The sequence below is a fragment of the Thermobia domestica genome, chromosome 9 (genome assembly GCF_964235325.1).
Source record: "Thermobia domestica chromosome 9, izTheDome1.hap1.1, whole genome shotgun sequence".
Taxonomy (NCBI): domain Eukaryota; kingdom Metazoa; phylum Arthropoda; class Insecta; order Zygentoma; family Lepismatidae; genus Thermobia; species Thermobia domestica.
In genome coordinates this window covers 66,495,463-67,072,178 of record NC_137462.1, presented here as the reverse complement: position 1 = coordinate 67,072,178, position 576,716 = coordinate 66,495,463, and the positions used below count along the sequence as shown (strand labels likewise).

At 36.0% G+C, this 576,716-nt stretch overlaps 4 protein-coding genes across 4 annotated transcripts; 3 read left to right on the top strand and 1 right to left on the bottom strand.

The window, feature by feature from the left end:
• Positions 1–71,323: 71,323 nt before the first annotated feature.
• On the top strand, positions 71,324–71,740 carry LOC145660859 (protein GVQW3-like). The gene has a single exon (XM_081726285.1). The coding sequence runs from the start codon at positions 71,324–71,326 to the stop codon at positions 71,738–71,740; it is 417 nt and encodes a 138-aa protein (XP_081582411.1).
• A 157,793-nt stretch (positions 71,741–229,533) lies between these two features.
• Positions 229,534–500,349, bottom strand: LOC145660858 (uncharacterized). Its single transcript, XM_081726283.1, has 6 exons — positions 500,259–500,349; positions 379,579–379,976; positions 354,451–354,672; positions 274,153–274,241; positions 229,957–230,112; positions 229,534–229,662 (listed from the first exon to the last, which is right to left on the bottom strand). Exons 2-6 carry the CDS (start codon positions 379,904–379,906, stop codon positions 229,534–229,536), a joined length of 924 nt encoding a protein of 307 aa, XP_081582409.1. The 5' UTR covers positions 379,907–379,976; positions 500,259–500,349.
• LOC145660857 (uncharacterized) lies at positions 448,759–451,711 on the top strand. Its single transcript, XM_081726282.1, has 2 exons — positions 448,759–449,902; positions 451,689–451,711. Exons 1-2 carry the CDS (start codon positions 448,759–448,761, stop codon positions 451,709–451,711), a joined length of 1,167 nt encoding a protein of 388 aa, XP_081582408.1.
• LOC145694712 (uncharacterized) lies at positions 452,636–457,397 on the top strand. The gene is made up of 2 exons (XM_081771241.1): positions 452,636–453,364; positions 456,245–457,397. Exons 1-2 carry the CDS (start codon positions 452,761–452,763, stop codon positions 456,265–456,267), a joined length of 627 nt encoding a protein of 208 aa, XP_081627367.1. The 5' UTR covers positions 452,636–452,760; the 3' UTR covers positions 456,268–457,397.
• Positions 500,350–576,716: the final 76,367 nt, after the last annotated feature.

Sequence of the window (576,716 nt, the reverse complement as noted above, 5' to 3'; positions counted from 1 at the left end):
TTAATTTTTAATATTCAGATACAAACCGCCTATATTCCATGTTTATACATGGTGTTATAATAATAATTAGTTATAGTAGTAGTAGTAGTATCATTGATAATTATATTGTCTATGTAGAATACTTGAAGAGAGTAGTACTTGGAACTACAAAAAGAATTTTGCTCGAATTGGCTCGTTATGGCTCGACTCGACTCGATACTCGATCCGAATTCGAGTCGAGTTGGGGAATTTTTCGAGCCGAGTTTTCGAGTCGAGCTCAAAGATGTCTGCTTCGAGTTGAGTCTAGTTTTAAAGAAAATTCGCTCGAACTCGCTCGTGCCCATCCCTATTTTATGAATGACAGGCATATAGAGTTCTTTTTTCGAGGAGGATAGAACCATAAACATAATATATTTTTAAAATACTTAGTTTCACGGCTTTCTTCCCAGGGGGCGAAGGGATGGTAGTTATCCAGCATTTCATATAAGTACCTTATTTGAAATATTTAAAACAGTAACAAGTGGACAACATAATATACACACATCTTCTATCTTCAGTTTTAATTGCTGATTTCAATTGCAATTAACAATTACAAGTTGTAATTGTCAATTGCAATTAACAATTAAATGTTTCAATTGCACCCTTTGCGATTGACAATTAACAATTAAATGTTTCAATTGCCTGGTGACCAATTAACAATTGACGAAAATTTAATTGGAAATTTTATGAATGAATTCAATTGCACTTGAAATTAATTGTCAATTATAAATAGAAATCAATTGCAATTGAAATCAATTGCAGTTAATTTTCAGAGCAATTACTTGATCAATTGCAATTGATTTCAATTGATTTTGCCCAACACTGATTTGTACCACTTTCGGTTTCAATATTACGTTCATCAGGGAACTCGATTCTTAACTATTGACTCTGTACATCGTGGACAAAATTGATCATAATCCATCAGATAGTTTTTGAGACTGTTTGTTTCTCTGACGGACAGAATGAATATAGGGCTATAAAGCTTTCGTAAACTAAATTCGTTAATGAGTGATGATGGAAGAAATACAAGAAAGGGAACCAAGAGAATCACGGGAAAATTTGCAAACACAATATTAGCCATCGAAAACCCACATGACCTGGGGTAGATTAGCATAGATGAAAACTCTACCACTGAATCATCAATCATCTGCTTATTAGTTTTATTAATTATTATATTAATATAACTTATTAAATGCCTGCTTACGTTAATTATTGAGCAATTACATTGTATACTTCGTATTTCAAAAATTATAAATTTGTATTTACTGTACGTAGGTATGTTGACAATAAGCGAATGTTATCAGAATGGTTGTGGAAGATTTGCTTTGAAGGTTTCCTTCGTTGCCTTTTGTCTGGTTAGAAAGTAGTTTGCAGTAGTAGAAAGTAGTAGAAAGTAAGACATATCCAACTACTTTAACAGCTACTAGCGAGGGATGGTCAATTCCAGAATTTTTACTTTCCTGAATCCGGAAAGTAAAATCGGAAAAATTCCGGAATTTTTCCGAAATCCGGATTTTTTCCGAATTCCGGAATTTTTCCGAAATCTGGAAAGTAACATTTCCGATTTACTGGAAAGTAACATTTCCGGGCCATCCCTAATTCCGTGCAAGGCATGGTTGTTTCTTATAGCAGTATTGCATTAATAGTCTTGGTTATTTGATTACCAAGTACTAGATGAAACAAATTAACTTTCAGCCACGAAGACTACAAACTATAATTACGAAATGAAATGAAATGAAGTTCATATTTTAAAAAAAACAATGTATTTGAGATAATGTAACTTATTTCACTTTGTTGGTTTATGCTAAGTGGAAAATGTAGTCTACAATATCTTCGTCGGCTTGTCTTATATCCCTGCTTATAGGTAAGTTCCTCCCTGTTATCATCTACGACTAGCATGTGTGAACAATTATCATAACTGTGACTATCATAATAGCCTCACATCATCACGTAGTTGAAGCCACTTCTTTGGCACTCGCAATTTTGTTCACAACCGACACACTATCACAACAAATGATGTTGAAGACATATTTAGATGTGAGACAATCTTCGTTCGGAATAGATTTGTAATGACCATCTATCAGCATCGATCTTCAATCCTCTGGAAACAAATGCATATCATTCTACTACTGAACTCTGTGAAAAGCTCAGTAGAAATGTTCCTTCCCTTTGGTTGATGTTGGTACGAGTAAAGATAAATCAAATGTTGACATAACGGACTGCATTACAACAGTTTTCATGCAGTCACGGTGGATTGTTTCGTCTAGTTTACTATCGATATCGAAACCATATATATCGAAAACAAAGGAAGCTTGAGCATTTGCTTTTTTTCCCCTTTCTTAATGAATTGCGTGTAATTTGGTAAATGCAGTAACACGTTTCCTTAAAAGAATTACTTCTCCCTCAGCCTCACAACGAAGCAGAAACGAAGTTTCTTTATTGAAACGTCGAAAAGGTACATTTTAAAATTTAAGGGACGCGACCATGGCCGGATCCAGGATTTCTTGAAGGGGGTGCGCCAATAACTACCACAACATTTGATTTAAATTTTTAAATGCTTTAAGCATCTATGGTGTGAATGAGGAATCACACTTTGTTCAGTGAATCCTTTTCCTACAACCTTCAGAAAATTGACTTAAACTATTGCTTTTGCAAAACAAAGCTTTCTTTTAAGCCTCAAACGGACACATGACAGCAGAAAGTTTAGGAAAATGTTGCTTTTTGACTGCTAGGCTCTCATTTAAAATAGTGTATATTTACAGTGAAGGGGACTGCATGTGCTCCGGTGCACCTCCCCTAAATCCGGCCCTGGATGCAGCCAATTGATGTAGTCACATTTCGGTTTTCCCATCGGATTTTTTTCGGACTGAGTATGCTATTTAGGACAACATTCTGAACGTTTCTACCAATTTTCAGTTCCTTGCTATAAAGTTCCGGGTTTGAATCATTTTTTGTCTAATTACATTGGTCTAATATTTTGTTACGATTTACCTTCACTTTCCAGCGACTATACCCGTTGCTAAATGCATTCATTGCTTGTTGATGACGGACTTTGATTCGGTACATAATAGTGCTGTCCAAATCAATTTTTGAAGAAGTTGAAATTGCAAAAAATGGATTTTCTGTTTTCAAAATGGATTTTCCTTTTTTAATTTTCAAAACCAACTTTCGGTTTTAGATTTCAAAACTAGTTTTCGATTTCAGTTTCCAAAATATTTTTGGTTTAGGTTTTCAAAATCGATTTTCGGTTTTCGGTTTTCGAAACCCGTTCTCGGCTTCGGTTTCCTTTCTTGACTGTGCAAATGTTATTTAAGGTGAAGGTGAAGGGAAACAATAAAACAAAGTATGAATAATAAACAGAAATAGTACATTTGCACGTCTGTGTTTAATTTGTGAACCAAGTGGGCATACGATATTAATATCCTACAGCACACAAAACAATTTACAAACATATGCATGGGATGCTCATTTCTTCCGTAGAAGGTGGCTATGAAGCTCACCTCTAGTGCGCGTGAACCGTGCTTCTTGTCCCGAGATTAGTACATTAGAACATAGTAACTGCAGATGCCAAACAGTATTTACATCGCAAAATGTGAGATTGCATGAAAATAATACGTCAAGAAAAGTCCAGAAATCGGATTTGAACACTGGTCGTCTGGTTGATAGTCACGCGCTTACTTCTACTTTGCACCAAGCCATGACAATCCTTTGCCATTAGACATTTATTTTACCATCTGCCGTGCGAAGTTGCCACATCGTCATACTTTTACTGTGGTCTACCGCCGAAAGAAGTCCCAAAGTTTAAATAATGTCATATGATATTTTCATCTTTTTACCTCTAGCATGTTTCCTCCCTCCCATTGAGCACGAGTGAGAGTTTTAGAACATATGATGTATCTACCTACCTAGGTATATAATTTAGATCTACCTAAATATATAATAGAACTCCGTCAAATTACCTAAAAACCCTAATACTAAATTAATGATATACACTCTAGTACAAAACGGTGCCGGAATAGGTTCCATCTCCCTACCATTAATCCATTATCCAAATCATAAGTGGTAGAAATAAACTATTTTCGGTTCCAACGTTCATCGCTATAAAACAGAAAAGGTAATACACAGCGAAGAGCATTTTTTGCAATCGATCCAGTGTCTCAGGAGAGCATACTATCACCACCTGCAACACACAAACCGGAAGTGCTTGAAATTTACTAGCTTCCGGCTCCAATATTGATTTCCATAGAGTAAAAACGGTAAGAAATATCAGAGGAGTTTCTTTGAATCGATTCAGCGTCCCGACAATAGATATCAAATCTTCCCTTAACCCTCTATTAAAAACGGAAGTGGTGGGGATCCACTGTTTCCGGTTGTAAGGTTGATCGCTATAATACAAAAACGGTAGATAGCGACCAGCGAATTTCAGCAATCAATTCAGAGTCTTAAGAAAACTCTGATATCATCACCATTCCAACATTGTACCAAATCTAGAAGTGGCTGGAATTTACTAGTACTTCTGGTTTCAGCGCTTATTTCCCTAGAGCAAAAACGGTACGAAATACCAGAAAACAGTTTTTGATACAGATTCAGCGCCCAAGGAATGAGTTTTGTCTCGACTTTTATCTGTCTGTTGAAACCGAAAGTGTAAAAAATACGTTTATTCGATTTCAACACTGATCACATAATGAATAAAACGAAACTACTTAATGACAAGCAGATTTGTAATGCGCCGCTATTATAGATCTGTGCTATAGCGCATTACGTCCTATGTAATATGGGTTTCGGTCCGCAGCAGAAGATATAAACTTTAAAATATAGCTATATATAAAATTTTCGAATCGAAATCAACAAGATATATGCATAAAAAAAGTCAAAATTGAGTGTTAAAGCAGATAGTGTTGTGATTTAATTTGGTAAGGTATCTATAGAATATGAATATCTAATATATATATATATATATATATATATATATATATATATATATATATATATATATATATATATATATACACCCCGGATCTAATGTCGAAACTATGTCCATTGTATTAATATTTATGTTTTGTGTTGTGGTGTTGTGATATAAATATAGATAACCAGTAATCTGACAAAATAATGTGCAATTTGATGGAGACATATCTATATCTATCTATCTATCCATCTATCTATCTATCTATCTATCTATCTATATCTATATATATATATATATATATATATATATATATATATATATATATATATATATATATATATATATATATATATATATATATAGATATACATAGATATATATATAGATATATATATGAATTTAAAAACGATTGCCATTTTTGCACCCACTACATTCCGCAGGATTGTAGCAACCACTAGACGATGTTAAGTATATTGATTTCTAAGTGTGAATATTGTCAAAGTCATATGTTATCAGAATAAAAATCGGTTCTGATTTTCCAAATTTCCAGAAAAAGTCGTCATTTTTATTCCTTAGGAAAGTGGAATCCGTTCATGTTTTATGATTATGAAACCCGAAATAATACGGTCCTACAAATTTTACTCCATTATCTTTATGAAACCATTCAATGCACAGGGGTACCAACCTTTGCCTTTGCAATATTTCTTGCCATTTGTTTTAGTTACGCAAAACGCCAGAGAGCAATCAAAAAAGAGGGACAAATATTTTTGTCTCTTTTCTTTTCTTTTCTGGTGTTTTGTTGGTATTTCTTCTTATTCCCCCCTCTTTCTCTCTCAACGTTTGATTTATTAGAGAGTAATTAAGATATAATGCAAACTTCTACTACCGTGTGATATATCCGGAGATACGCATCTTTATGCGGAACAATAGTTTAGGAGGCAAAAGCCCCAACCAAAATTTTGAAAGTTGACGCCTGAAGGAGAACAAGAAGTGGACCGAAAAAAATGAAATTGTGTACAGATATTGTAGACGTAAAATCAGGGAATACTTGTTTCTTATTTTCCTAAAAAAAAAAAAAAAAAAAAAAAAAAAAAAAAAAAAAAAAATTCTAGGTGGAGCACACAGACCCCTCGAAACATTTGATCAGGAAATATCAAAATGTCTAATAAGTGTAATTCAATAGTACCTAAAGCATATGCAGAATTGAAATGAAACTCCATTTAGGGACAATACCCAAAAAATAAGCGAATACGTGTTTTTTTTTTATTTTGTACGGAAAAACAGTTCCGGGGCAAAATTTTCCACCCAAAATTCTGAAATTTGCCGCCCGAATGGTAGCAAGAAGTGAGCCGAAGCCAATGAAATTGTGTACAGATATTGTAGACATAAAATCAGGGAATACGGCTTCCGTATTTCCTTAAAAAAAATAAATAAATAAATAAAATAAATAAAAATAATAAAAAAAAGTTCCACTTCGCTTCTACTGTCGCGCCGAAGCAAGTACATCTACTAACTTTCGTTGGATATATAACAGTTAGCATTGTCTCCTATGTTTCTCCCGCGGCAGTAAACGACGAATATTTAATTGAAAATAAAGTTATTACTGTGCAGTTTTAAACTTTACTTCTGGTCAAAAAATGCAGATTAAATTACTTTATGGTTTTAACAACTTGGTTTTACAGAAACTTAATAGAATAAATTATTACAATGTGAAGTATTTTAAACTCATTTAACTTCATAATTACGTCTGGAAATGGGAATTCCACATGGGACCCACATAAATCTATCTAGACTAGATAGGATATGAAGACGCCATACAGATCCATCTGGGTGCACATGGGATGCCGGTTTTCTTCTAACCTATTTCTTGAGTTATGCAGAACATAATCGACATGAAATTTGGTTTCTACATTGATCACTAGATTAGCTTTTTCAAAAACTTGCATTATATTTTCGTTGATATGTCGGGATTCTTTCTGCGACCAATAACTGGACAATGTGGGTTCCAATACGCACAGCTCCATCCCACGTTTCCCACATGCAGTGTTGTGGGACGGAAGTATTGTAAATGGGTGTACTACTGAGGAGGTTACTGAAATATTTGTTAATTTCGGGTAACTACCCGAGATCAGCTAATTGTATGCAAACAATAAAAGTAAGAATGGATACCAATGCAATTTCGACCCTTAATGTTATTTTCAAGGTTAATCGCGAAATTACAATTTTAATTAATGTTAATATATAAATAGTTACTGAAATATTTCTTCATGTCATATACCCACTCGAAACCAAATAATCGTATTCAAACAGAAAAAGAAATGCGGATACCAGCTGCAATTTTGCACCTTAATGTTATGTTGAAGATAAAGATATAACCTAAACCTTATCCTTACCAAATTTTAATTTCAAAGTCTTAAGAGAAAATATTGAGAATTACATTACTAATGCTTTTAATATATAATTAGTTAGTGGAATGTTTGTTAATATGGTATATCGACTCCAAATCATCTAGTTGAATTGTTCCTTTTCGAAAGAACGTCAGTTCAAGGAAAGCAGTTTCGACACAAGGGAAGATAACTGCCCCGGATTGACACTCTTTTGAAAGAAAACAGAATTTCTGGACTTTGGTTATATACAAAGATTTCTGAAAATTACTGGAACTTCAAAATTTTATTACCCTTAGATAATCTGGAGTCGGTACCTGATATTAACAAGTACTTCGTTAATTACTTATATATCAAAATAAATGAGAATAAGTAATTTCCCAATTTTTCCCTGTTTGGCCATGAAAATAGCCTTAAAGGTCGAAACTGAAGAACGCATTCATTCTTTCTTTTCTTTATTGCACGAAACATTGATGTTAAGTGGATACGTGACATTGAGACATTTCAGTAACCTTTTAAAATTTAACATAAATTACAATGATCCCCAGTAGCACCTCCACATTGGCCAAGCTTGGGTCCCACAACGCCTCATGAGGGAAACGTGGCATGGAGCTGTTCCCATTTGAATCCTCCATTGGTCAGTTATGGGTACAAGATAGAATTTCGACATATCAACGAAAATATAGTGCAAGTTTTTAAAAAGCCAAACTAGCGATATAAATAGATATAAAATTTCATGTCGATTATGTTGTGTATAAAGTCAAGAAACAGGTGGAAAGAAAATGGGAACACCACATCGGACCCAGATGGGTCGACGGACGCAGATGGGGATACATATCGGCCTATATTGGCCAGTATCCGACGAGCTGGCACGGCACGGAATGCGTTTTTCATTTGTTCAGAATTGCCTGCTGAGCTATTTAAGGCAAGTATATTTTTCAAATGGACTAAGGTCTAGTAAAAATCAAGGACAAAAGGGAAGAAGTTTGGCAACAGCGCCACTTTACGTAATATACAACAAAATTAAAAGTAGAAGAATTGTTAACAGATGGCGTTGTAGTTCGCTTTACTAATATGTTTTATTTCGTAACTGTTCTAGCAACAAACGTAATTCTTCTTCTTCCCACATTCTTAGATTAGCTACTCGATCTACAACGCTGCTGCACTAAATTTAGTACGATGTTTATGTGTCTTTGGTTCTAACAAGTCCAGGTGCTAGAGTGGATAAAGTGTTTGCCTAGGAATTAGAACACACATAAGAGGAGGTTCGACTCCTGGTCAATGGAAAAGGACGAAATTCGTGTGTAATAAACTAGTTCGAGAGTTGTTTAATGAGTTCAGGAAAACGAAGTACACACGTGAGAATGTGTGTTTTCTCCTGATGAAGCTGCCGGTTAATCGTTTATAGCGAGTCGGTGGCCGTACCTAGTTGTGGATTAGATGTGGTGCCCCACACATTGATACAAATGGAGCAATGTCGACCGACGAGGGACCAGACGTCGGCCCATGCTGGGCCTCTCACATTGGCCGTCATGGACAGAAACGTCAATAGATCTGCATGGGGCCCACATCGGGTATTAATGAGGGCCCACATCACATTTTCCCTGATTTTCCAAATTGGTGAACGTACCTGTGCTACTGGGGATAATTTCCTGCTTTTTCCCCGTTTGACCATAAAATGACACGAAGGGGGCGAAATTCCAGTAGGCACCCAGCCTTACTTTTCCCGATTGCGTAAAACAAGTTGATTTTATGTAGATACCTCACATTGAGAAACACTTCAGTAACCATTTATAAATTAAAATAAATTAGAATGATAATTTTCCGATATTTCCCTGTTCTTGAAAATGTCCCCAAGGGGAAAAGTGGCATGTAGCATCCAGCCTTACTTTAATTGATCGCGTAAAATAAGCTGATCTTGAGTGGATACCTGATATTAGAAACTATATAGTGTATATAGTATATAGTGACTAACTATATGATACGACTAACAATATATATACTAACTAACTATATAGACTAAATATAAACATATACTTATTTAAAATACTCTATAGTATATTTACTTGCCTAATCAATTTCAATGGATTTCTTTAGCTCTCTTCTAATATCTGAATATAATTATTTTATATAGTTTAAAACTTTCAATTTTAAGTGTTTACAACACTTCCAAACACGGTTTCTAATCCATGAAAAAAGATAGAGCTTCAGGAACAAAGTACGTCACATCTGCATTGGCATGAGAAAAGCTTTCCAACAACAAAAAATTTCGGCAAAGAAATAAACTCCAAGCGCGCAAGGGCCCATATTCCGCGATAAAACATAGCATAACAGCACTGACATTATATAAACTTTCCAACGGCGAAAAATTTTTTTACAATCATTTACATGAAGAAACCGCCTATAAAGAAATAAAATTTGCCTACCCAAGCACCCAATGGTCCATATTCGAGAATAAAATTTAGCATATCGGCATTAGATAAGCTTCCACCAGCAAAAGGATTTCCAAAATCGGTTTAATTGGTTTCGATAGATTCTTATACATAATGAAATAAAGAAAAAAAAAAAACAATAACGCTTCAGAGCCCGAGGCCTTATGTTAAGGGATAAAATATATTATATCAATACTTGCATTAAATAAACACTCCGATAGTGAAAGAGTTTTCTGAAATCGGTTAAGTATAGTTTCTGAAAATCTATTTACACGTAACGAAACAAAAAATACCATCCATGCGCCCGACAGCCCATTTACCAGAATAAAATATAGCGTATCATCAAAGCATTAGATAAACTTTCCAACAGGGATAGAATTTTTGAAATCGGTTCAGTACTTTCTGTATATTTCTTACATATAGTGAATCAAAAAATGACGCCTTCATTCCCCAAGGGGCCATTTTCTAGGATAAAATATAGCGTATCATCACTGGCAGTAGACAAGCTTTCCAACACTGAAAGAATTTTTGAAATCGGTTCAATAGCTTCTGTATATTTCTATTAAATATATTTAAGCAAAAAATCGCCCCAGTGCCCGGGAGCCCAGTTTCGACGATAAAATTTAGTGTATCACCATTGACATTAGATAAGCTTTCCAACGGAAAGAATTTTTGAAATTGGTTCAGTAGTTTCTGCATATTTATTATATATAGTCAATCAAAAAATGACGCCCCAGCACCAAAGCGCCCATTTTCCAGGAAAAAATTTAGGATATCATCACTGGGAATAGATAACTTTCCCACACCGAAAGAATGTTTGAAATCCGTTTTAGTTTCTGAGAATTTCTTATATGCAGTGAATCAAGGGCCCATTTTAAAGGATAACATATATCGTATCGTCACTGGCAATAGGCAAGCTTTCCAACAAGGAAATCATTTTTGAAACCCTTTCAGTATTTTCTTAATATTTCTATTGAATATATTTAACGAAAAATAACGTCCTGCTCCCGGGTGCTCATTTTCCAGGGTAAAATATAAAACATTGTCTCTGGTATTAGGTAAGATTTCTCACATCGAAAAAAAATTTGAAATTCGTTCAGTAGTTTCTGAATATTTCTTATGTACAATGAATCAAAAAATGAAGCCCCTACATCCAAGGGCCCATTTTGCAGACACAATATAGTTCATCGTCACTGGCATTAGACAAGATTTGCAAGAGGGAATGGATTTTTGAAATCGGTCCAGTAGTTTCTGTATATTTCTTATATATGGTGAATCAAAAAATGACGCCCCAGTACCCAAGGGCCCATTTTCCAGGATAAAATATAGTGTATAATCACTGTCATTAAACAAGCTTTCCAACACGGAGAGAATTTTTGAAATCGGTTCAGTAGTTTCTGAGTATAACAATTAAATATATTTAAGCAAAAAATGACGCTCCAGTGTCCAGGAGCCGATTTTTTAGGACAAAGTATAGAGTATCATTACTGACATTAGATAAGCTATCCCACATCGAAAGAAGTTTTGAAATCCGTTCAGTAGTTTCTGAAAATTTTTTGTGTATAGTGTATCAAAAAATGACGCCCCCTGCACCCAAGGGCCAATTTTTCAGGATAAAATATAACGTATCACGACTGACATTAGACAAGCTTTTCAATTGGGAAAGAATTTTTGAAATCGGTTCAGTACTTTCTGTATACTTCGTGTATATAATGAATCAAGAAATGACGACGCTGCACTCAAGGGTCCATTTTCCAGGATAAAATGCAGCGTATCATTATACAGCCTTTGTAACACGGAAATAATTTTTGGAACCAATTTAGTAGTTTTTGAATATTTCTCTTAAATATACTTAAGCAAAAAGTAACGCTCCAGCGCCCGGGACTCCATTTTCCAGGGTAAAATATACGATACCATCACTGGCTTTATATAAACTTTCCCAAATCGAAAGAACTTTTGAAATCTGTTCAGTAGTTTCTGAAAATTTCTTATATATAGTGAATCAAAAAATGACGCCCCTACATCAAAGGGTCTATTTTGCAGACAAAATATAGCGCATCGTCACTGGCAGTAGACAAGATTTTCAACAAGGAAAGAATCTTTCAAATCGGTTCAGTACTTTCTGTATATTTCTTATATAATGAATCAAGAAAATGACGCCCGAGCACCCAAGGTCCCTTTCTCCAGGATATAATGGAGCGTATCATCACTGGCATTAGATAAACTTTCCCATATTGAAAGAATTTGTGAAATCCGTTCTGTACTTTCTGAAAATTTATTATATTTAGTGAATAAAAAAATGACACCACCTACATCCAAGGGCCCATTTTACATAACAACATATAGCGAATCGTCACTGGCATTACACAAGCTTTCCAACCCCGAAAGAATTTTTGTAACTGGTTTAGTATCTTCTGAATATTTCTATTGAATATATTTAACCAAACAATAACGCCTCAGTGCCCGGGAGCCCATTTCCCAGGATAAAATATAGGATATTATCATTGGCATTAGATAAGTTTTCCCACATCGAAAGAATTTTTGAAATTCGTTCAGTAGTTTCTGAAAATTGCTCATATATATTGAATCAAAAAATGACGCCCCTACATCCAAAGGCCCATTTTGCAGGACAAAATATAGTGTATCGTCACTGGCATTAGATAAGCTTTCCAACAGGAAAACATTCTTGAAATCGGTTGAGTACTTTCTGAAAATTTGTTATTTATAAATAATGAAAAATGACACCCCAGCACCCGAGAGCCTATTTTTCGGGATAAACTATTATGCATCGTAATCTACATTAAATGATCTTTCTAGTAGTGATTTTTTTTAGAATTGGTCGAGTAGATGCTGAGAACTCATGATATAAAAATTAAACACTAGAGTTCACAGTTTGTAAAATGTTAGCACTAACGTAAGTTAATCATGTGACTTTTGTTGACGGAGTCGGGGAGGCGCGGAGGCATGTGTCTTTCATTAGCCTTTATTCTTCATGGTATGACGTCACGCTTAACACTAATCAAGCAACTACTTGCTGTCGAACGAAATCATACACACGGCCTATTACAAATGAAGAGAAAGAAAGAATCACAGATCACGTGTGCCAGGCCGTAGCCACCGATATAAACGTCTGTGAACAAAAATGTGACGTCATCATAGGTAGGGCTTCGTTTTACAAAGGAGGAAAGATTGAAAGCCCATTGCATTGAAAACGGCTCTAACGATTAACATGAAATTTGGTGGTGAAACGTTTCTTGATACGTAAAACCGATCTAGCTTTGTCTCAACTTTTGAAAAATTTGTTAAGTGGCGTTTCTGGAGGTATCAATTTGGGAGCACCTCACTTATATTACAAAAAAACAAAATGTTCACAAAACTTTGTGAAAATGCATTTTCTCGTACAAGAAAACGATTTAGGTATAGATCAATTATCTACAATTAGTTCAGTGGCGTTCTTGGGCGCTTTATTTTAGGCCTCAACTATATTTCCAAAAGAACAAATTATGTACACGTAATTTTTCGCAAATGCATTGCGCATACAAGAAAGCGTTTTAGATGTTTCAAGTTAGTTCAGTGGAATTTTCGGAGCTTCATTTGAGGGCGAAAAAATTTTACCTTGAAAGATGTCTACAGTTTCAGTTCCTGCACCGATATACAGTGGTTTCTTTCTCGTGCCTTAGAAATTCCTCTTAGCTTTTCTGAAGGATCTTCGCAATTCGCTTCTGAAGGATCAATAGAATCCAGAGGGTTGTTAAAAGGTAATGAAGAATCCTGAATAAAAACACTTTATAGATATTTATGTGATGTTTCTTAAATAGTTGCATTATATAGTCGGTACTGGTACTGGTCGGTAAGTTGATGTACACCAGATAGAAAAGCAAAGGATAACTGTTTTAACTGTAGGAGTGTCTAGGTCAGTACCCGAACCTGAAGACAATCAAGTTAGAACATATGAAACACCCTTTTACTGAAACCGGAAGGTGGTGGGAGTGGAGCGTTTCAGACTTTTTATGTGGATTCAGTACCAAGAATATGTTTTATCTCTGATTTTATTATTTTTATTGCAACCAGAAGTGATAAACATCAATTATACTTGCATTTTTACTGTTAATTCTCGAAGAGTAAAAATAATAAGATATAGCAAGCGATTTGTTGCGATTCAGCTCAAAGGAACCGGTTCTATCTTTGATCTTATTTCTCTATTGTAACCACTAGTTATGGATGTACAATATCAAGTTTGAGCATTGAATTCAAACAGTTTTGAAGTCTAACGTGATTTCACATTGTGAAACAAAACTTATTTCTTTATTTTAATCCACTTGTTTTTGTGTATTCTTTGTATTAGAATATTGAAGAAAACTACTTTTTCAACATATTTTGGGGCCGCGGTGGTAGAGCGTTCACCTCTGGTGCATAGAGTCCTTGGTTCGATCCCAACTTGCGCATGTGAACTTTGTGGTGGACAACCACCATATGCGTGGGTTTCCTCGGGTTCTCCCACTTTTTCCATTTCATCATTTACTTCATTTCTCATCATCACCGCCTCCTTTAGCCTAGCAGGCATAACCGTGGGATGTAAAACTTCAAGATTTCATTTCAACATATTTTATAGGCTATTAAATACTGCAGCATATCGTTGTATGCGGCACTCACTCCATTCTTCAGCTTATAGTAGTATACTAGAATTTTTTCTAGCAAGAAACTGGAAATACTGGAAATATGCCAAAGAACTCCAGTAGAGACTCTGCTTTTTTTTATTCTTTCTAATAGTTTTAGTCTCATTTTCTTAATTTACTTTTCCATACCACAGTTTATGACTGCCCTTTTCTCTATTTAACAGAAGTCGCTTCTATTTTTCAGTAAGCACGAAACCTACGTCCCAATAAGGACGACTAAACCTTTAATAAAAATCCAATCCCTAACTAAAGCACTGTTAAACACATACTTACAATATAAGGTTTTAAACTTATGTGTATGGAATCAATTTCCGATTCTTCTTACTTCTCAGACATGGAAAGATCACGTATTCTCTACTACAAAATATGCCAATACACAGGATCAATACTGAATAGCTGTAATATCAAGAACTTCAATTCTTTTGGGGGAATATTTAATACAACTCGAAAGCAAGGACCACAATTTATACTACAGCAAAACAAAAATAAGATGTTCATACCTACTGCATCAATCCATTTGTTGACTTCTTGTTCAACATCACTCTCTGGAACACCTCTCAGAGAAGCAAATAATCTTAACATCTCTCTTCCTGGAAGTGCCTCTATAAAAGCATCAGTTTGAGGGCAGTATCCTATTTGTTCCAAGAACTGTAAATGAAAGTCGCACTGTTAGTGCTATCTTATACTTCTTATCTTTATTTTTACTACACGTCTCTTTAAATGCCTATCTTCACCGTAGTATCTTTTTTCCTGGCCTTTTTAATTATTCACGATATTCTAATATACCACTCTTTATTTCTTAATGTTTTAAAATTACTGATTTATAAATTAACGATAATTTACTAAAACTAGAATTTGAGCTCAATTCTTGGCACTATATATAGGCAATAAAGCTATGTGTCCTACCAGGTGATACTTAACTAAGTAAACCGTAGTTCTTCTCTCTTACTTCAAGAAGTTTTCAGATTGTCTCAGAATATAAGACCAACACAAAAAATCACGTTTTCCAGTTGTAAATAGAATCCCGCACCAAAGTAAGCTTTACAATCCATTTGAAATCACGGGACTACTGATTAATTATGGTATACGGTCTAAATCTTGTGGCTGAAACCTCGCCGCCGAAATCGTGCATATCGAAAACATTGCCTAGCCAAAATCTCACTACTTAAAATCTCGCGGAGTCAGAACATTGAGGGCAAAAATCTCGCCTAGCCTGAATTTCGCGCATCCTAAACATCGCCGCCCAAACTTTCACTTGGCCAGAACCTCGAGGGGCGAAGTCTTCCCATAACAATTCATTCAATGAGTTTCTGAGATTAAAATGATGATAATAATAATACAATATTGAGAAAAAGAAAAATGACTCGATGGTATGGGGGCCGGAATGATTACTTACAGTAGAAGCGTAAAAACTTGACGGGTTCAGAATGAATGAACATATAATTCTAAAATAAACTCAAATGAAAAGAAATCTTATTCATCAAACTTAGTTTCGTTCTCCATTTTTTTTTAATGAAAAATTAAGAACACTATATATTGTACATTTTCAACCGAATTTATCCGAACAGGACCGAAGTTGATATGATGGTAGAACTTGACCTGCTATCTAAGAGAATAAAATATTATGTTGTGCAGATTTATAGTTCCCGAGTTGTAGGTGGTAAAGCTTTGAGTCATGTATTCCAAAATAAAATCCCAGATAGCAAACTCATCTGATCGGAATCAAACTTGGCATGGTAGTAGATTTGCCTCCCTTTGTTAGCGTGTGAAATATTATGAAGTGCAGACTTTGAATTCTCAAGATATGCACAAGTGAATTTCTAAAACACATGACATAACAAAAACATGACAAATGTAGATTAAATAGCATTCAAATGTCAATCTTGGAAACTATAAATAAAAAGTCTACGCATATTCCACTTGTAATATAATTATCTATGTATTACCTTTCAAGTTTATAGATATAGCGATATTTAAAGCATCCTATATTGAAGAAGTCATTGTTGCGAAGTTTCGTACCGACGGAACTCTCTTAGGTAAGATCACGTCTCATAATATTTTGGTGAGGCGAAATTTTTGGACGGCGAAGGTTTGGATGAGACGAGATTTTGGACCGCAATGTATTGGTCACGCGAGATTTTGGGCAGGCGGGATTTTGGGTGGCGAGATCTGAGTCAAGCGGAGTTTCCCGTGGCGAGATTTTGGGCCACGAGATTCTGGCCGCTACTCAAACCATTAATTACTCTATTTGCATTAAAAGAGATTATTGTGTTACTACAAAAGATAGAACTTCCATTTCAAAACAATAATAAATAACGGAAAATAAATCAGAATTCATTAAAAAATGTATAAACTGAATGAACTTAGTTTGAGAGAATATATATTTACTCAATCATGTTGTATAATTCTCCTTCTTTTTTTGCTTTTAGTTTAACGTTCCATGTTTATACTCCGAGACTAACCCAATGACGATAATGAACGAAATGTGGGATAAAGAAATTGAGAGAAAACAAGAGAACCCCAAGAAAAACCACGAATGCGGTGTTTGTAGTTTTTAATCCAAAAGGCTCCCAAATTGATTGATTGATGAGTTTAACATCCCTTTTCAGATCCCAAGAAAATATGAAACGGGAGCTAATTGATCAAAGTGAGATCAAAACTATTATTTAAGTTTGTATCTGAGGCAAGCAGCTACCGGTGATCGAACTCGGCACCACACAAACATTAATCACTTGACCTTCAAGAGGTAGGATTTAGGATTTAGAATTTACGTTTCTGGACTTTCGGCATCTATGGTCATTTAACCCGTCACGTATGAGGGATGACGTCCGTCGGCGAGCACATTATCCGGGGAAAGTTTGGTTTTATTTAGTTTAACGTCCCACGCTTATGCCTGCTAGGTTAAAGGAGACATGGATCTACTGATCATAGTGGAATTCGAACCACTTTGGTCGTTCAACTGTACCCCCACCGGGAATCGAGCCCGATATCCGGGGAAAGGAAAGGAAGATAGGATTGGGGAAGGAAGGAAGCGGCCTGGGACCTATATAGTAGATACCATTCCGGCATTTGCCTGGTATGAATGAGGAAATGGCAGGAAAATCTCATTTAGGATGACTGGCCTGAAAAAGCTTTTTACACTTTTTCGACTAAGTGCAACTAGGTGCACCCACCGGGAATCGAACTTCAAGAGGTAGCAACTTTTAGATTGTATTTACGTGTTGGATATACTTCTAACCTGTTGTTTGTTATTAATTAAGTCCCATTGTGTAAGATATGCATTTCCTGAAGTTGGATCTAAGTCTCCTGTGAGCATTCGAAACGTTGATGTTTTACCAGCACCATTGACTCCTAAAAGACCAAAACATTCTCCATAACCAACTCCAAATTGTAATCCTCTAACAGCCGAAAACTTCTTGAAATTTTTCTTCAAATCTTCAATCAATAAAACATCAGAATTGGAATGTAAGTTTTCAGGAAGACCTATGGAATGAAACAATCAAAGAAAAATGATAAAGTATTTTAGGAATCAAATTATCTAACAATATTAAAATATTTAGTACTTTTTTGTTACTTAAAAGCTTATTGTACATAATATCTATATTATAAAAGAGAACGTACAAATCCTTTGTTCCCTCATCACGCTAATACGGCTGAACCAATTTCTTTTATTTTTGGGGGGTTATTAGGATTTGGACCCTAGATGGTTTTTTTCATATCACTTTAATTTTTAATTACCAGTGTCTTGAGATAATTGACCATTCAAGTGTCCATAACGTACAAATCCTTTGTTAGTTCATCATAGGTAAAAATAAACGTATTTATATGCAACCCGCATGACCGTGTCACTCGGCGGGTTAACATAAATGACAGGCGCTATAATGTTAACATTAATGCAATCTTCTATGGTTTTTATCATATCAATTGAAAGCGAAAAAGTAAAAATTATCTAAGTAACAAAGTTTATTGCGTTCCGGGGTGACCGCAGCGAAGCGGGGCGGGTTAACAGAAATGACAGGCGATATAATGTTAACATTTACTGCAATCTTCTATGGTTTTTATCATATCACTTGAAAGCGAAAAAGTAAAAATTATGTAAGTAACAAAGTTTATTGCGTTCCGGGGTGACCGCAGCGAAGCGGGGTGAACGCTGCTAGTATTGAATATTTTCTCTATTCCTCTGTTAATAATAGGAAAAATATTAATATAACAACTATATACGAGAATGTCTTAAAGCAGAAATCAAGTTGTCAGGAACTAAGTGTTAACCAATTGATTTCAGTATTAAGAGAACTATGCACTTAGAAGTTACCTTATGCCTACAGGGGAACTCAATTGAAAACAATCTATATTCCATTTTATATATTTTCTATCTCTACTTTGACATTTCTAATCTATGATTAATTTTTATTCGCTCGAGACTAGAAAGTAATTATAAATATCTGAATACCTTTTATACTTGCAAAATACATCATCTTAATGATCCAAACCGTTTTCGATCAAATTTGGTGGGTAGATAGTATACATGAAAGAAGCGAATGCCTTAAAAAACAAAAAGCAAACAAATCTGCTGAAAAATGGTTCTTGACGTCTTAAGTCTTGATCCAAAAATTTGAAAGACGACGCTTAGAGCGCAGGAAGAAGTATATTGATTTGAATCAAATTGTCGACATTTACAGTAGATATAAAATAAGGGAATACTTGTTTCATATTTTCCTTAACACTGGAGTCGGAACAGGGCAGAGACCAAGGGGCGTCATTTAGGGGGGGCAGGAGGGGCAATTGCCCCCCCCCCAAGAGTTTGAGGAACACATATACTTTAATAAATTGTATACTAATATACTAGTACAAAACATGAAAAGTCTTATGTCGGTGGTGCTCTTGCCCCCCCCACAAGCGAAGTCTGAAATGACGCCCCTCGAGAGCAGAGATGGTCATCCTTCCTCATTTTGCCCTGATGAGGGCCGCCCTCACCCTCACCTCACCCTCATTTTAGTAGTTGAGGGTGAGGGCGTTGGAGGGTGAGGGCAATAAAGTAATTGAAGGTGAGTGTGAGGGAGGATGAGTGTGAGGGCGTCAATGGAAGATGAGTGTGAGGGAGGGTGAGGGTGAGTGTGAGGGAGGTGAGGGTGAGGGCGTCAATTGAGGGTGAGGGTAAGGGTTCATAAAATTAATTATCTTGCAATTCTTCATTTCTGGAAAATATGTTAGAAAATGTAATGTAGTTTTTTTCTTAGAATTAATCGTCGTTCACAGAAAATCGTCATATCAATATTCCATCAGTTTCATACGCTTTTCATGCGCGAAGACAAGATGTTTCTCATAGCTTTATTACTTTTCTATATTTAATATTTTCACTTTATAGAAATAATAATTACGAAATATATAAAAATATCTACTGCAAGTTTTTGGCTACCGAAAATTTCAAAGTTTAACGAAAGTAACCAATGAAAAATACTAGACGTTTTCAGGAAATAATGTTTCTTTTTTCATATATTCGTTCAGAAGAGAAACTAATAAATATTCATATATTCATTCATTCTGAAATTGTAACTAAGAAAAGGCTTTATTTCTTCTTCTAAGTAAGAGAAAAATATATATAAGAAAAGTACAAAGCTGCAAGCCGCAATAAATAACTTTATAATTAATTATCAAATAAAAAGATATTTTCTGCTTCTGGTTATATACGTACTTTTAGACTTCCAAACCAGAGATAGTCATCCTCCCTCATTTTAGTAGTTGAGGGTGAGGGCGATAAAGTAATTGAGGATGAGTGTGAGGGCGTCAATGGAGGGTGAGTGTGAGGGAAGGTGAGTGTGAGGGCGTCAATGGAGGGTGAGTGTGAGGGAGGGTGAGGGGAGGGCGTCAATGGAGGGTGACTGTGAGGGCGTCAATTGAGGGTAAGTGTGAGGGAGGGTGAGTGTGAGGACGTCAATGGAGGGTGAGTGTGAGGGAGGGTGAGGGGAGAGCGTCAATGGAGGGTGAGTGTGAGGGAGGGTGAGGGGATGGCGTCAATGGAGGATGACTGTGAGGGCGTCAATTGAGGGTAAGTGTGAGGGAGGGTGAGTGTGAGGAAGTCAATGGAGGGTGAGTGTGAGGGAGGGTGAGGGGGGTCAATTGAGAGTGAGGGTGAGGGAGGGTTAGGAAAAATGATCATCTCTGCTCCAGAGACCCCTCTAAACTTATGACAATGCAATGTCAAAATTGGCAATGTAGGTAGATGAGAAATACATTAAGTACACTTAGGATAGTAAAAAAATTACATACAGGAACAGTATACATAAAATAAACAATTATAATCTTTTATTTTCTGTGGGAAGACTGTTCTCGAGGGCGAAAGATCTCGCACAAACATTTGAAAATCTACGCTATGAGCACAGCAAAAAGTTGACCAAAATTAATGAAATTGCGCATGGATATGGTAGTCGTAAACTAAGGGGATATGTGTTTTATAATTTTCTTGACAAAACAGTTAAGAAAAACAGAGGTTCTTCCAAACGAAATGTCAAAATTGGTAATGGAGGTTACCCTGTTAATGGTTGAAAAACTTTCGTTGTCTCAGAACGATTTCTATTGAAAACGGTCCATCTGTTTTACTGTTTTTTTTTCGTCTTTACTATATTTAGTTCACGTCTTCTCTTGTCACTTTTAAGGTAATGGAATAGTCATAAAGAGCGATGCAGTGTATAGAGAAGGTGACGGTCATTGAGGGAAGTCACATCGATAAAATAAATACAACTTTATCGCTTAAACTGCAGAAAAAGGTTTTACCCAACGTGCAAATTCTTGTATATTTAAAATGAATATGGAAAAGTTGACAGTGATGTTCAAAAACTTCTTAAGAATATAATTTGTAAGTTTAAAATATGGAATTAAAGAAAATGAATACTTATATCTATCAGCTGCAAAATATTCTTTTGTATTCCAATGTGATGGAAGAAAATCGACCAGGGTGTATTCAGAAGGTGCGCCTGGGTATTTAAAAGTAAAATGCCAATGTATCTATGAATCGGAAAAGCAGAAATTGTTCAATTAATTTATTCTATCTGTTAGTTAATATAAATTGGAAAGATGAACATATGACTACGTAGTGAAGCTTATGAAGGCAGTGAAATGGCAGTACACCGAACATATTGCAAGAAGAAATGATGATGAACAAAAGTAATTCTTCGCTGAATATGAAGACAAGAAATGTCCTAGAAACTTCTCAAATAAGATGATGTGGCGTGATCTAATATCTATTAACACTAATATGAAAATGAATTATTCAAAAAAGATGTGTAATCGTATAGTAACGGTTGTTAGTTTATATTTTTCTTTCTCTCAATGATACCTATAAACTGAAAAAATATGTGTATATTAAATATGGAAATGACCTTTGTTAATATTGTGGGGGTATGAAATCACTAATTCTTATTTACAATGTAATGTTGAGAAGTTTCATTATCGGAGCGTTTGAGTTCAGTTCCTATGAAAAATCTTGATCATGTTTAAGAACTGTTATTACTGAATGATATAGAGAAAGCCGCTAAACTAGATATTTAACAATAAAAAATGTCAAAATATGAACTAATTGCAACGATATGTGAACTGGTCAAACCGACAGTAAGTATATTAGTCAATATCTGTAAATATAGAAAAATTACACAGTAAGAAAGAAAAGATTTGTTTTAACCTACCCAGAATTTCCTGTGCTATTCTATGTCTTTCCCGTCGGACATCTTCTTCTATATCAGAAGTATCTGATGTTACATCTGTTTTCTTGAATAACCTGATAACCATTTTTAGAAGCTTGGAGTGAAGTTTGCATTCGATTGCAATGAGTAGAAGGAAGTAGAGCACACTATCAGCGAAAAGTAATATTACGTTATTCTTAATACTGTGTTTACCATCAAGAAAATATGATGCATCCTTGTTACACATTCCCCTCTCACTGCATGCATTTTCTAAAAGTAAATAAATAAATAAACAAATAAATGAAAATTAATTAAACATAATGAGGTAGTCATTTGATTTTATGATTGTATATATACCCTTTATTTCTTGCATGAGATAATACTGACACTTGAAGGAAAAATAATTCACCTATTAACTAACTAACTAACAATATTAACAGACGAAATTAAATGAAATCTTTGAGTTTTACGTCCCACGATTATGACAGTTACGCTAAAGGAGATGGTGATTATGAGGAATGAATGAGATGGTGGAATGAAGAAAGTGGGAGGAAACGGGAGGATTCCGAGAAAACCCACACACAAGGTCTTTGTCCACTTCACTTTACGGGGGCTGGGATCGAACCCGGGACCCCAAGCACCAGTGGTGAACGCTCTACCACTGAGCCACAGCGGCCCCTTATTAACAGACGAAAATCATATTCAGAAAGAAATTAAGCGTCTACTAAAAGCAGGCAATTCGTGTTATTATTCAGTTCAAAATCTCTTGTCGTCGCGAATTCTGTCGAGAATTTGAAGCTTAAAATATACAAAACGATAATCATGCCTCTTGTTTTGTATGGTTGCGAAACATGGTCGCTTACTTTGAGGGAACAATGTAGACTGAATGTATTTGCGAACAAAATCTGAGACGAATATTCGGACCCAAGAGGAATGGGAATGGAGAATGGCGGAAAGTTCATAACGAGGAACTACATAATTTATACGGATTACCAATCATTATTAGGGGCATCAAGTCTAGGAGGCTCAAGTGGGCAGATAATGTAGCCAGGATGGAGGAAAGTAGGAGCGCTTTCAAAGTCTTAACTGGAAGACCAATCGGAAAACGACATTAGAAAGACCTAGGCACAGATAGGAGAATATTGAAATGGATCTCGCAGAAATAGAAATACAAAGTAGAAACTGGTTCCAGTTGGTTAAGGATAGAAATCAATGGAGAGTTTTTTTTTTTTTTGAACGCGGAATTGAACTTCCGGGTTTCATAGTTAGTTAGTTAGTTAGATAGTGAGTAAGTTAGTTAGTTGTAAACAGAAAAATAATACTAATTAGTGATTAAACTAAAAAAGATCTCCCACTTGACAGGTGGATGGTTCACCATTCAGTTATTAAGTTATACTATGTTGTTTTAAAATTATTCTCCTCATGTAATATTAAAATACTAAGGCTCAGTAAAACAACTGTAGTCTCCACTGAAAGTAAATCTTCCAAAATGTTGAATAAAACGAATGGAATTTAGATGTTCCAGGTCTCAGTTGTTTCTGTACAGAACCTCGAAAAACAAATTATTTATATATTTCAAACGTTTTAATAATTTATAAATTTAAAACAATGCTGCAAATTATAATAATAAGGCAAACTGTAAATTTGATAAATTCATTTCATTATTTACATTACAACCGAATTATACTTTATCCGTAGCTTAGTTAAAATATCGAATAAAACGAATTTCGAGTTAAATAATTGCATTTACAAATCCGCTGAGTTTTACAGTACAAATCCACAAATAACCAGTTGGTAGAATGGAATACAATACAATCACTGAAAATTGAAATTATTAACTGTACATAATATGCTGCTTTAGGTAATAGTTAAAAGGAACATTGAATATGTCGTATAAATCCAAATCGATCAGCACAAAATCTTCTAATTCATTATTTTGTCATCTCCGAGCGTAAAATATCATTCTTCATTTAACAGAGTTATCTATAACCAATTACATAGTACATTCATTTATTTCGTTATATTTAATCATCATTGCTTATAATAACTACAATTATTTCAAATAGAATTTTCTCTTAAATTTTGTTTATTATTATATTCCTTCAATATTATTCTCATACGATGCAGAATAATTTGGGCAAGGGATATACGCTATTCGACATGTGATACATTGTTTAGTATATGCCACACTCACCAATCATAGTGAACATTCTTTGAAGCAATTGAAGTTAAAATTCCAGTTTATATTAATTCCAACATTACACTTACGAGGGAACCTATCCAAGTGCAACTCTCACTTCGAGTCGAGACTATGGCCGTTGGATACCTTGTCCCAAAAGAACATAACACGAAAAGGGATACATCCTCCATCGCAACCATTGCGGAGATATAAGCGTGAAAAGTTAGAAATTGAGCTCAATACTGTACATTACAAAGTCAGATTCCGGGTCAGATTTTTCGAAAACGGTCGGGTAAAGAAACTCAACGAATACATATCAAATTAGTGTGGGGAGCCCAGCACATTTTGAATGAAAATTTGTGTCCCCGGGGCACTCGCAGGGTCCCGGGCGGGGTCCAACTCAAAATTTGCAAATGGAACCTGGGGTCAAGTAGCGTACTGTATGAAAGCTATTCTTAAATAAAAGAAGATAGAAAAAATCTCAACTCTCTACGATAACCCTGTGCAAATGGGCAACTGGTCAAAACGTCAATAAAACCTACATCAGAAAATCTATGGTCACCTTCTAAATCAGTTAAGTTGTGACAATAACAAAACAGAAAAACATGTTTAAAAGTGCAAGTTATTGACGTAAAGCAAATTGCTGCAGAGTCTCTCTCTCAAAAGCATCCTCCGATATGTTTTATTTCTGCACCATTATTCCAGGTTTCTCCAAGCCCACTCCTCTCCAAGTTGCTTCACAGTTTCCAGGTCACTAATATTCGTCTTTACCATCATGTTTCTCGTTCAGCAAATCCTCCGATAGAAATTTCACGGTACACTCTGTGAATCAGGGGGCCCGATGCGCGAAGCATATACCGTTGCTTTTTGACCTTCTCACACTCCACGACGGTTGCGATTGACAATGTATTCTTTCTCTTCTAGAACAATGGTCATGGACTCTGTGAAAGAGCAATTTGCTTTAATTCAATACCTTGCACTTTTAAACGTGTTTTTTGTGTTTTGTTATTGTCGCAACTTAACGGATTTAGAAGCGTGGCCATAGATTTTCTTATGTAGGTTTTATTGACATTTTGACCAGTTGCCCGTTGGCACAGGGTTATCGTAGAGATTTGAGATTTGTTGTATCTTCTTTTATTTAAGAATAGCTTTCATACAGTATGCTACTTAACCCCAGGTTCCATTTCCAAATTTTGAGTTGGACCCCGCCCGGGACCCTGCGAGTGCCCCGGGGACACAAATTTTCATTCAAAATGTGCTGGGCTCCCCACACTAATTTGATATGTATTCGTTGAGTTTCTTTACCCGACCGTTTTCGAAAAATCTGACCCGGAATCTGACTTTGTAATGTACAGTATTGAGCTCAATTTCTAACTTTTCACGCTTATATCTCCGCAATGGAGGATGTATCCCTTTTCGTGTTATGTTCTTTTGGGACAAGGTATCCAACGGCCATAGTCTCGACTCGAAGTCAGAGTTGCACTTGGATAGGTTCCCTCGTTAGTATAGTAAGATTATTTTACTTAAATATTTTAATAACGTCCTATATACATGTGTACCGGCCGACCTGTGGCGCCTTCGGGCCGATCTAATTTTTTGCTTTTCTTATTGTTATTAATTCTTAATTAGTATTTAAAAACCGTTTAATTATTTTATTGTCATCTACTTACTGTAGGTATCATTCAGTGTTAAATTTCTTTCCTTATATTTTTGTTCTTTCTGTGGAACAACTAAGCCAGACGAATATCTAAAGTTAGCTGTTGTCTCGTAAGAGGAAACTCATATCTTTTTCTCCCCTCTTTACATCTTGAGAAACAGATCTGAATTGGTAACCTATAACCTTCGATTCGCTGCACGTGCAACGGAATATCCAACCTTTTTGTCTTATCTGAGAGTCTGATGTTATTTTCTGATTACTTTCATTGTTCTCTGTTTAAGCCCAGATGTTTTCAAAAACATGCTAGACATATAACCAACTTTTTGGCGCCGAAGTTGACAATTCAAAAATACTAAATATGTCTATTTTGACACTGTATAAAATAAGCGTCTACTGAACACTTATATTTTTGGTATCACTGTGAGACTACCTATAAAAACCTGATGACCCCTGATTTTCTTTGTATTATCAAATTCACCTTTAACTTTTAATTTGGATATTATGTACTAGATGACGCTAAAGCCTTATACTGTTTATAATAACGCTCATGCGTGACTATTCTAGTTAATACCCTAAATCGTCGTTTAGATAATCAGCATCCAATCTAAACGCAATGAGTAATTTTATTGCACACGAGTGTCCTCCCTTTTGGAAAGACACCACCCTATTATACGCCCATGTACGTAACGTGTGAAAAAATTCCCTGAATACAAAACAGCTCTACCAGACTGTTTCGGGGAAAATCCATCGTCTTCGACGGGGAAGAAGTGCTGCGTTAACACGGAGGCACAGGCGCCGTGCTCGTCACCGGGGCTCCGGCCCACTCCTTGGGCTCAGGCTTTTGCCCTTCGCCCGCCGAACTTTGTCTCTCTTCTCTGACTTTGTTAGTCATAGAGAGAAGAACTTAGTGCATTACCAGAGTGTGTTATTACACTGTGTCAATGGAGACTTCCGTCATCTCCGTTCTCCTACCAAGGACCATTTCTGCTTTCGTTTCGTGTGTGCAGACTGTAAGAACTTTGTTATTGTGCTGAGCTTTGTTTCTAGTAAGTTTGCTACTACTACATGCCGGCAGTCACATTTCGATCCCTTCATTGAACTGCCCTTATTTCTCTTTAACATCGGTCATATTCTGACCCCCTCTCAAATTTCACGCATACACCACGGGACTTAGGCGTCATCTAACGTTACCTGTGCTGTATAACAAACTTATCGCTTATAAACTCTTCTGTGCTGTACAAAAGCAACATTCAATAAAACTCATACTACTTCTAACTTGGCGTTCCAGTCATTTACAACGCCTATCTAAAGTTCTCAAAGTACTACCTCACCTACTCTAATATACTCTCAGAAAGTAACTCCGAAGAAGCCGTTCGTCGAAGTCTATTATTACGAACATCTCTCTTGTTATCTTGTTGTTACGTGAACTACTACGCCAGTCACGCCTATCGAGGACTGAGTGCTTCACCTTCTGTCATTTCGAAGGTTTAGTAAATCATCCCCATCCTGTGTGCTCTGCGACTCCAGTGCCATCTCTGCATTCGCCCGTGGGAATTCCGATTGGAGAAAGGACTTCGCTCTCCGTAGAAAGTGATAGCATCTTGCTGATTTTGCCGCTCGGACCAATACAGACGCCTTCTACGAATTCTTGGTCGCAGTGAACATCTTGCTACGCTAAGCTCAACTGGACTTATACACGACTCGACGACATCTCCAGAGGCCACTTGGAACTCTTCAATCTCCGTAGGTGTTTAATTGCGAGGTGAGTGATTTAAATTGTTTTGGTGATCCTAATTGTGCGTCTTGATTCCTCGCATCAACTCAGGATCACGTCTACTTCTGTGTACCCAATCTCCGATTTCAATGTTTGTGTTGTTATAAAGTGATTCTACAACTAAGGTTGTTAGCGATAACTATCTCTTCCATTTTATTGTTTTATCGATCAAATTGTTACTAGGCTAAATTATCTAAGTCTCTAATGAAACAATATTTCTTTTGATTAATTAAGTATAGCCAAGCCTGACCTTGTCTTGTGAAGTTTACATATTTGAGGTCCATTAATTGTGTTGATAAAATTGTTTACATTGTACTAGCTTTAACTGAATTCATTGTTGTGTAATAAGTGCCTAATTCTTAAGTTGTTGTTCCGATACAAATATTTATTTCTTTGCACGAGTCCTAGTTGTCTATTATTTTGGTGTGCTAATTAATCTCTTTGTTGTATGGGCTTCACGTTAACTAGTGACCCCTTTGGAGCCGCCACTACCCCAAAGTGCTGGCAATTACCTGCGGGACATTCGTGAATCCAGGCTCCCTTATAATCTTGTTAAACTCGTGCTTTGAACTTTGTGATTAGTTGGTGTTGTTATTGTCACACGTAGCCACTCAAAATATCCTGTTCCCATCTCTCTATCAAGTCACCCTGCCGACAGCCTTGTTGGTCGGCCCTTGTTTGAACAGGACGGACCTCCTCCTTACCTTAATAATTTAACTGTTGAGCCAAGACACTGCTTTCTCACCTCCATTTTATTTTAAATGTCTGGCAACTCTTCAAGTAAGTGATATTCTCAAGACTTCACCGTTGTCATTTATTAATTAATCTTTTAGTTTGATTCCGGCAACCTTCGGTAGAGATAGTGTCGCTAATAATCTGTTTTTATGTTCATGACCTGTGGTGGGACTCCCTCACAAGTGGCCGTAGAAGTTTTGATCGCCTCCTGCCACCGGCCCCGACACATGATTAGTGGTTCCATTCCATATTTCCAAATTAAAATATCAATAATTAAGTAGTAAAATAAAGAGACAAGTTAATTTAGTTCAATGTTATTCAATATTTAAGCATAATCAATTAAGATTTCTCATGGGATTTGATTCTGAAAAACACACTTAGAACTTCATGTTATTTGTTGACATGTTAAAGAAGATAAAACATTTAGTTACCAATTTACGGTTACTCCATCTTCGGTTTTTCAATTTTGATTAAAATTTCTAAAGAAAACATACATATATCTACCCTACTAGTAAGTACCCTAATGTTACTATTTAAGTAAACTCCCAGCATTTAAATTAGTTAAAATTATTTTGCTTTTATCACAGATCATATCGAATTATATGCCTAAAATCAAAAATTTGAAATTTTGGATGAGGTTTAAATTGCTTAATTTATCCATCTGTTATTTTAAAAATGTAACTAATACTTAAACTATGTTGATAATAATTATAAATGTGTAATAAATTATGTAAATTGGATAGTTAAGATAGAGCAGCCATTTTAACAGCTGTTATGAAATATGTTCCTTCAAGCCTGTCAAATTATAATTCAGAAGATATGTTCCAAATTTATCCCTGAACACATGGGAACTCTGCTGTTACTAGTTTTAAAAAACTAATTTGTCTTAATTGAAAATATAATGCAGAATTCTTACGAAACAACTCCTAAAATACAAAGAAATTCTTTGCGCAAATACTGACATAAAATTATGTAGTAATTAATCTTTATTCACAGCAAAATAAAAATGGGCATTTTACAAGAAAAATAAAGTTTGGAATAATTTTCTAGTGACAACTAATTTAGATTAATTTATAATTTTGTCCATAGTTGTCACTGTACTCGATTTTAAATAGTTATGTAATTCTCAAATTTTAAATAAAATATATATTTCACATTTTCATACAAGGTTGGTATGGTTTATGTGTTTATACGAATAGTTTATGAAATATTAAATTGTTATTTTCTGTACATCCAATGTTAGTATACATATAAAATCCAAAATAAGATAATAGTCTTGCATAGTTTCTACATATTATAATATACATTACGACTTGACTCTAATATTGATCCATACACAAATAGAAATTTCTTGTGCTATTCATATTCTATAATTCACATTTCACTATTTGTAATTAAACACAGATACTATAAAATCACCACCTAACTATATCGTCTGTTCCACTAAGCATGAATTTGTAACAGCTTCAAACAGGAGGGTAATGAAATCTGCTATAAAAGTATGTGCAATAATAAGTATTATTATTACTAAATAAAACTAGTTCGAAGAATTTTGCCATTACTATAAATTTGAAGTCATTGAATTCAAAAGAAAAACAAAATTACATTTATATTTACCAACATTCTTTCATCTATCCAAAATATCAATAATTAAGATATGAAATAAAATATTGTCCAGTGTTCGGAAACACAGCGATCTTGCTTTTAGGAATGAGGACTAAAATGAGAATGATGACAAATCATGTTTGTTCTCAAATTTTAAATAAAATAAATTTCACATTTTCACTTAATGTTATGTTTAGGTGTTTCCACTAGTTTATGAAATATTAAATTGTTATTCTCTGTACATGCGATATTAATATACACATAAAATCCAAAATAAGATAGTAGTCCTGCATGCTTTCAACAGTCAGTCACATAAGTACCTGGACCCCTGACTGTTATAATTCTATTACTTAGGGTCCAGGTAATTTGCAGTTGTGAGAACTCCTAGACAGATGCAACCCAACTTACACGTAACTTTTCTCGGCACTGGCAACAGTTGGTAGCCCTGAATCAGGTGTTTATGCAGGTAAAATGTAAAGTAGGTGACTAACGAAACAGTTCTCCATTCTAAGATGAATCTCTATGGTTTGGATCGTGTTTTCCATGAACACCATATATTAATCTCAATATTGCTATGTATGTAATGTATTATTTCTTTATATATTGTATGTTTAGAGAAATAAAAATACTGGCCACGCATGAATCAGTAAATGCTTGAAAGTAGCTGAAAGTATCAAATCTAGAACAGCTGCAGGAAACAAGTTTGTAAATGACTGTCTCAATTGGCAGACCTTCTCCAATTGTCCTTATTCCAACATCTTTTTCTTTCTAGGGAAGAGAAGATCTTGCTTGCCACACTGAGTATGCATTGGAATTGAAACACTTGAAAAAGTTTCAGCACGGCTGGGATTTGAACCCGGGTCCGCAGAATAGAAGTTCAATACGATAACCACTTACCTACCGCGTCACCTCATCTTTCACCTAAACTAGTAGCTAGTTAAAGTCGTTGCATGTGAGAATATACAAAATACTAATGCTCGTATAATGAGACATTCCTTATGAGTGTCACAATGACTTACTCGAGATTTCCTTCTTTAACCCAAAAACAAGTTATATAGATGTTCCTCAATCAGGATCATATCACTAAATGTTCTTCAAGTTAAAGCTACGTCATCGTTTTCAGCGATGCTCCGATTTACAGTACAATTCTTCTATGCCTTCTAGTTTACAAAGAAGAAAAAACGGTAGAAATTAATTTCACATTCTTTGAATTATATCAACAAGTGTAGAAATAGTGTGTGCTATGTTTATCTAACATAACTACTAGCTTATTTTCTTGCCTTTGCATGAGGAATTGGTGGAAAAGTGTAAAAGCAGAGAACTGCCATTACAGCGACTCGGGTTCGAATCATCCCTTAGCATTTATTTTTTTCTTTATTGGAAGGTATCGTTTACGTGTTATTAGGTATTATTGATTTTGTAATTCTGTTATTCCTTTATTATTATTATTATTATTATTATTATTATTATTATTATTATTATTATTATTAATAATAATAATAATAATAATAATAATAATAATGCAAAGTCGAGATTTGGCTACAAATTTTATATTTTATGAATTTTCTGATTAGATTTCAAGTCTTTTTGTTGAATAATCAACACACTCCATTGTAGGGGGTTTGGTGGAGCGAAATATCATCCTGTTGCTTTTTATTTGTTTACTTGCACGCTACACCAAGTTTGGATACTACATTTCACCTTTCTATATCTGCGGGAAGTACCCTAAAGATTTTGATGATCATAAGAGAGTAAGTGAATAAGTGATGAGATCAACGATTTTTGCGTATTAACAACATTTAAAGTATAAAGTTATCGAAAAAGTCATGTATTTCGGTAACATGTGACAAATAATCATTTGTGGATATGCTAGAGTTATTCGGATCATGCAATAGTTGTTATGAACAGCTAAGAGCGTTTTGCGTATTAATGTTGCTCTTTGTTTGGTTTGGTTTACAGATTTGAGATGGCGTAGGTCAATGAAAACTTGATACACGACCCACTGACAAACCACCCACCGTTACCCACTGTGATCCAGGACCCACCATAACCCACCACCTTCCGTGACCAACTCTGACCCACTCCGACCTACCACCCACCATGAGCCACTAACCCACTAAATCATTGCCATCAACTCTGACACATGATCCACGGCTACTTCTCTACTGACTAAAGAATAGCAAAACCAAGTTGTGAAATTCGAACTAATCGGAGTTTGAATTTCTACGGTCAATCGCTCAAGCATCGCTGTTACAATAATGGTAAATCTGACCTTTACGATATAAAATGGTAAAGTGTTTGTCATGGGCGAAATTACGATAAATTTCAATTAAATTATCATGGCTTAATTACTTCCTTGTTGAATTAACAATACTTTTCGGTGGAAAAACGGATGAAATTTGAAAGTCCCAAATCAAGGTAAGTAGACCAACGTACAGAAGCTTACATTACAAATTTTGTGTCTATTTTTCTCACAACTTTATGGGTTGATTGACGTGTGCTCTAAGCGCTCCATATAATAAACAAGCTTCAGCAATTATTATAGTAGAAAGCGCATGGTAATCATATATGGATGTATGATGCGAAGCACTGTATTTTTTGTTTCTCAATTTTTTTCTGAATTTTTTCTCAACTAATATAGACTATTTTCGATTATTTTTACAAACTAACCCATTATCAATTTACCATATATAGGAAGTGCCGCCCTGCCCATAAAGGCGAGTTTTAAAAAATGCTAGGAGATGTTCTGTTCATTTTCAATAAAGAGTTAATATACTGAATTTCAGCTTCGTAAGTTTAACGGCTTGTGAGACATTCATTTTTTTTTTTGCAAAATTTCGTCTTCCCACTGTCCCTTAGGATATTATTATAATGAAAGCAATATGATAACATCCCAGTTTGGACTAAGCCCTAACAATACACCAAGAGTCATTTCATTTGACTTCAATTTGGCTGTGATGATTAGGCACAAATAGTTACATTCCAATTTTTCATATAATAATTTATATATTACAGTAATCCAAAAATGTATTTTTCCAGTAGTTAGCTCCTCCAACACTCACAGGTTGTATCTCGAAAGCCAATTAGTAGTATACGTTCTATTGCTATTACTACAATTACAAATGTCAATATCCAAAAAAAAAAAAAAAAGCCTAAAGTTCTTTTTTCACTTAGAGATACTCATCTCAGGTAAGTAAACAGAAACAAATGAAAATGAAAACGGAGGCCTTGAAAGTAAAACGTAGACAAATTGACCAGTGGTTAGAAGCGTATTTTTAAATCACGCTCCACCCTACTCATAGGAGCTATATACTTTGTTCTGGTTAGATAAAGTTATCCGTTTCTCGCCACGTAGCATAAATATAACAGACATCAAGTGTCTGTTACAGGCGGTCTTCGTGGCCGAAAGTTCTAGCGCAATGGACTAGTAATTATAATTTCTTTTGGTGTGGGTTCAAACATGGGCGAAAGGGATTTTTTATTTTTATGTTTCATTTTTTAAATTTTCAAAACTTTTCTCATTAAAATAAGATGAAAATAACACTCAAAAAAGTGATTACGTTACGTGTGCAGTTTTGCTATACGAATCCACAGTCAAGTAGAAGTAGTAGTAGTAGTAGTAGTAGCGGGTTAAAAGCTCCGTAGGGCTCGTTTTCTTCCACCTTGACTGCTATGATATAATTTCATCTCAATTGCTTCTTCAATTTTCTTCCTCAATTCCAACAAAGTGACAATTTTCTTTTATTACTACTATAATACACAATACATACACCAGAACGTTTGGACAATCGAAAGCTGCAACCCATCAGAAACGTGTTTTTAGTTTCTATGGCTAAAAAATATGCTGTTCAAAAGATGCTGTCTACAATACACTGAGCAGAGTTGGTCGGTGGGTCACAGTGGGTGGTGTGTCGCAGTGGGTCACGGTGGATGATGTATCGCAGTGGATCACATGCTGTTGACCCAATGACCCACTCAGAAAACTCGATCCATTTAGCACACTGACATACTCCAACTTTGGGTTTTACAACTCATAGAAGATGAAAAACCAAAAATTGCATGTTCACCATATTTTATTGTTTTACTTCAGGCAAGGAAAGAACGCGTGAATAGTGTTGCGAATTTTACTGTCCTCAATGTTTCTGTTTTTGTCGTTGTTCTTGAAGAGTTTGTGAGAAAACTGTAAAAGTTAGTAAAACGCGTAAAAATAGGAAACAAGGTACTGAGGAAGGTTCGTTATATTAGTTAACTTTTAAAAATATAATCCAGTGCCCTGAAACACAAGATTCCAATCAATATGAGTATCTGTTCAATGCCGTGCCGTGCAAAATCATGATTCGGCATGAAAAAGCATACGGCAGCGCCTCCGTAGATATGAGTTGTCAATTTAAAGTTGAATTCTCTGGGTTATTCTTTCTGCATAATACTTTACTATTTTATCATGACAAAAATCTGAAAGTTTCAGCATTATTACACTGGAATCGTAAAAGTGTGTACCTACTGAATTCACTGCACATTTAGTTTTTTTCTTCTCCCACAACATTGATGTCTTAGAGTAGTGGCTTAAGCGTTAGTTTCATGATGTTGGGATCGCGGGTTCGATTTCGGCTGTGGCAATTAAGGAAATGTTTACAATTTTGCAACATTGATAATTCTGATGTATACTAACATGAGAAATATTAAATTTCTCTGGGTCTAAGAATGGAGACGACTTCCTTCACAGGTGAAATGCCAACAACACAAAATTACGTCATCCGTGTCAACCTTGATTCGTAAACGTCTGGGAACGTAACATGTTTGGACAAGAATTGATGAATACATAACGGCTAAACACGTCCATATTGCTGTAGTATGGGAAAAAAAGAGTTCCAAGGAATTGTTCTAGCTGTGCACAAATTGTAAATAGTGATCGAACTTACAACTCTACTCACCCGAATGATCGTGTTTAAGATGTCACCTCACCTTTCTATCTAGAAGAAGGACGAAACAAAATGCAGTACTGTTATCAGCTAACACCTCTCATAAATTAACGTGTTTCTTGTTGTCATAAATTGATAATTCTATTTGTAAATCCGTAAACGTAATAATATTATTGCGTTCATGTGTAAACTTAAGAAACATCTGACAAACTGTATATCTTTTTCTGTTCCTATGAATAGCTTCGACTATGTAACTTTTTCTTTCCTTATGTGGTTATAATAATAATAATAATAATAATAATAATAATAATAATAATAATAATAATAATAATAATAATAATAAAGGAATGACATAATTACAATACCAATTACATGAACATTACTTTCCCATTGAGAAAAATTAATAATTGCCACGTTGGGATTTGAATCCAGGTAGCTGCAATGGGAGTTTCCTATTTTCACAATTTAAAAAAAAAATTGCTACAATCGGAGTATTGCCCGTCGCTTGCACCTCATGTTCTTTCGACGTATTTCAAACACTACAGGAACACGAATACAGATATCCTTAGGACGGTTAAAGTTCCGACCTTGCTCTTCAGAGGAATTTGAACCCCTAGTGGATTGCGCTTCATGTTCAGAAGCCGAACGCCCGAGATCAATCGGCTAGTGCCACCGGCTCAATTTGCCACAAATTCCTCATATGAATATAAGAAAATAAACTAGTAGTTATGGAACATAAACGTAGAACTGTCTATTTCTACACGTGTTTCTACAATTCAAACAATGTGAAAATAATTTCTGTCGTCTTTTCTTCTTTGGAAATTAGAAGTTATGGTAAAGAAGAAATGTAATGTAAATCGGTACCATCCCTGAAACCGATGACGTAGCCTCAGCTTGAAGAACATTTCGTGATATTTTCCTCATTGAGGAACGTCTATATAACTTATTTTTTAGTTAAACAAGGAAGTCTCGAGTATGTCATTAAGGCACTCACACAAGCATTAGTATCTTGTTTATATTTTTCCATGAAACGATTTTAACTAGGTATTAGTTTGGGTGGAAGATGAAGTGGCGCGATAGCTGGGTGGTGGATTCGGTGACTGGCTGTTGCCGGGAGTAGACGTTGAAAGTTAAGCTCTGGGAACAGTCAAATTTTTTGCGTGCTTCTACTCTTATTCGATATACTACTATAACTGAACAGGTTTTTCAAGTTTTAGTAGTGTTTTGTGGCTCCAGTATTAGTGGTACTATGCAAGAACTTCGCAAGAATAGTGTAAAATTTGGTTTGACAAAACCACACGCACGATACGCCCTAGCCCAGCGGAATTACATGCACAGTTATGTGCGCATTTTCCCAACATATTTGAGGATATTCCAGCTTTACAGCTGCATAACGAAGAGTATTTGCATGTTTGTTCAATTAAAAAATAGTGATCGTTACGAAAAGTTTCTATCTAAGGCTCCATACATATTACCTTTTACCCATTTTGATCAATCTGTCAGTGATGTGTATATTATGGATGCACAAGTTAATCTCCGAGAGTTAAAATTATGGACTTGCCATTCGATTTTCCTAATGAACAAGTGTCTCAGGTATTATGTAATTATGGTGAAATTAAAAGTGTGGAGTATGAAGTCTGGAAAATTGTGTTCCCTACACGCCTTTATAATAGTAACAGAACTTTTTCGATGACGTTAAAAATCATATCCCTACTCGATTACATTTCGACATTATTAAAGGCAAAAATAAACTTGCAACGTTTGTGGATCACTCGACCACCTTATTTCTATGTGTAAACAGCGGCGACTTGCTGCCCGCTCCATGCGGCTGGAAGGGGACACCCCTGTAATGACAGATCTGCGTCAAGTTACAAAAACTACACGCCATGAACCCGAACGACTTGTGCCCTTGACATCCTCTGTTAGTGCTACAAATTCCGACGCTACGTCCCAACAAGTGTCAACACAGTTGCCTACTTCAGAAACTGACTTTCCCCAGTTGACATCAATTGACTCATCCGCTTCCACATTAACAGCTAAGCAACCCTCAGTTCCTGATTTGGAGGACGGGGTGCCATGCTCCCCCGAGGCCCTCACAGGAACACCACCCTCATCTCTCGCTTCATATGCGACAGTAGTACTTCCTGATCCAGCGACAGGTCTAAGCATGGTATGACCCAGGATTTAGTGCTTCGTCCAGCTGTAACTCTGCCCGCTGACATCTTTAGTGATGATACAAACTGTTATTCGCCTATATTGTCAGCAAACACTAAAAAAACGTAAACTGAATATACGAGAAAGTGTGAGTGAGCTCCAAACGCCTGACCTTGTGGAATAGCAACTGTAGTTAGACTTCACTGGTTTCTTTGCTTCGTCTCGTCATCACCATCTGTATGTTGTTCTGGTGTTTTGCTTACTGCCTGTGTTACTTGCGTTATGTGGGAAAGCTATGTAAATTTGGATTTTTCCTGCTTGTGTATAGCAAAAATATTAACCTATTTTCGAGAAGTTCATGGTTTTGTGTTTACAATCCAGTGCTTATTTTTTCTTTTTTTCTGTGTGGTCAACAATAAGTATGGTGTTTAGCAGATTTATTCAGTGTATGTATTTTTCTGCGGGCGAGGTACACTTGCAGGTCCTAGATATTTTACGGCCTTGTACGGTGCACATTCATCTTGTGGGTACGCTTCTTGTGTTTTACCTAATGAACGCTGGGGTCAATTCCCGTTCGTATTTAACTTTAAACATTAATTCTATAAGCAGTATACCGAATGAACAGCTATTAGCGCGCTTCATAGCGCTTCACGATGTTGATATATATTGTTTGCAGGAGGTAAAGGATCATGATCTATCCTTTGTGTCTAATTATATTGCAATTGCCAATATTGTGCCTCCATTATTGGGTACTGATTTACTTGTGAAACGAGGCATCCACGCCACGCATATGCACCTATCCTCGTCAGGGCATGCCATTCGATGTGTTATTGATGGTATATATATTTTGACTGTCTACGGACACTCAGGGACAAATCAGCGTATGGCCCGCGAACGTTTTTATCACGAAGAACTTGTTGACATGCTACCTATTACACGATATCTGATTTTGCTTCTTGGAGACATGAATTATCACACGTTTCCTCAAGATACAAGCTGTGAATATCACCCATCTCCAGCTTTTCATCGTTTTATTACACATTTGGGCTTAAAAGACATTTGGCTTCATTTTCATAAGAATCATACTTTTACTTTCAAATCAGCCCAAGTGCGCTTACTCTTGGACAGATGCTATCTCCCGGCAAGCTGGTTATTACGCTTTCCGACGCCACTTTCAAAATTGTACGGTCATAGTTATTGGAAATTAAACAATCAACTTTTAACTATCGACCACGTCCGATGTTTATTTCATGCTAGTTGGACACGATGGCTACGAGCTCGTAGGATCTATCCTAATATTAACATGTGGTGGTGTCGCTACATTATACTCAAATTTCCTTTCACGACATGGGGAAATTACATCGTCAAATATATTGCGAGATGCACGAATTCTTATACAGTATCCTATGGGAACTGTGGAACCAACCAAGTAGGACTCCATTATGGCGGCTATCATGCTTGTTAAGCACCAATTGAAACAGGTGCAACATACCCAATCTCTGAGTGTTCCCATCGACGAAGGGGCGACAGATACACTTGTTTCTTAACCTTCGTCATTGTATCATTATGTTAAACGCCTCAATCGCCAAAAACAACAGTTTGTCTCTCATGTGTCCACCTCGGATGGGTAACAGCTCACTATTAAAGATGCCTTGTACGAGCATTTTCAGTAATATTACACGTCATTGTACGCTTTACCCGACGTCAATACAGTACCTCCCCCTTTCCTTACCCATCGATTGCATCGTGCTTATCCGAACAAGACTGCATTTCTTTACTAGCACCCAACACTCTTTCCGAAATAGAGACAACCCCCTCCCAAGTTAAACGAAGTACATCTCCAGGCAGCGATGGGATCGGGTACCACTTTTACTCAAGCTTTTTTACACTAGTCGGTCCAATACTCTGTGAATTAATTTTCTATTGGAAGGTGGACCGGTCTATCAACATGCAGGTGTTATCATTCTACTACCCAAAGGCGGCAACTCGACAACCGTGGCGTACTATCGCCCCATCACACTTCTAAACACAGATTACGAACTTTTTACTAAGCTTTTAGTCACTCGTATTAAGCAAGTTATCCTTCTGTACATCTGCCCCGTTCAAACGGCGTTGCACCACTCCCACAATATTCACACTGCACTTTTGATCATTCGCGACTTCCATGCTTATGCCCGATTTCAATCTCTTTCCGTAGAAGTTCTTGTATGCGTTTTCGAAAAGCCTTTGACACCCTAAACAACACTTAGTTGTTTGCAGTCTTACTTGGGTATCACTTCCCTCCTCAGACACTTACAGTTTTGTACCAGTTTTATCACAATGGTACTTTCCAGTTACAACTTAATTGCCATCTTCTCCCCTTTTGGGATTCATAAAGGTGTCAGACAGAGATGATTGTGCTCTCTCGGAAATATTGTTTTGCCTTGCACTAGATCCTCTCCTTCATCATTTCCCCAACGTCGGCTTTTCACAGTTTCCATCAATTGACAGCCATTTCGTATAAGGATGATTTAACGTTCCTCTGTGCTACCACTGCTCAACTTGTCTCAGCGTTACTACAAGTCGAAAGGTTTCCCCTAGCGAGTGGCTTGCAACTTAACGTAAACAGAACAACTCTTTTGACGGTCAATAACTTTCAGACCTTCCTTCCCAGGTACGTATTAACCTCACTGACTTGTACGACAGAATCAGTCATTTTAGGTGTCCGATTTCAAGTCCCAGGCCGCACGTCTTACGGCCATATTTGGCAGCCATTTCTCCAGGTGCTGCGTGTGAACTTAGCAATGTGCCGTTCAAGAACTTTTTCTCTAGCTTAACGCATTCACTATCTGAATATTTACATTACTTCCAAACTTTGGTTTCTAGCGCGTCTTATTCCACTGCCCAACAAATATGTGTGCCAAATTGATTCATTATCTGGTTGGTTCATATGGAAAGGCTACATGTTTCGCGTGCAACGACGCGTTTTATATCTTTCGTCTGCACGTGGCTGTTTAAATCTAATCAGTGTGTTTCACAAATGTCGAGCTCTTTACATGCTCACCGTCCTCCATCATCTGGAACATGCCTCCTCCCACACTGCGCAATGGTTCCAATGCTGGGAGATCGCCTTTGGCCAGGCAACAATCCTGCCCACGTTCGTTTTCCCGAATCGTGTCCAACACACACCTTACAGTTCATCATGGCCTGGTCGATGGTTCCGATTGAAAATCCTTCCACGTCTTGGACTTCTAAATCTCTCTGTATGACGGGGCCGCGGTGGCTCAGTGGTAGAGCGTTCACATCTAATACTTGGGGTCTCTGGTTCGATCCCAGCCCCCGCCAAGTGAACTTTGTGGTGGACAAACACCGCGTGTGTGGGTTTCCTCGGGGTTCTCCCGTTTCCTCCCATTTTCTTTATTCCACCGTTTCATTCATTACTCCTCATCACCGTCTCCTTTAGCCTAACCGGCATAATCGTCGGACGTAAAACTCAAAGATTTTATCTCATTTTTCTCTCTGTATCACATTGTTGCAATCTGAAGTAATGAATGTCACTTCACTATGTCAAGTCAGAGAATCGCACCACAACTGGCCTGCTATTTGGCGTACCATTCAAGCGCCACATCTTACACCCCAATTAGAGAAGCCTAGTATCGTTTACCTAGGTAGTAAATAACTTGACCTTCCACGAAAGACAGACTGTTACAGACTAGTAGGGGTACGTCCGACATATGTGACTTCTGTCCCCAGGTGGACACTTTAGAACACCGATATACACGATGCACGGCTACGCGAAATGCGTGGCAAACTCTGTGTTACTTTCTTGGACTGACTTTTCGCTGTTCAGGGAGATATTTCACCTTTGATCTCCTTTTATTTCCAGAATTTCAGTGGTTCCCGCCTACCAAACAACGAGCAGTTACCTGGCTCATCTGCTCTACTATTTTATTTATAGACAACTATCAACCCTTCTGTGACCGACATCTATTTTTGGCATACTTGAACCAAGTTCAGAAAACACAGTTTACTCACTTAGAAGAGCAAAGATTGTTCGCTCGATTTCGCCAGGTGACTCTCGACCTTTACTCTTAAAGTATAATGTTCGTATTGTATAATCTCCTTGCACATATATTTTAGGTGTTCATATAAGTCTTATGGTTTAAGTATACAACTATGTCTCTATATATGTCTTTCTAACTATGTCTCCTAACCATACAACTCTGTCCCTATATATGTCTCTCTTGCAACTGTAGTACAGAATGTATTCCATATTGCTCTAAATAAATAAATTTTAAAAAATAGTTAAAAAGTGGTTAGCGGATTGAACTTCTATTCAGTAGACACGGGTTCGAATCCCGGCCAGGCTGAAACTTTTTCAAGGGTTTCTCTTTCAATTTTAATTTCAGTGCATACTCAGTGTGACAAGCAAGATCTTCCCATCGCTAGAAAGAAAAAGATGTTGAAATAAGGACAATTGGAGATGGTCTGCCAATTGAGACAGTCATTTACAAACTTATTTCCAGCAGTTGTTCTAGATTTGATATTTTCGTCTACTTTCAAGCATTTTCTAATTCATGTGTCATCAGTGGTTTCATTTCTTTGAATATACAGTATATAATGAAACAATACATTACATACATAGCGATATTGAGATTAATGTATGGTGTTCTTTGGAAAACACGATCCGAATTATAGAGATTCATCTTAGAATGGAGAACTGTTTCGTTAGTCACCTACTTTACATTACATTTTACCTGCATAAACACCTGATTCAGGGCTACCAACTGTTGCCAGTGCCGAGAAAAGTTACGTGTAAGTTGGGTTGCATCTGTCTAGGAGTTCTCACAACTGCAAATTACCTGGACCCCAAGTAATAGAATTATAACAGTCAGGGGTCCAGGTACTTATGTGACTGACTGTTGAAAGCATGCAGGACTACTATCTTATTTTGGATTTTATGTGTATATTAATATCGCATGTACAGAACACAACAATTTAATATTTCATAAACTAGTGGAAACACCTAAACATAACATTAAGTATAAATGTGAATCATTTATACAGATTAGCCAAGCTCGAAGATAAAAATATACTGAACGTAGCATTTAGACAGCTAGTAAGATATATCCACGAAAAAGGAAGAAGGATTACATATCCGTTCTTAGAAGAAATAGATAGATTGGAATTAAGAACGTTTGATCTGCCAGCTAATGGATGGGAGTTGGTAGATCTAATAGATGAAGTATACGAAAGAAGAGACATTCACTGGGATCTGGAGAATGTCTATAAAGAACTGGTAAATGCGCATGGCAGGATTTGTTTCGATTACAGTAAAACGGAGATGGATGCCTACGTTTATACAAAATATGCATAACACGCTAAAAACAATTAGAATAGCACAAAACAATTCACACAAATCGAAAATAGGAACAATGGAACTACGAAGATTTATAGAAACAAACAACATAGATATCTTAGCCATACAGGAGCCATACTTGCATAACAACAAGTTAACAGCTTTCCCTGTAACAAGTAAAATCATATACGGAGGTGAAAAACCCCAAGCAGCTACAGTAATAATGAACAGGAACATTGAAGCTTTAAAACTTTCGCAATATTGTGACAATTGGATAATATGTATAGAAATAACGAAAGGAACAGACATCTTTTGGATAGTTAATTCATATTTCCAGTATAGCAAGGATATTGAAAGAATTCTGAAAAGAAAATATTGTTTGTTCTAGATTCGAATGCTAAGAGCACTGTTTGGGGATCACCCTCTACAGATACAAGAGGAGAATTTATGGAAGACTTCATAGCCCAGAATGGATTAGTAATCGTAAATACTGGAAACAAACCAACGTTTGTGGGTTCCCGAGGAGAATTTTATATTGATATAACACTCTGTACCACAAACTTAGTTGATAGCATTACAGACTGGCATACATGGGACCGAGAGACAACAAGCGATAACGAAATAATAACATTCAACATGGAATTAAATAAACCCAGTAAGAATAAAGAAAGGCTAGACATTAAAAAGATAAATTGCGAAAATTATAAAAAAAAGAAGCTTACCCTACCACAATTGGACATAGATACAAGCAGTGAGGAATTGGTAGAAAAAATTGAACAGGCTACTAAATTGGCAATAGAAGCATCCACCCCTAAAACCTCGAAGAGAGTAGGATACGGCGATTTTTGGTCACCTAAATTGATAAGATTAAGAAAAATCGTACGAGCAAAAACAAAAAGTTACCATGCCACAACAATTCCAGATTTGAAAGAGACGAGACTCTTAGCTTATAGAAATGCCAAAGAAGAGTATGAGACAGAAATAATAGAAGCAAAGAAAAGAAGCTGGGAATTATTCCTAGTTAAAAACATACAGCTTGGTCAGTGGGGGATTTCCATACAAATTAATATTGAAGAAAATAAACCCCTTAACACTTTGCACGTTAAGAAAAAAATGATGGATCTTACACAGTAGCTAGAAGGGAAACCATTGAAAATTTAACACATAAGTTTTTCCCGAAGGATATAATGGAAAATGAAAAAGAAGATTAGAAACGAATAAGAAAAAATTCGAAGAGCCGACGCAAGTAGAATAGGTAAATGATGAAGACATGGCAACAAATAAAGAAATCGAAAACATCATTAGGAAACTAAAAACAGGAAAATCACCAGGATTGGATGAAATTCCGAATGAAGTGTACACGAAAAATATAGAATAATGGAGTCCGTACCAAACAAGACTTTGCAACATACTACTACAAAGGCAAGAGTTTCCGGACTCATGGAAAATGACCAAATTAATAATCCTGCTGAAAAACGAAGACAGGGACTCAACTGATGTAAGATCATATCGCCCAATTTGTCTGCTAAAAACATAAGTAAAATATACGAAAAAATTTTAGCAAATAGGATTAATAAACACAGGAATATGAAAAAAGATACACTACAGTTTGGCTTCAGAGCGGGCAGATCAACAAAAGACGCTCTGGATACGTACATAGAACACATACGAATGAGTAATTCAGAAAGTAAATATGTCCTGTCACTCTACGTAGACATAGAGGGAGCATTTACAACCTATGGGTCCCATCATTGGTCGACAAATTAGTTAAACTAGAAATGCCAACCTACTTGGTAAATATCATTAAACACTACTTTCGGAATAGAAGAATCTCAGTAGAAATGGAGCAAGAGGAGTTGCAAATTCGTAATGAAAAAGGCTGCCCACAGGGCTAAATACTAGAGTCCTTAATGTGGGACATTTTGATACAACCCTACCTGGAAAAATTAAATACTAACCATCTAACAGACAGAATAATGGCCTTTGCAGATGATATTGCGATAATACTATCAGCCAATTCAAGAAGAGAAATAAGTAGGGTACATATGTAGGTTCTGCCCCACTTTCCCCCCTTCCACCCCCTAACTATAAAAAAAATATGAACCCACCCCTGACCATTGTACTTTAACACAGAGGGATTACCCCAAAGTGCGATTGAATATGCTTTTATGACATTTAAAATCATAAAAACTTACATCTAAAATATTACAATGAAATCCTATATTTATTACATCTTAATCTTCAGTTTATAAGCTTTCATTTGACACTTGAATCATGAAAATCGGTTAAAAATTAGCTTTAAAAACTCAATGAGAAGGAATACATACAAATATTACATCTACTTCGGAGCAGGTGATCTGTCACTGATTCATTTTGAACGATTCCAGTAACAGAACAGGACCGTCCAATCCGATTCTCCTTCTTCTGAGTATGTAATAATAACAACACCAAAACTGTCCGTCCTGGCTGTCTGTCCAGGCTGTCTGTCCTAGGTGTCACGGCTTCTTGTCAGTCCCGCTTTTTTCGATTCACGATCATCACTTTGAAGAAAATTCTTGATACAAAATCTGTCCGCAACTCTCTAGCTTTTATTACTCTGAAACATACCACATGCAACACCATCTACTGAGTGAGTGAGTAACTTCTTAAAATGTCCACCTAGCTAGCAAATATAGCGAAAACATCAATGTTCAAAAAAGAAAAAAGTCAGTGTATCCAACTCCATATATTTTTTCGGAACGTTCCAGGATTTTAATTTTTCAAGATATCGCTTTAAAACATATCGGGATGAATTCACCCCATTACTAATAAATATGATAATTGTTAAAAATGAGTTGGCAACACTGGGGAGTCCCACCCCCAAATAACGTTATTATTTAATTCCTCGGCTCCTAATTAACCGATTTCAAAAATTCAAACGGCAAATGAATACTAATAACATAACCAATTTTCTAAAATGCATAAATGGCTGCATAACCCAAAGGATACTTTTCCCTTTTTCAATATCTCCACAAAATTTCAACAAATCGAAAAAATAAAAATACTACCATAATTAGAATAAAATTTTAAGACTTTTTTAAAGAATAACATTTTCCCGAAAATTCAAAAATAAACCCGTAAAAAATTCCCGAAATTTTGAACTTGCTGTAACTTCATCAAATATTAACCGATTTTCAAAATTCAAACGGCAATCGATAGAGAAACCAATTGAAATTTTTCGAATGTATTGTGGGTTGCATACCTCTAAGAATAATATTCCGAATTTGTTATATCTCCGTTGTTTATTAACCGATTTTCAAAATTCAAACAACAATCAATAGACGAATAAATTTCCTATCTATTGAATGTCTTGTAAATTGCATAACTCTAAGAATATAATTACAAAAAATTCAAATAAATCCCTTATTTATACATGTATCTTTAAAATTCAAATGACATTGTGTTCTATATATCCAAAGGTCTTAGTTTTTATAGTCTGATACTATAAAAACACTTAAAATTACAAGTTCGGATATTGATAATGAAATCATAAAAACACTTATACACTTAAAATTACAAGTTTTATTTTTTGGATTCATTTCTAAAGTAAAACTGATGTATTTTATAACCATTATCTAAATCTTTCAAACCCTCATACTTAACAAACAGCTTATACCTTTTAAATCTTTCAATACTTGCTCAGTTTCATCATTATATCTTTGTGGTAAAAACGTCTTATATTTCTCATCTAAATGTACTAAAACTCTTTGACCATAACGCTGTGTTTGAATCAATTTCCATAATGTTATCTCGTACGCTTTACCTTTTTCTAACTCATCTATGCGAAGGAATCTCAATGCTTTAACATCATTTTTTTATTCAAATAATTAGCCATAGTTTATTTATTATAAGGAAAATGCTCGTTTTATGAGAAATTCCTAAAACCAATCCTCATTTACATATAGAAAATTTACATAAAATTTAAATACAGAACTCAACAGTTGGATAATTATCTTCTAAACCAGTGTATTTGATTTTTATTCCATCTTTAACGATCTCATCAATCATTTTATCTGTTAAGTGTTTTGTAAATCTAGGTGGAAGAAAGACCTTAAACTCCTCACACTCAGCTAAAATGCTCTTCCCAAACTTAGTTTTAATCTTTTCCATTTTCACAATCTTATATTCTGTATTTAATTCTAATTCAATTAATCCAATAACTTGTTTTTGTTCAAGACTTCCAAGTTTATTTAAAAGCTCAATATGACTTGACATCGTATTTATTATAAAGAAAATCAATGAACACTCATCACCAAAAAATATTTAATCATTTTTTATCAATTTCGTTTATGGAAAAACTTTAATACATTTAACTATCTAAAACTTTTCTACTACTTTCTCATTCTTGGGGTCATATGTAAAGTTCTTTTGTCCAATTAAAATCGCATAACATATAGTATTAGCAGCCACAGCTTCTGCAAAATCTACTACAATCTTTATGTTTGTTCTCTCATTTACCGATACATTTTTCCTCTTACTACAATTAATCACATACATTGGTCTGTTATCTATAAACTCTTTAGGATCATAGTATATTTCGATATTGCCACATGTTATTCTCTTAAATGCAGTATAATCTTCGTACATCTTAAAATAATCCTTGTTAGCAATATCTAAGTTTCTTGATTCTTTTGGAAATACCTCATTCCTTCCATTCTTAAGATAGATATTCTTTACCTTACAATGATCAAACTTACTTGCATCTGCTGTTTGTTTGCCACTTCTATCAGTTTGGAACATTACAACTACAAAATCAGGCATATCAAATTGTCTAGAATTAAATTGAGTAGTAACATCAAACTCCAAGAAAGAACCTACAACAGTCTTTTGAACACATTGATAAGTATGGAATGAAAACATGATTTTAGGTTCTTTAAGAATATTCAACTTTAACTTGTTTTCATAATTAGATTCGTATTCAACAATAGGCATTCTTATCTCCATACTTTTATTGTTATTTTTCCATCATGAGGAGCTGCTGCACCTGCTCCTGATCCAGTCCATTTATACAAGACATCGTTATTGTTGTTAGCTTTTGTAAATGTTATTCTCAATCCACCTTTCCACATAACCTTTTTATAATCACTTAAAAAGCCAGGAATTAATCTTAATGGATATAAAACACTAAAGTCCTTTCTTAGACCAAGTTTATCATCTGTTTCAAATCCTGCTTGTTTTAGATATTCAACTTCTGGTTTGGAAATCTTTAATGTTCCGATAGCTGTTGATGTTATTCCTGGTAGCTCAATCTTATCTATAACAACACCATGCTTTCTAACCTCAATTTGAGAAAAGAAGTATGGTAAGAAGTTATCTACAAGTTTTATAGTATCATTTGCACCAAATGTTCCTCCGACTGATGCACCAACAACTTCAAAAGTCATATGACAATCTGCTTTGTGTGGATGTATAAAGCCATCCCCCACATCGAAATCAAACTCAATATCTTTGTTAGCTTCATTCAAATTATTAAATGTTCTTGTGTTAGCTTTAAAGCTTTGTAACTCGTAACTCTCAACACTATCCATTTATTATAAAGAAAATCTTGAAACAACGCTTTTATGGGATATACCCATAAAAGAATCATACATAATAACAATTAAAAACTTATAATCCCCATCCTAACTTAACCTTAGCATTCATAGCAGTACCAACCCCAAAAGCAGCTAATCGTTCACCAATTGACGCATCACTACTAAATGCTCTTTTCCATGCTTTAGTTTCTAGTTCCTTATCTGCAATATGTCTTGACTCTATATCTTTATTGTCTCTGTAGTATATATCATGTTCTTTACAAGCCTCATCTAATGGGTTAATACCTTCATCACCTCTCTCTAACCTTTCTTGTAGCTTCGTAAAAGGTCCGCAAAATCTGAAGCCTGGTATATGTAACTCTGGTATTCCCTTCATGTTTAAAATCTTATTCATTAGTCCTTTCCCAAGCTTCTCATCATTCCAGAATCGTGTTGGTAATGTATTTAAGATCTTAATCAAATAACCTATACCTTTTGAATCATTAGGAATAAATTGTGAAAGCTTATTATTAATCATACTCACTATACCTACTTTCTCATTATAAAAGTTATTATTACCAGCCTTTTCTTCTCCATCTATAACTATTAACCGATCAATTAACTTTCTCACATCATCCATCCATATATATTCTTTAGGTATCTCTGTGTATTGTTTAATTCCTTCACCAGTCCTTTTAGGAGTTGGAGGTAAAGATGGTTTAATATAATTATCCCAAATAGGCTTGATAATATTAATGTACTTAGAACCTCTATTAGATGCTACTTTTTTATCTCGATTATATTTTTGGAAGGCAGCATCTGATTCTATTATTATTTCCTTGTACTGTTCAAAATCATCATCATCATAATCTTCAATGGTTTTATTAGTATTCATCGTTAACAATTCCCATAGACCTTCTGTTCCCTTATAAGTTTTACCATTAATTATCAAATCATCACCATTCACTTTAACTTCAGAATTTCCTATTTTATTTATTATTTTTCCATCTTCTTCTACAGTTCTTATTCCAAACACACTATCATTTCTTTTACTATAATATTTCGTTGCAATCTTACCAAATGATTGTGCTGTTGTTAAAGGCTCTACTCCTTCAACTTTGTCTTTAATTTGTTTTCTCATTTGTTTTATTTCTCCCGTTATAGGCGTATCACTACTACTTGGAGAACTATCATAAGTTATCTTTTTAGGTGTTTCTAGTAGACTAGGATCTATTGAAGCCGTCTTATGTACAACTGGAACAAGTTCAGTTATTAGATTTTTATTTTGTTCTGCTACTTCTTTGATCTCACTTCCTAAGTTTTGAATAGCATCAATTACAGGTTGTTCTTGTGTCTTAAATTTATCATATATACCTGCTCTTTCTTTCTTCCAAGATTTGAAGCCCTTTATCAAGAACTCCTTTAACTTGATATTCTTATTAATATCTTTCTCATCCATTTATTATATAGAAAACGAACAAACGTCAATAAACGTCAAAGAACATAAATAAACGTCAAAGAACATAAATAAACGTCAATAAACATCAAACGTTTAAGAAGTGTTTTATCTTGTTCCTATACTTACCATTGTTTACCTTCCTTGTCATATCAATTACTATAAAACCATAATCATCTTGCCAACATTTTGAACATATCTCTTTAAATTTATCATAAGACATATCTCCTCCAACAAACTCATTATACACATGTTTAAGATTAGTATCATCTTGTCTGAATATGCATAGGAAGTTAACGTTATCTCTTATAAGCTGTTTAGGTACTTTTGAATATGTTTGTGCAAGATAGAAACAGTCTAAATGTCTATGGCTACCTCTTGTAAAGTAATTTCTAACAGTATCTTGATTTTCCAAAATGTAATCGTCAAACACTACTACAGAGTATTTTTCACATTCATCAATAGGTACAATAGAATCATTACCGCTTAAGAACGTTGCTATTTGTTTCTTAAACTTTAGTTCTGCCTTTTCAAATCGATCTTTTAACTGCTCATACTTTGGTTGATTCATGCTTTTAGAATATATATAGAAGTAATTATTGTTTAACCAACCTGGCTGTAATAAAAAATTAAATAACAAAAACGTCTTACCACACCCCGACGAACCTACGATAAGGCATCGAATATCATCAGGTATAAGTTCTCCATTTCTTTTCTTAACTGTTGTTTCTTTTATCATCTCTTTTACATCCCAATTAATAGTTTTCTTACTCATTTATTATAGAGAAAATCGACTTTTTATGATCTTATATCTTTAAGTTGTTCTCTGATCTTAAGCAACATATCTTTTATATATTCGTTATCCATTTCACCATTTAATGTTATTATCATCTCTAACTGTTCTTTAAATGAGTTAATACAAGTGACAATGGTTTTATATTCATCTTTTCTTTTGCTTATGTTTAACTTAGAAGACAAACCTGTTATTATAGCACTTCCAGTTGCAAGAGACGTTGTTAATATTGAGTAAATTGTTACAGGTATAAAAATATTAATACATCCAGTTGTTGCAGAAAGTATGACTGATAACGTGATCAAAGTGTAGTATGCATATTTAACAATTCGTAGTTTTCTCTTTTTCTTCTTTAAACTGTATTCTAACTTTTGAATAACATCTTCTATTAACTTGATTACTTTCTCTCTTGGAATATCTCTAGGTAAATCAAACTCGTTCATTTATTATATAATAAATGGCTAAGGTATTTAAGTTAACGAGTGATACTTCTGTTTTAAAGAAGAAACTCCATTACGAATTAGACAACAGTAGCAACTATTTAAGTATAGGGCTAATTGGGTTTTACAGTACATATCTAACTCCAAACATAACAACAGAAAAAAACAGTTTCTCATATGGTAATAGACAAGTTTTTATACCAGAAGGGCAATATAATTTAAAATCACTTAATGAGTATTTAAAATCTCAATCCATCGACATAACATTATCAGAAGATCATTTAAGAAATAGAGTTAAAATTGAAACTGATAGTAATGATGTTACAATTGGGAGTATAGGTACTGTCCTAGGGTTTAATGTTTTTGAAGTTTTAGAAAAGAACAAAACACATATTGGAAGTAAGTTGCCAAAGTTTCATCCGTTTGATACTATAAATGTTCACTGTAATATAGCAGATGGCATGTTTGTTAAAGATACAGAATACACACATAGAGAAACAGGAATTTTAGCATCATTTAATACAGATGCTGAGTTCAAACATAATATTATTTACGAGCCTACTTATCCATTATTTTTCCCTATATCCAAAGACAAGGTTGACAATTTTGAGATAAGGATAAAAGATGAGAATGATTCCTTAATTGATTTTGGTGGAGCAAAAACATCTGTATTTTTACAAACTAAGATTTTTCTTAAATAAATAGGAAGATGTGTTCTATTAAAGGTTGTATGTTTAGTGTTCCTTATAACGAACTAAAGGATTTAAATATTGATCATGTATTAACAAAGAAACAACTTAACGATAAATCTAAGAAAATTAAAGAAGGTAAAGGAATGGATTTAACTTTAACTACTGCACAAATGAAAAAGATTAAGAAAGAGCATATGGGTGGTTTTATCTTTACAATTCCAGCCATTTTAGCAGCTTTATGAGCAGTCGGTTCATTAGCAGGTGGTGCAGCAGCGATTACTAAAACTGTACTGGATGCTAAGAAGAATAAACAAGAACTTGAAGAACAAAAAAGACACAATATGGCTATGGAAGAAAAGCAAGGAGCAGGTAAACCAAAGAAATCAAAAAACTAAAACCATTGACCAATTCGATATAGAGAGGTTGGTTAAAGAATTAAAGATAAAACAATTTAGAGGCGTATTTATGAGTGATGAACTTCCACAAAAACCCTATATAAATGAATGTGGTGTAGTTAACTTTGATAAATCAGAAAACATTGGTACTCATTGGATATGTTATTGGAAAGATAACAACATAAAGTACGTGTTCGATTCTTATGGTGGTGTTCCTCCTAAACAACTAGTACAATATCTTGGTAACGAAAACTTATTTTACAATGACGAACGAATACAAGACTTTAGTTCAGTTATATGTGGTCATCTTTGTGTTAAGGTTTTAAATCTTCTAAATCAAGGGTATTCTTTTAGTGATGTTATGTATATGATTAAAAATGATTAAATATTATTAAGTTTAAGTACTTTATGGTTTATATTCATAAAAGTTTTGTTTTAAGATAAATATGGAAGCTATACACAATAGATTTTTAGATTATTTTGAGAAGCATGAGGATGAACTAGATGCACTAGTTAGATTTAATTTTAATTGGTATTTTCGGGATGTTAGTAAGATAGACTTAAAAGATAAAAACAACGCATATACAGTTGTTCAGTTATGGAAAATGTTAATACCTAAATTTTTGTATACGGAAGAAGAGTTGGTAAAGTTATATCCAATAATTACCTTAAAGGAGTTGTTGAAAAATTATAGTTCTAGACCATTAAAATGCAGTAATTGTGGTAGTAAGTCATTAACAAAAGGTAGGGGTACATATATTTGTGATAATTGTTCTCTAGCGAATGGTTTTGTTTACAGTACTTGTGAAGGAATGAGAGCTTGCGTAAGAAAACCATGGTATGATACTATAAAAAGATTTAAGTTACAGTTATCTCGTTTACAAGCTTTACAGTATAGAATTATTCCTGAAGATGTGTTCAAGGTGTTAAATGATGAATTTAGAGATATATCAAAACATTTAATATCAACAAAAGATGTTCTAAAAGTATTAAAGAAAAACAAATACACAAAATATTATGATGATGTTTATTTAATACACTATCACCTTACCGATCAAAAACCATTAAACTTACGACATATGGAAGAAACACTTATAACGGACTTCGAAAACTTAAACAAAACCTTTAAAGAACTGTATCCGAAAAGAGTATTGTTTATTAACTAAAAATGTGTATTATACTATGTGTTGAAAAAGCACGATGTTCATGTTGATATTGATTTTAAACATTCATCTAAACAAATAGAGATGTTAAAGAAATGTTTTGAAAAATTAGGATGGACATTTTCTGTATAATAAATGAGTATGGACATATTTGGTAATGTTAAAGATAGAAAAGATAATGTTGATATTAGTGAAGAAAAATTAAAATTGTTGGAGAATTTAAATGATGTTGTTAGCGTAAGTCAACTTAGATCAATAGAAACCCAATTAGAGAACGATAGAAAACGATTTGAAGATGCATTAGAAACGTTACAAGACACATACATAAAGAAAGAAGATTTTCAAAAGATTAGGAGGGATACTACTAAATTGGTTATGCAGAAAGAAACTGTACCTCTACTATATCGATTAAGAGCTAAAAACGTTAAGGAGCCAATCTTTAGAATATTTAATCTCTCTAACGGTTACAAATTTCTCTATAATGGGAAAATAATGCACATGGAATTAAGTTTGGATAAATACTTTTTAGACATATATTTAGGTGATACTTTGATTGAAAATATACCTTTTGATTTTAAGAAGAATGATATAATAACGATTAAACCAACTAAAAATTCGGCTATGGAAGAAGGTCAATTATTGTTTGTTGTGATGTACATAGAAAGAGAGCTTTCCTAAAGACGTTTGCTATATAATAAATATGGATATTTTGGTAATGTATCTAATGCTATTGATAAACAAGATGTTGTAACATTAGAACAGCTTGAATCAGTGAAAAAAGAGTTTAATTTACTTACAAGAAAAGAAATTTTTGAAGTTCCATGTCGATTGGCAGAAGATGATCTTGGGAAACCAGTCTTTTTTGTACATAATTTAGCTGCTGCCTATAAATTTCTTTATAGAGGTAGGTTAATGCATATAGAGTCGAGTTTTAATAAACATCTTATAGACTTATTTTTAAATGACGTCTTAGTTGAAAGTTTTTCATTACACTTTAATATAAATGATCAGTTAGCAATTAGACCATCTAAAGATTCTGAATTGAAAGAAGGTAAGTTATTATTGATTATTATGTATGTAGAAATAGAAGATGAAAACGAATCAAGTGATGATGATGATGATAATGTTAAAAGTATAGTATTAGGTAATGATAAATTTTAAATTTTTTTGTTGATTTTCTATACAATAAATAATGATGATGTATTGTGTTAAGTGTAAGAAGTTAACAGATACGGAGAAAGATACCATTAGAATTGAACAAACAAAGAATGAAAGATATCTAAAGAAAGGTATTTGTTCTGTATGTGGTGTTACTAAAACTCAATTCGTTAAAAAGCCCGATTGACTAGAAAAAGGTAAAGGTGTTAGAGAAGACATTATAGAAGAAATTCACAAACCATCTAGAAAAAACTTTGACAGATTAAGTGTAGTTATAAAAGGTATCGATGATCTTTGGCAGGCTGACCTTGTTGAAATGGATAGTGGAGTATTAAAAGGTGTTTCTAAATTAAATAAAGGTTATAAGTATCTGCTAACGATTATAGATGTGTTCTCGAAATATGCATTTGCTGTTCCTGTTAAAGATAAGAGTGGTAAGAATGTTACAGAAGCATTCGAATCCATATTAAGAACGAGAAAACCTAATAACTTACAAACAGATCACGGTAAAGAGTTTTATAATAAAGAATTTAAGAAGTTAATGGAGGAAAATAAGATTAATCATTACTCAACCTATAGTGGTAAGAAAGCTTCTGTTGTTGAGAGATTTAATAGAACACTTAAACAAAACATGTGGAAAAGGTTCACAACACAAGGAAATTATAAATGGATAGAGATATTACCAACACTGGTTAGTGAGTATAATAATAGAGTACATAGAACAATTGGTTTAAAGCCTATAGAAGTTAATAAGAAGAATGAGCGAACAATATTGGAAAAAGTGTATCAAAAAGAATATAAGCGTGTTAAACCCAAATACAAATTAGGTGATCATGTTCGTATAAGTAAATCGAAAGGGTTATTTGAGAAAGGATATACACCTAATTGGTCAACAGAAGTATTTGTTATTAGTGAAGTTGTTCCATCTAATCCACCTACTTATAGAATTAAAGATTTAGAAGAAGAGGATGTACAAGGTAGATTTTACGAACCAGAACTATTAAAGACGAGGCATAAAGATGAATACTTGGTAGAAAAGGTGTTAAGAAAGAAAGGTGATAAAGTATATGTTAAGTGGCTAGGTTTTGATGATTCACATAATAGTTGGATAGATAAAAGTAATGTTGTAGTGTAAATATAAATGTTTGTCTTTTATGGCTATTATTCCATAAAAGCTAATCAAAAATGAAATAAATAATTATTTTTAAATAATAAATATAAGTACTATGGATAACTCGTATAGTTTAAATGATATTTCTTATGAACAGATTAAAGATGATTACTGGTACGGTCTGTTTGGAGATCTTAAGTTATTATCGATAAGAAAACTGGTTACTTCAATGCTACCAAGTTGTGCCAAGATGGAGGAAAGAAATTTTATAAATGGTTAGAAAATAAACAATCTAAAGAGTTAATTTCTTATATAAAGTCATTGCAATGAATTCGTAGGGATGATTTTAAGATTGTTAAAGGTGGGCAATTAGGTATTATACGAGGAACATATGTTCCGAAAGAGTTAATACTTGATATAGCAAGATGGGTTTCACCAGATTTTTATATTAAATGTAATGAAATTATTATTAATTACTTCACTCAGGAATTTAGACAGTATCAGCAAGACAATGAAGAGTTGCAAAAAAGAGTAGAAGAAATAGATCAAACAATGGAGAGATTAAGAATTCAAAACGAGAGCTTAAAAGAAATTGCAGCACCATATACAGATGATATTTCAAAAGATAATTGTCTAATCATATACAAGAAGAACAAACCTAATGATCCTTTCCCTTATTATGCTATTCGTTGTCAGAAGAGAAGTCTATATAAACCTCTTAATGAAGCAGAAGAAACATATCCGAATCATGTAATAATATATGAAAAGTTTAGAGATCCTAACAGTATTAAGCTATTCAACCTAATGCAGCAAGAACTAGATATTCGTAAAGGTAAGGGTAATGAGTTTTGGACGTCCTTATCAGAAGAAGAATTGACTAAAGAAATTGATTGTTTATATGATAGGTTATTATCTGATAATTAAGGTTAATATTAAATAATTAAACTTACAACTTTTATGATATAATAATCATAAAAGATAATTAAGGTTAATATCTAATAATTAAGGTTACGACTTTTATGATATAATAGTCATAAAAGGTAATTAGTTAAACATTAAACAAACCATCTGCTGTAACATCGAATGCTAAATTCAATATACCACCTAAATCAGGATTATTACGGTATTTTCTTATTATAACTCTCCAATCTACATAATGTCTAAATAAATATATAAACTCTACAGAGAGGTGTTGAAAAATTGAAATGTTATGCCAATGAACTCTGCAATAAATCCTTCTGTTAAATTTTGAAATATTGAAATTATTTCCCAATCTACTTTGTCAGCGTAATCTCTTATAAGGTTTTCTGATAAATGTTGAGTTCCAGATAAGCGTCCCCAAGAAACTTTATCTGCATGTTCTCGTATAAAGGCTTCAGAGAGTTTGCTTCCATAAGATATAGCATCAAAATCAACTTTATCTATAAACTCATTAATAAATTCTTCACATAGCTTTTGGTTATACGATACTTCCTTCCAATCAACTCTATCTGCAAATTCTCTTATAAAGTCTTCTGATAAGTCTTGGCTTCCTGAAATAATCTCCCAATCAACTTTATCAGCTAATTCTCTTATAAACTCTTCCGATAACTTTTTCCATAAACATATTTCGCTCAAATTAACTTTCTGCAGATATTTACGTATGAAATCTTCTGTAATGTGATCATAGTTATATTCCTCCTCATAATTATCATAACCTATAGATAACCATTGTTCATTAGTCAGTGAATCTAATATCTCATCAGACAAATTCATAACATTTGCATAGAAAATGTTTTGTGTAAGAAATGAGTTGTTTTCTTTAGTGGCTTTCTTGAACAAATGATCTAACATACCTATGGAGATGCTAAAATTTATTTTGTCTTCATCATTATAACCACCAATATCTAAATATTTACATACACAATCAAATACAGGTTTGTAAGATAATATTTCCTTAGCACTAGTCATGTTTGTTTTTTATTCTTAGATTTTAAATTTATTTCATTTTTGTTGGTTTTCTATATAACAAATATGGAGAAAGAATTCGATTTATTACATGATAGACTTAAACTTATTCATCATGATCTTAAACTCTTAGCAGCACTACTTATAACAAAATACTTTGGATAGGTTAATAATTACCTGTACCTTGGGCAGAAAGTGCTCATACATATGTACTATACTTCATAGAATGTTAATTTAATAATAACAGAAGAAGAATGTTTTTAAGATATGTAAGATATTATTATGGGATAGTTGTTGCTATGTACATGTTTTATGGATACCGAGTCAGCAAGTTTGTGTGCTTGACAGTGTTAAGGAAAATATATTATAAAGTATATCAACTAATAAACCATTTTTAGCACTGTTTATCGACATTATCATTCTTATATAAAAGGTGACAACGATAGTATATAATTATTAAAGATTACTACCACTCGAGATTTGTATATCATATTTCGCCGAACCAGGTTGACGACTACCCTCGGTAAGTCGTTATAAAAATTTTGGTGCCTTCACACCGGGAGTAGTTAAAAATTTTGGTTTACCTCACCCGGGAAATACTGTAAATTCACATCCCGAAGCAGAGTAAGGTTGAATTTACTTTTTGTCATATAGTTAATGAATACAAATTTGACCATATTATGAAGTGGTGGAACAATTATAAGAAAAATGGACAATGAAACAATGGAAAAGGAATCCCATAATAGTGACAATGGTGAACATAATGTAGCACCAGAAATGACATCATCAGAAGATCGAATCTTGCTAGTATTACAGCAGCAATTGATGCAGATGTCTACTGAGTTAAAGCAGACGATGAAGCATAACTCTGAAGAATTAAGTAGACGAATAGAACAGAAGTCTGATGAATCTAACAAACAATACGAGGAATTAAGCAAACGAATGGAACAGAAGTCGGATGAAACAAAACAATTAATTATCCAGACGATGAGCGATATCACCTCGCAGTTCGAGGAAAAATTAAAAGGAATATCGGAACAATGCCAGAGTAATCACAACCACCTGAGCCAAGAAATCAGTGATATAAAAAAGGATTTAGAAGTAACCGAATCTTCTGTTCAACAACATAAGATCCAGGTCATCAGTAATGCTAACAACATACGTACAAATACGCAATTGTTAGCTACGTTACAGGAAGAAATTAGAATGCTACAGGTTAAGGACCACACATACCACAATAACCTGTGTGATGGTCGCTTGGAGTTTCCACACTCACCAGAGATGAACCCACCTTCGCCGGTATCTGATGAGGATATCATTTTAGAAGAAAGTCATCCGAAGAGTACAGATGGACGAAACATAGATGGTGTAACGACACATCACGTCATGAATAGGAACTGTCACCCAATGGGTACATGGAATGATAAAAGGAAGGTAAAATTAAGTGTTAAGATGAGTGAAATACGAGCCATGAGTAAATTCAGTGGTAAGTGTAACGAGAATGCTACTTCTTTCTTAGAGAAATTCCAGGATGAGTGCAATATAATGTGTATAGATAGATCACAATATATGAAATTAATCCCTCATGTATTACTCCCACCTTGTTCACTATGGTTTAAAGCAGTACGTGATCACATCAGTACATATGATGAATTCAAAGCGGCACTGATCGCGAATTATGAAAATGACTTTTTGCTGGCAAATAGAGATGCCACCATTAGAAATCAACACTTCAATAAATCTGTTGTAGAGTTTGTTGTAAATACATACAACGAATTAAAGGTCGTTAATCCATTGCAATTGGAATCGAGAATAATAGCATCAATTCGAAATTTGCTTCCATTTAAGTTACAACAGATCTTATTTTCCACACAGTGTATGAGTTTCAACCATTTATTAATGCTTGTCCAATGCTATGAAACTCAATACCATGCTATGAATCAACAAGCAGGAATGGGTAAAAATAAGAATAATTCAGATCATTTTGTGCCTGTTCGGAATTTGAATATCCGAAGTGTGAACAATACGGAACATAACCTAAGCCGAGTAAATTCTAGCAGTCAAAACGAGCAAAATAGACAAAGTTATGTAGGGAATCCGCCTAACCTAATTAATCGTAGCAATCCATATGTTAGACCATATAATCAAAATAGGTTTAAAAATAGACGTAATGTATGGCGAAATTCCAGGAATACAGCAAACTACGCGGATAGACATAATTGGAGATCAAGAGATGGCACTTCACATCCGGATCCAGGTATTGAAGTAATTCCTGTACAGAACAGTAATAGGGGACATAATAATGATTGTGCAGTACAATGTACTTTATTAGATTCATATGCAAGTACGAACGTAACCTGATTACCGTTAATGAAATTACGTTAAATTCATATCAGTTATAGATTTTCATGAACATTTATTTTATTTTTATTCAATTTAATTCTCTTTAATTCTCATTAATCAATGATAATTCTCAAATGTTTTTAATATATGTAAGAATTATAATTCGATTCATAAATGATTAAAAGCAAAGGTTATTTATATTAGATTGATTTGTGTAAAAAAACTTAGCTGTCAAAGATTATGTTAAGAAGAAGATCTATTCTATAAAATTAAATATTCGACAACTATCTTGAATGAGATTCTTCTATGTTGTGATGCCTTATTAATCTAATGTTTATTTTAAAATATCACCTAAAATGATTATCATATAATGCGCCCTGACTATTTGTAACTCATGTTTGTCCCTTACGATTTTTGAATTCGCACCCTTCAACGTTTAAATAAATGAGCGACGACATTTTTAATAAGAAAATATAATAATAATATAATGAATGTAATTAAAAATAAGTATTGATGAAGTGTAATATTTGTTATAAATGTATATATATATATGAAATGTAATGAAGATATATGCGAGGTGCGATCAAAATGTGATGGACATATGCAATGTAAGAACAGTATTGTAAACGGACCAGTGGTTCTTGAACATAAAAGCCAAACTCGCTTATGACTTATATTCAGTCCATTTGTCGGGCGACATTTTTATATAACAAAATACTTTGGATAGGTTAATAATTACCTGTACCTTGGGCAGAAAGTGCTCATACATATGTACTATACTTCATAGAATGTTAATTTAATAACAGAAGAAGAATGTTTTTAAGATATGTAAGATATTATTATGGGATAGTTGTTGCTATGTACATGTTTTATGGATACCGAGTCAGCAAGTTTGTGTGCTTGACAGTGTTAAGAAAAATATATTATAAAGTATATCAACTAATAAACCATTTTTAGCACTGTTTATCGACATTATCATTCTTATATAAAAGGTGAGAACGATAGTATATAATTATTAAAGATTACTACCACTCGAGATTTGTATATCATATTTCGCCGAACCAGGTTGACGACTACCCTCGGTAAGTCGTTATATACTAGAGAAGCAAATAATGTTAAAGGAAAAAGAATTATTAATAATACAACAAAAAACATCTGATTTGAGTAGTGATGATGAATACAAATATGGCAGTGATGATTATGATGATGATGATGAGTAAGTTTACAAAAATGATTTAATTTTAATATGTGTATATGTGACTTTGATGGGGTATTCTCATCAAAGTCGTGTTCTAATACAACGCGTGATATGTAGACAATGGCAGGAGTGTACAATGTTAAGCGTTGTATTAGGATATATGGAACTAAAAATAGTACAAAAAATGAACCGAAATAATCCGGCGAAGATAAAAATTGAGTAGTAGAATTTTCTATATAATAAATAAGATGAGTGATTATAGTAAATTTACCGTAATAGAGTTAAGACGACAATGTAAAGAAAAGGGAATCAAAAAATATTCCCGATTAAGAAAAGCAGAACTAATAAACCTTCTTAAACAATATGATGATGAACAAAGCAAAAGACAGATTAGAGATATATTCCCATTTAAAGAAGAAGTAATTGAAAAACCGAAAATCAAAGTTGAATCAGTACCAATTGATGTAAAACTCAAAGAAACGACAATGAAATCAAGATTAGAAACATGGGAATTTACAACAGATTACAAACCACAAGATCCACTTGAACAATATATTACTGCAACATCTAAAGCTATATTAAACAGATTACAAATTAGCTTAAGTAAACACAGTTCATTAAAAGCTAATCTTTATATAAGTTGTACATATAAGAAAGGTAAAGAAACTCAAAACTTTTATTTTAACACTGAAAACCAAGAAATATATCAATCAAGTAATTTAAAAGAAGAAATAACTAAGATGAAACAAAAATTAAGAACAAGAATGGATGAGTTCCAAGCTAGAGGTTCTGGCTGGGCTCTTATAAACATTAACTTTTTACAACTAGCAATCGTCAAATATACACCATATAGAGGATCAACATACATAGATCTACCTGATAAAATTAAAAATAAACAAGCAATCATAAATGTAAAGAACGAAGATGAAAAATGTTTCTTATATTCAATTTGTTCTGCACTATACCCAGTTAATAAAGATCCACAACGACCTTCCAAGTACAAGCAAGCTGTTAAATACTTACAAGAAAAATTAAAAAATATTCATTTTCCTGTAAAACTATGTGATATTCCAAGAGCTGAAAAATTACTTAGTATTTCTATAAATGTTTATGGATATGATAAAGACTATTCAATCTATATACTACATCACACACAAAACAAGCAAGAAAATCATGTCAATTTATTATATATAAAAGAACAAAATGAAGACCAAGTTAAAACACACTATTGTTGGATTAAGGATTTAAGCAGACTAGTATGTACACAATTAACTAAAAAGAGAGCTCGAAAATATTTATGTGATAGATGTTCGTTATACTTTTACTCACAAGACGCTTTAAATAAACATGAGCAAGATTGTTCGTTAAATGATCCAGTAAAAATAATAATGCCTGAAAAAGGTAAATGTGTTGAATTTAAAAACTACCAATACACAATGAAAATGCCATTTGTGATTTATGCTGATTTTGAATGTTTGCTACATAAAGTTATGGGTTGTGAAGAATGTTATCCGGATAACGAGCCATATACGAAAAAATATCAACAACATAAGCCATCTGGATTTTGTTATTATGTAGTAAAGAGCGATGGAAGTAAAACTAATCCTGTTTTGTATAGAGGTAAGAACGCTGCTAATAAATTTATAAAACTATTAACAAAAGAAGCCAAACACATATCGAACATATACAAACAAAATAACGAATTACCATTAACAAAAAGTCAGAGAAAAGAGTTCAATGAATCTAAATGTTGTTATTACTGTAAGCAGGAGTATACTAAAGAAAATTATAAAGTTAAGCATCACGATCATATAACAGGAAAATTTATAGCAACACTATGTAATAACTGCAATTTAAAAGTTAAAATACCAAAGTTTGTACCAGTGATCATACATAACTTAACAGGATATGACTCTCACTTGTTTATAAAAGAGCTTGGATGTAATAAAGAAGAAATAGATCTAATACCCAGTAATGAAGAAAGATACATATCATTCAGTAAAAAGGTTGGAACTATTAAATTGAAATTTGTAGATTCATTTAGATTTATGGCTTCTAGTTTAGACAAATTATCATCGAACTTGAAACCTGAGCAAATGATACATACCCAACACTTTTATCCTAATCAAGAACAGTTTCAACTTGTAATAAGAAAAGGTGTTTATCCATATGATTATGCTAACAATTGGGATAGGTTTAGAGAAAGAAAATTACCGATAAAAGAAGCATTCTTCAACAAGCTTATGAACACACATATAAGTAATGAAGATTATGAACATGCAAAGAAAGTATGGGAAACATTTGACATTAAGAATCTCGGACAATACCATGATTTATATTTGAAGACAGATGTATTATTGTTAGCAGATGTGTTTGAGAACTTTAGAGAAACATGTCTTAAAGCTTATGATCTTGATCCTGCTTGGTATATGACGGCACCAGGTTTAGCTTGGGATGCTATGTTAAAGATGACGAATATAAAATTAGAATTGTTGTGGGATTATGATATGGTATTAATGGTAGAGAAAGGTATAAGAGGTGGGATTAGTCAATGCTCAAAAAGATATGTAAAAGCAAACAATAAGTATATGGAAGATTATGATAAGAATAAAGAAGATTCTTACTTAATGTATCTAGATGCTAATAACTTGTATGGGTGGGCAATGAGTCAATATTTACCGTATAAGAGATTTAGATGGTTAAGTGAAGATGAGATTGAAGAAATAGATTTTACAAGTATAACTGATGATTCTGATACTGGTTATATATTAGAAGTTGATCTTGAATATCCTAAAGAATTACATAACTATCACAAAGACTACCCATTAGCTCCTCAAAATATATGTCCGCCTGGTTCAAAACAATCGAAGCTATTAACAACCCTATATGACAAAGAAAAATATGTAATTCACTATCGAAACCTAAAACAATGCCTTTCACTTGGATTAAAACTTAACAAGATACATCGAGTAATAGAGTTCGAACAATCAGATTGGTTAAATAAATATATTGATTTAAACACACAAATGAGAACGAAAGCAGCAAATGATTTTGAAAAAGACTTTTATAAGCTCATGAATAATTCAGTATTTGGGAAAACTATGGAAAATATTAGAAAGAGAGTTAATATTAAACTTTTAAGTGATGAGAAAAAATACGAAAAGCTTGTAGCAAAACCGAATTATAAGAGTACTACAGTTTTTACGGAAAATTTAGTAGCAGTTCACATGAACAAGGTTAAAGTGCAATTTAACAAACCAATTTATGTTGGTATGTCAATTCTAGATTTGTCAAAATATTTAATGTATGATTTCCATTATAATGTGATGAAACCAAAATATCAAGACAAAATAGAAGTATGTTATACAGATACCGATAGTTATATATACCATATCCAAACAGAAGATGTGTACGAGGACATGAAAAATTACATTGATTACTTCGACACGAGTGATTACCCTAAAGATAACAAATATAAGATACCACAAATCAATAAGAAAATACTTGGTAAGATGAAGGATGAAATTAAAGGCACAATCATAGAAGAGTTTGTGGGTTTAAGAAGTAAGATGTACAGTATAAAAGCACCTCAAATAGATTTAACAGATAAAGACTTTAAAGGTAAGTTCGATAAAGAAAAGTGTTGTAAGAAAGCTAAAGGTGTTAAGAAGAGTGTTGTGTATAAAGAACTTACATTTAATGAATATAAGGACTGTTTGATTAGCCAAAGAGAATATTATAAGAAGATGAATTTGATTAGAAGTTATAAGCACGATTTGTACAGTATAGAAGTAAATAAGTTAGCTTTAAGTTGTGTGGATGATAAGAGATGTGTTTTAAAGGATGGGATCAATACCCTACCATGGGGACATTATAAGTTAGAAGAAAAATGAAATATATATACAATTCATTTATATAATAAATGCCTAAACAAAACATTATAAAATTAGACTATTTTCGATATTATTGCACAACATGTAAATCAATTGCAACGCAAACTAAAAAAGAATGTACAAGTGACTTCTGTAGCTTTGGAAGATGTAGTAGATGTGAAAATTATGGATATGATTATATTTGTAAATGCGTAGAATAATTTAGTTGTAGTTTTAGATGTAAGTTTTTAGATGTAAGTTTTTATGATTTTAAATGTCATAAAAGCATATTCAATCTCACTTTAACATTGTACTTATGGGAATACTTTGCGCTCTGTAACTTTGAATAATTAATTGGTTCCTTCTGTGTTAAAGTGTAATGGTTAGTTGCGGGTTCATAATTTTTTGGTATTTAGGGGAAATGCGCTCGTAGTAACCATATCTAACTACTGAAATAGAAATGAAAACAAATGCAATAGTTGAAGAGCTAAACAAAGCTAATCAATTGGTGTCAAGAAAATAAACTAAAATTATCGGTCAGAAAAACAAAATACATGCTTTTCGGTAGAAACTTGAATAGAAGCTCACAAATAAAACTAGGCAATCATAAAATAGACAGAGTTAAGGAATTTAGATACCTAGAAGTAATAATTGATGAAAACCTGAACAATGGTAAACACATACAAGAAACCGTTACGAGAGGAAACAAGGTGACAAATAAATTGATAACCCTAGGTAAGAATATATATAAATTGCCTAACAAAATATTAACATTGTATCACACGAAACACTGTATACGCTACAATGACTTACGGATATAGCATATGGGTGCACAGATTACTTCAAAACAAGAGAATAAAAGAAAACTTTATCAGACCACAAAGAAACCTTCTGATGAGGTTAAGTAGTGCATATACCACCACTCTCAACAATGCCCTGTGTTTGTTACTTAATGTCAAGCCTTTGAAGTTAATAGCAGTACAGAGAGCGGCAAATTATTGGATGAAGAGGAATAATAAAGAAGAGGTAAGGGCACTGTTGGGTGACGTTCTTGAAAGCGCCCAAGACATTGAAGAAAGAATTAAAGACACGTGGAATATTGAATGGACACACTCTGCTAGGTCTCAAAGACTAGGAATATTATACCAACGATAGAAATCAGAGAACAAATAAAGTTTCTTGACCCAGGACCAGGACTCATTCATTTCCTAACGGGACATGGTCCATATGAAAACCTACCTACAAAAAATACAGGTCAAAGACGATTCTATTTGTAAATGTGGTGAAACGGGGACACCAGAGCATCATATGCTCTGATGCCCATTGTTCGAGGAGTTATTTAAGGAAAGAGTGGACATAAGACAGAAGACGATAACGAATATAATGAGAAGCGAGAAAGATTACAATATCCTAAAGAAAATAACAGACTTATACTCGAAACTAAAGAAAGAACATTTCTATAGAGAAAAGCACATAAGGAAAACAAGAGCAAAATGAATGTGGAAGGACGAATGGAATCCAGTTTCTCCTCTGGACCGGAGACTTCAGAACGTCTCGTGGAAGATACAGGAACTCCGTATCTGCCGGGGGACGCACTACAGTGTGTTTTTGGAAGTGTGTCTTTCCTTCGGGTAGCGGGCTCATGTGGTGTGACCGTGTGCATGTTGGCAGAGACTGTGTCCCCATAGGAGACAAGTTTGACTTCGTGAATGTCTCAGTTACGGTTTGTTAATAGTGATTGATCCCTACATAGGAACAGGTGGAAGGATACCTCAGACCAGGGTCCACACTAAGTACTCTGAGTGAGCCCTGGACCTCAGACCTGTGTTATTGAGAGAAAATCTATTATAACCATGAGAACATTCAAAAAACGAAGACTCAAGAGACTCTCAACAGGAATGCGGTATGGATTACTGTAGACTAGTGTGTTTTAGTGTGTTTTAAGTGTAAAGTCAGGTGTTCATAGTGCTTTTAGTGTATCAAATGGGCAAAATTAAATAAAACTCAGAGAAAAAACAGTGTATAAATAGTGAAAGAATTAAATATGATCACAGGAGAGAAACCTGAAATAGCAGGTGAAAACCAATCTCATACAGGGAAAACCTGAAGAAAGAAGTCGTCCAGCAAAATAAATAAAATAATATAGAGAAAATTAAACTCTAAATAAACATTCAATCCAAAAAATAAATAAAATAAAAAAGAAACAATAAATAAATGAAGCATAAGAAATGAAAAAAGAGAGAATTAAAACATTATTATAGATAGTAAATCTATATATAATAATTTTAGATAGTAAACATGGACTCAACCATGCTAAATATAGGAACAAAGCATAAATAACTTCACGAATAGTAATAATAACAACAATAATAATGATAATAACATATAGACAAATATACCACAAACAGAAGTAACTAACTAAATATTAATAGGATCAGAATTAAATAAATAAAAATAGCAAACAGAGGTAGAAAAGATAGGGTAGATCAGAAAGAATTTAGATTATTTTGATTTGATTAGCAAACAATTAGTATCAGAATGTTAGTGTCAAGATCAATGGTCAAATACCATGGAAATGGTATCAGTCGATAGTTGATTTTTGCATAGCTTAGTATTAGATTATGTTAGGGTCAAGCTCAATGGTTATAGTACTTTGGAAATTGTAATAATCAATAGTTGAGTTTTTTTTACATAGTTTATTCTTTGTTCATTCTTCGTTTTGTTTCATTTTTGTCTTTTTGTTTCTTGTTTGTGGTTTTCCTTTCCCTCCTTTCATCCAAACCCCTTTTCACCTATTCCCAAATGCAAAACAAAATAAATTAAAGAAATAAAAGGCAATGATGATAACCTGTGCCGGTTTTAATTTTTAGATACCGATTCCGATGAGCTTAAAAAATTATACAAAGAGTGCAAAAGTTCATGACTGGACCGAGATTCGAACCGGGGATCTTTGGCATATGGTGCCGATGCGTTAACTACTTCGCTGCTCAGTCCGCTCCCAGAACACCCATACACTTTCTCACAGCCATATACCGTTGTTTTCTCCATTCGTTATATAAGACAACTGTCAGAGGTATTCTGAATGTTGATACTGGATTGTCCAAGCACAACACGTAGTTGTGATACAAGCCATCTGATCTGGGTGAAAGAATGCCGACTTCAAGAATGAGAGAGTGTATGGCTGTTCTGGGAACGGATTGAGTAGGGTATTGGTTAAAGCATCGACACGGTATACCGAAGTTCCTTAATTTAAGGTCCGGTCCAATCCTGTACTTCTTTCAGTCTTTGTGTGACAAGCGTGGTTGTGCATAAAGAACTCAATTTTTGTCCATGTAAACCCCGTTATGCACATGAGTTGAGATTCGAGGACTGTTCCCGAATGATGGAATTCTGGAAATTAATGCTGACTTAGCACGAAGATTGTACATAAATGATTGAAAATACCTTGTGGAGTGACGAGGCCATATTTGACGTTGGGGTTTTTCTTAATCACCAGAACTTGCATTATTCGGTATCACATGATAAGATTCCTATATGACTGTTGTGAGGATGCAAATTTGCCCCTAAGTGAGCGTGTGATGCGGAATGACGACGAGAAGATTCGTTGGCTCATATTATGATACCATGAATACCGACCTTTACTTCCAGATCCTTCAAGATTACGTGTGGCCTACAATATTGGAATGAGAAAACATTGATGACCTCAGTTTCATGCAAGATTGTGCACCACCCACTTTGTAATAATTGTTCGCAAGTTGTTGGACCAAAAGTTTATTGGACGTTGGCTTGGATGGCGTGGACTTCACGAATGACCAGCAAGAAGTCCAGGTCTCACTCCATGTGATTTGTGTGTGTGCGTCTGTGTGTGTGTGACTATATTAAGGAGGAAGCAGCGAAGAAAAGGGAGGCACATGGATTATATGATATTTAACATATTCTTTTTTTTACTTGTGTGTTTTTCTAATAAATAAGAATCAATATTACATAATAAACAGTATAACAGTTTTTTAAATACCTAGCTATTTTTCATCCACCCCTGTGTATATTTACACACAAGTGTGTAAGTCTCTGAATTTTACATTAATAGAGCAAGTTAAGGATTTTAAATAAATAATCTTACTACAACATGCCAACATCCACATTTTCGATGATGGCGACTCTAGACATATGATATCCATTGTCTCTTCAGGGATGATAGGGCATATCTTATTATTTATGGTCGATATCCAAAAGTTTTTAAGGCCAAGAGCTAGCGAGCACAGAGGTAATATTCCAAAAGTCAAATCTGGTTTTATGTAATTATATACATTATCGTATCGTTGACTATGAAGAATTGTCAGAATGAATACTGAAATGAAATAAAATACATAAATAAATAGCAAATAACACAATCCTGAAAAATTGATTAGCTTTAAATATAACATTTCGTTCAAGTTGTCAGAAAACATAAAATTATGAAAACGTGTAAATCATTATATTCCTGCAAGTATATTATTTATGTATTGCATCTATGAAAATAAAGAGTGACTAGAAAATAATTCAAAATTTCTACAATTGCTTTTCTTTACATTGCTTGTATTAAAAGAAAAACTTACGTAACAGCTCATTCGATATTTCTGAAACAGCTATCTATATTACAAAATCTTGGAAGCTACTATTACTGACACAACTGTAAGGAAATTATACAAAACTTTCATGCATTAATCTTAACGATTTTTGAGCTTATACTTTAATTCTGATTATCTTCTCAGTAAATCAAAATTAACTGGAAAAACAAAAAAATATATATATGAATATTTTAAAGAAAATTAAATTTAAACGTTTGTGCTTTCCATGATAAATCTTGTCACTGTATACATCGTAGTGGCCATTTTGTCACTATTACTCAATTCATCGAATAAACATTGTAATAGAATTACTAAGTAAACTTAAGAAACACATATTAATATAAGTCGCAATACTAACATGGAGGTATTCCTGTAAGACTAAAATTATGTTCTAAGGTTCACCTGTATTTCGGGTAAATATCTCGAATGCTCATTGTCGAGATTGTTCAAAAGTTAATCTATACTACACTGATGATAAATCACATTCTTGTTGTTACTTCAGTAATATCTATAGATTACCGATATCCGTAGATTTTCATAATTACTATGAATTCAAAATTATTGAATTAAGCTTTGAACCATACCTACGATGAGAACTGTAAATATGTATTCAAAATATAGATGAATATTGGAAGATAACTTTAGTCTCACAGAGATACTTCCAAATTAATATTGTGGATTATTGTAATAGAAAATTCACACTTTCTACGTGAACATTTTTCGTGTGATTAAAAAGAAATAAAATAAAATACTCACGCAAAGTGAAGTTCAAACTGATTAAAGTACCAAATGCGCTTGTTTTTGTTTCGACAAGAAAACTGAAAACATATACGAAGGGGATCATGCTTAATCCGTATAGAAGTAGAATCAGCAGTAAAGTTCCTACAAAATAAAAGTAAATATAATAAGGGTGCTTTTTAGTAGAGGAAAGGGTGCAAATGTGGAAACACAGTTCGTAGTTAATTTGTAAAAAGCAGTGAATCATTAATTTAACCTGAAAATTGTCTCAAAAGTCTTAGAAGTTTAGAAATATGGGACCATAATTCGCAAGTGCAAAAACCATGTACGTAAAAATTTAAAAAAAATATATATTTGACACATGTACTAGCATATTTCGATTTTTTAAAAACTCAGTGTAATTGGAAAACCATAAAATTACAGTAAATCAATATGTAAACACATAAAGTTGCTGGAACATAGTATGTTTTTAATCACTGAAACCATGATCTGTAGATGAAACAAAGACAACAAAATATTTTATATGATTACAAAGTTACAAAAACTGAAAGTTACAAAATAAACAAATTTCGATTCAAGGTTTTTTGATAACAGACAAAAATGTTATGTAGGTAAGTCCTATTTGCAGAAATCACAAATATAAATGTCTGTTTCCACACCAACACACTCAGAGTGACTCCATTCCTCATATAATTGACATTGAATCCATAGTTCACCACGCATATCTTTCGAAAATGGATTCCCACAAAATATGCACAGGGCATCTTTTTCGGTGAGCTCTTCTACTCCAACTGGAAGATCGAGATCGGACTCACCTGAAACTAAATCAAAACTTACCGCATCTGTAATAAAAATCGAGGAGACAATTATTTGCCTTTTTCCGCCTCTTTGTCAGTTTCCACTTTGTTTTACCCCTAAACCTTATCCCTTGCTTTACCCCTCTGTCCTATAAGTGGATATTCCAGCGTAACTCCGGAATGTATGGAGCAACTTTTACCAAACATAGTAGACATATTATTTTCAATCTAAGGAAAATATTGTGCTAGTCAGATAACCCAAAGGATGGAAGTTGGGAGGAGTGACATATAAAAATAATGTAAAACGACTCATTTTAGAGTGTTATCCATAGTTTTCTGGGTCGTTGAGATGAATAGTGACGTACCCAATGACGTTTACAGTCAAATTCATCCCGTCTTCACAAGATGAGAGGCTGGAAGATCTGACAAATAAAATGTCAAATACAAGGATAAATCAAAAAGTAAGGTGAAATTGCCTGTCAAACCCATAATATTGTGTGTAGCTAATTAATTATTTTCCATGTTACAAGTAATCTGGTAATAGAAGTGTGACGGCTTGTACAACATTCTATGTCCACCCGTCTAGTGCTGAGAGCAACTCAAAGATGGCGCAACGACTGGAACATTACACCAAGGAGGAAGTGCGCGGTGTCATTCGTTTTTTCTGGGCCAAGGGAACAAAACCATGTGATATTCATCGAGAATTGGTGCAGGTCTACGGAGATAGTATTATGTCGCTGAAACAAGTGTACGTGTGGTGCAACGAATTTGCAAGTGGTAGGAGTACTGTCACAGATGATGGCAGAAGTGGCAGACCATCAACGTCCATCACCGACACGAATGCGGCTGTCGTCGATGCCATGATTCGTGAAGACAGAAGAGTGCGGTTGCAGGACATTGCCAATGAATTGAATATCTCTTATGGTTCCGTAAGCGGTATCGTCCATGACCAACTGGGCTTCACAAAAGTGTGTGCGCGCTGGGTACCCAAGCTTCTGAGTAACGAACACAAAAACCAGTGAATGGGCATTTCCCTGAGCCACCTCACACGTTATGCCGACGAAGGAAATTCATTCCTTCATCACATCATAACGGGCCATGAAACTCCGATACCTCTATGGACACCTGAATCCAAACGTCAGAGCATGACATGGAAACATCCATCGTCACCACAGGCCAAGAAATGCAAGACAATAGCATCTGCCCAGAAACAATGGCTACTGTCTTTTGGGACCGTCTCGGTGTTATTCATGTTGAATTTCTGGAAAAGGGTACGACCATTAATGCAGACACCTACTGCCAAACCCTGGACAGGCTGAAAGCAGCCATACGGCAAAAACGGCGGGGGGCACTCCGAGAGGGCGTGTTGTTACTGCATGATAACGCACGTCCACATACAGCCGAACGGACCCGTACACATCTCGGCGGGTTCAAGTGGGAAATTCTCGATCACCCTCCGTATAGTCCTGATTTAGCCCCGTCGGATTACCATTTGTTCGGCCCCCTGAAGCAACATCTCCGTGGGCAGCGTTTCCAGACATTGACAGAGGCACAACAGGCTACACGTACCTGGTTAGGAAATCTGGAACCACATTTCTTTGAACAGGGCATGCATGATTTAGTGCCACGTTGGAATAAATGTTTAGACAACTACGGCTCCTTCTTCGAATAATAGTGTGATACCATACTTCAAACATAGTAAAGCTTCATCGACGTATCTCTGTACGCTTTTCTGTAAATCAACAATTCACCTTACTTTTTGATTCATCCTTGTATTACTGAAATATTTGTTGAATTCGTAGTTTTCCGGGTCGGGAAAGCGTTCATAATAACTTTGGAAGGTAGTTTGTACCCACTTCAAAATGAGATTTTTAATCGTATGAGTTTCTCACCGTAAGAAGAAATGACCATCTCAACTAGTATATGTATCAAGCCAACCTTCGCAATCGAGAAAATATTGTGTAGATGTATGTTTCATCTTTTATGTGAAATGAGACAGGTTAAAATCAGAGATGGAAATGGATCAAGATTTGTGAGTGGGTCAGTGGACTGTGGGTCAACAAGACGTGGCCCACTGCGAAACACCACTCACCGTGACTCACTCTGACCCACTGACCTACCGGCCCATTACGACTGACTGACTCATTCTGCTCAGTACATTGTAGACAGCATTTTCTGAACACTGGTGAGTGTGTCTATGTTTTATTTCAAGATCTACATTTTTCTTCTTTTTTCATTTGGTTCTAATAAAAAAGGAACTTCAGACACTTTTGGATTTTGATATTTGTAATTGTAGTAATAGCAATAAGATTTACTACTTGGCTTTTGAGATACAGCCTGTGAGTTTTTAGAGGAGCTAACTACTGGGAAAAATTATTTTATTACAAGTTCCAGGTTATCAAGAAATAAGTATCGCTGTTCAGAGAACTTTGGAGACATAATAACTTGACAGAATGCAACCAAACTTTCGAGAAGTATATTTGGGAACATGCAGAAGCGATTGGTGTAGAAAACAAAATTAGTTCCAATTTTTGCCACCATAGATGCCTGTGGCGCTGTGCAGGGTGGAAGAAAAACAACACTAGTGATGCTAAATGACAAGAAAGACTGTACGAAGGAGGTTCAATAATTATTGTCCCCGGTATCTTTAAAATAATTGAGCTGGGATGACTGATGGGGGTATATTGTAGCCTAATGTCTTAGATGCCTATATGCTAAATTTCAGAACCATAGCTGCTATATTAATATTCTTTTTTGTCGTTTCAGGTGTGGACACCTAGCTTAAAAAGGATGAAGAAAACCGAACAACGAGCTGTCATCAAGTACCTCCAGAAAAAGGGGTTAAGCCCAAAGGAGATTCATGAGTACATGGTCAGTGTGTTGGGTGATGGGGCTCCTTCCTACCAGGTGGTAAAGAACTGGTGCCGTTGCGGCAAGGAAAGCTGTCAACAGGCCTCTGGTGCTGGTCCTCCAACAACAGCATGCACCTCAGAAAACATTGATGCTGTGCAAGATACGATTATAGCAGACAGACGAATCACGGTGCAACAGTTAGCAGACATCATGCACATCTCTGTAGGCTAAGTGGAAACCATTGTGCATAAACACTTGGGATTCAGAAAGGTGTCAGCACGATGGGTACCTAAAATGTTATCTCGTGAAAATCAGAGAGAGTTCTATGTTCAAGGACTGGTTTGGAGGTTATGGGAGGAGACCTGAAACAGTTCTGTGATAGATTTGTGACAGTGGATGAGACGTGGCTCTACCACTATGATTCCGAGTCCAAACGACAGAGTGTGGAGCGGTGGCATAGTAATTCGCCTCCCCAACGCAAGTTCAAGGTGCAAGCATCAGCACACAAGGTTATGGCCACAATTTTTTGATATGCAAAGGGTGTGTTCCTTATTGACTACCTGGGGGTTGGACACACTATCACAGGGGCCTATTATGCAGCCCTAATCCCTAAGTTACGCAAAGCAATCAAGGAAAAAAGGCGAGGAATGTTGCAGCGAACAGTGCTCTTCCATCAAGATAATGCTCGGGCACACAAAAGCCATCTTACTGGCGCCGCAATCCATGCTGCTGGTTTTAATGTGTTACACGGGGGCATAAGTACTGCCTTTCTTTCATTGAATATCAATATAATTTGTCTTTTATACCACACTCAGCGTACTTAATACTGAACAGAAACACAATAACTTCTGGAGGCGAGATTTGACACTAATCTTTTTCTGGAATTTTGGAGGGAGCTTGCAATTTAGGAATCACAGGAAAGATTAACATTTAACTTCATTTTTGTAAGATATTGACGAATTTTAAAGAGAGGCTTCAGTTCAAAAGTCCCCTTCCCCGTAAATCCGCCACTGTCTACGGGGTATTAATAACATTAGTAATCAATGCTACGAGACCCACAAGAGAGGTAATTACAGCCTTTCTTATCATTTAGCATCACTAGTGTCGTTTTTCTTCCACTCCGCACTTACTTGTTGTTGTACAGCGCCACTATTACCTCTGGTGGCGAAAATTTCAACTAATTTTGTTTTCTACACCAATCGCTTCTGCATGTTCCCAAATGTACTCTTACCAAGTTTCGTTGCATTCTGTCATGTGGTTACGTCTCCAGATTGCTGTGAACAGCGATACTTATTTTATGATAGCCTGGTATAAGTTCTTTAGTCAGTGGAGTGGAGAGGATGACGATGGGTTTTAGTGGGTCGGAATTGGTCACAATAGTTCAGAGTGGTTTATATTGGGTAGTAGATCATCGTGAGTCACGGTGGGTCAATGGGTCACGTTGGGTGGTTGGTCATTGTGCGTCACGATATGTGGTGGGTCAGTGTGTTGTGGATCAAGTTTACATTGACATTGTACTAAAGAGGAGAGGCTCCGAAGGTACGCGTCAGCGATTTTGCTCATATATAGTACTCTACCAGAAAGCAATAAATCCACAACAGTTCACGGTACCACCTCATAGAACTCGAGATAGATGGATTTGTCTGATTTGCTAAATTAAGAACTCAGTAATTTATCCTTCTATAAGCTAGGTTTTCTGTATCGTTTCCGTGGCGAAGTCGGAAGAGTACGTGACTAGTAAACATAAGGTTGAAGGTTCGCTCCCACCTCGGGGTACTTGAATTTTTTATTTTTTAGTGTTTTTTAGACTTACCTGAATATAAACAAGTCATGCATATAGAAGATTTAACATTTTTTCGGTGAGTAATTTTGTGTTTCGTTGGCGTTTCGTCGCGTCTCTGCCGCTGGTGGTATAATTTTCTAAACGGAAGTGGGGCCACCGCGAATCGTCGCTGCGGGGCCACTAATTTTTGGCGAGAGATCGGTAGTTGCTCATCGGTGGTCCACTGATGCTTACGTTATGGGTGGGGGTTGTATCTGAAAACTAAAAGAATAAAGAAGCATGGTATCCATGAAGTCTGTTGGTACCCCTAAAAGTCTGAAACGATGAAACAAATGTCAAAACCGAAAACACGTATTTCATAATTTCAAAGGTAGCCCTATCATAATTTGCAAATGGTAAGTGGAATCAAGTAGTATACTGTTTAAAAGTATTGCTAAAAGAAAGATGGTAAGAGTCTCGAGTCTCTATGCTAAACTTGTTCAAAAAAGCGAGCGTTCAAGATGGTAATAAATCCTTCATTGAAAACTCCGTGGCTATCTCTTGAAATTTGAAACTGTGAAACTGATACCAGAAGAGGTAAACACTTGTCTTATAATTGCAAAAGTATAATGCACCAAGGTAAAACAAAAAGTACCGCAATGTAGGTTTATTACATCACTAATGTTAAATTCTACGTTCCACGGTTGTGTCCTTTAAGCTAGCAGTATGAAATTTATGGTAGAATATACAATATGCGGCAAAACAAACAGCACTGAAATTCGCGTACGGATTGCGCGCAGGTGCAATGTGGTATATGCTGATGAGCGCAACATGTGTGCTCAGTTGTGTTTGGACTAGCGTAGAGTGCAGTTAACGCGAAAATAATGTTACCCACAACAGAAGAGAAGGTGTTTATTGTCGAGCACTCTTTATGCTCATACGATGTGGGGCAGCATCTCACCACAGGAGATGAACGCGCACACCTACTGTATTACTCTGGATCTGTGGCATGTGAAGATGAAGATTTCATCAGCAACAAATGATTCAGTGATGAAATCCATGTGTACCTTGATCGCTACATCAATCGACAGTTGAGTATTCATCCATTCTTGCATGATTTGCGTGGTTCTTACCGCACCAAAAATCTGTTGTTACAACAACAACAAATGCAGCAACACGGAGCTACATATGGCTTTCACCACTGAGTCATGCGCGCTCATCTCCTACAGTGAAACGCTGCCCCACACCGTATGAGCGGAAATATTGCTCGACAATAAGTACCTTCTCCTCTGTTGTGAGTAACATTATTTTCGCACCAACTGCATACTTTGCTAGTTCACACACAACTGAGCACACACGTGGCACTCACAGCTCACAGCTCACAGCTCACTGCTGTTTGTTTTGCCGCATACTGTAAAAATGGAAGGAATGCTGGGTCAAGATGAGTTTTATTTACCAGTAGAAGGGACAGTTCGGCAGTTTGACAATATCCATAGTTTATTTTGCTTTTATCTTTTAGAAGCACTTGGCTACGTAGGGGTTAGCCACAGCATGATTGATGCCCTAGAATACCGCAGCACACACACACATACGTACATAAACTTTATATATATATAAATATATATAGGCGCTGATCAAAGGAGGGCTATAGGGTCTATATCCCCCTTGACACTCAGATATACAACGGATAAAATGGGCTTCAATCCTGCTTTACACTGCATAAAGCTTCAAACTATGGTTTAGCTCGTATCTTGATCACATTCTGGATCCGCCGATATATGATATATACTGTGTTAGTGGCCGATAATAAATACAAACGAAATGTTAAAGTGAATAAGGTTAAAGAAATCTAGTGAAGTTTGGAAATTAGGGTTCATTTTGTTCACAGGATTTACACTATACAAAATATAGCTGTACATATGTAAATATTTCGACTTCACTTTAGACGGTTATTTAGTGTAGTAAATACCACAGTAAGGTAAATCGTGAGACAACCAATACAACATTTTATGATTTTATTTAGTTACAAAGAAAACGTACTTACCCAATATGGAAGGGTCACTAAAAATTCTCAGATTGTCAACCAGCCAAGTAACCAAAACAATAATGAAGCTCACCATAAAATAGCAGAAATAGTCCCATGTAAAGGAAGCCAACCAATACAAGAATTTGTTCGTGCCCGTCATTAGTTGCAATTGCTTAACTTTCGAGACTCGCTCCATTAATGGGAAGATTGCATAATAAGCCATGAATATTAACATTCCAGTAGGAATCATAACCATCCACATCGCGTCACGTATCAACGAAGTTAAATTCCACCAATCATACGGTGCAACCTAGAAATAATCAAAATTTTGACTTTGAAGAAAAACTAAGAAGAAGAGTAAAAAAAGTCAAACCTTTCGTGTTATGTTATGAATTAGTTCCACAAGGGCCACTAATTTAATATCCGGATGTTGCAATGCACGATATATGGGACAGATTTACTAGGAAAATTTTTTCACAACAACTCTTGCTTGATGTTTACAATATATATATATCCAAATTTGAATATAAGGAGTTCTGAAGCAAGAAATAATGAAGGTACCCTCTCACTAGCTGGCTTGAAACAATGAAGCTATTACCCGTAAGCAATGATTTTTTTTTATGAAAGTGATTTAACTGAAGCAGAATCGATAGGATTTTTTGAGGAAGAATTTTCATCTCTCTATTATAAACGCAGATCCATCAATTGAGGCGCCTAGTATCAAAACCCACCACATCCATTTCACTTAGTTTCGAGTAATCTCGCAAAACGTGCAGTGAAGCTCCACATACACGCGTACAAAGTCCCATATTTGAACTAGTTTTTAGTATGAAATATTAAGCTTCTAAACAAAATTCTGTTTCCATGGAAGTCCTTTAGATCAAACATATAACAAGCGATATATAACTCAATTTCGGTATATGTATATATATATAGATTTGGCAGCTTTTGACACTAGGTGCCTCATTTGTCTGTTTGGGGAATTTTGGCGAGGAGGATGTCTTTGAAATACTAAGCGAGATCTGACCAGTCTACCGTGGCAGTAACTGATGAAATGTAGCTATTATTGAAAACATGCTTTATTTGGATCAATAAACTCTACATTGGCGTATAGACTGGACTCTTAATCATCCTTCACAAACGTTTTTACTTATTTATTTAATTATTTGGATGCCATATTCGCTTTCAGACGTCTAGCAACAGTAGGCTAGAGCTGCTTTGAAGAAGAAAAAAACTAAAATGGAGCCTCACAACATGTAGTAGATATCATGTAACAGGTGAAAACTGAGTTTATCAATATCATCCCGGGACGAAAAGCTAGTCGGTAATTTGAACCTTTCCAGATGATGAACTTCCTGTAAAACTGAAATGTGCATGAAACATTGAGCAGAGAAAGGATTTTTTTTTTTAAAAAAAGGAAACGATATGAATGACCACATTTTTCTCTAAAGGCACTAACGTACACAAAATATCATCAGGGGGGAGTTCTAGCACTGAAGCTCATATAGTTCAGAAAACGGGTGATTTTATACACTTAATTTAATATGGTAAATGTTTATTTTGTTTTTTAAACAATATCATGTTAAAGGTGGGAGGAGTAAACAGTTCTCGTTATCTGTTACACAATATCTACTACATGTTGTAAGGTTTTATTTTAATTTTTTGAAGCATTTAGAAGTACCATCCCACTGTTGCTGGTCTCTTGACAGCGAATATGGCATTCGAAAAAACGGAACCCTCGTTGTGTATGCTACTAGCTGTTAGCATACCCAAAAAAGATTGCCCTGGGTACTTCTAGACATGATTTCAAACAATACCACGCTATATAGGCCATGAAAGGAAGTACTCCGAGAACATATGATAACTATTTGGAATGTCCACTTCTAGTTTTCCAGTATTTAATACTTAACCCTTTAATTGGCAAGCATTTATAGCATTACCATTAAAATATTTAGTTTGTTTTTATGGTTGAAGCAGTATTTCTCATCATAATTTCGTAATTTTTAAAGTATTTTTGTACTTTGGTTACAAAATGCAGAATGTTTATTTCAAACCAACATTGCCATTAAATAGGTCTTATGTGTTGCTACTGAGCAGCATTGCCCTATTATGGCCAAATATCATAAGAGTATTTTCAGTAATTAGCAGCAGTTTCGTTGAAATATCTTGAATACAGAGCAAGAAACCACAAATAAAAAAAATAAAAATAACTTTCGCGGAACATAGGAGATAAAGCTTCCACAATACTAAATTTGAATGACTCCTGTTAACGAAGATTAGAAATATCTAAACAAGCGATCCACAAATCATGTATATGAATATTGTATGAAAGCAATAATTCCAATTAAATGATCACTGAAGTTATAATTCGCGCGGATAACGCAATAGAATGCGAAGTTGGCTGGGAGCAACAGTGCCAAATAAAGGGTTAAACTAGAGGCGTATCCTGAAAATCTATACATACATGCCACAGTTGATAAACACAATAATAATATCTAAGTAATAATATTGTATATACTATAAGTTATATATATTTATGCCTTTATCTACTTATCTATATAATTTATAGTATACTTAGTTCTATATAGTCATATATTTAGTCGCATATAGGATGGAATAATTATTGATAGAATGTCAAGACCTAGTTTAGAAAAATGCATCGCAGACTTATTTTTGGAAGTGATACTATAGAAACTTGAAACTGGCTAGAATGTCAGTTTTATCAAGTGTAAATTTGAGACTTGTGTGTGGGATTTATAACCTACACAAGTTTGCAATCAAAATTTCTATTGTAGTTCTTGATTTCTTTCGTTTCGCCCTACCTTATCTTTCCTGTTATGTTTTGATTGGTAATGTCCAAAAATTAGAACCAATATATCACCTAAGGCACATATGAAAATACAAAATGTCACAGTATGTCTTTCCTTCCTTCTTTGAAAATGTATATTATTGAAATTAAGCTAGTGATTGAAATAAAATGTGCTAAATAAATCAATTCCATGATGGAAGCAACAGATGTTCCATTTTCTGCTGACACTTTCCAATATTTTCATACAGTTACTACTGAAACCGCTCCTCTCTCTTCAGAAAAGGAAGTGCGCAGACAGCTTTGCTGTTCTCGCAGAGTCTAGTGGTAAACGAACACTTATGTCAGAAGCATGAAGAATCCCTGCTCTTCAACGACTTTTTTCGTGACGCGTGGTGTTAACAGATAATTACAGCTTGCCCACTGTCCTCGGCGGTAAACGAAACAGACTAGTATTTTGTGTTTATTATATTGTACTGAAGTGCTAGGAACATTGTAAAAGAAAGAGGAGTATTTTCAGCTTGTATTTTGAGAGAGTAAAAGTTTTCAGAATAAATTTTGGTTTGATGATTTGTTTATCACCGGTGAACGCGGCAAGATGAAAAATCGTTACTGAACTAAATTATTGATTCTTGAAAATACAAATACGATATTGTACTACTTGTTAAGAAAAAATAGTAAAAATAAATTATCAATGAAATTAGTATTATTGGAGAAGTAGAATGATTTAGATATGAAAACAACAGAATAACATTCTTCCTTCTCTTCTTCTTCTTCTTCTCCTTCTTGTACTACTACTACTACTACTACTACTACTACTACTACTACTACTACTACTACTAATAATAATAATAATAATAATAATAATAATAATAATAGTTTGAATATAACTACACAAAATTTTATTTCAGTTTAACGTTTCTTCAGCACAAAGGTTATATGAGTGAGTTTAGCGGGTGATCCAAACTAGCGAAGATGAAACTCAAATCATTCGCATGAGAACGTTAATCATTGATCACACGGAAGCTAGCAAATAACCTTATTTCTAATTATACTCTCTTAGCACAAAATAAAAATATAAATCTCGTATGATATTGCAAAACAGATAAGAAAAAGAGATATAAAATCGGATTTATATGGAAATCAAAACTCCAGATTTTGTGTTTCATTTGGATAAAAATATATATGTAATTCAGATACGTAAATTATAGTCTCTATTGATATTGATTATAATCTTCTATATCACCTTTCCTTTACTCATATTTTGAAATATCGTAATGGATTTCATTGTTTAAGAGGTATCTTTTCATCCAATACATGAAAGTACGGTAAATAATCATTTTCACTTCATTTTAAGTGTACTATAATATCCCGTACGTAGTTCTATTTATAATCATCAATATGTGCTTGTATCTGTAAACAACTCCACGTGCGTTTCTACTACAAGTTACTATAGAAGCAGACGAAAGGAACTATTGTCACCTCTGAATCATGTAATGGAAGGAGAACACCAACGCCACCGCTTACCAAGAGAAGGTATAAAATTCCAACCATCACCACAACCGATGTCTGTCCCGGCTGGTCAGGTCAACAGCCCTCTCTTAGCTTGCTCTCTAGCGCTAAGAGATCCTAACCTAACCCAAGCCTTCTAGTTACCTGGAGCTCTAAGGCCTCCTGCCCACTTAGCTAGCTGTGAAGCTTTGTTGGAAACTTAAACTCTCTCTTAGCTTGCTCTCCAGCTCTGAGAGATCCTAACCGAACCGAAGCCTTCTAGTTGCTTGGAGTTCTAAGGCCTCCTGCCCACTTAGCTAGCTGTGGAGATTTGTTAGGAACTTAAACTCTGTCTTAGCTTGCTGTGCAACCCTGCGAGATTTCTGACAGCATATGATACAGCTTACTATGGAGTTGTGTTATTCCTTCCCGCTTAGCTTGCTATAGAGCTTTGCTTGCTGTGGAGGTTTGCTAACTCCTTGTTGCCTGCTGTGGAGCACTGAGTATCCTAGTCCACCCCACTCAACTTGCCAGAAGCTTTGTGAGTATCCTTCCCTTGGCTGCCTGTGCCTTGGGAGTCCTACTTACTTATAGAATTTTGTATTTTCGCGTATCTTAGTGAAACTGTATTATATTGCCTTAAAACAGGAAGTTTTATAATAACATTGGTTGTGGAAGAAAATCGAATCCCATATCATTTTGTCTCTGCCAACCTCCTTTTACAGAATTTTGCAGTATTTTCAAATCATGCTATAATATGGAACACTATTTTGCGCTTACAGAAATAAAAACTAAACCAGATCTCATTCTCAAATGAATACTAAATATTATCCACAAATACCTCTTTCTTTTTATATACAACATTGAATTTAAACATGAAAAGTAACTGGATATGTTTATTCACTCGATCAATAAGCATAAAAGACATGCCGATAGCATAAAAGGCATCTAGTTACTAGTTGCCGATATTACTGCAATTACTAATTAATCATTTTACAAAAGGATATGAAGAGATAACAGAACTGGTAAGTCAATAATTCTTATCAATAAATATACACTGCACTGTTAAATTATGCAGTCTATTTTGTTATGTGACAACAAAGAATAATGAGCGATCTGCAAGGGAACACAAGATTGATATCTATTGAAATAAAAATACATTTCGTGTATCGTTTAAATACAAACAATTTTCTCATGTTGACTGTGGACACAGAATTATAACTATTTAAAAAAGTGGGATGTCTCACTGAAACACCCTGTATTTCAATTTTATACTATTTACCTTTTCTTCGAAAGGATAGTCAGCCACTGTAATTGACGTATTTCTACTTCCAGTTACATACTGAAGCATAGCGTTAGTTAACAAATTCAGAGACAGAGCCGCTGAACTTCGCCAGTCATATAATGAAAACAAAGCAATGACATTCTCTGGGTCAGTAAAATCGGCAGCAACAATATAACGACGCCAAAATTCGTAGTTATCCATTTTAGCTGCATTGAGAAGATCCTGCGTCATATCCTTAGTTAAGTAAACATTTGCAACTGGCTCAAGTAACTGGCGATAGTATTTTCCTGGACCTTCCTTGCCATCATGCTTATCTGCATAAAAAACGTTTGTGTAGCCATATTTACTGATTGCTGCTGTCTGAGCACCCGGTCTATCATATCTCTCTGGATATTCAGTTGCTATGAGAACCATCACGATTATCCACAAAATAAGAGTTGCAATCTGAATAAACAAGAAGAAATAGAGGTTACTCTATAAAATATATAGTGAAACTAGAAAAAGGTTTTTAATTAATTCAAAATATTATAATGAACATTGTTATAAAGAAATATCAAATTATTTTGCTAATCAAATAGGTTTCGTACATTTAATAGAAATGGTGTTGCGTTGTTAACCACTACAATGTTGATGATTGAGTCAAGCGGTGGTAGCAGCAAAGTAAAATCTAAACGTGGCTTTCTTAATATGTCGTAAGGTTGCGACACTAAAGACGTTCGTTAAGTAATTGGACTAAGTAATAAATGAGAAGCAAACTAAATTTTGTTAACACTATTGAGAGTTTCTCGGAAGTATCTTTACATGAAAGGAACTCAACTTTTTGTAAGCCGACTGAACATAACGTTAATGGGTGATAAATATAATTCACGTTATATATTGTTAATTACATAAATACTACATATATTAGCTCCACATGTTTAGTATGTTTAATTTTTTTATTATCAAAGTTAAAAACGGTTCAGTTTATGTTCGGAATAATATATTTATTGAATTTCCTGGAACTTATAGTAAAAACACTCAATATACCTCGTAACGAATATGTATAGTAATTATGTAATTTTAATATATATATATATATATATGTATATATATAGTTCTTATGTTAGATTACATGTATTGTGAATTACTGCAAAACTATATACAAATTTCTAGCCTGAGTTTCAACAATTTATACGACGACGAAGATCTACTTTCTTATTACGCAGAACGTGATAGGAAAAAAACTAGGTACACATTTTCTTTTATATCCCTTTCTCCATTAGTATAGTTACCGAAATACTGCAAAATAATACAAAAGTAGTCGTGTTTCAGTAAATAATATTTTTTTTAAAAAATGTTCCACACTTCTTTGAATATTAAGATGAAAAATACATTCCCATTCTTTACATGAATTCAACCCGTATCCAGCAAGTTAAAATGAGATCCAATAGAATAGTAAGAGATCTGAGTATGGCACATATTGGAACAAATCTGATGAAGTCTTTGTGAATAGCTGGGGAAGGGGAAGGGGAATACTATTAAAGTTTTCATTCTTTCACTCAGACATTATGCTGCCATCTGGCAGACTTATCCTGAAATTCTGAATGATTATCTATTTCTATTAGTGGAAGTGGAGTAAATAGCAAAAAGAGTGGCAAGTAGACAAAGTGATTAGGCATACACTAATGTTCTAACTGTTAACAACACTAGAAAGAAATACGTGCATCCAATTGGAAATGGATAAATATCAGCTAGTGTTTACAAATTCTGAAACAGGGGTAAAATTCATAATGTTTAAAAATAAAATCGAGATTATTTAAATGTGTATGTTAGCATCTACATGTAGAAAACAATGAGAAAGAGCATTATATATATATATAAGAAAATATATCTGTATTAAACATTTAAAAAAACTTAATTTATTTAATTTACCTGCTCTAAATATATATTTGTATATGAATTCTGACCTTACTCATTACAATTCGAATAAACATATATCATAAATATTATTCTACAATATTGTACTTTATATTAATATGACCTGTAAACTACCTATTAGGGAAAGAGCCGAATATCAGTATACCTAATTAACTTTGATTATAACACTTCTTTACAATCAACACAAAGTAATTATAATAATTCTTCTGTACGTTGTAATGAAAAAATACATTTATCACAGAAGATAAATTAAAGGTTTGTATAGAGTAATCCTAATAGCGTTGACAGTTATTAGTCCAATAGCTCTGCATATGTACATTGTAAATAGCAAGGTGCCTTCACCGTCGTTCGTCACGTGGAATGGAGTGTGTGTGATGTGATAGCATGGAATGCAACTCGCATAATATTACAGTCTCTTAATTGTAGTGTACCGACACGCAGGTGAATATCTCTGATAATAATTTCTGTTCTGTGTGGTGTGGTAAAATCAAGATGTCATGGTGGCCATATATATATATATATATATATATATATATATATATATATATATATATATAGATAGATAGATAGATAGATAGATAGATAGATAGATATAGATATATATATAGATATAGATATAGATAGATAGATAGATAGATAGATAGATAGATAGATAGATAGATAGATAGATAGATAGATAGATAGATAGATAGATAGATAAATATAGATATATGTATGTATGTATGTATAAATTTAACATCGCGAAATCGGAATAATGTGACAAACTCACACGAGCATAAGATATGATGTACATTTTAAAATACATTCAGAAATAGTAATAATAATGTTTTCCTATACAATATCCTTTATCTACAAAACTGAAAAATAAAACGAGAAAGGACTCAGAAATCAATTCAAAGCTTGCAGTATAAAAACCACTTACCAAAGTTCCAAATGTATATTTTCTCATGAGTGTGTATTGTATCTTTTTGCGGACCATGGCTTTAAAGCGCTGAATCTGTAATTTTAGTCCTGTAACCTTATTTAAACTTTCAGCTATAAAATAGAAATACATTTTAACGAGAAAAGGAACTTAAAAAATACATTATATTTATTAGAATCATATATTTCTTTGTTTTGTAAGGTCAACATATTGTATATGTTTATTAGACAATAGTATAGATTGTTTCTAAAGAAAGCTTATCATTATGATAATGCATTGCTATATTAAATACATTTTATCTGAAATAATTAGCGAAAAATAATAGATAAATTTGAAGGTTTAGAGGTCGAGAAATCCATTAATAGCTCTATAAATCTCAAAAAGAAAGAAAAGAAAGAAGAACCTAGATTTCAAATGTACTGTACTGTTAATAATAATTATTTTAAAATTAGTATAATCATTGATATTTTTTTCAGATTGTTGTGAATATTTACAATATCAATACATTATCAGTACGATTCCTCGTCTTTCAAGTAATGTTAGTATTAATTGCATTCATTTGTAATATTTACGTGATAAAGGAAATAGGTACCTAGGACAACCTTGGGAAATATGAGGCCCGAACATGATACTGTCTACATCATCTCTACGAGCACCGAAGTGAAGAAAGTGTGGAACCGTTGCTTCCGCACACAGCTCTTGGGCCATTATGGACTTCCGCGAAAAGAGGTTAATTTTTATTTTGCTTTCAATTACTCTATTATCAGTGATTGTTTTGTATGCATTTAAATGAAAATCATTCGTTCTATTGCCGTAACTATGAATTCTCCTATTTACTATGTAATTTTCCTTTCAATTTCTCGTATGAAATAAAACTTCAAACAAATATACATGCGGCAAACAGAAGATTTGTTAGTGAATATTCTTATAGTCATGCTTTTATGTTTTAAATGTTATCGCATTTCTAGAAAAACATTCTCGAAAAACATTATTGAATATTAGTGAAGCGAGCGTTAGCGAAGCGACTCTATTTTCATTTGTATGTTCTCCGTCCATCTGTTCCACGACAACTTTCGCAAAACTTATCAATTGTGATGAAACTTGGTATGTGCTTTTTTCATTTGCAGAAATAACCCTATTGCTTGAATCAGCAATCCATCAGGTATAAGAAGGTAAAATACACCCTTGTTACAAGCTTACCTATGTATATGCAGGAAAATTTTCCTATATAAACCAAATAAAAAACTTGCGATTATAACAAAACTGAATGTATATTTTCTTTATATCACTCGAAATATCCCCACAGATTAAGATTAAAATGTACCAAGAATAAAAGTCTGAATTCACATCACCTCAATTTCAATATGTGATCTACGATAATTTTCGTTAGAAAAACGATTTTGGCGTAATATTATATTTCTTTTCTTTAGGGTTTTTCAATCCCCTCTTTTTTTAGGGAGTTGTTTTGTTAATTTTATTTGTGTTTGCCATTGATTTAATCTTTGCAGCTTTCACCAAAGAGATAAGTTTATTCATTATTAATCGCAAATTGTATTGAGTACTAATACAGATTCTTTTTTTAATCCTTAGTTTAGTACCAAAAGGAGGGTATAGAATAATAGATGATTTTTTAACCAAGTTAATGTATTGGCGCAAAATGGCTCTACCTGAATTAATGTTCAAATTCTAAGAATCATATATGTAGTACAATATTTTGTAATTTCAACAATTCTCTGCTGTCTATATTTTGCTAGCAATTATAGATTTATACTACATTCTCGTAATTGAAAATGTTTCAACGATAGTGTAGAAACTCCATTACTTACTATTCTGAGTATCTCCGTTTTCACAATATATATCTGGCACTTCTGCAGAGGAAAGTTTTCCAGTATTTAAATCGTCACTTTTGTTTGTTTCTCCTGCTCTATTAAGAAAGAAAGCTTCTTTTATTGTTATCGCTAATATATATATATATATATTCAATCTATGTAATTGCAACATGAAAACAGTTTTCTCCGAGTACTTCAAATCACAAATCAAATATCTATTGCAATTAAATATCATCTAACTTTATTCATTATTCTAACCTTCTGACAATCCTTAAAAACAAATTAGAGGTTTGTTGACCTTTCTTTTACGCGATTCTGTAGAATTCCTATTTTTCGTGTCATAATGAGTCATAGAGACACGATTTTTTGGTGACACACGTAAACATGAAATGTATCAGATTTGTTTGAAAATGTTGTGTAACTAAAAATTATATTTTTTCACTATTTGTTAGGCCATATAACGTTCGCGATTAAATGCGAAATTCAGTCGAATTAGTGAAATTTGCAACAAGTCTCGATATTGCACGAAATTTACGCAAAAGTGGCAATTTTTCGACGCTTTTACGATTTAATCTTTACCATTATTTCTGATCTGATAACGTGCTTCGAAAATTTAACATCCATTTGGCCCATAAAGTTATTCCAAAAATAAGTGAACTGATGTCCGAATAAAAACTTGTGGCACAACTTATATTTAAGGAAGAATTCAAAAAGGTGAGTTGAGTGAAAAGAGAAAGAAGAGTGCCGAAAAGAAGTTAGAGGAAGCTGGGATGGCATGCAGTAACAAACTGGCTGACATGCTTATAAAGGATCCAGCTGGTGAGACATTATTTCATCTTCTCCAGCTCAACTTTGCAAAACTTGATGGTAAGATTTCTAGCAATGTGATGAAAATTCCTATTTTTAAGAAAATAGACCACCATGAATTTTTGAAATTTTACATGCAGTTACAAAATGAGCTCCAAACAGTATCTGCTGGTGAACTGGATAGTGTGGAAGGAGAGTATCAGTTTCGAATGTTGATATGGAGAGGGCTCTCTCTTCTTACAATGACATACTTACCGACAAAAGAACAAATTTAACACCAGAAAACATTGAAAAAATGCTTACGTGTTATTTGTAAGTAAACTAAGTTATTAGTTATTTTTTTCTATTAATGTTCTCTCTATTTCTGTGTTTTTATTAAATGATACTTTTATTCAATTAAGATGCTTAGTGTTATTTTTTAAAAACTCAAATATTGTTTAATATAGCCATGCATGAGCTCATGTCATGATGATTGATTAGTGGCAATTAAGGTGAAATAAAAGGTATCTAATTGTAGCTGCCAAGGAAAATATTGCTCCTACATTGAATTTTTATTCACCGATTTTATCCCACTTCTCGCATATTTTTATAACGAGATTGTGAATTCTTATTTACCACAAAATCATGTCTCTAGTCATAGATAATTTTAAAACTTGTAAATCATAGACTTAGAATCCATACAATGCATTAAAAAAGCGAAAAAGAAAGTATTATAAGTAAAAGAAGACTGACAAGAACCACTAAAGAGACTTGTGTGCATATGAGACAAAGATGGGAAACACAAGAAAATATAATCACTGGATTGCTGGAAAATCGAAACATGCCAATTTCGGGGGGGGGGGGGGTCTCTCATTACTAACTAACGGTATGATGGTCAGTTTCCTGTGCTTGTTATTCATCCCTGTGATCCTAACAAGCAACTTCTGACAATTGCCTCCCAGGTGTCACGAAGCATTTTAAATAAGACCTTTTCAGAACGTACAATAGAAATAATTTTTATTATTTTGTGTCTACGCAATGATTTGGACAATTGCTGCAAGCTTTCCTATCCATGGTAACTCGGTGATAAAGTAAGTACCGACAATTGAAAAATCCAGACTCAATCTGCTGTCAGTTAAACGATTAGGTTTATGTTTTCCCTCTGTTCATACCTGTTAACGATCATTTATATTGAAATCATTCGATATTGTTAAACATTGTTTTACAATAGTTCATATTTCAACACTTGGATGATTGTAGGAATCTTATCCACCACATATTTCTGTATCTTTTAAAAATTCTAAGCAGGAATTATACTTTAAGAAGAAAGTTTGCTTCCAATTATCAAGAGCTTTTTTTGATGAAAAAATTTACCGTGTGTGGTTGCAAAACTCCGTACAACAACATTTGCTTTGCTGTTACGTTTAAGCTCAAAGTAATTCCACTAATTTGGAACCCCTAATAGAGAAATGAAATTTTAGGTAAATGTTATCTACTTGAAGATTGTTATTTATGCCTAATTAGTGTTTAAAAGCGTCTTCCCGTACTTCAACGTCTTTTAGAGCTACTTTGTGGCCGAACAGTGGGTTCCGCTTCAGTGCTAGAAAGGCACAATAAGCAGAAATCAACCTAATCACATTTTACAAAATTCGTTACACAAATGCTGCAGAATTTTGAAACATGGATAATTACACAAAGTGCATATAGTTCTTTAGTAATTTCTTTGTTTAAAGAGTCAACGATATCTAGCAACACACAAGGAAAATTCTATCTCTTGCCACTAGAATTTTAAAATAAACTTGATTCAAAATTATCCTATACTATAAAAATTTTGGAGTCTTTACACTTCACTTAGTTATCATTTCACTTAGCACGTCATTTGTCAATAACAACAAAACTATAATGTCCGCTATTTTAAACGTAATAAAAATTCTCATTCAACTTAATTCTCATTTCGTATAACGATCTTATTAAGTGGAAAGATCCGCTAACAAAGAAAATTTAACACTGTATACAAGCAATTAATTAATTTTAAACTATGCTTTCACCTTAACAACTTGTTAAACGTATAGAACACATTTCAAAATTTACGTATTATTCACCTTTATGAACTTACTCTTAACTTCTCATCAAAATTTCCACCATAATATACGAATGGCCTTCATCAGGATGTTTTTTAAGATAAATTGTGAAGATGTTAATTATTCACATTCTAGGATATGGTACTTCCGTAGTAATAATAAATTTGTAGGTAAGTGGAGTCCAGTATTTCACTGAATGACTCAAACCCTCTACAAAAGTATTTTATATCTACTTCTTATATACGGATTATATTGTATATAGGTGTATAACCTAAAAATGCACTTTTTTGACAAGTATACTTTCACTTGTTGAAACCATTGAGAACATGTTACTTTAAGCATGAAGATTAGTAGTATTTTACAGTTAATCTTAAAGTACTGGTTTTTACATATAAATTAAATGACTATCTTAATATCACAATTAATTAATTAATATATTGACAATGACAACAGAGAATAAAAGAGCGGTTTAAAATTTATGCATAGCATGAAGATCCTGACACATCTGCTCTATAATAAGCATAAGCGGCGCCAGGATTTTTGGTAATGTATGTGCAGGCTGGAAAGAGACAACACATTCGAACATTGTTGGCAGAACGCTCTGCAATATTGAGCCTTTTAAGAACTCAAAAATAATCCCTAAGTTTTACTTAAAAATAGAAAAAAACTAGAAGAACACTGTACGATAGCAAGTAACTTATGAGAGACTTAAGAAATCATTCTAATATATCCAAATACAGGAAACAATAAATATACAAAATAGAAAGGATTATTGTAAGAAATCTGAAAATCGAAGTTAATTTGGGTGCAGCTGCCTATGATACTAAGGTGTTTCATCTTCTACATAAGATCGTTAAGTTCAATAAGAATTAAGGGGAAAATATATCTTATTTAGCCTACAATGACAGACAAGATTTTTAATTGTTTGATATTGTCAGAGTGTATGAAAAATGAAAATTATGTGAATTGAACAACAGAGCTTCTTGGTAGAACATAATTAGCACTGTTTAGTTTTCTACAAAAATTGATTGCAACACACTTTGAACTTCTAACACGAACCTATCTTTAATTATCCATAACAGTTCCCGGTTAACGTACTAAAATAAAATGTTCACCTTTGGAAGATAAACAAAACTTAAATTTATAACGGACGTAAATTTTACCTACCACATGCCCTTTCAAGAGGAGAAAATAAATAAATAGAAAGGAATAATTAACGAGAGTCTGTATTAATTTTCCCCTCACTTGGCATTGTTTATAACAGCAGAGATTAATTGGTTAGTCAAGATCTAAGTTCGAGACTTCTCTTTAATAGAAAGAAAGTAAATCGGACAAGTACAATTCTTTTTGTCTCCGCAATAATAATATGAGGCTTTAATGATTTCCAATGACATATTCATTACAAAAGATCATAAAGAAATTGTAAAGTGTTTAAACATATAAACAGAAACACTCACGACAAACAGTTAAAATGCCATTTCATCCAGTGTAGGCCTAAAATAATTTGAGATGTTAACCCTAATATTCCTTCTTTTGGATACGGCTTTGATCATATCCGAAGATAAGTGTTGTCTATGGGCGAAAAAATCGACCATGGTAAGAGATCAAATATTTATTCCATCCTTTTTGCTATTCGAAATGAAACTTCCTTCTTATTAAACTCCACCAAGAAGGTGGCAGTGTAACTTAAAAACAATCCTGGATATATTATATTCGCAAACAAATACTTACCTAAGAAACACTTCTTCCATAGTTGTTACTGAAATCCCGATTCCAGCAATTCCAATTCGTTCTTTGTCATCTTCAAGGTGTTTAAATAATTCGGGAAACTTACTCACTTCCTTGGATGGTAGATGATAGATCAACGTCGTGCTATCATCATCAGAAGTTCTTTTGGATTCAGGAATTATTCTTTGAATATTCTCTGTAAGGTCAGTTGTGTCACAACTAATCTCCTTCGTAATACTTAAGTTGTAACCCGTACCTATCAGAAAACACGTTAATATCAATACCACTGATAACACCAGCTGAACCTTATGCTTAATGAAAATATTGTATCAATCCATAAGTTCTACCGGTCTTCTTACAATTCTATTCAATCACTAAGTACGAGGCTAGGGAGCCACTAACTCCATAACATTAATAAAAATATTGTATGACTTATTATTCACAGCGTTCCTCATTGCTCAGAGATCTCGTAGATCTCTTTGATTTGGTAAAGTTCAATTGGTTTCTGAGTGAAGTGCCATGTTGTCGACGCGGAACATCACGCATTGCCATCGACAGTTCAAGAAGAGATTATAGTTCGAAAGCGCGAGATCTGAGAAGTACGCCAAATGAGGTAAGACACCAATTTCCAGCTTCTGAAGAACGAGTTTCGTCATAGTTGCAGTGTCAGATCTTGTGTTGTCGAATCCCTGAATGGCGTCTTGTTTGTTATTTTTCTGTACTAACCTGAAGACAGCGCAGTTGTTAACAATATAACTCATTGTTGACACGTATTATCACTTTTTTGGGGAGTATTAAATTATGCTTTCTTTGCTCTATCAGACGAACAAGGTATTTTGTGAATACACATCATCATTCCTAAGTTTTTCCTTTCAGTTTGGACTGAGCCATTATTTCCTATGTTCGTGGAGAGGTAGCTTTTTTCCACCTATAATAATTCTAATAATTATTAAAGGTGTAAATGAAATTATGATGAAAACGCAGATGAAATTATTGGACATTATCAGTGCGAGACGAAATCGATCAACTATCGACCAAATATTTACCATTCGCCAAATACTCGAAAAAGAGTGGGAATACAGTAGCCCGGTACATCAACTATTTATTAATTTTAGAAAGGCATACGATTCGGTTAGGAGAGAAACATTATACAACGTTCTTACAGAACTTGAAATACCGAGAAAGCTAATTAGATTAATGAAGATATGTTTAAATGAATCCGAAAGTAAAGTCCGGGTAGGAAAATTTTTGTCCACGAGCTTTCACGTCGAAAATGGTCTGAAACAAGGAGATGCGTTGTCGCCATTATTATTTAACTTTGTTCTGGAATACGCTATAAGGAAAATCAAAGATAGAAACCAGGGCCTAGAGTTGAACGGTATTCACCAGGTTATGGCATATGCTGATAATGTAAATTTAATAGGGTATGATAGGAGAATAATAGAAAGAAATGTAGAGATCTTATTAAACGCTTGCAGGGACATGGGTTTAGAAGTAAATGCAGAGAAAACTAAGTACATGGAAGTGCGTCGGGACCGTAATACAGCAAATTATAGATGCGTTAAAATATGAAATAATACTTTTGATAAAGTGGAAAATTTCAAATATTTAGGATCAATATTAACAGAGGAAAATCATATCCACGAAGAAGTTAAATGTCGACTAAAAGCAGGGAATTCGTGTTACTATTCGGTTCAAAATCTCTTGTCGTTGCGAATTTTGTCGAGGAATTTCAAGCTTAAAATATATAAATCGATAATCATGCCTGTTGTTCTATATGGATGCGAAACATGGTCGCTTACACTGAGGGAAGAACATAGACTGAAAGTATTTGAGAACAAAATCCTGAGACGAATATTCGGACCCAAGAGGAACGGGAATGGGGAATGGCGGAAACCTCATAACGAGGAACTACATAATTTATACGGTTTACCCAACGTTGTTAGGGTCGTCAAGTCTAGGAGGCTTAGGTGGGCAGGTCATGTAGCTAGAATGGAAGAAAGTAGAAACGCTTTTAAAGTCTTGACTGGAAGACCAATCGGAAAACGACCATTAGGAAGACTAGGCGCAGATGGGAGAACAATATTAAGATGGATCTCGCAGAGATTGGAATACAAAGTAGAAACTGGATGCAGTTAGCTAAGGATAGAAGTCAGTGTAGAGCTTTTGTGAACGCGGCTTGAACCTCCAGGTTCCATAGGCCATAGAGTTAGTTTGTTAGTTAGTTAATAATTCTAATAATAATAATATTAATAATAATAATAATAATAATAATAATAATAATAATAATAATAATAATAATAATAATAATAATAATAATAATAATAATAATAATAATAATAATAATAATATTGATATTGGCGAGCAAAACGATAACGAGAATGGAAGCACAGGTGGCTATATGTTGATCTTTGTTGTGGCTGCTGAGTATGAGGGGAATTCAATCACCAAGTTTTTTGCTCATGGCTTTCAGGTGTCTGTCATCCGTTGTATGGTTCCAGTCCATATGTATGGCCAGTTTCAGTGTTTCTTGATATGGATCTCCATGAATTAACGCGTTCAAAACATTCTCATCATAGTTCGATTTCCTCCCAGACCATGAAGCGTCGTTCATAATGAAATGTATCTTCCTGAAACAAATATACTACGTTGATGCAGTCTTCTCTTTAATCGCATTGTAGCTTTAGACTAAGCAAATGTTTCTGGTGGCTTCGGAGGCCAGTACCCTGATTACTCAATGCGTGTAATATTTTGGAAAATTAATTGGATTTCCATGATAAGTCTGGAATGCCTGGAACAATTTTAATCAAATTATTGTACATATTACTTACAGTCTTACTGTGGGGCTAACAAGGGCCGTATGCGAATCGTGACAGCTAGATATTTATGAAAATTGATACCCTGATTAATTGTGGATCGCTAATTATCGCGGTGATAGTCACTCAGTGCGGAAATGCCTTGTTTACCCGCTAGGTATAATACATATACCATGAAGTCATCGGGTGAGGCTGTGCCGACTTATACCCTAAAAACGCCGGAAAAGGGCACAAAATGAAAAATGTGTGCAAGTAACCTCATATCTATGGTAGGGAGACACATGACCAAGAATACAGCAGTAGTGTCACACAAGCAGTGTTGCCACCTCAACAAAAACCTTAATTTTTGAATTAAAACATGTATCATTTTATGGCATTAAAATAATTGGAATAAAACGTGAAAGAAAATAAGCAAACGGCGGGTTATCAATGTTGTCAAATAAGGGCGATATAAGGTTCTAAAGATGAGAAATTATGGGGCCCGTACAGAGAAACGAACAAATGTACAATAACAATTGGTCTATGAAAGGAACTAACGTACACTAGGGAGTAAACCATAGCATGCATAACATCCAGTGACTAATGGACTTGATGCTTCATATCGAGTGTGGGGCTAGGGCGAGAAATATGCATATTTTGCCATACTATCTATAGTTTTCTGTTGTGTGTATTGGTGTATTATGTTAAAAATTTTTGCGCCTGTATATTACTGTTAACCTGAAAACTGTGTTTTGTTTTCATTCTTGTCTCACATGTTAACGTCTCCTATACTCTTGACTGACACCTATCTTAGGTCATTAATCTTTGCAAATCGATTCTGACGTATTTTAGTCACAGGTTTCTTATCTTTCTGTAATATTTACAGGCGCTGCGCCGTCCTTTCTGTAGTTTGAAAGGCATTCAGGATTTTATGCAGTGTTGCAATCCCAAGACAGTTTGTTTTATAGCTCTCGTGAACGGCTCGAGATATCGATTACTCTCATACACCATTGGAATTGTTGGACTACAGGAAGGCTTCCTGTTCACATTTCCGCCTTATGTCACATTGGACTTCTGCTTTCTATGACTATTCTAACATTTGCCCTTTCTTTGGAAGCTTTCTGTATCAAGCTTGTTAGTCACTGGAAGCTGTGCATGCTGTGCTTTACTCCCTACTGTACACAATTTCCTTCTACCGTCTTGTTGTTCTACCTTTGTTTGTTTCTCTGTACGGGCTCCATAATTTCTCAGCTTTAGAGCCTCGTATCTCCCTTATTTGCCAACACTGATAACTCACCGTTTGCTTATTTTCTTTCACGTTTTATTCCAATTATTTTAATGCCATAAAATGATATACGTTCTATTTCAAAAATTATAAGTTTGTGCTGGGGTGGCAATACTGTTTGTGTGACACTACGCCGTTTTCTTGGTAATGTGTCCCCGTACCATAGATATCAGGTTACCTTCACACATTTTTCATTTTCTGCTTTTTTCCGGAGTTTTTAGGATATAACTCGGCACAGCCTCACCCGGTCACTTCATGGTATATGTATTATACCTAGCGGGTAAACAAGGCATTTCTGCACTGAGTGACTATCCCCACGATGATTAGCGATCCGCAATTAGTCAGGGTACCAATTTTCATAAGTATCTAACTGTCACGATTCGCATACGTCCCTTGTAAGACTCTTCCTGGTATATCTAGAGGGAGTAGAAGCGGTGACATATAAAGGTGATCGAAAACGACTTATTAGTGTCAAATCTATGGTTTTCGGAGTCTCTGAGATGAATAGTGACACTTTAGGTTCCATTTGAGTCCAAGTTCAGTCTTCATTAGAACCGCTAGAAGGAGGGAAATGTGATGTAAAAATAATCAAAAACGACCAGTATTAATGTTGAGTCCATAGTTTTCGGGGCTCTTAAGTTGATTGGTGACAATTCTAATGTTATTTAAGTTCAACTTCAGCCTTCAGTAGGGGTAAGAGATGGTGACATAAAATGATCCAAAACAATCGATATTAGTGTTGAATTTGTACTTCGGTGCAGTTGCAAGCTGTAGTGAGCTAAGGCATTCGGCTGTAGATACGGCTAGTTTGAGTCTCGCTAGAGAGATTTGTCAAGTTTCTGTTTGTGTTCCTGTCGAATTCGATTAGAGTTTGGAGTAGACATAGAATTTGACTACGCCTGACATTTTGTGACAGTGATATGACTAGTTTCTTGTTCTTCTTCTTTTTCTTATCTTCTTCGTCTTCATCATCATCATCATCATCATCATCATATTATTATTATTATTATTATTATTATTATTATTATTATTATTATTATTATTATTACTGTTATTGTTATTGTTAAAATATGAAGTCCAAGATGAACCGATCTAGTATTTACGTAAATAAAATGACAATTTATTTGCGAATATGCACCCATCCAATTTACATTTGCAAGATTTTGATTCTGGAAATAAAGTGTATACAACGATGAACAGTAAAAATATTACAATAAGAATATATTATTAAAAATATTGATTAATTAACTGGAGCTAAACATGCCCTTCAATCAGGTTTATATAGAGAGGAGTTACTTTAAAGTGAAATATTCCAATTTTTAACTCGACCAGAAATAGGTAACTTACACAGTAATATTTACGTAATTAGTATTATAATTCATTATGCCCTTCTTATAATTCCCTTTATGGTATAGTTTTGCCATTGAAAAATGTAAAACAAGAAAAAGTGTTATATTCTATTTATTAGGAAAATGTTTTAAACAGTGATGATTTAAGGGGTGACCTGGGAGGACTTCGAGACCCCCTCGAGCTAAGAAATTTCTTCTTTGTGAGCCATATCTTCGAACATGCTCAATGTGGACTACCAGTGTTCTGGTAGTACTCCTTCTATCGCATGTTGAAAATTCCTCCAGGAATATTGTTTTGAAATTACTAGTGTTTATAGATGGTTTTTCGTTACAAATCAGAGGATAATAGTGGAATAGTGAACACACTTAATATTTTGTTTCCAGCTATGGGTTGTAGATTTGCAATTGTTTTAATGTTCGTTTCTAATTTTAATTTGAAACAAAAGGAGTTACCAAAGAGTTATTCAAAGAAATGGTCTCAATTTCCGAACGAAAATAGGAACACACTTAATAAAGACTTTGTGCAGGATTTGAACACATAAACATCTGATTGATAGAGTATTGGCCCAAACCGCTCAATCACTTTGTATGCAATCGCCGAACTTCGTTTAACTTTTGTGTAAAGTAATTTTCTGCTCCACACCACTCGCTTTTGTTTAGTCCAATATGGCTATGAGTTTGCGGTAAATATTTTCGAATAAATCACATTCGATTTTACATCCTAATAACTTATATAAAACAAGTTGAATTCGTGAAATGGTTGATGTTGGAGGATAAATGTTATAGCTCAGAGTCTGGATATGAAAACCCGGATAACGTGGAAAATTTACTTTCTTAAAATCTGGTATATACTGAAGGTGAACGTTATTTCACACAACAACGGCTAAATTTTAAGAGCTTTCTAATAGACGAGCGGTTTGCACTATGTGTGCTATGATTGGAGTTTCATCTTGAATTGTAAAACTGCATCTTATATGGAAAAGTTATTCAAATGAGGCATTTAATTCTAAGATAAATTAAAGATTTTACTTAATAGTATTGTGGATCCTTAACATTAATTTTTTTGTATTAGAGAAAAGCTTTAAAATTATTTGAAGTATAAAAATAAATTATTAAAACCATCTGAAGTATAAAAATAAATAATAAAAAGTAATAACCTCCCACTAGCATTCATCAGTATTAGAATTTGTTTGAAAAAAAAAAACTCTTGCTTGCCAACTAACCATAAACATTCTTTAGAAACATAGGTGATCCATAACACAACAGTTGTCCATAAGACATTATGGCAATTTTGTCACCCAAAGCGTCAGCTTCTTCCATAGAATGCGTTGTTATTATGATGGTCCTGTCTCCTCGCATTCTCTGAAAGAAAGAAAGGATTGAACATTTTCAACATTGTACTAAGAATGAGTTTACTTATAAATAGCTATTGAAACACTTAAAAGAGATTCTCTGATGCAGTTTTCGTTTACTATTAAATTATGTAATCAACTCTATTGCTGTAATGTTGTCCACATGCAGAAAGTGCATTTTTTATGATTTCGCTACAAAGCGTCCAGCATTATAGGGATGAAAAGTTAAAACAAAGGCTGTACAGGATTAAGTACATAGGATATGGAGTCGTCCACAAAAATAACACAAATACTACTAAATCTCCCAATATCTCCCAATCTCCCAGTCTATCTCCCAATATGTTTTACTAGTAGGTAGGAGGCACGTGGGTCAGAGATAAAGCGCTCATTTTTGGTTCTAGAGTTCTCTGATTCGATCACCGGCCACGAGAGCTTGTGGTAGATAATATCGCGTCTGTGTATTTTCTTCCAACCATATTCTCATTACACCAATTATTTCATTATCATTCATTTCATTGATCATTTAGCCCAAAGTGCATAATCGTGGGACGTAAAACGAGAAATTTCATTTCATGCATTTTCATTTCCTACTAGTAGACGTGTGACTACTTGTGATGAATAGACTAAACCTATGTGCGTATCTTTGTTTTCTTTCGATATGAGAAACAGTTTGAAATTCAGGGGGGATAGGTGGCTCAGTGGTGGAGCGTTTATCTCTGGTGTGTGAAGTCCTTGGTTGGATCCCGGGCCAAGTATGTTTTTGGTGGACAACATTGTGTCGGTGTGTTTCCTCGGGGCACTCCCAATTTCTCATTCCACCAATTCTTCCATCATCATTCATTTACCTTAATCATTGTCCCCCTTAGCCTAAAGGACATAATTGTGGGACGTGAACATGAAATATTTTATTTCATTTTTTCAGTTTGGAATTGACATCAAATTATAATTATCAACAAAACTTTTATTATGATGGTCTTGCTTGTTTGAGATTTTTACTCGAAGACAAATTCAAACAAATAAGTTACAATTTTCTACACTGAAACTTATTATTTTATGTCCTTTATTTTTACAATTATTGTAATCTTTAATATTTCTGACAAATTTTATTTTTATTTCTCATTAATTTCTTTCGTTTCTTTTATATGCAGTATATTTACATATTATATATTTCTGTTTTTAATTAATTTTCTGTTTCCGTATGTTTTACTTATTACCAACCCACCCATTCCATTAGTTTTTGCTTCCTCTACTTAACTCCCCAATTTCAAATTATCCATGCTATCACAAGATTTAACATTTTTATGATACTCAACTGGTTGTTTCATTGGTACTTTTCCGTTCTTTGTATTTATTGCAGCTTTTATCTGATGAATGAGTTAGCGAAATCCTTAAAAGTGCACTTTCTTTAAATATCTCATTAGTGATTACGTTATCGGTATATTCGTAACTTTAACGTTCCATATTTATACATTGAGGCTAAGGGTGAGGGTAATGATGATAACGAACTATTTAATTGAATGAAGAAAGTGGGAGGAAACGGGAGAACCCCAAGGAAACCCACACAGGGTGCTTGTCAACTACAAAGCCCACTTGGTGAAAGCTGAGATTGAACCAGGAACCCTACACACCATTACTGTGCCACTGCAACCAATTCTATATTCTGTTAAGTAGTATAATGTATCCAATAATTATTACTTTTGCAGGTGCTGTTACCAAAATATCCATCCAAAATTTTCTTTACGTTGAACTTCGCGAAATTGATCTGCGTCTGAACTCCAACTCCGATAATCCTCAGTTCTTGTACTTTCTATAATATATTTTTTCTTTGTATTCATCTCCTTTCTGTGTTACTTGATAATTTTGAATACTATAAACTACCATGTAAAATACTGACAAGATACTAAAATAGATACTTTGACTTCAAACAGCTAGTCCATGGAACATAGAATAGAGAGAAGAAAATAAACACAAAGCTAAAAATAAAAATGATGTATCGCATTCTAAACACATATAAGATTGATACATATGTAGTTAGTTACATCGAAGTAATTCCAAAGTGAATACATGAAAATCAAAATGTGAAAATCGAATCGAGTATATTTACAAGGTGATGCATGGATAATAGATATCTAAGTTTTAAATTAAATGGTGAATATACGGAGTACATTTATACTAATGGAAATTAGTTTTAGTCTTGCTGAAGTTCAGATGTTTTCTGTTTTCTGTCTTACTGTATTTACTAATAATATTGCTAGAGGGCAACATGTTCAATAAAGTAAGGTTAACAGGTCACCAGCACTTGTCAATATTGTTACTTTCCATGTTCCGACAAAACATTTCTTAAACTATGCACGTATTTAAAAACGAATGGTCAGTTTGGGAGCCCAACTGTTCATGTCCTATTATTATAGAGTCGTTACAGAATACCGACTCGATACTATCTGTAGATATAGCCATCAAATAGATAGATGGATCAATATGTGTGGACGGACTAGGCTAAATTTGATTTTCTCTCGTCCTAATGACTTCTAGATTTCTACTAACTAGTCGCTTAAGCACAAAAATCATTATTCTGCATAATACAGGATAAAAATCATTATCTCTGCAACAATAGAATTAGTGTATGCAGAAAGATTGTGATGTCGCTTATCTCTCAGTACGTATGTGTATGACAGTTATCGGCTAGTTCAGCAATAAGTTCTTCTAATGAACTTAGCGATGATTCTAATTTCTTTACTGTTACATCTGTTATCCCATTATTTATTACATAAAATATAATGTCTATTTGTGGGTTCCACCTTCAAGTTAAAATTACTTCGTGAATCGAGAATATTTTTAATATGTTGGTTCATACTATATACAACTAATACTTGATTTCAAAGGAGAGAGAGATTGGCGATATCATTATTATTCCATTTGTTTTGAATCGCTTGAAGTAAAAATATGAAATTTAATATTTGCAATGCTTATTGTGTCACAGAATACAATTATTATTCATATGCTCGAATTCAATATAGTTTTCATCTGATGATCAGGCTCAAATTTGGCTTTATATCAATATCTCATTAAATGATATTCCAAAATCACAGGGAGATTGTGTCAATCTATTTTACTATATGTTTTGTTTGAACCGTTGGACAAAATGTCAAGGTATTTAAGATACTAAAGCATTTTGCTCCATGCCATTCACTTGTATAAATTTGAAAGGGTAGACGCAGAGGAGTAAGACGCTAAATGTTGTTGGCCGGGGATATTTTAGTGTTATATTATTATGCAAAAAGAAATTAACTCAACAACTTACTAGCAACATATCCCAAACTCTTCGTCTTGCTTCCGGACCAAGTCCTGTTGTTGGTTCATCAAGAATCAGAATCTTAAAAAAGAAAAACAGAAAATATAAACTATTCAAGGTACCTCACAGGAGTATATATATATAAACAACAAAGATTGAAGAACTCAACTCTACAAATCTCAACTTTAGAAGCTGAACTTCATTTGAGCTAGGCATGCAGCCCCAATGCCTTAATTTAATTTTAAATGTTTAAGTCGCAATAACAAACAATAAATATTTTAGTTTAATCAAATATGCAACGAATTCATCATCAAAAATGAATATATACGTACCTACATACGAAGAATATACTAAAAGAAATATTACAATGTGAAAGCATATAAATTCACATGACTAAACATTATCAAATGGAATTTACCTTTGATTCTCCAATGAGTGCCAACCCAAGACACAGTTTGCGCTTCATTCCTCCAGACAACTTAGATGCTATGCAATTTGCCTTCTTTGTAAGATCTAAATCTGCCAAAAGAGTTTTAGCTTCACTCCTAGCAGCACTGAAACTTCGTCCTCTCAGCTGGCAAAAGTAAAACATTTGAAAGGTTATAATATATATATTAAATACAGTATTTTAGTTAATAAGATATGTATGTATCTATAATAATAGATATCACAAAGGCTACTGGATTGTCAATTATATAAAGTTAATACATATAAATAAGAATCTAAAAATAGAAACGTAAGGGAAGTAATCATGAAAGTAGTAAAGCTGATATTAAATAGATATATGTCACAAATTTCTTAATTTAGACCGAAATTTATATTTAAATTCGATGCATTCTCTAAACTTTTCTTATTTTGTTTATTTATAATTTTAATATTGTACTTTTAATATGATAATTTTAGATGAAAAATTATTTCGTTTCGTATGTCTTCGGTGAAAAAAATCTCCAACCAAAATTAAATAAAAGTTTATTACTATTCACGAACCATGGGACGTTAAATGCAAACATTTCATTTCATTTCTTAATTCAAGAACGTAATTAAAGGAAACATAGCTAGAGCTAACCCAAATATCCAATTTAATTCTTTATCTACATAAATCGTTCATCTACGTATATACAGTATTTACACACTATTTTCTTATAAGTTACATGTGCTTTCTATTAATAAGAAGATTTTTTTTTCATAGAATCAGTAAAAAATCGAGTAACCATGAATTCAGGTAAGCTTATTAACTTGATCTGAATACACAGTATGAGCTACGATGTTAAAAATTAAGTGACATTTTTTTTTTTAAATATTATTATGTTTGTTCAATAGTTAATAAAAGAAACATTAATATCGAATCATTAAAGTGTAAGTCGGCATAAAGATGAAAATTTTATTTACAATGGAATACTTCAGACGGTAGACGACTGTCATGGAAATCAATTCTACGTGAAATGTAGATTTATATAAGTATAGATTCACAATTTACTTTAGAACACGAAAAAGAAAAACAAAGAAATGTACATAAAACACTTTTAACATACAAGAGCTATTTTTCTCAATCTCCGATAAGACACCAGAGAAGAACAGCATGAGATGTCGAAACGAGGATTGTCATTGAACGTCGCCCATCCCTGACACCGGTACACAGGCTGCCATTCAATCATTATGGAGTAGCGAGCGTAAAAATATGCCGAATGAAATCGAAACCACGCCAAGTGTGATCTAAGTTATAACCGTCACCAGGTTATAGGAGTATTGTTTGTGGACGCTCTGTATATTTCGCAAAGACAGTAATTATTTCTCGATTTATACTTCATTCTGCGACGTAATAACTTCTTTCTTCGATGGGAACTGTTTCTTTTCCCACGCAACAGGACAAAGAAGTCTTTCATCGTTTATTCATATATATATTTAAAATGTTGCTTTGTGGTGAAAACATTTTAGTGAGCGACAAAGGTTCTCACTATTTCTCCCTGGTTTATTAATATGTAAAGAGTATGTTCTATGGTTAACTGGAAATGAATCAAGTGTATCTTCCAATCATTTATGGAAATACTGCGACCTAGAGCACACCAGGTTTTGAGCGCGCCAGAACGACGACAGCCACATCGCTTTACCAGTTCGTTATCTAAACGTTCCCAGACTCAAGTTATCGCAAAGTCTTGTGCGTCGTGGCCAGTGAACTAAAATTAATATTAATTCTTTTTTATATTCTATTTGCATGTACATACAGGTGATTTAACCTGAGTGTTTTTTTGGAATGAACTGCCAACATTGACCAGGCGATCAGTGCAGCTCGTATGTCGAACCTCTGAGTTCGAGGAATCTTACTCCGTAACTGTGAGCAGCAACCACGTACGTTGCATCAAGTATAATGTTGCGCTAAGGGCAGGCCCGTATTTATATTGCTCGCCCCTGTGCTCTAAATAATTTGCCGCCCCCGAAACGACCAATATTAGACTTGAATTTACAGTTTTGGAGTCGCTGAGATTAATAGTGACAGTCTAAATCCAATTCAACTTCCAGGTCATACTCCACTCCCCAGAAAGAGGACAAGATTTTAAAAGTAATCGAAAACCACAGATATTAATGTTGAATTAATAGTTTAGAGGTCGCTAAGTTTAACGGTATCAGTTCTGATGATGTTCAAGTTCATCCTTATCCCTTGGGGTGGGGGTGAGAGAGGATGACTTTTTGAAAATAATCAGATGAGTAATGAGCTAATGAGTAACTATTGTAATTAGAGCCAATTGAACACATTAACATATTTCTCGCGTTTGCGTGGGACTCTGTGGGTTGCTAGTTTTAAATATTACTTTATTGTGAAACTTTTTAAAAAATCCAAAATTTTGCCGCCCCCTAAATTCTGCCGCCCTGTGCTCGAGCATAGAATAGCACTTACCTAAATACAGCCTGGCTAAGGAGCATGCGTTATTAGCCAGTCAAGGACCTAGTTATGGCTAGCCCCAATCAGTGAAATTCCAGGTTCATATACCTAGTGCGTATTTGTTATAAACGCGTCCTCCAACTATATATTTTCGCTGAAGACTAACGTCGACCTCTAAGGATTTTCTGGAGCAGCAACCATACTACTTCGTGGGATCATCCCGATGTCACTCCCACAGTGCTAATCCCCAAGTGCATTAAGGGTGTGAGAAAAGTATCTATAGTGGAATCCCAATCATAATCTTCCATATATATATATATATATATATATATATATATATATATATATATATATATATATAAGTGATAAAGGGCTATAGTGTAGTGAAAAAGCAAAGTGTGATTTCATTAGTGAAAATAATTATATACCTAGGTATATATATTCAGTGTCGAGTGTTGTGATTGTTTTTCTACTACGTCATTTTTTTATAGTATTTTAATAAATAAGCATAGTGTCGTTTAATCCAGTGTGTTTTTGTTGTATGTATGAATAATGTTTGTGTGCATTGTGGTCTGAATGACCGTCTGATCGTCCGAGAGGTTTTCGAGACGAGACATCCGAACCTCTCGGTGCCTAATGCTCATCTCGTTATTGAGACCGGCGGGCAATTCGGGAATGATTCTGTAATCCATTTTTGGAGATGTCCTTCAACGTCTTACCCAGGTAAGTCCAAGTTTCCTGAAAATATGCATTAGCAGAACAACGGAGGACAGACCCAGGAAAGCGGTTATAAAGTGATATAATTTGATTTCTCCAAGCAGCTGCTGAATTCTCTGAAATTGCAAGATTAGACAGCTCAGAAATCAAAATCTACGCCTTTCACCAACCGAAAGATTAAAGCGTTCATCAAGGATATCTGTTACCACAGGTTTTTAGTCTTGGTTACTCTCATTGCGTACGTCAGTAAGAACTTCTTTAACCTTTGTGCAGCACTCCTACATACAACCATTACTTATAAAATTTCTACCGCAACTTTTACTGACGTGACGACGAATTGCAGCTGTATAAAGCCATTCTACCTGAAGAAATCAAATTATATTACATGAATAATATTTGGCGGCTACTTTGACTGCAATCTACATGCTTTCACGCTCGTTACACCACAATGATTGAGTGGCAAAAACTGTCCATCGATGTTGGGGATGAGCACCATTTAATAATCAAGTATGTCTTATCCCCATTTCATCATATCACGTGGTTCTCCTTTGGCGAATTAATGGAAGTTGAAAAGAAAATAGCCTTCATATTTCAAAAGTCCTTGCCTCCTTATTTCCTCGAACATTGTTTCCCTAATATTTCGAATGTTATACTCGGGTACTATTCTCAGCGGTGCACAATAGCTTAAATTCTTTTCTACAAGATTGATCTTTTTTTTTTTTTTTTTTGTATTAACATCGCTGCGGTGGCTCAGTGTTAGGGCGCTCACTTCTTTTGCGTGCATTCTCTGGTTCGATCCCAGCTCACGCCAAGTGGGCCTTGTGGTGAACAAACACTGTGTGTGTGTGGTTTCCTTAGAGTTTTTCCCACTTCTTCCCACTTTCATTTTTTTGTTATCGCCAGATTTCCTTAGCCTCGGTGCATAATCCTGGGAAATAAAACTAGAAATCTCATTTCATTTAATTTTTATATTAACAAAAGTAATTTAAGAATATTAGGAAATTATCGGTCACTTACTGTTCACAATATATTGTAACATACTCTTGCATTATATTATATATAACAATACTTTATATATTAAGATTAGTGTACCACCCTAACTACTAAATACCCTTTTATGTATATCAGTTTTATTCAGTAAATGGATTCTTTCTTCATTCAAAACGTCGTATTTATTCAGTCCTAATCACTCAACAGACATCTTATTTAAATAGAACAGTGCTTAATATACAGTATTATTTTACTTTTTGCATCAAAACCTAAAAAATTTTACTTCATATATTCAGATCGTTATATGTATATCTAAAACTATAATTGTATACTAAAGTATTTGAGTTATTTTTTGTTTTTGTTGATATACTTACAAGGCACGTATGCGAAACATGACAGTTAGATATTTATGAAAATTGGTACCCTGACTAATTAATTGTGGATCGCTAACCATCGTGTGATAGTCACTCACTGCAGAATGCCTTGTTTACCCGCTAGGTATAATCCATATACCATGCAGTGACCGGGGGAGGCTGTGCCGAGTTATATCCTAAAAACGCCGAAAAAAGACAGTAAATGAAAAATGTGTGCAGGTAACTTGATATCTATAGTAGGGGGACCCATGACTAAGAAAACGGCAGTAGTGTCACACAAACAGTATTGCCACCCCAGCACGAACTTATAATTTTTGAAATAGAACGTATATCATTTTATGGCATTAAAATAATTGGAATAAAACGTGAAAGGAAATACGCAAACGGCGAGTTATCAGTGTTGGCAAACAAGGGAGATACGAGGCTCTAAAGCTGAGAAATTATGGAGCCCGTACAGAGAAACAAACAAAGGTAGAACAACAAGACGGTAGAAGGAAATTGTGTACAGTAGAGAGTAAAGCTCAGCATGCACAGCATCCAGTGACTAACAAGCTTGATACAGGAAACTCGCATAAGAAAGGGCAAATGTTAGAATAGCCATAGAAAGCAGAAGTCCAATGTGACATAAGGCGGAAATGTGAACAGGAAGCCTTCCTGTAGTCCAACAATTCCAATGGTGTGTGAGAGTAATCGATATCTCGAGCCGTTCACGAGAGCTATAAAACAAACTGTCTTGGGATTGCAACACTGCATAAAATCCTGAATGCCTATCGAACTACAGGAAGGACGGCGCAGCGCCTGTAAATATTACAGAAAAACTGTCGCACGAAAGATAAGAAACCTGTGATTAAAATACGTCAGAGTCGATTTGCAAAGATTACTGACCTAAGATAGGTGTCAGTCAATGTGAGATAACAGTGAAAACAAAAAGCACTGTTTTCGGGTTAACAGTAATATACAGACGCAAAATATTTTAACATAATACACCAATACACACAACAGTTAACTATAGATAGTATGGCAAAATATGTTATTTCTCGCCCTAACCCGACACTCGATATGAAGCATCCAGTGCGTTAGTCACTGGATGTTATGCATGCTATGGTTTACTGCCGTACTGTACATTAGTTCTTTCCGTAGCCTTATTGTTATTGTACATTTGTTCGTTTCTCTCTACGGGCCCCATAATTTCTCAGCTTTAGAACCTCATATCACCCTTATTTGACAAAATTGATAACACGCCGTTTGCTTATTTTCTTTCACGTTTTATTCCAATTATTTTAATATCATAAAATGATGTACGTTCTATTCAAAAATTAGAGGTTTGTATGAGGTGGCAACATTGCTTGTGTGACACTACTGCTGCGTTCTTGGTCATGTGTCCCCCTACCACAGGTTTTTCATTTTGTGCCTTTTTCCGGTGTTTTTAAGGTATAACTCGGCATAGCCCTTCCCGGTCACTTTATGGTATCACCTCGATGATTAGCGATCAACAATTAGTCAGGGTATCAATTTTCATAAATATCTAGCTGTCACGATTCGCATACATCCCTTGTTAGTAATGATACCGTTCCAATCTCTATCAGAGATTTCCTTCGTCGGTGTTCATATTTGGGTTCTTGGTTCTACGTGATACGCTTCACATTAGTGGGTTACAATCAGTGGTCCAATTCTAATGTTTTAACAACTAGTTCTTGACACACACACAGACACACACACACACACATATATATATATATATATATATATCGCGACGATTTTATAGGTAGAGTCTAATTGATGGTCCGGAGACTTTTCCTTCTACCAAATTTTATTACAAAGTAAAATAAATACAAATGTCTTTGATTTAGTGTCAGTCACTTAATGACCAAGTGAAGGAATATCGGTGTTTTGCCGCTTGCTCCTTCCACTCATGGCCGTTTCCAGAACACTAGCAGATTGTAGGCGAGATTGGAATAACCCCCTCAGCTCACGGTGGCCTCGCAAGGTTTTCAGTTGAAGATGGAATCCCTACTCCAGTGCGACGTAGGGTATAGGAAGAGGTGTGCTTCTAGTCCACTGCGACATAGGAAGGTAATGGTTAAGCGGTCAATTGATCGACTGATACCAGGTCCCTCGGTGGTTGGGCTTTTATCTGTCCTCTTCGGGTGCTTTCGTGAGGTTCGTTTTCTTTCGGTGTTCCTCGGCGTCCTCCGTGATTCTCGTCTGATTCTCGTCTGCTACACTGTTTACAATCAAGAACACGTGTTGTGTTGACGTGTGTTTTTGTCATGATGTGGGGATCCTTGCACCGCCCACACTGGAAAAAAATAATCTAGAAGATTATTTTTGAAAAAAATACAGAATTGTTGTTAGTGAAAGTTACCTTCCCCACAACAATGATACATTTCGATACACTGTATAGACACTACAAAACACTACAAACACTATACTACACTGAAAAATCATCATATAAAACTTGTTATGATATATATATATATATATATATATATATATATATATATATATATATATATATATATATATATATGTAGTAATAACACTATGTTTTTGTCCCATCTAAGCAGGATCAAAGTAGTCACTATCATTTCCCTCAGAGTGGGCAGAAGTGCGATCACTGTAATTAATAAATGTATACTAGTTCACTAATGGTAGGTATTGGTTGATGATGTTGTTTATCGGTATCAGTATGTATATTGTTGTCAGCTCCGGTATTCATAGTCTGTAGTAGTTGAGTCTTGCAGTTAATAGTAGTCGCCGGCGAATTTAGTCTTTCTAATGGTAATGATATGTCTGGGCATTTGGTTAGGCTTATGTTTGTACGACGGGACTTATAACAGATGAGGCATAAATAAATTATTATTGTTATGAGAACAAAAGAAAGGAGAGTAATTGATATTAGGATCTGGAACATTTTCTGGAAAGGAAAAGATATTATTAGTGTTGGCGTTCTCTCAAACGTTTATATAGGAAGTGTGAAGTTATTCCTATCGCAAGTAAAAGAATAAATAAAATACAATAAATAATGAGAACAGTCCATGGAAAAGAATGGTGCAAATGTAATTCGGAAAATGGATTGGTAAATTGTTACGTTCTCTGTGAAGTAGAGCCTGAAGAGATGTCATCGTTTATTGGACTGTTTGCAAGTTGAAAGTGGAATTAAAATTATAGTTGGTAGGGAGTGTGCGATATTGTATGGTGAAATTAGGCGTATGTCTGGTAGGTAGGTTGAGAGATCTCTGTTTTAATATATTCGTAAGCTTCATATTGAAAGAAGTAAGTTAGTGAATGTTACAACTCATCTGCAACAATTATGTGGTTTCGTTGACGGGTTATTCGTACGAACTTCCTTGTTGTAAGTAGGAGTCCTGTTGCAGTATATAAACAAAAATTCTTCTGCTTTTGATATGGAAGGTTTAATGTGGCAACTAGCTGTTATACTCCGGAAGATGAGAGTGTATAAGCAATCCGTTCTCTGTGATCTTGGTTGAGTTTGGAATTTACATATTTCTATCATACCGTGTGTCTGGCAAAGTGATACATCGAATTCAAAAATTCCTGAAGACGTCCATATAGCGAATTCTGGAGTTTGTAGACAGAGATATGAAAAATCCGACAAAAATCCATTATTAAATATTTTATATAGAAAATGATAATTACTATCCCGTATGATGGGGATTTGTAATATAATATCTAAATTTGTTTGTTTTGGATCAAAAGATACGAGATATGCTTTGGAGGTTTGATAAAAAAAGTCCTAAATCTTGCTCCATCAAAGTGTGTCTTAAATTTGCGTTACTTTGTATAATATTATTGGCAAGGGTCGGTTTAATTAGTGCGTTGTTAATTCTATTATCAAATATGCTTTGTATTATTGAGTTGAAATGTTATTCTATGAGCTGAAAGTTTAAAAGGGTAATCAAGAATCGCTCATTAGCAGCTGTCGTACATATTAGTTGCAAAATCTCGTGGTGTGTTTGAGAAACCATTTTTTTTTTTATTGTCAGCGTGAAGTTAGAGACGATATGTGTTAGTCGGAAATTACTTTCTTTAAATTCCTGAATCTATGAGTTAAGATATTCCGTCTGGTCTTTAAGTAGGTTTATAGAGTTCTTTAATTTATGAACGTCATATAGCGAAAAGTCACTAAATGCTAAATTTGTGAGTCCCATTAAAGGATTGAATATAATCCTTTTATGTCTATGAGAGCATCCTTCTCTAAAGTCACATGGAATTATAGTATTAATTTTATTAATAAATTGTGCCTCTTTTTCTTGCAGTAGCTTTATTAAATGTACGTATCCGGAACATGATTCATTTTTAAGTCGGACTGCAGAGAAGTCTAAGTGTAGGTGATACCATACGAACTCCGTGTCATCATAATTAATTATTGGTTTATATCTAGCAATTGTGAGTCCCAGTTCTTGGAATACAAGTTCATTGTCATAGGTTGTGATACTTACAACGGACACACGCGAACTTGAACAGGAGAAACCGGATGAAATTTCTAGTTAACTAATTTCAGGTTGCTGAATCCAGTGGTGATAGTCGTTTCCATGCAAGACCAAGCAGTCAAGCAGTGGCGACGCCAGTTATTGGAGTATGAGCCAATTTTCTAGACAAGTTATAAGAAGAAACGGGAAAATTGAAAAGCCCAATGTAGTAAATATGATTGACAATTGAGTCTAAAATATGAAGAAGCTCATTTGAATGCCTTACGTTAATCACAGTGTTACCACCTCATTGAAAATCTTGTGTGAAAATGGTAATGGAACAAAGTGTCACAAAAATGCGATGTATTGTAATACATAAATAACCCGACACATTATGAGGTCTTGTCATCTTATTAAACAGTTTTGCTAACTTCATAAAGTACAACGATGATGAAGTATAGTATTCTGTCCAAAGGCATGTCTTTACCCGAAGGTCCCTGGGCAAGGTAAACCCATGATGGTTTGTCATTTCCTCCTATGGGATCACTTATCCACCGGGGACACTCAAAGTATAAAAGAGGCCATACATTTAAAGTTATAAACAAACATAAACTTAAGAAAAACTTTCAATCAGACAAGATAAACTGGAGTGAATCAGCTGGTACAGAAAGAAAGAGTGGTGTTACTCATATTCATGTAATACGCTGCGTCTGGTGACAGGTGCTATCTGACAGTGGTATTTGGGAACTCCAGCATAAAACGATACAGACGCGTTAATGGTGTACTAGCAGATGGATCTCGTTCCGAGTAAAGTGTGGTTGCGTGCAATAGTGATAATAGTATAGAGTGGCATAATGATCATTCACTGTTACAAGGGTGTTTTCCAAACAAAAATGTTACATTGAAGATAATTTTACGAAAGGAAACGAAATATTGTCAATCCCTTGACGTCTGGTTCTTTCGGCAGTACAAGCTTTATTTCCGGCGGATCGTTGATTTCGTACAGATCCAATGCGACAAACCTCAGGTGAATTTACACGATCGTTATTTTATTATCAAGCTGCACTCTGTGATCTACAATCAACTTTCAGCACTGATCTACAAGCCTATGTTGCAATATGCCTGGCGAAAGGCAGGGTACAACACAGGATCAGTAATATTATCATTTGTTAATGTCATTAGTGTAGCATTTCACATAGAATTGCTACCATGCAGAGGTGATGCTGACTGCGAGTCAGTAACAATGGTCAAATGTGCATACTGTTTCTGTGATTTGACCACTTCCTTGACAACCCAAATCTGCATTTTGAGAATTAACTGGTACTTGCACGCTTGCAGGTCAATGTACTCGCGTATTGTATTTTTTAAGTTCTTCAGTATTGTATCATTTACTGGTATCACAGTCGCCTCAACGGTCCCATGTTTATTTTGATCCTTGTAATAATGATGTCTTGTCGCGAAACTTCTCTGTTACTCTTAATGCCCATACACAAAGAAGAGGCTTGTTATCAGATGCAGCGTATTACATGGAATCAGTAACACCACTCTTTCTTTATGTGCGTGCTGATTCACTCCCGCTTATCTTGTCTGATTGAAAGTTTTCTTTTCTTTTATTTCTTTCTTTCCTTGCTTATACCTTCGTTTATTACCCGTTTTATACTTTACGAAGTTAGCAACACTGTTATATAAATGCCAAGACCTCATAATGTGTCGGGTTCTTTATGCATTACAATACATCGCATTATTGTGAAACTTTGTTCCATTACCACTTTCACACAAGATTTTCAATGAGGTAGTAACACTGTGATTAACGTAGGACATTCACATGAGCTTCTACATATTTTAGACTCAATTGTCAATCATATTTACTACATTGGGCTTTTCAATTTTCCTGTTTCTTCTCATAACTTGTCTAGAAAATTGGCCCATAAGTAGGGTGGGGTAACTTGGGCTTGTTTTTTTCCTACTGCGCATGCGCAAACCCTTCGCGCTGATTGGCTGGCGCAGGTCACGTGACCCCGCCCCCGGCCACGCCCCTTCACGATGATTGGCTGGCACCGGACCCCGCTCCTTGGCGCTGATTGGCTGGCGCCGGACCCCGTCCCCTTCACGCTGATTGGCTGGCCACACCCACTGACCACGCTCCCTGCCACGCCCACTTTTTCCGCGCCCACCGGCCACGCACACTTGGCCCCCATGGTCTTTTACGTCCGCCATTTTAGGAGTGTACTTGTTCTCTTTTATGAGCACATTATTCAACATAGCAATTCCAACCCAAGACTACGAACATGGCAGAACCCCTAATTTAATATAGCAGAAATTACATAAGACTATGTAACATAGCAGTGACTTATTTTCGAACCACTATTTTAACATAGCAGAGACTATGAAACATAGCAGGGGTGTAATCATTCCCTTTTATGAGCATAGCAGACTCAATGTAACACCACCTCGATATGTTGCTTCGTTTACGAGTGACTGGCGGATTTTTTACCGTTTTCGAGATATGGGCCATTTTATGAGGTTTGGCCAGTCAAATGAACTGAGAAAAATATTTAGCTCATATCTTAGTCGTTTTGTTTGGAGCCAATAGTAAATAGTTTTATTTTAGCCAATGAGATACTTGACTTGCAAACTTTTCTCCAATGAAAAGGAGTTTTATTTTAGTCAATCAGAGGAAACCGGAGCAACTATATAAGGGCTGAGGTTCGAAGCAATTCTCAGTCAGTTATTCATCGGGTTGTAAAAAGACAACATCGTGTGCAGAGTGAGAGAACATTGAGTGAATTTTGAGTGTGAATTAAGGGTAAGTATTTTTTAAACTCAAAATTTTCGGTGCTGATTTTTAAGTATTCCTTACAACCTCACCCAAGACTGGTTATTTTTTGAAATATACGCTGTGTTAAATACGTTCATGAAAACCAGAGCTCGTTGCGGTCAAAAATAACCGAAATATTGATTTTTAAAAATTTAAGTATTTCTGAACTTTGTGAAAATTTTGGGTGGTGATTTTTAAGTGTTGTGTGTTTGATGAAATATACGATGTTTTCGATCATGCAGATTACGAATATTCTGCCCCTTTTTTTTACCCAGAGTTAATAGTTTATGTAGGATACGCCTAATATGCGATATTTGGATGATTTTGCAATGTAAGATTCTTTTTTTTCTATTTACAGGTTTCGAAAATATCACTAAAACGTTAGGAAGAATACGTTATTGGGAAAAAACACTTTTTGGTGTTCTATAGTGGGAACAGCCCCAATTACAGTAAAAGCATCAAACAGCGGAAAAATCGCTAGTTGATAGAATAATAAAGTAACTTTTTGTTACAAACACCTGATCTAAGCAATAATAGTGTTTCTCCGAGAGGAGTTTTGCAATCATTACAATAATTAATTATTAAGAAAAAAGGACATTTTATTTGGTATAATTAGAAATTCAATAAGCATTGCTTTCAATATAGCGTAAACGTTATTACAGAAGACACTATTTGGATTTCTACAGTGAATGATTGTTGATCGTTAAGAATAATAGGTTATTAGAAAAAAAAACACTAATTGGCATTCTATAGTTGGAAGACCACAATTAAGATAAAACAGCAAGCATTAACGATAATACAATATTACTTGGTAATCTATAGTTGGAAGAGACTCCATTATAGTAAAAAACGCAAACATTAACAATTTTACAATATTCTAAAAAAATTACTTGGTATTATATAGTTAGAAAAAACAGCGAATATTAACGCTTTTACAAACAAAATGGAGAGATTTAATATAGTATCTGAATTACGGCAATATTATAGACAATTTAAAGATAATGGGAATTTATTGACAATTGAATTAACTCCTCCCCCAGAGGGAGAAAACCCCCTTGAATGGGTAGAAAATGGCATTAGTGATTTGGTACAGTATGTAATGAGAGGTGTGCTCCCTCATTATCGTGTAGGGTTGACTTTTATAAATCAAAATCACCCAGATAAACCATTCTATCTGTCTTTTCGAACTGCTAATAATATGACTGCTGAAAATGTGTGGGGTGCGTTAGAAAAAGTAATTCAATCAAATACATCATTCCTATATCAAGATCGTTTTATTCTTTATTTTCACCACGTCGAGCTACCTATTGGTATGGGACGGGTGAAACAGAATTTTTCTGATATAAACGAGTATATAAAACATAACAGAGGTATTATGGTCATTAAAAACCCTGATTACTATTGTCTGGGTCAAGCTCTGGTGGTTGCTATAGGTCTTATTGAGCATAAAGCTGATAAAAGAGAAAGACATAGATATCGCAATCAATACGCAACAAATATGTTTCAAAAGGTTTTCGAATTAAGTGAAAAGGCTGGTGTTAGCCTAGAGAATGGCGGAGGGATACCGGAATTAAAAAATTTCAGGCATATTTATCGGCATATAAAATCACTGTGTATGACGGATTGTCGGGCGAAAAAATATTTTTTGAGGGTCACGGTCATGGTAAACGAATTAATTTACTATATATTAACAATCATTATAATGTCATCACTAACCTAACAGCAGCATTTTCATGTGTTTACTATTGCGAAGAATGCCACAAAAAATTCCAGACTAAAGACAGGCATGTGGGGAAAGCTTTATGCAATAAATGCAGGAATAGACCACCATGCACCATTACAAAAAATGTAATATATTGCCGGGAATGCAATAGATGCTTTTATGGGGCTTAGTGCCTCAAAAACCATAAGGCTTCATTGTGTGATATTCTGAAAGTGTGTCCTCAATGTCGTAAAGCATACGTGCTGAAAAAGGGCGGAATCCACATGTCTGTGGCGAAGTATTCTGCACAGGGTGTAATAATTTGATGCCGTCAGGGCATTTAAGTTACATTCAGCCGTGCCGAAGGCGTACTCCACAGAAATGGTTATTAGTGTTTTATGACATTGAGTGCCGCCAGGATAAAGAAGTAGCCGGTGGTATTTTTGAGCATGAGCTCAACCTGTTAGTTAGCCAACAGGTGTGCTATTGTTGTAGAAACAGTGCGAGTGAACGGTGTGGTGTATGCGGCATTAGAGAACGTGTATTTTATGGGGACAAATGCATTGTCGAGTTTTTAGATTATTTAGCACAAAGGAGTTATGGAATAAACAAAATAGTCGTTGTAGCTCATAACGCAAAGGGTTACGACGGCCATTTTGTTTTACGCGCGATGATGATTGATAAAGAGTGGACACCGCGAATAATTATGCGTGGGTGCAAAATTTTAGCGATGGAATATTTATATTTAAAATGTATTGATAGTCTAAATTTCTTACCAATGCCTTTATCCAAATTAGGCGACGCGTTCGATTTGCCCGTCTCGAAGGGTCATTTCCCTCATTTATTCAACACAAAGGCTAATCAGGAGTATAGGGATGCTTTACCCGGCATTGAGTATTACGATGTGGGAGGCTTAAAAAAGAAACAGAAAGAGAAGTTTTTGCGTTGGTATAATGAGGAAAAAGAAAAACTTGGAGAGACGGGCTTCATTTTAAAAGAACACCTCATTAAATACTGTGTAAACGATGTGAACGTGCTGCGCAATGCGTGCATAAAATTTATGAACGAATTTGAAGTTATATCAGGTGTCAACCCGTTCCTAGAAAGTATAAGCATAGCCAGCGCGTGCAATTTAATGTATAGAAAAAAGTTCTTGCGAACAGACACCATTGGTATTATCCCACATAGTGGGTACAGGTGGCGTGATAACCAATCTGTCGGTGCCGTTCATTGGCTCGTGTACGAGGCCGACCGATTAAAAACACAAATCCAGCATTCTGGTAATGGCCGAGAGGTTGTGGTGTGTGGTGGGTATAAAGTGGATGGTTATGCGCGCTATAATGGCGCAGAACATGTTTGGGAGTATCAGGGTTGTCTATTCCACGGGTGCCAGGAGTGTTACCCCACAGGTCGTGATAACGCCATATATAACGATGCATACACTACTTTTAATATGCGTTATGAGAATACTGTAAACGAAATTAATAGATTAAAAGAACTGGGGTATATAGTGCATGAAATGTGGGAATGCCAGTGGCGCGAGTTTCTGAAAGAACACCCGACAGTGAATATATTTGTAAAAAAAACCACAGCATGGTTAAGAAATGCCCAATTCATCCGCGGGATGCCCTGTATAGTGGCAGGGTCGACGCCATGAAACTTTACAAAAAGGTGAAAGAGGGAGAACGTATCATTTATACCGATATAATCTCCCTTTATCCTTATTGTTGTAAGGTGAAAAAATATCCTGTGGGTCATCTGAAAATTTATGTGGGTGATGATGAGTGTCCTGATATTTCGGAATTTGAGGGAATAATAAAGTGCACGGTATTAGCCCCGGACAATCTCTACCACCCAGTGCTGCCCTATCGGAGTGGTAAAAAGTTATTATTCCCCTTATGCCGAACATGCGCGGACACTCTTAATGATGAAGAATGCACGCATTCGGATGAGGAAAGAGCTTTGACTGGAGTATGGGTTGTAGACGAAGTGCGGGTAGCTGTTGAGAAAGGATACAGAGTGCTCGAAAAACACGAGGTATGGAGCTATGAGGTTGTAATGTATGACGCTGAGAAGAAAGAGGGCGGTCTTTTCACGGATTACATTAACCTGTTTATGAAGATCAAGACTGAATGTAACTTCATACTGTAAAAACGTAAACACCGTAAAATGCACAGAATAAAATGTTATTACTTATTTCAAGAAATGAAAATTTATTTTTTTGCACTGGTTCTGATATTTCTTACATGTTTTCTGTGGGGGATCACTATTATTAGTTTTCATCACACAATCAATCTGACACCTTTTTGTCAGAAATAAAACAATCACAAGCTTAAGTTCAGAGGAAGTTATGGAAACAGAATTCAGAGAATAAAACCAATAAAGAGTAAAACTAACAAGTTCTGTAAAATATTTATTAGGTCAGGTCAAATATTTGACTTACCCAATCCTATTGCTTCTTATTAACTTATCCTCCAGTCAAATGTAGACACTTTAATTGAGGCATTTATTTTTACATCTTTGAGTAACATATGATAAACTATTTCACTTTTGAAGAATTTAGACTTAAATATTTATTTATAAAATATAAATAAAATCTTTAGAATTGTTTTAATTTTCAACTTTACTTCTCCAGTAACCTACATTTATTTTTGGAAGTAGAAAATTCTAGAAGACACCCTCTAAAACAGTATAAAAATTTAAGTTTCAAATTAAATGTCGATACATTGAATGGAGTAGCTTCTATGCTTCCCTAAATCACACACACGGTCATCGAAAAACTAATTTCTCGTCATGTACGGGTCATGAAATAATAAAATCCGTCGAAATCTCTAATTGAAATTATTTTACGATCACATCTTTTTAATTCCTTATAGTAGATAGTAAAAGTACGTTCTACACAAAGTTTGAACTTAAAACTAATTGGAGCTCACTCGTGACTAAGCGGTAAGCGTACGCGCCTTTGGTGTGGGAGACCTGGGTTCGATTTCCAGCGGGAGCACATGTGGTTCGGATTCCACGTTAATCAGTTGATTCCATGTCATATGGCCTCGAAATTATGAAGAACTTTCAATATCTTGGAAAAGAATTGTCCAAGATATATGGTTGTCAAAATGTATTGGAAGACCTCGAACCAGCAATGGATCGACAATTGTTAATGGTGTATATGTGTGTGAAATAGGTGTAAATAACTCTCACCACTTGATTCATATGATCCCAGTTGTTATTCTTGATATCTGAGCATTTGAGGTTATAGAATAAACGCTTATACCTTGTGAGAGATTGTATATTTAACCCTTTAGCTATAAGAATTTCTAAGAAGAAAGATACTTAAAATAAAATTTACAGTTCCTCCCACCCTCCGTTAATGTTCGGACATGTATATACAAAGCAAAGTAATGTTCTTCAAATAGGTCAATTGTTCTTGATTGTGAATAATTTGTATCCTACAAGCTTTTCCTTCTGCTGAAATTTGCAATACACACACTTGCTATGCTAATAGAAATGAACAAATTCAGAAATTTTATCCGCATAGTTTATTTTCAATTCCCGAAAATGGGTTCTGCTACGTGAAGTTGCACCGGCCAATTAGTTTTTGATATAAATTGTTTATAAATCGTGAACAAACAAATTTTATGAGAACTTTCGTGAACAAACGATGAATAAATGATCTGTATGGTTTACTTTCAATTTTCAAAAAATGGGTTCTGCCAGGCTCACGCACATAATTTGTTTGGCTTCTTTCTTTTTTTCTTAACTAGGTCATATATATATATATATATATATATATATATATATATATATATATATATATATATATATATATATATATATATATATATATATATATATATATACATATATATATATATATGTCTGGATATAATAAACGGTTCTGCGATTTCAAAATATTTTAATAACCGGTTCTAGTAAACCGGTGCGAACCGGCTGAATAGCACCACTATTTGTTAAAATTACTAGAATATTCATTATTCGAATAATTGTTCGAATAACAAATATTTGAAGAGTTCATTATTTGAATGCTCGTAGAATGAATTATTCGAATTTTAACATCACTAATCCAATTACACTTGTTTCGATATTTGAGGAACCACGGTGAAGAATTTTCAAATCTACCATCGAATGTTTGGTCACACTATTATCCTTCTTAAAAGATGCTTTGATAAACCTGAGATAACTTCTATGTTCTCTCAAGACTCTTATGTTTTCTTTTAGCCTAGTGCTGATATTTGTTCTAGTCATTTCTATGTACGCAGCATCGCATGTAAAAGAAATCTAGTAAATGCCGCTTTAAATACTTTTCTGCACAAAATATCTCTTTTATTAGCTTAATAATCTTTCCAATATTACTAGGGAGTTTCAGGGCAACTTTTGAGTTAGATTTTTGGCTAGAGTTTGGAGTCTGAAGGATAAATTTGGAAATAGCAGGAAGGATACCTTATCTGCTTGCTTTTGAACTTTTTTGTATCCTCATTTTTCAAGCTTCTAAAAGATTAAGGACATTTTGTTTCCATACTTCCATAGAATATAACCGTTGGCAAGGCTTAAGTTAATAATGTACTTAAATTCTTCTATGCAGTCTTCATGGTGTGTCACTGACCTATACGCTCTAATGCACATATTTATCCACCTTAGCTTTGACCTAGTATAGATGACCTGATATTTTGTGAATGAAGAAATCACTGGCTGATGGTTTTCTAAAGACCTTTGATTGCATTTGTTAAAGTACTTGTAAAAAATAAACTCAAATAATTACTTTTTTTTTAATTCGTACGTGAATTTTAGTTTTGAGTCTGTATGTTTTAATTGTTCCAAAGAAAGTGGAGTTTACCATCATCCATTACACTATAAGCGATCTGCATAGAAAAAATATTTGATATATTTCAATCCTGAATTATCTAGAATGCTCATTTCGTAATGATTAATCACTATGATAGACAATAAAAGACATCCTTTTGCCAATAGCAACTACCTTCAAATTTAAGGACGGTTTTGGAAATAAATCTCTAAAGTTTTTGACAACTCGTAAATTTGCATATCATTAAATTGGTTGGGTCTAAGCCAACTTTTGTGAGCAAATAATGACTAAATTTATGGATATTGAGGTAACAGTATTCACTCTGTCAATCGAAGCTAATTTCAATTTATCATCATTGACCAAGAAACACAACTCTTGTTTTCACCCCAAGACTATTATTCTCGACTTACTTGAACTTAATGATGGTGTCCAAAATATATTGAAATATGCACTTAGATAATTTGTACACTAAATGATACCATCCAGCAATAAAGTGTCCTATCCAGCGTACTCTCCAACTTTAAAAAGTTTTTGGCATCTCATAGATGATAGGTAAGACTAGAGTGTCCATTTTAAGGTATTTTTATTATTTTTCTCTATTTATTCCTTTATTTTATTTATTTATTTATTTTTTCGCCAAACGTCATCAATAAGTAAAGATTTGGCAACAGTAATATTAACTTTTTTAATAGTAGCAGGTGATTGATCTATACTCACCTTCAAATAATCCTGATCGTATACTTTATCCAAAATATTCATTCAATAGTCATCCCTATCAATTAACGTGAATTAGTTTCCCTAATCAACTTTGATACACCAACGATTGTTTTCCTGAAACCATACTTTAAATTCCTTTAAAATTCGGTCAAATTTTGAAAAGCTCTGTTTTTGTTAGTTACATAATTGCAATACAATACATTCGAAATTTACATTCCATTTTGAAATTTTGTTATATTAGTCCAGGAAATCTAGAGCAATTTTACCCTCAACCTGGGCAAAATTGCAACCTTTAGTTTTACACCTGTATTTTCTTTAGGTACCTCACCTGATGAAAATATCCAAAATCCGACAAAATCGGACCACGGGAACACCCCCCAAAACGGTTTCAAAATGGCCGACCATGTTTTTTTTTAAAAAATCGTAGACCTTTACGTTGGCGGCTCTAGTAGCCCTCTTAATTGACACAGAGACATGAATGATACCTCGTTGGAACGCTCATAGACCACAAATTCCAACGAAGTGACTTTTGTACTCATCATGCCCAACCCGTAGAAGAAAAAGATGAAGAAAGTTGATTTTTGTTTTTTAATTGATATTTCTTGGACCCTGGCAACACTGTACATCCTCATACGCCGGCAGAAAAATTCCCACGCGTAGACCAGACATCGGTAACAATAATATAAAAAATGAAGGACGTAGGTTCAACAGTAAGGGAGATAAAAATTCGGAACCGCGGACAAAGAAGGGTCACTGTGTATATTTTTTACTGTGGTCTAACTTCTGTTCCTTAGATCTAGCATCCTCCCTAATTGTCACAGAGACATGAAGCATACCGCGTTGGAAAGCTTATGAAACCCCCTTGCCAGTGACGTATCGTTTGTGCTCCCTGTGCCCAACCTGTAGAAAAAGAAGAAGAAGAAACCTTGAAAAAATTGTTAAAATCTACACTTTTACCTTTCTTGGGCTCTGGCAACCCTGATAATCGTTGGGCATAGGTGGCACAAACGATACGTCGTTGGAAATGGGGTTCCATAAGCTTATCATAGTCTTGCATGAACCTAGGCACTGAAGAACCATGGCTGATTCCCTTACACGTTTGTGTATCATCTGCAGAAGCCTAGATCCTGACAATAACCTCATCACACTTCAAGAAAAGGGAACTGAAGGAGTGAACAATGCCAGTAAGGCTCGCGGTAGTAACATTCTCGCCGCTACAAGTATGGTGGTTCATGTCTCTTGTCGCAAACGTTACATTGATAAAAAATATATTGCGATTGCTCTAAAAAGAAAAACGTCATCGCCGATACAAAAACGAGTTACTCGCTCGTCGGATGGGTCCTTCAACAGCAACAGTGACTGCCTGTTTTGGGGAACGCTTGTCTTATTTGATGACCGTCACGTGTTGAAATCAGAAAATGTGCGAGTGAAAACACAAGCATTGCCACACAACATTTTAAAGTGTTGCAATGAACGAAACGATGCCGGGTCATAAACTGTCCGAGGTCGAATTGAGTACTTCTCATCTGATCTTCATGCTGGAGATTGTGTCTATCACAGATCATGTAGTATCAACTTTCGAACAGGTAAATCAATTCCTCAACAATACTGCACCGACAATCAGTCAGCATCAAAAAAATTCCGGGCTGGCCGACCTACAAATGATGAGAGAATCCGAGCATTTCAGAGCATTTGTAGTTATTTGGAAGAGCACGATGATGAGCAACTAACTGTGGGAGAACTTGTTACAGAAATGGGCACATTTCTTGTAGGGACTGATCACATTGCATATGACGGACGACACATGAAGCGTCAATTAATGGAGTAATTCGGTGAAAAAATATAATTTCTATTGACAGTGGAAAAAACGACTTCATTACACTTCGAGAAACTGCCAATCACATTCTACGGGCATATCGTGATTTACCACGAGAGTATGATGAAGAAAAGGAAAAAAATAGAATAATAGAAATAGCTCGACTGATCAAAAGCGACATAAAATCCAAACTATATATCCTTCACCCAGTGACTTGAGCATTCAGGAATTTCTTCAGTACATTCCACCTAGCCTTAAACTATTCTATGCCATACTTTTTGCCGGAAAGGGCAATGAAACCAAAATAACATCGATTGGCCAGTGTTTGATGCAAGCAGCCAGAGCAAGAAATATGTTAGCTCCTCTGCAGTTAGGTGTTGCTGTGCAGCTGCACCACCACTATCGATCGAAACATCTGATTGACAGGCTGCATCACCTGGGATTTTGCTCTTCATATGCGGAAGTGCAGCGGTTTGAACGCTGTGCTGCAAGTACATTTGGTAATCGTGTGATCGAAATGCCAAAAGACCAGACTCTCCTCTTTGCAGCTGATAATGTAGACCATAATCTCCAAACGCTGAGTGGTTTAGGCACATTCCATGGTATAGAAATGTTGGCGGCCATTACTCCATCCACTACTACCAGTCTAACCATTCCTCGGAAGCCCGTCACTGATGCTGATGTGAAGTCCCTTGCCAGTGTTCCCATTCACGCATACACTGAAGCCATGGCTATTCTTGAAAAGGTCAACTGTGAACTGGTAACAGCACCATCACCGAACGAAAGCTCCCTGGATATTTTGTGGAAACTTTCCTGGCACTTTCCGTCACGCACACCAAACTGGTCAGGAATGATGCAGGCCATTCACGCAGGTCCATCTCTTCATCATCCAGGGAAATCCACTGTTCTCTGCTTACCGATTATTGACCTCCATCCATCTTATATGCCATGCATCTATTCCACTTTAGTGTACCTGAATAATCTTGCGAGAAAATATAAAGTCACACCAATCATCACCTTAGACCAACCACTGTTTAGGAAAGCTTCACGTATCCTGCATGACAGAGCACATAACACCAGTATTAAGGACACGGTTGTCCTGTTGGGCTTATTTCATACTCTCATGAACCTTCTAGGAGCAATTGGTTCCCTGATAGATGGTTCAGGCTTACGTGAAATCTTGCATGAGGTTTTATGGAGAAAATTCGGTTGTACATATGTTAAGTGGCAAGTCCGTAGCAAGAGCCTTCCGTGCGCACATGATAGTTGACGTCGCATTAAGTGCATTGCTTGTGGAGAATGTTTTTCTGGAGACCGATAACGGAACACACAGAACTATCAACGATGCTTACTCTCTCTATCAGAGTCTGATGTCGGGTGAGATTACTGTAACTGGAGCTAGTTCTTCACCTCTTCTTCAAGAAGCCCGAGAAAAAATAGAAGCACGAAAGTCAGAACTTATTAACACATCAAAAAAAGTCAGTTGTTTCTTGCATACCAGCGCATGTTGACCACAGCAAGGAAACTTGTGGCAGCAGACCGAATAGGAAGCTGGGAGGATCACCTTGATGCTATAGCAGAGTGGATTCCCATTTTCGCTGAATTATTTGAAGTCGACTTGCTTGTACCTGCAAACAATGTTAACGCTGCCATCGGTTAATCCAACGTTCACGAAAGCTTTCAAAATGGGTTCGGAGTTATTAGAAGAAGCAACCGTTATTGAGCTGGGTTGTCCTCTGATCTAGTCAGAGAGCAGGTTCTGATGAGATCGCTATAATCCACTGGAGGTCTAACCCATGGGAGTGGAATGTCGGAGATGCAACGATCTTTATGGGTGCTCTCAATGCCAGCATGCTCCGAGTACAATCTGGCGATGCAAACTCTTACTCACACAGCATATGTCACTAGCGAACAACATAAAGGAGCCGAAACGTCAAGAATGTCACGTGATATCAGTGACATACGTCGTATGCTTGCACGACTGCAGCCCATTTCACCATTTGACGGAGACAAATCGTTGAGAAACAGTGCCACTGGCGTCACACCGGATTCCTCGGTCAACGTTCATAATTTATTTTCAGTTGGGGCAGACCATGCAAAGAAACTATCTGGTAAAGACCTGTTCACTGTGAAGGGGAAACGTGCAGATAAAGTCAAAACTCTAGCATCCCCGAGTAGTGTTAAAATCAGCAGCGATATCTCCGTCGATTCGAATCTTTTGTTTCAAAGACTGTTAGTTGTCGCTAATGCAGGCAGCACATCTTTAGAGGAGACCTTAGCGCATGAATTATGTGCCTACCCACCGGCTTTATTTAAGTCACCCAGCATGATGCGTAAGGCAGACAAAGCCCCACTGGCCTATGCGATACGAGAGTTCAGGAAGCAGCAGAGCGCACAGTTTGAGTGAACGGAGCCAGACAATATTCTGTATGTCTTAGACGTAGGATCTCTGTTTCATAGACTACCATGGTGTAAAGGCAGTTCGTACGACAATATCGCTGCATCATTTGCTGAGTATACGGTTCGTAAATATGGCACATCAACCATCGTGTTTGATGGGTATGGAATTTGCTCACCATTGTTCATTGCAACTGTGCTTCCGGGTGTGCAAGAACGTATTATACTTGCAGAAAGCATGCCCTTCCATGTATTATTGCTAGTAGTGTGTGCAAAGAAACTGAATGTTCTAACTCTTTAAATGAATATGGTGAGGACAGTGTTAGTGTAGGGGATGACGATGTAGATGTGTAATTTGCCTCCCAAAGTATTTCGTCTTCCCATTCTTTTGCCTTAGAATATTTTTGCTTTATATATAGGTGTTATGTTTCTATAAAACGAATTGTCTTGTACACTGTATTATGGTATGACCTTCTATTTGCTATTGCTTGTGGCGTATCCCAAAAAACTGAATGTCTTAACTGTTTAAATGAAAATGGAGAGGACAGTGTTAGCGTAGGCAATGACGATGTCGATGTGTAATTTGCCTCCTAAAGTCTTTCGTTATTCCCATTCTTTTGCTTAAGAATATTTTTGTTTTATGTATAGTACTTATATTAAAGCGACCTTTGATTTAAAGAAAGAAACAAGATTTTTTCATGCGTAGAACGATTATCAGGGTTGCCAGAGCCCAAGAAAGGTAAAAGTGTAGATTTTAACAATTTTTTCAAGGTTTCTTCTTCTTCTTTTTCTACAGGTTGGGCACAGGGAGCACAAACGATACGTCACTGGCAAGGGGGTTCCATAAGCTTTCCAACGCGGTATGCTTCATGTCTCTGTGACAATTAGGGAGGATGCTAGATCTAAGGAACAGAAGTTAGACCACAGTAAAAAATATACACAGTGACCCTTCTTTGTCCGCGGTTCCGAATTTTTATCTCCCTTACTGTTGAACCTACGTCCTTCATTTTTTTATATTATTGTTACCGATGTCTGGTCTACGCGTGGGAATTTTTCTGCCGGCGTATGAGGATGTACAGTGTTGCCAGGGTCCAAGAAATATCAATTAAAAAACAAAAATTAACTTTCTTCTTCTTTTTCTTCTACGGGTTGGGCATGATGAGTACAAAAGTCACTTCGTTGGAATTTGTGGTCTATGAGCGTTCCAACGAGGTATCATTCATGTCTCTGTGTCAATTAAGAGGGCTACTAGAGCCGCCAACGTAAAGGTCTACGATTTTTTCAAAAAAACATGGTCGGCCATTTTGAAACCGTTTTTGGGGGTGTTCCCGTTGTCCGATTTTATCGGATTTTTGATATTTTCATCAGGTGAGGTACCTAAAGAAAATACAGGTGTAAAACTAAAGGTTGCAATTTTGCCCAGGTCAAACCGCATTTTGACTCGACTATATGGCAAATATTATTCCTAATGAAGGATAAGAAAATGGTATAATAGTGTGGCTTGGCTACATTGTGCACACTGCGACTTAAATAAGTTTTCTGGTGAGTAATTAGAATTACGTTCTGAATAAAGAAGAATCCACTTGCTGAAAAAGAATGTATTAGAAGTTAAGTTAATGGATTAATCGTAGGACATATATGTATATATTGTTGTATAATTATAGTATAATAACAAGAGTAACTTATAATATATTGGGACTGCAAGTGACCGTCAGTACTGACATTTCCGTATTACTCTTAAATTACCACTGTTCATACCAAACCACAATATGAAGACCTTATTGTGGAAAAGAACTTCTTAAGCCATTGGTGCCCCTGAAGATGAGTGTCCGAATGCCACTTTCAAAATATTGGAAGAAAAAATGTTCGAGGAACATTAATAGGTGTGTGATTTCCAAATATTATAATGTGTTCCATACGCTCGATAAGTACTTGCTCTTAACATCGTCGGGCTTATTATATACTGCACCAAAATGAAAGCACGCTTGCAGATAAATTAGTTGTAGGCATCTACTGTACTCTTTGTGAAAGTAATTTCGAATAACGCTCGATCCATCTCTTTATTACTCATCTAATTCTGTTCTCCTTCTGGCTTCTGAACTTCCGAGTGGATCACAATAGCTATCAAAAACCTTGTAATATACCTAACAGAACGTAAAATTGCTAATAAAATATGAAATTTTAAGGCATTACAAGAGGATTATAAAAAGAGGAAAGAAAGAAACTACATTTACAGTCATTTACAGTTATGTCAAGTTAATAAATCTGAATGGAATCTCCAATAAAATGTAAATTCTTAAGGCGTTAGAACACATTATTTCTGAAAGGAATAGAATATTCAAAATTATCTTAATATCAAACTAAACTCAATGATGTGAGATTTTACATCTAACGGGTTAAACTATGAACGAAACAAGTTATGGTTAAAAGGAACACTTTAAAACAGTTCGATTACAGTTTGCAGTTCACTAATCGATTTGACTGAAACTTGAACCGAATTTGGATCGCAATGTAAAACTCGAAAGTTAAGAATGCCCTAGGAAGGCCCTAAGATTCTGGTTCAAAATTCCAAATATCAACGGAGACTGTAAAAATATAAGTAAAACGAGAATTTATTGTAATATTATTCTTTTGTGGCTTTGTTAACTGTAAACTTACCAATGCAAATATCATGAGATGCTGTTCCACTGTAATTTCGTCAAAAAACATGTTATATTGAGGACAATATCCAATGCTTTCCCGTATGCTATCAATGTTTTCCTCAATATCATGTCCATTAATGGTTACAGCTCCACTTGTTGGAGAAAGTGATCCTAAAATGAATAGAAGTCTACATAAAAATTTAGTCTTAGGTAGAGTAAATTAAAATAATTTGGTTCGTCAGTTTTGCTACCCTCTGAAATGAAATGGCATCACGAAGTAAGGTTACAACAACTGGTACGATGTGGAGTGTAAATTTATAAATTTGATTCCAAGTTGTTCTATATGCGTCTGAAGACTGCGAAGCGTTTAATTAAATTAGTTTTCAAAGGTATACAGATTGGTATAAACAAAGGAAGATATTAATATGAACTAGATGCTAATTGCAAAGTTGAAAAGAAAAAGAAAAAGAATAGATACTCTAGGGCCACTCTAGATAAATTTAGAAAAAGAACATTCAACATAAGTCATTCATAACTAATAAGGACTCACTCAACTCCACAAACAATTGAATATATTTTCCATTTTTGCACTAATCATAAAGTTTGAGCAAAGTCGCGAATGGATTTAAGGTTGGCTGCAAATCACTTATAAATATTTAAAAAGCACTTCATGTACTACAAAAATTGATTTTGTTAAGAACTTTGTACATGATGGGATCTATCAAGCTTTATGTCAATGCGATTAATCTTACTGAAACCATACGACTAAGTGGAACGTAGCTACAAATTACAAATATCATATTAGAGATGCAAAGGAGCAATATTCACTGGTTACTGAAGTATCAAAACAGTAGATGGATCGAAACATAACTTGAAGGAAGTTAAAAGGAATACGTAACCAACATGCCAAAAGAAATGTTTTTGAATTCTATTATATTAGGACAAAACATATAATGCTAAATCTGGATGAGGATAACCTTGATAAGAACTGCGATTGATGTTATAGCAATTTACATTCGGAAATATGGGCCTTAACGTAAGCAATCTCAGCAGTTAACCCAAGCCCAGCAGTTTTGATCTGGTTTAGAGGCTCCATTCTGTTTATGGCTCTGGAATTTAGGAAATTTTGAGGCTTGGCAACGACACATTCTTACATAATCAAGATAGAAGATTTTGTTACATATTTACAAAACCTTAATGAATATTTGAAGTATTATAAATATAGTTTTATTGTATAATAATTATTTTTAAGTATTTTTGCCAAATATAAAGAAGAATCATAAAGAATTTAGCGTAGTGGTTTATGTTTTGTGAGGAGTGGAGTGAACCTCCGTTATGTGAGATCTAGTAATAGACCAGAAGTTTCTCATTTATTCAGACCGATGAAAGTAGCTGGTAGGCTGCTGAAATTATTTTCAACATTCTACTTCATAAAGGCATTGATGGGTGCATGATAGATGTAGTGAATATGCCATATCATCACCATCATCATAGGTGTTCTGCCATTATTGACAGGTCACTTGCCACAACTGAGAAGCTTTCATACTCCATGGTCTTCCGCTAACTCTCCGTCTTCACATATCATTCTTCTGCTTTGGCATCGCCCATTAATCATAGCCTTCTTTGCCCCTCCCTCTTTTTCCTGCCACCATACCCTCTAGCGTGTCCTTCTTGGTACAGTTCCTTCTTAGCCAATGTTCCAATCAGTTACTCTTCCTATTTTAAATAGTATCTAAAATTGTTCTGTTCTTACCCGCCATTTCTAACACCCTCTCATTCGTTTTCCGCTCTCCATTCTTCTCCAGACCCACATTTCGAAAGCTTCCATTCATTTTCATTATTTTTGCGTAATGTCCATGTTTCTGCCCCATATAGTACAATACTCCACACGAAGGATTTTATGAGTATTTTTCTCAACTCTTTGATTAAGATCCCATGAAATAGACTTTTCTTCCTCCCTAATGGCTTCTTTCACCATTTCTGTCCTTGCTTTTATTTCACATTCGCACTTCATATCATCACTAATAATACTACCCAGGTATCGAAAACTAGGATCTGTTCTATTTTCTCCCCTCTTACTTCTATATTTGACACCGAAAGCTTCGTTCCAATTCACCATGGCTTTTGTCTTTCTATCATTTATTTTCATCCCATATTCTTCACAGCCCTTCCTCAATTTTTTTCATATCTTATTGATTTTCTTTTCAGATTATGCAACAAGCGCAATATCATCTGCAAACCGTATACATCTAATCATTCTACCTCGTACCGAAATGCGTCTTGATTATGTAGGCTTTTTTCATTATCTTTTCTAGACAGATATCAAATAATGTAGGCGAAAGACAGAATCGCTGTTGAACTCCTCTTCCAATTGCACTCTCTATCATTTCCTTCCCTATTCTAATACTTATTCGTTGGTTGAGTTTTTCATGAGTCTTCTATCTTTCCACTCCAATCCAACTTTTTTTTAAAAGTATCTCCAGCAACAATTCTCAATTCACATGATCAAAAGCATTTTTGAGATTCATAAATACCACATATAACTCTTTCCGTTTTTCTATAAACTTTTCACCGATTATCCTTAATAATCCAATTGTATCTCTTGTGCCCTTACCTCTCCTTAGCTTGAACTGTTCCTCTTCAACTTTTTTATTTGTTCTTTTACACAATTTTCTGTTCAGAATTCGAAGCAAAATTTTTGCTGCATAATATATGAGACTAATAGTTCTATAATCCTCACATCTCTCTGAGTTCGATTTCCTAGCCATCGGTATCATGATCGTCTTCAGGGAATCTTTTGACCACTCTCTTGTTTCATATATTCCACTGCAGAGTCGGAACAATTTTTTCTTGCCCTTATCTCCCATATTCTTAATGAATTCGATTGGTATATTATCTATCACGGTTGCATTTCCATTCCTAATTTCGAATATAACTTTTTCAAACTCACCTAAAGTATACTAAACCTTTCATCATCCTCGTGTACTTCATTTTTTACTTCAAACATCTAGGCCATATGGTCTATCCCTACTCTCATATAAGTACTCAACATATTCTTTCCACCTTTCTAAGACTTCACTTCTCTCGCTATCTTCCCAACCTTATTTTCTATTGCAATCACAGTACCGCTTTGTTCCCACCGAAGTTCCATAGATTTCACCTCCTTGTACATTTCCTTGTATTTCCCCACTCTTTCTAATTCTTCTATGCCCTTGGATTTTCTTCTGTAAAACTCTTTCCTTTCGCTGTTTCCCTTCGTAACTCGTTGTTTTACTTCATGTACATCTTTCTGCCCTCTTCTGTATCAACGTATTTCCACGTCGTCCTTTTCCTCATTTTCTGCAACATCTGTTCTGTTCGGTAACCTACTACTTCCTCTGCAGTCTGCTATATGCAAAGCTTAATATGTTCCCACCGTCTGTTACTATCCGCGCCTATCCTTCCCTCGTTTCAGTATTTTTCTCGAATTTTTCAACGAAAAGATTACTTACTTCCTTGTTTTTCAATTTTTTCAGTATTCAACATCTTGTCTACTTTTTTCTGCCTACATTTTTCAGATGGATATGAGTTGTGTGCTGATTGGATCACATGTTCCAAATTAATAGTGAATTCTCTCTACAGAAATTGACCAGTCCCTCTCATCTCTCATTTCTTTAGCCTAAACTATATTTTCCTACGATACTATTTTCCTGCCTTTCTCCTACAACTACATTGAAATTTCCCATTACAATTACACATGCACCTCTCCTCTCCCTCTCTATATTTTTTCTATTTTCTCATAATTTTTCCTCTCCTTCTTCAATTATATGCGAAGTCGTCGGTGTGTATATTTGTACCACTACTAGATCCTTCTTTCTTCCTTTAAGTCTTGACACCATAACTCTATCATCAACAAATTATATTTTCACTACCGATACCTTCTCTTTTAGGCGCTTATCAAGAATTATTCCTACAATATTATGACCACCCTTTTCATTACCTGAGTAAAACATTCTATAACCTTCGCAATTCAACACCTCATTACCTTCTCATCTAACTGCGCAAACTCCTACCTTAGATTATTTTGTTTCATTTCCTCTTTAAGATTTTCTAATTTATCTCCCTATAACATGGTACGTATATTCCATATCCCTATTCTAAACCTTTTGCTCTTGCACTTTTTCTTTTCCCATCTAGCTTCCTTACATTGTTATTTTCTTGTCTAATAGTCGTCCCATAAGCCATTGCCCTCCCGGAGATCCGAATGGGGGATATTTTACCTCCGTAACTATATTTTGACATGCGAATGATCATTATATTTCTACTGTCAGCAAACTACGGAAAGATGGAGTCCCGTTCCCTTCAACCCCACAGTATCCCAGTCTTTAAAGCAACTCTGACGACGCCTGGGACTAATGCCCAAAGTGCCCTACTAATCGCTATCATTTTCACTAACTTGGTTACTAGAGAACTGTTGCCTTCTCCAGAAAACTGTTTGTCTGTATACTCCATTTAGACAATTCGGTAGTTGTGGCCCTTCTGGTAGTGAACTACCGCCGACATAGTTCTAAATTTCACTGTAGCATGCAATCCTCCCTTCCGACACATAAGTGTCTTCGTAAATATGGTGTTTATATTCTATATAACTTAATTAAAACAAAGTTCCATTGTGTAACAAAATCAAAAGCGTAGTTTATTAGACAAATAGTCCTACAAACTATAAATATATTAGTTATAGTGACCTTGAAACTGTCTTACGTGTCTTTTTTATCTATAATTAAAATGCCTGCTGTTAATTATATCTGAAACTAGGTAATGCATTAAAATAATACATTAATAAACATCAATATCAAGGAATACAGGTTTATTTTGCCAAATTTATTAAATGCCCACGTTCCTGCTCCCGGATAATAATAAGAATAGAATGAAAATTAAGAACTAACTTTATTAAAAGTAGTTGAAAAATGCTGTAAGCATTAATTATAATGTTGGAAGAAATACGTAATAAAAATATTAAATTCTTAGTTTAATCATTGACCCTAAGGATTCCCAAAAGAAAATGAGGAGGAGATTTCTGGAAAAATGAAGAAATCTTTTAGTTTAACGTTCTACGATTATTTCCTTTAGGCTAAGGGAGACGATAATAAAGGCAAGTGAATGATTACGGAAGAACTAATGGATTGATAATGTGGGCGAAAACGGGAAAACCCCGAGAAAACCCACGGACACGATGTTGTTCACCACAAACTTACTTGGCCGGCTATCGAACCAGAGAGCGCACGCATCAGAGATAAGCGCTCTGCCACTCAGCCGCCGTGTATTCAGAGGGCTATCCACTATCACAAAAATGTTTTCGAATGAAATTGTTACTAATTTCTTTAATATTTCTACAGCATATTACAGAAATTGCCATAAAAGAAACACAGAACTAGTTGGTTAACAATATCTGAACTCAATTTGATAACAAAAGTTACAATATGTAATAAACAGGAGATTGTTCTTGATGTTCCTAAAGTTATAGTTAAGAGAAATTTTATACAGTATAAAATAATTGATAATGTGCAAATTATGTTTAGTTTAATGTACTCAAATAACGAACAGAAATCATTTTCTTGAAGAACTTACCAGTCAAAATGGATAGAGTGGTACTTTTCCCAGCCCCATTGTGTCCAAGCAACACTGTAATTTCTCCTTCGTAGATATTTAATGAAATTCCATCAACAGCAACAACATCTCCTCCACGAGATGTAAATCTCTTTCTTAAATCTTTTATTTTAATTCCTACCTTACGATTGTTGTCCTCTTGTTCGAAATATTCGGAAGTTCTGATTACACTACGTAAGTCATGATAATCCGTTTGAGACTGCTCTCTTAAACGCGCGAAATACTGTGACAAAATATGAAAATAGCATTAAGTGATATAAAATACACATTAATTGGAAGAAATATAGACCTTCAATACTTAACTACTATATTTAATTTCCATATTTTAAATTCTCATTTAGGGTGATGTAGGGCAATGGGTGACATTTAAGGATTTAGAAAAGCACTGTAAAATAATCCATTAGACACATTGAACTGAAACTTTACTCAAAACTTATACATATCTTTGACAACATAATAAAACCATTAACTCATGAAAAGTCTTAGTACATTTTTTTAAATAATGATAATAAATGCAGGTCTACAATTGGCGCTTTAGCCCCACACTTGGGGGCAAAGAGCGACAGCTATGCTCATTACTAATTGTTTATTTATTTTTCATATTCGATTTCCGGAGGGAACACTTGTGGTTCGAATCCCACTTGAAATTGTAGGTCCACGTCTCATACAGCCTCGTTGCTGAAAGATACGCTAAACATAAAATCAACTTAACAGCCCAGTAAAAATACGAAATAATCTAGGACTAACTGCAAAAGAAATGAAACCAATGCCATTGGTTTAATTTTATGTTCTTATTGAACATACAGAAAATATAGAAGAATCAAAATAGAACACCTTCAAAATGGACACTTTCAATATGGCGGCCAGCACACCTTCAGATAAATTATAGATATTTCATAATTAAATAATATATAGTTATTTGATCTTATTTCGAGAAAACTAGTAATTTTAGAATGAAAACTATTAACTCATTTTGTTTATCGTTCTTTAACCTTCATTTTGATACCCAAATCATTAAAATCGGGCTCATACTTCTAAAGTTATAGAGCAAATTATTTGTGACTTGTGGTTCCGCAGGTTAAAAATAGTAGCTGAGCAGGTATGTTAAAATAAACTTGGCTGTTTTCAGAACTTCCATAGAAACATATGTGCTGCGTTATTTTGAAAATTCATTATTATCATTAGTTGAAATGTTTTTAGATAATTTATAAGAATATTATTTTAAACTTGAATATACTATACTGGTTTTCTTTTAGGTTGTGACTTTTTAATATGCTAAGCTCCAGGAACTGTTATCTTCGCATTAACATTAGTACGATCTCATTCTTCTAATACATTCTTCAGGAAGGTTATCTTCCTTTAACAACGTTTTAACGTCACCAAGAGATTAGTCAATTTGAATCTGTATCATGATATTTATTGGTTGTTTCAGTTGAATCTTTACCTTATCGGTTGAATCTTTACGCAATCGGTTGACAGATTGCAGCAAATTATGCAGCCGTCTATTGTTTACTATTTGTTTTCCAGGGATAAGTTTAGATAAGAGAAGCGTCGAATTAGCTATCTACCTACACAGGAAGGAATGCAGATAGACTCATCTGGTCATCACTGTTTTTCGATGTAGTCCCCATAAAGCTCTATAGATCGTCGCCACTTTGTGGGCCGCGAAGAAATCCCAAAGAAAAATAGTCTTTGTCATGACCTGCAAACCACTGGGAAACAGCCTGTTGGACCTCTTGTCCGCAGGTTCGTCCCCTGTCACCAGTTGAGTTAGGAATTTGTCCTGGTCCTCCTCAAAGAAGTCCAATAAGTCTTAAGGCGGCATTTAGATTTGATGATAAATCATCAGGGGCAAAGATTTTTTTATCATATGCAAGAGAGATATTTTCTATTTACACACGGCGATATCGCTTGGAGATATCTCTCGCAGAGGTCAAAAAGTCTGACATCTTTCGGAAGTTATGCGAACTATTTCAGAAAAGAACAGGGCCACGATCTTTGGTTGTGGTGTGAGTGTGTGTGTATTCGTGAAATTACAAGTCCTGTTTCTTGGTAATTTGTGTTCCCGCCGTAGTAAAATAAAGAGCTTGAAATGGAAAAGAACGATTATGCGGCTTTTGCAATTATCACGTCCGTGGCAATGATATAATTGTGTTTATGTTTAAAAAAGAAAAGAAATATAGAACAGTGTTACCTATTTAGACATTTAAGAATCGTTAATCGTAAGCTGAAAGACAAGTTGGGGTTTTTCATTTATTTTATTGCTCGGGTTTTTCATTCATTTTTTTATTTGTGTCCACAGAATACATCTAAATTAAAAGATGTATTTAAACATACAAACCCACAGACACCCCCCCACCCCCCCACCCCCACACACATATATATATATATACCGTATTCTATATACTAATCCGTAACTGCGCAACTTCTCGTTAAACATTTTAGAATTTATGGTATCTTTAGATACCATAGCGTAAGTGTTGTCTTTGACCGCTTATTTAGGTTCTATAACAGGTATTTAGACCGGCTTTTTTATTGGCCAAGTCAAGAACATCCCAGATGTATTTTGGAACTAGATGGTCAACTTGGTGGCGCCAAGTGGGGGCGGAGGGAAGTGACTTATCCTTGAGGAAATTTCAAAACTTTTTCAAGCCTTTAGTTTCCAACATACCAGATTGAAACTTAGCATACGGATTGTATGCACCTTTGAGTATTTGTCAATTTTTTTTAGATCCCTATGTGTACTCGGGCCCGAGCCTCAGGGTCAAAACTATTCCGAGGGGGCGATTTTTTCAGAAAAATTCCGATTTTTCCCAATTTTTCCGCTTTAGGTGTATTATACACACATGTGAGTCATACCGTTGGAAAGGGCTCGTTATATTAAAGAAAATAGTGTTTGAGCCATGACTTTAGGCCAAATAGTAACGACGCAGTAAATTTTTATGATATGAGTTGAGTTGATTTTGAGTTTAAGGTCCTGTTCAGCAGCCAGGCTATGTGAGACGTGGACCTACTGATAAACGTGGAATTCAAACCACATGAGCTACCACCGGGAATCTAACCCGGGTCTCCCACGCCAAAGGCGCGTATGTTAACCGGTTAGCTACATGTGTGTGTGTGACCTAAATTCAGATTTTCAAAAAAAAATTCATCCCTTTGTTTGAAGATACAAGATTGAAATTTTGCACATCCATTGCGTACGTAAGTACGTATTTTCAAGAAATTTTCAGATACCTTCGTGAACCCAGGGCCGGGCCAGAGTCAGTGTCGGATGTAGAAGGTAAAAAATCGGGGAGCCAGTCAGACCCCAAACTATGATAGGTATATCATGACTTTACTATAAACTTTCAAAAATATATAAATAATAAATTATTTTTTCACTAAAAAAACTGGGTTCCTAGGCAGGGCCGCATTTAGGGGGGTGCAAAAGTGCACGTGCACCCCCGTTTATTTGTAAATATATCGGCCGTGGTGGCTCAGTGGTAGAGCGTTCACCTCTGGTGCATGGGTTCCTGGTTCAAACCCTGCTCCCGCCAAGTGAACTTTGTGGTGGACAAATACCGTGTACGTGAGTTTCCTTCCACTTTCTTCATTCCATCATTTCATTCATTTCTCATTCTCACCGTCTTCTTTAGCCTAACCGTTATAACCGTGGGACTTAAAACTAAAAAATTTCATTTCATTTCGTTCTAAATATACACTACCTAAAGTGAGAAGCTAGCAATGAGTTTTCCAAATAAACAGTTTAAGTCAATTTTCTGAAGGTTAAAGGAAAAGAATTCATCGAGACCAGACACTTAGCATTTCCAAAAGAATTCCTCATTCACATCACAGAACCTAAAGGCATTTAAAAAAAAAACAACTCAAATTTAATTCGAATGTACTGGTAGTTATTGCTGCACCCCCGCCCTCACAGAATCCCGGATCCGGTCCTGTACCGGGTGAGGCATTTAAAACAGTTTTGGGGAATATCTTGAAAACTGCAAATCGGATTTTAAAAAAGTTGTAACAAAAGTTGTTCGTCTCGAAGGAGGACATCGAATGATACCACACTCGACCCCCTGCCCCACCCCCGAGGATGGGAGGGGGTCAACTTTGAAATCTTAAATAGGAACCTCCATTTTTTTATTGTATATTCTGATTCTCCGTGAAAAAATACGTATCTTTTGTATTGAACATTTTTTCGTTGCGTGATAGATGGTCCTGTAGTCGACAAAAATCAAAATGGCTTACAAACACTTGAAAAATGAGGCATTTAAAACTGTTTTTGGGAATATCTGGAAAACTACAAATCGGATTTTGAAAAAGTTGCAACAAAAGTTGTTCGCCTCGAAGGGGAACATCCAATGATACCACACGCGACCCCCTGCCCCCACCATCCAGGGGAGGAAGGGGGCAACTTTGAAATCTTAAATAGGAACCCCCATTTTTATTGCATATTCTGATTCTCCGTGAAAAAATACGTAACTTTTGTGTTGTACATTTTTTTTCGTTGCGTGATAGATGGCGCTGTAATCGACAAAAACAAACATAGTACAAACGAATGACCTAGTCCCTGCTTCAATTTTCTAAAGTCGGGGGCTATCTTGCCAGATGTCTTATTAATATTCAAAGTCTAGTTTTGATTTTTGTCATATTTTCCGTTTGCCATTTTTTTATTGTTTACTTGTATTTATTTCATTCAGGTTTATTTCCTTTGCAATTAAATTAGTTAACCTATAAATGTAATTAGTTATCATTATTGTATTTTTTCTTACATTAATTAGCTTATAATACAATTATATTATTACTGGTGAGCTTATATCCGCGAACCACAGGCGCGGATCCAAGGAGGGGGCTATAGGGGCTATAGCCTCCCCCCTTGACGCTCAGGTATACACTGGATAAAATGGGCTTCAATCCTGCTTTACACTGGATAAAGCTGCAAACTATGGTTTAGCCCCTCAATTGATCATATCCTGGATACGCCACTATATATATATATATATATATATATATATATATATATATATATATATATATATATATATATATATATATATATCGGGTGTTCTAAAAATGGCGCCCACGGACCACAAAGCATTATTCTACACATCAAAATAAAGCTATATATATATATATATATATATATATATATATATATATATATATATATATATATATATATATTGGGTTGGCAACTAAGTTCCCGCCGTTTTTTAAATTGGAAATATCTGTATGGCATTAAATACTTTTGGCACGAAGTTGTACATCATTCGAAAGAGAATATATTGTTCTACCTAAATATATGTTTCGTTGTTACTAAGATACCTTTTTTTTTTTTTTTTTTTTTTTTTATTTACAGATCATTAACATAGAATGTCAAGTTGAGAAGAATGAGCATTTTCGACACCTCCTTCTTTTTGCCTTTAATCAAGGTTCTAAGGCCGCAGAAGCTACTCGCAACATTTGTGCTGTATATGGAGTGTGTGCTATAGCTGAAAGAAACGCCCGTGATTGGTATGCAAAGGTCAAAAAAGGAAATTTTGACCTCAAAGATGCCCCTCATTCTGGCCGTCCAGTTGAGTTCGATGAAGAGCGATTGAACCATCTTTTGCATGAAAATCCTCGTCAAACAACAAGGGAACTGGCAGAGACAATCGATTGCTCCCACATTACTGTAGAGAAGCATCTTCACTCGATGGGCAAAGTTCAGAAGTGTGGAGCATGGGTGCCTGACACTAAAAACGGCGGGAACTTAGTTGCCAACCCAATATATATATATATATTTGTATACCTTTCGAGTCGTCGTCTGGAGACATAAATTACACTATGTAGCAACGTCGCAAATAAAGAACCATAGATTAGATGTATCAATTTATCAAATAGTTATATCGAATCTTTCCAAATGGCAACTAAAGTCGATATTGATTGATACTGGCATCATTTATTAGTGAAGCAATCGATTTAACTGCTTTGTTGTGTTTGTAGAGTAATGCTAATGGCTTCAAGTTACTCTGCGACGTTGCGACATTGTGAAATTTTGATTCCCCATAGCGGTTGAAGCAGGCCCCGGCGGGCATTTCATCATACAACACTTTCGCCTTATTTTGACCTGCCGAAGAGTGCTCTGTGGTTCGTGGGCGCCATTTTTAGAACACCCGATATATATATGTAATATTCAAAACTCTGAAATTTTAGTTATGAAGTATCTATATACAATTTCTGAATTCGGAATTGAGTTGATTTTTTTAACGTCCTGTTCAGCAATAACAGGAGATAAGCACTAAAATGCTTGATTAACAAACCAGAGTAAGAACTGAAAAATAAAACAATATTGAATATGTCTACATCTACAATAAGGGTGGCTAACCCTTCTTAAGTTTGAGCGCTACTTTTGATTTCTGAAATCACTAGCGATCTACTGATTAAAATATAGACTAATGATGAGGACGTAATGGACAGTAAAAAAAGAATTAAAAACGAACCATAAAATTAAGATTATTTAAATATTAAAAAAACTAATTAATTCATTTTTATTTTCTCAAAAACCTTCATTTGTTATCATAAACTAGCAATTAGTCCATCGAGATAGGTATGCTTGATTGATACAAACAGTAAGACAGAACACCGCGGGCTACCTCTCACAATTACTTGTAGACTAGTAGAGCATGGTTGATGTGTTGACCATCTCTGGTCCACAATAAATTTATGGAAGAATTATTACAAATACCGGTACTGTATTTAATTTTAGGTTTATAATAACTTGTTTCGAAGATATGAACAAAGGTTTCAATCAAGGACGTGTCGCTTCTGATGTATGTGGTCTAGGATTCAATTCTCGGTGATAGTCGGTTTTATCTCATTTTAAACTATGGATCTACCTTTGCTTTAGCGGAGGTTAAATTTCATAAATCAAATCAAACCAAATTGAACGGTTAATTTGTTATAGCTTTCGTAGTTTGGAAGACTACTCGCATTTCATCAACAGAAAATGGGGAAAAGATATTTCTTTCCTTTTTGTCAACAGAACAGATCATTGGACGACAGGTATAAGCAAATTCTTAACAAAACCTGTTTTAAACAAGATATTTTCCGCTTTCCTTCCGAGAAGCTGGAAGCCAGAAAGAGTTGGAAGCGGTGACCTATTCGTTCCTTTGTTTCTGTACGGGGGGCTTTACCCGTGCGCAGCGGGATTTAACACAGCGCCCTTGGCGTGCGTGTCAGGCATCATTATGCTCCGCTCCTCCCTTCCTGTCCAGGGGGCTTTACCTGGCTTCCATGTGATAAGTTAGACAGTTTCAACTTATCGCATCGTATCTTATGCAAGAGAGATATGATGCGATAAACTAATTTAGACTTGATGATTTCTGAAATTTATCTCTACCCTTGATGATTTATCATAACGTCTAAATTCCGGCTAAGACACCTGCATTCGAGCAGTGCTCCAACTTCTGCAAATCCATTGTTCGCGGCGTCACACAAACACGCGTTGTAACACAAACACTCTGCTCACGGCCACTGCGTTGCTCCGACTGACCTCAAATTGCGCAGCGGGATTTAACACAGCGCCCTTGGCGTGCGTGTCAGGCATCATTATGCTCCGCTCCTCCCTTCCTGTCCAGGCGGCTTTACCTGGCTTCCATGTGATAAGTTAGACAGTTTCAACTTATCGCATCGTATCTTATGCAAGAGAGATATGATGCGATAAACTAATTTAAACTTGATGATTTCTGAAATTTATCTCTACCCTTGATGATTTATCATAACGTCTAAATTCCGGCTAAGACAGCTGCATTCGAGCAGTGCTCCAACTTCTGCAAATCCATTCTTCGAGGCGTCACACAAACACGCGTTGTAACACAAACACTCTGCTCACGGCCACTGCGTTGCTCCGACTGACCTCAAATTGCGCGGCGGGATTTAACACAGCGCCCTTGGCGTGCGTGTCAGGCATCATTATGCTCCGCTCCTCCCTTCCTGTCCAGGGGGCTTTACCTGGCTTCCATGTGATAAGTTAGACAGTTTCAACTTATCGCATCGTATCTTATGCAAGAGAGATATGATGCGATAAACTAATTTAGACTTGATGATTTCTGAAATTTATCTCTACCCTTGATGATTTATCATAACGTCTAAATTCCGGCTAAGACAGCTGCATTCGAGCAGTGCTCCAACTTCTGCAAATCCATTGTTCGCGGCGTCACACAAACACGCGTTGTAACACAAACACTCTGCTCACGGCCACTGCGTTGCTCCGACTGACCTCAAATTGCGCAGCGGGATTTAACACAGCGCCCTTGGCGTGCGTGTCAGGCATCATTATACTCCGCTCCTCCCTTCCGTCCAGGGGGCTTTACCTGGCTTCCATGTGATAAGTTAGACAGTTTCAACTTATCGCATCGTATCTTATGCAAGAGAGATATGATGCGATAAACTAATTTAGACTTGATGATTTCTGAAATTTATCTCTACCCTTGATGATTTATCATAACGTCTATATTCCGGCTAAGACAGCTGCATTCGGGCAGTGCTCCAACTTCTGCAAATGCATTGTTCGCGGCGTCACACAAACACGCGTTGTAACACAAACACTCTGCTCACGGCCACTGCGTTGCTCCGACTGACCTCAAATTGCGCAGCGGGATTTAACACAGCGCCCTTGGCGTGCGTGTCAGGCATCACTATGCTCCGCTCCTCCCTTCCTGTCCAGGGGGCTTTACCTGGCTTCCATGTGATAAGTTAGACAGTTTCAACTTATCGCATCGTATCTTATGCAAGAGAGATATGATGCGATAAACTAATTTAGACTTGATGATTTCTGAAATTTATCTCTACCCTTGATGATTTATCATAACGTCTAAATTCCGGCTAAGACAGCTGCATTCGAGCAGTGCTCCAACTTCTGCAAATCCATTGTTCGAGGCGTCACACAAACACGCGTTGTAACACAAACACTCTGCTCACGGCCATTGCGTTGCTCCGACTGACCTCAAATTGCGCAGCGGGATTTAACACAGCGCCCTTGGCGTGCGTGTCAGGCATCATTATACTCCGCTCCTCCCTTCTTGTCTAGGTAGATAACTTATTGGATACTCTTCGTACATTATCTGCTCTCTTCAACATGTCTTCCCGATTTTTAACGGTATTGACTGTTACCTGATAATATATACTTTATCCATGTTACTGCGTAGTTTTAATATTGTAGTTTCAAAATTATGTTTAAGTGATTAATCATTACTCAATTTCGAGGCAAGTTGAATATTCTTATGTGGAAAAACACTGTAAATATTCAACAATAAATCCGTAAAACTTCTTCAAACTACTTGAAGTAGATTTCAACTTTATAGTATTAGTTCTTCTAACCTAATAGTTTCAAAATAACTTTGGACATTTCAGTGTAAACTTGTACTTTATAAACACATTTGAATAAATAAATGATTTGAATATGGTCTCAGTTATACAATAAATATAAATATTGTGCTTTCCATCCCGCTTTATTTATATATGTGTATTAGACATCACTCTTACCTTGACAAAGGCGTTCCATGGCTTTTCTACACCATATTTTCCTGGCTTCATAGAATCAGCACACCATGTCACAAAACCATATAATATTATGTCTATGATGAATAAGAGAAACACATGTGCCAAAGATAAGTTGTTTCTAACTCCATACGTTGCTGTAATTAGGGATGGTTGCATCCCACCTGCAAATACAGTGCATTTAAACATTTCTGCAATTAACAGGGGACATATTTATAATAACCAATAAACCGCGAGGGCAAATTTGCTTTATTGCTAATTCGATGGTCCTGGATGTATTGTGGAATCCCTTTTCTGTAAAATTTCGCTTTTATTCAATATAATTGACTAAAATTTTCCACAGAAGTGTTCCTAATGTGTGGAACCACTCGTACAACATCCACAAATTCGACAAGACATGAATGAGACTATATGGTTTTTATATATGACTAAATACTATTCAATTGGGGCATATCACAGATCCTATCCGCAATATTCAATATAAATTCATTAAATACGAATAGATTCCTACGATGTATCAAACTAGGAAAAATCCTCAGAAATACGCTAATGTGGCAATATTTATCATTTACAATAAAAAAAACTAAAACTAAATTGCTGAAGCAACAGTCTCCTTAGGGGCCAAACCTATAAGCCGGCTTGACATTTATGACTTTAGAATGATGTGTGCTCAAAATATTGGCTCCCCTCTCCGTTAGTGTCTTTCTAAAACAGAGTTCACTCTTTCTTTCTTTCTTTCTTTCTTTCTTTCTTTCTTTCTTTCTTTCTTTCTTTCTTTGAAGTCGCTCCCCAATTGTCCTCACGATGATGGATGGACAACATTATGCCAAAACATTTTGGTGAGCACGAACGGTCACACATCTCTCCTCGGTGCAAACAAAGCAATGCCTGAAGTTGCTAATCTCACAGGAAGAGGTATTACAATGCGACTAGGGTGTTGGTAAATATCTTACAGGCACGTAGCCAAGGGGTGGGTCCGGGGGGTCCGGACCCCCCTTCAAGACCAGAAATTTAAAAAAATAAGGAAGGATGAAACAAAAAGAAACGAGAAATAGGAAGAATCAGCGTTAAAAATAAAAGCGAAAAATAAAAATTATTTTTCATCATCGCTTCTTTGTAGGGTATCAAACATGTTATTTCAGAAACGGTTTTCAACTGTTCCATTAACTTATCATTTGGAACAGACAGTAGTTGACGAAAAAATAGAAACAAAAAGTTATGTGGAAAGCAAGTTCTGTTAACATTTGATTGAACAGAGAAAGGAACGCAGATATTATAAAATATTTTACATTATTGAATACGTACTTTTTTTTTAATAGTTGAGGTCATAATGAAAGGAAAATATTGTTATATTTGAATGAACAGAAGGAGGAATGTAAATATTGTAAAATCTTTTTAAATCTTTTTAATATTCTTTTATTCGAGATTTCATTATAGTTTGTTACTAAAATACTTACTAACTTGTCCTCATTTTCTTGTCCTAACAAACCAATATGTGTTGCTAGTAAAATAATTTAGATTGATCAAGCTCCTGGTATGATAACCACAATATTTCATGTCACACTGCCCCCCCCACCCCCACCCCATTACGAAATCCAGACTAGACGAACCAATGTATGTTACCAATAAAATAGTTTAGAATAATCGAACTCTGGTGTGATAACCACAGTATTTCATGTCTCGGATCCCCCCCCCCTATTACGAAATCCTGGCTACGTGCCTGTATCTTATCTATAAATGTTACACCTTCAATTATTTTAAAGTTTTTGCATGTTATCTCTATGAAATGCCTTTATATGTTGTTAGAGGAATCTCAAACTTACTATTTTGGTGTTTCGAAATCACTGGAGTAAATGTAATGTGTAACATATAATCGATGGATTTTATGTCACTGGTTATTAGATATTAATAAAAAGGTGTCTCTAGGAATAATTTATATTATTTTGTACCGAAAAAGCTTTTTCGTTTTTGCCCATTCTCTTGTTTTTGTTGGTTAATCCCACTGGTAGGATGGACTAGCACGACGGATAAGCTCTCTCTATAGGTGGCCATAGTTGTGCTGGAACGTCAGAGAGAGGACGTATAATGATTGTGTTTCGCTGCTATTATCATAGTTTGTGATCGAGTTATTATATAAGAAAAAGGGTTCTATATACATAATCTACGAGTGATATTGAAAGTATATCTAATTCTGTTGAAGTGTAAAATTTGAATATGTTAACGGAGTATAAAGTGGACTGCTGTAACCTCATAGCAGTTACTAGTCCTATTTGATAGCTCGGATTGGCTTAATAAGGCAATGAGGTACGTAAGTTACTTGCGTTTTCCTTCCTTTATCAAATTATTTTTACATTTAAAAGCCCTTTTGTCATTTTGTTAATTTTGGACACTTTGCCTATAGCTTTTTCCGTTTCCTTTTTCAAGTGTATTAGATTTCTGCATTATTACCAATCTGCATGACTAATTAGAACAAGTTAGCTGTTACTGGGGTAGAATAGTTTATGCTGTTAGTTGGGTAATAGTTTAAGACTGAATCTGTTTAAATTCTCTTTCCGCTACCATGAAGACCATAATGCAATACCACTTGTTGAATTGTTAAATATATATAATTTTGATTTATGGGGTTTTTTGAAAGTTTAAATATACTGTTTGAATTTCTAAAGGAGATCTTTTGTACGAGTTTTATGAATTTACATCCTACTACCACTATTCAGGTATATGTATTTATAGCAATGGTTGTTAGTAGCGATAATAGATTAAGTATCTCTTCTATATTTCAGTGTGGTATTACGAAACCAGTAAAATTAATATCGGGGGAACCGATCGATGTGTTCTCCTCTCTCACCCATACGTATACGCTATTTTTCGAATTTGAGGATTATATGATTAATTTGAAATTAAAAAGATATCGAAGGCAGCGTAGTATAAGTATTGTTACACATCATTGTAGCACAATTCTATTAATTTTCTTTATATAGTAGGGGTTATAATCGTACGATAGTAAAGTTAATCATAGCTATATATGTTAAAAGAAAACGTTCAGTATTGCATAATTTATGGTGAATAAGAATTTCAGTATTGCTCGTAATGAAAGCGTAAATTATATGGGGTGTGAGATTGATACTGGAGGTTTCGGGTTCGATCCAAGTGTTGCTTTTGGATTTTCTTATTTGTTGAAGCCTATTAGTTGGTATATTATTACATGGACTGTGCTATACTTGTTAAATCGTAGTTTATCTCACTATTTGAACGTAACATGGATTTGTCTAAAGATGAAGAAACTGATGGTAAACAAAAATAAATAATAGTGGACGACGAGATTAGTCTTACGAACGTCGCCGGACCTATTAGAGGCGACCGGAGTGTTCTGTTTTCTGATAGTGATAAGGACCTTGAACTGATTACCCAAAACACTGATTATAATGTTAGAAGCTCCGATTGATTTGTCGAAATCACAATTGTGTGAAGTTGTTTATAAATGTGGAAATGATACGATGAGGCAAAGGATTTTAAATCCTATATTTATCAACCGTGGTAGTGAATCGAGTAGAGGAGGGTAATACCGCGCATCAAAATTTCTCTGTGATACCGTAATTTGTAATTGCTCTGTGAGAGCGTGATATTTGTAATTGCGAGTGACAGGTAGCGAACAATGAGTGAAACAATACATGTAACAGTTGGCTGGGCGCGCCATAATAACTGCGCAGTACATGTTGAAACACAAAATGGGAAAGTGCTTATAATTGGAGAAAATACTTTAAAACGTTGTGTGTTGGACATATTTTGAAGAAGGAAATTACGATACTAAGGTAATTAGGATGCTATGTTCTTTTGGAATATAAAACAACTACACGTCAATATTAGCATGCTATTTTCAATTTTTTTTTGTATGTGAAGGTGCATATATTTTAATGGCGCGCACATTAGTGCGCGGTTTTCTCCCTCATTGTTTTTAGGGGACAAAATATAGGTCGATTTAAAATTTTCTTCCCCCCTTATTTTCTCAGATACCGAGAAAGTACTTAAAGAAAAATAAATGCAAATGCTGGACAACAGAAGCATTGTGCAGGTAGACTTGACAATGCTTCTTAATGCTTGTCTTAATGCTTGTAGTAGACCCTATTTCAAGTTTTACTTCAAGAATTTCATTTCAAGTATAGTATTTCAAGTTTATTGTCTCTATTTTCAGTATTTCAAGTTTATAGTACGTTAGTAGATTGCTACGTACATAAACATATATTTGATTTCTATGTTACATTGGATTATTTAATATTAGAAAATTATCTAGTGCTTTTACCCTAGGGGGTGGTGAATAACGCGCATTTGACTCACTCACTCTTTTGCTTGTTTTTCATAATGTAATGCAGTTGACATAACAGCATATACATACGTTTAAAGTTACAGGATGTGATTATATGTTACGGATTTCGGATATAGTATACATGAAGCTGCATCAGTTCCCGAACAAGCAGGACGCTCATACTTTTAGGGATTATTCATTGAGTATGTACGAACTTACAAAGGGGGTAACAAAGCGACTTTTATTTACTTATCGACTGATACGAAAATAAAAAATAACGTACCTGTGCTTTATATCTGCATGTGTAGTGCCCTTGTACTTTATCTATGACTATGTGTGTGGGGGGGGGGGATTTAACGCATATCGCATGTCTTGTGCACATGGATACTTCTTACTATTGCACTACGTAGAAAATTTATGGTATTTCATGTAGAAGTGGTAATAGAACACAGAAGAAACGCAGATCAGGGGGTTCTCATGTATACTATTACCCGGATTTCTTAGTTCTTTTCATCTGAAAATGTTTGCGTAATTCGCGATTAAACCTTAAGTGCACGGTATTCACTCACTTTCCTATATTCCACACCTGCAGGCGAAGGCTCGCAACCTACGAACAGGTTTTTCTTTATCTCACCACTCATTGCCTCGAGGCTATCAACCTACTGAACAATATAAAAACTTTTCCTTGAGGCATGGTTTTCAAAACAAAACTGTTGTTATTCCTTTTAAATCGGATAAACTAATGAACTCAATAGCCATAATACCTTTTGAACTTGATTGCGAATTTGCCCTTTTGTGATGGGCACATGAAGTTTTATTATTGAGTGGCTGCTATATTTACAGTCGCTCTCACAATTGAGCGTACACTTGTAGTTATTATGTTAAAACTACTATAACGTCTACGTATATAAGATTTTGTTTCGATAAATTAGCATGGGTCTATGTTGAAAGAGTTTGAGGCTTCTTTAGCCAATGTAAGTAATAATTTGCTGTGTTTCGAACGACGTATGCGTACTAACTCCCGCAGGATATAAAAAATAAAGACACAGAATTGAGTGTACACCTTAGTATTTGTCTTCATTGTAAGACTGTAGAGGGGGTACAACATTGCAATAGGCCTTAGTCAGTGATCGTTGTGCTTCATCAATACCTACCTTGATACGTCCAATGTGTTTTTTTGTGAAAACAAGAGCAAAATGACTGGTAGAAAAGAGACAACTATTGAAGTCAGAAACTTAATAGTGAAACTCGCTTTGCAAGGTAAGTCATTGCGTCAAATTGGACAGCTTGTGGGTAAAACGCATTCTACAGTGAAAAAAATTGTTGACAAATTTAAATATGAAGGGACAGTGCGCAATAAACGAGGGAGGGGTAGAAAATCTATTCTAAATGAACGAGAGCAAAGAAATGTAGTTATGCAAATAAGGAGAAATCCACGTCAAAGTGTGCCAAAACTTGCTACAAAAATTGCATTTGAGACGGGAAAAGCAATTTCGTGTGAAACGGTACGTAGGACATTGAGAAGAGCTGGATATCATGGTCGCATAGCCAGAAAGAAGCCATGGATAAGTGAAGTCAACAAACGTAAAAGATTGGCGTTCGCTAAAACGTACATTTCACTGCCTCCTGCATCCTGGGATTCAGTGATATTCAGTGACGAAAGCAAGTTTAACTTGTTCGGGTCAGATGGACTGCAGTATGTGTGGCGGTGACCCAATAAAGCCCTACAACAGGAAAATCTGCGACCTACTGTCAAACACGGAGGTGGTTCCGTAATGTTGTGGGGCTGTATGTCCGCTTCTGGTGTCGGTAACATGGAGTTTATTGATACCACAATGGACAAATACGGGTATTTGACAGTGTTGAAGAATAACATAAAGGAAAGTGCTAATAAGCTTGGTATGGGGTCGTTGTATTATTTTCAACATGACAACGATCCCAAGCATACTGCCCATATTGTCAAACTGTGGTTATTATATAACAATCCAAAAAGGTTGGAAACTCCACCACAGTCTCCGGATTTAAATCCAATTGAGAATTTGTGGTGGCAATTAGAAAAACAAGTGCAGAAACATAAAATAACGAATAAAACTGAGTTGAAAAGGATTCTGCAAGAAGAGTGGAGCAAAATTCTTCCTTCAGTGACCCACAAATATGTACACTCCATGCCTAAAAGGTTAGCTGCTGTAATAAAAGCCAAAGGAGGCGCTACCAACTACTGAACTTTATTTTCTGTTCAATATTCAAATGTGTACGCTTAATATTCAAATGTGTATTCAAGCGTGTACGCTCAATTTTGTGACTCCAAAAACACATACTATTTTGTTTCTTATTTTTTTACTCATTATTGAAATAATGTTTACGAGGAAAATGTATTCTAATTTGTTCTAAATCTGTTCAGGAAGCAATATTTTAAGTTTGAAATACCTACTTTACTTATGTAGATGTCTTTTGTGCATTTTTACGTTAATAAATAAGGTGTACGCTCAATTGTGAGAGCGACTGTATATCAAATTGTAAAAACAATGTTATGTTCTTTTGACATTGTACTAATTGCTTCACTGTGTAGAACGGGAGGCACTTTAAAACAAATTCTTTTAGAGTGCGTTACTAATAACTGCGAGTGACACGCGGTTACGACTCGGATACGAGAAGCTTCATTTTCAGACATCAGATTGCGTGTAATAAAGCAGCATTATTTGGAACGTTTGCAAGGCAGGGATGAAAATATAATGGAATATTTTGACAACCTGTGCGACTGTTATTATATATTATTTGGTGAATATGATTCAATTCCCATATTGTATTACATATTGAGAAGTATGAATCCCCTATTGCGTTATGAACTTCTCCGGTATTCTGAACCAGGTGAAGTCTTGAAGAACTAACAGATAGGTTACAAATTTATAATTTGCAGCAATAATCTGTGTTAATTTATGAACGTAAGCTTCTAGAGATCCCTCGACAAGTGCGAATTAAGTGCCATCTTTTTCATGGAAACCATAAACTAGTTAATTATCTCCATAGACTGCAACCTATTCACAATAAGTGTGTTTGTCAAGAAAAAACTTACAATAACATCAATAGTTTTAAGAAAGGAAGTGCGCTTACGTTTAACGATAAAATGGTGCATCGTCCTCTTGGCGTTCTTGTTAAAACAATTATATATGAAAATCATGTTGAAGGGGCAATTGATACTTGTTCGACCGTTAGTTTAATCGGCGATGCATTAGTAAAATTGTTGGAGAATAATAAACAAATAAAAAGGAAAAAAGAAAGTTTTGCTAGTTCAAATCATGTTGAAGCAACAATTGATACTTGTTCGTCCGTTAGCTTAATCGACGATGCATTAGTAAAATTATTGGAAAATAATAAACAAATAAAGAGGAAAAAAGAAAGTTTTGTTAGTTCGGGAATAGACGGGAGAACAGTGACTATTAATGAATCTGTGGAAATACCTATCAGGATTGACTCTGTTACTATGAATATTAATTTTTTCCTTCGCCCGTATTTGTCTCCAAAATTTATATTGGGTATTGATGCCGTTAAAGCTAATTATATGATGATCGGTACAGTGAACGGCGTAGTGGTATTGAAAGGTGGACAAGTGCGTGCCCCTATATTTTATAAACGTTACATACCATCCAGTGCAAACATTAATGATTCTTCTAAGTCTTTTGTAAGTGGACCTGTCCAGCGCAACCGGACGGGGAGAATAGAGTTGTTTTGGCCCAAGTCTAATCCGAAAAGGCGGCTCCAGAGGAAGTTCACTAATGGTATCCAATGAGCGGTAGGAAGTCGTGATGTGATGCTGACAAACGACAGTCCAGTGGTTCATGCCTTAGTTGACAGTACGAATTCAGCGTGTCGGTTCCCGGTAGCGGGATCGAGCCAGGGGTCCGATATTCAGAGGATAGCAAGTGAAGAGTTGTTTTCTTCTAGGGATGATACCCAGACCTGTACAAAAAAGGGAGCCACCTGCTGTAAATCCTCAATTGGATAATCCGGAGGGAGATCTGCAATATTATGTAGAACAGTTATATGCTTCGTACTCCGACGTTTTTACCGAAAAGGAGGCATAGTACATAACTATACTTTAGATATTCGTGTAAATGATGAATCAACAATACGGTTAAAACCTTATCCTTTGCCCCGTCAAGACCAGAAAGAACTTGATAAAATTTTGGATAATTTATTGGAAGATAACATAATAGAAAAATCAACGAGTCCATGGGCATTTCCTACCTTTTTGGTGGATAAAAAGACGGAAAATAAAAGACTCGTTATTGATTATTCTAAATGGAATAGAATGTTAAATATTGTTTCTCAGTCTTCTACAGGGTGCGGCACGTAAAACCGGCCCGTCGTAATATTCTTGTATATTGTGTTTTTGGCAACACTTAAATAATCTACCTTCGTACCAAGAGATGGCGTGTCGAGGTCGGGTCGACTTACGTGACCTGCAGCAGTCACGTGCAGCCGCAGCCAGTGAAACTTGTCGAAACCAGTTGAGAAAAAGGCCTCGTTGTGTTAAGCCGGGTGAGTGTCAGTGTGTGATAATGCCGTATTCGATACCCGAGCGTGTTGCCATTGTTGAAGGGTTCATTCTCATTGGATCTTTTGTGAAAACAAAGAATTTGTTTCGGGAGAAATTTCCAACGCAAAAAGCACCATTCAGGAATTGATTGAAAAATGGCGGCGTACAGGATCGGTTTAAAATGCTCCCAGGAACAGACGACCCTCTGTCTGCACACCTGAATTAAAGATGCAGGTGGAGGAGATAATGACAAGAAGTCCTCGAAAGTCAACCAGGAGATTGAGTCAACAGGTTCATGCGAGTGAGAGAAGTTGCAGACGTGTTTTAAGGGAACTGAAGTTAAAACCGTACCGGATAAGTGTTGTGCAAGAACTGAAGGAGCCTGACTTGCAGAAGAGGGTGCATTTCTGTTCATGGCTGTTGAGCAATGTTGCCAGTGGTTTCTTGGATCTACTAATGCTCATCATGAGTGACGAGGCGTGGTTCCACCTGTCTGGGTACGTAAATTCCCAAAACAACCGGTATTGGTCGACAGAAAATCCACACGCAATCCACCAGGTACTCTTGCATGATGAGAAGATTGGTGTTTGGTGTGCCATTTCCGCCACACGCGTTATTGGGCCCATATTCTTTGAGACGACAGTGAACAGTGACGTGTATATAGGAATCCTGGAGGAGTTTTATACACACTTGACCGAAGAGGAGCGTCAGTTATGTTACTTTCTGCAGGACGGTGCAACATGCCACACATCAGCTGCATCATTGTCCCTTGTGCATGAGATGTTTACAACAGAGAGGACAATCAGCAAAGGCTTGTGGCCTCCTCGGTCACCAGACTTGTCCACGTGTGACTTTTACTTATGGGGACTGTTAAAGGGAAGAGTGTACGAAACAAATCCACACACAATTGAAGAACTCAAGACCAGGATCCAGGATGTCACCAATAGCATTACAACACAAGAACTGACAGGGGTATATATGAATCTCCTCAATCGTGCTCACATGTGTGTTGAAGTGGGCGGAGGACACTTTCAGCACCTGCTGTGAAGGTGAGTAGTCATATTCAATACATTACATTTCATTTATGTGTTGTAGTTAATCATATTCAATACATTACATTTCATTTTATGTGTTCACTTTACGGGCCGGTTTTACGTGCCGCACCCTGTATTATGTAGGGCGTTCTTTCGGCTTTGAGCAAAGGAAACGTGTTTTCCGTGGTCGATATGTCTTCGGCATATTGTCAGAGTGTTCTAGAAAATATACTTCTTTTGTTACTCATCGCGGTAGTTATATGTGCCAAAAGTTACCTTTTGGATTAACAATGGGTAGTTATGCTTTACTAAAAGTACTTAATAAGTTATTGTATGGTTTGAAGAATGAAGGAATTGAATATTACTGTGATGATATAATTATTTTTAGTAAATATGTAGAACATAAAGTTTTGCCAAAGAAAGTACTTACTATTTTTCGTAATAATGGGATCAGAATATAGCCAACTAAAAGTTTATTGTTTCAAACTAAGAAAAATATTTAGGATTTGTGATTTCAAGTTATAACTTGGAAATGGACCCTAAAAGGATTGACGTTAAACAAAATTTGCCCCCACCAAAAATCGAAAAGCTTTAAAATCATTGGCAGCATTTCTCCAGTTTTATGGAAAGTTTGTTGAAGGGTTTAATGAAATCATGTATCCTACACATAAGTTGCTCAGTATACGGACAAAATTTGCTTGGAAATCGGAGCAGCAGGCCGCTTGAGACAAAATAAAGGAGTTGTTTGAAACAGATTGTCCTAAAATTACCGGAATTAGACCGGAAGTTCATAGTAAGGACGGATGCAAGCACCCGGGCCCTTAGCGGGGTCGTCGAGCAAATCGATAGCACCGGGAATATCAGTCCTGTGAGTTTCTATCCGCGAACTCTTAAGCAAGCGGATTTTTATAAGTGTGCATCATCTTAAGTTGCAGGCAGTGGTAGAAACTCTTGAGTGACATAAATTGTATTTACGTAATCGATTTGATCTTTTGATTGATAACCAGGCATTTACGTACGCCTTGAGTAATGTAAGACGTATGAAAAAGTATGGCAGCTTATTGTATAGGTTAGCATGCTTGAATTTTGATGTTAAACATTTGTCGTCAGTCCAAAGTATTGGTGCAGACTTGATTTCACGATTTATGATCCTTTCAATTTTGATATTTATGATACCACTTTAGGCAATACAGAAATTAAGAAAAAATTGTTTAATATAAACTTCCTGAATATTCCCAATTCTTCTATTTCCATAAGGGAACATCAGTTGCGGGACCCTAAATGTTTACAGATTATTAAACAATTACAGCAAGGTAAGGAAGATAAATCGTTTAAATTAGTGAATGGTATTCTTTGCAAGAAAACCAAGGCTCATTTTAGTCCGTTTAAGATTTTTGTTCCTACCGCTCTTAAGCCTATGATTATGAACCTGTACCATAATGATCCACTATTGGGGTCACAACTTGGTGTTTATAAATCAGTCAATAGAATCGCCATGAGATACACGTGGGATCGGATTTTTACGGACGTTCATAGTTATATTACTTCATGTAAATTATGCCAACGCGCAAAAACGAGTAATGTTACCCCACCGGGAGAGTTAATCTCTGAAGTAAGCAAAATTATTAATTCCCATTGGGCCATTGACACCTTCGGTCCCCTCCCAAGGAGTAGTGCTGGCCGTTACATATTGATAATTGTTGATAGGTGCAGTAAATGTTTAATGTTGGAGCCTCTCAGGGTATTGAAAAGTTCTCTTGTTATCAGAATATTAAGAAACTAATGAACCGGTACGGTTATATTCATATCCTTTTTCATGACAATGCCTCTAGTTTTACGTCCCAGACATTTCGGGATTTTCTTGCGGGATTGGGGATTAGAGATTGTAGGGTATCACCTTATTTTCCAGCGGCGAATTCAGCGGAACGTGCTATAAGAGTAATTACAGATATTTTGAAAATATATGTTCATGATAAACAGGAACATTGAGATAAGATGTTCGGAGAGATAGAGTTCTCTTCGAATAATTCTATCCACGAGGAGACACGTGTTTCTCCCATGGAGATTACATATAATTATAACGACAATGATCCACTAGACGTGAAATGGAGGACTGATATTTTACTTCGGAAAAAGAAACAGATCGGAATGCTTTGCAATGTGCTATTCGAAATATGGAGAGACCGTAGGAACGCAGTAAACGGTTGTATGACCAAAATAGGGGCCCCACTGATTATCAGGTGGGACAGAAGGTTCTTTTAAAATCCCAAATGAAGTCTTCATTGACAGATCATATTAATAAAGAATTGTCTATGTGATGGTCAGAACCGTTCGAGATAATTAAGCTGTTCACGAACAACAAATTACTCGTTCGGAATGTAGAAAATCCGAGATATGTGAGAAGAACACATGAGGCGTTAGTAAAGAGATTTCGTGAAAGGAGGTCTGTACCGTGAGATTTTGTTACAGTACTGCTACTAGTACTAAGATACCTCCGAGTAATTATACTAGAGTAATATTGAAATTTTTAGTAAAATGTAAATTATTATATTTATATGTATGTAAATTGTTTTTGGTGTTTCCTTACTGTTTCCTTTCTTTTCTATTTATGTAGGGTGGTCACCTGCTAATCTAGTTATGTTTGTGCAGCTTGTTGTTTTATATCTCGTCTCCATTTGTTGCGAACATAATTGGAACCCATGATTTCTTGGTATGCTTATGGATTAATGGAAGCAAGAAATGTCGAAAAAAGTTTGAAGGTTTGCACACATACAACGAGTGATATTGAAAGTATATCTATTTCTGTTGAAGTGTAAAATTTGAATGTTTACAAAGTATAAAATGGAGTGCTGTAACCTCAGATTGGCTTAATAAGGCAATGAGGTACGTAAGTTACTTGCGTTTTCCTTCCTTTATCAAATTATTCTTACATTTAAAAGCCCTTTTGTCATTTTGTTAATTTTGAACACTTTGCCTATAGCTTTTTCCGTTTCCTTTTTCAAGTGTATTAGATTTCTGCATTATTACCAATCTGCATGACAAATTAGAACAAGTTAGCTGTTACTGGGGTAGAATAGTTTATGCTGTTAGTTGGGTAATAGTTTAAGATTGAATCTGTTCTCTTTCCGCTACCATGAAGACCGTAATGCAATACCACTTATTGAATTGTTAAATATCTATAATTTTGATTTATAGGGTTTTTTGAAAGTTTAAATATACTGTTTGAATTTCTAAAGGAAATCGGTTGTACGAGTTTTATGAATTTACATTCTACTACCACTATTCAGGTATATGTATTTATAGCAATGCATGTTAGTAGCGATAATACAGGGTGCGGCACGCAAAACCAGCCCGTCGTAATATTCTGGTATATTGTGTTTTTGGCAACACTTAAATAATCTACCTTCCTACCAAGAGATGGCGTGTCGAGGTCGGGTCGACTTACGTGACCTGCAGCAGTCACGTGCAGCCGCAGCCAGTGAAACTTGTCGAAACCAGTTGAGAAAAAGGCCTCGTTGTGTTAAGCCGGGTGAGTGTCAGTGTTTGATAATGCCATATTCGATACCCGAGTATGTTGCCATTGTTGAAGGGTTCATTCTCACTGGATCTTTTGTGAAAACAAAGAATTTGTTTCGGGAGAAATTTCCAGGACGTTCTGTGCCAGCAAAAAGCACCATTCAGGAATTGATTGAAAAATGGCGGCATACAGGATCGGTTCAAAATGCTCCCAGGAACAGACGACCATCTGTCTGCACACCTGAATTAAAGATGCAGGTGGAGGAGATAATGACAAGAAGTCCTCGAAAGTCAAGCAGGAGATAGAGTCAACAGGTTCATGCGAGTGAGAGAAGTTGCAGACGTGTTTTAAGGGAACTGAAATTAAAACCGTACCGGATAAGTGTTGTGCAAGAACTGAAGGAGCCTGACCTGCAGAAGAGGGTGCATTTCTATTCATGGCTGTTGAGCAATGTTGCCAGTGGTTTCTTGGATCCACTAATGCTCATCATGAGTGACGAGGCGTGGTTCCACCTGTCTGGGTACGTAAATTCCCAAAACAACCGGTATTGGTCGACAGAAAATCCACACGCAATCCACCAGGTACCCTTACATGATGAGAAGATTGGTGTTTGGTGTGCCATTTCCGCCACACGCGTTATTGGGCCCATATTCTTTGAGACGACAGTGAACAGTGACGTGTATATGGGAATCCTGGAGGAGTTTTATACACACTTGACCGAAGAGGAGCGTCAGTTATGTTACTTTCAGCAGGACAGTGCAACATGCCACACATCAGCTGCATCATTGTCCCTTGTGCATGAGATGTTTACAACAGAGAGGACAATCAGCAAAGGCTTGTGGCCTCCTCGGTCACCAGACTTGTCCACGTGTGACTTTTACTTATGGGGAATGTTAAAGAGAAGAGTATACGAAACAAATCCACACACAATTGAAGAACTCAAGACCAGGATCCAGGATGTCACCAATAGCATTACAACACAAGAACTGACAATGGTATATATGAATCTCCTCAATCGTGCTCACATGTGTGTTGAAGTGGGCGGAGGACACTTTCAGCACCTGCTGTGAAGGTGAGTAGTCATATTCAATACATTACATTTCATTTATGTGTTGTAGTTAATCATATTCAATACATTACATTTCATTTTATGTGTTCACTTTACGGGCCGGTTTTACGTGCCGCACCCTGTAGATTACGTATCTCTTCTATATTTCAGTGTGGTATTACGGAACCAGTAAAATTAATATCTGGAGAACCGATCGATGTGTTCTCCTCTCCCACCCATACGTATACGCTATTTTACGAATTTGAGGTTTATATGATTAATATGAAATTAAAAGGGTATCGAAAGTAGCGTAGTATAAGTATGATTCCAAATGGTGACTATTTTCTGTAACACCATGTTATTATTTACTACTGCCATTAAGCTACTATAGCAAATTCCAGTGGAAATATGAAAAAAACACATTTACAACACTTCTTAAAAACATTCTTTGTGATATTTTGAATAGCAACTCTCTTCTACTTCTAAATTTGTCAAGTTGAGATTGAAGACATCAATCCTTAAAGGCATGGATATTTAGTCACGCTTCACCTCCAGGTTGACACGCTTACTGCAGGATGCACCAAATTGACTTGGCAAGCCCACAGAAATTTATTTTTATTTCCCAGGATGAGGATAACATCCCTCCAGATCCGTGGTTGTGATCAATTCAAACCTAAAGTTTTGAAGACAAACTTAATATCTAATGATAGAAAATATACAACAAACATTACTAATAGAGTGGACTCTTTTTTGTACCATAAATTGTGATGGGACACGTCTGGCAAAAGGTAATTCGATTAACTGAAGAAAATAACTAGACCACTATCTATTAGCGAGACATCAATATATCTTTTACTATAGAAAACTAGACAGAACGATGTGATTCTCAAGCAACGAGCACAAATCGGAGATAAGCATATTCCATAATATCGTCTATACAAAAAACATTTGTTCATTTCTATCTTTATATTATTTCTTCACAGAATTTCTTTATACATTAATTACTCAATTATTTAAAAGAACCACATTCGCTTATTTCACTTAATTCCGTAGTTGCAAATCCTTTTGCTGTTATTTTGATGTTCAAATAAGCCTACATTAACACTGAACAACTTGTTTATAAGCTGAAAACATCGAAATACGAAATAATAATAATAATAATAATAATAATAATAATAATAATAATAATAATAATAATAATAATAATAATAATAATAATAATAATAACTGAAAATCCTCATATAAATAGCTCCGTAAGAGCATGCGAAAATAAGCAAATACTAGCATGTGGAACAACCAGGTATAACTTTAGACAGTTTGGACAACATAGGGAATTTTCCTATTTAGTACTGATTTTGTGTATTTACGTTACCTTTGGAACCAATTTTACTAATTATAAGTTAGATTAAATTAGATTAGATTTATTAATCATTCGGGGGACCATATTACATGTACATCTTGTCTCATAAAGTTTGGCCGCACTCTTTATTGCTATTTTGGGGCAAAATTTTTTAAAGTTCGGAAAAAAAAGTAAACCAGGTTCGAACCTCCAAGCCAGCCTTTGCAATCGGGAAAAGTTTGCAAATGTATTTTTCTTCTTTTAAATATAATAGAATTTGTTGCCAAGTGCAGAAAAAAGCAACATTGATTGAAATACTAAATGATACAATATTTCGAAACTTTGTATTAATGTCAGCACATGCTTGTTTTTCATTTAGCTCTCCATACGTAATGGAACATTTAGATACGTAAAGGAATCTTTCCATATGTAAAATAATCCTCAAAGTTAAGACATAGAACATAATTATCGCCTGAGTACTAAAATAATAGTCAAAGTAGAACAAAAACAGCGTTTGCAGTGGATATGAATGTCATAATTATCTTGAGAGCCGTTATACATCGCTGGAAGCATACTTCGAAGAGTGACTGTGTTAGCTCAGTGGTAAGCTGTTTGATTTCAAATCGTAAGGTTGTGAGTTCGATTCCCGTCTGGGTCAATGCTTTTCTTATGAAATTCTATTTTCCGCAATGCATGAAAAATTATATAAAATAATTACATTAAAATACATCAGTTGTATATATAATATAATCATTGCAGAACGTAATAATTATTATGTTTAAAATATAACATCTGAGATAGGTGTTCACAGTATGTCGGTATTATATATGAGAATGTTAAATACAAGTTAAGAAACTCGTTTAATAACAATAAATAAATTATGTCTTGTATTTATTTGCAGCTATTTGTCATATAAAGATTACTTCTAACCATTCATATTACAGCATGTCATTTATGTTCTAGAAAAATTAACCGAGGCATAAGGAGAGAGTATAAACAGAGAACCTAAAGTCGGAACGCTCGCAACTAATTCATGGACCCCAAAGGCCACGTGAACAGACTGGAATTTTCCTGATGAAGCATGCCACAGCAGAAAGACTTTACATAGATTTTCAATTCAATCTCTGATATATGCTTTTGCAATGTGGAAGTGATGTCTTGGATCGCTCTCTCTCTCTCGCTCGCTCGCTCGCTCACTCTGTATTTGTATATATAAAAGTGGATGTGTGTGTTTTTTTTCAAATAATTCTGATATGTCTAGAGCAATTTCAGCCGTGTTTCTTACAGTCTGGAAAAGAGTACTGTCGGAATACATATCAAAAATGCTAGAAACGGTTCGATATTAGCAGCGGTGCGAATCTGTCTTTTTTGGGGGGAGACACGTAAGACCGATTTTTTGTTGTTATTAAACGATGGTCAAAATATTTGTGAAGTTGAAAAACAATCCTGTGGAAGATTAGGGAGAAGAGTTGTCTTCAACATTGGGAGGCGGGCAGATTTGAGGCTTATTCTGGGGGAACATCAATTTCATCTCACTTTCCTTTGTAGTAGTAGCACAGAAATCATCACATTTTTGCCAAAAAAGCACATTTCAAATCGGATTATTGGGGGACAGTCCCCCAGTTCCAAGATTGGAGGGGACATGTCCCCCTCATCACCCCCCGGATTTGCATCAGTGGATATTAGTATCGAATCCATAGTTCCGTGGCCGCTTTGGTAAATAGTTCTACTTTCAATTCAAGTCCAATTAAGCTCCCATTTACACCCAGGGTGGTTATGTAGCGACATAAAAATATCGAAATCAACCGATATTAGAGTCGAATTGTAAGTTTTCAGCGCCGCTAACAGTGCCGCATTTCCATTAGTCCAACTAGGTTCGTGCGTAGAAGGCAACATATTTGAAGAGTGCAAAGTTTAAAAATTGAATAATATTTTAATTTTTTTCGTATGAAAAAGTTTAAAAAGATCAAGAGCAAATATATTATTTCATGAACAATCCTCTTTTTCTATTCTAATATGTTTCATGATAGCGTAAGAAATCTAAAAAATATGCAGAACATGTTTCACATTTGTTATTTTTTGTTACGTAGTTGTAGCTGTAGCATCTAGTGAATGGTATTTAACAGTAATAAATTCACTAATTAAGCATATCCGAATTAAGTTTTATTTTTAAGTTAAGGATGAAGGGGCGGAGAAATATGTAGTTATTGGGGGCGCCTAGAGCAAAAGTGCGTAGGAACTCCGAGCTTCTAAATTCAACACTGGTCGCTAAATTATTTGGTAGAAATCTTAATGCCATTTAAGACCAAATTTAGTCCTAGCAGTGGCAGTATCCGTTTGCTCACCTAGGAGAAATGAAAGGGGCTGACATCAAAATTATAAAGAAGAGACCGACATTAGTGTCGAATCCATAATTTTGGGGTCACTTAAATAAAGCGTGGCACTCCAGATGCCATAAGTTAAGCCCCCAAGTAGCTATGACCGAAAATATTGTATGTGCGTTTCCTATTCCCGGATTCATTTCCCCTTTGTTGTTTACGCTTTCTGATTGGTTGTTGCCCACGGGGATAATGAGGGTGGGGATAATGGAAGGGGTTAAGAATGACATGTAACATGTTGGAGAACAATGCTATTTATGTTGTCACTCTACTAGTTATGAATATTGAGAAAAAAGGATTTTTTCATTAATTGGGTAAAATGTGTGGTCCAGTCCCGTGAGAAAAGTGAACGAACAGTGGGAATCCAAATATTTGAAATATTTTGGAACAGAATTCATGCAACTGAGTTCATTGTTGTGTATAGAGTTCACCCCGATTTTGTGTGTGGTCTCTTGACGAAAAAAATATTCCGTGATACTACAGTATAATAGATGAAATGCTGGAAGTCTGAAAAGAGTTGTGTAAGGTTTTATTTATTGTTGACATTATGTCAGAGAGAGAAGTATTTATGATTTTTTTCCGAGTGTGAGAACATTTGGGCACTGCCTATTTAGCAATGTTAGCGTCTTGCAGAGAGCCTTTTAGTAAAAATGGTGGAGAATTTGTTTTATTTGAGAGAGCATCGTAGAGGAAGAAAGAAAGGGTAAAAACAGAATAGTGGCCATACTGATTTTTGTTAGAAGTCAAATTGGAAAGGGTGACCATCCTTGGTTATTTGTGACACATGAAAGTGGATAGGATTGATACATTCACTTCCTTTTTCCCTTTTACGAATGAGTTATTTTTGTTTTCTAAAAAAAAATGCGAAGACAAAAATTTTTAACGTTGAATAAGGAAGACCCCTTTTTGTTACAGGAAATAGGTTTGTTTGGGTGTCTGTAAAGAAAAGGCTAGCCAGGTACTTTGGGTGTTTTCTTACTTTTCCGTGAGAGCGGTAGATCCAAAAAAAGAATGGATCACGGGATGGCTTGGAGGGGTGAGAAGAGGAAAGTGAAATTGGGAAACCTGTTTTGTTGAATTGTGTGTGTTGTTAAGGTTGATTTGTTTGTATGAAATTGATAAAATTAATAAATATTGAATATAAAGTCTTGTATTTGTATGAAACATGGGCTTATATAAGAAGTTATCTGTACTAAAAATATTGCAAGTGAGAATTGAATTGCTGTAAATTGAATTTGAGCCGTATTGTTTATTTAGTTAGTTACTATAACTTTGATTTTATGTGATGGATCTTATTTTTAACTTTATTATATCACAACTTTACCGTGGTTTGAGTCCGACCGGAGTCAAAGTTTGGCTGAGCTGAAAACATTATAGATGCGAGGATTCATCTGTTGGGCCGCCTAAATATTACTTCACCTCCTACTTCACTCCTAGAACAATCCCTCTCCGAACGGATTGCAGGGCTTTGGAGAAAGGCAGTGTCTTAAAAGTGGAATTTAAAGAAAATGTTACAAACGCTAAATAAAATGTTTTCCTACGTCTTCTTTCACACGCTGCATGGCTGAAATATAATCATACTAATGCAATTCGATGGGGATAGCGTAGCTGACCATCTCTCAAGAAGCAAGTGGATTCTTAGAGATTTAAAAATTCAGTTGCCTGATGGAATTCTTAGACTTTACTAAATGTATTTTAAAAATGAAAATAAAACCTAGTATTTAAATGAGTGATCTGGGTGAATGGCGTCAGTGATTGTCAGCTCAACTGTCTTCAAAACACTAATACTATCGAATCAAAAAAATAAATATGGATTACTCAGTTTGCAAAGGTAAAGAAGTTAAAGTTGTTTTAGATAAATGACAACAGTTAGGAATTTGATAACATACATACAAACTTTTAATGACTAAAGAGAAACTCGAATGTGAATATTAAATGAGTTAACAATAATTTTGTTTTCCTTTTTCTTCAAACAACAATAACAAATCAAAGAAATTTAGAGCTAAAAAATATGGTAAAGTAATAAGAATTTTGTTGTCGAAATAATTATCGTGACTTTGAAAATGGTAATAACAATTACATTCTTGCAATCTTTTTGTCTAATTCGCAAAGAAAAATGAATCTGGCATATTGTTTCAGTACAAGAATATTATTCAAACTACACTCACAAGATCAGACATTAAAAATCCTGTTTTACACCTTATTGAATTGAATATCCTTTGATAGACCTTTTACGAGATAGTACACTGATACCCAGGTAATCGAGTTACACGTAAAATGATTTATTTCAAACGAATGCCATTTATTTCAAAAATATTAAAAGGAGAAAAATGATGAAAGGAGAAAAATACTTGAGTAATTTAGAGGTTGTAGATACTTCTGAATCACTATGCAGTCATGACTTGCTAAATGAGCGAAAGCTCGAAAATATATGAGGGATGAACAGAAGTGCACTTACGAAGTTTAGAATAGACAATATTAAGTTTCTATATGATAATATGAGTAAATACATTTACACAAATTAAACATACGAAATAATCATTAGTTATATATATATTCTTAATACCAAATAATTTTTATCTTCACAATAATATATATATGCAAAGCACTTGATACACAAAACTGCGTCTAATAATGCACATAGAAATATTCATACTTTTAAATAAAGAATATTGAAGTTTATTTATTACTTGGTGATATTTATAATATCGACATTTATTTAATGAATATTGACTCGTGCACAACCTTTCGTGAACTTAGTTCTGGTAATAGACTCAACGTTGTATTTCCTTAACAGTAAAAATTTAATTGTTAAGAATACATCTGAATTGATGTCTGATAATGATATAAATCATACGATATTAATTGTTACTCTGATTATAACAATCTTGGATGAACTGACCATGGTATTAAGTTTATGCAGATGTTATCAATAACATGGGTGATAAATGAGGAAGCGATTTTACAATATTTGCGAATATTGATCTATAAATGCTTTCAATTTACGGAATACATATCTGCTATTTAAATTATAGCCACTAGCAACCATAAATCATTAGAAGACCGATGTAAGTAATAGCTTAATTCAATCCAACAAAAAAGTTATTGTAGCTATTATTCAAATTTGATCATAAGGATAGTTTTTATTGCTGGAGAAAATAAAGTTTAAATTTCGCACACAACAAAAATATGAGTCACATCTCCTTTCGGGAACTTAACATACATTGTCGGTAAGCTTCCAAAATGACGAACGTTGAAATTAAAGTTCGTTAGGATTTCCCCCCACAAGGAAGCCATGAATGGTGCGGCAAAAGGTAATTAAATGGATGATAATCACAGTGGCCATGGAACCGTGATCCATCGTACATCCAATAGTCTGATTATTACCAAAAGATTTAAACAGCCTACCTCTGTTTTCGTGTGTGAAAAGCCTCGATCTTTTACTTCACCGACACACACTCGAGATTGGATTAAGAGGCTGCGGGCTGTGTCCTCTCCTTCCCTCTGCAACAAGCAAGCCGTAAGTTCTGGTACTGACACCTCGTTGAAGCTTACTCGCCAAGCCATTTTACTATACTCAAATACACTGTCCAACACACACATCTTCGAAATAAGAGAGAATATAGATAATAAAGGACGTTCGGCACATTGACGGCGCCGACACTATCGTTGGTAAATTTATCTATGCATGATGATATTTAGAATCATACAGAAACAAAAAAATTGTGCATTACGAACAAATAGAAGGCACTATCCACAGTGGTGTCTAATCCAGTTCTTCGCTACAACTGCCTTACTTTTTAAAATTTTGTCTTTCTATCTCTTCTGTTAATTTTGAAATTTGTGTGTGCGTGTGTAGTTCGTTAAGATGACTTGGATTTCTTCGCCACCTGAGAACAATAAATTACCCTAATGACAGGAGGGGTATCCTGCTGGATGCTCAGCGCGATGACCACTGCCTAGTCTTGCGAAAGAAAACGTGGACAAAAAATAATACATCCAAATTGAAACATGAAAGGAAAACAAAAATACAAATTTTTATTTAACAATATAGATACAATTGTGGGAGGTGACGACTGTCATAATCATATATGTATTTTGCAACGTTTTTAAGAAGTAACATTGCTTAATTTTTTAGGAACAAGGTTATTTTGAAATCAAGTGAAATCTTTGAGTTCTGTGGCGTACGGTTATGTTGACTAGAGAAAAGGAGACGGTGATGATTTTTGTAGTTTTGCTTTTATAAAAGCTTTTGAAAAAGTATATGAAGAAAGTAGCAGGAATCTCGAGAAAAGCCATGCACACCGTGCTCGTGGAAATAATTTTATATAAGATGCAAACTGTTATGTTTGTCATGAAAAATGTTATAATAATTGGCGCCAGCTGGGATTTGAAGCACCGGAGGTGAAAGCTTTACCAGTGACCCACCGTGGCCCCACGAAGCTATTTTGTTTGTGTGGTTGTTATTGCGAATTGATTTACTGTTTTTATAACCTTTATTGGTTTGAACACCGAGGCTAAATGTTGGTATGCAAATCACATGAAGTTTGGGGAAATTCAACACGGAACCTTTACATTACAGTTATATGTATATATGAATGAAAATGAATTTCATGTCTTTTATAGCGGCTTGCTTTTTATGAAATTTCGTTTCATTTTCTAATGTATATGTTATATCTATATTTGGTGCTTGTATGAGTATTTTTAAGAATGAATTTGTATAGGAAGCTTACGTGATCAGGAATTGAGCCCGGAATAACGTGTAGTAAAGGCAAACACGATGTTGTATTTAAATACGTTACAAACTGGCATGGGCGAGGATTAAACATAGAGTCCTGAAACATGAAAGATGAACGCTGTTTTACTGAGATATTATTGTTTCCTTAGATTGGGAAGCATTAAATTTGTCCACGCAGTTTGTAAATGAAATGGAATCTTTCAGTGTAACGTCCCAGGATTATGCCCTGTAGACTATGTTTTAATCATTCATTCATAATTAGATGGTGGAATGAAGAAAATGGGTTAAAACGAGTGTGGTCTGAGAAAAGGCTTAGAAATAATTTTATAGAAGATCGAAACTGTTGTTTGTCATAAAATGTCAAAAAATACTTGCTTAGGGATCAAACTATTGGTCCCACGGACCATAGGTAACTGCTGTACCACTGAGCCAGTGTAGTTGCACGTATACTAATTAAATATATTAAATAAAAAAGTGCATACTCACAGAATGTAAGAAAACGCCGGACTCAATCGCTGAGAATAAGTCACTGTGGAGGAGTCGCTTTCTTCGCTCTTGGGGTGAAGAAAAACGTAAGGAAATAGAATTTTTGTTCTTCTTCTTATTATTATTATTTAATATTTAATGTTGGAGGCATATGATTTCTTAGTTTTTGATGGAAGACTACAGAATAGAAGTATTTGAAAATAGATAGAAGTGTGTAGTTTTGTGTAGGTGATTTAAATAGAACAATCATTTAGTTAGAATGGAAAAAAGTAGGAATGTTTGTAAAGCTTAAATGAAAAAACGAACATTAGAAAGACGTAAACCATATATAATAGAAATCGAATACACTTGTTAGTTAAGAATTGAAATGAAAGAATAGTGACATTTTTAGGTGTTATATGGATTATTTTTATATTTGTGAGGTTAACTGGGATTAAACCGGAGGACTTGGAGAAAAATGGTCTATCACTGACCCATGTTATATATACTAACTTTGGAAGGGACTTATGAAATTTATTGAGTTGAGTTTAACACCCCTTTTAACAGTGTAGTTATATATTTTGTATATTTTTAGAAAAAAGCAGTGTTTGTGAGGGAGAATTGGAATTACACGAACCTTTGCCGGAAATTGAACCCGGGTGTAGCACGCGAAAGAGGGGCATGTTAACCGGCAAGGCACGAGGGGAACTATACGAAATATTTTTATTTCACAGTTGGTTAAGACTGAGTATTGAATTATTTTTGGGCTGAATTAGGTTGCGTATGATCGATAACGTTTCTTGATGGGGATTATACTAAGCTAGGGGAGAAATAGCAGGAAAGATACGAAGTGGAACATGTATGTTGGGTAGCATTTGGACATTTACTTCGTGTGAATGAAGGAAAACTTCATTCAGGGTGAAAATGGAACTCGGGACCATTTATACGAAAAGCGAGAACGGTACGGAGAACCAGTTAATTTAGTATTTTATATTACTATTTTACGGAAATGGTAGATGATTTTACATAAGAATGTTACTGACTTGTATTTGTTTACTATGATGTACAAAAAAAAAACAATTCGGTGAATATAAACAGAGTTAACTTAGAGTAGAGACATTTGTAAGTGAAAAAGTAAAGAATATTTTATGATGGCTTAAGGGATTGTATCTTGTTGAGATAGAACTTGCTAATATTTTGGTTGTTCATGTAAACTTTTTTCTCCCCTTTGGTATTCCTGTTTGTGGTTTTTCCAGTATTAACACAATAATTGAATTAGACTGTTGAATAAGATGGTATTCATTAGCTTACTTTAGTACGTAGAACCCTACATGACACGATCTTAAGAAATTTTTACGAAGATATTTTCACACTTTTGTAAATAATTAGAAGTGTTTGCTAGGCATAGATTTGTTTTCTTTCTGTCCTATACATAAAATTTTATATAGACGAAATGAAAAGGTCATATCCTACAATTATTTTACATGTTTTTTTGTAATATTTATAAATAACTTAAGTAGAATTATTACTATTCATACTTTAATAATGATATAATATTATTGGAAAAAATGAAATCTTTAATTTTACGTCCCACAGATATGAAGGTTATGCTAAAGGAGAGGGTGATGATTTTATGTAGTTTTGCTTTTATAAAAGCTGATGAAAAAGTATATGAAGAAAGTGGTAGGAACCCCGAGAGGAGCCACGAGTACGGTGTTTGGGCACCAGTAAGTTTACATGGCGCAAGCTGGGATTAGACCAGGGACTCCAAGCATCTGAGGTGAATGGTCTACCACTCAGTCACCGCGCGCCCTTACTAATATTATTGAATTAGGAATGTAGTCAGAAACTAAGGAAGTAAATTGATTAGCATACAGAAGACAACATGTAACCTACAAAGTGAATATATCGATAAATGATTTGAGAATAAATTTTATAAAATGTGAGTGTGAAAAAGAATGCTGAAATTAGATGAAAAATTATACTTAGGATTTAGGATACAGATTTTTGGCATCAAAACTTATTTAGCCCTTCACGTATTGAAGAATGACGTTTCTTGGAGCACACAATCCGGGGTAAGGGAAGGAAAAAAAATGTTGCATAACCCCTAACTGATGGACAAGCCAATGTGCTTTAACGTATTGCTTGATTATCTAATCTGAAAGATAACATGAACTACGTACAAAACATCTGAATACAATATATAATAGCTTAATGTCTTTGAAAAATCAAAGAAAATGTTTTTAGTTTATTATTTCAATAACCTAATGTAAGCTTTGATAAAACACTTGGAGATAAAGTTTTTCATCTGGAAAACTTCTTTTTTGTTAAGAAATAATGTAATAGTCAAAAATCGGTTGTTGTTTGAATAACACAGAGTGTATGAGACATAAGCCTATATTAGAAGTAGTTGTTGTTCACTTGAGTTTAACTTTCTGTTGAGCTACCAAGGTACGTAAATTAAATCCTACTGTTTAAAGTGAAATCTGAATTACATGAGCTTCCGGTAAGAATCGAACGCAGGTTTTCTACATGAAACGGATGTACGCTAACCGCTTAGGCACGAAGGAGTTGTATATTAGAAGACTGATAATATAGACATAGAATTTAAATTACTTAAACCTTTCCCGTTATAGAACTGAAGCCTGGTCTTCAAGTTATAATTTATTGAAATGGTGCTTACTTAAAAGAACAAAAAATTATGAGTATTAGAGCTATACTATTGGCAAGATATTAGTTAATAATATAAGAAAAGAAAAGTTGATTTTTGCTTTTAGGGGTGATGGTACACAAACCGATAATTAACATAGGATTAAATTGTTAGGAACCGAATTTGGCTCTTTTATGATATTTGATTAACTATAAGGATACTTAAAGTTAGAGTGAATAGGTTTGTTAATGTATATCATTGATAATTTCGTTTTTTTTTTTTTTTTTTTTTTTTTTTTTGCAGGATGGCAGATGAGATTAATGAAATGATGTCAAGTACTGAAAATTGTGAAAACAATTACTGCCTGGTTGCACTAGTGGTCCCAGTAATGCCACATGTATGCGGAAATAGGTGGAAAAAACCCTTACAGTTATTAGAGGAAGCTATTAAAATTGTGAAAGAAAAAGAAATTGTAAAAAGAAAAGAAAGATAAATTGGTTACTTGTTGGTGTTGAAAAAGGATGGAATTCTTCAAGGAAAACTTATGTTTTTAACAACAGCGAAGCTATATGAGATAGCATAACGTGAGAACCAAACCACATGTTGTGTAGCTTGTAAACTGAAATTCTAATTTGTTCTTGCTGTTTTCAGCAATAAGGTTATTTGAGATTTGCAACTACAGCCATATATTTGTACTTTTAAACTGAAATTCTAATTTCCTTTTGCTGTTTTCAGTAATAAGGATATTTGAGATGTGAACTTACAGTTTAAAGTATGATCCGAACCATATGATCTGTACCTTGAAAATAGATTGTTTGACAGACATTAAGAAAAAGTGGAAGAAAATATTTTTTATTTTACAGCTTGTAATCAGAAAATGAAGATAAGTATTTTGAAATTTGAAAAATCCTGTAATCCTTAGGTAGAAGGCGCCAACATCTGCAGAAGAACAAAAGGGTGATATGGGAGAAAGATAGAATACAGTGATCAATAATAATGATAGCTGCTTGTTCCTTTTTACAGAGCTTTTCGATAATACATAAAGTCTTGTGAGTTTTTAAGTGGATTGTTAAAGATGGATTATATTAGCTAAGCTATATGAGACGTGTACCTACAGCTTAACATAGGATTCGAACCTCGTAAGCAGGCGACCGCAAATTAAAGTTGGATTTATAATTGCCAAATGTGGATACGAAGAAACTCTATTATTATTATTATTATTATTATTATTATTATTATTATTATTATTATTATTATTATTATTATTATTATTATTATTATTATTATTATTATTATTGTTGTGATTTCGCATGCATTTTAGCTTTGAAGGCATACTGTATAATATCAGAATTATAGAAAATTTTGTTCTTTGAGTTAACACGAAGAATTGTTGCCAATGTACACTAAATGAATGTTTATGAAATGGAGGGAAGGATAAGGTGATTTATATTTTTCATTTAGCATTGGAATATGTAAAAAGAATCGTAGAATTTTAATACTAGAAAAAATTGAGTTCAGAAATAAAATAGGATTAAGATTTTTTCGCTTGTTGTCAGCTAATATGATTATTCTTTTAAAGGAGAAGAAAAACAATTGTAGAAACCGATGATGACTGTCTATATTACGTAAAACTATGAACATTTGGGTAATCTAAGTAAAGAAAACTTGTTTGGTTACGCATTGCTGGTAATAACGGAAAGATTTCTTGTTGTGTTTGACAAGCGTTTATGATTCTTAACTTCAAGGGAAAAGGTCTTTGGGAGTTTGAAAAAAAAGTTTTTTAGGTAGAAACTTTGCGAGCTCTAGTTGAATACCCCTCATTTTCCCTCCTATCTATGGATCGGTTTTCAGTGTGTGGTTGTTATTTTTAGAAAGAGAGTTATAAGAGTAAGCTATTATATTGAAATGTCTGGTTCTTTTCAACAAAAGAGAAAGTGAAAAAGTCTTAGGGATATTCTTTTTCAGTAGGAAATACCGCTGTTAACTTAAATATTTCTTTTAGGAGGGAGTTTATGTGAAATTCTGAATGCGTACACTGCTTTTACTTGATTTTCTGGAATACTTGCAATTCTAATAACTGAAAATATTGTGTTGGGGTGAATCATATCTTTGAAACATATTTGACATTGTTTTTTTTAAGGAAAATTACAGCCATGATATGATGAAAATTATTTTAATCGTATTATTACTCTTTGCCAGGGTGGAAAAAATCATGATTTTTTTCAAAAAAATCATTTTTGTTGATTTTTTTGATTTAAATCGATTTTTTTGATTTAAATCAAACTCTTTTCTTCGTATAATACAAGTCGTGAACTGAAGAAAAAACATTAGGAATTAGTATTAAATGTTAATTATGCCATTTAGTGAAAGTATGGCGTTTTAATTTTGAATTAATTCCCAATCGTTAACCTATTTCAATCCCAAACAATGTTTCTTAAGCATTAAGGAAAAAGTACAGCAATGTATATCAAATGACACTTTTCTTTTCTCGAAAGTTACTGATATTTGGCAGGGGCATATTTTTAAGCAATTGGAACTAGCTAGCGGCACGAAATACATATAAAGTATATAAATTTCGCCTAAAATTAATTAACTCACTCTATGACCTATGGGAGGTTCAATGCCATGTTCACAAAAGCTCTCCTGACTTTTATCCTTAGTCAACTGAATCCAGTTTTTACTTTGTATTCTTATCTCTGCGAGATCCATCTTAATATTGTCCTCCCATTTGCGCCTAGGTCTTCCTAATGGTAGTTTTCCGATTGGACTTCCAGTTAAACCTGAAAGCGTTCCTACTTTCTTCCATTCTTGCTACATGTCCTGGCCACCTGAGCCTCCAAGATTTGATGACCCTAACAATGTTTTGGTTAACGGTATAAATTATGCAGTTCCTCATCATGAAGTATTCGCCATTCCTCATTACCGTTCCTTTTGGTTCCGAATATTCGTTTCAGGATTCTATTCTCAAATACTTTCAGTCTGCGTTCTTCCCTCAGCGTAAGCGACCATGCTTCACAACCATACAGCATAACAGGCATAATTATCATTTTATATATTTTAAAGGTTGAAATTCCTCGACAGAATTCGCGACGATAAGAGATTTTGAACTGAATAATAACACGAATTCCCTGCTTTTAGTCGATATTTAATTTCTTCGTGAATATAGTTTTCTGATCCTATATATTAGCCGATGGCAGAACTTTCTTTGTCTTTATGCGATGAGTTTTTGTAAGTCAAAAATTTTCTGCAGGAATTCCAAAATAAAAAATCAAGATGATCAGTTCCAGAAGAAGAAACACTTGTGATAGTTAAAAATACGCTTTATCTGACGTGAAAAACAGTTCAAATGCGAGTTGTCTGTGCATTTAAGACATCTATACACAGCAGGCACGTTTTTATACTTTTCTGTTAGCTATTTTATTTCCTCTGACAATTTTTCCTGCACGGGCACGACAAATTTTCTGCGATCACATCGCAGATCGCAGCATGTTCTGCAATGGGGTCAAATATCCACTTTATCAAAAGTATTATTCGATATTTTAATGCATCCAAAATTTGTCGTATTACGATCCCGAGGAACTTCTATGTATTTAGTACATAAATTTCGCCCAAAATTTTAATTTTTTTTTTTGTTTCGGAGAGGGGATAGGACCCCTCTAAATACGTCCCTATTATCTGGAAACAAACAAATAGACGTGGACACAAAAGAGTTTTCATCTTAAATGTCCATGGTGATTTCCCCTTTGGAATAGAAATTTTAAAACCCTGTGTAAAAAAAAGAAGAAAGTAGGGTTCACCCGTTACCCGTTCAAACGGGATTTTCCCTGATCGTTCTCTACATGATACTCGTTTTCATACTGTACTTACATACATTTGAGTCTCATTGTATTATGATTATTATCTTCCATAATCGAAATAACAGGACAGAAATGGGATTTTACTTACTTTCACTTCAAATTAATTCATTTCGGAATTTGATTTAAATCAACGATTTTTATTGAAAAAATCAAGTGATTTAAATCTTGATTAAAATCGTGATTTAAATCAGACTGATTTAAATCAATCCACCCTGCTCTTTGCAATATAGCATCCAAGAATAGCGTTCTTTGGTTTCTAACATATTATTCTTATAAAATAATATATTAGCAAAAATTTTGACGGAAGTTCATTGTAATTTTAGAGATTCACCTAGTATTGGAAATGCTGCATAGGAAATAGCTCGTTGTAGATAAAGCATGTGAAACACAAGCTGTCTTGTCGCACTTGTTTCGTTATGTAACCTTCTTTATGTAAATTCCTTATGTAACCTTTTCGTTTTCACAAATAAGCTCTTTTTCGTTAGAGGAAACGGATTTAACTAAATAATAATAAAAGTCACATACACAGAGTTTGTCCAACAGGAAGTATGGTTAGCGGAAGCATTAAACCATGCCGCGCAGAGACTTGAATATTTAATGTGAAGATTTTTGTCTTTTTCTGTAAAAACTAAGTAAAAATATCCTGGTTCATGACATAACAGTTTTTTTGTGTTCGAAAAATAAAGGTATTTTGTGGTTGAGATTTATTCATTGCTGCAAGTTGCAAGGAGAAAATCCATGGATAACAGAATGTACTGTTGAAATTCATGTCTTTAAAAAAAAATACATTACCCCCTTAAGAATAGTATATCCCTTGAAATTAATTTCAGCTTGATATTTACTTAGCATTGCGAAGTAAACTAATTAGTCACTAAATTTCATAAAGCTGGGTTAACACAGTGTGTTGATCATGCGTCTACTTTAGAACGCAAGTACAATGATAAGTAACAGAATATTTTCACGGGAAATGGTCTCATGTACTGTTTGTTTATCAGAAAATTCAGTATACTCTGTTGACAGTATTCAAGTCATTTTTCAGAAATATCTTGACAGTGAAAGAATGTAATTCTACAATAAATTTAAGATGTACTGACAACTGCAATGTCGGCTACGTCTTTTATGAAGGCTAGCTTTTAAGGGAGTTAGTAAGGAAAGCAATGGTGAAGATTTATATGTTATTAGAGATGCAAAAAAGCCGGCTTTTTTGAATCGATGGTTTTTTTCACATAAAAAGCCGGCTTTTTTGGGAAAAAAACGAGAATTTTGGAAATTTTGGCTTTTTTCAACTTCATGATTTTTCTATCTAAATAGCTTTCTTATAGTATATTCTATAGTTAGATAAGAATTTCATGACCTGAATGTGATATTTCGCTCTGAAATTCACCATCAAGATGGATGGAGCACATGTTTTACGAATTAAAGCTAACATGAAGAATGTAGTATTTGAGGGTAATTTTAGAGGCTATTTAACTTTATTTTAACTTTTGAGTTATCGACATTTTTTTTTCTTCTTTAGTTTGTCATCCGTGTTTCATTTCTAAGAGCTTTTAGTACTCTAGCTTCTAGCGCAAAAGCTAAACTTGCCCGTTTTCCTATTTATCCGTCAAAGCGTACGTTTTTCAATATATCCGTCAAACCGTACTTCCACATATCTGTTATACTGTAGCTGTGAAGTGATTTAGCAATAATTTTCCGGACACAACCTTGAATACCAATTTATACAAATAATCAGTAGCGGATTTAGAAAAGTACTTTAGGAAGGTTTTTTCTGATTGTTTCGTTTCCTAAAAAAGTCCTAATTTTATTTGGGAAGTGCTTGAAGTTTATGAGTACAGGCATAACTAATATTTCGTTTCGTTTATATGTTTAGCAATAATCTTCCGGATACAACTTTAAAAATCATTTTATACTGAGAATCAGTGGCGGATTTAGAAAAGTATTTTGGGAAGGGTTTCTTACTAATGTTTAGTTTTTTTAAACATTCGTAATTTTTATTTGACGGGAGCTTAAAGTTTATGAGTAAAGGCATAAATAATAGATATTTCGTTTGTTGCAGACATTCCGTAACTTTGGGGAACGGGCTTCAGTCCGAAAGACCGCCCCCCTAACCTTCGCAAAACCGTCACTGCTGGTAATTAGTAATAATAACTATTTAAAAACAATAAGAAAGGAAGTCGGCCAACTCACAGTATACACACTATTTCTACATTCACAGATGGAACAAAGAAAAGCTTTGTCAGAATGGTCGAATGCTGGTTGAATCCCGGACTTCCCGATAGAAGCTCAAAAGCTAATCACTCAGTCATGTTTGTTGTGCAGTTGTATTTAGCTTAACTTAAATATATTCCGTAGTCTTTTTTTGGGGGGGAGGGGGGAGTTCCGTAATGATATGTTGAATCCCTCTTGTTAAAAATTCAGAAAACTTGAGGATTGGGTAAACTGTGATGGTGGTTCTTTAAAACTTAACTGTAGAATTTCAAGAATATACAGAACCAAAAGCTCTAGATGTGCAGCCTTTAAGTGTATCATATAAATCTAAGTATTTCTCTTATGTTTTATTTTAATTTTATTTTGTTTCAAAAAGAGGGTATGGAATATTTTGAAGTAAAAATACTACATACTATTTTGCTAGTTATTTGTGTTCTTTAAAAAGAAGTGTTTACTTTTAGGGTTGGTTGGTTTACATCAACTTTTGTTTTTTTAATAACTGGTTTAAACCACAAAAATAAAAAAAGAATGAAAAATACGAATCGTGTGAACTTCATGGTGACGTTTCCAGATATCAAACCACCTGCAATAGTTTTATTTCCCTTTCACCTTTTAATCAAGGTGTCCCATGTTCAATTCTCGATCGACCCACAAACCTTCTTTCATGCGTAACCCAAGTAGCGGTTCGGATGTCAGTTTAAGCGAAAGTCTTCTCCTTGATAACCTCGGTATTTCGTAAGGATGTTAAGCCTAAATATACGAAACAAACCAAATTGTATATTTCTGCATGCCTAAATGCGTGTTGTTTTATAAAGAAGCCAATATTGCTTAAATATATTGATAGAAATTGGCAAAATTTATCGATTGCCTACGTAGCTTCCAACATTAGCTTGGATTGGACTTTCAATTATATCTACGTACCGGTACTAAATTTGTAATTTAATACCTCAGTTTTAGCGTACTGATTATGGTACGTTGACCTTTAAATTTTACATGCAAAGCAATAACAGGATTTTCCCGTTATTGTCTTACATTTCAAGTAATGACGGGATTTTCCCAATGGCTAGGGCGGGAGATTCTCAACTTAAGAAATTTACTGACCGCACTTCTTTAAGCTTATGGGAGTTCTTCCGGCATAACCCCGCTGTTGCATAATAACATCAAGGCGAAACAAACTTATTTCTGTGAATATGTAATATAAATACATAAAGCAAAAAATCTAAGTCAAAAAAGCCTGGTTTAAACCAAAAAAGCCTAGTTTAAACATCCCCCAAAAAACGGGTTTTTGGCATTTTCAAAAACAACCACGGTTCTTGCCAACTCTGCTTACTTTTGTATATAGGAGGTTAAAAAATTCTTATTATATACATTGGTTAATCCTGTGGAATTCATAATGCAAAGAATGTTGAAGAAAAATTGTTTGAAATATTTTTTCGAAATTCACAGTTTATTTTCGATGTTTTTTATTATTATCAGCATCAACCACTAATTAAATGATTTTTTGTGTTATAGAGAAGCGATACAAAGTCTGTTTTATCAATTTAAAGCAGTATTTTGAAAAAAGCCCAAAATTTCCCAAGCAAAAAAGCAAAGCAGAAAAAACCGAGTTTTTTTCCAAAAAAGCCGGTTTTTTTCCGAGCCCTTGCATCTCTATATGTTATGGAATAAATTACGTTGGATTTATGTAATAATAATAATAATAATAATAATAATAATAATAATAATAATTATTATTATTATTATTATTATTATTATTATTATTATTATTATTTCTTGTAGGATTAATAGAAAACAGAAAATATTTGAGTGTTTCGTATAGCGGATTTGGCTCTTATATTGATTTGATTTTTGGTAAAAGCTTTTTGGGTGTACAATATTTTTAACTGGAAACTTAGAGGAACCCTGAATAAAATATACGGAAACTTTGTTGGCCGCGGTATGAATGATGGATCACAAGGAAGCACTGTACAACTGAGTCTTCGTGGTGAAGATTAAATGAGGGACTCCGAGTACCAAAAGTAAGCACTGTAGCAGGGAGTCATTTTGTTGGAAACTAATCAGGGACCTCCACTACCACAAGTTAGCACCTTAGCACTGAGTCACCATGGTGGAAATTAAATTAGGGACCTCAACTAGCACATGTAAACACTGTGCCACTGATTTAGTGCGCCATTGCATTAAAAGATAAGCGACAACGAAATAATAAAATAGGGTAAAACTTACTTGTGACTTCCTTCATTATTTGACCTGTAAGTAGTAGTGTAAAGAAGTTAATAGGGTTGAGTTAAATAAATAAATCTTTTAAGCTTAACATTTGGGTGTTGGTGTGCGGAAATGAAAGTTTTCAGTTTTAATATCTTAGAATGTCGATACTAACGAACAGAAAAGTAATTTACGTATTTCCATTAGCAAACATTACGAACTTATTTTCGATTGCAACTTTATAGGTTATGACCATTCATGGAAAATTATGCAGACGTTAAAATATCCAATAATTCGTACTTTGATAGAGTGAATGTTTTGAAATATCTAGGAACACAAAACTTATATTCACGAAGAAATTAAATGTACAATAAAACCAGTAAATTTGAGTTATTATTCCGATTAAAATCTTGTCGGAAATTCTGACAAGGAATTTCAAGCTTAAAATCATACGTGTTTTTTCTAAAATGTGATCGCTTACTTTGAGGGAGTATACGCAGAGGAATGGGGAATGACGAGTCATGTACGCAAAATGTATAACTAATTGGAAAAATTATCATTAGGAAAACCTAAGGACAAATGGGAGGACATTATTAAAATAAATTTCGCAGAAATGCGAATACAAATTAGAAAATAACGCACAATAGAAGTTAGTAGAGAATATTTGTGAACCTTTGGGTTTTATAACTCATTAACTTTGTTAGTTCTAAATTAATTCTTTCGTGATTACTGATTTATTTTAAATATGAAAAATTACTATAGGAATAAAATGTGATACATTCACTTAGAGATTGTGTTTCATTTCGGATTAACAATACATGTATGAGCTGCAGTAAGGAATAAATTATAATTGTTGGCTGTTACACGGCAAGCGCAATGTCCATTAGGATGATCATATTAAAGAGTGTATCCTGCTTAGCAAAAAATTAGTGTAAAACCTGTATGTACACTGAGAACCATAAAAAAGCTAGTCTTACAGCTGAAATAAGAAAGACAAACACAAAAACAGAGCGAGGGAGAGAGAGAGAGAGAGACCCTGATTGCAGTGTAGGGTTACCATTTTTACAATATTTCACACCAAGGGATGAATACGTAAAAGAAGCAAAAGCATAGCGTTTTCTCGTATATACAGGCTAAGGATAGCTCTATAGGCATATTCTATGCTTTTGAAGGTAGAACATTAAAATTTATACAAGTGTTAAAACAGTTCTTTTAAAAAATGACACTTAAAGTTTGAAATAAGCTATACTGAGTTTAGTTCATCTTGTTGATAACAGAAGATATGTCTGTACTCGTTAGTTAATCAGTCGATTGATATGAAGGAAGTAAGTGATACTACTATTACTTTACTTCAACAAACATATGTACATTTATTATAAAACTTTGAGAACAGGATTCTATAGTAAATATTGGGACATAAGCAACATACAGTCATAGTGAAATCTACGTATATGGAATAAAAAATAGAAAGAGCAAAAGCAAAATAGATAAAGATTCCTATGTCGAAATTTTCTTCGAGTATGAAACCAACAGAAGTGAAGGCTCTTCACATAATGCTTAAAGAATATACATATTTTATATCAATGCAACTTTTAAAAATAAACATATTTGAATATACAATTTATATCATGTTTATTTCTATATTTACAAATGATATTACTTGTACGATCTAAAAACGGGACATAAGAATTATGTAATAATGACATCAAAATTATAAATAAGGCATATGAATAAAATTTCAACTAAAAGTGGTCAAAATTAAAATATAGTACATATCAGTAGAATTCTGACACAATATCGTCAAACTTTAAAAATATTTCATATCAATAGTATTATAAGACAACGACCGGAAATTATAAATAATCATATGTACGGTAATGTAAACGTTTGTCGATAGACATTTTTTAAAATTCATTTTATATTTTCCACATTACATAGATATACTGATGTCTATGGTTGTTATAAAGTTTTAACTTATCTATTGCCGACTGCTTTTAGGAAATACTTTAATGTCACTGCACACAGTATACTGATTACAGGAGTAAGATATGTGGAATACACTTTTGTGTATGATAAATAAATACGGCGGCTTATTTCCTAACAAGCAAATGTTAATGTGAAGCCGTTTTGCGCGCCATTTTGCCGCCTACGCGATTGCAAAGACCTGACCGGTGCGGGGGAAGCGCGAAATAACCGTATCCGCCAACCGGGCGACTTACGCCGGGCCTGCGGGATTAAGAACACGCGGGAAGTCGGGATGGTGGACATATGCGGTCCGGCACACTAATAGTGGTGCGTGGACTGAGAAACAGATGGCACTGATTGAAAAAATAAAGATGGCGCTCAGTATTGTAGATATTGCCAACTTTTTTCTGCATAAATGGTATAATATCTATGGCATGGCATTTTATTTTGTATATAGCATACATTACTGTTTTAGAATGACATAACAGCACCGACAAGTGACATTATTTTATACGGAACATACAATAGTATATATAGACGGGAAAAAAGTCGCACCGCGAGTAATAATTGGATGATACGTTGCACATAGCATACATTACTGCATATAAACAGTTAAAGAATGACATAACGTCACCGGTAAGCGACGTTTTGTTATATAGATCATACAATAGTACACATAGACGACTAAAACAGACGCACTGCGAGTACTAATTGGCTGATATGATGCATAAAGCAACATTATGCCATATGGACGCGGAAAATAGCTGCACGGAGGGTAGTAAACAGTTAAGATATTGCACATAGCACACATTAGTGCGTATAGACGGGTAAAAGATATGCACAACTTCTACAGAACGGGTGTTAGGATACGAAATATGCAATGGAATGCAATATTGAAAATAAAATATGGCCGGCTTGCACATTATATGTATTATCGTACACTGCAAAACATACATAGCGCCTAGCATTCAGTATATGCGCTAGTAAAATATTTTAGATGATTTTATGTGCTGTATGGACAATATAAGTTGTGAACAGTATACTCAGTGGATAAAAGTTTTTATACGTTGTATAGGAGATATGAGCGGTGAACGGTATACTTAGTGGCTAAGAATTAGTATAAATGTTAACAGCTGATTTTAGTTGGTTTTTATGCGTTGTGCATATTAAAATATAGGACATAGGTGCACTGCGTAGGAAATATCTTGATTCCCAGTTAGTATTTCCATTATACATATATTAGTATGCGAAGTACGGGAGATATGCATGTTGGTCGATATATGTACGTTAATTTTTTTTCGAAAGATATATTATTTCATTTTTACCCGTTGTTGATATGAAATATGTGTACTGGTATAAATAATATAATGGCTGAACTTACTACGTTAGTTAACGGATTTTTTCAAATCAAACATATACTACTACGTTTTATACTTTGTATTTAAAATATAGGACATATGTACAAAAGTAAGTATATATACCGACATAAATTTAAGAAACATTTTATTCCGTTTGTATCCGTTGTATGTCATGCCATATATGATAAATGTACATTGGTAAACATATGTACTGGGTAACACTTAGTAAACATAAAATCCAACTTTTTCTCACTGACGTAAATGTTTTTGGGGAAATTGAAATAAATTGATGACAGAAGTATCGTTATCATTGCCTGATAAACTATCTGTTACAGTTTCCCGATAAAAAATTCTTTCAAAGTGATATTATTTCCTTATCGTTAAGATCTTTCTTAATTTCAACTTAAAATTCTCTTTATTGCAGGTGGTATTTAAGTATCAGTTAACGATATATTTCTACTTTAACACTTTTGATACTCATTTTTAGTCTGTTAAAATTAAGATTATTTTGTATAAGGAAAACTACTTATATTTGTAATTTACTTATAACACTACTTTGAAATTGTTATACAAAAGTAAAATGCAATTTTTCATTTCATTATGTGAAAGTGTTTATTCATTGCTTCGCTTGTGTAGCAAGCTGTAAGAATAGCTTCGTTGCAAATATATTAAAATTCCTTTGGAAACTGAACAATCTTTGATTGTAAACATATTTTAAAAGTATCAATCTATAAATTATTCATTATATGAAACTTTTTATTGTAAAATGCAGTTTGTAAAACAAATTGTAGAATGTTAAATGTAAGTTGCATTAAAAATGTAAGTTGCAAAATGAAAAATATACTTCTTCATTTGTTCGTTGTATAACATGAGAATCTTTTATTGTAAATGCGTTTCATTTTCAGAGCGTATAATTACTATTTTCACAGCGTATAATTTACTGGATCACAAGTTTTACTATTTTCGGAACACATTTCCTCGGAGTTTGGGTAACAATTTTTCTTCTTTTGCATTTTTAAGAATAACAATTATTTGTAATCGTAACAATTATTTGACGGATCACATTCTACGCGTATTCTTATGAGCTTCTGCAAGAATGTTTCTTCTTTCGCAAATAAATTTTGCTCTTGGGAGTTTACGTAGTAATTATTTAACAGTACGCACCTATGTTGTTCGCTGAGCTTCCTATGGAAGTGATTCGTGAAAGATAAGATGCGAAATTGGTATATAATCGCAGCACAGCTGCTCTTAAGAACTTCTACAAGAAGCGAATCGCCTAAAGTTAACAACGATTTTCTATAAAAACGAAAAAATAGATAAGCTGAGTTTGTGTTAAAAACGAATTATTTACAAGTCCACAATCGCAGAATGTTTGGAGCTCTTTAAAGAAGCGATCCGTAAAATAATTAGTATTTTCGGAATAATTTTAAAAACGAATGTTATTATAAATAACAAGAAAGAAAGCTGAGTTTTGTTTAAAAACGAACGAATACATAAGCAGAGCTTCTTAAAGAAGCAATCCATAAAATAATTAGTATTATCAGAATTTAATTCCTCTCAGGTTCCTATGGAAGCGATCCATAAAAAATTACGAGTGGTTAAAAAGACACGAAAGAATAAATAAGCTGAGTTTTTTGAAAACAAATTCTTGTAAGTTCACACGTCTAGTATTTTCGGAACATAGTTCCCCTGAGTTTTCTTTAAAAATGAACGAATACATAAAAAGAGATTAAATAATAATAAGAAGATTTATTTACAAGTTCACAGCCGCTGTTGTATGGAGTATGCTATGCAAGCGATCCGACAAAATACAAGTTATGTTTCCTTCAAGAGTTCCAATATTTTGTGCAATGTTCTGCAAAATTCGTGTAATTAATATCTGTTTCTTACAATGTAATATAGTTAACGCACTTCGTAATATTACTGTTACTAATTTTAAAAAGATATTTCACGTAATTTTTAAAGCATCTGAGTACGAGATTACAAACTAAATGTATCTGGGTACGAAATCATATTTTGAAAAGTGGAAATCAAATATTTTGAACTAACAAAGTTAAAATACATTTTTATGAAATAATAATAAGAGAAAATATTTTAACTGAATATTATTTTATTTACAAAAGATTTTTTAGATAATATAAAATTAAATAATCGTGTATAGATAAGTTAAAACTACACTGTTAAGGTATTTATACATATCCTGGATAAATTTCTAGTAAAGTATATGGTATGAAAAAATATTCCATGTTATAATGTATTTTCGTTTTGCATTTTTTCAATACAAGCAAACGTAAATGATTTTATCATATTAAAAATTTCTGTTTGAAATTCCAATAAGCATTATACAATATAAAGTGCATTTACAATTTATAACTTTTACTTGTGTTTTCCATTCACTCATTCAATTGTGCATGTTTCACTCACTCAAAGAAACAAACAAATTAAAAATTGTAAAAGAAATCATTTTCCAAGTATAACTCCACAATTGGATATAGCCCTTCTTTAATAAAATATTATATAAAACACAAGTAAATGTCTAATCATCAATTTCAATATCACTATGCACTGATAGAAATTCTTCATATAAGTCATCAAAGGTTTATATATTAACCATAGCACGCCATGCATTATAGCATAACATATCATAGTCTAAAGTAATAGATTCATGTTCATCTTAATACTACGATTTTTAAAACACGATAACCCAATAGTCTATGTTGTGGCTTTCACCTTGAAATACATTCTAACACACACTGTTCATTCACAGAAAAAGTAAATCATACATACATTGATTATTTTCTAAAATCATTTTTGTATTTCTTTAAAACAATTCCACTAAATGAGAAATATAAGAAGGAGAAAACGAAACGCCTTCTTATGATAAGATAAATGTATTTAAAAGCGCTATATTTTTTCTATAAGTACTGCTTAACCAGTGTTTCTTCAAGTAAAGTTCAAACACCATGTCACGAGTTTTCTTCTTAATTACAAATTCCCACAGAGCACGTTTCAAATTATTATCATACGCTAACCTGCATGAATGAAGTCTTTTATCTGGTATACTTAATGAAGAAGAATGACAAAGTAGTGGTTCATTCACTTTCTAATTTTCAAAAAGTTCTTTTCGCACAACTCACTTATTTTAAATCCATTACACTTACAGTTCACAATGTATAATTCAGGAATATCAATATGCTTATTAGGATACAATTTCTCAAATCGAATTTCATAATCATATCGATAAATTCTTCTAGACGAATGAAGTTTCTCCTCCTTAGGATACAATATTTTCACTTTATCTTGTTCTTCTTCACAAATATATGGATCTACAAAAGTAACTTTGTTCCGATTAGCAAGTTTAATTTCTCTCTCTGTCGAGGAAATATATTCAAAAGCAAATACACGTCTACTACACATCTTCACGAATAATGTCCTACTTAAGTATTCTTCTTACAAATATTTAAACGACTGCGCAAGCGTACAAACTTTCAACGAATGCGCATGCGTGTAAGTTTCCAACAAACATTATCATTATTTATTTGCATTCATATTCATTCCGTGTAAAAAATCTTGATGTAGAAATATTTGTCTTGGAAAATCCGAATCAGAGTACCAAATGAAATATAACGCTTTCATAAACTTTATTATAATTATACTGTATAAGAATATGATCCTTCTTACTACCAATATTATGTAATTATATAATTATTGTATTATATAATTTCATAATTTTCTTGCAAGTATTGTCTTCTGAGAAAATACTAAAAGCTTCCAAGTCCAAGACGTGTTTGCTTTTCAAGATACACCTATGTATATCGTTATTTTTAAAACAATAGTAGCATGCATTGCAAAGTGAAACTTTGGTATCCACTTAATAAAAGCTCATTTAATACAATTAATGTCAATACGTGATTTCTCATTCATAATTTCAGTAATTCATACTTTACTAATTCACAAACGCGTCTTGTAACAAGAAAACATTCTCAACAAGTATCAAAAAGTATCAAAACACTGTTTCATTTCTGTACAAGTTTTGCACTCTAGCGGGCAATCTTTTATTTCGTGTTCTAAAACAGTGTCGTACTCTAGAGGTTAAAAACATATATTTCAAGCTGTAATATTTGCTAGTTAGTTTTGCATTTCACATTTCTTTGCAAGAATGATTTTCATGTAAGTTTTTAATTCTTATTTATGTTTGTTTATATAATTTCTTAAAATGTAAAACGATATAACGAAAAATAAAAATAATGCACACATGTGAAACAAAACTAATGATCAAGTAATATATGTAAATGTAAAAGAAAATAACACCGCGCCGCGCCGAGTTTCCGCCACCGGGCTCCGGGATGCATTTCTAACGAGTTTCTTTCCAGATATGTCAATGTAGTGTGCAGTCCACAGCAGGATTTTTTCAAAAACATCCACCTGCAAAGCTTTATAGTCTATACGGTTTCTCTTCCCCTACCCGTACCATCTGCTACTACTTTTTCTCTTGTTTACAGTTCATATATGGCAAGTCAACAACAATCCTTACGCACACAACTCTTTTCTTTTCTATACAAATATTCTTTAAAGCATCCAGCTGCAAAGCACTGTATACCCTTTCTCTTCACCCACCTGTACCATCCTCTACTATTGTTTCTTTTGTATATAAGTCATCTATCGCAAGCGAACAACAATCCTTACCCACAGCAACTCTTTTCTTTTCTATACAACTATTCTTTAAACCCTCCATCTGCAAAGTATTGTATACGCGTTCTCTTCACCCACCCGTACCATCCTCTACTATTGTTTCTTTTGTTTACATTCTATATCCGTTCTGAACCCTACCATTATCATTTCCTACTAACCCTTTTGCTTACATACCATCAAAGGACACTATGCACATTCTCACTCCCTGTATCATATGTCACTAAACAATAGAAAGGCATGTCAACATATGGCGGAAAACAAAGGAAAGGGATCAGCCAATCAGGAGCTTTGAGTCAATATTTTCGGTCATAGCTACTCCCCCATTAGCAACCTGAAGGGGTGTGTGAAAGTGTGACATGTAAAAGTAATTGAAAATTGCCAATGTTAGTGTCGAATCCATATCTTTCGGGATCCCCAAGTTCATTGGGAGCAGTTCTGATGACATTTAAGTTCAACTTTCGGTAGGAGTAAGGAGAATAAATCTACTAATCTAATAAGGAGAATCGAAGGGAGTAACATATACAATGATTCAAAATGACCGAAATTAGTGTAGAGTCCATAGTTCTGTTATCACCGAGATAAATAGCAATACTTCTGAACGAACATGTCAGCTGGATTTTGATTTACAGGGGCAGCATCGAAGGCATTGCTCGTACAGCTTTATCAAGTCTGGGGCAACCTTTATCAAACTTGGTGCACATATTACTTTCAATCTAAGAAGACAATATTGTGGTAGTATGAAGCTATGAAAATAATAGAGGTGTGACATGTAAAAATAATGTAAAACGACTGATCTTAGTGTTGTACCCATAACTTTCTTGATCGTTGAGATGGACAGTGACGCTTCCAAATGACGTTTACATTCAAATCCATCCCCATCTTCCCAAGATGAGAGGCTGGGAGATCTGACAAATAAAATGTCAAATATTACTGAAATATTTATCGAATTCATACTTTTCGGGTCGGGAAAGCGTTTCTAATAACTTTGGAAGGTAGTTTGTACTCACTTCAAGACGGGCGTTTTAATCGTATCAATTTCTCACCCTGAGAAAAAGTGACAATTTCAACTATTATATCAAGCCAACCTTCGCAATCGAGGAAAAAATTGTGTGGATGTATGTTTCGTCTTTTAAATGAAATAAGACATCTTAAAATCAAACATGGACTGGGTCAATGTGACGGTTCGTAAGTGGCTAAAGTGGGTTAAGATTTGTGAGTGGGTCAGTGGATCGTGGGTCAAAAGGACGTGAGCTACTGCGAAATAACACTCACCGTGATTCACACTGACCCACTAACCCATTCTGTTCAGTGCATTGTAGACAGCATCATCTGAACACTGGCGAGCTTACCTACGTTTTACTTTCAAGATCCCCAGTTTTCTTCTTTTTTCATTTGCTTCTAATCAGAAAAATTTAGTCACTTTTGGATTTTCATATTTGCAATTGTAAGAGTGGCAACAGCAATAAGAGTTCGATTTTGAGATGCAGCCTATGAGCTTTTAGAGAAGCTAACTGCTGGAAAAAATTTTTGAATCACCTGTAATATATGAATTATTATATAAAAATTGAAAATACCTATGTCTGCGTGATCATCACGGTCAAATTGCAAAGTCAAATGAAATGACGTTTGATATATAATCAGGCCCTAATCCCAACTGAGAAGTTATCATACGCGTATCACTTTCATTATAATATATATCCTTAGCGGGGAGTGGGAGTCCGAATTTTTGCGAAAAATTGAGTATCTCACCAGCCGTTGAACTTATAGCTGAAATTCAATATATAACTCTTTTATTAAAAATAAATAGAACATGTCCTGTCATTTTTCAAAATTTTCTTTTATGAGCGGGGGTGTTGCATTTTCTATATATTGGAAATTGGTAGTTGCTTGATTTGTAAAAATAATCGAAAACGATTGATATTAGTTGAGACACAAATTGAGAAATGAAAACTACAGTTCTTCGCATTTTATACCCATTGCTTTCTATTATAATAATTGCAGAAGCTGATGTTTAATATATGAAGCTTTCAGAGCATAAGGCACTCAAGCCATAAAGTTGTGAGAAAAATGGCCATAACATTTGTATTCCAAACTTAATTACATGGGCATATTATTTAGTCCGTCATGCATGGGCATAACTTAGTACGTCATACTTAATTATATAGAAAATTAGTTTTTCTATTTTACGTTGGTCAACTTTATCTTGATTTGAGACTTTCAAATTTCATCCTATTTTCTACTGAAATGTATCTGTAAACCAACAAAGAAATAATTATGTATGATAAATTTAAATTCATTTTAATGCGGAAGATGAGAAACACTTTACCATTGTATATCGTAAAGGTAAGATCCACCGGTATTGTAACAGAGATGTGCTTGAGCGATTGACAGTAGAAGTTCAAACTCCGATAAGTGATAATTTCACAGTCTTGTTTCATTACAAGTGTAACCTCTTTAGTCAGTGGAGAAGAGGACGTGGATCATGGGTTAGAGTTGATGACGATGCTTTTTGGTGGGTCGGAGTTGGTCACAATGGTTCAGAGTGGTTCATAGTTGGTGGTTGTTCAGAGTGCGTCAATGTGTAATTTGGGTGGTGGGTGATAGTGGGTCATGGTGGGTCGTGGATCAAATTTTCATTGACCCACACCATCTTTGGTTAAAATTATACTAAGAGAAAAGGTACCGAAGGTGCACGTCGGCGATTATGCTCAAATTTTGCACATAGATAGTACCCCACCAGAAAGGAATAAATCTGAAACGGTTCACGGTACTACCTTATAGAACTTGAGATATAGGGGTTTGTTTGATTGGCTAAATTAAGACCTCAATGATTTATCCTTCAACAAGCAAACTTTTCATCGTGGTTTCCGTGGGGAAGTCAGAAGAACGCTGCCTAGTAAACGTGATGTTGATAGTTCGCTCCCACTCCAGGGTATTTGTTTTAGTGTTATTTGACTCACCTACATATAAACAAATCACACATATAGGCAATTTAACATATTTTGGGAGAGTAATTTTGTGGTTCGTTGGCGTTTCGTCTCATGTCTGGCGCGGGTGATAAAATTTTCAAATGGAACTGGGGCCTCCGCGGATCGTCTATGCGGGGCACCAATTTTTGGGGAGAGGTCGATAGTTAACCATCTGTAGTCCACCGACGTTTACAGCTTATGGTAATGAACGATGTCTTTGCCTTGTAGACTTCATGACTACCGATGCCGGCAGTCAACTAGCTTTTAATATTCCGATGCTAACCGTCTATCGTTCATTTTTATACACGGTGTTGTAATAATAATAATAATAATAATAATAATAATAATAATAATAATAATAATAATAATAATAATAATAATAATAATAATAATAATAATAATTTGTAGTGGTAGTAGTATCATTGATAATAGAATAACTATCTTGTCTATGTATTGTCTAGGTAGAACTACATACAGGATTTAAATCGTTCTGGTTCGACTCGACCCTAACCCGAGTCCAGTTGGAGGAAATTTTTCGCGCCGAATCCTACAGTAGACCTTCGAAATGTCTGTTTCGAGTCGAGTCGAGATTCAAAGTAAAGTCGCTCGTGCCCATCCCCGTTAATGAATGCTTAATCAGAGTTAAGCAAAATCCGATAGTCACACTATTTATCTAAGCAACCCCGAAAACTATGAATTCGACACTAATATCGATCATTTTGTAGCAATCTTTTATATGTATCCCCCTTCCATTCACCATAGCTAACCCGACAGCACTCTTTTTCAGACTATAAGAAATATGGTTAAAATTACTCTAGGTCAGGATTCTCAACCTAATTCCTATCACGATCCCCTTTTATCACCTTCTGTTGCCAGCGACCCTGTTATAATTTGTGTTTTACAATAAGCTTGTGTGGAATTTTTAACATACCTGTTTCCACAATTGTAGAATCCATTTCTTGTTTATAGTGAACAGTGCCGTGCCATGGAAAATCAACGCCCGGGGCAAGAGTACACAACGATTTCTCTGTACATGTGAGTGAGGTCGACAGGCTAGCTGCGAAGCGCCACCATGGTTGGCACAGAGCGCAATAAAATTATCACAAGTAAACCCTGTTTTTCCTTGATTTTGAGCACTTTTATTACGTTTTTCCTTCTATTTCATACATGTTTACATGCATTTTGCTAATATGAGTAACACACTTCCTCGGAATTTTGTGCCCCTTTCTTTCGGCGCCCGGAGCTCCGCGCTCACGGCACAGCACTGATAGTGGATACACTAACAGTAATATCTATATTCCCTACGATGAAGGTGCTGGTTCAAGATGGATGTTAAACTCCTTCATTGAAGAGGTCATTAACATCTTGACCAACTAATAGAATTATCGTGCGACAAATCTTTGCAACTGGTTTTCTGTAACGAAGGCTTGGACAAGTTCTGACTGATGAGGAGAGAAGAATATCCTGGTCTGGTATGTGCTGCTTTAAAAGTAATAATTCCATTTGCTATATCGTACCTGTGCGAATTTTTTTTATGGTAAACATTCAAACAAAGATAAGAAATCGCTTATCAGTTGAAAATGGCTCGATAATGTTCGTCACGAAGACTGAACCGGGCATTGCTGCACTAGTGAAATTACACCATGCTTAGATATCTCATTAGCTTTCAATTTTAATTGTATTTCAATGTGCAGGTTTCGTTGTATGTGTATTTTTCTGGTATTTCAATATACGGTTCTGATTAGTTTCAGATCATTCCTCTTCCATTTAAATTCATTTTTAAACAACTTTTCAACTTTTGAAAATGTTTAGTAGACTTATTTTTTATTTTTCTTTTCAGTATGTATAAAAAATAAAAGTATGCCTAACAGAATAAAATTCAAAATAATATTTAAAAATAATTTCCGGTATTAGATTCTAACTATATTTATCTCTTCCGCTCACCTTCGCGAACCCCATTAAACCCCCTGGCGACACCCTAGGGGCAGCGACCCCCAGCAGGCACGTAGCAAAGGGGGGGTCCGGACCCCCCCCCTTCGAGACCAGAAATGAAAAAAATAAGGAAGGGTGAAACAAAATGAAATGAGAAGAAGTAGGATCAACGTTAAAATAAAATAAAAAAAACTACAGGAAGCTTTTGATTACTGTTTCTTACGAGGAGATTTGTATTACTTGCAATACATGGTGGCGAGGTGAGCGATAAGCCTGGAATACAGGATAATCAGGGAATTTGAAATTTCTAGAAAAGTTACGGAATTCTCTGAATTTCTGGTACTAGTCAGGGAAATTTCAAACTTCGGAAAGCATAGTGCCGTTGTGTAAGAACTGGATGTTTTTTATCATAATTTTTCGTTATCGCATAATTGCAGTATCAAACATGTTACAGTAGAGCGTCGATTATCCGAAGTAATTGGGGGACATGGGTGTTCGGAAAACTGGTTTGTTCGAATAATCGAACTGTACATGTTTATTTGCCAAAAAGAAGTACTGTACAGTAAATTTATTCATAAAAACAGGCATCTCTTTAAGTATTACAAAGCAATGTTCCGCCAGCGGTGGCTCAGTGCGGCGACTACTGTGGGAAACTTGGTTTGGGAGTGAGGGGGATGATGGACGGTAGGGTGGGAGAGTAACAGGTGCGAGTGAGTACACAGTTCGGTTAAGCGGTCGTTCGGTTGACCGACGTTCGGATAATCGACGCTCTACTGTATTTCAAAAACAATTTTCTAGTGCCCCTTTAACCTGTCATTTGGAGCAGACAGGAGTTGACGGAATAATAAAAACAAAAACAAAAAAATATGTGGAAAGAAAGTTCTATTAGCATTTGACTCGACAGAGAAAGAAACGCAGATATTGTAAAATATTTTACAAGACATTATTGAATATGTAGGCCCTATTTTTTTGTAATAGTGAATATGTACTTTTTATAATAGTTGGGGTCATAATGAAACGAAAATTGTTATATTTGTATGAACAGAGGAAGGACGTAAATATTGTAAAATATTTTTCAATACGTTTATTATTATTATTATTATTTTACTCGAGATTTCTTCATAGTTTATTTAAATACTTACTAACATATCCTCATTTTATTGTCCTAAGAAACCAATATATGTCGATAGTAAAGTAGTTTAGATTGATCGAGCTCCTGAGCCTTTAGAATTTCATGTCACGCTGCCCCCCCCCCCGTCTTTAGGAAATCCTGGTTAAAAGAACCAATATATGTTCCAGTAAAATAGTTTAGAATGGTCGAGCCCCTGGTACGATGACCACAGTACTTCATGTCACGGACCCCCCCTTCACGAAATCCTGGCTACGTGCCTGCCCCCAGGTTGAGAAACCATGCTCTAGGCATACAAGAGTTATGTTGGAACATACCAAGCCCGTGCTGAGTCACTAACGAGGGCGGTGGAGAAGTCTACCAAAAGAGCGCCCATATAAACGTGAATATATATATATATATATATATATATATATATATATATATATAGTGTAACTCAATTAATATACTAAACGTCGGGAGGTGATTCCTGACACCGGAGATAAAACGAAAAGTATAGAAAGTAAGTTATAGGCCAACCTGGGTGTAGAAATGCCTCTAAGCTACGACCACCCGAAAATTTTCCAGAAAATGCAAAAGCAGCCATACTCGAGAACAAAATGTCGGATCGAAATCGTGCAAAAGGGAATGTCCATTACCTTTAGTCGTAGATTCTGTTAGTGTACAATCGGATGTAGTGCAGTGGCGACGCAAGGGTGATTCCCGAAGAAACTGGAGTATTCCTTCGACTATTTTATCAAACGTTGAATGAGGGAAACGAACAACAATCAAGTATACCTACAAGATGTCAACAATCAAAAGTAATAGTACATCGTTCAAATTAGAATTCGAAAGAAAGAGAGAAACACATGTGTGATTGATCTGTTTTGTCTTAGCAGAGAATAAACTCTAGTAAAAAGAATTTAAATGAAAAGAAGCCTTTAACGTATCACAATTATATCTTATGGACTAATGGTAACGGATGATAAATGAACGGCTTTCTGTCCAAGTTACGAGTGTGTGAACATGGAAAAAATATCTTTGAACCAGATTAGGTTTATAACGACAGTCAGGAAGCAAAGATCATGTATGTTGAACGAGAGTCCAAGTGATTCTTGACATGATAACAGTTATTTTCACAAATTATGTGAATACAATTTGGGCCAAAGTAAGCTGCATTAAGAGGTTTCCTCCTCGTAATACGTAATTCCTTGGAAGATTATAATTCCGAGCACAGAAGCAATGAAACGACGAAACACAAGATGTTGCGCGTATTGCACAATTATACAAAGAAATACAGAACTACCAATTTATTCTGTTTCGTAGAAAGGAGGATAACTGTGAAACACTCAGTAGTACCTTTTACAGTATTTGTGCAATGCAGTGTGTGTGTGCACGAAATAAATATGAAGAATAACAGTTCACATCTGATGTTGTCAATCGTTGATCGCATTGCAAAGATGGCATTGGCGAAGCAAATTTTTCGGCGTGCGGTCAAACACACCTGAAATTTCAAAGGTGATTGCCGCAGCTATGTTAACTCGAGCAACAAATTCTTCGGTTGTCGTAGCTAGTGTTGTATACAAAAGGCGTTTCATAACGCCCCAAATAAGAAATCAAGGGGCGTGAGGTAGGGTGAAAGAGGTGGTCATAACACAGGTCAATCTCTCCCAATCCAACTATCTGAGAATGTTTCATAGAAGTAGGTCTGCATATACCTGTCAAAATATGCAGATGCACTGTCATGCTGGAATCACATCTGATGTCTTATATTCAAGGGCACATGTTCTAACAATTTTGGGAGAACATTACGTAAAAATAAATTATACGTACTCCCACACAGGCAGGCCTGTAATATTAAATAAATAAGGTCCTGACACAAAATTATCCATCATACTGCACCGCACGCTCACACTAAATCTCTCTGCTGATAGTTCACTAGAGTTGCATGTGGATTTTTACGCCCTACACATTGCTACTGCTAGTTTCATGACGGTCTCTGATCATTCCCAATACGCTGTCTTCAAATTCAACTGTCCACATTGTGCGAGTTTCTCCTACTTCACGTATGGGAAATTGAAGAGACCCTATCTCCCAAAGGCGAATATGGAGGCGTGGAAAAATACACGGAAAGTTACTCTCCTATGAGGGCGACGGTTACGATATAAACGCCTTGCCTCTGGAATATTTCCCCTTACCTTTCCATAAATGAGGTGCATATCTACCAGCTCGTGGACAGGGTAATCTGCCATTTGCAGGCAAATACAGATGAACAAAATTAATTTTACTTAAACACCAACGTCTACAGTTTTCCACGACCGTGAATACCTGGACACAACGCTGTACTGTTGTACGCAACACTTCCTATTCTGTTACACAGCAATTCCACACGTAACATCAGAGCATCGGAATCTGTATATCACTCACAAGTTGCGTCAGATGCCTATTATAACACAGCCACTCTTATTTACGCCATTTCACATCAAAACTGGAATACAGCCTTCCGCGAAACACTCGCAAGTGGCACAGAAGGGACGATAACTCGGTAAGTGCTGCCACGTCTAACCAAAAGTGACACATTCTCTTTCTTCTGTGTAGGTATTTCATCCACCTCCAAAGTACCTCCACTATTTATTGCATGTGTTTAGAAACAATTTTCTTCTAAAAAAAATGTTCCACCAGTGACAAAATCAAAATGTAAGTGGGCTACACTACGACACTATTTTGGTATATGAACAATAGGAATGTAGTTGTTTGTAGCACAGGATTAAGGGGCGTTTTCCAAACTCCAAGAGAGGGGAAAAGCCCCTCGAAAGTATCCCTGGGAGATTTACCTAACAGATAAATTAAGTATACTGTTCCAGCGCATTTCTTTGTATCATCACACACTCGTAACTTTTTCCATTTTCACACACTCGTAACTTGGACAGAAAGCTGTTCATTTATCATCCGTTATCAACAGCATAGAAGATATAACTGTGATACGTTAAAGACTTCTTTTCGTTTATATTATTCTCCCGAGAGTTTATTGTGTTCTGAGACGAAATACATCAATCACATATGTGTATCTCTCTTTCTTTCGAATTCTAAGCGTTCTCATGTGAACGATGTACTATTACTTTTGATTGCTGAAATCTTGTACTTGAGTGTTGTTCATTGCCCTCAGTCAACGTTTGATAAAATAGTCGAAGGAATACTCCAGTTTCTCTGGGAGGCACCCTTGTGACGCCACTGCACTATATCCGAATGCACACTAATGGGGTCTACGACTAAAAATAATGGACATTCTCTTTTACCCGACTTCGATCCGATGTTTCATTCTTGAGATATGGCTGTTCTTACATTTTTCCGACAAATTTTCGTGTGATCAAGACGCCAAAAGGAGCCATTTTTACACCCAGGTTGGTGTATACTTTTCGTTTTATTTCCGTGTCAGGAGTCAACTCCTGAAGTTTATGTTAATTAAGTTACACCCTATATATATATAGGGCACCATTTTATGTATGAAAACCCAAAGTTTATTCAATAACGTAAATAGCTAAACTGTAAAAACTTGTTTAGTTGAGAAACGTTTTTAGTTCTTGTAAGATTTTTTGTCAAACAAAATGAAGCTAAATATGTACTAATAAATCGATATATAGCTCGCGACAAAACATAACCAATTTTTTCCTCGAAGGTCAAGATCTAAGAGTTTACTTGTCCCTGCCATAAATTCTTCATTGTAACTAGATTTCGGCGTTGCCGCTCCAACTCAGGTAGAACTGTATAAAGCTCTCACTATGGCTAACCCCATTACGGTTATCATAGTAGCTCGAGCTCGTGCAGACCTCTAAACACATTACCCCACAGAAATGAGTGCCATAAGTCCAGGCTTCTAAACGCTGTTGCGCCAGGAATTTAGTTATCATTATTATTATTGCTAATAATAATATGTAATATTAGTAATAGGCTTAATAAAGATTCTGCCTGTTTATCTGCTCTGCTTGTAAGTATATTATTTCTAATTTTAAGATATAGTTATACAGGTCAATATATAATTGATTAGTTTCTTTCTAATGTGATTCGTCACGTGTATAAAAACTGGACAAACTACAAATTAGGATACTATATACAGGAAATTAATAATGATAGCTTTATTACTCAGATATTAACCTGCATACATTAATACATATGAGGAGCTAGGTTCTTAATAGAATGCTTTTTAATCATTTCTTTCTTTTTTGATAGAAAAAAGTTTCGAATTTTCATTATAGACAGATGGCCTGTCGAATAATAATAATAATAATAATAATAATAATAATAATAATAATAATAATAATAATAATAATAATAATAATAATAATAATAATTTTTTCCCACGACATTGAACAGTTATCATGTCTTGCAAAATATTTTTGATGGAGACAAAGATCATGTTCTCATCGAGATTGATCAATCGTCCTCAGAAACAGGAAAACGAAAACGAGGACATGTTTTGAACTCTGGAAGTGTTAAGTTCCAATTGTTTATTTTATCTATTTATGTGAGAATTTTCAAAATAATGTTCAATCAGGTCTGATATAGTGCTTTATGTAAGATTGATTCTAAGTTGCTTGAAGGGCATAAACAAATAATAATAATAATAATAATAATAATAATAATAATAATAATAATAATAATAATAATAATAATAATAATAATAATACTAATAATAATAATAATATCATTTATAAAGTACTAACATTAGTGCATCACGCTAACCTCTAATAGTAAATCACGTTGATGCTCATTGCAATAATATAATGCAATAATTTAGATTTGAGCATTTATATTTATGTATCCGCAAGTTCGTTGGTCTGCTAACTAAAGAAAAGAAAGAAAAAAAGTGAATGCAAACAATTAGAGCTTTTAAGTATTGACTTTAACCTATAATTAGTGCTTGAACTTTTCGGGTAAACTGTACCCGCAGACTACCCATTGCGTTTGGTTTACTCGATCCTTAGACCTGATAAACCCGTTTGACCCGTGTTTGGCCTGTTTGGACCGTTTGAACCGATAGACTCGTTATGAGTTCGCACATTATAATTAGAACAATTTGTGTTATGATAATAAAGTGAAACAACACATCATTTACAAGAATGACAGACTAAGCTTGTTTTCATATAAACGTGATTATCAGGTCATCCTTATTCATACGGTTCAATCGGGCAAACCCGATTCATACGGGTAAAAATACAATATCGGTCCAACGTGCGGTCCAGTTTCTATTCTATTTTCCGTGCATTACCGCAAATGCACACTAGCCCGAAACGGCTAGGACGTAAAAACTATCATATTATTATTATTATTATTATTATTATTATTATTATTATTATTATTATTATTATTATTATTATTATTATATTAATAGGAGAGAAAATTACTTGTTGAATGACCTGTACGTATTTTATCCCTATTTTAAATTGTTATTCTGGTTTTATTTATCTGCTTATTGGTTTGCAACACTCAGAAAGAATGGTTCGAGACTTCATTGTTTACCCTGGCGACAGGGAGAGCGGCTAAGCTTTTGTAATACCGGCAACATCCAACTGATTGACAAACCGCACGTGGGCGTTAACAACCTTATGACAGTTTTACTGCTGACAAGAAAACTTGGTTTAGCTTTGAAAACTACTATAACTATATTTTAGAAATACAATAGGCATTGATTATTCCAATACTGCTAGAAAACACACAGGAATAATCACAGGACGAGGGCACATTACGTAAAGGGCGCACTGTACCCTTCACGGTTCTTTATCAACAGTATGTATTCATTGTACAGAACTTTGCCATACAGAAGAATAAAACCGTTTATCGTTGATGTGCTTTCGCAAGGGCGCCTTTGCAAAGGGTGCACTGTACCCTTCATGAGTTCTTTACTAAAAGTAACAGTATGTATTCATGGTACAGAACTGTGCCATATAGAAGAATAAATGAAACCTTTATCTTTGATGTGTTTTCGCAAACCGTCTTATGTAAAGATCGCACTATACTTATCATGGTGAAAAATAACACATACGTAAAGGGCGCACAGGTTCTTTACCAATAATAACTGTAAGAATTTATTACTAAAAAATTGTACCTTTATATATAATGTGATGTTTCGGAGGGCGCACCGGGACATGTCCCAGTGGGCCAGCACGGGCCTGGAACATACATATATACACATACATACATACACTTTTATATGTATAAATACAGATCAGAGAGAGAGAGAGCGATTAAGGTATTACCGCTCTCAATGTATTCACGTTACCTTTGCGATTCGTCAATTTCTTACAAGACACTTTGGGGCTAGCTAGTTTTTATCTTGAACCACGATCCGATTTTGGATATGCTCTACATAAATGACATGCTGTAATTGTGAATATTGAGAACTTACCTGCGTATGAAAATAGCTGCAAATAAATACATTACATAACTTATTTATTGTTATTACACGATTTTCTTAATTTGTATTTAATATTCACATATAACATACAGACGTTCTGTCAACACCTCAATTTTATATTTTAAAGATAATAATTATTTATGTCATGAAATGATTGTATATATATATATATATAACTGATGAATTTTAATGTAATTATTTTACATAATTTTCATGCATTGAGGAAAACAGAATATCATAAAAGAATGTCACCTGAACAGGTTTTGAATTCACGAACTCACTATTTGAACGCTCGGGGGTGTACCATTAAGCAAACATGACTGCTCTTCGGAACTAAGCTCATACGTAAATGCTCTTTTCCGTATGGAAATCACAATGACGAAACGAGATTGTCAATACATAGTTTCGAAATATTGTATCATTAAGTATTTCAATCAATGTTACTTTTCTCTACACTTCATACCATTATAACAGGTTTTAGGTATTATATTTAACAGAAAGAAAAACACATCTGTACAATTTTTCCCGATTGTTAAGGTTGGCTTGGAGGTTCGAACCAGCAGCTTTAGTTTACTGTTTTCCGAAGATACCCGAAGTTGGACTGAAGCTGAAGATGCGAGATTAGTAAACGAAGCCCGGTTAGACCCACTAAGGACGTATAGACAGCTAAGGGAAGAATATCACTTTCCTGGTAATAAGCATACAGCTCTGCGAAGGCTTCGTCATGCTGGGTTACGTGGCCGTATTGCTGCCGTGAAGGAAAAACTCTAAGACGAACACAAAATTTACTGTCTCGCGTTTAAACATCCGAATGTGGGTCGCAAATCGGAAAATGTAGTTATCTCAGATGAATCCATATTCACAACATCAAATGAGGGACGCCGTTTTGTGTATCGTCCGAGAGACCCCCGATATGACCCTGGATATGTGGCTACTTGCAATCTCGGTGGCCATGTATCTACGTATTTCATGTTTGAAAATGCGGATTTCCAGTTGCGGAGCAGGACAGCTTCACAGAATTGGAGGACATCTGGACAGTGCTCAGTACTTAAACATTATGAGTAATATCATGGTGCCATCTGTACGAGTATTTCAGCCTGATGGTGTAATTCAGTTCCAGCAAGACCAGTCGCCAATACATACTTCCCTTGTAGTTCAGGAATCGTTCGCAGGGCAGCCTGATATTGATTTAATTGACTGGCTGCCTCGTGGAGCAGACCTCAATCCCATGGATAGCATGTGGGCAGAAGTGAAGCGTACTCTAAGGGACAGTTGGCCTGAGGCAGATCCACCAAGAATTCGGGATGACCTGTAGCATATTGTTTCCGAGGTATGGCTGGAGGTAGGGGAAGGAGATAGATTTGTCAGCCATTTAATAGATTCCATGCCCAGAAGAATGGAGCGTGTCATAAATTCAGAAGTTTCTTGGACACACTATTAATGTCCCCGCCTTAACTACCGAAAACAATCCTTTTCAGGGACACTTAAATGTTTCTGAAAATATTTCTAGAAGTAAACCACTCCTTGTATCCGATTTTTGTGCAATTCTACTTACAAAAAAAATAATAATTCGCTGCACGCTTTGAACTCAAGACTTCATCATTGGTAACCCCGTACTCTACCAGTAAGCTAACATGAACAAGCAAACCCAATATGAAGAAACACGACTTTCAATTTCCGATGACAATAATGCTTATACACGTTGCAAATGTGTTCAACTTGGGATATTTCGCAACATATACACACATACACAAGGCGAAAGAGAGAGACACACACACACACAGAGAGAGAGAGAGAGATGAATATACAAAAGCATATCAACGTATTTGAATAACATTCTAAGTAACGATGTTCCGTTCTAAATAGAATTTATGTTTCTTCTCGTGACGTTAAGGGGATCAGGAAAAGTCTGTCTGGAACCAGGATCCGTCTTTGAATACTCTGTTTATACACTTTCTATATCCGTAGGAATATACTGTATTCCATGAATGTAAATGACATTGAAAGTATTTAGAAGTAGCATTTGTATGACAAATAGCATCTAATAATTACAGTACATAATTTATTTATTGCTATTAAACGATTTTCTTATATATATAATACCGACGTACTGTGAACACCTATCTCAGATGTTATATTTTACACCTAATAATTACTATATTCTGCAATGATTATGTTATATATATACAAATGATGTATTTTAATGTAATTATTATATATTTTTCATGCAATGCGGAAAATAGAATTTCATAAAAAAGCACTGATCCAGACGGGAATCGAATTCACAATCTTACGATTTGAAATCCAACAGCTTATCACTGAGCTAACACAAACACTCTTCGAAACATGCTTCTAGCGATGTATAACAGCTCTCAAGATAATTATGACATTCATATCCACTGCAAACGCTGTTTTTGTTCTACTTTGACTTTTATTTTAGTACTCACGCGATAATTATGTTCTATGTCTTAACATTGAGGATTCTTTTACATATGGAAAGATTCCTTTACGTATCTAAATGTTCCATTACGTATGGAGAGCTAAATAACAAACAAGCATGTGCTTACATTAATACAAAGTTTCGAAATATTGTATCATTAAGTATTTCAATCAATGTTGGTTTTTTTCTGCACTTGGTAACAAGTCTTATTATATTTAAAAGAAGAAAAACATATTTGCAAACTTTTTCCCGATTGCAAAAGCTGGCATGGAGGTTCGAACCTGGTCTACTTTTTTCCGAAGATACCTGAAGTTGGACTTAGAAAATTTCTGCTTCAAAATAGCGATAAAGAGTGCGGCCAACCTTTATGAGGCAAGGTGTACATTTGTACAAAATAGTATAGAACTCGTCAGTATATAAAATAAATACACTTAGAACAAGTACAATGCTCTTCTTTAGCAACATGTGAAAGTATATATCTAAGCTAAACCAATTCTACAATATATTAACAGCAACATATATGGACTTATTTACTAATTACTTTATATATATATATATATATATATATATATATATATATATATATATATATATATATATATATATATATATATATATAGGGTGTTTTAAAACAACACCGACAACGTTTGGGACGTGATTCCTGACACCAAGACAAGACAAAAAGTATAGACCAACTTGAGTGTAAAAATGCTTCCTTTCGGAGTTATACAATGCAAAAATCATGAAAAATTGAATTTAAAGGGCCATAGGTCCAAAACTATGGGACCTACCGTAGTCGGGTCAAGACTTCACTTAGGAACTGGTATGTCCTCTATCCAAAAATCCATGTTTTAAAATCCTGTGGTACTTTCGCAACTGTTTTTATAGAGGGAGTTTTGCTACGGATTTATAATTTGAAGTACTCACCAACTACCTCTGTAAAAATTGTTGCGGAAGTACTGCAGGTTTCTGAAACATGGATATTTGAATAGGGCACATAGTAGTTCTAAGTGAAGTCTTGACCAGATTGTGGTAGGTCCCATAGTTTTTGGACCTACAGCCCTTTAAAGTTCAATTGTTCATGATTTTGGCAGCCTATAACTCCGAAAGTAAGCATTTGTGCACCCAAGTTTGTCTATACTTTTTTGTCTTATCTTGATGTTAGGAATCACCTCCCACACGTTATCTGTGTTGTTTTGAAACACCCTATATATATGCATATTTGTATTTACCATCTGATATATACAAGAGGGATTTAATCATTTTTTAAAGTTTCACAATGAGCTGTTAAGGTGTTCGTCTACTGTATAAAATATGTTTTTTTAACAGCAGTTTTCGCACTAGTTAACGAAGAAGCTCTTTTCATGCGTATTTTCTATGTACCCAGGAAGATTTATAGAGTTTTATACATATATAGATATGTGATTTTCCTTATGCAGATGTTCTATAATACACAGTAGATAAGTTATCTTTTTCACGCGTAAGAAAGTTGTGGGTATTACTCTCTTTTAATGTTATCCAAATGATCCCAAATAATTTCGAGAAGTTCAAATATGTACAAAGAAGAGACTGTCATTATATTCAATGATTCAAATAGTTTCTTACCGCTAGTGCGTATTTGGTGATTTTGTAATGATTCTTATGACACTTTTTTGTTGTTTGAATACGTTCTAAAGTTTTGGGTAAGACCCCCAGAAGGCATTTCCGTATTTAATATGAGAATAGAATATGGCATAGTACAGAGACAGAATTGATTATAGAGTCAATATTTGGACTAGAGCTCGTATTATGTACATAGTCTGAGCTAATTTTTTGCTTAGTTTCTCTACGTGTTCTTGTCATGAAAATTTATGATCTAGATAGACACCTAAAAATTTTACTATATTAGTACATGTACATATTTCATGATTCATGAATATGTGCGGTAGTTGGTGTGATGTGTTGAGATAAATGGTAGTAGACACATTTTGTTTTAGTTTTAATTTATTTGCAGAAAACCAATGCGTAAGTTGGGATACAGTGATTTCTTCTCACTTTCTTAACAGACATACAAAAATATTAACATATTAATCTTATTTTAAAATAGTCCTTTAAAATGATTTATCAGTATATAAGCCTTTCAGAAAGTATATATGATTAGTTTTTCTTTCTCTTTTTCTTTGACAGTTGTTGAAAGCCATGGATTGTACACTTTTCAGAACTTTTGAATGAAGTTCTCCAAATTTTAATGTAGTATAATGTTTCCCAATTTGTAACCAGTTAGGATATCACAAATGATCGCGATCCATATAATAGCTCTTGCGTAATTGTGTCTAATAAGCTAACTTGTAATCTTTTCCCCCTTGTTATTGATAAAGTGAATGAGATTCTTGTATTTTATCACAAGTTTTCGTGTTCCGAACTTTCTAGCTCTATATTTGAGGTATTAAACAAAGGTTCTTGTGTTTCTCTGCGCTAGTCAGTTGAATTTTTAAAAGTGAATAACATTTATGTGTCTCAAGTAAAAACGCTACACATCAAATTCTTAGATCTTATGTATACTAGGGCGGCAATGAAAATTCGCTTTTGCATTTTTAATCGACTCAGGGTCAAATTTTCTTTCTTTTTATCTGAAATGTTTACTACAAAAATTTTGAAACAATTACACAACATTTAACGTTAGTGGTCGCTCACCGCATCTATATATTCACTTAAAACTACTAAAATGTGAAAATTCACATATAAATACTATTGAATTGAAAATGTGTTTTGAAACTTCCTTTAGTAATATTTATTTTTTACAATTCTATATGTTTCCAGTATTTAAGTTTGCGAAAGTATATTCAACACTACAAACAAAAAATGGTTTGGCTGACAATGAATTTACTTGGAGTGCGTAAATTTTTTCCTTTGCTGCTCTACAACTTGGAGAAGAAATTGGGCCTGATTTTTCTGATTGGTCAATTTTCCATTAAAGTTTTGAATCAAACCAATTCCTCGTTCAAAGCAGATCACTTACAACATGCAGAGCTTTCACACGCTCTCGAGCCTGAAGGAAAGTATCGTTCTTTTCCCATGTTTCGGGTTTTCTAATAATAAAGAAGAATCCGTGGAGATCTCGTGCTGTAAACAGATTTCTGGTGTTTGTGAAAACGACGTCACTAGGGGCTTTATCCTTTGTGGTTTCCTCATATCTTGAGCACACAAATTCTTCTCTTTCACTTCCATCCCTAAATAACGCTGTAACCATGTCTATCTTCACTGCTGCGGTGACTTTAGGATCAAAGAAACCGAGACCAGTAAGTGGATCGCTCAAACACCACAGATATTGGAGAAACTGTGCATTGCTGCTTCTGCAATTTTTGCATTAATTTCTTTTAGTAATGAATGCGTCTTAAAAGTTTGAGGTCATTCCTTGGAAATGAAAGCACAAGAGAAAACGAATGTCATGCTTTCAAAATACACTGCGACGGCAAATATGCTGAAGCCAAGAAACCTATTCAGCTCACGAGATGTAAGGTGAAACTATGATCGGAAAAGATATATCTTCAGACAATAAATCAGTTTCGCATTCATCGTGCATGATGGTAAGCTCCAGGAAAGTAGAATGTGATACCTCCTGGAAGAATTTCGCCAGAAATATGAGAGCAAGTTGTAGAAATTCTCTCTGATCATCTCTGGGTTAATAGTGCGTCAATTCCTGCTTGAAGAAAGATATCAGTTCATAGTTTATTGGGGTAGAAACCTCTGCGACAACTTATACAGGGTGTTTCAAAAATGAAATGAAATCTTTGAGTTTTACGTCCCACGATTATACCGGTTAGGCTAAAGGAGACGGTGATGATGAGTAATGAATGAAAGGGTGGAATGAAGAAAGTGGGAGGAAACGGAAGAACCCCGAGGAAACCCACGCACCCGCTGTTTGTCCACCACAAAAGTTCACTTGCGGGGGCTGGGATCGAACCCGGGACCCCAAGCAGCAGAGGTGAACGCTCTACCACTGAGCCACCGCGGCCCCAGGGTGTTTCAAAACAACACCGACAACGTTTGGGAGATGATTCTTGACACCAAAATAAGACGAAAAGTATAGACCAACTTAGGTGCACAAATGTTTCCTTTCGGAGTTATGGGCTGCCGAAAACGAATAAATTAAGTTTAGAGGTTCATAGCTCCAAAACTACGGGACTTACCGTAGTCGAGTCAAGACTTCACTTAAGAACTAACGTGTGCCCTATCCAAAAATGCATGTTTCAGAATCCTAAGGTACTCACGCAACATTTTTTATAGAGAGGTTTGGCTACAAGCATATAACTTGAAGTACTCGCCAACTACATTTATACAAATTGTTGCGGAAGTACCGCAGGATTCTGAAACATGGATATTTTCATAGAGCACATACTATTTCCTAAATAAAGTTGATCCGACTCCGGTAGGTTCTATAGTATTGGAGCTATGGAACTTTAAAGTTCAGTTTCTCATGTTTTCGACAGCCTATAACTCCGAAAGGAACCATTTGTGCACCCTGGTTGGTCTTGTAACGTGTCATCTTCGTGTGGAATGAGGCCAACGAATATGGACGCGTCATAAGAATAATAAAAAAATAAAAAGGAAGAAAATAACTGTATATTAGATTGATTAAGTCCAAATAATATGTAAGAGTCATTATGCAATATGTTAAAATCATTGAATTGGTTTGATTGTTGTTCTTAAAAAAAAGTAGAAAGAAAAAATCAGAAAAGTATGTGGAATATTTAAATAATAGCAGTTGGAAAGGCTGCTGGAGGAAATGGTAGCTGTCGCGAAAGGGGGGCGTGGTTAGCGTTCACCGACTCAACAAGCTAAAGAAGGTTTCGCTCCTTCTTTACTTGTTATTCATATGCTTTGCCGGGAAGGTTCTCCTTTCAGTTCGAGAGGGTTTCTCTATTACGGAGAATGGTTCATCGTCGTACTTTTTGTTAATGTAGTGTGTGTGTATACGACGTGGATCGATAAAGTCCTATTGGTGGAATGTCAGTATAATTTTATAGAAGTGATCAGTGAAAAAGGAATGTTTTATTCCTTGGTTTTGCAATTCACAAAAGCTAACTTAGTAGCGTGTCAAACGGGCACTTTTCTTTTTATTTTTGTGTGGCTACTAAGTTGTGATAGTGATACCGAGTGTGAGATCTTTCTTTAAAAGTGGTTTAAAAAGCTGTTAATTGCTAGCACAGTTAGTGGTTTGCGTTATTATTTTATGTTCTCACTATTTCTCCATTCTGTGCAGAGAAATTGTGCAACTAAAAAGCAGTGAAGTGAAGGGTCTTTTGTCCCAAGTGAAAGCCCGATTCGATCACGTGAAAAGTAATTCCTTTTGGACATTAGCTGGTTTCGTTTGCTTGAAAACCAATTATAATTTTTTCTTGCTTATATATTTTTGTGTTGAAACGAAGGCTCGAAAGAATTTTGGAGGAATTACATAATATATGAATACTGACGAATTCCTACCAATTAGACTTTGTTCGATAGCCAACATAGCTCAGACTAATTCCATATTTCCAAGAGAGGAGAGGTTACACACTAGAAGGTAAATTCCGTAAGTAAACAAATAGAGGTGAGTGAAATTTCCAACTTCTTTTCAAGTAGTCATTGTGACTTGTCAAATTGGTGTTTGTATGGTTGTGAAGCTCGTTTTTCACTTCAGGTCGAATTGCTAATGCAATTTCATGGTCTTTTCACCCTCACGTTAAATTTCAGAATTTTTCTCATTTTTGAAGTTTCGCGGAGTGCTAAGTAGAACAGGGGAACAATTCTCGCCTTTTCCAGATTATATTGGTTTCTTTTTCAGTTAGCAGTGGATTTAGCTTATATATTGAGTTTCTCAAGTATTTTGATCATAGGAGTTTTATATTACTATTAAAGTTTTCCTCCAGCATTCTCATTCCACATTTGCTCAAATACATGAAAGAAAATAGTAATTTATTAGTTGAGAGTTGGATGATATGGTTTAATGAATGTTTTAAATGAATTTGAATATCCAACATTATCATTCCACTGTTTAGAATTTAGAGACTGAGAGTTATATATGAAAGAATTTCTATTTATTCAAGATTAAGAGATTTGACATTTACATAATTTGTATGAGAATAAAATTTTGATAATCGTCTCATTGACTTATATGTTATATAGTATCTTTGTAAAGCAAAGTAATAAAAGAATTAGTAGCGCGCTCAAATTTGTTAAATTGTTCGCTTTGCTTTATGAGGTCAGATTTCAAAGTGACGTAAAAAGTATTATTATTACCTTGGTGAGAATAAAATTTAAACTTTTTTGGAGGAATATATTTTTTTAAGTAATATTTATTCAAGAAATAAAATCACTTGTTGAGAATTAATATTCAGATAACGTTCTTACATAGAATTATTGAGAATTAGAAGATAAAGTACATTGCTTATCAGGAATATTCAGATTTCATTAGTATATTTTTTGGGTATTTACATATTTTCTTGTTTTTTGTGTTCGTTAGTGTATCTACATTATTCTAAAGTAATAGTGTAAATACACAACCCTAGTATCGTTATATTTAATAAACTGTTATTTAAAAATTGAATTCTTTTGGTATTCTTTATATTATATGTTTATTCCCCTATTGCATTTGGAAATATTGGAAAGATATTTAACTGCTACACGGACGAACAGAGCGATGACGAACTGAACCTTCAGGCCCAAGTCCCATCGACTAGGTCTCATTGGATTGTTTCCGGATTGACAATTTTTATTATTCTTGTTATTATTATTATTATTATTATTATTATTGTGAATAGTAATAGTTCTCAAACTGGAGGTTTTCTGGAGATACCAGGTGGAAGGGTCGTTACAGTCTATACTTTTCATCTTATCATGGTGTCAGGAATCACGTTCTGCAAGGGACACTGATCAGATCCTTCTGCATTTTCTGTTCCAGCAGGGTATAAGCTCCATTTTGTGACCCTGTGTGTGCTGTTGTGCGAAAGCACATGAAATGCATACGTGCGGTTAAGTTTCAATCCGCCAGCAATTTCCGTAGGTACTCCCCAAACTTTATTTCGAGAAAATAATCTCATTTAAAAGATAGCGTCAATCAATGAGCTCTCCTTGGAAAGAAATAAATATAGCGAGGTCTCAATCGAATTACTTTCCCACAGTGCATTCATGATTTCTAAAATGCATTTCACATTGTATCTTGTTTTTAAACGTCAAATAATTGTAATGAATGCTATGTTTGAGAAGAAAATCTCACGTCAAATGACTCACAAATGCCCAATGTAATATACTCGTCACGGACCCTATATATGAAACATCTAAACATATCATCACCAAGCTTTGCAGTACATCGTGAATACATCCAGATGTAATACACTGTAAGTGTGAAAACTGTACCTCAAAGAGAAAAAGTTGGGCTGATCCAGGTTAAGATACGCTGAGTTACGCATGTAATGCTTAAGTACCCTAAACATAGCTATAAGTTTGAGCGCGTTGAGCGACCTTGAAATATTAAAATACTTTAATAAAATTTTGCACGAATGCTTAAGTAACCAAAAAGAATAAATTTATGGGGTGAGATTATGTTAAAAAAAGTTGGAAATTTTCCCATATAACTGGTTGCCACCCTAATGTATACGTATAATAATTCAAAGCAGACAATCGGCATTTTAACTAAAATACGGATTTAATATTTGAATTCAAAAACAAATGTAAAACATTGGTATAAAATGTCTCTTAAAATATTTCTTCGAACACTTTTCAATATTTGACGATATCAAAGAGAGAAATAACATCTAAATTTCCCGCAAAAAAGAAAACACAATTTTATTGGTCCACGTCATAGGTATATCTGCAATGGATGTCTGGCTTTGACCAGCATAGATGTGTGGAATAATGTATCATTATAGCTTTATACAATGCCACAGAGAAATGACACACACACACACACACACACACACACACACATATATATATATATATATATATATATATATATATAATCTATCTATCTATATAGTTGTAGTTATAGAATAAGTATTTCTAAAACTCATTAATCAAGTTTACCAGTGGTAAATTTGAATTCTTTACATACATTTTCTCTCTCCCAAACTTCTAATTAAGCTTTCGCTTCACTATTATAGCATTAACATACCATGATATATTTGTTATTTAAAGAATAACTTTGGCTGCAATAAAATTAGAAAAGACGAAGAAGTAAATTAACTATCTAAATGTAGAAGAATTTGTTCAAAGACAATGTCAAATACATGTTATTACTTCGATTTTACTTATTATTATTTCGATTTTATTTATTTCGAATCTCTGTGGAAAAAACAATTGTTTAATTCGTAGGTTAGGTTGATTTCAAACTTGAAGGTCTGCGTGGTGTGAAAGTGAATTACTGTACCTGTCCTTTACATTTTATACATAATATAAACTGATATATAGTAATGTTAACTATGGTATTTATTATTTAAATTTATTTCATGAAATAAAAGCTTAAAGTGATAGCAAATATAAATTAGCTGTGGTATTGAAAGGCTAATTTATTAACAGATCGTACTTAATAAATTTGATTTGTTACCATTACAGTTTGTCTGTAATAAATAAATATTGCGCACAGTAAGGAGTTCAATAACTAGAACAGTAACAAGGCTATCTTTGTAACCGTGAAGTTAGGAGACCATTGCGTATATGATCTAACTCAAACAGTTCACTCACGGATACTATAATTAAGATTTCTAATTCTCTGTAGCGCCACTAGCATCATTTCCGCAGAAACATGGCGCGGGGTCATTTTCAGTTGTGGTCGTAGGTTGAAGGATTTTTCAAAAGACGTTTAGTTAGTTAATATTGTATATAGCTATTAAGGAAAAAATATTCATTTATTGCATACGATCTTCTCTTAAATTTCAATAAAAGAAGATCTTGTAGTGGAAGAAAATATCTTGTAGTGGAACTCCCTCTTAATAATAGTAAATTTTACTTTCTCTCTCTTCGAGGCACATTTTCTAGAAAATTGTGATAAAATCATTTTCTAATTGGTGACTTGGTACAATATCAAATACAAATGATTTGGAAACTTATAATTCACGAAATCATTTGTATTAGATTTGTGAAGACGAATGTCGTACTTGCATTCTGTGAAATCGCTCCCGCTTCACGTTTAAACTTCCTTGTTTTTAGGTCTATCAGTTCAATAGAAACATGGGATAATATTGAAATTTTTTGCATCCCCTGCTTTCGCCTGTAATTGAATTTTCAAACATTGGTTATACCTGTAGCTTGCCATAGGTGACATCCAATCATTAAATACCAAAAGTAATCCTGACGAACAGAGTATTTTTTGCTGATGAAGCATCTAACTAATGTCCTGCTCTTAGTGCATGTATTCACTCTAATGTGTAGATTATATCGCAAGTGTATAATAGTCTGATTATATCACATCTAAACAACTGAAAGTGCTAATATTAATGTACTAGTATTTTGTATTAAAATTCAAACCTGTTGACTAACTGAGTAGAAAAATCAATATCGCTTACCAATCATTTCTCGCAAGCCAAGAGCTTCGAACCCCCACATAAGTGCTATATTGGAAAATATTCCCAAAAACATCTTCTCCGTAAATGTAATTTTGTAAAACTTCACACAGAAAAGAGGAAAAACATATGTTAGAATCCAGAAAGTAATTCCAGTTACCGCTCCAAATGTTCCTAAAATTTATTGATAATTAACATATAATTAACACAATGGTTAATATAACTGTAGGAAACTGTAGACTAGGCATAACATTATTATTATTATTTATTAATTAATATCTATGGTTATTTTTAAATATCTTGTAGTACGTAACACTTAACTCTTTCAGGCCGAATGTTCATTCCAATGCACTGTATTTTATCTAAGCCTTTCATGCTTACACTGAAATGTTTTGGTTGATAACATTTGATACTTTAGATACACACCAGATGCTGCTGTTAATAGGACAATTTTTCACCTGGTCACACTATACTGAAACTATAAGAGTCTTTTAAATGAAATCTTTAAGTTTTACGTCCCACGGTTATGCTATAAAAGTCTTTAAAAGAAACGGTAGTAGTTTCACATATTAGTAAAAGGAGAATGCCAGAATAGATCACAAACATCCGCCGCCATTTTGAAATCTGTAATATTTTTTTGAAATGGAAAGGTAGCCATGTGATATATCACTTAGGGGCAGCATGTTCTCAAAACGTCAATTATGAATTTTACGATCGTTATCTGTACTTTTTTGGAAGATTTAGGATCATCATTATAGTTATTTACGAAAATCTAGGAGACTGATACTCGTATGTTGAAAGCTTGGATTATCACGAAAGCACATGTACGTTAAACATATCTACAAGCCAAGAAAGCTAATACTGAAATTTGATATCCAAGTTGTACATTATTATATTATTATTTATGACATTACTTCCAATTTGCTTCATATAGTGTCGCAGAGAACCGCTTCAGCTTATTTTCTTTTTTTGTCCTTTTGATCGAAAACAATGTAGAGTTTATACACCTATCTTTTGTTAAATGACATACTTACTAATATAGACCATAACACAATAAAATCTGATAAATTAGAATGCAATTATTACGTACTGTACGTAAACCACTATTTTTTCATCACTTGCTGTATTTGTATTGGCATTCCAAAAAATATCACATATTTCATAATGAAGGATTTTAAAATGGTGGCGCAGGTTTGTGATCTACTCTGCCCTTTCTTGTTTTGCCAATATGTAAAACTACCACCGTTTGCATTATCTATCTTTCTTTATTTTTACGATTCAACGATTTATTTGATGTATTTCTATAACATAGCATGGCCCTTCTCCCACCAACTTTAAAGCCCCCCCCCCCCCCGTCCGTTTCTTATGGCGCTCAGCCGCTATAACTTTGCATATACACATATTTTTACATTCTCTATCAGACGCACTTTGTCTTGTCCCGCAACTCGATTCATCCATTTGGACCCTTTACTTGTAAGACATTTCTATAATTCAAATAGAAGTACATTTTAGCTTTTGTAATTATCTTTATTTATCTTGTGATGGGGGTCGCGGTGGCTCACTGGTAGAGCGTTCACCTCTGGTGCTTGGGGTCCCGGGTTCGATCCCAGCCCCCGCCAAGGGTGGGCAAACACCGTTTGCGTGGGTTTTCTCGGGGTTCTCCCGTTTCCTCCCACTTTCTTCATTCCACCATTTCATTCATTTCTCATAATCACCGTCTCCTTTAGCTTAACCGGCATAACGTGGGACGTAAAACTCAAAGATTTAATTTTATTTATCTTGTGATTATATCAGCAACTTTAGCAATATCCTCCACAAGATTTTAGGTACATGTATGGTCATAAGTGACCAGGATACGACGTAGTTAAAATGATGTTAGTAGTGACGAAAAAGCAACAGCAGTAGCTGGTGCAACGAAGCAACAAATAACAACGTACATGAACTAAATTTTTTGTGATAATAGATATTTGATTGACAAAAAAGCCATTCGTTCCTCTACATTTAAATATTCCATCAGATGACTGGGATTCAGTTTCAATTCATATTTTAAAACTTTTCGTCAAATGATTTCTTGAAAGTATGTGCCATAAATAAATTTTCTGCACTGATTCTAAAAGTAACTCTCATTTTTGCCTATTATGTCAGGATTTTTCACAAAATGGAAAATTATGTTACCACAATTTTAACTACAAAACAACAAATATATTCAAATACCGTTTTACACGAGGTCAATTTTTATTATAATACATGTACGAAACAGTATAAAAATGGTCTAAGATATGTCGTAGCTAGACTTGAACCAAAGACGAAGCAGACAGTGCTTTATTAATAATTAACCTTTTTTCACACTTTCCACAATTTTAACTACTTAAGTACACAAGACCAATTTGTACAACACAGTGTAAAAAATTCTGTAATGCATTTCGTACCTACAAACCAAAAAGCAAACAGTACTCAATTAATTTTTTAAAACTTTCTTTTACTTGACTTCCTTACAGATTCGTGAATATGTTGACTGACTCTCTTTAAAAACCAACAACAGTCCGCAATCATAGTTTTATTTCATTTATCCTGGTACTTCTTAATATAGTGGTGAAAACGTTCACCTTGCTCTTCAATGTAGTATCTTAGATTGCCCGGAAGGTAGTCTACCTAGAAATGTAGAAAGGTTTACACTCATGCAGCCCAACTTCTTGAAATTTTCCAACATTGTTTCAACAATGTCTTTGTAATTTGGAGTTTTCTTATTCTCGAGAAAGTGTTTAGTAAGAGATCGGAAAAGTTCATGCATCTTTATCTCGATTATTGTTTCTTATAAATCTTTATGCTGCAGCAATTTCCTAAAATGAGGACCAACAAAAGTTTCACCTTCTAATCTGTCATCTTTGGTGAAGGGATGAGAAACTTCCATTGTTGTTACAATATTGGAAAATTTCCAGAAGTTGAATTGCAACACAAGTGTAGAACTTTACTCTCTATATTTCCATTCTGTAGTAGAACCCATGGGAACTGCTTCATCAAGTCCAATTTTGATGTGCAATTGGTGCATACAAAACGTTTTGGGGGTCTACAAGTGGCTTACGCAGAATAATTTTCTTTCTAGGGACAACATTTCTCCGCTCTGGCCAAACTCTCACATTCCAATGTCTTTCCTTCTGGAATCAGCACCAAAACTTGAGTTAATATCACTTATTAGATTTCAGTCATCTGATATCATGAATTCTGATGAGATATTTATCCAACTTATTATTTTCTACAATACATGTACGATTCTTGTGTGGCTAATATGATTGAAATGACTATCTATATGCTGTACAGTTAGGTAAGTCAAAATTACAAATTCAAATTTCCTAATAAAGCAGAAATTAGTTCTTTCATTAAGGCTGCATTTGATGAGAAGTTGTCTGAAATATCCAAATTTCTCGGAATCGAACTAATCATGTTTCAGAATTTGATGGAAAGAAAGAGGTCTATAGTTGAAAAATTTTAGAATGCAGTCAGATACTCATTTATTACCAATGAGTATGATCAGATTACTTTGTACATCGGTGTTTTATTTATGAACAATATTGCTTCAAGGACACCTATATGAGAATTCATACCTCTTGAGACAGTTTGTCCATTGGAATGAAAATGCTTTAAAATGTAAATAAAGGAATCTTCAATTTTTTTCTTTTTTTCTTTTTTGTGTTATTTGCATCCCTTTTAACTGCGCCAAGAAATATTCTTTTTCTAATAATTAGAAAAATCGTATGAGTACGTGAGTTAAATAATGTCTCTATTTGTTTAACTTCCATAACGGAGCTTTACAATTCATTTTACTCAAATTCCATTTTGTTGAAATTATTATATATGTTATAATTAGATATACTCCCTACGATCGTTTCACTAATTAGGTTCCATCATCCTTAGTAACATGTAAAGTAATTCAGTTTTGTTGAATAATGGTTTTAAACCAAACTACATTACATGCTGATCATTCTATACAAGATTATTACTTCTTGACAGTTAACTTTCTAATATCTTAAGCATTTTAGTATATGATTGAAAAAATGGAAAGTTATAGAAAAGTTAGGCACTGTATATAGCCACGAGTATATACCATATATAACATACATTATTTCAAAAATAAATTAATATACTTGAATTCGTCTACAAATTGCAAAAATAAATGAAAAATGTGTTAATGTTATATGAAGTAAAGAAATATCGATATTTCTAAACTCAACCTTTTGTATTGTGGTGTTTAGATCACAATGATATCAGTACATAACTACAGTATCAATTAAGTCTTATGATGGAAACACAACAAACTGAAGAGTTATTGAAGCATTGATTTCACTGTATTTTACGCTTAAGGCTCAAATTCGCTTTCTCTGTAGGGTAAAAAAAGACAGCTTTAGTGAATTCTCCAAGTGGTTTTCGATGTAAGATTATCTAGCGAAAAGATACTATGACAATCTTGTTCCAAAGCGATCTCAACAATAAAGAAAATAAAGTTGACACAGGTTCTCACATCACTTCCTTGCTCTACGTTTCCTTTTCTTTATGATGTTATATAATGAAATTCGAAAATAAAAATTATTCAATACAAATTTGTGAGAATGTTTTGTAGAAAATTATCTTTTCTGTCCGCCAGGTTCAAAATGATATATCCGAGTATTAATATGTACTGGAAAATTATGCCTTATGCTATCTCTTTAGTTATTCTATATTTTATTAAACGCTTATATGTATACAAAAGAAGACATGAATATAGTTGTACTCTCTACAAAGCAAATTTTGCAGGTACCCATTACTAGTTAACTATCGGCACTACAATTATAATATTATGCCTGTTTGATATGGGCATCATGAAAAATGTCATACTAAAATATTTTCTAGCTTTAAGATCTCATAACTATTTCGTATCTGCATGGAATGGTCTTTGTAGGACTTGAAGATAATCTGCTGAAACGATCATAGAAGTGAGTAATAACGTTGTACATTAATCCGCTATATTCAATTTAAAATGGAAGTTACGCCCTTATTTGAATTTTATTTACGACCAATAGTTCATGTATTTGAAATTTTAACTAAAGGACAATTTCTATTGTTTAACTAATCTGTCATTTATCTCTTCAAACCTGTAATACTTTACTTCGATGATGCATACATTCTTTGTACTTTTCTAAAAATTTACAAATGTTATAATATAAATTTTACTGATATTTCAGAAGACTTTTCAAATAATTAAACTAATTTGAAATTATATATATATAACCGATGTCAGTCAATGGTTAATGAATACCCTACCCCCAATTTGCTTCCACAGATTTCTGCCAGCTGCAGTTTTGATCTATGTTCGTGTGAAACGCCTAGCAATCTTCTTGCCATCTATTTTGCAATTTCAAAGTTTAAAATCTTTCCATCACACCACTGTCAAAAAGGTAGACCAACTCTTCTTGCTGATATTGCCACATTCTCAACGGTTTGGGTACAAAACCTCGCGGCGACAACATCGCGAACCAAAACCTCGCCGCCCAAAACCTCGAGGGACAAAATCTCGCCAGGCCAAAACTTCGCCTGTGGAAAACCTCGCGGCCCAAAACCTCGCGGTCCAAAATCTCGCCTGCCAAACTCTCGCGGTCCTGATCTCTGGACACAGAATCTCGCCTGGTCTCACTACGCGGGACATAATATTGCCTGGGAAGAAATGTCGTTAGTATAAAACCTCGTCACGGCGATTTATTCGATGTAGAATGCTCTATATATTGCTATATGTATATATTTTGTAATAACACTTAATTGCATTAAAATAATGACAAGAAAATATTCTAACGCGTGCTTTGAAAATCTGTATATATAAAAATGAAAATTATTATGTTTGTGACATCATACCTCTTGTGCCATCCGACCGATCTCGATCAAATTTTCAACATAGATGAAGTTCGGGCCTGGAATGTCTTTTGTAATTTAACTTTAACGGCATAATGAAGTGGAGGGGGAGATATATAGAAATAAATAAAACTTATAACTCTTGAACCAAGAGACCAATCTCGATCGAATTTGCCAGACAGATCAGGTTACCGCCTTGAATGGTTTTTATCATTTCACTTTGATTTGAAAGCGGAGGGAAAGGGGGAAACATAAAGAAATACATAAAAATTAAATTGGCTGCGTTTGTGACAATAACTATTGCACCACCCGACCTGTCTCGATCAAATTTTCAATATATTTGGAGTTTGAGCCTGGGATGGCGTTTATTTCAATTTGACGGCGAACTTAGGAAATTCTAACAAAATCGAATAATATTTATGAAAGTATGACCAGTAGATGATCTGATGATCAGGATGAAGGAAATGATGGAATGAAGAAAGTGAAAAAAACGGGAATAGCCCAAGAAAGCCCACACACACGATATTTTGTATATTATTATTATTATTATTATTATTATTATTATTATTATTATTAATATTATTATTATTATTAATATTATTATTATTATTTATAATATGGAATTGCATATTAAGAAACTCATTGGGTAAATTTTAAGGAAAGGTTTCATTTCGCAAATTTTTGGCCATTCGAGCTTTTGGTCTGCGAGGTTTTGGACGGCGAGGTTTTGACCAGGCAAGATTTTGGCTCACGGGATTTTGGTCGACGAGGTTTTGGTCACGCGAGATTTTGGCCCGGCGAGATTTTGGCCCGCGAGGTTTTGGGCGGCGACGTTTTGAACATTCGAGGTTTTGGCCTGGCGAGATTTGGTAGAGATGAGAAAAATAAATAAGAAATAAACACTTAAATAGCTTATGTAGAGAAGGGGACATTTTGCGTTCTTCTTATCTATGAACTGAAGGAATTTTGAAAATTGGACAAAACAAAATATTTATTTAATAGATATAGAATGCATAGTTCTTAGAAGTCTCTTGTTTCATATTTTCCTTACAGAGTACACTATTGTTTCTCTTACTTTATATATCTGAAATTAGACTTTAGAAAATGCAGAACCAAAATGATATCGCAAAATTGGCTGAAAATATCAGTTTTTAGCAAAAAATTCTTATTTTTCCTACTTTTAAAGCAAGAATAAATAGATAAAAAAAATAAATTTATATGGCAGCTTTAATCCTAAAAAAGAAGCCACATTGCATTACAACACGAAAGCTATGAATTAATTATTATCCACTTACTGTTAGTGAAAAAAGAGCTGATTGCAAAACAAAACGCTGTTCCTGCTGCTGCATAAAATAGAAAAAACAGCCAGAGAACAAATCCATTTGTGAAAGAATATATAGCTCCGTGTTCTATTCCTCGTAAATTTACTGTCAATAAAATGACAATTACGGAAATAACAATTAAAGGTATTGATAGGGCATTAAATAGCCATCCTAACCACAGCTGCCATGATTTAAGACCCATCATTTTCATTAATTCCTGCAAATAAGGAAAATTTAAAATATTAATATGTTAATTTGTTACAGAAAGAATGAAGAAGTGAAGAAGTTCAGATTTACACTCCTAAATAGTAACAATTTTAACTAAAATTTTCGCTGGTATCTTTTCTGTTACTTTAATCTGATTCCTTTCACACTCCTTTATGAAATCTACAATGTCGTAAACAATATTGACAATTTTTTGTACCACGCAGAAACAACGTGCTCTTTGCTCTGAAAACCTACTCATCACTATACTGAAGATCAGTCTTTTCGTCCTCTTTCTACAGATGACCTTACGCCTTGGACCTCCATCATCATCAGACGATTAAAGAAAATTTATACCTACTGAATGCATCTCATGATTACTGAATTAGCATTCAAGAATATGCCCATATTTTATATACTAGACATTCTATCCTCCAGGCAGAGATTACATAACTAGTGGAGTAACTTCGTTTCATGCCCCCCCCGCGCAAGAGAATACACAGGCCCCGCCATAACAACATATTTTGTAGAATGATATATAACATAATAACCATACTTCTCTGTATCTGTGAATAATGAGTTAAATGAATGCAACTACTAGTTCCTAAATATTCATAAATGGAAACCGATTTATTATTATTATTAAGTATTCTGCCTTTCGGTAGGTCCTGGACTAATGAGGATTTTTTTTAATTTTAGATTTAAGCCTGGAAATGTTTCTTTCACGTTTCTCGATCTTAAGTTTCCTCTTTTAACTCCCAAGATTTTCTAATATTTCTCAAATCATCCATCAGTTGTGTTTTTCTTCTTCCTATTGCTCGCTCGCCTTCCATACTTCCTTCTATAGCGGTGTGAAGAATACAATTTCTTCGCAAGATATGTCCAATCCAATTGGCCTTCCTACGAAGAATGCTGGCTACAAGTGTCCTCTCCTATCAGTTTTAAGACATTTTCGTTTGTTGCTCTCTCTGTCCATTTTATCTTCTTCGTTTTCCTCCAACACCACATTTCGAAGCTCTCTAAATATTTCTTCTCTAACTTCCGTAATGTTCAAGTCTCTGAACCATACAATCCAATGCTGCATATATAGTACTTGACCAACTTCTTTTAAAGTCCAATATTGAACCTGCTAGTTAAGAGTGATAGATGCTTCTTTAGCTATAGCCATTCTTGACCTGATCTTTTAGGTGCAGTAAGCGTCTCTCGTCAAAATACTTCCCAAATACTTGAAATTATCGACCTCTTCAAGTTCTCTTTATTCTACTCTGATCCGTAAGGGCGTGTTTCCACTGGTTATTCTAATGACTTTCGACTTTTCGATGTTAATTTTCATTCCATATAGTTTTCCAGTGTCAAAAATTTTGCGGATCATTTCCTGTAGTCCTTCTTTGGGTCTAGCTATAATAACCTTATCATCTGCATACCTGATCTTGTTAATGATCTGCCCTCCAATCTTGAAATCTCCAATTCCCATTAATGCTTCCTTCACTTTGTTATACATATAACTTATTCAATAAGCTTCAGCATGGAAGATGGACTTACCTCATTGCAGTCAGTGACGTCAGTCTTCATGAAGAGTACCAGGAATTAATTGAATGTTTCCCTTCTTGATTTCCTGTCAGCAAAATCCTTTACTAACTCTCGTACATCTATTTTTTCACTTCGTCCGCATTTATTGAGAGCAGTGCTAAAGTACTTATTCTATTTTGGCCTATTGTGCTTCTCACATAGTTTATTTTATATTGTTATTTTTTTTATTAATTTCAATTTTGAGAACAATCTCTCGGCAAAACTGACAGAGACAGGGAGCGTGAAAAACAACAAATATGCAGTAATAAATTCTATAAAGCTAGACGCCAACGACATATATTTCACAATTGAAAGCCTTGTTAGGTCAAACACAGAATTCTGAACACTTATTTCAGATTTCAGATGTTTCACAAATCAAATTACTTCCATCGGAAACGAAGAACCAATATCACAACTGTAAGTTGTTTGAAGTATCTGTACCCTTCGTAGAATTTCATCTTCAGTGAGATGAATTATATTGGCAGGAAACAAAAAAAAAATTTGGATACTTTAGCAGGCATAGATGTAAAAGGACAATGTAACCGTGAATTTAGTATGGCAAATAGTTTAATATAGATGTTAATTCTAATGTTTGATTCACAGTCACTGAGATGAATATCTTCACACAACTCATCAAAATAACGTTGACCTTTTTGAATCGTTTGCATCTTAAAACAATGGCTGAACATTCCACTATTCACAGAGTTCAATTGCTTCTTCTTCCTTCGACCTATTAGGAGGTTAGGGTCGAGGGCCCTCTTGGAAGTGTCGCCCCCCCCCCCGCATTGTGGGGTTTCGCGCTATAGTAGTTACTTCCCTGAATGCTGCCATGATTTTGTAATAGCTTGAAGAGATGTGCTTCTTGGTTCGGACACTGCTGGTACGTATGTGGTTGATCAACAGTTTAATCATTAGAACTGCAACAATATTAGCTGCAATGATAGATAGATGTATTCAAGCTTGACATACGCTTTAATATATTCAAATTTGTGTTAAAGAAATATTTGCTAACTCATCAAGCTATTATAACACTGTAATACACTAGTTGACAGTTACAGTAGTCGGTGAGAATTAACCGTCTCACAGTCAGGATAAGTGAAAATTACAGCCTTATCATTTTAGACTATTTTGTCATCACGAATGAAAGGATAATTTAACTCAGAAGTAGGTATTTTAGCATGATTACTAGTATCTAATATTTTACCAATTTTGGAGGCTTCCTCGTGGTTAGCGTAAACATCTTCAGCACGGGAAGCATGGATTGGATTCCTGGCGGAAGCTCATATGTTTCGGGTTCCATGTTAAGCTGTACGACCACCAGTGTATGCTCATACAGTAGATTATCATTACGTCCATTATGCAAAAACGTGACTTCCAATGTGGTTGTATATTGGGGCCACGAGAGATTAGGTGGTTGTTTCACGCGATTTCCGTTTTCATAGGTCACAGAATGTCAGTGATCCATTGAAGAAGCACAAGGTGGTGCGAGCACTACCCCATAAAACGCACTGTGAAGTACCTATACGGAGGTGTCATTCTGGTCATCTGTGCTGATACAACGGCGAAAACTAGTGTAATGCAATCCACCGTGGTCCCCATGTGAGAGCACAAAAAGTAAACAATCGATCACTTTAGGCGGTTCTTCGTTTTCGCATTTCTCTTTCACGATTACCTCAACACTTGATCATCCCTAATAAAGTCTTAGGGGAAGATAGCGATGGTGAGGCGAATGGAGAGAGTGGTGCTGTTCAGAGATTTCTCTATCGTACACAGTGATGGTTATGTGCATGTCATAGACACGCATGTGGGCACATGATCCTGCATGTGCTTGGAATCGCCATATGTTGACAAAGGATGTAAATTAAAGTCAACCAATCAATCAAGATATACATCCCGCCTCCTTCTGTTGTTCATTTAAGAATGTATGATTACTGTGATGTACACTTCGCATCGAGACAACTAACGCCGTGCAGCTAGGCTATCCAATATACACTTTCTTATCCCATAATCGTGTGTGGTAAAGAAATTCCCTCTCCTTCTTTCCTCTCTCCCATACTAAAATCACCAAACAAAATGAACACAATTCTAATTTCAAAACATAAATGTAGTAGTATCAATAAAATAAAAGAATAAAACCGAGACAAAACAAGATTCATAAGTTGATATAGGGAAAAACTTAAACACACACAATGAAAAATTGAAACCAATACATGTCTGTTAGACAGAGGTACAGAAGTGAGGCATATATTAAAAAGGGGAGAGAACAAGGAAAAGAAAAAGGATCACAGAAAAATATTGAATTTAAACGTAGTAAGAAAATAACCTATAATAAAGCTCCGTTTCCAGAACTCCAACAGTCATATAGATGTAATACTTGCAAAATTCATAAAGTCACTTTCAAATTGAATAGCAAACTTGGCGGTCAAATAAAATACTCAATTTCCAGTGGAATTATAGAGCTCCGAGAAACATCTAGGATAATGTTAAAAGTTTAACACACATGCCCTATTTCCGCGTGGTTAAGTTACAAATTCAGTAGTGTTCATTGAACGTACTGATCTAAAATACATTCTAATGAAGCCAGTAGGTACCGTAGGTCACACCTTCCATTCCAGACTACTAATACAAACCGAACAAAAAAATTAAAAAATGAGAGGAAGAAATAAAACATTAAATGAGTTCTATTTTACTGCTAAAATTTCTATCATAAACAGCCTATATGAAAATTCCAAACTGTATCATAATGAAAAATTACAAATGTTCAAAAGAAAAATTGGATGTTCCTTATATATGTAGCAGACTTTCCATATTTCAAATTTCAAAGTGAATACAATGAAATGAAATCTCCGTTTTTCGTCCCACGGTTATGCCGGCTAGGCTAAAGGACACGGTGATTATAAGGAAAAATGAAATGGTGGAATGAAGAAAGTGGGAGGAAACGGGAGAACCCCGAGGAAACCCACATATACGTTGTTTGTCCACCACAAAGCTCACTTAGTACGAGCTTGGATAGAACCAAGGACCCCATGCACCAGAGGTGAACGCTCTACCACTAAGCCATCACGGGCCCCAAACGTGAATAAAACAAATTAAATTATAGGGTGGAAATGAATTTTGTGTCAAACTAATATAAATAAAATCTTTTAAAATCACCAAAAGAAGGCGATTTTCTAGTCATCTCTAAAGATTAATTTGTTCCGAACATCTACTCTCGATTTCATCTATTGCATATATATTTGGTCTAGGAATTAATTCGTGCGGTTGGTACGTACACATAGAAGCTGTAGTACAAACACAAAATACATAAATACCTTAAGAAAAATATTGTCCATCGCTAGCCACCACTTTCGCCCATCTGTCAGGCAATGTACGGATTCCGTGGCGAAAGAAGTCCTCATCCTTGGAAGCGATCCAGTCAGAGACCCATGTTTCGATATCTTCTGAAGAAGTAAACCGCTGTCCAATCAAATCGTTGTTCATGCAATCGAACAAGTAGTAGTCCGAAGGAGCAACGTCTGGTGAATACGGCGGGTGGGGTAAAACTTCCCATCCGACATTTTCTAAATAGGTTTTATCGGTTTTGCGACATGTGGGCGAGCGTTATCATGTTGAACAATAAGTTTATCATGTCTGTTCTCCCATTCTGGTCGTGTTCTGGCCAGAGCTTGCTTCAAACGCATTAATTGTCGTCGATAACGTTCTCCATTCATAGTTTCACCCGGTTGCAGCAGCTCATAGTACACCACACCTTTCATATCCCACCATATGCACAGCATAACCTTTGCACAGTGAATATCTCGTTTTGGTTGTGATGGACCTGGTTCACCTGGTTTCACCCAGGCCTTTTTTCGTTTAGGGTTTTCGTAATGGATCCACTTCTCATCACCCGTAATAATTCGATGCAGAAACCCCTTTCTGCTCTGTCGTTGAAGCAGCAATTCGCAAATGGTTTTTCGTCTTTCAACGTCTCTGTCTTTCAATTCATGTGGAACCCAATGTGACATCTTTTGAATCATTCCCATGGCTTTCAAGCGTTTGGAGACTGTTGTTTGATCAACGCCTAATGCTGCTGCAAGTTGTTCCTGCGTTTGACACGAATTCTGCTCGAGCAATGCTGTCAATTCTTCGTCTTGAAATTTTTTTGGCTGTCCAGCTCGCTCTTGGTCTGCCAAGCCGAAATCACCACTTCTAAACCGTGCAAACCACTTCTGACACGTTCGCTCAGCTAGAGCATGGTCACCATACACTTCCACCAAAATACGATGACTTTCAGTCGCACTTTTCTGCATGTTAAAGTAATGCAGCAGGACACCCCGCAAAAACACTTTATCAGGCACAAATTGCGCCATGTTCACTTAACTACAAACTGGTGTTGTTGACGCTTTAATCCACTGCCCTATACTACGAACGATACGCGATGACAGGGGTTTGCAACACATGTGTGGATACACGGAACTGTGGGACGCTCCGTTCGTTGCGCCATCTCTTGTCCACCCGCACGAATTAATTCCTAGACCAAATAACTTTGGAATTTTTACAGATAGAATGGACACACTTGAGTTGAAACGGGTCATCGCGTTAATCAGGTGATGTGGTTTAGCTTATGGACCACCACTGGGTGGAGGATTCGAACTCGTAGTGGGCCGGTGATTCGATTGAGCCTCGGTAATCCGGAAGATAAAAAGAGATGGTATTTCCTTGCGTTTAAACAGTATTTCTTTCAGAGGTGACAAGGACTGGGGATGTTATCCCCAGAGCACGAAAAACACGACGCCGAAATTCCCAGTTAATTATATTTTCCAGAGCGGGTCGATCGGGATAGTCACGAGGCCATCAAAACTGACTCGGATTTAACTCTGGAACACGCACTAGCACGTAAAGTGTGAGTGTGTATGAAAGAAAGAGAGGGAGCGAGAGAAGTAGAAAGATACCAAGACATGAAAGGAATCGTCAAGAAAGACAGAGAGAGAGAGAGAGAGAGAGAGAGATGAATATAAATACGAAAACAACTTAGACTGTATGATGAAGAACTCACACACTCTTTACTTGGATTCTTGTTTTGTAAGTTCCCAACGGCAGATGAATATCTGTTTGCATGGATTTTGTGTGAAAAGTTGGTACCTGGTGGGGAAACGAACCGAGATTTACCATTTGGAAGTCTAGCACAATGCGAATACTCGACCGACTACTCTACCCAAAATTTGTTTAACAAATGCTATAGTATTTCTTTGTGAGTATAATAATAAGAAAAGTAGATACTTCTGATCAATGAAATATTTCGAATTCTCCTGGTAGTTCCCATAGATATTATTTGTCCTTTCCCAAGCAAAATTCATAAATCGTTTCTATCATGATACAGGTGTTTGTTTCCACGTTCTTAAGGATTGCTCGTTTAGAATGAGAAGACACTCTTCCGTTCTTCACGATCACTTTGTAAAAAAAAAATGGCTTGAACAGGATTTGAAGCTACTATTATGCACCTAAAACTCTAGGACCGAACGATCTTTGGAACGAACTGGCTTTTTCCTGTAAGGTTATTTACAACAAAGTGCCTGCCGAATTTAATTTACTCGACGATCTGGAGACAAATTAGTGCCCACTGATAAAGAAATAGCATGGAATCCAGAAAAAACAGAAATAATAACATATTTTGCAGTAATTTCGCCGTGCAAGTTCAAACGTACGCTTATAATAATAATATTAAATGTATATCTTCAGTTATAGTTGTCACTTCAACTAATAATAATATTAATATGCTCCTGTACTTAGCCGCCACACACAGGTAAGTTACACGACGTCAATTCGCAAATGATTCTTTGAAAATTAGGTTCTTGTCCGTTTTCAGAAAAGCCACGTACGTGGTGTTTATCCACAGTAACGTCCATATGGCATGAGTAGGAAGGAGTATTTGGTCTACAATCTTTGTATAATCAAGAATGAACTTTAAAAAATAGGGAAAAATGTTATGTTGTAGTACAATATTACTTATGCATTTTTAATCTCTCACAATTTTAGACTGCGCGGGAGAAATAGTATAAGCAAAAAAAAAAAAAAAACCACTGGTTTTCAGGAGATGACTTATTTTACCAAACATAAGTATGTGTCACATATACTAACAGTCAAGTGCGCCCATGTTGTGGTTTCCAAGGGGGGGCAGTATAAGCGACGTTTCAAAAATAGTTTCAAATTTTGCTGTATCTAATTTAAAAATTCTATTGGATTTTCGATATTTTGAAGTACAATTTCCTCTAGGGGCAAGAGCCCCATCTTGTCCCCCTGATGGGCGCCCTTGCTAACAGTACAAAGACGCGATTATTCAACTCACGCTTAGAATTGACTTATACTACGGTTACCGGAAGTGGAGCATGACGCATAGATATCCAATTTTGACTTATCTCATTTTATCCAATTTCTGACTTATACTGTTTAGAATTTATATTCGAGACCTGGTAATTGAGACCAAGTATATGCTGATTAAGACGAGACCGAAACCAGCACAAGGAATTTTCATTCGAGACAAGACCGATACTGAGACCACTATTTGTTCACCGGCACAGACTGAGACCGTAAAAAGTATCATCTCGTCTGGTCTGGATTCCATCTCTAGTCCATATGTAAGTTTCTTCCAATGATCTTTTATTTCGTCCCAAGTATCTTTTATATTAGTAGCTTCTTCCAAACCATAACTCTTCTACTGTCTTATTTCTTCGTCTATACCATCTCTCGTATTCGAGGCTGAATTTTTGCTTTGAACTAAGTGAAACTAAAACACTGGTGTTGAAGCACTTTAGATCTCACAGTATACAGTACATGGGCTAATTTGAACGAAATTTGCAGAACAAAATGAGTGTCTGTAAACTGTGTGTTGATCGTAGGTTGAAGGTCGCAGCGCACCAGCCACAGTAAAAGCATACTGCTAGTAGTATGAAGGCTATAGGCCAAAAAGGCGAACGTAGATAGGTGTATATCATTCCTAGTACAACATAAGCGAACGTCTATTGTATTCGACCGTAGCCATATACTGAGACAGTGAAATGTCGAATGGTCGTTCTGTTGAGTTGCCGCTCGCGTATTATGTCGTGTCGTCTCAGTGCTCTGAGGGGTAAACTATAGGAAGGACCGGTATATCGGTGGTGTACACGATTGGAAGCAGAGTGTTCCCATAGCCAATGTGTCCTTTCCAATCCATCGTGTTGTGCCGAAATCTTCTTTAAAACAGAATCATTTGAGCAGTCCTAACTGACAGGACGGCAACAGCCAGAACAATCATAACCGAACACGAAATACAATGTGAAAACGAGTACTAAACAATAAATTGTTAATACTGTTGAGTGTTGACTCACTTTCGTACAATTAGTACTGATATCAGATCATTGCTAATAACGTTTTCCGTAATATCTGGAGAGACTGTAATGGTTAAAAGAATGGAGTATAGTGGTATTAAGCGAAGAGAATCCTTTCTGGCTTAGATAATGGTTCCGCACGCGTATGTAGACTTACAAGTGAGAGAAAATATTCGGCGTGTTCTTATTCGTTATCTAGAAGCCACAGTCTACTTTCTGGTATTTGATAAGAGAGAAGGAAATAACCTAAATTACCCTGCTTGTCTCTGGTGTCATGCATTCGTGATTTTGTGAATCCTGACTTCCGACCTTATCTGGATTTTTTCTGGGACCTCATCTTCCAGCAGCATATCGCGTGTCCCTATTTCGCTGGGTAAGTCAGTGTACTCTACCCGTTATACGCCTTCTACTCTAGCCTCCTAAGACTCCTAACTGAAGGCTTATGCAGTACGAGTTGGATATTGAACGGTGGCTGACCATTAGGCTGCTTTGAAAAGTACGATCTCCCAATCATGGAAGTTTGCCCTTAAAATGTTGGGATACGTGTTCGTCGAGTTTTCCATCTACCCAACCGTTTCCGAACAAATGATCCGGTTCAAACTATTCTGTCAGCTAATAGCTTACTCACGATATCCCGCCCGGTGGAACGCATAAGTTTGAGTTTTGTCTAGTTATAACATATCAAATGCAAACACAATGGTCTCGTTCGAAACTCAGCGGAGCCAGCTCCTGACCTTCCCTTGCAATAGCCCACAGTACCTGACCGGCTATACGTCCAAACAGTTGATTAAGACGAGTACTGTAACTATTTTGTAACATGTTCAGAATGTGCCATTATGGGTACAATAATCTACCATCACTTGCTTCTTGTATACCAACTTTGAGCCAGATCCGTGAATACCTACTGTGTGTTGTTAAATGCGGTTACACCAGTTTGGCTCTATAATCATCATTAGGAGCGGATTTTAAAGTGCAGCACCTTTTCTAAAAATGTAGTTGTTAATCAACCAAATTTCAAAATATGTATTTTCGGGAATAAAACGATCTGAAGTGAACGCACTTTGTTGCACCATTTTTTTCTAAATTAATAAAATTTCCCTTTTTTGTACTTCTTTTAGCCTTCAGCACCTTTATTATCCTTTTTTCCTATTTCTTTTAAATTGGACAGAACAATTTGTTTTATTTTCAATCGGGTTTACACATAATATTGCATAAATTTAGACGCAATCTTGACGGATTTGTTAGGGAAAAATTTTAACTGAATTTGCGAAACAATCTAAAGATAGAAAAATTTGCAGCGTCAACTGAACTTCTCGTCCATGTGCTTACAAGATATGCACCTCTGGTTTTCGTTGATGTCGAGCGAAGTTTCTCCACATACAAGGATCTCCTGAGCTCCAAGGGACAGAAACTAACATTCGGAAACAGAAATATTGTACATAATCAAGTATAACCAGTTTCTGAAAACCCTGTAGTATATAACGGTGTCTTAATCCACAGTATTGCTAAATTAATGTTTCTTTTAAAACATCAAGTTGGTTTGAAACACAATTTTATTACAAGAATGTTGAATGTTGTACAAATTTGAGATTAAATAAAACAATTTTGCAAATTATATCAAACATTTAAAGCCAAGTGTTTAACAATATTTGCTAGTGTAATGAATAAAAAATGTTCAGGAAACTGTATACTATAGCATTAATAAAGTTACCTTAGGAGCACCTGTTTTTCACCTTTTTAAATGGTTTTTCAGCACCTTTTATTCCCTTTTTCCTACTACTACATTTTGCACCCTAAAATCCGGTCCCTAATTATCATATATTTTATTTCATTTTTTAGACAATGAAACCTAAATTCTCTGTAAGAAGTTATTTGACAACTCTTTCGTCATTTGATCACAAATTCTAAATATTTTTCTTTTATATTTTTAGAAAAACACAATAAATATATTATCTATTTTTAATTCTTCGTTTTGCTATAGATTCTTGAATGTGTCTATTAGTATCACTATTTCTTTACGATGATTCTTTACTTCGTTTACATTTTTACTGCCCAAAATACAGTTCTTCTTCTTTTTCTGTCATACAACTGAGTGTGTTCTTTTCATCATCTCAAGTTGCATTTGGCTTTTTGGACACTCATCTCCATCACTAATTTATATATTAGGCCTATCGTAGTATTTTCTCGTTGCAAGCCTTCTATTTCCATTCAATTTATCTCCATATACAATATTAAAATTTCTCTGTCTTTCCTCTTATTCCCTTTATGTCTATTATGCATTCCCTGTTTTTGTCGCTTTCCCTTCTTAATCCCCAGTTCAACTATCTACACATTATTTTACATTCTTCAGTTCAACTTTCTTTCCCTAGCTTTCCAGAGTTTTTTTTTTTTTTTTTGTAACTCACGCTTCCTAGTTATATCTTCACCACATGCGTTCAACTACATCCATCATACGTGGAAGCTGCAAGTATTCAATTGATACTGCGATGCGATAAACAACCAATTTTATGTGCTTGAAATTCAGTAATTAATTCAACATTCCCTTTCTTATTGTGTTAAGCATAGTCTGAACTTATACAGAGTGGCCCAAAAATAGGTATACAGTCTTGTATGTTTTATATATGTAGGTCTGTCTACATATTGTTCGGTCACTGTGTATACTTTTCTTCGAAATTTCAACAAATCTCCTTTAACTCGTACTTACCCATTTTTAAACTTTTCAGTTTTAACTTACTGTCACCTATTTTTCTTTCTAGATACATTTCTCAATGTTACTTCACCTTCGCCAGCTCACGATTGCGATCTAACAATTTCTGAATCTTTTATGACCATTGGCATTCAGCATCTTTGTCTTGACATGCTTTAATCTGCCCATTAAACGTAGCATCTCTTGTTTCACTTCCACCATATTGTGGCACTCAGAAGACAGTTCCTTCTCAGGAAACAAGTTTCATATAACTACATACACAACGTAACAGCATTATAACAGCACACCACTTAACAGCAAATATAACATTCATATGTTCCTTCAATTTCTTTACTTCTTTCATATATCTACTTTTAGCCTTCCTCTTCCTCTTCTAGCCACTTTTTTTGGGGGGGGAGGAATGTGTTCCCTCTATCCGTCGCTTGAGACGCATATGCCCGATATAATTATATAAATACCTTAGAAAACAGCAAAACTACTTTTTGTGTAATGTGTATATTAAACTGAAAATGAAATTACCTTGATGCCTGTTTTCTTTTCCACTATAATTCTTCTAATCACTGGTGCCAACAGCAAAAGCATTGCGATTACGATCGAAAAACTAAAAAAAAGTCCGCCTTTTCGTGCAAACTTATTATACACGTAAGGAGGCTGTGGAAATTCCTGGATAAGCAGCTGAAACGAAATAAAATAAATAGAATGTAAAACATAAAACATTTGAAAAACTTACTGAGAGAGTACTGTGTCTCGCAAGCTCATCAAAATCGAGATTTTAAGATTCGGATACACTTGATGTCGATTTGCCTGCAGAAGAATTTCAGGATCAAACTGCATTCTCCATTGAAATTTATCCGCATGGTAATAAACAAGAAACATGTTTCACAAAACTTTGTCAAAATGGCTTATTCCCGTCGAGTCCAGGGAGGTAATGGAATAGTAGCTTAAATCAGAATCAGCACGGATTAACCAGAAGCAGTACGAAAACCTAATTTTAGCTACTTATTAAAATAGATTGGTTAAAAAGTAAAAATGAAAAACTGCAAATTAGACTGTTAAATATTATTTGGTTAATCGATTTCAAAAGTATATTAAAGTATAAGGATAGATGAATAATTTAAAGGTTGTATTATACCTATGTAAATAAATACATTACAGTTAATAGCTGGCGTATATAATTTAATAGTTAGGATGTAATTACAGTTTAATAGTTCACACGTATATGCAATATGTGTAGCATTCACATGCTTTAAAGGTAGTAATCCCAGTGAGAACGCTTCACATTACGAAATTATGGTAGACTTCCAAACAATGCGAATTCAATATTCAAACTTGAAGTACTAGATCTATAACTACTGGTTGCTATAGAGGAATAAGATCATTTGTAGATTATTTTCCTCGGACGCAGAATCCGTATCAGAAAACTTGCTATCTCTTACTAATTTCCTCTACGGAAATTAGCATTAACACGGAAAGTAATAATTGATTACTATTGCTTTCGGTTGCAATAAAAATAATAAAACCAGAGGTGAAATACATATATTCTTGATATTTAATGAATATCAAAAACTGGTTGTCGAAAGCTATTTCCGTTTTATCCATTATGTGATCACTATCCATTATTCAATATGTGTTATCCACCACTTCCGGTTTCAAAAAGTGATAAAAGTAGAGATAAAGTTCATTCTTGGGAAGCTCAATCTGTGTCAAAAATCTCATTTTGTTATCCATTACCATTCTCGCTCCATGAAAATAAGTATTGAAACGAAAAAAAAAACTAGTAAATTCCCACCACTCCTGATTTTGGTAATGTGCTGTAGGTCATGGTATGTTCTCTTAACACGCAAAAACGACCGCAAAGAGATTGCTTTTCGCTGTCTGTTACCGTTTTCGATGTATGACGATAACCGTTGAAACCAGAAATTACTGACTACTACAACTTCAGGTTTAAATAGAGGGTTATGCTATGACATAAAACCTATTCTTGGGACGCTGAATCGATTGCAGAAAAGAACTGCTTTTCGATATATTTTACTGTTTTTGCCTTATGGAAACTATATTAACCGAAAATACAAAATTTTAACCATTTCTCGTTTTTGTACTGTGTTGTGGATAGTAACACATATTCTCTTGAGACCTTATCCTGTTGTGAAAAAAAATGTCTCGCTATCTGTTACTTTGTTTGTTCTATGGCAATAAACTTTGAAACCAGAAATGTTTGACTCCTAACACTTCCAGTTCGATATAGGCTATCTTATGACAATAAGCTTATTCTTTGGACGCTCAATAGATTGCAAAAAAACTGTTTCTTGATATCTCTTACCGTTTCTGCTCCATGGAAATCTTTATGAAAGCAGAAATATTAACAAATTTCAACCACTTCCGGTTCTGGTACAGTGTTGCAGATGATAATAGTATGTTTCCTTAAGATGCTGAATCGACTGAAAAAATTTTGCTCTCTACTACAATTTTTGTGTTGCAGCATAAAACGTTAAAACCGGAAATGGGTAATTTCAACCGCTTCTTGTTTGAACGTGAGGTTAACGGAGGCAATAGAACTTATTCTTGGGACACTAAAACGATTGCAGAAACCACTTCTAATTGATTTTGATTTTGCTCTGATACCTGTCCACAGACAGACGGACGGATATAGCTGTGCTATAGGTCTTTTGATACTTATATATAACAGGGTTGGACATTTAATAATTAGGAATTATACCTGGGATCTTATTACGTATTTGATAACCATCTATAATGTCAATCCGGTTTTACAGCTTATGTAAAATAGGATGGGAGCGCTTTGTATACAACAATGGGGATGGTAAAATTTGACATTTTATGGGCTTGTTTATAAACCAGGTGTAGTTAGATGGGTGAGTAGGTCATGTAGCATTTATTGCCAGAAGGTTAGGGTGGTTGGACTGGTTCGTAGAATGTTTTGGTAACTGACCTCTTTTGGTATCTGAAACATTATCCCTGGCTCCCACAAGCTTTTTCTCTTGTAATTTAATCGATGAACAATTTTTAATTATGACGTAAAACATTAAAATGTAACCCCCTGTAGATACAGAGAATGGTCCCTGTAGCCCCTGTAAAGAATACCCCTGTAGAAACAGAGAATGGCCCCCAGAAGAAAAGAATATCCCTATAGAAAAAGTTCTAATTCTTTCGTATTCTTTTTATTCTCTCGTTTTCATTAAAGACAACTCAGAGGAATTATATTCCGAAATATTACAAAAAATTCATTGTTAAATTTGATTGTGATGTAATAAAATTAAAATGTCCACCTGGCCTTAATATGAGAAAACACTGGCTTCTTAATAATCCAGGACCCTCAAGGCGCCCCCATATGCGAAGACAGTGCTTTTTCAATATTATCCCAGGATCCTCTCAGGGAAGGAAAGGATTTTGAAGTACAAAATACTTATTTATTTTTCATTTTCTTTATTTTTTGTTCGCTTTATGTGAAAGTTCTTGATACTGGTACATATACAGAGCACGTCTTCTTACCTCTTTCTCTCCTGAACTCATGAGACTAGTTAAGCTTTTCGAGGGCTTTTGGAAAACGGTTGCGTGGAAGTTTAAAGTTGGTGTTGTAGGGTAATGACCTTGCTGGTACGTATTGAAACAAACACAAACACAAAAGAAGATCGACGCAGCGGTAGGTGAATATTATACAGTGCCGGCGGGGAATACAATAGAAGATTGGGGCCGCGGTGGGTGAACTTTCCATGTCCGTATACTAAGTGGTAATAGAAAAGAAGTTTGGCGACACGAATGGTGCCGGCACGTGATTACCTTGCGGGTATGAAAATACTTTACTATGGGTTATAGGGGAAATTATATACAGATACATCATTCAGTCCTTTGAGAGAAAGGAACCTTGCCTTCTTAACACTGAAGTATTATCTGATGTTGAAACAGAAATATACGAATCATCGTCAGATGAAGAATTAGATATTAATGGAATAGAATCACCAGTGCTAACAGTTTCAGAAACCCCATCAACATCTCCAGCTGTATTATCAAGAACATCGAAATTTTGGAGTTTAAACTGTGGTTGTAATAGTCAAAAGGTGGAAAGTGAATGTATAAAGAAGGCTATTGAAAAATGTGAATTTTCATTAATGTGAATTGTGTATAAAAAAACTATAATGTGCATTTACGTAATAATAATCTAATTGAATTCATGGAATGTAAGTTAAATATTCTTCATGATTGTACTCATCTTTATAATACAGGAACACTTTCAGCGAAGCACTTATCTCTTGATAAACTCTTAGTGAACTGTCTGAAGTGTTTGAACAAGAACATGGTGAAATCTCATTTATATGCTTTATGCGTAAAATTTATAATCTTTTAAAAAATACAGAATTTGTTGGACAAATTACATCCTTTTTCATTCACCGCACAAATGAAATTTCATCATGCGTAAATCAGTATATTATCGATATTCAAGCTTTTAAAATGTATGATAATGAATTCATAATTAGCTAGTTTTGTTTAACCGCATGCGGTGATATAGTAAATTTCCATTGCTTGGTAAAATCACAAATAGACTATAATTTATTATCGCTAGATTGCCAGAATTCAAATTGTTTGGTTGACATTGAATTTACAGGGCTTGGAGTGGAATAACAAAACACGATATACTGTATCATTCATACGGAACCTTGTATATCAATGTGTAAAGAATTCAACTTTTTACTGTAAAGCTTTAGAGAAATCACTTTTGATTGAGAGAATATTTGCATTAGATAATGTCATTGATTTAGAAACAAAACATTGTCCGTCATTAGATGAATTATATGAAAACATATATAATGAATATTTCTCTTGTACACAAAATTTGTAAAGAAATCAGGATGTGCATATCGTAACGCAGAACAGTTGAATTATTGGTGGAAATACGAAAGATTTAACAGCATAAACTAATGCATGATCATGATTGTAAAAGTTTTCTCAGGAATTTAAAATAAAATACAGGAATGTAATTTTAAAAAATAAAAAATAAAAAATTGTATATATGATAAAAATAAAAGATGTAAATATATAACAAAAAATAAAAGAATAAAAATATTTGTTTTTTTAAATGTTTACATGGTTATAAACGATATCATCATTCTTTTTGGATTTTTTCTCGTTAATCATTTTTAAACACTTTTGAAATTATTGAGTACAAATAATATGATGCAAAAACAATGAAACAAAATATCTGCACAACACAAAATCATCGGCCTGAAATTTTAGATTATTTGTAAAATATATTATAGTATTTTTCACAAAATGTTTTTATTTCCTTGCGAATGTCCATAGCAAGACTATCAAAGTAATATCCTGCTTTTTCTAATCAATGTACAATGCAACCCAATGTGATCCGCTTGAATCAGATGTATCGAGATTAATCACAAGTGCAGCAGGAGGTTCTACCGTTACAGGAAGTCTGTCAATAGGGTAAATCTCAGTAACTCTTGCATCAGTCACTTTATCAGCTAGTAACATTTTTAACAACTCGACACTATATATTATAAAGATTATTTTTTAATCATAGCAAGTATGTAATTATCAATGTTATTCACATGTGAAACATAGTTTTACACTTTCACATATTCTCCATAGAGTAATGCTTCATGAACACTGCACCTATATTGTCCGAAACGATGTTTATTATGTACACATTCGTGAACGTGAAAACTTAATGAAGCATACTTTGGACGGTATATTTCTTCTAAATTTGTAACATTTCTTTGACGAATTTCTTGAAGAGAACATTTTCTAGTTATTCCGTAAGTGTATATGATTGCAGTATTTGAACAATTTGTTTAACGTGTTTCCTTAAGATGTGAATACTGTACATCGCCTTCGTGCCAGGTAATGCCATATATATTCTTACTTAGCTATTTATTTGTAGTTATGATCGGCTCAGATAACTGATTTAAAGGAAATGGTGGTTTAAAATCCAGTTTTGGAAGAGGAAACGTCAGGATTTACGATGGCTAGCTCCTTAACAATAAACTCTTCATCATTATCGTGAAAAGCAGAGAAGTGTATAACAATTCTCATCATACTCAACTGAATAAATTAGAAGGTGTTATCAGTATAAATATTTCTATCTTTGTCTACTTGTGGTAAGGATTCGAATTGTGCATACACAAGGCATGTAACAGGTTCTGTTAAAGTTTCTGAAAATGATACTTTTAAATTTGCAGGGGAATCACGTACTGCATCCCAAGTAATATCATCTAAAGTTCCTCTTGGAGACAGAATAAAAGCATACAGAGCATATCCGTCTGGATATTCATCACGAGTAACACTATGTGAATAATTTGATAATATATACCAGTACCTGAAATCAAAGTATAGTAACTTAGAAGTTACAAGTCGTTATTAAAATCAGGGGTGGGGGTTGGGAGGAAACGATTTTGAGCCGACTTGTAACTGCAGTTTCTTCACGTTAAAATTTTGAAACTCAGGGATTAAGATGTGATTTCCCATTGAAGGCTATGTTAGAAATGAAACCAATAACGAGGCCTTTAGGAGCATTACGCAAGCAGAGATTATCAAGGTTGTAAGACTTTACATGTGCAGGTATAGTATAAGATCTTGTCTCTAATCTTGTCAGAGGTAACTTGGCCGTTTTCGAAACCATTCGCTTATTTAATTGCATAGCTAAATCTGCGGCTACATAAATGCGACGTACATGAAGAATAACTTCCTCAAGTGCAAATTTATGACTTGTATTTTCAGGAGATATTATGCAAAAATTATCTTTACTACGGTGTAATTTTTCACGTAATCTTACTTTATTGGGAAGCATACGACCTAAACTTACAATATCAGTATGAAGACGTCCGTACATTTCAAAATATTATAACGCAATCGTATATATCTCATTGGACAACCCTCATATATGAAAGAGGATTGTGTCGGTTGTTCGCCCACTTCTCTTTTCGTATGGCCTAATTTGGAAGAATTATTCAGCTTAGCTTAGTTTCTAAGCCCTCCCACCTAAACTGAACTGCAAGACTAAAACGCAATAGCGGACTAAATGCAATAATTTGCATATTTCGTGACAAATCGTAACTATTCTTAGTGCCATGTGTTAAAAAGCGGTTAATGTGGTTTTAGTAATGTAATAATTACCCAATCAATTTTTATCAGTAAAGCAAGTACGTAAAAACCGAGCGTTTTTTGGAAATTACCTTTCTTTTTAATAGTGTATCCATACGCGCCTATTGCGCAAAAAGAAAGCAGCACTCACAGGGCGTGATGAGTAGAAGTCCAGCCACAACAGAGAATAAAACACATTCTTCCCCACTCCAGTTTTATTTATTTAGTGGATATGGTAACAAAAATTCACCATGCAACTCATAAAACTCACTTTGTCTCTAATTCTTCTAGTAGAATTATAGCCTAAAAGAAATAAATTTCTATGTTAAAGTGTTTTGTAAGTTTCAATCATACCGAATGACGAAATGCAATAGACTACGTCAACTAGAATAAACCATGGAACCAGCATGTGGGAGGAGTGAAATATTTCAACAAACAGTGCTATAATCCCTCATTTCCAGTGAACAGTGTGTTTACGCCTACGTCTTTGCTTATTCGACTTTCATTACCGTTAATACGCGCGCGGATACGTCGGTATTCGGTCGTCAGCGCTATACGGGGCCACAGTACTACACTCTGAAAAGTATTTTAGTGTTTATAAAATGTAAACTATTATAATAGTTAAAAAGCTTTGAAATATACTTATCAAATATATGTTTTGTGGGGGTTAATATACTAAGTAATCGCGATTAATATGTGAAAGTGTACATGTTATATGATAATATTTTGTGTTAGAAGTTAAGTATTGTGCATGTATTTGTTTCATTATGTTTACAGCTTTCGTAGTGCAACAGCTATTGTTTTTCGCAGAATATATGAAATATGAATATGTATATCGCACTCAACGTTCCCCAAACTTCTGACCGTGAACTGGGTAACCAGAATTGGGACGATCAGATGATTCAGCTGAGGTGAATATATGGATTTATCACTAGCACGGAATAGATTTAGTGGTAGAAATCCATGGCTCGAATCCCGACTTTCACCATTTTTGTTCTTAGTTGGTTGATGTTTACTTGTGTTTGTATCATCAAGTCCAAAGGCTGTTTTCTTTCATAAATCAGTACAAGGACGTTCAAATATCAACCCCAATACTATTAAATCTATTTACACACACAGTAACCTAAAAGAAACGAACCCAAATACCGTTATAAGATTTACTAGTTTTCACTTTATTAGCACCTTTTTGAAAATCAGAATTTGTACTATCTAATTTATTAAAATGTTTTGCAGTATCTTTATACCACATGGCACATGCTAACTGCGTTTCACAAGCATCGTAAGAATAATTTAATAATGTTTCAATGTATGCACGATAAGGATAAGTTCCTGATGAAGAACTAATTAATTTATCATTTAACGAAATGTCAATTTGACTAAATAATGAATGTAAAAATTATTTACTGGTGCAACAATATCATCTTCAGTTAAATTTGTACCATCATCTTATGTAATTTTAAAACGTACATAAACATACAGATATGCAGGATGAATAAATTCCCCTGTTTCTCCAGTAGGTCCTTCTGAGATTAATATAGAAATAGGACGATATTTAGCATTTGTAGTCGCTCAATAGCTGTTTGTGTCATTGATATAGAAAAGAAATCAAATTCGTTGGTGCAACATTCAGAACTATTTGAATTTAGGAGCGCCATTATGAAAAATACCGTTTATGTGTTTACGTCTGGTTGCTGTACTAACTTTAATTTTGCAAGAGCCTTTTGCGTGACCGTTTCTTTCCGCTACAAGTTAGCAACCCTCCGACTTTATTAATGGTTTTTGTGTTTGAACTATCACCAGCTTCTTTTATACGCGCACAAACAGATTCTTTAAATGGACGAATTTCCAATACATCACTCGCAACCTCTTATACCCATTTGTAATGCATGACACCCTACAGTTTTTGCACCTTGTTTAAGAAATGGTAAAGCAAAACGAAATGACCGTTGATAAAAATGCATATGCCGTGATGAAAATATGGTATTCCACGTTCATGGTTATAAGAAACAGGTCTTGATCTCATCTTTATTATTATTTAGTAGATAAGAAGTGTTTAAAATGCAGTGTTACGGTCAGTGTCCCAGAACGAAATGGTAAATTTCGATCTGCGTGATCTTTTAATTGTATTTCGATTGTGTTGAAACAAAATTCTGCAAGTGGAATATAATTAATATCTTCAAAGGTAATTGTTTGAAATTTTCCGTATTTAATATCAGACATCGTTTCTATAGGTAATAACGATGCTTTTGTATCACCTAAAAATTGATTTTGTATCTGTATAAATAAAAATTTGATGTGGATATCCGATATCTATGTATGGTTGTTTGAATCCACAAGATTTGATTTTTCAGAAAAACCTAACGTAGGCGACAATGTGATTCTACACGTTCATCTCATTCAACATGTGAAATACTTGAAAAATTAAATCTTATAAATAGTGATACTGAGTTTAATTCAACTAGTAAATGATGAATGGTTGGAAGATGTCCAATACTAACTTTACTTTTAATGGGTTCTCCATTTTTAAATTTGTACCATATAACCCATTTTCACCATCGTTAACATTATAACATGTTAATAATATGTAAAAACTATCATCAATACTTTCAGAAATCATTTTCGTTTAAAGTGAAGTGTCAAATTTGAAGTTCCAAAACGAAATCGTAATTTTAACACGTGTTCATCTTTTAAGTTTAGTTTTATCCTATTGATTTTTTTTCAACTTTAACATATTGCGGTGTGAGAAACACCAAAGATTTTATATACCCGTGTTGTACATTATATATACTAAGTTTTCGAACGATCGGTCCTTTATTTTGTTGACTGTTTACAATATCAACGCACACATTGTTTTGGGAATACTATAATCTAAATTATTTCCGCGTGTTAATCATGGAAGTTTTACACGTGTTAATATTACATCAACGTTACTAACTTTTGTATATACAACATTTTATTATCAACTGTATTTTCAATAATAAATCCAAAAATATGTTGTAACCCCGGTGTAATACTAATCATACATTGATCTAATTTTAAAGAATATTTAATAACAATTTGATTTTTATTTTAAATAATGTAACATACGAACATTTTCAGGAATCAACTGTAGAATAGATTCAATTGATGAATAATATCATGGTATCATTTTAAGAATATGACGTTCAACTTTATCCTCGATAATATTACTAATTATAGTTTCTTCATTTTCAACATTATAAAACTCCACGCAATATTAATTTGCGTTATAGCAACACCCCAGTCCCCATCACTAAAATCAGAAGGTTGTGCTACTTTAACTCGAAATGATGCTGTAGTGTTATTATCAAACATTTGCTACTTGCATTTGAAGGAAGAGTAACGTAAAGTCATGTGTAAAGTTTGAATTCATTTTGCAGACTCAAAAGAATTTGATCTAATCCACGAATTCATAATTGATGAATATCCCAACCATTTTACATACATTCACCCATCTTTACGTTTCAATACTTTTGAATTAGATAACTTTTCTTTGAATTTATAATTACTTTTTGTAATTCTTGTACATAAAATATTCCTTTAATTTCTTCACCATTCCAAACTTTAAATTTATAAGTGACAGGATCTGATTTAATACACTTATCAACAATATATATATTTCTTTTGAACATTTAGGTAAATATCCTTTTTTAATATATGTTTATATTTACTAACATGGACATAATCACCCGGACTAAATGTACAACTTATATTCCTTTTATTCATTCTATTTCCGTATATTGTTTCTCACACTTGATTCAGATTGGAATCATTTGCTCAGGCAAGTGTCATTTCAATACTTTACTGATATGAATGATTATACTTATCTACAATTTGATCTAATACATGTATATGACGATAAGTATTCTTTGCGGTAAAATAACGATACAATTTTTTAAATCTGCGTTTAAAACGTTTTGCTAAAGCACATTTAATTTCGGAATTAATACTATAATGACTAATTTCGTATTCTTTAAACAATTGTTTTATATTACAATTGTAAAATTTACTGCCTAAATCTGTTTGTACGTTAAACACGGGCAACTTGAAATCTTTTAAACATTTTTGTTTTTGCCTTTGCCATTTCAGGACCTTTGTTTTTAATGAATCACAATATGTGTAACGTGAAAAGATATCAATACAACATAATATATATTTACAATTGTTATCATACTTTGCAATATTTTGCATATCTGGTAAATCCATTTGTAATGTTTCCTTTGGTGTACTAACATAATACTTTTTACGTTCAAATACTTTACGAGCTGGTATATATATCAGCATCTCGGAAATGTTTCTTAATTTTTTAGATAACTTGTTTTACGATGAAATGTTTGTATACTTGATGAAGAATCTGGATTTGAATAATCACATATTTTTAATAATTTTGTAATTTTTTACATACTATATCCTTTCCAATTTTTAAATAAATTAGCTAATGCTGCAGGACTAGGTGATTTTCTTACTTTGCAACTACGTTGTCTACTACTAATACCGCTATTATTATTCGCTTTTGATGCTGATGTGCTAATAGGTGTACCAATAAATTCTTTAGGAACATTAAGAACTTCTAATAAATTTTAATTTCATGAATACCTGTAAGATTTCTTGAATATTTTCTTGTACGAACATCATTTACTAAATCTATATTTGAACCTGGTATTGTTTTTCCTTGAATACGTACTATACCAGACTTATCCCATTGAATTTTATCTGAACTTGTTAACTGCTTTAATAATAGATCTTGTTTTCCTACGTAGTGTTTTCAGTACTGATTGTAAAATGTCTGATACAAATGTTATAATAGAAGTATTGTTATCATGTTGGAAAGTTGTTGTTGATGATGATGATGATGATAATGATAATGATTTTTCTTTTTCTTCCTCTTCCTAAATAATAGGTTATGTAATAGGTTTATGAGAAGATGAAGTATACTGTAAATAACGATGCCAAGCTGCTTGATATAATTTCCACTTTTGTTGTTCACTAATATCACGTTTTAAAATATTATTCATTTCTTCATCTAAACGTGATTGATGTGAATTTATAGATTTAAGATTGGATTGAATTTCGTGTACAGCATTCTATGGAACTGGAATCATTTTACGTAATTCTGACATACTTAACGACTAAAAATACTACTTCCTACTGCTGCAAGAAGTGGTCCCGAAGTAGAAGCGCACCACCTTTTTGTACTAGCAACTACTTTTTCAAAGCCGTACGCTGCTGAGATATAGCACCTAATATCTTTTTATGTCTACGTTAACCTTTCTTCTGTCAAGAGTTTTTTGCTACTTGAGAAATTGTTCTTATTAAATCCCCTGAAGCATTTTTTAAATTTCTTTTCGTTTTGAAACTCATGCATTTGCACTGTTCTAGTGTTGTTTCACCTTCAACATCTTGATGCAGACTAAACAAAAAGTTCTGTATGTATGTCTTTCACGTTAGCGTACACATACATAATTTTATTGGGAAAATATTTGTAGGTATTTGCAATCCATCGTTTGTTTTATGTCATGTAAAACAATAAATGTGAGGTTTATGTGTTACTTCTTCGAACACATTCACGATTTCTTTACTATGCCGAGGCATAATTTGCCTAGATAAACATTGTGTTTGTAATGAATCACGAGGATTTTTAAATACTACAATAAAATCTGCACTTAAACTAATATCACGTCCGTACTTTCCTTTTGGAAATACATTTTTAATAAATACGTATTACAGTTAACTTTTTATGATATAGATACTTTATAAATAAATTAGCAACATCACCATTGGTTTCTGATACTAAATCATCAAGTAGTAATAATGAATTTATTTTAATTTCAAAATTATTCATGTCGGCATTCTCAACACAAAACGTATTTTTGCATTTGCATTTAATTTTGTCATTAATATACCATAACACCATACAATGTCATTAAATTTTATAATAAACATTTGATCACGTTCATTAAGTAAGTGATTTACAAAAGAAGTTCTACCAGCCCTCGAAGAACCAGCAATTAAAATAGTAGAGGGATGTTGATACTTTAGCATCTTTTACTCAAATGAATAGAGCATTTGCTATATATATATATATATATATATATATATATATATATATATATATCAACAGAGGGTGAAAAACAAGAAAAAACTTTTCTAAGAACACGAAACGGTTAAAAATCACTAGGTTATAAGAATATTAAAGCTCTCGAGTTTTCACACCAAACGGAAATATTTAATGCGTCATGCTCATAGAGTGTACTTATGAGCTTTTACAAGAAGCGATTCAACATAAGAAATAAATGAAAAATAAATTAGGAATAAATAAATGTTTAGTATGTTCACATCTACGATTGTTGTTACGAGTTTCTATGTGGAGCGATCCGTGAAATAAGAGACACTAATACAAGTCACATTTACTCATTCGTGGATCTTAACCGTAAAGTACACTTGCACGTATTCCTATAGGTTCATCATCACTTACGTCATATTCCTCAATATGTTTACGTTATTTCTTGACCTCACGGTGTGTCTTTGTCTCTATACAGCTAAAGATGCGTAATCCTGGTCTACGCACAATATTATTTGGATTTTCTATTACTATGGACTAATTATCCAGACGCTAATTTATAGGAACTCCCTAAGTTAATTTTCTGAGAGGTCCTAACGTTTAATATTATCCCCTAGTTTTGAAAATATGCCGAACATTCCCTTGGGCATTTATTAGCCTCATAGCGTAATTTTTTGCTCCTAAACAGATAAATCTTGTAAACTCCCAACCTTCTGGTACGTCATTTGTCACATCACCGAAATAGTTTCCGAGCGGTAACAAAAGTTCCTTATCTTTTTTCTGTAGGTACATAAACTGTTGGTGTCACAGCAAATCGCGCTCTGTCTAGTCCTACAGTCGTCAGTAACTCGTACAGTCTAAGTCTATCTCACGAGGTAAGAAGTGCGGTTAGTATGACATTGCAAAACTGTAAAGGTACGTTTTCAGTTTCAATGTCTCTGTAATTGACAATTAGATGCTCATCATCAATTGGTACCACACTTTGAATTTCGTACCTTGCCGTCGTTAAATACCTAGGAAACGTCCTTTCATCACTTACAATTACAGTCTGTGACATGTCTGTGCGTTGCCCCATTTACCATATAATGAATTGAGATATAGTTTCGCACATCGCCTCAATCCCGGGTGAATCCTAATATTATCAGATTTCAACTGTATACCTTCATGGGCATAATATTCCTCGGTATATTTATGATTGTCTTCTTCCGTTTTATAATAAGCGGGGAAACCAGAGGCTTCCTGCATCATCTGAAGGAAGTAATTCACATCAGATCCGAACAAACCATCTGAATTCTTCTCTTTAGGATCCAGGAGTCCGAATTCCCTTATTTCGTGTATATCGAGTATTTTGTAACCTTTTTGAAGAACACGATGTAACTCTGGAGTACAAAATGTCCCTGTGAGAACACAATCAGTATCACTATGAGTACAATCGTTAGTGTTTTCTTCTCCTATACATGTACGGCAAACACTGAAGAGTAATCGGCCCCCTGCAACGTACTTAAGAATTGCAAAATAGAGGTCTTTTGGAGGCAATATGGAACATTTCAGGACTCCGTGAATACTTCCCACATCTGGAAAGTCTGGCCCCGTACATATTTTAGGTGAATTAACGGCCATAGTTTTACGTGCCATTACCCAAGGGTAAATACTATTTACATACGCTATACATTTATCACTCGTACAATTGACATAGAAACGAAAGAACTCCGTGCGGCCGCTGTTGTAAAAATTCTTGGGAATAAGGAAATCAGGCAGATTAGTACAACGCTCTTGAATAAACCTTTGTACCTCTTTATCCGTCTTTTCGTTATTGGCCCCAGAACATTCCCATATTTCGTATAAGGTTAGACCCACACTTTTTAGGTACCTACAGTGGAACATGGTTTGGTCATATCGTTTCTCCATTGTATTATATGAGTCACGAGCTTCGTTCAGAATGGCATCGTCAAGATTAAAAGGGAAACACTGTTTACAAGAGTGATAGTAACAACCATAATATTCGAAGACAGCATTGAGTCCTTCGTGCCATTCATCGACCTTCTACTTACCAATACACATTTCCCCCTTTATGTTGAATTCCTATCCCTAATTGGTCTTCCATATACATAAGCCATTTCATAGCTTTACTACTATACTTGGTCTCATGATGGAAACGCAACGTGGGAAGTACAGGAATAGTATTCTTAGGTAAGTGGGAAGTACGATATGTCCGCATCGCAAGACTTGTGATGGTGGATGCGGTGATAAAACATTGTAAACCCTCATTTTTCTCTTCGACAATATCGCTAAATTCGATGAGCGCCTCTGTTATTAAAATTCTAACACCATTTTCACAAGACAGCGTTTCCTTCTGCAGGTTGAACTCCTCGCCACTTACCGCACGTTCTTGGTGCCAGCCGTCCAATTGTAGTCTTTCTTCCGTTGGACGCGACTCCGGGTCATAGAACTCAAACACAGGATACGGACCGACATAATTTTGATTTTCTTCATTATTGCTGGCCTGGTCTACTCTTATACGAAGTGAATGTGGGGATAGTAGCAAATATGAGGAGACCAAACTAATCTAAGAGAAATATCTGGAATTTCTCTCTCAACATGCCCCTAAAAGTTAGGCAAGATGTGTAGCATGAACTTCAAGAATAATTTAGTTGTGATCAATGGAAATGTTATTTAACTGAGAGAAAGGCATATTGTTCAATTTATAACAATTTATTGGTCAATGAATTTAGTATTCTTAGATTGACTCGATTAAATATCTGAAAGGTCATGAGGATTGAAAGTAAGGAAATCTGGCGTTAAAAATATCATACCTGGATGACTACTGGTTCTATGATGTCAGGTAATCTCATCTGCAGTACAGCTCGAAATTCTATAAAGCGTCCATGGAAAGATGAACTTGTCACTCGTAAAATATACGTGAATAAAACTCGAGTACGAACTTTCCGAAACTCGGATTAAAATAACTTATCCCGACTCGTTACTAAGGATATAAGTCCGTATCGTAAAGCAACATGTCAGATTACTATTTCGATGTTTGATCTAATGAATGTCAACTCGATAACTCTTAAACTTCTCGTTGACGTCGGATTAATAACTTCTCATTAACTCGCTTCTTATTAACTTCTTATTAAACTCTTAATAACTGATTTCTCTTTCCAAGGAAACGGTTTTATATAATCAAGATATTGAGGTTGCAGATATCGGAGATATTCATGATAACAACATACTCCAGCTAGCACGTGCAAATCTTGAGAAACTCAATTGGGACAGGACATTCTGCTGACCAAAAATCCTTAGAATCTCCAGACACAATCTCTCGGATGATTTAAATTTTGTCAATCTAAGAAATTTTTAAAAAACAAAAAGATACACAATTCTTACAATATCATAGACATTCTGTTCTCAATTTTGAAAGTAAAAACGCTGATCCAATTGTAATTGTTTGACAAACGTAATAACCTCATTGTATAAATTCTCTTGTTAACATAATGCAACTAGGTTGCAGTCTTTGCTTTTTCGTAATGAAATAATAAAGCATCAGCAAACTAAATGATTTTCATGACATGATGTTATTCCTATTATTTGTGTGACATGATTTAATGAGTAAAATGATGATGTGAATAAAATTAATCTACATAACATAAAATATTGTAATATTACCAAAATTGAAATCTAAACCTATAATATCTAATAATATCTCATGAATATTCTAAAGTACCATATGACATCCCATAACATCCCCTGGCGAGTAAAACTTCGACACATTCGTGCTGTTGAAAAATAAAAATAAAAATATAATTTACATGAAAAATAAAAATAAAAATATATATACATTCTTAATATGATATAAATCAAAAGAGATAGATATAAAAATTAATGTTGATGTATGAATATTGCTATTAAAATTGCATTTGCAATATTCAAACGTTGAAAATAATAATACGAAGTAATAAAAATCTTGCAGATAAAATAGTGTTCATTTATATACATTATATATATATATATATATATATATATATATATATATATATATATATATATATATATATATATATATATATATTGTCAAGACCATAGATAATTATTAATTATTGGTTTAGTTTAATTGTAGTATGGTCTTGAGTTTCAGGAGACCTAATTTACTCTTGTTTATCTCTAAAGAGATATGTGCAAAGAATACAGTATGTGTATACTTCAAATTGTATGAATTCTAGTCTATCAACAAGAGCTTGTAATGTTATGTAATAAATTTGTTAACATCCACACTTTTCTTCGGACAATGAGGACATCAAGAAAGTGACATAGTTTCGTGTCATCATGATTGAATTGAGGTTATGAGAATTTGGTTGAATAAGATCTTTTAGATCTGGGACGCACGTGGACGAAAATCGGCCCGAGTGCTGAAACCGTATTACTGGATCGTCAGCAGTTTGAGTTGTATAAAAACCTTTTATTTTATTCAATGACATCATTATCAGAGTAGTATTATCAGAGGATCAATATTAGAGAAGTAGCATTTAAAGTTCTACAATTCATTAAGTTAAAACATTATTAACTTCAAATACTAAGAGAACAGTCTAAGAAGTTCAACGTTGAAATACAACCGACTGCTGTTACTGGTATACGATCATTCAGTGCTTGGTTCGACTAATCATCAACAACAGGTATGTGTCACAACCAAATTCTGTGCTAACCCAATTCGTTATACATGAGTTACACATTAAATTACACTTTCTTAAGTCTTCATTACACAAACAACACTTTACACATAAATGATTACTAGTTCTGTTAAAATACACATGTTTAAGTAGACATTGTTGTTATCATTTTAATAGGGCTCTGGTTGGCCCTCAATCAATGCAACCAGTGGTGGAGTATCCCCAAACTTACCTCTCATATAAATGCGAGTAGATATAGATTTGCTTCATGCAAATTAGATCAATCTGGGGAGCTCAGAGTGCTCTACATATTCAAGTTTTACTAAATTTTATCAAGAGCAACCCAGGTTGGCATGATGGAGATGCTGTGAGTCATTTTGACTAGTGTAACGATCCTAGTAATTAGACGGCATAGTGGAGATGCTGTGAGGTCAGTTTGACTATTGTAACGATTCCAGTAGTAATTTAGGCATGGTGGAGTATGATTAGGGTTCGATTCCCGGCGAAACTAGTTTATCATAAGATTATATAACCACCAAGGCATGGTTGTTTACATCCCGCATTCTTGCTTGATAGTTGCTAAACCCTCCCGCCCACCCTCGCGAAATGTGTAAAACAGTGATGAAGTTAAATAATAATAATAATAATGACTAATTTTTCCATTTGGTAACAATAATTATGTGTGTAGTTAATAAGTTAGAAGTAATCATAAGAATTCCTTATGAATTATTAAGAAATGGTTGTGTTATAAAAGTTTATTTGCCTTATTACATGATTAATACAAAAGGTGTTTGTGTACAAGCTTATACGAAGGGTTTAGAACTATATAATATGTGTATACATATTTTAGAATAAGTATAGTTTAATGACGGAAAGACGAATTATAACTAGAGCACAGAAAGCATTAGAAGGTGTAGACGTAGGAGTCGATAAGTTAGTACGTTTATTAACACCTCCGCGGGGACGCAAGAAGTTAAACGAGGACTGTGTAGTAGATCAGACAATAGGAACACCAAGTTTTAGACCGGGTCCAGTTTCAAATTTTCCAGGTAGTCCTGTATCGGTAAAAACGTTTGATTTCCCACGTGAATTTGAAGAAATAAATCCAGATATAAAAGAAGAAAAACAAGTAAAAATAAATAAGGAACAGGAAGAACCTAAAATAGAATTAGAAAATAAAGATATGGCGACATCAGATAGAAGAGTAGCAATATTTACGGATATGAGTAGATTACCAAAGTTTGACTTAATAAAGGATCAAGACATAGTTGCGTTCTTTGATGAGTTCGATGACGCTTGCGAAATAGCAGGGTACGATGAAGATAAAAGGAAAACACTGCTAACCACAGTTTTCAAAGGTGTAGGTAGACAATGGGTAAAGCTATTTTTGAAAAGAAAAAATGTAGCTGACATTTCCTATAAAGATCTACAAAAAGATTTGATAGAAGAATTTACAAATTCTAATTTTAACCTAGATTTAGAAGACAGGATTAGAGACAGGTTACAGAGAGAAGATGAACCTGTGATAAATTTCGCGTATGATATTCTTACATTAGCAGATAGAATAGACGAGAAAATGAACGATACAAAGAAAATAGGATTAATAGCAGCAGGACTTTTGCCATATTTTATGGAAAAAGTAGGAACAAAAACTTTTGTATCATTAGAAGAATTCTTAGAAGAATTACAAAAAGTAGAGAAAAATAAATGTAAAATAGAAAGGAGACAGAAGAGAGATAATAAAGATAGGAAAGTAACGGTGAAAGATTTATTAAAGAAAATGAAAGAACAAGTAGAAAGTGACGATAGTGATATAGAAATAGATAAGCTATTAATCAGAAAGAAAGAAGACAAAGAAATTAAGAAAGAGCCAGTTAGTGTTGCGCAAATTTCAAAATTAGAAAAGAAAATTGAGGATTTACAAGTAGCATTAACGAATGCATCACAGTTCAATCATAATAAGGATCAAGGTCAGGAGTCAAACGGTAGTCAGGATCAAGGCCAAAATAGAGAACATAGGTCAGATCGAGGAAAAGGATTTAGAGGAAGAAATTTTAGAAATCAGAAATTTCGGGGAAACAATAGAAACTATGACAATAATCAGTCGTATAATGGCAAATATAATAATGGAAATAATAGAGGTCGTGGAAACAATTACAGATCCGGTAACGGAAGAGGACAAAGAAATTTCAGGAGAAATTGGCGCGGAAGAGGTTTTCAAAATAATTTCCCGAATAATTATCAATATAATCCGCAATTTCAGCCTAATTTTCCGCCGCAATATTATCAACAGATACCAATGGTATCTCAACAACCTCCACAGTCTCAGTCTGCGGTACCAACAATGGTTCCACAACAATTAAATGGAGTGACATATTATAATCCAACTACTCAGTCTTTAAACTGAAACAAACTGTAAATGAACGAGGCACATTTACAGGAAATAGAGTTAAGAAGATTAGAGAAATAGTAGCCTCAATAGATTGTGACAATGAAATGGTATTTTTACCAGTTTACATAGCAAACCGAAGAATAAGATCGACAATTGATACGGGATCACAATTGTCAATAATAAGTGATAAATTATTACCGACAAACGCAATAGTCATTCCGGAGAAAACCCAAATTAGAGGCATCACGCAAAATTCATTGACAATTGATAAAGTAGCAATTGTTCAATTTACAATAAATGGTAACAATTTTCACCATAGATTTAGTAAGTTATTTTCAATTTTATATTTATTAATACTGGTTTACATATATCTTAAAGATTTGATGTTTCATATATAGCTCTTGGCGTCCACTTGCGACGGCAAGCTGGAGTCTTGTCGGCGGGGGTGTCAAGACCATAGATAATTATTAATTATTGGTTTAGTTTAATTGTAGTATGGTCTTGAGTTTCAGGAGACCTAATTTACTCTTGTTTATCTCTAAAGAGATATGTGCAAAGAATACAGTATGTGTATACTTCAAATTGTATGAATTCTAGTCTATCAACAAGAGCTTGTAATGTTATGTAATAAATTTGTTAACATTCACACTTTTCTTCGGACAATGAGGACATCAAGAAAGTGACATAGTTTCGTGTCATCATGATTGAATTGAGGTTATGAGAATTTGGTTGAATAAGATCTTTTAGATCTGGGACGCACGTGGACGAAAATCGGCCCGAGTGCTGAAACCGTATTACTGGATCGTCAGCAGTTTGAGTTGTATAAAAACCTTTTATTTTATTCAATGACATCATTATCAGAGTAGTATTATCAGAGGATCAATATTAGAGAAGTAGCATTTAAAGTTCTACAATTCATTAAGTTAAAACATTATTAACTTCAAATACTAAGAGAACAGTCTAAGAAGTTCAACGTTGAAATACAACCGACTGCTGTTACTGGTATACGATCATTCAGTGCTTGGTTCGACTAATCATCAACAACAGGTATGTGTCACAACCAAATTCTGTGCTAACCCAATTCGTTATACATGAGTTACACATTAAATTACACTTTCTTAAGTCTTCATTACACAAACAACACTTTACACATAAATGATTACTAGTTCTGTTAAAATACACATGTTTAAGTAGACATTGTTGTTATCATTTTAATAGGGCTCTGGTTGGCCCTCAATCAATGCAACCAGTGGTGGAGTATCCCCAAACTTACCTCTCATATAAATGCGAGTAGATATAGATTTGCTTCATGCAAATTAGATCAATCTGGGGAGCTCAGAGTGCTCTACATATTCAAGTTTTACTAAATTTTATCAAGAGCAACCCAGGTTGGCAATATATTCCGCAAAAATTGTCTTTTGCTTTATGCAATATTAAAGCTTGTAGTTTCCGTTTAGCACAATAGGATGCGTAACAAAGTGTGTTTAATGAGTTGTCCCAGCATGTGCTGCCATCTGGCGACATAAAAACAAAACATGAGAAAGTCACTAGAATGAATCACAGATATCGTAGGTTACGCCTACTACCAATGAATGAAAGTTTAAGATTTTTCTTTTATCGGCGGTATGAGTTGTGATTCGCTTTTACAGTTAGTAAGATACCTTTGTACCTACGCTGGCCGACATGTCATGACACTTGATATGCTGATACAGATGTTCACGCACAAGTGCTCGCATCTTTGATAAGAGATGATTAAAAGAACAAAAATAATGATTTTTCTTGTTGTTAACTTCACTGCGTTTTGCACTTAAACACAAAGAACACAAATCTCCACTCTTTGATTTCTGTGAAGCTTTCCACTGAAAAAACTATTTTTAATAAATTATTTGCCATCACTTTTCACTAGTTTCATCAGTTGTAATTACTTATGGCGTAAAAACACATAACAAGGGTTGCACACTGTAAAGTGATGAGTTGGAATTAGTTACGTATTTCCAGGAGAAAAAGTGTGATATCGCAGTCTTTTTCTGCAATGGTTGCGAGGGGGAATCCGTTTCGAACGTTTTCCAAAATTTTAGTAGTTTTCCTGGTGAGTGTCTCGGTGTGGGTTGATGATATATTTTCACAGAATTGGAGAATCCATTGGTGATAAAATGCATTCACATTGCGATAAATTTTATCGTGTTTGAACCATTTAAAGTAACTTGTTGCGTCCGTTGGTCATCAAGAAGATTTTCTTCATGTTCGTGGTATGGCCAGAAAATTTTGGAAGGGTTGGGGTAGGGGTAGGGATTCAGATAAATCTCAGAGAAAAAGAAAAGTGGTGTTAAGATTTTGTTGTGTGATGGTGAAAGAAGATTCATTTAAATGGATAGTGTTTATTACATGAGTGCTTGACCGTGATGAGCCTTGGCCTTGTGTACAAGAATGTAGGTCAGTGTGAGTTGTGCAAGAATGCGCTTGAAGGAAATTACATTGAAGCGTTGGTGATGTTAACATATAATAGTTGATATAAAAGATCGTTGTTCTTTTTACCTTTTCTCTTTCAAAATCAAAAATACATTATAATAATAAAATAAAGAATTCCTAATACTAATATCGTGGTGTGAAGAATTACCATAATCTGTATGCGTTGTAGAGAAAACTCATAAATTAAGTGTAGATAGGAAATAAATAATTAAATAATTTAATCGTGGCTTAAACACTAGGATGTAGGTTCTAAAATCTTGATGTTAATTTGTTGGTTCCATGTAGCTCGAAAGGAATTAAAATTAACCAAAATAGGTAACACTAAATGGCATCTTAATTCATAAATAGTATGAATGTTTAACCATTATATATTCTAAATTATACCGTAGTACAGCATCTGAAATCGAATATTTGATCGATTTTCTTAAACTGGATTTATTATTTTTCATTTAAAAATGGCAACGTATAAATATTGCTTAGCATATATTTATGTCATAAGTTAATATTTGTTGTAGCTAGGTTGTTAATAGCTTAATAACATAAATGATCAATAATTAATAACTTATTAATCTGTCAATAGCTTTTAAGTAATTGAGTATTCTAATTATTAAAATATTAAATATTTATAGCTTCAGATTATTATTTTTGTCTTTTTTTAAATATTTTGCTATTAAATAGAAGATTGAAAGTGAATCTTAGATCTATGATCTTAAATTTAACCTACTTATGAACGATAAAGTTCGTTACAGACATGAAGCTTAGTATAAATATATTATTATTAAATATTTGAGCTTTATGGAAACCAAAGAAACGATAGAACCTTAAGAGTTAGTGTGTATGGAATTTATGCGCTAGAATAATGATGGATGGTTTCGCGCTTACAATTAATGTACATGGAACCTTACATAGGTGAGTACCATAATTTATTTTAAAATATCAATTTATTCTTTACTGTACTATTTATATCGCTACTGAAATGTTTATATATGTGACTTTAAAAACTTTTTTTAAAAGCTAAAAACTAAAATCAATCATGAACTCTGTGGTATCTCGTCGAAATTTTACGTATTTGAGTACGTTCGTCAGCACTTATTTCTAGTCTTTGCTGTAAGCAGCCTACTTTTCGGTTAACGAAGACCGAGTCAGCTGCCTCAAATAACAGATAGAAACTAATGTAAAATTTCAAGTTGATAGTTTTTTAAAATAGCGAAAGTCATTCTAAGCCAATGTTCTAAGCCAATGTTCTAAGCCAATGTTTTGTGTATTAGATTATCAATGGTACCATATTGTCTTCAAAAGACATCCAATTTCCTGAATGTCAGAAAAAGATGTTATGTTTCTGAGAAGGTGTGTCAGCCGTGCGCACCGACTCGCCCGGTAAAAGAAGAAAAATAATACTACCATAGGATAATAAATATTCTTTTCTTTTTTTAAAATTTAATTCTCACATGCCTCATTGTATAATTTTAATCTTCGGATATTGAAAGTGTCGATTTTGGTTTGTTTCTTTTCATTCACGTATTTTATTTTATATGAATTTTCATTCACTTTTTCTAATATTTCACCTATTAATTTATATTTGTTGGAAAAACAAGCTGGAATTCCGGGTTTCTGTCCTAGTGCTTTGATTAAGAGTCGTTGACCTTTAATGAAATTTTCTTGTTTATACAGTGTGCGGCACGTAAAACCGGCCCGTCGTAATATTCTGGTATATTGTGTTTTTGGCAACACTTAAATAATCTACCTTCCTACCAAGAGATGGCGTGTCGAGGTCGGGTCGACTTACGTGACCTGCAGCAGTCACGTGCAGCCGCAGCCAGTGAAACTTGTCGAAACCAGTTGAGAAAAAGGCCTCGTTGTGTTAAGCCGGGTGAGTGTCAGTGTGTGATAATGCCGTATTCGATACCCGAGCGTGTTGCCATTGTTGAAGGGTTCATTCTCACTGGATCTTTTGTGAAAACAAAGAATTTGTTTCGGGAGAAATTTCCAACGAAAAAAGCACCATTCAGGAATTGATTGAAAAATGGCGACGTACAGGATCGGTTCAAAATGGCTCCCAGGAACAGACGACCATCTGTCTGCACACCTGAATTAAAGATGCAGGTGGAGGAGATAATGACAAGAAGTCCTCGAAAGTCAACCAGGAGATTGAGTCAACAGGTCCATGCGAGTGAGAGAAGTTGCACACGTGTTTTAAGGGGACTGAAGTTAAAACCGTACCGGATAAGTGTTGTGCAAGAACTGAAGGAGCCTGACCTGCAGAAGAGGGTGCATTTCTGTTCATGGCTGTTGAGCAATGTTGCCAGTGGTTTCTTGGATCCACTATTGCTCATCATGAGTGACGAGGCGTGGTTCCACCTGTCTGGGTACGTAAATTCCCAAAACAACCGGTATTGGTCGACAGAAAATCCACACGCAATCCACCAGGTACCCTTGCATGATGAGAAGATTGGTGTTTGGTGTGCCATTTCCGCCACACGCGTTATTGGGCCTATATTCTTTAAGACGACAGCGAACAGTGACGTGTATATGGGAATCCTGGAGGAGTTTTATACACACTTGACCGAAGAGGAGCGTCAGTTATGTTACTTTCAGCAGGACGGTGCAACATGCCACACATCAGCCGCATCATTGTCCCTTGTGCATGAGATGTTTACACCAGAGTGGACAATCAGCAAAGGCTTGTGGCCTCCTCGGTCACCAGACTTGTACACGTGTGACTTTTACTTATGGGGACTGTTAAAGGGAAGAGTATACGAAACAAATCCACACACAATTGAAGAACTCAAGACCAGGATCCAGGATGTCACCAATAGCATTACAACACAAGAACTGGTAATGGTATATATGAATCTCCTCAATCGTGCTCACATGTGTGTTGAAGTGGGCGGAGAACACTTTCAGCACCTGCTGTGATGGCTGCTGTGAAGGTGAGTAGTCATATTCAATACATTATATTTCATTTATGTGTTGTAGTTAATCATATTCAATACATTACATTTCATTTCATGTGTTCACTTTACGGGCCGGTTTTACGTGCCGCACCCTGTATTTCTTTTCCATGTATCGTCTTTGTTGTTTATATTGCTTTTGCAAGTTTTGTAAGCTAAATCGCGAGCTTCTTTTAGCGCTGTGAAACGTTCCTCGTTCTCTTGATGATTATAAGGTAAGTCAAAGACGTGGTCTATTTTCATTCTCGCATCATAACCATGAAGGAGATAAAAAGGAGAAAATTTTGACCTTTCATGTACATGGGTGTTCAAAGTAAATACTAAACTTGGAAGAACGATGTCCCAAGAATTTATCTTTTTATCTACGTAGTGTTTTAACGTATCCTGTAAAATTGCGTTTATTCTCTCTACTTGACCTATTGAGAAATGAGCTCCGGTATCGGCAAAATTCAAAGATATTCCGAATCTTTCTGTCATTTCTTCCATTAATTTCCCTTTATGAGAGGAAAGTCGGTCTAATAAGATCTGCCTGGGGATTCCAAACTTTAGTATTAGTTCCTCATATATAATTTGAGAGATTTCTTCTGCGCATACATTAGAAATTGACTTGGCGATGATGTAACGTGTGGCCATGTCAGTCATTACTAGAATGTATTTGTGTCTATGGGTTCCAGACAATGGAAGGGGTCCTATTTCGTCAAGAACGATCGACTCCATCGGTCCATATTGAGGGTATATTTGTGGGTGTAACGTTATTTTTTTCCTGTTTTCCTTTGTTTACTTGACACGGTATCACATTTCTCATGCAGAAAACCTTTCAAATCGGGAATATAGATTTTCTTATATAACGCATTATACATCTTACTGTAGCCAAAGTGACCTCCGCCCATGGGGTCAGAATGAGCTTGGTTAAAAACTGCATCCCTCATGCTGTATGGTATACACAAAAGAAGTTTCTTTCCATTAGCGAAACGATGAATTATGTATAAACGATCATCTTTAATTTCATACATTTTTTCGTTCTTTCTAAAGTGATGGAACAATTTTCGGGATCTTGAATCGCTTCATAGATCGGTCCAAAAAATTTATCTTCTTTCTGCAATCTAGCAACATCTAAGCCTTGTTGGAATGTTAAAAATACGTCTAGTTGTTCAGGATCGAAATCTTCTTTTGTCTTTTCGATGTCCGTATTTCTGCTTAAAATATCGGCGGGATTGTTTTTGCCAGCTATATGTATAGGAATGTAACGGTAACTTTCAAGTTCAAGTGCCCAACGAAGGAGTTTTGGTGATAATTTCGGTGTTTTTTAAATATGTAAGACTCTTGTAGTTTGTTAACAGTTCAAATTCTTTACATGCCAAAAAGAAATTGAATACTCTGCAAGCAGACAAAATGGCTAAAAGTTCTATTTCTACAATATGGCGTCGTGTTTCCTCCGGTCTTAATAATCTCCTGTAATAGCCTAAGGGTGACCAAGAACCATCGGATTGCTGTTGCAGGAGGACCACTCCAATGGATTTGGTGCAAGCATCTGTGCATAAGCGTAGAGCCTTTCCTGGAACATAGGGTGCTAATAGTGGTGCATCTAAAAGAACTTGGTTTAGTTTTTTAATTACTTTTTGTTTTTCTTCATCCCAAATAAATTTAGTATTTTTTCTTGTCATGCGCAGTAATGGAGCTACTAATTCTGTGTAATCTTTACAAAATCGGCGCACATAGTTCCTGAGACCTAAGAAAGATCTTAATTCTTTTTGGGATTTGGGGGGTGGAAATGATTTTATTGCTTTAATAGTTTTTTCACTTATCTGGTATCCGCTTTTCGATACGATGTGTCCTAAAGCCAAAACTTTTTCTTGTATAAATTTACATTTTTCCACTGAGAGTTTAAGTCCTGCGGTGCGCAAACGAACAAAGATTGCCTTTAATATGTCTATCATATGATCTTGCGAATTTGACCATAGGAAAACGTCATCCATATAACAGTTAACATTCTCTGGGTGAACATTCGCTAAGGTCATTGCCATGATTCTAGACTATATTGCTCCTGCAGAAACAAAACCTTGAGGAAGTCGCTGGAATTGAAAACTACCAAAACCTGGAATATTGGACGATGTACACGGTCTCGATTCTGGTGTAATTGGGATGGTGAAATAAGCAGATTTTATATCTAAGACTGAAAATCAATTATGTCCACTCATCGTTGTCAAAATTTGATGAATTGGACGTAAAGAAATTGTGCGCAACTCTGCAAATTTGTTCAAAACCCTGGAGTCGAAACAGCAACGTAATGAACCATCTGGTTTCTGAATAAATAGCATTGGGTTATTGTAATTACTTTCTGATCTCTCAATGATTTGTTGATCTAGTAAAATATTGATTTCTTCTCGCACTAGAGGACGAAGAGCGGCGGGAACTTGGTATTGTGGGCGGTGAAACGGAACTTTCGTTTTCATCTCAATGTGGTGTTCATAGTTTTTAACTTTCCCAATTGTATTTTTATTCCATGCGAAGACATCTGCAAATTATAAACAAAGATCTTCCAATTGTTTCTTGATTGCGAGATCGGTCTTATCTCCAATTATCAAACGGGATTTATCGAATTCCTTTCTTGCGTTAATTATTTTGTCAATTTCTTCTATTGTTAAGCCCTGTTCTTGTATATCTTTACTTGAGATGCATGTTTCTGCTCTCCCTAGAACAGTACCTTGATTCAATACAACTTTCTTACAAGTGAAATTTGGCACTTGTATGACGTCATCTTTTTTCTAAAAAATAACGCGAGGAAAAATAATTCCCTTTTTCGATTGAAGTTCAAAGTTAGGCTCTAGCATCATTTCACATCTGGACTAAGAATTTCTAAGTTTTACTGAAATGGTAACAGTTGATTTTGGCCAAATTAAACATTTTCGGGGTGTAATAAATACAGGAACTAAACATGCTTTTAAAATATGTGTCGTTTCATTTGAAACGTTCATGGGTTCTGTTATTTTCAACATGTGCCGAATTCTTGACTGATCCATTTGTCTTAATTACTGGTAAAGGTAAACGACCGAATCTTTGAATACTCATGATTTTCCTACCATAATCAATTTGAGCTGTTTGTATACTAAGAAAATCGTTTCCAATTAATCTATTGGGAAACCCGTTGATTATGCGAAATAAATGATGAATTTTTTTCCAGCAATAGTGAATTTTACTATCGCGACTTTATCTATTGTGAGCATATTTTCTGTAATTCCTTTTATTTTTGTTTCTCTGTTAATTATTTTGGCTGTAGGTGGTACAAGATCGTTAGAAATTATTGATATTTGCGATCCAGAATCAATGATTGATTTTACAGATGTTCCGTGAATATTAACTGGTAAAAATACCATATTATTTTCGCAACTAATAGAGGCTAAGAGTTCTCTACTTATAAGTGCCTCTGCCATTTACTGTAGATTTTAGTTTAAAGAAATATTGCAAGGACACTGATGTTGATGTTGGTTTGCATTATTTGGAACAAATAGTTGTGCGTTTGAATTTAATTGAGTGTTTGAATTTCCTTGACATGCATTGTATTGATGATAATTACAACAAGGTGTTTGATAGTTTTGATTATTGTATGGCTGATATTGATAGTTATTATATGTGGGTCTATTGCCTCTGAAATTTCTACCTCTTTGAGAATTTCTATTATTTCCTCTCTGTCCAGAATTTCTATTATCAGAGTTATTTCCGGTGTTGTTATAATTTCTATTTCCCTGATTTCTAAACTTTCTACCTTTGGACTGTCTCCTATTGTTATTGTTGTTACCTCTATTATTATATTGATCTTGATTTCTCGCCTGATTATTTTTCTGGCTATGTTTACCATTATTCTTTGATTCAGCTAAAGCTACTTGCAATTCTTCTAATTTCTTTTCTAAACTAGCTAGCTGAGTTAAACAATTCTTTAATCTGCTTTTCGTCTTTTTTCTTTGAAATTTTCGCCACTAATTCTTCTAAATCTGAATCACCATCACTGTCTTGCTTTCTTAATTTACTTAATATTTCTCGAACTGTTTCTTTAGGTTCATTGTTTGTACGATTTTTTCTCCTAACTATTTTCACCTTATTTTTCTCTAAGAGTTGTAAGTCATTTAGAAATTCATCTAAACTAGCATAGGATTTCGTTCCTACCTTGTCAATATAATAAGGTAATAAACCTGATGCTATAAGGCCTATTTTCTTCATATCGGATATTTTCTCATCTAGTCTTTCGGCTAGGGTTAGAATATCATATGCAAAGTTAATTACTGGTTCGTCTTCACGTTGAAGTCTATCTCTAATCCGATCTTCGATATCTACATTAAATGATGATCCTTGAATTCATCTATAAGCTGTTTTATTAGTGTGGTGTAAGGTGTGGTCTCAGTATTTCTTCTTTTCAAAAATAATTTGACCCATTGACGGCTAATTCCTTTAAATACTGACGGTAATAACGCTTTTCTTTTATTATCGTCATAACCTGCTATGTCGCAAGCATCATCAAATTCTTCCAGAAATGACACTATATCACTATCATTCGTGAGATCAAATCTAGGTAATCTACCGTAATCTGAAAATACAGTGACTGTTATTTTCTGTTCTGGTGGTGTACTACCGCCTTGATTTGCCATACTTTCTACTTTATATTCTATGCTAGGAAATTTTAAAACTCTAGTATTCTTACTTTCTTGTCGCCGTGGGGTTAATATTTTACTAATATTTTCTATGCCAACATCAATGTCCTTGCTAGCTTTTTTACTTCTAGTCAAAATACCTTCAGTCATTACAAAAATAAAATTAATAGACACTAAAATTTTACACCATCATTATTCCAGATAATTAACACATTATATTAACAGGAATTAAAATGTATGTGTAATGCATGTATGTGTACAATATTAAAATAAACAACAATCGCGGGTGGGTGGGCGGGTTAAATGATGTGTTATCTGATAGTCATGTAAAATGAAAATGTAGACTTTAAAATATACTCTACCATATTCTAATGGGTTAATTAAAATCTGTTCTTACTAATCAATAAAAAAATGTTTTAGGCATTCGGGGTCCTTAAGGCGTAAGCCTCACAGCTTTGTCTACCATGATATAATCAGTTAAAAGTATGGGATCTTTTTGCATCTCCAGCATGCCTATTGGCCAAAAACATTTAGGGGTTCAGGATCGAAAGGCATCTAAGTCCTTAAAGCATCTACCACCATGCCTTGTGAGTCAATGTATAAAAATGTTTAGAGTTTAAGATCGTTCAGTATCTCCAACCATGCCGGTTGGCTAATATATAAAATGTTTAAAAGCTTAGGATCATTTAGCATCTCCAAACATGTTAGCCTGGTCTACTCTTATACGAAGTGAATGTGGGGATAGTAGCAAATATGAGGAGACCAAACTAATCTAAGAGAAATATCTGGAATTTCTCTCTCAACATGCCCCTAAAAGTTAGGCAAGATGCGTAGCATGAAGTTCAAGAATAATTTAGTTATGATCAATGGAAATGTTATTTAACTGAGAGAAAGGCATATTGTTCAATTTATAACAATTTATTGGTCAATGAATTTAGTATTCTTAGATTGACTCGATTAAATATCTGAAAAGTCATGAGGATTGAAAGTAAGGAAATCTGGCCTTAAGAATATCATACCTGGATGACTACTGGTTCTATGATGTCAGGTAATCTCATCTGCAGTTCAGCTCGAAATTCTATAAAGCGTCCATGGAAAGATGAACTTGTCACTCGTAAAATATACGTGAATAAAACTCGAGTACGAACTTTCCGAAACTCGGATTAAAATAACTTATCTTGACTCGTTACTAAGGATATAAGTCCGTATCGTAAAGCAACATGTCAGATTACTATTTCGATGTTTGATCTAATGAATGTCAACTCGATAGCTCTTAAACTTCTCGTTGACGTCGGATTAATAACTTCTCATTAACTCGCTTCTTATTAACTTCTTATTAAACTCTTAATAACCGACTTCTCTTTCCAAGGAAACGGTTTTATATAATCAAGAAATTGAGGTTGCAGATATCGGAGATATTCATGATAACAACAGACTCCAGTTAGCACGTGGAAATCTTGAGAACCTCAATTGGGACAGGACATTCTGCTGACCAAAAATCCTTAGAATCTCCAGACACAATCTCTCGGATGATTTAAATTTTGTCAATCTAAAAAATTTTTAAAAAACAAAAAGATACACAATTCTTACAATATCATAGACATTCTGTTCTCAATTTTGAAAGTAAAAACGCTGATCCAATTGTAATTGTTTGACAAACGTAATAACCTCATTGTATAAATTCTCTTGTTAACATAATGCAACTAGGTTGCAGTCTTTGCTTTTTCGTAATGAAATAATAAAGCATCAGCAAACTAAATGATTTTCATGACATGATGTTATTCCTATTATCTGTGTGACATGATTTAATGAGTAAAATGATTATGTGAATAAAATTAATCTACATAACATAAAATATTGTAGTATTACCAAAATTGAAATCTAAACCTATAATATCTAATAATATCTCATGAATATTCTAAAGTACCATATGACATCCCATAACATTATTAAACAAATATGGGAAATCTCCCTTCTTTAAATTGTGACTAAGGCGTAAATCTTTCGGTAATTTTGATAACTTAACACCAAGAAAAAGAAAAGAATCACGTAAGAAGATACAATTACCAATGCTCATATTAAAAATCAGTTGACCCTGGATAAGAACACTAGGAATAATATGCTGCTATTTTATTAGATTTCAGACTAGTTTTATGATCAATGGCTACAATCATCTCAAACCAGGACGCTCTACTAACACATAATTAATAAAGGCCGTCACCGTCTTAAAAGAAAACGAACGATTTCCAACATTATCACCGCACTTTTTACAAGGGTCCTCGATGCCTTTCATTATACAGTAGTGACAATCGTTGCGACAACAGACCAGTACAACTTCGTGTTCCCTTTCACCGTGGTCATAAGGCGGCCTTAACAACGTCTCTACGTTATAGGCTATGTACATAATCCTATTAGTATGTATAGGCTCTGTCTCTGAACAAAACATGTGTGGTTTATATCAACATGCATGCGACACGTCGTTCACCACACACGTGATCAGATTTCCGACGTCTGTTACCAAACATGACACCACAATCGATGCAGACCTTAACATTATCACATACAGATCTATCCGCTTTATTACGCTTCACATCATTCATTGAAACACACCCTAAAGGAAAAACTCTATTGCATGCATTCCATTTAATTTTATAAGTGTAATCATGTTCGTGCCAAGTTCGAAAAAAGAACACCGAGTCTCACATTTGTGTTTACGTTATTTTCCATCATAAGCTTTCAAACAATAACAATACCGAGCCTTGAGGAAAGTTCTACTGTTACGAATAGGTTCGAAATGGCCAACATTGTTACCTCTTTGATAGTAGATAAAGGTCATATTTTTTGCAGACTTTCCCGGGTAACGAACTATGTATTCCTGGTTAATATTTTCATGCTCCTCGTAAATTACGATTTGATACTCCTCTTTCAAATAAGATTGGAAAGCTCAACATCTGTAAAGTCACAGCCTTCCTTAGTTTGAACGTTAACTCCTGTCATCTCCCAGAGAACTTCTGCTTTAAGAAGCCATGTATCCTGGTCTCTTGTTCTTAAAAAATGCAAAATCTGAGCACTTGACGTAAGTTTGGTTATCCAGTAAAGAATCAAAGGGGAAAGCAAGAGATATTCCTGTTTTCCATGCGTGTTAAACGCTTTTCCAAATAATGCTGGTATTTTGAAAATTTTTCAACGGCACTCGCAATATTTCTCCCCCTGCCAAACATAGTGTCGGCGATCCGGAATCAAAAAGTACTCCATGCCCCAAAAGAAACACCTCATTCGAATTTAGTACACGTTGTACTAAGGACCGTTCTAGCAGAGAAATTGCCTTTTCTTCTCCATGGGATATACACAGGCTGTTTTTTCTACTGTTGCTACTGTCTACGTATAGCCCAAAATCCGTGCGGCATGCATCGAAGATCACATGTTCCAATGCAAAATCTATTAAACTTTCTATATTTCCATCTGGGTTATCAATTTTTCTTTCATCACCCATAAGTCTGACGACAGTTTCATGGGCCGCAAGATGAAAGCTACGAAAACTTCTTCTGCTCTCCCTTACATCTTCGAACTGTTTCTTTGATTGTCTATCATTATTATCAGTACTGCTACCACTTGTAGTACTACTACTGATACCACTTGTACTATTACTTCTGCTGCCATGTCAAACCATTGTTGGAACACATGCATATGACGGACCAGGCTGAGAAGAAAATTGATTTCCATAGTCATGCTCATCCTGTACACAGTGTTGAGGGGTATTGTATGCAGAATTTTTTCCCAGGAGCTGTTGCAGGTTTTAATTACAGCGCTATTTTGAGTTTGTACCATTTTTCTTATTTCTTCAACTGGTATATCAACGGAATTTAGATAGCCAATCCCATCTAATTCATCTAAGAAAGCTAAATCTTCATCAATTTATTCATTTGTATTATTATAACTCCAGTTATAATTTTCTGGAGTGGTCATGACTATAGCATTATTATTTTCAGATGGGATTAAGATTGGTCCCGAAACAAGCCGCGCTCCAAAATAAAAAATGTTCGAAAGCTCTGTATTTTTTCTATCCACCTGACCTTCTCATTCAGGATAATAAATACATATGCATAAATTTTAGGACTTCTGCACTTTAGGACTTCTCCAGTTTAGGACTTGTGCCGCGGTATGATTTATAGGACTTGTGCCGTTTAGGGCTTGTGCCGCGATAGGATTTTTAGGACTTCTGGCGTTTAGGACTTCTACCTTTTAGGACTTGTGCCGTTTAGGTCTTGTGCCTTTTTCATTCACTTGCTTTAGTTCTTAAATTCGCCACCACCACACGAAATTGGGACGATGCAGCAACTAGTTGGCAATAATGTTACAAACGTAGCTAATTCCAACAGTAACAGCTATATTTGTACTACTAAGATTATTATTATCACTATTTGTTCTGCACTTATACACGAATTACATAATACAACCTATTTCATTTTAAGAGTTAATTACAAAATTAGTTAAGAAATTCGTTTCTTTCGAATGGAGATACGAGAATCCTAAGACAAATTCCTAAAACAAAAATAAATAAATAAATAAAATTAAAAAAAAGTTTAAAAAGCATATTTTACCAGACTTCTGAAACCAAGCAAACATTCAGAATTTCAATGTATACTTTGCGGAGTGTATTTTATTAAGAGTAGGACAAAAGTCCACCAAAGTTTACTTAATTAGGACAAAAGCTCACGAGACATTTCACGAGTAAACATTAAATACCAACTGTATACATAAAGAACGCAGTAAATTTAAAATTGAACAAAGAACATTTATTATGCAATACAGTGGGTGACATTCATAAGTCCTAAACGGCACAAGTCCTAATAATATAGGCACTAGACCTAAATTTTAGGTCCTGTGTCATTTTTGCAGAAATTACTACATAGTCATTTAGGGGTGTAGCCTGCAAGTTGTTCTAGGGGAGCAGGCTTTTTATATATTAAAAGCAAATCAAAAGTTTATTTCCAGATTACGAAAGCTGCAATAAGACAATAAATTTATACATATTACACATGTACATAAATACATAATATTATTATAGTTCCTTTTTGAAACCTGGAATTGACAGAGCGTAAATTTAAAACCACAGCTTGTGGGAAATGTACGAATAAGTTAGTTATAAGAAATCGGAAACTGTTCATGGAAGTCCATTTGTTTGACTGTATTTATCTTCTGTACTCTTATATAAAAGAGTAAAGATGAGTGATTTTTTGGGCATACTACTACAAGTAGAGTCATTAAATTTTAATTATAAAATATAATTTTCTTATGAAAGCAGGATATAAGAAAGAATTTTTGGAAATAAGTATCGTAAAAAGGGTGGGGCAAAAATTTTTTTAAAGGGTAGTGTATCTCGCAAGTTTCTGAAGCTAGTAAAATGAAACTTGGCATATAAACTTTCCTGTTTTAAAAAATTGAAAATTAAACACATACAAGAGAAAGAGCAAAGGGAGCTTTTTTTATGTTCGAATTCCCCATTACTTACTCAGAAAATATGTAAATAAATTAAGGAAGGATTTGTTTAAGCTAGATCCGTGAAACTCGGTAATTGAACTTTTAAGTAAAAGTAATAAAATACTATTTGTTTCAGCGTCTTGAAAATTACACTTCTAATGGGAAGGAGGGTCAATTTCTATAATTTTAAAATATCCCACTGCTTATGAGATTTGGGCAGGAAACTCTTTCCTTTAGGCCTCGGTTCATCCAGTTAAGCAAACGAGAGTAAAAAGTGGCTGATTAAGTAGGTTCTTTTAATTATTTTAACATGTTGACGTAGTTTAATTCTTTCAAACTGTATTCTTTCACATTCTATTATAAACATCCTTCATTTGCTGTAATTATTAAAAACGTTTAATAAACATTAAAGAGACTAACCCCCGGTCACGGCCAGGAATGTGTTTTTGGTGTTAAGCCATCATTTGCCTTCCGTAACATAACTTTTGATTTTAACTTCACGTACTATCAGGACTCAAGTCCCAGAAATGTAGCATATATGAAATATACTACTACTACTTCTATTAATACTACTACTACTACTATACTACTACTACTACTACTACTACTACTAATAATAATAATAATAATAATAATAATAATAATAATAATAATAATATGTACTTCTGAAATACGTATGTATCTATGTGTTATTAATTCTTTCGTAATCTTGAAATAAACTTTTGATTTGTTTTTAGTTTGTAAAAATCAAGGCCCTCTAGAATAAGTTGCTGGCTACTCCCTGAATGACTATGTATTGGTTTCTGTACACGTATTGTGTTATCACTTACTAGTCTAGTGTTATTTGTAGACTAAGACCATGGTTCTTGTCTTGGAATATTACTAGTTTGGTGTGGTAGTAATGCAATAAACTGTATATTCTTCTTCTTCCTAACAAGGCTGAGCGATAAGCCCCTGCAATTCCATTACAAATAAGGACGAAATTATTTTATAAACTATTTGGTGAACCTTTGTTAATATTACGCTATTAGTTCTTACAACCTTTTGTTAATCTTATTTAACAATTGCAAAATGAAATAAGAGAGAAAATATATAATGATGATGATTGTTTATTTACATAAGGTATACATACAACAAAAGGGAGTCTGTTGGTCAGTACTGTGTATCTGCTAAACCAGGGTCAAACTCTGTGTGTCACAAAAGTTAGTTTAACAAAGTTTAAAATAATATATGGTTTGACTTACAAAGATTATCATATTAGCAAAATGATTTGAAATAACACGCCAGGCATAAGATAAGCCTTGGGCTATATCGCTTAGAACTATTTTAAGAGTGAATCTATCATTTATGCATTAAATTTCATTACTGGCTACTTACACATTTCGGCCTGGTATTGGAAGTCAGCTTCTCGTGTTCTTTTCATATCCCACGATAACTGTTTTAACTGCACACTAATTATAAGCACTACAATTCACTAAATGCATCACGTCTTCCTCTTCCAAGCCTAGAGTAGCGATCAGGTTTGAGCCCACTACAAACTTCTTTGTGTGGCTACGTAGTCGGGATCGAACTTTTGACCTCTAAAGACAGCATCAGTGGTAGCCCACAGCAAACCTCTTTGCGTGGCTATATAGAACGGTATGGATCTCAGGACCTCTGAGGTAGGCAAGTCTCAGCCCATATCAAACCTCTTTGCGTGGCTTATGGAGCTGAATAAAACTGAATTGAACTCTGGGCCTCTCTCTTCCGAAATTGAGGCAGCCTGTTAATCAAGAACTCATCGGCAAATGTGCAGCACCTTGGCCTACCCTCCGAGAAGGACCTTACTGTTTTTTAAATACTCCTTACTGTTCTTGGTTTTTCAGGTCACGAACGACTTTCTGTAACTAAATTTTACTTGGGAAGTTAATTTTTAGCTTGTGTTCCGTGTCTTCATGCAGCCGCGGAAACTTTTCCAACGGTTTCTTGTTAACTTGTAGGAAAACACATCTTTATTTTGTTTAATATTAGAATTTTGTTTTATTCTCACAGTGTATACTGTCCTGATCGTAGGTGATCGTTACATTTGTTTATTTTTTCCGCTTATACATGGGGCTTCGGCGGCTCAGTGATAGAGAGTTCACCTCTGGTACATAGGGCCCGGTTTCGATCTCGACTCCTGCCATGTAAACTTTGTGGTGGACAAACACCGTGTGCGTGGGTTTCCTCGGGGTTCTTCTGTTTCCCACCACTTACTTCATTTCCTTCATTTCTCATCATCACCGTCTCCTTTAGACTATCCTTGAGACGTAAAATTCAAAAATTTCATTTAATTTTTACGCTTTTACATATCGACTAGTAATTATACTGAATAACTTAATTGTCCTTTCAATTTTAAATTTATTGAGCTTTTAATGTATACATCGTTTTCGTACATAGAGTGTGTATTTAATGTTTAATCACGTGTGTATTTAATGTTTAAAACCCGGATAATGTAATTTAACAACTATTTGTTCGTCTGACGCTAATCTTATTTGCTGTAACGTGTCTGCAGCATCTATACATACAACGTATTTTCGTAGCAGGAAAAATATTTAAAGCAACATCTTTTAATTTTACTTAATTTTTCTGATAAAAATACCTCTTTATTATTTGCATATTTTCGAAGAACTCAAAAAGAGAGAGGATTTTCTTTACATAATTATACACACATACACCACATAAGTGCATAAATTCGAGCAGCGACAAATATATTAAAGAATTTAACATGTGAAACTTCCGTTCGTTATTCTTAAAGACTAGCAGAATACCCGTTCTTCACACGGGCAGAATAATTTCATTTTCGGTATAAAGAACATCAAAACTGTCACCAGTCAACTTAGGGACTCCAAAACTATGAGTTTGACCTAGTATCAGTCATATTCACTTACTATTGCATGTCATCCTCTCCCTTTAGGGGTAATAATGGGGGCTGAATTTGGATTTAAACGGCATCGGAAGTGTCACTGTTCTTCTCAGCCACCCCTTCATATGGATTCGACACTGATATCGACCATTTTCGACCATTTTTATATACCCACATCTTCTCTCCCCACAAGTTGCGGTGCTGAATTTGGATGTAAATGTCATCGGAAGTGTCACTGTTCATCTCAGGACCCCAAAACCATGAATTCAACACTAGTATCAGTTATTTTGGATTATATATATATATATATATATATCTATATATATATATATATATATATATATATATATATATATATATATATATATATATATATAATAGTCGAATACATCGTTTTTAGGGTTGCGTTGATGAACAGTAACACTTCCGATGCAGTTTAAATCCAAATGCATCCCCGCAACTTGGAGGCGGATATATATCCTTGGAGGCGATGGTAGCGCCACAAGAGATTTTTAGGACTTCTGCCGTTTTGGACTTCTGCCGTTTAGGACTTGTGCCGCGAAATGATTTTTAGGACTTCTGCCGTTTAGGAATGTGCCGCGATATGATTTTTAGGACTTGTGCCTTTTAGGACTTCTACCTTTTAGGACTTTTGCCATTTAGGACTTGTGCCGCGAAACAATTTTTAGGACTTGTGCATTATAAGTTTAATGCCGTTTAGGTCTTGTGCCTTTTAGGACTTCTGCCGTTTAGGACTTCTGCCGCGTCCCCCATAATAATTAAAAATGTTCATTGATTAAATTACGAGAAAAAAGCTTGAGGGAGCCAGAGATCATGTTTCAGATACCAAGAGAGGTCAAAAACCTTCTACGAACCAGTTCAACCACCCTAACCTTCTGACAATAAATACTATATGACTTACTCACCACACCTGGGTTATAAACAAGGCCATAAAAATATTACATTTGGCAATCCCCATTGTTGTATAGAAAGCGCTCCCATTCTACTATGTGAGAGTTAGGGTAGGGACATGTCGAAGATACCTATCGATTAATGTCGAGGTTTAAGTCGCGGTCGCACCCTCGATACTGGCCCAGAAATGGATTCAAATTGATAAGCACATGCCAAAAATTTACAGGTCGACCGCGGGGGTAAATTAGTGGTCGCGATGATAAACAACCAAGTTTGTTTTTACATCGATGTTCAGCGGAAGCATCGCTGTGGCTCGTGTTCTCATTAGCTCTCCCTGAACCACTGCACCGAATAAAGACTTCATTTGTTTAGAATTTCATTTGCAGAGGATTGTTTGTGTCTGTGCTCGAGAGGTTTTCTGCACTACTAAATTTGATTATGAAAGACATATTGATAGAATTAATGAGGAATGTTCCAGCAATATGGAATAAGAAACACAAACAACATCATAATAGGCACGTTTTAAATAGAGAATGGAAGAAAATAGCAACTGAAATGGGAATGTCAGATAAGCTATTTACTATGTATTTGATAATTATATTGCAGCTTTTTATAATATAAGGCAGTGGCGGTCACAGGGAGAGGGCTTTCGGGCTGAAGTCCGTAAATTGTAGAATTTTTAAAGAAAAAAAAGAAGCAACTGCTAATCATATCTATGCTTTAAAACTCCAGGCCCCCCCGCCGAGATTAAATTCTCATCCGTTTCTTCTAAATTCGTTATTGATATAAGGTAAAGAAATACCTGTAAAGACAGGCACGTATCCATAGGGAGGAAACTTAGAATAATGGAATTGGAGTGCTGAGACAATTTTTTGCTGCAGTTAATACCCCCTCCACCTTGAAACCTGACGACATTCCAGATTTATTTATTTATTTATTAAATTTTACTGGGAAACGATTTCTCGCCTGAGTGCTGAAAGAGGACATTTCTTCACAGAAAATTGAATAAAAGGTAAAAGTCTTTGATTTAGAATATTGATAGAGATGAACAAGAGATGAGACTCAAATATTTTTGGGAACAAGAGACGAGACTTTGGCATTTCTCATATCTCGTCTCGCGTCCATCCTTATATATAAACTGTTTGGTCCTTTCAATTTCAAAATGTGGTTTTGCAGTGATTGTTATGCCCTGACGGAATAATTTCACATGTGTCACAGCAATGTTTCTCCTTAAACTGAGAACTTAACAGCGAAGGTGCGCCCTCCTCGTTATGTGCGCCCTTCATCCATCGCGACTTAGACATCGAAGTAGCGACCGCGACTTACATCTCGACCTCGATCGCGAGGTATCTTCGGCATGTCCCTACCCTTAGGTACGGCAAGTAGCCCAAAAAAATGTTTCCCCGAGGAATCTAATATTTCAGGTTACTTCTTCCTGCGTATTTCTTCACGTTACTTTCAGATCTAATTAAATTAAGTATAAAGGATAACAGGAAAATCTATAATGAAGTATCATAATTATAAACTTAACTTTTTATATATGTAGAAAATGCCTCCTTTACCTTTATTTTATTTTCCAGTTTAAACTTTAAATATCAGAGAATGGATAACTGATACTAGAATATGAAACAAATATTTGAAAATATCATTTCAAACTTTTAAAATAGTCACCGAACATAAACAAATTCATTAGAAGTATATTTGTCACGTAATGTTTTATATCGAATAGGATACCGAACTTGATTGTCGATAGTTTTACAATGGACCAAATGTTATAATTTAAAGAAACAATCGTGTAGAACTAGTCTTTAATATACCACATATCAAAAATCTCAGACAATATATTTCTTCGTTACGAAGATACAACGCTTCAAACCTTGGAAAACTGAGCTGCTTACGTCACAGCAACACATGTAGGGGTTTTGGTGTGACGTAGCATTGGAAGTTTCAGGGAATCTTTTCATATTACAGTTTCTTACTGCAAACTACAAATAAATTTAGTAGAATAGTGAAAGAAAAAATGGCAAAATAAGTAACATACTTACTGCATATAAACATAACGTGTTAAGAAGACCTATATTCCTAGCTAGAAATACATTTATGGTCATTTGCAATGTTTTATCATTACAAATATTTTAGATACTTGTACACTTAAGCAGGATTGCTTCACTATTGTATTACTCCAAAAACATTAGTCTAAGCACTATATCAGTTCAAATTAAGTGATGTGCAGATTGAGAATATCTAGGCCACCATATTATAGCTTTTCTTATTTTGAAGATTTGTCGTGAATCTTCATGCTATTATACTAGGGCTACAAATAAGCACTTTTAGGCTGCCGACTGACCATCATAAACAAGATACGTGCTCGAGAATTTTTCTTGTGACCTAGGCGCCGGTTCTCAAAACTAGGTACCATAATAACACAATTTCAGACATGAGCCTGAATAATTTTATTTTTGATTTAACTCATTTAGAACCCAGACTCCTATTTCCAATCGCCTTGACTACCTGGCGTCCAGGATTTTTCGAGCCTGAACAAAAGGAATATTGACAGAAATTCATTATGTATTACTTATGTTGTTACTTTGAAACTTCAGTTCTTTCTTTTCGATAACCTCACACAAAATAGTGTTCTAAGTATACAAACAGAAGTTTATTTATATTCATTCTCCTTTTCAGCCAGGCCCGTATCCACGGAGGCACTCCCTCCTAAATTTTAAATGGCCTCCTAAAATGTTCAAAGTAGGCTTGCAAATAAACTATATGTTGATGAACTATAATATGGTTGGATTAGCCCCTCTAACTTCTACCGGGCCCCCTAAATTTTTGGGGTGGCTACAAGCATCCCCTCAGCTCTGAGATGATTAATGTTTGGTATATGGTGGTACATTTGCAAAAGATTATATCGTGAAAGTATTACATTTTGTGTTCTGAGATCCACAAGAAAGAAAAAAAGTCATAAAATCAAACATTTGAAGAGTTCAGACTTCGATAAGTTTCGTCCAGTAGATTGATTTCTCTTAAATTGTATCACTCACTGGAACAGAATATTGTGTTCATTACTCGTCATGACATATCATAAATATTCATTATCAAAGGACACAGTGGATCAATAATGGAGCGCTCATCTATAGTGTGAGGGTACCTGATTCGAATTCAAGCCATATGAACTTGTGGTGAACATCGTGTCCATGGGTTTTCTCGCGATTCAGATGTTTCCTCCCACATGACCATTTCACCGATTATTTTATAATCATTTACTCTCATTAATTATCTGTCTCCCTTTACCTACAGGACATATTCGTGGAACATAAAAGTGGAAATTTTATTTTATTTTATTTTATTTTATTTTATTTTATTTTATTTTATTTTATTTTATTTTATTTATTTTATTTTATTTTATTAGTAATAAGCTACTGTTTGTTACCATTACTGTGAGACCACATCTGTTGGTTTAAATGTTAACTCATGTGCTCAAAACACTTCAGCGAATTTGTAATGTTCACATGGATAATATAAACAATTTACGAGCATGTTACATGGGCTAAAGAAAACGACAGTAAGCGAGAAGATATTATGATTAAATTATATTCCTAATGTGTAAAGTAGTTCGATAATAACACTGATAAATTATCAGAACGCTCATGAACATAATTATCATCGTAAGTTTCTGCATTCTTATGTTGAACTCAAAAAAGAATTTAGATTATTTGTACTTGGAGAAATGTTTTTTCATGTATTAATTTCCTTGGGCTTCCCCCTGAGTGCACAACTATCGAATCCACGATGAATTTGCATTTAAGAAATTAGCACTCTACTATCAAATAACTATGCTTTTATATTGCTGATTTTTTTCTTAAGAATATAATTCGCTTCGTAATGTCAATCGGTGACCGAAACATGAGAATATTAATTAGTTTCTTACCTCAGGCTGCAAATAATGTCAATAATACAGCAAATTAGTACACTTAAACTTTGTCCTAAGATATTCAAGTATATTCAATTAATTGGTAATAAATAAATAAATAGCTTGCTTTTTAAATAAACAAATTCTGTTACTTGTCTTATTCTTTGTGTTATTAGCAATGTCGTACACATTTGAAAAACATGCATCGTATCTTTTGCTAAGCCGTTTCCCTAGTAAGCGGTGCAGGCCCTTTCCCTTCTACCGAACTGTGACGTACAAACATGGTGGTCTTTGATTTAAGCGCACGAGTAGCAGATCGGAATTCAATCGCAAATTTCGACTAGTTAGAATCGTCGCATGAGCGAAAGGAAGTGTTCTCCGCAATCAGGTGGCTCTGAACTCCTTTTAGATCAATAAAAGGATCAGTGGAAATGTCCATTCAAAAAATAACAGAACGTATAAACACAATAAGTCAAATATGGATTAATAACAACTTAGCGTTAGTAGAGAACTATGAAGCCAAATTATCAATATATTCCAGATAATTCTTGGTAGTTTATACCAGTCAATTTATATTATTATATTTCTTCCAATATGTCGAAATCACTTAATCTAGCTCTTTCTAAGCAGTAGATGGTATTGTGTTCCGTGTTTACACTATTTTAAACTTCGAGAAAAAATTAAGTAAATACGTTAAGTTACAAATTAATATCTGGAGTGGAGATATCTTCGGTAAGAATTATCTGGAAAATCTTGATCATCATTCTTCATAGCGCCCTAAGCGCTAAGGTGTTATTAATCCTTTCTTGTATCATTGTGTTTTATTCGTTCATTTATTTTAAAACTTTTTAAAATTATCGACAAGTAAGTTCGGTACCCTATTGACGTAAAATATCGCCTAACAAATATGCTTCTAATGAAGTTGTTTAATGTTTGATAGTATGCATACTTTCATAATTGACATACGTATGAATTATGGCTCAATTTACATGTTTTGCAAAAAAAAAAAAATCACCTTTCGTTACATCTGGTAACACGGTGGCTCCTAGTGTACTTCAATCGTTGCTTCCTAGTTTAAAAATATATGCATGAAGAAGCCTTCATTTTGGTATAACCATTATTTGTGTATCACTTCAGGTTCAAAAGTTCTACTACCTCAAACTCCGCGTTGCATTGTATATTAGACACCCTGTATAAAATAAATATATGTGTTTATTTATACTTACTTGAAAATTCGGATTCCCTGCTCTCATGCTGATATACGTCTTATCTATTAATGCTTGCATTCCAGGAAAACAGTATTCCTCAAAAGATGCTAGAAATAAAAGAAAAATTAACAAATCAGGGCAGTTCCATAATGTAATCACGAAGTCACATGCCTCCCAAAATAACATGAAAAAGTATAGTTAAGAAAAAACAAATACTTATTCCTGTATACCAATAAGGAATGACCGAAGAAAAAATATTTATTATGGATTGCAACCTTAATTGATACCAACGAGAGATTTGCAACATAGTGTAAGTTATATATTTGATGTTAATCTCTGTTCACATGTTCTGGCTTGGTTCTTTCTACCGATATCCTGCTTCTCAGAGCAGCCTTTTAAGTGCCTATACCCCTATGTATACACGACTCAAAAGTGCATTACCACCTGCAATTCTCCCTTTCCTGCAATAGCAGGCAACCCAAGAAGATCGGTGGTTGGGTTGGTTGCGAATTCAAAAGGCATTGGACTAAAGCTCAATTTTGTTACAAATATAACAGTGTGGGAAACTGCAAATAAGAGAATAAAATAAATTGTTAACACTTAACATTTTATTACCTTGAGGGCAATGGATGACATAAAAGTTACAAAATCATCTTACTTAAGCCGTTCAAACCAGGTGAATGGTAAGAAACAGACATAAGAGGAAAGCAGTTTCTTTCCTTTTTCCAAAAGAAAATCTCGTAAAAAAAAAGAAAGAAAAAGGTTACATAATGTAAAGGTTTAATATAAAAGCCTAACAGCCCAAAAACAAACATCCACACGACACGGAAAGAGAGACAAACACAGAATAAGGAACACCAGTTGCTTAGCTGACTAGCTGGCCTCTCATGCAAGATAAAGAGATAGCGCCCAAGTTGTAAATTTAATTGTTATAAGAATAATATTATTAATAATAATAATAATTATTATTAAAAATCATTTACTTTCCAAATTTCTGACCCTACCTAAAAACATGTCTGCATATAGCGGTCATGTATGCACCTTTTGTCAATGAGTGGCCCTAAAGGCCAAAATGGATGCAAATCTCTGAGAGAGAGGAACAAAATACTTTCTTATGATAAATTCTAGGAGAAAGTTCGTAGAATTGCTTTTGACAGGTGCTTTCTTGTTTTTTGGGGACAGAAAATTGTACCGGCTAAGAAATTACAGTATATAATATTGCAAATTTGAAAGTGCATTTATTTACAATGCAATTTGAGGTAATAAAGAAATTGAAGACTTTGGGACAAACAACCTGCCAAATCCAAAATGTGAAAGTATAAAAGAGATAGCTTCACAAGGGTTTCTCTTTATCCGATTTTCTTCAAACTTGGCACATAGATACTAGACCGAGAATAAATGCACACGTATTTTTTGTTTCTTTCAGAGAACAGGATAAGGAGGGCAAAGGGTCCCTTTTCAAAAAAGGGGTCCTCTTGATTTAAAAGGACCAAATTAAAGGAACGAAACTCTGCCGATGTAAAGATGACTTCAAAGTACAAAATACGGGATTTGTCGTTCTCGAGAGAAAAGTTTTGCAGAGGCAATGCTCCTTCGAAATGACAAAGGACCCCGCACAATCTTTAAGAAATTTGGAATTCGGTGGAATTGCTTGAACCGTGTTACGTTGTAGATATGATGTTCCTAAGAACAAGTCTCAATGGGCACAACCACTAATCATTGGCCGTTTGGCCACCACGAGGCCACTTTTTTGAAAAAAAAAAGCCAACGAAACGACATTCAAGATTTCGGATTTCAAAATGACTAAAACCGTAATGTTGTAGGTATTGTGATTCTGAGAAAAGGTCTTAATGGGCACAACAACTAATCACTGATCGTTTGCTCATTACGAGGCCACTTACTTGAAAGTAACCGACAAAGTTGATGGCCTGGTTTTCTGTAAAAATGACTGAAACTGTGATATGTTGTAGATATGGTGTTTCTGAGAAGAGGTCCTAATAGCACAACAACTAATCACTGACCGTTTGGCCACTACGAGGCCACTGTTTTGAAAGTAACCGAAGTTTGTGATATTCTGGATTTCGGTAGAAATGACTGAAACTGTGATACGTTGTAGATATTGTGATTCTAAGAAAAGGTCTTGATGGGTACAACCACTAATCACTGACCGTTTGGCCACTACGATGTCACTGTTTTGAAAGTAACCGAAGATGGTGATGTTCTATATTTCGGTAAAAATGACTGAAACTGTGATATGTTGTAGATATTGTGATTTTAAAAAAAGGTCTTAATGAGCACAAGAACTAATCACTGATCGTTTGGCCACAACCAGGCCACATTGTTGAAAGTAACCGAAGATGGTGATATTCTGGATTTCGCTAAAAATGACAAACTCTGATGCGTTGTAGATATTGTGATTTTGAGAAAAGGTCTTAATGAGTACAACCACTAATCACTGACCGTTTGTCTGCTACGAGTCCACTTTCTTGAAAGTAACCGAAAATATTGATGGCCTGGATTTAGGTAACAATGACTAGAACTGTGATATGTTGTAGATATTCTGATTCTGAGAAAAGATCTTAACGGGCGCAACCACTAATCGCTGGCCGTTTGGCCACTACGAGGACACATTTTTGAAAGTAACCGAAAATGGTCATGTACTGGATTTAGGTAAAAATGACTGAAACTGTGATATATTGTAGATATTGCGATTCTGAGGAAATGTCCTAATGAGGCCAACCAATAATTACTGACGGTTTGGCCAGTACAGGTCCACCTTTTTGAAAGTAACGGAACATGGTAGTGTTCTGGATTTCGGTAAAAATCACTGAAACTCTGATATGTTGTAGATCTTGTGATTCCGAGAAAACGTCTTAATGAGCACACCACTAATCACTGACCGTTTGGCCACTACCTGGCCACTTTCTTGAAAGTAACCGAAAATGTTGATGGCCTGGATTTCGGTAAAAATGACTGAAACTGTGATTTGTTGTAGATGTGGGGATTCTGAGAAAGGTTTTGATAGGCGCAACCACTAATCACTGACGGTTTGGCCACAACGAGACCACTTTCTTGAAATTAACCGAATATGGTGATGTTCTATATTTCGGCAAAAATGACTGAACCTGTGATATGTTGCAGACATTGTGATTCTGAGAAAAGGGCTTAATGGGCACAGCCAATAATCACTGGCTGTTTGGCCAGTACGAGGACACATTTTTGAAAGTAACCGAAAATGGTCATGTACTGGATTTAGGTAAAAATGACTGAAACTGTGATATATTGTAGATATTGCGATTCTGAGGAAATGTCGTAATGAGGCCAACCAATATTTACTGACGGTTTGCCCAGTACAGGTCCACCTTTTTGAAAGTAACGGAACATGGTAGTGTTCTGGATTTCGGTAAAAATCGCAGAAACTCTGATATGTTGTAGATCTTGTGATTCCGAGAAAAGGTCTTAATGAGCACACCCACTAATCACTGACCGTTTGGCCACTACGAGGCCACTGTTTTGAAAGTAACCGAAGTTTGTGATGTTCTGGATTTCGGTAGAAATGACTGAAACTGTGATACGTTGTAGATATTGTGATTCTAAGAAAAGGTCTTGATGGGTACAACCACTAATCACTGACCGTTTGGCCACTACGATGTCACTGTTTTGAAAGTAACCGAAGATGGTGATGTTCTATATTTCAGTAAAAATGACTGAAACTGTCATATGTTGTAGATATTGTGATTCTAAAAAAAAGGTCTTAATGAGCACAAGAACTAATCACTGATCGTTTGGCCACAACCAGGCCACATTGTTGAAAGTAACCGAAGATGGTGATATTCTGGATTTCGCTAAAAATGACAAACTCTGATGCGTTGTAGATATTGTGATTTTGAGAAAAGGTCTTAATGAGTACAACCACTAATCACTGACCGTTTGTCCGCTACGAGTCCACTTTCTTGAAAGTAACCGAAAATATTGATGGCCTGGATTTAGGTAACAATGACTCAAACTGTGATATGTTGTAGATATTCTGATTCTGAGAAAAGATCTTAACGGGCGCAACCACTAATCGCTGGCCGTTTGGCCACTACGAGGACACATTTTTGAAAGTAACCGAAAATGGTCATGTACTGGATTTAGGTAAAAATGACTGAAACTGTGATATATTGTAGATATTGCGATTCTGAGGAATTGTCCTAATGAGGCCAACCAATAATTACTGACGGTTTGGCCACTACAGGTCCAACTTTTTGAAAGTAACGGAACATGGTAGTGTTCTGGATTTCGGTAAAAATCGCTGAAACTCTGATATGTTGTAGATCTTGTGATTCCGAGAAAAGGTCTTAATGAGCACACCCACTAATCACTGACCGTTTGGCCACTACCTGGCCACTTTTTGAAAGTAACCGAAGAAGTTAATGGCTTGGGTTTCGGTAAAAATGACTGAAACTGTGATACGTTGTAGATATTGTGATTCTAAGAAAAGGTCTTGATGGGTACAACCACTAATCACTGACCGTTTGGCCACTACGATGTCACTGTTTTGAATGTAACCGAAGATGGTGATGTTTTATATTTCAGTAAAAATGACTGAAACTGTCATATGTTGTAGATATTGTGATTCTAAAAAAAGGTCTTAATGAGCACAAGAACTAATCACTGATCGTTTGGCCACAACCAGGCCACATTGTTGAAAGTAACCGAAGATGGTGATATTCTGGATTTCGCTAAAAATGACAAACTCTGATGCGTTGTAGATATTGTGATTTTGAGAAAAGGTCTTAATGAGTACAACCACTAATCACTGACCGTTTGTCCGCTACGAGTCCACTTTCTTGAAAGTAACCGAAAATATTGATGGCCTGGATTTAGGTAACAATGACTCAAACTGTGATATGTTGTAGATATTCTGATTCTGAGAAAAGATCTTAACGGGCGCAACCACTAATCGCTGGCCGTTTGGCCACTACGAGGACACATTTTTGAAAGTAACCGAAAATGGTCATGTACTGGATTTAGGTAAAAATGACTGAAACTGTGATATATTGTAGATATTGCGATTCTGAGGAAATGTCCTAATGAGGCCAACCAATAATTACTGACGGTTTGGCCACTACAGGTCCACCTTTTTGAAAGTAACGGAACATGGTAGTGTTCTGGATTTCGGTAAAAATCACTGAAACTCTGATATGTTGTAGATCTTGTGATTCCGAGAAAACGTCTTAATGAGCACACCACTAATCACTGACCGTTTGGCCACTACCTGGCCTCTTTCTTGAAAGTAACCGAAAATGTTGATGGCCTGGATTTCGGTAAAAATGACTGAAACTGTGATTTGTTGTAGATGTGGGGATTCTGAGAAAGGTTTTGATAGGCGCAACCACTAATCACTGACGGTTTGGCCACAACGAGACCACTTTCTTGAAATTAACCGAATATGGTGATGTTCTATATTTCGGCAAAAATGACTGAACCTGTGATATGTTGCAGACATTGTGATTCTGAGAAAAGGGCTTAATGGGCACAGCCAATAATCACTGGCTGTTTGGCCAGTACGAGGACACATTTTTGAAACTAACCGAAAATGGTCATGTACTGGATTTAGGTAAAAATGACTGAAACTGTGATATATTGTAGATATTGCGATTCTGAGGAAATGTCGTAATGAGGCCAACCAATATTTACTGACGGTTTGCCCAGTACAGGTCCACCTTTTTGAAAGTAACGGAACATGGTAGTGTTCTGGATTTCGGTAAAAATCGCAGAAACTCTGATATGTTGTAGATCTTGTGATTCCGAGAAAAGGTCTTAATGAGCACACCCACTAATCACTGACCGTTTGGCCACTACGAGGCCACTGTTTTGAAAGTAACCGAAGTTTGTGATATTCTGGATTTCGGTAGAAATGACTGAAACTGTGATACGTTGTAGATATTGTGATTCTAAGAAAAGGTCTTGATGGGTACAACCACTAATCACTGACCGTTTGGCCACTACGATGTCACTGTTTTGAAAGTAACCGAAGATGGTGATGTTCTATATTTCAGTAAAAATGACTGAAACTGTCATATGTTGTAGATATTGTGATTCTAAAAAAAAGGTCTTAATGAGCACAAGAACTAATCACTGATCGTTTGGCCACAACCAGGCCACATTGTTGAAAGTAACCGAAGATGGTGATATTCTGGATTTCGCTAAAAATGACAAACTCTGATGCGTTGTAGATATTGTGATTTTGAGAAAAGGTCTTAATGAGTACAACCACTAATCACTGACCGTTTGTCCGCTACGAGTCCACTTTCTTGAAAGTAACCGAAAATATTGATGGCCTGGATTTAGGTAACAATGACTCAAACTGTGATATGTTGTAGATATTCTGATTCTGAGAAAAGATCTTAACGGGCGCAACCACTAATCGCTGGCCGTTTGGCCACTACGAGGACACATTTTTGAAAGTAACCGAAAATGGTCATGTACTGGATTTAGGTAAAAATGACTGAAACTGTGATATATTGTAGATATTGCGATTCTGAGGAATTGTCCTAATGAGGCCAACCAATAATTACTGACGGTTTGGCCACTACAGGTCCAACTTTTTGAAAGTAACGGAACATGGTAGTGTTCTGGATTTCGGTAAAAATCGCTGAAACTCTGATATGTTGTAGATCTTGTGATTCCGAGAAAAGGTCTTAATGAGCACACCCACTAATCACTGACCGTTTGGCCACTACCTGGCCACTTTTTGAAAGTAACCGAAGAAGTTAATGGCTTGGGTTTCGGTAAAAATGACTGAAACTGTGATACGTTGTAGATATTGTGATTCTAAGAAAAGGTCTTGATGGGTACAACCACTAATCACTGACCGTTTGGCCACTACGATGTCACTGTTTTGAATGTAACCGAAGATGGTGATGTTTTATATTTCAGTAAAAATGACTGAAACTGTCATATGTTGTAGATATTGTGATTCTAAAAAAAGGTCTTAATGAGCACAAGAACTAATCACTGATCGTTTGGCCACAACCAGGCCACATTGTTGAAAGTAACCGAAGATGGTGATATTCTGGATTTCGCTAAAAATGACAAACTCTGATGCGTTGTAGATATTGTGATTTTGAGAAAAGGTCTTAATGAGTACAACCACTAATCACTGACCGTTTGTCCGCTACGAGTCCACTTTCTTGAAAGTAACCGAAAATATTGATGGCCTGGATTTAGGTAACAATGACTCAAACTGTGATATGTTGTAGATATTCTGATTCTGAGAAAAGATCTTAACGGGCGCAACCACTAATCGCTGGCCGTTTGGCCACTACGAGGACACATTTTTGAAAGTAACCGAAAATGGTCATGTACTGGATTTAGGTAAAAATGACTGAAACTGTGATATATTGTAGATATTGCGATTCTGAGGAAATGTCCTAATGAGGCCAACCAATAATTACTGACGGTTTGGCCACTACAGGTCCACCTTTTTGAAAGTAACGGAACATGGTAGTGTTCTGGATTTCGGTAAAAATCACTGAAACTCTGATATGTTGTAGATCTTGTGATTCCGAAAAAAGGTCTTAATGAGCACAGCAATAATCACTGACCGTCTGGCCACTACCTGGCCACTTTCTTGAAAGTAACCGAAAATGTTGATGGCCTGGATTTCGGTAAAAATGACTGAAACTGTGATTTGTTGTAGATGTGGGGATTCTGAGAAAGGTTTTGATAGGCGCAACCACTAATCACTGACGGTTTGGCCACAACGAGACCACTTTCTTGAAATTAACCGAATATGGTGATGTTCTATATTTCGGCAAAAATGACTGAACCTGTGATATGTTGCAGACATTGTGATTCTGAGAAAAGGGCTTAATGGGCACAGCCAATAATCACTGGCTGTTTGGCCACTACGAGGACACATTTTTGAAAGTAACCGAAAATGGTCATGTACTGGATTTAGGTAAAAAATGACTGAAACTGTGATATATTGTAGATATTGCGATTCTGAGGAAATGTCGTAATAAGGCCAACCAATATTTACTGACGGTTTGCCCACTACAGGTCCACCTTTTTGAAAGTAACGGAACATGGTAGTGTTCTGGATTTCGGTAAAAATCACTGAAACTGTGATATGTTGTAGATCTTGTGATTCCGAGAAAAGGTCTTAATGAGCACACCCACTAATCACTGACCGTTTGGCCACTACCAGGCCACTTTTTGAAAGTAACCGAAAAAGTTAATGGCTTGGGTTTCGGTAAAAATGACTGAAACTGTGATACGTTGTAGATATTGTGATTGTAAGAAAAGGTCTTGATGGGTACAACCACTAATCACTGACCGTTTGGCCACTTGATGTCACTGTTTTGAAAGTAACCGTAGATGGTGATGTTCTATATTTCGGTAAAAATGACTGAAACTGTGATATCTTGTAGATATTGTGATTCTAAAAAAAGGTCTTAATGAGCACAAGAACTAATCACTGATCGTTTGGCCACAACCAGGCCACATTGTTGAAAGTAACCGAAGATGGTGATATTCTGGATTTCGCTAAAAATGACAAACTCTGATGCGTTGTAGATATTGTGATTTTGAGAAAAGGTCTTAATGAGTACAACCACTAATCACTGACCGTTTGTCTGCTACGAGTCCACTTTCTTGAAAGTAACCGAAAATATTGATGGCCTGGATTTAGGTAACAATGACTAGAACTGTGATATGTTGTAGATATTCTGATTCTGAGAAAAGATCTTAACGGGCGCAACCACTAATCGCTGGCCGTTTGGCCACTACGAGGACACATTTTTGAAAGTAACCGAAAATGGTCATGTACTGGATTTAGGTAAAAATGACTGAAACTGTGATATATTGTAGATATTGCGATTCTGAGGAAATGTCCTAATGAGGCCAACCAATAATTACTGACGGTTTGGCCAGTACAGGTCCACCTTTTTGAAAGTAACGGAACATGGTAGTGTTCTGGATTTCGGTAAAAATCACTGAAACTCTGATATGTTGTAGATCTTGTGATTCCGAGAAAACGTCTTAATGAGCACACCACTAATCACTGACCGTTTGGCCACTACCTGGCCACTTTCTTGAAAGTAACCGAAAATGTTGATGGCCTGGATTTCGGTAAAAATGACTGAAACTGTGATTTGTTGTAGATGTGGGGATTCTGAGAAAGGTTTTGATAGGCGCAACCACTAATCACTGACGGTTTGGCCACAACGAGACCACTTTCTTGAAATTAACCGAATATGGTGATGTTCTATATTTCGGCAAAAATGACTGAACCTGTGATATGTTGCAGACATTGTGATTCTGAGAAAAGGGCTTAATGGGCACAGCCAATAATCACTGGCTGTTTGGCCAGTACGAGGACACATTTTTGAAAGTAACCGAAAATGGTCATGTACTGGATTTAGGTAAAAATGACTGAAACTGTGATATATTGTAGATATTGCGATTCTGAGGAAATGTCGTAATGAGGCCAACCAATATTTACTGACGGTTTGCCCAGTACAGGTCCACCTTTTTGAAAGTAACGGAACATGGTAGTGTTCTGGATTTCGGTAAAAATCGCAGAAACTCTGATATGTTGTAGATCTTGTGATTCCGAGAAAAGGTCTTAATGAGCACACCCACTAATCACTGACCGTTTGGCCACTACGAGGCCACTGTTTTGAAAGTAACCGAAGTTTGTGATATTCTGGATTTCGGTAGAAATGACTGAAACTGTGATACGTTGTAGATATTGTGATTCTAAGAAAAGGTCTTGATGGGTACAACCACTAATCACTGACCGTTTGGCCACTACGATGTCACTGTTTTGAAAGTAACCGAAGATGGTGATGTTCTATATTTCAGTAAAAATGACTGAAACTGTCATATGTTGTAGATATTGTGATTCTAAAAAAAAGGTCTTAATGAGCACAAGAACTAATCACTGATCGTTTGGCCACAACCAGGCCACATTGTTGAAAGTAACCGAAGATGGTGATATTCTGGATTTCGCTAAAAATGACAAACTCTGATGCGTTGTAGATATTGTGATTTTGAGAAAAGGTCTTAATGAGTACAACCACTAATCACTGACCGTTTGTCCGCTACGAGTCCACTTTCTTGAAAGTAACCGAAAATATTGATGGCCTGGATTTAGGTAACAATGACTCAAACTGTGATATGTTGTAGATATTCTGATTCTGAGAAAAGATCTTAACGGGCGCAACCACTAATCGCTGGCCGTTTGGCCACTACGAGGACACATTTTTGAAAGTAACCGAAAATGGTCATGTACTGGATTTAGGTAAAAATGACTGAAACTGTGATATATTGTAGATATTGCGATTCTGAGGAATTGTCCTAATGAGGCCAACCAATAATTACTGACGGTTTGGCCACTATAGGTCCAACTTTTTGAAAGTAACGGAACATGGTAGTGTTCTGGATTTCGGTAAAAATCGCTGAAACTCTGATATGTTGTAGATCTTGTGATTCCGAGAAAAGGTCTTAATGAGCACACCCACTAATCACTGACCGTTTGGCCACTACCTGGCCACTTTTTGAAAGTAACCGAAGAAGTTAATGGCTTGGGTTTCGGTAAAAATGACTGAAACTGTGATACGTTGTAGATATTGTGATTCTAAGAAAAGGTCTTGATGGGTACAACCACTAATCACTGACCGTTTGGCCACTACGATGTCACTGTTTTGAATGTAACCGAAGATGGTGATGTTTTATATTTCAGTAAAAATGACTGAAACTGTCATATGTTGTAGATATTGTGATTCTAAAAAAAGGTCTTAATGAGCACAAGAACTAATCACTGATCGTTTGGCCACAACCAGGCCACATTGTTGAAAGTAACCGAAGATGGTGATATTCTGGATTTCGCTAAAAATGACAAACTCTGATGCGTTGTAGATATTGTGATTTTGAGAAAAGGTCTTAATGAGTACAACCACTAATCACTGACCGTTTGTCCGCTACGAGTCCACTTTCTTGAAAGTAACCGAAAATATTGATGGCCTGGATTTAGGTAACAATGACTCAAACTGTGATATGTTGTAGATATTCTGATTCTGAGAAAAGATCTTAACGGGCGCAACCACTAATCGCTGGCCGTTTGGCCACTACGAGGACACATTTTTGAAAGTAACCGAAAATGGTCATGTACTGGATTTAGGTAAAAATGACTGAAACTGTGATATATTGTAGATATTGCGATTCTGAGGAAATGTCCTAATGAGGCCAACCAATAATTACTGACGGTTTGGCCACTACAGGTCCACCTTTTTGAAAGTAACGGAACATGGTAGTGTTCTGGATTTCGGTAAAAATCACTGAAACTCTGATATGTTGTAGATCTTGTGATTCCGAGAAAACGTCTTAATGAGCACACCACTAATCACTGACCGTTTGGCCACTACCTGGCCTCTTTCTTGAAAGTAACCGAAAATGTTGATGGCCTGGATTTCGGTAAAAATGACTGAAACTGTGATTTGTTGTAGATGTGGGGATTCTGAGAAAGGTTTTGATAGGCGCAACCACTAATCACTGACGGTTTGGCCACAACGAGACCACTTTCTTGAAATTAACCGAATATGGTGATGTTCTATATTTCGGCAAAAATGACTGAACCTGTGATATGTTGCAGACATTGTGATTCTGAGAAAAGGGCTTAATGGGCACAGCCAATAATCACTGGCTGTTTGGCCAGTACGAGGACACATTTTTGAAAGTAACCGAAAATGGTCATGTACTGGATTTAGGTAAAAATGACTGAAACTGTGATATATTGTAGATATTGCGATTCTGAGGAAATGTCGTAATGAGGCCAACCAATATTTACTGACGGTTTGCCCAGTACAGGTCCACCTTTTTGAAAGTAACGGAACATGGTAGTGTTCTGGATTTCGGTAAAAATCGCAGAAACTCTGATATGTTGTAGATCTTGTGATTCCGAGAAAAGGTCTTAATGAGCACACCCACTAATCACTGACCGTTTGGCCACTACGAGGCCACTGTTTTGAAAGTAACCGAAGTTTGTGATATTCTGGATTTCGGTAGAAATGACTGAAACTGTGATACGTTGTAGATATTGTGATTCTAAGAAAAGGTCTTGATGGGTACAACCACTAATCACTGACCGTTTGGCCACTACGATGTCACTGTTTTGAAAGTAACCGAAGATGGTGATGTTCTATATTTCAGTAAAAATGACTGAAACTGTCATATGTTGTAGATATTGTGATTCTAAAAAAAAGGTCTTAATGAGCACAAGAACTAATCACTGATCGTTTGGCCACAACCAGGCCACATTGTTGAAAGTAACCGAAGATGGTGATATTCTGGATTTCGCTAAAAATGACAAACTCTGATGCGTTGTAGATATTGTGATTTTGAGAAAAGGTCTTAATGAGTACAACCACTAATCACTGACCGTTTGTCCGCTACGAGTCCACTTTCTTGAAAGTAACTGAAAATATTGATGGCCTGGATTTAGGTAACAATGACTCAAACTGTGATATGTTGTAGATATTCTGATTCTGAGAAAAGATCTTAACGGGCGCAACCACTAATCGCTGGCCGTTTGGCCACTACGAGGACACATTTTTGAAAGTAACCGAAAATGGTCATGTACTGGATTTAGGTAAAAATGACTGAAACTGTGATATATTGTAGATATTGCGATTCTGAGGAATTGTCCTAATGAGGCCAACCAATAATTACTGACGGTTTGGCCACTACAGGTCCAACTTTTTGAAAGTAACGGAACATGGTAGTGTTCTGGATTTCGGTAAAAATCGCTGAAACTCTGATATGTTGTAGATCTTGTGATTCCGAGAAAAGGTCTTAATGAGCACACCCACTAATCACTGACCGTTTGGCCACTACCTGGCCACTTTTTGAAAGTAACCGAAGAAGTTAATGGCTTGGGTTTCGGTAAAAATGACTGAAACTGTGATACGTTGTAGATATTGTGATTCTAAGAAAAGGTCTTGATGGGTACAACCACTAATCACTGACCGTTTGGCCACTACGATGTCACTGTTTTGAATGTAACCGAAGATGGTGATGTTTTATATTTCAGTAAAAATGACTGAAACTGTCATATGTTGTAGATATTGTGATTCTAAAAAAAGGTCTTAATGAGCACAAGAACTAATCACTGATCGTTTGGCCACAACCAGGCCACATTGTTGAAAGTAACCGAAGATGGTGATATTCTGGATTTCGCTAAAAATGACAAACTCTGATGCGTTGTAGATATTGTGATTTTGAGAAAAGGTCTTAATGAGTACAACCACTAATCACTGACCGTTTGTCCGCTACGAGTCCACTTTCTTGAAAGTAACCGAAAATATTGATGGCCTGGATTTAGGTAACAATGACTCAAACTGTGATATGTTGTAGATATTCTGATTCTGAGAAAAGATCTTAACGGGCGCAACCACTAATCGCTGGCCGTTTGGCCACTACGAGGACACATTTTTGAAAGTAACCGAAAATGGTCATGTACTGGATTTAGGTAAAAATGACTGAAACTGTGATATATTGTAGATATTGCGATTCTGAGGAAATGTCCTAATGAGGCCAACCAATAATTACTGACGGTTTGGCCACTACAGGTCCACCTTTTTGAAAGTAACGGAACATGGTAGTGTTCTGGATTTCGGTAAAAATCACTGAAACTCTGATATGTTGTAGATCTTGTGATTCCGAGAAAACGTCTTAATGAGCACACCACTAATCACTGACCGTTTGGCCACTACCTGGCCTCTTTCTTGAAAGTAACCGAAAATGTTGATGGCCTGGATTTCGGTAAAAATGACTGAAACTGTGATTTGTTGTAGATGTGGGGATTCTGAGAAAGGTTTTGATAGGCGCAACCACTAATCACTGACGGTTTGGCCACAACGAGACCACTTTCTTGAAATTAACCGAATATGGTGATGTTCTATATTTCGGCAAAAATGACTGAACCTGTGATATGTTGCAGACATTGTGATTCTGAGAAAAGGGCTTAATGGGCACAGCCAATAATCACTGGCTGTTTGGCCACTACGAGGACACATTTTTGAAAGTAACCGAAAATGGTCATGTACTGGATTTAGGTAAAAATGACTGAAACTGTGATATATTGTAGATATTGCGATTCTGAGGAAATGTCGTAATGAGGCCAACCAATATTTACTGACGGTTTGCCCAGTACAGGTCCACCTTTTTGAAAGTAACGGAACATGGTAGTGTTCTGGATTTCGGTAAAAATCGCAGAAACTCTGATATGTTGTAGATCTTGTGATTCCGAGAAAAGGTCTTAATGAGCACACCCACTAATCACTGACCGTTTGGCCACTACGAGGCCACTGTTTTGAAAGTAACCGAAGTTTGTGATATTCTGGATTTCGGTAGAAATGACTGAAACTGTGATACGTTGTAGATATTGTGATTCTAAGAAAAGGTCTTGATGGGTACAACCACTAATCACTGACCGTTTGGCCACTACGATGTCACTGTTTTGAAAGTAACCGAAGATGGTGATGTTCTATATTTCAGTAAAAATGACTGAAACTGTCATATGTTGTAGATATTGTGATTCTAAAAAAAAGGTCTTAATGAGCACAAGAACTAATCACTGATCGTTTGGCCACAACCAGGCCACATTGTTGAAAGTAACCGAAGATGGTGATATTCTGGATTTCGCTAAAAATGACAAACTCTGATGCGTTGTAGATATTGTGATTTTGAGAAAAGGTCTTAATGAGTACAACCACTAATCACTGACCGTTTGTCCGCTACGAGTCCACTTTCTTGAAAGTAACCGAAAATATTGATGGCCTGGATTTAGGTAACAATGACTCAAACTGTGATATGTTGTAGATATTCTGATTCTGAGAAAAGATCTTAACGGGCGCAACCACTAATCGCTGGCCGTTTGGCCACTACGAGGACACATTTTTGAAAGTAACCGAAAATGGTCATGTACTGGATTTAGGTAAAAATGACTGAAACTGTGATATATTGTAGATATTGCGATTCTGAGGAATTGTCCTAATGAGGCCAACCAATAATTACTGACGGTTTGGCCACTACAGGTCCAACTTTTTGAAAGTAACGGAACATGGTAGTGTTCTGGATTTCGGTAAAAATCGCTGAAACTCTGATATGTTGTAGATCTTGTGATTCCGAGAAAAGGTCTTAATGAGCACACCCACTAATCACTGACCGTTTGGCCACTACCTGGCCACTTTTTGAAAGTAACCGAAGAAGTTAATGGCTTGGGTTTCGGTAAAAATGACTGAAACTGTGATACGTTGTAGATATTGTGATTCTAAGAAAAGGTCTTGATGGGTACAACCACTAATCACTGACCGTTTGGCCACTACGATGTCACTGTTTTGAATGTAACCGAAGATGGTGATGTTTTATATTTCAGTAAAAATGACTGAAACTGTCATATGTTGTAGATATTGTGATTCTAAAAAAAGGTCTTAATGAGCACAAGAACTAATCACTGATCGTTTGGCCACAACCAGGCCACATTGTTGAAAGTAACCGAAGATGGTGATATTCTGGATTTCGCTAAAAATGACAAACTCTGATGCGTTGTAGATATTGTGATTTTGAGAAAAGGTCTTAATGAGTACAACCACTAATCACTGACCGTTTGTCCGCTACGAGTCCACTTTCTTGAAAGTAACCGAAAATATTGATGGCCTGGATTTAGGTAACAATGACTCAAACTGTGATATGTTGTAGATATTCTGATTCTGAGAAAAGATCTTAACGGGCGCAACCACTAATCGCTGGCCGTTTGGCCACTACGAGGACACATTTTTGAAAGTAACCGAAAATGGTCATGTACTGGATTTAGGTAAAAATGACTGAAACTGTGATATATTGTAGATATTGCGATTCTGAGGAAATGTCCTAATGAGGCCAACCAATAATTACTGACGGTTTGGCCACTACAGGTCCACCTTTTTGAAAGTAACGGAACATGGTAGTGTTCTGGATTTCGGTAAAAATCACTGAAACTCTGATATGTTGTAGATCTTGTGATTCCGAAAAAAGGTCTTAATGAGCACAGCAATAATCACTGACCGTCTGGCCACTACCTGGCCACTTTCTTGAAAGTAACCGAAAATGTTGATGGCCTGGATTTCGGTAAAAATGACTGAAACTGTGATTTGTTGTAGATGTGGGGATTCTGAGAAAGGTTTTGATAGGCGCAACCACTAATCACTGACGGTTTGGCCACAACGAGACCACTTTCTTGAAATTAACCGAATATGGTGATGTTCTATATTTCGGCAAAAATGACTGAACCTGTGATATGTTGCAGACATTGTGATTCTGAGAAAAGGGCTTAATGGGCACAGCCAATAATCACTGGCTGTTTGGCCACTACGAGGACACATTTTTGAAAGTAACCGAAAATGGTCATGTACTGGATTTAGGTAAAAAATGACTGAAACTGTGATATATTGTAGATATTGCGATTCTGAGGAAATGTCGTAATAAGGCCAACCAATATTTACTGACGGTTTGCCCACTACAGGTCCACCTTTTTGAAAGTAACGGAACATGGTAGTGTTCTGGATTTCGGTAAAAATCACTGAAACTGTGATATGTTGTAGATCTTGTGATTCCGAGAAAAGGTCTTAATGAGCACACCCACTAATCACTGACCGTTTGGCCACTACCTGGCCACTTTTTGAAAGTAACCGAAAAAGTTAATGGCTTGGGTTTCGGTAAAAATGACTGAAACTGTGATACGTTGTAGATATTGTGATTGTAAGAAAAGGTCTTGATGGGTACAACCACTAATCACTGACCGTTTGGCCACTTGATGTCACTGTTTTGAAAGTAACCGTAGATGGTGATGTTCTATATTTCGGTAAAAATGACTGAAACTGTGATATCTTGTAGATATTGTGATTCTAAAAAAAGGTCTTAATGAGCACAAGAACTAATCACTGATCGTTTGGCCACAACCAGGCCACATTGTTGAAAGTAACCGAAGATGGTGATATTCTGGATTTCGCTAAAAATGACAAACTCTGATGCGTTGTAGATATTGTGATTTTGAGAAAAGGTCTTAATGAGTACAACCACTAATCACTGACCGTTTGTCCGCTACGAGTCCACTTTCTTGAAAGTAACTGAAAATATTGATGGCCTGAATTTAGGTAACAATGACTAGAACTGTGATATGTTGTAGATATTCTGATTCTGAGAAAAGATCTTAACGGGCGCAACCACTAATCGCTGGCCGTTTGGCCACTACGAGGACACATTTTTGAAAGTAACCGAAAATGGTCATGTACTGGATTTAGGTAAAAATGACTGAAACTGTGATATATTGTAGATATTGCGATTCTGAGGAAATGTCCTAATGAGGCCAACGAATAATTACTGACGGTTTGGCCACTACAGGTCCACCTTTTTGAAAGTAACGGAACATGGTAGTGTTCTGGATTTCGGTAAAAATCACTGAAACTCTGATATGTTGTAGATCTTGTGATTCCGAGAAAACGTCTTAATGAGCACACCACTAATCACTGACCGTTTGGCCACTACCTGGCCACTTTCTTGAAAGTAACCGAAAATGTTGATGGCCTGGATTTCGGTAAAAATGACTGAAACTGTGATTTGTTGTAGATGTGGGGATTCTGAGAAAGGTTTTGATAGGCGCAACCACTAATCACTGACGGTTTGGCCACAACGAGACCACTTTCTTGAAATTAACCGAATATGGTGATGTTCTATATTTCGGCAAAAATGACTGAACCTGTGATATGTTGCAGACATTGTGATTCTGAGAAAAGGGCTTAATGGGCACAGCCAATAATCACTGGCTGTTTGGCCACTACGAGGACACATTTTTGAAAGTAACCGAAAATGGTCATGTACTGGATTTAGGTAAAAATGACTGAAACTTTGATATATTGTAGATATTGCGATTCTGAGGAAATGTCGTAATGAGGCCAACCAATATTTACTGACGGTTTGCCCAGTACTGGTCCACCTTTTTGAAAGTAACGGAACATGGTAGTGTTCTGGATTTCGGTAAAAATCACTGAAACTCTGATATGTTGTAGATCTTGTGATTCCGAGAAAAGGTCTTAATGAGCACACCCACTAATCACTGACCGTTTGGCCACTACGAGGCCACTGTTTTGAAAGTAACCGAAGTTTGTGATATTCTGGATTTCGGTAGAAATGACTGAAACTGTGATACGTTGTAGATATTGTGATTCTAAGAAAAGGTCTTGATGGGTACAACCACTAATCACTGACCGTTTGGCCACTACGATGTCACTGTTTTGAAAGTAACCGAAGATGGTGATGTTCTATATTTCGGTAAAAATGACTGAAACTGTGATATGTTGTAGATATTGTGATTTTAAAAAAAGGTCTTAATGAGCACAAGAACTAATCACTGATCGTTTGGCCACAACCAGGCCACATTGTTGAAAGTAACCGAAGATGGTGATATTCTGGATTTCGCTAAAAATGACAAACTCTGATGCGTTGTAGATATTGTGATTTTGAGAAAAGGTCTTAATGAGTACAACCACTAATCACTGACCGTTTGTCTGCTACGAGTCCACTTTCTTGAAAGTAACCGAAAATATTGATGGCCTGGATTTAGGTAACAATGACTAGAACTGTGATATGTTGTAGATATTCTGATTCTGAGAAAAGATCTTAACGGGCGCAACCACTAATCGCTGGCCGTTTGGCCACTACGAGGACACATTTTTGAAAGTAACCGAAAATGGTCATGTACTGGATTTAGGTAAAAATGACTGAAACTGTGATATATTGTAGATATTGCGATTCTGAGGAAATGTCCTAATGAGGCCAACCAATAATTACTGACGGTTTGGCCAGTACAGGTCCACCTTTTTGAAAGTAACGGAACATGGTAGTGTTCTGGATTTCGGTAAAAATCACTGAAACTCTGATATGTTGTAGATCTTGTGATTCCGAGAAAACGTCTTAATGAGCACACAACTAATCACTGACCGTTTGGCCACTACCTGGCCACTTTCTTGAAAGTAACCGAAAATGTTGATGGCCTGGATTTCGGTAAAAATGACTGAAACTGTGATTTGTTGTAGATGTGGGGATTCTGAGAAAGGTTTTGATAGGCGCAACCACTAATCACTGACGGTTTGGCCACAACGAGACCACTTTCTTGAAATTAACCGAATATGGTGATGTTCTATATTTCGGCAAAAATGACTGAACCTGTGATATGTTGCAGACATTGTGATTCTGAGAAAAGGGCTTAATGGGCACAGCCAATAATCACTGGCTGTTTGGCCAGTACGAGGACACATTTTTGAAAGTAACCGAAAATGGTCATGTACTGGATTTAGGTAAAAATGACTGAAACTGTGATATATTGTAGATATTGCGATTCTGAGGAAATGTCGTAATGAGGCCAACCAATATTTACTGACGGTTTGCCCAGTACAGGTCCACCTTTTTGAAAGTAACGGAACATGGTAGTGTTCTGGATTTCGGTAAAAATCGCAGAAACTCTGATATGTTGTAGATCTTGTGATTCCGAGAAAAGGTCTTAATGAGCACACCCACTAATCACTGACCGTTTGGCCACTACGAGGCCACTGTTTTGAAAGTAACCGAAGTTTGTGATATTCTGGATTTCGGTAGAAATGACTGAAACTGTGATACGTTGTAGATATTGTGATTCTAAGAAAAGGTCTTGATGGGTACAACCACTAATCACTGACCGTTTGGCCACTACGATGTCACTGTTTTGAAAGTAACCGAAGATGGTGATGTTCTATATTTCAGTAAAAATGACTGAAACTGTCATATGTTGTAGATATTGTGATTCTAAAAAAAAGGTCTTAATGAGCACAAGAACTAATCACTGATCGTTTGGCCACAACCAGGCCACATTGTTGAAAGTAACCGAAGATGGTGATATTCTGGATTTCGCTAAAAATGACAAACTCTGATGCGTTGTAGATATTGTGATTTTGAGAAAAGGTCTTAATGAGTACAACCACTAATCACTGACCGTTTGTCCGCTACGAGTCCACTTTCTTGAAAGTAACCGAAAATATTGATGGCCTGGATTTAGGTAACAATGACTCAAACTGTGATATGTTGTAGATATTCTGATTCTGAGAAAAGATCTTAACGGGCGCAACCACTAATCGCTGGCCGTTTGGCCACTACGAGGACACATTTTTGAAAGTAACCGAAAATGGTCATGTACTGGATTTAGGTAAAAATGACTGAAACTGTGATATATTGTAGATATTGCGATTCTGAGGAATTGTCCTAATGAGGCCAACCAATAATTACTGACGGTTTGGCCACTACAGGTCCACCTTTTTGAAAGTAACGGAACATGGTAGTGTTCTGGATTTCGGTAAAAATCGCTGAAACTCTGATATGTTGTAGATCTTGTGATTCCGAGAAAAGGTCTTAATGAGCACACCCACTAATCACTGACCGTTTGGCCACTACCTGGCCACTTTTTGAAAGTAACCGAAGAAGTTAATGGCTTGGGTTTCGGTAAAAATGACTGAAACTGTGATACGTTGTAGATATTGTGATTCTAAGAAAAGGTCTTGATGGGTACAACCACTAATCACTGACCGTTTGGCCACTACGATGTCACTGTTTTGAATGTAACCGAAGATGGTGATGTTTTATATTTCAGTAAAAATAACTGAAACTGTCATATGTTGTAGATATTGTGATTCTAAAAAAAGGTCTTAATGAGCACAAGAACTAATCACTGATCGTTTGGCCACAACCAGGCCACATTGTTGAAAGTAACCGAAGATGGTGATATTCTGGATTTCGCTAAAAATGACAAACTCTGATGCGTTGTAGATATTGTGATTTTGAGAAAAGGTCTTAATGAGTACAACCACTAATCACTGACCGTTTGTCCGCTACGAGTCCACTTTCTTGAAAGTAACCGAAAATATTGATGGCCTGGATTTAGGTAACAATGACTCAAACTGTGATATGTTGTAGATATTCTGATTCTGAGAAAAGATCTTAACGGGCGCAACCACTAATCGCTGGCCGTTTGGCCACTACGAGGACACATTTTTGAAAGTAACCGAAAATGGTCATGTACTGGATTTAGGTAAAAATGACTGAAACTGTGATATATTGTAGATATTGCGATTCTGAGGAAATGTCCTAATGAGGCCAACCAATAATTACTGACGGTTTGGCCACTACAGGTCCACCTTTTTGAAAGTAACGGAACATGGTAGTGTTCTGGATTTCGGTAAAAATCACTGAAACTCTGATATGTTGTAGATCTTGTGATTCCGAAAAAAGGTCTTAATGAGCACAGCAATAATCACTGACCGTCTGGCCACTACCTGGCCACTTTCTTGAAAGTAACCGAAAATGTTGATGGCCTGGATTTCGGTAAAAATGACTGAAACTGTGATTTGTTGTAGATGTGGTGATTCTGAGAAAGGTTTTGATAGGCGCAACCACTAATCACTGACGGTTTGGCCACAACGAGACCACTTTCTTGAAATTAACCGAATATGGTGATGTTCTATATTTCGGCAAAAATGACTGAACCTGTGATATGTTGCAGACATTGTGATTCTGAGAAAAGGGCTTAATGGGCACAGCCAATAATCACTGGCTGTTTGGCCACTACGAGGACACATTTTTGAAAGTAACCGAAAATGGTCATGTACTGGATTTAGGTAAAAAATGACTGAAACTGTGATATATTGTAGATATTGCGATTCTGAGGAAATGTCGTAATAAGGCCAACCAATATTTACTGACGGTTTGCCCACTACAGGTCCACCTTTTTGAAAGTAACGGAACATGGTAGTGTTCTGGATTTCGGTAAAAATCACTGAAACTGTGATATGTTGTAGATCTTGTGATTCCGAGAAAAGGTCTTAATGAGCACACCCACTAATCACTGACCGTTTGGCCACTACCTGGCCACTTTTTGAAAGTAACCGAAAAAGTTAATGGCTTGGGTTTCGGTAAAAATGACTGAAACTGTGATACGTTGTAGATATTGTGATTGTAAGAAAAGGTCTTGATGGGTACAACCACTAATCACTGACCGTTTGGCCACTTGATGTCACTGTTTTGAAAGTAACCGTAGATGGTGATGTTCTATATTTCGGTAAAAATGACTGAAACTGTGATATCTTGTAGATATTGTGATTCTAAAAAAAAGTCTTAATGAGCACAAGAACTAATCACTGATCGTTTGGCCACAACCAGGCCACATTGTTGAAAGTAACCGAAGATGGTGATATTCTGGATTTCGCTAAAAATGACAAACTCTGATGCGTTGTAGATATTGTGATTTTGAGAAAAGGTCTTAATGAGTACAACCACTAATCACTGACCGTTTGTCCGCTACGAGTCCACTTTCTTGAAAGTAACTGAAAATATTGATGGCCTGAATTTAGGTAACAATGACTAGAACTGTGATATGTTGTAGATATTCTGATTCTGAGAAAAGATCTTAACGGGCGCAACCACTAATCGCTGGCCGTTTGGCCACTACGAGGACACATTTTTGAAAGTAACCGAAAATGGTCATGTACTGGATTTAGGTAAAAATGACTGAAACTGTGATATATTGTAGATATTGCGATTCTGAGGAAATGTCCTAATGAGGCCAACGAATAATTACTGACGGTTTGGCCACTACAGGTCCACCTTTTTGAAAGTAACGGAACATGGTAGTGTTCTGGATTTCGGTAAAAATCACTGAAACTCTGATATGTTGTAGATCTTGTGATTCCGAGAAAACGTCTTAATGAGCACACCACTAATCACTGACCGTTTGGCCACTACCTGGCCACTTTCTTGAAAGTAACCGAAAATGTTGATGGCCTGGATTTCGGTAAAAATGACTGAAACTGTGATTTGTTGTAGATGTGGGGATTCTGAGAAAGGTTTTGATAGGCGCAACCACTAATCACTGACGGTTTGGCCACAACGAGACCACTTTCTTGAAATTAACCGAATATGGTGATGTTCTATATTTCGGCAAAAATGACTGAACCTGTGATATGTTGCAGACATTGTGATTCTGAGAAAAGGGCTTAATGGGCACAGCCAATAATCACTGGCTGTTTGGCCACTACGAGGACACATTTTTGAAAGTAACCGAAAATGGTCATGTACTGGATTTAGGTAAAAATGACTGAAACTTTGATATATTGTAGATATTGCGATTCTGAGGAAATGTCGTAATGAGGCCAACCAATATTTACTGACGGTTTGCCCAGTACTGGTCCACCTTTTTGAAAGTAACGGAACATGGTAGTGTTCTGGATTTCGGTAAAAATCACTGAAACTCTGATATGTTGTAGATCTTGTGATTCCGAGAAAAGGTCTTAATGAGCACACCCACTAATCACTGACCGTTTGGCCACTACGAGGCCACTGTTTTGAAAGTAACCGAAGTTTGTGATATTCTGGATTTCGGTAGAAATGACTGAAACTGTGATACGTTGTAGATATTGTGATTCTAAGAAAAGGTCTTGATGGGTACAACCACTAATCACTGACCGTTTGGCCACTACGATGTCACTGTTTTGAAAGTAACCGAAGATGGTGATGTTCTATATTTCAGTAAAAATGACTGAAACTGTCATATGTTGTAGATATTGTGATTCTAAAAAAAGGTCTTAATGAGCACAAGAACTAATCACTGATCGTTTGGCCACAACCAGGCCATATTGTTGAAAGTAACCGAAGATGGTGATATTCTGGATTTCGCTAAAAATGACAAACTCTGATGCGTTGTAGATATTGTGATTTTGAGAAAAGGTCTTAATGAGTACAACCACTAATCACTGACCGTTTGTCCGCTACGAGTCCACTTTCTTGAAAGTAACCGAAAATATTGATGGCCTGGATTTAGGTAACAATGACTCAAACTGTGATATGTTGTAGATATTCTGATTCTGAGAAAAGATCTTAACGGGCGCAACCACTAATCGCTGGCCGTTTGGCCACTACGAGGACACATTTTAAAAAGTAACCGAAAATGGTCATGTACTGGATTTAGGTAAAAATGACTGAAACTCTGATATATTGTAGATATTGCGATTCTGAGGAAATGTCCTAATGAGGCCAACCAATAATTACTGACGGTTTGGCCACTACAGGTCCACCTTTTTGAAAGTAACGGAACATGGTAGTGTTCTGGATTTCGGTAAAAATCACTGAAACTCTGATATGTTGTAGATCTTGTGATTCCGAAAAAAGGTCTTAATGAGCACACCACTAATCACTGACCTTCTGGCCACTACCTGGCCACTTTCTTGAAGGTAACCGAAAATGTTGATGGCCTGGATTTCGGTAAAAATGACTGAAACTGTGATTTGTTGTAGATGTGGTGATTGTGAGAAAGGTTTTGATAGGCGCAACCACTAATCACTGACGGTTTGGCCACAACGAGACCACTTTCTTGAAATTAACCGAATATGGTGATGTTCTATATTTCGGCAAAAATGACGGAACCTGTGATATGTTGCAGACATTGTGATTCTCAGAAAAGGGCTTAATGGGCACAGCCAATAATCACTGGCTGTTTGGCCACTACGAGGACACATTTTTGAAAGTAACCGAAAATGGTCATGTACTGGATTTAGGTAAAAATGACTGAAACTGTGATATATTGTAGATATTGCGATTCTGAGGAAATGTCGTAATGAGGCCAACCAATATTTACTGATGGTTTGCCCAGTACAGGTCCACCTTTTTGAAAGTAACGGAACATGGTAGTGTTCTGGATTTCGGTAAAAATCACTGAAACTGTGATATGCTGTAGATCTTGTGATTCCGAGAAAAGGTCTTAATGAGCACACCCACTAATCACTGACCGTTTGTCCGCTACGAGTCCACATTCTTGAAAGTAACCGAAAATATTGATGGCCTGGATTTAGGTAACAATGACTCAAACTGTGATATGTTGTAGATATTCTGATTCTGAGAAAAGATCTTAACGGGCGCAACCACTAATCGCTGGCCGTTTGGCCACTACGAGGACACATTTTTGAAAGTAACCGAAAATGGTCATGTACTGGATTTAGGTAAAAATGACTGAAAGTGTGATATATTGTAGATATTGCGATTCTGAGGAAATGTCCTAATGAGGCCAACGAATAATTACTGACGGTTTGGCCACTACAGGTCCACCTTTTTGAAAGTAACGGAACATGGTAGTGTTCTGGATTTCGGTAAAAATCACTGAAACTCTGATATGTTGTAGATCTTGTGATTCCGAGAAAACGTCTTAATGAGCACACCACTAATCACTGACCGTTTGGCCACTACCTGGCCACTTTCTTGAAAGTAACCGAAAATGTTGATGGCCTGGATTTCGGTAAAAATGACTGAAACTGTGATTTGTTGTAGATGTGGGGATTCTGAGAAAGGTTTTGATAGGCGCAACCACTAATCACTGACGGTTTGGCCACAACGAGACCACTTTCTTGAAATTAACCGAATATGGTGATGTTCTATATTTCGGCAAAAATGACTGAACCTGTGATATGTTGCAGACATTGTGATTCTGAGAAAAGGGCTTAATGGGCACAGCCAATAATCACTGGCTGTTTGGCCACTACGAGGACACATTTTTGAAAGTAACCGAAAATGGTCATGTACTGGATTTAGGTAAAAATGACTGAAACTTTGATATATTGTAGATATTGCGATTCTGAGGAAATGTCGTAATGAGGCCAACCAATATTTACTGACGGTTTGCCCAGTACTGGTCCACCTTTTTGAAAGTAACGGAACATGGTAGTGTTCTGGATTTCGGTAAAAATCACTGAAACTCTGATATGTTGTAGATCTTGTGATTCCGAGAAAAGGTCTTAATGAGCACACCCACTAATCACTGACCGTTTGGCCACTACGAGGCCACTGTTTTGAAAGTAACCGAAGTTTGTGATATTCTGGATTTCGGTAGAAATGACTGAAACTGTGATACGTTGTAGATATTGTGATTCTAAGAAAAGGTCTTGATGGGTACAACCACTAATCACTGACCGTTTGGCCACTACGATGTCACTGTTTTGAAAGTAACCGAAGATGGTGATGTTCTATATTTCAGTAAAAATGACTGAAACTGTCATATGTTGTAGATATTGTGATTCTAAAAAAAGGTCTTAATGAGCACAAGAACTAATCACTGATCGTTTGGCCACAACCAGGCCATATTGTTGAAAGTAACCGAAGATGGTGATATTCTGGATTTCGCTAAAAATGACAAACTCTGATGCGTTGTAGATATTGTGATTTTGAGAAAAGGTCTTAATGAGTACAACCACTAATCACTGACCGTTTGTCCGCTACGAGTCCACTTTCTTGAAAGTAACCGAAAATATTGATGGCCTGGATTTAGGTAACAATGACTCAAACTGTGATATGTTGTAGATATTCTCATTCTGAGAAAAGATCTTAACGGGCGCAACCACTAATCGCTGGCCGTTTGGCCACTACGAGGACACATTTTAAAAAGTAACCGAAAATGGTCATGTACTGGATTTAGGTAAAAATGACTGAAACTCTGATATATTGTAGATATTGCGATTCTGAGGAAATGTCCTAATGAGGCCAACCAATAATTACTGACGGTTTGGCCACTACAGGTCCACCTTTTTGAAAGTAACGGAACATGGTAGTGTTCTGGATTTCGGTAAAAATCACTGAAACTCTGATATGTTGTAGATCTTGTGATTCCGAAAAAAGGTCTTAATGAGCACACCACTAATCACTGACCGTCTGGCCACTACCTGGCCACTTTCTTGAAGGTAACCGAAAATGTTGATGGCCTGGATTTCGGTAAAAATGACTGAAACTGTGATTTGTTGTAGATGTGGTGATTGTGAGAAAGGTTTTGATAGGCGCAACCACTAATCACTGACGGTTTGGCCACAACGAGACCACTTTCTTGAAATTAACCGAATATGGTGATGTTCTATATTTCGGCAAAAATGACGGAACCTGTGATATGTTGCAGACATTGTGATTCTGAGAAAAGGGCTTAATGGGCACAGCCAATAATCACTGGCTGTTTGGCCACTACGAGGACACATTTTTGAAAGTAACCGAAAATGGTCATGTACTGGATTTAGGTAAAAATGACTGAAACTGTGATATATTGTAGATATTGCGATTCTGAGGAAATGTCGTAATGAGGCCAACCAATATTTACTGATGGTTTGCCCGGTACAGGTCCACCTTTTTGAAAGTAACGGAACATGGTAGTGTTCTGGATTTCGGTAAAAATCACTGAAACTGTGATATGTTGTAGATCTTGTGATTCCGAGAAAAGGTCTTAATGAGCACACCCACTAATCACTGACCGTTTGTCCGCTACGAGTCCACATTCTTGAAAGTAACCGAAAATATTGATGGCCTGGATTTAGGTAACAATGACTCAAACTGTGATATGTTGTAGATATTCTGATTCTGAGAAAAGATCTTAACGGGCGCAACCACTAATCGCTGGCCGTTTGGCCACTACGAGGACACATTTTTGAAAGTAACCGAAAATGGTCATGTACTGGATTTAGGTAAAAATGACTGAAACTGTGATATATTGTAGATATTGCGATTCTGAGGAAATGTCCTAATGAGGCCAACCAATAATTACTGACGGTTTGGCCACTACAGGTCCACCTTTTTGAAAGTAACGGAACATGGTAGTGTTCTGGATTTCGGTAAAAATCACTGAAACTCTGATATGTTGTAGATCTTGTGTGTTTGGGATTATTTGTGTGTTTAACAGTGTGTGTGCCTTTAGCTGGCAACAGTGTTCAAGTTGCTTAACGCTTTTCTATTTTTTGGTGTGGGTGAATGTGGAGGCAGCAAGAGCATACAGTTTGGTGGACCATATATCATGGTAGAACATCGTACAATATATCACAAACAGTAAGCCATCGAATTACAATCATTTACAACTAAAGACCTTGTGAACATGTTTATTCTCGTGTATTATTTTTCTGTGCAAATTGTAGTTGTAATCATTAAATACAGTGAATTTATATTTGGTTGCATTCATGTGGTGTACGAATCAAGCCTTACAGTCCACTAGTATGAATATTGTTTTTAACATTGTTATTGTACTTTAGTGAAGTTACAAATATACACATTCATATTGTACATTGGTCCTATCCGGGCCACATGAGTGCAAAGCTTTCTGACAATTGTGAGAATTGTTCTGTGCTGTTATGAAGAGAAATGTGTTTGTGTCGGCCTATATGTGGTGCTATCACGTACGTTGGACAATCAGCACGTTTTCTGTGTAGGCGGACAGCTGTTATACCAGGACCACGCTTCTGGAGTATATTTCATAGGTAAAAGAAAACAAAAAACATCATCATCAGGTCAGTAGTTTTTTATTCTTCATATTTCTGCGTAGCATTTAATCATGGCTGAATCACACCAGCGTCTTTTAAGGCAAAGATCTGCATACAGAGGCCAGTTAACCAGAATAAACACTTTTGTTCAGGCCTTTGATCCAAATGAAGGCAATATAGAAGAAATACGTGCACGCTTAAAACATTTAAATAACGTCTGGTCAAAGTTGCAGGAGGTGCAAGATACTATTGAAATTGATCAAATCGAACCCGAAGCGGAAGCATTAAACGTTCGTGCAGAAATTGAAAATGTGTATTTTTCTTTAGAGGCTCAAATGCAAGCACTTGTTTTAAAGCATGGAAATAAAAAATCAGCTGTTAATAATAGCACTAGCAGTAGCGCACAAGTTAAATTACCGGTCATACAGTTGCCTGCATTTGACGGGAACTGTAAACATTGGTTATCATATAAGGATACTTTTACATCTCTTATTCACGAGAATAAAGACATTTCCACAGTACAGAAGTTTCAGTACCTCCGAACTTCTCTTAAGGGCGAAGCGTTAAACCTAATTGAAAATTTACCAATTACCGAAACAAATTATTCAGTAGCATGGCAATTACTCGTTGACAGGTATTCAAATAAAAAGCTAATTGCTTCTTCTTACATTCACGAAATACTACAAATCAAGCCAGTGTATAAAGAAAATGTAAGTGAACTTCGCGCTTTTATAAATACAGCTACTAGTAATATAAATGCGCTACAAGCACTTGAGCCAAACGTAAACCTCACAGACGTAATTTTGACCCAACACTTTGTATCAAAATTAGACGCAACTACTAGAAAGTCATGGGAGCTTCAAAATACGAATTCTAATTTTCCTGCTTTATCAGAATTCTTTTCGTTTCTCGAGAAACGTTGTCAGGTGCTTGAGAACATGAGAACTAGTATTGATGGTGTGAAGCAGGGTAGTAGCGTACAAAACAAGCAAACAAAAAGTATTCAGTCATCAAAGACTTATTTATCAACATTTTCAAATGCATGTGAATTTTGTAATAGCCAGCATCCCTTATATTCTTGTTCGTCTTTTGTGAATGCGGCACACAGCCAAAAGTTAGAGTGCATTCGTAAAAATAAATTATGCATGAATTGTTTGAAAAGTAATCATTTTTTGAAGAATTGTAAATCGAGAGGTTGTAAAAAGTGTTCCAAAAAGCACAATACATTACTGCATGTAGACGTAACAAAGGACAAATCAGTGCGGTTTCCAAGTGTAAGCAGTGCTACGGTGCAAGAGCGTAGTAACAACTCAGATTCCAGTGAAAATTTAGGGCAAGTATCATATTGTGCATTAAAGGCTAGGCCCAACGCAAGAGTGTTGTTATCTACTGCAATAGTAAAAGTAAGGGATAATAAGGGAAATTTGATTCCTTGTCGCGCGCTTCTAGACAGTGCTAGTCAGACCAATTTCGTAACAGAGAATTTGGTGCAACAATTGAACATCAAACGGTATAGACAGTATACTCCAATTCAAGGTATAAATCAAGCAATTTCTAATACAAAGTACTCTGTAGATATTTGTGTCCATTCAGGTGTTAACACATTTTCATTGAATATAAGTTGTTCAGTTCTCCCTCACATTACAAGTAAACTACCGGAAGAAAGAATTAATTATGACGATTGGAACATTCCCAAGGACATTGTTCTAGCAGATCCCACTTTTAATACGCCTGGAGACATAGATATTCTGTTAGGTGCGGAAGTATTCTACATAATTATGAAGTCAGGACACAAAACACGGCCAGGTGATTTTCCAGTGCTTCAGGAGACAGAATTGGGATGGATCGTGGCAGGACGCATTCCTCAAGAACGTGACCCCCATATTCCATTAACAACATGTTTTGTGAAGACAAACATAGATCTACAGCAACAACTTCAAAAATTTTGGGAACTAGAAGAAATTACTGTTACACCTAGATCAAGCGAAGAGCTTGCATGTGAGCGACATTTCGTTCAGAATACAACAAGAGATCATACAGGGCGTTTCATTGTACGATTGCCTTTGCTTGAAGACCGTACAGTTTTAGGCGATTCTTATCAGCAGGCATTGGTTAGATTAAAGCAATTGGAGAGAAGATTCGATCAACACCCGAACTTTGAAGCTAAATATACGGAATTCATGCAAGAATATGAAAATCTTGGTCACATGGTAAGGATAGATGAGAGTAAAAAGGAGGACGTCAGCGTTGCATACTATTTGCCTCATCATGCAGTTTTTAAGCCCACAAGCTCTACAACGAAGCTCCGTGTGGTGTTTGATGCTTCAGCAAAATCTGACAGCGGAAAAAGCCTCAATGACATTATCTTAGTTGGTCCTACAATACAGCAAGATTTATTTTCTATCATTTTGCGCTTCAGAACTCATTCGGTAGTATTCACTGCAGATATCGCTAAGATGTATCGCATGATCAATGTTCATCCGGAAGACACGCCATTACAACGTATATTATGGAGAAGATCTAGAAATGAACCGATTCAAGTTTTTGAGTTGAAAACACTGACGTATGGTACGGTATGTGCTTCATTTGTGGCCACAAGATGCCTACAGCAATTAGCAGACGAAGAAGAGCATAATTACCCTGTAGCAGCAGAAATATTACGTCGAGATTTCTATATTGATGATGTTTGTAGTGGCATGAGCGACATACAGCAAGCTTTAGAGGTCCAGAAGCAATTGATAGAGTTACTGGGAAAGGGAGGTTTTATACTTAGGAAATGGAGTTCGAATGATCCAAGGTTATTGGAATCCATCTCGCCAGAGCTTCGAGAAGTGCAGCGTCCAATCCAGTTCCATGAGGGCCATGGCGTCAAGGCATTAGGATTGTCATGGCATCCAGACAAGGATATATTTCTCGTTGAAAGCAAGACGTCAACAATGAAGGTTCAAGAGTGCATTACTAAACGCCAGGTTGCTTCAATCATTGCCTCTATATTCGATCCATTAGGAATAATTTCACCAGTTGTCATTTCATACAAAATATTTTTGCAAGAATTGTGGCGGCAAAAGGTTCAATGGGACGACAGTATACCAATGGAATTAGCAAAGAAATGGATTAAATTATACAAGCAACTTCCATTAATCAATCAGATAAAATTCGACAGATATGTACTCGTTGAAGGAAACATAGAGGAGATTCAGATCCATGGTTTTTCAGATGCTTCTCAAAGAGCATATGGAGCTTGCATTTATATGCGATCGATCAATCAACAAGGAGAAATATCAGTTAAGTTATTATGTGCTAAATCACGTGTGGCCCCAGTCAAGAAAATCACTCTCCCACGTCTGGAGTTATGCGCAGCAGTTGTTTTGGCAAAGTTAGTTCACAAGATTTTACCAATTTTAAAATTGAACATAAGTAGCGTCCATTTATGGACCGACTCCCAAATCGTGTTGGCATGGCTAGCTTCTCCGTGTAATAAATGGAAACCTTTCGTGGCCAACAGAGTAGCTCAAATTCAAGACTTAACTGACGTTAGCTGTTGGAAACATGTAACTTCTTTAGACAACCCTGGAGACTTGATTTCAAGAGGTATAGATGCAATTTCCATAAAGGACAATTCATTATGGTGGCACGGTCCACAATGGCTTTCTAGTTTACAATCTAATTGGTCAGTGACAAGTAAGGATTCATTGCAACCAGATCAAGTTCCAGAGAATAAGGGAACCATAACATTGACAGTCACTTTAGACAATTGGTGCAATGGAACCATAACAAGATTCTCAAAATTGTCAAGGTTAGTTAGGACAATAGCATATTGTAGACGTTTTGTTCATAACATCAGACACAAGCAAAACAAACTAACAGAAGGTCTTTCAGTACAAGAACTCCATACAGCGCTCCATGTTTGCATCAAATGGACACAAGAAATTGGATTTCACAGCGAATTACAGCATCTTCGTGATGGAAACATTGTTCCACCAAGAAGTAAACTGAACAATTTACATCCATTTTTAGATAGTGAAGGCATGATCCGAGTTGGAGGAAGATTGGAGAATAGTCAACTTCCGTTTGACGCCAAACATCAAATAGTTCTGCCTTCAAATCAACACTTAACAGAACTTATAGTTGAAGCAGAACACTTAAGATTACTTCATGCTGGACCCCAATTATTAATATCATCACTACGCCAGAAATATTGGATCATCAGGTGCAAACAGGTAGTAAAACAAGTGATCCATCATTGCTTCACGTGTTTCAAGTTAAAAGCCAGTGGTTCAAAACAACTTATGGGACAGTTGCCAGCAGCTCGTGTGCAGCAAGCCAGACCATTCCTAAACGTAGGCGTGGACTACGCTGGAGCGTTTTACATAAAATCAGGAGCAGTTAGAAATAGATCTGTACGTAAGGCATATGTTGCGTTATTTGTTTGTTTATCCACCAAGGCAATACATCTGGAATTGGTAACAGATCTTAGTGCGCAGTCATTCATAGCAGCTTTACGCAGATTCATAGCCAGACGAGGAAGATGTCTCAATCTATACAGCGACAATGGCACAAATTTCGTTGGAGCCAACAACGAATTGAAAGAATTGTATCAGCTGTTTTCATCAGATCCTTTTAGTTCTCAAGTTCATGATTTTACATCGACCGAAGGAATTCAGTGGCACTTCATACCACCAAATTCGCCGCATTTTGGAGGACTATGGGAAGCCGGTATAAAATCAATGAAATACCATCTAGTTCGTATTACAAAGGGTGCAGTGTTAACATATGAAGAGTTTGCAACATTACTGACACAGATTGAGGCCTGTCTCAACTCTCGACCACTTACAGTGCTATCAAGTGAGCCTAACGACATCAGTGTTCTCACCCCTGGACATTTCTTAATTGGAGAAGCACTTACAGCTTTACCAGAGCCTAACCTCACCGATCTACCACACAACCGCTTATCTCGTTGGCAGAAGATGCAACAACTAAAACAACACATTTGGAAGAGATGGTCCCGAGATTATTTACATGGTCTTCAACAACGCACTAAGACAACTTCACCGCAACACAATCTCAAGGTTGGAGATGTAGTTTTGCTGATTGAAGACAACGTTCCTGCATTGCAGTGGAAATTGGGCATCATTGAAAAAGTGTTCCCAGGAAAGGATTTCTTAGTTCGTGTAGTGACGGTTCGTACTACAACTGGAACATATAAACGTTCCATCAACAAACTAGTTGCATTACCATATAACAAGGATTAGAATTGAGATTTGAGTAATAAAAAATAAGTACAGTTGTAATATTGCTTCAAGTTTTGTGTTTTTTATATGTATCATTTTGTTTTATTTGGTCAGACCTTAGCTGACCAACAGGGGGGAGTATGTTTGGGATTATTTGTGTGTTTAACAGTGTGTGTGCCTTTAGCTGGCAACAGTGTTCAAGTTGCTTAACGCTTTTCTATTTTTTGGTGTGGGTGAATGTGGAGGCAGCAAGAGCATACAGTTTGGTGGACCATATATCATGGTAGAACATCGTACAATATATCACAAACAGTAAGCCATCGAATTACAATCATTTACAACTAAAGACCTTGTGAACATGTTTATTCTCGTGTATTATTTTTCTGTGCAAATTGTAGTTGTAATCATTAAATACAGTGAATTTATATTTGGTTGCATTCATGTGGTGTACGAATCAAGCCTTACAGTCCACTAGTATGAATATTGTTTTTAACATTGTTATTGTACTTTAGTGAAGTTACAAATATACACATTCATATTGTACATTGTGATTCCGAGAAAAGGTCTTAATGAGCACACCCACTAATCACTGACCGTTTGGCCACTACCTGGCCACTTTTTGAAAGTAACCGAAAAGGTTAATGGCTTGGGTTTCGGAAAAAATGACTGAAACTGTGATACGTTGTAGATATTGTGATTCTAAGAAAAGATCTTGATGGGTACAACCACTAATCACTGACCGTTTGGCCACTACGATGTCACTGTTTTAAAAGTAACCGAAGATGGTGATGTTCTATATTTCAGTAAAAATGACTGAAACTGTCATATGTTGTAGATATTGTGATTCTAAAAAAGGTCATAATGAGCACAAGAACTAATCACTGATCGTTTGGCCACAACCAGGCCACATTGTTGAAAGTAACCGAAGATGGTGATATTCTGGATTTCGCTAAAAATGACAAACTCTGATGCGTTGTAGATATTGTGATTTTGAGAAAAGGTCTTAATGAGTACAACCACTAATCACTGACCGTTTGTCCGCTACGAGTCCACTTTCTTGAAAGTAACCGAAAATATTGATGGCCTGGATTTAGGTAACAATGACTCAAACTGTGATATGTTGTAGATATTCTGATTCTGAGAAAAGATCTTAACGGGCTCAACCACTAATCGCTGGCCGTTTGGCCACTACGAGGACACATTTTTGAAAGTAACCGAAAATGGTCATGTACTGGATTTAGGTAAAAATGACTGAAACTGTGATATATTGTAGATATTGCGATTCTGAGGAATTGTCCTAATGAGGCCAACTAATAATTACTGACGGTTTGGCCACTACAGGTCCACCTTTTTGAAAGTAACGGAACATGGTAGTGTTCTGGATTTCGGTAAAAATCGCTGAAACTCTGATATGTTGTAGATCTTGTGATTCCGAGAAAAGGTCTTAATGAGCACACCCATTAATCACTGACCGTTTGGCCACTACCTGGCCACTTTTTGAAAGTAACCGAAAAAGTTAATGGCTTGGGTTTCGGTAAAAATGACTGAAACTGTGATACGTTGTAGATATTGTGATTCTAAGAAAAGGTCTTGATGGGTACAACCACTAATCACTGACCGTTTGGCCACTTGATGTCACTGTTTTTAAAGTAACCGAAGATGGTGATGTTCTATATTTCGGTAAAAATGACTGAAACTGTGATATCTTGTAGATATTGTGATTCTAAAAAAAGGTCTTAATGAGCACAAGAACTAATCACTGATCGTTTGGCCACAACCAGGTTACATTGTTGAAAGTAACCGAAGATGGTGATATTCTGGATTTCGCTAAAAATGACAAACTCTGATGCGTTGTAGATATTGTGATTTTGAGAAAAGGTCTTAATGAGTACAACCACTAATCACTGACCGTTTGTCCGCTACGAGTCCACTTTTTTGAAAGTAACCGAAAATATTGATGGCCTGGATTTAGGTGACAATGACTCAAACTGTGATATGTTGTAGATATTCTGATTCTGAGAAAAGATCTTAACGGGCGCAACCACTAATCGCTGGCCGTTTGGCCACTACGAGGACACTTTTTGAAAGTAACCGAAAATGGTCATGTACTGGATTTAGGTAAAAATGACTGAAGCTGTGATATATTGTAGAGATTGCGATTCTGAGGAAATGTCCTAATGAGGCCAACCAATAATTACTGACGGTTTGGCCACTACAGGTTCACCTTTTTGAAAGTAACGGAACATGGTAGTGTTCTGGATTTCGGTAAAAATCACTGAAACTCTGATATGTTGTAGATCTTGTGATTCCGAGAAAAGGTCTTAATGAGCACACCCACTAATGACTGACCGTTTGGCCACTACCTGGCCACTTTTTGAAAGTAACCGAAAAAGTTAATGCCTTGGGTTTCGGTAAAAATGACTGAAACTGTGATACGTTGTAGATATTGTGATTCTAAAAAAAGGTCTTGATGGGTACAACCACTAATCACTGACCGTTTGGCCACTACGATGTCACTGTTTTGAAAGTAACCGAAGAGGGTGATGTTCTATATTTCAGTAAAAATGACTGAAACTGTCATATGTTGTAGATATTGTGATTCTAAAAAAGGTCTTAATGAGCACAAGAACTAATCACTGATCGTTTGGCCACAACCAGGCCACATTGTTGAAAGTAACCGAAGATGGTGATATTCTGGATTTCGCTAAAAATGACAAACTCTGATGCGTTGTAGATATTGTGATTTTGAGAAAAGGTCTTAATGAGTACAACCACTAATCACTGACCGTTTGTCCGCTACGAGTCCACTTTCTTGAAAGTAACCGAAAATATTGATGGCCTGGACTTAGGTAACAATGACTCAAACTGTGATATGTTGTAGATATTCTGATTCTGAGAAAAGATCTTAACGGGCGCAACCACTAATCGCTGGCCGTTTGGCCACTACGAGGACACATTTTTGAAAGTAACCGAAAATGGTCATGTACTGGATTTAGGTAAAAATGTCTGAAACTGTGATATATTGTAGATATTGCGATTCTGAGGAAATGTCCTAATGAGGCCAACCAATAATTACTGACGGTTTGGCCACTACAGGTCCACCTTTTTGAAAGTAACGGAACATGGTAGTGTTCTGGATTTCGGTAAAAATCACTGAAACCCTGATATGTTGTAGATCTTGTGATTCCGAGAAAACGTCTTAATGAGCACACCACTAATCACTGACCGATTGGCCACTACCGGGCCACTTTCTTGAAAGTAACCGAAAATGTTGATGGCCTGGATTTCGGTAAAAATGACTGAAACTGTGATTTGTTGTAGATGTGGTGATTCTGTGAAAGGTTTTGATAGGCGCAACCACTAATAACTGACGGTTTGGCCACAACGAGACCTTTTTGAAAGTAAGGGAACATGGTAGTGTTCTGGATTTCGGTAAAAATCACTGAAACTCTGATATGTTTTAGATCTTGTGATTCCGAGAAAAGGTCTTAATGAGCACACCCACTAATCACTGACCGTTTGGCCACTACGAGGCCACTGTTTTGAAAGTAACCGAAGTTTGTGATATTCTGGATTTCGGTAGAAATGACTGAAACTGTGATACGTTGTAGATATTGTGATTTTAAGAAAAGGTGTTGATGGGTACAACCACTAATCACTGACCGTTTGGCCACTACGATGTCACTGTTTTGAAAGTAACCGAAGATGGTGATGTTCTATATTTCGGTAAAAATGACTGAAACTGTGATATGTTGTAGATATTGTGATTCTAAAAAAAGGTCTTAATGAGCAAAAGAACTAATCACTGATCGTTTGGCCACAACCAGGCCACATTGCTGAAAGTAACCGAAGATGGTGATATTCTGGATTTCGCTAAAAATGACACTCTGATGCGTTGTAGATATTGTGATTTTGGGAAAAGGTCTTAATGAGTACAACCACTAATCACTGACCGTTTGTCCGCTACGAGTCCACTTTCTTGAAAGTAACCGAAAATATTGATGGCCTGGATTTAGGTAACAATGACTAGAACTGTGATATGTTGTAGATATTCTGATTCTGAGAAAAGATCTTAACGGGCGCAACCACTAATCGCTGGCCGTTTGGCCACTACGAGGACACATTTTTGAAAGTAACCGAAAATGGTCATGTACTGGATTTAGGTAAAAATGACTGAAACTGTGATATATTGTAGATATTGCGATTCTGAGGAAATGTTCTAATGAGGCCAACCAATAATTACTGTCGGTTTGGCCACTACAGGTCCACCTTCTTGAAAGTAACGGAACATGGTAGTGTTCTGGATTTCGGTAAAAATCACTGAAGCTCCGATATTTTGTAGATCTTGTGATTCCGAGAAAAGGTCTTAATGAGCACACCCACTAATCACTGACCGTTTGGCCACTACCTGGCCTCTTTTTGAAAGTAACAGAAAAAGTTAATGGCTTGGGTTTCGGTAAAAAATGACTGAAACTGTGATACGTTGTAGATATTGTGATTCCTAAAAAAGATCTTGATGGGTACAACCACTAATCACTGACCGTTTGGCCACTACGATGTCACTGTTTTGAAAGTAACCGAAGATGGTGATGTTCTATATTTCGGTAATCATGACTGAAACTGTCATATGTTGTAGATATTGTGATTCTAAAAAAAGGTCTTAATGAACACAAGAACTAATCACTGATCGTTTGGCCACAACCAGGCCACATTGTTGAAAGTAACCGAAGATGGTGATATTCTGGATTTCGCTAAAAATGACAAACTCTGAGGCGTTGTAGATATTGTGATTTTTAGAAAAGGTCTTAATGAGTAAAACCACTAATCACTGACCGTTTGTCCGCTACGAGTCCACTTTTTTGAAAGTAACCGAAAATATTGATGGCCTGGATTTAGGTAACAATGACTCAAACTGTGATATGTTGTAGATATTCTGATTCTGACAAAAGATCTTAACGGGCGCAACCACTAATCACTGACCGTTTGGTTACTACCTGGCCACTTTCTTGAAAGTAACCGAAAATGTTGATGGCCTGGATTTCGGTAAAAATGACTGAAACTGTGATTTGTTGTAGATGTGGTGATTCTGAGAAAGGTTTTGATAGGCGCAACCACTAATCACTGACGGTTTGGCCACAACGAGACCACTTTCTTAAAATTAACCGAATATGGTGATGTTCTATATTTCGGCAAAAATGACTGAACCTGTGATATGTTGTAAATATTCTGATTCTGAGAAAAGATCTTAACGGGCGCAACCACTAATCGCTGGCCGTTTGCCCACTACGAGGACACATTTTTGAAAGTAACCAAAAATGGTCATGTACTGGATTTAGGTAAAAATGACCGAAACTGTGATATATTGTAGATATTGCGATTCTGAGGAAATGTCGTAATGAGGCCAACCAATAATTACTGACGGTTTGCCCACTACAGGTCCACCTTTTTGAAAGTAACGGAACATGGTAGTGTTCTGGATTTCGGTAAAAATCACTGAAACTCTGATATGTTGTAGATCTTGTGATTCCGAGAAAAGGTCTTAATGAGCACACCCACTAATCACTGATTGTTTGGCCACTACGAGGCCACTGTTTTGAAAGTAACCGAAGTTTGTGATATTCTGGATTTCGGTAGAAATGACTGAAACTGTGATACGTTGTAGATATTGTGATTCTAAGAAAAGGTTTTGATGGGTACAACCACTAATCACTGACCGTTTGGCCACTACGATGTCACTGTTTTGAAAGTAACCGAAGATGGTGATGTTCTATATTTCGGTAAAAATGACTGAAACTGTGATATGTTGTAGATATTGTGATTCTAAAAAAAGGTCTTAATGAGCACAAGAACTAATCACTGATCGTTTGGCCACAACCAGGCCACATTGTTGAAAGTAACCGAAGATGGTGATATTCTGGATTTCGCTAAAAATGACAAACTCTGATGCGTTGTAGATATTGTGATTTTGAGAAAAGGTTTTAATGAGTACAACCACTAATCACTGACCCTTTGTCCGCTACGAGTCCACTTTCTTGAAAGTAACAGAAAATATTGATGGCCTGGATTTAGGTAAAAATGACTGAAACTGTGATATATTGTAGATATTGCGATTCTGAGGAAATGTCCTAATGAGGCCAACCAATAATTACTGACGGTTTGGCCACTACAGGTCCACCTTTTTGGAAGTAACGGAACATGGTAGTGTTCTGGATTTCGGTAAAAATCACTGAAACTCTGATATGTTGTAGATCTTGTGATTCCGAGAAAACGTCTTAATGAGCACACCACTAATCACTGACCGTTTGGCCACTACCTGGCCACTTTCTTGAAAGTAACCGAAAATGTTGATGGCCTCGATTTCGTTAAAAATGACTGAAACTGTGATTTGTTGTAGATGTGGTGATTCTGAGAAAGGTTTTGATAGGCGCAACCACTAATCACTGACGGTTTGGCCACAACGAGACCACTTTCTTGAAATTAACCGAATATGGTGATGTTCTATATTTCGGCAAAAATGACTGAACCTGTGATATGTTGCAGACATTGTGATTCTGAGAAAAGGGCTTAATGGGCACAGCCAATAATCACTGGCTGTTTGGCCACTACGAGGACACATTTTTGAAAGTAACAAAAAATGGTCATGTACTGGATTTAGGTAAAAATGACTGAAACGGTGATATATTGTAGATATTGCGATTCTGAGGAAATGTCGTAATGAGGCCAACCAATATTTACTGACGGTTTGCCCACTACAGGTCCACCTTTTTGAAAGTAACGGAACATGGTAGTGTTCTGGATTTCGGTAAAAATCACTGAAACTCTGATATGTTGTAGATCTTGTGATTCCGAGAAAAGGTCTTAATGAGCACACCCACTAATCACTGACCGTTTGGCCACTACGAGGCCACTGTTTTGAAAGTAACCGAAGTTTGTGATATTCTGGTTTTCGGTAGAAATGACTGAAACTGTGATACGTTGTAGATATTGTGATTTTAAGATAAGATCTTGATGGGTACAACCACTAATCACTGACCGTTTGGCCACTACGATGTCACTGTTTTGAAAGTAACCGAAGATGGTGATGTTCTATATTTCGGTAAAAATGACTGAAACTGTGATATGTTGTAGATATTGTGATTCTAAAAAAAGGTCTTAATGAGCACAAGAACTAATCACTGATCGTTTGGCCACAACCAGGCCACATTGTTGAAAGTAACCGAAGATGGTGATATTCTGGATTTCGCTAAAAATGACAAACTCTGATGCGTTGTAGATATTCTGATTTTGAGAAAAGGTCTTAATGAATACAACCACTAATCACTGACCGTTTGTCCGCTACGAGTCCACTTTCTTGAAAGTAACCGAAAATAATGATGGCCTGGATTTAGGTAACAATGATTAGAACTGTGATATGTTGTAGATATTCTGATTCTGACAAAAGATCTTAACGGGCGCAACCACTAATCGCTGGCCGTTTGGCCACTACGAGGACACATTTTTGAAAGCAACCGAAAATGGTCATGTACTGGATTTAGGTAAAAATGACTGAAACTGTGATATATTGTAGATATTGCGATTCTGAGGAAATGTTCTAATGAGGCCAACCAATAATTACTGTCGGTTTGGCCACTACAGGTCCACCTTTTAGAAAGTAACGGAACATGGTAGTGTTCTGGATTTCGGTAAAAATCACTGAAGCTCCGATATTTTGTAGATCTTGTGATTCCGAGAAAAGGACTTAATGAGCACACCCACTAATCACTGACCGTTTGGCCACTACCTGGCCTCTTTTTGAAAGTAACCGAAAAAGTTAATGGCTTGGGTTTCGGTAAAAAATGACTGAAACTGTGACACGTTGTAGATATTGTGATTCTAAGAAAAGATCTTGATGGGTACAACCACTAATCACTGACCGTTTGGCCACTACGATGTCACTGTTTTGAAAGTAACCGAAGATGGTGATGTTCTATATTTCGGTAATCATGACTGAAACTGTCATATGTTGTAGATATTGTGATTCTAAAAAAAGGTCTTAATGAACACAAGAACTAATCACTGATCGTTTGGCCACAACCAGGCCACATTGTTGAAAGTAACCGAAGATGGTGATATTCTGGATTTCGCTAAAAATGACAAACTCTGAGGCGTTGTAGATATTGTGATTTTGAGAAAAGGTCTTAATGAGTAAAACCACTAATCACTGATCGTTTGTCCGCTACGAGTCCACTTTTTTGAAAGTAACCGAAAATATTGATGGCCTGGATTTAGGTAACAATGACTCAAACTGTGATATGTTGTAGATATTCTGATTCTGACAAAAGATCTTAACGGGCGCAACCACTAATCACTGACCGTTTTGTTACTACCTGGGCACTTTCTTGAAAGTAACCGAAAATGTTGATGGCCTGGATTTCGGTAAAAATGACTGAAACTGTGATTTGTTGTAGATGTGGTGATTCTGAGAAAGGTTTTGATAGGCGCAACCACTAATCACTGACGGTTTGGCCACAACGAGACCACTTTCTTAAAATTAACCGAATATGGTGATGTTCTATATTTCGGCAAAAATGACTGAACCTGTGATATGTTGTAGATATTCTGATTCTGAGAAAAGATCTTAACGGGCGCAACCACTAATCGCTGGCCGTTTTGCCACTACGAGGACACATTTTTGAAAGTAACCGACAATGGTCATGTACTGGATTTAGGTAAAAATGACTGAAACTGTGATATATTGTAAATATTGCGATTCTGAGGAAATGTCGTAATGAGACCAACCAATAATTACTGACGGTTTGCCCACTACAGGTCCACCTTTTTGAAAGTAACGGAACATGCTAGTGTTCTGGATTTCGGTAAAAATCACTGAAACTCTGATATGTTGTAGATCTTGTGATTCCGAGAAAAGGTCTTAATGAGCACACCCACTAATCACTGATTGTTTGGCCACTACGAGGCCACTGTTTTGAAAGTAACCGAAGTTTGTGATATTCTGGATTTCGGTAGAAATGACTGAAACTGTGATACGTTGTAGATATTGTGATTCTAAGAAAAGGTTTTGATGGGTACAACCACTAATCACTGACCGTTTGGCCACTACGATGTCACTGTTTTGAAAGTAACCGAAGATGGTGATGTTCTATATTTCGGTAAAAATGACTGAAAGTGTGATATGTTGTAGATATTGTGATTCTAAAAAAAGGTCTTAATGAGCACAAGAACTAATCACTGATCGTTTGGCCACAACCAGGCCACATTGTTGAAAGTAACCGAAGATGGTGATATTCTGGATTTCGCTAAAAATGACAAACTCTGATGCGTTGTAGATATTGTGATTTTGAGAAAAGGTTTTAATGAGTACAACCACTAATCACTGACCGTTTGTCCGCTACGAGTCCACTTTCATGAAAGTAACGGAAAATATTGATGGCCTGGATTTAGGTAAAGATGACTGAAACTGTGATATATTGTAGATATTGCGATTCTGAGGAAATGTCCTAATGAGGCCAACCAATAATTACTGACGGTTTGGCCACTACAGGTCCACCTTTTTGAAATTAACGGAACATGGTAGTGTTCTGGATTTCGGTAAAAATCACTGAAACTCTGATATGTTGTAGATCTTGTGATTCCGAGAAAACGTCTTAATGAGCACACCACTAATCACTGACCGTTTGGCCACTACCTGGCCACTTTCTTGAAAGTAACCGAAAATGTTGATGGCCTGGATTTCGTTAAAAATGACTGAAACTGTGATTTGTTGTAGATGTGGTGATTCTGAGAAAGGTTTTGATAGGCGCAACCACTAATCACTGACGGTTTGGCCACAACGAGACCACTTTCTTGAAATTAACCGAATATGGTGATGTTCTATATTTCGGCAAAAATGACGGAACCTGTGATATGTTGCAGACATTGTGATTCTGAGAAAAGGGCTTAATGGGCACAGCCAATAATCACTGGCTGTTTGGCCACTACGAGGACACATTTTTGAAAGTAACAAAAAATGGTCATGTACTGGATTTAGGTAAAAATGACTGAAACGGTGATATATTGTAGATATTGCGATTCTGAGGAAATGTCGTAATGAGGCCAACCAATATTTACTGACGGTTTGCCCACTACAGGTCCACCTTTTTGAAAGTAACGGAACATGGTAGTGTTCTGGATTTCGGTAAAAATCACTGAAACTCTGATATGTTGTAGATCTTGTGATTCCGAGAAAAGGTCTTAATGAGCACACCCACTAATCACTGACCGTTTGGCCACTACGAGGCCACTGTTTTGAAAGTAACCGAAGTTTGTGATATTCTGGATTTCGGTAGAAATGAATGAAACTGTGATACGTTGTAGATATTGTGATTTTAAGAAAAGATCTTGATGGGTACAACCACTAATCACTGACCGTTTGGCCACTACGATGTCACTGTTTTGAAAGTAACCGAAGATGGTGATGTTCTATATTTCGGTAAAAATGACTGAAACTGTGATATGTTGTAGATTTTGTGATTCTAAAAAAAGGTCTTAATGAGCACAAGAACTAATCACTGATCTTTTGGCCACAACCAGGCCACATTGTTGAAAGTAACCGAAGATGGTGATATTCTGGATTTCGCTAAAAATGACAAACTCTGATGCGTTGTAGATATTCTGATTTTGAGAAAAGGTCTTAATGAGTACAACCACTAATCACTGAACGTTTGTCCGCTACGAGTCCACTTTCTTGAAAGTAACCGAAAATAATGATGGCCTGGATTTAGGTAACAATGATTAGAACTGTGATATGTTGTAGATATTCTGATTCTGACAAAAGATCTTAACGGGCGCAACCACTAATCGCTGGCCGTTTGGCCACTACGAGGACACATTTTTGAAAGCAACCGAAAATGGTCATGTACTGGATTTAGGTAAAAATGACTGAAACTGTGATATATTGTAGATATTGCGATTCTGAGGAAATGTTCTAATGAGGCCAACCAATAATTACTGTCGGTTTGGCCACTACAGGTCCACCTTTTTGAAAGTAACGGAACATGGTAGTGTTCTGGATTTCGGTAAAAATCACTGAAACTCCGATATTTTGTAGATCTTGTGATTCCGAGAAAAGGTCTTAATGAGCACACCCACTAATCACTGACCGTTTGGCCACTACCTGGCCTCTTTTTGAAAGTAACCGAAAAAGTTAATGGCTTGGGTTTCGGTAAGAAAATGACTGAAACTGTGATACGTTGTAGATATTGTGATTCTAAAAAAAGATCTTGATGGGCACAACCACTAATCACTGACCGTTTGGCCACTACGATGTCACTGTTTTGAAAGTAACGGAAGATGGTGATGTTCTATATTTCGGTAATCATGACTGAAACTGTCATATGTTGTAGATATTGTGATTCTAAAAAAAGGTCTTAATGAGCACAAGAACTAATCACTGATCGTTTGGCCACAACCAGGCCACATTGTTGAAAGTAACCGAAGATGGTGATATTCTGGATTTCGCTAAAAATGACAAACTCTGATGCGTTGTAGATATTCCGATTTTGAGAAAAGGTCTTAATGAGTACAACCACTAATCACTGACCGTTTGTCCGCTACGAGTCCACTTTCTTGAAAGTAACCGAAAATATTGATGGCCTGGATTTAGGTAACAATGACTAGAACTGTGATATGTTGTAGATATTCTGATTCTGAGAAAAGTTCTTAACGGGCGCAACCACTAATCGCTGGCCGTTTGGCCACTACGAGGACACATTTTTGAAAGTAACCGAAAATGGTCATGTACTGGATTTAGGTAAAAATGACTGAAACTGTGATATATTGTAGATATTGCGATTCTGAGGAAATGTCGTAATGAGGCCAACCAATAATTACTGACGGTTTGCCCACTACGGGTCCACCTTTTTGAAAGTAACGGAACATGGTAGTGCTCTGGATTTCTGTAAAAATCACTGAAACTCTTATATGTTGTAGATCTTGTGATTCCGAGAAAAGGTCTTAATGAGCACACTACTAATCACTGACCGTTTGGCCACTACCTGGCCACTTTCTTGAAAGTAACCGAAAATGTTGATGGCCTGGATTTCGGTAAAAATGACTGAAACTGTGATTTGTTGTAGATGTGGTGATTCTGGGAAAGGTCTTGATAGGCGCAACCACTAATCACTGACGGTTTGGCCACAACGAGACCACTTTCTTGAAATTAACCGAATATGGTGATGTTCTATATTTCGGCAAAAATGACGGAACCTGTGATATGTTGCAGACATTGTGATTCTGAGAAAAGGGCTTAATGGGCACAGCCAATAATCACTGGCTGTTTGGCCACTACGAGGACACATTTTTGAAAGTAACCGAAAATGGTCATGTACTGGATTTAGGTAAAAATGACTGAAACTGTGATATATTGTAGATATTGCGATTCTGAGGAAATGTCCTAATGAGGCCAACCAATAATTACTGACGGTTTGGCCACTACAGGTCCACCTTTGTGAAAATAACGGAACATGGTAGTGTTCTGGATTTCGGTAAAAATCACTGAAACTCTGATATGTTGTAGATCTTGTGATTCCGAGAAAAGGTCTTAATGAGCACACCCACTAATCACTGACCGTTTAGCCACTACCTGGCCACTTTCTTGAAATTAACCGAATATGGTGATGTTCTATATTTCGGCAAAATTGACTGAACCGGTGATATCTTGCAGACATTCTGATTCTGAGAAAAGGGCTTAATGGGCACAGCCAATAATCACTGGTTGTTTGGCCACTACGAGGACACATTTTTTAAAGTAACCGAAAATGGTCATATACTGGATTTAGGTAAAAATGACTGAAACTGATATATTGTAGATATTGCGATTCTGAGAAAATGTCCTAATGAGGCCAACCAATAATTACTGACGGTTTGGCCACTACATGTCCACTTTTTGAAAGTAACGGAACATGGTGATGTTCTGGATTTCGGTAAAAATCTCTGAAACTGTGATATGTTGTAGATCTTGTGATTCCGAGAAAAGGTCTTAATGAGCACGTCCTCTAATCACTGATCGTTTGGCCACAACCAGGCCACATTGTTGAAAGTAACCGAAGATGGTGATATTCTGGATTTCGCTAAAAATGACAAACTCTGATGCGTTGTAGATATTCCGATTTTGAGAAAAGGTCTTAATGAGTACAACCACTAATCACTGACCGTTTGTCCGCTACGAGTCCACTTTCTTGAAAGTAACCGAAAATATTGATGGCCTGGATTTAGGTAACAATGACTAGAACTGTGATATGTTGTAGATATTCTGATTCTGAGAAAAGATCTTAACGGGCGCAACCACTAATCGCTGGCCGTTTGGCCACTACGAGGACACATTTTTGAAAGTAACCGAAAATGGTCATGTACTGGATTTAGGTAAAAATGACTGAAACTGTGATATATTGTAGATATTGCGATTCTGAGGAAATGTCCTAATGAGGCCAACCAATAATTACTGACGGTTTGGCCACTACAGGTCCACCTTTTAGAAAGTAACGGAACATGGTAGTGTTCTGGATTTCGGTAAAAATCACTGAAACTCTGATATGTTGTAGATCTTGTGATTCCGAGAAAAGGTCTTAATGAGCACACCCACTAATCACTGACTGTTTGGCCACTACCTGGCCACTTTTTGAAAGTAACCGAAAAAGTTAATGGCTTGGGTTTCGGTAAAAATGACTGAAACTGTGATACGTTGTAGATATTGTGATTCTAAGAAAAGGTCTTGTCGGGTACAACCACTAATCACTGACCGTTTGGCCACTACGATGTCACTGTTTTGAAAGTAACCGAAGATGGTGATGTTCTATATTTCAGTAAAAATGACTGAAACTGTCATATGTTGTAGATATTGTGATTCTAAAAAAAGGTCTTAATGAGCACAAGAACTAATCACTGATCGTTTGGCCACAACCAGGCCACATTGCTGAAAGTAACCGAAGATGGTGATATTCTGGATTTCGCTAAAAATGACAAACTCTGATGCGTTGTAGACACTGTGATTTTGAGAAAAGGTCTTAATGAGTACAACCACTAATCACTGACCGTTTGTCCGCTACGAGTCCACTTTCTTGAAAGTAACCGAAAATATTGATGGCCTGGATTTAGGTGACAATGACTCAAACTGTGATATGTTGTAGATATTCTGATTCTGAGAAAAGATCTTAACGGGCGCAACCACTAATCGCTGGCCATTTGGCCACTACGAGGACACTTTTTGAAAGTAACCGAAAATGGTCATGTACTGGATTTAGGTAAAAATGACTGAAGCTGTGATATATTGTAGATATTGCGATTCTGAGGAAATGTCCTAATGAGGCCAACCAATAGTTACTGACGGTTTGGCCACTACGGGTCCACCTTTTTGAAAGTAACGGAACATGGTAGTGTTCTGGATTTCGGTAAAAATCACTGAAACTCTGATATGTTGTAGATCTTGTGATTCCGAGAAAAAATCTTAATGAGCACACCCACTAATCACTGACCGTTTGGCCACTACCTGGCCACTTTCTTGAGAGTAACCGAAAATGTTGATGGCCTGGATTTCGGTAAAAATGACTGAAACTGTGATTTGTTGTAAATGTGGTGATTCTGAGAAAGGTTTTGATAGGCGCAACCACTAATCACTGACGGTTTGGCCACAACGAGACCACTTTCTTGAAATTAATCGAATATGGTGATGTTCTATATTTCGGCAAAAATGACTGAACCTGTGATATGTTGCAGACATTGTGATTCTGAGAAAAGGGCTTAATGGGCACAGCCAATAATCACTGGCTGTTTGGCCACTACGAGGACACATTTTTGAAAGTAACCGAAAATGGTCATGTATTGGATTTAGGTAAAAGTGACTGAAACTGTGATATATTGTAGATATTGCGATTCTGAGGAAATGTCGTAATGAGGCCAACCAATAATTACTGACGGTTTGCCCACTACAGGTCCACCTTTTTGAAAGTAACGGAACATGGTAGTGTTCTGGATTTCGGTAAAAATCACTGAAACTGTGATATGTTGTAGATCTTGTGATTCCGAGAAAAGGTCTTAATGAGCACACCCACTAATCACTGACCGTTTGGCCACTACGAGGCCACTGTTTTGAAAGTAATCGAAGTTTGTGATATTCTGGATTTCGGTAGGAATGACTGAAACTGTGATACGTTGTAGATATTGTGATTCTAAGAAAAGATCTTGATGGGTACAACCACTAATCACTGACCGTTTGGCCACTACGATGTCACTGTTTTGAAAGTAACCGAAGATGGTGATGTTCTATATTTCGGTAAAAATGACTGAAACTGTGATATGTTGTAGATATTGTGATTTTAAAAAAAGGTCTTAATGAGCACAAGAACTAATCACTGATCGTTTGGCCACAACCAGGCCACATTGTTGAAAGTAACCGAAGATGGTGATATTCTGGATTTCGCTAAAAATGACAAACTCTGATGCGTTGTAGATATTGTGATTTTGAGAAAAGGTCTTAATGAGTACAACCACTAATCACTGACCGTTTGTCCGCTACGAGTCCACTTTCTTGAAAGTAACCGAAAATATTGATGGCCTGGATTTAGGTAACAATGATTAGAACTGTGATATGTTGTAGATATTCTGATTCTGAGAAAAGATATTAACGGGCGCACCACTAATCGCTGGCCGTTTGGCCACTACGAGGACACATTTTTGAAAGTAACCGAAAATGGTCATGTACTGGATTTAGTTAAAAATGACTGAAACTGTGATATATTGTAGATATTGCGATTCTGAGGAAATGTCCTAATGAGGCCAACCAATAATTACTGTCGGTTTGGCCACTACAGGTTCACCTTTTTGAAAGTAACGGAACATGGTAGTGTTCTGGATTTCGGTAAAAATCACTGAAACTCCGATATGTTGTAGATCTTGTGATTCCGAGAAAAGGTCTTAATGAGCACACCCACTAATCACTGACCGTTTGGCCACTACCTGGCCTCTTTTTGAAAGTAACCGAAAAAGTTAATGGCTTGGGTTTCGGTAAAAAATGACCGAAACTGTGATACGTTGTAGATATTGTGATTCTAAGAAAAGATCTTGATGGGTACAACCACTAATCACTGACCGTTTGGCCACTACGATGTCACTGTTTTGAAAGTGACCGAAGATGGTGATGTTCTATATTTCGGTAATCATGACTGAAACTGTCATATGTTGTAGATATTGTGATTCTGAAAAAAGGTCTTAATGAGCACAAGAACTAATCACTGATCGTTTGGCCACAACCAGGCCACATTGCTGAAAGTAACCGAAGATGGTGATATTCTGGATTTCGCTAAAAATGACAAACTCTGATGCGTTGTAGATATTCTGATTTTGAGAAAAGGTCTTAATGAATACAACCACTAATCACTGACCGTTTGTCCGCTACGAGTCCACTTTCTTGAAAGTAACCGAAAATAATGATGGCCTGGATTTAGGTAACAATGATTAGAACTGTGATATGTTGTAGATATTCTGATTCTGACAAAAGATCTTAACGGGCGCAACCACTAATCGCTGGCCGTTTGGCCACTACGAGGACACATTTTTGAAAGCAACCGAAAATGGTCATGTACTGGATTTAGGTAAAAATGACTGAAACTGTGATATATTGTAGATATTGCGATTCTGAGGAAATGTTCTAATGAGGCCAACCAATAATTACTGTCGGTTTGGCCACTACAGGTCCACCTTTTAGAAAGTAACGGAACATGGTAGTGTTCTGGATTTCGGTAAAAATCACTGAAGCTCCGATATTTTGTAGATCTTGTGATTCCGAGAAAAGGACTTAATGAGCACACCCACTAATCACTGACCGTTTGGCCACTACCTGGCCTCTTTTTGAAAGTAACCGAAAAAGTTAATGGCTTGGGTTTCGGTAAAAAATGACTGAAACTGTGACACGTTGTAGATATTGTGATTCTAAGAAAAGATCTTGATGGGTACAACCACTAATCACTGACCGTTTGGCCACTACGATGTCACTGTTTTGAAAGTAACCGAAGATGGTGATGTTCTATATTTCGGTAATCATGACTGAAACTGTCATATGTTGTAGATATTGTGATTCTAAAAAAAGGTCTTAATGAACACAAGAACTAATCACTGATCGTTTGGCCACAACCAGGCCACATTGTTGAAAGTAACCGAAGATGGTGATATTCTGGATTTCGCTAAAAATGACAAACTCTGAGGCGTTGTAGATATTGTGATTTTGAGAAAAGGTCTTAATGAGTAAAACCACTAATCACTGATCGTTTGTCCGCTACGAGTCCACTTTTTTGAAAGTAACCGAAAATATTGATGGCCTGGATTTAGGTAACAATGACTCAAACTGTGATATGTTGTAGATATTCTGATTCTGACAAAAGATCTTAACGGGCGCAACCACTAATCACTGACCGTTTTGTTACTACCTGGGCACTTTCTTGAAAGTAACCGAAAATGTTGATGGCCTGGATTTCGGTAAAAATGACTGAAACTGTGATTTGTTGTAGATGTGGTGATTCTGAGAAAGGTTTTGATAGGCGCAACCACTAATCACTGACGGTTTGGCCACAACGAGACCACTTTCTTAAAATTAACCGAATATGGTGATGTTCTATATTTCGGCAAAAATGACTGAACCTGTGATATGTTGTAGATATTCTGATTCTGAGAAAAGATCTTAACGGGCGCAACCACTAATCGCTGGCCGTTTTGCCACTACGAGGACACATTTTTGAAAGTAACCGACAATGGTCATGTACTGGATTTAGGTAAAAATGACTGAAACTGTGATATATTGTAAATATTGCGATTCTGAGGAAATGTCGTAATGAGACCAACCAATAATTACTGACGGTTTGCCCACTACAGGTCCACCTTTTTGAAAGTAACGGAACATGCTAGTGTTCTGGATTTCGGTAAAAATCACTGAAACTCTGATATGTTGTAGATCTTGTGATTCCGAGAAAAGGTCTTAATGAGCACACCCACTAATCACTGATTGTTTGGCCACTACGAGGCCACTGTTTTGAAAGTAACCGAAGTTTGTGATATTCTGGATTTCGGTAGAAATGACTGAAACTGTGATACGTTGTAGATATTGTGATTCTAAGAAAAGGTTTTGATGGGTACAACCACTAATCACTGACCGTTTGGCCACTACGATGTCACTGTTTTGAAAGTAACCGAAGATGGTGATGTTCTATATTTCGGTAAAAATGACTGAAAGTGTGATATGTTGTAGATATTGTGATTCTAAAAAAAGGTCTTAATGAGCACAAGAACTAATCACTGATCGTTTGGCCACAACCAGGCCATATTGTTGAAAGTAACCGAAGATGGTGATATTCTGGATTTCGCTAAAAATGACAAACTCTGATGCGTTGTAGATATTGTGATTTTGAGAAAAGGTTTTAATGAGTACAACCACTAATCACTGACCGTTTGTCCGCTACGAGTCCACTTTCATGAAAGTAACAGAAAATATTGATGGCCTGGATTTAGGTAAAGATGACTGAAACTGTGATATATTGTAGATATTGCGATTCTGAGGAAATGTCCTAATGAGGCCAACCAATAATTACTGACGGTTTGGCCACTACAGGTCCACCTTTTTGAAATTAACGGAACATGGTAGTGTTCTGGATTTCGGTAAAAATCACTGAAACTCTGATATGTTGTAGATCTTGTGATTCCGAGAAAACGTCTTAATGAGCACACCACTAATCACTGACCGTTTGGCCACTACCTGGCCACTTTCTTGAAAGTAACCGAAAATGTTGATGGCCTGGATTTCGTTAAAAATGACTGAAACTGTGATTTGTTGTAGATGTGGTGATTCTGAGAAAGGTTTTGATAGGCGCAACCACTAATCACTGACGGTTTGGCCACAACGAGACCACTTTCTTGAAATTAACCGAATATGGTGATGTTCTATATTTCGGCAAAAATGACGGAACCTGTGATATGTTGCAGACATTGTGATTCTGAGAAAAGGGCTTAATGGGCACAGCCAATAATCACTGGCTGTTTGGCCACTACGAGGACACATTTTTGAAAGTAACAAAAAATGGTCATGTACTGGATTTAGGTAAAAATGACTGAAACGGTGATATATTGTAGATATTGCGATTCTGAGGAAATGTCGTAATGAGGCCAACCAATATTTACTGACGGTTTGCCCACTACAGGTCCACCTTTTTGAAAGTAACGGAACATGGTAGTGTTCTGGATTTCGGTAAAAATCACTGAAACTCTGATATGTTGTAGATCTTGTGATTCCGAGAAAAGGTCTTAATGAGCACACCCACTAATCACTGACCGTTTGGCCACTACGAGGCCACTGTTTTGAAAGTAACCGAAGTTTGTGATATTCTGCATTTCGGTAGAAATGAATGAAACTGTGATACGTTGTAGATATTGTGATTTTAAGAAAAGATCTTGATGGGTACAACCACTAATCACTGACCGTTTGGCCACTACGATGTCACTGTTTTGAAAGTAACCGAAGATGGTGATGTTCTATATTTCGGTAAAAATGACTGAAACTGTGATATGTTGTAGATTTTGTGATTCTAAAAAAAGGTCTTAATGAGCACAAGAACTAATCACTGATCTTTTGGCCACAACCAGGCCACATTGTTGAAAGTAACCGAAGATGGTGATATTCTGGATTTCGCTAAAAATGACAAACTCTGATGCGTTGTAGATATTCTGATTTTGAGAAAAGGTCTTAATGAGTACAACCACTAATCACTGAACGTTTGTCCGCTACGAGTCCACTTTCTTGAAAGTAACCGAAAATAATGATGGCCTGGATTTAGGTAACAATGATTAGAACTGTGATATGTTGTAGATATTCTGATTCTGACAAAAGATCTTAACGGGCGCAACCACTAATCGCTGGCCGTTTGGCCACTACGAGGACACATTTTTGAAAGCAACCGAAAATGGTCATGTACTGGATTTAGGTAAAAATGACTGAAACTGTGATATATTGTAGATATTGCGATTCTGAGGAAATGTTCTAATGAGGCCAACCAATAATTACTGTCGGTTTGGCCACTACAGGTCCACCTTTTTGAAAGTAACGGAACATGGTAGTGTTCTGGATTTCGGTAAAAATCACTGAAACTCCGATATTTTGTAGATCTTGTGATTCCGAGAAAAGGTCTTAATGAGCACACCCACTAATCACTGACCGTTTGGCCACTACCTGGCCTCTTTTTGAAAGTAACCGAAAAAGTTAATGGCTTGGGTTTCGGTAAGAAAATGACTGAAACTGTGATACGTTGTAGATATTGTGATTCTAAAAAAAGATCTTGATGGGCACAACCACTAATCACTGACCGTTTGGCCACTACGATGTCACTGTTTTGAAAGTAACGGAAGATGGTGATGTTCTATATTTCGGTAATCATGACTGAAACTGTCATATGTTGTAGATATTGTGATTCTAAAAAAAGGTCTTAATGAGCACAAGAACTAATCACTGATCGTTTGGCCACAACCAGGCCACATTGTTGAAAGTAACCGAAGATGGTGATATTCTGGATTTCGCTAAAAATGACAAACTCTGATGCGTTGTAGATATTCCGATTTTGAGAAAAGGTCTTAATGAGTACAACCACTAATCACTGACCGTTTGTCCGCTACGAGTCCACTTTCTTGAAAGTAACCGAAAATATTGATGGCCTGGATTTAGGTAACAATGACTAGAACTGTGATATGTTGTAGATATTCTGATTCTGAGAAAAGTTCTTAACGGGCGCAACCACTAATCGCTGGCCGTTTGGCCACTACGAGGACACATTTTTGAAAGTAACCGAAAATGGTCATGTACTGGATTTAGGTAAAAATGACTGAAACTGTGATATATTGTAGATATTGCGATTCTGAGGAAATGTCGTAATGAGGCCAACCAATAATTACTGACGGTTTGCCCACTACGGGTCCACCTTTTTGAAAGTAACGGAACATGGTAGTGCTCTGGATTTCTGTAAAAATCACTCAAACTCTTATATGTTGTAGATCTTGTGATTCCGAGAAAAGGTCTTAATGAGCACACTACTAATCACTGACCGTTTGGCCACTACCTGGCCACTTTCTTGAAAGTAACCGAAAATGTTGATGGCCTGGATTTCGGTAAAAATGACTGAAACTGTGATTTGTTGTAGATGTGGTGATTCTGGGAAAGGTCTTGATAGGCGCAACCACTAATCACTGACGGTTTGGCCACAACGAGACCACTTTCTTGAAATTAACCGAATATGGTGATGTTCTATATTTCGGCAAAAATGACGGAACCTGTGATATGTTGCAGACATTGTGATTCTGAGAAAAGGGCTTAATGGGCACAGCCAATAATCACTGGCTGTTTGGCCACTACGAGGACACATTTTTGAAAGTAACCGAAAATGGTCATGTACTGGATTTAGGTAAAAATGACTGAAACTGTGATATATTGTAGATATTGCGATTCTGAGGAAATGTCCTAATGAGGCCAACCAATAATTACTGACGGTTTGGCCACTACAGGTCCACCTTTGTGAAAATAACGGAACATGGTAGTGTTCTGGATTTCGGTAAAAATCACTGAAACTCTGATATGTTGTAGATCTTGTGATTCCGAGAAAAGGTCTTAATGAGCACACCCACTAATCACTGACCGTTTAGCCACTACCTGGCCACTTTCTTGAAATTAACCGAATATGGTGATGTTCTATATTTCGGCAAAATTGACTGAACCGGTGATATCTTGCAGACATTCTGATTCTGAGAAAAGGGCTTAATGGGCACAGCCAATAATCACTGGTTGTTTGGCCACTACGAGGACACATTTTTTAAAGTAACCGAAAATGGTCATATACTGGATTTAGGTAAAAATGACTGAAACTGATATATTGTAGATATTGCGATTCTGAGAAAATGTCCTAATGAGGCCAACCAATAATTACTGACGGTTTGGCCACTACATGTCCACTTTTTGAAAGTAACGGAACATGGTGATGTTCTGGATTTCGGTAAAAATCTCTGAAACTGTGATATGTTGTAGATCTTGTGATTCCGAGAAAAGGTCTTAATGAGCACGTCCTCTAATCACTGATCGTTTGGCCACAACCAGGCCACATTGTTGAAAGTAACCGAAGATGGTGATATTCTGGATTTCGCTAAAAATGACAAACTCTGATGCGTTGTAGATATTCCGATTTTGAGAAAAGGTCTTAATGAGTACAACCACTAATCACTGACCGTTTGTCCGCTACGAGTCCACTTTCTTGAAAGTAACCGAAAATATTGATGGCCTGGATTTAGGTAACAATGACTAGAACTGTGATATGTTGTAGATATTCTGATTCTGAGAAAAGATCTTAACGGGCGCAACCACTAATCGCTGGCCGTTTGGCCACTACGAGGACACATTTTTGAAAGTAACCGAAAATGGTCATGTACTGGATTTAGGTAAAAATGACTGAAACTGTGATATATTGTAGATATTGCGATTCTGAGGAAATGTCCTAATGAGGCCAACCAATAATTACTGACGGTTTGGCCACTACAGGTCCACCTTTTAGAAAGTAACGGAACATGGTAGTGTTCTGGATTTCGGTAAAAATCACTGAAACTCTGATATGTTGTAGATCTTGTGATTCCGAGAAAAGGTCTTAATGAGCACACCCACTAATCACTGACTGTTTGGCCACTACCTGGCCACTTTTTGAAAGTAACCGAAAAAGTTAATGGCTTGGGTTTCGGTAAAAATGACTGAAACTGTGATACGTTGTAGATATTGTGATTCTAAGAAAAGGTCTTGTCGGGTACAACCACTAATCACTGACCGTTTGGCCACTACGATGTCACTGTTTTGAAAGTAACCGAAGATGGTGATGTTCTATATTTCAGTAAAAATGACTGAAACTGTCATATGTTGTAGATATTGTGATTCTAAAAAAAGGTCTTAATGAGCACAAGAACTAATCACTGATCGTTTGGCCACAACCAGGCCACATTGCTGAAAGTAACCGAAGATGGTGATATTCTGGATTTCGCTAAAAATGACAAACTCTGATGCGTTGTAGACACTGTGATTTTGAGAAAAGGTCTTAATGAGTACAACCACTAATCACTGACCGTTTGTCCGCTACGAGTCCACTTTCTTGAAAGTAACCGAAAATATTGATGGCCTGGATTTAGGTGACAATGACTCAAACTGTGATATGTTGTAGATATTCTGATTCTGAGAAAAGATCTTAACGGGCGCAACCACTAATCGCTGGCCGTTTGGCCACTACGAGGACACTTTTTGAAAGTAACCGAAAATGGTCATGTACTGGATTTAGGTAAAAATGACTGAAGCTGTGATATATTGTAGATATTGCGATTCTGAGGAAATGTCCTAATGAGGCCAACCAATAGTTACTGACGGTTTGGTCACTACGGGTCCACCTTTTTGAAAGTAACGGAACATGGTAGTGTTCTGGATTTCGGTAAAAATCACTGAAACTCTGATATGTTGTAGATCTTGTGATTCCGAGAAAAAATCTTAATGAGCACACCCACTAATCACTGACCGTTTGGCCACTACCTGGCCACTTTCTTGAGAGTAACCGAAAATGTTGATGGCCTGGATTTCGGTAAAAATGACTGAAACTGTGATTTGTTGTAAATGTGGTGATTCTGAGAAAGGTTTTGATAGGCGCAACCACTAATCACTGACGGTTTGGCCACAACGAGACCACTTTCTTGAAATTAATCGAATATGGTGATGTTCTATATTTCGGCAAAAATGACTGAACCTGTGATATGTTGCAGACATTGTGATTCTGAGAAAAGGGCTTAATGGGCACAGCCAATAATCACTGGCTGTTTGGCCACTACGAGGACACATTTTTGAAAGTAACCGAAAATGGTCATGTATTGGATTTAGGTAAAAGTGACTGAAACTGTGATATATTGTAGATATTGCGATTCTGAGGAAATGTCGTAATGAGGCCAACCAATAATTACTGACGGTTTGCCCACTACAGGTCCACCTTTTTGAAAGTAACGGAACATGGTAGTGTTCTGGATTTCGGTAAAAATCACTGAAACTGTGATATGTTGTAGATCTTGTGATTCCGAGAAAAGGTCTTAATGAGCACACCCACTAATCACTGACCGTTTGGCCACTACGAGGCCACTGTTTTGAAAGTAATCGAAGTTTGTGATATTCTGGATTTCGGTAGGAATGACTGAAACTGTGATACGTTGTAGATATTGTGATTCTAAGAAAAGATCTTGATGGGTACAACCACTAATCACTGACCGTTTGGCCACTACGATGTCACTGTTTTGAAAGTAACCGAAGATGGTGATGTTCTATATTTCGGTAAAAATGACTGAAACTGTGATATGTTGTAGATATTGTGATTTTAAAAAAAGGTCTTAATGAGCACAAGAACTAATCACTGATCGTTTGGCCACAACCAGGCCACATTGTTGAAAGTAACCGAAGATGGTGATATTCTGGATTTCGCTAAAAATGACAAACTCTGATGCGTTGTAGATATTGTGATTTTGAGAAAAGGTCTTAATGAGTACAACCACTAATCACTGACCGTTTGTCCGCTACGAGTCCACTTTCTTGAAAGTAACCGAAAATATTGATGGCCTGGATTTAGGTAACAATGATTAGAACTGTGATATGTTGTAGATATTCTGATTCTGAGAAAAGATATTAACGGGCGCACCACTAATCGCTGGCCGTTTGGCCACTACGAGGACACATTTTTGAAAGTAACCGAAAATGGTCATGTACTGGATTTAGGTAAAAATGACTGAAACTGTGATATATTGTAGATATTGCGATTCTGAGGAAATGTCCTAATGAGGCCAACCAATAATTACTGTCGGTTTGGCCACTACAGGTTCACCTTTTTGAAAGTAACGGAACATGGTAGTGTTCTGGATTTCGGTAAAAATCACTGAAACTCCGATATGTTGTAGATCTTGTGATTCCGAGAAAAGGTCTTAATGAGCACACCCACTAATCACTGACCGTTTGGCCACTACCTGGCCTCTTTTTGAAAGTAACCGAAAAAGTTAATGGCTTGGGTTTCGGTAAAAAATGACCGAAACTGTGATACGTTGTAGATATTGTGATTCTAAGAAAAGATCTTGATGGGTACAACCACTAATCACTGACCGTTTGGCCACTACGATGTCACTGTTTTGAAAGTGACCGAAGATGGTGATGTTCTATATTTCGGTAATCATGACTGAAACTGTCATATGTTGTAGATATTGTGATTCTGAAAAAAGGTCTTAATGAGCACAAGAACTAATCACTGATCGTTTGGCCACAACCAGGCCACATTGTTGAAAGTAACCGAAGATGGTGATATTCTGGATTTCGCTAAAAATGACAAACTCTGTTGCGTTGTAGATATTGTGATTTTCAGAAAAGGTCTTAATGAGTACAACCACTAATCACTGACTGTTTGTCCGCTACGAGTCCACTTTCTTGAAAGTAACCGAAAATATTGATGGCCTGGATTTAGGTAACAATGATTAGAACTGTGATATGTTGTAGATATTCTGATTCTGACAAAAGATCTTAACGGGCGCAACCACTAATCGCTGGCCGTTTGGCCACTACGAGGACACATTTTTGAAAGTAACCGAAAATGATCATGTACTGGATTTAGGTAAAAATGACTGAAATTGTGATATATTGTAGATATTGCGATTCTGAGGAAATGTCCTAATGAGGCCAACCAATAATTACTGACGGTTTGGCCACTACAGGTCCACCTTTTTGAAAGTAACGGAACATGGTAGTGTTCTGGATTTCGGTAAAAATCACTGAAACTCTGATATGTTGTAGATCTTGTGATTCCGAGAAAAGGTCCTAATGAGCACACCACTAATCACTGACCGTTTGGCCACTACCTGGCCACTTTCTTGAAAGTAACCGAAAATGTTGATGGCCTGGATTTCGGTAAAAATGACTGAAACTGTGATTTGTTGTACATGTGGTGATTCTGAGAAAGGTTTTGATAGGCGCAACCACTAATCACTGACAGTTTGGCCACAACGAGACCACTTTCTTGAAATTAACCGAATATGTTGATGTTCTATATTTCGGCAAAAATGACGGAACCTGTGATATGTTGCAGACATTGTGATTCTGAGAAAAGGGCTTAATGGGCACAGCCAATAATCACTGGCTGTTTGGCCACTACGAGGACACATTTTTGAAAGTAACCGAAAATGGTCATGTACTGGATTTAGGTAAAAATGACTGAAACTGTGATATATTGTAGATATTGCGATTCTGAGGAAATGTCGTAATGAGGCCAACCAATAATTACTGACGGTTTGCCCACTACAGGTCCACCTTTTTGAAAGTAACGGAACATGGTAGTGTTCTGGATTTCGGTAAAAATCACTGAAACTGTGATATGTTGTAGATCTTGTGATTCCGAGAAAAGGTCTTAATGAGCACACCCACTAATCACTGACCGTTTGGCCACTACGAGGCCACTGTTTTGAAAGTAATCGAAGTTTGTGATATTCTGGATTTCGGTAGGAATGACTGAAACTGTGATACGTTGTAGATATTGTGATTCTAAGAAAAGGTCTTGATGGGTACAACCACTAATCACTGACCGTTTGGCCACTACGATGTCACTGTTTTGAAAGTAACCGAAGATGGTGATGTTCTATATTTCGGTAAAAATGACTGAAACTGTGATATGTTGTAGATATTGTGATTTTAAAAAAAGGTCTTAATGAGCACAAGAACTAATCACTGATCGTTTGGCCACAACCAGGCCACATTGTTGAAAGTAACCGAAGATGGTGATATTCTGGATTTCGCTAAAAATGACAAACTCTGATGCGTTGTAGATATTGTGATTTTGAGAAAAGGTCTTAATGAGTACAACCACTAATCACTGACCGTTTGTCCGCTACGAGTCCACTTTCTTGAAAGTAACCGAAAATATTGATGGCCTGGATTTAGGTAACAATGATTAGAACTGTGATATGTTGTAGATATTCTGATTCTGAGAAAAGATATTAACGGGCGCACCACTAATCGCTGGCCGTTTGGCCACTACGAGGACACATTTTTGAAAGTAACCGAAAATGGTCATGTACTGGATTTAGTTAAAAATGACTGAAACTGTGATATATTGTAGATATTGCGATTCTGAGGAAATGTCCTAATGAGGCCAACCAATAATTACTGTCGGTTTGGCCACTACAGGTTCACCTTTTTGAAAGTAACGGAACATGGTAGTGTTCTGGATTTCGGTAAAAATCACTGAAACTCCGATATGTTGTAGATCTTGTGATTCCGAGAAAAGGTCTTAATGAGCACACCCACTAATCACTGACCGTTTGGCCACTACCTGGCCTCTTTTTGAAAGTAACCGAAAAAGTTAATGGCTTGGGTTTCGGTAAAAAATGACTGAAACTGTGATACGTTGTAGATATTGTGATTCTAAGAAAAGATCTTGATGGGTACAACCACTAATCACTGACCGTTTGGCAACTACGATGTCACTGTTTTGAAAGTGACCGAAGATGGTGATGTTCTATATTTCGGTAATCATGACTGAAACTGTCATATGTTGTAGATATTGTGATTCTGAAAAAAGGTCTTAATGAGCACAAGAACTAATCACTGATCGTTTGGCCACAACCAGGCCACATTGTTGAAAGTAACCGAAGATGGTGATATTCTGGATTTCGCTAAAAATGACAAACTCTGATGCGTTGTAGATATTGTGATTTTGAGAAAAGGTCTTAATGAGTACAACCACTAATCACTGACCGTTTGTCCGCTACGAGTCCACTTTCTTGAAAGTAACCGAAAATATTGATGGCCTGGATTTAGGTAACAATGATTAGAACTGTGATATGTTGTAGATATTCTGATTCTGACAAAAGATCTTAACGGGCGCAACCACTAATCGCTGGCCGTTTGGCCACTACGAGGACACATTTTTGAAAGTAACCGAAAATGATCATGTACTGGATTTAGGTAAAAATGACTGAAATTGTGATATATTGTAGATATTGCGATTCTGAGGAAATGTCCTAATGAGGCCAACCAATAATTACTGACGGTTTGGCCACTACAGGTCTACCTTTTTGAAAGTAACGGAACATGGTAGTTTTCTGGATTTCGGTAAAAATCACTGAAACTCTGATATGTTGTAGATCTTGTGATTCCGAGAAAAGGTCTTAATGAGCACACCACTAATCACTGACCGTTTGGCCACTACCTGGCCACTTTCTTGAAAGTAACCGAAAATGTTGATGGCCTGGATTTCGGTAAAAATGACTGAAACTGTGATTTGTTGTACATGTGGTGATTCTGAGAAAGGTTTTGATAGGCGCAACCACTAATCACTGACAGTTTGGCCACAACGAGACCACTTTCTTGAAATTAACCGAATATGGTGATGTTCTATATTTCGGCAAAAATGACGGAACCTGTGATATGTTGCAGACATTGTGATTCTGAGAAAAGGGCTTAATGGGCACAGCCAATAATCACTGGCTGTTTGGCCACTACGAGGACACATTTTTGAAAGTAACCGAAAATGGTCATGTACTGGATTTAGGTAAAAATGACTGAAACTGTGATATATTGTAGATATTGCGATTCTGAGGAAATGTCGTAATGAGGCCAACCAATAATTACTGACGGTTTGCCCACTACAGGTCCACCTTTTTGAAAGTAACGGAACATGGTAGTGTTCTGGATTTCGGTAAAAATCACTGAAACTGTGATATGTTGTAGATCTTGTGATTCCGAGAAAAGGTCTTAATGAGCACACCCACTAATCACTGACCGTTTGGCCACTACGAGGCCACTGTTTTGAAAGTAATCGAAGTTTGTGATATTCTGGATTTCGGTAGGAATGACTGAAACTGTGATACGTTGTAGATATTGTGATTCTAAGAAAAGGTCTTGATGGGTACAACCACTAATCACTGACCGTTTGGCCACTACGATGTCACTGTTTTGAAAGTAACCGAAGATGGTGATGTTCTATATTTCGGTAAAAATGACTGAAACTGTGATATGTTGTAGATATTGTGATTTTAAAAAAAGGTCTTAATGAGCACAAGAACTAATCACTGATCGTTTGGCCACAACCAGGCCACATTGTTGAAAGTAACCGAAGATGGTGATATTCTGGATTTCGCTAAAAATGACAAACTCTGATGCGTTGTAGATATTGTGATTTTGAGAAAAGGTCTTAATGAGTACAACCACTAATCACTGACCGTTTGTCCGCTACGAGTCCACTTTCTTGAAAGTAACCGAAAATATTGATGGCCTGGATTTAGGTAACAATGATTAGAACTGTGATATGTTGTAGATATTCTGATTCTGAGAAAAGATATTAACGGGCGCACCACTAATCGCTGGCCGTTTGGCCACTACGAGGACACATTTTTGAAAGTAACCGAAAATGGTCATGTACTGGATTTAGTTAAAAATGACTGAAACTGTGATATATTGTAGATATTGCGATTCTGAGGAAATGTCCTAATGAGGCCAACCAATAATTACTGACTGTTTGGCCACTACAGGTCCACCTTTTTGAAAATAACGGAACATGGTAGTGTTCTGGATTTCGGTAAAAATCACTGAAACTCTGATATGTTGTAGATCTTGTGATTCCGAGAAAAGGTCTTAATGAGCACACCCACTAATCACTGACCGTTTAGCCACTACCTGGCCACTTTCTTGAAATTAACCGAATATGGTGATGTTCTATATTTCGGCAAAATTGACTGAACCTGTGATATGTTGCAGACATTGTGATTCTGAGAAAAGGGCTTAATGGGCACAGCCAATAATCACTGGTTGTTTGGTTACTACGAGGACACATTTTTTTAAAGTAACCGAAAATGGTCATATACTGGATTTAGGTAAAAATGACTGAAACTGATATATTGTAGATATTGCGATTCTGAGAAAATGTCCTAATGAGGCCAACCAATAATTACTGACGGTTTGGCCACTACAGGTCCACTTTTTGAAAGTAACGGAACATGGTGATGTTCTGGATTTCGGTAAAAATCACTGAAACTGTGATATGTTGTAGATCTTGTGATTCCGAGAAAAGGTCTTAATGAGCACACCCTCTAATCACTGATCGTTTGGCCACAACCAGGCCACATTGTTGAAAGTAACCGAAGATGGTGATATTCTGGATTTCGCTAAAAATGACAAACTCTGATACGTTGTACATATTGTGATTTTGAGAAAAGGTCTTAATGAGCACAACCACTAATCACTGACCGTTTGGCCACAACCAGGCCATTTTCTTGAAAGTAACCGAAGATGGTGATGTTCTGGATTTCGGTAAAAAATGACTGAAACTGTGATATGTTGTAAATCTTGTGATACTGAGAATAGGTCTTTATGGGCACAAGCACTAATCACGGACCCTTTGGCCACTACGAGGCCACTTTTTTGAATGTAACCGAAAATGGTGATGTTCTGGGTTTAGGTAAAATGACAGAAACCGTGATATGTTGTAGATATTGTCATCCTGAAAATAACTCTCAATTAACACATCCACAAATCATTAATCGTTTGGTCACTATAGGGCTACTTTCCTGAAAACAGCCGAATATAGCGATTTCTGAATTTCGGTAAGGCTGAGTAAAACTATATATATATAAGATATGTTAATGATCTCATCATGAGAAAAACACTTAATGGACACAATCATCGAATTATGAGAGTTTGGCAACTACAGATCCAGTTTTTTTAAAACAGCTTGGTATAACGATATTTTGATTTCGGTGTAAATGATGAAACTGTGATATGTTGTAGATTTGTTATCCTGAAAAAAAATGTCTAGGGCTTTTCAGGGTTTTCCCGTGTCCCTCGAGATGAATTTCTAAATGTTGCCTATTCTTAAATCATGGTGGTCGCTACTCTCCCCAACACTTTTCCGGATTGTAGGATACTATTTTTCAGGGTTTCATACAATTCTACCAAAATTACAGAGTATCCTTACCTTCTGCTGTTTTAAAAAATGTGGCCCCGTAGGTACACTCTGCGCCTTAGAAATTGTTACAAAAATTCTAAGTCCAAATTAATAACAAACTCTTGCCCCGTTTTCTTATGCAATCCAGAAATACATGTCTCGATTGATTAGTTATTTCTTGTCTTCAATCCATCTCCCTCCCTCCTCCACCTCTCATTGTCTAAAACAGCGTGTGCGACGTAATACACTCTTTCCATTCAGACGAAGAAAAAAAACAGGAATCAAGTTTACAATGTTATAGCTCTAAAACAGTCTTTTTCATTCGTTTGTTCTGAAGTATCTTTTAAGAGCATATTTTTAAGAAAAGTCTCACAATCTTCCCATACCTTCATTAATACCTTTAGTTTCATTCTTTCCCTTTTTTAAAGACTGCAAGCTAGTAAGATGCTCCCTAAAAAATCTATGGAAATTGCTAATAACGGCAGTAAGTTTTGTGCTTCCTAAAGTCTGTAATGCACGCAAAGAGCTCGAGAATATCTACTGACAGAAATGAATGTTATTCAATGATTCATTTCATTTCTTTTCAGTAATTGCAAGCAAATGTTTCAAGAGCGTCATTTGGGCAGGACAGGAGGGTGTAATTTCCCCTTCCTTGAGCTTCATAAATGCATATTGTTTGAGCAAATGTAAATAATACGCTAAAAAAAGTGAAATTTTTTGTCGGCGGAGACTCGCCCCTCCCTTCTGAATAAAATCTAAAATGACACTGCTTTTAGCAACAAACCTATAGAGTTACGATAGCACATTGCTAGAGAGCTTACATTTGGTTTCAAGAGTCCAAGGTTTGATCTCAAGCCATATGAGTTCCTGGGCGACATTGAGAGAAACAGACAGAAAGAGAGATTGAAATATGGAGACAGAGAGGAATGGTTTATATACATAGATTTAGAACTGGGGTAAATGATCGGACAGCATTCGTATTATGACGAAAATTGTGATTTTGTGAAACAGAAGAAGGGAAGGTTTCGAACTGCAAGGATCACATTAGGCAGTTGTCGAATTAAGGTGGAGAACACTTTTGAGATCATCAGATGATTACAATTGCAGAGAAAGAATTTGAGAACTGAGGAATTAAGAATTTAAAAAACCTGCAGCTTCGAGACGGGTTTCGAACCGCGAACCTTGTAGTTATCGAATCATGACTTTATCCATTTTGCTACGGAGAACTCTGTACTCATTCACATACGTTTCCTTTAGCTACGTTGAAAGCTAACTTAATGGAATATTCCAAAAGTTGACTTGGTGGATGCGCCGTTCTGATAGAATGTAAACTAATTGTAACTTAATTACAATGTGCATAATGAACTTCTCCTTGTTCAGAACACTTTTTAGGGCAGTAAAATTGTTACTATTGTGTTAATTAGGTTATATTTGATAGAACCATCTGATAAAGTAGTGCCAAACCCTGTGCGTCATCGTCTGTTAGGTGAATGGTTAATGTAAGTTACTGCTACGTGTATGGTCCCAGCTTCGAATCAAGACCATTCTTATTGATTATTTTCTTTGAGCTACGCTCATACTGTGCATTCAGCAAGTTCGATTTTGAAGTAATGTAGTCACAGCTAGTTTAATTCGAAATTATTTTCAAATATGATATTTGTTATTACATGCGTTTCCTTAACTTCCGATGTTTCAAACTTGATATTAAATCTTACAACCTTAATGTAACTCATTTCCCTACGGCATATCATCATGAATGTTTGCACAACGACGACAGGCAGACTTTAATACGAAATTCAGTTCTTACTGCAATGTATGTATATATAATTAGAGAGTTTGACTCAGAAAAAAACGTACAGTGCAACATTGACTCTTGTAGAAATTAAAAACGAAATTACTATACGTATAAATTACCATCACAACAATCTACTGTGGGGGCTAAGACACTGAAACCATTCCAGTAACAACCTCCTAACGTCGTGCCTATTTATTTCAGTGATTCCGAAAACTATCCATTCGACACAAATATAGGATATTTTCGATTCTTTTTGCCTGTCACTCTCCCATTGTCAACTCTATGCCAACCAAGGCTTGATTTAGACTTACACAGCATCCACAGTGTCACTATTCATCTTTGCACATGAATTCGACACTAATATCGTTCGTATTTGACGTCTTTTACATGTCATCTTCACTTCTTGGTAGGGGTGGTTCCAGTGTCTCGCCCCCATAACTATGGAGAAATTTCACCCGCCACCATCTGCATCAAACAACTTCATGCTTAAAAGAGAAATAGAATGAACTTGAGCCCAAAATTTCTCCAGGTGTTAGCCTACGCCAATAATACATGTTCAATTTTTTTAATTTTTAATCTAGCCCTTATAGTTCATTAATATTACTTTTCACAAATAAATATGACAGCGTTGGAAAGCATATAAGCAGGATTTCTTTTCCTGTTCGTGGAGGTGCAGATATATGATTCATTCACACCATTGTTTCTCAGTGATCTTCAAAAAGTTGGTAGGGGAGGGAAACAAGTTACGAAATAAGATATGATCGTTTATCTAAAAATGCGGAGAGTACATATCTTCGAAGTTATGTTCGTTGACAACCTGATCATATGGTCGGAAGAACAAAAGGTTGCGGGAGGCAAGACTGGCTGCTGTCAGAAATGAGACAATCTTATCTATCTATATATCTTTTTAGTTGTATTTTGTAATAAGCCTTCTTGTCAAAGAGCGTGCGCTTTCCCTATTTTCCTTTTTCAACTGTTTTTGATCCTAAATCTTGATTCTTGCGTGGTGAAGAAAGGAGACACGTCAGAGGAATCGCAAAACTAAAAGCATTATCATCAATATTTTGCTTTCCAAAATAAGAAGTATAACTTTAAAAATAAAACTTCAAAAGAAATATCTGGGAAGATGAAAGAACAAATCATGGCATTTCATGCATGTGCATAACAGTAGTAGGAATATACAAAATAAATAAATAAATAAATAAATATTACAATATTTCTGAGGGTCTAGATAATTTGGATCCGATAGTGGTATTCGAAAGATAAGCAAGTGATATATATATATATATATATATATATATATATATATATATATATATATATGTGTGTGTGTGTGTGTGTTGTGTTGTGTTGTGTTATATAGTATATTTGGACTCAGTTTTCTGATCAAAGTTACGTTACATCTTATGAATCTACAATTACGTCACTTTTGAACAAAGAGATGTTTATCGTTGTTTCCCCTATGTAGTTCATAATACTTCATAATTTTAGGGAAAAATATCTGGCAATGTGTATTATTTCTACTCTCCTGATTCATTTAAAGAACCAATTACCGGTTGGTCGCAAACTAGAATTACTATTTTCAGCTGAGGAATATCAAATTTTCAATCAAATTTGGCTGATACAAGAACCTTGTCGCAAATTGGAATGATCACAAATCGCACTGAATCAATAATAGTATATAAACAGAAAGCTATATTAGTCCATATATCCACATTCGTGCATAGACCTACTTTTATTTTGTAGTTGACCATCCATCAGAAGAGAGTTAATACTTGATTTGATGATGATTTGCGGGTGAAACATCTCAATCAAAATCTCGCGGTCTACAATTTCGCCTGGCGAGCACCTGGATAACGTGTAAATTATTAACTGAGATACAGCGCTGAAAAGTTTGTTCCATTAATAATATTATGAAAGATAATTTACATTTATGCTCTAATAATGATAACAAATACGTTTTGGTTAGTGGCGCAGTTAGGAGGCTATCGGGCTCAAGAGCTCCCCGAAATAATTTCATTATTTTTTCACATTATACGTACAACGCAAACGCTTCTTACTGGTTCTCAAGCCTCCTTCTCCGAAACAAGATCCTAAATACGCCACTGGTTATGATAACATTCGAATCGATATTATAAGTACATCTCTACAAGCGCTTTGGCAGTTTATACTGGTAAATATTTCAGTATGGCGTAAGAAAAACAAAAACTGGATGTTGGTCGATATTTGTGATGTATTTAAATTTTAGCAATTCGAAACGTATGTATTTTTCTATTTCTATTCACATAAATGAGTGGATAAACTTCTAGTTTACGCGCATATCCACCGTTGCTAATGCACCTGCTCGCTACGGACGTACCCCCGCGCAAGTCCACCAGTTCATCCCATTCTGAACGTTTATTGGCCACGAGACCAGAAATTCATCGATTATAATTTCGAGAACTACACGAGAAGTATCTTTTTAAATTCAAGACGGTGCAACAAATACAACAATTATCGTCTCGTTTTCGAGACGAGAAATTTCTCAAGTCTCGTGGGCAGCACTAATTCAGTCAAGTTTTGATCTCAAACACTGTTTTAGTGTTACATGATTCATATGTAAAAACCTACAAATTGGTAAAATGATGATACGAAAGCAAGGAAGAGCATTTATGTACGTTTAAAATATGCAAGTCGTTACACAATTTAGACCAATAATAAGTATGGTTTAAATGTTATTATACCTCATTATTCATGGACCAATCGTCGCGAGGAATGGTTGTGATACTTCGAGATAAAATTAAGAAAAAATAGGGTATAATTTCTTAAAACCATAAATTACCAAAACAGAACAATAAAAAATCTTACTTCGACGAGAAAATCTTACTTCTCCTTCCGTCTCATGGAGAACACTATTTGAACGAAATAGATAGATTCTTGCTTGTAATGATTACCTGGCAGATATTGGTGCAACATTTTTTGACATGAATAATAATCGATTTTGTGGCATATCAATCTGCAAGTGTTTCATCATGGTGCTATTATTGGGGCATTAGCCAAGAACAGAACATTAGGTTATTATTTAGAAATGCAGTGAAATCTTTGTGTTTTACGTCCCATTATTATGCTGACTAGGCTAAAGGAGACGGTGATGATGAGAATGGACGAAATTGTGGAATGAAGAAAGTGAAGAAAATGAGAAAACTCACGAACATGGTGTTTAGCCACCGCAAAGCCCACTTGGTGCGATCTGGTATCGAACCGGGAGCACACACACCAGAGGTGAGCACTCTACCACTGAGCCACCGCGGTCCCCGTTATTCTTTAAGGCATAATAACTTATGTAAAAGAATCTTTGAAATTCTCATATTTTAAATCTGCACGAAAATAGATTTTATAAATACTATTTCTTCTAACTGGGTTTATTAAACTTCAAACTGTTCTATGCAAAGGTTTTGAAAGTCTAATAGAACGGCTATGTCCGTCTGTCTGTTAACAGGTATCACACCAAAAGTGGCAAGAGATATCGAGAAGGGTTCTCTGAAATCGATTTAGCGTCCTAAGAATAGGTTCTCTCCTCCGTCAATCTTCTATATAAATCGGAAGTAATAGAGATGGACCACTTACGGGCCATAAATGAAAAACTATATTACCTAGCGACAAGCGGTTTTAGGGAATTGGTTCAACGTCTCTAGAAAATGTACCATCTCCAATCCTATCTCTCTATTGAAAAACGGAACTAGTAGAAATTTACTACTATATCCGGTTTCAATATTGATGTTCATAGAGCATAAACGATATGATATATCGAAAAGCAGTTCTCGGTCATTTTCTTCTTATTACTCGGTCATTCACATATTAACTAGTTTGCAGCTCCCTATACATCACAACAGCATAAATCCTTTTCGATCTCTGTGTAAGCGTTTGTCAGTTGATGCGACAAATAAGCTAGTTTACTCTACACTATACAGTTCAAAACTACTTTTATAAATGAACACTTCCCTCACTAGAAAGGAACAGACAGATTTTCTGAAACTTTCGTACCTCGTTAGCTCCAATAGGCCTCTACAGGTAACTATTCGTCGAGGTGTTTATGTAGAATCAATGGAATCTTGAAAATCTATGAAGAAAGAGAAAACACACTTTGCTCTTATCTGCTGTCAATCTGCATTTCATTGGTTTCTTCATCTGCGGAGACAACCCAAAGTTAGCGCACGTGACCAAGCGGGGGACAGAGAATGAAAGAAATCTACCTGCTAGCCTCCTATCTGCTGTTCTGCGCTGTTGCAAAATCAGCCATTATCTTACACAGCTTTTAAATGGAAGAAAATTCATTTTTAATTAGCGCGCTCTAATATTACCCTAAGAAGAAAAAGTAAAAGTGAACATGCAATATTAATACTAACAAACATTTGGACGAATTTTGAAATGTAAAAAGTAAATAGTTTTCATAATATTTTGGAAAGAAATATGCCATGTTATTATATAGGGAAATTCCAACGCATTCCGAGGGTTGGACACAGGCTTAACGTTTGTAATTAAACTCCAAAATATAGTTTGGCTAATGCAAGTGTTTGAAACTATAGTAATTACTTCTTAATGAATGAAATTGTTTATGAAAGTTCTCAATATAAGGTTACTTTTTATTAACATATTAAAAATGCACTAACACATATACACACATATGTGTATATGGTTTATATGCATGTAGATAGATAAAAATATCACACAACTAGATGCATATGCACAAAAATATCCTGGTGATAAAAGTAGTTGTTGAAGAAATGATCCCAATAAATTCATTCAGATTGGAAGCATTTCATATACAAACGAAATAAAAAAATCACTGGTAGTGACCAGTCTTTCGAAAAGACGAAATTTGTTAAGCTGTGACCAGTAGCGTAGGCATAAATTTATTTCAAGTGTCCAAACGAAATATGTGGGTATTTCGTAATAGAATTCCTAAAACTACCCCCAAAAATTGGGCTAAATGCATACAAAATTCGAAATTTTGGGGGTTTGAACCCCAGGACCCGCCCCTGGGTACGTCCCTGATTGTGACCCCTTAAGCCCCTATTCTACAGTTGCTTTAAGTTCGAAAATGTTGTCATTCCCCTTGTTTGCATTCAATTCTAACATTCCCGCGCAAATAGAAGCTTAAGTATATGTCTTCACTCCTCTCATTTTCATATTTTCTTTCTCACCGTCGTGATTAATCCGATAGGGTAGAGAAGTGTGATTAACTAAGCAAAATCATCACCATGAAGACGAAGAACATGTATTTCATACTTTGACCGTTTCTGATTTTGAGAATGCTTCTGCGTACAATATAAAAATTTCTCGGTACCTTGTATATCATATCGTCATTAAGAAATTATATATAATTACTTTCTTTAAATAAAAAGTAAAAACTTATTGTGACTCTTAACGTTTGGGTTTCGAGCAAAACGAGTAGGAAAATTTTTAATAAATCTATTTCTTTGCAAATCGACAACAATATTGATTTAATAGGGCGCCAATAACTTTTTGGAGTGATGCGTCGTTTACACATTTCCAACACTTTTCTTTTCTTCTTGCTTGTTCGGCGCCCTCTTGGTATTAACGCCCGGAGTAACCACCGAGCTCGTCCCCTATCTACGGCTTTGCAAAGACTGCTCAACGATGGATACGATATTGCGAAACTGGAGAATCGAGAAGACGTACAGATAACGAATGAGATCTACCATACAAATATAACCCATTTGACCATGTGCGTTTCATATAAAGTCTAATTTTAAGTGAGTGAAGAATAAAAACAATAAAGAAGATTGTGTTGTCCCATGCGAATAATAGTAATGACAGGCGCTATTATTATTATTATTGTTGTTATTATTATTATTATTATTATTATTATTATTATTATTATTATTATTATTATTATTATTATTATTATTATTTTGTTAAATGTGATTTCACCAAAAGTAACGACGAATAACTCAGAAAACTCAAAGTAGCGATGCACAATGCGTTTTCAAAAGTATCCCATAACAGGATTTGAACTAACGATCTTTGGATTTAGAATCCCATATATTACCGATTGTACTGAGCAATGTCACACTGGCACTCTTATAATTCGTTATATTGTATTACTTCCTTTAAAGTCCGCAATAGATCTAAAAGAGGAAACCAGACACTGGTAAATGAACTTCCAGGAAAATACGAAACTCAAATTCCCTGATTTTATGTTTACAATATCTGTGCACAATTTAATTCACTTCGGGTAACTTCTTCTTGCCCTTCGGGCGTCAACTTTCAAAATTTTGGGTGGAGGCTTTTGCTCCCTAAAACCGTTTTTCCGCAGAAAATAAGAGACCCGTGTTCGTTTATTTTTTTCCTATTGCCCACACAAAGTTTCATTCCAATTCTTCATGTCCTTTACACACATCTGGCATACTGTTACTAGCACTTTTCATATTTCATGATCGAATGTTTGGAGGGGACCGTGCCCCACCCAGTCCTTTTTTCCACGAAAATATTAAACCCTATTCCCTGATTCTACGCCTACAATATATGTGCACAATTTCATTAACTACGATTCACTTCTTGCCTTTCGAGCGTCAACTTTCAAAATTTTGGGTGGCGGCTTTTCTCACTAAAACCGTTTCTCCGCAAAGCAAACATATTCGTATATTTCTTCCGTATTGTCCATACACAAAGTTTCGTAGCAATTCTTCATGTCCTTTTCACACTCTGACATACTGTTACTATAATTTTGATATTTCCCGATCGAAGACTTGAAGGGGTCCGTGCCCCACGCAACCGGTTTCTTTTTCAAGAAAATACGAATCCCGTATTCTTTCATTTTACGTCTGCAATATCTGTGCACAATTTCATTCATTTCGGTTCACTTCTTCTTGCCTTTCAGGTGTCAACTTTCAAAATTTTGGGTGGGGGCTTTTGCCCCCAAAAAACGTTTTTCCGCAGAAAATAGAAAACTGTATTCGTTTATCTTTGCGTATTGTCTATATACAAAGTTTGGTTGCAATTCTTCATGTCCTTTACACACATTTGACAGAGTGTTACTAGCACTTTTATATTTCGTGATCAAAGGTTTGGAGAGGTCAGTGCCCCATCCGTTTTCTCCAGGAAAACACGAAACCCGTATTGCTTCATTTTACGTGTGCAATATCTGTGCACAATTTCATTCACTTTGGTTCACTTCTTCTTGCCTTTGAGGCGTCAACTTTCAGAATTTTGGGTGAGGGCTTTTGTCCCTAAATCCGTTTCTCTGCAGAAAATAAATACCGCTTTTGTTTATTTTTAGGATATTGTCTATACACAATCTGCCATTCCAATTCTTCATGTCCTTTACACTCATCTGACATACTGTTACTAGCACTTTTCATATTTCCTGATCAAAGGTTTGCAGGGGTCCGTGCCCAATCAACCGTTTTTTTTTTATAAAATACGAAACCCGTATTTCCTCACTGTGCACAATTTCATTCATTTCGGTTCACTTCTTTTTGCCTTTCGGGCGTCAACTTTCAAAATTGCGTGAAGGGCTTTTGTCTCCTAAAAGCATTTTTCCGCAGAAAATAAAAATATACCGTATTCGTTTATTTTCTGCGCATTGTCCATACAGAAAGTTTCGTTGCAATTCTTCATGTCCTTTACACACATGTGACATACTGTTACTACCACTTTTCATATTTCGCGATCAAAGGTTTCGAGGGGTCTGTTCTCCACCCAACCGTTTTTTTCAGGAAAATACGAAACCCGTTTTCCCGCATTTTACGTCTGAAACATCTGTGCACAATTTCATTCACTTCGGTTCACATGTTATTGCTATTCGGATGTCAACTTTCAAAATTTTGGGTTGCGCTTTTGGCCCTAAAACTGTTTTTCCGCAGAAAATAAAAAAAACACCTTTTCGATTATTTTGTGTGTAGTATCTACCTGCCAAATTTCATCAAAATCTGAGTGTTACACTTCGGATGTGTTACTTGTAAGTTCCTTCTCTCATGAACACCCCCAAAAAATACATAACAAAAACAAAGTTATTGCTTAAAAATGTAAGTAACAGTAACTTACTGTATCTCAGTTTGAGAATCTTTTTCGAGTCGAGTCAAGTTTCAAATAAAACTTGCTGAACTTTGCATCTGCTCATCCCTAGAAAGCAGGATCAGCAGCGTCAGGAGCAGACACGCAGACTTCAAAGTATGCTACACAAGAGCGGGGGCAGATCCAGGGGCCGATTGCCCCCCGGAAGGGGAATCTTTCTTATTTTATATATAAATAAAATCCATTCCAGAGTTTGGAGTTCTTAAAAGTAGCTCTAAGTGGCAGTATTACAAATCACCGAGCCCCCAGAAGTGTAGATCCGCCTCTGGACAAGAGTATGGGGGAATAAACACTTATTATTCACATTCAGTTTGCACATCTCAATAAATAAACAATATTTTCATTCACGTCCATCGCGGGTAACGGAAAACCTACTTTTATCTTAACATTTCTTTTTCTTTAAATTTCTATTCGGATTCACACCCTTCCCCCTCAACATTGGATACAGAAATGGAGAACTTATTTAGAATTTGATTGTTGATTCCAGTATATTTGAAGCATCGCTTCTTGGACCTGGGCCTGTCATATATCGATATATCGCTATCGTCGATATCTATATTATCATATATCAAAATTCGATACCACAAATATATGGACATGAGTATATCATTCTAAATTTCCGATATCGATATTCGGGGGTGGGGCGGCGAGGTATAAAGGGCCCCTAAGACTTGCGATGGATGAAGAAATTAAACTTACATTTTGCAATATTGTTTTCTAATCATAATATCTTTATTACCGCACATTGCAATGTAAATACATCCACTTGCAAATTTGCAATATTATATGGAGTAATTTCTTAGGCGCTAGAACTTTTGTGTTCCCTGAAAGAAGAAACAAAAAATCACGTGCAAAAGCAAGTGCTTCGAACTTTGAACTAGAATTTACCATAAGAAAGTTTTTTGTTTCTCTCTCTTGGAGATTTCCATTTCTTTTGGCCTTTGGGATCGCTCATTGACAAAAGGTGCACACATGATCGCTATAGGCATTCATGCTCTGAGGCAGAGTCAGAGATTTTGAAAAGGAAACGACTTTTTAATAATAATAAAATTATTATTATTATAACAATGGGGTTTACAACTAGGGTCCCATCTCTTTATCTTGCATGGGATGGCCGCAAGTCTGCTACGCCACTGGTGTCCCCAGAGAAATGCTTTCTTCTGTTATCTGTTCCTTACTATTCATCTTGTTTGAACTGCTTAAGTAAGTCATTTTGTAACTTTTGACATCATCCAACTCCGTCACAATAATAAAATTGTCATTCTTAACAATTTGCTTTATTCTCTTATTTGCAGTTTGCCACACTGATATATTTGTGACAAAATTGAGGTTTAGTCCAACGCCTTTCGAATTTGCAACCAACCCAATCGCCGAGCTTTTTGGGTTTCCTGCTATTGCAGGAAAAGGAGAATTGCAGGTGGTAATGTGCTTTTGGAGTCGTGTATACAATGTGATCATACATTTTTCGTGACTGAAAGAGAAAGTCCGTTCTGTCGACTGACAGAACTGCAGGTGAAGAACAAATAGAGCGGCGCGTAAACTGTGTGACTGTGCTGACGCACTTAATCTGAGCTACCGTACTGAATGGTGTACAACTGCGTATTAAACTAATCCCAGCTAAACCTGTATTTTGTCTAATGGATGAAGCCGATGCTGATGGAAAAGTAGAAATAAGAGATTCAACACTGCTTGTGAAAAATGTTGATGTATCATTCACAGTTAAAATAGCACAAAATAAAGTATTACAAAATCCTAAATTTAGAATAAAATATCCTATAGCAAAAGTGCAGTTGAAGACAGAGATTTTAGCACAAGGAATTATGAATAGTACACTTTCAGATCTGTTTTACGATACAGTGCATAAATGTATTATCATTGGATTTCCTATTAATACAGGTTTTAATGGTACTTATCAGACAAATCCTTTTAATTTTAGGCATTTCAATGTCATCCTTTACATTGTATGTTGATGGAACTCCCGTTCCATCTAAACCTTACAACCAGATTTCGATAATAAGCTATATATACAAGCGTATTCTACGTTATTTACAGGTTCTGATATTTATTATGCTAATCAAGGTAACGATATTTTACTTTCCGAATATACTAATGGTTATACTCTACTGGTGTTTGATTTAACTCCCGATTCTAGTACTAGTGCTGCATTTCATACTAGTCCTCAACATCAAAGAAGTGTAGGATTAAAGGTTTGTTTTAAGCAAGCACAGCCATATCCTGTAACAGCAATTCTTTACGTTGAATTCTATTCAAAACTTAAAATTGATTTCCAGGAAAATATATATATTAATTAAAATATTAAATACTCTTTAACTTTATGAGGCATTTCAACAAAAGTTGCTTAAAAATCTTTTTATAGGTGTATATGCTGCAGCCCAACTAATTTAGTTTATTCATACATTTCCTGCAGCCGTAATCATAAATACTGATTCTAGTAATAAGCCTGGTGAACACAGTGTTGCTGTTCATATATCTAATACGCGTATGAGAGAGCTTTTTTAATAATTACGGGCTACCACCCTATATACAATATCATGTGTGTGTTGTTTTAAAAAAAGAAACTTTATTTCATACATGGTATAATAAACATATTCAGGGTGACTTATCTCAATATTGTGGACAATATTCTTTTTTATATTTAGTCTCTATGGCTTCAGGTTATTCATTACCTATATTTCTATCAATGCTTTCCAATACTAATAGTAATAGTAATCGTGTTATAATGTATTCACTAATGTGAAGTTTAGTATAATAATAAAGAAATATTGTTTTTTTTAGTTATTTTTGGAAATTCCTCTCTCTTTGTGTATGTGTAAAGGTAATCATAATTTCTGCTGTTAAATAGAGGTTGAAAATAATGCTTGTGTAATCTCTGCTATATTAAATCAGGGTAGTGAAAGAGAACGAGTACACCCTCATACTCTTTCATCAGCATAGAAAAGATTTAAAGAGAACAAAAGGTTACTAAATCTGGTGACAGAAAATCATTGCGTCTGGTTCCAAATTGAGACAAGGTGACCCTTCTCTCTAACGTTTGACATTCTCTTTGAAATAACCAGAAACTGAGAGAATAATTTCCTAGAAAAAATATACTATCCGCTGGCAAATATTCCTACATAAAACCATCTTATCCAAAATGACTGCGTATCCAAATAGATAACATATAATGATATGACTTTGCAATTTAATATCTGACCTATCTTTCAACTAGTGCTCTCAAACGGGTCGGGTTGTCGGGTCAGGCTACTCGGGTCGGGTTGTCGGGTCGGGTCAATCCGGTCAGCTCGGGTCGGGTTGTCAGGTCGGGTTATTTGTGTCGGGTTGTCGGGTCGGGTGAACCGGGTCAGCTCGGGTCGGGTTGTTGGGTCAGGCCAGTCAGGTCGGATCACGGTTCGGGTCAGTCAGGTCGGGTCAGGTCATCGGGTCGGGTCAGTCAATTCGGGTCACGGGTCGGGTCGGGTCGGTCTTCAACCCGACCCGACCCGACCCGTTGAGAGCACTACTTTCAACTAACCAGTTGCCGAAACAGCGTCACCTTTTTGAATAGAAATAGGAATGGGACGAAATAATCGTAGCTTCTAACAAAGAATATAAGATTATATTAATTAATACAGTCCCGTCTGATTTTGCATTTAAAATAACGACAAACCGACAAGGTGAGTAATACTTACTATGAAAATTTACTTCTCTACCAAGTTGGCTAAAGTGAGAGCGTCTTTTAGAATAAAACATGAAATATCAATTTATAATGTAATATTAGACTTTTCTTCGAAGTAACCAAGAACCGACAGGGCGTATTAATGTCCTAGGAAAATATTACCCTCTATTAAATTTTCGGATATAAAGTCATCTTGCCGAAAGTGAGTGCGTCTGTTAGTATAAAACACGGAATGATACAAATTTATAATTTAACATTTTACTTTGTCTTTGAAGTAACCAGGAACCAACGGAGCGGGGGAATTTCCTACGAAAATATTACCTCCCGTCAAAATTTCGGATATAAAGCCATCTTGCTCAAAGTGAGTGCGTTTGCTAGGAGATAACACAGAATGTTATCAATTTATAATGTAACATTTGATTATGTCTTTTGAAGTAACCAGGAATTGACAGGGAGGTATTAATTTCCTAGAAAATATTACCCCCAAGAGCGACCATGTTGTGGTTTACAATGGGGGGCAAGTATAAGCGACGTTTCAAAAATAGTTTCAAATTTTGCTGTAACTAATGTAAAAATTCTATTGGATTTTTGATATTCTGAAGTACAATTTCCTCTAGGGAGGGGCAAGCGCCCCACCTTGCCCCCCTGATGGCGCCCTTGATTACCCTTTATCAAATTTTCAGATATAAAGCCATCTTGCCGAAGTGACTATATACACTAATCACACTCAATGATATCATTATAAATGTGGCTTTTGATTTTTTGTTTGAAATAACAAACAAACAACAAGAGGGTAAATATTTCCAGGTGTAAAAACTGGCGTGTGGTTCCACTTATAGGAAAGCATTGTCCCCGCCAAAGCCGATGCCTGCGGTAACATTCGCATTGTCGCGGCGTTCTCCGATTGCATTCCCGCCGCCAGCATTTCAGCAGGCAATGCCAGTACATGTGGAATCTAGGATCTGATTGTATTGAAACCGAAGCCACTACCGGCATTATTATACGTATCGCGTGCAAATGTACACTGTACTTACTGTTTAAGCACAGTGTACATCAATGAAATATGGATGAGCAAAGGATAACATATTTCAAACTTCTCTCAGGATTGATGAAAGTTGGTTTCCATGTAGATGTACATTCATGTCCAAAATTATTGTCGCATGTCTATAAATGTGTTGTGGTAGGAATATAATTTTGTAAAGAATTCGCCCGGTATTTCTTATAATTTTAGTATGTATATAATCGGCAAAGACATGTATTTGGTAAATTTCATGTCAAAAGAGCAGTAAATAAAAACAATAAAACGAAAATAAAACTTTCTTGTCCATTTAGCAACATTTTGTTCTACTCACTCTAATTTTCGTATTTATATTTTTTCCCTATGAAATTTACCACAAATATACATTTTCCGAATATACAAATAGTATCAGTATTAAAAGTACGCTACAAAATCATTATCAAATTATAGTCTATTCTTACACGAAGACAGTTATAGATATGCGACAATCATTTTGGATATGAGTGTACATTATATGTAGGTTACAATAATTGAATTGGACTGAAGTTCTTCGTCCTTTTTAGCACCAAAGCTAAGAAACTTACCCACCGCAATGCTCAAACTTCAAGGATAAGCCACAGTCTAAGGGAGGAACTATGGTGCAATTATAGTGTTTTATACGGACCTTTCTGTAAAGTTATTGTGAAATAGAATTTAAACCTTTGTTCAAATTCCCAATAAATAAATGATACTAAGTTCTTAATCCTTCTCGGATCCTGTAAGTCGGACCTCCTTCTTTCTTAAATGTAATTGTCGCCAATTAAATAATTGAGAGGCTCGGGGAAACATAAGGGTATGTCACATTTTGTAACTTTCGAGTAATCTGGAAAAGAAGGTTCAACATTCCCATGCAATTTAATGCAATGACACATGCCAAATAATCCTTTTCTGTCACCTGAACGTACATTTCAGAAATTAAACTACCTACATTCTGTTCTGTGGTTCGACCGCAACCTGTTCCACCTAATAATTAAATTTTACAGCAAGAGGTGTTTACCATTGTTTTTCCTAGTCGCTGAATTATTGGTTCATACCTTAACACTAATAAAGTTATATTAATTTACTTACTGCACTTTCCTGATCCATCACCTCTACTTTCACACGGATATTTGATTGCACAACTAAAATAGTCAAAGTTATGGCGAATCGTATATGATAAGTGCTCAGGTATATGACCATCTGTGAAATTCCCCTCAAATATTACACCAACTAACTTTCCTCGTGGTACTTCATGTTTCAGCTTAATAATGTTTCGTTCTAATTCATCTTGATCCTCGCAAGGAAGCACGTCTGTAATAAAAAGTTGTAATACATGAAAATAGAACAATTAATTAATATTTAAAAAACTGACCACAATTCGAATCTAACTCGTTTTGTTGGGCTCATATCTCTAAACACATAAAATAGCGTCTAACACAATTGTGTGCACAGTTACAACTGTTATTTCAGATTCACAGATACCACTTACCATCAAAGAGATCATACTGGAACATAGGATCTACAAACAAGGCAGAGGATTATTCTGCATCGCAGTATGGTAAACCCCATAGATGGCGGATAGGGAAGAATGCTGGGTCCTAATGTCAGTCTTCACGGATAGGATGAGAGGGTTTCGTTGTCCAACTCGATTGCGTTCTCCACTTAGGTCAATAACTCTACCTCACAGAAGGAAGATCATTACTAACAGTAAATACTTGTATGAATCCTTCTATGGTAAAATATTCCAGAGACAAAATATAATAAATTCCAATTAAATCTCGGCAAGGCAATACGTTCGTACAACTAGATTAGAACAGAGGTCAGGTTAGAAACCTCTGATATTAGAGGAAGAGATAGAAGAGATTAGTGTAGATGCACTAGCGACGCAGTACGGTCAATTGGTAATCTCAAAGGTTAAAACTTAGATTCTTAACTACAAATAATAATACTCCTAGCAGTACGAGGTTCAGTTCTACAATGATGGGACTGGGACATCGCACGTTGTGCTGAAGGGAGGATAGTGAAATATTGTAATCATAAATGCAGTTAAGAAAGATTGAATCAATATTCTCGAAACATGACGTGAAAATAAAGGTAGGAGATTTTGCATGAAACACTAGGGTATAATGAGAACAGAATAAGTTATAATGGTGCTAGTGGAAAAAAGAAACTAAACAAGAGAAAGAAAGAAATGAAAACTTTTTCATTGTTTCAAATGTTGTGTTACCTTTTCATAATAATGTAGGGCTGTGGTTTCATTGTTGTTACAGTAAGTCGCAGCTTTTGTATGTGTGTGTCTATTATGGGAAAGTTACTACAGCAGGTATAAAAGTATTGTTTTTTTTTTTTTCTGATTGAGGTGTTTCCTGCTTTCGAACGAATCAACAATCGATAAAAGTACCCAGTGAGATATATAATAATAAGTAAAACAAGCAACAATATACAGTCGATTTAAACAGTTCAACTTTAAATGCTCGACTAAGGAAAGGAACACATATAGAAACCTGGAACAAAATACATTTTTCAAAGTTATTTTTTAGTAAGGGACATTAAAGTGCAGGGAAGAAAATATATTTTAGTGATGCTCTGAGCAAGAGATTTCCAGGTTTCAAACAAGGAAAGAATGATTGGGAGGCAGAATATTTTATTTGTATGACGGGTAAATTTGCATTCATAGCTAATAAAGGTAAATAAATGTAACATTTAAAATAGAAATGATACGTTTAATCAATGTATATAGAGTATTACAGGTAGCACGTTTTCTGCTATCGAGAGAAAAAAATACCCAGTATTCTTGCGGGACGTGACGTCACGTGCAAGAGAGCACGAAACAAACATATTGTAGGGAATACAGTAAGGGTGTCGATGCGTGAAATTTATAAAGAATGGGTAATTATTGAGACAAAAATGAATAAAAATAACTTTGTTGTTGCTCAATGTCCGAATTGAGAAAGGAAGACTCCATGTATAACATAGCACCCCTTTCCTAAAATGTTGTTGGTACAACGTCAGTGAGTTTCTCGGTGTAAACGCGCAGACAGAATCGATGTAAACAATGCTAATATTTATTCTATTTATTTCTTACCGAAAGATTATGAGGCAGACTTACAACACGAACTTAATAAACTACCTGTAAGAAAAAAAAGTTCCGCCCTCATGCAATTTCTTCTCTGCATATATCGAATTGGCATGGAATTGTTAAGAACGAACAGAAGTAAAAGATTAGGAGAAAACAATTTATTTTTCAAACATATAAAGTTGAAGAACTTGTAGAAATTTAAATAACTAGAGTCATGGATGCAGATCCTATAGGACGAGTAAAATGTTAGAAAAGAGGATTTGCCCATTTTTCCCCATAACTCGGTGAAGCCAAAAACATAATCGAGATAAACCTGATTGGCTGCTCCCTTTTCCGCCAGAAATGCTCGCTCAAAACTAGGTTTTCCGTATGCCAACATGCAGTGTTTATTGCGTTTATTCTTATTTAAATATTCACTTTAACGTTTAAAACGGTTACATGTGCAGCTTATGGATTCGTGTTCGTTACCTTCAATGGGGCTCGCGTTCTTATTTCCGTTGAGGCTCGTGCTCACTTGGGCTAGGACTCATCCTCCAATAAGGATCACACTCAGGGTGGGATCCAGGATTTTCTGAGCGGGGGTGCACCAATAATTACCAAACTAACCAATCACATTGAAACTCTTCAAAGTGACATGGAACAATATTCTTTACCCTTGACAACACTGATACATAGAACTGGGGGGGGGGGTATTTTAAAGAAGGTCACATGTTTTTTGTCCTACTTGACAAATGTTTTATTGTTTTTACTTGGTGAATTCTTTTCCTTCAACCTTCAAAAAATCGACTTAATGTATTGCTTTTGCAAAGCTGTGCTTTCTCTTAAGCCATAAACCGAAAAATAATGGCAGAAAGTTTCGGAAAGTTTTGCTATTTTCACTGCTAGCGTCTCATTTTAGATAGTGTATATTTACAACGAAAGGGTGCACGTGCACCGGTGCACCCCCTAAATCCGACCCTGATCACACTCACTAGACTGCTGGGAGCTCGTGCTCACTAATTTCATTCGGGGTGAAGGCGCGGTGGATCAGTGGTAGAGCATTCACCTCCGGTGCTTGGGGTCCCTGGTTCGATCCCAGCTCGCGCCGTATGGACTTTGTGGTGGACAAACACCGGGCTCGTGGGTTTCTCGGGGTTCTCCCAATTATTCCCACTTTCTTCATATCACCATTTCATTCATTTCTCATAATTAACGTCTCCTTTAGCCTAACCGGCATAACTGTGGGACGTAAAAGTTAAAGATTCATTTCATTTCATTTCATTTTCATTTTAATTTCATTGGGGTACACGTTTATTGGGTTTGGGCTCACTACACTCAATAAAGCTCGGGCTTACTAATCTGAACTAGAGTAAGGGTCACTACCATTAATGACCTCGTGCTCAATGACATCAGTGGGGCTTGCAATAAATTTATTACTTTCAGTCGGAAAAGCGTTCACTATTCTCGTTAAGGCTCGCTCTTACTCAAGTTCGGGCTCATATCCTTCAATGAGGCTCGGGTTTACTCGGTCTCGGTCACATCTTCGAGTAGGCTCACTCTCACTAGGCTCCTTGGAGATCGCGCACCCTAATGTATTTCGAGCGAGCACACGATTAGTTAGGTTCGGGTAGACTCTTGCTCACTCGCGCGTGCTATCTTCCGTCAACTGGGCTCGAGCTCACTCATCAATGGAGCTCAAACTCACTGACAGAAATGTGTAATGCGGGCTCGGGTTCCATATTTTCAGTGGAGCTCGCGCTATTTATTCTCGTTGAGGCTTGAGCTTTTTCGGTCTAGGACTCACATTCTTTAATGAGGTTCGAACTCACTAGGCTCCTTAGAACTCGCGCTCTCTAGTCTCCTTCGGTCACGCACTAGCTTGGATTCGGGCACACTAATCTGGATTGGACTCATGTTCACTTGTGTTGGCTCACTTCCGTCAGCTGGGCTCGATCTCAGTACCATCAATATAACTCGAGCTCTCTGATACCAGCGCGGTTTTCACTAATGTGAGCTCGGGTTCATTACCTTTAGTGTGCTCGTGCTTATTTGGCCCCGGGCTCATATCTTTCAATGAGGCTTGCACTAACTAGGTCCCCTGGAGCTCGTGCTCTCTGATCTCTTTCGGGCAAGCGCTTACTTGGGCTCAGACTTCAACTCTCAGTGGGACTCGAGCTCACTGGCGCTAGTATTGCTTGTACTCATTTTTGCTTCGACTCACATCCTTCATTCAGGCTTGTGCTTAGTCAGGTTCTGGCTCAGATCCTTTAATGAGACTTGCAGTTATTAGCCTCGTGGCCTCGTGGCACTTGCACTTACGAATTTTGTTTAGGCACATTTTCCGCGAACTAAACCCAAAATATAGTAGAAACACGTAAAAACAAGAACATTTATTGGAGCAATCTCAACCTAAAAAATAAAGCCCAAACAATGAAGAAACACAGTGCAAGGAAAAACAATCAATGCATTCCGGGTTCTGTGATTTCTGAGGGCTGCAATTAGAATTATCACTAACATTTCCTATCAATATTCATAAAACAACGAGTGTATGATAACATTAATATAAATTTATTATAATATAGCAATTTATCCTGCGTATTTGTAGTGTTAGAATTAGTAATTTTTTTTTGTCTTATGTAGTTTCAACAATCAAATGAAATTAGAATATGCTCGGAGTATACAAAAAGTATATGCTAAAATCAGAAGACGCGATTTCCTCTCTTCCGCGTGACGTCACACTTCCAGCGACCAATGCCAGTTCGAATCGCATATTTAGCAGCCCCTGGCGTTTAATATGAAAACAAGGTCAGTTCATCTTTTAAACTAACCTTTTTGAATTTTTCTCATCTTCTTCGTGTACTTTCTTATCTAATACAGAGGCTTAGAACAATACCAGCTCCGTTTTATCTAAAACTTTAATTCAAGTTTCCTAATTTCTTAGCCAGTAAAGTTTTGAATTACAGTATTCAAAGTATCCCTACATTGAACTCCTGCTTACGAGGAAGGTCCATAAACCGTAAGTTGAATTTTGATGAAAATTAGTGATAAGATTCAGTTCTAGTTGCTAAGTAACGTAGTAATAGTCACTCGATGCGCAATTGCTTCGTTGAGCTGCTATACAGACGCCATCTTGAAATCCAGTAGGCAATGTTTAAGAATACTCTTTTGGCACAAAAATGAAAAATCATTTGGTAGATCTGACTTCACCATTGTAAACCGGGATAGGGCATCTATATGTGGGAGTACTTCCAGTACATGATCGCCATCTTGAAAGGCGCCATCTTGAATCGCGTTCAAATATAATAAATGGCAAGGGGGTCATGTGGGGTATCAAATGACACTGGGATTTACTCCTAAATTCATTTCCGTAAAAAAAAAAGTTTACATATCTTTTTCACTTCGGAGTTAAGACCTCTTTCACCCACAGGAACATATAAAAACTGTGCGAGTTAAATTTGTTATAAAATGCTGTCGTGGGAGCAGTTGCACGTCCTTTAACTAGTGCATTAGTAGTTATGTGCAATAGCCACTATACCAATCAGATCTTGAGCCTAGTGAGAGAAATCGTTAATTAAATCCTTAAATCCCTACAGTGAAAATGGAATATCAGCACTGTAACAAATTATACCTATTTCGAAGTACGCTATATATATATATATATATATATATATATATATATATATATATATATATATATATATATATATATATATATATATATATATATATATATGTGTGTGTGTGTGTGTGTGTGTGTGTGTGTGTGTGTGTGTGTGTGTACCTACTGGGGAAATGTGAATTTGGATGGTGTATACGTAGGACACTGATGCTAAAGAGTGAACGACTGCTGTATTATGTTTGTCACCTATTTCTGACAGAGTTCTACCAGAGGTCATTTGGTAGACTGATCAGTATTAAAGATGCATTCATTGTTGTACGGTTTCTCATGTATTAATTTATTCATTTTAATCACAAAATTTTGGGCATTATCAAGTAATTAACCTTCGTTTTCAACATATTTCTTCGTTACAGATTGAGTAAGCCTTCTTGAGGGAATCCTGTGCTTTTTTTTAAATTGGTTAATGAAACCACGAGAAGCGAGGAATGGAAAGCTCAATTTCCTCGTTGTCAGTAACATCCACGCTTTCAAATCATAATCATGGATAGTAAGCCTTTTAGTGCGATAAATATTGAATGTCTTTAGTACTTCGTATTTAAATTGTGATACGACATGAGAGCGAGGAGGTTTGTTATGGAACTTCAAAGCCTTATACACAAACGCCCTATCGAATTTGAATTTCTTCGCTGCAGCTGCAACAGTGTTGCGTTTCCCATTCCTTTTCAATAATGCAACATGCTCCTTAATTTGTTCGTATTTGTTGACGACAGCTTATATTACACGTACAGATTTAGTCCAGGTTGAAGATGACATCTTATACTCGCTCGTAGAATGCTCACTGTCATTAATTAATGGACTAGTTATCTGTTCCAAATCCATTTCGTTTGTCGAATCTTCATGCTCACTCTCTGTGTCAGTGTTTACGTCGAATGTGTAACTTACTGTTAGAGAATCGTTACCATCGTATTTGCTTGCTATCATTACAAGCAATGTACCTGAAAATGTCTTATCTTCTATCCGATTCTCACTCACGACACTATATTATTCCACCACTGCTTGATTTAAAATGTTGACTACGTTTATCGAATTAATTGTTCGCATTTTATGCACGGAACGAATGTTTCACAGGTCCAACAAATGCGTTCGTACTGAACATCACATGCCTGCCCGCACCAAACTTGCTGTACTACTACGGTTTGTTATTCGAAGACAGACACTACACACCTCACTGCACACCCATGTTGCAATTGTCTGTAGGAAAGCACTCTAAATTCCATATGCTATGTCTTAAAACCCTAAACAATAGTCTAAAGTCAAGAGAACTAACACGTTTATTTTGTCAGTTCTTAATAATACGCAGTACTCGTAATATTGGAAATTCATAACATTCCCATAAATATTTCAAACACAAAAACAGCCATACATATCATTTTAAATGCTTGTAACTTGCCAACATGTAGAGATTCGTTCAAAACAAATCGTATGGACCAAGTTTGCACACAATCGAGATATTTACTTCTATTCAAGATCCAAAAGTGATGTATTACAAAAATATTTACAAATACAGGCCGACTCTAAGGTATGTGCAAATCATGCATTTCCACGGGGTGGAAAAGACTGGAATAAAGTACTCACAATTGCAATATATCATAAAATTTATTCTTTAAAATAAATATTTTCCTTTTTAACCTATCTTCGTTAAAACAAACGAATAATGAATTTCTTCAGTTGTCAAATACGTGATTTAAATAATACATAAATCCTTGGACTTTAAGGCACACTTGCTACAATTAGTTATTTATCACAGTTTTCATATAAAAACTAATCTCGCCCTTATTATCAGCGATTTTTTTAATGTTAAAGGTGGAAAGATGCAGATATTTATTTAATATTGAAGGAAAAAGCAAGAAAGAAGCTTGTTTTATGGACTGCAACTTGGTATTGAATCTTGTAATAATCTTACTGCATCAAGTGATTACTACTGCATTAGTTAAAAACCTGCAACTGCTCGCACGACAGAGTTTCATAACACAAATTTAACTCGCACAGTTTTTATATGTTCCTGTGGGTGAAAGAGCTCTTAACTCTGAAGTGAAAACAGATATTTAAACTTTGGTTACGGAAATGAATTCAGGAGTAAATTCCAGTGCTATTTGATACCCCACATGACCCCCTTGCCATTTATCATATTTGAACGCGATTCAAGATGGTGATTATGCACTGGAAGTACTCCCGCATATAGATGGTCTCGCTCACTTTACAGTAGTGAAGTCAGATCTACCAAGAGCTTTCTCATTTTTGTGCCAAAAGGGTATTCTTGGACATTGCCTAATGGATTTCAAGATGGTGTCAGTGTAGCAGCTTAACGAAGCATTTGCGCATCGAGTGACTATTACTACGTTACTTAGGAACTCGAACTGAATCTTATCACTAATTTTAGTCAAAATTCAACTATCACGGTTTATGGACCTTCCTCGTTAGTCAAGTAGTTAAAACTTTGACTTCTTGAGCGAGCGGTTTCGAGTTCGATATCGGTGGGAGGTAACATGTTTTGGTGTTGACTCATCAACATGACGCTACATGGTAAACAAATGGAATTCAAGGGTAGAGAAATTAGCCATGGGAGTCAGATAAAACAGCGATGGGAGTCGTTACGTTGATCACAGGACATCCTACTTGAACGAGAAGCACCTGACAGACCAATGACTTTAGAGTAAACGAGTTATTTATTCAAGGTATTATTCTGTCATTTGCATCGTGGGACTGAAGGAAAGTGCAAACTATCAAGCAGGATGATCACGAATAGGGCTGGAACATTATGGAATGAGAATGGTAGGAGCTGATAGAGGAAAATTTTTACAAGAGCGTGATAGGCAGGAACACTGGAGATTATGAGCAGAATTAAGAATGTGAGATTGCGCTTGTATATTAGCATCAAGGCTGTTATAAAATAGAGGATCTGCCCACACAACAAAATCGTGAAGCCATACGTCACAGTTTCGCCACACTTGCTATGCCCACTCCGCGCTACTAAGATCGTTATGTTTCGAGCCAACAATCATGATGGAAACGAAAGTAGCCAATCAAACGTAAGGGCTCAGACGATGCTCGGTTGTTTTTTGGCTTCAGTAAAATACAGTAAAATCTGTCAACCTGGCCACCTGCTTATCTTGACCTGGTTTGTATTGAACCTGCATTTTCCCATAAGACATTCGCTACTTATTACACTGTAAGTTGGCCGTCTGTTTATCTTGGAAGTTGGCCGCATTGAACCAATGATTACCCTCTGAAGATAATGATAAATTTACCTACATATCTTTGCCACGCAAAATACTTTTTTTTTATTATTTTCCTTAACTCTTTCGTATTCCCATATCAGCAGTGCCAGACTGGCCACGATGTCTACTTGGCGGCCCGAGTCCCGAGAGGCCCCGCAGTTATCACGAGGCGCAGGACCTTTAGGCCTTAGTTGAATTTTCGCGATCGCAAGTGCTTTCTTGAGTCTTCCTACCAAAAAGGCTGACGAAGCCTAAGTTCGTCTTTTCAAAAGAAGTTTTCTCGGGACCCCGTTGCTCATATCAGTAGGACCCAGTGTGCCAGTTAAACTTCGTACTTAGCAAAGGCCCCATAGTTTGTAACAGCCCCTTGCGCTTTTCACATGTGAGAGGGCATCTTCTAAATTGAAAATCGTTAAAACTAGACCAAGATCTACTGTAAGTCAAAACCATTTGTCTTGTTTACTTTTTACGCTTACAGAAAAAGATTTATTCTAGAATGTAAACAAAAAAGTAATTGATTTGATTATCTCAAGTGGAGAACTGCGTAAAAAACTACCAAAGTAACTGAAGTAACTTCACCAATACGTTTGATTGTCTCAGTATTATTGTAAGTTTTTTTCTTTCTTTTTAGACATTTGTTTTGTAATACATATTTATTTAACCCTCAAAAGACCAAGGGGGGGCTATAAAATGTCCACACTTTTGAATATCGTTGTTTTGATGTTGAATATTTGTGAGCCCCTTCTCAATATTTTTGTGTGAGTAAGTACCTAAAATAATTGTTTCGATGGGGCAAATCTTTCTCCTCTGTTTCGTTGGTTAATAATAAAAGGAAAATTCGACGGTGGACACAAATTGACCCCCCCCCTTTGGTCCAATTAAGTACTTTGAATTTTGGAATATTTTTTGTTTTTAGTGTCTACTTTTAGCTGGCTACTATGTTCATATAGTAGACAAATGACTGTCTACATCTTCGTCATTAGCAGCACAAGGGTGATACTCCTTTGAGAACAGTTGTACAGTCTGTGAACTGTCTTTGTATAGTTTTCAGTGCGTTGTGTTTCTTTTACAAGATAATAATAAGTAGATATTTGTCGGAAAAAGAAATAGCGGAGGAACTTTCTTCTGATGTGAGTGAAACTGAGTTAAGTGGTTTAGAAGAAGATGTAAGTGAGACCTAGAACCATGTAAGTGACATCGAAAACATTTATGATTGTGACAATGAAGTTTACCATTCCAGTGACTCGGAATCGGTAACATCAAACTATAGTGATAATCCGAATGTGGACGATAGTAAGGGAACGTATGTTTCTACTAGGTACATAAGCAAATCTGGTAGAGTGTACGTTGATAAACCACCACCTTGTCTACGAAGAACAAAGCAAAATATTATACGTGAACGACCAGGACTAAAGTCAGACGGTGTTGTAAACAATATTCGTGAATCTTTTCTGAAATTTTTCACAGACGAAATTCTATCAGAAATCGTGAAACATACCAATGAAGAAGCATCTAGAGAAAATATTGACCCCACCAATGAAAGTGAAGCGCTTGCACTTATAGGAGTGCTTATTCTAATGGGAGCAATTGATGACACTAACTTAGACTATCACGATTTGCGGTCTGAGGATTTAGGACGATCTGTATACATTGCAAGCATGAGTCGGAACAGATTTCGTTCTCTCCTCAAAATTCTTCGGTTTGATGACAAGGCTACGAGAGAGCAAAGGAAAGCTAAGGACAAATTTGCACCTTTACGCAAAGTGTTCAACCTTCTGAACGACACGTTTCCAAAGTATTGTAAACTTGGAACTATCCGTCTATCCACTATCCGTCTTTTTTATGCTTATTGACATCGCTTGTATAAACGTATATACCTTGTACACAATGAACTTTCCTGATTGGAATAAAACAAAAAGTAATAGAAGTTATTGAATAAATGCTTTCCCTTTTCCGCGGAAATTGTAAGTTCAAAGTTTTTATGAAAGAGAAACCTGGCAAATACGATATACTCATCACGATGTTGGCTGACTGTGATCACCGATACGTTTATAATATGGAAGTGTATGCCGGTAAGGAAGAGGGCACAACAACTGTCTCAAGAGGACCAAAAGAAGTAGTGAAACGACTTGTCACTCCTATAAAGAATACAGGTAGGAATGTCACTACAGACAGGTACTATACGTCAGTAGAATTGGCTGAAGATTTGTACACTGACTATGGTCTTACATTAGTAGGAACATTACAAAGCAATAGGAAACACATTCCTGAGGAACTTAAATCCATCAACAAAAGGGAACAACATTCTAATATGTTTGCATTCACTGATCCCAACAGTGGAAAGCCTCCGGTAACAATAGTGTCCTATGTAGCTAAGGAAAAACCGAAGAAACTTCTATTACTACTGTCAACTCAACATAATGATGACAAGATATCATATACTGAGGGAAAGAACAAATCATACATAAATTTATTCTATAACGCAACAAAAGGTGGTGTCGACACAATCGACCAAATGGCACGTAAATACAGCACCAACAGAAGTACACGGAGATGGCCACTATCCGTCTTTTTTATGCTTATTGACATCGCTTGTATAAACGTATATACCTTGTACACAATGAACTTTCCTGATTGGAATAAAACAAAAAGTAATAGAAGGCGCGTGTTTCTACAAAAACTGGGAATTGAACTCATCAAGCCAAACATTGAAGAACGCACCAAAAATGTTATGGGTATGCAGCGTAATATTGTTTCCTCAATGGAAAGCGTACTGAAGAGAAAAATCACCACACATCATCAGGACAATGCACGGTTTGCAACAACAGTCAAAGGTAGGTGTCATGTATGCAACTCCCAGGCGAGAACGAAACGTGAAAAACAAAACAAGCTTCCTAAAACAACAATCGTGCGTACCAAATGCAGCAGATTTGTTTGTGGGAAACATAGTGAGAAAGTAAACATTTGCGAGAATTGTGAGCTTGACACTGAAAACTCCGATTGAATACTCCGTGAAAAGTTCCGCACTACAAAGTTACTTACATCAATAGCATATGAACAGTGGCGTACATTGTTCAAGAACTCAAAATTAGTGTGATGTAAACATTGCCAAGGTTTTGAATTTAGTATTAGCTTCACATAATAATATATGAAAGGTATGTATGGTATCATCCGTCCAATTAATTTTATTGAATAATACTCAGCATACAGTTACATACAAATAAGCCTAAATACCCATGTGGACAATATACACAAAATATGACTGTCACTTATCATGTTCAGCAACTGACGTGTTAAGTTTATATATATATATATATATATATATATATATATATATATATATATATACAGGGCCGGATTTATGGGGTATACCGATGCACGAACACCCCCTATCGTTGTAAATATATACTATCTAAAATGAGAAGCTGGCAGTAAAAATAGAAACACTTTCCGAAATTTTCTGGCGTTTTTTTTCTTTCTTTGTTTAGGGCTTGCGAGAAAGCAGTGCTTTGCAAAAGCAGTAGTTTAAGTCGATTTTGTGAAGGTTCAAGGAAAAGTATTCACCAAGTAAAACAATATAACATTTGTCAAGTAGAGAAGAAAACACAAGCCAGAGGAGATAAAATATTTTCTCCTGCTATCACTTGCGACCCTCTTTAAAATACTACCCCCACCCTTACGTTCTATATATCAGCACTGTAGAGGTAAAGAATATTGTAGCATGTCATTTTGGAGGGTTTCAATCTGATTGGTTATTTTGTTAGTGATTGGTGCACCCAACTTAGAAAATCCTGGATCCGACCCTATATATACAGGGTGTCTCACCTAACTTTGCGACTTTAAATATTTCCGAAATAACAAAAAAATTGACAAATCTGTTTAGGCAAAAATGTACTCATGCCAGAAGCTTTTAAAATCCTGTAAACAACAAGTGCCTCTAGGGGTCCCATCATAGAGCCCAGAAAGCCAACTTGAAAGTTTTAAATGGAAACCCCCTATTTTTATTGCATATGCTGATTCTGCGATCGAAAATAAAGAACTTTTAGTTGAAGCATATTTGCGTTATTCTACTAGCTGGAGCTGGAGCAAATATAATTGGATATCATCGTACGCTTGTACGTCATTCAAGGCTATTGATAATCTAAATACCTCGAGAAATACACTTGCAATCGTGTCGTGTCGAATCGTGTCGAATCATTTTCAAAGATCGATTCAACTAACATAAAATGAAGTTATCTTCATCTTCCCAAAATTCCAAATAGAAATCCTCTCCATTAATGCAGATTTGGATACTGCGACCAAAAATACACAATTTTTTGTTTAAGTATTTTTTTCGTTGCCCTCCTAGATAACACATAAATCGCAAAAATAATAATATCGTTGTACCTGAGGTTGATAAATGAAAAGCTGGTTCAAGAACTGTACATGCTGTGTGATGTTGTTGCTAAAACTTGCAAACAAAGGGGTTAGAACACAAGTTTATGATAATAATATTCTTCAAAAACATATTTTTTCTGTGAGCTTGTGGATACTATGAAGGTTGATTTACTTTAGCTCTCCGTTGGGTCACGAAGTTTCAATTAATAATCGGGCATAGTGTAAAAAGAGAATTAAGTTATCCATTTTTGCCATGTTTATGTAGATATGTATAATGCGATTTGATTTCAATATAGACCATGTGATTTTATCTGAGAGGTAAAATTGAAAGTGAACACGTAAGGTTGATCGATGGATCTACTAAAGTTTAAAAGGACATCATTATTTTGTTGTTATTTTATGTAGATGTGCATAATTACGATTTGATTTGAAACTGCATATAATTCCATTTGAGAAGTGAAAGTAAATATAAACATGTAAAGTTGATCGGCAGATCTAAGAGAGCAAATGGGCTCTTATAAATTTACTGGAACAAATTACATTTGACCAGAAGACACATATGTGTCACCCATATGTCATGTTCTGTAAATACTTATGGTTGATTGTAAATTACGGTTCAGCAAAGTAGAAGCCATGATTAGATATTAGTATCAGTAGGCATTATTACAGAGAACCTCTCAACACTCAAGCTGTATTTCTACTGTATTTCAACTGCTCTCAAAGTAAAGTTCTAACGCTCTCGACGATACGAGGATGGACAATAACCAAAGGTCATGTACTGAAGTAAGGGTAATATTTGACGAAAAAATTCGCGTTCCACACAATCCCATTGCGAGACTATCGAGTGTATCGTAAGACGCGTCGAGAAAACGGTAACTATAAAGGATTGTAACATTCCTGGTCGACCGAAATCGGCGACAAACAGCTTGATGTTGCAGTCATTTGTTGAAAATACTCAACTTAGCATTCATAAAGCTGCGGAACAATATGACATTAGTCCATGTCTGCGAGAAGAATGTAAAAGAAAATGAAGTTCTACCCATACAAAATTCATGTGATACACCAACTGAATGAAGATGTCTTTGATCGCCGTGTAGAATTTTGTAAAGATATGATGAAACAAACCAATGATGATCCTACGTTTCTTACTAGCATTGTGTTCTCTGATGAAGGCACGTTTCACCTAACCGGTTACATTAACACACGTAATACCAGGTTTTAATTTGACAACAATCTCATTGGTCCTTTCAAACACACTCTACATCCTGAAGAGTTGAATATCTGGACGGCAGTGCTAAATATACAATAATTGGGCCCTTTTATTATTAATAACAATTTGACTTCTGAATTGTGTGAGGAGATGCTTCAAAATCAAATAGTTCCAGCAATGAGAGATACTGCAGAAGACAATTTTGCCTACAGATGGTTTCAGCAAGATGTACAAGACCGCACAACGGTGTAAATATGCGGCAAATTCTTAACACGGAATTTCCTAAATAACGGATTTGCAAAAGAGGTGAGATTGGGTGGCCCGTTCATTCTCTGTTCGCCTGATTTATCGCCACTATACTACTTGTTCTGGGTTTATCTAAAACTCCAAGTATTTTTTCTATACCAAACAAAACCAACCACTTTGGATAATCTTCGTCAAAGGGTTGTTGATGAAGTTGCACTTATTGAACTGAACATCACCAGGAATGCAGTATTTGTGTTTTACCATCGAATTGCTCACTGCCAGACTAAGAATGGTGTGCAGTTTGAGCGTATGTTGTGAAATATCAGTTACACTGTTCATCTGCCAATTTTAGACAACCAAGTCGAGAGAGGCAAGGGGACTCATGATAATCAAGTTCTTCGAAGAAGAAAAAAAAACGGGAAGACACTACGTGGCTGGTAAAGCTGATGTGTAGTTACGCATTCCGTAACGAGGGTAATAGTAATTTTAGATAGCAGGAAACGAAGACAGGACAACGTTCTTTTACTTCTCTACTTTCATGTGAAAGGGAATTTTCAACGAAGTTAGGGTTATGTTAAATCCAAGTGAATCAGCCACCCCTCCCTAACAATTTAACTGAACTTCGAGAACGTATTTAAGAAGCAGGTGGATTTCCTGCCTCTGTAATGTAAAAAAAAGTGTGCCAAGAATTATACTATCAAACTGATGTATGTTGAATTACAAACTGCACTCATCTTGAGCAGCTTTGACAACGAACATAACACGCATGTGTTTATAAACATAAAATAATTTTGAGTTTTCTCTAATTCAACATAAGCTGCATGTCATTGTGACTAAACAAAGTTGAGTTACTAACTTTTGAAATCGTGAAGATCATTTAAATAGCCCTGTATATCAATTAAGTTTCTTTGTGCTTTATCCAGGTTTTGTAAATTTGTTCTCCTGTGAAATCTCCTTTGTCATTTGCGCTTTTACGTACTAGTGTGAAATAATGATTTTATTCAATCTGTCCATATCACGTGATATTTAATAAACATATTGGTCTACTTGAACTTTGCGATTCTAGGGAAGACATTTCTTGTTGCAAAACACAAAATCTTTCTTTTCCACATCGTACTTGTCTACCATGGTCACATTGAAATGTAAATGAAAGCAATTTTGTTTTATGCTAAGCCTTTTTAAAATATTGGTCACATATTTCGTGCTTTTTAATTGCACATGTATTTCTCGAGTTATTTAGTTTATTATCAACCCCAGGTAGCGTACGATGATATTTCTTTTTTGTGATTACAGCGTCATCTAGCGGGTAACGAAAAGTACTTCAATTAAAATTTGAGTATTTTCGATCCCAAATTCGAGTCTCCAACAAAAATAGGGAGTTTCTATTTAAAACTTTCAAGTTGTCCCCTGAGGCCGCACGATGGGACCCCTGGAGGCAGTTGTAGTTTACACAATTTTATAGACCCCTGACATGTGTATATTCTTACGTAACTAGATTTGTTACATTTTTTATTATTTCAGAAATATTTGAGGTCGCAAAGTTAGGGGACGTACGTACGATGATATTCATTTTTTACGATTACAGCGCCATCTATTAGAATAACGAAAAAGTTTTTCAAGTAAAAGTTGCTTAGTTTTGATCGTAGAATCAGGATCTGCAATAAAAATAGGGGATTTCTATTTGAAATTTTCGAGTTGGCCCCTGGGCCCCTATTATGGGATCCTGGGGGCACCTGTTGTTTACAGAATCTTATAGCCCCAGGCATGAGTACATTCTTGCCTAACCAGATTTGTCAAATTTTTTGTTATTTCGGAAATATTTAAGGTCGCAAAGTTACGTAAGACACCCTCAATATATATATATATATATATATATATATATATATATATATGTATATATATATATATATATATATATATATATATATATATATATATATATATATATATCGGGTGTTACAAACTAACTGTTACAACTCTTGGGAGGTGACTCCTGCCACTGAAACAAGAAAAACGTTCTCTTGAGCTTTCGGCTATCGGACATAGTTTCGGATCTACAAGGTGCCGAAAGCGTGGGAAAATGACTTTCGGACGCCAATAGTTCGGAAACTATCCAGCGTAAAGAGGGCGGGTAAAAAATTCACTGAAGAAATCGTACCTGCTGTATTGAATTTTGCATGTTTCACAATCCTACCATGCATGCGCAAGGGATTCCCCAAAGGAACGTAGGAAGTCCCGGATAATCTGCCAAATGAAAATTGGTCTAAATGGATAGGAATTGATAGGGTTTCTACCAGGTAACAATAATTCGTTTGTATTAAGTCGATATCTAGAACAACTACAAAATGGCGGACACCTTTATGCCCGTTGTGTGGTTGCATAATCGCCAGGTACGGATGCTGGCCAACAGTGACGTTCTGAATATTAAGTGTAGCGAATTTGTACTCAAATGCACTAGAAAGACATCTGGAGTGTCGGTAGAGCACAACAGATGAAGCAGGGTGATTCACATGTGTGGAAACACGTAACGAAAAATGCCCAGAAATGCACTCATACTAAGTAAACGTGAGTTCAAAGCGTTGGAAATGTAAGGATTAGCGTCAAAAACATGAAATCCATTGTCAGTTGACCAAAAATATTCCCTCAACTCGATGCAATATGATGTGCACGGTTGCATACCAATAAGGATTCAACAACTGAGACCAAGTTGAAATTGCGCAAGGGAACTCACAAAGAAACTGGGTAAACTAAATGAATGTCACTAGTGGGATAGCATGATCGATATTGAATTGTTGCCGATGTGTGTGTTGATATCGACATGTAGCTAATGGACAAATATCAACATGTTCCACTACTGCTGGGACACCGTTCCACGTGCGAAAAATAGGAAAATAACTACTCGGGTTTTGAATCTGAGGCCGTGGGCTCCCAGCAGGACTGGAAACTGCAACGACGCGAGCGAAAGCAAGCGCTCTAGCACTGCGCCTTCGAGGGAGCTTCACTTTCTCTGTTCTTTGAGGAGTACCCACTTTGTTTCGCAAGCGCTCTTGTACAGCCTCCCGACATGCTTGTGTGTTTCATTTTATTACTCCTACTGCACAGTTGTAAACAATCAGAGCTTTAAAACGTTTCTTCCTACTTCTCATATCGTTTTATTTTCCATATGTATGGTGTTCCAGCAGTAGTGTTACATGTGCCAAATTGGTTCATTTTCGTCTTTGTCTTGGCATGTCCACTGTGTGTAAGATACGAATTTCTGATGTATTGTCCTATATTTCAAGTACGTCATACGTCCCAGAAGAGATGAGACATGATACAAGTTTGTTATTTTGACGCTCTATCAGAATTTGAACCATGGATTAAGAGATTTCTTTTTCATATATGTCTACTGTGGGACAATGTCCCAAACAAAGAGGGACATTGATACAATCGTGTTTAAGTTTCGTTCTACCAAAAAGTGCACCAGATGTAATAGCAGAATGTACAACGTTATTTTCCTAGTTTTCGCACTTGGGACGGTGTCCCAGCAGTAGTGGAACATGTTGACATTTGTCTATTAGCTACATGTTGATATGAACACACACATTGGCCACATTTCAATATCGATCATGCGATCCCACTAGTGACATTCATTTAGTTTATCCAGTTTCTTTGTTAGTCCCCTTGCGCAATTTCAACTTGGTCTCAGTTGTTGAATCCTTATTGGTATGCAACCGTGCACATCATATTCCATGGGATTGATGGAATGTTATTGGTGAATAGGCAATGGCTTTCATGTTCTTGATGCTATTCCTTACATTTCCGACGCTTTGAACTCACGTTTACTTAGTGTGAGTGCATTTCTGGGCATTTTTCGTTACGTGTTTTCACACATGTGAATCACCCTGCTTCATCTGTTGTGCTCTACCGACACTCCAGATGTCTTTCTAGTGCATTTGAGTACAAATTCGCTACACTTAATATTCAGAACGTCACTGTTGGCCAGCATCCGTACCTGGCGATTATGCAACCACACAACGGGCATAAAGGTGTCCGCCATTTTGTAGTTGTTCTAGATATCGACTTAATACAAACGAATTATTGTTACCTGGTAGAAACCCTTTCAATTCATATCCATTTAGACCAATTTTCATTTGGCAGATTATCCGGGACTTCCTACGTTCCTTTGGGGAATCCCTTGCGCATGCATGGTAGAATTGTGAAACATGCAAAATTCCATGCAGCAAGTATGACTTCTTCAGTGAATTTTTTACCCGCCCTCTTTACGTTAGATAGTTTCCGAACTATTGGAATCCGAAAGTCATTTTTCCACGCTTTGGGCACCTTGTAGAAAGGCCGAAAGTTCAAGAGAACTCCTTTTCTTGTCTCAGTGGCAGGAATCACCTCCCAAGAGTTGTAACAGTTATTTTGCAACACCCGATATATATATATATATATATATATATATATATATATATATATATATATATATATATATATATATATATATATATATATATATATATATATGGGGGCTTTTAAGGATCCGTCCCAAGGGCCCTCAACTTGGGCAGTTCGACACTACATATCACAGGCAGATGTTCTGTATTTATGACTGATACAAAGAAGCATGGATTCCTACGATTTGTTCTTGGAGATCAATGGGCGATGGGCGAACACTGCCCTGATAAAGGGGTGGTGAAGGAAGATGTGAATAAGAAAAAGTACATACAAGAATTCAGGAAATGGTTGTATGTATTTGTTTATCTTGTCTGTTTTGCTAAAACCATTAACTATATCGGCTCCTTTCATCAATGGGGAGGTTTAGTAATGCAGAAAGAAATCTCAAGGTTTAAGCTAACCATCTCAATTGTCAACTATTGGTACCTAACGACTTGTCGAAAGGTAGATATGCTTTTAATATATGAATTTCCTCAAGACTTTCTCAAAACATCTTTTGCTCCGAGGAAAACACTTGTAGTTCATTAACAAGAGATACTTAACTACAAAATTAGAATCTGCATATGTGATAAAAAGAACGAAAGAAATACTTCTACATAGAATGACCCACCATGAATAAAATTGTTATTAATTACTGATTCGCTATTTTTCGAATTGGTTCAGATGAAAGTTTCTTTTTATACAGACAGTGAAAGAGCGATTTCCGATATCGGTGTTTATGCGTTCAGTGATCTCTATATTCAGTGAAAGGGGACGTGTTGAGTTCATGAATTCATAAGGGATTCAAAACGTAGAAAGTTGAACGAATTTTGCATAAAGAAGAAAAGGAAGTGTTAGGTTTGATAGATAAAGGTTTGAGTCAACGCTGAATATCTGTAGAATTTGAGGTATCAAAATTACGGTAGGGAACATTAATAAACACGGGGACTCAATTATTAAGGTCTAGAGGAAAGCTATTCTAAAAATACACTAATCACACTCACTTTCTGTAAGTTAGCCACCTGACTAAATTGGCCACTCTTCAATGGAACCGATAGTGGCAAACATAGACAGGTATCACTGTACAGCCATTCTGCTTAAAGTGATCAAAATCCAAATTATTGAGAATAGACATACTAAACCTGTAATATAATTTCAACATCTTAATATTAAAATTTTGATTTTAGAAGCAACATTGTGTTTTGGCGTTATTAAATAAAATCTGAGACGAAATGAATAACAGACAGTTAATCCTCTAGAAAAATAAAAGGAACGTCTTGAATTGCGATATTTACTTTATTAAAAAATCAGTACTTGAAGCCTAGGTTACTTCAGATACGTGCTCCAAATTGATATTCCACGTTAGATTTCTGCTGGAGACTGTGCTGAAATAGTGAATTCTGAAGAATTGTCCACACCTCTCGGTTACACATTGATCACTTTCAAGCTGTTTCGACGTTGATGCCAGTCTTGAATCCCTTGTTGAGAGGAGGATTATCGTCACCATAATTTTATTAACGTCAGCAGTTTGTTTCTTTTTGACTAAAGCTATTTCCCAAAAGGTTCTACATTTTGATGGATTTAAAAATTATAAGGAAATCCGAAGATGTTAGCTATATTGTATAGCGTATTTATTGGAGACTTGTATTAATGTTGAGGCCATAAATTCCGTATTGGGTTGCTGAGGACTTACGTCTGGAGAAGAAATTCCCTTTCGTGCATGTAAAGCTTCTGAGATTGCCAAAGAAAGTTATACGCACAGTATGAGCTTTTTGTAACAGTTACTTCTGACATTAAGGTAAAACCTTTTCTATCTTACAAATGATTTTAGGATTTGAAGAAATTCCGCATTTTCGTCAATTTAAAATTGTTTAGTTTGTGTGACGTAACATTGAATAATATGGAGTCGTAAATTTTAGGGTAGACCGGACACTCTATGACATAATCGGTATATGGCCACTATATTTTCGTTTTCGTTACGTCCATGATTAATCTCATATACGCAATGACATCTTGAAATTTTAAAATATGCACCACTAAATTATTTGCCTTTATTTGCGTTGACTTTAATAGCTGTTAACTTACCATTCATTATTTATTTTCTACATCCCTTAATTTTAACGTCAGAAAGATCAGATATCTTTACTATATAAGGTGAATGGCAAGTCCTTTGATTACTTTAGATTTTATCCTCTCTAACAGTTTTCTAAAGAAAGTGTGATATGTTAAAGCCACGCTTTTTCTGTACAAAATATACACAGTGTATGCTCACTTGTAACAATATGTAGTCTACAGCCAGGCTAAAATAAATTCCAGTAAAATGGGTAACGCTAATATGACAGTAACTGCTTTTTTAAGTGTTTCTTATAAATGTAGTACAGGGTGTAAATTAAGCAATCTTACAGAATAAACACTTCTTACTAGTACTTACTGTCATTATTATTCCGTACAGAGGTTAAGTTTGTTCAAAGAATGTTATGAACACGCAACTAGTTATATGTAGTGTTGGGAAGTAACGTAACGCAAGTAACGCGTTACAAGTACTTTTTAAGTAACGTTTCCTAGTAACGCGTTACATCTTTTCCAAAGTAACTGTAAGGGTAACGCGTTACAAATTTTTAAGTAACGTACCTAGTTTGCGTTACTTTTTCCGCGTTACATTTCGGATGAGTAACTACAATATATGTATATTTTTTTCGGAAACAAATGTTTCTTTCCTGTATAGGGATGCGCACGAGACAAGATTTGTGGGTGTCTCGACTCCAAAATGTGCCGTAAAAGTGATGTCTCGACTCGAAAAATGTATATTTCTCCATTGGAAGAGCCGTGTCTCGACTCGAAGTTTGTCAGGAAAATCCCGTCTCGACTCGTCTCGTGTACATCCCTATTCCTGTAAATGAATTTCTTAGAATGAAACAATCGAGCATGAACTACGTAGCTATGTCAGTGACCGACAGTCACAGACACACATAGAAACAGATAAGTTCGTAGTGCCACTTGCTGTTTTTTGAAGATGAGGACAGCCTTAGGGAAATCACGTGTACTAATTGCAAGCACCTGGAAGATTTTGCCGTAAGTTTTGACAGCACCAAATCAATACATTCAGTGAGTGAACTAGGAGTGCAATTATACTGGTAGTCTATTTTACTTTGATTAGTATTGTTTTTATAAATATGGAGAACGAAAATATTTTACTGTTCGAACATTTGAAAGAATACTTTTTCTTAAGAGCTGAGGATGATGGTGGACAGAATTTAAAAGTAAAGTGTCTGAAGTGCCCCGACGGAAAATATTTGTCAACAACTAGGGTGCCATAATTAACGATTTACAGTAAGGGGTTAATATGAATAAACTGTGTTCTGATGAGCAGGCCTACTTTATTACTGGAAAATAGTTTGCTGATGGTATGTAATATTGGAGTTCTTTCAGATCAGTTTCAAGTCGAGTCGAGTCAAGTCGAGTTTCGAGTCAAATCAAGGGTAATATCCTCGAGTCGAGTTCCGAGCCGATTCAGTTTTTCCCGTCGAGTTTCGAGTCCAGTCGAGTTTGATAAATGGCTCGTTCGTTTTAAGTCGTCTTGAAATCATGGCCTGATTACACTGGAAAACGAAAGCTATGAGAAATATAAGCTAAACAGTAATATGGAATACTTTTAGGGACACTGCTCGCATCTCGTCTCGTCTCGATAGCGAGACCACAAGAGCTTTTTTATAACAAGCTCAGCTCGGCTCGACTCAACTGAGAAGATGGCTCGAGCCAGCTCACTTGGGGTGAACCATCGGCTCGAGCTGGCTTGGTAGGGATGAGCCATCTGCTCGGTTCGGCTCAACTGAGCCAAGGGCTCTAGCCGAGTCGGTTGGGTGAGCTGTTGGCTCGGCTCACTTCTTGGTTCGGGTCGATAGTGAATGAGCTGTGAGCCGAGTTGCTCGAGTCGTTGACAATTCTAAACCGCCCATCTTTCATTTTTATATACAGTGTTGTTATAATTAATTAATTAATTAATTAATAATAATATAAGTTGTAGTAGTAGTAGTGTCATTGATAATAATTATACTGTCTATGTAATATACTTGAAGAAGTACTCGAAACTATACATCGGACTTGGCTCGAGTCGACTCGAAACTCGACCCCAATTCGAGTCGAGTTAGAGGAAATTTTTCGAGCCTAGTTCTCGGTTCGAGCTCAAAGATGTCTGTTTCTAGTCGAATCAAGTTTCAAAGAAAATTCGCACGTGTCATTCCCTACGAGTAACGCAGTATGGCATCTTATCAATGTTACATTATATTGAAATGTTCATATATCAACAAAAAATTTGCCCTTGCATTTACATAAAGCGATTCAGAACGTGCAATAATAATAATAATAATAATAATAATAATAATAATAATAATAATAATAATAATAATAATAATAATAGCGGTAGTAATAGTAGTACGGAAAATTGAAGTCATATTTTTTTCACATTTTTAAAGTTTCAGACCTAAAAGTAACGCATTAGTAACGCGTTACTTTCGAAGTAAAGTAACAGTTACTTTTTTGGGTCAAGTAGCGCGTTACTAACGCGTTACATTTTAATAGAAAGTAAAGTAACTTGTAACGCGTTACATTTTTACAAGTAACTTACCCAACACTGGTTATATGGTGCACCAAACGCTAATTTTCTGTAAGTGCAGAGGTAACTCCTTCAGCACATGTGGGTTGTCACTGACCCGGTGTCACAGATTCCATGAGCAAACGACTATTTCATGAAGTCTTTTCGGACATCCATGTCTTCAGGCAGCAGTTGCTGTACCACTCTAACTTTATAGGGCTAAGCTACAATTTTAAACATTTGCGTAATGCTGTGTGTATATTGCCAAATGGAGAGCTCGGACCAACGTCACACTGATTATTTTTCACAGTCACATACAGCTTGCACATCCATCGACATTTTTTCTATTAACAACCTTGATCCACTGATTCTCGATGTGTTCACTACAATATATGTTTTCTGGAGTTTCTCGTACAGTCGCTTGATGAAGGATTTGTTTGGAGCATCTGTTCCGTATTTCTCTGTGTAGGTCTTCTGGGTCAAAGCATAAATGCTGGTACGAATATATATACTAGATTCTGGTTTGTGCTGGTGTGGATGTGTGCTGATGGTGACTACAGTTTTATTTTTCACTTCTCATTAAACATTATTTTTCTTGTCATTGTTATCCTTATAAGAAATAGTACAATACCAAAATGAAACTTATGCATTAGTTATGACACAATTAATTTATTATAGATATTGTAGATTGTTAGAGAATACGGGTGAAGTTTACAATTCCCGCTCCAGCTGGTATCCGTACTCATACACAAGAAATTACACTCGATTAATTTTAAGAAGATGGGTCCAAACCAAACGTCCCTGATCCTAAGCCAACCCGACTCTACCCTCTCTACTATACTCTACAATACCCTACCCGGCTCTATTATAATCTTTTAAAGCAGCTTAAGTTATCAATGCCTAGCTAGATCAGGGGCGGATCCAGGACCGACTTCTGGGGGGGGGGTGTTGTCATACTGCTACTTTTAAGGGCTCCAAACTTTGGGATGGGTTTTATTTATATATATAAAATAAGAAAGTTCTCTCCCCTGGGAGGCGGGCGATTGCCCCGATCGCCCCCCCCCCCTGGATTCGCCCCTGAGCTAGATAGTGTATTGTAAAATTTACCCGAGAATATTATTGTACTGTGTTGGGAATTTTTGAAATAAAAAGATTTAGTATATTTCGGTGATTTCAAAGGAACAAATTCTATTCATCTTTGTTATTCTACATAAGAGATTAAACAATGGTTTCACAGACCTCACCAGCGAGGTCCCTGAGTATTTTACTATACATTACCACACTAAAATAAAAACATACTATCTCATAAAAGAAAAGCAAAATAACGGTGCCAGTAATGTTGTTTCAATTTTCAAAGATTCTTATGAATACAATTCAAGTTTATTATTTATATATTTATTTATTTAAAAAACTACTTACCTGGACTATATATAAAGGGATATTGTTTACGATTCATCAGCCTTGATTTGAAACCATTAACCAGTTCAGTAGTAAAGCTGTTATTTGGAGCATAAAGGAATTGCATTGGGCTATACTGATTGAAACTTCTTATAATCTCAACTTCTGTAGCAAGAGGTCTAACTGTTGCTTCTTTGTAGTAAACAATGTCATTTTCTTCTGGAAAAGCCAAGAAGACAAATAGCCCAATACCAATTAGAATTACAATCAGATTAGAAAACCAACATCTTCGTCGAATTAACAAGTCTTTCCAGAAAAGAACAAAAATTTTTCTCATAGTTCCAGCCATTTCTAGTTAAAACTATCTTCTTCTCTGGAACGTCTCTGGAGTCTCTGGAACGTCTCTGGACTTTGTTTAACTGGAAATATAAAAATATTATACTTATAATTTTTAATATGTATCAAAATTATTAGATAATTTTGTAATTTATGACACTTAAATTAACCATGCATCAAATCGTTATAGTATTCGAAGAATAAACATTACAGTGGACCCATAAGTGGTCACGAATTTAATCCATTCTGTAACGCTGTTCATGAACCGAAATAATTCTTCTGATTAAAATTAATGTGTATATATAATTAACCTGCTTCAAAACCAGATAAACATGATACTGCTTTTATTTGGTATATTTTTAAGTAGTTTTTTTTGTCATGAAGAATATAAGATAAAATTAAAATTATTCCCAATTAAAGACAAATAGACACCACTAAATTAAATTATATGAGGGCTAAAATCGAACAAGAAAGTGCGGTAAAAAAAATAGACTCTGAACACATCAGTCTCACAAATAATGATGCTTGCACTTATGAAGAAATTTATTTCCATAGGGAACATATTTCGCAATTAGTACATTGTTTTCTACATAAGAATAAAAATATTTTGTAGGCCTATACAGTTAACTCTTTGTGTTAATATTTGTGCATGACATCGCAAGTGACCTAAACATCTATCATCAGTGTTAAATTATTCGGAGAAAGATAGCTGAAAAGTGACCGTACCTCTTGTTTATACCAACATGCCATGTTTTGTTGAATTTCCGGCTACATCATATTTTAGAATAGATTTTTCTCCGCCGTTTCAGGTATTATTTAATTTGTTTCAAAATACCGTGTTTACTCGCGTCATAATCGCCCTCGCATAATACTCGCATTTTAAGTTCGAACTAAAAACATTCGCCAAACAAATTCCCCGCATGAAAGTCTCAGTCTACGGGATTTTTGTCTTCGTGAATGAGACTTTCTTCAAAATGGATTATCTTGTGCGAGTACCTACGTGTTTATTTCTTCTTTTTGGTGTTACGTAGTTGTTATTCATGTGTTTTCCGATTATGTAAATGTATCGTTTCTTTGTGCCAATGCCAAGAACAATTTTTTTTTGTCCCCCACGAATCGGTAAGTTACGAATTTAATTTTTACAAGTTTTAATACTTTACCGTAGGCCTATGTAGGTTATATTTTATTTATGTTCACACAATGTTGTATGTATGAAAATTCCAAATTGTTTTGATCGTAGCGATAACGAATGGCAGCTTTCCTAGCATAATAGTCGCAGTTGGATTTTCACATTAAAAACTGGTATAAAAAGTGCGACTATTACGTGACTAAACATGGTAATTATTTAATTATAACTTTTGCATTTTTTTATATGTATTAGCTTATTGGATTGGCGAATATAACCAACGGTTCTCGAGATAATCGCTACAGCCACACATCAATACGAACATACACATATACAGGTCAACTGAGAACCTACTTTTTTTTCTTTCAGTCGGCAACATGTCTACATGAAAGTCACGAATGGAATATACTACGTAAAAGCAGGTGGTATCACTGTACTAAAAGGGAAAATATTGGACCTAGTCAGTGTCTGCTTCAGCTATTGATATTGATTAATCATCTTGCTACTCTGTTAGTCTCATTTGCCTAACCGAATGTGTACAGTTGTTATTTTATTAGCCTGCTACATTTTGGTTTTATATAAATGTCTGAGAATGATCTTATTTCTTTTTCTTTAATTTTTCTCTATTTTTACCATTTTTAACTTTCGAGTGACGATAGGAGAAAAAAATGGTAATTATGAAATAAAATTGAATTCGAGATTTCAGCGGATTTACACATTTCTTGGCCTCTAAATGTCGAAAAATGAATTTTTGGATGTCTGTTCGTTCGTTCTGATATAAACATGTTCACTGGCCCAGAGCCCATGCCGATCAATGTATCGAAACCAAATTTAAAACTTAAAATTTTTTATTAGATTCCCTAGGGATACTTTTTGAATTTTCTTCCTATCCCTAAAAATAAAGGGTAGTTTACTGAATGGTGAAAATTAAAATTTGCAGTTTTCTCAAAAACAGCTCTAATGTTTTCGCTCATATTCCATAAACTAATGTTCTATTATTAACCATAATATGGAATAGGTCATTATTTGTAGGTATAATCCAGAACTGATAATTTATCCTTGGAAAATGAGTTTTTCGAACTATTTTCACTTAATCAACACAGGCAATTTTGTTCAGATTTCGTAAATAAATATTTAATTAACCTGACACTATAGCATAATTCATTTCTCTCGAAAAAAAAATAGAAGGGATACTTATCCTTTGATGTGCTTTTTCCCGGACGATTTTCAAAAACGACTATGGTGATTTTGCTCATGTTTCATCATTAGATGTTTCATTAAAAATCTAACATTATGGCGTAATTCATTTGCCTTGAAGAACTTCACAAGGGGTAAGTTGTTCTTGGAGGTGAGTTTTTCTTTAAAAAATGAATTTTGTTCCTACCTTTAAACATAAGAGTAGAGCGAATATTTAAATATGCTATTTTCTCAAAAACAGCTCTAAGGATTTCACTCATATTTCATAAATAAATGTTCCAGCAATAACCCTATAATATGGCATATGTTGTTTTTCAAGGAAATATCCAGAAGGGGTACTGTAAGTTTTCCGGATTTTTTTTTCTCAAAAACAAAATGAGCGAATTTGTTCATATTTCGTAAATAAGTAATTAATTAATAATGTAATAATATACCATAACCCATTGCTCTAAAAAAATTACAGTAACCAGTGTTTATTTTTGGAAGTGAGTTAAAAAAAAAACAGACAATTCTGTTCAATAAATTTATAATGTTGCATAAATCATTTATCAAGAAAATATTTACAAGAGTAGTTTCCTTTATTAATATTATTGGTATTATTATTATTATTATTATTATTATTATTATTATTATTATTATTATTATTATTATTATTATTATTATTATTATTATTATTATTATTATTATTTACTACAACTCATGCAATTTTGTTGATATGTCGTAAATAAATATTTTATAAATAACCCTAATATTTACTTTTAGATGGAGTTTTCTTCGAACGACGAATAAATTTGTTCATATTTCATAAATAAATGTTTCAGTTATAATTGCTGATTTACTTTAAGAAATTAGAGCGGAAGTCCGAATTTTCTTACATACTGATACATAAAGGCGAAGTCAAACAAATAAACTTTTTTTTTTTTTTTTTTTGCTATGTGTAGTTTATGGGCACATTTTCTACAAACCTCTTATTGTAATGTTATACAATGTGAAAGCGCATGTTTCAACTGCAAATAATAATAATAATATGTGTACATATATACGTATGTGTAGTCTATGCACAGTACATTATTAATGCTTTCATATTCTGAAACAGGATTTTCAGTTCACTTTTAGTATGTAATAGTCCGCCTCCCCCCCCCCCCCTGGAAAAATCTTGGCTCCTCAAAGAAAAACTTACTGGGTACACTTCTGGACCTCTGAACTATTACAGTGAAAGCATGCATGCGAAGCCACAGACAAAATATATAATTGTTACACTCCTAATTCAAATAAATAGCTATAGAATACAAATAAGTAGAGAATAACAAAGCGTCGAGAAATAATATTTCTAACTTTACACAGAAATGAGCTGTATAGACGTTACTTTTATGAACCGAAATATCAGCGTTATCGTGATCTTTTGTCAATCATGAACTGATATAGGGTAAGTTTAAGGCGGGAAACACTCACAGAGATTCAGTAAATTTCTTCCCTTCTGGACTTACGGAACTTCTTGCATATTTTGGAGGTTCCTCGTGTATATATGATTAGTAGACTCCCAGAATTTTTAGGCATATTTTAAATATTTTTTGACACGAAGGTCATGACTACAGTTTAAAACATTTGTTATATTCTGAAACATTTTTCAAGAATATTTTGATAAATAAGAAATAAATCGGAATTCGATATTTCCAATTATGCTGCCACCGCCCAAGTCTAGATAGGACTTGGGTCGAAAGAATGGTCGAATAAATGGTTATTCATTTGCTTTCGAAACGATCGAAGGGAAACGCACACTTGCTTTTCATTGACTTATGAAAGTATAATCATGTCCCTACTTTACAGGTTACTAAATATTATAAATGTAAGAGAAATGAGGCTACTTAACTTTTCACTAATACTTAGTTTTTGTATTTGTTTCAAATTAACTGTAAACAAGTATGTATACTAGTAGGTATGCAACCAAATTATTTTTACAAAATAGGTTAAAAATTCAAAGTAAAAAAAAAAAAAATAGGTAAAGCAGTGTTGGCAACAATTATTTCTCACTTCTTCAACGGCTTGAATTGTTTGTACTGAGCAAATATTTAATATTAAGTTCAATGATTCCATATGTACAACAAATACATAATTATGCAATAAAAAATTCGTTTATTTTTTCCTGTGAAGTTGACTATGGGTAGACAAACACTGTGTACGTGGACATTATCAAAGTTCTCTCGTTTCCTTTTACTTTCATCATTTCATCATTTTATTCATTCTCATCATCACTGTTTCCTTTATGCTCACAGAGCATAACCATGGGACGTAAAACTGAAAGATTTCATTTTTTGTGTAGTATTTGTAACTGACATCAGATTATAAAGAATGGCTTGAAAGTAAAAAAAATCACTGCAGGCCCCAAAGCCTGGTTTTGCGGAAGGAGGACGAAAATCCGACTTCACTGTCAAACCGGATGTGACTTCCCTCTTATAGAACTCTGCAGCCGCCACTGGGTCTAACATTGTTGAGAGTAAGCGTATACGAAAACTCTGCAACTCGCTTGCAAATGGAGTAAAATAGATTTCGGCACAGAATTAAGGGCTCAACTTGACACAGCGAACAACCTGCTGCAAAAGATTAGTTGAAAATCACCTTTTCAGCTACCAATGGAACACCACACACTAAGCACACGTAACTAGAAAGTCTTGTAATGTGTTTCTGACAGTCCAGTTTCAGCTATCGCATGTTGAGACAGCCCTGGAATGTCTGAAGATGAATTAATTGCCTTTTGAGTGTAGGCAAAGAGTAGTTAATTGCTGTGTACCCATACGACAATTGGCGCTAGAAGAAGTGTTACCATCTCGAAATTACTGCTTCAATTTTCCGGTGCCCTCAAACGTTACAATTGCATTCAAACATCTTTGTAAATATGTTTGTGGTGTGGTCTTTTTAATTTGACACACACACACACACAAGAAGTAAAAAAACGCTGTATGAGTATCAGGCTGCTTTATACAAAATGTGGATCGCGTAAAAACGTACTGTATGACAATAATCATAGGATGATATAAACAGACAGTTTCTTTTGCATATTTCTAACAGCCAAGTGATCCCAGACTTGATACCCAGTAGAGCATTGTAGAAAAGCCGTTGGCCCTCACCAGTTTTATTGTGTGTTAATTTTTGGTCGAAAGAAGGGTCACAATCTTTGAACACACCCGATATTCATCTCATTTGAGCACAGTGGTCTTCATGCTCTCCCTAAGCTTAAATCCATCCTCAAGGGGCAGTGGTTTAAATATGTTGAGCCGATTAAAGCGAACGCGACGTCAGTGCTGGATAGCATTCCAGTGAACGACTCTTCTAGGGCGTTCCAGAGCCTCTACGACCAGTCCTATGAGTATGCGGTCAGGAAAGGGATGTATGCAAAAACTAATAACAATAATAATAACACCGAGTACTGGTAACTTCCTCTGACATCGTTAAGTGTATTCGACGTAGTCCCGGAACGTATTGAGTAGACTGCATAGGGTACGAAGTGACATTATAGCAGAGGTTAGGATACCAAATATAATGATTAGCAATCAAAATTTGTTGGGATACGAAATAAGAAGGACAAGATATAACTAAATCAGAAAATCTGATTTTAGTTCTGAAAATATGTTATTGACGGAGCTATTTGAATGCTAATTCCGAAGGAGAAAGTAGATAAACAGCAGTTACTATTAACACGTACAAGGGAACATCTTATATTGATAGTAGAATTGCCTAATCAAACAATGCGCAATCGATAGAGTGAAGAAAAGTGAGAAATCCAAAGTTTTACGGGCAGACACCCAGAAACACAGGAGATAGAGGAAAGAATGATCTATAATCATGTGAAGATAGGAATGCGAAAGATACATTGACGCAGAAAGAACTTCAATAATGATTAAAGTAATCAAAAGGACATTTCCAAAACAGTATAGGAACCAAACATTGTACCCACAGACATGCTCAATAACATCATATGTAATGCAGTGTTGCCAACGGAGCACAAAGTGGAACAATGAAGTTTTGTTAAATGGCAGGAAACACAAATTATAACATCTAGCAAATCTAATTATGAGTAGAACTATACCTGTGAAATCTTGATGTACAGTGTTGACAACGTTTGCGGATAGGCCTATGTTAATTCTTATATGAATCTTGGATGTAGAAGAATATATACGGTACACGATTCGAACTAGTTAATATCAAAATATGAGACCACAAACAAGAATATAATCACTGAAGTACGCAAAATAAGGGAAGAAGCACAGTGTCAAAGCAGTTTTGTCCAAGTGGAAAATCGGAATAGTATCAAACACAACACACAAAACTGAAATGATGCATGCGCTTGGATTGACAATTGATTAGCAGGCTCAGTTTTCTAATGCACGTAATATTGTATCACCTCACACATTGTTGGTTTTGTTATAATTTGTGTTGCGTGAAATTTAACAAAACTTCATTTTGTGTTAAGTTGGCAACACTGCATTACATATGATGTTATTGAGCATGTCTGTGCGTACAATGTTTGCTTACTATACTGTTGTGTAAATGTCCTTTTAATTACTTTAATCATTATTGAAGTTCTTTCTGTGTCAATGTATCTTTTGCATTGCTATCTTCACATGATTCTCGATCCTTCTTTCCTCTGTATCTCGTGTGCTTCTGGGTATCGGCCCGTAAAATTTTGGATTTCTCACTTTTCTTCACTCCTCTATCGATTGCGCATTGTTTGATTGGGCAACGCTACTATCAATATAAGATGTTCCCTTGTTAGGGTTGCCTATGAGTTAAGAGCTAAGACTGTTCGAAAAGATGTCATGAAAGAGCTGTCTTGTCTCGAAAAGTGTATTTGTCTCTATTTGAAGAGTTATGTCTTATGAAGAAAATTCTGTTTCGTCTCGTCTCGTCTCATCTCGTGATTCTTCTCAATTTAAAGCAATTGAACTTTATTCTAGGTGTTTGTACTATGAAACCACAAATCATTCTTTGGAATGGAAGCGTATTTTATATTTGTAAAAGCTTTTATTCTTACACAATATTACAATAGAATGTTCTTTTAAATTTAAGTTAGTGCTGTTACGCAAGAATGAGGTTATAAAGGACAGAACCTATTCTTCAAGTGGACTCCAAACACTGGCGTCGTTAGCTTTCCAAATATGGGGGCGGGAGGTTGGATGAATCAAAATCAAAATCCTCTTTTTGACAAAAGTTATATATACACAAAGTAGTATAGTTGCTTTAAAAATATTTGACTAAAGTCTGCGGGACGCGACCCCCGACCCGTGCTCCAAACCTCAACTAGGCTTGAATCCAGTGCAGTTGGTAAGTTTAGAGATCATCACACAGGTTAAGCCGTCTCTCACCACACTACCTCACTCGCAAAGCAGTGGATTATAGGACACACACCAGCGGCTCAGCATTTCTTCTTCATGTTCTAATGGGACTGGAAATACGAAACAAAATATTGTTTCTTTATTATAATTGAAAAAAGTCATACACACACAAAATTTCCCACCAAAAAACAAAAGTAAACTTACCAAAGAAAGACTTTTTACAAATAGTAAGCTATATGCGTCAGTGCTACGAGTATGTACATTACTGCTAGGACCAGGGGTAAAAGTGAGGGGGAATGCGGGAGAACGTCGTCCGCCCACTTCCGAAAAAAAAAACTATGTCGTCCCCCAACTTCCTAAAAAATACAATGGGTAAAGATAGGCAAGGGGGACGGCGTGACGTCATGCGTCCCACTACCTTTTCAGATCCACTTTTACCCTTGGCTAGGACTGTCACTGTTAGAAGAAATGAAATAAACATAGATGTTATCTGCTGCTTAACAATGGATAGAGTAACTCGGGAGGAAGTGAACATAGTAAGCATGAAAGTCAAAAATATCTTACACAGAATTGGTAGCACGGCTGATTAACAATTATATATCAATAGGACAGATCTTCTGCATTCTGAAATTACAAATATGGTTCATATCGTGTTTGAAGTAACGTGCACAGAAAGAAATGAATATACATATGAGGTGGAGTGCTAAGAAGAATTGTCCTAGACATAATGTAAGTAGTATGGGCCTGACCTGGTCTCACTTTTGATTATCCAATTTGGAGACTCCTGGACCATAGCGAATGAATCAGGGATGCTTTGGCCCGGATGTGCGTCACCTATTGAAATTTTGCTTATGCTTATTCAGGGGCCATGCACGCTGGTGCCAATGAGTCAGAGGTACCTTGGCCCTGCCATGACGTCATTGAATTGGAACAGATGTTATGAAGATTCTTTAAAATTACAAAAAATATGGTCTTGATGATTCATTACGTTATGAAATAGTACAGGATTACGAATGCTTTTTATTTTTCGTTCCTTTTTATGGCATAAGATTTGGAGATTGTTATCCCTTTGAGACGGTGACAATGAGAAATGAATGAAAGTGTGGGCGAAAATTGGAGTATCCCGAGCATAATGTTTTGCACCACAAAACTACTTTCGCGGGGTTTGAACTAGGGACCCAATACAGCAGAGGTGAACGCCCTACCATTCAGCCACTGCGCTCTCTACTGGTGCGAATGAATTAGAGGTATTTGGTTCAAGCAAATGTGTTCGTATGACATCACTGAACTGGGATTTTTAGCTTGGAGGTTATGATTTTTAGTTTCGTTCCGTTTTATGGGTATAAAATTACTAAAACAAGGTTTGATCTCTTTCTTGATGATCTATTACATTAAGAATCAGTAGACCCCAGTAATAGTATAAATTAGTATTAGTATTAATATGAAACTCGAAAACTTTGGAGTTCCTCCGTGGCTAACCGGTTAGCGTATGCGCCTTTAACGTGGGACACCAGGGTTCCATTCCCGGAAGGAGCTCATGCGGTTTGGATTTCACGTTAATTAGTAGGTTTTATTCTCGCTGCTGAACGGGACGTTAAACTCAAAATCAACTTAACTCAAAAACTTTGGGAGGTATACTTGACTTTTGGTTAAGGTATAGTTCTCATTCACGTGACTTATGGGACTCGAACCACGATATTCAATGTCAAAAAGTGTGTCCAGGAAAGCATACATTTATTTGAGACGCATAAAAGAGGGGTAGGAGCGATCCCGGACTTGGTTAACAATAATAATTTATATTGTATTCGTTTGTGGATTAAATAAAACTGTTGGAAAGATTTAAAAATCTTCTTTGTGTATTGACTTATAATCATGTTGAAAAAGAATCGTCAACTATATCGTGTTACATATGCTTACGTATTCGTTGTCACAGTATTGTTGGCATTGTTTGTTTGAACAAGTACGGTGTTTAATTGTCAAATAGTGTGTAATGGTTTACTTTGAAAAGATATATTCATTCTTTGAGAAGGAGAAAAGAGATGAGATGATGTTATTTTGGACCTAGTTAGTACCTCTTGTTTTCGTCTGTGACGTCACATTTACGTTTTGTTTAAAACTGATTGGTTCATTGTAATAACGATTAATCATACTCATGTAACGAGACAACATTGAGGAGTTATTTCTTATGACAAAACAAGAACATATATGTGTAATGGTTTACTTTGAAAGAATACATTCATTCCTAGAGAAGGTAAAAGAGGGAAGTGATGAGCTGAACCTAGTTACTACCTTTCGTTTCCATTCGTGGATAAATAATAATGACGTCATGAGTATAGGCTTTTATAGGGCATGGGTACATGAACGAACACTAAAATTTCATGATTGGTGGGTTAATTTGGCAGAACCAAAGTCATGGTCTTCAGAACTAATGTTAGTATTTGATCATCTAAAATTGATAAAGATATAATTTGGGAAGGTTTCTAACCTTATGTATTCTCTTTATTACGTTATAGGCATGCACAGGCTAGATTTAGTTTCCGAAGGTCATGAGTTTGATTCTCGATGATGGCTTATATGACTGATATTAACAAATTTTTGTGCTGTTTAGGATTTATGCTCTACATAGACATTGTGTGAGCTCTTCATAGTAGAGTTTACTCTCACTTTATTTAGATATAATGAGGATATGCGTACCTTAATGCACTCCTCTTAAGCTTTTTGATAAGAGAGAACCACAATACTTTAAGGTTACCGTAGATGCGGGCTACTTGGACCCAATTTTGCAACAAATTCGTTCTTTCGGACTATTTTCATCCACGAAAACTCGAAAGTTATTGTCATTACCCATATTAAGTGAAACTACAGGCTTTATTGCACATATCGAGGACAGTTTTAGTTACATATATTGAAAACAAAGCACAGGCGATTATTGTGAAAAATGGGTCCAAGTAAGACTCGCGTTCGGGCTACTTGAACCCACCCCCATATTTTCCTACAGAAAACCATTGAAATCTGCTCTGAGACTAAGTAGGACGTAGGTGTTCCAAGAACAACACTTTTTATTTACTGCAAACCACAAAGAGAACATATTAAGAGGTACTATCAAATATAATGATTGTAATAGCTGATTACGTTTTCTTCTGCAGATGCACGAGCCCTATCTATATTAGCAGCGAATCTAGTCGTTGACTGGAGGTGCATTTTCTAAAATAACTTCACTCAATCTCGACTGGGAAGATTGTCTTAGAAAGCAATGACAGTTCTCCCATGCATGGCAAAATAGGACTTCACAATAAATCTGAAATCAAGTTAATTAACGAGGAGTCTGAAATCACAAACTCTATCAAGATGACTAGCGAAGGCTATTTCTTCTTCTTCAGTGAACACTTTCAGATGGCCCGAATTCTGCCTTGACCTATTTTTTAATCTTCTTTCTATGGTGGAACGACTTGTCTTGAAGTGAGCTTCTGTTTCTTTTCGCGACATTTTCCCCGACTGAATTGCTGGTAAACATTCTTCAAGCTGTTATGAAAAATCAGCATATTTTCGACCTGCAGGCAATCTTTTATTTTGATGTACCATTTTGTACCGGTATCCTTAAGGAAACAATGAATAGTCCATACTTGTGTGACACGTGACAACAGACCTTTATTTTTTATTGATAAAGATAACAAAGGATGGGGTGGGATAAAGATAACAAAAGATGTGGGACAAAATATCCATGTTTTCCAGGTCATATGTACACACTTCATATACTGTATAATGCAATTACGCACACATCTTATTGTATATGAGAAAGTTTACCATGTCAATTTCATTAACCTATATGTAACTACTTATGTGTTTACCTAGCATTGGTTCCACTTCCTTGCAAATAGTGTCCACACATAAAAGTTTGGCGCTCAATAAATACACTCTTTTCGTCAACGACCTTTCTCACCAATGCTGCTCAATCGTAGCCTACCACAGAACTAGTTTCAATGTGTGTACGCCTGCATTATGATCCCATCTAACGGATCTAACTCTGAACTCACTCATTATTGCATTGCATATGAGACTTTAAACGAGTTTTTGGTATGGGTCCAAGTAGCCCCTTAAGGGTCCAAGTAGCCCGCATTTACGGTATCTTCTTGGTCTTGGTGTTAGTTCGTGTAATTTATATCTTAAATAACATTGACGGTTTAGTTAAAATCATCATCTCAAAATATTTTAGCCAAATTTTTCAGTGAGTGCAAAGAGGGAATTGTTTCACGGTTAACCGTCAAACCTTATCCGGTTTTTAACTATTCGATTAACAAATAAACGGTTTTTAACTATTCAATTGACAAATAAACTGTTTTTAACTATTCTATTAACAAATAAAGGGTTTTTAACTATTCGATTAAATTTTGAGTCTTCACTAATTTCCAGTAATTACAAAAGTTCAAGTGAAAATGTGAAACTAAAATTTCTAGAACTTAAAAGTTTAAAATCAAAAAATTTGAACTGAAATTTTCGAATTAAATGTTTCAACCTGTGTCAAACTAAAAATTTTATAACTTGAAATTTTCAAATCAATTTTCGAACTAAAAAGTTGAAACCAAATTATAGAACTAGAAAGTTGAAACTAAAATTTTCGAACAAAAAACCAAATAAAATTTTTCGAATTCGAAATTTCAAATCAGAAAAAATCAAACTGAAATTTTAGAATTAAAAGTTTTCGAAACAAATTTTGGAAAACTACAAATCTTCGAACAAAAAAAGGTGAAATAAATAATTTCGATTTCAAATTTTTCGAATCAAAAAATTTCTCACTGAAATTTCGGAACTAGAAATGTAAACTAAAATTTTCGAAACATGAAATCAAAATTTTCGAACCGAAAGAAGTTGAAATCAATTTTTAGAACTAGAAAGTTCGAACTAAAATTTTCGAACAAAAAAAAATGAATTGAAGATTTTTCAAACGAAAAATTCGAACTGAAATGTTCCAATTAAAAGTTTTAATTAAAGTTCGAATTAAAAGTTTTAAAGTTCGAATTAAAAGTTAGTTCGACATGTGTCAAACTAAAAATTTTCAAATCACAATTTTTCGAACCTAAAAAGTTGATACCAAATTTTAGAACTAGAAAGTTGAAATTAATATTTTTGAACAAAAAAAATGAAATCAAGATTTTTCAAAGGAAAAAATCAAACTGAAATTTTCGAATTAAAATTTTCAACCTGTCAAACTAAAAATTATTACAGAATTTACAAACCTAAAATTTACAACCTAAAATTTCAATCCAAAATTTTCGAACTGAAAGTTTAAAGTTTCGAACAAAAAATAATTCGAAATTTTCATACAAACTTTTTGAAAAAAATAAGCAGAGGTTTGAAAGTGATCACACCTTAGAAATAGTGATACAAATAACTAGCAAAATTGTATGTAGTATTTTTACTTCGAAATATTCCATACCCTCTTTTTGAAACAAAATAAAATTAAAATAAAACATAAGAGAAATACTTAGATTTATATGATACAATTAAAGGTTGCACATCTGGAACTTTTGGTTCTGTATATTCTTGAAATTCTACAGTTAAGTTTTTTATAACCACCATCAAGGGCGCCCATCAGGGGGGACCAGGGGGGCGTTCGATCCGCAGAAGAAAATGTATTTCAGAATATTGAAAATCCAATAGAATTTTTGCATTAGTTACAGCAAAATTTGAAACTATTTTTGAAACATCGCTTATACTTGCCCCCCCTTGGACCCAACATGGGCGCCCTTGACCACCATCACGGTTTACCCAGTCCTCAAGTTTTCTGAATTTTTAACAAGAGGGATTCAACATATCATTATGTAACTCAAAAAAAAAAAAAAAAAAGATCTACGGAATATATTTAAGTTAAGGTAAATACAACTACACAACAAACATGACTGAGTGGTTGGCTTTTGCGCTTCTATTGGGAAGTCCGGGATTCAACACACCATTCGACCATTCTGACCAAGCTTTCTTTCATTCGATCTGTGAATGTAGAAATAGTGCGTGTACTGGCCGACTAGGAGTGTAGGAGTTGGCCGACTTCCTTTCTTATTGTTTTTAAATCGTTATTATTACTAATTACCAGCAGTGACGGTTTTGCGAAGGTTAGGGGGTCGGTCTTTCGAACTGAAGCCTGTTCCCCAAAGTTGCTTAATGTCTAAAACTAACGAAATATCTATTAGTTATGCCTTTACTCATAAACTTTAAGCTCCCCTCAAATAAAAATTACAAATGTTTAGAAGAACTAAACATTAGTAGTAAGAAAACCCCTCCCAAAATACTTTTCTAAATTCGCCACGGATTCTCAGTATAAAATGATCTTCAAGGTTGTATCCGGAAGATTATTGCTAAACATATAAACGAAACGAAATATTAGTTATGCCTGTACTCATAAACTTCAAGCACCTCCCAAAGAAAATTAGGACTTTTTAAAAAACGAAACAATCAGAGAAACCCCTCCCAAAGTACTTTTCTAAATCCGCTACTGATTATTTGTATAAATTGGTATTCAAGGTTGTATCCGGGAAATTATTGCTAAATCATTGCACAACTACAGTATAACAGAAATGTGGAAGTACGGTTTGACGGATATATTGAAAAACGTATGCTTTGATGGATATATAGAAAAATGTAAGTTTAACTTTTGCGCTAGAAGCTAGAGTACTAAGCTCTTAGAAATGAAACACGGATGACAAACTAAAATGATCTAGAGAAGAAAAAAATGTCTATAACTCAAAAGTTAAAATAAAGTTAAATAGCCTGTAAAATTGGCCTCAAATACTTCATTCTTCATGTTAGCTTTAATTCGTAAAACACGTGCTCCATCCATGTTGATGGTGAATTACAGAGCTAAATATGGCATTTAGGTCGTGGAATTCTTATCTAACTATAGAATATACTATAAGAAAGCTATTTGGATAGAAAAATCATGAAAATGAAAAAAAGCCAAAATTACCAAAATTCTCGTTTTTTCCCAAAAAAGCCGGCTTTTTATGTGAAAAAACAATCGATTGAAAAAAGCCGGCGTTTTTGCATCTCTAATCTTCTATTCAAGTTTTATAGTCATAAAAGTTTATCATTTCAGATGACGAGAAAACTCCATAAAATTAAAAAATAGCAATGATCTGTTTGGTCATAACTCATTTCATAAGGCACATCCATAGCCGTTTACTGATTTTAAAATTTTAATTGTCTTGAAGAAATATTTGGGACTACGTTTTTGAGATGATCAACCGTTTCGTAATCCATAGCCGAATCAACACATTGATATTGCTTGAAATGAAGTTTAATCAAGCTTTATCTCATCAGCAGCTCTAACTTACGAACGGTTTTTAGTGAACTGTAACCTTTTATTTGTTTCAGATCAACGTCGACGTGATGAGCTAGTTGGCCAGCCATAATTGGACTTTTTTCGTATTATCTTGAAAGCACGCAAAGCTTCTTAGAACGGTTATAGGCGTTACGCTACGTGAAAACCCGAATCCCTACCACAGAACAAACATAAACGCATATTATCAAACCTTGAATCGAACCTGGGACCGGGTTTAATCGACCAAGCCAAGCTTTTTGAAACGGCATTATACTGTAAACTGATTGATTTTCCATTCAACGATATCTTGATTCTGCACTTGAAATCACTTAATTTCGTCATAGATAAAGAATGTAGCATTTGCATTTTTGTTAGCTCAGTCATCTTGGTAGTGTGCTTCCTGCACTGCAATAGGAAATCCTTAAAATCGTGTTTTCAATAGCGAGTGATGTAGAGATTCTCAGTTTGATTCCTTCCCTCACCAGGGTTCTAAATTATGGTTCGCGATAAGTGTCTGCTATTAAGGATCGCTGTTTCACAACAGTGCGTAAATTTCTTTCGTCAGTCTTTCCATGAAACGTTGTCGTTCTCAAGGAAGTACAGCTGATGCTGACACTTGCAGAAATTATCTTAATCGACCTTGCCAAAGGAAATCGCATTTGTTTCCATTTCGAAATCCAAGCATTCAACCTATCTTGAGTTGTACTTTGATATCACAGGAGAGAGAGAGAGAGAGAGAGAGAGAGAGAAAGAGAGAGAGCAGTAGATGATTAATGTCAACCTGAAAGAATTTGCACATCTTAGCATTTTGCTAACACGTTCGTTTCAAGAGCTTGGCCGGATCGATTGAACACATCTGGTTGGGAAGCGCTGTGGTAAGTAACCTTCTCTTAAAATGGTCCCAGGTTCGATTCAAGGTCTGAAAATATGCGTTTATGTTTGTTCTGTGGTAGGGATTCGGGTTTTTACGTAGCGTAACGCCTATAACCGTTCTAAGAAGCTTTGCGTGCTTTCAAGATGATACAAAAAAAGTCCGACTATGACTGGCCAACTAGCTCATCACGTCGACGTTGATCTGAAACAAATAAAAGGTTACAGTTCACTAAAACGGTTCGTAAGTTAGAGCTGCTGATGAGATAAAGCTTGATTAAATTTCATTTCAAGCAATATCAATGTCTCGATTCGGCTATGGATTACGAAACAGTTCATCGTCTCAAAAACTTAGTCCCAAATATTTCTTCAAGACAATTAAAATTTTAAAATCAGTAAACGGCTATGGATGGATATGCCTTGTGAAATGAGTTATGACCAAACAGATCATTGCTATTTTTTTTAATTTTATGGAGTTTTCTCGTCATCTGAAATGATAAACTTTTATGACTATAAAACTTGAATAGAAGATAGTTATTGATAAAAAGTTACCTTTGCCCAAAATTGGTTTATTCCTACCTCTAACTTTTAGTTCGACCTTGAAATCCATTCATTAATTTTACACTTTGAATTTTAAGATTGCAAATATAGTCGAAAACGTTCATTTGTTGTAAACCGTTTACTTCTAAGGTGTAATCTAAATCATCATTTCTAAGGTGTGATCACTTTCAAACCTCTGCTTAATTTTTTCAAAAAGTTTGTATGAAAATTTCGAATTATTTTTTGTTCGAAACTTTAAACATTCAGTTCGAAAATTTTGGTTTGAAATTTTAGGTTCAAAAATATGATTTGTAAATTTCGTTATAATTTTTAGTTTGACACAGGTTGAAACTTTTAATTCGAAATTTTCAGTTTGATTTTTTATTTTGAAAAATCTTGATTTCATTTTTTTTGTTCGACAATTTTAGTTTCAACTTTCTAGTTCTAAAAATTGGTTTCAACTTCTTTTGGTTCGAAAATTTTGATTTCATGTTTCGAAAATTTTAGTTTACATTTCTAGTTCCAAAATTTCAGTGTGAAATTTTGATTTGAAAAATTTGAAATCGAAATTTTTTATTTCACCTTTTTTTGTTCGAAAATTTGTAGTTTTCCAAAATTTGTTTCGAAAACTTTTAATTCTACAATTTCAGTTTGAATTTTTTCTGATTTGAAATTTCGAATTCGAAAAATTTTATTTCGTTTTTGTTCGAAAATTTTAGTTTCAACTTTCTAGTTCTATAATTTGGTTTCAACTTTTTTAGTTCGAAAATTGTGATTTGAAAATTGCAAGTTATAAAATTTTTAGTTTGACAGGTTGAAAATTTTAATTCGAAAATTTCAGTTTAACTTTTTCGATTTTAAACTTTTAAGTTATAGAAATTTTAGTTTCAATTTTCACTTGAACTTTTGTAATAACTGGAAATTAGTGAAGACTCAAAATTTAATCGAATAGTTAAAAAACGTTTATTTGTTAATCGAATAGTTAAAACCGTTTATTTGTTAATCGAATAGTTAAAAACCGGATAAGGTTTGATGGTTAACCGTGAAACAATTCCCTCTTTGCACTCACTGAAAAATTTGGCTAAAATATTTTGAGATGATGATTTTAACTAAACCGTCAATGTTATTTAAGATATAAATTACACGAACTAACACCAAGACCAAGAAGGTAACCTTAAAGTATTGTGGTTCTCTCTTATCAAAAAGCTTAAGAGGAGTGCGTTAAGGTACGTATATCCTTATTATATGTAAATAAAGTGAGAGTAAACTCTACTTTGAAGAGCTCACACAACGTCTATGTAGAGCATAAATCCAAAACAGCACAAAAATTTGTTAATATCAGTCATATAAGCCACCATCGAGAATCAAACTCATGACCTTCGGAAACTAAATCTAGCCTGTGCATGCCTATAACGTAATAAAGAGAATACATGAGGTTAGAAACCTTCCCAAATTATATCTTTAGCAATTTTAGATGATCAAATACTAACATTAGTTCTGGAGACCATGACTTTGGTTCTGCCAAATTAACCCACCAATCATGAAATTTTAGTGTTCGTTCATGTACCCATGCCCTATAAAAGCCTATACTCATGACGTCATTATTATTTATCCACGAATGGAAACGAAAGGTAGTAACTAGGTTCAGCTCATCACTTCCCTCTTTTACCTTCTCTAGGAATGAATGTATTCTTTCAAAGTAAACAATTACACATATATGTTCTTGTTTTGTAACTCCTCAATGTTATCTCGTTACATGAGTATGATTAATCGTTATTACAATGAACCAATCTGTTTTAAGCAAAACGTAAATGTGACGTCACAGACGAAAACAAGAGGTACTAACTAGATCCAAAATAACATCATCTCATCTCTTTTCTCCTTCTCAAAGAATGAATATATCTTTTCAAAGTAAACCATTACACACTATTTGACAATCAAACACCGTACTTGTTCAAACAAACAATGCCAACAATACTGTAACAACGAATACGTAAGCATATGTAACACGATATAGTTGACGATTCTTTTTCAATATGATTATAATTCAATACACAAAGAAGATTTTTAAATCTTTCCAACACTTTTATTTAATCCACAAACGAATACAATATAAATTATTATTGTTAACCAAGTCTGGGATCGCTCCTACCCCTCTTTTATGCGTCTCAAATAAATGTATGCTTTCCTGGACACACTTTTTGACATTGATTATCGTGGTTCGAGTCCCATAAGTCACATGAATGAGAACTATACCTTAACCAAAAGTCAAGTATACCTGCCAAAGTTTTTGAGTTAAGTTGATTTTGAGTTTAACGTCCCGTTCAGCAGCGAGAATAGAACCAACTAATTAACGTGAAATCCAAACCGCATGAGCTCCTTCCGGGAATGGAACCCTGGTCTCCCACGTTAAAGGCGCATACGCTAACCGGTTAGCCACGGAGGAACTCCAAAGTTTTCGAGTTTCATATTAATACTAATACTAATTTATACTATTACTGGGGTCTACTAATTCTTAATGTAATAGATCATCAAGAAAGAGATCAAACCTTGTTTTAGTAATTTTATACCCATAAAACGGAACGAAACTAAAAATCATAACCTCCAAGCTAAAAATCCCAGTTCAGTGACGTCATACAAACACATTTGCTCGAAGCTAATACCTCTAATTCATTCGCACCAGTAGAGAGCGCAGTGGCTTATTGGTAGAGCGTTCACCTCTGCTGTATTGGGTCCCTGGTTCATACCCCGCGAAAGTAGTTTTGTGGTGCAAAACATTATGCTCGGGATACTCCAATTTTCTCCCACACTTTCATTCATTTCTCATTGTCACCGTCTCCTTTAGCCTAACCGGCATAACCGTGGGACGTAGGCCTAAAACTAAAGATTTCATTTGCACCAGTGTTAGTCCATCTCATCAAAGGGATAACAATCTCCAAATCTTATGCCATAAAAGGGAACGAAAAATAAAAAGTATTCGTAAATCTGTACTATTTCATAACGTAATAAATCATCAGGACCATATTTTTAGTAATTTTAAAGAATCATCATAACATCTGATCCAAAACTCCCAATTCAATGACGTCATAGCAGAGCCAAGGTACCTCTGACTCATTGGCACCAGCGTGCATGGCGCCTGAATTTCAATAGGTGACGCAATCCCGGGCCAAAGCATCCCTGATTCATTCGCTATGGTCCATAAGGCCCCAAATTGGATAATCAAAAGTGAGATCAGGTCAGGCCCATGAGTATACAACTAAAGAACACCTACAAGATGTAAAGACACATAAGCTACTGTTGTAGAAATGCTTAGGAAGCAAATAAATATACCAAGCGATTTCGTGTCCAAAGTACCGTCTCGGCAGGGTTGCCAACGTTTCTTAAGGAAAAATTGGGACATTCGGTGTTTGTGCTTCTCCCCCCCCCCAACCTCCGGAGACGACTACATGTACGGCGAGTCATAGCAAGCAATGTAAATAATTATATGAATAACAGAAGCCTGAATTAATGCAGCATCTTGTTTTCTATTTTCCTACATGGAATATACTGTCATCATAATCGACTGGATTATCAACTCAAAACAATTAGGGAATAATTATAAATTAAAGACGAGCTGCTAACTATTTTTTCATAAGTCAAATTAAAATACAGATACGTTAAATTGATTCTATACAGAACTGTGCTTGTAAAAGAATAGGTTATTCCTATGGAAAAATGGCGCAGTAAAATATTAATCAACTTTGAAAATCGATAAACCGGAACAATATGCGTTCCGACGAGTGTCCGGTCGGGACGCGGGACAAGTAAGTCAGAAATCGGTAAGTCCCGACAGAATCGGAACGTATGGCAACCCTGCGTCTTGGGGTCATTGAGTTTTTTGACCTTACAAGAAAGAACATAATGTTTGAATTCCTAATCGATCTTGAATAGGGTTGCCAGACGTCCCGGTTTTCAATGAAAGAATTAAGTGTCCCGAAAAAGGCTTTCGGGACGCCTGTTTGTCCCGTTCTTCGTTTTTCAGATTGAAAAAATTCAACTTGCAAGAACTAACATATCTCACAACAACTGGATGTTTTCCGAAGATTTCTGTAGCCAATTAATTTTACTAAACAAACAAGGAGATCGAAAATCACACCCATTCATCTGTCCTATGGTAGTTTATTTTCAGAAGAAAAAAAAAAAGATTTAAAAAGTATTCAAGAGGAGTCATATGTTATGACAATAATTTCTTGAATATCACTTTCAATAGAATAGAACTTTTTCCCCGGTGACGGGCTTTAACTATTAGTTATTTTATACTTCAATCGACAGCGTAGAATTGCTTTGGAATTTGAATCAACGATGGCGATACTGCTCTCAGTTGCTGCATGTTAACCGCATTTAAACTATTTCGTCATATCTGTCGTCTTCTGAGGCACAATTTTACAATCAAGCGTTTTATCCAGTCCAGGTGGTATACTATACATACTTTTGTAAAAGAATTGAATTGAAATTCTTTGTCGGTGTAGAGTGAAGTGAACGTTCTTTCATATTGCTGATCTGGTGTATAAAGTGTTTCCACCATGTCCAAGCGCAATTGCTCTTTTCAGGAGAAATATTCAGTGGAATGGTCATTTATAAAACGAAGAAGAAATAATCATGAAGTGAAAGGTCAAATATGTATTACATTAATATAGCGCATGGGGAAAGAACGGATATCAAAGACTACATAGCATGCGAAAAGCTTAAATCAAACATGTATTCTGCTCGAACTTCAAAAAGACTGGACAGTTATTTTGTTCCCAAATCTTCCAAACAGGAAAAATTGATACAAACGGCTGAATTAACAATGTGCTTTCATACAAAGAAACATCATATGTCATTTAAATCGATTGATTGCAGTAGTGTATTAAACTAATTTTTTTTAGTGATTCCAAAACAGCAATAAACTCGCTTTCGGGATAATTAAGCAACAGCGATAGTATAACCCATTTTGACTCCTGACACGACGAAACAAATATTTGATGTGATGATATACAAATATGTAATGTAGAAAATGTCCACTATTTTGGTATTGCCACCGTTGCTGGTAACTATGACGCAGAAAAAATCTTCTCGTTGATTCCATTATACCAAAAAATGGCATCACTGTAAACCTGCTTAAACTAGATTCGTTAAAAAAGAAACAGCCTTTGAAGTAAGCAATTACTGCGTTAATACATTAGAAGAAAATAATATTGATAAGAGTAAATGCATTACGTTGTATGGTGAAACTGCAAATACAAACTTTGGTGGTGTTCGACTTACAGGTACAAACAATGTGTTCGCAAAATTGAAGAGTGAATTGAATACAAATCTTTTGGATGTCGGATGCCCAGCTCATATACTTCATAATGCGGCGAAGATAGCAGCTAATGTTTTGCCCGAAGATGTGGAGACAGTTATATTAAGCTTTTCACTTCTCTATATATATATATACTGTATGCACGGAGCGTATTAGAGTTTTGCGAGTTTGTAGACGTAGAATACCGTATATTCTCACACGCAAAATCTTTGTTTCCTGCAGCGGAGGGGGTATTCAGACTTTATGATGCAGTTAAATATTTTTTCCTCTCTGAAGAAAATGCATCAAAAGTTTTAAGAACCCTTTTTAAAAATCCGCTAAATGAACCATATCTTTGGTTTGTACACAGCCAGATGAGTATGTTCAACAGACAAATACTTAAAATAGAAAAAGGAGATTAGTGTAATAGAAGGTGTAATTTTAGAGAACACTCTCATATTTTTTAACCAAAGGAAAGAAAAGTGTTCCCGGGGGACAGTGTTCGCTATGTGTTAATATTCGGAGGGGCATACGTACACACAATATGGAATAATTAACAGAACTATTCACATCACCCCAAAATATGTTAGTCATTTCACCCCACATTATCATCTTTTTTCAAAACATGTTCTGCAGCTTTATGTTCGCAATATATTGCTAAAACCTTAAAAATAGGTTTGCAATCTACCTCAAACGTGACTGGTTTTGTGACGTAAAAGGCAGTTAGAAACTTCTGGAGGCATGTCGAACGGAGACCTCTTGTCTGGGTCGCAAACCCCAAACAATTCTCATACATGAAAACTACTGAATGGCCTTAACATCCACCCAGTTCCTCCAAGAAGTAATTTAAACTAATGCAAGTCTTGGGGGCGTAGATAGCGTAGCTCAGAATTAGAAACATGGGAGTAGAATTTCAAAGATAAAATTCGACAACACAGAAATAATTTAGAACAAGAATTTAATGAACTGATCTTGAATGACTGAAAAACTACAGAGCATGATGTGGACTGGTATGACTTAAAGACTAGAGAAGACAATGCATAATCACTTACTTTTGGTAACGATGACGAGCAGAACCTCTGATGGACAGAATGACGGAGTGACAGAAACTAATTATGAATAATTTGACTCGCAGAGTTTCGGCGTCAAAATAGAACTTCTCCTACCCGGAAGAGAATCCGGTAGTATTTATATGATTTTTCCGTCATGTCAACATTCTTGCACATTCTTTCTGAGTCTTCCTAGTTCTAGAAGTCATCGCCGGTCATTTGCATTGTAGAAGTCAAGGCACTCTAAATTTTCCATTGGATTATGAATCCTAAAGAATATTCAAACTGCCTCCACTTCATACATTGCCTGTTTTATACAAATTTTAAAATCCAATTAAATATTATGTTTCTTTACATTGTGGTACACAATATTCCCTGTGCTTTAATTAAATATTTTGTTTCTTTGGTGGTTGAAACAAAAGCGTGAGAAAAAAAATAATAAAAAGTTAAACCAAAACCAAAAATTACATAAAATGATAATAGTAATAATAATCAATTCTTCTTAAAATATTGACCCATAAATTATGAAACACCCTATATGTTATATAAAGTATCCTATACGTAATACATGATGTATAAAATGAACATCAAAATGAATAAAAGAAAAATAATGCTTGATTGAAATTAAAAAAAAATGTTCTGAAATATTGTCCACATTGGACTATCCTGTATATATAAAAAGAATATTTTATTGTAATGGTAAATAAGTCTTTGCAATATTGTTAGTTAAAGTATGTTAAAAGCAGACACATAACAGTTCAGGAACGTAGAATAAGCAAAGATGGTATGAAGTCATGTTAGATAACAGATTATGTTTCTGTCGAGTTATCACTTTATGTCTGTGGGAACAAACAACCATTCTCTGTTGTTGGCTCAGAGACCAAGTTCTCAAGAATGTTCACAGCGCGTTGCCAACTGTATTTAAATTCACCAAGGTTTAATCACTCAAAGTATGTGGATATACACAACTTAAGAAGTATATAATCACTGGAATAAGCGCTTGCACACAACACTAAAAATATATTGTTTAGGAACATACACTCACTCACTTATTTCATCACTAAGTATGTATAAATAATACGAAAAAAAAATAAATTGAATCACTTCACTCAGTAACTCTAGGATATTTAGAGTTAGCAACACTCTTGAATATTCACAGTGGATAGCGGAAATGCAGCGTAGTAGTATTCAATGACAGCGGTAGCAGGGGGGGAAAACTGGAGATGCGTAGAATGACACTGATTAGTAGAATCCCCTCGTAAGATGCTACAGAGCTGGTGCTGAATGCATCTTGTCTTTATTTGTCTGTGTGTGAAGTTAGTTAATAGTACAAAGTTTGTTAAAATAATAGTTTCTGTTTTCGGTGTTTCTTATTTTATTGTGTTCTTGGTGCTTCCTACACAATATAGTGATAGGTCCTTTGTGTTTTTTTTTTTAAAGTTCTAGTGGATTGTGAACAAAAGTGAAAAAAAAAATCGTGAATTCAATTACAGTTCAGAAGTGTTGTGCATCAAAGTGAAACCACTGTTTCCCTTTTCTTTTTCCATCCTCACTTCTTTTCATAGCTAGTCCTGCTATAATTATCTTGTAGAAATTATCCTCTAATCAATCAGTCATGTTGCTTTTAGTTGTTAAAAAAAAATTCGTGACCTGCATTGCCTGGGAAGGATATATAGGGTAAAGGAATGCTCTGTTTTAGATAATAGTCATTTGCATATCGCAAACGGCTAAGCGAGTTTTATTCAAAGAAATTGAAGTAAAGTTATTACTGGATAGAGGAATATTAGAAACATAATTACTAGGAATAGAAATATTGACATCGTCATATAAGTGTAGTGAACTTGACGTAGATGCAATTACAAATTGATTGTCACGTGACTCGAATGACAGACTAGAAACATAATGAGATACGTGAGGGCCAGTGGGTTGCGGTGTTGCCAAGTTTCGCATACAACATTTCGAGAAGGTGCAATCATATTTGAACAACAGTCTTATAAATAATATAACTGCAATAATTATACAAACTAATGTCGTGGCTTCGATGATAAAAATAATTTGTCCGTCCATTCTCTGTAAAAGAAAGAGAGTGAAGGGACTACTAAATATTTTGACCATAACGAAATAAAATAACATAATATCTATAACAACTACAAGCAATAATAAAACTTATTTCCTATTTCTCAACTACTTTCTTTTGTGTTCTCTTCGTCTGTCTGAACCTAAGAGATCAACTATAAGTTTCTATAAACATCATAAACAAAAGGTACGTTATTCAATCTTAACCTAGCTCAGGATAATGTAAGTCCTGAACAGTCTCAAGCCTGTAAAATAGGGAGAGAGGTTGAATCTCGTGCCTCAATACACTAGTCTTACTATTAATATCGTATATCCTTAATAAAATATTCCAATAAAAACTAAATGTTCCCTGCGCTTTAATACGCAGACCAAAAATAACATACTCTTAACATGATTGCATGAAAATAAGACTAACACATTTAGTATGACGTCTCACACCTTGGTAGCCTTAGATCATGAATTGAGTTAATTCAAATAAAAATTAATTACATATATGAATTATTATCATAGTCATTCTATCTTAAATTATTTAGAGAAAACTTAAAAAAATTCTCAAAATCAATACTGAACATTGGAATGAGATGTGGAAGTGTACTTGTGCGTCATGCAAGGTACAGTGCCCACATTCCTATGAACTATCTCTATTAACTTACACTACTAACTTATTTCTACTAATAATTGGAAATATTTAAGTAAAAAGAAAACTAATATTTTGTTTCTCTTTTCTTTTTTTTTTTTTATAAATATATTTTCCAGGTATGTATGCTGTTACTGATATACATAATAAACTTAAATACATAAATATATTGATAAGGATAAAATAAATACACATAGTTCGGTAAGTAGTTCAATGATTACTACCTTCAAGATTGTTTGCATGTGAGTTAGCGTAATTTTTCTCTAGTTTTCTCAATTTAAAAAATAAATACAACAATAGAGCAAGAAACAAAACTAACATAATCGGGATTACAATTGAAAAAATGCTATGCAAGTTGTCAAAATGTAGCATATGCAAACTATTTTCATTGAGTTTGAGTGATTCTAATTCAGCACTGATTTGATCTAAAGATTTGATTGCATACGTTACATTTAAATGTGGGGCTGAGATATTTATTGTCAGAACAACATTCGTGTTGACCACATTAATAGTTTGCCTTGAGGGTAATACAGTGTGTTTTATAAAGATGTTTTCAAAGTTTTCATACAAAATGAATTGTGTTTTGTTGTTACCATAGACTAATGGTTCAGTATGAAGAACATTATGAGATGTTCTTTTTGTAATGTGTCCTGGTATTAGAGAATTAACTAATAATCCTGCAGGAGTATAAAGATGACTATACTCAAACTTATGTGAAATAGTTTGAACTTCGCAATTAGTAAATGATTTATTGAAAACCATGTTCGTTAAACATTTCGATGGGGAAGTGACTCGTAAACTAGACGTCTCGCATAAGAATAAAAATGAATGCCATTTACATAACAACTTATTGATTTCCATGAATTTGTTGTCGCTTTCATATACCTGTTCTGGAATATTATATTTCACAAGCTTATCAGAATGTAACATTCCTAAATTGGAAACTTGAAACAATTTTGAAATTTTGTTTGGTGTTACTACTGGTGTTTTCAAAACTAAATCAACATTCAGTGTTTCAAAATTGAAATTAACCAAAAATACAGATGAAATTGAATAAAATAAACCTATATCATGGACATACAAAGTATCTTTTAAAATTGCATGGTTTTTAACTAAACTTAAAACTTGCTTTGAATTTAATATTTCGTGAGTCACTCTATTTTGAAGAATATCAGATACCATTTTCATAATCCTTTGCTGTGATTGATAGTACGTAAACATTGCAAGCAAATAGTTTTCTATGCTAACTACTTTACAAAATCCTTCTTCTATCTGTGATTTCATTTTCAGCATAGTGTGTTTGACTGTTAAGGCTACATTCTGTACAATTTTAACTTCATGATTAAAAGCTTTCTTGAGATTTTGAACTTCAGTTGTTAACAAATGATCATGTTCCTGTAACGCATTTACAGATGCCTTTAATTGACTGGTTTGATAAAAATTATAACCTGAAAGACCTAAAGATGTAAGACCAAGTATCCAAGATACAATTGATCTCCGATTACGTTGTTTAGGTACACAATGAACTGAATTGTTCGAAAATTGGAAAGCACATGGTATAACGTCTCTAATTTCTGCAAAAAATTCTCTTTCATGCTCCAATAATTCTTGCCTGAATTGAGTCCAATCTGTACAACTATCATTGTGTGGTAATCGTGAAATTAATATCCAAATGAATCCGAAGCGTAGTATAGATGTTCTCTGCATCATGAACTGCAAAGCCTGCTTGCGAAATAGCAATGCCTAGTTCTGCTAAAGTAATTTGTTGCTGAGGGTCAAGATTTAGCTCACAGTAGCTACTCATGGACCATACAAGAATCAGAGTCATGGAAATCCAATTCATCTGAAATGAATAAAAATTTCCACTAAGCGGCTTGTTGAAAATGAAATCTCAGATTTAAAATTTATTTATAGGATGTTCTCTAATCTAATGTTTACTTTACAGGATCATTTTTTTTCTCTAATGTTGATTCGTTTCTCTAAGTGTGTAAGAAAAATCCATAATTCCTAATCTAACCCAAAAGGATAGAATAGAAAACAACACAATTGAAGATTATTAAATTACGTTTTGATATTGAAATTTAGAAAATGTTAACATATTTCTATGTCAACTTCCGTCGATTGTCTGGACTTGGTTGAGGTTCAGCGTCCAGAATTCGCTGAAGCATATCAAAACGCAAAGTAATAAGATAGTCCACCACCAGTTAATACCTATACTAGATAATGTTATATTTCATAAACTCTTTTTTTTTTTTACACTAACGTTCCCATTTGGCAATTGGAATCTTCGTAAAACGGACGTAGTCTTCTAATGTCAAATGAATCCTCGACTTCTTCATTTTTCGAATTTCGATAGCGAATTCGATACGAATTTTCATTCAATTTTTCAACAATTGTCCCTTGCGTCCTAAATTTGTTTCCAAAGCAAGCCGGAACTCCTTTCTGCGGGTTAACATCTTGGATTAGGACTTTCTGTCCTAAATGAAATTTTTGATCGGAGTACTTTCTCTGAAAGTATTGTTTCTGCGACTCAAATCTCTTAGAAAGATTTTTCGCTGCAATCTCCCTCGCATCCTGTACATTCTTGATTCGGACTTCGTTCTCCACGAACTTGCATGGAAGATCTAACTTCGCATCCAACATCGTTCTCGCTTCAAACCCAAAAAGAAGGTAAAAGGGCGAAAAACGGGTACCTTCATGTTTGTGGGTATTAATACAAAATGTTATATTTGCCAAAGCCGTGTCCCAGTCATTTGATTTCTTGTTTACAAAATGCCGAAGGCATGTTTGTATTTTGTCGTTAAATTTCTCAGCTAATCCAATGGTATAGCTACTAGCTGTATTCGCAAATTTCAACTTGATGTTGAATCGTTCTGCCATTTCTTCCATGATCTTCGATTTGTGAGATGTCAATCTATCTAAGTAAATTAATTGAGGAATACCAAACTTGAGAATTATTTCCTCATAAATGGCATTAGTTATCGTTTCTGCCGTAATGTCAGGAAGACTTTTAGTCACCAAATATCTTGTACAAGCATCCACCATTGTTAAAATGTATTTATGTCTGTGTGTAGCCGATAAGGGAAAAGGCCCGCACTCGTCAATCACTATTGTACTCATAGCAGAGTATGCTGGATAGGTTTGTGGATGTAGAGGTGTTCGACCAGATCTTCGTTTGTTCACCTGACAAGATATACACTGCTGACAACGTTTCTGTACGTACTGCTTTAAGGCTGGCATGTAAACTTTCTTAACTGCGGCTGAATACGTTTTTGAAAAACTTAGATGTCCCCCTCCTAGATTAGAAGAATGAACACAGTCAAAAACATAGTCTCTTAAAGAAGAAGGAATACATAATAAATAATTAATTCCTCCAGGATGTTTTTGTTTACGAAAAAGGCGTCCGTCCTTGATCTCAAAGTAGTACGATTGTCTTTCCGTCTTCGCGTCCTTCGGTTCTTCTCCTTCCAAAACTCGGATGATTGGACCGCAAAAAGAGTCCTCCCTCTGAAGTTTGCCGACATCAACGTCCTCCTTGAATGAAATGAATGTATTCAGGTCTTCAACATCAAAGTCCTCTTTTGTTGGTTGATTATTTGTTTCCCTGGAAAGTACATCTGCCACATTGTCTGAAGACTTAACATGAATAGGAATATACTGATATTCTGCTAGCTGTAGTTGCCATCTCGCTAACTTCGATGGTAGGTTAGGAGTATTTTTCAAGTAGGTAATTGACCTATTGTCACAAAGCAACTTGAACTCTCGACCAATTAAGAATACTCTAAGCGCTTTGAATGCACTTAGCACTGCGAGTAACTCTAAAGAATAAATGTCCAAATTCTTCTCACTGTCTCGCAAATTCCTGCTGTAGTAGGCTATTGGATACCACTTCTTATCTTCATCGCATTGCATCAAAATTCCACTCACAGATTTTCGGGAAGCATCTGTGTACAAAGCTAGAGGTTTCTTCGCATCGTACGGCTTCAATATGGGTGTCTTCATCAATTCCGATTTTAATCTATCAAAACTTCTCTGGTGTTCGTCTGTCCAATGAAATTTCACATTTTTCCTCGTCAGTTTTTGAAGAGGGTCCACTATTTCTGCATAGTCCTTGACGAATTTCCTAACATAATTCGTAAGTCCCAAAAATGATTTTAATTTTTTAGTTGATGTTGGTGTCTGAAATGTTTTGATTGAATTAATGATCTTGTCCGAAATTTTGTAACCAAACCTGGATAATTCATGTCCTAACGCTATTACTTTATCGTGGATAAACTTAAATTTCTCAACAGAAAGCTTCAGACCTACATTACGTAATCTTTGAAACACTTTTTCTAAAATTTCAACCATTTGCTCCTGAGAATTCGTTGAAATCAGGACATCATCCATATAACACATCACATGTTCAGGATAAACGTTCGCTAAACACATGGACATAATTCTACTAAATATTGCTGGAGAATTTAAGAAACCTTGGGGAATTGAACGATAACGAAATGACCCGATTTGAGGCAAATTAAAAGCTGTATAAGGTCTAGATTGTTCTGCCAAAGGAACACAATGAAATGCATTCTTGATATCTAACGAACAATAGTACAGTCTTCCTCCTATAGTAGATAAAATGTCATGTATTGGTGGTAAAGAGACGGATTGTAACACTGCGTGAGAGTTAAGGAGACGCGAGTCCAAACATAGACGTAAATCTCCATTTTTCTTCTTTACAAACAGCACGGGCGAGTTATATGGGCTTTCACTATATTCAATAACTTTTTGGTCTAAAAGAAGATTGATTTGTTCTCTAATTTGTGGTCTAAGGGCCGCAGGAATGGGATACTGTCTTCTATAGAAAGGAACCTGTGTTTTTAACTCTATTACATGCTCATAATTCTTAATTCTCCCTATAGAATCCTCTGACCAAGCAAAAACGTCGGCATATCTATAGCATAAATCAATCAATTGTTCTCTAATCTCAGGTTTAACCTCTGTACCAACATCTAGTTTTGTACTATCAAACAATTTCTGATCTTTCAACAACTGCTCTGAATCTACATCCTCTGACTGTACATTGAAACATTGAAAATCACTTAAATATGCTAGATCTTCGGCATACCCTAAAATCTCATTTTTCGTTAACGAAATTGAAGACACAAAAGGATTAATAACTTGTACAAAGTGTTGTTTGGGAGATAAAACTGTCCTAGGAATCAAAATTCCTGTCTTGTCTTGTAATGATTTGTTTGGTTCAAGTAACCATTCTTTTCCTGTCTTTGAATTCGCTAAGTTTACTTCAACAAATTGTTTCGTTCGAGGCGGAATAGTAACATCATTAACCAAAACAAACGCAGGGTTCATACTATTACAAACTAAATTATTAGCCTGTGGTGATAATTCCTTTGAAATATCCCTGTTATCACTTATAACAAACCTAGGAGGTTTTCCAAATCTACGTAGCAACAAAACATTTCTATTCAAGTCTATTTGTGCTCTCTGGGATACTAAAAAATCATTCCCTAACAACATGTCTTGGGAAAAATTGTTTAGCACGCGAAAAGCATGATGAAATGTTCTCCCATTAATCTTAAAACGAACAATTGCTATTTTATTTATCAAAAGAGAATTTTGAGTAATTCCTTTTATGCGTGTATCAATATTCAAAATCTTAGCCTTTGGTGAAACTAAATCTTCTCTAATTATTGATATCTGTGAAGCAGAATCTAACACAGCATGAGCATTCTTATCTTCTATCAGTATTGGCATTAAAATCATATTGTTTTGAGTGGTAATGGAGGCTTTTACAACATGACCCTTTTTCCCGAATACTGCGTTATCTGTAAATGTACCTCCCACATTTACAGACATTACGCGTTTAAAGACTGCTTCCGCAATAAACATGTATCCTCTGTGTGAAAACCATGACCACAAACAGAACAAATGGGATGTGTTTGTGCCTGAGTCGGATAATGTTGATAATTACTACCATACATAGGTGTTTGGAACTGGTAATTATGAAAATTACCTCTAGGATAAAATTGATTTCTCGACTGGCCTCTAAAATTTCTATAGTTACCACGGAATCGACCTCTAAAATTTCCTCTTTGACTAGAGTTATGATTCTGATTTCCTCTATTTTGTCTGTTTTTATTACCATTGTTTTTATTACTACTATTACTGTTATTCTGATCAGATTGTTGCTGACTAATCTGTAAAGTTAATTTCTCTAACTTTTTCTCTAACGACTGCAATTGATCGGAGCTAACTGGACTTTGTGCCTGATTACTTGATTGACTCTGCACTTTCGGATCACTAGCCTCCTGCTTAACTAACTTTTTCTTTTTCTTCCTTTTTTCCTGATTGTTCAGCGGTTTCACCTCTACTTCACTATCTGACTCGACCTCGGAAGAATCTGCTGTTAATGAAGTTTTCAACTTTGGAAGTACGGACTTCCAAGATTGTTTCGTAACGGAAGTATTACGTTCGCGTTTTTCCCTTCTCTGTACACGGGCTTTATTTTTCTCAAGCTTAACTAAAACACCTAACATTTCTTCTACAGTTGTAAATTCATATACTCCAATGCGCTCTAAATAATAAGGTTGTAATGCAGAGGCTATAAGAGCAATCACCCTTTCCTCTGACAACTTGTCATCAAATCTCTGAATCAGCAAAAGCATGTCATACACAAAGTTCGTGACTGGTTCATCAGGTTTTTGTATTCTTTCTCGCAATTGATCTTCTATGTCTAAACCTAGTGTAGATCTACCAAATTCCTTAAAAATAAGTGTTTTTAAATTGTCATAAGATTGTGGCTCTTCACTTTGTCTCTGTAAAAATACCCGTAACCTTTTTCTAAATTGCCCTGTAAATGCTAACGGTAACATTTCCTTTTTCTTAGTTTCGTCCCAACCATTGATCCTACATACGTCATCATATTCTTCCATAAATAAACGTATATCATCACCACTTTTGACATCGAACCTCGGAATAGGCAACAAATCTCGAGCAATCTCAACCTTAACCGAATTGTTTGCCGGAGTTTCTGTATTCGTTCCCTGATTCATTTTGCTGTTTAGCCTAGTATTATATTTATGTGGAAATCTTGTTTGCGTTTGCGCTGACTTTTTCTTTAATTTCACTACATGTAAATGTATGTCATCTAACAATTCTGTTAATTCATCAATGGGCATGAGCAAAATAAGGCAAGAAAAATAATCTTTTAACTTAAATAACTAATATAACATTGTACTCTATGTAATATAACCTTAAATTCCTAAACCACCTTAAATACAACCTTAGCACTTAAATTCTAAAACGTTTAAATACACTTTGAAATATGATTGCACACTCCCGCGTTTGGAGAAACATTACAATACCGAAATCAATTTGAACAGTGAATTTCAACATACAAAAATAGCTTGTAACACTGTCCAAAAGACCGCGCACTCCACCATGCTAAAACCTTAAAAATAGGTTTGCAATCTACCTCAAACGTGACTGGTTTTGTGACGTAAAAGGCAGTTAGAAACTTCTGGAGGCATGTCGAACGGAGACCTCTTGTCTGGGTCGCAAACCCCAAACAATTCTCATACATGAAAACTACTGAATGGCCTTAACATCCACCCAGTTCCTCCAAGAAGTAATTTAAACTAATGCAAGTCTTGGGGGCGTAGATAGCGTAGCTCAGAATTAGAAACATGGGAGTAGAATTTCAAAGATAAAATTCGACAACACAGAAATAATTTAGAACAAGAATTTAATGAACTGATCTTGAATGACTGAAAAACTACAGAGCATGATGTGGACTGGTATGACTTAAAGACTAGAGAAGACAATGCATAATCACTTACTTTTGGTAACGATGACGAGCAGAACCTCTGATGGACAGAATGACGGAGTGACAGAAACTAATTATGAATAATTTGACTCGCAGAGTTTCGGCGTCAAAATAGAACTTCTCCTACCCGGAAGAGAATCCGGTAGTATTTATATGATTTTTCCGTCATGTCAACATTCTTGCACATTCTTTCTGAGTCTTCCTAGTTCTAGAAGTCATCGCCGGTCATTTGCATTGTAGAAGTCAAGGCACTCTAAATTTTCCATTGGATTATGAATCCTAAAGAATATTCAAACTGCCTCCACTTCATACATTGCCTGTTTTATACAAATTTTAAAATCCAATTAAATATTATGTTTCTTTACATTGTGGTACACAATAATATTGAGGTAAATCTATACACGTGTGTACCTAATAACTGCCTCATGCTGCTGTGGAAGTATTGGGTACAAGACGATTACTTCAGGAACGAATTGCCCTAGTTTCTTACTGTTAGACTACAATAGCAACAAAAAAGGGTACAAATCTATTCACCTTCCCTGCTGTGGAGATAGTTCGCTTCTTTCTTCTGTATACTACCTTCTTTGTCACCCCAGACTCAATACTGCACACAAAGGGGTGAGTGTTTAAAATGCTTTTTTGCCACATATCATTAACCTTAATTCTGTTCACTTCACCCCTTTGATCACTTGCCCCCAATCACTCTATTTTCACATATAATCATGGATGTCCGCAAAGGGAAGCAAGGGGACCACGGGCTCTCTCTGAAAAACAACCGAATGAACAACTTGTTGAAACATGGTTAAGGGCGCTAGCAATATTTTCTAAATTTAGTTATGATACTACTCTATTACTCCTCTACTACTATTCTTTCACTTCTGTCACCCCACTGAGGGTGTAGCCCTCTAAAAGGAAGCTAGCCTATGGCTAGCACTAAAAAAAGTACAATTGAATGATAATCTTAAGAAGTTGTTATTTATTTTAATATTGCATTTTTTTATGTGTATTCACAACTGTGAAAGTTGTGTTTCAAGGAACAATACCAACTATTTTAATCAATTGAATATGTTATAATAACCAGAATACTCTATTACTATAGTTGACGCACTGTGTTTCATTAGCAGAGTAGTCGGTTGTACCAACATGCTAACTAGGTTACCGGGTTACAGAGTATGGTCGTTAGTAGTAGCTATGTGTTCGGTTAGCATACTCCTGTGAGTTATTACACTGTAACATAGCAATATTAAATTGTAACGCAAGGTTGCAATCACCTTCTCTCGTTAATCTTTTTGGCTTGGTTGCTGGGACACACGACTTTGTTGTCGATATATTGACAAACTAACTTGGTTACTGTCCACCATTTTCTTGTTTACTAGTAACCTTTCTTTTTTTGCGTGCAAACATACAATGCGCGATCAATTTATCGACCCCTCATCCAATGGCGAAGCCAAGGGAGGGCCTGGGGGCCAGGCCCCCTTGCTCAAATTCTTGGACCCCGTAGTGGCCCCCACACACAGAGTGATACTGCTATAAGTCGACAAACGATGAGTTCATAGTGGCCACACGTGAAACTACTACCGAAACATCTCTCGACAACAGAGTTACCAAATGCAGAATACCGTATGTTGCAATAGTCTGCGTTCCGAGTAAAAAGCTCCAAGCTCGTTTTTGTTTCTAGTACAGCAAGATCTAATTCATCGAAATCTGTAAGGTGCATGCATTGACCCCACCATCTGAACATTCCTTTTAACCTCTGTCCTTATCTAGTTATCTTCTTTATTTTCGACAAAGAACCAGAAAAAAGCAAAATCAGTCGGCATTCTCATTTGCTCCAATGTTGAAAGTCATACTAAATTAAAGGTGCTTCTTACAAATATCATGCACTGCAGTAAAACATTACACTTGTATTGGACGAAAGAAGTGTTCGTGCACTAAGTAATTAATTTCTATTGATTATGGTGGCATAGAACAAATGCATAGCATCCATTAAATAATTTGGTATTGTTATTATTATTTTCCAATAATATCGAGCCGTCTTGTTTAATATACAGTAAAAGAAGAGAGCAGAAGTTTTTATTATTTCTCTCATTCTGTTGTTCGTATACCAATCATTCGAAAAAATTAAGATACTGAATACTACCAACACCTAATATTTGCTCGTGATACTGGTTCTCCTTCTCGACTACCTTCTGATCTTGTCTCTAGTACGTCTAGTTTCTTAACGCTCTTGGCCGTTGGCAACTCAGTAGAAATCTTCTGCTGTGATATTAACAAACGATGCTAGCGATCTCCGAGGAAAAAACTGAGTCAGTGCTTGTGAACCTACACTACTAACTAAAGCCTAGGGAAATGAGGCTATAAAAATCAGCGATTCTTTATAAATAAATCTTTCGGAAGTATTTTCTTTTAAACGATTTTAACTGTAGTTTAACCCCAAACTGCTACTACTAGAGAAATTCCGAAGTTTATCACAGAGCCAGTGCTACAATATCCTGATTACTAACCATCAAGTAAGATACCGAGATAATACAATTAGGTTCGGTTAGGTTAATAATGAGGCAGTAATGCTATTTTGTGTAAAAGTGGTAGCTACTCCCGTGACCAGGTTATATCATCCCGTCATCTGATGTTTAGTAATCAGAAATATATCAAGAGTTTGTGGGACTGGTCCACAGATATTCCATTCAGTAAATTCAGTGAATGAATTCCCATTCTTATCACAGGTTTATATATGTTCTTCGTCAAAATATGAATTTCTGAGAAAATTAAGCATTAAGCATTTCTAAGAAAATTACATTGTAGAATTATGCAGAACAGTACATCAGTGGTGATATGAATTTTCAACAGGATATACAGATGGTGATCAGAAAAATAGAAACACCTGAATGAAATTGCAACTTACAAGATTAATATGGTGTCGGGCCACCTTTCGCCTTCAGAACAGCCTTGATGCGACGTGGGATGGAGGCATAGAGGTCGTGAATGGTAGCAAGTGGAATTTTACACCATTCCTCGTGCAGGGCATCGGCCAGTTCTGTGAGAGAGGATGGAGGTGGAAATCGTTTCCGGAGTCGTGTTTCCAAGACGGACCACAGATGTTCAATTATGTTGAGATCTGGGGATTGGGCGGGCCAGGGGAGGTGTTGAACTTCATCCCGATGTTCCTCAAACATCCGGACCATAGGATGCAAGTGGTCTCCTAAAATTGCGACATAATCGTTGGCAGTGATTTGTCCGCTAAGTTGACCACAGGACCCAATGAAAACCATGATATTGCGGCCCACAGCATCACCGAGCCGCCGCCATGTTTCACAGTTAGGGGGAGACACTGCAGATCATAAACTTGTTTGGGCGTTCTCCACACATAAACACGGCCCGTGGTTGGGAATAGGGTGAAGGATGACTCATCCGACCATATCACACGTTTCCAGTCCTCAACGGTCCAAGTTGCATGGTCGCGGCACCATTTGCGGCGTGCGAAAGCGTTATGGTCACTGATGAGCGGTTTGGCACGTGCAATACGACACCGTAAATTCATGTCATGTAATTCGCGGCGGACTGTGATTGTTGAAACAGGGTGGGGGAGGTGCTGATTGAGTTCCTCCGTCACTTGCTCCGCAGTGGCACGACGGTTCTGCGTGACAATGCGCTTTAATACCCGGCGTGACCTGTCACTCATGATTTTCTTCCGCCCACTGTTCCGCTTCCTCGATGTGGTTTTCCCGTGTGTTGTGTAGGCCGTCATCACCTTCGACACTTTCCCACCTAACACAGTAGCCACTGCCGTCACACTCACTCCAGCGCAACAACAATTTGCCCTCTTTGAAAATCTGAGAGGTCTCCCATTTTACACTACCTCCGTCTGTTGCAGCCACTGAACACTGCTGTTCCACTGCGCCAGACGTAGTATGGAGACCGACCTAACACACCACCACCAGCGGTCCGGCGCTGCGGGTGCCACGACACCACTGCCAACCCATACATTTGACGTGTTGCCAACTACAGCTGTTTCCATTTTTCTGGTCACTATCTGTACTAAGTAATGCCCCTCCTTCAAATCTAATCTCAAAACTAACAATATTAATTTAGCATCGACTGCAGGATAAGAGCGTTAAGTTATTTCAACTACATTTGAATTTATTTTTAAGGCTTTGAAACATCCGAGACTCAGAGGATAGAAATGAGGGAAATGAGTCAATAGGGCTATAAAAATTTCCCTAGTGACATCGAGGAAGAATATTGGTAATCTTCTCAGTCGAAATATTTATCCACGAGGGATCGATTACACCATCTTCCGAATCTAAAGTTGATATTCTATCGCTGAGCTTAAGCCGTTCGGTGTGGGTGTGAAATGTTTGTGAATTTGAATTCACGTCAAATTCTAAAAACTAGTGAAGGTAAAGAAACGAAAGAAAGAAGAAAAAACGTGTACACTCTTTTGCTGCAAGGAGTCCTGATGGAAATGTCTGTCCTAACACTGTTTGATATTAGCGAAAAAAAAAACACGTTTCCCCTTTTTCCTTCAAAAAGTGTTCACTTCATCATTTTAATAAAGTAAAGGTACATTCATTACTCAGTTTTAGAGCTCAAGGGTAAAAGTAACCAAACATAATTGAACTACGACCAGATCAAAACAAGATGCTGCAACCGAGGCAGTTGGCCCGGGCGCCAGCAAACTAATCTGTGTGTTTATTGTTGTAGGTGTAAATGAAGGGGATGCTAATCGCAAAATTTGTCCTGGGCACCAAATATCTAGTTTCGTCACTGATTAGGCTACCATATTTTTAGAGTGAAATCGAGACATTTTTCTGAAATATTAAGAATATATGATAATTGTTGGCAGTTTATTTTAAAGTGAAACTTAGCTTCAAGAGCAAGGCTTAAAATTTAAATGGGCTGGGGCGGCAAATCAGTGTACTGTTAGAGTTCAGCTCCTGTTTCTGTGCGACGTTTGTCTCTTAAGAACATTTGTCTTTGTCCATCACTTTTTACTTTGTTATTATTATTATTATTATTATTATTATTATTATTATTATTATTATTAATAATAATAATAATAATAATAATAATAATAATAATAATAATAATAATAATAATAATAATAATAATAATAATAATAATAATACAGTTTATCTACCAAAGAACTATTTATATTATTATGCGATATTAAACCAAATCTGGAACTTGTGATATTTATTTACTTCCATCATTCCATCCGGCAAATTAGTGTAATCTGTACAAAAAGGAATGTTTTCGGGCTGCTAAAATTCGAGATAACTGCTGCCATGTTATAACTTTGAGTTTTGCCTTATCTCAAGTAGATGCAGACATATCGGAAGGTTTGTAGATTCACTAGTTCAAACGTTTCAGAAGATGAGGTCTGGAGGATATGACTCTTAACGAACAATATTCGAATAAATTTATCAAGAATGTTTGGAGATATGCAAAGAAAATGGTCTTGAAATTCCAGAGCCGGAAACAGATAGACTATAGGGGTTCCTCGTGGAAACGAACTCGACATTCGCCATCGAAATATCGCAAATTTATTTTGGATGAATCTCTTCCCTCATTGGAGGTAGAAAAGGAATTTTCTAAAGATAATGTACTAAGAGATTTTTTTTTGCCTACTATTGATAAGTCAATGACTGAGACGGAAAAACGCTTTGGATCATGTAGCAAAATCATTAAATCAATCACCACTCTACATCCAAAAAGTAAAAACTTTCTAAATTACAACATTGTGGAGCCTATGGCCCAATATTATGGAAGTGATCTAGAAATAGTCAAATGTGAACTCAAAATACTCCCAAACAAAATTAAGTTGTATTAAGACGAGAGAAAACCAAAGAAAATTCCTTGATGAATTTCGTTGATCTTTGCGTCTACAAAAACGCATTCCTAGAAACCTACAAGCTAGGTATCATCTCTGTGACTATACCAGTTTCTAGTGCTACATGTGAAAGGCCATTCTCATATTTGAAAAGATTAAAGACGTACGTAATTCAATGACTGATGATAGGCTGAAAAACTTAGGATTACTTTATATTGAGAAGAAAATTGCTAAATCGTTAGATCTTGAAGTTGTTGATAAGTTTGCTGCTGCCCACAAGAATAGAAAGATCCTCTTTTAAATAAAGTTATGAACCTATAAGTTATTTTCTTTTTCTATAAAAGTTTATTTCTCTGCTTCCACTTAAATCAACCAACCACACATATTTTGAACGCAGTGATTAAATAACTACTTACTTATATTAGAAATCAATTGTATTAATATGTCCTAATTGTTTGAGGCAGAAAATTCTTATATTTTCACTGTAAAAGAGTAAAATCATGAACAAAAAAGATAAAAACATTCACCTTGAATACACGCACACATTATATATATATATATATATATATATATATATATATATATATATATATATATATATATATATATATATATATACACGAGGGCCGTCCCGAAAGTGGTACCCGTTTGCGCCGCATGAAGCGCTGACGACTCGGGGAGCCGCTGGGCAAGGTCAGACCGCATCAGTGGCTTGTCTACCTGCTCGGTGCGAGGTTGCGTGACGCTAGCAGTTCCTATGTTGTGTCTGTGCTCGTTTATAATGAATAAACGAATTGAGAACCCCGCCAGTTGTGAAGTGAGGGCCGTGATTAAATTTCTTAATGCACGAAACGTTCGCCCTTGTGAAATTCATCCCCAATTAAAGGAGGTGTATGGAGACAATGTGATGGACGAGTCGTCTGTTCGGCGCTGGTGTCGCAACTTCAACCTGGGGAGGGGGAGTACACACGACGAGGAAATATGGGACGAAATATGGGTTAGTTATGCATCACCTGAGAGTAAACGACAGTCCATGGAGTGGCATCACGCTCATTCACCAACCAAACCAAAAAAATTCAAGACAGTTCCATCCACCAGGAAACTCATGGCAACCATATTCTGGGATCGACGAGGTGTACTGCTCATTGATTTTATGCCCCGTGGAGACACAATTAATGCTAATGCGTATTGTGAAACATTAAATAAATTACGGCGGGCAATACAAAATCGACGGTGAGGTCTGTTGTCTACAGGCGTCATTCTCCTTCATGACAATGCCAGGCCCCATGCAGCTGCGAAAACACAACAACTTCTGCAGCAATTCAAGTGGGAAACCTTCGACCATCCACCGTATAGCCCGGACTTGGCCCCTTCGGATTTTCATCTCTTTACGAAGCTTAAAGACTTTCTGGAGGGAAAAAGATTTGACAGCTATGAAGAACTTAAACGAGGCGTGACTACGTATCTCAATACGCTGGCGGCGGAGGACTATGACGCTGGAATACAAAAACTCGTCACACGGTATGACAAATGCCTCAATTTGCTTGGTGATTATGTGGAGAAATAGTGAAAAGTATGCTCTTTCCAATAAAAGTGTGTATATTTGTTAATATGTACTACTGTGGCTATTGCACAAACCGGGTACCACTTTCCGGATGGCCCTCGTATATGTATATATATAATGTGTGTGTGTGTGTATGAATAAAAGTTTTCATTCATTGGAGATGGCCCACTCAAAATTTTCTTGGGCCCTTCATATCCCCCCCTGAAAAAAAATCTAGCTACGCTACTGCCCTACGCTACGTTTATCAGACCGTAGTCTCCTGTTAAAGTATTCAGAAACGTTATAAATACTGTAGTTAAAAAGTAAATATTTTCAAAAAAATTTCGAATTCACTTCTACTACTACAATAATAATAACATAAATTGCGTGGAATTAAAAGTCACCATATTTGCTTAATAACTGTTATAAAAGCTGTTTTAAATAGTATACTTGCTGTGTCGTTAGCGAAGACACACGCTTCCATGTTGGTGGGTTTGTAATTCCCTGTCTCGTGACGTGACATAGAAACAACCCATATCTGGCATGATATTTCTTTCACGTAATTGATCGTGGAAAAGAACCACGCCCAAGGGAGACTCTCTTCCTTCTGATAAGGTCATCGAATAACCAACTCTATGTCTTTCAGAATCGCAATAAGTTCAAAAGAGAACACATAAAGGTCCAAATATTATGTTTTTATCACCACAGCCTGATCAAAATTCATTATATTCTTTCTGATTTTTCTCTTTGAAGTAGAAGACGCGAGTCATTCTTTCAACTAGTAAAAAGATAGGATATCCTTAATGTAATTTATACTGGGAATTGAGAACCAGTATTTTAAATGTAAAAGAGTTTGTGATGCCAACTCGGAGCTCTCTTATCACAAAAGAGTTTAAAAACTTATTTCAATACAAGAAATCTTTTATAACACATGTTACGTTTATCTTTAAGAAAATTAATATTTGCGGTGCAATAAATAACTATATTACAAATAGAACTAGAAGTACCAATTTAGCTTTAAACTTATTCTTATTTGAGTTTAAAGATCCATAATTATGCACAGAACCAATGGGAGACATTGAAGATAAATATGGAGGAATCATCGGCGCAAATCTGTCTTCAACATTGGGGGGGACGGGTAAGACCGTTCCCATATTATATATATATATATATATATATATATATATATATATATATATATACAGTACAACCCCTCAAATCCGAACCCCGGAAATCCGAAAACCCGGCAAATCCGAACACGTTCTCAGGAAAAAAAATTAACTACAGCTGGAAAATGAAAAAAAAAATAGATTTAATCACACAAATTTAGTTTTTTTTTTTTTTTTTTTTTTTTAGTTTTAACATATTTAGACTTAATGCTTATTCAAAACGTTATAAAATACAGTGAAGTTTAGATAAAATAGGAAATAGTTTAGATTTACTTACGTATTTCAAAAAATCCAAAACAATGAAATCATTTTAGCTTAACTGGATTACGATTCACACGAAAAATAACAATACAAGATTAAACAAACACTCATTTTTACTTGAAGTCAGTTACCAGGTATCTTTAACTGTCGAAGATTAGAAAATCTTCCCGCGGAGGCAATTCCAAGCCAGCGTCGCATGAACATCACGCCGTTTGGAGTGGCTGACGGGCATTGTTCCAATCATTTTGGACATGAGTGTACACCCGCCAGTCAAGGTCACTGCCCTTTCGACCACTGGCCACCCTGTCTAACCTCAGTCGTTGTTTTACCGCATATTCAGTGACGAAATAAGTACGTAATATTATTTCCCGGGTAATCCGAACTCCCCGAAATCCGAACAGGCTTCAGCCCCAATTAGTTCGGATTTGAGGGGTTGTACTGTGTATATATATATATATATATATATATATATATATATATATATATATATATATATATATATATATATATATATATATAGTGGTCGAAGTGAGATGGTATGCGGTGGTATGCCATACCGCCTCTGGTTTTTCAGTAATGAGGACATACCGTCTCTGGTTTTTCAGTGATCAAGACAATATTTAAATAGCCGGTATGTTGAGTCAAAATCATAATGAAACATACCGCCTCTGCTTTTTTCACTTTGAACACTCTATATATATATATATATATATATATATATATATATATATATATATATATATATATATATATATATAAGCGATGTTCAAAATATTTATTAAGTTGAAGAACACTGCTGTGAAGAATCAGGGGACAATTGTCTTCAGTGGCGTATTTAGGAGGCTATCAGGCTCAAGCTCCCCCCGAAATAAATTTGTTAGTTTTTCGCATTCCACGTACAACAATAATCCTTCTAACCATTTCTAAGAATGTCATTGACTTTCCATTTTCTTATGCTATTTGTTCAGAAATAATACTGTGTTTGCCAAATTTCATTCCATGTAAGAACTGCGTCCTTTTGTTCTTTCTTTCGTCCTTTCTACTTTTCTGTTTCTTTTTCTTGACGTTACTTTCTTTCATTTCGTCTATCGTACTTTATCGACCATGGTTAGTTGTGATTCAAGTCGGCCGTCATCAGTAACACCAAAACTAAGAGGAGTTGATAAGCGAAACTGGTATTCCACACCAACTTGCGCGGATATCAACATGACAGGACTTGAGTTATTATAAAGAAAGGAAAAATTATATCGTTTAGTTATTTTTAAAAGAAGGAAATGTTTGAATTTAAAAAAATCAGAACGGGGGAATAATTATCCCGGGAAATTAGGAAGGCCAAGAGGATGCTTCCTTTTTCTTGTATGAATAGAATAAAGGGTTAGATTCACTCCTAAATTTTTGTATCATATCATATAGGATTTATCGGTCTGCAATTCTTGCCATTTTAACTTCAATTTATGCATAAATTAAAATATATTTAATTCTCAAAATCAGGTGGGCAATTGCCCACTTAGTTCCTTGTGTTGGGCATAGCCCCTCGAAACAAAATCCTAAATACGCCATTGGTTGTCTTCAACATTGGGAGGTGGGCAGATTTGAGGCTTATTCTAGAGAAGGGAGATGAAACTCAATTTACAGTAGATGAATCTACTCAACTGTTGTAGGCGGTGTAGATGAAGTAGTAGTACATATCAGTATTACAAACCACTGCCATGAACACATGCTGAAATCTGAATACATGCATATTTATAATTGGTATGTTTCTAATTAGGCATCCACAAAGATCCACGTTAAAATTGTTTTATAATATAATAATATAAATAATGACTTCCCCAAAACTATGAAGAAAGAATATCAATTATGTATGACGCAACAATACTCTTTGAGCAAAATGATGATAATCTCAATCAAGGACGCCGATTTCTCCGTAACTTTGGGGGGGGGGGAATTCATAAAAATGCATAAAACAATACATATAACAAGAGAAAATACATATACAAATACATATTCATAAAAAATACAGAGGGTCCACGTGACCTTTTGGGGAGGCCTCCGACCTCCCAAGATCGGCCCCCTTGATCTCAATAACATTAAAGGAATCGTTACAGAAATCTAACGCATGTCATATACTCTTTAGTTAACAGATGTAACCTTAAGATTATGGAGAAAAATATTCCAGCAATTGAATTCTTTTCTTTGCTTACGAAGCATTCTCTCTCAAAACAAAAATTGGGACACGCGGAAATACGTAGCAACAAACCACGGTTCGAACGAGCAGAAAAGAGAAAACAAGCAAAATTACGTTGGCTACAAAATCCGAATGAAATAACCACACAAAATTTCGTAGACATCAGGGGGGAAACTTCCCAAACTTTTGGAACAAAGGAACAAAAATTTAGGAACTTGAAGATAATATTAAAAATAAAAACATTCGGGACATGTATAAAGGGATCAACGAATTTAAGAAAGGCTATCAACCTCGTGCTTATATTAAAGAAGGCTGACGGAACAGTTCTCACTGATACAGACAGCATTTTAAAAAAATTGAAAGATTTCTTTAACGATTTGCTTAACACGCAGCAAAAACTAATGTGCGTGGAGAAAGGGAGATACATACCGCAGAAATCTATATTCCCGAACCCAACCGAATAGAAGTAGAAATCGCTATAAAGAAATTAAGGAAACACAAATATCCGGGTGTAAACGAAATTCCGGCTGAGTTAATTTTAGCTGAAGGCGAAAAATTGTGGAACAAGATACACAATCTCATCCTCCTTATCTGGAACAAGGAAGAATTGCCACAAGAGTGAAAAGAATCAAACATTGTACCAATCCACAAGAAAAGCGACAAAACTGACTGTAATAATTATCGAGGCATCTTTCTTCTGTCAACATCCTATAAAATCCTTTCAAATATTCTATTAGCAAGATTGACCCCATACGCAAATGAAATGATTGGAGATTATCAGTGTGGATTTAGACGAAATCGATCAACTATCGACCAAATATTTACCATTCGTCAAATACTCGAAAAGAAGTGGGAATACAGTAGCCCGGTACATCAACTATTTATTGATTTTAGAAAGGCTTGCGACTCGGTTAGGGGAGAAACATTGTACAACGTTCTTACAGAATTTGGAATACCGAAAAGGCTAATTAGATCAATTAAGGCATGCTTAAATGAATCCCAAAGTAAAGTCCGGGTAGGAAAATTTTTGACCACGAGCTTTCACGTCGAGAATGGCCTGAAACAAGGAGATGCGTTGTCGCCATTATTATTTAATTTTGTGTTGGAATACGCTATAAGGAAAATCAAAGATAGCAACCAGGGCCTAGAATTGAACGGTATTCACCAGGTTATGCGTACGCTGATGATGTAAATTTAATAGGGGATGACAGGAGAACAATAGAAAGAAATGCACAGATCTTATTAAACGCTTGCAGGGGCATGGGTTTAGAAGCAAATGAAAGGAAAACTAAATATATGGAAGTGCGTCGGGACCGTAATACGGTAAATTAGGGATGCGTTAAAATATTAAATAATTCTTTTGATAAAGTGGATACTTTCAAATATCTAGGATCAATATTAACAGACGAAAATCATATTCACGAAGAAATTAAATGTCGACTAAAAGCAGGGAATTCATGTTACTATTCGGTTCAAATCTCATGTTGTCGCAAATTCTGTCGAGGAATTTGAAGCCTAAAATATATAAAACGATAATCATACCTGTTGTTCTGTATGGTTACGAAACATGGTCGCTTACTCTAAAGGAAGAACATAGACTGAAAGTATTTGAGAACAAGATCCTCAGACGAGTATTCGGACCCAAGAGGAACGGGAATGGAGAATGGCGGAATTTCATAACGAGAAACTACATAATTTATACGGTTTACCAAACATTGTTAGGGTCATCAAGCCTAGGAGGCTTAGGTGGGCAGGACATATAGCCAGGATGGAAGAAAGTAGGAACGCTTTCAAAGTGTTAGCCGTAAGACGAATCGGAAAACGACCATTAGGAAGACCTAGGTGCAGATGGGAAGACAATATTAAGATGGATCTCGCAAAAATAGGAATACAAAGTAGAAACTGGATCCAGTTGGCTAAGGATAGAAGTCAGTGAAGAGCTTTCGTGAATGCGGCATTGAACCTCCGGGTTCCATAGGCTATAGAGTTAGCTTACGAAGCATGAGTAGATGCCTAGGCTGATACTACAAATAGATTAATTTCCCATTTACTGAAAAGATGGATTCTACTGACATTGGATAGTCTGTATATTCTTCGTGTGCTAAGGCCTAGGGGAGAAAAGGAGATAAGATTTCATATCAGGTTACGTCACGCACAGTCGCACGCCTTCATTTTCATCAAAAATGAAAAAGCCAAGAGAAACAAATTTCATCTCACTTTCCTTTGTGGCAGTCGGACACAAATCACCACACTTTTCTGCAAAAAGCACTTTTCAAATCGGATTGTTGGGAGAGCCTCCAGTTCCAATGTTGGGGGGGACATGTCTCCCCATTTCCCCGGAATTTGTGCCCGTACCTACAGCTGAGACAACTTTCCAGCATGAGGAGAGGGATATATCCTTCTCTAGCATTTATCGCAATTTGTGCCCAAGTAGTGGAAGTGTAATTAATACATATTGATGAGACTACTAAACGCACTACAGCATGAAGTTCAGTTTGAAATACTACAGATTACGATTCTTTTTTAAAAATGGAAAAGCCAAGAGAAATCGATTTCATCTTACATTCCTTTGTGGCAGTCGGACACAAATCATCAAGCTTATCCCAAAAAGTACTTTGTAAGTCAGATTATTGGGGGGGACTGTCCCTCCCAGGTCCAACGTTGGGGGGACATGTCCCCCTCGTCCCCCCTGGGATTTGCGCCAGTGGGCGGAATAACGAAAGTGGAAAGAACTGGGATATCCCCTAGAAAACACATACAAACACACACAGCATTTGCTCTCCACAAAACTATTTCGCGGCAACGGGAGACCAAAACAGGTAGGGCTACCCTACGCGCCACAGGTGCACGTTCTGCCGTTGAGCCACTGTATTTCCCTTAAGGCCTTTTTAAACATGATGATATATCATCAGGGGTGGAGGTTCATTATCATATGCAAGAGAGAGATTTACTATTTACACTTGATGATACAAAGTAGAAGATATCTCTTGCATCAGGTCAACAGAGATTGACATCTTTCGGAGAGTATGCGAACTACTTCAGAAAATTAGTCTTTCTCCTAAACGAACCAAAGAGTGCCATGATGTTTGCATGTGTGTATGGGTGAGTGTGGGGTATGTATGAGGGGGAGTACTGAGTCACTCGTAAAAGGACAATTCCTGTTTCTCGTCAATTTGTGTTCCAGCCGTAGTAAGATAAAGAGCTTCAAATGAAACAGAACGATTGTGCAGCTTTTGCGTTTATCACGTCCGTAGCAATTATTTCATTGTATGCTCAAAAAAGAAAATAAATAAAAATATGCGTTAACTATTTACATATGCAAGAACTCTCCAATCGTAAGTCAAAAGACGAATGCCATTTTATTTCTGGGGTATCTCATTCATTTTCTTGTATTCGTATTGAGGAATATGTCAAATTAAAAGAGATAAAATATTCGTTCTTGCCTGAAGTACATAAACAGAGAAAAAAATATTATAAGGGCAAAACGAACTAATCTAATCTGTAACCTCGTAAATTGTATAGAAACATCTGTCTGCCCAAACGCCGCACAGACAAATCTTCATAATTATGAAGAAAAACTGTGCAAAATAACAGAACAATACAAGGTACCAGACTTTATAAGTGAATATTTGCTAAGCTAGTTATTATTTTTATATATGACTATATGTGTTCTGATAATAATTGTGTATATGCAACTATAAAGGTAACCAAGAAAGTTCTGTCGCTTTTTGTGGAGGTCTGTGTTTCATTGGCCCTCACACGTGAGTTGAATGCGAATGGAGATAAGGCAAAGGTCAGTTGTTGGTGTGAATATATCGAACATACTACCTGGCTGTGGCAGTTCAGTTACACATGAACCTGCCTAAGGACAGAGTAAACATGGGATCTCCACAGTGAGTCATAAGGGCGTGTATGCTGTACGAGTTCAAACTGAAGTCAAACGCCACTGTAGCTGGGTGGAACATATGTCAGGCCTTTGGTAAGAGCGTCGTGACTACGCGGGCAGTGCAGCGGTGGTTTAACAAGTTAAAGGACGGTGACGAAACATTCGAAGACGCATCACGTGCCGGAAAAGTAACACATGTACAAAATGAAGATCTTCAGGCTGCAATTGAGGCGAACAATGGCGAGATATGTAAAGAACTGGGACTATAATTCAGTGTCAGTGGAGAAACCATTCGGCGGCACCTCCATCAACTTAGAAAGCACTACAAGTTGGGTCGATGGATGCTACATGGTTTGACTCCGGGCCAGAAGGCAACGCGAGCAGACACCTGTGTTTCTTTGCTGTCTCGTCTGAGGAAGGAGCCATTTCTGGACAGGATGTTGACATGTGATGAGAAGTGGGTGTTGCACAACGCTCTATGGCGCCACCATCATTGGTTAAAATCCCATGAACCGGTTCTAAAATAGCCGAAACCAGCACTGCACGAAAAGAAGGCCTTCCTATGTGTGTGGTTGCCTGTTCGTGGCATCATGCATCGGGAACTGCTATCAGCTGGTTAGAGCATCAATGCAACTGTGTACTGTCATCAGTTGAGCCGTGTTCAAGAAAAACTCAAAACTCTGGAGCCAGCACTTCTGAATCCAAAATGGGTCCTCCTGTTACAGGACAACGCTAATCCCCACATGGATAGGATGACCTGGACACCATTCTACGTCTTGGATAGGAAACTATTGCATCCGCCATACTCCTCGGACATTTCACCGTCCGATTATTCCCTGTTCCATTCCTTGGACAATCACCTTAGAGGACGCCAGTTCAAATCAATAGTAGAGGTGCAAATGCACTTGATACCTTCTTCGCTTCACGGCCCACCAAGTTCTACTGCGATGGAATCAATGGTCTTCCAGAATGTTGGGAGAAAGTCGTCGATGCGACTAGAAATTTAGAGCTGTTGACCAGTGTTCAGTAGGAATGGTTTCTGCCTAAACTCATAGGGCTGCGCAGTTTTTGATATGCAGCAGAGTTGGAGTGGATCAGTGGGTCAAGTAGGTTAAGTTTTCTGAGTGGGTCAGTGAGTCGTGCGTCAACAGCATGTGACCCACTGAGACCAAACACCCACCATGACCCACTGCTACTCACTACCTACCGCGACCCACTACCCACCATGACCCACTACAACCCACTACCCACCATGACCACTGCGACCCACCACCCACTATGACCCACCGACCCACTCTGCTCACTGCACTGTAGACAGCATCTTCTGAACAGCATGTTTTTTAACCCTCGATCCTAGCCATAGAAACGAAAAACACGTTTCTGATTGGTTGCAGTTTGCCATTGTTCAAACCTTCTAGTGTATGTATTGTGTATTATAGTAGTAATAGACAGGGTTGAAAAAAAACATGTTTTTTTAAAAAAGAACAAAAAAACGTTTTTTTATGTTTAAAACATGTTTTTTTTTTGTTTAAAACGTTTTAAACGTTTAAAACAAAGTACTTTGTTTTAAACAAAAAAAACATGTTTAAAATGTTTATTTTGTTTAAAACAATAATCTAAATAGGTATATATATAACATTTTTACACTCTTAGGTACTGCTTGCCATCTATATTCAACCGCTAGATCAAATTTCGCTAATCTCGATCCGCCCAAATGTTCAATTCCGGAGAAAGAAATCGGGATTTTCCCGATCTCCGTTCACAGAATATGTAGTTTAGTTTTTTTGTGTTACGTTCTACTGGTCGTCTGCATTCTTAATCTTTAAACTCCCATTGACGCAACTGCTGTGTCAGGGCTTTAAACCTCAATGGCTCAGTCTTAAACCTCAAATTAAGCCTGGAAGATGGTTTTGGTACCAATTTATTCCTGAAAGATGCAGCTTTGCTGGTGTGCATTTTATGTATGTGGGCGGAGGGTAAATATCGTGTTTTTTTTGTTTTGTTTTGTTTTTTCAACAGTTTTTGGGGGCCATTCCCCCTCTTGGGGGATAGATTCATAAAAATTGTTACGTGAAGCAATGAAGTAGGCCACTACATGGTAATATCGTGTATTTGTACTTCTTGCTTATATGGGGGAGCAGGGAGGGGCCAAAGATAGCCAATTTTTGGAGTTTAAGTTTTTTGACGTAAATTACATTTATTTTTACAACAATCATCATTAGCTCAGTCCTTAATTAAGCTAGAAAGATGATTTGGTACCAAAGTATTTTTGAGGGATAAAGCTTTCCGTCAGTTGCATTTTATGTATATTGTGGGTACGTATGTACGGCCGAGAGAGGGAGGATGAAGTTTTTTTTTTCATCAATTTTTTTTTATCAGGTTTTGGCGGGTATTCCTCCCCCCTTTGTGGTACATCCATAAAAATTGGTATGTGAAGCAATGAAGTAGCCCCCTACATGATAGTAACCTGTATGTGTACTTGTTGTTTATAGAGGAAGAGGGGGTCAAATTTGGTTAATTTACATTTATTTTCGGGACGGTCCCATATAACACAAGATATATTTCACTGAAGTGGTCTAGAAGCATAATTATTGTTCGTATACGTGATGTGTGCAGCAAAAATGATTTGCATATGGACATGGTACTATAGTGGGGGAGGAGAGAGAATGTCTAATTCAATGAATGTTTTTCTGCGCATATATTTTTTTAAATATATTTCCTACATAAAACGAATTCATTACGCAATGGCAGCAATGGCTACCATTTCTTATATTATTGTCACAAGTATGTGGCCTACACATTAGCATCATTTTGTCAGCGTAGGGTGGCTGCAAGGGTTGCCAGGGCCCCGCAAAGTCAATATTTTCATATTTTTAATGATTTTTTTATGTCTGTTCTTTTTGTACGAATACGACGGGAATTTCACGAATGTTACTTCGTTGGAATTTGTGGTCTATAAGCTTTCCAATGGTGTATAACTCATGACTCTGTGATAATTAGGGGGGGTCACCAGAGCCCCGAACGTGACAGTCTACCATTTTGTTAAAATTCCTGGCGGGTGTCTAGAGTTAATTGTGTTGTTATGCCGTAGACACTAATCATTATTAGCTACCCATGTTGATGATAGAGATGTATCTTGAAAACTGTTTTGTTAAAATGTCATTTGCTCCTTGTAGGCTAGTCACTGCTCTTTTCTATGAGTTGTACTGTATTTGTCAGAGCATTTCTTCTAGCTTATGACGTGAGAACTGTTATTATTATGGAAATGATAGTGATCAAAAAATATCCAAGTTTTGAATTTGTGAATTTGGATCTTAGAATTGTGTATAGTGTGTTTAACCTCCGTTATTCTTGGAAATTAAGAAATGTTCAAATACTTCACTTGAATTTCTGTTGGTTTAGTTATACGCACACTGATGTGCAGAATTTCGTTCAGTAATTGCTGTTATAATAAGAATATAACTCTGCTTGTAATTTACTCCATGCACAAATCCTGCGGAGGATGGGTTGTTTGTTAGAAAATTAAATTAGCTTCTTAAATATGATATTTTAGTTGTTTAAAACATGTCCAACCAGCATCGAAAAAAAAACACGTTTAAAACAATTTGTTTAAAACGTTTAAAACAGACTGAATAAAACAACAGCCTCCGTTTTAAACATGTTTTAAACACTTGTTTTAAACATTTTGTTTTAAACATATCAACCCTGGTAATAGAAGAAAATTGTCATTTTGTTGGAATTGAAGAAGAAGAAAATTGAAAAAAGCAGTTGAGGTTAAATTTATATCATGGCAGTCAAGGTGGAACAAAAGGAGTCCTGCGGGGTTTCTAACCCAGTGTTTCTCAACCTTTGTGAGACTGCGGCACACCAACGTCTCCAAAATAATATGTGCGGCCCACCACAAAAATTACAATTATTAGTTTCCATTAATTTGCCATATTTAGCAACTAAGGTAAAATATAATGCTGCGTACGTGAATACTCATTAGAAGTAATTGCTAATCTCAGATTGCTGCACAATTAAAATGATGTTGTTTTGATCCCTTGAAAAGATTCGTTCATCTGCACTGCAATGGATGAATACAATGAAAATGTATTGTAATAAACTAATGAAAGAATAAAATTACTTTTGACTCGCCATCTCCACTGTTTGAAAGAAGCTGGAGTAAAGACGTCCAAACGCATATTCTCAGCACCATTCAATACACACTCACAATCCACACACATTACACTTTTAAGCATTGTTGCACAAGCCACTGTTAACCTGTCCAACTTTGAATTGAAAACTAATAACTTTTACATTCTTAGTTTCAGTCACTAAACACAAATAATATTCATACGTGATAAGTGTTAACTAAAACAATAAACCATTTATGTATACAATTCAAACTAAAGGTGAGGAAGTTAATGGATTAGCAATGAATTTAAGTTAATGGGACCTCTGCTGTTGCTTTTTTGCCAATTGATTCCCTCTTGGATGAACAGTCAAACGTAAACAGTGAGAAAGTTGTAGCCGATTCCTTTGCTTTGTTTTGAAAACAGTAATTGTCGAAAATGGTATTTCACACAAATATGTCGAGGAAAAGCAAAGAAGAAATTACTGTTTTTTCATGTATTTCTTTGTATTCTGTCCTCATTTTTATGCAGAATTTGTAAATACTCGTAGATTTGTAAAGACATTCAAGGTCTCTGTCCGATGATAATTCGGCTAACTTTACTCTTTCTTTTTATGAAAGGGGTGAACGCGTATGTTCAACAAAAGGATTTATAATCCACATATTGCTCTCCCGAGGACCTTTATCGTTAGGTTAATACTTTTCAAATGATGAAGAGAACATCTTAAGATGGCTGGTTATTAGTTCAGACATGTCAACAACATCGGCTTCAGTAATAAAACTGGAGAACCATTCAAAAATTTCAAAATTTCCTTCAGAAACCTTATTGAGCCAAAGTTCAATTCTCTTTTTGAACGCTTCTATTTTGTTGCAGGCACAGAATATTGTTGTTTGTGAACCTTGAAGACTCAAATTCAGTTCCTTGATTATGGAAAAATACCACTTAAATAAGCAAGCTGGTTACGCATTGGTTGTCCTCAAGGTATTAACTATGAGTCATTTTCTTATTGATAAGAAGTAACTTCATTTCTCAATTCGTACAACCTTCTGAGAACCCTCCCCCTGATAACCATCAACTTCTGTATGGAAAAGAAGATGCTGATGATTAGATCCCAGTTCCTCGCACAATAGTTTCAACAATCGTGTGCTCAAAGGGCTATTTTAATAAAATTAGTTATTTTCACAGCTTGCGAAAGAACTTCATTCAGTTCAGGTGTAATTTTCTTCGAAGCTAAATGTTCTCTATATATGAAACAATGGGTTAGTATGATGTCATGATTTGCTACTTCCTATATTCTGAATGTCACCCCTGAATGTTTTCCGGTCAGAAAAGTGGCACACACCCAAACACAATTTTCCCACTCCAAACTGTGAACGTTCCTGCTCACAGAAGGATTTGAACGACGTCATGACCTCATCTCAACCATAGAGGCAAGCAGATGATAGCTGGAGTTTAGATGACGTCACAACCTCATCCCAACCACATGGATAACGAGAGGATGGCTAGCTGGAGGTCAAAGAGCCTAGCCACGACCATCGGAACTCAGATTGAGATGGTTGTGGCCTTGCGCGAGACGCAGCAAGAGAGCGAGTTGACCGACAGCGAGAAAAAGGAAAGACAAGGGCTTCTCATCCTCATTCGGGGAAGATCACTTGTTCAACGTACAACTCTTCGTGAGGCAAGCCGATTCGACGGAAGCAGCTTTTCCAAGGAGAGCATAAAAGAACGCAGTGAGCTGCGTTGGAATCTCCAGGGAGGCATCAGCAGACAAAGTGAAGGAAGAGCCAACCACGTTTTCACATAAGATGACTTTCGCCGCAGAACTTCAAGAGACTTCTAGAAAGTGGAGCTACTTCTAAAACTAAGTACAAGTTTCTCTGGGGGCATTTGGACGAAAATTTGAGAATTATTTACTTTCATTCATAATATTTAGCACCCTCATTTCATTTTGCAATCTGTCCTAATTAATAATTAGTCAGTCAGTAGACGTCAGCTTGATAGGCGAATTTTTAGCTTAAAATCTTATTAAATCAACTTAACTCAAATAAAGAGTTAACATACCCAAACAATCATCTTGTTTGATTATTAATACAGTGTGTTGTATGTCTGTGCTGCCGCTTCACGGCCGTTATTGCTATATTAACCATCTCTCTCAAGATTGTGTATAACTGCTGTTGCTACCGAGACCGACAATAAATTCGTTTCATTGGTCAGGGTTTGTGTTTCCCCCGATTTTATTGATTGAATAATTTAATTTTTCTCAATCAATCAAATCGGCGTGTACAAATTATAAGATTATGAGACTCAAGAGTAGTCTTGCAGAACAGAAAGAAGCTTAGGGCTGGGCTTGATAAATAAAGTTTTTAGTTCGCACACAGTACGAGTATTTGCAAGGACCCACTATAGAAAGACAACGACGAACGCTTTGCCACAGAGAGGGAGAAACCGGATAGAGAGCAGTTTTTATATTTTTCCATTTTCCTTCGATCTCTACTGTAAACATTCCAATATTTTTACGTTATTTTTCTGAATTTTTGTCCTCATATTCCAGTATTATTTGTTCACGTTCGTCCATTTTCCCATTGATTATAGTATTTCTAGTGTATTATTCTCATGGTATAGTGTTCTATTTATGAATGTAGTACATATATATGTGTAGAAGTTTAGAGTCGCGAGTGAAATGTATTCTATGTCCGTTGATTTAGGCGCTAAAGTAAGTCTTTGCTAAGGGAAGTTTTGCTCGACCACTGGTTTGCGTTGTCGCCATCTTTGTTTCCGCACACACCACGTTCATAAATTCAATACATTCCCTATTTACATTACTCAAAGGTCTTGTTTTCGTTATATTGCAAATTCCATTTGTAATTCTACGTGTCAACCCCCCCCCCGCCAAGTAAGCTTTTATCAGCATTTTTTTATGCTTTGGAAAAATTTTGACGGTATTTTCATTAAATAGTGTATGATATTACGTTGCGGGAAAGTGGCGAAGAACATGGAAGCTTTAAAAGAAGCAATGAAATCCCTTATGAACAATCAGTCAAAAGAGCTGACGGAAAAACTGCAAACCAGTAAAAAAGAGCTCGCTGATCAGCTCACAGCCAACAAACAGGAACTCACGGAACAGCTGCATGAGAACAAGAAAGAGCTCACCGATCAGCTACACGCTACAGAAGAAAAACTTTCCGGAACAATGACAACAATTGAAAACCATTTACGCTCAGAACTTAGTGATCCGAATAAGGAAATTAAAAGAAGCGAATTTTCCGTGATGTGCGATGTCGTCATTTCAATTATGCAGCACATTGAGCAAGCTCTAGATGAGACGCGAAAGAATATTCAGTCCCTTAATAACCGGTGCACTAGCATAGAGACTGAGGTTGATACCAATAAAAGTAGTATTCTTGACTGGGAGTACAAAACAGACCCCATTTTTAAGGCTACACAGTCAGTGCAATCTGATTACGCTAACGCCTACCGGCACGTTTCTTCCAGGGTCAGTGAAGTCGATCATTCTCTTACAAGTTTCGCCCAGAATTTTAGCGACACCCTTTCGAATCTTTCACAGCCGTCATCAGCATGCGAAAATAACGCAAGTTCAAAATTTCACGATGTGGCATTTGAGAGCGAATCTTCAGGTTCAGACAATGAAAGTTACCGTCACCGTGCACCTGATAATGAAAGTCACCGTCACCCTGCACCTCGTGTCAATGTCCGTTTTTCTGACTTGGCAAACCTCACGAAGTTTTCGGGAACCATGGCTTCTGTTTTACCAGACACGTTTTTGGCCAAATTTGAGAGCGAGATGTCATTCCTGCGCGTACCTCGCTCAGAATATTTCGAATTGTTACAATTGTCTCGAAGGTGACGCCCTCTCACGGTTCCAGTTAAACCGAACCAATATCCTTAACTACCAGGAATTCCGGGCTAAGCTGAGATCACACTATCAGAATAGTTTCATAGTTGCCAAGAAACTTACATCATTGCGAACTGAACGCTTTACGCCATCTCGACATACGTCTGTCGAATCGTTCGTGGTGAGTTGCTTCCAGAACATCAGAGTACTGTGTCCGTCTATTTCCGACACAAAGATTATTACCACTCTGATTCCTTTCTTGCCAACACGATTTCAGACATTCCTGGTGGCGACACACCACGAGAGGTTTCATGACTTCGTTTCGTGTGTTCAGAGGCTTGAATCCGTACAGGAATCAATGACTGACACCCGTTCTGCTTCACTCAGCTCTGATAGATATTCTGCACCTCGCCTCAACAATAACACTCATTATTCGTCTCAAGTTCCTCTAATAATATGCAGAATTCTATAGTATCTAATAGTCACGGTCCTCCTCGAACGTTCCAGGGTTAAGTTAATCGCGTTGCTTTTGAGGACTACGGCACTTCACGTAGTAACAGTAATCAGTTTGTAGAGTCACAGCCTTCTCGTACTTCACATACACATTCAGCCCGTGTTCCACGTAATACACACCAGAACTGTAACCGCAGCTTACAGCCACGTAGTACACGTGAAGCTTCTCATTCCCGAGAGTCGCAAGTTCGATTTCAGTCCCCTGCCCCGGAACCGGAAATTGAATTTCAGTACGAGAATCGTAGGTCTTCCCCATGCCGTCCACTGAGTGACGATGAAATGTATTTCAGACAAGAGCAGCATTTAAACTGACTTGCAGCTTTCTTCGTTCGGAGGTCAAGAATAGCTTGGACGCTGTGAACGTTAATAGTGAGCCCTCCAGTGAAGAGAATAGTTCCCAGGGTGAAACAGAATGTAAGACGTTTTACGTCAGACAATCATTGCTCTGTGTAAAACGACGAAGTGATACGTCCCAGTTTGTCAATCTTGGTGACGACGACAATGAAAGCGAGGACGAAATACAGGTCCTTTCTAATAACCAGTTAAATTTTCTCTAATGCACGTGCAGTTCGAATGTCAATGTATATATTCTGGGTAAAGAATATACGTGCTTGTTGGACGGAGGAAGCGAATATTCCCTTATAAGCACTGACATGTGGTCAAAAATCAGCACTATTGTCTCGTCACCACGATTTGAACCAGTCCCTTAACCATCACTTGCTGGATTCCACGAGGGCAAGCGCGCTCATTTAAAAGGTAAAACTTCCATTCCTGTAAAGCTTGATGAACTGGAAATTATTATACAATTTCTTGTGGGGCCTAACATTAACGAGCAGATTATTCTCGGTTTAGATGTACTCACACAATTACGTACTATACTAGATTATGGGTATTGCACGGCTACTTTCCATCATTCAGATTTCTACGCTATTTTAAATCTTTTGCCGGTGGCCAGTGAGCAACATAAACATAGCAATGATAGGTCCATAGCAATAATATCTCTATTAGTACGCCTGTAGACTCTTCGTGAAATCCTAACCACGAATACCGTTCTGACCAAAGCTACGAGTTGCACTACGGTCCAGATGATGTCATGCTTGAAAATGACGAAACTGTCATAGATGTAAACTATCAGGAGAAGTTAGTAGCATTAGGTCGTGCTCGTGTAGAAGAGCGTAGCAGAATTCTTAATGGACGGGGCATATCCCCAGAACAGCATCCTGATTTATTTGCTTCGGATGCCGAAATTCTTCAAACAGTTGAAGCTTCTCATGTCCCACCTGAGTATAAGCAGGATCTCACAGACATACTAGTCAAACACCGACATGTTTTTGCCAAGTTCCCCGGTTTGTGTCGAGACTATCAATATGTCTTTGGCATCACCCATACAGAACCAGTTGTACTAAAACCCTATCCCATTGCTCACAAATATCGAGAGGCAGTTAGCCGTGAGTTAGATAAATTGCTTTTCCTTGGTGGAATTGAAAAGGCATCTTCCCCACATTTAAATCCGCTTCACATGGTTCCGAAAAAATCCACGGAGAAAGATGGGCTGCCATCCGTTCGTTTAGTTACAGATCTAAGGGGCGCTAACGCCGTTACACCGTTACAGCATCAAAGGCCAGAAAAAATTGACGAGCTCCTTGCTAAATTGAGTGGTAAAAATCTGTTCAGCATTCTAGATTTTTAACAATCGTATCTGCAATGCGAAATTTCAACCCCCCCCCCAGTCCCGACCGTACACAGCATTTCTATATGCCGGAACGCAGTACCAGTACTGTGTCGTATCTAAAGGTCAGAAGAATGGCTCCACTTCCCTGAAAATCTGTTAGAATCATGTACTGAGTAACGGACTGGTGCATCATACCATCAGATGCATTGATGATGTCTGTCTAGCAAATTCTAGTCCCACCGACCACCTTTCATTGCTAGACAAAGAATTAAGCAAGATCAAATGTTCAGGGATGACGCTGAACTTAACAAAGTGCTATTTCTTTAAATTTGAAACGCAGATTTTGAGCTTTAACATTGCCCCTCACGGCTACAAAAAGAACCCTCAGGCCGCGGACGCCATTAAGCGCCTTTCAAAGCCGCACAATGTTAAATCTTTGAGAAGATGGCTGGGTATTATGGGAAGGCACCGCCGCTACATTCCTAGCTTTTCGGTCAAACCAGCTCCCCTTTTCAATTTGTTGAAAAAGGAGTCAAGTTGGCAGTGGACCGACGCATGTGAGATTGCTTTCAATAAGCTCGTCGACCTCGTCATTGAGGACGTGATGCTGTCTTTCCCAGACTATAACAGACCGTTTTTCGTTCAAAGTCCTTATTCAATTTGACGAGAACGGTAGTAAGTGTGTCATTGAATATTTTTCAAAAATGTTATAAACTGCTCAGTCCAAGTTCACCATTACAGAGATTAAGGCATATGCCATCGGGTGCGCGGTAAAGAAGTCGGAAGCCTACCTCCTTGGCACACATTTCGCAGTCCTTTCAGACCACAAGTCACTCACGTCTCTGAATAATGTCGGTTCATGGAATCCAAGACTGACACCCTGGTTCATCCAACTACAGAGGTTCTCTTTTTCCATTGAATACGTCCCTGGGAAACAAAATGAATGTATAGACGCATTTACATGCTTCATTGGAGCATAAAATTGTGAGAACTCATGCTCTTAATATGCTGAATGACGATGTCACATGTGTCACCAAACAGGAACTTATTGACATGCAACGTAGTGAATCTGATTACCTTCCCATCATTCAGCATATTGAGGCAAAGTCTGCATCAACTGCGTCAGACACGCCTTCTGTTTCAAATGACGCACTCTCGAACGCAGGGGCACCTCATGGTAAAAAATCATGGGACAGCCTATACAAATTGCAAAATGGTCTCACAATAAAATATTTTCCTTTCCCAGATCGTTTTCGCATCTGTCTCTCGCACCAGTTACGATCCAAAGTCATTGAGTCGTATCACAACATGAGACACCGGCAGGGATAAAGTTCTTTCCAGCATTTCAGGAGCGTTTCACTGGCCACAAATGCGCAAGGAAATTGCAAAATATGTCCATGATTGCGTTACGTGCATGCGCACAAAAGATCTCCACTGCACCTTCCATGGGATCCATTATTCCTAATTCAAAAGGCGAATTAATCTTAAAAGGCGAATTAGATTTATATGGTCCTCTCCCACGAGGCAGGCAAGGCGAAACATTTCTGCTCACTGCCATGGATTACTACTCACGACTAGTCCAGGCATATTGTCTGAAGAGTGCAACCACACAGAGCATAGTGAAGTGTTAGAGAGCAGACATTTCCAACATTTAGACGTGCCAGTGGAAGTGTTAACGGATAATGGGCCACAATTTGTCTGGCATCATTTCGAGAGCTTCCTGTCCTGCTATAATATTATACATCTGCGAACAACTCCCTACCACCGTGCCTCTTTCCCGGTAGAACGCATCCACCAAGACATGTCAAGCCTTTTTCGACTATTCTGTTCGCAGAAGCATCAAGACTGGACGATTTTTGTGTCTCAAATAGTCATACTGCTGAATCATTCCATTGTTATTTCGGAGATTTCTTTATACAGTAGGTCCTACATGCAATGTGTTACAGTTCTACTAAAATTAGAGAAACTGACTGAGACCGGAAAAATATTAAAATACGTGCCCCGTATGCTGTTGGAAAACCTGCCCATAGCTACTTTTGAACTTCAACATAACCCTGACGAGTAATGGTGTATATTATTTGCAGAACAAACACATCATTACGTAAAGGAAGAACACCATCTTTAGTACATGCAATGTCAAAGCAGTACGTTTAACACTAGTACATTTATTTTAAGTTTTAATGCAGACCTGCTACTTTACTCATTTTCGAAAAGATGATTTCACAAGATCTCCTGCCTACGTCAACACAGCTACTCAACTGAAACTTCCGTAGATGGCGTGCCAAGCATTGCTGCTTCAGCCAGTCCACCCGCAGGGGCAATATACTAGATCCTTTCAGAACTAAAACCAGTTGGAAAACGTGCCCCTATAGAAAACGTGCCCCGGTCTCCCCTACGGGTGGTACCCAAACAACCAAAATTAAATTCGTAAGAGGGTGACCTATGTAAATAGTTTCTTTTTATATTCAAATCGGTTATTATGTAATTTTAATATTCATCAATTTTAACATAGTTCAATTAACCCAGAAAACGTCGTCCACATCAGAAACCTTCATCCACAGCTTTTTCAGGTCTACAGTCAAATTTAGTTTCTTCACCTTCATCATGAGTTCGTCCTCTCGGAGCACCAATCTGTGAACGTTCCTGCTCTCAGAAGGATTTGGACAACGTCACGACCTCATCTCAACCACAGAGGCAACCAGAGGATAGCTGGAGTTTAGATGACGTCACAACCCCATCCCAACCACGTGGATAACAAGAGGAGGGCTAGTTGGAGGTCAGAGAGTTTAGCCACGACCATCGGAACTCAGATTGAGATGGTTGTGGTCTAGCGCGAGACGCAACAAGAGAGTGAGTTGACCGAAAGCAAGAAAAAGGAAAGACAAAGGCTTCTCATTCTCATTCGGGGAAGATCACTTGTTCGACGTACAACTCTTGGTGAGGGAAACCGATTCGACGGAAGTAGCTTTTCCAAGGAGAGCATAAAGGAACCCAGTGACCTGCGTTGGAATCTCCAGGGAGGCATCAGCAGCAAACAAAGTGAAGGAAGAGCCAACCACGTTTTCACATAAGATGACTTTCGACGCAGAACTTCAAGAGACTTCTAGCAAGTGACGCTACTTCGAAAAGCTAAGTACAACTTTTTCTGGGGACATTTGGACGAAAATTTGAGAATTATTTAAAGTTTCACTCATAATATTTAGCACCCACATTTCATTTTGCAATCCGTCCTAATTAATAATTAGTCAGTCAGTAGACGTAAGCTTGATTGGCGGATTTTTAGCTTAAAATCTTGTTAAATCAACTTAGCTCAAATAAAGAATTAACATACCCAAACAATCATCTTGTTTGATTATTAATACAGTGTGCTGTTTGTCTGTGCTGCCGCTTCACGACCCTTGTTTCTATGTTAACCATCTCCCTCAAGATTGTGTATAACTGCTGTTGCTACCGAGAACGATGATAAACTCGTTTTATTTTTCAGGGTTTATGTTTATCCGATTTTATTGATTGAATAATTTAATTTCTCTCAATCAATCAAATTGGCGTGCTCAAACCGTTTCATACGAACAAACTCATCCAATGCATTGAAAATTTCCGAACTAGTAGTCTGACCTGGTAACTCACATCCATTTAGTAAGTTCTCCTTGATGTCATCAACGGTATAATCAATATATCGTACATAGGACGTCTTTGATTCGTCAAGTTGTATGGCAAAAAATTTGATTTTTTAAAAATATTTTCAATTAGTTGGGCTTCTGTATTCTCTGTCATATCGGGAATTCGTCTTTCAATCGTATCATTTGATGGATGCATTTCCTTAATTTTGTAAGCTGCAGACTGACCTAAAATTGAATTACATGCTGCTATTAAAGAAGGTTTAACGAGTTCTTTTTCAATAGAATAGGGTTTCTTGCACTTAGCAATCTGCAGAGCAACTAAATAATATGCTTTTAAAAGTGCCGTACCTGTAGTTGAAGCTTTGCCATTTTTCAGTTTTCAGAGCATCTTTCTTACGCATAAAAAACTCAACCGGTTTAAGTGCGAATGTTTTGTGTTTAAGTGTCTTATAAGACGAGAAGGCTTCATAGCATCGTTACCTAGAACAAAAGCACAAATAACACATTGAGACTTCGGCAAATTGTCTGACCCGGGAAACTGAATAAAACCATGCTTCAAATAGCTTTCTTTGTACTTACGACAAGGAGCATCTTTTTTCTTCGCTGTGTTGGATGCACTTCCGTACTCCTGTACGTCATCTTCAGTTTCACTGTCACTGTTGACCATATTTTTCGAAAAATTTTGATTACATGCAGTCACACTAGGAACACTATGAATAGTAAGGGATTTTTTTTATTTCCAAAACTAAACAAAGTTCCTTGTCTCTTACTCAATATGGAAAACAGCATTGAAGTTCCAGTTTTAAACAATAACTCCATACGAAACTTGTTAACCCAAATGTTGCGCACGCAAAGCCACGACTCGCGAAACGAATGGTCTTTCTCAACACGGAGGCTAACAATGAACTGATCTTTGGTCATCTATTTACCGAAATAAAACACACACGAAATTTTCCTCTCAAAATTTGATGCCGCGATTTAACAGACAAGGAAACACAGACGTATTCAACGCCGGCGTGGCGATTGACATTTTGCGCACACATGTTGAATTGTCCCTTCCGTAGAAATACTATATGTTTATTTGTTACTTGAATTCTTTATCCCATAGCACACAAAAGAAATCTGAAGTTCCCAATGTCTATGATGGTCATGAAGGGTTTTTGAAGGTCCTGTGGGCTTTGATGTTGCCCATTTCGTTTGAAGGCAATGTTGTCAAGCGTTATATATTGGTAATATGATTATTTTTTAGATCTTAAAACAAGAGAGACAGAAAGAAATGGAGAAGACAAAATTATGGAGTAGCAGAAGAGCTCGTGGAAATCCTAAAAATTATTTAAGTTCCATCGTTATAGTTGAAACAAATTATGAAAGGAAACACCGCTTTCTTGTAACTGAGTTTCTTATGATGCTTAAAACGTTATAGCAAAATGTTGTTCAAATACATTTGAGAAAATGCATAGATAAATTCTCACAGTATTGAGCGGGTTTCGAACCACGCACCTCCTGATTACCACGCACCTCAGGAGGTGCGTGGTTCGAATCCCGCCCAAGACTGTTAGAATGTTTCTACGCATTTCCTAAAGTTTATTGCCTGCATATGTTTGTATGGAAGCAACAAATACAGTTAATTTGTCTCAGTATCAGTTAAAAAATAAGATCGTTTTCAGCCCCATTGATCCACCACAAATATGGAGTGCAGCTACGTAGCTAAGGGAGCATGCCCTCTCCAAAAACTTGTCTTGGTCACCCCAAATATCGTGCGTTTACTATATATCAATTTGCAAAATCACCGTATTTGGGGGCCAAGTCACTTCCACTTGCAGATATGTTCCCCCAAAATCAGAACTGTAGCTACGTTCCTGATGAAAAGGATACTGTACGAAATATGTTCATAATGTCCCAATAACACGAATTCACTAGACATAAACAGCGGTCGAATGGTTCAGAAAAACGTAATGTTTATTTTTTGCATTATTACGTACTCATGGTTAATAAATGAAGTTAATTTAAACCACATATGCCGTTGCCTACTAGCAAACACGCTGCGTCCCACATCTTAAGAAACACTGTTCTAACCCGTTCCTACTACTACTACTACTACTACTACTTATACTGTGGATTCGTATAGCAAAACTGCACACGTAACGTAAGTAAATCACTTTTTTAAGTATTATTTTATCTTATTTTAATGAAAAAAGTGTTATGACAATTGAAAAAATAAAATATAAAAATAAAAATCTTTCCTGGCCCGGATGTGAATCCACACCAAAAGCAATTATAATTACTAGCCCAGTGCGCTAGTACACTCGGCCACGAAGACCCCCAGTAACAGACACTTGATGTTTGCTGTATTTATGAAAAAATGAAATGAAATCTTTGAGTTTTACGTCCCACGGTTATGCCGGTTAGGCTAAAGGAGACGGTGATGATGAAATAATGAGTGAAATAAAGAAAGTAGGAGGAAACGGGAGAACCCCGAGAAAACCCACGCACACGGTGTTTGACCACCACGAAGTTCACTTGGTGGGGGCTGGGGTCGAACCCGGGACCCCAAGAACCAGAAGTGAACGCTCTACCATTGAGCCACCACAGCCCCTGCTATATTTATGCTACGCGGCGAGAAGCGGATAACTCCAACTAACCAGAACCGCGTATTTAGCTCCTAAGAGTAGTTTCGAGCGTGATTTAAAAATATGCTTCTGAACACTGGTCAATTTGTTTACGTTTTACTTTCAAGGGATCCATTTCCCTTTTTCATTTGTTTCTCTTTACTTACCTGAGATGAGTATATCTGGAAAAAGAACTTGAGACATTTTTGGATATTGATATTTGTAATTGTAATAATAGCAATGGGACTCATACTACTACTTGGCTTTCGAGACACACAGCCTATAAGTTTTTAGAGGAGCTAACTACTAGAAAAAATGCATTTTGAATCACTGTAATATATAAATTATTATACAAAAAAATTGAATGTAACTGTGTGAGTCTAATCATCGCGGTCAAATTGCAGTCAAATGAAATGGCTTTTGGTATATAGTTAGGCCTTAATACAAACTGGGATGTTATCATATTGCTTTCATTATAATAATATCTTAAGGGGGTAGTGGGGATCCGAATTTTTGCGGAAAAAAATGAGTATCTCACAAGCCGTTAAACTCACTGAGCTGAAATTCAGTATATTAACTCTTTATTGAAAATGAACCGAACGTCTCCTACCATTTTTAAAAATTGTTCTTTATGGGGAGGGGCGGCACTTTCTATATATGATAAATTGATAGTGGATTAGTTTGTAAAAATAATCGAAAACTATCGATAATAGTTGAGAAATAAAAAATAAGTGCTTCGCATCACATATCCATATATGCTCACCACGCGCTTTCTACTATAATAATTGTTGAAGCTTGTTTATTATATCGAGCGCTTAGAGAACTGGTCAATAAACCCATAAAGTTGTGAGAAAAATAGATATAAAATTTGTAATGTAAGCTTCTGTATGTTAGTCTACTTACCTTGATTTGGGACTTTCAAATTTTATCGGTTTTTCCACTGAAAAGTACCGAAAAGTAATTCAACAAGAAAATAATTAGACCATAATAATTTAATTGAAATTCATCGTAATTTTTCCCCTGACAAACACATTGCCATTTTATATCGTAAAGGTCAGATCCATCGTTATTGTAACAGAGCGGTGCTTGAGCGATTGACCATAGAAATTCAAACTCAGATTAATTAGAATTTCACAACCTGGTTTTATTACAAGTGTTAACTCTTCAGTCGGTAGAGAAAAGGCCGTGGATCATGTGTCAAAGTTGATGACGATGTGTTTTGGTGGGTCAGTGCTTCATGGTAGGTGGTAGGTCAGTGGATAATTTTAATTCACCCACACCATCTCTGTATGCAGTTCAAGAAATTTTACCCTTTGAGCACTGCAGAATAAAGAACTACTTTCATCTCTAAAAATGAAAACTGAACACATCATCTCAGGACTAGAAGACCTAGAAAATAGAGTTGGTTAAAGTCAATAACAATTTTGGACTTAGTATCTGGTTTACGTAAACTGATGTATGTGCAGCCCACAAATGTTCAATGTGAAGAGCAAGAGTTCCAGAGTATAAGACGAAAATTAGTCAAGAATACAAAAATGCACATAACAGAACAGTTGCAATCTCTATATTCATGGGCAATTCTGTCCCTTCATGTATTTAACATTTTGTGCTGGCCTCCTAAAGGAAAAGCCCTTGAATTTGGTGTGGAAAAAATAAAACTGCTTTTCAAGTACTTGCAACCAGATTTACACAGTGAGAAAGTGAACCTTATCTTAGCAAATTGGGCAAAATATAAACTTTTGTTTTCTTCCTTGATGTTGAATCAGACACTGAAAAAGATTTACAGTGAAAACTATCTTACCAGATTCCCAAATTTACTTCCAATTGTCACTTTATTATGCAGTTTTAGTTGTGTGTACTGCTTCATGTGAGAGAGGCTTCAGGAGTTTCAACAGAGTTAAGACTGGCTACAGGAATTCCCTGCAGACTGACACACTGGATGATTTGCTGACAATTTCCATCAATAGCCATTCACTTAAGGACTTTGATTCGAAAACTGCAATCGACAACTGGTACTTCAGTGAAGAGGGAGAGCGTTACACAAACGTTACATCATTGATCTGCAGTATACACTTTTCGTGTTATCGTTCTCAGAAAGAAACACTACGCCATTTGTTAAACAAAGTTTTGCTAAAGCAATCGGTGGTATAGTGGTAGCGTGCTAGATTTTCAAATGGAAAATCCTGGTTCGATTCCCCATCAGGTAGTATGATTTTTTCGCATAAAATAATGGCTCCAAACAGAGATTCATATTCTGGTGGAGAACTTACAAAGCATCACTGGCGATAATTCGAGTAAACAGTGTGTGCGTTCTACATCATACACTGCAATGATAAGTATGTTTCATATTTATATTCGTCCCCCCTCTCTCTATTTCTTGACGTTTCCCTATCTTGCCTTTGCATCTTTCACTTCCCCCCTCTCTCTCTCTCACACGAACACACACTTCATGTTTCAAAGTTAAAACGGAGCAAAAGCTCGATATATCTGGTCTGAAGAATCTATTTAACTGGGAACTTCGGCGTCGTGTTTTTCGTGCTCTGGGAATAACATCCCCTGTCCTGGTCATCTCTGACAGAAATACTGTTTTAACACACGGAAATAAGCAAAATCTCTTTCTTATCCAATGGGCTACCGAGTCTCAGTCGAATTACCGGGTCACTACGGATTTGAATCCTCGACCTAGCGGTGATCTACATCATCCGACTGACACGATCATCCGTTTGATCTCTTAATGTGTTCATTCTATCTGTGCAAATTACGTTATATCTGGAAGAGATTAAATCAATGCTGGATGTTCGGAACAGATGAATCTTTGGAAAAGACTAGAAAATGGTAACCTCTTTGGTTATTTGAAAACAGAATTTTATTTATACTAGTTCGACACAAAATTTGTTTCCATCCTAAAATTCAATGTCTTTTATTCACGTTGAAATTTGAAACATGCTACATCTATGAGGAACATAAACTTTTGCTTTCGAACATTTGTAACTTTTCATTACGATAGTTTGGACTTTTAACATGGGGTATTTCTCAGAAATTTAGAAGTAAAATAGCACTCTTCAATTTTCTCTTCCTTTCTTTTTTGGTTTCATTTTCTTTTTGTTCAGTGTGCATTAGTAGTCTGATATGGAGGAAATGACTAACGCTATCTACTGGGTATATTAGAATGAGTTTTACATCAGTACGTTCAAAGAACACTACCGAATTTACAATTGAACCACGCGGAAACAAAGCATGTGTGTTAAACTTTTGACATTTTCCTAGATATGTCTCGGAGTTATACAGTTCTACTTGAAATTGAGTATTCTATCCATTATGAAAGTGACAGAATGGATGTTTAAAGCATCCTCTATATATTCGAATAGTTCTGAAAAAATATGTGAAAACAAACGTTATTTCTATATTACTGTTGGATTTCTGGAAACGGAACTTTATAATGATAGGTTCATTTCTTACTACGTTTGAATTCCACAGTTTTATCTGTTCTCCCTTTTCTTGTTCTTCTCTCTCTCTCTCTGCCTCATTTTTTAATCTCTGTGTGTGTGTTTGATATGTGTCTGAGATTTTGAGGCCTTCTCCTTTTGTGTTAGTTGAATCATAGTTTCCCTGCCATCAGCAAGTTTTATCAGTAGAAGTAGTTTAAACCCTTTCCTTCCTGATCCATTGATTTCAACTGTTCATTGTGTGTGTTTCAGTTTCTCCATACATCAACTTATGAATCTTGTTACGTCTCGGGTTTCTTATTTCATTTTATCGAAGTTAATGCATGTGTAGTTTGAAATTAGAATTGCGCTCATGTTGTTAGCTAATTTTAGTATGGGAGAGAAGAAAGGAAGAGAGAGAGGGGGTCTCTTTACTGTTTACCCGCGGATATTAGGTCTCTCGACACTTCTGCGCATGAAAGAAGTAGAACAGTCCACTACAAAAAATAGGTATGTTTAGGTACGGGCAACAAGTGTTCGTTTTCTCCTCTGGGAGCGACTCTGGGGGCGAGAGAAAGAAGGCTGGAAGTTTAAACATAGTTGCCAAGCTACATAAATTGGATCCAGATCAGCAGTACATTCTAGTCAGGCGATGATGTCACGCAGTGAATAGAGCGCGCGCATTTTAAATGCAGCCTAGCTTTGTGTTTCTAGGGGTTTCGATATTCGGTTGATTGCGCCAAAGACTCGCGCGAGGACATAAGCTATTGTCTTTCTCTACAGTAGACACACGTTTGTGGTTGTGCAGTTTACTGTTTTTTCTAGTTCTTTCTCTCACCTGTTTCGTGCTTATTCGTGCGCTTGTGTGTTGTGTGTGTGTGTGTGTACGTGCGTTGTTTTGTGTATATTTTAATACGATGGAGCCAATACCGTCAACCAGTGCTGGCGTGAAGAAACACTTACGTAGTGCCGAGAAAAGACTAATCCATAATGTGGTGACATTTTGTGACAAAGAAGCGCTAGAAGACCGTCTTCTAATTCCCCTTTCTCAGGCTACCAAACGTGCAAGTGTAATTGCGAAAGTTTCAGAGTCAACTGTGAAAAGAATTCGTAGAGAAGCGAAAGGTGAAGATGTGCCGAAATTTCAATCGCCAAAAAAGCGCCAGAAAAAGGCCACTATCGAGAACATAACTTTGGACGATTTTGATAGAGACGTTATAAGGAGAGTTATACATGAATTTTATGCGAACGAGAAAAAAGTTCCTACTATCCCCAAATTGCTTCCTGTGTTGCAAACACGTATTAATTTTCGTTGGCAACGCGAAACTTTAAGGAGAGTTTTACATGAAATCGGTTTTAGTTTCAAGAAGTGTCAGAACAAGCGAAAGATTATAATGGAGCGGAGTGATATAGTGTTAGCTAGAACTCAATATTTGAGAACAGTACGACGTTACAGGAACGAAAAAAGACCGATCGTATTTTTGGATGAATCGTGGATAGACAGCAACTTAACCTTCAGCAAACGTTGGCGAAGTGGTGAAGAACATGGAGTTGTGGAAACCGGAAATGCCTCGCGACGCATAATTATTTTATGCGCGGGGGAAGAAATGGGTTTTATACAGAATGCCAATTTAATGTACAAAGCCAATTCGACATCTGGCGATTATCATGGTCAGATGAATTCCACAATCTTCGAAAAGTGGACAAGAGAAAAACTTATTCCAAACCTTCCTGAACATGCTGTGGTCGTTATTGACAATGCGCCATATCACTCAATACAATTAAACAAACCCCCAACATCATCTAACAAAAAGCAAGAGATCATGGATTGGCTTTCTGTAAACAACGTTCCTCATTCCCCAGACATGCGTAAAATTGAACTGCTAGACCTGGTGAAAAAGAACGCACCCACAACGAAGATATTCAAATTCGACATGATGCTCCAAGAGCATGGATTCATGGCTTTGAGATTACCCCCATACCATTGCGACATTAATGCCATTGAGTACTTTTGGGCAGATGTGAAAAGGTTTATCCGTGACCGAAATGTAACTGGAGATTGTAACCCACCCAAGTTTCATAATAAAATGAAACGTTGTAAAGGAAAATTTTTGTGAGATGAAACTCCAGTTTACTGTTAAGTTGGTTCTTTCTCTTGGAGTTGGAAGCACTGCTTAACCTTCGGTTGGATTTGCGCGAGTCGTCGATCGGGATGACGTCACGTTGCAGCCGAGGTTCTGGCTTTAAGACTGAAGCGCTTCGCAGTGTATAAAATGAGGTAAGAGTGATAGGTCCTCTGAAGGAAAAAAAAATGGGTCGTTAAAAATTAATATTCTTTCCGTATAATCGTATGGTTTAGTTAACTTCTTTTGAAATCTATAACAATTCCTGACTATGGTTATTATTTAGAAGACATTATTATTATTCAATATATTTTGGAAGCACTTATTTCTAAAATATTGCGAAAGGAAAAGTAAGAAAGTAAAAATAGTTAATTGAATAGTTCATGTTACTGGTTTTGTGTAGGCAGAATTATGCCTTGAGTTAAAACATGTTGATACTTGTTTTTCCTTGATAAAACTAAAGTAAAGTCGCTAGTCAGGAAGTTTAATATATTGAAATTACGGAAAATATTAAGGCTAGTGGAGACTTCAAATGAATGATTTATGTCTTTGGTCCGCTTTTGAAAAGGAAAGAAAAAAAAGAGGAATCTATAGAGTTACAGATGAGCTGTTGCTCGTAACTCATGTATTTTGACCCATATTTAAGGAATCTTTTCCTCCCACATTTTCATTCCAAAGAAAGCCACTTTGCAGTAACTTCGAGTTCCATACATTTTTAATGAAATTATTGTATATGTTTCTAAATTCTATATTTGGATTTACGATTGGCTATAATATTTCAGAAAATTTTGTCACTTGGAAAAAAAAAATCCTTTTTAGGAAAAATGTTACTTGCTAACGGCTATTTCGATTAATGATATTATTACTTGTTTAAAATTGTTGAATGTTTTCTATATTACTATTTATATAACACGTTTCGGATTTGTTATAATAAAATTTTCCATTTTGTTAGAAAACTTTTTACATTTTCAAGTAGTTATAGACATATTCCTGATTATCTTAATAGTGACATTTAGCATACAGTATAAGCCTTTTCCAGTATTGAACCTCACTCTTCACGTCGTCATTATTCTCAGCCGTGGGGGAGTGGAATTCTCCTTTCTCTCTCCTTTTAAAATTCTTATATTCTAAAGGGGGAAGTGGGGTGACGTCCGTTCTCGCAGGACTGTGGGTAGTGGGGGCTATTTAAAGATTATATGTGTATCGTTCATCCGTTACATATATAATTTTTAAATAAAAATAAATTTTATACACTGCGCTGGAAAGGCAAATTTATGCTGGCTTTGAGGTCCGGTTCGGGGAGGTCCAGCAAAAGTGTTCCCCTTTATAAACTAAAATTTATGTATATTTTCTTTGGTCAAATTAACCTCTAAATTAAATAACATATTTTCATTATACTATGCCTTTCTTGTTGAGTTAATATGAAAGTTGTATATGAATGTTAATGTAAAATACTTAATACAGTGTTGCCGGGGTCGGATACAAAATTTATGGTTTAGTAGGTCATTGTGTAATAAGCAGATAATTATTGATAAGGTTGTAAAAATAGTAGTAATTATTCTTTTGGTTTCTTTGAGCTTAATATTTTGTGGTGTGCTTGTAAGGATGGCACAATCAAAGGAGACGCATGTAAAGTATAGATTTTCGGATTCTTCAAGTTCTAGTGGGGATGAATTTCTTGGATATTCTTATGAATTTAGTAATCCTATGTTTGATCATTTAAGGCCTTCAGCCCATATTCAAGTGAATCCTCACGAACCTTTACTAGGTGGTCAAAGTAGACCATTTCAGAATCAAAATTTTAACGTGGATCCACAAAGTAATGTGGGACACAGTACACGGTTTGCGAATTCCTCGCCTAATTTAAGAGCAGGAGGGAGTCAGAGCTTTCAAAATAACTATAGAGATCGACCATTTAATATGGCAGCTTCGTTAAATTTAAATTTTGAGAAATTTGCTTCGGAAGGAATCTATAAATCTTTGTTGCATGATATTAATAGTCTACCTATAATAGATGGTACCAATACTGAGTCTACATTTCAGTTTTTATTAAAACTTGATAGTATTGTCAGAGGTAAGGGTTTGCCTTTAGATCTTGTGTTAGTAGCTTGTCTTTCTCGTACAAAAGGAGAAATGCAAGAAGTTATACAATCGTTCATTGGGGACACTTCCCCTTGGCAAACAGTTTGTAGACATTTAGTGGTGCGATTTATTTCCACTATTGGTAGAACACAATTCATGCGATTATTTTTCTACGTTCCCATGCGGGAGGATCATTCATTATATGAGTTCGTAGATAATAAATTATCGATTATTCACGTACTTGATATGTCCTTTGATGAAGCCACCATTTGTAGTTTAATCACTAATATGGTAACGCCTTCTGCCCATCAATTTCTAGCTGAAAGAGGTATGCCTATCGATTTAAATCAATTGTATTTAGCTGCAGAACACTATGACGCTTTGCATAGATATAGGAAAGATTATTATCGATTACGTAATCAAGGTAGTAGCGTACGGGACTTGGTACCACCCCGTAAATCATCTTCCTTTATCGGAGCGAAGAACACTAAACAGCAAGTAGTGTTGCAATCTCGTGAACCAATAAATTTGCATAAAAATATAGTTTCTCCAGCTATGAAATCTTTACCATCTAACTATAAAAATTTTGATAAGGCGGAATTTTCTCATAACCATAATTTAGAATCTCAGTACTTAACTCAAAATAACTTAGACTTAAAACAAAATGGTAGTAAATTGGAAAATTTATTAGCGATTCCTGTTTACATTACGGGCATGCGTTTTAAGTGCTTAATTGATACTGGGAGTACGAACTCTTATTTGGCTCGACATCTTTATGATGAACTTAGAAAAAAATGTAAAATAAGAGCAGAAAAGGTGAACGTTCAGACGATTGGCTTAGGAAATGTACAAGTAACAGTGGATATGAGAGTAAGACTATATTTTAAAATTGGAAGACACCAATTTAGTGAAATTTTCTTCATCGTGGACTCTAATGAGTTTGATCTTCTGCTTGGAAATGACTTTCATACAAAATACAATTCCGTAATAGACATTGCTGGTAATTTATATAATATAAAAGCTCGGAAGTTAGTGGTTCCTATGATCCGAGCTGATGAACTTTTGTGTGCCCAGACTTCTCTCGCTTCTGCATATACTTCTAGGAATGGGGTGAGTGGAAAGCAGCCGCTATGCGACCTTGGTTGTCCGAAAGCTACACCTCAGCCTAGATCTTTTGGTAATTTCAATCAGAGTTTGACTCCATCGACATCAGTAACCAGAGACAGCGGAGTTAATACCACGTTTGACCCAGGAGTGGAATTCGTTTTTGATCAGTCCATATTGCATCCACCGGAGACTAAACCGGAGGAATCTCAAGGTAATTATACGGTTCCTGATCAATTATTAAAATGTGATTCTAATTTACAGGAATATGTTAATAACTTGTTAACTTCATATTCTGATGTTATTGGAAACAAAATTGGTAGAGTAAAAAATTTCACTTACAAAATAGAACTTGCCGATAAAACTCCCATTCGATTGCAACCTTATCAACTTCCAACGCATAAGCAAAAGGAATTAGATTCTTTTATTGCCCAGCTTTTAAAAGACGATATTATAGAGGAAGTAGATTATTCTCCCTACACGTCACCCTGCTTTCTAGTAACAAATTCAGACGGAAGCAGGCGGCTTGTAATTTCATACGGAGAAGTGAACAAAAAGGTTATGGTAAACAGCTATCCTTCTCCTAACATGGAGAATGTAATATCTAGTATTTCGGACAATAATATCTTTTCAAAACTTGATTGTAAATCCTGTTTTCATCAAATTCCTCTGTCTGAAGAGGGTAGAAATATTACTGCTTTTGTGACAAAAAACAAAATCTATCGATATAAATCGGTACCAATGGAATTAGTATTATCACCTTTTGTTTTAAGTAATTTGATGTCAAAAGTCTTTGAAGGGTTAATTGGTAAGAATTTAGAGATATATTTTGATGACTTAATTTTATTTAGCAAAGATATTGAGAGTCATAAAGCTCTATTAGAGGAGGTATTATCTCGACTAAGAAATTGGGGAATTACTATTTCAGAAAAGAAGTCCTGTCTATTTCAAACTAGTATTAAATATTTAGGGTTTCGTTTTGAAAATGGCAACATGTCAATAGACCCTGAGAGAATTAAAGCTATCCAGGAGATACCAAAACCAAAGAATAGAAAAGGAGTGAACAGAATATGTTCATTTTTCTCGTTCTATTCTAAATTTATTTATGGGTATTCAGAGTTAATTGCTCCTCTTCAAGAATTAAGATCTGTAAAAAAGCCTTTTAAATGGACTAAAGTTCATGATGAAGCCCTACAAAAATTAAAAGATGCCTTTTGTAGTCAGGTTATTTTAAAAGTCCCAGATATGAATTCCAACTTCGTAATACATTGTGATAGCTCTTTGCGTCATTTTTCTGGGGTTCTCAGCCAATATGATTCGGAAGGGAATCTTAGACCTGTATCTATGTTTAGTCGGGCAATTCCACAATCTGATTGGAGTAAAAATATATACGAATTAGAACTTAAGGCTCTTTCTTTATCTTTGGAAAAATTCGAGTATTACTTAGCAAATCCCTTTGTAGTATATACTGATAGTAAGAGTTTAACTTGGTTACTTAATAACCATAAAAGACAAAGGAGATATGGAACTATGTTAGAGAAAATCTCGAGGTTTAAATTTCGTATAGTCCATGTAAGATCAAAAATAAATAGTATAGCCGATTTCCTTTCAAGGGTTGGAAACCATCTAGAATTCTATACAAAAGACGATAATACAATGGAAGTCGTAAAAGATCATAATAAAACAGTAAATTTGTCTTTCATTAATTTTTGGCAAAATCCTGTGTTTAATGTGCCTCTTACAGATCACCAGAGGAAGGATCCTGAATTAAGAGAGATTATCAATAGGTTAGAGCGAAAGGAAGAAGTTCCTCCGTATGTATTAAGAAATAAGATCTTGTTTAAAAAGACAAAAGGTAAAGGGAATGATGGATTTAGAATTGTAATACCTAATTCTTTAATTCAGTCGATCATTGAGTATTCTCATTGTCCAATAATTCATGGTGGGCATATGGGATATCGAAAAACCATTGCTAAGGTTGCTGAAAAATATACCTGGCCTACTTTATATTCTGACATTAAGAATTTTATACAATCTTGTCATTTGTGCCAAACCTGTAAAGATTCTAATCGAAAACCTATGGGTCAATATTTTACAAAAAAGGTAATGCACCCAAATTATACCTGGTTTATTGATATTGCAGGGAAATTGCCTAGTAGTTCTGGATTTGAATATATTTTAATTGTCACTGACGCCTATAGTCGTTTTGTCTTTTTAGAACCTTTAAGACGACTAACCTCAAAAATCATCTGTAATAAGTTGCAGGAATTATTTCTTCGATACGGCTTTCCTGGTAAAGTCCTAAGTGATGGCGCTTCTTATTTCGTGAGTGATTACTTCTTGAAATTCTTGTATAGCTATGGCATACAGAGTGTAAAATTCTCCCCATATAACCCACAATCGAACAGAGCCGAACGTACGGTGAGATCGGTTAAAAATTTAATTCGTATTTATGTTGATAAGTCTCAACAGAATTGGGCCCAATTACTATCTAAAATTGCTTTTACTATTAACATAAGTATGAATGAAACTACTGGGACCAGTCCATGTGAACTTTATATGGGACGGAAATTTTACCATCCATTAGATGTTAAATGGTTGATGGATTTAGATCTTTTAGACGACGACCAGAATAAAGAGCATAAATTAGTCAATATAAATAATAACATTGAACGCGCTTGGAAACATAGTGCGAAGGTATATAGTCAAAAACATAATCCTGTTAATTTAAATATTGATGATTTAGTATTGGTTAAAAGGTTCATGAAAATTTCAGCAGAGAAACATTTCAATCCAAAAATCGCCCCTCAGTGGGAAGGCCCATATCGCCTTATTTCTAAACCTACACCAAATACAGTTTGGCTAGAAAATATTGAAAGACCATATGTTCATATAAAACGCCATGTTCGTTTTTGTAAGAAATATTTTCCACCGAGACAAGTTAATCAATCTAACCCATAAGGTAACACAGGAAAAAAAAGATTTGATTTGAGAATGAGGTTAAGTAAATTATTAATATTGTACTTATTTATATGTTTTAGGATGTTTGTTCGAACAAATTTTGTGTTTTGTATATTTTTTTTTATTCCTGCAGGAATGCCTCGTCCGAGAAAGTGAGAGGTCAACCCTTTTCATTTTGTAAATACCTCATCATCATCCTTTGTATATGTTATGTAAGGAATTGGAAAATTTACTGTAGAAGTTTGTAAAGAAGGCGTTAGCATTTGAATATTTATGGAAGATTTGGTAATGTATTGAAATTATTTTATTATTCAACTTGGGATTTGTTATGGTTAGGAATTTTTTTTTTGACCGACCCTCGGATATTATGTAACCCACCCAAGTTTCATAATAAAATGAAACGTTGTAAAGGAAAATTTTTGTGAGATGAAACTCCAGTTTACTGTTAAGTTGGTTCTTTCTCTTGGAGTTGGAAGCACTGCTTAACCTTCGGTTGGATTTGCGCGAGTCGTCGATCGGGATGACGTCACGTTGCAGCCGAGGTTCTGGCTTTAAAACTGAAGCGCTTCGCAGTGTATAAAATGAGGTAAGAGTGATAGGTCCTCTGAAGGAAAAAAAAATGGGTCGTTAAAAATTAATATTCTTTCCGTATAATCGTATGGTTTAGTTAACTTCTTTTGAAATCTATAACAATTCCTGACTATGGTTATTATTTAGAAGACATTATTATTATTCAATATATTTTGGAAGCACTTATTTCTAAAATATTGCGAAAGGAAAAGTAAGAAAGTAAAAATAGTTAATTGAATAGTTCATGTTACTGGTTTTGTGTAGGCAGAATTATGCCTTGAGTTAAAACATGTTGATACTTGTTTTTCCTTGATAAAACTAAAGTAAAGTCGCTAGTCAGGAAGTTTAATATATTGAAATTACGGAAAATATTAAGGCTAGTGGAGACTTCAAATGAATGATTTATGTCTTTGGTCCGCTTTTGAAAAGGAAAGAAAAAAAGAGGAATCTATAGAGTTACAGATGAGCTGTTGCTCGTAACTCATGTATTTTGACCCATATTTAAGGAATCTTTTCCTCCCACATTTTCATTCCAAAGAAAGCCACTTTGCAGTAACTTCGAGTTCCATACATTTTTAATGAAATTATTGTATATGTTTCTAAATTCTATATTTGGATTTACGATTGGCTATAATATTTCAGAAAATTTTGTCACTTGGAAAAAAAATCCTTTTTAGGAAAAATGTTACTTGCTAACGGCGATTTCGATTAATGATATTATTACTTGTTTAAAATTGTTGAATGTTTTCTATATTACTATTTATATAACACGTTTCGGATCTGTTATAATAAAATTTTCCATTTTGTTAGAAAACTTTTTACATTTTCAAGTAGTTATAGACATATTCCTGATTATCTTAATAGTGACATTTAGCATACAGTATAAGCCTTTTCCAGTATTGAACCTCACTCTTCACGTCGTCATTATTCTCAGCCGTGGGGGAGTGGAATTCTCCTTTCTCTCTCCTTTTAAAATTCTTATATTCTAAAGGGGGAAGTGGGGTGACGTCCGTTCTCGCAGGACTGTGGGTAGTGGGGGCTATTTAAAGATTATATGTGTATCGTTCATCCGTTACATATATAATTTTTAAATAAAAATAAATTTTATACACTGCGCTGGAAAGGCAAATTTATGCTGGCTTCGAGGTCCGGTTCGGGGAGGTCCAGCAAAAGTGTTCCCCTTTATAAACTAAAATTTATGTATATTTTCTTTGGTCAAATTAACCTCTAAATTAAATAACATATTTTCATTATACTATGCCTTTCTTGTTGAGTTAATATGAAAGTTGTATATGAATGTTAATGTAAAATACTTAATACAGTGTTGCCGGGGTCGGATACAAAATTTATGGTTTAGTAGGTCATTGTGTAATAAGCAGATAATTATTGATAAGGTTGTAAAAATAGTAGTAATTATTCTTTTGGTTTCTTTGAGCTTAATATTTTGTGGTGTGCTTGTAAGGATGGCACAATCAAAGGAGACGCATGTAAAGTATAGATTTTCGGATTCTTCAAGTTCTAGTGGGGATGAATTTCTTGGATATTCTTATGAATTTAGTAATCCTATGTTTGATCATTTAAGGCCTTCAGCCCATATTCAAGTGAATCCTCACGAACCTTTACTAGGTGGTCAAAGTAGACCATTTCAGAATCAAAATTTTAACGTGGATCCACAAAGTAATGTGGGACACAGTACACGGTTTGCGAATTCCTCGCCTAATTTAAGAGCAGGAGGGAGTCAGAGCTTTCAAAATAAATATAGAGATCGACCATTTAATATGGCAGCTTCGTTAAATTTAAATTTTGAGAAATTTGCTTCGGAAGGAATCTATAAATCTTTGTTGCATGATATTAATAGTCTACCTATAATAGATGGTACCAATACTGAGTCTACATTTCAGTTTTTATTAAAACTTGATAGTATTGTCAGAGGTAAGGGTTTGCCTTTAGATCTTGTGTTAGTAGCTTGTCTTTCTCGTACAAAAGGAGAAATGCAAGAAGTTATACAATCGTTCATTGGGGACACTTCCCCTTGGCAAACAGTTTGTAGACATTTAGTGGTGCGATTTATTTCCACTATTGGTAGAACACAATTCATGCGATTATTTTTCTACGTTCCCATGCGGGAGGATCATTCATTATATGAGTTCGTAGATAATAAATTATCGATTATTCACGTACTTGATATGTCCTTTGATGAAGCCACCATTTGTAGTTTAATCACTAATATGGTAACGCCTTCTGCCCATCAATTTCTAGCTGAAAGAGGTATGCCTATCGATTTAAATCAATTGTATTTAGCTGCAGAACACTATGACGCTTTGCATAGATATAGGAAAGATTATTATCGATTACGTAATCAAGGTAGTAGCGTACGGGACTTGGTACCACCCCGTAAATCATCTTCCTTTATCGGAGCGAAGAACACTAAACAGCAAGTAGTGTTGCAATCTCGTGAACCAATAAATTTGCATAAAAATATAGTTTCTCCAGCTATGAAATCTTTACCATCTAACTATAAAAATTTTGATAAGGCGGAATTTTCTCATAACCATAATTTAGAATCTCAGTACTTAACTCAAAATAACTTAGACTTAAAACAAAATGGTAGTAAATTGGAAAATTTATTAGCGATTCCTGTTTACATTACGGGCATGCGTTTTAAGTGCTTAATTGATACTGGGAGTACGAACTCTTATTTGGCTCGACATCTTTATGATGAACTTAGAAAAAAATGTAAAATAAGAGCAGAAAAGGTGAACGTTCAGACGATTGGCTTAGGAAATGTACAAGTAACAGTGGATATGAGAGTAAGACTATATTTTAAAATTGGAAGACACCAATTTAGTGAAATTTTCTTCATCGTGGACTCTAATGAGTTTGATCTTCTGCTTGGAAATGACTTTCATACAAAATACAATTCCGTAATAGACATTGCTGGTAATTTATATAATATAAAAGCTCGGAAGTTAGTGGTTCCTATGATCCGAGCTGATGAACTTTTGTGTGCCCAGACTTCTCTCGCTTCTGCATATACTTCTAGGAATGGGGTGAGTGGAAAGCAGCCGCTATGCGACCTTGGTTGTCCGAAAGCTACACCTCAGCCTAGATCTTTTGGTAATTTCAATCAGAGTTTGACTCCATCGACATCAGTAACCAGAGACAGCGGAGTTAATACCACGTTTGACCCAGGAGTGGAATTCGTTTTTGATCAGTCCATATTGCATCCACCGGAGACTAAACCGGAGGAATCTCAAGGTAATTATACGGTTCCTGATCAATTATTAAAATGTGATTCTAATTTACAGGAATATGTTAATAACTTGTTAACTTCATATTCTGATGTTATTGGAAACAAAATTGGTAGAGTAAAAAATTTCACTTACAAAATAGAACTTGCCGATAAAACTCCCATTCGATTGCAACCTTATCAACTTCCAACGCATAAGCAAAAGGAATTAGATTCTTTTATTGCCCAGCTTTTAAAAGACGATATTATAGAGGAAGTAGATTATTCTCCCTACACGTCACCCTGCTTTCTAGTAACAAATTCAGACGGAAGCAGGCGGCTTGTAATTTCATACGGAGAAGTGAACAAAAAGGTTATGGTAAACAGCTATCCTTCTCCTAACATGGAGAATGTAATATCTAGTATTTCGGACAATAATATCTTTTCAAAACTTGATTGTAAATCCTGTTTTCATCAAATTCCTCTGTCTGAAGAGGGTAGAAATATTACTGCTTTTGTGACAAAAAACAAAATCTATCGATATAAATCGGTACCAATGGGATTAGTATTATCACCTTTTGTTTTAAGTAATTTGATGTCAAAAGTCTTTGAAGGGTTAATTGGTAAGAATTTAGAGATATATTTTGATGACTTAATTTTATTTAGCAAAGATATTGAGAGTCATAAAGCTCTATTAGAGGAGGTATTATCTCGACTAAGAAATTGGGGAATTACTATTTCAGAAAAGAAGTCCTGTCTATTTCAAACTAGTATTAAATATTTAGGGTTTCGTTTTGAAAATGGCAACATGTCAATAGACCCTGAGAGAATTAAAGCTATCCAGGAGATACCAAAACCAAAGAATAGAAAAGGAGTGAACAGAATATGTTCATTTTTCTCGTTCTATTCTAAATTTATTTATGGGTATTCAGAGTTAATTGCTCCTCTTCAAGAATTAAGATCTGTAAAAAAGCCTTTTAAATGGACTAAAGTTCATGATGAAGCCCTACAAAAATTAAAAGATGCCTTTTGTAGTCAGGTTATTTTAAAAGTCCCAGATATGAATTCCAACTTCGTAATACATTGTGATAGCTCTTTGCGTCATTTTTCTGGGGTTCTCAGCCAATATGATTCGGAAGGGAATCTTAGACCTGTATCTATGTTTAGTCGGGCAATTCCACAATCTGATTGGAGTAAAAATATATACGAATTAGAACTTAAGGCTCTTTCTTTATCTTTGGAAAAATTCGAGTATTACTTAGCAAATCCCTTTGTAGTATATACTGATAGTAAGAGTTTAACTTGGTTACTTAATAACCATAAAAGACAAAGGAGATATGGAACTATGTTAGAGAAAATCTCGAGGTTTAAATTTCGTATAGTCCATGTAAGATCAAAAATAAATAGTATAGCCGATTTCCTTTCAAGGGTTGGAAACCATCTAGAATTCTATACAAAAGACGATAATACAATGGAAGTCGTAAAAGATCATAATAAAACAGTAAATTTGTCTTTCATTAATTTTTGGCAAAATCCTGTGTTTAATGTGCCTCTTACAGATCACCAGAGGAAGGATCCTGAATTAAGAGAGATTATCAATAGGTTAGAGCGAAAGGAAGAAGTTCCTCCGTATGTATTAAGAAATAAGATCTTGTTTAAAAAGACAAAAGGTAAAGGGAATGATGGATTTAGAATTGTAATACCTAATTCTTTAATTCAGTCGATCATTGAGTATTCTCATTGTCCAATAATTCATGGTGGGCATATGGGATATCGAAAAACCATTGCTAAGGTTGCTGAAAAATATACCTGGCCTACTTTATATTCTGACATTAAGAATTTTATACAATCTTGTCATTTGTGCCAAACCTGTAAAGATTCTAATCGAAAACCTATGGGTCAATATTTTACAAAAAAGGTAATGCACCCAAATTATACCTGGTTTATTGATATTGCAGGGAAATTGCCTAGTAGTTCTGGATTTGAATATATTTTAATTGTCACTGACGCCTATAGTCGTTTTGTCTTTTTAGAACCTTTAAGACGACTAACCTCAAAAATCATCTGTAATAAGTTGCAGGAATTATTTCTTCGATACGGCTTTCCTGGTAAAGTCCTAAGTGATGGCGCTTCTTATTTCGTGAGTGATTACTTCTTGAAATTCTTGTATAGCTATGGCATACAGAGTGTAAAATTCTCCCCATATAACCCACAATCGAACAGAGCCGAACGTACGGTGAGATCGGTTAAAAATTTAATTCGTATTTATGTTGATAAGTCTCAACAGAATTGGGCCCAATTACTATCTAAAATTGCTTTTACTATTAACATAAGTATGAATGAAACTACTGGGACCAGTCCATGTGAACTTTATATGGGACGGAAATTTTACCATCCATTAGATGTTAAATGGTTGATGGATTTAGATCTTTTAGACGACGACCAGAATAAAGAGCAAAAATTAGTCAATATAAATAATAACATTGAACGCGCTTGGAAACATAGTGCGAAGGTATATAGTCAAAAACATAATCCTGTTAATTTAAATATTGATGATTTAGTATTGGTTAAAAGGTTCATGAAAATTTCAGCAGAGAAACATTTCAATCCAAAAATCGCCCCTCAGTGGGAAGGCCCATATCGCCTTATTTCTAAACCTACACCAAATACAGTTTGGCTAGAAAATATTGAAAGACCATATGTTCATATAAAACGCCATGTTCGTTTTTGTAAGAAATATTTTCCACCGAGACAAGTTAATCAATCTAACCCATAAGGTAACACAGGAAAAAAAAGATTTGATTTGAGAATGAGGTTAAGTAAATTATTAATATTGTACTTATTTATATGTTTTAGGATGTTTGTTCGAACAAATTTTGTGTTTTGTATATTTTTTTTATTCCTGCAGGAATGCCTCGTCCGAGAAAGTGAGAGGTCAACCCATTTCATTTTGTAAATACCTCATCATCATCCTTTGTATATGTTATGTAAGGAATTGGAAAATTTACTGTAGAAGTTTGTAAAGAAGGCGTTAGCATTTGAATATTTATGGAAGATTTGGTAATGTATTGAAATTATTTTATTATTCAACTTGGGATTTGTTATGGTTAGGAATTTTTTTTTTGACCGACCCTCGGATATTATGTAACCCACCCAAGTTTCATAATAAAATGAAACGTTGTAAAGGAAAATTTTTGTGAGATGAAACTCCAGTTTACTGTTAAGTTGGTTCTTTCTCTTGGAGTTGGAAGCACTGCTTAACCTTCGGTTGGATTTGCGCGAGTCGTCGATCGGGATGACGTCACGTTGCAGCCGAGGTTCTGGCTTTAAAACTGAAGCGCTTCGCAGTGTATAAAATGAGGTAAGAGTGATAGGTCCTCTGAAGGAAAAAAAAATGGGTCGTTAAAAATTAATATTCTTTCCGTATAATCGTATGGTTTAGTTAACTTCTTTTGAAATCTATAACAATTCCTGACTATGGTTATTATTTAGAAGACATTATTATTATTCAATATATTTTGGAAGCACTTATTTCTAAAATATTGCGAAAGGAAAAGTAAGAAAGTAAAAATAGTTAATTGAATAGTTCATGTTACTGGTTTTGTGTAGGCAGAATTATGCCTTGAGTTAAAACATGTTGATACTTGTTTTTCCTTGATAAAACTAAAGTAAAGTCGCTAGTCAGGAAGTTTAATATATTGAAATTACGGAAAATATTAAGGCTAGTGGAGACTTCAAATGAATGATTTATGTCTTTGGTCCGCTTTTGAAAAGGAAAGAAAAAAAAGAGGAATCTATAGAGTTACAGATGAGCTGTTGCTCGTAACTCATGTATTTTGACCCATATTTAAGGAATCTTTTCCTCCCACATTTTCATTCCAAAGAAAGCCACTTTGCAGTAACTTCGAGTTCCATACATTTTTAATGAAATTATTGTATATGTTTCTAAATTCTATATTTGGATTTACGATTGGCTATAATATTTCAGAAAATTTTGTCACTTGGAAAAAAAAATCCTTTTTAGGAAAAATGTTACTTGCTAACGGCGATTTCGATTAATGATATTATTACTTGTTTAAAATTGTTGAATGTTTTCTATATTACTATTTATATAACACGTTTCGGATTTGTTATAATAAAATTTTCCATTTTGTTAGAAAACTTTTTACATATTCAAGTAGTTATAGACATATTCCTGATTATCTTAATAGTGACATTTAGCATACAGTATAAGCCTTTTCCAGTATTGAACCTCACTCTTCACGTCGTCATTATTCTCAGCCGTGGGGGAGTGGAATTCTCCTTTCTCTCTCCTTTTAAAATTCTTATATTCTAAAGGGGGAAGTGGGGTGACGTCCGTTCTCGCAGGACTGTGGGTAGTGGGGGCTATTTAAAGATTATATGTGTATCGTTCATCCGTTACAAGATCTAGATATGATGACTCTGTTTAAGTACACTGAGCAGGCGATTAACAGTGTTACCGTGGAAGAGTGGAAAAAGCATTACTCTCATGTGGTGTCATTGGAAAATACGTATTGGGAGAGAGATGGAATCATTGAAGAAGTATGTGATCCTATAGTGATTAGTGTAAGTGCGAGTGATGCTGATGATGACAGTGATTATTCTGATGACAGTGATGAATGAACGGATCTAACCTAAGGTGAGCTGTTTAGTTTTATTTACTTATTTTGTTTAAAATGCTATTTCTTTATTTTGTTGTTTAACATTTTATTACTTATTTATTTATTTAGTTTACTTATTTTATTGCCTTCAGTTGTTACTACTGCGCACTGGAATGTGGGACAATGATAGCTAAAGGAATCTGCTATATCCTATTATTAAAGTACTATCACCGGTGGATGAATTGTTACGCTCGTTACCTTGCAATTAAGGGGTCTCAGGTTCGATTCCCGTTGGAGACTCAGGTGGCTCGGTCCCACGTTAAACTGTGAAATTTCATCTTGAGAGGACATCGCCAGCACATAGACATGAACAACAAACTAGCATCAGTTCTTCTTATCATGGCTCTTGGGCTCTCTTTTAGCAATTTAATGCGCGAATTAGTTGTTAGAAACCATTATATCCCCCCCCCATTGATGCACTCGAACAAAAATCATTCTACCACACATTTCACTACTACGGGTAATAACCACCGATTATCGTGCTTTCAGTGATGCAGGCCCACTTCGATTTCATTCTCATATTATTATTCATAAATGGGGGCGCGGTAGTAGAGCGTTCACCTCCGTTGCTTGGGGTCCCTGGTTCGATCCCAGCTCGCGACGTGTGGACCTTGTGTGAACAAACATCGTGCTCGTGGGTTTTCTCGGAGTTCTCCTGTTTCCTCCCACTTTCTTCATTCCACCATTTCATTCATTTCTCATCATCAGTCTCCTTTAGCCTAGCCGGCATAACCGTGGGACGTAAAATTTAAGATTTCATTTTTTTATTCATAAAATCTTATCAGCTATAGTTTTGGTGCCGGGTTGGTAACACTGTTCAAACAAACCACCCTCGCCAATAACCAATGCCTTCCTTCCTCTTCTTCTTTTACACTTCTCTCCTTTCATTAACATAGACTCTCCTTGGCACTCTGCCAACTGGAGGTCTCTGCCGAATGGGCGAACAGTACCTGACACGATTATGGGATAAGAAGGTGTATATTGGGTGGACTAACTGCACGGCGTTAGTTGTCGCAATTTTTTGATGCGGAGTGTACATTTAACTTCTACCTGAATATCTGGAATCTTCATCTTTACCAAAGAAAAGTAAATATTGTTTGCTACTTATGTTAAGAAATTACAGAAATTGTGATATTATCATTAAATTCAAACCATTCTTATTTAAAGGTACAGAAAGATATTTTACTTTTGGAACAACATGAGAAATAGGAATGTTTCAGATTCTCCAATCAACATATTTAATGCTTTCATTATTTAAATTTAGTGCCATTTGTTTCATAATTCATCTTAAAGTGAATATATCGTTTCGTTTTTTTTTTTTTTACTGTTGTTAAATTTAAGTTCCACAGCTCGTTTGGATAACTGAAAGTATATTATTGTTACCAAAACTTTGTGTTAACCTGTGATTATGAAAATAATTCGGATTTTCTACGCCAATTAGATAATTTTCTTATAATGTTGTTTCCCAATAATGGGAATCTAACTGAGCTGACTCTCAGAGGTACCATACTTGAAACAAGCTTAGATCACTCTAACCCCAATCATTTCAAGGATGTAACCTGTTTTATATGAGTTATTAGGACGTAAAATCGAATGTGATTTATTCGAAAAATATTTTTATACATTGCAAGAGCTGTAACGTCCAAATATTCACCGCAAACTCATAATCGTACCGAAATAAACAAAAGTGAGTATGGAGCAGAAAAGAACTTTACACAAAAGTCTATAAAAGATCTGTAAAGGCATACGAAATAGGCGACACATTTGTTTACATTTAAGCGACCATAAAACTGAAGAGAGCCTTATTATGATGAACAATATAGAATTGAGATATTCAGATACTTACATGTTAAAAGAGACATGCATACTCATTTATGAAACAAGAACCAATATCAAGATGCACGGTGACTCAGTGGTAGAGTACCAATCTCTGATAACAGAGGATCCTGTTTCGATCTCAGACCGTTGGAGATTGTGATGAAGAAACCCGTGTCCTTTGGGTTTTTAGTTTCTCTTCTATTTCCTTCCACATTGTCATTTCACCAATTCTTTTACAGTCATTCACATCCATTATTCTTCCTTCACCTTTAGTCTAAAGGGCATAACCGAAGGACGTTAAACTAAAATTTTATTTCAAAAACGAGTTCCTCAGCAGAGCAGTATTTATGAGTGAACAGTTACTGCACATGCCCAGTGAACCACTCATATACTGATGGTGATCAGAAAAATGGAAACACCTGAACGAAATTGCAACTTACCAGATTAATATGGTGTCGGGCCACCTTTCGCCTTCAGAACAGCCTTGATGCGACGTGGGATGGAGGCATAGAGGTCGTGAATGGTAGCAAGTGGAATTTTACACCATTCCTCGTGCAGGGCATCGGCCACTTCTGTGAGAGAGGATGGAGGTGGAAATCGTCGCCGGAGTCGTGTTTCCAAGACGGACCACAGATGTTCAATTATGTTGAGATCTGGGGATTGGGCGGGCCAGGGGAGGTGTTGAACTTCATCCCGATGTTCCTCAAACCACGCTGCAACAACGCCAGCTGTGTGAATGGGTGCATTATCATCCTGGAAGATGGCGTCATTGTCCGGGAACAACATCCGGACCACAGGATGCAAGTGGTCTCCTAAAATTGCGACATAATCGTTGGCAGTGATTCGTCCTCTAAGTGTGACCACATGACCCAATGAAAACCATGATATTGCGGCCCACAGCATCACCGAGCCGCCACCATGTTTCACAGTTGGGCGGAGACACTGCAGATCATAAGCTTCTTTGGGCGTTCTCCACACATAAACACGGCCCGTGGTTGGGAATAGGGTGAAGGATGTCTCATCCGACCATATCACACGTTTCCAGTCCTCAACGGTCCAAGTTGCATGGTCGCGGCACCATTTGCGGCGTGCGAAAGCGTTATGGTCCCTGATGAGCGGTTTGGCCCGTGCAACACGACCCCGTAAGTTCATGTCATGTAATTCGCGGCGGACTGTGATTGTCGAAACAGGGTGGGGGAGATGCTGATTGAGTACCTACGTCACTTGATCCGCAGTGGCACGACGGTTCTGCGTGACAATGTGGTTTAATACTCGGCGTGACCTGTCACTCATAATTTTTTTCCGCCCACTGTTCTTCTTCCCCGATGTGGTTTTCCCGTGTGTTATGTAGGCCGTCATCACCTTCGACACTGTACCACGCTACACACCTAACACAGTAACCACTGCCGTCACACTCACTCCACATAACCGCGCACCAACAATTTGCCCTCTTTGAAAATCTGAGAGGTCTCCCATTTTACACTACCTCCGTCTGCTGCAGCCACTGGACACTGCTGTTCCACTGCGCCTGACGTAGTATGGAGACTGACCTAACATACCACCACCAGCGGTCCGGCGCTGCGGGCGCCACGACACCACTGCCAACCCACACATCTGACGTGTTGCCAACTACAGGTGTTTCCATTTTTCTGATCACCATCTGTATATTTCTATTTTATTAAGAGTTATGATTTTTTTTTCTTTTTGTAAATATTTCGGTTGGGATATTCGGTCGAAAAAGTGTAACAGCTTTTTCAGGCCAGTTATCCTGAATGATTTTTTTCCTGAATTTTCCTCATTCACACCAGGTAAATGCCGGGATGATATTTAACATCAGTGGAGAGCCTTGAGGTGACACAAGGCACACAGAATCTATCCTTTAGAATTTTATATGCATTAAGTTACGTCTTTTCCAATCTTGGGTAAGTTACTTGTAAAAATGTAACGCGTTACGAGTTACTTTACTTTCCCTTAAAATGTAACGCGTTACTTTCCCCAGAAAAATAACTTATCCTACTTCGAAAGTAACGCGTTTACTTTTAGGTCTGAAATTTGAATATGTAGAAAAAAGAAAAAGAAAAAAGAAAGAAAGAAAAACATATCCTTACTATTTAAATTTTCCGTTCTACTACTACCATTATTACTATTTTTATTATTATTATTATTATTATTATTATTATTATTATTATTATTATTATTATTATTATTATTATTATTATTATTATTATTATTGCACATTCTGATTTTCCCCAATCATCGTAAATATTTAGAACTGTAGGTTGAGGATAGTAACACTGCTATATCCTTTCATGCAGACAGTTACTTTATGGGAAATCTCGCTTCGATGACTTTATAAACGCAATATTACACGTTCTGAATCGTTTTATATACAGTGTCTTCCAAATGTCCTGCAAAACAGTAAAAACCTGTAACTTTGTAACCATTTATTGTATTTGTACAAAACTTTTAGTGGAGTTGTAAGAAAGTCTCAAATTTTGTTTCGAAGCATTTTTCAAATGCCAAACCTCCAGCTGGAGCACCATTTAGTACAAACATTGCTGAAGTCTTTTCGGGAATCCAAGAATGGCATTTCGACGTGCTTCATCCGTAATACTCCCAATCACATCACGTATCTTCTTCCGGAGGTCGTGAACATCTTTCGGTTTTTGCTTGTAAACTTCTGTATCATTTTCTTACGAACGATATTGTGTAGCGTTGTCATTGGCACTCGCAGTTCCAAGGATCTGCGTTTCAACGATTTCTTTGGACTTCCCAACACGCTTTCCTGCACGGACTGAATCACATCAACACTGGTTGTTGGCCTTCTGCTACGAGGCAAGTCAAGACACTTCCGGTAGCTAGGAACTTAACGTACCATCTCTTGATACCTGCAGGTGGTTGTTTCTGATACTTTTGTCGGAATTTTCTTCTCACCAAAACAATAGATTTTAACTCACAAAACCACACCACACTCTGCGCTTTCTCTTGAGTAGACGCCATCTTTGTCACGTGATTTGCGGTTATGACGTCAACGTTTACATCCACTCATTGTTGACAACAAAAATTTTAACATTTCCACTAAACATTACAAATAAAATACAAAATTGTAAGTAGTACTTTCAAAGCTACAGCTTTTTAATTTTTTGCAGGACTTTTGGAAGACTCTGTACAGTAGATACAAGAACTAATTCTTCCTTGACAGCTAAAGAAAAAAAACGTTTGTTTATACATACATTGTAGTTACTCATCCAAAATGTAACGCAAAAAAGTAACTCAAGTTAGGTACGTTACTTAAAAATTTGCAACACGTTAGTTTCGTTACGTTACTTCGCAAAGCTGCTCTTTCTCTAACTAGGGATGGGCACGAGTCGAGCTACGAGTCGAGTCAAATGTAATTTCCTCGAGTCGAGATCCAAGCCGAGTTACGGTGTTTGAGGTCGAGTTTCAAGTCGAGTCGAGTTTGATAAATGGCTCGCTCGTTCAGCTCTTGAAAAATGAAATGAATTCTTTGAGTTTTACGTCCCACGTTTATGCCGGTTAGGAGACGGTGATGAATGAAATGGTAGAATGAAGAAAGTGAGAGGAAACGGGAGAACCCCGAGATAACCCACGCACACGATGTTTGTCCACCACAAAGTTCACTTGGCGGGGGCTGGGAACGAACCCGGGACCCCAAGCACCAGGGCTGAACGCTCTACCACTGAGGCACCGCGGCCCTTCAGCTCTTGATAACGAGACGACAATAGAGTTTTATAACGAGACAGCCTCCAATGTCGTGAGCAACAATATATGTATATAGTCTACTAAAGTTCAACTGCACAATCTCACAATCTAATTTTTGAACCCAAGCAGAAGAACAACCCGGGTAGTGATGTCGACCGGCTCAGTTCTGTTCAACTGTTTTGTTCAATTGGGATGGACCATCGGCTCGGATCGGTGGGAATGAGCCACTGACTCGGCTAAATTGTGCAGATGGCTCGAGCGGACTCGGTTGGAATGAGCCACCGACTCGGTTCGACTCGGCTCAGGTGAACCATTGGCTCCAGATAGCTCGGTTAAAACGAGTCCATCGGTTCGGGTCGACTCGGCTCAACTGAGTCGATGGCATGAGCCGGCTAGGTTGGGGTGAGCCATCAGCTCAGTTCAGTACGGCTCAGGTAAGCAGTCGGCTCGAGCCAACTCGATTAACATGAGCCATCAGCTCTGTTGGACTGAACTGATTACTCGAGCCGCTGTCACGGTGAAAACCTGTATCGCGAAAAACGTACCGGGGGGTATAAAATTACCGGAGATTTCTTACCCCCCGGTAAGATTTCACCAGATAGTTTGTACCCCCCTGCTATTTTAAAATATATAAGTGGAAAGTGAAGTTCAATGATATCAATCGACTGGACATTGCCAAAGGACTCAATTAAGATAGTTCCGACACTACTGCTATAAGTTCCCTTTGAACTAGCCGAGGGGGGTAAGATTTACCGGCGAATTTGTACCCCCCTCCTGCTGTTTTAAAATTTATAAGTGGAAAGTGAACTTCAATGGTATCATTCGACTTGACATTGCCAAAGGACTCGATTATGATAGTTCCGATATTACTGCTATAAGTTCCCATTGAACAAGCCGAGGAGGGTAAGATTTACCTGGGAATGTGTACCCCCTCCTGCTGTTTTAAAATCTATAAGTGGAAAGTGAACTTCAATGGTATCAATCCACTGAACATTGCCAAAGGACTCGATTAAGATAGTTCCGACACTATTGTTGTAACTTCCCTTTTATCTACCCGGCGGGTAAGATTTCAGCGAGGAATTTGTATCTCCCATGCTACCCCCCCAGTGTATGCATATTTCTCACAAGGAACCTTGATATTGTCCTTTGTGCGAAGGGGTATATGTATATGTTGTCAAGAAATGTTGTCCATTGCCGGAAAAATTCCAGCTTACAATCTATCACAATGGACATATCTGCATTTTTTTGGTGTTTTCAGTGACCTTACGCTAGTAATTACGTGTTTCACGTTGGGATCGATCATGTATTATGCCCATGTTTCCGTCGCATTCTGAGTATAAGTGAACCCTTACATGAGATGTGATCTGAATGTACTGAAACCATTCCGCTGTGGTTAGTAGAAAGTAAAGAATTGGAATATTGTATAATTCCTTTTTTTCCTGGGTAGGATTTGAAGAATATGTGCAAGTCACTAACAGTTTTTTATAGTGCAGAACGCAGTAATGCCACAACATGAAGCAGACTTCTCCGGACTTCATCATCAAATTTCATGCAATCATCTTTAGTGATGTGACTCATGGTTCAAATCCGTTTAGGTGCATCCGAAACTCGCCCATATGTTTTCCTTTTCTTCCCACTCGGCCCAGCTTTCGGTGCAGACTGTTCATCTGAATGTGGTCCAGTGCAAAGCACAACATTCTGTGTTATACGGTAGCAGAAAGGAAGACAACTGACAAAACTAAGATGTACCAAGGTACTGCGCTGGTATTATGTTATGCACACAAACACGGAAACACACAACGGAACGTACAGACACACGAACTCAACTTGTCTTTCCGTTAAATCAGTGGGACTATGGGACTGAAGACTTCGATCGTTTTCTCGATGGATCTGTTGACTTATCAAAATTAAAATAAAAATATCACATGTTACAGTTAATGATCTAAATACAATCAATTCTTTATCAGACTAGGAGAGTCAATAAAATTAGATGTAATTACTATATGTGTGCATCTTAACACAACGCAATCAGAATCAGAATTAATATGTAAAAATCGTATATCGACATAGAAAAGGGATTACATATAGAAACGTATTTGCTCTTAAACTAGGTTATTACCAATCAATATAAAAATCTCACTCATCTATTATATAGCAAAGGAATGAATTTGGTACAAGGTGTACAACTTTGCTTCCGCCGTTTTCCGATAGATGGTTACAACGGTAAGTAGCGGTCGAAATAAACAGATCGTTTACAGATCACAGTTAGCTTGGACATTTGTCAACATAACCCCATTCAAGCATTAGTCGATTTGTGTGTGCATCGTAAAGTTGTTCTCGATTGAAAATGTCAGTTTATGAGCCAAATTCTCGCCATTTGCAGGAGGGTCTACTTTTCTTGTTTTAATTTGAAGAAAATTGCGGCGGAGTCTCATCGAATGCTCTCAAGTACTTATGGTGAGGACGCTATTAGTGAAAGAACGTGTCTTGAGTGGTTTCAACGCTTCAAGAACGGTGACTTTAACGTCGAAGACCGGCATAGTGGTGGAAAACAGAAAGTTTTCGAAGATGCAGAATTGGAGACATTGCTGAGTGAAGACTTGCGTCAAACTCAAGAAGAATTGGCACGATCATTGGGAGTGACACGGCAAGCTATTTGAAAACGGCTCAAAGCCATGGGTATGATTCAGAAAGAAGGAACTTGGATCCTGTATGAGTTGAAACCAAGAGACGTTGAACGGCGTTTGTGTGTTTGTGAACATTGCTTCGGAGGCAAAAACCGAAGAGATTTCTGCATCGCATTGTGGCCGGGGACGAAAAATGGGTTTATTACGATAACCCTAAACGCAAAAAATCATGGAGATATCCCGGCCATGCTTCCACGTCGACGGCTAAACCGAATATTCATGGCTCTAAGATCATGCTCTGCATTTTGTGGGACCAGCTCGGCGTCGTGTACTATGAGCTATTAAAACCAAGTGAAACAATCACAGGTGATCATTATCGAACGCAATTGATGCGTTTGAGCAGAGAATTAAAGGACAAACGGCCGCAATACAGCGAGAGGCACGACAAAGTGATTGTGCAGCACGACAACGCTCGACCCCACGTTGCAAAAGTGGTCAAAACGTACTTGGAAACTTTAAGATGGGAAGTCCTACCCCACCCGCCGTACTCTCCAGACATCGCTCCCTCTGATTATCACCTGTTTCGATCAATGGCGCATGACCTGGCTGACCAACACTTCCGATCTTATGAAGAAGACAAAAAGTTGATCGATTCGTGGATCGCCTCCAAAGATGAAACATTTTTTCGACGCGGCATTCGTATGCTGCCCGAAATATGGGAGAAAGTAGTGGCCAGCGATGGACAATACTTTGAATAATGCCTGGGTAAGCAATTTGTTTCATTAAAGCGTCATATTTTGGGGGGAAAACGGCGGAAGCAAAGTTGTACACCTTGTATGTTGAAAGTTATACCAAGATTAAAGGTATTAAATTATTTGACATGATTGGAAATTTAGAATACAATTTATAAAATAAAACAAGAGGCATTTACGGCATATTACATATAGTTATTATATCTTAATCTCTTGGAACAATATTATTATCTGCAGCAACTGCTTATATTAAAATATTTATGATCGAAAATTAAAAAATGAAATGAAATCTTTAAGTTTTACGTCCCACGGTTATGCCGGTTAAGCTAAAGGAGACGGTGATGATGAGAGATGAGTGAAATGGTGGAATGAAGAAAGTGGGAGGAAACGAGAGAACCCCGAGAAAACCCACGCACACGGTGTTTGTCCACCACAAAGTCCACACGGCGCGAGCTATCAAAAATAAATATTAACTACAAGAAATAAGGACACAAAAATTAATTATTAATTGTATAAGCTCCTTTGAAGTAAAATTACAATTGTTCATAACATTAAATTGAAATAAGGACGTAGAGTATATTAAAGATACTGTGAAAGGATTAAATTTATAATTAAAACATTTTCTCTTTATTAAACATTAAATAGCAACATTTTATCCAGTAATGATTCAATTATACGTACCTATTAATTAATGTAAAACTTATCAATTATGTATTTTATTCTAGAAGATGAAAACAACTATAAATATTATTTTTATTAGGACGAGATAAACATTTAGATTGTTTTCATCTTGCACGAACATATTACAAAATATCAAAATTCTTAATAAATGATAATTTTAATTTTATACGTATATTTCGTCAAGATGATAGAAATCTCGTATCTATAATGTAATGTGTCCTTTAGAGGATATGTGTCTTACGATGTTTAAAAAAAAATTAAATGAAATCTGATTTTAACTACCATAAATTTGAAGAAATATGTATTGGAAAGATGATTATGTTTTTAAGCAATAGATATCACAAAAAAAATGAACAATCTACAGGAACAATATCAAAATTTTATAAACCTTGAACATAATGATAAAATCCAAAGTAAAAACTTCAAACACTCAATATATGGTGTGAATGTTCATATAATTCTTATTCTTATAGAAATTTTCATATACTTCTTAATTAAGTTCAACCTTCAAATGTCTGAACATAAACTTAATGTCCTACATCCAAACCTCAACGTCCATCGTTCAACATACTGTATAACGTTCAGAATTTACAAATTCAACATTCAATATATATAACATATAAGATTTTGTTGCATACTTTTGTCTCGTATATCTGCAGCTACGTTTTGTTCTATGTAATTGTGAATGTTCTTTTCTTTTCGGTAAGTTTTCTGATATATTTGAAAAAGTTAAAAACACACACTTCATTTCTCCATCCTCAATCAGGAATTGAGGGAGTTAGCGCAACAGTGGTCTAACCCATATTTTTAAAAATGGAGAAAAATCAAATTAAACTTAAACACATTTGGTTTTTTGTACAATATAACAAAAGCAAACACAAATGGTTGAATGTGTCATAAATTGCACATACATATATTGTATATACAAAACACCACATATGTTTAAGTTTCACTTGATTTTTCTCCATTTTTAAAACTGTGGGTTAGACCACTGTTGCGCTAACCCCTTCAATTGTTTTAGAAAGTTTAATACAAGTTTTAGTATATAGTTAGGCTCAGAAAGTGTGTATTCTACAAGAGTTGATCCAGAAATAGGGTTCCCATCAATTTTACACCGTGCTACAATTTCTGTCCCCCAATGTCGCACAACTCCGCCGCCAACTCGCAGGGGAAGTGTTTCATATTGTCTTTGACTTCATTGTCGCTCCAGAAGCGTTGGCCACTCAAGTGTTACTTTAACTTGGGGAGAAACTTGATAATCGCCAGGCGCGAGATCCGGACTGTACGATGGGTGGGGCATGACAGTCCACCAAAAGTTTGTTAACAGGTCCTCGGTTTGACGAGAGATGTCCACTCGGGCGTTCTCGTGCAGCAGCTTTACACCAGCTGTCAGTGGTCCTCATCAGCGGTTTTGGGTAGCTCGCCTGAGCTTTCTAAGTGTTGCACAATAACTGTCTGACTTGATTGTTGCCCCAGCTTCCATCAAATCGATCAGTACTGTCCACTTACAATGCCAAACACACCAGCCAGGACAGCCAACAGAAGGAGTTTCTTTCTATAAACTTCTTTGTGAGTGGTGACCCCGAGTGAAGATTTTGTTTAAACTTTTGTTTCGTTTCGAAGAAGAAATGCAACAAACCCGTTTCATTTCCCCTTACAATGCAATCAAACAATCCTTCCGTATCTTTTTGGCACTTCTGAAGAAACTGGCGGGCACAAAAAAGGCGATTCTCCTCGTGTTCTGCTCTCGATGTACGAGCAGATCAAACAATTGTGTCGCAACTATCTTAATCGAGTCCTTTGGCAATGCCCAGTTGCTTGATACCACTGAACTTCACTTTCCACTTATAGATTTTAAAACAGCAGAGGGGGTACAAATTTCCCGGTGAAATCTTACCCCCCTCCCCGATTAGATCAAAGGGAAGTTATAACAATAATGTCGAACTATCTTAATCGAGTCATTTGGCAATGCCCAGTCGATTGATACATTGAAGTTCACTTTCTACTTCTAGATTTTAAAACAGCAGGGGGGGGGGCACAAATTCCCCGGTAAAATCTTACCCCTCTCGGCTAGATTAAAGGGAAGTTATAACAATAGTGTCCGAACTATCTTAATCGAGTCCTTTGGCAATGTCCAGCCGATTGATACCATTGAACTTCACTTTCCACTTACATACACCCTCCATTCCAAAAGAAACCGAACTTTTGAAAACAAATAGTACCACTAGTGCCATCTGTTGTAATATTTTACCGGTAGATGGCGTAGTCCCTCATTGACAACTGGTATAAATGTCATGACATTTTAATGCACGGCAACAAAGTTATTGAGTTTCAACTGTCAGTGTGTTGTGTACATCGGTCGGAAAATGAGTTTCAAACAACGAGCTGCAATTGAGTTTTGTGTTAAACTGGGTAAAACTTTTAGTGAAACGCACCAAATGCTACAAACTGCATATGGTGATGAGTGTCTATCCCGTACGCAAGTTTACGTGTAGTTCAGGCGATTCAAATCGGGTAGAGAGACGCTGGATGATGACGAAAGATCAGGCCGTCCCAGAACCGGATTATCGGAAGAAAACATCGAGAAAGTGCGTGAATTCATCAAACATAACAAAAAATCGTCGGTGAAAGTTATTGAAATGGAATTAGGCATTCCTCAAAGAACCGCATACCGCATTTTGACCGAAATTTTGGGCCTTAAGAAGGTTAATTCGCGGTTTGTACCACACAAACTCACCGAAGACCAAAAAGTTGATCGAATTGCGCATTGCAAAGACATCGTTAAAAGTGCTCGGCAGGATCGAAACTTCTTGAAATCGATTGTAACTGGTGACGAGACGTGGTGTTTTGAATATGAGCCCGAAACAAAGCGGCAAAGTGCTGAATGGAGAGCGCCGGATGAAGGAACACCCAAAAAAAGTCGCTTGGTGAAGTCAAAAGTTAAGGTGATGCTGATTTGTTTTTACGATTCAAAAGGAATTATCCACAAAGAATTTGTTCAGCCCGGCCAGTCACTGGAGAGTTTTACTTGGGCGTCATGAAGCGTTTGCTGGCAAGAATTCGTCGTATTCGGCCCGAATATCGCGAAATCGGCAGTTGGACTCTTTTGGACGATAATGCACCATCACATCGTTCGCGACTTGTAACTGAAATTTTGGTCAAAAATCACATTATTCGGTTGCATCATCCGCCCTATTCACCAGATCTCGTTCCGTGCGATTTCTATCTGTTCCCGAAACTGCATTTGGCGATGAAAGGAAAGTGGCACGCATCGATTGATGCCATTGAGAAGGCGACGACCGCCGTCCTAAAGACCATTCCAATAAAGGACATGGAGAAGTCGTTTGACAACTTGTTGGAGCGTGCAAATATGTGTATCGATGCAGAAGGGGAATACATTGATTAATAAAAATGATTTGTTCCGAAATGTACATTGCATTTTTGTTTTTTTAAAACGTTCGGTTTCTTTTGGAATGGAGGGTGTATTTTAAAACAACAGGGGGGGGGTACAAATTCTCCGGTGAAATCTTACCGGGGGATAAAAATTCTCCGGTGATTTTGTACCCCCCGGTACGTTTTTCACGATGCAGGTTTTCACGTGACACCGGCTCGATTGGGTGAGCTCACTTCTCAGTTTGGCTCGATAGTGAATGAGCTGTGAGACGAGGACTCGAGCAGTTGACAATTCTTAACCCAGGCCGAGCAGTTTTTAACATGTTTGGCCGACGCCCTATGACTTTTAACAATTTATGGCTCGAGGGCGAATACTTGTTCACCCGGAACTCAAACCCATAACCTCATGAACGGTGTCCTTGCCTCGTAGACTTCACGACTACCGAGGTCGTCAATCAACTAGCTTTTAGTATTCAGAAACAAACTACCTATTTTTTATGTTTGTACACTGTATTGTTATAATAATAATAATAATAATAATTTTCTAGTATAGTAGCATCATTGATAATTATATTGTCTCTGTACGATATTTGAAGAGAGTACTTGAAACTATACACAGGATTTGACTCGTTTTGGCTCGAATCAACTCGAAACTCGACCCAAATTCGAGTCGAGTTGGAGAAAACTTTCGCGCCGAGTTCTCGAGTCGAACTGAAAGATGTCTGTTTCGAGTCGATTCGAGTTTCAAAGAAAACTCGCTTGAACTCGCTCGTGCCTACCCTTATTCCTAACAATATTTCCTAAAATTTATTTTCTGTTTTTCTATTTCTTTTAAAGTTAAAACTAGATCCTTTTCTAAAACTTGGTTATCTTTTATGTACGCAGACTGTCGGTGCTTAGCGGAATCTGGAGCATTGTCTGCGTAGAAATGCTCGCCGTATGCGAAATGAAAGGGCAAACACTCAATGTATACATAGAATTCACAAAACACGTTCGCACTCTATTACAGGTTATTAGTCTAGTTTAAGTTAGATTTGTAAGTGCCAGAAACATTGCTCCTTTCTTGCTGTTGTTTATTTTCAATCATGTTTCAAGCTCCCTCTTTAAAACGTTAAATTGTTATAACGTGTCTAGAATGATTTTCTAAACACATTTTGTCGTTTTGTGTTTAACATCGTTGAAAAAAAAAAGTACCGGAAAGTTCATATGTTCCATTGGCAACTCTACCACTATTGTGCATTTCGCGAGAGTGAAAATTAAAAGTGAGATGATCACGAAGAGTTCTTTTTCTCTGTGTGTTTACATTACATTCCCGTAGCAAGAGATAAAAGGGGACAATCGCTCCCCTTGGATTTTCGAAAGAGGTTGTAACTAACTCTACGGTCTATTGAACCCGAAGGTTCAATGCCGTGTTCACAAAAGCTCTCCACTGACTTCTGTCCTTAGCTCGCTGGATCAATTTTCTGCTTTGTATTTGTTTTTATGTGAAATCCATCCATCCTTAATATTGTTCTCCCATCTACGCCTAAGTTTTCCTAGTGGTCGTTTTCCGATTGGATTTTCAGTTAAAACTTTCAAAGCGTTCCAACTTTCTTCCATATTAGGTACATGACCTTCCCACCTGAGGTTCTTAAACTTCCTTATTTTAACAATGTTCTGTAAACAGTGCAAATTATGCAGGCAGTTTCTCGTTACGAAGTTTTCGCCATTCCCAAGTCCCATTCCGTTTGGAATATTCGTCACAGGATTGTATTCGGATTTTATTCTCAAATACTTTAAGACTGCATTCTTCCCTCAGAGTAAGCGACCATGTTTCGCAACCATACAGCACAACAGGCATGATTATCGTTTTATATATTCACATTCCTCGACATAATTAGCGACGACAAAAGATTTTGAACTGAATAATAGCAAATTCCCTGCTTTCAATCAATATTAAATTTCTTTGTGGATATCGTTTTGGTCTGTTAACTTTGATCCTAGATATTTGAAAGTATGCACATTATCAAAAATATTATTTGATATTTTAACGCATCCATAATTCGCTATATTATGATCCCGGCAAGATCCCATGTATTTAATTTTCTCTGCATTTATTTGTAAACCCACGTCCCTGGAAGCGTTTAACAAGACCTCTGCATTTCTTTCTATTGTTTCTCTATCTCCTCTATCGGATTTATCCCATCAACATACGCCACAACCTGGTAAACTATTCAGCTTTAGATCTGGTTGCTCTCTTTGATTTTCCTTATCAGTGGTGAAGCATACTATGAGGCTTTGAGGCCGTGCCTACCCTGTTTTCTACCGTATATTTTCTTTACCTGTGGTTTCTTAGAAAATAGTCAATACTTCAACATTATGGTTTTCTCGGTAACAAAATAGTAGGTTGAGCTCCTTCGTGGCTAAGCGGTTAGCATACGCGCCTTTGGCGTAGGAGACCCGGGTTCGATTCCCGGCGGGAGCTCATGTGGTTCGGATTCCACGTTAATCAGTAGGTCCACGTCTCATATAGCCTCGCTGCTGAAAGGGACGTAAAACTCAAAATCAACTCAACTCAAAATAGTAGGTTGGAAACACTTGGAGACCCTTAAGTCTGAGCCTCATCAGCTCGCTAGACAGGTTTACGGATTATGCTGCTCAGGGAGCGAAGCCATTATCGCTGGGGATTGCACGCATTGTTGGGAAGGTGCGAAGGCTCGCCTCTGGGAGTTTAGTTCTAGCGTTGAAGGCATTTGTCAATGCTAATATGTTATGATTTCCTTAACACAAGAGTAAGAAGTTTCCGTGTACAATTATGTGTTTCTATTAATGATAATTTGTTTAATTTAGGTATAGGTTATACTCTCAGGAGTTATTCAGAGTAGCTGTTTTCCTCCCTACATGGGGTCTGGACTGGACCATAATAGCTTGTAGAATATGTAACGTAATATGCGTTTGAAGAAGATAAAAGAGAATTTTGGAAATGATATTGTAATATTCTTGTGAGTAAGTGGTTACGTAATTACGCTTCTACTCGGTAGAGGTCACCACAGTCTTGAATGGTTTGATAGCCATGAAAAGTTCTCTCTAGAGTCAAGAGATGGCGTCAGCTGATGAGCAGCTAGCTGTGGTCTGTAGCCTGGTAGCCACGTCATTCAAGACCCGGTACGTGTATGGTTAGAGATAGGAATCAAATAGCTCTAAATTTGTGAAAAATGGTTTCGGAAATGCAACCTACTGAATTCTAGTTTGGATATTTGTGTTTGGAAAATTACCACGGCTGATGAAGACTAGTGAAATAGCAATTGAATGGTGGAAAAATTAATCGGTATTTTTGAATAATTGTGACTTATATGTGTGATCAGGGGCGCCGGAACCGGGGGGCAAGGGGGCAGTTGCCCCTCCTGAAATTTTCAGAGGGGGCAAGATACTCGTTTTGCCCCCTCACTTTCAGACTGTAAGAACATCACACAACACTGATTATAAGAATTAAATTTTGCTTTTTATGGTAATGTGAAAAAATTCTCTATTCCAGATTCATCTTTCTCTTTGAATCAAGGGCCCGGCGCTTTTTCTGCCCCCATGTTAGACAGAAAGAGTTAGGAGAAAGAATTGAAAATTCTCTTTATTTCCATTGGTGTACATTCCCAAAACACTGTAAATTCTTTAAAAATTGTTGTTTAAGTAATCTTAAGTCTGCAATATGAAACGAGTCGTCTAGCGAGATTTTAAAGTTTGAAAAATATAACAGTTTAAATGAGTAACAGGCAGGGGCGGATCCAGGACCGACTTCTGGGGGGGCGGTGAGTTGTCATACTGCTACTTTTAAGGATCCAAACTTTGCGATGCGTTTTATTTATATATATAAAATAAGAAAGCTTCCTCTTCTGGGGGGGGGGAGATTGCCCCGATCGCCCCCTGGATCCGCCCCTGGTGACAGGACATCTAGGGCCTAAATACATTTTCCATAAAGTTAAATTAATGTTCTTACAAACAATATGCAAAGTGCAGTAAGTTTTATAGTGAGGAAGAAAAACGTATAAGGTAGGATTAATAATTCAAAGCACATGAAAAATGCGAACTCCATTGTCGTTCCCTTTCACTACCATTTTTTTTTCGGAGTGAGAAACATTAATATATGGCTACTTTAAGTTGTTTTCAAACATATAAATATATATATAAAACATTTTCCGCCGTTTCGTTTTTCGACGTGGGAAGGATGGGACATTATGTATCCCACTGATATTTTTACGTGCGACCTATATGTCCCAGTGGTAGTGACATGAATGATCATCTTATATTTTCAATTATGATACGTATATTGTCAGAAAAACAATTGGATAGTGTTTATGATTACAAATATTTTACATTTCGGCATCCTTTTCCAAATGACAGTACATGTGACCACTGCTTTATCACTGGCACATTGTTTCTCACTTTCATTGTTCACGTACACTTTCACTACTGTCTATTTGATAATTTTCATAAGAATTCTGTGAACCATTAGCAGGCTTCTCTTTACTAGTGGAACATCGATTCATAGCAATAACATGCGGTAAATTACCACGGATCCTATGAGAATGTATCGTGGGACACATATGTCCCAGTGGTAGTGAAAGGGTTAAGATATGAGTGCAGAAACACAACACCTGTTTCAACTCTCCTTTCAGGCCAAGTTCGTAAACAACAAGAACAAGCAAGACAGTCGCTACTTGTAATAATCAATAGTCTTAGATATTCAGCACGCAGTGGTCAAGCAATCAGTGAACATTTGCATAGTACGCATAATTTGATGTCATTCCTGGCTGAAAGAAAAATGGATGTGCCTGTTCTCAATCAATGGATTAATTGACGGAATAACTGAATTAGTGCTTATTGAAAGAATGAAATTTTAAAGATTATGGGATATGCAATATAGAGAAACTCGGTAGCAGAAGTTAAAGAGTCTCCATTTTATGCAATCATAGCTGACTCCACGACTGATATATCAAAGAAAGAACAGTTGTCTCTGTGTGCGCTGTTTTGACTCTGATTCATCAAACCCAACAAAATATTTATGGGAATGATCACCCCACATGGCACAAAATCGGAAACAGAATTCACGATCAAAGATATTGTAACTAAACTTAACCTGAATGCAGAAAATATACGCGAATAGTGTCATGATGGTGCAGCTATTATATCAGAACAAGTGAATGGTGTGCAGAAGATAATTTCGACTCAACATCCGAAAGCTGTATGCATTCATTGCAATAATCATGCATTAGATCTTCCATTGCAGGAAGTAGCACGAAAATGCGAATCTTTGTGTGATGTATGGGCCATAGTGAAAGACGTTTGAAACATCAACCTGGATTCTGCAAAACGATAGATAACATACGCCGACATTGTTCTTGAACCCTGTAAAACTATCAACGAAAGTAATCCTAAATATTTGCTGCCTCTTTGTCCTACTTGCTGGTGTGTTAGACGAAAATTTCTAATCAGATTTCAATCTACTACAAACGAATTCAAATCACGTTGGAAAAGAATCATTAGTAATACAAGTGGTCCAAATGATGATCAAAAAGTAATTCTGAAAGGGTATTTGAAAAGAATGAACAAATTCGGAATGATATTTTTTCTGATAGTATACGTGCTTTTGTACCTTGCGGACAACTGGCGAAAGTGATTCAAAATTCTGAAGCTTCTGCTTCTGGAGCTAAAATAGCAGCAACAATTCTATCTAGAGGATACTCTGAGAAACCTACGAACGAACAGTGCATTTGGAAACATCTATAAGAAAGTAAAGGAAAATGCAGACAGACTACACTTAAAATTGCCCACTTCATCAAAAATCAAACAGAACACCAATTAGGTTGGAGCAGACTGATAATCCTTCTATAGCAGCTACCCTAGAACCTGTATTAGATCTTCCAAAAATGTACTCCAAAATCATTGACTGTTTGTTGAATGAAGTGCAGCGTCGTTTCAATCAGCCAGCCCTCAAACAACTCATAAAACTCTAGAAGATACTTTGTGAAGAAGCTATGTGTGCTGGTGGGCCTCTCTGAAGAGATTATTTGAAGCCGGAATTGGGAGTTCACGCGTCGGATTTTAACCTGTATAGATTATGAGCTCAGCTTAGGCTGCTTCCACCTACTTTAATGACGACTGAGTCGCTAACGACCACCAGAATATTAAAACTATTAGTGCTAAAGCCCCAACTGTTCGCAGCCTTCTCGACCAAGTTGGTCGTCTAGGGACTTTTACTCTCACTATGCCAGCTTCTTGAGCATTTTCGAAAGATCATTTAGCTATTTGCGTCGTCTAAAGACATATTTGAGGACGTCCATGACGCAGGAAAGATTGGCTCATCTGCTGTTGTTGCATATGTGTAGCGACCAGACTTAAACACCAATGCAAGAGAATTCAAATCAAAGACAAGCGAAAGAAGATATACTTTTGGTCAATTTTGAAAAGAAATAAATGTAGAATTACGTAAGTGAAAATGTTATGCGTTATATAACCAATTATTTAAATTACAAAATAGCACTTAAAATTCAATAGAAATTTGAATTATTCCTTATTAATTGTGTCGTACTTTATTAGTGTGAAGTGAAGTAAATATAATGAGATTAGGAAGAGAGGTGAATGTAATAACAAACTGGATATACTGAAATAAGTGTTGTAAAAAATACAAATAACTCTGGATATTTTGTGTTATTGAATTTTCTATATAAATTTTATGAAGTCTTTAGTGAAAATTCCATTTTTCCATTTCTGGCACGAAGTCAAGTAGAAAAATATATTTTCTTATTTTTTACTTGATTATGTAGCCTGTTTTATAATGTTCAAGTTACTTTCTACTACAAAGTGCTACAAAGTTTGTAGTTCTAAATAGCAATTTCTAATATTACAGTGTACTGCAACACTAGAACTGGATTTTTAAAAATATAATTTTAATTTCCTCGTTTCCAAGGATTTAAGTAGTTTTAAGATTCTTTAATAGTGTCTGTGTGACCACGTCCAATACAATTAAAAATATGTACCAGTATATAAAATGGTAAAAATTGTACTTGCAAATAGTCATTGTGAGCAGTACAAATTTTACAATTTTATATGTTTTTAACTCTGATCTCAATGATTGAAAATTTCTGCACCAGACCAAAATCCAGCACAAAACTGACACGGGATTAATTAATCTAAAGATGTAAACTAAGATGCTTCTCATCGATGGAAATTTCACTCTCGCGAAACTGTTTACAGCTTCATTATATTATTATTATTATTATTATTATTATTATTATTATTATTATTATTATTATTATTATTATTATTATTATTATTATTATTATTATTATTAACCAATCAAATCAAATTATTGTTACATTAAAACATATATTCGTAATATATTACCTATGTTACATTCTCGTGTCTATTTTCAAGACAGAGTTTGCCCCCCTAGCTGAAAAATACTTCCGACGCCACTGTGTGTGATTATTGGTAGACCCTAAGTAGAGTGAAAATGACAAAACAGAAATTGGGCAGTACTTTGGTGCGTATGGGGAATGACGGGAGGTCGAAATATATAACCTCTTTTTGGATTGTGGAAGGAGATTTTTAAATTAATTTCGCCCTCTCTTCATTTCCTGTATAGTACTGGGTTACCCCCCATTTTCCTGGGTTCGGATCCCCATGTGGTTCGGATCCCAAAGAATAGATTTGGTATATGAAAGTAATGGTAGCCCTCGTTAGTCATATTGAGCGCAAATCTATTTGACAAAAACCGATAAGATTGAATTGGTGCGAAGGGAATATTTAGTAGAGGATTTTTACGTAACTTCTTGCATTAATAATTTTTGGCGTGAATTAAATAAACTGTTTTGAAGTTCTGTTAAAGGTAATAAAAATTAGGATTGAATTAAATGTTGATGACGAAAAGTAAAATCCTTGATATAAATTTTAAAAAGTTTGTTGACCGTAGTTTCAGCCTTGATTCTTATGTTGAAGGGAAATTAGGTTATTTTCGGTGTCAGAAAAAAAAAATAAATAATAAATTTTGGAATTAATGTTTGATATTTATTAGAAGCTGGAAATTACTACTTGCATAATTGTTTGGAATAACACTTCTTTGAAATCTAGTTTACACTATTTCCATTATTTGTTAGTTTATATTTTCCATGTTATTGTTGTTGAATAATTTTGGGGTTGTAATAAATTTGTTACAGTTGAAAAGGTGTTTTTCCATATATTTCCTCGAATTACAAATAAGCTTGATTGCTACAAGAAAAAAAAAGAATATTAAGTTTTGGCTTCTCTGCTACCGAGGAAGAAAACGTGGTTCCCTTCCAGTATACATGTACTTGTGATTGGTTTGGGGGTTGATAGGAGTAATTGGCCTGGGTCTGGTTTATGGTCGTTATATATTAGACAGGGTCTGTTTGACTATTACCAATTTCCAAACGAATCACTTGGACATGAGGTATGTGCAACAAATAAAAGTTTGATACATTAAACATATACAGTATATAGATTTACCAAACGCTACCGTACAGGATAAAATAATATTTCTGTGTAATTTTAGTGAATTTTCCATTTCATAGAATCAGTGAGGTATTTACGATTTTGTTTCTGGGGACTTTGCTTGTTTCGGGAGAGGCTTTGGTAACTTTATTCCTGGAAATGTGAAAATTCTGCAATATATATAAAACGATAAAAACTTGCGATAAAATTTCGGCGAGTGTTTAAGCCCGGAAGCCACCCCCTTAAATATGTCACAGCATAGAATACAATATTAAATATCGTGCGTTGATTCAAATGAAGTTCCTTCTGAGCATTAACATTTTTAGTGAAGTCATTATCACGTGATTCATTAATCAAATGCAGTGTTGTACTTACTTTAAAGTGGGACATGCAAGTAATAAACCTTTATGCAAGAAATTTGACAGTTAACTGTAAGAATGTATTTCCTTTTTCTCTCCCTCCATTTTTAAATATACATGAAATGAAAACAGCAAGTGAGGAGGAAATTCCCCTCATCCCCTTTGCAAATCCCAGACGGAAGAAAATATGAACTGCTCTTTAAAATATTTGTAGTGGAGCTGAAGGGGAATATTCCATTAATACACATTGCGTGTTTTCCTCCATGTAAATATTTATTAAATAATAATAATAATAATAATAATAATAATAATAATAATAATAATAATAATAATAATAATAATAATAATAATAATAATAATAATAATAATAATAATAATAGGCTAATAATAATAATAATAATAATAATGGCAATAATAATAATAGATTTTTCCATCTACTTTTGTATATATAAATATTCATTCTTTCTTGTTAAGTTAAACATTAACGAAAAACTACGTATACAAATTCATGCAAATAAATTTAACTCTAAACAGTGTTAGAAATACAGCTAAGAAAGTTCTTTAAAATAAATAGATTTGATATTTTCTTTTGTTTAACTCAATAAGGAAAATATAATTCTCACTATAATTTTAAACATTTTATGACACATTAAATGTTATTTGTGTTATTAGTTTATAGGGCCTACCCTACTTGTTGGATTACGCTTCGCCACTGTTCCTTATAGCGTACTCGAGAATAAAGTTGAATAATAATGGCGACAACACATCTCCTAGTTTCAGGCCATTCTCGACTTGAAAGCTCATGAACAGGAATTCTCCTACTCGGACTCATTTGGGATTCATTTAAACACATTTTTAATTAATCTAACTAGCTTTATCGGAATTTTAGATTCTGTAAGAATGTCGTACAATGTTTCCCTTCGAATCGAGCCGTAAGCTTTTCTAAAATTAATAAATAAGTGATGTACCGGGTTATTGTATTCCAATTTCTTTTCGAATATTTGTCGAATGGTAAATATTTGATCAACAATTGATCGATTTCGCCTAAATCTACTCTGATAATCTCCAATAATTTCAAATGTGTGTGGTATCAGTCTTGCTAATATAATGTTTGAGAGGATTTTATAGGATGTTGACAGAAAAGAGATGGCTCGATAATTATTCGAATCAGTTTTGTCGCCTTTGTGAATTGGAACAATGATTGATTCTTTCCATTCTTGTGGCAATTCCTCCTTGTTCCAGATAAGGAGAATCAGTTTTTATGTCTTGTTTTAATTTCCCTCTCCAGCTAAAATTAGTTCAGCTGGAATTTCGTGTACACCTGGAGATTTGTGTTTCTTTAACTTCTTTATAGCGATTTCCATTTCCGTTCCGTTATGCTCCTCTATGTATTTCACTTTCTCTAGAAACATGAGTCTTTGGCTGCTTGTTAAGCAAATCGTGAAAAATATTTTCATCTATTTAAGATGCTACCTGTATCAGCAAGAATTGTTCCATCGTCATCTTTAATACATAAGTGCGTGGTTGATAACCTTTCTTAAATTCATTGGTGCTCTCTACATGTCCCGAATGTTTTTGTTTTTAATATAATCCTCAAGTTCATTTATCGTGCCTTTCAAAAAATGACGTTCTTTTTTCTAAACATTTTATAAGTTCCACATCTGATGTCAAGGAAATCGGAAACTCCAACAATGAAGGCCGTACAAATATGCTCCGCTCTGTCGGTCGACGTAGAACTGATCGTAGGAATATTGGGCCCCGTGCAACAGCTTCCAGTGCTGGCGTCAGTGTGCGAGATGTGGCTAACCTTACTAGTCTAGTGACATGGATGCACGTCTTCGGTTCATGGGTTTCCGGGTTCAATTTCCGATGGGACAGTTATGAGATTTTAACGCATTGCATATTCAAATTCCACAAATTGTAGATTTACTTATGTAATCTTGGAGCTGAAAAGGTACGCTGAACTCGAACCAATCAACCAAAATAAGCGAATTAAAGAACACACATTGGATCACAACAGTAGACACGGCATTATTTTAAACTACACTTTCGAAAAAAAAAATATTTAAGGAAACAGTTGAACCTCGCCTCATTAACGAAATATATTTTGCTTAAATCCCGTGGCTTGTCATTCTGATTATATTCTGATTACTATTTTTCCACCTTCTGCCTCAGTTTCATAAGTAATGTGATGAGGTGATACCTACACTATGTAGACCTTGACCCGACTTCTCTTCAAAATATGCATTTCAAGTGTTTATACTTTAAAAGAAAATCATCACGGAAACTGCATCAAACATGAACGTATTGATTGCCGGGTTAGCATTTAACTTCCTCCTCCCTCTTTCAGCACGAGGTTGTACGAAACGGAAAGAGGGATCTACCTAGCAAATAGCAATCAGTAATTGTAATCAAACGTGAACCTACACGCACAGAAAGTTCAGGCTATAGCAACTGACCAGTAAAACGTTCACATGCAGAGCCGTAGCTAAGGAGGGGGGAAGCGGGGTGGTCGCCGCGGGCGCTGAAAGGAAGAGGGCGCCGAACGAGGAAGAGGAAAGTGTTGGAAATGAAAAGGACGCGTCGCCCGGAAAACGTATTGGCGCGCTAATAAATCAATATTGTTGTCGGTTTGTAAAGAAATAAATTTGTTAAAATTTTTCTTGCTCTCTGCGCTCGTAAGCCAAGTGTTTCAGTAAATGTCACAACAAGTTTTTACTTAGTACCTTAAAAACTTATTGCATATGATTTGTTAATGACGATGTGAAATACAAGGTGCCGAGTAATTACTTATGGTTCACGCAGGAGCAGTTTCAAAATCAGAAGCAGTCAAAGTCTGAAACACGTATCCGGCGTTTGGATGGTGATGAGTTTGTTTAGATAATCACGCTTTTCTACCCAATCGGATTAATCACGACGATGAGAATGAAGGCTTTGAGAAATTCGCAAAGAAGACTCCTTCTGAATTTCCGTTCCATTTCACAAAATATTTTTACGGTAAAAGAATCGAAATTAAAATGCTATTTATGTGGTCACATACAGAATAAAATTACAGAAGTTTACAATTATTAGAAATTAATTCTGTCACATTTTGAACATTTTAATAGTACATAGTTTCTAACGTATTGAAATTTCATTTCTTATTGATCCTATGAAACGTAAATAGTTGTAAATTTCCATAACTATTCTCCAAGTGGATTTGTATATAACTAAAGGTAGTTTTGTCAAGTTTAACAAAAAGTCCAACATAAGATTCTCGAAAACAGCTCTTATTTGAAAAGAATGCATAATGATCGCTTTTAGTTGTTGCAGTTCTGTCCAAGCAGCTTGATAAAAATTCAGCGTAGCATAATAATGAAAGCTGCTTCTCTTATACATAAAAAAAAGAAAAAAACCGTAAGGTGATTGTAGGGGCCGCTGAACTCTACTTCGCCCCGGGCGCCGAAATCTCTAGCTACGACTCTGTTTACATGTGTGATGTATACCTAAATATGTATAGAATCAAACCCATAATTTTCATACCATAGTTGATGAAACTTACAGTTAAACTAACCATTGAAGTTCCTTTCCGAGATTCTGTCCGCATTAAATAGTATCAGTTCTGTCTGGAATAGTGTTGCCACGAAACGAGACGGAACCCTTTTTGACGAGACACGAGAAGAGACAAACGTCTCGTGAAATGTCTCGTCTCGTCTCGTGTCTCGAAAATGTAAACGCTGGCGGGAAAGGCCAAGACTGAAGTTGCCAGTTGTCATATAGATTGCATAAGGAAAATCCTCTTTGTGAGAAACATGTTGAAAAGACTTCATAGAAAAGAGTCCTCTGTCTATTGAATGAAACAATCGTGATACATGAGCTTCCAGGAATATCATCCTTAGTTTTTTGTACCAAATTTCCCTTGCTGTAAACTGAGGAATTCTCTATTTTTTCCATTTCTGGCTGGAATGATGAAAACAAAACAAAGGCAGGGAAGATTTTTACAAGCTCAAGAAACCGAACTACCACCACCATCCATTCAATTTAAAAACTGGGTACACACTTCACAAGCTGTAGTTGAAAGTTCTGGCTGAGGTGGCGGAAGAGAATAGACTACAGTGGTCTTTATTCTCTCGTGGTGGTATTCTTTTTGCTAAATGCACCGAAAACGGCAATTGAAGCACGTCATCTTGCAACTAAAATTTTGTCTCCTCTCTCTGTCTCTCTCTCTCTCTCGCGCGCGCGCGCGCGTGCACACACACACTTACACACATACTTTTACCATTTTACCAATCGCTAGCTTAGGGGCATCTTCAATATACAGTAGTCATGTTGTAAAATTCAGCTCTTCGTTTGGAAGCCGGGCGAAGGACAAAGAAAGCCAAGATATTGTCGACGAACCCTTCAAATTGTTGTTTGCATTCAGTAAATTTGATACTGACGATAACACTGGAAGTGAAGAGGTTGTCTTGGTTTTGTTACGCGGAAATGCTGGATCTGACCAGAGTGCGAAATTGCCCTCTGCTACCATGTTGAGAGGAGGGGAATACTTCCCTGTCCTAGTGAATAATATTAATTAGAACCTGAATTATCTTCAGAAACGGTTTCATACAAGCACATAAAACCTTTCGAACTTGATAAGTGTAAAGAACATTTGGTATAATATTCATGGAAGTCCGTTGAAAGCAGAAAATATCATGAGAACGGGCAAAATTCGAACACTGAAGAACATAATTAACAAAAAAGAAATAGGATACCAAACCATATTTTTAATCCTGCTATAAAATGTATATCCTATATTTTTACTAATTTCTTACCTCCATGAAAGTAACCTGGAAAGGATATTCTCCCCAAATTTTTCAGACTGAAATCCTCTTATCCCGCACGATTTTTGCTCTGACACTGATACGAAAAGACACGTGCTGTTAAAATCCATACATATGACCCTTCCGGAACTCAACCCGGGGCCTTCGAACCGATGGTATATCGCCGCAAATGCTTGGCTTGGTATGAAGGTGTACGTTGTACGATCACAAATAGATCACGAAAATATAAGAAAATGTTTTAAAAAGTCGCCATCTTTAATCGAAAATGGCCACCCAAAAATCATTTTTACACCACTAGCTAATCTGGGTGTACCGTCATGAGTATGTTACACAAACGGGGCAAACACCATATGGGGGCACAGACCCCGTGGGTATGGAGACAGATTTGTAAAATGGGTGTAGAATTTCCCCAAGCATTCTTTCCTCCGATGTGTCGTTCAGCTTTTAGTACTATGGCACTTTAAATAGAGCTTATTGTGCAATAACCTACAAAATTTCAATTAAATACTTTTTATTACTCAATAAAATTATTTTGTTCCAAGCCATTTTTTTTAATAATTGCAACACATCTAAACATGCTAAAATGGAAAGTAGTTTTTGGATTGGTCTGGGTTAACACTGCAAAACCTAAAGGCTGGAATATATTAAATCAAAGAATATCTTTCTGGAATATATGGAATCAAGTGTTTTCGTCTTCGATGTAATTATGAGAAATTTACTGTATATTCCTGTATTGAAACTCGTGAAATAAATTTCAATGTTTCAGAATGTAAGAAAAAAGAAGTCAGGGTCGAGGAGAATCAGACAACTAACAGCAGAGAAATATTATTTTGTAAACTATTTGTCCTTGCTTTGTGAGCTTTTTTCAATTTATTTTAAGACCTTTAGACAACTTTGGCTCACGCTGAATGGATGATAATGAGAAACTTAGTAGAATGAAGAAAGTGGTAGGATACGAGGCAACTCCTAAAAAACACACACACTCGTTTTTCACCACAAAGCTCACATGGCACTAACCGAGATCGAACCGACTACCACACGCACCAGAGGTGAATGCTTCGCGGTATAGCTACCGTGACATTTCTTGTCTTGTATGTTCTGAATAATAACTTTGTTGTATCTTGATCAGCATGGTGCAGTCTACTACATTTTACTTTCGTTCGCATGTTATGTTACAACATTTGACGAGACAAAACGAGAGAAACGAGACGAGACGAGACAGAACCCTTCGAGACGAGACGAGCATATATTTTCGAGACGAGACATGCTTTGCACGAGACGAGACAACTTGAAGTTTCGTCTCGTGGAAACACTAGTCTCGTCTCTGGAATATTATTAGTAAGTAAATAATAATAATAAAAGTGACAAATCAGAGGTGGTCTATATCAAAATTTTTGAGTCTTAATTTACTTCTACTCATGGGCGGAGTTATGGGGGAGCAGGGGGCATCACCCCCCAACTTTTTGACAAAACATAAAAATACCACCTATAAGATGACCATATGCCAAGACCTCTGAGACCGACCAACAGATCTGCCCCCCACTGCCCCTCTCAGCAGACAATTTCTAACTCCGCCCATGCTTCCACTCAATCTTGAAGCTCGTTTAGTTCAATATTCAGGTTTCGATGTTTGAATTAAGCGATTTAGGAGTTGACAATGGTTGGTTTGTTGATTAATTTTAGCGTCTCTTGTAGCAGCGAGGTTATATGATACAGGATCCTACTTGGGATCGGAAATACATGTGCTCCTACCGAGAATCGAACTCTGGCCCTCCACGCTAAAGACACGTACACTAACCATATACTTACGAGGAAGCTCACTAGAAGTATATAATGTCAGCGAGAATTTTTCACTCTTATTCCTCTTTCAAACTTGATTAGTTGATTCATATTTAGTTGAGTTAACTCAGTTGTTTTTCAGTTTAACGTCCCTTTCAGCAGCGAGGCTACATGAGACGGGACCTACTGATTAACGTGGAATCCGAACCACATGAGCTCCCGCCGGAAATCGAACCCGGGTCCCCTAGCTAATGGCGTGTACGCCAAGCGAGGCTTTATGAGACGAGACCTACTGATTAACGTGGAATCCAAACCACATGATCGTATTTAGCAGTGAGCAGAGATGCTATGTGGTAGAATGAGAATTACAGCTTAAGGAGAGATCTGAAGCAGTGTAATGCGTTTGACGGTCTCCCGCTGAGCTTTCGCGTTGGTATATGTTTAGCGTACGCGACTCTGTTATTGGAAACTTGAGTTCGATTCCCGACACAAGTTCGTGTGATTCGGATCACCTCGTACGTTGTAGATCCACATCTCCTATACCCTTGCTTCTGAAAAAGACGCTTAACTTCAATTATACCGAAAGGAACTGAAATCAGAACCTCGTTCACCGAGGATATGCGCATTAGGCACTTTATTATTTTTATTTTTAAGTAAAAAGTGATTTATCCATCCTATTCAATAGATGCTTCAGAGAAGGATATTATCCCACCAGCTGGAAACTAGCTCATGTGACCCCAATATATAAATCAGGACTTAAAGATCAAGTATCCTCCTATAGGCCAATATCTCTTCTTTCTGTAATATCTATTATCTGCGAAAAAATAATCAAAGACAGGCTTCTCAAATTCACGTCGCCTTACATTCACACCTCCCAGCATGGCTTTCTACCAAAAAGCTCAAGTCTCACAAACTTAAGTACTCTTCTTTCCTGTGCAGTTCAATGTATAAATAACAATACTCAATTAGATGTCATTTATTTTGATCTCTCAAAGGCTTTTGATTCTGTCAGTCACATTCTTCTTCTCCATAAGCTTTCCAATAGGTTTAATGTACATGGTAAATTTCTCTCTTTAATCACCAGTTATTTAAAGGGCCGTAAACAGAAAGTTGTTCTTTCAGGGGCGACTTCTAACCCCCAACCTGTGATCTCGGGGGTGCCTCAGGGAAGCGTACTAGGGCCCCTGCTATTTGTCCTGTATATGGACGATCTCTACTCTCACCTATCAGTTAATCCTAGTGGTCTTTTGCTTTTTGCTGACGATTGCAAATTATATAGAGAAATATCATGTTTCCATGACACAATTGCCCTACAGGAAGACATAAATTATCTTGTAGACTGGTGTGAAATGTGGCAATTGAAACTTAACAGTAAGAAATGTGACGGTATTACAATTACTCTAAAAAAGTCTCCTGTTCCCTCCAAATACTATATTAACGATTCCCCTATAACACATTCTGCCAGTCATAATGATCTTGGTGTTATCTTTGATTCGAAACTCTCGTTCTCTGACCACATCTCCTCAATAGTTAAGAAATCAATGCGTATGCTGGGGCTTCTTTACCGATTCACTGAACTACGTACTGTGGCATCATTAACAACATTCTATAAAACTCTAATAGCACCCAAGATCGAATACTGCTCTCCCATATGGGCTATGGCCGCACCTACACATCTCTCTAGACTTGAGTCTGTTCTCAACTTCTTTATTGCAATAGTACGTTTTCGTGTTCCCGCACTTCGAATATTACCTAAGGAGGAAATTTTGCGATATCTTAATATCCAGCCGCCGGAAGTACGCAGAAATAACTCTGATTTGAAGTTTCTTCATAAGATTGTAAATGGGAACCTAAGATCAGAAACCCTAATTCAACAACTATCCTTACATGTCCCTTCCCGCAAAACCCGGAATACCCACCTTAGTGCTCTCAAACGGGTCGGGTCAGCTCGGGTCGGGTTACGGGTCGGGTTGGGTCAGGTCAGCTCGGGTCGGGTTGTCGGGTCGGGTCAGTCGGGTCAGCTCGGGTCGGGTTATCGGGTCGGGTCACTCGGGTCGGGTTGTCGGGTCGGGTCAGTCGGGTCAGCTCGGGTCGGGTTATCGGGTCGGGTTGTCGGGTCGGGTCAGTCGGGTCAGCTCGGGTCGGGTTGTCGGGTCGGGTTATTCGGGTCGGGTTGTCGGGTCGGGTCAACTCGGGTCGGGTCACTCGGGTCGGGTTATCGGGTCGGGTTGTCGGGTCAGTCGGGTCGGGTTGTCGGGTCGGGTCAGTCGGGTCAGTTCACTGGTCAACTAAGTATAGGTTGAGCTTAAACTCGGCTGGAGTCGAAAACTGCTGTTTTACACTACCTGCGTAATTAAAAATAGCAATTTTCAATTGATTTTATAGAAGCCATAAATGTATTTTGAACACTTGCAGCTAGTGTTTTTATGGTAAATGCTTATTTTTGTACTTGTGTGTACTTTAATTTTTAAATGTGGAAGATTGATTTTACCAATCGACTGTAATATTAATATCTACGCCAGTATGGAGTGTGGATTTAGAACAAAACTAGAAGTTGTTTAAGCAAGGCCAAAAGAAAGATTGGATATGGACGACTAAGCCCAAGCAGGGCCGCGGTAGCTCAGTGGTAGAGAATTCATCTCTGGTGCATGGTGTCCATGGTTCGATCCCAGCTTGTGTTAAGTAGGCTTTGTGGTGGAGAAACGCCGTGTAGTGGGTTTTCTCGGGGTTCTCCTGTTTCCTCCCACTTTCTTCATTCCACCATTTCATTCATTTCTCATGGTCACCATATCCCTTAGCCTCGAAGCAGAATCGAGGGACCTCAAACTCAGGGGTGTAGCTAAGGGGGGGCCATCGAGTCCAGGCCCCTCAAATGGTTTCCTGCCCCTCCCCAAATGACCAGCTTTAAAAACATCATAGTAAAATTATCTCGCTTCATTCATTTAAAAGTAACAAAGTTATTGACAATTAATAATATACGGTAAAATAGTAGATATGGAGAAATATTGTTTTTCCATACCGATCGAAAAATAGGATACATTTTTGTGACAGCAGATTACACAATTTACTGCGATTTATATTTGACAGTTTAAAGACAAACATTTTAACAAGATATTATAAATACAGCCATAAAACAAAGGCAGGCTACTAAACTGATTTGTAAGTACATTATATTTTTATATGCTTTAACAAGTATTTTAAAAGACAGAGAATGGAAAATTTGGTGAGAAACAATGTTTTTATTCAGTTTGGATTTCATTCGCTCTCTTTTATTTCTACTCACTGTCAGTGTAATAAAATAATTGTTTTTTTTTTTTTTAGTCACGAATAATAAATAAATATTTTTGTCAGGAAACTATAAAGAAATTAAGCGAAATTTAAAGAAAATCAATCTTCTGTACATAGGTTCTGTATACAAGGTCTTAAATTTAAATAAAAAGGTAACCAAGAAAAGTTTTGTTGCTTTTTCACCCACCACCTTCGAACATCGATACGTCACCTAACCTGGAAGATCAAAAATAGTCCCCATCAACATCGACGACCTTCTGAAAACGTTCCTGAAGGCCATGGAATTCATCGCGGTAGAAGTTGGTGGGCCGTGAAACGAAGAAGGTATCAGGTGCATTTCGGACTTTTACTAGGGATTTGAATTGGCGTCCTCTAAGGTGATTGTTCAAAGAATGGAACAGGTAATAATCGGACGGTGCAGTACCCGGGGAATATACCTAGCCACGTGGGACTTAGCGTTGTCCCGTAAACGAGGACCCATTTGCAATTCAGAAGTGATGGCTCCAGAGTTTTGAGTTTTTGTTGAGCACAGCTCAACTGCTGACACTACACAGTTGCATTGATACTCTGACCAGCTGGTAGCAGTTCCCGATGCACGATACACCAAACACACAGAAGGACCTTCTTCTGGTACAGTGCTGGTTTCGGCTGTTTTGAAATCGGTTCATGGGATGCTAACCAATGATGACGGCGCCGTGGAGCTTCGTATAGGACCCACTTTTTATCACGTGTCAACGCCCTGTCCAGAAATGGCTCCGAAACAGTAAATAAACACAGGCAACTGCCGCGTTGCCTTCCGGCCCGGAGTCAAAACATGTGAGACCCAACTTGTAGTGCTTCCCAACTTGATGGATGTGCTACCGAATGGTTTCTCCACACACTGAATTGTAGTCCCAGTTCCTCTTTGTACGTACATGTGTTGGTCTTCTGGCATGTGGTGTTTTCGGGTGTTTGGTCATCGTCCTTAAACTTGTTAAACCATCGCTGCACTGTCCACGTCGTCACGACACCCTCAACAAAGGCCTGGCATATTTTCTGTCCCGCTACAACGGCGTTTGACCTCCATTTGAACTCGTTCAGCATATATGCTCTTATGACGCTCTATGGATGTCCCATGTTCCCTCTGTCTTTACGCAAGTTCACTGTGTATCTGAATTGCCACAACCAGGTAGTATGTTGGATATACCCACACCAACAACTGACGTTCGCCTTATCTCCACTCGCATTCAACTCACGGTGTGAGGTCCAATTGAACACAGACCTCCACGAAAAGGGACAGAACTTTCTGGTTATTTTTATAGTTATGCACAAAAGTATAGCGTTTGGTCCCGGGCAGTAGTTCTTGATTAAGCATAATAAAAACTATCTTGAATATAATTTATGGATAATAATAATAATAATAATAATAATAATAATAATAATAATAATAATAAATAAAATAGTGTTTTTAGTTTTCCAGAAGGAAACCAAAATTTTCCTTTCTTTTAGGCCTGAAAAACACTAGCAGCAACACATTTTTTGCTTTGTACATTGTAGCCGCCCCCCCTCAAAAACGACGGGCCCTTCCTACACGAACCTGCTGGCTACACCCCTGCTTAAAGTGAATATTTCATTTTATTTCACCAAGCCCAAGGACATCGATACAAGAACAAGATAAAGATTGGATATGCAAGACGAATTGCATAGTAATCTTGCTCTTGGCCTTGTTTTGGTGATCACCAAGTAGCGATGAGCGTATTTTCTAGCTTTCCGTATAGTATGAAATACCATAATCAAAATCACACTTGGTCTTCATTTGTACCGATGAGGTGAGCATTCTTGGCTCTTGTATAGCATGAAAGATCACCAAGACTACGAAATGCAGGACCAAGACTTGACTGCAAGACAAAGAGTAAGACGCAGTATTGATGACCAAGACCTAGGGAGCGAATTGTTTGAATTTCATTTGTTGGGCTGAAAGTGATGAAATAAAATTAGTACTTTATAATTAAATATCAACCTGTATTTTTAAATTCATATTATGTATCTTCTTACGTGCAACTATATATACTGTAAATACGTTTTAATTACCGAGAAAGAAAAATCAAAGTGGTACGGGTTCCGGAATCATAAGAACCTATTTTGGAATGAAAGTTGAAGGGTTGGAAAAAATCACAGGTGTTCTCCTGTTTCCTCAACCCTTATCATTGTAGTTAAACGATTTCCTTTTGTCTCCGCCAAGAGACTCTTGCTACTGCTTTCCGAGAAGACGCCCTGCCGTCCCAGCAGGTGAGAACACTGACCTTGAAGAAAAATTTCGTCACATAGAACTAAAGAAAAAAATAAAATAAAAATAAATAAATAAAATAAAAATAAAAATAAAAATAAAAATAAATTTCTCCCACGTCGGACATTGGTATCAGTTATAAAATGAAATAACCAAACCTCAAAAGTGCCAAATATTCATTAAGGTGCATATACAAATCCCCGCTTGATCTAGCTAGTGGTTAACGTGTAAGACTTCGGTACACGTGGTCCGGGTTCAATTCCCAATGGGAGTGCATTTTGGTGTTCACCAGTGTTGTGACCATAGTGCTCTCAAACGGATCGGGTTGACTCGACCCGACCCGTGACCCGACCCGACCCGACTCGGGTCGGGTCAGGTCAACTCGGGTCGGGTTGTCGGGTCGGGTCAGTCGGGTCAGGTCGGGTCGGGTTGTCGGGTCGGGTTATTCGGGTCGGGTTGTCGGGTCGGGTCAATCGGGTCAGCTCGGGTCGGGTTGTCGGGTCGGGTTATTAGGGTTGGGTTAACGGGTCGGGTCAATCGGGTCAACTCGGGTCGGGTTATCGGGTCGGGTTATCGGGTCGGGTCAGTCGGGTCAGATCGGGTCGGGTTGTCGGGTCGGGTCAATCAGGTCGGATCACGGTTCGGGTCAGTCGGGTCGGGTCGGGTCATCGGGTCGGGTCGGGTCGGTCTTCAACCCGACCCGACCCGACCCGTTGAGAGCACTAACCCACCTATTCCATCTTGCACGCCCTAGGTTGACAATTATACAGAGGTCTCTTTTTCACCGAGTACCCAACTATTATAATAATCTAACAAGTGAGGTGGACATTTTTTCGAGCTACCCGGTGTTTGAAAGAGCAATAAAACGCGTGCTGGCTAAATAATATTACTTGTGCACTCTTTGTTAATACTATTTATGTTACTATTGTTGTTTATTTTTTTAAATTCTTTTTTTTTCCTGCTTGTTGACATTTCCCTGTGTAAAATGGCACAATAATGCTGTATCTGGGAATTTGTTCAATAAATAAATAAATAAATAAATAAATAAATAAATAATAATAATAATAATAATAATAATAATAATAATAATAATAATAATAATAATAATAATAATACCGATAATCATTGATAAATCAAATTGAGGCTACTTACAAACGTAAATAACGGTCTCAGCGCTGATTCCACAATGCGGGCACAAGCGATCAAGGGCCCCAAAATCGTCAAAAAAAAAAAAAAAAAAAGTTAACTAAGTTTTTAGTAAAATATTTAGTACAGAATGAAGTAACATCACGTGTAGTCACACATTAAATAATATTAAAATGCTGACATTACAGGTTAAATTTAGTACATAAGTTTTTTTTATATATAAAAACAAAAAGTTCAGCAATTTTTAAAGATATAACTAGAAGTTATGCTAAAAGTGTGCATGGTAACACTGCTTTGAAAGGCATTTACCGTTGTAAGCTGTTTTTAGCACAGATGAACGTTAAATAGAATAATGTCTGTTAAACGAAAATATTTGAATGAAGCTTACAAAAGAAAGTAAAAGGTAACAAAGAAGACTCGGAAAGGAAATTTGTAAAAAAAAAAAAAAAAAAAAAAAACCCATTAAAAAGCAAGCTATTACCCTTCCCTCTTTGGAAAATGAAGATGCAAGTAAGACATGAAACATCGGTATACGATGTGACAGTTACCTGAAATTGCTGCTAGTGGACGTGTTAGTCTCAACTGTTGTTGCGTCTCAATTGATCACAAATCACGAACGGAACTGCTGTGACAGTAAAGTAATAGCGTCTCGTTTCTTGGAAGCAGTGCTACCAACCCTCTGAGAACAAAATTATCGATTTTTGTTATAGAAATATCGTATGTTCGTGAAATAATAATGGTGATAATATATAATAAACTTACATAGTAATTTTCAGTTTCGAACTCCAAATCTGTGTCACTGTTCTAATCTTTTTTGTCCTTTATGCCGCATATTTTGTTTAACTTATTCATTAAACCAATCATTATTTCATTGGGTTCAAATTTCCGTACACACTGGGTAGCGAACATTATACCACTAACTGTACTTGACTGCAATTTGCTTCTTAACGGTATCTTTATTAAGCTCATTTTTGAAAATACACTCTGTCAATCAGCACTATTATATGGCAAAACCAACAAATTTCACACAACTTTTCCCAATTGCAAAAATTCGTGGTTTCCATGGGCATCTTTAGTGTTTTTTTGATAAAATCTCAAACTTTGTCGAGTTTCTTATGGGGCGTTTACACTTAGTCGATTTGCGTTCGATTCAGTTGAATTGACGTCACTTTCAACTTAATCGACCGTGTAAACGGGACTTCAACTTAATCGCTTGTTGATCGAAGGCGACTAAACGACTGGCAACTAAATTGAAAGACGTTCTATTTTCTGTGGTTGAAATAATTGAACACATCCATCGATCTGATTCGGCATAGTTGCTTCGATTTAGTGGCAAATGCAGCGAGTCGATTTAGTCGTGCGACTAAATCGACCAAGTGTAAACGCCCCATTAGATTGCAAATCATTGGGAAACACCGTGTAACGTCTTCACTGATCATCTATCACTTGTGTATCATTATAATTTCTCGGGGTAACACTTGTGCGGTTCGATGTCACAGGACTCTTGGAATTCAACAAACTGAGCAATTCTTTTCGAACTACGTCCCTACGAACTACGTCCATAAGAATTATTTTGCCCCTTGTTGTCTTCGCAGATTCTTGGCAATTGTTTCCAAACCTCGCTTACACACAGACGCAATGAATCACATATACATTTTCGTATTAAAAGATGCCAGGAAAGTCCGTACGTGCCTTACTTACAACAGAATTGTTTCTTCCCATCATTGTGTTGTACCCATCAGATGCGAAGCCTATTACATTTTCAAGTGGAATAATACTATTTGTTAAAGCATTACATAGGGGCTCATAGAGACGATTTGTAGTGGCCCCTTCATGTGAAGCTTCTACATTTTATATTACAATCAATTTGAAATAGCTGCCAAAATTTTGTTTTTATTTCCGAACTATTTTCATGGAATTATCTTACGCAAACACACATATTTTTTGTAGTCGAAATATCTGTAAACTTGGCAATTATTAAACTATTAATATATTAATATTCAATTCCTCCAAACAGTACTTATTAATAACATTTTTATTACGCCAGTTCCTTAATTGAATTTATTACCTAATTGAATCTTGTTAGCAATTTTAGAATCAGGGTACGAACATTTAATTACGTGTGTTAAATGATCTATTTGCCGTGTTAATAGAAATATTGTGTTCGCCTAAAAATATACACACACATAGTATTATTTCGGCTCGCTTACCAGGCGTATCCAAAGTGTCAGAAGTAGATATGGATGATGAAAGAGTGAGTTTTGTTTGGCATAGTGATGAGCGCAAGAGTCTTGGTCTTGCAGTTTTTGTTGCAACTCTTGTATGCAAGATCAAGACCAAGACCAAGACTCTTGTGCAAGAGTCTTGCACAAGTACCGGTACTACTTAACTTTTACATAGAATGTAAAAAGGAAAGGGAAAAATCATTACATCTTTCACTTGAATTTCTTGGCTTCAATAAAAATGTCGCTGGAGTGAATGTGTTGCTAGTAGCTATGCTATCTATGTGAATCGATCTGCTCCTGTAGCATATAGCTACAGTATGTCGTTTTCTGAGTCGGTTGTTCCTGTTTTCTGTAGTTATTAGTCGTTTTCAAGCCACACAGTTATCATTGAAATTAAAGCTTGTTACACACAAAGAAATGTGTCATTGGTGCTGAATTACAATGCATTCTTTGTATTGGAAGACAACCGAGAGCATAATATGGATTGTTACAAGCATTGGCGTCGTTGGCTTTTTTTAATCTGGGGGGGGGAGGGTCGGATGAATCAAAATCAAAATCCTTTTTCCGACAAAAGTTATACATACAAAGTAGTATAGTTTCTTTAAATATATTTGACTAAAATCTGGGGGGACGCGTCTCACCGACCCCCTCGCTAACGACGCCTGTGGTTACAAGGTATAAGAACTTCAGTGTCTGATTTACTTTGGTTATCATTTAATTCATTTACGGCAGCCCATGCTTGGATTTTGAGAAATCATACGAAGAATAGTTGTGTCCATAAGAAGCGGATAAGCGAAAAGTAAACTAAAACTTGTTATGGCCGCGGCGGGTAAGTGGTAGAGTGTTTACCTCTAGTGCACGAGGTCCCTGGTTCGATGCCAGATTGCGCATGTGAGCTGTTTTGGTGGTGCGCGAGGGTTTTCTAGGGTTTTCCCGTTTCATCCTAATTTCTTCATTCCACTATTTTATACATTTCTTATCATTACCGTCTCCCTTAGCCTCGGTGCAGAATCGTGGGACTTTAACTAGATATTTTGCTTCATTTCAAAACATCTTAGTGGTGTTCTTCCAAACTATAGAGAAATGTAGTATTGAGCATCGGTAATTTCGTACACCATAGGTGCCACTACATGGGTATGGCCAGTGACGTATTTACGATTTTGTTTCGGAGAGGGCGTTGCTAACTTTCGGGGGGGCTTTGCCTGAAAATGTGAAAATTCAGCAAGGAATTTCATATACTTTACTATAGTAATTAAGATTTCGGGGGGCTTAAGCCCGGAAGCTCCCCCCCGTAAATATGCCACTGGGTATGGCCTTGGCTCCGCAGCTCAAGCATCCGTTGGAAATTTGTAATGTGTGCTTAATATTGGAATAACATTTTCATGACATTGACGAAAACTTAGTGCATGTGACCGCAAGTTTGATTTCATAGGCGGATGCTTGTACGTTGAATAATTGTTTATCAGCAAGGGGGCCCCTGTTGAAGTTTCCAGGAGGGGGCAAGTATAATCGACATTTCAAATATAGTTTCAAATTTTGCGGTAACTATTCTAAAAATTCTATTAGGTTTTCGATCTTCCGAAGTAGAATTTCCTCTAGGAATTGGCGAGCGCCCTCCCTTGCCCCCTAATGGGCGCCCTTGTTTATCCGTATAGTTTTTAGCCTCCTTAGGTATACGGCACATCGAGGATTGAGTGATATAACATTATACAACTATAAATAATTCATATTCGCAAGTGAGAGTGATTTTGTACAATTATTTCAAATAACTGGGAGTTTAATGCCGTTATTTTCTATTTCTAACATAAGTAAAAAGTATTTGTATAAATTGAGTTTACACAAAAGACATACAGTTGAGTCGTTTTCAGTTTTCATTCAAATTATTCTAAAATATTAAGAGTTTTGATTATAATCATTATTATTTTAATTTTTCTCTCTTTTTAGCCAATATCGTTAAAAAATATCATGATCATCATCATAGCTATTCTGCCATTATTGGCAGTTGACTTGCTGCAACTGCGATGCTTCGATGTACGGTGGTCCTAAGCTAGTCTCTTCGTCTTGACGTAGCAACTTTCTTCTTTAATACCTTTCTTCAATTACAGTCTCCTTCTCCCCTCCCTCTTTTTCCTTCCACCATACCATCTAGCACGTCCCTCTAATACAGGTCCTCGTCAGCCAATGTACTAACCAGTTCCTCTTCCTGCTCTTAATTATATCTAAAATTCTTCCGTTCTCCCCTACTTCTATTTCTAAATCCTTCTCATTCATTTTCCGTTCAACCCAGCTAATTCTCTCCTTTTTTCTCCATGCCCACGTTTCGAAAGCCTTCATTTTTTTTTTCATTGCTTTTGCGTAATGTCCATGTTTCTGTCCCATACAATATATATTGGAATCAGTAAAACAATTGGAAGTTTGTTCAATACAAAGATTAGCTAATTGAGGTTGAAAAAAATCAGACGCCTTTAGAGTGAAGTAATCTGTTCCGTCTTGATTTTCTTTCATGTGTCTCAAGGGTAGCCAGCCTAGTTTGAGAACCAGTGTAGTATTGAATCTGCTTAAAAAAAATTAAAAAGATTACGAAACGTTGTGATTTACCTTATAAATAGTGAAGCGTGGGCATCCATTGAAAAAATAAAGGTCATCGCCTATGTTGTACACTATCATCATACTTACACAAAGGTAAACTATATTACATTTAGAAACATACATTGTATTTCCGTTACTATTGGCACATTGCAGAATTTATTATCCCTTATTTCCAGAGTATAATTTGCCTATGAAAAACATAAGATTAGTTAAAAGCAAGACTTGCAAGACTCTTGCAAGCAAGACCAAGACTGAGTGTGCAAGACCAAGACCAAGACCAAGAGCACCTCGGGTCTTGGTCTTGGTCATGCATTTGCTCATCACTAGTTTGGGCAAATCCTATGCTATTTTCACTGCACTTAAGTGTCTTTTTTTGAGGGGAGGTGCATAATTCGGTTTGCAAAATTCGGTTCTGCAAACTTTACACCGAGCTTTTATACACATGATGAAAAACAGGCTCTGGCCAGTTCTTGAGTGCCGCATCACTTAACCACTACTCATTCCTGATTTTTTTAAATGTTTAAGTTCCAACCCCATGCCGTAGGCGTCGGAGGACCATCGATGGGCAACTAGAGATATCTCGCCAAAAATTAGCGGCCCCGCAGCGACGATCCGCGTTGGCCCCACTTCCGTTTTGAAAATTACACCACCAGCGGCAGAGACGCGACGAAACACGATCAACAACAAAATTACTCTCCCAAAATATCTTAAATTGCCTATATGCTTAGTTCGTTAACTAAGGAGAATCTAAAAAAACACTTTTAAAAAGTAAAAAGAAAATATGTGCCCCAGGGTAGGCGCGTGCTCTTCCGACCTGGCCGCGGAGGCGATGGAGGAAACGTCGCTTGTAGAGGCATAAATCATTGAGGTATTTGTAATTTAGCAAATCAGAGTGCTCCTGTAACCGTGTATATTCGACGATAACCGTTTGAGATTAGATAAAAATCCGTTCGGCATGTAATTCTATAACAAAATGACGCGCGTCTATTTATTTTATTTTATGGTTCTCCCATATTCACTTTCAAATGATCGGCTACAGTTATCATCTAAATTCATACAATTATACTCACTCATCTCAAGATTTTTCACTACATTATGTTGAGGCAGAGGTTATTCTTGATCCTCGGAGCTCACTTTAGGAATAATTCGTCAAGGAAAAATAATATATAATAATAGCACATGACTGGCGATAGTTCGTGTTGGTCCCTTCGCGATTCTCCGCGATGAATCGAAGAAGCGTGGAGCAAAATGAAGTCCTCGCTGCTACGCGGTAGTAACATCAATACTCCGACTCTAGATATCTCTTTCGACTCGACTGATCTTTTTCGACTAGATATCTCCTTCGACGCGTCGCTATAGCGACGATCGACATTTACCAGCAAGTGGGCCACTAGGTGTTGGCGACGTTTACGGCATGGGGAACTCAGCTCGTACGTACCTTCAGTTTCTACTGTGGAGTGGATGACTCTCCAGGATTTCCATACTTTCCATAGCTATTTTACGCGTTCACGTTTATGTAATTAATAAAACAAATTACTGTACGTAATTATCTTCCCACAACCGGATCCACACATCGACGTGTTTATTCTCTGTTTTTCACTTCTAAAGGCACTAACATTGACACCAGTGGCGGATCCAGGAGGGCGATCGAGCCGATCGCCCCGCCAGAAGGGCAAACTTTCTTATTTTATATATATTGACACGCGATAATAACAGAACCTTCTATCCCGCATGAACAATATTCCCACCCCCACGTGAACGTATTTTAATTTAATGAATTAATGCAGAGTTGCCACTTGCCAATTCTCAAATCGTTATTTATTTATTTATTTATTTTAGCGTGAATAACTGTTAAAAACCTCGATGTGTGTGTGTGTTTTATTATTCTTTAATATATACCTACAATTTATTTGCATATTCAAGAACTGCAAAAAAAGTGTGCGTTCTAAAATTATCGTATATTCGCGTATTATCGCAAGGTCATTATTGTATATAGCAATAAGGCTTTGTATTGTTGGTAACCCTGCTGGAAAGTTGAGTGACAACTTTTCTTAAGAAAAATCGGAACGGGACAGTAGAGGTCTTGGCGGATAGCTGGATTTGACCTTTGACCTTTAGGCTTGGCCTGGGAAAGTTCCCAGGGAGGCTAAACCGCCCTAAACTAGTATGGTGCTATGCTGGAATAGGTAGTATGATCTTGGACGCCTACCGGCTGTAGAAACAAGATAAAACATGCATTTTCCTCTTCCTCTTCTGTATGTAAGGGAACATTTTCGCCCTGGGAACTAAGACACGTATTGGGTCAGTGTTGCTAAGTATTAGGACACCCCATGGGAAAATTTTCTCCCTGGAAACGTTCCCTGGGCGCTGGGTTACCATGACTTATGGTCGTTGCTATGTGCAATGGTCATTTCCCAGGTCTTGAGTGAATAGCTGAGGATCACGAGATGAAAAGTAGCGAATGAAAGGATGATGACGTCGGAAACGGAACATGGTGTGTACACACATATGTGTGTGTGTGTAGATCATTCCATTAGCTGTTGTTGTGAAGGAAGAACGTCAAATTAAAGGTGGCTTCGTCAATGAATTTATTAGATAACCTTAATATGCCATCATTAGTACCCTTTACGAAAATTCGAGATTTGGAGATTGATGTGCCATTTCGTATTGTAAACTATGAGATAATGACAACGATATATGGCAGGAAGGCATGTGTAACATTTGAAGGAGGCGAAAAAGTGATTTTACTAGGAAGCTGTACTGAAAAATTGGAAGCAGATAATGGTGTATTATTAACGTATTTACAAAGTGGAAATGTATGTTTAACATATAAAGGAATTAAGATTAATGTATATGGATGTAACATGCACGATCTTGAATTCACTGAATTGGTATCTTCATCGTAAGAGTATGATGGCATGTATAAACAAGAAGAAACACGAATTTTCCTCTTCGTCCTCCCCTTCATGCATTCGCAGTTATCTGTATGCATAGTGCCGTTATTCTGTGTTCATCAGCTACTGGAGTAACATGTCTTTGAGTGCTCTTGCATCAACTATGGATACTAAGAAAGTACTTGTTAAATGTGAAATACGGACTTAATTCTATGAAACCCAAATTAATTTGTATTGGACTGGATATTGATACATTTGAACCAGTGATTCGCGTTGCTAAAGGCCTTGTGTTTGGAGTGAACTTAAATTTCACAGAGTGGGAAAAACTTGTATATTTGACTCCATTTGTTTCGGACTATTTAAATTCTCAAGTGAAAATTACATTTATAAAATCTCTTGGCCGAAAAAACGAACTGGTGGTGCGAAAACTAATGGGTGAAAGATGAGTATGTTAGAGAAGAAAGAAACACCTCATGCTCCCCTGCATGCAGAGGGCTTACCGGAATTCATAAATGTGTGGGTGAGCAGAGTATTATTAAAGGAATGAACATCAGTTTTCCATGTGTATTTCTTGATACGAACAGTTATGTGAACATTGATGTTGAAAGATTAAAATTGGAAATGAAATTGGAATCGAACAAAAACTCATAGATTCAATTATGGGTGATTTATTTGATAGTGTAGAGACACAGCAATGATGGGGGGAAATCGACGAAGTAGACTTCTGTTCATAAATAAGAAAATTGATTTATACTGAACAGAGTAGTTATAAATTCAATAATAAAAATATAGTGAAATTGAAATGTTTTATTTGTGTTTTGTGTTCGTTTCATACTCTTCAATATAATATGATTTTTTATTAATGTACTTGTAACTATACGGTCTAGCTGATCGACTATTAATGAAGAAAATTTAAAATTTTTCAATGAACCTCGTATAAAAGCGCTCTCAAGAATTTTTCTCTCAGCCAACAAATGAATATGTATATGTGTGTGTGCGTCGCGTCTGCGACGGAGATCTTGGTGATCCTCTCGTCTCTCCAAATAAGGTGTTAAAATTCAGCTCAGGAAGCAAACGTCGTCTCTAAGAATTCCTGCCTATGGGTTGTCATAGCTATTTTTAACTTTGACATCACCAAATTGCATCGTGAGCCGATCCACTGCGTAGCAACGCGAGGAGACGGGGAGAAAAACTAGTTAGTCTGACTGGTTCAACGAATATGACAACAGCTAATAATTACGATGGAGGCTGTTCCAGACAAGTAAAGACACAATACTGCATATAGTACTATACATCTTGTACATTGTAAGTGCAATACTACAGTACATTTTAAAGGTGCGTCGAAACCATTGGCGTCTCTGACATGTAAAATTTGGGGGGGACATCAAAGGAAATGATCTAACTGCTAGTATCTCAGCGGAATTTTAGATTATGTCACTTCAAAATATTGGGGGGGACGCGTCCCCCCCGTCCCCCCCGCCAGAGACGCCCATGGTCGAAACTATTAAAAATGTTGTTGTAAGAAGAAAACTCGAAGTCTCATATCACCTATACATGATTGTTAAATTCAAAATCGTCCTAACGGCGAGGATCAGCAAAGCAGTGAAAAGCAACCTGTTCATCGCAAAGAAGATGAAAGGAAAGCAACCCGCAACCTTCAGGACATCCCCCCTGGAATCACCAAAAATGATCCTTCTTCAGCATCAAATTGAGTGAACAGTGACAGTACGAGATTGTGGAAAATAACGATGTAACAAAATATAACCGGTAACCCGCGACAACCGCGTCATCCGCGTTTACAGCAATAATTAATGGGCCGACTATTAAATCTTATTATCATATTCAGTTATGCAAATCAAAGTGCCAAAATGTAAAGTAATATGTGTTTGTGCTGTTTTAGAGTTGTTAATTAAAGTGAAAGTGAAATCTTGAGTATTCTTTACCAAAATAATTATCATGATCTAAATTTATGTTTTTAGCTTTAAGAAATAATTTAATTTACTTTTCTTTTCATCACACGTAACCAATGCCTATGCGACGTAATAATTTTCACATTATTAAATCGTATCGGCATTGAGAATACAATTATTCTCAACTTTTGTGTCAATTTGCCAGAACGTTCTGACTCGAATTCTGAACCGTGTTGTCCAGTGGCTATATGGTCGGCTTTGGTGGACGATCCAAACTGTTATCCAAGTCTAAAGGAGACATCCAAAGTATAGAGGATCGAATCCCGGACCATAGTAAACGCATAAGTCCACCTTGGGACCACAGGACACGAACCATGTTTATAATAAGAAAATCCTAACATATTTTTTCTTCTATACTATAAGTATTATGTATAATAATAATAATGAATTCACATACTTGAAATGTTTGATAGAAAAGAAAAAAGTTCGTATTTGAATTCATTATTATTATAGAACCCTTTCCTAAGTATGATAGACCTTTTTAATTTAAAAAAAAACTTTAAAATAATTAATAGTCAATTTTGAAACAAAGTCCTATCATCATCATCATCATATTGAATTCACATACTTTATTTAATTTTATGGAAGAATAACTTTTTAAGTATTTGAATTCATTATTATTATTTATATTATATGATTACACCATTGAATTAAAAAATCAGTTTTTTAAAACATAGTAGGAAATTCTTTCATTCATTGAATTTTAAAAAGGTACAAAATATGTTTTATCATATTATTTATTTAATTACATAATTCATCATAAAACATATTTCTTAGGAAATGAAAGAAAATAATAAAGAAACATTTGTTTTCAAAGACAAAAAAGAAGAATACAAAGTATTTATTGATGATAATATTTAGATAAGAAAAACGATGGTAAGTATGGCACATCCTTTTTTAAAAAAAACGTGTTTAAACAGTTTTTGGTTCTTTATGTTAACTGTGTGAATTATTTTTAAAAAATGCACACAGTATAATAATAATAGTCTTTAAATGTTGATGATGATGACTCCACACTAACTTATAACCAACCGGGGTATCGGGTCGCTGTTCGGGCTGCCATTTATTTATAACCAATTCGTGGTCTCTGTTCAGGCGGCCATTTATTTTGTAACCAATCGTGTATCGTGTCACTGTTCGTGGTTCTGTCCTCCGTGGTCCTGCCAATAAGTATTCTCTTGAGACCTGAACTTACCTGGATAGGACGATGAAGGACCTCTCCAAGAAGGGATTACAAATTGTTTCCAAATCGCTTGTCGGTCTCAATGATGAGATGAGCATTAGGCGCCAAGAGGTTCAGATATCTCTTCTCGAAAACCTTACGGACGATCAGACAGTCATCCAGACCATACCGCGCACAAATATCATTCACACATATAACGAAAACACATTGGGTGAAATGACACTATATTTATTAATTAAAATACTATTAAAAGAAGAACGAAGAGAAATGATCACAACACTTAATACTACGTATATATATCAATTTTGAAACAAAGTATATATATTTATAAAATTATTTCCAATATCACAATTGCACTTTACTTTTCAATGCGCTGTAGCTTTTTATCACTTTGATTTTTATATATATATAGAAAATTATAACTGAAATTTCACTATAAATTTCTCACACCATTGACGCACTTGGGGGAAGAGCACTGGGGGAAAAGTTGCCGGGACAATTCCACGTAGCAATCTAGTTGCTGCGCCAAACAATCCTCAAGAATTAAGATGAGTCTTCGGCAAAATAAGTCTCCAAACTGGAATGCTAATGTTGGAAGAGCGTTTATAACTTACATGTACGCACAAGGTATGTGAACCTGGGACTTCACTAGTTGGGGCAAGCCGTAAGAAAACGTCCTTCGCCGGCTAATAGCTTGTGCCCCTTAACACAAAAGTCATATTTAATTCCCGACGCAACGTGCGTGGTGGCTGCACACAATTCCGGAGTCAAACTCCCCGAGCACAAAGGTTCGAGATATCAGCTGCAATGGTTGACTGAAGTGTTTGGCAGTACATTCTAAAAACCACTCAGTTAAATCACCTGTATGCATATGAAAACAGAATACGGAAAAGAATTTATGATAATTTTAATCCACTGGCCACGATGCACGAGATTGCGGTAACTCGGGCGTGTGAAAGTACAGATAAGGAACTGCAAAAGCTATGTGACTGGCGTCACTTTGGTCACTTGAACATCTGGGCAGCTAGTACTTCCATAAATGATTAAAGAAAGCACTTAATTCAATTGCAAATAACTGCAGAATATATACTGTGCATATAATAAGTCAGGGAGAAACACTGAGAAGGTTCGTCGCTTACTGAAATGTTCTCACCAAAAAGCAATGTTTTGAATATATATATATATATATGAGAAAACAATAAGAGACTTCTTTGTCCAGTTGCGTGGGAAGGAAGCAATTCCCACCAAAGAACGAACTTATTTGCGTCGCGGAATAAGGTATAAATCGAAAAAATGATCACTGTCTTTAAGAAATATACAGAGCGTCCACAAAAATACTTCTATAACCTTCTATAAACTTTCATATGATGATGCTGAAGATGATGATGGAACGTAGATAGAACTCATACTGTACAATGATGCTGCCCATACACACGCTCACGATCTTTTATTCTCTGAAATGAAAAAAATTGAAACACATAACTTAAAATTTATTCTAACTATAATCATGAAAAAATAAAACAAACGAAGACATGATAATATGTAGAGAAAACAAGTTATAATAAAAAAAGAAGAAATGACTACCTGCAGTAATAGATAGAATTTAAGGTTTATTTTATCTATAACAAAAAGTATTCAAAACAAATGAAGAAGAAATAAGTCTTAATAAAAAGACATGATAATATGTGTACAGGAGAAATGATTACCTGTAGGAATAAATAGAATAATGGAAAATCTTTTTCGGGAGTTGATGAGATGGTATGATGAAAATCGTTTGAGGATTTTCCTTTAGCTTTAAAACAAAAGAATAGGTATGAATAATGTCCACATAGGGAAGATTTCACACTTTGAATTTGTTTATTATTAAATGTGTAAGAAAGTGAATTTCTACGTAGAAATTGAATATGTTGAATTACATATGGAGGAAATCCAAATGTATCGAAATAGTGGGCACGTCCATCAGTATTAATATATACGGATACCTAATGGGTACCGATTTTACTAGTTGGATCGGCATTTATGATGATAGCTGCAGGTAGTGGAACATGCGTTGCTAATTCATTCGCTGCAAATATACCAACGAAATGATTTTGAAATAAAGAATTTGTTTGAAGTGCATGGTTTAAATCTAGTGTAGAGGTCATCGTATGAAAATGCAGACATGTACACCTTGTCTCAGAAAGGTTGACCGCATTCTTTATTCCTGTTTCGAGGCAAACATTTTCTAAGCCCAACTTCGGGTATCTTCGGAAAAAAGTAAACCAGGTTCGAACCTCGAAGCCAACCTTTGGAATCGGGAAAAATCTTGCAGATGTGTTTTTCTTCATTTAAATATAATAAGACTTGTTACCTATTATATATATATAAAAAGTAACATTGATTGAAATACATAATGATACAGTATTTCGAAACTTTGTATTAATGTCAGCACATGCTTGTTTGTCATTTTGCTCTCCATACTTAATGGAACATTTAGATACGTAAACGAATATTTCCGTATGTAAAAGAATGCAGAAAGTTAAGACAGAACATAATTCTCGCCTGAGTACTACAATGAAAGTCAAAGTAGAACAAAAACAGTATTTGCAGTGGATATTAATGTCATTATTATCTTAAATGCCGCTATACATCGCTAGAAGTATTTTCCGAAAAGCGTTTGTGTTAGCTCAGTAGTAAGCCATTGGATTTCAAATCGTAAGATTGTGAGTTCGATTCCCGTCCGGGTCAATGCTTTTTATGAAATTCTATTTTCCGCAATGCATGAAAAAATATATAAAATAATTACATTAAAATACATCAGTTGTATATATATAACATATAATCATTGCAGAACACAGTGACTATTATGTTTAAAATATAACAGGTGTTCACAGTACATTGGTATTCTATATGTGAATGTTAAATACAAATTAAGAAAATAATATCATCGCAATAAATAAACTATGTTGTGTATTTATTTGCAGCTATTTGTCATACGGAAGTAACTTTTCAATTTTCTCATTACAGCAAGTGATTTACGCTTCCTGAAAGGTAAACAGACTATGCGGGTATAAACAGAAATTATTATACAAACTCCAATCCTGGTTACAGACACAAAACTCACGATCCCCAAAACCATGTAAACAGGAACTCTACGAGCACGAAGTCATGTCTAAGATACTTATTTATACTTTAGAAAGAAGGCAGAAAAGGATTCCTTTCCAAAGCATTTCAGTTCAATAATCTGCGATGCTTTTGTATATGGATGTGATCTCTTTCTCTCTGCCTCTTATATATATATATATATATATATATATATATATATATATATATATATATATATATATATATGGCGTAAAGTGGTCATTTCCTACCCAGGCAGTATATATTATTCTTTATTTTAGGATGTGATTTTTAACATTTTCTAACTGTTTATGTGTTCATTCTGACTGTTTATTAATATGCTGTTATCAAATAAATTAAAGGAATTTGCTTATCTGCAATGTTTTTGCATGCTCGACCTCTTGCAAATATGGTTTCAAAAATTCATTATTATTTAATGTTTACTCTTTCTGCGCTATGGTATATTGCTCTCGCATTGCAATGATGCTATTAACGATTATCTACTATGATATAAAATTGTAAGTAAAAAAGTTTGAATTTTTTAGCGCTGAAAGTCTATGTTGTTTCTTATACCTCATAGTGACATTTTCTCCAAAGTCAGAAAATGAAAACAGACAGTTTAAAAATTTTTTGAGAAGAAACTATTCAATATTTTGTAATGAAATTTCTTGAAAGTGGTGGAATTATTTGCAAAGATTTTTAGGAAAAAATGGTGTTTTGTTTCATAGTAATATATATAAGTTATTTTATATAAACTACGAATTTAAAAAATAAAAAATGGTCAGTACACCCCATCTTTTTTTGTTATATGTATAATATTCATACCTTCTTATCTTAAAGCTGTGAAATGTAAATACTTTGGCTATCAACTAATATAATTCATTTCTCTGCAAAGTAATTATAACTTAGACGAAAATATTTTTTTAAAAAATACATTTTTTAAAAATTTCAAGTGGTCATTTTGTTCCGTCCTTAGTGTTGCCATACTCACTGAGTTTACCATACAGCTTTCAGCCAATCAGAAAATTATTTTGTGTCATGTGACTCTAAGTGCGTTTAAGAATATTCTACTATGTATATGGAAATATTGGAATTGTTCTATCTACAGTCAGGATTACCAACTTTCCTAAGTAGTACTCAACCAATCATCAAGCTGTTCACATGCTCGCGCGGGAAGGTGACGCGTCGATAGAAGAAGGAGGGAGAGCGAGAGAGAAAGGCAGGAATTTTATGCTGAAAGAAGAACGCGGCGAACAATGAGACAAAAAATCGTGGTTACAAAAGCCTTGCTATTGTGTTTTTGTGCGCGTGAATATATTAAATGTTATTTTTCTAAAAGAAACATCAGGGTAGGAATATACGCTGTGGGAAATTTATTGCTAGTATTTTCAGCAGCATTTTGTTAACGGGCGATTGTACGTGAAGGAAAATCAGTGTATTTCTTATTACAATTGTGGCATTTAGGAATAATTTATAATAATCGAGCATGCATAGGGGTGAATGATAGGGGCGAGGACAAAAGAAAGCTGCACAGAAGCGCATTCTAAATTTCCGAAGATAAGACAAATCTTACCAAAAGTTTTCCTGACTATGGCAAGAACCCATAGGCGTAGCGAAGAACCCGTAGCCCCCGAGTGCGGGGGCCCTAAGCGTATCGGGGCTCTATTTAATGATAGGTATAACGACCATTTTGTCATATTAATCGAGCTTCTGATAATTCTTGCCAAGTATAAAATTCGCAGGGGCGCGAAAGAAAGCGACAACCATCAGCATTACTTGACTTCGAGCACTGTGGCTCAGTGGTAGAGCGTTCACCTCAAGTGCTTGGGGTACCTTACTCGATCCCAGCTCGCGCCAAGTGAGCTTTGTGGTGGACAAACACCGTGTTCGTGGGTCCCCGGGGTTCTCCCGTTTTCTGCCTCTTTCTTTATTCCAACATTGTACTCATTCTCATCATCACCGCCTCATTTAGCCTACCCGGCATAACCGTAGGAAGTAAAAACTCAAATATTTTATTTTCCAGATCATCACTTGACTTCTTCTTTCTCTTTTTCCCGAAAATTTAGTTGTATACACCAGCACTGTAGTCCCAGAATATGCAACATTTTCTATATTTTTTATTCCATAAAACGTCTTAAGTTGCTTAGCCTTGTTGAATTTTCACTTTTTTCTTTTATTAAGAGGGAAGTCTAAATCCTCCGCTACCCCCTGCAAAAACTCATTTGATATTTTACGAGTAAACAATAATACGCTCTGTACGTAGGAAAATAGTGTATACGTAGAGAACGCAGTAAATTTAAAATTTGAACACTTATTTTATTCAGCATGCTTACATTATACAATATGTTGTAATGTAATCAATATGTACAATATAAATATAAAACAAGTAGTATTGCCACGTGTACACTACATGAAGGACTTTGGTATATTTGAGCGATATTAATATTGAAACAGGAAATGGTAGAAGATTTCTACCACTTCCGGTTTCAGTGGAGATTCAAAAGGGTAGGAAAGCAAAAGTGTTATGAGATATCGAGAAGTGCTTTTCGAAAATCGACTCAGCGTCCCAAGAATAGGTTTCATTTCCTCTGATAGCTTCCTTCTTAAACCGGAAAAGGTAGAAATTGATCATTTCCTGTTTCAACATGAATGACCATAAAATGGAAACCGTAATAGTGACAAGCGGTTTTCAGAAATAGATTATGCCTCTTATCATCATCAGTCCAGTTTTTAAGCAATTACGTCCGTTTCAACGCATGACAAAACTTTAACGAAAACTTTTTTTTTTTTTTTTTTTTTTTTTTTTGCAATTGATAGAGGTATCGGAGGCGAGATTTTTCGAATCCACCTCATCTTTAACTTTCCATTCTGTGATTGGCTGCTCTTGTTAAATGACGTCAAATGCTTTAATTCCTTATCACCTCTATATTATTTAATTGAATGCCCACCGCAAAATCAACTTCACACCATTCCCTGGCCAGAAGCCATAACAAAGGAAATCCCAAACTGATTTACATATATGGTTACCCGATTTGATTCTTCAGTGTCTTCTCTGCTCGGGGCTCCATGCTACAGCAATGAATGGGAATCTCTGTCTGGGAGCCCATCAAGGCTCTTTCACAGTCCCATTGCTTGTAATATATGTCTAGAATGAACAATGAACTAAAATCCTTACTCTTGGTCAAATACCCATTTCCCTAATTAAAAGAAATCAAAATGTAAAATATGAAATTTTATGGCGCATTTTTTGACGTCATAATAATCACAAATACTTGGATTTCAAATGAATCCATAACAAAATAATAATCCCCCTCCCTGCCATTCGACTCGATTGGCATTTGTGTGAGTGACCGTTTTGTCCATTTGTCCATTTGTCCATCTGCCTGTCTATCCGTCTTTCCGTTTCTCCATCTGTCCATCCATCTGTGCCATGGTATCTTGTGTAAAACTTACGGGATTTAAATGAAATTTGGTTATGCGCCTTCCTTGGACTTGCAGATGTAACCCTCTTGTCTGGAGTTACAATATAAGTAGGGAATAAAACAGGTAAAATCTACCCTTATGCTGTAAATTTCGACATATACATGCAAGGTAAATTTCCAATATAAACCACGTAAAACATTTCAAAGAATAATTTTCTTAAAAGCTGAAGATGATCATGGACAGGATTTAAAAGTAAAGTGGTGCCCCGGGGGGAAATATTTATCAGCAACTAGGGTGTCATAATCAACGACATACAGTAACGAGTTAATACGAATAAACTGTGTTCTGTTGAGTAGGCTACTCCATTACTAGAAAATAGTTTGTTGATGGTATGTAATATTAGAGTTCTTTCCAGGGGGGCGATCGGGGCGATTGCCCCCGCCCCAGAAGAGGAAACTTTCTTATTTTATATATAAATAAAACCCATCCCAGAGTTTGGCGCTCTTAAAAGTAGCTCTAAGTAGCAGTATTACAACCCACAGCCACCCCCCCCCCCAGAAGTCCGTCCTGGATCCGCCCCTGGTTCTTTGAGATCAGTTTGCGTATCTTTAAGTCCCGTTTTTTTTTTTTTAGAGCTTTAAAAAGCACGTATCGATTTTAGAGTTACTGGCAAGTTTTGATTCGCCCCCAGTTCATGAGTTCTCATTTTATTAGTTGTAGTGTAATGTTTCTCTATATTCTGTATTTTTAATTTTACATAACAACATTGTTATTAGTGCAGCAAAATAATAATAAGCAACCATTTTTTCTAACGCATAGTTATGGGCACGAGTCAAGCTAAAACTCGACTCGAATTCAAGTCTAGTTTCGAGTCGAGTTAAAGGTAATATTCTCAAGTCGAGTTCCGATCCGATTCACTGTTTCTGGCGTCAAGTTTCGAGTCGAGTCGAGTTTGATAAATAGCTCGCTCGTTTTAACTCGTTTTGAAATCGTGGCCTGATTAAACTGGAAAGCGAAAGCCATGAGAAATGTAACATAAGCAGTAATATGGAATACTTTTAGTGTCGCTCACGAGAGGGTACACTGGTCGCATCTCGTCTCGTCTCGATAGTGAGATTCCAAGAAATATTTTATAACAAATTCAGCTCGGCTCGGCTCAACTGAGCCGTTGGCTCGAGCCGGCTCTCTTGGAGTGAACCATCGGCTCGAGCTGGCTTGGTTGGGATAAGCCATCTGCTCGGTTCGGCTCAACCGAGCCGAGGGCTCTAGCCGAGTCTGTTGGGTGAGCTGTTGGCTCGGCTCACTTCTCGGTTCGGGTCGATATTGAATGAGCTGTGAGCCAAGCTGCGCGAGTCGTTGACAATTCTAAACACGGGTCGAGCAGTTTTGAAGATATTTGGCCAGTGCCCTGTAACTTTTAACAATGTTTGGCTCGACCCGAATACTCAACCAATACTCAAAGCTAAGATTAACAGTTATCTTCTTCAAGAGGGTTTACGGCAGCATAGAAAATTATAAATCCAATTATTATAAGTAGTACCTCTGACTGCCCCGCATTTCACATCACATGCGCCCTTCATCCTGGGGCCGCGGTGGCTCAGTGGTAGAGCGTTCACTTCTGGTGCTTGGGGTTCCCTGGTTCGATCCCAGACTCCGCCAAGTGAACTTTGTGGTGGACAAACACCGTGTGCGTGGATTTTCTCGGGGTTCTCCCTATTCCTCCCACTTTCTTCATTCCACCATTTCATTCATTCCTCATCATCACCGTCTCCTTTAGCCTAACCGGCATAACCGCGGGACGTAAAACTTGAAGATTTCATTTCATTTTCATTTTGCCCTTCATCCTGACAAGTGGGCAATTCATCTGCCCACGATGACTTTTCAGCCGTTCCAGTAACATCAATATCTCAGTTTGGGTTTGGGGATCATGCTTCGGTGAACCTTGACTATCACCATCAGCAGCTATTAAAGAATTATAACTTATTTCCGTACTAGATAATATGGGTAACTATAGCTTTTTGTCTATAGAAGACGGAGAGTGTATGGTATTATCGCAGGAAATATTTGATACATAAGACTTAGATTGTCAGTATTTAGGAGCAACTTTTAAAATAATCAGTTACCTTAAATGTGCTACTGCTTAGCCGAGAATACCCGACAGTCATAGTCAAGTGATCTACGGCATTAAGCTGTGGATCGTTTGCTGTGAATGTCTTGGATTCGAATCCCGCTTCGGGCATAGGTGTTCTTAACTGTCCTCGTTTACTTCTATGTCTGTGTGGTGTCATAATGGTTACAGTGTAATCCCTGCAAAGCGTTCAGCAGGTTAAATAATTTGATAAAAAGCTGTTATCTTTTCATATAAAAAACAGTGGTTAGCGCGTGCGTTCGGTGCCCGTGGTCATGGATTCAATTTCCGGAGAGGCACTAAACAATTTCGGTGTTGACCCAGCATCGTGAGGGCAATTGGGGAGTTATCTGAAGTAAGAGGTAGCGGACTTCAGTCTAAAAAGCCGGCATTAGGGTTTTCCAATATCCAATATTTTCTTTTCAACTGGTTTGCGAAACTCAGAGCTAGCTACTTGTTTTCTTTTTTAATTCATCTTCATAAGCAGCACAACTAATTACTAAGGAAAAGCAATCTTCTCAATAAAATTCGTCTCGCGTCTTTCGTAACTCTAAGTTTAGTTACTTTAGCTCTTTTTTTTTTTTTTTTTTTTTGTTGAAGGGCGTTTTATCATTTTCCCCTTATTTCCTTTTTTTTTTTTTTTTTTTTTTGTTTTACCTATGTTTCTTTGCACGAACATTGCATCTATAGGCACGTGCTTAGTGTGTTCGTTTACAAAAGCGGGTCTCTTTTCTACCACTATAGAAAGTGAGAGTGCCCTGTATTAGAAAAATATTAATTGACGTATGTAAGTGAATATATCTGCAATGAAGTCATAATTACTTAGTTTTTGCATCGTACATAGTTTCCTCATCCTCAATAATCTCTTCACCCCCGCTTCCTGAATTCCAGTTATGGTATTCTTTCTTGAGCAAGGCCTATTTAATGGGGGACTAATGTTTCATGTAAGCCTCTTAACTATAACATCAGCAATAAAGAAAGTAGGGTTTAATTTACACTAGTTTTAGAACATTACGTTAATTATTAGCTAAATAATAATAATAATACGGAGCGTGCTTAGGCTAGTGGTTAGCATTCTAGCTTCGCAATTGGGTAATACCGGGTTCGAATTCGGAGACCAGCCATCCTGACTGAGGACTTTCCAGGGTTGTTCCTCAGTTATACTGGGCAAATGCTAGGTTAGTACCTTAATCTAAGGCTCTGAAGACCTTGCTTCCATTCCTTTTCCAATGTTGTTTTCATCTGTTGATTACTACAGTGTAAAGTGACCTTTCAGGGCGTATCTGGTAGCTTGTAGTAAATAAACAATAATGACATAATAATCTTCATGAAACGTGTGGGTTAATTTAACTACAGCCTTACGTCCCAACACATAGCTAAAATTTTAATATCAATTTCCTGACTTTAAAATACTATTTTCACATTGTTTTAGCCTTCAATTTTCTCATGTATGTTCCACCGAAAATTGAACCTGAGATCACATGAACATATGAGAATATGTTAACTATTTTTGAACACTTTAATATGCAAAATACGAAACACTTCAATGATACGATGCATGAATGTGTTTTGATTACGTCCTGCAATGTATGATTAAAGAAACCTGGAGGGTGAAGAATAGAATAACAAAAATCTCTTTTCTTTTATTTACTCCTTCAACAAACCCCGACCTCAGAAGGGCAAGCGATAAGTTAGGTGATAAAGTCATACAACAAACACTTTTATTAATACAGTGAAACCTCTGAATAACGGGCACCAATGGGACATGAACTTTTGTCCGTTACTGAGAGGTGTCCGTTACAGAGAGGTTACAAAAATTTAATATTTCACAACAGTAATTGTATGCAGTAATATACAGTAAATATATTATGTGTGAGCGTAAATACGTAAAATTCAACATGAAAATATTGTATTTAGTGCGTATTTGAATTACTGGGAGGAATGGAGGAGAGATCATTTCTGTTAAATAATATTATTGCTGGGGGATGTGTTAATATATTTGTATACTGCAAAAGATGCATAGGAGGGAAAGTGTGTGTGGGGGGGGGGTAGTTTTTCATTCATTTCAAATTCTCAGAACCTCAAAAGATGTGTTAGGAACCAACTAACCGGCTAAACTCCTTTGTTTAGCGAAAAAGGCATACTTTTTCCTCTACAAGGGTAACAAAACTCATTAGCAAGTGTCCTCTGAGAATCCTCAGTAGAAATGTGTGTGTGAGTATGTGTGTTTGTGCATTGGTGCGGTATATTCGTTGACGGAATCGATGAAAAGATAAGTTATTGGAAGTGTATATGTTTATTGACCTAAAAGGAAGCCGGAAAAACTCCAACCCAGACTTGTTCCAGTATCATAAGTAAAAGAAAAGTGTTGCTTTTCAAAAAAATAAATAAATAGATAAATAAAATAAAATAAATAAAGTACTAGAAGAAACATTCCTCGTTGAGAATCTTATTGTAAAACAATCAATGTTTGTTTTGTTACCTATGAAATTGTCGGGAAAGATGCAAGGCCCAGAGGAAAAAGGACTAATAGGGAAGGGAAGATCTTTCGCATAGAATTCTTGGTTATACAACTGACCCTGTATGAGTGTTATTGCTTGTTGAAGGTTTTCTATGATTTCCAGAAGAAAACGGTTTATTGTGGGCAGATAAAAAAAAAAAAATCAAGTTCAGCTTGAAGCTGTTCTGTTTGATGGTTCACCAGGTCTAGACTCATGATAGATACACTTGTAGGGAAAATACTTTTCTGTCTACTGTAATATATCGCAGAACCGAGAATAATTCCTGCCCGTTATGGAGAGGTATTGAAACGTTTGGGGGGGGGGGAAGGACTGTCTGCGTCCGTATTGGAGAGTGTCCGTAAAAGGGAGGGTTTTGTTCCGTAGGAGAACATATATTTTTGCCGGGACATAAAAATCTATCCGTATTGTAGAGGTGTCCGTTATTGAGAGGAGTCCGTTAAGCAGGGTTGAAAAAAACACGTTTTAAAAAAGAATGTTTTTTTATGTTTAAAACTTTTTTTTTTGTTTAAAACGTTCTTAACGTTTAAAACAAAGTATTTTGTTTTAGACAAAAAAAACACGTTTAAAATGTTTATTTTGTTTAAAACAATAATCTAAATAGGCATATATATATTCCATTTTTACACGCTCACAGGTATTGCTTGCCATCTATATTCAACCGTTAGATCAAATTTCTGGAACTTCCCTAATCTCGATCCGTCTAAATGTTCAATTCCGGAGAAAGAAATCGGGATTTTCCCAATTTCGGTTCACTGAATATGTAGTTTCTTTGTGTTACGTTCTACTAGTCGTCTGCATTCTTAATCTTTAAACGCCCATTGATGCAACTGCTGTACACTGGCGGATCCACGTGGGGGGCGGAGGGGGCGACCGCCCCCTCCAAAGGTCTTTTAATTCCAGCCTTTATCGTTCGGAAATACAAATATTGTCTTTTCCCTGCCAATGCAATCAGTGTGACAAGCTTAGCAGAGCCGAATCATGTGAATACTTCTGTCCCTAGTTCCTTGAGACGGTCACCATAAGCCGCAAACGAGCAAAGATGATTCATTCGTTGAACGAACAGCTGTAAGAAGAAGTAAATACGGCTCACTTTTTGAACTAAAAACGTATATTTTAAAATTGTTTCCTATAAAAAAATAAGATGTGGGGATGGAATTCATAACCTGAAGCTTCAATTACCTTTACCTTGAATAAAGATAAATATAGAATATTCAGCGCTCCTTACCGTAAAGTTCTCTGAATCTGAGATGAGACTTTTCGGTTGGTTTATTGATTGATATCTACTTACGTCGTTTGTCAAAAGCTGTGCTTTACAGAAGGAGAACTAGAGTTTAAAGTTGGATCTGAACCACTGTAGTGCGTTCGATGTTCACTCACCGGGTATCAAACTACAGAACCTCATGCATGAAAGGTCAAAGATACGTTCGCTAGCTACTACATCAACAAAGAACTGTGACTTTTGGGGTTCAACACGGAAACTTTCATTGTGACTCTTAATGGCATTTCATTTTTTCTTGGGAAATAATACAAGCTGTTATTGTAATCATATATAAAAGAAGTCGTCCTGATCTTCGCACAGGTGAAACCGCTTAAGCTAGAAACTTGAAGTTCGGAAAGTAGATAAGATTTGTTATCTAGGGTATCACTAAGGAAGGATTTTTGGGGAAATTCAAAGAAAGGAAGGGGGAATGGGGTGAAAATTATTTTAATAAGATGGTCATCTCTCCGAATCCGTTAAGATTAGAGACTTGAAATTTGGATTTGGATTTCTCATTTAAAATAATTTGACACGCTTTTCAACATTTTTTTATACTTTAGTAAAATGGGGAAAAGAGGTGGAAAGAAAAGAGTGCGGGGATTGCAATCATTATAATAAGTTATCTAAGAATCTTTGAAGGTTAGAAAAATAATATATTTCAGCGTTTTTGTATTATTATTATTATTATTATTATTATTATTATTATTATTATTATTATTATTATTATTATTATTATTATTATTATTATTATTATAAGATGGCCATATCTCGGGATCTCTTACGGCTAGAAACATGAAAGTTGCTAGTTTGATTATTCATTTAAAATTATGAAACATGTATTTGAGCATTTTTTGCCACTTTACGTAGAAGGGCAAAACAAGATGTGGAAGGTTCATTAAAATGCCTTGCGAGGTGTTTGAATTTCGTGACAGCGTTTAGCTCAATCCAGTTCTATATGAAAGACACAGAAGGAAGAACGCGAAATATTGTGCCACAGTAGCACTTAAAAGCATTTGCTATATTCTGCGAAGCCGTATTCAGTACAAATTGGGGATCTGGGAGCGAAATCCCACCTAGGCGAAGGCTACTATAATATAATTTTATTGTTGTTGTAAGCATAACTATAATTATACATGTTTCTAAATGCTGCTTTTAAGAAATTACCTAATAGAGCCAATTTCCAACTCCCTGCTCCTAATCTGGTCTAATGCTTTTTCTTCTTTACATATACTCAATTATACCACTGCAAAAGTGGAGTATTAGGACAAAATATCCTATACGGTGCTCATGGTCCCAAGTTCAATTCCCGGTGCGCGCACGTTTGAACGAAAAAGGTGGTTCGGATTCCACTATAATCAATAAGTGCACGTCTGCTTAAGCGGACATGTCATTACCGTGGAACATTAAGCTCAAGCAACAAATCAAAATACCCTGTGTATAGAGGTCTACACTTTTGTAATAGTGTCCTATATTTATCTTTTTGTTCTCTCCTGTTTAAGTGAAAAGATCCTGAAAATCCCAGAAATCGAGTTCCTTACACATTCATCTTTAAATGCAATTGAGTACAGCTGGGAGCTTTTCTTAAGAAAAAAAAAAAAAACAATTCCATGGACACTTAACGTCAAGGTTTATCAGTGACTCCCCAACTCCTCGTGAATCCTAGGTTCTATACCAATCATAGAAATGTTTTCTTCACTTTTGATACATCAGAAGATTTTGGTACGATTTATGTAGCCGCAATCTTAACGCGCACTTAAGAAAATGTCAACAATGTTGAGAAACTGAAATCATGGTGAAATATTGAGTTTTGCAAAACGAAACGTAACGGAAATCCAACATCTTGCCCTCAGGAAATGTTCTTCGCATAGCGCCAGAGATAAAAGATAATGTCCCTCTCAGAGAGACACTAAAAAAATGTCATGAATAGGGGTCGACGACCGGAACATACCCTCGCATTCATTTGAATAATGAAATTGATAGTCAAGATTCATGTTTTCTTGCTATCACTTTAGTGAAACAAAGGGAAGCAATATTTATACATACAGAGGAGAAATGGAAGACGCTTCGTGGCAGATAACAGATGACAGATAAATGCAATCGTCAATATAGTACTTTCTTTTGTGTAAGTACTGTGCAAGACAGCGCATCTGATATAAAATCGCGGTGACTAAGTGTGAAGTGAATCATGACACCACCACACCTCCGAAACGGAAGTACGTATTTAATTTAAATCTAGAGAAAGAACATACTTTCTTAAAAAAAAAAAAAAAAAATCGGGTTACAAAATATATACTCTGGGAATCAGGTTTACAATCCCCCCTCCAGCCCCGGATTCATCTGTGTCTCATTTTTGTAAAGTAAAAATCTGGTCACCTTGAGGCTACACTAATCTTCCAGGAAGCGAACCGCCCCCTCCAAACGATACTTCTGGATCCGCTAGTGCTGCTGTATCAGGGCTTTCAACCTCAATGGCTCAGTCCCTAATTACGGCTGGAAGATGGTTTTGGAACCAATTTATTCCTGAAGGTTGCAGCTTTCCGCTGGTGTGCATCTTATCTATGTGAGGGTACCATGTGGCGGTGGGAGGAGGGTCGTGTTCTTTTGTTTCTTTTTAAACGGTTTTTTCGGAGCCATTCCCCTCTTGGGGGATAGATTCATAAAATTTGGTACTTGAAGCAATGAAGTAGGCCACTACATGGTAATATCGTTTATTTGTACTTCTTGCTTATATGGGGAAGGGGGCAAAGTTAGATAATTTTTGGAGCTTCAGTTTTTTGGCGTAAATTACATTTATTTTTACAACAAACATCAATAGCTCAGCCCCTAATTAAGCTAGAAAGATGATTTGGTACCAAAGTATTCCTGAGGATTGAAGCCTTTCACTAGTATGCATTTTCATTAGGGATGGGCACGAGTCGAGCTAAAGCTCGATTTGACTTGAAACTCGAAGCAATTTCGAATCGAGTCAAAGGTAATTTTCACGAGTCGAGTTTCGAGCCAAGTCACTGTTTTAAGGTCGAGTTTCGAGTCGAGTTGAGTTTGATAAACGGCTCGCTCGTTTAGCTCGTTTTAACTCGTTTTGAAATCATGGCCTGATTAGACTGGAAAGCGAGTCATAAGAAATGTAAGCAGTAATATGGAACATTTTTAGTGTTGCTCAGAAGATGGGACACTGCTCGCATCTTGTCTCGTCTCGATTAACAGGACGGCTATGGATTTTTATAACGAGACAGCTTCAAATGTGAGCACCAATGTAAACACCGGTATATACTGTAGTTTTTACCACCAAAGCTGAGACCTGCACGATCTAACATTTGAGCCGAAGCAGAAGCCCAACCCAGGTAGTGATGTTAACTGGCCCAGTTCGGTTCAACTGAGGAGCAGCTCGGGCCGGCTCGGTTGAGATGAGGCACCGACTCGGCTCAGGTGAGCCATCCGTTCGAGCCGGCTCGGTTGGGTGACCTGTTGGCTCGGTTCGATAGTGAATGAGCTGTGAGCCGAGCCGCTAGAGCCGTTGAAAACCCGAGCCGAGCAGATTTGAACATGTTTGGCCGACCCAGTCTAACTTTTAACGATTTTTGGTTCGAGCCCGGATACTTGCTCCTCCGGAACTGAAACCCACAGGTCCAGAGAACTCAAGTTTAAATTTAAAAAAAAAAAAAAGACCGAAAGTATCTCCGTAACTTATCTCTATTATATTCGGTTATTCTCGTTTTACAGTTATTTCCAGTAACCTTGAACGATAGGGACTCGAACACAGATACATCGAGGACATGTAATATTTCAAAGGCTCTCCCACCGGAAACCGAAACTGAGACCCCGCCTACTAAACTATCTGATGGGTGGGGTACCTGGTTCGTTTCCAAGGCAAGTAAGCTTGAGACGAACAACATCGTGTTCGTAGGTTTTCTCGGGACACTCCCACTTTCTCATTCCACCCTTCCGTCTTTAATAATTCACTTGCTTCAATCATGGTCTTCCTTAAATCGAAAACCAGTTGTATTTTCTATTGATCATTAACTTTTTTTTTTACAAAAAAATATGTAAAAAAAACATGGGGAATCGTAATTCCATTCAAAAGTGAAGCAGCACTCATAATACCTTAACCTAAAACGTAAGCATTACATTTCGTTTGAAACTTTTCCAAAATATATACGGATGTTATGAAAAGTGGCAATATAGTGTATATTTTCAAACAAAACTGAACCAAATTACGGTTCGTTTTCTGAAATAAACGGATACATTCTGTTTCAAGTTTAAACCGAACCCAAACCAGTTAACCCAGAGATGGCATGCGTCAATGAAAACTTGACCCACAACCCATTGACCCATGACCCACTGTGACCCAGTCTGACCATTGACCCACCGTGACCCACTATGGCTCACCACCCACTATGAGCCACTCCGACCCACCATCCACCATGAACCACTGACGCACCAAAACACATCGTCATCAACTCTGACATGATCCACGGCCTCTTTACCGACTAAAGAGTTTACAGAACCTCGTGAGCGATGTCCTTGCCTCCTTGACTTCACCTTTTCCGAGGTCAGCTGTAAACTTATTTTTAGTATTCAAATACAAACCGCCTATCATTCATGTTTAATAATAATAATAATAATAATAATAATAATAATAATAACAACAACCACAATAATAATAATAATAATAATAATAATAATAATAATAATAATAATAATAATAATAATAATAATAATAATAATAATTGTAGTAATAGAAAGTATCATTGATAATAATTATATTGTCTATGTAGGATACTTGAAGAAAGTACTTGAAACTACACACAGCATTTGGCTCGATTTGGCTTGGCTCGACTCGGAACTGGAGTCGAGTTGGAGGAAATTTTTCGTGCCGAGTTCTCGAGTCAAGCTCAATGATGTCGGTTTCGAGTCGAGTCGAGCTTCAATGAAAACTCCCTCGAACTCGCTCGTGCACATCCCTACATTTTATGTACCGTATGTAGGGGTATTTATGTACGGCCGAGAGAGGGAGGATGAAGTTCGTTTTTTAAATTTTTCATAATTTTTTTTATCAAATTTTGGAGGCCATTCCTCCCCCTTTGTGGTACATCCACAAAAATTAGTATATGAAACAATGAAGTAGTCCCCTACATGATAGTAACCTGTATATGTAGTTTTGTTTATAGAGGAAGAGGGGGTCAAATTTGGCTCATTAACATTTAGTTTCAGAACGGTTCCATATAAGGTAAGATATATTTTACTGAAGTGGTCTAGAAGCAAAATTTTTGTTCGTATACATGAAGTGTGCAGCAAAAATGATTTGCATATGGACGTGGTACTGTCGTGGGGGAGGGGAGAGAATGTCTCATTCAATGAATGTTTTTCTGTTCATTTTTTAAAAATTCCTACATAAAACGAATTCGTTACGCAATGGCAGCACTGGCTACCATTTCTTATATTATTGTCACAAGTATGTGGCCTACACATTAGCATCATTTTGTCAGCGCAAAAGCACACATTTTGCACATTTTCAGCAGCATTTTGTCACAGCATTTTGCGGTGACTGCAAGAGTTGCCAGGGCCCCGTAAAGTCAATATTTTCATATTTTTTAAACGATTTTTGTGTCTGTTCGTTTCTACAAATACGGCGGGAATTTCACGAATGTTACCTCATTAGAATCTGTGGTCTATAAGCTTTCCAACTGTGTATAAATCATGACTATGTGATAATTAGGAGGGTCACGAGAGTCCCGAACGTGAGAGTCTATCATTTTGTTAAAATTCCTGGCGGGCGTCTAAATGTTAATTGTGTTGTTATTCCATAGACACCAATCATTGGTAGCTATCCATGTTGCAGATAGAGATGTATCTTAAAAACTGTTTAGTTAAAAGATGTTATTTGCTCCTTGTAGGCTAGTCACTGCTTTTTTCTATGAGTTGTATTGTATTTGTCAGAGTATTTCTTCTAGCTTATGATGTGAGAACTGTTCATTATTATGGAAATGATAGTGACCAAAAAAATACTCAAGTTTTGAATTTGTGAATTTGGATCTTAGAATAGTGTATAGTGTGTTTAATCTCAATTATTCTTGGAAATTAAGAAATGTTCAAATACGTCACTTGAATTTCTGTTGGTTTAGTTATACGCACATTGAGGTACAAAATTTCGTTCAGTAATTGCTGTTATAATAAGAATATAACTGCTTGTAATTTACTTCATGCACAAATCCTGCGGAGGATGGAAAATTAAATTAGCTTCTTCAATCTGATATTTTTGTTATTTTAAACATGTCCAACCACCATCGATAAAAAAAAAAAAAAAAAAAAACACGTTTAAAACAATGTGTTTAAAACGTTTAAAACAAACTGAATAAAACAAGAGTCCTCGTTTAAAACATGTTTTAAACACTTGTTTTAAACATTTTGTTTTAAACATATCAACCCTGCCGTTAAGGGAGGTTTCACTGTACTAATAATACTATACAACTATATCGCTCTCCTGAATTTCTCGTGTGTATGTTTAAAAATCTACTGTTGTACCACGCCAACCAGTCTACCTTCGAAGGGGATACGGCTGTTTCGGTGTAGGATGTTTTGCTGCAGGGCGTTTCGGTGTAGGACGTTTCGATGTACGGATGTCACGGTGTAAGGACGTTTAGGTGTGAGGCTGGTTCGGTGTAAAAGTTCCAATGTTTACACCGAAACGTCCACTCTTCAAAACGGAAATTATTCGTTAGGGAGAAATAAATTCATGAAGTAGAAAATACAAATTAATAAATAAAATGAAAATTAAATGCTGCTGTAAATGGCAGGTTTTACTTATTTATAGTGAGTCCCTTCGCTTCACTCTATGTCAGAACTTCTTATATCCTCAAATGTTATAATATGAATTGATTGGGAAAACGTTTTACGGTAATGATATATTGTAAAAAAGTGTGTGATGCATAAACATTGTGTACACCACACACACCTTTTTACGGCAATAACTATGCACAAATCGCAAAATGCTGCACGATCTTTGAAAGGAAATTTTCAAACACATGTGGTTTTTCTTCCAAATAACCGCTTTAATATCATACATACCCAATAAGATTAGCAAATCTAGGAGAAAAAACCTGACTATGAATCAGTGATGGGATCTTAATTATATTATTACGAAGATGTAAATTCAGGTTATAGTTGTAGAGAAGGACAGTGTCAGAAAAATGTCTCAAGGAAAATTTTTAACGGCCTAAAGAACACAACAAGAGGCTGAATCCTACGAGTTGTTCCTGCAGAAATGGTTTCTATTATGAGTTACTCTTTTGTTCTTAAAATAGGTTCAAAGTTGTTGAATTGTGACCACTCCATGAAGCTAATAACAAAATGGACTTTGCATTAGACGCTTGAAGAAAAATCTCTTGGAACCATATCTCACAAGACTTGATGTTAACTTTTGCGGATTTGATGCCTTCACAACATTTTCAAATTTAAAGAGGTTATGTTGGACTATAAGACCAAATGTTCCATTGTTTTCCTACAAAACAATTAACAGTGGTGATAACAAAACACTATTTGCAGAAATTAAAGGCTGTATGATGTAGCTACGAGTTATAGAATTTACTGACTGTGCCACACTTTCTACTGTTTGTGTCCCTGCAAACACTAGAGTACGTCCCGTCTGCACTTCCAAATTAAACCGTATTGATCAGAGTTATAAATATTTTCTTTTCCAATAACATGTGTTGCTTCACATTCACAACAAATGCATTGGCACTGGCTTCTAACTTTTTTGGCTATAGATTTAATCAAACGTCCTGTTAAAATAAGTACAGAAAGGGGTTTCAAATCAGTCTGTATCTTCTCTCAGTAGCCCCTGCCAATTATAATTGTTCTTGGCTAACTGCAGAACATTTCAAACCAGAAGACTATTTGTAATTGTAATCATGTTGGATCCACCAATTTGAATTTTGTAATTTTAATGTCAGGTTCTGAATCACCCGTCGTAAAACCTCCTTGGCAGTAAGCTAGCCGCATCATTTAATCTTCTATTTTAATGATTATTTTCTGTTTATGCTTGGAGGCCAACTCTAACGTTCAAAGGGTGGTTTCTACCCTTAAACCCGCACCATTGCCAAAATTAAAAAAAAAAAGACGTGACGATTATTTTTTGATATTCTACAAGTATGCAAAGTTTCATTCAAATCAGTAAATTACACTTCCGTAATTCTCCTTGTTAGTGCTGTTCAAATGGAACAAATAAGTTAATTGGCGGACATGAAGTCAGAACAAAGAAAAAATACGCCGATATTACGAAGAGACTGAGCAACGTTTGTGAAAATTACAAATTTGATGACGTAATTACAGTCTTAAAAGGAATTTAGTACAATTTTAGATTCTGAGTTGAGTGGTTCTATGTAATTTTAATTTTTTCAACAAAATTCCTTTGAGATATTATTCAGTTTGTATATATTATTACTGTGTCTCAGGAACTTTGTGCAATATATTTATTTCTATTTAGAAATGATGCTGAATACTTTGCAGTAAATTTGATTTTTGAATTAGATTTGATTATTATTCTATAAAACTCGACTATGGACACATCTGAATTGAAATTATTGTTACGAATGGATTGTGTTGTATTACCATCCTTTCTCAATAACAATGAGAATCAATAACAATGTTAATCAGTTTACACTATTGCAGAGTGGCTACACTATGACACTTCATGACTGTTCATTACAAGCATATGATTAATGCAATCAAATATTAGGCTATACACCGAAACATCCTTTGCAGCAGTGACGACGCCAGAGGGGGGGCAAGGGGGGCGAGCGCCCCCCTAGTAGCTACTTCTGCCCCCCTGACTGCCACCTAGACTGCCCCCCCAGACTCCTATAATCTTTAAACATTCTATATGTAGTATTTTATATCAGTATCATAACCAATCTCATTGTCAAATTGTAGTCTACTTTCCATGCATTTACTATGTGGGAAATTAGTCCTCAAGCTTTCTTCTTTGAGCATCTGCGTATGCACGCATATTTCTGTTTTCTAATTTAGCGCCTTTTGAGGTAAATTTTAGTTATACTTCTTTCTTATGATTTTTAATTATTGTGCCTAGCGAAGAACAGTAGATTTGGTCGACTTGTATTCTTCTCATTGGATCAACTTCGATTGGAAACAACAGAAAAGTGAAACTAGTTACGTAACTTGTTTGTATTTATCCAGGTTTGAAGTTTTCAGTTTCATATTTTGTTTTATTTAAAGGTTCTATACTTCTTTTTTCTGAAACATTATTCTCGACTTTCAATATTCAGAGGATGTGGTTATAACAGCTTAGTTTGCAACTACAAGGGTTAATTTTTTTGAAGGGGATAAAAAGAGTTGTGTTTTCCCTTCCTGCAAGTGATAATAATAAATTTATGGAATTAAATTGATTCCCAATAAAACGTATTGTCAGAGTGCTGATCTTTAGTTAGTAATTGGTTTATACTAGTGCTCCCTTACTTATTTTGTTTCAAAGTACTGACAAGATGTCTACCATATTGACTAGGAACTGCTGAAAAATTCGTAGCCCAACCCAGAAGGACTGCACGTGGAATGATGAAGTTTTACTTCTACACTTCCCCCGAGAGTCAATATAATACCTTGTACAGTGCTCCAGTTTTTGCAGAAAAGTTAAAAAAATCTGAAGATTTCCTCGCACCACTGTTCGTAGCACTACCCCTATCAGATCTAAAATGGCGTCCTTTCAAGTGTTATTTAAGTTTGGGAAATAAGTACACGTAATAGTTAGACGGAGCTAAATCTGCGGAATAAGAATGATGATATAGACATTGAAATCCTAGATTATGCAATGTCAGTTGTGTTCGCAGGGGCTTGATGGATAGGTGTATTTTCCTGAAGGAACAGAATTCCTTTCTTTTCATTATCCGCGGCGTTGAACTTTGAATTTTTCTTTCAGTTTTGTAAGTAATGTAGAGATTCTGGATCCAATATCTGACCGTTGCGGAGGTAGTCTATGAGTACTCCATACTTATTCCAGAAGAATGTTGCAAACAGTTTCTCAACCTATTTCTGTGTCTTGAACTTCTTGGGGCGATGGAGAAATGAGTGCTACTACTCCATTGACTGTTGTTTCGATTACGGATCATAGTAGTACAACCATATTTCATCTATGGTTACTATTCGTCAGCGAAATTGATCAGCATTACGGTCAAATTGGAAGAAGACTTCTCTTAATGTCGTCACTCTTTTTTGGGAACCCATTATGTCGAGAACTTGAGCATATCCAAGCCATTCTCAATTATGCCACCGACGAGTTCCAAAGAAATGCCCAGAATCTCTGACACAAGTTTTGCTTGAAGGTAAAAACTGAGAAATGGGGATGCAGCCAGACCTCAGACTATAATATGTATATCGTGAGTTTACTATACACTTTAAAAAGTATATAAATAATAGCTTAAATTATTTTTGTCACTGAAAAACTGGAGTGGCCTAGGTCCTCCGGCCCCGGGCTATATCCACCACTGGCTGAAATGCTGCAGTTTTCAAGAATAATGTCACAAATTGCATCCGTGATTTCGGGAAGAGTCATTGCTTTTAATTATCCTGGATGTAAAGCATAATTTGTTGAGAAATCGCAGCGTTTATGCTAAGCCATTTACTTCTTCACCACCGTATATAACGGAGGAGAGTCCCGTGGTGTTTCACTGATTTCCTCATTAATATACTTCGGTGACTTTCCTTGGTGGAACAAAAATGTTATAACAGTTAGGATCTGGATGTTCGTGAAATTATCTGTTTGGGCGCAAATAATACTCACTTCAGAGGCCTGAGAAACAATAAGAATTTCATTATTAATATGAAAATTTGTATTTGTACATACAGAGATAGGGTCTATATTTTTCTAAACTACGGTTTCATTTTTCTACCTAGTACCTACATTCCTTCTGGATTGGACTAGGACACTTTCAGCAGCTCCTCGTAAATTCTCTCTCTCTCTCTCTCTCTCTCTCTATATATATATATATATATATATATATATATATATATATATATATATATAGAGAGAGAGAGAGAGAGAGAGAGAGAGACGTAGCATATAGTACTAGACGAATGTGTTACTTGTAGCATACACGAAAGTAATTCAATTTATGTTTAGGCTTCAAAAGTTTAATTGAAAAATATTTCATGTGCAGACGTTACTTATTTTAATTTATAATCATATAGGTCTAATATAAAAAATCAGCAACGAAATTACACAATGTAATGTAAAATAAGTCAAACGTAATAAATATGTCATTTTTGGTATGGCAAATAGCCGCCCCCCCGAAAATGTATCTGCCCCTCCTTTGCCCCCCTAAGAACTTAAAGCTGGCGTCGTCACTGCTTTGCAGCCAAGCGTCCTTACACTAATACGTCCGTACACCGTAACGTCCGTATACCGAAACATCCGTACACCGAAACGTCCTACACCGAAACATCCTGCACCAAAACATCCTACACCGAAACGTCCTACACCGAAACACCCTAGACCCCCTTCGAAGTGAAACATATTCATTATTACGTTTGTTGGACTCTAGTGAGTCAGAAACTACAATTAATTAAGAGTTTGTTTTGTCTAGTATCCGTGAGATTAGAAGAGCCTTATCTAAAAGATATTTCATTTGTATATGAGAAAATAGTAAAGTTTATTTCTAAAAATAAAATAAATATTTTCAATGTGAAGCTAATATTAAATTTTGAAGAGGAGCTAAACAGGAAAATTTGTTACCATTTACATCAGTTTTCAGACAGTTCACTATACTCTGAAATGGAAAGAAGTCAAACTTGGAAACATTTTACTAAAGGGACTTCGACAGAAAGTGCAACATGTAAATATTGCAAGGTTAAAATAAAGAGCAAATGTAGCACAAACGTGTTATGGAAACATTAAAAAAAAAAAAAAAAAAAAAAAAAAAAAAAACTGCAGTTTAGTGAATCTGAAAAAAGTTTTGACGAATTTTAGATATTCAATTTTATCATCACAATTTCAGATATAGGTTTGGATACGAATCAAGATCTGAGATTCGAATTTCGGATCCGAGATCCGGTTCCAGATCCGAAATCCGAATTTCGGATCCAGATCCAGGTCCGAGATCCGGATCTGAGGTTTTGATCCGAGATCCTTATCTAAGATCCGGATCTGGCAAGATCCGGATCTCATTGGGTCCGGGATATCCGGGTCCAAAAATTTTTGACCATCCATAGTTCAAGTTCATATATGAACCCCCAAGTGAAGATGAAGGGAGAGGATCCATTGCCTCAACAATCAACTATGTTAACAGTAGTGAACATTATACTGAAATGTGCTCAGAGCACCACTTTCGTTTCATTCCTGATTTTACCTAGGTATATATATCTGCTGCGTAACTTAAAAATCTATATCTGTGAAAGTTCTTTCTGGGATGTGGTAAACCTATTTCGTGTTTCATTTATACATACATGTTCATATCGAACTTAGGTAATTTCGTCACCGGAAATTTCGCCACCGGAATTTTCGTCACGGTAATTTCGTCACCGGAATTTTCGTCACCAAAATATTAGCATGTAGGTAATTTCGTCACCGAAAATTTTGACGTAGTAAATTCGCCACCGGTAATTTTGCCACCGAAAATGACCAGTGTCTTATTGAACATGGCACAATGAATAAACTCGAAAAAGTTTTTGAAATTGCTTAGATTATTAAATAAATAGTTACATATTTTAAATATTATGTCTGAGGTAAGAGAGAAAATTTTCGGTAATTCTATCACAGAAATATTAATTAGCATGGAAATTTTGTCACGGTTATCCTTTCATCTTTCTTGAACTAAGTAGAGACAAACTAAGTGACCAAAAAGCTTACCTGATCTTAATCAAACTTGGAAAGCAATTCAGTTGGTATTGTACTCTGCAAAATCGAAGTTTCGGATACTCGACGCAAGAACAAACACCAGTAGAAGATCATAATGCCAGCTTCAGTAAATGTTAAAAGCACAGGCAAAATGGGCCCCTAATGAGTTTGTATATTACTATTTACAAATTTTATGTTTTTCCAATATCAAAATTTCCAAACAGAAAACAGTAAAGAAAATGTAAGTCGTTATAATACCATAAGTGTTTTACATGTTCATTTTCTACTGTGCATCACATTAAATGAAACATTAAGCAAAAAATCTGTCAAACTTTTAGTTCCAGCATTGTACGCTAAACACAAAGACTGGAGCCGTTTCTGCAAAGTCTGAAACGCTCTTTTAGTTTTCTTTTTTGGTGGTTGGCCCACAGCATCTTGATGAAGCATAGTTGAAACTGTTGCTTCATCTTGTTGAATTCCACGAATAAACCTCCAAATAGTTGGGTGGGATATTCCTACCAGTTGATGAAACTTCTGGTTCCACGATTCACAAATATTATTTGTCCTAGGATTCTTGTTCAGGGTGGCTTGGTGAACATTCCAGGTGTCTGGAGGATAAGGAGGGGGCAAATTGCGTAAACGAATATTTCCAGATCGAGTTTTAACACGGCGATATGTGCCGGACACGTAAGTACTATCAAAATAGTCTAGAAGTTCCAGCTCTTCCTCCGAAGCCTCCTCCCTTAGTATTTGTATTCCTCGATGCACATCCGCTATAGGGAGAAATGCTAATCCGTTCATTTTCCCGCAAAACATACGAACATTTTCATCGTTCTTGTATCGTTCTGTGAATCCAAATTCTTGAACCTATGGCCATCAAAGCCTATGGCCATTCTTGAACCTATGGTCCAAATTCTTGAACCTATGTACATATGACCATCAAAGCACATTTTTTCTCCTCCTCGTGTAGTAGATATAATCTCCATGCCTCACAATAACTTCAATCTAATAAAACGATCACAATGAACTACACTCTGTATAGAACTTCACTCTACACTGTGAGCATTTCTGTGTACCACTAGAGCAAACACACCTGAAGACGTGTAATTGGCTATAACTGGGAAACGTAAACAAATCCTTGTCTCTGATTGGTCGACTTCCAGACATATTTGTTTTTTTCTTCCTTTATATAAATTTGTTTTCTTAACAGATTTCCAATAACTATTTACCAATGTTTACTCAGAGTTGAAATATTCTTTCAATGGCCTCTTTTCACCTGACGTAGTCAACATGGAGGAAGGTCCAAGAGCTTAGACTCACAGAACAATACAAGAACGATGAAAATTTTCGTAAAATTCTGATATTGGCAAATCCTAATATTTGTAAATAATGATATACAAACCCGTTATAGGCCCATTTTGCCTGTGCTTTTAACATTTGCTGAAGCTGACATTATGTTCTTCTACTGACGAAATTACTGTGTAAAAATTTCCGTGACGAAATTACCTACATGCTAATATTTTGGTGATGAAATTTCCGGTGACAAAATTACCGCCGCCCGTTCATAAGGCGGGTAGCATAAATGGGAGGGCAGTTGCCCACTCTGCTCCTCCAGAAATTAGGCAATGTCTTTAATGCTTGGATTTTAAGTTGGCAAAAATGAGGAGTGATTTAACCTACTCGTAGTCCCACTATATGATTTCCAAACAAAATTGTGCATAAGAGCTTTTGTAAAATAAAACAATTTGATTTTTTTTTTTTTTTTTTTTTTTTTTTTAAGGATTTCTAATAGACTTTCACGCTTGGAGTTGACATGGCTCAATAATGGGGGAATTTATATCCCTAACTTCCTCTCCGATTATAAATAAAATATTCTCAGAAAATATCGTAAAAAGTGTAGTTTTTATGAAACAAAATGTGTATTTTGTTCGATATTAGAGACTTACTTTGGGATTGATATTAGTTAGAGGAAAGTATCAATAATGTGCTGCATCAGTAGTAAATATTATTTTTAAGTATGCATACTGTAATATGTATGTATTTATTGTGTTATTACTGTAATAATTCCATAAGCTGGAAAAAAGTTTGGTCTGCTTTTTCTAGTATCTAAAAAACCTGCTCCCCTAAAAAAAAGTCATGCCTTCTCCCCCACCCCCTAGAACACTTGCTGACTACATCCTGAATGATTATGTATTGGTTTCTACATATGTACTGAGTTGTGCATCACATTTGTAGTCTAGCGTTATTATTATTATTATTATTATTATTATTATTATTATTATTATTATTATTATTATTATTATTATTATTATTATTATTATTATTATTATTTTGTATTTTTCTTCCCTTATACATGTCGACTCAATACGAGTACTTTTGGTAAGTCTTTATCCCAGCATTGGAATTTTGGAGTGGGCTTTTGTCCGATGAGCTTTTGTCTTACAATGGTACTGGAAGTTCGAAACATTCATCTGGCAAAGATACTGATCTACCGCATGTACTGGTTGATTGTCTCGATCTTTCCACTCCTGGATTTGAGCAAAACACCTTTCCATTTTATCATAGAATCATTTTAATCCTAAACAGTTTCACATGTATTGTGCTCTACAGTCTGCAGCTGCACCTGCTTTTAGTCCATTCATCAATGCGCGCGACAAGGTTCAAGTATTCGAAACAACGACCTTGATTACTCTTCAATGTCAATGTTTCATGGAACCTTTCCGCTTGGAGGCAAAGGTACTTTGTAGGCTATAAGGTGTGTCGGAAGAGCATAGAAAATTCCGAAAGGTCGCAAGGCTTTTGTAGTGCTTCAATTAGTTTTCCAGAATGCAGATTACTGAACAGATTACCTCTTTGTAGTAAACACAATGATGAGAAAAGAATGATTTACCTAAGTAAGAAAGATGACTGGTTTTTCTTCTCGAATCGTAAAAACTGTCGTCTGTCACCAAATTTTGAAACAAAGAAAATATCTATAGCATTTCAACATAAACGCGTAAAAGCTAATTACACTTCACATTCCGCGCGAATTAAACAGAAGATGGCTTACGTATGACAGTTCAATACTTCCAAACGAGTGCGCAAAAGATAACCGATGTAGATAAGCATCACAGCTGTGTCACCTGAGGGATTACGACAAGAAAGAAAAGGGAAATAAGGTTTGCTCATTCCTAGAGGGTCAAAAAAAGACCAATGCTTAGATTAAAGGAAAATTTTCAACCTAACAGAGAAGGCAGCAGATTTTTCTTCGGTGAACCATTATTATTATTATTATTATTATTATTATTATTATTATTATTATTATTATTATTATTATTATTATTATTATTATTATTATTTGTTAATTATTACAGTGCACGTTTGTGCTCCAAAACTAACGTTAATGCTTATGCAATAGCTATTAGGGATTATGAGTGGGGGCAACTAGATAGTTGGTTGGTAGATATTGTATTTTCGTCCCGTTCAGGACCGAGGCCTTGAGTCATGGACCTAGATGTTAACCTGGGATCCGAATCACATGAGCACCCACCGCGAATCGAACCTCGATCTCTGATGCCGAAGACGCGTACGCTTACCATATAGTCACCAAGGACTTAAGGAGCCGGCTTTTTTGAAAAACCTCCCGAAGAAAACTCACCCCCAATAGTAAACTACCCTTTGTGGATTTTTAAATGATAATTGATTTACGCAACACCATAGGCTTATTATTGAAATACAGTGAAACTTGTCTTTAGCGGAAAAGAACAAGTTTGCTTAATTTTCCTTTAAAGACGGGTATGCAAAACGAAAGTAGATGTATGCAAAGGTAAATAAATAAACCATAGAAATACTGAGAAAAAAAAGGTCTGGTAAAGACGGTAAAGAGGATCCCGAAATATTTTCTCAATTAATACTGAAACAGGAAGTTGTTGATTTCTACCACTTATTGCTTTAGTAGAGATATTATAGTGCAAATAGACTATATTCTAAGGACGATTAATCGATTACCAAAAAAAAAAAAAAACGCTTCTCGCTATCTGTAATAGTTTTTCTTGTATGTTATTTAAACTAAAACCGAAGGTTGTAGTGATTCTTTTTAAATTTGGTTTTAGTGGAGTGTTAAGGATGGATATAAAAGATGATTCCATTCCATCTCGCCTAATCCCACCTCGCCTAACGATTTATCAGTCACTGATGTCTCCAAGATAAGAATGGCAACCATTTTAGGCAAGATGGGAATTCCCATCTTGCCTAATCATATCTCGCCTAATATGGCGTTAAGATACAAGGAGGGAATTTCTGCACTAAAGAGGGAATTCCTCTACTAGCATTTTAACCGAATGTTTCAATCAATATTTTCAATCCCTGTCAACTACAAAATACATAAATGTTTAATAAGTACTATACAATAAGAAAGCATAGGGGGAAGGCGACGTAGTGAATGTAGTTAAGTTTTGGTTTGTTTTGGGAAAACTGGAAGGTGCTTAGCAGACAGGAGCTTATGAGAAACAGGATAGAAACATACAGGTGTTTCAAAACAATACCGACAACGTTTGGGAACAGATTTCTGACACCAAGATAAGACAAAAAGTGTAGATCCACCTGGGTGGACAAATGCTTTCTTTCGGTACTATGACCAGACGAAAATCTGTCGGAAAAATTAAAAAAAAAGGGAATGTTTATTATTTTTAGTCGTAGCTTCCATTAATGCACAACTCGATGTGGTACAGGGGCGGCGCAAGAGTCAATCCTAAAAATTCAGGAAATTCTTGGATATTTTATTAAATGTTGACTACAGTCATATACGATTAAATTAACTACAATTAAAGACTATATTTCAACTAACAAAAGTCTTAGACCATGGTCCAAGTTATAAAATCATCGTTATAATTCGAAAAAAGATAGATAAGTATATTTGATTGATCTACTTTGTCCCAGTATCGAATTGGCAATCGAGGAAGAACTGAAATTATATGAAATCCATAACGTTTAAATGTTATGCCTTCTAGCCTAATAAAGACAGAGAAATCACTCATGGCTATGTGGGTAGCGTACGGGATTTTGTCATAGGAGACCCGGCTCCGATTCCCGGCGGGAGCGCAAGCGGTTCGACTTTACGTTAATCCGTAGCTCCATGTCTCATACAACTATGCTACAGAAGTAATGCTAAACTCAAATTTAATCCAATAATAGAGACAGATAACAGATGGAAGCTAATTATTGGGAAATAATTCATGAAATGAGAATATAGGTGAAAACATATAATCCCGAGAAGATTCACGGGTACGATAGTATCCACCACGAACTTTTATAGTCTATAATTGAACGAGGTTCATCTTGCATCAGAAGTAAGCGCTCTATCACTAAGCCACCGTGCTCCTACTTTGGAGAAAGCACTATGATTCTGACAGAAGTATTTGGTCTAGAAAATATTGTATGTGATAAACCAATATAACTTAACAAGAAGTAAAAATGGTCAAAATGTTTAATTCGTAGAGTTTCATTCGTTCGGGAAAGGTAAGTACGTTTCTCTAAGTCAGTTATTCTTAACTCGTTGCCCGCATCTCTCAGGGGCTGGGGGCAGAGTGACTCAGTGGTAAACAGCTTTTCTCTGGTACGTGGGGTCCCTGGTTCGATCGCGAGCGAAGTAACTTTGTGATGGACACCCTCGTATCGTGTCTGTGGGTTTTCTTGGGATACTCCAATTTCCTTCCACATTCTTTTACCATCCTATCTTCCTTCATCATTCACTTGCCTTAATCATTGCCTCCTTTAGCCTAAAGAACATAATCGTAGATCGTTAAACTGAAATATTTTATTTCATTTTTCAGAGGTTGCTTACCCTTTGCCGATGGTTCAACGTTAAGAGAGTTTTTAATGCGTTGTATCAGTATTGCTATTATTTGTAAGGAAGAAAGAGTCTATGGGGCTCGTAATTTTCGAAAGACTACAGTTATAGGTTGATTGTAAGAAATGCTACAGGTATGAACTGAATTCGATTTGTGAGTATTAGCATTATTAGTTGTATTATGGACAAGAAATAGTTCAGAGAATTTTTTATTGAAGGAGGAACGGGGAAAATAATTCTACAATCACTGAGTAAAGTGGTTCATAGCCAGGTAAAAAAAAAAAAAAAAAAAAAAGTAGTGGCAGGATAGTGCGTCGAAAAATAGCACCGGTTACTTCAATTCATAATTTGATAAGGTCTAAACATTAATATGCGAGGATATATATTGAGCACTCTTCATATTAGGATTTACGGTTAAATAGACGTTTCAAGGTAATTTCTACAAGACCTACGTAGTCAACAATAGTGAGCTAAATTGCATCGATTGATTCATTGATTCAGTAACTATTTCTTAACCTATAAAAATCTCAGTGAAAAGTATTTTAAATTCGGATGAAATTGACACAAAAACTCACTGAAAGATTCTTAACAGTGACGACGCAAGTTTTAATTAATTTGTTGGTGTAAGCTAAGGGACAGAAAAAAACTATGAGACAGCAAATTTTTGTATACGAAAACGGTAACTTTATATTACTTCACCTGTATCATAATACAATTTATCTGCAGAGGGCAGGCGTCGACTCCGAGGATGGACGCTCTTCCTCCTATTTCCCTCTGGTGTTGTCAGTGATTCTTAACTTTTACATAATTTGGGGTATCCCAAACTTATTAGGCCATGAAAAGTGGAAGGACACCACGAATGAAACTTCTACTAGGAGAACTTAGAAGAGTAAGACGGGAAAGACAGTGAGGTAACATACTGTATATAATAAAGTTAGAAGTTCGTATGATAGTAAGTTCAATAGTGAATTAGTTCAGGGATGTAAACACACTAAGCTATATTCTGAAATTTAAAAAAAAAAAATGACTGAAAAAGAAAAAATAAAGTTAGGAGAGAGATGAAAGTAACAGATTGGTTATAAAATACAACGCATTAATACCCTTACGAAAGCTGTGCTCTCACATGTAACATACATATTTCAGTATCTTCCAAAAACAATAAGTTATAAACTCAGGGAATATGTCTATCGCAAGGGCACTTCCCCGTCGGAAAATTTATTCTGCTCTGAGGCAAACTATGTTAATGAAAATGGGTATCTTTTCTTAGTGTTTTTCTAACTTGGACAATGTAGCATGATTTTTGTTCATTGACGTAAGGTACTTGATTTTGGCCAATTTTCCTCAGTCAACTTCTGATAAAATATCCCAGGAATTCTTCAGTTTCATTGGGGATCACCCTTGCGCCGCCCCTGCACCACATCGATTTGTGCATTAATGGAACCTATGACTAAAAATAATGAATATTTCCTTTTAGCAGACTTCGATCCGACATTTTGTTCTCGAGTTATGGCTATTTTTGCATTTTTCCGACAGCTGTTCGGCTGGTCATAGCGCCAAAAGCAAGCATTTGTGCACCCAGGTTGATCTATACTTTTTGTCTTATCTTAGTGTCAGGGACCATTTCCTAAACATTGTCGGTATTGTTTTAAAACACCCTATATAATTTTAATGAATTGTGCTGCTGATATATGAAAGTAGCAGATTCTCTTTATGTGATGGCTGTGGCTTATTTCCAGAGTATAGGGGGTAAGAATTTAAAGGAATAGAAAAAGAGATTTCCAATATTGATTGAAATATATTGAAAAGGTTATTGGTTTTCTTATGTACGAAAGATTAATACATAGAGTATTTCTTTTCTGGGTGCATATGATTCATGATTTCTTAGTGTTGGTGGTTAAAATGCTCATGCAGGATTTCCCTCTTTAGTGCAGAAATTCCTTCCTTGCATCTTGCCACAATTTTAGGCGAAATGGGATTAGGAGAAATGGGAACTCTCATCTTGCCTAAAATGGCGGACATTCTTATCTTGGAGATATCAGTGGCTGATACGTCGTTAGGTGAGATTGGATTAGGCGATATGGGAGGACACCATAAAAGATATTTTGGGACGCTTAATCGATTGCCGAAAACCACTTCTCGCTATCTGTTACCATTTTTGCTCTATAGTGATCTACGTTAAAACCGGAATTTGTTGATTTTTAAAACTTCTGTCTTATCAGAGTTCCTCCATGAACTAACTCCGAGATATTTACTCTTTCTATCAATTGCAGAAAAAATTCGCTTCCGCCCAAGAGTTACCGTGCGGAGTAACGGACGGACGGAAGTACTAAACTTCCAATTTTATAAGTCCCGGTAGCGGTATCCTATTAAACTTCCGTATGTCTTGTTCAATAACAGTTTTATTAGGATCATGTAAGTGGGACTTATATTATTGTAATATTATCATGTCCGTCCGCCCGTAGTTACTCCCTCCATCCGTCCGTCCTCACGATATCTCTTGAAACGAAGCGAATTTTTGAATTCTGTCATTTGCAAGCGATAGGTAAATTAATTATCTCAGAGGACTTGGTTAATTGAAGTGATCCATTCACCGGAAGTTGTAGAAATCAAGCAATTTATGTTTTAACGTTGATCGCTATAGAGCAAAAACGGCAACAGATACCAAAAAGTGGTTTCAGCATCGATTAAGCGTCCCACGAATACTTTTCAATCCATTCTTGACATTCTGCTAGAATCTAAAGTGATAGAAATCCACTACAATTTCCGGCTTTAATATTGATTTAAATAGAACAAAAGCGATAAGATATAATGATAAACGTTTTTTTTTCGAATCGATTTAGCGTTCTAACAATAGGTGCTATCTTCCTTCTTAACCCTCAAACCAAACCGGAAGTGACAAAAATCAACAACCTTCGGTTTTAACGTTGATTGTTATAGAGTATAAATCGTAATAGATAGCGAGAGAAGTGTATTTCTGTAATCAATTAGGTGCCCAAAGAATACATTTCATCTAAACTCTAATATCTCTACTTATAAGCGGAAGCATTAGAAGTCCGCTTTTCATTATAATTGAAAAAATATTTCTTAAACCTCTATACTCTCTTTACAAGACGTTATTTATGATTCTAATTGATACAGGCAAAATATGTCTAAAATGAACAGGAAGCACACATATTTTCTAAGATAAAAAAAAAAATGTAAAGATAGTAAAGATAATCACGTGATATTTTCTTCAATTAAAACATGTACCTCTTTCGGTTTTAGTAGAATGATTGGAGTGAAGATGAAATATATTATTGGGATGCCTAGTTGATTCTAAAAAAATAACTTCTATTTATTACCGGTTTTACACAATAGGAATAAACGCTAAAACAAAGTTGTTCATTTCTGCCACTTCCGGTTTGAATAGTGGGTTAAAAGGGAAGATAATGCCCATTTTTAAAACGCTAAATCAATTTCGAACGAAAGGGTCTCCCTATTCCTGCTTATATTGATCAATATTGAAATCAGATGTTGCAATGAATTTCTATCACTTCTGGTTTCAGTAGAGACGTAAGGATGAAGATGAAATGTATCCTTGAGACGCTTAATCAATCGCCTCCGGAATGATTGAGTTGTACCCCTTCCGTTTTGTCAATCACCCCGATTAACGAACTCCTTGAATATATTTACTCTACCTATCGATAACAGAAAACATTCAAAAATTCGCTTTCGTTCAATAGTTATCGTACAGAGTAACGGACGAACAGACGTTCTAATATTACATTATTATAAACCACTGTGTAATCCTAATAAAACTATGCCCTTTCTTACAGTACTCCATTACTTTTTGCTCCCTTTTGATCTGTTGTGAGTATTATACTTTTCGTTTCACGTCTCTAGATCAAATAGGGAATGAGTTACTGGCATTTAGAAATAATTCTGTGACAAGGTAGAATGGTTAGGTGTATACGGTAGAGACCTGCACGGGCCGAATTTTTCGGCCCGAGCTCAATCCAGCCCGAACGTACCTAGGCCCGGCCCAGCCTGGGCCCGAAAAGTTTTGAGATTTTCGGCCCAAGCCCGGCCCGGGCCCGATAAAGTTTAAAAATTTTTGGTCCGATCCCGGCCCGATATTTTTTTTTAAAAAAAAATAGCTCGAGCCCGAATCTTTCTCAAAATTTAGTACTAAATTTCACCTAACCCTCAGAAACATTTTCTAAACTCTAGTTCACAACCTGACGCTTGCCTCCCGAATAGTACCATTGCTTCTTAGAACTTTGCCTGTCATCGAGAGAACAAAAGCTCCATTCCCTGTAACAAAAATCTAACTTAATTGATTTTTAGCATAAATGAAGATGGCAATATTGTTTAGCGACAGGCAAAACATTCCCACTCCTCCTTTTTATATTTTGCGTTCAGTGAAGGTCAAGGTCAGAGCTCAGTTTACCGCATAATGCCTGCAATCCTCTATAGTGAAAGTGGAGCCGCTAAGCAACACAAACTGTAAATAGCTATTGCATTCTTTGTAACATTTTTCACGGACACACTTCTTCAACGTTTGGCTTTATTCCAATTATCGTTTAACGAAAGTCAATAATTATTAAAGAATTGCAATTGATCGGATCCAGCCCGGCCCGACCTGAAGAGAAACCAGTGTCGGCCAGCCCAAGCCCGGCCCGGCCCAAAGAAATAACAGAGTCGGCCCGCCCAAGCCCGGCCCGTGCAGGTCTCTAGTATACGGTTTGCAGATGATATGGCGCTTGTTGCAGAATTTGAAAAGAAAAGGAATAAGTTGTTACAAAACTTGAAAAAGGCTTGCGAAGAATATGGGATGAAAATAAACGTTAGCAAGACAAAAGGCATGGTAATTGGGACGAAGCAGTCAATGTCAAATATAAAAGTAAGAGAGGAGAAAATACAGCAAGTGCCACCCAGACAAAAGCCCACCGGCAAATCTCCACCCGGGCAAAAGCCCACTCCAAATTTTCAAAGGTAGGACAAAAGCCCACCCAAAGTTTTCTTGGCTAGGACAAAATGTTCACTAGATATTTTACGAATAAGCACTAAATATGCACTCTGTATTGAAAACGCAACCCATAGCTCTCTTTATTTTTCATATTATTGTATCATTATTAACACACAATAGATATATATTCATGAATTCTTAGAAAAGTAAGACAACCATTACTTAAAGGGACACACTGTCATTCAAAATCTATAAGAATCTAAAAAATAGTGGCGAGGTTTGCTTAGACTACTATTGCACTCAGCGAAAGGGGCACCTACCCCCAAATTTCTTTTCTAAAATGACTACTTCTGAATCAATCGTCGCAAGTTAAAAACGTGCGGTATTTTCGCATCTCGCCTTGGAATGCACATGTTTTCATTTTATTCAAGAGTAACAATGTATGATCAAAGAACTAGGCCGAACACAATAAATGGAGAATGTTGCGTAAAGTTTCCAATTACACGGAGACCCCCTCAGTTTCGGGACCCAGGGACTGCAGCCACCCTTAAAACGGCCGTGGTGCTGTACAAGGAAAAAAGTGTATAGACACATTAAAAGCAAATTATACTTAGAATTCAAAGAGCACCTAATTTATTCTTTGTAATTACTACTTATACAGTATAATGTAATAGAATTGATATGTATATCAAAAAAATTCAACAAATAACGGTAGATTACTAATGTGATGTAGAAAACAATACGTATGCACAAACCAATACATAGTCATTAAATATACAGTACATAGCCATTACATACTAGGCTTTTGTCACAGTCGAGAATACTTTAGGTGGGCTTTAGTCCTAGCTTTGAAAATGTAGAGTGGGCTTTTGTCCTACCCTCGTTGTTGCCATCAATACAGACTCAGAAGGAGCAACGCTTGCCTTATTTGTAAGTTTGAAATATGTTGTTTATAATTTGTTGATTAAAAGTTTAAAAATAAATAAATAAAAATAAAAAAAAAAATTACAGGTAGTAGCAAGTATGTAGGTTTTCATTTTTTAATGTTCTTGTTTTCTTTCTTTCTTGAATGCTAAAAGAAAAATGCATATGACTAAAATTATGTTAGTAGTATGTACACTCATGTCCAAAATGATTGTCGCATATCTATAACTGTCTTCTTGTAAGAATATAATTTAATAATGATTTTGCAAGGTACTTTTAATGAAAGGCGGAAATTTTGGCACCAGTAGTTTTGACACAGTAATTTTGGCACCGGTAATTTTGGCACCAAGAAACGAAGCAAACGGAAATTTTGGCACCATTTATAATAGAAGTACAGAAAATGTGAGAAAATATTCTGAATGTAATAGATACTTAAATTTACATGTTATTAACTAGAACTGCTTCAGCGCGACGAATCAAACCAGTGACGAATGTACAGTCAGCGAAAAAATTTCTTTCTCTTCTTTAAAATTTATTTTCTTTATAACTTTGGAATTGATGGACTGATTTGAGTAGTTTTCTGAAATTTACCGAAAACTATATCTGCTTTAAGTTCCTGAATATTGCACTCAAATCTGTGCGTCCATTCGAGAGATATTCGCGGAAGAAATTTTAACATAGGAAAATGACTTTTGTTACTGACAGTACAGACACCGGTAAATATACTATTGGCAGTTTCATTATATATTCAAAGCAAGTTAAAATTCCCCTCTAATGAGTTTGTATTTTACTTTCAAGTGCAAACAGTAAAAGCTAATTGGAACCATGGAAATTGAAATACAGAGAAAGAAAATTAGAAAATACTCTGGATATAATAGATGTTAATGTACCCATTTATTTTGCAGAGGAGATTACACCGAATTCTTTCCGTTGACCGGCCAATCGGATTTCAGCACCGCCGTGTGACAAGCCAATCACGTTCAGGGATTTGTTTCAATTTCAATCTTAAACTTTTAATGAGGCTTTGGGATATGCGTGAGAGGGGAGCCGGAAGTTTCGATGCAAAATAAATTGGTACATTAACATCTATTATATCCAGAGTATTTTCTATTTTTTTCTCTGTACTTCAATTTCCATGGTTCGAATCAGCTGTTACTGTTTGCACTTGAAAGTAAAATACAAACCCAGTGCAGTGAACACAGTGCAGTGAACACAGTGCAGTCTTCAGCAACTCAAAGAAGATACAGTTTTCCATAAATTACAGAAAACTTCTCAAATCAGTCCATCAATTCCAAAGTTATAGGCAAATAAATTTTACCGAAGAGAAAGAAATTTTGTTGCTGACTGTACAGTCGTCACTGATTTGATTCGTCGCGCTGGAACAGTCCTAGTTAATAACATGTGAATTTAAATATCTATTACATCAGAGTATTTTCTCACATTTTCTGTACTTCAATTATAAATGGTGCCAAAATTTCCGTTTGCTTCGTTTTATGGTGCCAAAATTACCGGTGCCAAAATTACAGTGTCAAAACTACTGGTGCCAAAATTTCCGGTGCCAAAATTACCACGCCGCACTTTTAATACTGATACTATCTGTATAATCGGGAAATGTCTATTTGTGATAAATTTCATAGGAAAGTCATTACAAATACGAAAATTAGAATGAGTAAAACAAAATGTTGCTAAATCGACAAGAAAATTTGATTTTTGTTTTATTGTCCTTATTTACTGCTCTTTTGACATGAAATTTGCCACATACATGTCTTTCCCGATTATACACATACTAACATTATAAGAAATACCGGGCGAATTCGTTATCAAATTTTATTCGTAGAACAACATATTTATAGACATGGGACAATAATTTTGGACATGAGTGTACACATTATATTGCTTTACTTGCACCTCGATATTTAGGTTTCGGAACCGCAAGATGATAACATCAGTTGGTTGAATCTAGAAAAATGAATTATTTTTAGCAAAGAAAAAATCAAGAGAAAGAAAAAGAAAAGTAAAAAAAGCTCGAAATGTGAGTCCAATGAAGTTATTACTTAGAGATAGCGTTATCTCGAAGAAATTAAAGCTTACCGTTCCGAGGAATTCTGTGACATATACCTAGACGAAACTTGGTACGATAGCAATACGTGCCAAATCAAAAATTGGTCCGACGACTCTTGACAATTGCACAGTTGAAACTTCGGACAAAAAAGGGGAAAGGATCGTTATTATGCACTTTGGTGGCCGATTTGCTTTTGTGGATTGTTTTTTATTTATAACTCACAAGAAAATGTCTGATGGTCCCCCTGTCGATTATCATGGGACAATAAACGCAGAAATTTTCGAATATTGGTTTTGAAAACTCCATACTGAAACGCTTAGAGGAGATATCAGTTATAGTTTTGGATAATGCCCCTTCCCATAGTAGTGTAATTAATCCGAAGCCTAATACTTCGTGGAGAAAAGAAACTATTCTTAATTACATGCGAATCTACAATAGTGCCATATCTAGTCCTTGCCCTATAATACCTGTTCTCCAAAGTATTGATGAACAACTGCCTGTGAACGGAAAAAGAAAAAGGTGCTCAATTAGATGAACTGGCAGCATCATATGGACATGTTCTAAGATTATCTCTATATCATTGCGTATTTAACCCAATTGAAATAATGTGGTCACAATTAAAACGGACGGTAGCATCTCAAAAGATGAAAGGGAACCCCTACCAAAATTGGTGTCTTTATTAAATAGTGCATTCAACAGAATTAGAGTTGACAATTGGAGAAATTACATAAGACAAGTGGAGGATATTGAAGACAGTTACATAAATCTTCAGTCAACGCAAGTAGAGTTCTAATGGAAATAACAGATTTGTCAACAGACGATCCTGACTTAGATCAGGAGTAGAACTTTTCCAGGGAAGACGGTACTCCATAGTTTTTAATATTCTCTTATTTTCGTAGATCATGCACCTTATAAAATTTGTGGTTGGTTACTGTTCAATTATTTTTTTTCTTGTTCAAAATATTTGTATTCACGAATGGGCGAACATATAATTGCATGTCTTTACAGAATTTCCTATTTAAAAATAATTTCCCTATTTGTTTTTGCGTTAATTAAAATATTGATATATTTTATAGCAAATTTTTATTTTGTAATATGATAACGCTTGCTCTTGTTGAAGAATTCACATACAGTTAGAGTAATACGTGGCAAGTTTTATTTTATTACCACTGGTAATACAATATATTTCTTTTATCCTTTATGGTTCATTACCCGAAGACCGGAAATAACATAGGAGCAAATTTATCTGATATACAACCAACAAAGTAGTGGAAATTTCAGGAGGGCTGAAAGTAGTCGAAGACGAACTAACCCTAGCTACAGATCTGATTTCGATATAAACATTGGTTAAGAAACCTGATCGATATGTATATTTAATTAATGCTAGTTATTTAACACCTATCCCAATAAAGCATATACATTTCTTATTGCTAAATGTAATAATTTACCAAGATTACTTTCAAAAGTCAAGAATATAAAATTACTGAACAAGATTTTTTTTTTTTTTTTTTTTTTTTTTTTTTAAGATGAGGTGAAAAAGAATTCTTTCAGAATTGAGACAAGACTTCTTCAAACTTAACAAGACGTCTCTTCTCGTGGGCAACACTAGTCAATATCGAGTTAAATCGTTTTCGCGCATCCCAATTGGGATAATATAAAATAAATCTAAACAAAATTTCGTTAATATCGCCTATTTATTGGCTTCAATGATAAGAACCATAAACCCAGCCCAAGCCACTAACCTTAGGATACGTTTTCATGTAAGACATTTGCAAGCAACTGGATTATATTGATTTCAATACAATAGTAAAATATTTACATACAAGTCATCATTTTCACAATAGCCTGTTTTAAATTTTATTTTAAGTTTAGTTTACTGAGAGCTTTATCAACCAAGTGCTAATCAAATTGCAATTTTCTCATATTTTGCACTAACTAGGGATGAAACCATACCGGGACTAAGTACCTGAGGGAAATCTATATATCGTTTGAAAGTTCTTGCCATGAGAAATACGAAACAGTTTTCAAATCACGGGCAAACCCGCAAACTGGCCCCATATGGGGCCTGTTTGTTGGTGTTTGTGACCCTATGTATGGTATATTCGACAGAAATAAAAATGAATATTACGATGCATCACACATAAGCCCCTGAGCCCATCTTGTTCCTTTTTGGCTCACTGATAGAACGTGACTCGGTTAAGGGTTTGATAATATCACTTTGACCCAAACGTACCCATTTCGTCAGTGTTGCCAACGAATTGTAAAAACGTGGCAGATGGTTTCTGTACCACTCGATGTATATCCATGAAACGTGACATAAACATCATTCGTCACTAGAGAAAATATATGTCGGACATATGTCTCTCCCAAGGACCCCAGTTTGTCAGTGTTGCCAACCAAGTATAAAAATAAGAAATTGTAAAAGAGGTTCCGTACGATGGGACGTTTATACACAAAGCTTGGCAGAAACATCACACAAACTATAGCAAAAAGATGTTGATGTGGCCATCTCCCAACCATTCTAGGTTGTCAGTGTTGCTAACAAGTGTAAATATATAGTATTGTTGAAAATGGTATGAATGCCATTGAAAGAATATATGACAAATGTGACAGAAGCAGCATTGGACAGTGGGAAACATAGTGTATGTCCCCGTCTCACAAGCACCCCAGTGTGTCAGTGTTGCCAATCAATGCGAACATTCAAGATTTTCGCATGAAGTTTACCCCATTGGCGGACATAACTGACAACATGGGTGCTTGTGGGTTCACTAACATACTACAAACCTACTATGGACCACAGTCTAATTATACCCGCGACACTGAGGTGCCTGGGAGACGAGGACACTCACACTATGTTTTCCATTGTCCAATGCTGCTTCTATCACTTTTGTCATATATTCGTTCAATGACATTTACGCCATTTTCAACATTGTGATGTTTACACTTTTTGGCAACACTGACAACCTAGAATATTTGGGAGATGGCCACACTCAACATCTTTTTGTTATAGTTTGTGTGATTTTTCTGCCAAGCTTGGTGTATAAACATCTCATCGTACGCAATATGTTTTACAATTTCTTATTTTTATACTTGGTTGGCAACACTGACAAACTGGGGTCCTTGGGAGAGAAATATGTCCGACATATATTTTCTCTAGTGACGAATGATGTTTATGCCACGTTTCATGGATATACATCGAGTGGTACAGAAACCATCTGCCACGTTGTATTTACAATTCGTTGGCAACACTGAGGAAATGGGTACGTTTGGGTGCAAAGTGATATTATCAAATCCTTACTCGAATCACGTTCTAGCAGTGAACTAAACAGGTATATGATGGGCTCAGGGGCTTATGTGTGATGCATCATAATATTCATTTTTATTTCTGTCGAATGTATTATACATAGGGTCACAAATACCAACAAACTGTCTTCATATAGGGTCAGTTTGAGGGTTTGCCGGTGATTTGAAAACTGTTTCGTACTTCTCATGGCAAGAGCTTTCAGACGATATATAGGTTTTCTCCAGGTACTTGGTCCCGGAATGGAATCATCCCTAGTAATGTTTGTTTTTAATTACCTGGGACTTTTTCTTCAATAAAACTAAAATTATAGGTATAATATTATAGAAAATGACTACTTCCCCTTCTTAGCAACGGAATTTTTAAAATAAAATAACTTCAAGGATTCGTGATATACTCTATTCTTAGCGAAAGGTATTTGAACCCTCTTTTACTCCCCTATAAGACATACGTCTAGACAATCTATTCTCAGTCCTTGATTTTGTGACAAAGGAACATACTTACAAATTCATGTTTCTATCTATTATAATTTGACTTAGTTATTGATATGTAAGTCATTTTAATCTTTATTATATAATAGTGTATGTCTTTCTTTTCTTTTTTTTTAAGTAAAAAGAATGATTCGTTTTGAGTTTTGATATTTTCGCCCGATGTGAATTATGTTGTAGGCAATGCATCATATAAAATTTTTCTTAGATCATTTTTTTAGACAATTCACGCGTCAATACGTTTCTACTACGCCTTTCTCTATGGCTTTCTCTAGAAGAGAAGGGTGTCCAGACATTTTCAAGAAAAAAATGTGACAACCCTTTCCTTTTGCGGAAAAGACTTTTGTGGTCACTTGTGGTTATGCTCGCGGAAGGGCCTCTTTCTTACGAAGGGTATGGGTAAGGGCCGTTTATCGGTGGTCCCGACTGTACACATATAAACACGAGGAAAAAAATCTGGCTCCGGGCCACTGCGGAGAAACAGGTAGAAGTAGACATACGAAGAGAATCCTCCAGAAACGAACTGTGAATGGCATGGGCATGCACACGGCTCCTATAATGGAGGCAGGAAGAGGTCATATGCGACATATGAATTGACGTAATTTTTACATTTATTAACTTAGAGCAATAGTTGTTTTTGCATCATGTTAAAAATATTGCACAGGAAGTACTAGACCAAATATGATAATCCTCTTGTTATTATCTTCTTAGTTCTAACCAATTATATACTTTTAATTATCCAGATAGGATAGCCGTCTGGAGGGAATAGGAGTAGCATGGGCATGCTATATGGAGGTAGAACTTAATACTACTCCTCGGCAAAACAGGAAACTGTGGGACACATCAGGGAAAGTAACATGTTTATTCTCTGTAATTTAACCTTGAGATTCAAAATATTTACAGATGCATTAAATAAGGGAATACATGGACCATCATTTTGTAAGAATTGTTTGACTGTATACTATAAAGTTCACTCATAGGGATATCCCTATCATTGATAAGGAGTAAGGTGACTCAGTGGTAGGGTACTCACCTCTACTGAGAGTTCCCTGATTCGATCCTAGGTCAACTGAGTTTTGTTAAACAGCATCGTGTCCGTGGTTTTCTCGGGGCTCTCCCGTTTCATCTCACATTTTCAGCCGTTTTTCATAATCATTCAGTTGTGTGTTTTTTAGCCTAAAGGCCAAACCATGAGACATTAAATTGAAATTTCGTTTTATTTTCCTATCATTGAAGTCAAAGTTGGTGCAAAATAATTTGTTCATCTGGATATGGAATTCTCACATCATTCCTTATCATTCCTTACAATTTACGTTCGTCCCAGAAACCACAAATCGAACGGGACGGTCCTGAATACTGTGTTCCCATTCCTTTATAAAATACATAGCAGTGAAGATTTTACATACTTTTTGTGCCTTCGATATTTTTTTGTGTGGTATCATTATCATATATTGTGTCGCAAAGTCTGGATCGCTGAAAAAATGTCATATTTTTATTTACTAACTAGTTAATACTGAATAACATAGCAAAATAATCTTTGAGGAGGCGCCCCGTCTGTCCCCCTCGTGCATCCGACACTGTATGAAAGTAAGTCTATTGTCATATGTTTGTATGAACTTTTTCTGTTTCTTTGATTTTGTTTATAACAATGGTTCACTTCATAAGAATAGACAAGAAGCAAATAAAAGTAGAGACCAGACTTCTTTTAAGATTTTTAATATGAGTATTTGTGTACTCTATATTGGAATAACTTCTGCTATGAAAAGTTGTCCGAAATGTATTTTTTTTTTTTTTTTACAACTTGGTTTGATTTGTATGAAAATTAACATGAATATTAAAAAAAATAAAGTGCTTCACTTCTTGGTGATTTTTTTTTTTGTAATGGTTTATTTGGTGAAGTGTTCTACATAACTTAATGTTATTTGTGTTATCAAGTCATAACTAGATGAGGCCTGGGGTGGCCACCCCACACCCAGAACACTGTTGAACCCCTAGAGTACTGTTGGAATACCATGTGGTCGTTGAAAAATTCTTTAAATTCTTGTAATTAAGGGGTCATGCCTCCCTGCCCCGAGGAAGATATTCTAGTTACGATAATGTCAACAGTTTCAGGTGTGTCAACATTTAGTCATATCTAAAAATAAATCATATAAAACAAGTCAGAACAGAACAAAGACGCATTAATTTGCAGTGATTAAGCACAAATACTTTTGCTTCAGAGATAAGTACTTACAAAAATACTTCCTATAGACCTCCAACTATAAATATTAGCAAAAAAGTCCATACGACAATTTAGAGTTTTCTTTATGCGTTTATCTCGAAATGTTGATTTTGTCATATATCAACTTTTAACAGTGACTGATTCAGTTGTTATATTTTTATTTTTCTGCTATAAAATTTCGAAAGATAAATCACGCTATTTGTTCAGTTAATGATTCCGAGTAATGTGCTGAGAAACTGAATCAAATTGATGCCATTTTCAGCGTTTTGATAAAAGGCCTTCTGGTGAAATGCTAGTGACATAACATACGAGTTCCTAGTATGGAGCTCACACAGTTCATGGTGCCCGTTTTTGGGTTTATGAGGCCAAGCAATTTAAGGGTTATCAAAATACTATAATAAATATTGGTTTAAGGGGCCATGCTGACAATTACATAGGGGAGAGAGACAGAGAGAGAGAGAGAGAGAAACATGATCATTAGATATTTTATGGGGGAGACCGATTAATTTTTAGTTATGCCACTGTAAACGATATGTCACATCAACACCACTGATAAAGGTGTTTCTATAAAAGGTTGTTTCAAACAGTACTTACACTAAAAGTTTTTTAAAAAAATCTATTTAAGGACTATTTTAAAAAGAATGAAACACTCCATTCTCAAACTAATCTATCTAGGTATAACGAAAATAATTTCAACCTAGAGAAGGATAGTTTGAGTAAATAAACTAAATTTATTCGTGGATAGAAATTTGCTTTGTTCTCTCTCTTTTACAATAGAATAAGGTGTACATACATATCTCATAGCTTCGCTGTTGAAAGGAACCTTAGCTCTAATACCACTCATCCAACTATATAGCACAGTTATCTTGAGATACGTAGCTTTACAGTCTTGTCTATAACCTAGATTACTATTGGTAAGGTCCCTGAATCGATACTAAAATTATTCAAATATTAAAAAGGAAAAAAAAACTCCTGTTTGCCTCAACTAAGCAAGACATTCTCAACTAGGTGGTAAGTACACAATTTAAACTACTTAAAAATGGTCATTTCGCCCCATTTTTGTCACTGAATGACCACTTTTTAATAGTCCATGTTAAACCACCAGTGGCTGACAAACAGTTTGTACTAAAAGTTTATCTGTACAGTGAAGTTCTTTCATCCTTATTTATAAGATTTATTAGTGTGATGCTGTTGGGAGGATTCTGGGATAAGGGTTCGTTGGGGATTTTGTATGAAAAGTACGTCGTAGTTAATTTCATACATCACACTGTAGATCTTATCTGATAGATATTTAGTCTGAAAGTCAGTTTCTCAGCCTATAACAAAATATGAATAAAGAAGTCAACATGCCATATACCCAGAAAAATAATCATATAAGATGTTTTTCTCTTTGAGCAGGCCCGTAGTTAGGGGGTGGCCAGGGTAAGCTGAGCCAGCTGAGGGCTTCTTCCTCACACTAGTCCATGTAAAGGGTTTGAATAGTAGGTAATAATGCAAGTTCCATTTCCGTGAACGCTTAGGACATTTCAGGGAAACAACTATAATAAAAGTCCCTAAGGCAAAAATATATTTAATAGTTCATTATTTTAAAATGTAACATAAAAAATAATCAATGTGTTGTTAATAGAAAATCTTAAACCCCTACCAGTTGAAAGTAAGTTATCTCCGAGGAATAAAACATCAAATTTTTAGATAACAGGGAGTGTGGGAATGTGGAATAATTAACTCAGTATTGAATGTAAAAGCCTTTGAGTATTACTCAATTACAAATACTGAAAAAAGTTCTAATGTTGGTTTTAGAAAACAAATCTTCACAGGCACTAATTGTAATAGTTGGTTTCTACTACAATTCAAGATAAAACGCTGATAAGAACTGCTCATATGCGGGTGGACCAGTTCGTTTGTCTTTTTTAAATGTATTATTATTTTTTATATGCATCACATTACTTTTAAAGTTGTCTCAGGCTCAATTTGTACTTTCTACCCCTGGCGAAATGAAACTTTTCATGATTTTTTAAACATTACTTTCATTTACATGAAACAATAATTTTGTATTATTTTTTGTTTAGTGAATGATTTTATTTGTTGGTTTGGTAGTTCTTATTGCAGGTAGGTTTGGTAAGTTTTTGTCTGACACTTCGAGTTTCATACTTGCCATACGTGCCGTTTTATCTATTATTATTTTCAATGAAAAAAATCATGTATTATTTTAAATATATAAAATTAAAAGTCTTTTACATTAACTTTACAAATCTGCTCTTTCACCCTGTTGTTTCTTAAGACATACGTTATTGATTCCTCGTGTAATTAACTGGCTGCTTTCAGTGAAATAACCGTGTAAGTCTACTTAATTTTCTTTTGATTATTGCTAATTGATATTTTACAGGTAAAGCTAAGCTTCTCCTGGTGAGTTTTACATTAAGCAGAAGCAGCTAAATTGAATTCCTAAAATTAGGAAAGTTATAAGCATGTGTATGACAAGTTATGTCCATTATATTACACATACCATCAGAACTTCAACCTATCATCCTGTAAAACATACTTTCCCGCTTTACCGGTTATTCACTGAAACCAGCCATATTGGTTAGAGCAAATTTTTGAAAGGGTACACATCCGTGAATGACGCTCCTAAATCTTCGCGCTCGGGCTAATTCACTTTTCTAAGTTGGGCTTCCACTTACTCGGGCTTTGGCTTACTTTCCTCAATTGAGCTAACGGTCATTGATTTCAATGGGGCTCGTGCTCACTCGGATTTGAGCTCACTGATCTTGGTGAAGCACGCGCTCTCTTGGTATCGGCACCTTCGGGTTCAAGAGCACTAATATTGCTGGGGCTCATGTTCACTCGGGCTTGGGTGCACTAATCTTGATAGGGCCCGTGCTCAATCGGGCTAGGGCTCACTTGGGCTTGAACTCACTAATATTGGTGAGCTCGCACTCACTAAAATTCGGACTCACTGACTTTAGACCTCATCCGTAATAACACTATCCATAAAGTTTAGGAGGGACGAGTAACATTTAGGAAGACACTCAACTAATAACCATACCAGGGGTACAGGCTTCTCACGTTGTAGGACGCTGAACAAAAAGTAAGTCTTAGACTGAATCTCTCCATTTTAAAAAATGCCCTTAACTCGAATTTTCTAGCGTTTCGCGTCTTTTAACATTTTGTTACAATGTATGTAGTTGGATGTTTGATTTAGAGTTCAGCGTTTCGGCAGCAAGACTATATGAGACGTGAACCGAAAGATTAACGTGTGATCAGAACCACATGAGCTCCCACGAAAACCGAACTCGGGTTATTTATTTATTGATACATTTTGTGGGTACTACCGGCAGCTACGGCTTTAAGCCCGTCACATCTTGAGGGATGACGTCCCTCAGCGAGCACATAATCCAGAAAAAAGGGTTGGAATAAATGGAATGGGAAGGGAAAGAAGCGGCCTGGGAACTGTATGTTATGTACTATTCCGGCATTTGCCTGGTGGGAGTGAGGGAAAACCAGAAAAAAACTCACTCAGGAAGGCCGGCTTCGGGATTTGAACCCGGGACCACTCGAATACTAAGCGCCCACACTAACCACTTACGGAAACCGAACTTGGGTATTCCACACCAAAATCCCGTACTCTAACACTCGCATACCAATGCGACTGACCCCAACGCGGTTTTTTGCCTATGGTCCCCATGTTATTTCAAATTACGAGATCAGCTCCTAAGACATTTCTTGGGGTGGTTCGTGTCTAAAAGTGCAATTTACTTTTTCTTCTGGAAGCAAATTTCCCCCATAAAATTATCGCTGCTTGTGTTTTCTTGCATTGTGATTTGAGATAGCTCTTGTGCTACACAACTGAATTCCAATTGCATGAAAAATAGGTTCTTGCTATTCCTTACCATTATTACGATGTAGGAACTAATATTGAAACCAAAAGAAGTGGTAGTCTAGTTTCAGTAGATGAAAAAGATAACTGAGATGGAACTTATTCTTGAGAGGTTATTGACCCTGAAAAATTAGTCCCATCTCATTGTCTCTCTTTCCGGAACAATTTCTTAGCGTTTATGTTCTTGATATTTATACACTGAAACCAGAAGTAAGTAAATTTCTACCACTTCCAGTCTTAGTAGCGAGATGGGATGGAAATTATGCCTTGCTTTGGAATTTGAATCGATCCTCAAAAATAGCTATTGCCATTGCAATATATGTTGCATGTCCATAAATACTGAAACCGCATACAGTTAATTTCTAGCACTTCCAGTTTGAAAGAGGATTAACGGACTAAAACAGATCTACCATTAGGACGCTGAAATGAATCCAACAGAAAGAAAAACATTTCTGAATATTTCTTACCGTTATTGCAATATGGATTTCAATATTGAAACCGGACTTAGTATTTGTTTACAACTTTTAGAAGAGAGAGATATTAGTGGAGCTTATATTTTTTGAAAATTAAATCCATTCATCAAAACAATATGTCGCTATCTATTACCGTTTTTACTCCAATCAATGTTCAAAATCAAAATGGTTTTCTTCCTCTTCCGGTATGAATAGAAGTTTAACTGATTAAAAGAAATCGTTTGTTTAGATGCTGAGCCGAGTACAAAAATCCGCTCCTCGATATCTCTTACCGATTTGATCTATAGACATTAATGTTGGAACCGGAAGTAGTGGTGAATTTATACCACTTCCAGTTTGTAAAGATATAAGGGTAAAGATTTTATATTTACTTGAGACCGTAAATCGATTCCTGAAACCTTTTGTCGCAAGTTTTTACTATATTTGATTTACGACAGTTCTTGTTGAAACCGGAATTGGTCGATATTTACCATTTCTGGCTTAGATAGAAGGATGTCCAGTGAGACCGAAAGTATTTTTAGGACCGTGAGTCGAATCCCGAAAACAGCTTCTCGATATCTTTTACCGTTCTGGCTCTGTGGACATCAATATTGGAACAGGAAGTAATGGTGAAGTCGACCACTCCGGTTTGTGAAATTATAGGGGTAAAGATAATATGTTGATTTGAGACCCAAAGTTATCCGAAAACTGTTTGTCGCTATCTATTACCGTTTTTGATTTATGACCATTATCATTGGAACCGGAAGTGGTGTATGTCTTTCACTTTCGGTTTAAGTAGGAGGTTGTTGAAAGAGGCTGAAGCTATTCTTGGGACGCTCAATCGAATTCAAAACCCACTAATCGATAGTTCTTACCATTTTGCTGTGATACATCTTTACATATGGACGGACAGACAGACTAACGGACGGACGTAGTCGTCCGACAACACTTCCAGTACTTAAGAATTGCATAGTTCGGAGGTCTAGAAAACATATTGTTAACTAAAATTAACCACAGAGAAGCACTAATTTCTGTATACATTTAGCATATAGTTAGAGGTCAGTCACTGACCTCCCCCCCCATTGGTGTTTGTGTAGGTACAAAAAGGCAATGGTATGCGAGTGCTAACCATATGGCAACGTTGGACTTCTATGAAAGATCTGAGTTTGCAAAGGATATTTCAGTATTGTGGAAAGTATATTTCAAAGGCTACATTTTTTCATTCGCATCTAACTCTTAAAAAAGACACTAACTTTGCAAAAGTAGCTAGCCAACCACCATTAAAAAAAGTGAAATAAGTGCCGACTATTTCAATAAGTATCGATTTTGATATCCTAACGCGTATAGCAAGAAGCACTCTAAATGCAAGTGTATTTTTTTAATAATTGGCACAACAACTGATGAATGGTTGCATATGAAATGATACAACAGTAACTTGTCAAAAATAGGTTGGTACGACTGAATGGGACAACATGACCATTATTGTTATAAAATGACCATTAACAATATTTCTTGGGGTACAAAATGACCATTTTCTAGGGGTGAAATGACCATTCAGGGGTGTTATGACCATTGGCAACTATGCACATACATGCAAAATGGTCATTTAGTCGCTAAATGGGTACTGAATGACCACTTTTAACTATATATATATATATATATATATATATATATATATATATATATATATATATATATATATTGTGTGTGTATCTTCCATCATGTAAAGAAACTTCCTACATATAGTGCTTACAGTCTAAAAAAGAGTATTCTCGGGGTAAGCTATTGGGAGTTGGAGGGGGATATATATATAAAGTAAAAGCAATCGATATTAGTGTCGAATCCATAATTTTCGTTGTTGCAGATATTAATAATTACAACTGCGAAAGCGTTAAAATCCAAATTTTAATCTCATCGTAAACCTCCTTTGTGGTTAAGCGTATAGCGTACACGCTTTCGGTGTGGGAGACCCAGATTCGGCCCCCAGCGAGAGCTCATGTAATTCGAATTCTGCGTTAATTAGTAAGTCTACGTCTCATATAGCCTCACAGCTGAACAGGACGTTAAACTCAAAATCAACTTAATCGATTCAAAACTTATCATCGTGGCGGGCGATAAAGAATGAAAAATAAAATGTCTCAAGTGACTGAGATTAGTGTCAAATCCATAGTTTGAGTTCGTGACGCTATTACAAACAAAATGTCATTTAATGCCACGTTTTGGCATGAGCGACTATGCCAAGTGGATTTTGAATTTACAGAAGCAACATCGAATGCGTTGCTCACACAGCTCTAAATGTTTTGATGTATGTATACGTGTATATTCCAGCGAAACTCCGGAATGTCTGGAGCAACTTTTACCTAACATGGAAGACATCTTACTTTCAATCTAAGAAAAAAATATTGTGGAAGTCAGATACCTCAAGGGATGGAAGTTGGGAGGAGTAACATGTAAAAATAGTGTAAAACGACTGATTGTAGAGTGTTATCCATTGTTTACTGGGTCGTTGAGATAAGTAGTGAGGCACTCAATGGCGTTATACCCAAATTCATCCCCATCTTCACAGGATGAGGGGCTTGTAGATATGATTAATAAAATATAAAAACTTACTTAAATATTTGTCGAAGAAATAGTTTTCTGGGGTCGCGAAAGCGCTTCTAATAACTTTGTAATCTAGTTTGTACCCACTTCAAGATGGGCTTTTTAATCGTGTCAATTTCTCACCTTAAGTAGAAATTACCATCTCAACTAGTATATGTATCAAGCTAGCCTTCGCAATCGAGAAAAAATTGTGTGGATGTATGTTTCGTCTTTTAAATGATATACTAAATGTAAAATCAGAGATTGAGTGGGTCGGTGGGTCAAACGGGTCAAGATTTGTGAGTGGGTCAGCGGATCGTAGGTCAACAAGACGTGACCCATTCCAAAATGCCATCACCGTGACTCGCACTGACCCGTTTACCCACCAACCCATTCTGCTCAGTGCCTTCTAGATAGCATTTTATGAACACTCGCAAGTTTGTCTACGTTTTACTTTCAAGACCTCCATTTTTCTTCTTTTTTCATTTGGTTGTAATGAAGAAAGAAGTTCAGGCTCTTTTGGATTTTGATATTTCCAATTGTAACAATGGCAATAGGACTTACTACTTGGCTTTAGAGATACAGACTGTGAGTTTTTAGAGAGCTAATTACTGGAAAAAATTGATTTATTACAAATATAACCTCTTTAGTCAGTAGAGAGGATGGCGTGGATTATGGATCAAAGTTGATGACGATGTATTTTAGTGGGTCGGAGTTGGTCACAATGATTCAGAGTTGTTTATAGTTGGTGATGGGTCAGAGTGGGCAATGGTGGGTGAATGGGTCACGTTGGGCGTTGAGTCATTGTGGGTAACGGTGGCTCGTGGGTCACGATGTGTGGTGGGTCAGTATGTTGTGGATCAAGGTTTCATTGACCTACACCATCTCTGGTCAACATTGCACTAAAGAGGAGAGGCTCCAAAGGTGCGCGTCGGCGACTTTCTCAAATTTTGCATATAGATAGTACCCCACCAGAAAGCAATAAATCTCGAAACGGTTCACAGTACCATCTCATAGAACTCGAGATAGAGGGATTTGTTTGATTGGATAAATTAAGACCTCAATAATTTATCCTTCTACAAGCGAGATTTTCTTCATCGTTTCCGTGGCGAAGTCAGAAGAATATGCTGCAAGTAAACTTAACGTTGAAGGTTAGCACCCACCTCGGCATACTTGCATTTTTCCTAGTATTTTTTACACTCACCTGAATATAAACAAATCAGGCATATGCGCGATTTAACATATTTTGGGGGAGGAATTTAGTGGTTCGTTGGCGTTTCGTCGAGTCTCTCCCGCTGGTGGTATAATTTTCAAAATGGAAGTGGTGCCACCACGGATCGTATCTGCGGGATCACGAACTTTTGGCGAAAGGTCGCCAGTTGCGCATCGGTGGTCCACTGACGCTTACGGCATGGAGGCTTGTATCTGAAAACTAAGAGAATAAAGAAGCATGGTATCCATGAAGCCCGTTGGCACTAATAAAAGTCTGAAACGATGAAACAGATGTCAAAACTGGAAAACATGTATTTTATAATTTCAAAGGTACAACATGTCGAGGAAAAAGATTTACCCCAAGGTCCCCCGGAGGGTCTCAGGAGGGGTAAAACTCAAAATTGGAAAATTGCAAAGGAAATCAAGTAGTATGTCATTTAAAAGTATTGCTAAAATTTAAAAAAATGGTAAGAATCTCGAGTCTTTATGCTAACTTGTGCAAAATAGCGAGCGTTCAAGATGGTAATAAATCCCTCATTGAAAACTCCGTGACCACCTCTAGAAGTGTGAAACTGTGAAACTAACCAGAAGAGGTAACCACTTGTCTTATCATTGCAAAAGTATAATCACCAAGGTAAAACAAAAAGTGCCCCATTATGGGTTTATTACATCACTGATATTAAATTCTACGTTCCACGATTGTGTCTTTAAGCTAAAGGACAGGGTGATCGTGAATTATGAAATTAATGGTAGAATACAGAATGGACCCACCACCAACTATGAACCACTCTGAACCATTGTGACAACTCCGACCCACCAAATCTCATCGTCATCAACTCTGACCCATGACCCACGTCCTTCTCTCCATTGACTAATGAGGTTACACTTGAAATAAAACAAGATTGTGAAATTATCACTTATCGGAGTTTGAATTCCTACCGTCAATCGCTCAAACTCTGCTCTGTTACAATACCGGTGAATCTCACCTTTACGATATACAATGTTAAAATGTTTCTCATCATCCAAATTAAGATGAATTTATATTTATCATATATAATTATTTCTTTCTTGGTTTACATATACATTTCAGTAGAAAATAGGATGAAATTTGAAAGTATCAAATCAAGATAAAGTAGACCAACGTAAAAAACTAGTTTTCCATATAATTAAGCATGCCGTACTAATTTAAAATGCCCATGTAATTAAGCTTGGAATACAAATTTTATGTCCATTTTTCTCACAACTTTATGGCTTGATTGCCTTATGTTCTGAACGCTCCATGTATTAAACACCAGCTTCAGCAATTATTATAATAGAAAGCGGTGGGTATAAAATGCGAAGGACTGTAGTTTTCATTCCTCAATTTGTTTCTCACTAATATCAATCGTTTTCGATTACTTTTACAAATCATCCCACTACCAATTTCCAATATATAGAAAATCCCCCCGCTCATAAAAGACGTTTTTAAAAATGACAGGACACGTTCTGTTTATATTTAATAAAGAGTTATGTACTGAATTTCAGCTCTCTAAGTTGAACGGCTTGTAAGATACTCAATTTTTTCCAAAAATTCGGACCCCTACTCCCCCCTAAGGATATGTGTTATAATGAAAGTGATTCGCGTATGATAACTTCCCAGTTGGGATTGGGGCCTGATTATATATCAAACATCATTTCATTTGACTTTGCAATTTAACCGTGATGATCACGCAGACATAGTTACTTTCAATTTTTTATACTAGGTATAATAATCCATATATTACAGGTGATTCAAAACATTTCTTCCAGCAGTTAGCTCCTGTAAGACCTTTCAAACTGTATCTCAAAATCGAACTCCTATTGCTATTGGCACTCTTACAATTGCAAATATCAAAATTCAAAAGTGCCTGAACTTTTTTCATTAGAAACAAGTGGAAAAAGAAGAAAAATGGAGATCTTGAAAGTAAAACGTAGATAAGCTCACCAGTATTCAGAAGATGCTGTCTACAATGCACTAAAACAGAATGGGTCGGTGGGTAGTTGGGGGTCCTTTCGTCCAAAGATATTTCGTCCAAAGGACATTTCGTCCAGAGACATTTAGTCCAAACACATTTGGTCTAGGGGCATTTGGTCCAAAGGGCAATTCGTCCAAAGAACATTTTGTCCAAAAGACAATTGGTCCAAAGGACATTTCGTCCAAAAGACATTTGGTCCAAAGAACATTTCGACCAAGAGACAATTGGTCCAACGGACATTTCGCCCGAAAGACATTTTGTCAAAGGACATTTCGTCCAAAGATATTTCGTCCAAAGGACATTTCGTCCAAAACACAATTGATCCAAAGGACATTTCATCTAGAAGACATTTGGTCCAAAGGATATTTCGTCCAAAAGACAATTGGTCCAAAGAACATTTCTCGTCTCGATTTTGTTTTTTTTTTTAGTAACGAGAAGAGAAATTCCTCTTTTCTTGGGCAACACTACACAAAACCGCAATATTCTTGCCAAATGTCACGTTCCTGCTTATAATTGTATGACCTGAGCGATAATGTGCTCCTAACTTTTAATCTTCTACGAGATTATTATTATTATTCCTGAAGATTTGATAGATCAAGTATTGAAACATCCAAGCATTCAAATATCTGAAGATAATAAAACGTGTCATCGCCGATCAATTGCCAGGAAAAATTATAACTAAAAAAATTACCAGCTCGGGATCCGACCCGAGTGCCATCAGATTATTGACCGAACGCCTTGACCACTAAAACACGATCACTACGCGATGAGTGGTTCGTCTTTAGTGTGTTTAATTTAGGTTTCTTTCCCTTCAGTTACAAACTAATACGTTATTTTTCTTCGTTTCAAAACGTCTTTCGTATTTATTTTATTATAAGTCAATAATATTTGGCAAAGTTTATATTAATAACTTGAGTTGTTCTTAGTCCTTTGGTTCACAATTTAGTTTCTTTTCCACACGAAACTACAGATATGACAGATTTAATTATACTCGCATTTGGTTCCAAAGTAACGCTATTACCTGCTCAAGAAATTATGTCTACCATCATTCATAACATCGACTTCAAGAAGGGTTAAACAATGTAGATCCGCGACAAAAGTCTTTTTGACAGATAGTAATATATTATTTTACCACTCACGACCCTCCTTTTAGATTTCAGCATAATTAATTGAATACCTACCAAGACACACAGGATTCTATGGTAGAAACGAAATAGTACCACACTCAAAGTTTCTATAAAAGGGTTGTCCTAACCGAGAGTTGGCTACTTAAGCCTTCCTTCGGCAAACCGAAAGTTTCTGTGTTTATTTCTTTTTTTTAAAAAAAATCAAACTGTTGTTTCCGTTTTTTCTTCCTCCTACCATCATTTCATGACACAACTCTCAAGTTGTTAGACATCGGAAGTAGTGGAAGAATAGTCGAGGTGTTATAGGCACTAGGTTAGAAATTGTGGGGTCGTGGGTTCAAATCCATTGTGAATCAATTTCACACATTTAAATTTAATTTGTTCTTGCAATGTGTGTGATGACTTTGCTCAAAGTTCTCTAACTAGAGATGAGACGCAACAATCATGGGCATGTTGACCGAGAGAAAGAGAGAGTGGAGGTATCTCCAGTTGAAACATTATTCGGAACATTCATCGATATTCATATTTGATTATACTTTGGTTCAATTTTGTTTATTCTTCTTTACGAAATTACAGTTCTCGATTATTTAGAATGTAAGAAGGGATAGTGAATGATGTTACGGCGTATTACAAGAGAGAATTCGTATTATTTCGATAACGTATATGCTTCTAATAAAAACACACTTGTATCGTTAATTGGGTATTAAATTACACAAACTCATGTTATGTGCACATAAAATATAACTATTTCTCGTATTTGAAACATATGACATGTTTTATACTGATATAATGGTTTTCTCAAATTGAACTGACACACACTGCATATCTTGTTTTTACTTTCTTAGGTTGTATTTCTCTTTCTTTTTCTTTTTCGTTTTTTTATTTCATTTTCCGAACACACTCGAAACTAGTAATTTCACTTCAGAAAATATTCTTGTTAGCTTTAATGTGTAAATGAAAAATAATAATAATAAAACATTTTAAAATAAAAACTACAATGGTTTTGCTGATAAAAATATTATCGCAAAACAAAGATGTCTCATATCACATCGACTTGATATTTTTTTCATGTAATTTTACTAGAGCTATTAAAACTGATAAGTAACAAAAGTAAAGGTAACGTTGAAACGAATAAAGTAAAACATTTAGAGATTTTACAAAATACTGTAACCTGTGAAATAAAATGATTGTTTGACAAACATTGATTTTTCCTAGGTATGCCTAAGGTTAGATTAGTTTTCCTTGTAACTTTCTCATGATATCAATAGAGCTCTGTAAATGCTAAGTGACGTATTCTACCTCAGTTATTATTCATTGGAGAGACATGGATATTTTTTCTATTTTTTACTGTTTGCTACACTGGCATATTTCAGACAAACTAGAACACTTGTGGAAAGCCTTCTGTTGTTCTCAACGAACCAACATTAACAGTATTGTTGGTTGTCTAACGTTGCAGGATATGAAAATTTGAAGTATGAATGCACTTTTGCCCGTGTACATACCTTTATTTTTCCACATAAGTACCACGTACATTGAGTCATTTGCCATACCGGTCTATAAGCTTCAAGAAACCTTCTAGGAAAAATTCAGGTCTCTGTATACGGAAACACCGTCGAACAGCTTTTGTGACTTCTGCCAGCATTGCTTCCAAAGCGCCTCCTGCCGAGAGTCTTCTTCAAAGCCGGAAACAGATAGAAATCACTGGATACGAGATCACGACTGTATGGCGAATGGTCAAGGCTGTTTGCTTTCCTCGGGAAAACGAGAAGGGAAATTTATTTTCGGACTCCCCCTCGTATTAAAAATTTCGGAGTTCACTCACTTGTCATTTAGAAATATGAGTATAGTACTTAAGCTTGTCCGTCCGTCCGTCTGTGGACAGGTTTCAGAGCAAAAACGATCCGAGAAGCTGTTTCTTGCAATCGGTTCAGCTTCTAAAGAATACTGCACGCAGTCCCATCTCCTCCATTAACCCTCTATTTAAATAGAAAGTGTAAATTAGCCATTCCGATTCTAACATTTATCGCTATAGAATGAAAACGGTAGCAGATTGCGCCGATTCTAACATTTATCGCTATAGAATGAAAACGGTAGCAGATTGCGAGATAACGCTTTTTTTCTAAAGATAAAATATGAGCGCCTAAAGATAACATATGAGTATCCATAACGCTCTACTAAAACCAGAAGTAGTTCAAATTTACTATCATTTCCGTTTTCAATACCGGTTTCAACGTTTGTCGCTATAAAATGAAAACGGTAATAGATACCGAGAATCGGTTTTTTTGCAAACAATTCAGCGTCTGAAGACAACATATCATGATTATCCACAACACTGTACCGGAACCAAAAGTTGTTCAAGTTTATTATTACTTCCGGTTTTAATACTGATTTTCGTGAAGGATAAACAATAAATGCTATCAAGATGAGGTCGATTCAGCGTTTCAAGAATATATTCCATTTCCTCCGTTGAAGCTCTAATCAAATTGGAATTAGTTAAAATTAACAATTTCCGGTTTATCACCACAGAACGAAGCTATAATAGATAGCAAGAAGCACTTCATTGCATACGATTCAACGTCTTAAGACAGCATATTATGATTATTCACAACACTCTATCAAAATCGGAAGTAGTTCAAATTTACTATTACTTCCGGTTTCAATATTGATTTTCGTAGAGCAAAAACGGTAAAAGATATCAAGAAGGGGCTTTCTGCAATCGATTCAGTGTCCCAAGAATAGGTTCTATCTTCTCCGTTAACCCTCTCTTCAAACCGGAAGTGGTTCAAATTAACGATATTTGGTTTCAATCTTTATCGCGATAGAACAGAAACAGTAACGGAGTGGCATTAATGATTTCTGATATCAATTCAGCGGCCGAGGAGCATATTCTATCTTTGACGCTATTAATCTTTTTGTAACCAGTAGCTATAGATGTACTACTTCAAATTTGAGAAGTACTGAATAGAACTGAATTCGCATAGTTTGGGCGCCTTAGTTTCACATTGCGAAATGATACTCACTTGTTTTCTTTGTACACAGAGAAAAATCCGTTCTCCGGACAGCGGTATATTGTACAAATATACGGTATCATCTTGCTTACTATAGAAATCAGTAGGGAGCATACGTTATCCGTATGCTAGATAGACACTGCCCTTAGGCGTTACATCATGCCGTTGCAGGATGTCTGACATCTAACAGTTTTCCGTATATCACATGCATATACTTATGTTACCTTCGTCAGCTATATGTTATATATGTCCATATGTATGTGAGACCCTGACCGCCTATATTGTTTCATACGGAAAGTACGTATAGATGGAACACTTATACAGAAAGTATTATAAAACATGCGTTTTCAGTTATACGTCTGTTGTACGTTAAGTCCAAAAACTACAGGAATTACGCATGTAACCTATCTTTTTAAGTACGCCACCTACAATTTTTTTTCTCAGTGTAGGGTTATTGTAATTGTGTTCCTCAACAACATAGTAAAAGTCCTTACTGATTCTACTTGTGCTAACACTTCTTTCTTAGGAAAAAAAATGGGAGACGAAGACGTCTTCATTCGATTTTTGGCTAACTTCTCAGAAGGGTTAATTTTACAAAGAAAATAAACTGAACATATTTGAAAGTTCTAAAAATTTCCTATCGGATAGAATATTAAAGATTTTTTCCCCACAAACACTCATCATTCCACAAAGATTATAGTCACTTTCTGGAAAATTATATTTAAAAAAATATATTGAAATACTTTTAGAACTAATCGCCATTATTACTCTCTAAATAATATTTTTTATTATCAAAAGTGAAGTTTAGGATACCGGTATTTCTTGTTGCTTGACGTTCGAGGGGGTGTCCTCTCACCTCGAACTCCACTACTACTAAAGTCAGTGTTGCCACAGTCCTAGCTCTGGAGTAGCTTGAAAAATAGTACCAAATTGAAACGAAAAGGGCTGAATATCATATCAGTGTAATATTCTACATGGCTCTATGACACGAAACTAAAAGAGGTAAAGTTCTAGTACATTCCTACCCTCTCTTCCAAGACTCCAAATCAAGAAAATGCTCTTTTTAAAAATTACTTTTTAAAAACATCTAAATTGGAAGACCTCGAACAACCGTGGAAGTAGATGAAACTTTTCTCGCACGTAGGAAGTATAACAGAGGCCGCAAATTGAAAGGAAAAACAGTTATCATCTCCGGTATGTAGGCCGGTAGCCAGACCAAAACTGTAGGGGGGCCCGGTAGAAGTTAGGGGGGCCCGATCCAACAATATTATATATAGTTCATTTGCAAGCCTACCGTGAACATTTTAGGGGGTCAGTAAAAATTTAGGAGGGCCCGGCCCCCTAGACTCCCTCTGGATACGGGCCTGCCGGTATGTATTGCAAAGAAACCAAACGCGCCTCTATTTCAAAGTGGCCAATAAACCGAAACGGTATTATGGCCATATATGAAAAAATATATAAAGTGAGGAACAAATCAATCATCTCCGAGTTCTTGTGTAAACAGTTGCACCTTATTCGCGCTTGTTTCACGACCGAACAAGGATAATGGACTGTAAGAAGAATATAAGGTAAGTAAACCGACATTTGTAAAAAATGTAAAACCGGTCCTGGGCCCTAGAACCTTCCCTAAAAGACATCATAACATGTTATTAATAATTTTAAGTCACAATGGTATCTATTATTTCTAACTAGAACATCACAGAATGAATGCTCAACTGCATTTTTTAAGAGTCTAACACACAGTATGAGTAACGAGAGATATGGGAGGAGTCTTACTGACACTTTCTAAAATGTAACAAGTACTTGTTAAATGGTACTGAATTAGGTAGAATTGTACCAACTTTCTCACAAGAAGGGCTGAAAATGCCAGCGTGGTACCAACAGGCCGATGAATGACAAAAAGGGCTGAATCTGGTACAATTGTACCAAGAGTGGCAACACTGACCTAAGCTATACCATTTCGTCTTGTTTCTTTCTCCAATTTTTTAAAAAAAATCCGTTCTTTAATGTATTCATACAATTTTGTCGTTAATATCAGAGTTGAGTGCAAAAAAGATCCAAAATGCTAAGCCCTCTCCTCAAATACTTAAACGCGGGCACGTTGCTTGGAATGGTCACTAAAATAACCATAACACTAATGACCAGTAATAAGACCCCTAGCTCAATATCGCATCAATATATTTAATATTCTGTATTTAAGTTAGTACATAAATCTAAGGTATGCTACCTTTCGAAATATACTAGCACTCCATTGGCTCCTTCTTTCCTAAAAAAGTTCCTAGGTTCATAAAATTCATTTTGTTTGTCTTCATGATTTGATATTTAGTTTATCGTCACTTTCAGCAGCGAGGCTATATGAAACGTGGCCTACAGCTTACCGTGGAATCCGAACCACATGAACTCTCTCTGGGAATCGAACACTCGTCTCCCACGCCAAAGGTGCGTACGCTAACCACTGTAACTATCATATAACAATCGTTGACCGGAGAAAATTAGTGATTGATTAGAGATCAGTTTGGGCAGTGAAGACGGTGAGGCAACTGGCTAAAAAGAAGTAAATATTTTTGTAATGTCTCTACTGGAACGTGATAAGTTGTGCATTTAAATGGCTGTTAGCTGCTTAGGTGTTGGAGAAATGACGATGTATTCTGGTGCACCAAAGACTTTTATCTGAAGAAGAAATCGTACTTCCTCACGGATGCGGATGTTATATAATGTGAACTGACGTTTCCGTTATTTAAAGCCGTAAGATTAATTTCCGTTATCTATTAGGAGGTTTTTTCTTTTCATTAAACGAAAACACTTCGCAAACCTCATTCTTTTTGCTGAACGAGATAAAATAAAGTCTTTCCTCTTGCTCACACGTTATTTAGTACGACTTCGAAAGAAACTCTCTACTTTTATGAATATCTTTCCTAATTTGTGATGAACAATATCGTGTCCGTGGATTTTCTCGGGTGCTTTCGTATCCTTCTACATTCTCATTCCACCAATTCTTCCATTATCATTCACTTACCTTAATCATACGTCTCCTTTAGCCTAAAAAGGCATAATTGTGAGACGTTAGACTGAAAGATTTGATTTCATTTTAGTATGTCTTTTCGTTCTACCTTCAGAAGTTAATTGTTTGGGAAGGAACAAAGAGCGAACCAAAGGACTAATTCGAGGATATATTTAATCACATTTTGCCTTTCTTTACTTACTGTATATGATGCGATAAGAAATGTTCGGGTAAGATTGAATTTTTGACTATCTATTTTGCATTTAAGATTGCATTTTTGACTTTCTGCTTTTTACTCACTCTTCATCCACTTTCACTTGAAAAAAAAATGTTAATTTTCTAAAAGTTTCGTAAAGGTCTGTTGCGCCATCTGGCACCATTGATGGACTACATTAAAATGCAGGATTAACCCAATTTTTGCGAATGCTCCAAGAGCATTGACCAAACGAACTTTAAAAATAACTGTTTTGTTGTCAACGGTAAATTGCTTTTATAAGAAACAAATCAAAGATGGTAGGCTATTTTTCTCTTATAACTAGAGGAAGAATAATTGCATATAGAAAGCTGGAATGCCTAAAAAGCAAGTTGCTCGAGCCATGAGCCTGCATATTGAAACAATCAGATATTGAATTGAACGATTCGAAGCAGAAGGGGAACAGGGATTACAAACTAAAGGAAAACTGGAGTAGACCGCGGACCGCAAACGACAATGGAAGACGAATATGTGTAGATTAATGAAGCTAACGCACCAAACCCGTTCGCTGCTGCAACAAACATGAAAACAACTTTAGATGTGGAATCCAGTGTAGAAACATGTCACATGAAGAAGATATGGCTCCTTAAATCTCCTAAAATCCCACCTTTTTTTAGCCAATACCTGGGGAACGGTCGTCAGTTTTCCAGTAGCCACTGGCTACTATTTGCTACCAAAATGTTCACCATCCTCTCAGGTATTGATCAATATCAATATGATCTCTCTATGACTTACGGTTCCGGAGATATGGCTCCTTAAATCTCCCGAAATCGGAACAATTTTGGCCAATATCTCGGGAACGGTAAGGGTAACGCAAAAATTGCATGACTTTCTCAGATAGTTTTTTTTTTTTTTTTTTTTAATGTTCTATCGAATGGAGGGCTTAAAATTGAAAAATTCGCAAATAACGGACGCACAGACAGTCATAGAGATTTCAGTAACGAAGTTTTTAAATTCGTTAAAAATACAATATGTTTTGTGGAAAACAGAGAGTGAGACAAAATAAGTCTATCTAACGCCAGTGTCAATATCAGTGCCAGAGCCTCGATGCGGAAAACATGTGAGGCTTCCATCGAGGTCAAGGAATCTTTGCGAAATATTAAAACTCTTTTCCTCAAGTAAATAGTTGTCGTTATTTCTATGAACTATAGAACATACATGGTTCCAAGAAGCAGCGCATGTTTCTGATTACTTCAATTTATTTCATTCGTTAATAGGCCTATACTTGTTTGGACATTTAATGTCTTGTAATATATATGCACATGTATGCATAACAATTGTGATAAGAACTGACCTTACTCTGTATATGTCTGTGCATATGTGTAGTGGCGGCTTTTACGTATATGGCGAACCGGGCAGCTACCCGTGTCCCCCTCTCCAGAGTACTACTCTTTATTTTTAAAACATTTATGGAGAACAAATTTTTCGTCATTCAATGGCGTTCTGAAGTTCACAAAATCCTACTAAAGTTAAATCGATTGCATTACCATTAATCACAGCTTATCTGCCGAACACAAACACATGAGTACCATGAATAAATATTTTACCGTTGCTACCTTCATCTAAATATCCAGTGTATGTTAGTTTGAGTATCCATTTTTTTTTTTTTTTTTTTAAAGTTTAACGTTCCAGTTTTATGCATCGAGGCTAAGGGAGGCGATGATAATTGAAATGAATGATAGTGATGGAATTTAAAAAGTGGAAGAAAAAGGAGAATCTCAGAAAAAAACCTACACACATACTGTTTGTTCACTACGAAGTTGGAATCGAGCCAAGGACTCCACATACAACAGGCGAGCGCTCTACCACTGAGCACCAGCGGTACTCTCCTGTTGCCTTATTGCTTACTCCTGAATATATTGTTTCTTTAGAAACTGAACACCGCGAATATAATACTAAAATTATTTACAAATATACATACACAAATCTTCAAGTTAAAGCAGTTGACTGTGCTCCCAAACAATACGATACATTCTCATTTTCCAAAACCCTAACCGGACCAATTTTAAGGCCTGAGAAAGAGAAATTGTTCAGGTAAGGGAGAACGTCTGAAAGCCAAGGGCACCAATCCTGAGGGGGCCTCCCAATGCTCATGTGGGCCCGCGTGTATTTTTATGAATATGTACTTTTATTGTGATATGTATTTTTATGAATATACGGTACAATATTTGTCATAATTTGAATTTAATTTGTCTTAAAATTCTCATATATGCCTTCTTATACTCTTGTCTGCAACCAAACACACATCTGAATGACCCCCTCTAAGTTACAGAGAAATCGGCGCCCTTGCTGAGAGGCCTAGGATTATGGCCATTGCAACTAAGTGGGTGAGTACGTGAAGTTACGAGAACGACAAGTGTCACAAAGAGTTTACGTTGGAACGGTTCGAGCCATATGAATAGCTTTGGCGTGGAAGACCCGGGTTCGATTCCTCATGATTGCACATATCATTCGAATCTCATTTTAAGCTATAAATGTTAAGGGCAGCGATCGGGGAGCGGGGGGCCCGGGCGCCCCCAAACTCATATGACCCTCCCTATTGTATTTATAAATATATAATATTTGGCATAATTTGAGTGCAATTTGTCTTTAAAATCCTCTTGTATATACCTTCTGCATCTGAATGCCCCCCCCCCCAAATTTACCGAGAAATCGGCGCCCTTGATAAATGTACGTCTCAAATAACCTCGCTGCTGAAAGGGATAAATTCTTTTGTGGGGCGCATCCCTGGCAAAATAGATCTATATATCGCCCAGACCACAGACGGGAATTTCGAACTTGAAATAAAAAAATCACAATTTAAAAAAGAAAATTCATTTAAAAAAAATATCTTTTTTCGATCTTCCTGATATTTGTCGAGATCACGCCACTTACGGTAACTTTGGTACATGGAATTCAAACCACATGAGGTCGATCTATGGTAGAACAATTCATCAACTGATAAATATACATTAAAAATTGGTAAGTTCCTAAAGAAAAATTTGCATTGGGTTCTTTCTAGACTTTTATATATTATGAATGCACATGTGGTAATTATTGTTCTTGAGCTAAATATTTGTCAAAAGTTCATACTTTTTTTTTTTTTTTTTTTTTTTTGAGGAAACTTTACTTGCAAATAAAGTTTATTTGAATAAAATTTTGTGGCACTCTCGGCAAACTGAAGGATTTACGATTTAGATTTCCAGACTTTCTACATCTATGGCCATTTAGCTCGTCACGCATCAGAGATGACGTCCCTCGGCAAGCATATTACCCGATGACAGGGAAGGAAGAAAGGATTGGGGAAGGAAGGAAGCAGCTTGGGACCTATAAGTTAGGTATTATCCCGGCATTTGCCTGGTGTGAATAAGGAAAACCTCATTCAGGATGGCCGGCCTGAAAAAGCTTTTTTACAGTTTTTTGACCGAGTGCCCCCACCGGGAATCGAACCCGACACCGCTCGCACCGAAGTTGAGAGCATTTGGCAGACTAAAGCTGGAAAATAGCACATAACAGATTCTAACATATATCCCCTCTTACAATTTAATGCGAAAAGTAATATATGTGAAATGTGCACAAAATCATTAGAGCAACTTTATGTACCGGTAGTCCCAAAA

Bases quoted from the DNA above. Each gene is read 5' to 3' on its own strand.
- LOC145694712 (XM_081771241.1), top strand. From the start codon at position 452,761: ATGCGTTTTAAGTGCTTAATTGATACTGGGAGTACGAACTCTTATTTG. The intron at 453,365-456,244 runs GTAATTATACGG...TTATTCCTGCAG, and splicing joins TAAACCGGAGGAATCTCAAG to GAATGCCTCGTCCGAGAAAG.
- LOC145660857 (XM_081726282.1), top strand. From the start codon at position 448,759: ATGGAGCCAATACCGTCAACCAGTGCTGGCGTGAAGAAACACTTACGT. The intron at 449,903-451,688 runs GTAACCCACCCA...TGATCATTTAAG, and splicing joins CCGAAATGTAACTGGAGATT to GCCTTCAGCCCATATTCAAG.
- LOC145660859 (XM_081726285.1), top strand. From the start codon at position 71,324: ATGGCGCAACGACTGGAACATTACACCAAGGAGGAAGTGCGCGGTGTC.
- LOC145660858 (XM_081726283.1), bottom strand. From the start codon at position 379,906: ATGGCTGGAACTATGAGAAAAATTTTTGTTCTTTTCTGGAAAGACTTG. The intron at 354,673-379,578 runs GTAAGTAGTTTT...TTTTTATTACAG, and splicing joins TCCCTTTATATATAGTCCAG to ACGTGCTTCCTTGCGAGGAT. The intron at 274,242-354,450 runs GTAAGTAAATTA...TTTTATTTCTAG, and splicing joins TGATGGATCAGGAAAGTGCA to CATCTTTTGAGGAATACTGT.